The 576,716-nt window shown below is 43.1% G+C and overlaps 14 protein-coding genes and 3 long non-coding RNA genes across 52 annotated transcripts; 8 read left to right on the plus strand and 9 right to left on the minus strand.

Annotated features, from left to right (window-relative positions):
• The first annotated feature begins 3,002 nt into the window (after positions 1–3,002).
• Positions 3,003–86,308, plus strand: LOC137840121 (uncharacterized). Of its 9 annotated transcripts, XM_068650054.1 has the most exons (16): positions 3,029–3,421; positions 5,186–5,322; positions 7,343–7,528; positions 49,845–50,016; positions 50,321–50,500; positions 59,924–60,046; positions 62,114–62,244; positions 62,346–62,376; positions 62,474–62,576; positions 66,625–69,266; positions 70,484–70,750; positions 74,613–74,699; positions 74,780–81,166; positions 81,291–81,368; positions 81,443–81,701; positions 81,781–86,308. In XM_068650054.1, the coding sequence occupies exons 2-11, from the start codon at positions 5,188–5,190 to the stop codon at positions 70,537–70,539; spliced, it is 3,759 nt and encodes a 1,252-aa protein (XP_068506155.1). In that variant the 5' UTR covers positions 3,029–3,421; positions 5,186–5,187; the 3' UTR covers positions 70,540–70,750; positions 74,613–74,699; positions 74,780–81,166; positions 81,291–81,368; positions 81,443–81,701; positions 81,781–86,308. The 9 variants fall into 9 exon arrangements, with proteins under 9 accessions (XP_068506160.1, XP_068506156.1, XP_068506155.1 ...); XM_068650055.1 differs by having other exon boundaries at positions 3,027–3,421; positions 62,117–62,244; positions 74,780–81,368; XM_068650053.1 differs by having other exon boundaries at positions 74,780–81,368.
• LOC137840122 (uncharacterized) lies at positions 51,311–51,835 on the minus strand. Its single transcript, XR_011086574.1, has 2 exons — positions 51,697–51,835; positions 51,311–51,620 (listed from the first exon to the last, which is right to left on the minus strand). It is a non-coding gene; the product is annotated as an uncharacterized lncRNA (long non-coding RNA).
• Positions 86,309–108,002: 21,694 nt separating the features above from the next.
• fam151b (family with sequence similarity 151 member B) lies at positions 108,003–148,508 on the plus strand. 9 transcript variants are annotated; one of them, XM_068650133.1, is made up of 6 exons: positions 108,003–108,502; positions 108,703–108,765; positions 109,616–109,775; positions 109,846–110,063; positions 111,012–111,147; positions 126,493–143,266. In XM_068650133.1, exons 3-6 carry the CDS (start codon positions 109,627–109,629, stop codon positions 126,824–126,826), a joined length of 837 nt encoding a protein of 278 aa, XP_068506234.1. In that variant the 5' UTR covers positions 108,003–108,502; positions 108,703–108,765; positions 109,616–109,626; the 3' UTR covers positions 126,827–143,266. The 9 variants fall into 9 exon arrangements, with proteins under 9 accessions (XP_068506234.1, XP_068506233.1, XP_049572533.1 ...); XM_068650134.1 differs by lacking the exons at positions 108,703–108,765; positions 126,493–143,266 and adding exons at positions 113,057–113,158; positions 113,520–113,663 and having other exon boundaries at positions 108,011–108,502; XM_068650132.1 differs by lacking the exon at positions 108,703–108,765 and having other exon boundaries at positions 108,007–108,502.
• LOC125994761 (ankyrin repeat domain-containing protein 34B) lies at positions 115,600–127,501 on the minus strand. The gene is made up of 3 exons (XM_049764274.2): positions 127,384–127,501; positions 118,631–118,865; positions 115,600–118,548 (listed from the first exon to the last, which is right to left on the minus strand). Exons 2-3 carry the CDS (start codon positions 118,831–118,833, stop codon positions 117,132–117,134), a joined length of 1,620 nt encoding a protein of 539 aa, XP_049620231.1. The 5' UTR covers positions 118,834–118,865; positions 127,384–127,501; the 3' UTR covers positions 115,600–117,131.
• Positions 128,160–210,134, minus strand: zfr (zinc finger RNA binding protein). 2 transcript variants are annotated; one of them, XM_049764191.2, is made up of 20 exons: positions 210,007–210,134; positions 209,784–209,865; positions 195,336–195,615; positions 193,334–193,475; positions 192,725–192,943; positions 174,296–174,534; positions 168,697–168,903; positions 168,039–168,345; positions 162,397–162,578; positions 157,046–157,165; positions 153,726–153,871; positions 150,846–151,011; positions 150,141–150,361; positions 143,426–143,576; positions 138,051–138,192; positions 134,998–135,095; positions 134,162–134,257; positions 131,302–131,413; positions 129,901–129,998; positions 128,160–129,156 (listed from the first exon to the last, which is right to left on the minus strand). In XM_049764191.2, the coding sequence occupies exons 1-20, from the start codon at positions 210,041–210,043 to the stop codon at positions 128,974–128,976; spliced, it is 3,228 nt and encodes a 1,075-aa protein (XP_049620148.1). In that variant the 5' UTR covers positions 210,044–210,134; the 3' UTR covers positions 128,160–128,973. The 2 variants fall into 2 exon arrangements, 1 of the variants encoding a protein (XP_049620148.1); XR_007490668.2 differs by lacking the exons at positions 128,160–129,156; positions 129,901–129,998; positions 134,998–135,095 and having other exon boundaries at positions 131,370–131,413.
• Positions 210,135–211,959: 1,825 nt separating this feature from the next.
• Positions 211,960–244,348, minus strand: LOC125965777 (patatin-like phospholipase domain-containing protein 7). 2 transcript variants are annotated; one of them, XM_068650137.1, is made up of 6 exons: positions 244,231–244,348; positions 224,754–224,906; positions 224,549–224,665; positions 223,470–223,554; positions 223,248–223,378; positions 211,960–212,318 (listed from the first exon to the last, which is right to left on the minus strand). In XM_068650137.1, the coding sequence occupies exons 1-6, from the start codon at positions 244,255–244,257 to the stop codon at positions 212,250–212,252; spliced, it is 582 nt and encodes a 193-aa protein (XP_068506238.1). In that variant the 5' UTR covers positions 244,258–244,348; the 3' UTR covers positions 211,960–212,249. The 2 variants fall into 2 exon arrangements, with proteins under 2 accessions (XP_068506238.1, XP_068506239.1); XM_068650138.1 differs by lacking the exon at positions 211,960–212,318 and adding an exon at positions 218,217–218,696.
• Positions 227,210–274,843, plus strand: LOC137840146 (uncharacterized). The gene is made up of 4 exons (XR_011086611.1): positions 227,210–227,682; positions 257,295–257,441; positions 268,425–268,492; positions 268,583–274,843. It is a non-coding gene; the product is annotated as an uncharacterized lncRNA (long non-coding RNA).
• LOC125965758 (patatin-like phospholipase domain-containing protein 7) lies at positions 253,626–321,489 on the minus strand. Of its 6 annotated transcripts, XM_068650130.1 has the most exons (17): positions 321,393–321,489; positions 320,457–320,532; positions 319,730–319,804; positions 319,084–319,171; positions 314,871–314,950; positions 313,200–313,291; positions 311,158–311,317; positions 310,980–311,060; positions 309,476–309,604; positions 309,282–309,362; positions 292,754–292,874; positions 292,588–292,665; positions 278,595–278,677; positions 277,399–277,548; positions 266,008–266,085; positions 265,653–265,830; positions 265,233–265,544 (listed from the first exon to the last, which is right to left on the minus strand). In XM_068650130.1, the coding sequence occupies exons 2-16, from the start codon at positions 320,496–320,498 to the stop codon at positions 265,804–265,806; spliced, it is 1,365 nt and encodes a 454-aa protein (XP_068506231.1). In that variant the 5' UTR covers positions 320,499–320,532; positions 321,393–321,489; the 3' UTR covers positions 265,233–265,544; positions 265,653–265,803. The 6 variants fall into 6 exon arrangements, with proteins under 6 accessions (XP_068506229.1, XP_068506228.1, XP_049572554.2 ...); XM_068650128.1 differs by lacking the exons at positions 266,008–266,085; positions 277,399–277,548; positions 278,595–278,677; ... (10 more) ...; positions 320,457–320,532; positions 321,393–321,489 and adding exons at positions 253,626–253,939; positions 254,537–254,653; positions 255,034–255,190; ... (5 more) ...; positions 264,297–264,480; positions 264,577–264,700 and having other exon boundaries at positions 265,425–265,544; positions 265,653–265,938; XM_068650127.1 differs by lacking the exons at positions 266,008–266,085; positions 277,399–277,548; positions 278,595–278,677; ... (10 more) ...; positions 320,457–320,532; positions 321,393–321,489 and adding exons at positions 253,626–254,373; positions 254,537–254,653; positions 255,034–255,190; ... (5 more) ...; positions 264,297–264,480; positions 264,577–264,700 and having other exon boundaries at positions 265,425–265,544; positions 265,653–265,938.
• Positions 321,490–322,142: 653 nt separating this feature from the next.
• Positions 322,143–323,509, plus strand: mrpl41 (mitochondrial ribosomal protein L41). 2 transcript variants are annotated; one of them, XM_049716591.2, is made up of 2 exons: positions 322,143–322,299; positions 322,906–323,509. In XM_049716591.2, exon 2 carries the CDS (start codon positions 322,938–322,940, stop codon positions 323,343–323,345), a length of 408 nt encoding a protein of 135 aa, XP_049572548.1. In that variant the 5' UTR covers positions 322,143–322,299; positions 322,906–322,937; the 3' UTR covers positions 323,346–323,509. The 2 variants fall into 2 exon arrangements, with proteins under 2 accessions (XP_049572548.1, XP_068506205.1); XM_068650104.1 differs by having other exon boundaries at positions 322,246–322,378.
• A 350-nt stretch (positions 323,510–323,859) lies between these two features.
• Positions 323,860–350,847, minus strand: dph7 (diphthamide biosynthesis 7). Of its 3 annotated transcripts, none has more exons than XM_049716462.2 (10): positions 350,715–350,846; positions 350,301–350,480; positions 349,360–349,490; positions 343,369–343,456; positions 342,254–342,348; positions 342,007–342,164; positions 340,769–340,841; positions 340,640–340,705; positions 340,372–340,544; positions 323,860–324,568 (listed from the first exon to the last, which is right to left on the minus strand). In XM_049716462.2, the coding sequence occupies exons 2-10, from the start codon at positions 350,430–350,432 to the stop codon at positions 324,186–324,188; spliced, it is 1,299 nt and encodes a 432-aa protein (XP_049572419.1). In that variant the 5' UTR covers positions 350,433–350,480; positions 350,715–350,846; the 3' UTR covers positions 323,860–324,185. The 3 variants fall into 3 exon arrangements, with proteins under 3 accessions (XP_049572419.1, XP_049572418.1, XP_049572420.1); XM_049716461.2 differs by having other exon boundaries at positions 342,007–342,167; XM_049716463.2 differs by lacking the exon at positions 323,860–324,568 and adding an exon at positions 333,110–340,306 and having other exon boundaries at positions 342,007–342,167; positions 350,715–350,847.
• A 48-nt stretch (positions 350,848–350,895) lies between these two features.
• On the plus strand, positions 350,896–421,582 carry LOC137840139 (endophilin-B2-like). 5 transcript variants are annotated; one of them, XM_068650101.1, is made up of 15 exons: positions 350,896–351,040; positions 351,109–351,251; positions 351,611–351,752; positions 372,342–372,470; positions 372,904–373,037; positions 384,945–385,037; positions 392,296–392,358; positions 394,033–394,122; positions 399,406–399,506; positions 403,493–403,694; positions 405,153–405,291; positions 405,946–412,324; positions 413,207–415,075; positions 415,150–415,431; positions 415,528–421,582. In XM_068650101.1, the coding sequence occupies exons 2-11, from the start codon at positions 351,189–351,191 to the stop codon at positions 405,258–405,260; spliced, it is 1,125 nt and encodes a 374-aa protein (XP_068506202.1). In that variant the 5' UTR covers positions 350,896–351,040; positions 351,109–351,188; the 3' UTR covers positions 405,261–405,291; positions 405,946–412,324; positions 413,207–415,075; positions 415,150–415,431; positions 415,528–421,582. The 5 variants fall into 5 exon arrangements, with proteins under 5 accessions (XP_068506202.1, XP_068506200.1, XP_068506201.1 ...); XM_068650099.1 differs by having other exon boundaries at positions 405,153–412,324; XM_068650100.1 differs by lacking the exon at positions 405,946–412,324.
• Positions 421,583–439,735: 18,153 nt separating this feature from the next.
• LOC125994758 (multiple epidermal growth factor-like domains protein 9) lies at positions 439,736–507,337 on the minus strand. The gene is made up of 6 exons (XM_049764268.2): positions 506,706–507,337; positions 498,154–498,358; positions 480,989–481,128; positions 449,357–449,506; positions 443,898–444,167; positions 439,736–441,602 (listed from the first exon to the last, which is right to left on the minus strand). Exons 1-6 carry the CDS (start codon positions 507,199–507,201, stop codon positions 441,103–441,105), a joined length of 1,761 nt encoding a protein of 586 aa, XP_049620225.1. The 5' UTR covers positions 507,202–507,337; the 3' UTR covers positions 439,736–441,102.
• Positions 507,338–507,999: 662 nt separating this feature from the next.
• ppp6c (protein phosphatase 6, catalytic subunit) lies at positions 508,000–517,092 on the plus strand. Its single transcript, XM_049716547.1, has 7 exons — positions 508,000–508,151; positions 512,016–512,111; positions 512,248–512,313; positions 512,405–512,546; positions 512,655–512,734; positions 513,876–514,085; positions 516,064–517,092. Exons 1-7 carry the CDS (start codon positions 508,077–508,079, stop codon positions 516,310–516,312), a joined length of 918 nt encoding a protein of 305 aa, XP_049572504.1. The 5' UTR covers positions 508,000–508,076; the 3' UTR covers positions 516,313–517,092.
• A 417-nt stretch (positions 517,093–517,509) lies between these two features.
• On the minus strand, positions 517,510–522,751 carry LOC137840189 (uncharacterized). 2 transcript variants are annotated; one of them, XR_011086675.1, is made up of 4 exons: positions 522,616–522,751; positions 521,129–521,759; positions 520,951–521,016; positions 517,511–520,771 (listed from the first exon to the last, which is right to left on the minus strand). It is a non-coding gene; the product is annotated as an uncharacterized lncRNA (long non-coding RNA). The 2 variants fall into 2 exon arrangements; XR_011086674.1 differs by having other exon boundaries at positions 517,510–520,771; positions 520,951–521,759.
• On the plus strand, positions 522,698–567,971 carry golga1 (golgin A1). 5 transcript variants are annotated; one of them, XM_049764224.2, is made up of 24 exons: positions 522,699–522,870; positions 523,669–523,952; positions 527,110–527,200; positions 531,623–531,697; positions 538,690–538,787; positions 539,133–539,165; positions 540,452–540,580; positions 541,247–541,416; positions 551,559–551,670; positions 551,758–551,841; positions 552,000–552,125; positions 552,223–552,318; positions 556,588–556,683; positions 557,023–557,118; positions 557,808–557,948; positions 560,488–560,562; positions 560,666–560,755; positions 560,854–560,956; positions 562,330–562,490; positions 562,634–562,792; positions 563,001–563,060; positions 565,230–565,454; positions 565,532–565,618; positions 565,862–566,768. In XM_049764224.2, the coding sequence occupies exons 2-24, from the start codon at positions 523,824–523,826 to the stop codon at positions 565,940–565,942; spliced, it is 2,517 nt and encodes an 838-aa protein (XP_049620181.1). In that variant the 5' UTR covers positions 522,699–522,870; positions 523,669–523,823; the 3' UTR covers positions 565,943–566,768. The 5 variants fall into 5 exon arrangements, with proteins under 5 accessions (XP_049620183.1, XP_049620185.1, XP_049620181.1 ...); XM_049764226.2 differs by lacking the exon at positions 560,488–560,562 and having other exon boundaries at positions 522,698–522,870; XM_049764227.2 differs by lacking the exon at positions 556,588–556,683.
• Positions 541,826–549,739, minus strand: LOC125994757 (general transcription factor II-I repeat domain-containing protein 2-like). The gene is made up of 2 exons (XM_049764267.2): positions 547,182–549,739; positions 541,826–547,001 (listed from the first exon to the last, which is right to left on the minus strand). The coding sequence occupies exon 1, from the start codon at positions 549,004–549,006 to the stop codon at positions 547,195–547,197; it is 1,812 nt and encodes a 603-aa protein (XP_049620224.1). The 5' UTR covers positions 549,007–549,739; the 3' UTR covers positions 541,826–547,001; positions 547,182–547,194.
• Positions 567,972–569,896: 1,925 nt separating the features above from the next.
• Positions 569,897–572,584, plus strand: rpl35 (ribosomal protein L35). The gene is made up of 4 exons (XM_049716594.1): positions 569,897–570,043; positions 570,654–570,790; positions 571,465–571,546; positions 572,395–572,584. Exons 1-4 carry the CDS (start codon positions 570,041–570,043, stop codon positions 572,542–572,544), a joined length of 372 nt encoding a protein of 123 aa, XP_049572551.1. The 5' UTR covers positions 569,897–570,040; the 3' UTR covers positions 572,545–572,584.
• Positions 572,585–576,716: the final 4,132 nt, after the last annotated feature.

Here is a 576,716-nt window from a genome sequence, read left to right on the forward strand (position 1 = left end):
GACTTGGTTGACTGTCAACATTCCGGACTCTGCTGTGCTGGAGCGGCTAGCGTGCTATCGGGCGGACCGTGCCATTGTAAGAGGGGGAAAATCGCGAGGAGGTGGAATATGCGTCTACATCCGTGACGAATGGTGCCAGGACTCTGTAGTGCTATTGCAAGCACTGCTCGCCACCAGCGGAGTTTGTGATCATTAAGTGCCGTCCTTTTTACCTGCCGAGGGAATTCACTGCGATTCTGCAGGTCGCGGTATACATCCCGCCTTCCAACATCGAAGGCGACAGGATCGCGGCTCTTAATGAACTGTACCAGGCTATCAGTGAACAACAGATGGCGCACCCTGACGATTTCACCATCTTCGCTGGGGACTTTAATCATGCTAACCTGAAGTCAATTTTTCCGAGGCTTCACCAGCATGTTAATTTTCCAACACGTGGTGACAGCTTCCTGGACCTGGTCTACTCTACGCATAAAGGAGCTTTCGAAAGCCGCCCCCCTCCCCCGTCTTGGATTTTCTGACCATCTCACTGTTATGCTTTTGCCCGCATACAAACAACTGGTGAAAGCATCCAGGCCGGTTCGCAAGCGGGTGCGGGTGTGGCCTGAGGGTACCTCTGATGCGCTTCGAGACTGCTTTGACCCTACTGACTGGGACAAGCGGGTGGCCACTTGCAACGATCGGACAGAGGAGTATACTGACTCTGTTTCCTCTTACATCACAAAGTGCATTGATGATGTAACTCACTCGAAATCCATCGTCACTCGGGCTAACTGGAAGCCATGGCTGACAGGGGCTGTCCTCAGGCTGCTGAGGGCCAGGGACGAAGCCTTCAGAGCGGGGGATGAGGCTGGCTTGAGGACAGCAAGAACCGACCTGTCCCGGGGCATCAAGGAAGCGAAAAGGGCGTTCCCTTGCAAGATTACCACCCACTTCAAGGATAGCAGGGACGCATGGAGCCTTTGGCAGGGCATTCAGACCATCACGGACTACAAGCCCGCGCCGCAGAGCTGTGAGGACGTCTGTCTGCTCAACGATCTAAACCGCTTCTTTGCTCGCTTCGACGCTCAGAACAGCACTTGCCCGCTGAAGACCACTCCCCCTCGATGTGTTTGGTACACCAGCTGCACTGCAGCTCAGAGGAAAAAGCTCCAAGGGGTCATCAACACAGCACAGAAGATCATTGGCTGCCCTCTCCCCACACTGGAAGACCTACACAGAACCCGCTGTCTCAAAAAAACACAGAACATTCTGAAGGACACTTCCCACCCTGGCCACTCCCTTTTCAAACTGTTGCCATCAGGCACACTACAGATCAATTAGATCAAGGACTAGCTGATTCGTTAAAACTAGCAGTTTTTACCCTACGGCGGTAGTCACATTAAATGCCGGTAAAAAATTAATGATCATGTATGTGTATGTTCTTCTGTGTGGTTTTTAGCTTGTAATTTTTAACTTTTTATTCTATTTATTGTATTTATTTTATTTTTTATCTTTGCACTGATCGGTTGGCACTTTTTAAATTTCGTTGTACATGTGTGACAATGACAATAAAAATCTATTCTATTCTATTCTATTCTGGAAGACTGCGATCCCACGCATGAGCCTGACCCAGAGGTCACCTCATCCAGTCGAGGATGCAGCTTCAGTCTATTTTTAGTAAATAATATAGGTGTAGGACCTATAGAGGCCGATAGGGAAATCCCTGTCACGTGCAGGGAGACCTATAGGGGAAGGCACGTGCAAGGGAAGCCTATAAATATGTCATCCTGACACAAAGCGAGGAGGCTCTTCCTGGTCAGGGCGAGGGCCCTGACGCTGCCCGGTGTAAAGTACGCCATTTAGACGAAGATGGATTTTTCATTCTTTTTGAGATTGGACCAAAATCTACTACGATGAATTTCCAGAGTCTTCGAATTGGACTTGGACTAAGTATGATATCAAATTTCACTCGTCACTCCTTGCCTTCCTGGGAGCTGTTAAATATTCGGTTCTGATGGACCGCATAAAAGCAGGTACCGGCATATTTTGGGGACAAGCAGCGCAGAAAATGGATGGATGGATGGATGGATGGATGGATGGATGGATGGATGGATGGATGGATGGATGGATGGATGGATGGATGGATAATAATAGGGCGGGGGCAGCTCGGTGGCGCACTGGTTAGCACGTCCGGAGGGTGCGGGTTCAATTCCACCTCCGGCCCTCCCTGTGTGGAGTTTGCATGTTCTCCCTGCGTGGGTTTTCTCCGGGCACTCCAGTTTTCTCCCACATCGCAAAAACATGCTTGGTAGGCCGATTGAGCACTCCAAATTGTCCCTAGGTGTGAGTCCCAGTACAAATGGTTGTTCGTCTCTGTGTGCCCTGTGATTGGCTGGCAACCAGTTCAGGGTGTCCCCCACCTACTGCCCGATGACTGACTCCAGCACGCCCGTGACTCCCATGGGGACAAGCGGTACAGATAATGAACGGACGGACGGACAGACGGATGGAAGAATGGATGGATAATAATAATAATAATAATAATAATAATAATAATAATAATAATGAGCTCTTTGAAGTATCAATCAAGCAATAATTCACACTTGTTGACATAATGTAAGTTTACGATCAGGGGATGTTTGAGAATAATTGTCAATAATTGTAAATTTTTGCACACGTCGTCCTGAATGTTGTTAGCCACCTAAATGTTGTACAGAGGCCAAGATCTACCGGAGTCAAATTCCATGCTCAAAGTTGTCAAATAAAAGATGGATGGCTGGATGGCTGGATGGATGGATGGATGGATGGATGGATGGATGGATGGATGGATGGATGGATGGATGATTGATTGATTGATTGTATTCATACAAAGTGGTGATTTTGGTATTCTCCATGTCATTATTGTTTCAGAATCATGCTCTGCCCTTAATTTGATCCTTACTCTTTATGCCCTTAATCCTTACATTTTAAGGATTGGCTTAATTATTCAGAATAAATTGATAGCATATGTATACATGTCTATTCATTTATAGTTAAGATCATTAACTATAAATGAATGGTGGTCACGTTCTTAAGTTAAGAACACAAGGTTTATACAAGGTTTGTTTAGCCACGTTTTGTATTTGGTGTTGTTGAAAGAGACCACAGTTTTGGAATATAAAAATTGGTAAAGAAGTTGGTCACCAATGTTGACAACGTTGTTGCTGATGTTACAACAAACACGCAGAGTGCGACTGCCATGTTAACAAGATCCAATTAATTTTAAAGAGTTAGAAGGGATTAAAGCTGAGTTACATAAGAATTTCACAGGCATGGTGACCGAAGCAGGGCATGCGCACATCGTTCGATCAGCAGCAGCAAGAGCAGTCGCCTTTTAAACCTTTTTAGCCCGTTAGATTGGTTACCGTTTGTTTGGGAAGAGAAAGAGGGAGACGTCTCGACGGTAAGTGCGAGAGTGCTGCCTATCGAATGTGTGAGTGAACGTCCGCTGTTAGGCTATGTTGACAGCTGGTAGAAAGGTTTTGTTTTTTTGTTTTTTTACAAATCTATATTTTCTACCTGTAGGCTGAGTATTTGGTTCTGAAAACACATATTAATAATGATGATTGAGTATTTCAACAAGAATTTGCGAAGTTAGTGAGTAGTATAAGTTTACCAACTGTCAAAATGAAATGGGACATAATCACGGAAATATCTAATATATATGACATATAAATATATGTCCGTCCACAGAACACAGTCCATATGTATGTTTTCATTAGTTGCACCATGCATGATGTTGCGTGTGAAATCTGTTGTCCTGTGCAGTCATATATCCCGTGAGCGTGCGGTCACACACCCACTCGTGCACACATGCAGCCCATCCCCCTTTCTATTCATGAGAACTTTGTGTTCCTTTCTGTTAAACTATTTGCAGTCGATTTCACGACCTGCAGTGCAGTCTTCACTGTTCGTGATGATCCGGATTATCGCTGAACCATGCTAGAATATTGCTTGATCCAGTCTACATGTGTGCATTAAAAAAAAAAAAACAACAACAACAACATTGACCGATTTACATGATTGAAAATGGCTTGATGTCTTTGTTTTTAGCAAGACTAATGGTTGAACAAATGCAGTGCGTCTCCTGAAAAGTGATGATTTTGGAGGTAGGAGATTGACTCCAGTGAACTGTATAAAATGGTCGATCATTAAAGTCTGGCTTGAGGGGGTGATATAGCTTACGAAAATAAGTACATTGATTTACGGGGAAGGGGCAGTTGTAAACTGAAAATAATGTATGATTGTTTTTTTATTTAACTTATTGCCCTAAAACTAACACGACAACAAAAATAATATGGTTCTTGTTTATTAGATTGAGGCAGTGCATATTAATAAATGTGAACAGCTTTGTTGTGGCTCCACTTGATTCTGCACAATGCTAATTTCCACGTGTAGTCCCATTCAAGAAATATATGGACATAATAGCAATTTACAGACAACAATTTAAACCAGAAACAATGTAGTATTACAGACAAACGCAAACAAAACACAAATAGCCTGACTGGTTTATGGATGGGATGTGTGCTGGTATTCACAGGGCTGCACAGGGGCCAGCTTTCACTGGTGAAACACATGCATCTGTACACACATTTTCTTCCCCTTTGCTTAGTAGAAAGCACAGGGGACTGCCGTATTTTCCGGACAATAAATTGCATTTTTTTTCATAGTTTGGCCGGGTGTGCGACTTACACTGTGTGAAATTATTAACACATTCTTATATCATTTCACATGTTATTTTCACATTCAACCACAAGAGGTCGCTCTAGGTCTGTGTTGATGATTCTGACGTAATAGAAGCGGAAGCGCCACATCTTTTACCTCCGAAGTTAGCGGAGTTGTTTAAAAGTTACACCAAGGATGAAGATTTCATTGTTCATTGTTTCATAGTATGTTAGTATTTTGCTATAGTTATAGCTATGCATTTTATGGCTGGTGCGATTTGTATTCCAGAGCGATTTATAATCCAGAAAATACGGTCCATGCTTCTGTTTTATGCTCTCTGATGGGAAGCAAAGCTTGTTCATGTCGTATACTAATTGCAGGTTTTCCCCAGTATTTTACTAATGTTAAAGAAAACATTTGTGAAAAAAGAATGCTTATGATTATTGTGGCTACATCTATTGAAGCTGATGTGTCCAAATGCTTACAATTTTGTGTAATCTAGGTATGAAGTTCCCTGTGGATTTCCTGGCCAAATTCAGTCAGGCTGATCTGGAAGTATCAGCTCGCAACTACATGAACAGCCTACTTTACAGCAACACAGATTCTGCCAAGCAACTCATCCTCTCTGACTCCACGAAGGTTATACAGCCTATACCTCAAAAGATACATACTTCTCTGTTTAGTCAGAGCATTGTCAGTGCAATGGAACACATATCATAATCTGTAGTCTGTTAGGTTTGTGTACTTGGAAAATTCTCTGAGAGGAAATATTATAAGTGGAAATACTCTCTTCTTGCACAAATATTACTCTGCTAACTGGTAAAATGCTGTAACATTTTGAGCGGGTAATTAACAATGCAGCTTCAAATATACTGTACATTTTATAAAATACGTATGTCTAGTAGTGGGGACATTTTCACCTAATTCAGGGTCATCCTTAAAAACTAGCAAGTATGCCTTAAAATCAACATTTGTCGAACAGTCACCCACCCCTGAAAAATATTGAAATATTTGACACAACTGTCAGTACGAAGGACTGCAATTCTACACCGCTGCAACTAAACACTGTACATCAACAATAAGATATAGTTTGATTTGTTAAATTCCAGTGTAAAGCAGTCAGAAGTTTTTGAAAGTCAAGTTTGAGTTTGAAAGATTTTAAAAAACAATATATAGTGATCCCTCATTTATTACGGGAGATGTGTTCCAGAACCAGCCGCAATAAACAAATACCCGCGAATAGAAACGACATATGTATTTATGACTACTGGATTGAATCTAACAGCACGTAGTGTTTCTTGTTAGCCACCAGAGAGAATGGGTGTATTGCAGGTTTATTTGATGTGTGGTTTACTTTGTCAAGCCATGCAAAGTGTTTACCTTCAGGATTAACACCAATCTGTCCCTTGATGCTGCTTCGCTCATCAGTCTCTGAGATACTGACTCGCTTGACTATTTGGAATCCCGCAGAATTGTTTGTCCACCCCAGCCCGATCGCCGCTCCAGCGCCAGCTGTTCCCATCATCCCCTTCCACAATAAAGTCTGTCGCTACGCACTTGGCTGTACTGTCCGATCCCTTACAGAGTCATGGTTCTGCACAAATCTCCTGTTGCATTGTGGTCCTACATACAATATTAAGGCTGTATAAACCCTCTCCAATACTTATACGTTACATAAACCTATCCTATTCCCTTAATAACAATCCCACACTGTTTTTTGCATGTAGTGTACCATTACAGTAAATAAAAGAACAAACACATAATACTGTCACATGTCCCGACTCCTCCTATGCCCCCAGTTGTGGCTTTCCCTTGCGCGGAGCCGGCTGCTGCGCCTCCCGAGCTATCAGCATGTATTTGAACGTCATTCGCCCGTTACTTAGAAACGGGCTTCACAATAGGTGAAGCGCAAAGTGGCGAGGGATCACTTGTATTGTACTTGAGTCTCATTTGAATACATCTCTAAGATTCTCATAAAACCCCCACCCCTGGCAGTGATCGCTGTTATGTTCTATTTGAACGGTTTGATATTTTTACATATAAATATGAATGTTTGCGCACTGGGGTTTTTGTTCTGACAGCAGCAGGAAGAAATGACCTGCAATACCTCTGTGTCACACTTTGGCAGAGCATCCTTTCACTAAAGATGCTACTCAGTGCATTCAGTGTGTAACGGAGGTGGTGAGACTCTCTGTCCAACATGGAGGACCGCTTTACCGTGATCCTCCTCTTTCTCACCTCCTTTATAAGTTGCGGAGGGCATCCCAGAACGGGGTTGACTTCTTAATGAGCTCGTCAAGCATCTTTTGTCAGCTGCTGTGATGCTACTCCAGCAGACCACTCCATGGACAATGCCACTCATGTTGTCCTTTCGAGCGGCTGAGGCCGAACAGACACCTACCTATCCAGCCCCACCTCCAGACCTGGCCCCATAGGATAATCCGCATCCGGGCAAGGGAAAATTTAATATTTTTTCTAAATTCATCTCAAGGAATCTCAGAAGAAAAAAACTGTGAATAGATTAACCACAAATATGTGGGGGTTCACTGTAAAGCTCCTGCGTGGAATCTCTTTAGATTGTTGTCATAATATTGAAGATGTTTGGTATATTTATTGCATATTGACCAACTAATGTCTGTGCTATCCTCACTGGCTTCAGGTCAGTTTAGAGCTTTCCAGGGTAGGCTTTATTCCTCTGTATGGCTCCAGTGACAAAACCAGGATCCTGGCCCTCTTTTCTCCCACTGATCCGCTCACTGCTGTTGCTCTATACCTGTTGGACCAGTGGTGGACTGTGGATGATATTCTCAAGACATCTGACCATGCTCGAGATGGAGCTGTTGAGGTAAAAGCATGTAAACTGAACTGTAGCTTACACTTTAATTATTAGATCATGGTGCTGCACAGAATCAGTCGTGGTTGGTCAACTTATGCGGATCTCAAGTCAAAAACACAAAAATCAACATATTGGGTTTTTGTGAATGGTCTATGTTGGATGGATGGATGGATGGATGGATGGATGGATGGATGGATGGATGGATGGATGGATGGATACTTTATTGATTCCAGGGGTAAATTCAGTGTCCAACAGTATCCATACCCAAGAGCGGGCACATAAAAGAGAGGGTAAAAGAGGATAACAGATATGCAAACGTTTGACCCCAATCTACCTCCATATCGGTGCCTGTGTGTCTCACTTAAAACAGCTAATTCATATTTCTGCAAAACTAATGGCAGAGATTGGGGCCCACTTGTGAAATCTACACAACCGGCCCGCAAGGAGGTTCGATCAGGCCCGCGTTCGATCAGGCCCGCAGGATAATTTAAAAGTGAAAAAATGCATAAAAGACACGGAATTAATATTTTTAATAATATGCAATTCATGGATTATCCGCTCTTTGATCAGAGTACAACATTGTTTTGATCAGAGAAGACAGACCCAACACAGCAGACGGTAGCAATGCACCAATTGCTGCTTGTTACAACGTTGTTTCTACCCTGGTCTCTACAACTCCCCTACACCCTCATTAGCCAAAATATCATTATCCAAACGTAGAAAAGTAGATACGGAGTGTAGAAATTTCAATGAAAAATGGACCATGTCCTATTTATTTATAGATAAGCACGGAAAACCTTTGTGCTTGGTGTGTTTGCAACAAGTTTCGGTATTGAAGGAATATAATATTCAACGTCACTATGAGACTCTTCACAGCGAAAAATATGACGGCTTGCAGATCAACAAATTGCAGGCGGGTCTGAGGAAACAGCAGTCAACTTTCATCCAGAGCCGACAAGTCAGTGAAGTAGCAGTAAAAGCCAGCTACCTGATTGCCAACGAAATAGCATTAGCATCAAAGCCGTATTCCGATGGAGACTTTGTTAAACGATGCATAATGAAGGCGGCTGAACTTGTATGTCCCGAGAAGCGAAAAGCTTTTGCTAATATTAGTCTGACGAAGAATACTATAGCAGAAAGGATTTCGGACCTATCAGCAGAGAGTCAAGTCATTTATTGCATTTTCCGTTGCAATTGACGAGAGCACCGACATCACAGATGTGGCACAACTGGTCTTATTTATTTGTGGAGTTGATGAGACATTGACTGTTACTGAAAAGTTTCTTGAGTTGGTGCCAAGGATGGACACTACAACAGCCGAAGACATGCAGATTTGAAGGGCAAATTTGCCTCCGCAGGTCTGGACAAATTTGATCAGTATCTACTGTTGGATTTTGTCCACAATTTAAGGAGCGCGTTATCTGCGCCTCACAGCAAAAGCCATTGCCAATCACCTGTTATCCAATTTACTCACTGCGTGCTCCTTTGATTTCTTCAGATTTAGGAAAATGCTAAGACACTGAAGCAGAAATTAGACTTACACAGGTTGGTTGAGTTCAATCACAATTCTTGTTCAAAAAGCTCTGTTTTCAGGAAAGTACAGCGCTGGGCCCTTCAAGAGCGGAAAGTCTCCATTCAGAAAAGGCAACGTTCAAGGTTCTTTGGTTAGCTTATATCAGCTGCACATGCCAGTGAGGGCCGAGTTTGATGGGTGATGAGTCTTTGGGGTGGGGCAACTTCGCCATGGGAGTGGGTGCTGGTTATGGGCGATTCAGTGTGTGTGGGGGCTGTTGTCTTCCATCCCGGCTTTTGGCCTTGGCGATCATCTTCGGCCGAGTCCTTGGCTGGCTCCCTCTGGCACCTGTTGGTTTTATCTCCACGTGACCTTCCTGTGAACATTCTTCTCCAATCTTGGACATACACTGTCGTACCTCATTCTTTCAATTTTGTCATTTTGTACGAAATTATGTTAGCTTTTGGCTGTGACATCATTAATCTATTGCTGTTCCCTGACTATGTAAAGTTTGTTCTTTTGATACTTCATGTCTTTGCTTATTCTTAGTTTAATCATGCTTCCAACCGTATCTTTTCTTTGTTAGGCAAAATATTTCCCTCTGTGCAGAGCGTTCAGTAGTAATCAAAAATGGCGTCTAGCATCAGTCAAAACATAAGATACAATCAAGTAGTGAACGGTCAAGACGACTCTGGCCGTGTCCATGATTTAGAGAAAAACATCAGGCATGCATTACACAGTTCCTTAAGGGTCATTAAGCTATTTAGGCCATATATCAAAAGACATTTGTTATTTCAAAGTGCTCAGAAATATCTATTAGATCATAAAGTTTATAAAAACCTTCCTCATTACTACCACTTATCAAAAATGTCTAGTTATGTCTTATTTATTGATTTGGTGTGTAGGTATAATTATATGCTTAAAATGTTTCTTTTATTGATTTAATATGTGAATATACTTGTCTGCTTATGTACTTTATTCAATGAGGTTTGAGCACATCTGTTTTTGTAGCTAGGCAGGACTTTTTGTATTTTGACCCCATTCCTTCACTCCCTCTGTTGACCTCAGTTTAACTGAGGTCACCAAAATCGTTGATGCCACCAGGGTCCCTCCGTTGGCACACAACGTCCCTCTGTGGAGCCGCTTCAAGTCCCTCTGTGGGGCCGCCAATGAGTGAGAAAAATAAATATAGATAAAATTCATACCCAGACATTAGTAAAAGATGGAGAGTGGAAAGGCAATTGGCCTAGACGACATTCCAGTGACAGCATGGAACTATCAAGGAGAGATGGCAGGGGATATTCTTAAAAAGCGAGAAGATCCCCGGAAAGGTGTTTGTTAGGGTTTTCAGGTTAGTTTGATCCTATGATTATGTTGGAATGTAACCTGTAATAATTAAACTCGCTTGTCCTGTCTTAACAAAAGTAGTAGAACAAAGTGCTAAGATCTTTTGAACTGATTGACTAGCTGCAGAGGAAGCAATCAAAGTTGTTTTGTTCACACAACATCGTGAAGGACCCCCTGCTGTGCTTTGATCAGCCAGGGGCTTCGGCCATTTGTCTACTCTGACCCCCACTCTCACCCCCACTCTGTTCCTCCTAATAAATATGCCCTTGCAGGAAGGAGACTTTTCAGATTTCATTCCTTGAGCGAGTGAACTCTCCACCTGCAGGTGTCTAAAAGGACTTACTTGTCTCCCGTGTGGTTCTTGCAAAATAAGTTGGAGTGAGCAAATCGCTAACATTTTGGTGCCGAAACCCGGGACCTCTCATACCCACCATCTGGCTGACAGAGGACGACGCGCTGTACACCGTCGACGGGCCAGCGTCCACTAGCCGGACCTGGTAAAGAAAGACCTGGGAAGGAAAATCTTCGCTGGGCCAGCATCTTAGGTCTGCCTTCGTCTGACAGAGGTGGATTGACGGGACCCGGCAGTGCAACGAACCAGGGGACAAGTAAGTTAAAGGCCTGAAGTTGTGTGATTGTGTTGTTGTTTGTGAAACGCGTAAAAAGGAAGAAGTGCACAGGAATAAATTTTGTGGAAGGAGGGGGTGTTGTAGACTCCCCCTCTGGATGAGGTGTCTCTTTTGGAGCAGTAGTTCTCAAACTGTTTTAAAATCTCAGTACCTCCGTGGATCATTATTTGACGACCACTGTTCTAAGGAGTACAACCTCGCGTTGGCAGGGCTGGGGACAGGGACTTTTGTCTTTAGTTTCCAGGGAAGGTGGGGGGTGTTGTAGAGTCCCCTCACTGGATGAAGCAGCTCCTTTTTTTTTACAAAAAAAAAAAAAAGGAGGACTTCGCGTTGGCAGGGCTGGGGACAGGGACTGTTGTCTTTAGTTCCCAGGGAAGGTGGGGGGTGTTGTAGAGTCCCCTCACTGGATGAAGCAGCTTCTTTTTTAAAAAAGGAGGACTTCGCGTAGGCAGGGATAACTTGTGTGATTGAGTGTGTAACTGGTAGGATAAATTGACTAAATAGCAGTTCTAGCATTGATCCACGACAATAATACAGGCTAGTAATTTGTTGAAAGATCGATTTAAACCTGCATTGAGGATCCTCAAAGAGTCAAAGAAATAAATAAGTAATAATTAAGTAATAATAATAATAATAAAAATATTTTTGAGAAAAAAGAAATTGTATAACCTAAAACTACTAGAATTAAGATGGTAAATAAAAACGGTAAATCTCTACCTCTTGACGGAGATGAGAAGTACATGGCGAGTAGATTTCTTAATTGTATGCAATATATGCCAAAGTGGAAGAAAAAGTATGGAGTAGAAGGGAAGTTGAGAGTTGAAGTGTGAAAGATAGTAGTTGATGTTTTGGAAGAGAGTGTGGATAAAAAGAAAAATGGACTGAAAAAGAAAAGAAAAGAGAGAGAATTGGATTGTGCTAAAATGTGGTTAAAAGCTTCACAAGAGAGAACAAATCCAAAAGACAAAAGATAGAAAGATGAAAGGTGATGAGGCTGAGACTATGTTTGTCAGGCCGGAAGACAATGAGGCCGCAGTGCGCAGGCGCACTGCCGCGGCCACGGCTCCAGCCGACGCTGAAGGGGCAGCTCGAGCAGAGGAGCAAGAGGGGCCGTCCGCTCGTACACAAAACTTGTATCCAAGCTTAACAAACCTGCAGCCCCCCCCATATAACAGCAAAAGAAGTCAGGGTCACAATACTTGAAGTCCTGTACAAACAAGAAGTTTGACCACTGCTGCTAGATTTTCTCAAAATTTAGACAAGGTTGATGTGTGCCCAATGATACAGGTGCCAAACCCTACTGTAGGGGAAGGCCAACTCCCACATACATATGTTTTCCGGCCAACTCCCACATACATATGTTTTCCGGCCATGGACTTTGGAAGAGGCAAGAAAAGCAGTTGAAGGGGTTACCCCTGTTGCTGAAGACCCAGCTATATGGGCAGAGGACATGGCTGGAATTATACATTCCTATAGACTGAATGGACATGAGGCAGGAGAAGCTGCAATGTCCTCCTTGAGAAAAGACTGGGCAAAGGTTAGAGGAAATTATACAGGTAGAAATAATCAAGGGCCTTTTCCCTATCCCATTGAGGGAAATCAATTGGGAGGGGAGTATGCAGCACAATGGAATGGTCTTGTGCAAAGAGTGCGAACTATATTTCAAAGACGAGCAAATTATGGTCATTTGGCAGGAATAAAACAGAAGCCTGGCGAAGATACTGATGATTTTCGTTTGAGATTTGAAAAAGAATTCAGGGTGCATAGTGGCATCCCATTCAATGATACAGCTGAGAGTGCTTATCAACAACAGCTTAAAAATGCGCTCCTCACTAATTTCCGCCCTGAAATAGGCAACTGGGTGAGGAAACATTTGGTGGAAGTGGATGTTGCAAGTGTGACAACAACTATGCAATGGGCCAGACATGCTGAAAAAGTGATCAAAAAAGGCAAAAGTTCTGATGTATTTCATCTAGTTAATGATGATGAACTAGATGAAGATACAACAGTCTTCTTCCAAGGGTCCCAGCAAGGCAGAGGAGGAGGTAGAGGCCAACAAGGTCGCAGGCCGGCATATAATTCAAAACCCCCACGAGATTCTGACAACTGTTGGAACTGTGGGAAACGTGGCCACTGGTCAAAAGACTGTTTTAGAAAAAAACATAACCAATCAAAGGGTGGAGGAAGAGGCAGAGGAAAGGCCAAATTCTCAGCATGACTAGATCCCCCCCCTTTGACCTCTGGTGCTCCTATAGAGGAAGAAATAGTAGATGTCCATACAGCATGGGACATTCTGAGTGCATTAAAAGAAAAACCATATGTTACTCTAAACATTGGAGGCAGTGATGTCGAGTTTTTGTGTGATACCGGGGCTTGTAAAACCGTGATAAAAACTAAAGTCCCAAATCTAAAGGCCTCCCAAAATACTATTTGGGTGAAATCTGCTGATGGGCAGGTACACAAGGAGAGTATCTCTAATCCAGTTGAAGTGAGAGATAAGGAAACTGGAAGCATGGCTTCAGTTTCGATTGTCCTATCTCCAAAATGTCCCATAAACCTGCTGGGACGAGATCTGATGACTCGGTTGGGAATTGCAATAATTCCAGTAAAGGATGGCATGCGAGCATGTAGAGTGAGAGATGTGGACTCATATGCTGCACAAGCAGCACAGATTTGCTGCTCCTATGCCATCCCTCCTGAACGAAATCCTAAACTCCCAAGCAGATTGCTGGGTGAAGCTCGAAAACAATTGTCCCAACCTGAATCAGAAATGACTTGTACTGAATTACATGTCACCATGAATATTCTCACTGATCCACAAGATGACTATATTGGAAGTTTTCTCAGCAACACAGAAGTAACTTTAACAATCACTGCTCTGTACACTGATCGCAGGTCATTTGCAGCTGCCGCTGTGCTCTTGCCCGCTCCTCAGAAAGACAGATACAAATTGTTGGCTGTACCGCACATCTCATTGTTTAAACCTCACAGTATAACGTGGGCAGATGTGGGTTCCCGAATTAAACTTGCTGGATCTGTGACTGATTATGAGGACAAAGGTGATGGGTGGAGCTACAGTACCAGTTGTGACGTGTGGAAGCAAACAGTGTGTGAAGTGGCTGTAGGCAGAGCAGGCGCTTGTGCGCTTCCCTGACTAGTTGACATTTGTTTGAATGAAAAGGAGGAGGGGGAATTGGCTGGGCTTCCTGAAAAACTGTGGACCAAGGGCCTGATGTAGGTCTTTTACGATCCATTTCCCCAGTACAGATCAAACCAAGATCAGAGTGGCGTCCGAGAGTTAAGCAATATCCTTTAAAACAGGAGGCAATACATGGGATTGTCCCTGTTATAAATGATCTTTTGGCAGGAGGAATCATTAGGGAATGCTCGGATTCTCCTTGCAACACTCCCATTTTTCCAGTCCAAAAGGCCGACAAAATTAATTGGCGAATGATACAAGATTTACGAGCAGTGAATGATGCAGTGCAAACAAGAGCACCCAATGTGCCTGACCCACACACACTTCTGAACACTTTGAAACCTAATCAGAAGTATTTCACAGTAATTGATCTCAGCAATGCATTTTTCTCAGTGCCAATTCACCCAGACTCACAGTTTTGGTTCGCTTTTACCTTTAAAGGACAAAGCTATACATACAACAGATTGCCACAAGGATTTGCTGATAGTCCAACTATTTTCGTTCAAGCTATCATGGCCTGTTTGGCTGATTTTCAGATGTCAAACAAAAGCCAACTTCTAGTTTATGTAGATGATCTCCTGGTAGCCTCTGAAACTGAAGCTGCTTGCAAGGCAGACTCCTTAGCATTGTTACACTATCTCTGCAAAACAGGGAATAAAGTGAGCAAAAATAAGTTACAATGGGTCAGACAGGAAGTGAACTATTTAGGTCACACTTTGTCGGCTTCTGGAAGACAGATACAAAGAACCAGAAAGCAGATTATTTCAGATACACCGAAACCTGAAACAAAAAAACAAATGATGTCATTTTTGAGGCTCTGCAATTACTGCAGAGCATGGATCCCACATTATGCGGAAAAAACACAACCGCTGCTGGATATTGTGCATGGAGTTCCCATGACAATGACAGAAAAAATCATGTGGACACCAGCAGCGGATGATGCTTTTGTAGTGCTGAAACAGGCTCTGATAGAAACCACAACTCTTATCTTGCCAGACTACAATAAAACCTTTGTGCAAACAGCAGACTGCAGGAATGGTTTTATGACCTCAGTGTTACTGCAGAGTCATGGCAGCAAACTAAGACTAATTGCATTTTATTAAAAAAAACTGGATCCAGTGGCTCTGTCTTTGCCAGACTGTGTCCAAGCAGTATGCGCGGCGGCGCTTGCAGTGAGACAATCTGCAGATGTGATGCTCTTTCACAAAATGGAGCTGCTGGTTCCACATGCTGTAGATGTGTTGCTGCTGCAAAGCAAAATGAACTTTTTGTCACCAGCCAGACATCTGTCCTACACTGCTATACTTCTGTCACAACCACACATTGTGATAAAGAGGTGCACAATCCTTAACCCAGCAACGTTGATCCCGTTGCCAGAGGATGGAACACCACATAACTGTTTGGATGCTACAGAACATCTACAGCTGCCCAGAGAAGATTTAAGTGACACGCCGCTTGACAAGGGGGAAAAGTGGTTGAGCTGATTGCTCTAACAAGAGCTTGTCAATTAGCGGAAGATAAGGAAGTCACTGTATACACAGACAGTCAGTATGCGTTTTCTACTCTGTTCTATTTTGCGAAACAATGGGCGCACAGAGGGATGACAACATCAACCGGTAAGCCGGTTACCCATGCCTCCTTGTTAAAAGAATTGTTGCAGGCCATTATTTTACCTGCTAAACTAGCTGTGTGTAAATGTGCTCCTCACACCACTGGCAGAGATTGCGAGAGATTTGCTCACTCCAACTTAGAGACAAGTAAGTCCTTTTGGACACCTGCAGGTGGAGAGTCCATTCGTCGCTGTCTGAACAGCGATGATCGAATGAAGTCTGACTCAGGCCTCTTGCAGGAGCTTTTTGTTTGAGAGAAACAGAGTGGGGGTGAGAGTGGACAGGTTTGGTGAACCCCCGGCCTCTGATAAGATCAGAGCAGGGGGTGTTTTACACTGTTGTGGGAAACAGAACAACTTTGATTGCTTCCTCTGCAGCTAGTCAATCAGTTCAAAAGATCTTAGCACTTTGTTCTACTACTTTTGTTAAGACAGGACAGGCGAGGGTAATTATTACAGGTTACATTCCAACATAATCCTACGATAAAGATAACCTGGAAAACCCTAACTTCTCCCTCCTGTTTTATCATATGATTATGTCACCCCAAACAACAAAGACAAGTAAGAAAAAAACATATATATATGTATAATGAAGAAAGAAGAATAGTAAAAATAAAAACAACAAACAATGATAGCAACACTTTCCAGTGAAGATGAGGCATTACCTCAACAGCCCAGATCAAACTTATTGTGTAAGCGAAAAACCTGCTGGCCAGATGTCATTAGCAGGAAAATTCTTACACGGCCCCTTTGCCACAGGCGACCAGAACGCTATCAATAAAAAAATAAAAAGAAAAACACAGAAACAGTACATCATTGTATCCATCACTTGCGAAGTATTTTCGATGGTCAAATCATCAAGTTTCTGTAAAACATGCTCAACAGAACAGCATCTACGCAATCCACGTCTCATTATCATTATCACAACTGTCACGTCTAAGAAGTTGTATATGTGTTCGCGTTTTCGTCAGCTGCTGATGTTCTAGTCTGTAGGTGAGGTCTGTCACACACACTGGCGCACACACTCGTGTCCAGTTGGCAGGCAGCATCGGACAACTCTCGTGACCACAAAACCATGATCCGTACTGAACAGGCACGTGCACTCAGGATGCAGGTGAGGCAGTGCCTCTGAACTTCTGAATGAAGTAGGTCCCTTCCGATGGTGCAGCCATGTTGGTAGTAGAGCCCTTACACCTTGAAAACGGCTCTCTCATCCTGGCACACAGCGGTGATGTCCAAAGCTCCCATCCAGTTTCCTCCTGGAGAGCAGTCGTCGTTAATGCATTTGTGGGTCCTGCAACCTTGGGTGCAACATGTGTAGTCAGCAAGACTTGGAATGGTCCCTCCGGTCGTGGCTGGCCCAGTTCCTTCTTTTGATGACCTTGGTGTAGACCCAGTCTCCTGGATTGATGGGGTTGTCGACCTGTGAGGAGGAAAGATCAGGCGGCAGTAAATTTGTCTTTGACACAGTTTGAGCGTCCTGATCATATAATCTGCCAAGGACTGCTCTTCATCTGTTGTTTGCAACTCTCGTAGTCAATTGTAGTGCCCATTTAACTGGCAAATAGGAATGTTTGCGGGAAGAGTTTGAACACTTCCTAATGATTCCCTTTAACCAAAAACTATTTATGACAGGGGCGTTCCCATTTATTGCCTCCTGGTGTAAAAGAGATTGTCTTATCTATGCCTTCTTTCTCCTCACACGCTCGCACCCACACAGGGTGTGCACACACACACACACACACACACACACACACACATCTGCACGCACACATAAACAAAACGGCATACAAAGTTCAGACGAACGACAACAAGACTGTCACAATTTTACAGAGATTACTCACAAACAGAACACACATACAAAGGGATTCTAATCCATCTCTCATGTAGCTTCTTTTGCTAGAATCTCCTATTGGTAAATGTATAGCAGACGTTTTAGCATATAATCCCATACTCTGCTCTCTCACTTCTACTTTTTCATGTCGGTGCAGTCGTAGGTGGCCCCTATTGCAGTCATTGTCTTGTTAACTGTCGCCTTGTGACTCCTATGCATGATTGTGTGAATGTCAAAAATTGAACGTACCTAACTTTCTGACCATCCAACCTCCACTGTGGTATAAAAAACCTTACTATTGTATTGAGTAGGTACATTGAGAAACCTAGCTTCCTCCTGACTGCCAAATGTCCTGTTCTAAAATTTATATAACTCGACCTCTACGTTTTAAGCTTGATGAGCCAAAATATCAGATCTTGCTCTTGTTTCCTACCGTTTTAGCCTATTTGTTTTATCCAAATCCGTTCAATCTCTGATTATAATGCTTTTCTCTGTAGCCCTACGTATTTTTCAAATTTTTATTTATTTATTTATCAAATCTCCTCAGTTCTGTCAAACTCAGTGCACAATGAACCTCCCTTCCACTTTGAACCAAGCTCCACCAAATTTGGGAACGCCGTAGCAAGGAGTGCGATTTGGTTGTCGGACACTCCAAGTCCATATCTTTTTGCCGCACTTCACCCTATCAAGTTGGTGTTCTTTTGTTGTTGCTTCAGAGCGACCCCATCCATCACTCTTGAATGAGTCCATTGTTCAAATGACTCAATTTTCACCATTGTGAGTTCCTCCGCTTTTCACTGTCTTTTCTCGTCCCCGAGGATGTTGTCTGTCCTCCGGAGTGTACTTGTCCTCCTCCAAGCACAACAGCAGTCTTTTCTTGTCCTTCGCCAAAGGTCAAAGGTGCTTTAGAGCCAGGCACCATTTTGTAGTTGTTCACGGCTGCAGGCGAAGACTCGGATTGGGTTTCAGGGAATCTGACACTGAGAATGACAGGCTGGGACATCAAACTTGTAAGACTATCTCCAAATGTAGCTGCTTCCATCAATTTGCTGGTAACGTTTGTTTACCAAACTTCAAATTCTTCTAATAACAGTGGTCTCGTTTTTATATCGTAAATCCTGCAACTCATCCTATTTTTGAGCTACATTTTATCTATAGTTCCAATTTAATCGGACAGTATGTTGTCTTCAGTATCATTATTGAAAATCAACTCATCGAGGTCTGCGTTCCACATCAAGCCCTGATCTGTATGTCTTGACCTCTCACATGTTATTGTCATGCTTGCTCAAAAATGTGACTTAGAGTATGGTGCTGTGAATTCTCAATCTCCCCAATGAAATTGGATCCCACCTCGTAGTTCTTATAGTTCTCATGTTCCTGTTAGCCTGCAATTGTCCATCCATCCATCCATTTTCTGAACCGCTTAGTCCCCACGGGGGTCGCGGGCATGCTGGAGCCTATCCCAGCCCTCATCGGGCAGTAGGCGGGGGACACCCTGAACTGGTTGCCAGCCAATCGCAGGGCACACAGAGACAGACAACCAATCGCACTCACACTCACACCTAGGGACAATTTGGAGTCTCCAATCGGCCTACCAAGCATGTTTTTGGAATGTGGGAGGAAACCGGAGTGCCCGGAGAAAACCCACGCGGGCCCGGGGAGAACATGCAAACTCCACACAGGGAGGGCCGGAGGTGGAATCGAACCCGCACCCTCCTAACTGTGAGGCGGACGTGCTACCCAGTGCGCCACCGAGGCGCCTGTTCCTGTTAGCCTGCAATTGTCCAAATCAAAAATGTTTTCTTTTAACTGTCTTTCTTTTGAACCTCTAAATCTCTCGTGTTGTTAACCTATCTACACCAGAACAAAAAATTTACCACAGTATAACACCAAATGTATTCGAAAATTCATTGTCATAAAGTGTTGTATTATTACTATCTTCCACTATCTGTCCTACTCACGCCCTCCTTTTGAGGCTTGGCAACGCCCATGCCTCACACCTTGACAAACTTTTTGGGAGAATGCGTTCTTTCAAGATGGCGGCGCGTGCACACGCAGCGGCCACTCTCTGTCCCGTCAGTACGGGGATTTGTTCGTCTAATGAGTGTTCGTCCGACAGTCTTGTGTGTTCGTCTCGTCCGTGCTACAAGTACAGCAGGCAGGTTCTGCTTGACATCGGCAGAAGTGGGTTTTGCGGCGTTCTGGACTTTGAAGCGTCGACATTAAAGGCGCTCGGACTGCTACGTCCTGAAACGTCGCCGACCTCACCCGCTATTCCTCCCCCGGTTGGGAGCCGTCGGAAACGGTGTGCGAGGAGGCAGAAGAGGGGCAAGCGCGGAGGCGTCCGGGCCAGGCTGGCGGCCAACCCAGCGCGACCGGCGGTGCCCTCCATTCCTCTGGCGAATGTTCGATCGCTGGACAACAAAATGGATTACGTTCGCCTGCTGAGGTCTACGAACCGGACGGTGCGGAACTGCTGTGTGCTTGTGTTCACCGAGACCTGGTTGAGTGACAACATTCCGGACTCTGCAGTGCATCTGGAGCGGCTAGCGTGCTATCGGGCGGACCGTGCCATTGTACGAGGGGGAAAGTCGCGTGGAGGTGGAATATGCGTCTACATCCGAGAAGAATGGTGCCGGGACTCTGTGGTGGTATGTAAGCACTGCTCGCCGCTTGTGGAGTTTGTGATCATTAAGTGCCGTCCTTTTTATCTGCCGAGGGAATTTACCGCGATTCTGCTAGTCGCGGTATACATCCCGCCTTCCAACATCGAAGGAGACAGGATCGCGGCGCTTGGTGAACTGTACCAGGCTGTCAGTGAACAGCAAACAGCGCATCCTGACGGTTTCACCATCTTCGCTGGAGACTTCAATCATGCCAACCTGAAGTCTGTTTTCCCGAGGCTTCACCAGCATGTTCCCTTTCCGACACGTGGAGACAGCTTCCTGGACCTAGTCTACTCGGAGCAAAAGGGAGCTTTCAAAGCCACCCCCCTCCCCCATCTGGGGCTTTCTGACCATCTCACCGTTTTGCTTTTGCCCGCATACAGACAATTGGTAAAGGCATCCAGGCCGGTTCGGAGGCAGGTTCGAGTGTGGCCTGAGGGTGCCTCCGATGCACTTCGTGACTGCTTCGACACCACTGACTGGGACTTGTTTAAGCAGGCAGCCACCTACAACGATTGGACGGACATAGAGGAGTATACTGACTCTGTTACCTCTTACATCACAAAGTGCATCGATGATGTGACTTGCTCGAAATCCGTCGTCACTCGCGCGAACTGGAAGCCGTGGCTGACGGGGGCTGTCCTCAGACTGTTGAGGGCCAGGGACAAGGCTTTCAGAGCGGGGGATGAGGCTGGCTTGAGGACAGCGAGGGCCGACCTGTCCCGAGGCATCAAAGAAGCGAAGAAGGCGTTCTCGTGCAAGGTCTCCACCCACTTCAAGGACAGCAAGGACGCACGTAGCCTTTGGCGGGGCATTCAGACCATCACGGACTACAAGCCCGCGCCGAGGAGCTGTGAGGGCGACGTCCGTCTGCTGAACGATCTGAACCGCTTCTTTGCTCGCTTCGATGCCCAGAACAGCACTTGCCCACTGAAGTCCACTCCCCCCCCACACGAGCAGCCCCTGCGCCTCTCTGCCGACGGTGTGAGGAGGGCGTTTGCCGCTATTGACACCCGTAAGGCGGCGGGCCCTGACAACATCCCAGGTCGAGCGCTGAAGGACTGTGCTGGGGAGCTGTCGGGTGTCTTCACGGACATCTTTAACGTTTCCCTGCAGCAGGCCATCGTCCCCTCGTGTTTCAAGGCTGCCACCATCGTTCCTGTGCCAAAGAAACCTGCACCGTCCTGCTTCAATGACTACCGCCCTGTGGCACTGACGCCCATCATCATGAAGTGCTTTGAGCGGCTGGTCATGGAGCACATCAAGTCCGTTCTCCCCCCCACCATTGACCCTTTCCAGTTTGCGTACCGTGCCAAGCGGTCCTCTGAGGATGCCATCTGCTCTGCCCTCCACTCGGCCCTCACCCACCTGGAGAGAAAGGACTCATATGTGAGGTTGCTGTTTGTGGACTTCAGCTCTGCCTTCAACACCATTGTGCCGCAGCGACTCATCTGCAAACTCGACGAGCTGGGCCTCAGTACCTCCCTCTGCAACTGGATACTGGACTTCCTCTGTCAGAGGCCTCAGGTGGTGCGTGTTGGCGACAAAATCTCCGCCAGCATCACGCTGAGCACGGGAGCCCCCCAGGGCTGCGTGCTCAGTCCATTGCTCTTCACCCTGCTGACGCATGACTGCACTGCGACCTACAGCGACAACCGCATAGTGAAGTTTGCTGACGACACGACTCTGGTGGGTCTCATCACGAAGGGCGACGAGACTCGGTACAGGTCGGAAGTTGACCTTCTGACCACGTGGTGCAGGGACAACAACCTCCTGCTGAACGTCAATAAGACCAAGGAAATGATTGTTGACTTCCGGAAGGGTCACACAACACACCTGCCGCTGATCATCGACGGTGCTGTGGTGGAGAGGGTGAGCTGCACCAAGTTCCTGGGGGTGCACATCAGTGAGGACCTCTCCTGGTCCGAAAACACCTCGTCACTGGCGAAGAAAGCTCAGCGCCGCTTGTACTTCCTGCGGAAGCTCAGGCGTGCATGTGCTCCTCAGGCAGTCCTGTCTACATTCTACCGTGGCACCATTGAGAGCGTCCTCACCAGTTGCATCGCTGACTGGGGTGGTAACTGCACTGAACAGAACTTGAAGGCCCTGCAGCGCATAGTGAATACGGCTGGTAAGATTATTGGTGCTTCGCTACCCTCCCTGAAGGACATTTACACCTCCCATGTCGCCCGCAAGGCAACCTCGATTGCCAGAGATGTGAGTCACCCGGCTCACTCTTTGTTTGACCTTCTGCCCTCTGGGAAGAGGTACAGGAGCCTGCGCTCCCGCACCACCAGACTCGCCAACAGCTTCTTTCTCCAGGCTGTTAGGGCCCTGAACTCGCTACCCCCTTCTGCGTAGCGTGCGGCACTGTTGCGCTATTTTCGGGAATGTCTGCTGTACGCGCACTTGCTCCTTTTTTTTCTGCTCCTCCTATTTATTTATTTATTTATTTATTTATTTATTTATTTATTGTTGTGTTATTTATTCATTATTTATTCAGCACGCTTTTGTTATACTTGTTTACTTGTTTGTCTGTTGTGAGCCATGTCTTGTCACCGTGGGATAGGGGGGAACGAAATTTCGGTTTCTTTGTGTGTCTTTGGCATGTGGAGAAATTGACAATAAAGCTGACTTTGACTTTGACTTTGACTTTGACTTTTACTACATACGATTCCATCATCATTTAATTTGACTTTCTTTCCAAAACGCTTCTCAATTTCTCAGTTCACACATCTTCTACATGTGTTACTGGTTCTCCAGTTTTTTTTTCTAGTTAATTATCAATCCAAAAGCTACGTGTTTCTTTCTAACATTCAACCTGCTCAAGTTCAAGTTCAAGTTTACTTTATTGTCAAAAATCCTATGTAACAGGGTTACCACAGAAGTTTGAAATTGCGTTTGACCAGTCTCCAATGTGCAGTTTAACTAAAAACATTTAAATAAGACATTGACATAAATCTCTTTCTTTCTCACACACACATACACACAACACACACACACACACACACAGCTAACTTACTCATACTGAATTTACAATTTCTTTCTCTGACATATTCATTCACAACATAAACATAGACAATGCACACTTACACATTGCAGTCATTCAAACACTAACATGCTGATAAACATGTGCAGTACTATACAATAAAATACTCTCTCTCACATTCACACACACGCACACACACACACACGGTGTGTAATAAGAGTATTGACAATACAGACCCACACACACACACATACATACACAGCAGCAGAAGTACAATCAGTGGTCATAGAAGTAAAGTGAAAAAGTGTATAACTGTATATAAGGTGCAAGAGTAAAGTGCCAAGTGGCATGGTGACTTTGGAATGTTCAAGTGGTTTTCCTCAGTGTGTTCATGAGTCTGATGGCTTGAGGAAAGAAGCTGTTACTCAGTCTGCTTGTGCGGGACCGCACACTCTTTCATCAAAGTCGCTCTACTAATTTTCTATAGTAGTCGCCAACGACTTCAACCATTCAACCTTTCATTCAGGCAATCATTCATCAATGCTCATCATATGCATCTCACACAGTCTCCAAAAAGGAGTCTTCCCATCACATTGGTCCCAATTCATCCAAGCTCACCACACAACATTCATGACACCGATGATTTTATAAACGTGTTATTCATGTAATTTTTTTCTTTAATAACTCTATATGTTACGTCAGGCCCATTGTTAGAGATTTGCTCACTCCAACTTATTTTGCAAGAACCACACGGGAGACAAGTAAGTCCTTTTGGACACCTGCAGGTGGAGAGTCCATTCGTCGCTGTCTGAACAGCGATGATCGAATGAAGTCTGACTCAGGCCTCTTGCAGGAGCATTTTTATTGAGAGAAACAGAGTGGGGGTGAGAGTGGACAGGTTTGGTGAACCCCCGGCCTCTGATAAGATCAGAGCAGGGGGTGTTTTACACTGTTGTGGGAAACAGAACAACTTTGATTGCTTCCTCTGCGGCTTGTCAATCAGTTCAAAAGATCTTAGCACTTTGTTCTACTACTTTTGTTAAGACAGGACAGGCGAGGGTAATTATTACAGGTTACATTCCAACATAATCATAGGATCAAACTAACCTGAAAACCCTAACATCTCCCTCCTGATTTATCATATGATTATGCCACCCCAAACAACAAAGACAAGCAAGAAAAAAAACATATATACGTATAATGAAGAAAGTAGAATGGTAAAAATAAAAACAACAAACAATGATAGCAACACTTTCCAGTGAAGATGAGGCATTACCTCAATACCCCAGATCAAACTTATTGTGTAAGCGAAAAACCTGCTGGCCAGATGTTATTAGCAGGAAAATTCTTACACGGCCCCTGTGCCACAGGCGACCAGAATGCTATCAATAAAAAATAAAAAGAAAAACACAGAAACAGTACATCATTGTATCCATCACTTGCGAAGCATTTTCGATGGTCAAATCATCAAGTTTCTGTAAAACATGCCCAACAGAACAGCATCTACGCAATCCACGTGTCATTATCGTCATCACATCCGTCATCTCTAAGAAGTTGTATATGAACCTGGGCTACAGTAGAGGACACAAACTTGGACACAGCAGACTTCAAACATGGGATAACGCAGGTCGTAAACAAGCACACCACCACCAGCACAACAAGCACAGGAGGCAGCAATTTCAACAGCAGTTGCCACCAGTTGCCAGAGAATAGCCATGAAAAGAAATCAAACTGATGTGGGACCTTGTCTTTAGACATGGCCTGCTGTAAGTTCTTCAGCGAATTCATGGCGTCGTTTATGTGGGTGTCATTTTCTCCTGGTATGTATGTGCAACAGGAAGTCCCAATGATGTGGCACACACCACCTTGTTTTGTTCACACAACATCGTGAAGGACCCCCTGCTGTGCTTTGATCAGCCAGGGGCTTCGGCCATTTGTCTATAGGTATGCTAACGTGACAAACACAAATGAGGAGCTGAGAACGGGCCTGACGTAACATATAGAGTGATTTAGGACAACTATTACATAAATAACATGTTTATAAAACCATCGGTGTCACTCCAATTCATTAAATCCATCGATCGTTCGATGCGATAGCAACAGGCTAAACGATAGGTATGCTAACGTGACAAACACAAACGAAGAGCTGAGAATGGGTGTTAGGGTTTTCCAGGTTATCTTTATCGTAGGATTATGTTGGAATGTAGACTATAATGATTAACCAATCTTGTCTTGCTCTCACAATGCAGTAAAATGAAGTGGTTGCTTCCTCTGCTTGATTGACCAGCTGCAGAGGAAGCAATCAAAGTTGTTCTGTTTCCCACAACATCGTAAAACACCCCCTGCTCTGATCTTACTAGAGGCCGGGGGTTCACCAAACCTGTCAACTCTCAACCCCCACTCTGTTTCTCTTAATAAATATCCTCTTGCAGGAAGGAGAGTTTAGAGCTCTATTCGAACATCGCTGTACGCACAGCGACGAATGGACTCTCCACCTGCAGGTGTCTAAAAGGACTTACCGTATTTGCCGGTGTATAAGTCGACTTGGTGTATAAGTCGACCCCCTAAAATTCGACGGAAATTTACGATTTTATGATATATCCTTTGTATAAGTCGAGCTCAATTGTTGCATTATATTAAACTTCAAAATTCAATCAGAAATATGCGAAATTTATTGACGAAATGTGTTCAAATTCGCGAGTTTGTAGCGAGCGATCTATACGCCATTTTAAATATTATTTACTTCATGACCCTGTGATATTACGCGCCGAGAGAGACTAACAACAATGAACACTCTTAGAAACTGGTTTATTTTTAGTTAAGAAACTACAAATTATAATTATAAAGTGATTGCCGGTACATAGAGTTCAAAATTCGTCTTCATCGTCGCTACTTCCGATAAGCTCGTTCCATTCGTTTTCGTTTAGTTTGTCGTCATAAAGGGCATCTTCTTGGTCTTCTCTATCCTGAGAGCGTTTGGCGAATATTTTCTAAGTGCCAACGGCTCTGGCGCCATAAAGAGTCCGCCCCGGCTGGTTCCCCATGTCGGCCAGAACAAGTGAAAATTCGGCCTCTTCCCCTGGAAGTCTGGCCAAGTTTGGCGAATATTTTCTAAGTGCCAACGACTCAACCGCCGTAAAGTGTCCGCCTCGGCTGGTTCCCCGTGTCGGCCACCACAAGTGAAAATTCGGCCTCTTCCCCTGGAAGTCCGGCCAAGTTTGGCGAATATTTTCTAAGTGCCAACGACTCAACCGCCGTAAAGTGTCCGCCTCGGCTGCTTCCCCGTGTCGGCCACCACAAGTGAAAATTCGGCCTCTTCCCCTGGAAGTCCGGCCAAGTTTGGCGAATATTTTCTAAGTGCCAACGACTCAACCGCCGTAAAGTGTCCGCCTCGGCTGGTTCCCCGTGTCGGCCACCACAAGTGAAAATTCGGCCTCTTCCCCTGGAAGTCCGGCCAAGTTTAGCGAATATTTTCTAAGTGCCAACGACTCAACCGCCGTAAAGTGTCCGCCTCGGCTGGTTCCCCGTGTCGGCCACCACAAGTGAAAATTCGGCCTCTTCCCCTGGAAGTCCGGCCAAGTTTGGCGAATATTTTCTAAGTGCCAACGTCTCAACCGCCGTAAAGTGTCCGCCTCGGCTGGTTTCTCCAGTCGGCCAGAACAAGTGAAAATTCGGCCTCTTCCCCTGCAAGTCTGGCCAAGTTTGTGCCAACGACATTCATTTAGACATGGCGATTGAATGTTTACTTACCGGTAGTTATTGTCGTTGCTTGACGCGCGATGACTCGCACATTCGCTCAATACCCAGTACTTCCCCCTAGCAGTCATCGTGGCTGCCTGGCTTTCGATGTCCGTTATTGAGGTGAGAATATTTGAAATTGTTGCTGAGGATGCGTGTTAATGCGACGAACGCTTTATAATGATTCAGTTTCTCGCTGTTTGATGAGCCTGACGGACGCACACCCACGCACAATGAGATGCATGAGAAACGGCCTTGGTTACCATCACATTTGAAGCGATGAATACGAAGTTAAATTTTATGACTCGGTGTATAAGTCGAGGTCGATTTTTTTCGGTCGATTTTGGATCGAAAAAGGTCGACTAATACACCGGCAAATACGGTACTTGTCTCCCGTATGGTTCTTGCAAAATAAGTTGGAGTGAGCAAATCTCTAACATTTAGGTGCCGAAACCCGGGATCCCTCATACCCGCTATCTGGCTGACGAAAGAGGACGTGCTGCATTGTCGACAAGCCAGCGTCCATTAGGAGGACCTGGAGAAGAAAGTCCTGGGAAGAGAATTCTTCGCTGGGCCAGCATCTTAGGTCTGCCTTCGTCTGACAGAGGTAGATTGACGGGACCCGGCGGTGCAACGAACCAGGAGACAAGTAAGTTAAAGGCCTGAAGTTGTGTGATTGTGTTGTTGTTTGTGAAACGCGTAAAAAAAAAATAAAAAAAAACACAGGTGCACGAGAGATACGGCTTTGGTTTGTCCGAGCTATGAGATACGGCTTTGGTTTATCCGAGCTATGAGATACGGCTTTGGTTTGTCCGAGCTATGAGATACGGCTTTGGTTTATCCGAGCTATGAGATACGGCTTTGGTTTGTCCGAGCTATGAGATACGGCTTTGGTTTGTCCGAGCTATGAGATACGGCTTTGGTTTGTCCGAGCTATGAGATACGGCTTTGGTTTGTCCGAGCTATGAGGCCTAAAAAAAAAAAAAGAAAAGCGCTGGAGTTTGTGTGATTGAGTGTGTGACTGGTAGGATATATTGACTAAATAGCAGTTCTAGCATTGATCCACGGCAATAATACAGGCTAGTAATTTGTTGAAAGGTCAATTTAAACCTGCATTGAGGATCCTCAAAGAAATAAATAAGTAATAATAGTAATAATAGTAATAATAATATTTTTGAGACAAAGAGATTGTAAAACCTAAAACTACTAGAATTAAGATGGGAAATAAAAACGGTAAATCTCTACCTCTTGACGGAGATGAGAAGTACATGGCGAGTAGATTTCTTAATTGTATGCAATATATGCCGAAGTGGAAGAAAAAGTATGGAGTAGAAGGGAAGTTGAGAGTTGAAGTGTGGAAGATAGTAGTTGATGTTTTAGAAGAGAGTGTGGATAGAAAGAAAAATGGACTGAAAAACAAAAGAAAAGAGAGTGAATTGGATTGTGCTAAAATGTGGTTGAAAGCTTCACAAGAAAGAAGAGAACAAATCCAAAAGACAAAAGATAGAAAGTTGAAAAGTGATGAGGCCGCCATTCAATTGAGATTTGAAAAAGAATTCTGGGTACATAGTGGCATCCCATTCAATGATGCAGATGAGAGTGCTTATCAGCAACATCTTAAAATTGCGCTCCTCACTGGTTTCCCCCCTGACTTGGGCAGTTGGGTGAGGAAACACTTGGTGGAAGCGGACAAAAAAACATGCAGTGGCCCAGAGACGCTGACAAAGGGATTGAGAAAGGCAGAAGTTTTGATGTATTTCATCAGATGATGATAATGATCTAAATGAAGATACAACGATCTTCTACCAAAGTTCCCAAAGGGGCAGAGGAAGAGTTAGATACCAACAACGTCGCAAGCCACCAATCAAAAGCCCCATCAGATTCAGACAACTATTGGAACTGTGGGAGACGAGGACACTTTGCACGAGAGTGTCGTTTTGCAAAACAATACCAATCAAAGGGCGGAGGAAGGAGCAGAGGAAAAGCCAAATTTTTAGCATGACAAGCTTCCTCCTCTTTGACTGCTTATGCTCATACAGAGAAAGAAATAATAGATGCCCATATGACAGCAAAACATGTCATTGTCAGATTATTAGAATTTTTTTTTTTAGATTATTAGAAGTCCTGTCCATCCAAGAAGTGTGACAATGCTGTTTGTATGCCCAAATTACAAATGACTAGAGCTCAAATTGTGTTACACTAAAGTTAAAATATGCAAATCAAGTGGTAAAGAAATGCAACTTGCTTCTAGAAGATAAATAAATAAAATTAGAATGTGCTGTCCTCGTGTGCATGGGAGGGACCAGCTCATGATCGACCACAGGAAATGGCCAGCCTGTGACGAATCATTGGTGCTGGGAACTACCTTTTGCGTGCGAGAGCTGTGCATGCGTGTGCGTATATGTTAAAATGATGAACATTGGCTAAAGTTTTAGTACAAAAAAAATTGTCGAACCCACATGAGAAATTCAAAGAAAAACAAAAAAAAAACCGACAGAACATGCTTTCAGGAATTGGAAGAAGCTAAATTGTGAATTTAAGATTTTGCAATGCTACATTTAATAGGAATAATTGATTGGTTGTGTTATAAGATTATACAAAATTGAGAGATTGAGTTCTTCAAATTTAAAAACAAAGAAAAAATTCAGATTAATTTGCCAACTGTTTGTTTCAGTTAAGTTTTTTTGAATAGGTGGATTGCTCTACCAGGAACCCTGAGTTGAAAATGATATATGAATGTTGTGTGGTGAGCTTGGATGAATTGGGACTAATGTGATAGAAAGACTCCTTTTTGGAGACTGTGTGTGAGATGCAAATGAACATTGATGAATGATTGCCTGAATGAAAGGTTGAATGGTTGAAGTTGTTGGCGACTACTATGGAAAATTAGTAGAGCGACTTTGATGAAAGAGTGATTTTGAGCAGGTTGAATGTTAGAAAGAAACACGTAGCTTTTGGATTGATAATTAACTAGAAAAAAAACTGGAGAACCAGTAAGACATGCAGAAGATGTGTGAACTGGGAAATTGAGAAGCGTTTTGGAAAGAAAGTCAAATTAAATGATGATGGAATCGTATGTAGTAAAGAACGCATTCTCCCAAAACGTTTGTCAAGGTGTGAGGCATGGGCGTTGCCAAGCCTCAAAAGGAGGGAGTGAGTTGGACAGATAGTGGAAGATAGTAATAATACAACACTTTATGACAATGAATTTTCGAATACATTTGGTGTTATACTGTGGTAAATTTTTTGTTCTGGTGTAGATAGGTTAGAAACACGAGAGATTTAGAGGTTCAAAAGAAAGACAGTTAAAAGAAAACATTTTTGATTGGGACAATTGCAGGCTAACAGGAACATGAGAACGATAAGAACTACGAGGTGGGATCCAATTTCATTGGGGAGATTGAGAATTCACAGCACCATACTCTAAGTCACATTTTTGAGCAAGCATGACAATAACATGTGAGAGGTCAAGACATACAGATCAGGGCTTGATGTGGAACGCAGACCTCGATGAGTTGATTTTCAATAATGATACTGAAGACAACATACTGTCCGATTAAATTGGAAATATAGATAAAATGTAGCTCAAAAATAGGATGAGTTGCAGGATTTACGATATAAAAACGAGACCGCTGTTATTAGAAGAATTTGAAGTTTGGTAAACAAACGTTACCAGCAAATTGATGGAAGCAGCTACATTTGGAGATAGTCTTACAAGTTTGATGTCCCAGCCTGTCATTCTCAGTGTCAGAGTCCCTGAAACCAAGTCAAGTCAAGTCAAGTCAAGTTTATTTGTATAGCCCTAAATCACAGACAGTCTCAAAGGGCTTCACATAGCCAAAATTGACAATTATTCTCAAAGCATCCCCTGATCATGAGCTCCCAAAAGGGCAAGGAAAAACTCAAAAAACCCTGCCAGGGGAAAATGAGAAACCTTGAGAAGGGACCACAGATGGAAGGATCCCCCTTTCAGGATCACCAGGTTGTAATGGATGCAGAGAGTGCACAAGTAATACATAATATGAAAATCAATGAAAAAAATGGAGGTCGGAGGTGCCCTCGATTGTCCTGGCAGTGTCCTCAAGTGGGCCGAGCCGCAGCTCCCCCATCCCGAACTGGTCCCCGAGAATCCAGCCAGCCGCTATCAGCTTTTGAGCCACCTAACCCCCTCCCCAGCCGGGGAGGAGGTGGGCAGAGAGAACAGAACAAACTCCGGCCAAATCGGCCATCACAAGTTAGTTAAAGGCCATCTCATAGAAATGTGTCTTTAAACGTGTCTTAAATGTTTCTACTGAGGTAGTAGTTCTAATATCCATTGGTAGGGCATTCCAAAGCTCTGGAGCCCAAATAGAGAATGCTCTAGACCCTGCAGACATTTTCTTGGCCCTCGGTATAACTAAAAGACTAGCGTTTTGCGAACGAAGGTTACGAGACGGAACATAAGGAACGACTAGGTCGACGAGATATGAAGGCGCTAAGCCATGCAGTGATTTATAGGTTAGTAGAAGAACCTTGAAGTCACATCTTAAATGGACCGGGAGCCAATGTAATTTGGCTAATATTGGGGTAATGTGATCAAATTTTCTTGACCGTGAGAGCAGCCTCGCAGCGGCATTTTGCACTAACTGTAGACTTTTGATACTGGATTTAGGAAGACCAGAGAATAATACATAGTAGTCCAGGCGCGACGTGACGAACGCATGTATAATAGTTTCCGCATCCCCGGTCGAGAGGATAGGACGAATCTTAGCAATATTACGAAGGTGAAAAAACGCAATCCTGGTTATATTCTTAATGTGTTTTTGAAAAGAGAGCGTTTGGTCAAATATTACCCCGAGATTAGTTACCGTATCACTCTGAGTGATAGTACGGTTATCTATAGTTATAGTGGTTTCCTTAAATAAATGTTGATAACGAGTAGGACCAATTATCAACATCTCAGTTTTATCCGGGTTAAGACGAAGGAAGTTGAGAGACATCCATTGCTTAATCTCCGCAAGGCACGCCTCGAGATTACAACAGTCCTGTGGATCTGTCATCGATAACGGCATATATAATTGGGTGTCATCCGCGTAGCATTGAAAGCTAATATTATATTTACGTATTATGTCTCCAAGCGGAATCATATAAATATTAAATAAAATCGGTCCGAGTACCGATCCCTGTGGGACACCACACGTAACATTATAAAGCTCAGAGGACGTATTACCATGGACCACTCGGTGCGTCCTGCCTGATAGATAGGAATTGAACCAGCTTAGTGCTGACTCTGAGATACCAACACAACTTTTAAGACGCCCTAATAAAATATCGAAGTCTACAGTGTCAAAGGCAGCACTAAGATCAAGTAGTAACAATACAGACGCTGTATTTGAATCCATAGCTATGAGGAGATCATTAGTCACTTTAGCAAGTGCTGTCTCTGTAGAATGATTAGCTCTAAAACCAGACTGAAAAGAGTCATATCGATTATTAGCGACCATGTAATCAATAAGCTGCTGTGCTACTACTTTTTCGAGAAGTTTTGCTATGAATGGGAGGTTTGAAACTGGCCTATAATTACTGAGACAGTCCGGGTCAAGATTTGCTCGCTTAAGTAGTGGTTTAATAATAGCGGTTTTAAAGGCTATTGGCACTATCCCAGAGGAAACAGACAGATTGATTATATTTAAGACGAACGGTCCTAAAATTGGAAATAATTCTTTAAGCTGGAAGCGGGTCGAGTAAACATGTTGTTTGTTTAGCCGTAATAACCAATTTTGTAAGCATTTCAAGGGACACGCTTTTAAAATTTGAGAGGGTTATTGCATGATCCCCAGCGCTAGTAACCGGCGGAGCGATTGGCATGGTATTCTTGATCTCGTCCCTAATGGACTCAATCTCAAACCCAATCCGAGACTTCGCCTGCAGCCGTGAACAACCACAAAATGGTGCCTGGCTCTGAAGCACCTTTGACCTTTGGCGAAGGACAAGAAAAGACTGCTGTTGTGCTTGGAGGGGGACAAGTAAGAAATACAACATCCTCGGGGACGGAAAAGACAGTGAAAAGCGGAGGAACTCACAATGATGAAAATTGACTCCAACTTGAGAGGGTGAAGTGCGGCAAAAAGATATGGACTTGGAGTGTCCGACGACCAAATCGCACTCCTTGCTACGGCGTTACCAAATTTGGTGGAGCTTGGTTCAAAGTGGAAGGGAGGTTCATTGTGCACTGAGTTTGACAGAACTGAGGAGATTTGATAAATAAATAAATAAAAATTTGAAAAATACGTAGGGCTACAGAGAAAAGCATTACAATCAGAGATTGAACGGATTTGGATAAAACAAATAGGCTAAAACGGTAGGAAACAAGAGCAAGATCTTATATTTTGGCCCATCAAGCTTAAGACGTAGAGGTCGAGTTATATAAATTTTAGAACAGGACATTTGGCAGCCAGGAGGAAGCTAGGTTGCTCAATGTAACTACTCAATACAATAGTACGGTTTTTTGTTCCACAGTGGAGGTTGGATGGTCAGAAAGTTAGGTACGTTCAATTTTTGACAGTCACACAATCATGCATAGGAGTCACACGGCAACAGTTAACAAGACAATGACTGCAATAGGGGCCACCTACGACTGCACCGACATGAAAAAGTAGAAGTGAGAGAGCAGAGTATGGGGTTATATGCTAAAACGTCTGCTATACAGTTACCAATAGGAGATTCTATCAAAAGAAGCTCCATGAGAGATGGATTAGAATCCCTTTGTCTGTGTGTGTTTGTGTGTGTGTGTGTGTGTGTGTGTGTGTGTGTGTGTGTGTGTGTGTGTGTGTGTGTGTGTGTGTGTGTGTGTGTGTGTGTTTGTGTGTGTGCGCACAACCTGTGTGGGTGCGAGCGTGTGAGGAGAAAGAAGGCATGGATAAGACAATCTCTTTTAAACCAGGAGGCAATAAATGGGAACGCCCCTGTCATAAATAGTCTTTGGTTAAAGGGAATCATTAGGAAGTGTTCAAACTCTTCCCGCAAACACTCCTATTTGCCAGTTAAATGGGCACTACAATTGACTACAAGAGTTACAAAAGGCAGATGAAGAACAGTCCTGAGCAGATTACATGATCAGAACGCTTAGACTGACAAAGGTGTCAAATGCAAATTTACTGCCACTTGATCTTTCCTCCTCACAGGTCGACAACCCCATCAATCCAGGAGACTGGGTCTACATCAAGGTCATCAAAAGAAGGAACTTGGCCAGCCACGACGGGAGGGACCATTCCAAGTCTTGCTGACTACACATGTTGCATCCAAGGTTGCAGAACCCACAAATGCATTAACGACGACTGCTCTCCAGGAGGAAACTGGATGGGAGCTTTGGACATCACCGCTGTGTGCCAGGATGAGAGAGCCCTTTTCAAGGTGTAAGGAGGGCTCTACTACCAACATGGCTGCACCATCGGACGGGACCTACTTCATCCAGAAGTTCAGAGGCACTGCCTCACCTGCATCCTATGAGTGCACGTGCCTGTTCAGTACGGATCATGGTTTTGTGGTCACAAGAGTTGTCCGATGCTGCCTGCCAACTGGACACGAGTGTGTGCGCCAGTGTGTGTGACAGACCTCGCCTACAGACTAGAACATCATCAGCTGACGAGAACACGAGCACGTATACAACTTCTTAGAGATGACGGATGTGATGACGATAATGAAGCGTGGATTGCGTAGATGCTGTTCTGTTGAGAATGTTTTACAGAAACTTGATGATTTGACCATCGAAAATGCTTCGCAAGTGATGGATACAATGATGTACTGTTTCTGTGTTTTTCTTTTTATTTTTTTTATTATTGTTAGCATTCTGGTCGCCTTCGGCAAAGGGACCGTGTAAGAATTTTCCTGCTAATAACATCTGGCCAGCAGGTTTTTCGCTTAGACAATAAGTTTGATCTAGGGTGTTGAGGTGATGCCTCATCTTCACTGGAAAGTGTTGCTATCATTGTTTGTTGTTTGGGCTGACATAATCATATGATAAAACAGGAGGGAGATGTTAGGGTTTTCCAGGTTATCTTTATCGTAGGATTATGTTGGAATGTAGACTATAATGATTAACCAATCTTGTCTTGCTCTCACAATGCAGTAAAATGAAGTGGTTGCTTCCTCTGCTTGATTGACCAGCTGCAGAGGAAGCAATCAAAGTTGTTCTGTTTCCCACAACATCGTAAAACACCCCCTGCTCTGATCTTACCAGAGGCCGGGGGTTCACCAAACCTGTCAACTCTCAACCCCCACTCTGTTTCTCTTAATAAATATCCTCTTGCAGGAAGGAGAGTTCAGAGCTCTATTCGAACATCGCTGTATGCACAGCGACGAATGGACTCTCCACCTGCAGGTGTCTAAAAGGACTTACTTGTCTCCCGTGTGGTTCTTGCAAAATAAGTTGGAGTGAGGAAATCTCTAACAATGGGCCTGACGTAACATATAGAGTTATTAAAGAAAAAAATTACATGAATAACACGTTTATAAAATCATCGGTGTCACTCCAATTCATTAAATCCATCGATCGTTCTTTTATAACAATGGGTGCGCGCGGCTGAAGGCGCTTGCACTTCAAAATATTCCACAGGCTGATATAACGATAAACTATATTTCAAGTAACTATAATATAAGCAATAATATTATCAAACCATCCGTGCACTTTAAATCCATTAAATCCATCGATCAAATTCCTCGTCCTTCGTCAACATCGCCGCGCGTGCGCCCTGACGTCAGCCTCGTCTTTATTCCACAGATCTAGTATATAACTATATTGTAGCGTTAACAAAGTACAAGGATAGATGTGGGTTTGGTAAACGGCTCTTTATTAAACAAAACAAACTTCCAAGCGTGTGGCGGCGTGGACTTCCAGACACGAGAACTCCATGGCATAGGACCGGGCGTGCATAAAAGCCATAATAGTTTTTCAAACCACCTATGTCACTCCAAATCCTTAATTCCTTCAAAGTCTTTGTCCTCCGTGTCACTTAGAAATGATCACTGCTAATGATGCCGGTAGTCCTTACGTGGGTACGTTTGTCCTTTATGTAAACAACCGCCGCGCTGCGCCGTGCCACTGACATCACTTGAAATAGTAATCCATTGGTACATCACGGTTCTCCAAACTTTCTTTCTGCTGCTCGATTACTATTTTCAGCTGCATATTTTACAACTTGAAGTTTGTAACCTGCAAAATATGAGTTTCTTTCTGGTGCCATTTTTCTTAAGCCCACCCAGTTGATGAGTCACGGCCAACGGTGAAATTTAGAGCGCCCTCATCCAGTTTCGTCTGAAAATATAATTTTTTTCAGATGTAGTTTTTTGTTTTGTTTATTTGGTTGTTTCATCAAAGTCAAAGTCTGCTTTATTGTCATTTTTTTTCATATACCAAGACACACAAAGAGATTGAAATTACGTTCCCACTATCCCTCGGTGAGATAGTACACATATGCATACAAGCAACACAAAAAAAAACAAGAAGGCACAAACAATGAATAAATAAGAGTGTTGAATAAATGATAAATAAACAAATAATAATAAATCCATCCATTTTCTGAACCGCTTAGTCCCCACGGGGGTCGCGGGCGTGCTGGAGCCTATCCCAGCCGTCATCGGGCAGTAGGCGGGGGACACCCTGAACCGGTTGCCAGCCAATCGCAGGGCACACAGAGACAAACAACCATTCGCACTCGCACTCACACTCACACCTAGGGACAATTTGGAGTGATCAATCGGCCTACCAAGCATGGTTTTGGGATGTGGGAGGAAACCGGAGTGCCCGGAGAAAACCCACGCTGGCTCGGGGAGAACATGCAAACTCCGCACAGGGAGGGCCGGAGGTGGAATCGAACCCGCACCCTCCTAACTGTGAGGCGGACGTGCTACCCAGTGCGCCACCGAGCACCGAGCATTATTAATAAATAATAATAATAAATATAAGAGGAGCAAAAATGGAGCAAGTGTACATGCAGCAGACAGTGGACTTGGATATGGTGCTTTAAAGTGTTAATTGCTTTATTTGATGTTTTCTCTATTTTTTATGTTTTGAATATGTTCAAGATAAAGATATGAAAGCATGTGAAGTGATCAACTATACTAAAAATAAAATGGGAAGTGGTCAACTACACTTGTAAGTAAGTGATGTCTTAATGATCAAGTAAAAATTTGTGGAAAAAAAAACATATATGTCACTCCTGAGTATAAGTCGCCCCACCACCCAAACTATGAAAAAAAACGTGACTTATAGTCCGGAAATTACGGTAATTTGTAATTGTATTGCAAGCAATTTAAACTCTAATGGAATATGTGGATGTCCATATCTGTTTTATCAAATTCTAATTCTACTTTTCCTTTGTATAAGGCACAGGTGTCAAACTCAAGGCCTGGGGGCCAGATGCAGCCCGCCACATGATTTTATGCGGCCCGCGAAGACAAATTGTGCTTCATATTCATGTGTCATTACTCGAATTGCAAAGTGTCTTCACTTTTAATAATATTTTATTTTTAAATATTAGACCAGTTTTTATTTGTCTAATTTGAAAGCGAGTTACTTGTCAGTTTGTTTTGTAGCTTTTACTCCATATAATATGAGGTGCTCACACATTTATTTGGGTATGACAGTCATACCGGTCCTCCGAAAGAAGCTATGACTACACTGCGGCCCGTGAACAAATGAGTTTGACACCCCTGGTACAAGGAATAGCCTTCTCATTGATCAATCACGTATCTTAAATCATGCTTTTCCTCCTTTGAAGCGACTATGTACTTCTAACCCAAATGGCACCATTTTATAGGGAAAAAACTTGTTGAATCTATTTGTTTTCGACATAATACTTCTGCAATCATCTTAAATTTGTTCAGTTTATCAATCCCTTCCATTGTTTATCCTGCAAATGAATCACGTGAATAATGTGTTATTCAAACTTTAACGTTCATAATCCACCTGTTCCCAATTTGTTTGGAGTCTGTATGTTATTGTTCTAATTTTTTTTACATTTAATACTCTCTCACATATTTGATCCTATCTTGTGAAGGTCTACAGTTTATTATAAGCTATTTTGAAACTCTTCACACTTGTTACCAGACTTTGGCTCCATCTCATGATGTTGTCTCCCATTCACTTCATTTCTGCCAAGCTGCTTCTTCTCCTCCATCCAGCATGTTGAAGACTTAAAAACCATCAAATCTGAAAACACTTAAAATCTCACAATTCCCCCCTTTGTTTTTTTTTGTTTTTGTTTTTTTTCTTCCACCTCCCCCATTTGACACATTCTAAAAAATGTGTCACAATGGTTAAAAAGTAAAAATAACAATGTCCATGGTGACATACCCATCGCCAGCTAGACTTCGGTGTACCTCCAGATGCCATCCTGGTCTGGCATCACCAATTCTCAATCCCTGAAACTCGACTGGCAGCATCTCACATGGCTGTATGAACAAAAGCCACCACCCACCTGTAGCTGTGCATGCAGCTCTCCGTACAATAAACATCCATAATACCAAAAAATGAAATTCATAATGATAAAAAATAATCCACACACCGGCGCATGTCAAACATATGAAATTGAAAATTGGAGCCTGTCATGAAAACGATCACATTTACAAACTCATTATGAAAAGTAAGGGGTTAGTTGTTAATGCATGTTCACAGACATGACACAAAATTCTCCAAGACTGCAGTTGACAACCTGCAAAGTAAACGCAAGTTTAACAAATAAAGCACAATCTGCTCCCTGGGTTGCTGTTAGAGGTTGCAATACAATTAGGTAAAACATCAAAACAAAGCAAGTCATCACAAATTCCGTCACATACATTTCGTCACATTGTCAGGTAAGTCCAGAGTTGTTGTCATACACTGTCTTGGCTCAGACTCTTGATTGTCAATGCTGGTATAGTCACGTCTGGTCATAATCTTGAAATGGGCCTTCTCCATTGAAGTTTTTTGTTGTCAATGGTTCCCCAGAGTAATCCTAAACCCATATGTCAGGTTGAAAGTGCTAACTGAATATCTGAATAAGAGAAAAGGATCAGCAGACAAAAAACAAGTGAGGCAGAATATTGAGTTTTCTCGCGAGGAGTGAGATACAGATTGCTTTCTACAATCTGACTACACTAAAAAATCTGTTTACACTCCTCGCTCTTTTTATTTGGAATGCCCTACCCACAGTGTGAGACGATTAGCCCCTGAGGGTAAGGGGGAAAAAAAGATTGCGGGCTTCGTCTCGTAAGAAAAGAAACAAAAAGTAATGCACAAAGTGTTGCGTGCAGATATGGCTATATCAGCAAAACAGTTTAAGCAATATTCCGAGAGATAAAAAGAGAAAGTGACGTTCTTTAAGGAAGATCAGAAGGTTCATGATGCATCGTTTGACGTGTTGTTTTCACGATCTGTTCTGGTGGACGCTGAGATGTCAGTAATATCTTGTTTGACACAACCGTTATCTCGCCCCTGACCCAGCCGTAATCCTTCTGTTCTGTTGCACAAGATAAGAATAAGCAAGGCAAAGCAGCAAGCATACTGAGCAGTAACATTATTAATAAGCACTCATTAGAGAACGCATGATAACATATATATACAATTTTTCTAACACCATATTTAGTCCAAAATTAGCCCTGATCAATCTTGCTTTTTCAAATCTGTAGTATCTTTATATTTTTCAGGTGAGAGGAATGTTATCCTCTGCTGTGATCACATCACCCCAACCTTGAATCATGTTAACCATTCAGAATACACAAACACCACATCCCAAGTACAGACTTGACATTCATACAGCATTACAGACAAACTGTCATCCCACAACACACACATAAAACATACAATATTAAATTGTAAAAAGAACCCTCCCTACGCAAAATTTTCTCCTCAATTAAAATTTCCCTTTTTTATTTTAAATCCAAAATTAATATCTAATTGTCTGGTCTCCTGTCCTCACATCGTTTGCCAATATGCATAATACCGGAACATGATTTAACTCCCCATTTAGTTTGCTCACATCTCACACTTAGACTATTTGACACTTTGTGTTGAGCTGTAACTTCAATATTTCCACCTTCCCATATTTCTTCCACTAAACAGTTCCATTTTGCTTTCAGTTTAAATTCATCCCTCCAAATAACTACCTCTGGCAAAGAACCAAACATTTTTAGAGCACTCCCTTTTACTGTTACCTTGTTCCTTCATTCATCTTCTCACAAGCATTACTGACCCTCCTAAGAAATAATGATACTGAAAATAATGTTTAAAAATATACACAGCTTCCTCCTTCCACTTACACTATCACCTTGGATTATCGTTCCCATTTTTGTTGATGCCAATTCTTAGAATTAAAAGAAATACTTACTCTTGATAATGGAGTCGCGCTATATCACAAATTTTGAAAACCTTCTTCCATGTTCCCCCTTTGTAGCTATCAAAACCATCCATCCATCCATCTTCTTCCGCTTATCCGGGGTCGGGTCGCGGGGGCAGCAGCTTTAGGAGGGACTCCTAGACTTCCCTCTCCCCAGCCACTTCATCCAGCTCATCCCGGGGGATCCCAAGGCGTTCCCAGGCCAGCTGAGAGACATAGTCTCTCCAGCGCGTCCTGGGTCGTCCCCGGGGTCTCCTACCGGTGGGACATGCCCGGAACACCTCCCCAGGGAGGCGTCCAGGAGGCATCCTGATAAGATGCCCGAGCCACCTCATCTGGCTCCAACTACGTGGTGGAGTAGCGACTCTACTCCGAGTCTCTCCCGGATGACCGAGCTTCCCACCCTATCTCTAAGGGAGAGCCCGGACATCCTGCGGAGAAAACTCATTTCGGCCGCTTGTATCCGGGATCTCGTTCTTTCGGTCACGACCCATAGCTCGTGACCATAGGTGAGGGTAGGAGCATAAATCGACCGGTAAATTGAGAGCTTTGCCTTTTGGCTCAGCTCTCTCTTCACCACAACGGACCGGTACAGGGTCCGCATTACTGCCGACGCTGCACCGATCCGCCTGTCGATCTCGCGCTCCATCCTCCCCTCACTCGTGAACAAGACTCCAAGATACTTGAACTCCTGCACTTGGGGCAGGATCTCATCCCCGATCCGGAGAGGGCATTCCACCCTTTTCCGATCGAGGACCATGGACTCGGATTTGGAGGTGCTGACCCTCATCCTGACCGCTTCACACTCGGCTGCGAACCGTTCCAGCGAGAGCTGGAGATCACGGCCTGAAGAAGCCAACAGCACCACGTCATCTGCAAAAAGCAGAGGTCCCCAAACCGGACCCCCTCAACGCCTCGGCTGCGCCTAGAAATTCCGTCCATAAAAATTATGAACAGAATCGGTGACAAAGGGCAGCCTTGGCGGAGTCCAACCCTCACTGGGAACGAATCCGACTTACTGCCGGAAATGCGGACCAGACTCTGGCATCGGTGATACGCCCTTATCAGTTGGCTTGGCACCCCGTACTCCCGAAGCACCCTCCACAGAACCTCCCAAGGGACACGGTCGAACGCCTTCTCCAAGTCCACAAAACACATGTGGACTGGTTGGGCGAACTCCCATGCACCCTCGAGGATCCTGCCGAGGGTGTAGAGCTGGTCCACTGTTCCATGGCCAGGACGAAAACAACACTGCTCCTCCTGAATCCGAGGTTCGACCTCCCGACGGACCCTCCTCTCCAGCACCCCTGAATAGACCTTACCGGGGAGGCTGAGGAGTGTGATTCCCCTGTAATTGGAACACTCCCTCCGCCCCCCTTCTTAAAGAGGGGAACCACCACCCCAGTCTGCCAATCCAGAGGCACTGTCCCCGATGTCCACACAATGTTGTAGAGGCGTGTCAGCCATGACAGCCCCACAACATCCAGAGCCTTTAAGAACTCCGGGCGGATCTCATCCAACCCCGGGCCTCAGTGACTTCGACCCCAGAGATTGGAGAATCCGCCTCAGAGTCTCCAGGCCCTGCTTCCTCAATGGAAGGCGTGTAGGTGGAATTGAGGAGGTCTTCGAAGTATTCTCCCCACCGACTCACAACGTCCCGAGTCGAGGTCAGCAGCATGCCACCCCCACTGTAAACAGTGTTGACGTTGCACTGCTTTCCCCTCCTGAGACGCCGGATGGTGGACCAGAATTTCCTCGAAGCCGTCCGGCAGTCATTCTCCATGGCCTCACCAAACTCCTCCCATGCCCGGGTTTTTGCCTCAGCAACCGCCGAAGCCGCGTTCCGCTTGGCCATCCGGTACCTGTCAGCTACCTCCGGAGTCCCGCAGGCCAAAACGGCCCGATAGGACTCCTTCTTCAGCTTGACGGCATCCCTTTCCGCCGGTCCTATCAAACCAATTAGAAATATTTTTGCTGTCATGATCATCATTGTGGCCCTCACACTTATTGTTCTTGTATTTTAAATTGGCAATTTTTGTACATTTGAAGCCCTTTGAGACTTGCTTGTGGGCTATATAAATAAATTTGAATTGCCTTGACTTTATTATTATTCAATTTCTTCTGCATTCTTCTTCCTTTTATTTTGTTTTTATCTTAACTACTTCCACATAATTCATCTGATTTACTCCATTACATTTTAACCTCCTAGATTCAAATTCAAATTTCACATCCTCACTGCCAACATTGCGGTAAAATTTTGCAAAATTTCATTTTTTCCCTTCTAATTTCTTCTAGTTTTCCTTTTTTCTTCTTTTTTTTTCCACTGACTCAACTCATTTAACTGTTCATCTTATGCCTACCTATTCCAAAATTTCCCACTTTAGAATTCACTTAGACTTAGACTTAGATTTAGACTCAACTTTATTAATCCCTTGGGATTACTCCTTCAGGGAAATTCTGTGTCCAGTAGCAGTAAAATACAAAATATACAAAAAAAATATAAGAGATAAAAATATACAGAAATATGCAGAAATATATACAGTGCAAGAATTAGCAAATGAAATGTAAAAAAAAAAACGCCCAATTTTACAAAATTATTTTTATATTTTTATCAAATTTCTGACCAATTCAACACGTTCAAAATTTAAACATAATCTTGTAGCATTCCCTGAATTTTTATTCACCCTCTTCACCTTCACACGCAATTTCTACAGAAATTAATAATTCTAGTTATTATTGTTAATCCTCCGTGGCCCTCGTAAGAACAAGCCGCACCAGTAATAGATGGATGGATGGATTGTTAATCCTAACCCCAAGTGCCTATCATAAATTGCCATTTAAATCAATTGTCGCAAGGGTCATGTCAATGTATTTGTTATTTAAAGCCCTACTGTATTCTCTTTTAATTAAGTAGTGCCCTGTATTACTATTTTGCTGACTATCCAGAATTCCAACTTTCTTATGGCCCCTCACCCCTTCAAGCTCAAATATGCATCCTATAAATCAGTCGCAGTTGATATGTAATTAAATCTGTCGTTTTGATAAAGGACAATTAAGTTTAGCAATTCAGCCTTCTGTTGCCCGAATCTAAATTTTCACTGGTCCAATTATAAAATTTCATTATTTCAATTAGATTAATTATGTCTTCAAAATGCTAAGTTACATATAAAAATTTATGATTCAAATGATTTAATTTCTATCGATCAATGTCCACTTTGTAAAGTTTCTGATCACGCTGTCGTTGTTTTGTGAGTGTTTACTGAGTGTTTGTCCGGCAGTTTTGTGTGTGTTCGTCTCGTGTGATACGTCGTGCTACGAGTGCGGCGGGCATGTTCTGCTCAACATCGGCAGAAGTGGGTTTTATGGCGTTCTAGACTTTGGTGCGGAGAGATTAAGGGCGCTCGGACTGCTTCGTCATGGGGCGACGCCGGACTAGCCTGCTCTTCCTCCCCCGGTTGGACTGCGTCGTGAGGTCGGACTGCTCCGTCCTGGAGCATTGTTGGGATGCGTCGGCAGCGGGTCTGCGAGGCAACGGAAGAGGGGCCAGCGCGGAGACGTCGGGCCAGGCTTGCGGCCAACCCAGCTCGCAGAGCCGTGCCTTCCATTCTCCTGGCGTACGTTCGTTCGCGGGACGACAAGATGGGTTGCGTTCGCCTCATAGGATCCACGAACCGGACAGTGCGTGCCTGCTGTGTGCTCGTGTTCACAGTGGCCTGGTTGACTGTCATCTTTCCGGACTCTGCTGTGCATCGGGAGCGGCTAGCGTGCTATCACTCTTATTGTTCATTTTCTTGTTTTATTTTTCCTGTGTTGTTTACTTGTATGTGCGTTCTGAACTCTGTCTTGTCACCCTGGGATAGTGAGAAACGTAATTTCGATCTGTTTGTGTGTCTTGACATGCGGAGGGATTGACAATAAAGGAGACTTTGACTTTGACTTTTGTATGACTTGTTATTATTAGTGCATCTTCACTGTCCATATCGATGTATATTTTTATGCCCGTTTCAGTGACAATAAGCAGCCTTATTATTCCCTCTTTTATCAAAACTCCTCAGTTATGTCTGCCCCAGCACCCAAACACACTCCCATCCCTTTTGTCCCACACTCCACCAACTTTGTAATGCTTCAGCAGTCTTTAGCAATGTGTCCAGTTTGACTTCATGTGACTCGTGCAAGTCTTTAGCAGCCTCTCCTCTTAGATTCTCATGATGATGATTCAGAGCTGGACCGTCCGCCATTCTCAAATGCGTCCATCTTGTCTTTGTTCTTTCAGTCCATTTTCTTTTTGATCTGCAACTGTGTGTATTCCACCAACTGTATGGTTCTTGTCCTGTGAAGAGCCGTGCTTGCCCTCTTCAAGCATGATAATAGTTCCTGTTGTTCTCCCAAAGGTCAAAGGTGTCTCATGACCAGGGACAGTCCTCTGTTGATTTTGAGGCAGCCAGTAGAGTACAAGGACTCAGTTCAGGACTTGTGCCACGCGCTAGGGCAGAACACACTGGGACACAAATTTCACAAAACTATCTTCGTGTTATCAGTCTTCCTGTGTAGTATTTGTTCCTTACACCCCAAATCTTCCTATTAACATTTTGTATCTTATCAGTTGCCCACACTCATCATCTTACTATCAAGCCGCCCTTATCAAATGCTTTTTTTTTTTCTGAGTAATCCATCCACCCTACCCATTAACACGGCTAAAATCCTCGTTCCAGTGTTTATCATCAAATAAAGTTCCGAAATCCTTTATAATGAACTGTAATGTAATTTAACAATCTACCAACATGGTTGTATATGCGGTGAATGTTATTGTTCAATCTATAGGTCATACAGCGCCTGCGTTCCAACTATGACACTCCTCCTTGGTTTACCATCTCATAAGTTATTGTTGTCAGCAGCGCTAAATGATAGTGCTCGAAAGTGAATGTCTTATCGCCCAATTCAAAACACATGCCACATTTGAGCTAGTATTTATTTATGTATTTATTTTCCATCCTGATGTTAGCAGTCATATGTCAGAATTAAAATGTAATTTTTCTTTTAATTTTAAGTCTTTCAAAATTGCTATATCCTTCCTGCACCAAGATAAACTGTTAAATATATCTTTAAAAACAAACAAAAACAATCTATGCTCCTGCACAGACTCTTCAAAGTGTCACCCAAATGCCAGATTACAAATCAAACCTCCTCCTTCACTCTCACATTTTTTGATAGAACAGTCTACTTAGCTAGACACTGTCATCACATACTAAATAATGGCCTGCAAATTAAATGTAATGTTGTTGCTGTGGTCCCTCAAAACATGTGACTAGGATTTGGACAATTATTAACCCCCATCAATTGATCAATTATCTCCTCACTACATTCCTAGCCTGTTAACCTATCTGCATAAAGAAGACATTTACAATGCAGGGGATAAGAGAATAACAAGGAACACCTTAACAATAAACAAAATAAACCCAACCCACAATCAAAACCAAATAAACTAGGACCATGACATATGTGGACCCACACAGTACTCCAAATATTTCCTCATTAAAATTTTAGCCTTTTTATGTAGAGCACCATTGAATTCTAATCATTGACCTAATTTTATCCTTAATTTAATCCCAATCACGAATGCCCACTACTTAATACTTTACTTGGTGTTCTTTTGATAAAAAGTGCCCCCTTGTAATGTCATTTTTATTTGTTGTTTTTAACTCTAAGTGATTCAAATCTTTGACTTATTCTTACATGTAATTAGAATACATTATTCTTATTGTATAAGAACTATAGACTTGTATAGACTTGTATAGTCTAATGTCCTAATCTATCAATAATTCCTCCTAAATGTAACATCTGCAATCACAATTTAATTTTATCCAATTCTACTATGTATGTTCTCTCTTATTCTCACATTTTTATGAGGGCTGGGCACTCTCCTCGTTTGACGAGTTTCTGCCCGCAACCCTCAGATTATTCTATAATTTCTAATTTTTACATTTAACAATGCAAATCTGATAAACCATTGTCTAGCACACCGTTTCCGTGCACCAATTTAACGCAATTCCATCCTTTATAACGAACTGATACACAAAGACAAACATACACATGAACAAACACACGGGCCCACAACATAGACATGAGAGCCTGTTACAATGCAACCCCCCACCTCTGTCCAAAATATGCATTTGTGCCCACCTGACCGTTTGGCCCAAACTTTAGAGCCGCACCCTTTTGAAAACAAAAATGGTTACAGTTTAACCCCACCATACAATGGTATATATACCTTCATGCTAATTAAATATACATTCTTTATCAAATTCTTGTTAGACCCTTTTTCTGACTCCAACTCTCATGCAAAATAAAAATAAAATCAACAATTTTATACAAATCAACTTATTGTTCTTCATGAACCACAAATCATCACTTCCATCCCATGAACAGCACCACAACTAATCACTCACTTCTTCAGCTGCGCCGCTGTCCCATCTGACAGCCAAGCCTGCTTTCCACACAATATCATCATAGACACACTTCAACAATTATATAGCGACCTGGTTAACCCAGTTACCCTTCGCCCTAGACAACAATATAAGTCTCTAAGGTCACACTATTGAGGTCGCCAGGCATCCGTCCTGCTATATCAGCGATGCCTTCACCTTTTTTTTTTTTCTTTTTTTTTTTTTTTTCACGAGTCCCCGACTCGTATTGGTGGCCTGGCCGATCCAATCGACCCCGACCTTAGGCAACAGTATATAAGTTCCTAAGTGTCTACTATTGAGGCCACTCAGGTGCCCATATGCTAGTCACTGGCATCCCACGAGTTCCAGCGATGTGAGCGCCCTTTGCTGATCAGACAAAGTCCTCACCACCTTTCTCTTAATTCACCACGACTCGGACATCCCAGATGTCCCTCGCCTTAGACAGCCCTATAATGTTCTAAGGTCACACTATTAGAGTCGCTCGGCATCCGCCCTGCTATATCAGCGACGCCTTCACCTGTTTTTGTATTTTTAACGCCTTCACCTGTTTTTGTATTTTTAATTTTTTCCACAAATCACTTTTACCAAGTTCCACACAAACACACACTTCTATACAACCACCATTCCTGAACACAGAGCTGAAATTATTAATTTTTGTATTCCGCTTTCACTCCACAATATTGCTGAACTGGGAGAGAGAAAAAAAAGGTTCCCCCTTACCTTTTGTGCCGATCAGACTGCAATATTGTTGAGCAAGAGCGGAGAAAGAAGAATCCTTTATGGAGCATGCACTTTCCCTTCTGAAGAAATCACGTCGGCTGGTCACCATTTGTTGAATTTTGTCCACAATTTAGGGAGCGCGTTATCTGCGCCTCACAGCAAAAGCCATTGCCAATCACCTGTACGTGCACGTTTGATTTTTTCAGATTTAGGAAAATGCTAAGACACTGAAGCAGAAATTAGACTTACACAGGTTGGTTGAGTTCAATCACAATTCTTGTTTAAAAAGCTCTGTTTTCAGGAAAGTACAATACAGCGCTGGGCCCTTCAAGAGCGGAAAGTCTCCATTCAGAAAAGGCAACGTTCAAGGTTCTTTGGTTAGCTTATATCAGCTGCACATGCCAGTGTGGGCCGAGTTTGATGGGTGATGAGTCTTTGGGGTGGGGCAAGTTCGCCATGGGAGTGGGTGCTGGTTATGGGCGATTCGGTGTGTGTGGGGGCTGTTGTCTTCCATCCCGTCTTTCGGCCTTGGCGATCATCTTTGGCCGAGTCCTTGGCTGGCTCCCTCTGGCACCTGCTGTTTTTATCTCCACGTGACCTTCCTGTGAACATTCTTCTCCAATATTGGACATACACTGTTGTACCTCATTCTTTCTTTGTTAGGCAAAATATTTCCCTCTGTGCAGAGCGTTCAGTAGTAATCAAAAACTGGTGTCAAGCATTATTAGTCAAAACATAAGATACAATCAAGTAGTGAACGGTCAAGACGACTCTGGCCGTGTCCATGATTTAGAGAAAAACATCAGGCATGCATTACACAGTTCCTTAAGGGTCATTAAGCTATTTAGGCCATATATCAAAAGACATTTGTTATTTCAAAGTGCTCAGAAATATCTATCAGATCATAAAGTTTATAAAAACCTTCCTCATTACCATTTATCAAAAATGTCTAGTTATGTCTTATTTATTGATTTGGTGTGTAGGTATAATTATATGCTTAAAATGTTTCTTTTATTGATTTAATATGTGAATAGACTTGTCTGCTTATGTACTTTATTCAATGAGGTTTGAGCACATCTGTTTTTGTAGCTAGGCAGGACTTTTTGTATTTTGACCCCATTCCTTCACTACTATCAGGGTACCCCAAGTTAACAGCCCTGGGTGCTAAAATGTTGTGCATGTTTGTGACAACCGACCTTTGTGAACAAATTTTCTCAGTAATGAATATCAATAAAACAAAAATGCGTTCAAGGCTCACAAACAAGCACTTAAATGACCATGGCACCTGGTATTGATGCACTTGTACAGGCCAAAAGATGCCAAGTATCAGGAACAAAAACAAGTCCGGACTAGTCTAATGCCTTTAAAATGCTGCCTGAGATACTGTTTGCATTGAAAAAAATACAGCTATGTGAAGATGAATCCTTACTGTGGTGATTAAAAAAATGTGCAATTTAATGTTAGTCAGCAACTTCACTACAAAAAAGTATGGTGGATTTCTACTGTTCATGCAACTCAATGAATGTTCAATATGTATTGCATGTGTATTTGTATTTCATGTATGAAGTTGACACATTTACAGGACATGTGAATACTTCCTTCTTTACACATTTAAGAGCATTCTCCTTAGTTTGTATGGTCTAGGCAGGGATTAAATTTAATTTTATATGCATGTGTAAATGGTTTAAAAATTCCTTTCTTCATTAATCTCGTTTAATCTTTAAGTGCATTACTGTTAATATTCTAAGTTATGTTAATGTAATGCTATTAAAGTTTTGTAAAAGGAATGTTCATTAAATTTCAACATTTTCCTCATGTTCTTGTGCTTCTTTGCAACAAAAAAACAGGAAAGACATGATATTTTGGTTATTTATAGCATAGTATGGTATAATTTTAATGGTCCGGCCCACTTGACATCTACTGAGGCAGTATGTGGCCCACAATGTGAAATGAGTTTGACACCCCTGCTTCAGATGATCCCGCCCCAGTTAATTGATGCTTGTTGTAATGGAGAAGCAATGGAGGCCATGTCAGGTCAAGCAAGGCAAAACGAGGCTAGGCTGTGATTTAGATTGACTCTTTTAAAGTGCTACTAATGTGCATTGTCTGCCCTTGAGTGGTGAATGGGTTTAATACAACTTAAAACTGGTCAGGTACTGTGAAGGAAACTAATCATCTAGAGGACACTGAGTGCAGCCAGCCTGTGGGTTGTGACTGCCTGTTCTGCAAGATTTTATATACTGTATATTTCTGTGTGCCCTCCAGGTGCAGACAATTGGAGAGAGACTAGTGCTGTATGTGTTGAATCGCGTGATCTACAGAGTAAGAGAGATGAACCCAGAAGAACTTCCCTTCCTCTGCCATGGGGAGAAGGATTTTGCAAAGATTTACTGGAGTAACGGAGAGGCAGTTGGCTTCTACTCAGTCAAACCGTCAGGTGACTTACCTTTTGTTGTGGATGAACTGTTCTTTGACAATGATTATCATCCAACATAGTCCTAATTAAAAGAAAATTCCACACACAAATGATTTTGTTTAATGGTCAAACTGTTGCCATGATATAAATTTATTATGAATGGTTCAAGCAATATTTTAAAATTGAAAACAGTCATTCAAAATTGAGAAGCAGTTAACAAATATTAAAAATAAAATGTAAAAGACAAAAAAAACATAAAAAAACCCCCAGGTTTTATACATTCAAGTAAAAATGTTTTTCGTGCATCATTTTGTTTCTTTTATAGGCAGTTTATATAATTCTTTTTCAACAAGAAAATACCAGCTTCCTGTCATGGACTCAATTTTTGTGACAAAATATCATCGTGGTAATGGCTTTGGCCTTAACATGCTGGAGGACTTTGTGATGAGTTTCCAAGACGACTGTGTGGGATTGAGATATCCACTCACCAAAGCCATTTACAAAAGTACGTATGTCTCATTTACAATCCTGTGAGATTTCCAGTCCTTCTCATTGTTATGGCACCCCTTCATTTTTTGCATACATTGTTTTTTGTATACATTGTCAGCAAGCTCAGTTTTTGTTTAGTCTTTCCAGAAAACATTTTCCCCGAAGGCTTGTAGTTTGTCCAGGTACTCGGGCAAAGTTTCGCTGTTTCCTTTTATATGCTTAACTCAATGGTTTCTTCCGAGGCCTTTGCCCATGATACCTTGTTTGGTTCAGTGTGCGGCGTGTGGTACATGTTGAAACCATGATCTCAGACTTTTTCAGGTTACCCTTCGAGTCTTTGGAAGTTTGACGTATTTTTTCAACCATTTGCACCAAACTTTAAAGACTTCAATTTGACCCCACGGGGTGAGATCTTGCGTGGAGCCCCAGATCGAGGGAGATTATCAGTGGTCTTGTATGTCTTCCATTTTCTAATAATTGCTGCCACAGTTGATTTCTTCACACAAAGCTGCTTACCTATTGCAGATGTAGTCTCCTCAGCCTGGTGCAGGTCTACAATTTCTACAGTTTCTGGTGTCCTTTGACAGCTCTCTGGTCTTGGCCATTGTGGAGTTTGGAATGTGACTGTTTGAGGTTGTGGACAGGTGTCTTTTATACTGATAACGGCTTCAAATAGGTGCCACTAATACAGGTAACGAGTGGAGGACAGTGGAGCATCTAAAAAAAGATGTTACAGCTCTGTAACCACCAGAAATCTTATGTCAGGTCTAAGTACCATCAGACATTAATTCACACACTGGAAACAAAGAGGAGAAGACAACCAGTATTTGTTTTACTCGCAAGGAGAATGACAGAGAACGCTCAGTTACAGTCTCCACCCATTCTGAGTTCTTACTCTGCGTTCTCCTCTTTTTAATGATTTAGGTTGCCCTGGTTACAAAGGCATTGCTACACTAAAGGGAGGGGAGTTTGGAGCTGTAGCAACGCTGATTAGCTAACTTTGTTATGTGGTGCGAGACCTTGGCCGTTTTGTGACTTCAGCAGTGCAGTCTGTCCTGTTACTCCTCAGCCGGTTGGCAGTTGGTTGGCTGGTTGTCCTTGATTAGATATCTCGAAGCGTGTTGAGTATCGTTTTCCTGTGAAACAATGCAGCTAGACTTTCTTGCTAAGTTTCACACAATACTAATATTGAGTAAATATGGGATAACTTACCGTATTTTTCGCACCAAAGGCGCACTTATAAGGCGTACCCTCATTGAATTTTTTATTTTAGAAATTGTTTCATATATAGGGTCCCCCGGATTAAAAGGCGCATAAAATAGAAGCTATACTGCAACAAACTGAGGTTCACTAGGGTTGCGGTATGCATCCACAACCAATGAGCCCTCTGTAAACAATCGCGTTTCTCAAATTATCTCCTATAAAATGATCGCAACTGACTAAAGTTTGATCTAACACAAACGTGGGCAAATTACGGCCCACGGGCCACATCCGGCCCTTTGAGCGTCTCTGTCCGGCCCGCAGGTGGCCAATCGTAATTTAAAAAAAAAAAAAAAAAAGAATTTGTGTCGTGCGTACAATACAACTGTTACGCTTTTATTTTGAAAGGCGTCGCACTTCCGTGTAGCGTACGTGTATGTGAGCTGTGAGTGAAGGTGAACAGTGCGAAGTAATGCTGCCCGAGAAACGTGTGCTGACCCTCAGAAAAAAAAAGTTGACAAGGAGCGCCGTGTTTTCAACAAGACATGGACTGCCAAGTATCTCTTTACAGAAATGAAAGGTAAAGCCATGTGCCTGATTTGTGGTACACAGGTCGCTGTGTTTAAAGAATATAATTTGAGTCGGCACTACACGACCAAGCATGAGAAAAAATACATCTGTCTGATAAACAGGGCGCATCAGAGGCTGATGCATTGCTAGCAAAACTGCAAGCTCAAAAAGGACTTTTTATTTATCAAACTTCACACCCAGAGATGGAGTGGCTTTGTCATTTGAGGAAAAGTTAAAGAAGTTAGGATTAAATTGTACTGATTAATAATTGTTTTTTTATTTGACTTTTACACCACAATTTCACATAGCTTAATATAAATATAAACAGAATAATTGTATTATTTTAATTACCAGTACCAACTATTTAAAATAAATAATTTTGTGCATTTTACAATGGAAGAAAATTGAGCAGGTTTAAGTTATCGTAAGTGTGGCCCTCTGACACAACTCAGGTTTTTCATGTGGCCCCTTGTAAAAATTAATTGCCCACCCCTGATCTAACACATTGGTACTGCTTACTTATGTTCCCTTTCCATATCGATCCGTAAATTTACTCGAAACATTAACGGAGCAGCCTATTTTGAGATGAAATAGCCTCGTGCCTATAGCAGCTATCATTATAATATTAGCCACCTGCAAACTCCCATGAGCCTCAGCAAAGTGTCGTGGCAGACCCCTGTAAACAATCGCGTTTCTCAAACTATCTCCTATAAAATGATCGGAACTGACTAAAGTTCGATCTAACACATTGGAACTGCTTACTTATGTTTCCCTTCCATATCCATCCGTAAATTTACTCGAAACATTAACGGAGCAGCCTATTTTGAGATGAAATAGCCTCGTGCGTATAGCAGCTATCATTATAGCATTAGCCACCCGCAAACTCCCATGAGCCTCAGCTCGCAGACTCCCATGAGCCTCAGCAAAGTGGCGTGGCAGCCCCCTGTAAACAATCACGTTTCTCAAACACTCTCCCATTAATGCGATCAGAACTGACTAAAGACTGATTTAACACATTGGTGCTGCTTATTTATGATTCCGTTGGATATTGATCCGTAAACGTACTCGAAAACATTAACGGAACAGCCTATTTTGAAATGAAATAGCCTTGCAGGTACAACAGCTATTCAGTGACGCCCCCCGACCACGGTTGCCTAATGCTGGGAAGCGATGCGACCTTGTAATTTACTAGTCGTACTAAAACATACTGAAACATTTTGGCAGAGGGCTGTGTACTACCAGTATGGATCAACAAATTCATCAATTGATCCATATATAAGGCGCTCTGCATTATAAGGCGCACTGTGGTTTTATGAGTAAATTTTAAGTTTTTAAGTGCGCCTAATAGTGCGGAAAGTACGGTATATGCAACTACTTCAACAGATATGTATGTCTTTTTTATAACACTTAAAGACTTATATGCAACTACTTCAACAGATGTCTTTTCTATAGCACTTACAGACAAACAATCTCGATCCACAGCAATCTACAGAGTTGACTTAAATAGAAAACAGAGAGCTTTTCTGGTATAAGAGTGTTGTGCTCATGACCGAAAAAGGAAAGGAGTAAAGACCGCACACAAGATTGAGAGATAAGGAGTTCTCTAAAGACAGACAGAAAACTATGCTGGACCAAGGTGATCCAACTTGTAAATTATAAGGCCATTGGCCAGACTGATCGGTGCCTCATCCAATTATTCCAACATCTTGCTTGTTTGTAGGTGACCAAATACTTGTATTTTACCGAGGAATTTACCATTGTATTGAGAGATAAGGAATTCTCTAAAGACAGACAGAAAACTATGCTGGACCAAGGTCATCCAACTTGTAAATTATAAGGCTCTTCAAAGTCAAAGTCAGCTTTATTGTCAATTTCTCCACATGCCAAAGACACACAAAGAAACCGAAATTTCGTTCCCCCCTATCCCACGGTGACAAGACATGGCTCACAACAGACAAACAAGTATAACAAAAGCGTGCTGAATAAATAATGAATAAATAACACAACAATAAATAAATAAATAAGAGGAGCAGAAAAAAAAGGAGCAAGTGCGCGTACAGCAGACATTCCCGAAAATAGTGCAACAGTGCCGCACGCTACGCAGAAGGGGGTAGCGAGTTCAGGGCCCTAACAGCCTGGAGAAAGAAGCTGTTGGCGAGTCTGGTGGTGCGGGAGCGGAGGCTCTTATACCTCTTCCCAGAGGGCAGAAGGTCAAACAAAGAGTGAGCCGGGTGACTCACATCTCTGGCAATTGAGGTTGCCTTGCGGGCGAGATGGGAGGTGTAAATGTCCTTCATGGAGGGGAACGAAGCACCAATAATCTTACCAGCCGTATTCACTATGCGCTGCAGGGCCTTGAAGTTCTGTTCAGTGCAGTTACCACCCCAGACAGCGATGCAACTGGTGAGGACGCTCTCAATGGTGCCACGGTAGAATGTAGACAGGACTGCCTGAGGAGCACATGCACGCCTGAGCTTCCGCAGGAAGTACAGGCGGCGCTGAGCTTTCTTTGCCAGTGACGAGGTGTTTGCGGACCAGGAGAGGTCCTCACTGATGTGCACCCCCAGGAACTTGGTGCAGCTCACCCTCTCCACCACAGCACCGTCGATGATCAGCGGCAGGTGTGTTGTGTGACCCTTCCGGAAGTCAACAATGATTTCCTTGGTCTTATTGACGTTCAGCAGGAGGTTGTTGTCCCTGCACCACGTGGTCAGAAGGTCAACTTCCGACCTGTACCGAGTCTCGTCGCCCTTCATGATGAGACCCACCAGAGTCGTGTCGTCAGCAAACTTCACGATGCGGTTGTCGCTGTAGGTCGCAGTGCAGTCATGCGTTAGCAGGGTGAAGAGCAGTGGACTGAGCACGCAGCCCTGGGGGGCCCCCGTGCTCAGCGTGATGCTGGCGGAGATTTTGTCGCCAACACGCACCACCCGAGGCCTCTGACAGAGGAAGTCCAGTATCCAGTTGCAGAGGGAGGTACTGAGGCCCAGCTCGTCGAGTTTGCAGATGAGTCGCTGCGGCACAATGGTGTTGAAGGCAGAGCTGAAGTCCACAAACAGCAACCTCACATATGAGTCCTTTCTCTCCAGGTGGGTGAGGGCCGAGTGGAGGGCAGAGCAGATGGCATCCTCAGAGGACCGCTTGGCACGGTACGCAAACTGGAAAGGGTCAATGGTGGGGGGGAGAGCGGACTTGATGTGCTCCATGACCAGCCGCTCAAAGCACTTCATGATGATGGGCGTCAGTGCCACAGGGCGGTAGTCATTGAAGCAGGACGGTGCAGGTTTCTTCGGCACAGGAACGATGGTGGCAGCCTTGAAACACGAGGGGACGATGGCCTGCTGCAGGGAAACGTTAAAGATGTCCGTGAAGACACCCGACAGCTCCCCAGCGCAGTCCTTCAGCGCTCGACCCGGGATGTTGTCAGGGCCCGCCGCCTTACGGGCGTCAATAGCGGCAAGCGCCCTCCTCACACCGTCGGCAGAGAGGCGCAGGGGCTGCTCGTGTGGGGGGGGGTGGTCTTGAGCGGGCAAGTGCTGTTCTGGGCGTCGAAGCGAGCAAAGAAGCGGTTCAGATCGTTTAGCAGACGGACGTCGCCCTCACAGCTCCTCGGCGCGGGCTTGTAGTCCGTGATGGTCTGAATGCCCCGCCAAAGGCTACGTGGGTCCTTGCTGTCCTTGAAGTGGGTGGAGACCTTGCACGAGAACGCCTTCTTCGCTTCTTTGATGCCTCGGGACAGGTCGGCCCTCGCTGTCCTCAAGCCAGCCTCATCCCCCGCTCTGAAAGCCTTGTCCCTGGCCCTCAACAGTCTGAGGACAGCCCCCGTCAGCCGAGGGCCGAGTGGAGGGCAGAGCAGATGGCATCCTCAGAGGACCGCTTGGCACGGTACGCAAACTGGAAAGGGTCAATGGTGGGGGGGGGAGAACGGACTTGATCAGTGCCTCATCCAATTATTCCAACATCTTGCTTGTTTGTAGGTGACCAAATACTTGTATTTTACCGAGGAATTTACCATTGTATTCACTAAAAATCCTACAATGTGATTTCCTGGATTCTCCCCCACCCATTCTGTCTGTCATAGTTGAAGTGTACCTATGATAAAAATTACAGGCATCTCTCATCTTGTAAGTGGGAAAACTTGCACAATTGGTGGCTGTCTAAATACTGTTTTGCCCCACTGTATTTACGAATTATAGAACTTCTGATGTCCTCGGACAGCTCTTTTGTGTTCACCATTGTGACAAAGATAAAGGTAAACACGTAATTTTCAAAATCATGAACGTCATCATTCGTTGGTTACTAATTTGTCACATGGGCACAAACTATTTTGAATTCTCATTTGTGATTCACTAACGGAGAGTCACGATGTGTTCCCATACTGATTTACAGGAAAGGGGGCTAATACAAGTGACACAACACACTTTGTTTTCTATTGTTTCCTCATAATGCTTGTTTCTATATAAATAAAATGTTTCACTTGATTCATTCTTTTTCCAGTAGATATTCCACATTCTGTACTTTTACTTAATGAGTGCCAATAATGGTGAGCAGAACTGTATATCAGGGATGGAGGGAATCACTTTTTTTTATTGAACCAATGTGCAGAAGGGTATCTTATACATCTGCTCAAAAAGACAAAAGGAATATACATAGGGAACGCTAAAATAACATGGACAGTGGACAGTTTGATTTCACAAAAGTCAGATTTACTTGGAGTTACATTGTGTTGTATTCTGTGTTCCGCTTTTTGTTTAGCAGTGTATTTAATTAAATTTGACAATCCATATAGAAAAGATCCACTGCTCAACTTCCAAAAATACCACCACACGTTTATACCTCCCCACAACCACCGTGCAAAGGGCTCTCACAAAAAAGTCCCTATTCAAAGTTGGTACAAAAAGTTACTTCACAGCAAACCAATGTTAAGCGCAACAACTCATTTTGTGTGTGTTTTCATATACATAGGCCTGAACTCATTCCTTTATTCCCCATCCACCACTCGTGCTAATGTCAGTAAGTGATTTCTGATTGGATTCGTCATTTGGGGAAGTTTAGGCTGCGGTGTGTAGGTGATAATGAACACAGTAATGTCACACAGGGGTTTGCAAAATTTAGAAAAAGATGCAAAAAGACGACATGGAATTGTGAGTCAACTGTTTAGAGGTTTAATGGCAAGAGAGAAGAATTGAAAAGTCTGATGGTTTTATTGTGCATAGTTCAATAATGCCAACTTGTAGGAAGGAATTGGAAGAGGTGGTGACCAGGCTGTGGAAGGTCTGAGGATTTTTCATGCGGGTAGTGTTAGGGTTTTTCAGATTATCCTTATCGTATGATTATGTTGGAATGCAACCGGTAATAAATAACCTACCTTGTCCCATCCTCCACAAGGTCGTAAAACATCCCCTGATATGTTTTGACTAGAGCACAAGGGCTTCCTATTCAGCCTGCTCTTCCCCCCACTCTGTTTTTCTTAATAAATATGTCCTTGCAGTTGGGAGACTTCAGACCTCCATTCGAACATCGCTGCACGCGCAGCGACGAATGGACTCTCCACCTGCAGGTGTCTAAAAGGAACTACTTGTCTCCCGTGTGGTTCTTGCAAAATAAGTTGGAGTGAGCGAATCTCTAACAGGTAGGGTTACGATGATCTTTTCAGCAGTCCTAACTGTCCAATGCAATCCAATGTATTCTATTTGTGTGGCAGCACCAAACCAGACCGTGATATATGAACTAATGACTTATTCAATGTCTGCTGTGCAGAACAATGCCCAACCCTAATTACAACCAACCACCCTGGACCGCTTGTTGTCATGAGGGTCGCGACTCGCAGGCGTGCTGGAGCCTATCCCAGCTGACTTTGGGCAGTAGGCGGGGGACACCCTAAACTGGTTACCAGTCAATAACAGGGCACACATAGACGGACAACCATTCACACTCACACCTACAGACAATTTAGAGTGCTCAATCGGCCTACCATGCATGTTTTTTTGGGGGGAATGCAGTAATCCCTTGTTTATCGCGGATAATTGTTATAATTGAAGTACGGTCACCAACAAGAAGTACTGGGCAGGCTAACGAGTTAGCGGAAAGATGCTAATTCGCGATCGTGCTAACACGCAAAACCGGACTTCTAAAGGAATGTAAACGAACATTTGGACCAATACTACATTGTCCTAAAGGTTAGACTCATGTTTCCTAAATTTAAAAATGTTGTTTTGACTTTTAAATGTTTTTTTTATTTGGGAAAAAAAAATCTGCGATGTAGTGAAGCCGCGATAAAAGAAACGCGAAGTAGCGAGGGATCACTGTATGGGAGGAAACCGGAGTGCCTGGAGGAAATCCAAGCAGGCACAGGGAGAACATGTAAACTCCACGCAGGAAAGCCGGATCCGCATCCTCTGCACTTTGAGGCGGATGTGCTAACCAGTGCCCCACTGTGCGGGCCAATTACAACTCATTTTACAAGATTTAATTTCAGACTAGCTCTAACTGTAAATCAACAGTCTGTTAAAATACATCAACAAAAGTGATCAAATTATGCTATAGGTTTTACGTGATTGTTTGTAATTACACTAGTGTACACATGGCTTTTGTGAAACGTGAGGCTACTTATTAAAAATTACTAACCTGTTATACCAAGCAAATATCAGACCAATTTACAGCATACTCCTGCTTCTCTGGCTTAACCACGTTTGGCTTGGTTTGGGAGTGCAAAGTATTGTCTAATATCAAGTTCAAGTTCAAGTTCAAGTTTACTTTATTGTCAAAGATCTATGTAACAGGGTTACCACAGAAGTTTGAAATTGCGTTTTACCAGTCTCCAATGTGCAGATTAACTAAAAACATGCTGATAAACATGTGCAGTACTATACAATAAAATACTCTCTCTCACATTCACACGCACGCACACACACACACACGGTGTGTAATAAGAGTATTGACAATACAGACCCACACACACACACATACATACACAGCAGCAGAAGTACAATCAGTGGTCATAGAAGTAAAGTGAAAAAGTGTATAACTGTAAATAAGGTGCAAGAGTAAAGTGCCAAGTGGCATGGTGACTTTGGAATGTTCAAGTGGTTTTCCTCAGTGTGTTCATGAGTCTGATGGCTTGAGGAAAGAAGCTGTTACTCAGTCTGCTTGTGCGGGACCGCAGGTTGCGGTACCGCTTCCCTGATGGTAGAAGGGAGAACAGTCTGTGTGCAGGATGAGTAGTGTCTTTGATGATGTTCATTGCCCTCTTGGTACAGTGTGAAGTGTACAGTTCCTGAATGGCTGGAAGGGGTGACCTGATGATCTTTTCTGCTGTCCTCACCACCCTCTGCAGCGCCTTTTTGTCTGCAGCTAGGCAGCTGCCATGCCAAACAGAGACGCTGCTGGTCAGGATGCTCTCAATAGCACCTCTGTAGAAGGTGGTGAGAGCAGAGGTGGGGAGGTCGGCTCTTCTCATCCGTCTCAGGAAGTGGAGTCGTATGAGAAGAGCCGACCTCCCCACCTCTGCTCTCTCTCTAATATTTTTTCATTTAAAATAAAATGCATGACATCTTAGATTTTTCTTAATTACTTTTTTTTTTTTAGCTAAACAGTACTGTACATAGACTATTCTAATAACTGTGATCAATTTGGTTTAATTTATAAAAATAATGGAATCTGTTCACAGTGTGTGAAAAATACCTGTGTCAGTACCCAGGAGACACAGATCTACTTTGGGAGGTGGAGAGTATAGGTGGCCCAAACCAGAGGTTTAATATAGCCAAGAGGATTCAGAACATGGATTTGAAAGGTAAAAACTAACAGCATTGACAGGCCACATGTACGTACAATAGTAAAAATCCTAGTTTGGAGTGAATAACGTTTCATTGATAAATTGTTAATCATTTATCTGCAATAATACCACTAACATCTTACCACCCAAATGCATAACAATTGTTTAGAAATGATGGCACAATGAAAATTAGAAGTACGTAGCTATTCTATTGAAAAGTACTTTTTTATTTAAATATATTACCCAATTGTTTTGACATTCTTGTCACAACATATTGTTATGCTGCCTGCCCTTTGTAACCTCGAAATGTAGAATGTTTTGACCATTGTACTATGCCAACCACATCAGGAAACACCTAAACGCTGGTTTCCCCTGTGAGTGAGTAGAGGAATTTCTACCAAATACACAGCACCTGTATTTCAAATCTGCGCTTCAAAGTTAACAGAAACAAATTAGTCGAGCGATGGATCGTATCTGGAATACAATTGCTTGAGATCCCAAATTACCTATTAATGCTCGATGCACTTCTTCCTCCATTCTCCTCACTTCAAACTTATTTATCCTTCTTTGTGAGTTGCACGGCTCATCTCTGAAACTCTTTTTCACAATCCCTTTGTGACATTGACTATTTTCTCGACACGATTTTACTCTTTTTTTTAACTTGCATACGCCATCCAATACCAATACTTATTTTGCATTTCGAAATGCTCTTGTATTCATGAGTATGTCTGTAAGGTGACCTTGATTGCCCTTGTTGGATTTTGTCCACAATTTAGGGAGCGCGTTATCTGCGCCTCACGGCAAAAGCCTTTGCCAATCATCTGTTATCCAATTTACTCACTGCGTGCTCGTTTGATTTCTTCAGATTTAGGAAAATGCAAAGACACTGAAGCAGAAATTAGACTTAGACAGATTGGTTGAGTTCAATCACAATTCTTGTTCAAAAAGCTCTGTTTTCAGGAAAGTACAATACAGCGCTGGTTCTCCATTCAGAAAAGGCAAAGTCCAAGGTTGTTAGATCAGTTTTATATTCAGTAGCACATTGTGGGCCGGGATTGATGGGCGATGAGTCTTCGGGGTGGGGCAAGTTCGAAGGAGAGTCTGCTTCCATGGGAGTGGTGCTGGTTATGGGCGATTCGGTGTGTAGGTGGGGGGCTGTTGGTGTGTGTGTGTGTGGAGGGGGCTGTTGTCTTCCATCCCATCTCTCGGCCTTGGCGATCATCTTTGGCCGAGTTCTCGGGTGGCTCCTTCTGGCACCTGCTGGTTTTATCTCCACGTGACCTTCCTGTGAACATTCTCCTCCAATCTTGGACATACACTATCGTACCTCATTCTTCCAATTGTGTCATCTTGTGCGAATTTATGTTAGCTTTTGGCTGTGACATCATTAATCTATTGCTCTTACCTGACTATGTAAAGTTTGTGCTTTTGATACTTCATGTCTTTGATTACATCATTATATTCTTAGTTTAATCATGTTTCCAACCGTATCTTTTCTTTGTTAGGCCAAAATATTTCCCTCTGTGCAGAACGTTCAGTAGTAATCAAAAACTGGCGTCTAGCATTAGTCAAAACATAAGATACAATCAAGTACTGAACGGTCAAGACGACTCTGGCTGTGTCCATGATTCAGAGAAAAAACATCAGGCATGCATTCCACAGTTCCTTAAGGGTCATTAAGCTATTTAGGCAATATATCAAAAGTCATTTGTTATTTCATAGTCCTCAGAAATATATCAGATCATAAAGTTATGAAAACCTTTCTCATCACCACTTATCAAAAATGTCTAGTTATGTCTTCTTTATTGATTTGGTGTGTAGGTATAATTATATGCTTAAAATGTTTCTTTTATTTATTTATTTAATATGTCAATATACTTGTCTGCTTATGTACTTTATTCAATGAGGTTTGAGCATATCTGTTTTTGTAGCGAGGCAGGACGTTTTGTATTTCGACCTCATTCCTTCACCCTGAATGACAAATAGTGTATTAATATTGTTTATTGATCATTTATTTACTTAAAAGTCTTTATTGATTTTTACTATTATTGTCATAATTGTATTTCTATGTTGTCTGTTTCTCAGCAGTATCAAGTTTATTATTTGACGATACACCACATGAGGTCACTAGAGAGAGACAAAAGGAAGTAGCCAAGGAGCCAATTGCCACACAGACAAAAGAAGCTGAATCGATGGCATATAGAGTGGAAACTGAGGTACGTTTCAGTAAAATACAACAATGTATTTTATTTCAGTTTGTGGTCCAGTCAGAATGAGAGCAATTATTCATACCAGATCAAATATTTCTAATTTTCAGGAAGAAGTGTTGGTGTGTACCGCTACCAGAGGTAAACATTTAATTATTTTCTACAGTTAAAATGCTTTCACATATTGTGCATTATATTGAACTACTGTTTGTTTGAACAAATGTAATGATCTAAACAGACACTGGTGACAAGCCTGTTCCAAATTGGAGTAGAAGCAGTGACCAAAAGCAAGAAAAGAAAGTTGATAAGATTGCAGAAAGCCAAACTAAAAACGTTATCAGGTAAACACACACTGCTATACTTAGTCTGCTTATGACCCAACAAGCACACAGCTCCAAGTAATAACATCGCAAGTCTAAATGTATTTTGTCTTCGTCCCTCCAAATACAAATTAGGGGAAGCGGTGAGACAACAGTTTAGGGATAAACAAAATGAATGGGATTGGGCCAGGTTTTTACGTGGAGATGGCTTGACTAGATTTTGGTATTTTGGCAGACGCACAGAGGTTGGCACAGTTAAAAGTGGATGTTTTGCACCATTGTGGGTGTGAACATAACCGCCTAGATTTGCAGCCACTCCAAGTGGCTTCTCATTTCCTTTAAAATTGGTAAAAATTAGAACTGATGACACATGAAGAAGGGCAAGTGACTTGAAATGAGGACAATCATGATTTCAAAATAGAACAGGAACAAGTAAACAAGGCAAAGTCCAAATCAAGACTAGAAATTGAAAAAAGAAAAAAAAAAGGACATGACAGACAGGATATGACAAGTCCATGCAGGATATTGACACACGCAAACTACAGTGTTTTTAGAAGGAACTTCACAGACATAAACATGAGGATGATGTAGTCATTCCTGTCTGTGTGTGACCACCCCCCAGATTTCCCCCATTGCTGTGCTGCAGCCAGGGTCTGATCATGAAATTATAACTAAGATAATGACAATTACATTAGATAGTAATAATAATACTTTTTCCTCACCCCCCGTGGGTGGTCTCTTTTTCCCTTCAAGCTCGGGTCCTCTACCAGAGGCCTGGGAGCTTGAGGGTTCTACGCAGTATCTTTGCTGTTCCTAGTACTGCACTTTTCTGGACTGAGATGTCAGATGTTTTTCCTGGGATCTGTTTCAGCCACTCCTCCAGTTTGGGGGTTACTGCCCCTAGTGCTCCAATGACCACAGGTACCACTGACGTCTTAACTCTCCAGGTCTTCTCCAGCTCTTCGCTGAGCCCTTGATATTTCTCAAGTTTCTCATGTTCCTTTCTCCTAATGTTACCATCATTTGGGATGGCTATGTCAACCACAACGGCTTTCCTCTGCTCTTTGTCCACCACCACAATGTCCGGTTGGTTCGCCATTACCATTCTGTCTGTCTGGATCTGGAAGTCCCAGAGGATCTTGGCTTGGTCATTCTCTACCACCTTTGGAGGTGTTTCCCACTTGGATCTTGGGACTTCCAGTCCATACTCTGCACAGATGTTCCTGTACACTATTCCAGCTACTTGGTTATGGCGCTCCATGTATGCTTTACCTGCCAGCATCTTACACCCTGCAGTTATGTGCTGGATTGTCTCAGGACCTTCTTTGCACAATCTACACCTGGGGTCTTGTCTGGTGTGGTAGATTTGGGCCTCTATTGCTCTGGTGCTCAAGGCCTGTTCTTGTGCAGCCAGGATCAGTGCCTCTGTGCTGTCCTTCAGACCAGCTCTTTCTAGCCATTGGTAGGATTTCTGGATATCAGCTACTTCAGCTATGTTTCGGTGGTACATCCCATGTAGGGGCTTGTCCTCCCATGATGGTCCCTCCAGCACCTCATCTTCCTTTGATGCCCATTGTCTGAGACATTCACTGAGCACGTCATCCGTTGGGGCCTTATCCCTGATGTACTTATGGATCTTGGATGTTTCATCTTGGATCGTGGCTCTCACGCTCGCTAGTCCTCGGCCTCCTTCTTTACGGCTAGTGTACAGTCTCAGGGTGCTGGACTTGGGATGGAACCCTCCATGCATGGTTAGGAGCTTCCGTGTCTTGATATCTGTGGTCTGTATATCTTCCTTTGGCCACCGTATGATTCCTGCAGGGTACCTGATTACTGGTAGGGCGTAGCTGTTAATGGCTAGGGACTTGTTCTTGCCATTGAGCTGACTTCTTAGGACTTGCCTTACTCGATGGAGGTATTTGGCTGTGGCTGCTTTCCTTGTTTCCTCGTCAAGGTTGCCATTTGCCTGTGGAATTCCAAGGTATTTGTAGCTGTCCTCAATGTCTGCTATTGTTCCTTCTGGGAGTGAGACCCCCTCTGTGTGGATTACCTTTCCTCTTTTAGTCACCATGCGGCCACATTTCTCAAGTCCGAATGACATTCCGATGTCAGAGCTGTAGATCCTGGTAGTGTGGATCAGGGAGTCAATGTCCCGCTCGTTCTTAGCGTACAGCTTTATGTCATCCATGTAGAGGAGGTGGCTGATGGTGGCCCCATTCCTGAGTTGGTATCCATAGCCCGTCTTGTTGATTATTTGGCTGAGGGGGTTCAGTCCTATACAGAACAGCATTGGGGACAGAGCGTCTCCTTGGTATATACCACATTTGATGGTCACGTGTGCAAGTGGCTTGCCATTGGCTTCAAGTGTGGTTTTCCACTGTTTCATCGAGTTGGAGTTTCATATATATATATATATATATATATATATATATATATATATAAAGCCGTGTGCCTGGTTTGTGGCACACAGGTCGCTGTGTTTAAAGAATATAATTTGAGTCGCCACTACACGACCAAGCATGAGGAAAAATACAGAAATCTGTCAAATAATGAGCGCGCAACAGAGGGTGATGCATTGCTAGCAAAACTGCAAGCCCAACAAGGACTTTTTATCAAACTTCACACCCACAGAGATGCATCGGTCAGGAGAAGTTTTTATTAAGGAGTGCTTATTGGACTCTGATATGCCCAGAGAAAAAGAGCGCATTTGAGAATGTGTCACTCTCCCGACGTACCGTAACAAGGCGGGTTGAGGACACATTGATATGTTTCTATATATGTGTTGTAATTCACAGTTTGAGGAAAAGTTAAAGAAGTTAAGAATAAATTGTACTGATTAATGAATTTTTATTTGACCTATACACCACAATTTCACATAGCCTAATATAAATATAAACAGAATAATTGTAGTCTTCTAATTACCAGTACCAGCTATTTAAAATAAATAATTTAGTGCATATTACAATGGAATAAAGTTGAGCAGGTTTAAATTATCGTTGGTGTGGGCTTCTGACATAACTCAGGTTTTTCATGTGGCCCCTTGTAAATATTAATTGCCCACCACTGCATTAGATATTAGTAATAATAATAATACATTATTTTAATTCTATACTATATATATATATATATATATATATATATATATATATATATATATATATATATATATATATATATAAATCTCGTAATTTTCGGACTAAAAGTCGCTCCGGAATATAGGTCGCATTAGCCATAAAATGCCCAATAACGTGAAAAAAAACATATATAAGTCGCTCCGGAGTATAAGTTGCATTTTGGGGGAGAAATTTATTCGAAAAAAATCCAACACCAAGACCAGACATGAACGAGCAACAACAGGCTAAACGATAGGTATGCTAACGTGACATAAACACAAACGAAGAGCTGAGAACGGGCCTGACGTAACATTCAGAGTTATTCAAAGTCAAAGTCTGCTTTATTGTCAATTTCTTCACATGCCAAGACACACAAAGAAATCGAAATTACGTTCCCACTATCCCACCGTGACAAGACATAGTACACAATATTTATACCAGCTCAGTGGCCTAGTAGTAGAGTGTCCGCCCTGAGACTGGAAGGTTGTGTGTTCAAACCCCGGCCGGCTCATACCAAAGACTATAAAAATGGGACCCATTGCCTCCCTGCTGGGCACTCAGCATTAAGGATTGGAATTGGGGAGTGAGATCACCAAATGATTCCCGAGCACGGCACCTCACTGCGCCCCTCTCCCCCAGGGGATGGATCAAAATCACATGGGGATGGGTTAAATGCAGAGGACAAATTTCACCACACCCAGATGTGTGTGTGACGATGATCATTGTGACTTTGACTTTAATATACATACAAGTAAACAACACAAAAAAATAAAAACAAGAAGGCACAAACAATGAATAAATAAAAGTGATGAATAAATAATAAATAAACAAATAACACAAATGGCGCGTGCACACGCAGCGGCCACTCTCTGTCCCGTCAGTACGGTGATTTGTTCGTCTAATGAGTGTTCGTCCGACAGTCTTGTGTGTTCGTCTCGTCCGTGCTACAAGTACAGCAGGCAGGTTCTGCTTGACATCGGCAGAAGTGGGTTTTGCGGCGTTCTGGACTTTGAAGTGTCGACATTAAAGGCGCTCGGACTGCTACGTCCTGAAACGTCGCCGACCTCACCCGCTATTCCTCCCCCGGTTGGGAGCCGTCGGAAACGGTGTGCGAGGAGGCAGAAGAGGGGCAAGCGCGGAGGCGTCCGGGCCAGGCTGGCGGCCAACCCAGCGCGACCGGCGGTGCCCTCCATTCTTCTGGCGAGTGTTCGATCGCTGGACAACAAAATGGATTACGTTCGCCTGCTGAGGTCTACGAACCGGACGGTGCGGAACTGCTGTGTGCTCGTGTTCACCGAGACCTGGTTGAGTGACAACATTCCGGACTCTGCAGTGCATCTGGAGCGGCTAGCGTGCTATCGGGCAGACCGTGCCATTGTACGAGGGGGAAAGTCGCGAGGAGGTGGAATATGCGTCTACATCCGAGAAGAATGGTGCCGGGACTCTGTGGTGGTATGTAAGCACTGCTCGCCGCTTGTGGAGTTTGTGATCATTAAGTGCCGTCCTTTTTATCTGCCGAGGGAATTTACCGCGATTCTGCTAGTCGCGGTATACATCCCGCCTTCCAACATCGAAGGAGACAGGATCGCGGCGCTTGGTGAACTGTACCAGGCTGTCAGTGAACAGCAAACAGCGCACCCTGACGGTTTCACCATCTTCGCTGGAGACTTCAATCATGCCAACCTGAAGTCTGTTTTCCCGAGGCTTCACCAGCATGTTCCTTTTCCGACACGTGGAGACAGCTTCCTGGACCTAGTCTACTCGGCGCAAAAGGGAGCTTTCAAAGCCACCCCCCTCCCCCATCTGGGGCTGTCTGACCATCTCACCGTTTTGCTTTTGCCCGCATACAGACAATTGGTAAAGGCATCCAGGCCGGTTCGGAGGCAGGTTCGAGTGTGGCCTGAGGGTGCCTCCGATGCACTTCGTGACTGCTTCGACACCACTGACTGGGACTTGTTTAAGCAGGCAGCCACCTCCAACGATTGGACGGACATAGAGGAGTATACTGACTCTGATACCTCTTACATCACGAAGTGCATCGATGATGTGACTTGCTCGAAATCCGTCGTCACTCGCGCGAACTGGAAGCCGTGGCTGACGGGGGCTGTCCTCAGACTGTTGAGGGCCAGGGACAAGGCTTTCAGAGCGGGGGATGAGGCTGGCTTGAGGACAGCGAGGGCCGACCTGTCCCGAGGCATCAAAGAAGCGAAGAAGGCGTTCTCGTGCAAGGTCTCCACCCACTTCAAGGACAGCAAGGACCCACGTAGCCTTTGGCGGGGCATTCAGACCATCACGGACTACAAGCCCGCGCCGAGGAGCTGTGAGGGCGACGTCCGTCTGCTAAACGATCTGAACCGCTTCTTTGCTCGCTTCGACGCCCAGAACAGCACTTGCCCGCTCAAGACCACCCCCCCCCCACACGAGCAGCCCCTGCGCCTCTCTGCCGACGGTGTGAGGAGGGCGCTTGCCGCTATTGACGCCCGTAAGGCGGCGGGCCCTGACAACATCCCGGGTCGAGCGCTGAAGGACTGCGCTGGGGAGCTGTCGGGTGTCTTCACGGACATCTTTAACGTTTCCCTGCAGCAGGCCATCGTCCCCTCGTGTTTCAAGGCTGCCACCATCGTTCCTGTGCCGAAGAAACCTGCACCGTCCTGCTTCAATGACTACCGCCCTGTGGCACTGACGCCCATCATCATGAAGTGCTTTGAGCGGCTGGTCATGGAGCACATCAAGTCCGCTCTCCCCCCCACCATTGACCCTTTCCAGTTTGCGTACCGTGCCAAGCGGTCCTCTGAGGATGCCATCTGCTCTGCCCTCCACTCGGCCCTCACCCACCTGGAGAGAAAGGACTCATATGTGAGGTTGCTGTTTGTGGACTTCAGCTCTGCCTTCAACACCATTGTGCCGCAGCGACTCATCTGCAAACTCGACGAGCTGGGCCTCAGTACCTCCCTCTGCAACTGGATACTGGACTTCCTCTGTCAGAGGCCTCGGGTGGTGCGTGTTGGCGACAAAATCTCCGCCAGCATCACGCTGAGCACGGGGGCCCCCCAGGGCTGCGTGCTCAGTCCACTGCTCTTCACCCTGCTAACGCATGACTGCACTGCGACCTACAGCGACAACCGCATCGTGAAGTTTGCTGACGACACGACTCTGGTGGGTCTCATCACGAAGGGCGACGAGACTCGGTACAGGTCGGAAGTTGACCTTCTGACCACGTGGTGCAGGGACAACAACCTCCTGCTGAACGTCAATAAGACCAAGGAAATCATTGTTGACTTCCGGAAGGGTCACACAACACACCTGCCGCTGATCATCGACGGTGCTGTGGTGGAGAGGGTGAGCTGCACCAAGTTCCTGGGGGTGCACATCAGTGAGGACCTCTCCTGGTCCGCAAACACCTCGTCACTGGCAAAGAAAGCTCAGCGCCGCCTGTACTTCCTGCGGAAGCTCAGGCGTGCATGTGCTCCTCAGGCAGTCCTGTCTACATTCTACCGTGGCACCATTGAGAGCGTCCTCACCAGTTGCATCGCTGTCTGGGGTGGTAACTGCAGTGAACAGAACTTGAAGGCCCTGCAGCGCACAGTGAATACGGCTGGTAAGATTATTGGTGCTTCGCTCCCCTCCCTGAAGGACATTTACACCTCCCATCTCGCCCGCAAGGCAACCTCGATTGCCAGAGATGTGAGTCACCCGGCTCACTCTTTGTTTGACCTTCTGCCCTCTGGGAAGAGGTACAGGAGCCTACGCTCCCGCACCACCAGACTCGCCAACAGCTTCTTTCTCCAGGCTGTTAGGGCCCTGAACTCGCTACCCCCTTCTGCGTAGCGTGCGGCACTGTTGCGCTATTTTCGGGAATGTCTGCTGTACGCGCACTTGCTCCTTTTTTTTTCTGCTCCTCTTATTTATTTATTTATTGTTGTGTTATTTATTCAATATTTATTCAGCACGCTTTTGTTATACTTGTTTACTTGTTTGTCTGTTGTGAGCCATGTCTTGTCACCGTGGGATAGGGGGGAACGAAATTTCGGTTTCTTTGTGTGTCTTTGGCATGTGGAGAAATTGACAATAAAGCTGACTTTGACTTTGACTTTGAAATAAGAGGAGCAAAAATGGAGCAAGTGTGCATACAGCAGACAGTCAGAATATAGCGCTAAAGTACAGGACGCTACGCAGGAGGGGGAAGAGAGTTCAGGATCCTAACAGCCTTGAGAATGAAGCTGTTGGTGAGTCTGGTGGTGCGGGAGCGCAGGCTCCTGTACCTCTTCCCAGAGAGCAGAAGATAAAACAAAGAGTGAGCGGGGTGACTCACATCACTCACAATCGTGGTCGCCTATTACATAAATAACATGTTAATAAAACCATCTGTGTCACTCCAATTCATTAAATCCATCGATCGTCCTTTGTCAACAATGCGTGCGCGCCGCTGACGGCGCTTGCACTTCAAAATATTCCACAGGCCCATATAACGATATATAAATTATATATCAAATTATTATTATATAAGCAATAATGTTATCAAACCATCTATGTCACTCCAAATCATTAAATCCATCGATCGTCCTTTGTCAACACGGCTGACGGCGCTTGCAATTCAAAATATTCCACAGGCCCATATAACGATATATAAATTAGATATCAAATCACAATTATATAAGCAATAGTATTATCAACCCATCTGTGCACTCTAAATCATTAAATCCATCGATCAAATTCCACAGATCTACTATATAACTATATTGTAGCGTTAAAAAAGTTCAAGGAAAGACGTGGGTTTGGTAAACGTCTCTTTTTTTTAACAAAACAAACTTCCAGGCGTGTGGCGGCGTGGACTTCCAGCCACGGAAGTGGACGAGAGCTCCATAGAATAGGACCGGGCGTGCTTAAAAGCCATGACCGAGCCCTATCCACCGTCCCCGGACAGCCACCCGGTCGAGCGCGGCCCCAGACTTCCATCCACGGAGGTGAAAGAGAGCTCCATTGAATAGGACCGGGCGTGCGTAAAAGCCATGACCGAGCCCCATCCACCGTCCTCGGACAGCCACCCGGACGATCGCCGGCTCCAGACCTCCATCCACAGAGGTGAAAGAGAGCACTATAGAATACGACCGGGCGTGTGTAAAAGCCATAATAGTTTTCCAAACCTTCTGTGTCACTCCAAATCCTTAAATCCTTCAAACTCTTCATTCTCCGTGTCATTTAGAAACAAAGCCGCTAATGATGCCGGTAGTACGTGGGGCCCTTAGTCATCTTTGTCATCCCGTGATCAATCTTTGTCCTTTTTAAACTACTGCCGCGCACGCCACGCCGCGCTGCTGACGTCACTTGAAATTCAAATTACAGTAATCCCTTGCTACATCGCGGTTTGTCTATCGCGGTTTCACTTTTTTTTTTTTTTTGAAAAAAAACCCCATATAAATCGCACCTTGTTATAAGTCGCCCCCCCCCACCCAAACTATGGAAAAAAAACGCGATTTATAGTCCAAAAATTACGGTGTGTGTATATATATATATATATATATATATTGTCAAACGCGCACTTTTTATCAGTGGCACCGGCTTCCCGTTAACGGGTTTGGACCAGCCGGGGTAAGGGGATTCGTCCGTAATCTAACCAGCCGAGTTAAATTAACTCTACCAGAATCAATCTAATTTCTTTACGACGCCAATCCCTCTCAAGTCACCCGAAGCTCGAGCCGAGTAACTCAATTCGAGGCAAGACTTCGAAATGACCGCGTCGTATTGATGGCTCCCCTTTTTTCTGTTTGAAGCTGTTGTTATGTTACGGATATTTTTAGATGTCTTTGTTAAGACCTCAAGGATTCGTTAATTTACCAGAGCGCCCTCGCCCTAGCTGAGCTCAAGATAACTACTTCGAACCAGATCTGACAATTCCTGATGTTAAGGATTAAAGCTGTCTTCACTTTAAAAAGAATTGAACGGCTTTAAAGAATGACTACGATAGGGGAATAAAAACATTTTAAAGTTGTAATTACTGCATATAAAACCATGCTCAACATAGTTACTACTAAATAATCGATAACCGAATTAAGGCTTAAGAAGAGATTTAATGAATAAGCAAGCAAAAGAATTACAAGTCGAAAAAAACAAAAGAAAACAAGACTCACCCACTCAGAACAAAAGAGGAGACTAAAGGTCTAAAATTCTATTTGGTTGAACAAGTCGAGTGATCAGCTCTCCTTTGTTCCAAAATCCGAATTATGTTTAAAAAATAGGAAAGGTTCCGGCCGTGAGGAGCATAGCCTAAAAAGTAAAATTGGCAACTTCCCCTTTCTGCCCGGAGCGGCTGTCTCCTCTGCCCTTCCTCGAAGCTTAAAATTTGACCAAGTCCAATTCGAAGACTCTGGAAATTCATCTTAGTAGATTTTGGTTCAGTCTCAAAAAGAATGAAAAATCCATCTTCGTTCTTTTACTCCGGGCAGCGTCACGGCTAACGCCCTGACTAGGAAGAAGCGCCGCTTTGCATTCGGGCATCATATTTATAGGCTTCCGGCATTACCTCATTGGAATATGTAGATAAAAAGTCAGAATCCCTGCCCCTCTGGTTGTCTTGGCAACCCTGCTTCAAGCAGCAACCACTGCGCCCGACAGCCACCGGAGGCAGGTGTTTCCTGTTTTGCTCGTTCTTTCCCTACTAGCCCTTAATGTCTCCTCTCAACTTAATATATTCAGGTATGGATGGAACACCAATGTTAAATACAGGTTGGACAAAACATTGCAACATTCACATATATCTTGTCTAATAAAGATCAATCTCAACCCATAATAGTACTTAACATAATAATGGGTTCCTCCAACTTAAACAGAAATATTATATTGCTCAAGCTGTTACATCTTAAAATTATGGCATAGCAAACTCATATTCCAAAATTGTGCGTTGCTACGTGTTTGAACAGGTCGTGTCCTCCCAATTGCTAACAATTTAATTTATTAGATTTGTTAATTTCCATCAGGTCACCCCATGTCAAGCTTTAACACCATCTCCTCGTGAAATTTTGGAACTACTACATGTTTTGGGATAGCCAATGTGCCTGGGCCAAATTCAATACCTAATTTTACACCACCATTTTACACCACATCTTGTACCACCATGCCACTTGACTATATATATATATATATATATATATATATATATATATATATATATATATGATCTGACACATTTGTAGCTTTAAAAAAAATGCAAATACATTAAAGAAACAAAAAGTTTTTTTATTTTCAAAAAGTACTTTAAAAATGCCGTTTTGTTTCGTTTCATTTCCATTTCGTTTTCGAATAATGTTATTTCGTTTTGTTTCAGTTGCTAACATGAATTAGACTGGTGAGCATCGTGCTATCATTGTGGAAACGTTTATCAAGAAAGCATCTGCAACTGCAACACGAGCTGTCAGGCACAGAGCAGGGAGAGGACTCGAATGCAGAGATTCCAAAGTTCAACAAAGTGTTTATTGTCTCCAATGATGGTCGAACAAAAAACGCCTCACGAGGAGGGAAAAAAGGGGAAACTAAGGCGCCTCGAACCGAGGGAGAAAAAGGAGAAATCAAAGCGCCTCGAACCGAGGGAAATACAAAAACAAGATAGCGATGTAACCAAGTTAACATCGGTGAGCAAAGACGTTCAAACAAGGCTTTCTACGTGGACTCAAGGGTTTCGTGATCGCTAGTGTTCTCAGCAAGGCAAGACGCACTGGCACTGGATACGGGGAAAGACGCGGGTTATATGGACACAGGAGGGGAACACAGGTGAAGACAGTTGGTCATTGACGCAGGTGCACACACTTGGAATCAGGGGATCACGGACGCACACACACTGACTGGAACGAGAGGAAATCACACAGTAAAACAGGAAATGATCTGGACGACACATGACAGCATGACAACGAGCGTTCCAATGTTTGCGCTTCAGACTTCGTAGACATGATCCCGTACCTGCTCGAAACATGATCTTGTTATGGGTTACTAACTTCAGAGCCAGTGCATCAGCATTCAAACGAAAAAGAATGAAATTGATGCCATTCCCCATGAAATGATCCACCGAGTTATGGACAACTTTCGTGAACGCCTTCGACAGTGTGTGGACAATAACGGCTCCCATTTGACTGATTTAATTTTTAAAACCAAATTAAACAAAATGGCATTATGTGTACTTTTCAAAAATCTATATATTTTTTTGTTAGTTTACTTTATTTGTGTCTTTTTTTAACCACAAAAATGTGTCAGATCATTTTGCCGTACCCTGTACATATACATACTTATACATTATATTACATGATTTCTTATTTAGAGGGTTCAAAGCACGTCATTGTCTTATGAATGAAATAAATTATATCCATCTCATATGTCCACAAAGTGCAGAATCCTTCTGCCTGTGCCTTCATCAAATTACCGTAATATTTGGACTATAAGCTGCACCTGAATATAAGCCGCACCAGCTAAAATTCGGGAAAAATCCTGCTTTGTTCATATATAAGCCACACTGAACTATAAGCCGCGGATGTTTTAATGTTTAATTTCCATATATAAGAGAATATCCACAAATCACACAATATCATAAATATCATGAAAAATCCATAGATGTATGGTTCAAAACTTTTAAAATTAACGGCTTATAGTCCAAAAAATATGGTACCCGAAATCTTGTTAGACTATATGCACCAATAATTAAGCAAAGGTTCCAGCAGGCATAATGTTTAGAGCCACCGAACTGTCAGATAAAAGAAAATGCCCACCGTGGTATCGAGTGGTCTGTCGAATTTTAAAACAGGCAAAATGGGGCACTGGCATGTTATCGAGATTTGTCAGTTTTTACGCTCGAGCACTGCTGCACCATCTACAAATGTGGAGACACGTGATTAACTGCTGATCATCAAGAAATTCATGATATTATAATGTATCGATATAATATGTAATGCTTTTCTGTCAGAGTTGAGGATATCGAAGCAGAGACCCCAAGGAACATCTTTCAAGTAAAGAGAGGACTGCTTTTTTTTCTGATTTGGTGGTGATTGAGGTGTGTACATATCTATAGTCCTAATTTTTCAAAATGATATAGTATTAAAACATACCTAACAATGAGTTTATATGTTTCAGAAAATATTCTCTACCCATTCTAAAGAAACTAGAAAAGATGATGTTGGCATTGCTACTGTAACCACACAACAACATGAGGATGCACCAGCACTTGCTGCAGAGGATTGTCAGGAAAGAGACAATCTGGATATTTGCTGTAATTCTCATATGGCAAGTGAAATTGCGTTAGAAATGGAAGGAGTAGAAGAGGGGTCTCAGGAAGAAGACACAGCTGCAGAAGAATTCAATATGACTATTGAAACATCTGAGGAAGAAGAGAATTCTCTTCCTGAGAGATATGATGAAGAGCAAGATGAGTCAACAGTTTTACCTTTGAGAGGCAGATGTAAGGTAGTTCATGAAGAAATGAACAGACATGGTCAAGTAAAACCTGACAAGACGGTTAATGAAACCGAAGTGGAAAGACCAGCTGAGAAATTGAGTTCTATGGATAAAGGTAGCACTCCAGAGGCTGGAGAGGACGAAGTAAAATCTATGCCTGAAATAAACTTGGAAGAGATGAACAAAGAACACGAAGATGAAAATAGTAAAAGAACGTCAGAGACAATAGCAGGAGATAATGGGAAAGATGCCGATAATTTGACACTAGCGCCCGACACAGTTATTGTTTCAGGTCAAGAGCATACTGTTACATCATCATTAGGAAAGAGACCAAGAGTGGATTATGATGAGAATGATGAGATGGGGGAAATTGAAATGAAGACTAACATGGACAAAAAGAATTTAGATGAATCTGAAGGCTAAGATGGCTTGCAACGAGAGGCAGTCAAACAGAAAGATAATGAAGATGGAACCTCTGGAGACACTTAGTGCTGATGCACAAAATTCAGGATCTGATGATAAAGAGGAAGTGGCAGAATGTGAAGATGAGCCGAAAGCATCTGGAGTTGACATAAAGCCAACAGTTATTGGAAAAAGAGTTTTGAGAAACAGGACAGTACCTTCACTTGTCGTCACACCACACAGATAGATTATGAAGAGTCCTTGGTCAGCCCAGAGAAGTTATCGCTGCAAATAACAAGTTATGAGCTAACTCCAGCTTGCAAGTTATTGCAATATTTTTACCATTTTAATAGATTGACGCCTACCACAGTCTTACAATTTAAAAGACAACTTTTAGAAGAGTACCCATGAAATCTAGCTTGGTACTCAATAGAATACAGACTTGAATCAATTTATTCCTGACTCGTTAGATAGGTGGTGGTAATTCACATGACAAAGCAGGAGCCAACAACCTTGAGATCCTAAATCGTTTTTTTTTTCACTGCCCACCTGCCCCCAAACTTAGTATGTGTGAAAATGAATATTGTACAGCCACCTTACTACAGTTTTGCACGAATTGATTGAATTTTTGTGAACCCCAGCTAACTAGTATCTTATCTACCAACAGAAATACTGATCATATATTTCTTGTCTTAAGTTTCCAGTTTTATTTTAAATCAGTGTGACTGAAACATTGCTACATTAAAGGTGTGGTGCGACAGTGTGCAAGATTTTTCCATGTTTGATAGTTGTACTATTCCCTGGTGCACCTATCGACTACAGGTGTGCAGAGCTCTTTCTTTATGAACAGTTTTGCTTTATGAAATATACGCCATACAAAAGGCATATTCTGTTCTAGTTGGATTGTAGGTGCCTTGGCAAATGTATTGAGTGTAGTAACTGTTTTCTGAGTTTTCCGGAAAGCTGTAGAGCAACGTCACAACGAGACTAACTGATGATGACAAGCAGAAACTTGCCGTGTTTAATGGCAAACTTGCCCAGCTGTTTAATTTGGATACAGAAGGTGAGGACTTTGATGGATTTGTGGATGAATAACGATAATGTGAGTACAGTATTTGAGGAGAATAGATAATGGTAGAATAAAGTACAACCGAACTCACTGTCTTGCAACCATTTTTACCTTTTTTGTGTACTTCATGTTTTAGCATGCATATGCCCTTGTATCATATATGATACAATATGTACTGTCATTGTCACTCTCGCTCCTGCTCCAGAACGCTTTTCCACGCTAAGTCACAAGTCACAATACCCGCAACAACGCCAAAAAGTTTGAAGTTTAAAATGAGTTATTTACCTGGACCCGACTCTGCATCGTAGCCCAGGATAGAAACAAATCCAAGTCAGTTATTGCGGTGTCAAACAAAATAATAGGCGGCAAGCATACAAGCTGGGGTAAATAAGAGAATGACCACGCAGATATTTCATGATTCTTAGTAATAAACATTCACCTCACATTTGGTCTGATTTTTTTTTATTCTATAATCATAAATAAATATTTTGTAGCGGGTATACTGACAGCTCGTGTGTGACTGACGGCTGTAGTGTGAAGTATGAATGCAGAGTGCGCATGCGTAAGAAAGAAGGTGGCGGGAGCAGCCGGGAGAAGTATGTGTGGCCTGTGTAAACGAGGAGTCACGTGTAGCAAGCAAAGAAACGCGTGGCAAATAAAATGAGGACTGCAGTGCAGAAAGACCCTGCCTGTGGTGTGCTGTTAGGCCGCTGGCTTCTTCCTTCGACGTGTGTTAATCGCGGTCTCCCAGGCGGCGCCATCCTTGGAGAAAGCTCAGGATTTCACGACACAGCACTGGCACTCAAGGGAAATGTAGTCGACTTCATGCAAAACACAACCGCTTTTGTCCATATGGCGCCGCCATAATCAATGAAAACTGGAGCCGCCTCAGTGTTGCTTTAATGTGGATTTCCCCCCAACTGAATAAATACACTTGAATTAAAGGTTGGAGTTTTTGGTCTGACATTATTTAGGAATCAAACTAAAAATTGGAAAAAAATAAAAAGTTAAAGAACACGTCTGTTAGGGTTTTTCAGATTATCCTTATCGTATGATTATGTTGGAATGCAACCGGTAATAAATAACCTACTTTGTCCCATCCTACACAAGGTCGTAAAACATCCCCTGATATGTTTTGACTAGAGGACAAGGGCTTTCTATTCAGCCTACGCATACCCCCACTCTGTTTCTCTTAATAAATATGCCCTTGCAGGAGGGAGAGTTCAGACTTCATTCCTTCAACAAGTGAACTCTCCACCTGCAGGTGTCTAAAAGGACTTGCTTGTCTCCCGTGTGGTTCTTGCAAAATAAGTTAGAGTGAGCACAACTCTAACAACGTCTTAACTAGGGGTGCAAAAATAGAGGGTAGTGTAGGAATGGTGTTCAGTTCCTTGATCTGTGATCATTTAGTTTGATGCATATTTTGCAATTTGTTGCTCATATCTTATCCATGCTTTTTAAAGTTGCATGCCATCCTGATTGTGTCTGTAGTTTGTTTGGTCAAATGATCATTCATGCACTGTACCTTCCTTTCCAATCTTAAGATTGCACTTTCAGTACAGTGGCTGGCATATGTCAATATCATTTATTAATAAGAGGGTATTTGTTCAATTTGTCTTCCATTTCACTACAACTTGACATCTTTATGCTGAAGGAGTCATTTCAAATCAGGTTCCATTTGGACTCCGGTCATTTGGCAGTTCTGGTATCGAATTGTCTGTAAATTGTCATGACCAGCAGGAATATGGAGCTTTACAATTACAGAGGAATGCAATTGTAAAGGTCGACTGTAAAGCGCCACTGTAATGATTACAACCACAGAAATGTACCCCTCAGTGTTATTTCTGATTTCATGAAGTCTTGAGAAGGAGAAAACACTAAAAGTGCCATTGTTGCAACATATGGTTGTCCTTTGACAGTGTAATTACGATATATACCGTCATGTGTCGTTTGATTATTGAAACAGACTTTATTTCCTTGTTAAACAAGAACTTTCGAGTCAAACATCCACAGTTTAGTGTATCCCTTCTTCGAGGTCCTCTGGGGAAAGGATAATGACTGGTAAAAGAACACTGTCAGCTTGAATGCGTACTAATTGTTTTGGCCAAGGGTGTAGACATAATGGAGGGTGCCACCTTTCTTCAGGAAGCAGTCATGTGCATGGGTTCCAGGTTTGATCTGTCTCTGGCACACTCCCAGCAGGTCATCAAAGACCAAATCACGATCATAAACCTCAAGTCTCAATACGTCTTGCGCCTGGGCCTTGAAATAGGAGAACTCCTCCTCCCACCAAGGGTTAACAGTGTCCTTACGGACCTCTGTTTTGCCAAGAGTGGCAGAGCCACAAAACACCTTTACGTAACCATCTGTGATTCCCAAAATGTCAGAAGGGAGACCACTGGCACGCAAGTCAAACACCTTGAGCTGGGCCTGAGCCATGGGTAAAGCGCATAGCACCAGAAGAATGAGGGAGAGACTTGAGGCCATGGCTGTGGGGGGGAACAGAGAATCACACATCGTCATAAGTAGGAGGAGGAGTAATTTGATATTTGTTTTTTACAAAATTTATTTCACTGTAATGTGTAAAAAGCATTAGATACATTTTACAGCAAGATATTTTTGTGCATATACGTACGCCAGCTCTACCTTATTTCGCACAGTGACTGAAATTTCAGAATGTAAAATAACTCTTAAATTGTGCATGATTACCAATTCCCTACATAATACAATACCTTTAAAAAGTAAACCCTTTCAGTTTCTTAGTGATCACGGGCTCAATTCTCTAAATTAGCCTGATGATAGTCTTATGGATTACAAATACAGTATTTTATTGGAGACTTAGCTTTCCCCGGTAAAAATAAAAAAATATATACGTACGTATCTGTATGAGACATCTCATCAAATCAAATAAATTATACTTCTGTTACATTAGTTAAGCTGTACACAACAATATTTTGGATGGTAAAGGCAGACAAGGTGCATGCTTTATACTTACCTGTGCTTGGTGTCTTGGTTCTCACTTCTGACAGAGCTTCGATGTTTTTAAATGCCACCAGGGCTCGTATCAGTCTGATAAGAGTGTTCCAAAATACCCATGAAGCACAACCTGCTCCATTCTCAGCATTTAGCAACACAATGTGTTGCAGTCCTTCTCAAATAGTCGGACACGCCCCCCTTGGGGCATGGTGCGTTACCAAGGGGCGTGCGTGTGACACCAGGGAACATGCTTTTCTTTTGGCTGTACTAGATTAAAGCGTAATTAGACATCCACTGCAGTAGGTGGGAGTGGCGGTATCACTGTAAGAGTGTGCGCAATACAGGACAGTACAGTGTAGAGCGCACGGAATATACGCACACACAGTACAGAGCAGGTGATAAAAAGTGCAGTGGGACACCATGGAAAAATATTCAACAGGGTTGAAAATAACGGCGGAGAGAGACGGAGATAAGAGAATTGAGAGTGACACGAAAGCTAAGACAAGGAAATATGACGAAGCGTACGTAGCGCTCGGCTTCAGTGTGACTACGATGGGAGATGAGGAAAGACTGGTGTGTTTACTGTGCCTTACAATGTTGGCAGCGGACAGTCAAATAAATTAAGGCAGCACTTAAAGTCATTGCACCACAATCACGCTGATAAGAAGCTTGAGTTTTTTCAGCGAAAACGGGCTGAAGATTGCCAACAATTATTCCACTTTATAAATGCTACTTCAGTCAATCAGCAAGCACTATAAGTATCATATAAAGCAGCGTACCAAATTGCTCAGTGCAAAAAAAAAAAAAAAAAAAAAAAAAAAAAACACCATTGCAGAAGAGGTGATAATACCTGCAGCCGTGGATATGACACACAAAAGAAGGCACTAGGCCTTGATGTCTATCCATATGCAATTGAGTTAGGGGTCATAAAATTTTACGCCATCTTTGACTGTCGCCATTTTGGTTTGCTGGCGCCATTTTTAGATGTGGATATGTATGGGCATGTATTTTTATGAATCAAAACAGGTGCAGCATCTGAGCTAGCTTTGCTACCAGCCAGTACATGTGGGTTGAAGGGGGCCGTTTTGTTGAGAAGGCGAAGGGGAGGGGTGTTTGTGTCAGTGTGGGGGTCGTGAGAGTCGTCAGCATGGTCCCAAAGTTATCTGAAAGAGAGTTGCATGTAATTTGACAATAGTGGAGTCGGCATTATTGGTGCCAAAGTTATCTGAAAGAGAGTTGCATGTAATTTGACAAACAATAGTTTAGAGGATCAAGGGGGTTTTGTTGAGAAAATCATTGAAGTGTCGTCAGCATGGTGCCAAAGTTATCTGAAAGAGAAAAAATCAAGGTGTTGTCGCATGTAATTTGACAAACAATAGCGGAGTCGGCATTATTGGTGCCAAAGATACCTGATGAGGTAGAGCCTTTGATTCGTCATCAGCATGCGGCCAAAGTTATCTGATTTCTCGCGACACGTGATCCCATAGGCGTGTTCTTATCCCCGCCGAATTTGAAGTTGGTTTAGTGCGAATGACCAACGCTCATTTTTGAGAAGACAAGCCATCGCTCTGAGCAACGGAGTTGAAGCGCGTCAAAAGCTGTTTCGAGAATGGTTAAAGGTAAGTCGTTTTACTACTTTTGTCGCCGTAATAATAATGATAATACTAATAACAAATAATAATAATAATAATACACTGCGGTTATTTTATGAAACAAGATGTAATGTTTATATAATATTTGCAGACATCATCGCTCTTGCCGATGTCCACGCATCTTTTGACGACGACTTTAGCGACGTTTACCCAACACAATCAGACTATGGTGAGTCAATCGTGCATCTAAGATAGTTCATATAAATGTTAGTAGTTGATGATTTTATTTTATGTATGTAACAGATCTCGTGGCCGCGGCTACTAGGAAAAACAGTCGGCCGACACAAGCTGCCTTCGAACGCCATATTGAAGCAGTGGAGGAGACAGATCCAGCGACAGAGTCAGCGAGACCAAGCGCATCAGTCACGTGCTACCGTTGGAACCAATCCAATTGCATCCCACGCCGACCGACAGGAAACATCGACGGACACAGAGTTAGCTGAAGCTCTGTCTATATACGAGGGCTTGAACCATCATCAAGAGTCGACAAACAAAGTTGGAGGTATTCCTTCTATTTTTTCTCTCTTTGTATGGTATCGTCCGACTTGCTATTTTCGGTATTATAAAGGATTAACTTGCAGGTGAGCGTCGTGACACGGAGGCACAGAGAGAGAGGAAGAGGAGGAGGAGGGGGCAGCCCTTCTCTCCGGCTTCCGGGTTGTTCTGACAGATCGTCGCTCTTCGGACACAAAGTATGGCAGCGGACCAAGAGGTATGTACGGCTTCGTGCACCAACTGCACCCTTCTCTTAGAGAGGTTGTCTCTGCTAGAGGGACGTGTCCGCCAGTTAGAGCAGAATAGTGCGATAACAGTAGTTGCGGCGGACACAGACGCGGGCTGTAGTCAGCCCGCTAGCCCGGTTAGCATTAGGCCCAAGCGGCTTGCTAATCGCGATGAGCCAGGTAAGACGCATAGCCGTCCAAAGTCATCTCGGTCTACTGGCCCTCGCACTTTGGTCATAGGCGACTCCATTACCCGCAACATTACGCTTAAAAATCCAGCCACGGTAATGTGTATTCCTGGGGGCAGAGCACCCGACATAGAAGCTAATCTTAGGGAGCTGACTCGCAATAGGCCTAGTCAACAGCGTAGTTCCAACAACACTAGCTACTCGGACATAGTGATACACGTCGGCTCCAATGATGTTAGGATGAGACAATCAGAGATCACAAAGAAAAACATAGCGAGGACTTGTGATCTTGCCAGAAAGATGAGTCGGCATCGAGTATTTGTCTCTGGCCCCCTGCCTGGGAGAGGCACAGATGAGAGGTTTAGTAGATTAGTCTCCCTTAATAGATGGATGGCTGGGTTCTGTAAAAAGCAGGGACTGTATTTTATAGATAACTGGTCCTCCTTCTGAGGCCGCCCCGACCTGCTGAGGAAGGACGGCCTTCACCCTAACCGTGAAGGCGCCTTCACTCTTTCTAGGAATATAGATTACTGTTTGAGCCACTCATGACAGGTCACTTTAGAGCAGGCCAGGGCACAGGTGATTAGACCACCTGTGAGGATGGGTTTGGAGTCTGTTAAGTTAAAGTTAACTAGCGCTAGGCTAGACTTTCAGCATACACATAGCTCCTCGTGTAGACTAGAGCGCGACAGTTTAAATAGTGCTGCAGTACACATAAACACACTTTCTACTGGGGTAGTAGACAAATCCAATCATTTTAGATAACTTCACATGTGTAACAAATACTCATCATTAAATTCCCACGGTCGTTTCATCCCACCGCCCTAATAAACTTTTGAGAGGTGATATTAGGCCTAGAGAACACAATTTTACTCGCATCCCGTTTAAAAATCCTTCGATAGATACGCACCCTGATCAACCAATTACACTTAAATTCGGTTTTATGAATATTAGATCACTTCATACGAAAGCAGTTCTCGTTAATGACCTTATCACGGAACATAATCTAAACGTTTTTGGTCTTTGCGAGACCTGGTTAAAACCTAATGAACTGCTGCCACTTAACGAGGCCTCGCCTCCAAATTTTGTGAGCTCGCATGTGGCTCGTCCTCGAAAAAAGGGTGGGGGTGTCGCCCTCATCTCAAATTCTGAGCTTAGATTTAGGCCTCGCTCAATTCACGTATTTAAAACATTTGAAGTTCTCATTGTGCGATCCACTGCGTTACCGTCATTCTATCTTGTTGTTATTTACCGCCCACCCGGGGCTTACTCTGGCTTCCTGGATGAATTTTCAGAAGTTGTGGCTGATCTAGTGACAAATGCAGATAATATAGTTATCATGGGTGATTTCAACATCCACATGAATTCACCGTCAGAACCACTGACTTCGGCATTTCAAACTTTAATCGATACGTTTGGTTTTACGCAAGCTGTACAGGCAGCAACGCATAAGAATGGAAATACCTTAGATCTGGTATTATCCCGGGGACTAGCAACCTCAAATATAACAGTACTGCCATACACTACTGTTCTGTCTGATCATTTTTTAATAAAATTTGAAATTTTAGTTCCTTGTCAAAGACAAGAGAGCAATCAGAATTATAGCAGCCGTAATTTTAACTCCATGACTGCAACTGCGCTATCTGAGTTACTGTCGCCGGCAACCGCCATGTTTCCCGCGTACAGTAGCTCTATCGATAATCTTACAAATGAATTCAATGCGACATTATTAAAAGCCATCGACTCTGTGGCACCGCTACGTCTGAAAACTCGCCGTAGATGGCCAACTCCGTGGTTCACAGATGAAACACGTACGTTTAAACAATTATGTAGAAAGCATGAGCGCAGATGGCGTTTAACCAAACTTGAGGTTTTCCATCAGGCATGGAAGGACAGCCTCCTGAAATATAAAGATGCGCTTATTTTAGCAAAAACTCGTTATTTTTCGCAAGTCATTAATCTTAATAAAAATAATCCTAAATACTTATTTGATACAGTGGCAAAGCTAACTCTGCGCCAGCCGACCCCCGATAGCTCCTTCCACTCAGCTGACGAGTTTATGAAATTTTTTGCTCAAAAGATTGAGTCCATTAGGGACGAGATCAAGAATACCATGCCAATCGCTCCGCCGGTTACTAGCGCTGGGGATCATGCAATAACCCTCTCAAATTTTAAAAGCGTGTCCCTTGAAATGCTTACAAAATTGGTTAGTACGGCTAAACAAACAACATGTTTACTCGACCCGCTTCCAGCCAAACTACTTAAAGAATTATTTCCAATTTTAGGACCGTCCGTCTTAAATATAATCAATCTGTCTGTTTCCTCTGGGATAGTGCCAATAGCCTTTAAAACCGCTATTATTAAACCACTACTTAAGCGAGCAAATCTTGACCCGGACTGTCTCAGTAATTATAGGCCAGTTTCAAACCTCCCATTCATAGCAAAACTTCTCGAAAAAGTAGTAGCACAGCAGCTTATTGATTACATGGTCGCTAATAATCGATATGACTCTTTTCAGTCTGGTTTTAGAGCTAATCATTCTACAGAGACAGCACTTGCTAAAGTGACTAATGATCTCCTCATAGCTATGGATTCAAATACGTCGTTGTATTGTTACTACTTGATCTTAGTGCTGCCTTTGACACTGTAGACTTCGATATTTTATTAGGGCGTCTTAAAAGTTGTGTTGGTATCTCAGGGTCAGCACTAAGATGGTTCAATTCCTATCTATCAGGCAGGACGCACCGAGTGGTCCATGGTAATACGTCCTCTGAGCTTTATAATGTTACGTGTGGTGTCCCACAGGGATCGGTACTCGGACCGATTTTATTTAATATTTATATGATTCCGCTTGGGGACATAATACGTAAATATAATATTAGTTTTCAATGCTACGCGGATGACACCCAATTATATATGCCGTTATCGATGACAGATCCGCAGGACTGCTGTAATCTCGAGGCGTGCCTTGCGGAGATTAAGCAATGGATGTCTCTCAACTTCCTTCGTCTTAACCCGGATAAAACTGAGATGTTGATAATTGGTCCTACTCGTTATCAACATTTATTTAAGGAAACCACTATAACTATAGATAACCGTACTATCACTCAGAGTGATACAGTAACTAATCTCGGGGTAATATTTGACCAAACGCTCTCTTTTCAAAAACACATTAAGAATATAACCAGGATTGCGTTTTTTCACCTTCGTAATATTGCTAAGATTCGTCCTATCCTCTCGACCGGGTATGCGGAAACTATTATACATGCGTTCGTCACGTCGCGCCTGGACTACTGTAATGTATTATTCTCTGGTCTTCCTAAATCCAGTATCAAAAGTCTACAGTTAGTGCAAAATGCCGCTGCGAGGCTGCTCTCACGGTCAAGAAAATTTGATCACATTACCCCAATATTAGCCAAATTACATTGGCTCCCGGTCCATTTAAGATGTGACTTCAAGGTTCTTCTACTAACCTATAAATCACTGCATGGCTTAGCGCCTTCATATCTCGTCGACCTAGTCGTTCCTTATGTTCCGTCTCGTAACCTTCGTTCGCAAAACGCTAGTCTTTTAGTTATACCGAGGGCCAAGAAAATGTCTGCAGGGTCTAGAGCATTCTCTATTCGGGCTCCAGAGCTTTGGAATGCCCTACCAATGGATATTAGAACTACTACCTCAGTAGAAACATTTAAGACACGTTTAAAGACACATTTCTATGAGATGGCCTTTAACTAACTTGTGATGGCCGATTTGGCCGGAGTTTGTTCTGTTCTCTCTGCCCACCTCCTCCCCGGCTGGGGAGGGGGTTAGGTGGCTCAAAAGCTGATAGCGGCTGGCTGGATTCTCGGGGACCAGTTCGGGATGGGGGAGCTGCGGCTCGGCCCACTTGAGGACACTGCCAGGACAATCGAGGGCACCTCCGACATCCATTTTTTTCATTGATTTTCATATTATGTATTACTTGTGCACTCTCTGCATCCATTACAACCTGGTGATCCTGAAAGGGGGATCCTTCCATCTGTGGTCCCTTCTCAAGGTTTCTCATTTTCCCCTGGCAGGGTTTTTTTTAGTTTTTCCTTGCCCTTTTGGGAGCTTATGATCAGGGGATGCTTTAAGAATAATTGTCAATTTTGGCTATGTGAAGCCCTTTGAGACTTTTTGTGATTTAGGGCTATACAAATAAACTTGACTTGACTTGACTTGACTACAACACGCGCCACTCAACCAGCAGGGGGCCTGTAAAGTGCCGCGGTAACTGTATCTACAAAAGACGGTTACAAGAATGTTTTAAGATAATACGTATTCTGACAGATTTAGCCGAATCAAAATAGGTCTGTGTTGTTTCTGTTGTGTTTTGTAAAAGGAAATATAATGGATCATTCAAACCTTACGTCAACGGAGTCAGATTTCTTAGCAAACATTGATGAAATAGATTTGCTACCATTTAGCGAAACAAGCCAAAGAAGTGACACACCAGAGCTAGATTTGTCAAGCGTTAACAATACGTCTACGAGTCAAATAACAGATTTGTTCAACAATGTGAGCACGGCTTTGTTAGAGGGGGAAATTGCTAAACATGATATCAGAATTAAACAACCAAGCTAATGACAGCAACGGGCGTATCAGTCCTGATATTCCTGTCCAGTTGCTAAACATTATCCAAAATCTAAATACGCAGCCTCTGGTTGACCCGTTGACCGCTATCCCTGTCGATTCATCGCCGGTTGCTATTGACGACGTTCCACCGACATTTCAGCCTAACAACTACTCAGTTATAATTGATCACGAAATAGATTTTATTGATGACAACACACCAGCATTTCAACACATGCCCCAGCAATCTGTTCTGTATTAGCTGATTAGCGCGGCAGTTCTGTTGTAGTCAATAGACCGCATTTCAATAATATAGAGGTAAGGCGACAGTTAAATATACCATCGCAACAGAACATTAATGATTTTGCAACCTTCTACCTCCAGATTAAAGATAAAATAGATGATGTCATGCAAGAGGTGGTTAGCAGGGCACAACCAGGTGATGTAATTCAGGCCGAGTTAGTGGGTAGTAACGATAGGGCTCACATCTACCAGCAAACTAGTGACATAAACTCTATCAGAGATAGTGTATCAGACATGCTTGAGCGTTTAGCCCAATCAAATACAGAGCTTCTGGCTGATGAAGGTTTAGAGCTCATTGTACAAATAGTCACTCCATTGCGCGGTGGAATGCGTCGCAGGTTGTTGAACACTACCAACAGAGAGAGAGATTTTGAGGTTGAAAAAACGACACCAACACATACCTCGTAATAAAGACAACAATTTGTGTTTCGCTCTCTCACTAACCTATCTGCTAAATGACACACTCACAACAAAACAGGCCACAAGACAGGCACGGCTCTTACACGAGAGTGTAGGATTGGATTGTCAAACACCTGTGAGTCTGGGCGATGTCCATAAATTTGAGAAAGTCCTCAAACGGAAAATAACTGTAATGTATCGAAAAGAGGACTGCCGCCCTATGACTTTTTTCGACATGCATTATCCCAAAACAGATAACGACACTTTATTTGTCTTACACCTCGAGGGTCATTACTACGGCGTGAAAGCGATAGAGGCATTCGTTGGTCATGCATTCTTTTGCAGACATTGTTACAAAGGGCACGAGAATTGGCAACAGCACCAGTGTGAAGGACACTGTAGCGTTTGTCTCCATCCGTGTTGTAAACAACGACGGATTAAACCTGTCATCTGCCGCGACTGTAACAAAACTTGTCGTAATGAGGAATGCTTTACCAAACATAAAGAGTTTCGATCGATGAATTGTGTGAGCAACTGCACTTCATACAAAAAATTCTTGCAGTGTGGTCTTCGGTATTATGTGAAAGCTGATGGTACCGGTGCTAAACATCGTTGCCCCGTTAAAAAGTGCACAGTGTGTGATGAGATCTTTAAAAAGTGCACAGTGTGTGATGAGATCTTAAATCAAGATGATTTGAACCCCCACAAGTGCTACATTCAGCCCATCAAGCCTCAACCACCGTGCAAAAATGTAGTCTACTACAATTTCGAAACCTATGTAGATACAGATGGTTTACACAAACCTTTTCTCATCTGTTGCAAATCAAATAGATTGACGAAACAATGGTTTGGCACAGATTGTGTTGACGAATTTCTCAGATTTTTTCGAAGGCCAAGGTTTAAACAAACTACGTTTGTTGCACATAATGCGAGAGGTTTTGATTCATACATACTGATAAGGAGAATGCTTGAATTAGGTCTCAAACTTGACATTCTGATGCAGGGGAGTAAAGTTCTATCATTTGTCGATTTAGACACAAAATCTCGATTCATACACTCTCTCTCATTCTTGACGATGCCTCTAAGTGCGATGCCTAAGGCCCTGGGGTTTGAAGACAAATCAAAGGGTTACTTCCCACACAAATTCAGCTCTTTAGAGCATCTAAACTACGTAGGGTCTCACCCTGGCCCCGCGTACTACGATATCGAGCGAATGTCACCCTCGCAACGATCAAAGTTTGACGAATGGTATGCCAAAGAAGCTAACAATGTGTTTGATTTTGCTAAACAGGTGATAGCCTACTGCGAGAATGACGTTGACCTGTTAATGCAGGGGTGTGAGAAATTCAGGAGCGAGTTTTTTTAGGCCACCGGAACAGACCCGTTCAATGCGGTAACAATTGCGTCTGCGTGCATGAAAATTTTTCGCACTAATTTTCTAACCCCTCAAACACCAGCCATTACACCTTTAGACAACTATATGCGTCAGCACAAAGCTTTTTCGCATGATTCTATTCAGTACATGCAATGGATCATGCACAGCCAAAATATCCAAATTAGACATGCATTGAACGGGGGTGAAGTTAGGATAGATAACTACACGGTAGACGGCTATTCTGAAATTGGGGGCGTAAAAATAGTGTTTGAGTATTTTGGTTGTTATCACCACGGCTGCGCAGAATGCTTCGACCTCTCTAAAATATGCCCGACAACAAAACGCCCTTTTCAGGAGAGGTTTGATAAAACACAAAAGAAAATTCAGGACCTACAGCTTAGACAGGATGTGTACCTTGTAATTATGTGGGAGCATGAATGGTTGCAAATGAAAAAGATGAACATAGAGGTGAAGGAATTCCTGAAAAAAAACAAATTTCCTACACCGCTCAAACCGAGGTAGGCTCTTTTTGGGGGCAGAACAAACACATTCGTTTTAAGATACACGGCAGAGCCAAACGAGCGTGTGTTGTATGTTGATGTGACGTCATTATACCCTTTCATCAACAGTACAGGCACCTACCCTATCGGTCATCCAACGATTATCCACGGTGATTTTAAAGACCCCATGTCGTATTTCATGAGGACAAATATGTTTACACCAAAGGATAAATGTTGTGATGTCATCATTCAGAATCCCACGGATCTGGGAAAAGTCTGGTAACACAGATGCAGGAATTCTGCCATCAAAATCATCATGTTGCCGCTCAGACATTAGGTATATCTGAGCAATCTAGTCCTCCATGGGCGATATTACTGTAGTGGCGAGACAATTAAACAGAGCACGAAGACACGGTATGCAACATCCATACAAGGTGAGCATAGCAGCAATACTGTAACTGATGGTAAAATTGAGGACACAATGGCGTTATACTTCCCAAAAGCCGTCATCCACTTGTAGTGCTCTTTCATCCTCGTTTTGAGGGATCGCAGGCCTGCAATCCGTCAGGCTCCCATCAGGGGCGGTGTTGTTGGGGATGAAGGTGCAGCATTGTTCTCCAAACATTGCGCAGACGCCTCCTTTCTCAGACAACAACATATCATGAGCATTGTGGTTCTGGATCGACATTAGGGAAGGCGTGGCTAGCTGTTCATGCACTGCCTCGAGCCCCGCTTGTGTCCGTTTGCCCAATTTCTGCATGTTGTAATGGATGTAATTTATCCTGTCTACGTTCTTGTTCATCGTTCACCAGCAGCAAATGGAGGACTCCCATCCCGCTGCAATTTGGTCATTTAATTCTTATTAATCAGGAACTCCTCTAGGGACTCCAATTGCATAAATTTCGGTCAAATCATCGTCGCCTCTCAAATTTAAAGATATTTTGGTTTTTACCAGCTTTTTTCCCCAGATCTTGGCATGTTGATGTATATACAATTTCGCTTGACTACATTCTCTGAAAGCAATGGCTTCTTTTTTTTCTTTTTTCTCTCAATGGATATCATATAGAATGCTCTGTCACACATTTCACAATCCAGTAGACGTGACAGATTTCACACAATCTTTGGTCAATGGCAATGGTACAACATAAATAATCGGTCGCAAATCCATACATGTGACATATTAAATTTTTTCTGTCTTTGCAGCTCTTTTTGCCATAAGCAATCAATTGTTTCTTTTTTCAGTTACTCTTATAGTTAGTTACCTGAAACAAATTATCCACATTTATTCTAGATATTCATCCCATTCTTTAACATCTACAGCAGTTGTTGACAAAGTACACATACAAACATCATACTTTCATGGCAGTCCAGATCCGACACAGCAGATCATCCTGCAAAGGTCAAATTGATCTTTTAAATTGAAGGCATTCAGTGTTTTTGTTTTTGTTGAAACAAGCTCTACAAAAAAAAAAAAAATGTTTGTTTTGTTTTGAAAATGTATCCCACTTTCCCTCCTCTTGACACCTTATCAGTCTCGTGTGTGTGTGTACTGCACACGTGCACATAGCTACTTTTCGTGGCAATTGGACTGTTTTGACAACTAGCTTAGCAAGTAAATGGATGGCCTCCCCGAATGGGGAGCGACTCAGCTAGCAAATGATTAGACATTTTCACTTTCTTGTAGTTTCTTTAGTTACTTTTCAATCGTTTTCTCATTGTTTATCACAAGAATCTTAGAAATTTGAATACAAATCAAAATGTATGTTTTATGTTACTCAATTGTATGATTTAGAAAACCCATATGTAGTAAAGTGTTGTATTACTACATATAATTTCATCATCATTTAATTTGACTTTCTCTCCAAAACGCTTCTTATTTTCTCAGTTCACACATCTTCTACATGTGTTACTGGTTCTCCAGTTTTTTTCTCTAGTTAATTATCAATCCAAAAGCTACGTTTTCTTTTTAGCATTCAACCTGCTCAAAATCACTCTTTCATCAAAGTCGCTCTACTAATTTTCTATAGTAGTCGCCAACGACTTCAACCATTCAACCTTTCATTCAGGCAATCATTCATCAATGCTCATCATATGCATCTCACACAGTCTCCAAAAAGGAGTCTTCTTATCACATTGGTCCCATTTCATCCAAGCTCACCACACAACATTCATATATCATTTTCAACTCAAGTTTCCTGGTAGAACAATCCACCAATTCAAAATAAAACTTAACTAAAACAAACAACTGGCAAATTAAGATTTAGCTTGCATTTAGAATTTTGCATAATCTTATAACACAACCAATCAATTATTCCTATTAAATGTAGCATTGCAAAATCTTAAATTCACAATTTAGCTTCTTCCAATTCCTGAAAGCATGTTCCGTCGTTTTGTTTTTGTTTTTTTTCTTCGAATTTCTCATGTGTGCTCGACACTTAACATGCACTAGATTTCCCTCTTTTCCTCTCATTTTTATCTGTCCAAATTGTTTCTGTTCTGCAGTGTAAATTGAATAGACAACAGTCTAGCAAATTTCTTTATACTAAAAGTTTAGCCAATCTTCATCATTTTAACACATTGCGCACACACATGCACAGCTCTCGCGTGCGGAAGGTAGGTCCCAGCACCAATGATTCGTCACAGGCTGGCCATTTCCTGTGGTCGATCATGAGCTGGTCCCTCCCATGCACACGAGGACAGCACATTCTAATTTTATTTATTTATCTTCTAGAAGCAAGTTGTATTTCTTTACCACTTGATTTGCATATTTTAACTTTAGTGTTACGCAATTTGATCTCTAGTCATTTGTAATTGGGCATACAAACAGCATTGTCATACTTCTTGTATGGACAGGAGCTCTAACAATCTAAAAAGATTTTTGATAACCTGACAATGACATGTTTTGCTGTCATATGGGAGAGGTTTCAGATCTTTTAAATTTTGATACATGATTCGCATAGGAGCGGAAGCTCCTTTTGCCCCTTTGCTTGAGCCGCGGCTTGAGCTGCGGCCTTGCACCTGCTCACAGGGGCCTTATTGTCTCCTGGTCTGACAAACACTTGTGACCTCATCAGTTTTCATCTTTCTAGCTTTTGTCTCTTGAATTCGTTCTCATCTCTTTGTGAAGATTTCAACCACACAGGTTTTACAATTTTTTTTCCAATTTTTTTTTTTCTTTGAGGATCCGCAATGCAGGTTTAAATTGACCTTTCAACAAATTACTAGCCTGTTTTATTGCCGTGGATAAACGCTAGAACTGCTATTTAGTCAATTTATCCTACCAGTCACACACTCAATCACACAAACTCCAGCGCTTTTTATTTAGGCCTCATAGCTCGGACAAACCAAAGCCGTATCTCATAGCTCGGACAAACCAAAGCCGTATCTCATAGCTCGGATAAACCAAAGCCGTATCCCTCGTGCACCTGTGGCTTTTTACGCGTTTCACAACAACACAATCACACAACTTCAGGCCTTTAACTTACTTGTCCCCTGGTTCGTTGCACTGCCGGGTCCCGTCAATCCACCTCTGTCAGACAAAGGCAGACCTAAGATGCGGGCCCAGCGAAGAATTCTCTTCCCAGGACTTTCTTCTCCAGGTCCTCCTAATGGACGCTGGCTTGTCGACAATGCAGCACGTCCTTCTTCGTCAGACAGATAGCGGGTATGAGGGATCCTGGGTTTCGGCACCAAAATGTTAGAGATTCGCTCGCTCCAACTTATTTTGCAAGGACCACACGGTAGACAAGTAAGTCCTTTTAGACACCTGCAGGTGGAGAGTCCATTCGTCGCTGTGCATGCAGCGATGTTCGAATGGAGGTCTGAAGTCTCCCAACTGCAAGGACATATTTATTAAGAGAAACAGAGTGGGGGGAAGAGCAGGCTGAATAGGAAGCCCTTGTGCTCTAGTCAAAACATATCAGGGGATGTTTTACGACCTTGTGGAGGATGGGACAAGGTAGGTTATTTATTACCGGTTGCATTCCAACATAATCATACGATAAGGATAATCTGAAAAACCCTAACAGACCCGCTCCGACCATCCGTGATACAGCAGAGTATTCTTTGGATGAAGAGATGAAACAGGTTTTGGATAATAAAAATTTAAATCAATATGAAAAGATCAAAATTTATCAAACCTTAATGCAGCGTTACATGGGGTTTGTCAAACAAAAAGACTCCAAGCAAATTCCTATTACGATTCGCAACGAAGCCAATGAGGGGGGTGAAAGAAAGATGACAGATGAGATGACAGGTGAACGCTATGAGGATATTTTGGACGCCATAGGTCCACGTTTCCGACGCAACGCCGACTATGTGCTGAAAAGACTGTCGGCAGAAGATGTAAGCTGGACGCCGTTAAGTGAATTCATTTTTAGAGGAAAAACTGTCAAAGGCTCCCATATAAGGGATCTCTTGAGACATTTGTGTGTGAGTGGGAAAAAAATCAACGAGCAACCGGTAGGATGGAGTGAATTTGTCCGGACGCTAGCCCGATTAAACCCACCGGAAACAAGCATCTCCAACCCCTTGGCTCGCGCAGATTTTAAACGTTTAAAATACGCTAGGGGTGAAGATGAGGATATTTCTTATGTAGAAGATGTAAGCATGATGAATAAAAGAAAAAGAAAGAGGATATCGCCGGTAGTAAAATGGGTTAGTAATTAGATGATACTCTGTTGTTGTTAGTGAAAAAAAAACGCATGACTCTGTAACTCTCTTTAACAATGTTTATTGAATAAAAGAGATTTTTATAAAACATTAACATGGTTTCAGACAATGACATTTTTTAAATGTATGCAATGAACATGATATTTGCCCGCCGGACATCCGGTCTGGCCTTCGACATTTTTTGACAAACTCACTAACCATGGCGTCGTTATGGAGAGGATCGGAATTGTCAAAGTCAAAGTCAGCTTTATTGTCAATTTCTCCACATGCCAAAGACACACAAAGAAACCGAAATTTCGTTCCCCCCTATCCCACGGTGACAAGACATGGCTCACAACAGACAACAAGTAAACAAGTATAACAAAAGCGTGCTGAATAAATAATGAATAAATAACACAACAACAACAATAATAAACAACAATAAATAAATAGGAGGAGCAGAAAAAAAAAAGGAGCAAGTGCGCGTACAGCAGACATTCCCGAAAGTAGCGCAGCAGTGCCGCACGCTACGCAGAAGGGGGTAGCGAGTTCAGGGCCCTAACAGCCTGGAGAAAGAAGCTGTTTGCGAGTCTGGTGGTGCGGGAGACTGTAATGAGTCATCACTTCATGAGAGGTGAGCCCCCACCCACGTTGACTTAAATAATACACGCAGTGTTGACCGCATGTGTCTGTCAGCTCGTGTTGCAGCTGGGCGTTCTGATATTCGACCTGTTTAGAATGCTTCTTCAAAAATCTGTATATACTTGACGGGTAATATGGACTATCCGGTGGCAGACCAAAAGGATCAAAGAATGTGGCCGAACCGTCCGATTCTAAAGTCAAAGCGAGCCAGTGCTCTCCGGGTAGATGTCTTGGATGGGTGTTGACAATGTAATATTTTGGAGGCGGGTCTCTGACGTCAGCTAACTCATCCGATGCGAAAACACCTCCAAATAAGGTTCTCTGCATCCGAGTCATAATCAAGTCCAATTCACGACCGTTCATAGCGTTAATAATAGTCCATCATGTTATGAGAAAAAAAACTGATAATATTGTCTGGGTTTATACTTCATATCAACCAATGTACGATGAGCTCAAAAACCTGAATAAAGACATGCTTTTTATCAAGGGGCTGCCTGAATCTTTTGATGACGAGAAGCTGTTCCCGCCACAGCAGCAGCATCTACTGATTTTGGATGACATCATCTTCCAAGCTTCGGATAATCCGGAAGTGGTCCGAATATTCACCCAATATAGACATCATAAAAATTTAAACGTTATAATGCTAACGCAGAATGTATTCCATCAGGGCAAATTCAGCCGTACTATTAGTTTAAACAGTAATTATTTGATTTTGTTCAAAAACCCTCGCGAAAACACCTCCAAATAAGGTTCTCTGCATCCGAGTCATAATCAAGTCCAATTCACGACCGTTCATAGCGTTAATAATAGTCCATCAATACTTCCCTCTTAGCGTTAATCTCAATAAGGGAATCGTATGCAGCGTATACAATAAGTGTTGCTGTGTGTGGCAGCGGCGCTCTAAAACGTAGATCGAGACGTAAAACCCCGTTTTTTATCGGTGTTAAAGCCCCAGAATCATCCGTCTGATTTAAATTGAAAACAAAAAGTGAGTAGCCTTGACTAAAATCCTGTTGATCGATACAAAGAGGTATATCTTTCAAAAAACGCCCTGTTGCTGTGTATAAATTATGAAATTCACGTGTGCATATCCCAGCTTCGAAATTGGGCTGAAAAGCTTCGGCAGGTATTTGTCGACCTTCGTGACTAAGAGCCAAGTACTCTATGTTATAATGCAGAAAATTAAACGGGTTTAAATCTCTCCGTCCCATGAAACTGTTGTGGTTTACTAGGGCTATTACAATTTGTTTAGGGATATGTCCGAGGAAGAGATTATCCTGATGGCAGATTCTTGAGTTTTGAGGAATGGAGAAAGTCTTCATATTTATTCTGGTTAACGGATACAACTTTCTGTAAAGCGGCGGCGTGGCCTATTGCTACGGCCAGTGAGACTGTTACTTTTTTCACAAATAGGGATGCTCCTAGTATTTTGAGACACGAGTCGCTGTCTGGAGCGCTCATGAGACAGAAATCATCAGAAACTCTAGTTAACTTTAGACGCAGATCCACATTATTCAATAGATGACGTTCGGAAAAGAAAATATCTCCATGAAGCGGTCCCGTTAGGTGGAATTCACGTGAACCTGCAATCTGCTGCGCGCAACGCAAAAACCCGAGATTAATTTCAGCTCCCTCGACAGCGATGGAGTCCATCCGCCCCCTAGTGTCTTTCCTGCTGTGAATTGTGACTCCAAAGAATTGTTTGAAAAGTTTAACAGTAACTCGATGATGGACCGGTAGGCGTGTGTGGCACTAGATTGTGAGATTAGCCGCCCGCCCAGCGAAATATCTAATTGACTAAAAATTGTTTTTATAGGGAAATTCACGATGACAACTTGTTCTTGCGGTGGAATATTTGTCCCATCCCTACGCATCACCTTTAAACGGAGATGTAGTAAAGTGTCGGATAAATCTAAATATTTTGAGCCGTCCCCGGGTATAAAAAATTGCGGACAAAGGTTGAAATTCGACATATGATCTATCTTCTATGGAGAGTTGCGTCAAGGGCGGGCCAAACAAATCGAGACTTGATAACGTTGCCTCGACTGATTTAAAATGTAGAAGGGCCATTTTTTAAGAGAAAATATCTGTCTTGCGTCTCCTCCGCTTTTTCTTGACAACTGTTCTGAGACCGGTCGAGTGCCTTTTTCTTTTAACGCTCCTTTTTCTCCGCCCACCAGGATGGACTCCCCCACGTGACAATACAGCTAGACCGGAACCTTGTTGATCGGTGTCTTGTTTCCGGTGGATTCTTTGAATGACGCGCCCTGCTACATCCGTTGCTATGTTTTTAGCAGCGGCTTGAAGATGCGGCTTCGCCAAGTTAAAACGTTTTTGAACATAGGCATCACGAAGTGGAATAGTTTTGCAATAATAGACCCCAGACCACGCCTATATTGAATCGGTGCACCAGAAAATCCTTGAAATGACCCCTCGACTTGTGTTTCATAATAATTGACAAAACGATACAGATCGGGATGCGTTGTTGATGTCATCATTATTTTTTATCATTTCGATCTAAAATGCAGAATGAGAATGACTTTCCCGTATTCGAAATCTATCGGATTGTTCTGGTCTGTTCGCAGGTAAACCGAAATGGTTTCAATATGGCTTCTGCACACATCTAAATATTAAACAGGATTAAAAGTTTTGTTTACAACGTCGCCATAACTACCCTCAATAGGTAGGGTCCTAAGCATTGGAGCGTAGGCGTCACCAACTGTCTGATGATGTATGACGTCAGTGTAGATCAGGGGTGTCAAACTCATTTCTTTCGCGGGCCGCATTGTAGTCATAGCTTCTTTCGGAGGGCCATTATGACTGTCAACCCAAATAAATGTATGAGCACCTCATATTATATACAGTAAAAGCTACAAAACAAACTGACAAATAACTTGTTTTCAAATCAGACGAGTAAAAACTGGTCAAATATTAAAAAAAAGATATTAAAAGTGAAGACAATTTGCAATTCTAGTAATGACACACGAATTTGATGCACAATTTGTCTTCGCGGGCCACATAGAATGATGTGGCGGCCCGTATCTGGCCCCCGGGCCTTGAGTTTGACACCTGTGGTGTAGATGAACATGAAATATGAACCGGCTCGTCTGTCAGCAGGATGTTGTGCATTTACGCCTTCCGGCTTGAGTGAGAGCCAATGTTCGGGGTTCATTCCAACAATGTACGCTAGGGGGCTCTTCAACATAATTCTCAACCCTTCTTCGCCCGAAAACAAGAACTTCTGTTTATGTTGATCAAATTGGACATCAATCTTTTTGTTACTCGCTTTAGTTAATAGAGTTTGAATGTCCAAAGCTAACGACTCATGATCTTTATAGACCCCTCCTCGCGTTTTAAGCATGGTCCGGACTTCTGATTCATCTTGGAACACGTCCCCTCTATGAACCGGAAGCTTAGGCTGTTTCAGATAGAAATTCCGTTTTTTTTCAGAAACGTTAGGGATTGAGTTGATGTATGAAATCTCACATAAATCGACCTCCCACGAACCTTTTAAATCGATATGTTGCGCTAGTTCGGTTTTGAATTCGGTGAGGCTGTTCTCGCTAAAAAGATGCATACTAGCATTTGACGCTAATGTTACGTAGAATTCTATCTGGCCTTCACCCATCTTGTAATTTTCACAGAATGACCGTTTTATCGAACGTCAAATGTTTTTAATACTCTTTGCGGGTACCCAACTGTCGAATTTGGCTGGCCAGCCCACCCAGTGGACGAGGGACTCGCGTTTGCCTGACACGGTGCGTGATTTAAGAATTTTCTCTATGCGAAAATTTTTTATTTTTTTTATTTTTACTTTTTGTAATTCCGCTTCGTAAAAGCTGCCTTCTATAGGCATACCATCCAAGTCCGATATTTTATAGACGGGAGGAACGCGATGGAGAAGTTTTGTTATTCTGAATATTTCATCTGTATAACTTTGTAAGTAACCTTTCTCAAAAGCACCTCTCAGCTTTAAAAGCCGCACAGTTTCACCTGGAGCGAATCGGAACTTGCCCCCGCGTTGAAAAGGGTTGTTTGTATACAGGTTGGTAAAAACAATATCTTTATTATCCTCGTTTACGGCATTTGGTGTCATTTTTATACTACTGTGAAAACTGTCATTATAACTGACAATAAAATCCTGAATTACATCAATGTAGCGTTGCGTGTTCTTAGCTGTGAAATACCTCCACATGCGCGTTTTCAACGTTTTGTTGAATCGTTCAACGGTTTGCGCTTTTGTATCGGAAGATGTTGCAAAATGTGTAATATTGTACTTTCTCATTAATTTCTGGAAATCTTTGTTAAAAAACTCCGCCCCTTTATCTGTTTGAACGCGTAATGGCGAACCGCTAACTGATAAGATATCTTCAAATGCTTTGGCAACCTGTGTACCTGTTTTAGCTTTCAAAACGCGTACATATGCACGTTTCGAGAAAATATCGATTACGGTTAGTAAATATTAATATCCATCATTGTAGCGTGCTAGTGATTGCATATCGCATAAATCTGCTTGGAATTGTCTCATAGGACCTCGAACAAAAACTTTATTTCTAGGAAAAGTTATTCTGGCTGGTTTGTGTAAAGTGTAAGCATCTTGATCGGATAAAAAAGCTTTCACTTTTTTAATGTTAGTGTTTTTACAGCTAACAGCCGCTGTTCTGTGTAGGCATGTCTCTCCCCCAAAACTAGCTGGACTCTTAGCACAATAATAGAGTCTTTGAAGACATCTCTCGCCACCCATTGTTAGGTAAGTTCTGCTGGATATCAGAGTGTGACGCTGTTAATAAAACAAACAGGTATGACATCTTGTGATTTTTAATTGAGTAAACACAGAGAAACAATCACTTTTCTGGTCACAATAATTTATTACAGGAAAAAATCAACTAGTTCTTAAAAGCATTACTAATAAGCAGAAACAGGTATAAAACATGGTAAAAATAAAAACATGGTAAAAAAAATGTTTTTCTACAACTCCTAAGGTTTAACATAACGCATGAATGAAAATAACATAGATGGTGTTACTTTGGACCCTATTAGAGTTTTAAACTTCTTTAGCTGCTCCCCGGTTATATCTAGAAATACTGTTAGGATAGTCACCAGTTGGGCCCACATTTTTTTCACAATATTTCCCATTGTGTCTTTCCAAACGTTCTAAATAATAGCGCGACTTCGGTGTTAGTCAATACAGTGTCACGAGCTTCTTGTTTTATCATGCGGAGCCGCGCAAAGATCTTGCACTCGTGAGCTAGGTCGTGTAGAATGGCAGAAACAGTATTGCGAATGTTTATAAGAGATGCTGAGGTTTTAAAATAGAAAAGGATTGTCGACAACGTATGGAGGAAGTCAGCATTGCAACACTCAGCCGTCACTGCTTCATAATTCACGTAGAAATAAAAGCTTCGATCCTCAACATACAAGCATGTATGATGCATCTGGCTAAGATCGTCAAAAGCACATCCGTCACACGTTATTTTCGCATGCTTCATTAAGGCATCATACAAAAGATGAGCCACCATCAATTTCAGGCGTGTGTAATCTTCAATCACCAGCCATTTAAGAGGCTCTACCGTCATATTATATTCTGCGTCCTGTTGTGTGCTGATTCTCACAGGTGTCGACGTCACCGTAGGAACGATGCCAAACTCAAGGTCCAGCGGGGGGTCGTTGTCAACGATCGTTTCGTCAGCCTCCTCAAAATCACCGGGCACCTCTGTCTCTGTCTCTCTGAGCATGACTCTTATGTCAGCAATAGACAAGCAGGGCAAATCCATGCCATTTTCAGGATAGCGTGCGCATGCCTCGTCAAACAGCTCGATGGCTCGTGACGAGGACCACGGTTCATGCTGTTGCTGCTGCTGCTGTTGCTGCTGCTCCATCGTGCTTGTTAAGCCATCAAGCCATCAAGCTGTTCAACTCCTCACTGGGGGGGAGGAGGTGACATGGATATGAACAGGGACATGGAGATACTTGTAATAACTGTACACATTCACATCAATATACAATGTGCAATATTTCCCATTCCATCCTATTTACTACATTTGTCATCATTTGTGCAATTACTTTTTTCACACTGCCCAATAATAATACATGGCAATAATACATGGCAACTACTGTGTAGTGTTTTTACCTCCCTCAATTTTCTTACCTAATTTATCTTTTTGCCTTTTTTACATTTCATTTGCTAATTCTTGCACTGTATATATTTCTGCATATTTCTGTATATTTTTATCTCTCATATTTTTTTTGTATATTTTGTATTTTACTGCTACTGGACACAGCATTTCCCTGAAGGAGTAATCCCAAGGGATTAATAAAGTTGAGTCTAAGTCTAAGTGTAAGTCTAAGGTTGTACCCCGAGGTTTCAGGGGTTTCAAACACGTCAAAGGTTGATGACAAAGCTCCGTAGATAGAATCGGGTTGCAGATCGTCGAGGCAGATCGGTGACATGCGTTCGCTCGGGTCGGGAGTAGGCAATGGAAGAATCTCAAACCTTTCCACCCCTGTCGCTGGCGTTGGTCCCGGTTGTTCAGCCGCCGTGCTTGGCCGTGGTGCCGCTATGAAAGCCGTGTCCGCATCATCTGTCTCTCCATCAGAGTTGTCAGGGCTGGAATGTGATGCCAGGCCCATGTTCCATAGGTACAAAACTTGGTAAAAGTCGTCTGGCTAAGATTTTTTGAGCCATCTTCTTTCTCTGTGTGTGTGTGTGTGTGTTGTGTGTGTGTGTGTGTGTGCATGTGCGTGTGCGTGTGTGTGTGTGCGTGCGTGCGTGCGTGCGTGCGTGCGTGCGTGCGTGCGTGCGTGCGTGCGTGTGTGTGAAAGAGGCGTCTGCAAGTCCGCTCTTATACATTTTAGATAGTTATGCTAATGACTACAACTCCACCTTTCTGTGACTGCAGGTGAGAAAAAGAGGGGGGCTAGGAGGGGCACAGTCTATTGTGCTGAGGAGGGGGGTAGTTTAAAGTTAATTTTTTTCGTAAGGGTTAATCTAAAGTCAGTTTACGTTTTACTCCGACGATGTTTGTCCAGACACGGCTGATAGAAAAAGTCCCGTAATACTCTCACCAAATGCTTGCATCCTTTCATACCAGGCAGTCAATGGTATATTCAATATTGTCTGGAAAACTCCACATTCGCTATTGAACACTTCTAGCTTTAGATACATTAGATCGATTAGCTCTCTAGCTTCTGTCCCATCAACAGTTTGAGGAGAAACTTTAAGCCGGAAAAAACATCTTCCGCTGGCTGTAATTCTTGAAATCCAAGTTACATTCAGTTCACCTTCTAACCCGTATTCATTGAGAAATTCAGTCAAAACCTCGGGCAGGAGTTGATTTAAAACACCCCAGTCATTTGAGTTCAACGTACCATACGCACCGGCCTGCTCATAGTTGCTGTTGTTTGATCCAGAGCTCTCTTGATTTCTCATAAAGAAAGACAACTCACCAGTCTCGTAAAAAAATTCAAATCTCCATAGAGTCTCCGGGGTTAGATGCCAGCTCCGCTCAAGTTTTTCTGTAGGCCTCTGTTGTATACGCTTTAGATACATCTGTTTCTTCCTAGGGGCATCTACCAAGTCATCAGGACCTTTACGGCAAAGATAGATACTGACCGGCGTTTCTGCTATCATGATTTGAGCTTCAGGTTTGCAGTTTAACACCACAGCTTAGCTCTTTTCTGTGAACTAGCAGCACAATACTCTGGCGTAATATACCAACAACAGGCAGCCCCTCTCTCAAACCACACCTCTGTGTATCACGTGTTTTTTTTTTTTAATCAGGATATGTTTTAAACTTCATAAAAACAGAGGCCTTCATCTATCTCCCTCCAAAAATAAACGATTCCAACAGGCTCTACCTCATCAGATATCTTTGGCACCAATAATGCCGACTCCACTATTGTTTGTCAAATTACATGCGACAACACCTTGATTTTTTCACTTTCAGATAACTTTGGCACCATGCTGACGACACTTCAATTATTTTCTCAACAAAACCCCCTTGATCCTCTAAACTATTGTTTGTCAAATTACATGCGACTCTCTTTCAGATAACTTTGGCTAAACTATTGTTTGTCAAATTACATGCGACTCTCTTTCAGATAACTTTGGCACCAATAATGACGACTCTCACGACCCCCACACTGACACAAACACCCCTCCCCTTCGCCTTCTCAACAAAACGGCCCCCTTCAACCCAAACGTACTGGCTGGTAGCAAAGCTAGCTCAGATGCTGCACCTGTTTTGATTCATAAAAATACATGCCCATACATATCCACATCTAAAAATGGCGCCAGCAAACCAAATTGGCGACAGTCAAAGATGGCGCCGTCACGACTGGCGCCATCTTGATGCCCCCAACCCCGCCCCAATCCAAAAGGGGGTGATTTATGATACCATAACAAGTCATAAAAAGGTCATAAAATTTTATGACCCCTAACTCATTTGCATATGAATAGACATCAAGGCTTGGAGCATTCTTCTTTTGTGTGTGATATGGTCTCCGTCATGCTGCCTCATTTTGATTTAAAAAAAACACAAATTGTTTTATTCATTTTTGTTTTGTAGGTTAAAATGTTTCATATACTATTGTGCTCCTGAGTTAATGTTGCTGGTTACGTTGACTTGAATATTATTTATTTCTGTTATTCAATTTAATATTCTGTATGTGTATTATTATTTTATTGTATTTTTTCAGCATAAAATCCTGCAATAAAATCCTGCTCCCCACACCCTTTTTGAATCGTCTACACTATTTGTACTATGTGTCCTCTCTGCATCCATTGCAGCCTGATCATCCTGGAAGAGGGAATCTCCCATCTGTGGTCTCTCACAATTGTGAGTGATGTGAGTCACCCCGCTCACTCTTTGTTTGATCTTCTGCCCTCTGGGAAGAGGTACAGGAGCCTGCACTCCCGCACCGCCAGACTCACCAACAGCTTCATTCTCCAGGCTGTTAGGATCTCTTCCCCCTTCTGCGTAGCGTCCTGTACTTATTTATTGTGTTATTTGTTTATTTATTATTTATTCATCATTCTTATTTATTCATTGTTTGTGCCTTCTTGTTTTATTTTCTTGTGTTGTTTACTTTTATGTACATTGTGAACTATGTCTTGTCACCGTGGGATAGTGGGAACGTAATTTCGATCTCTTTGTGTGTCTTGGCATGTGAAGAAATTGACAATAAAGCAGACTTTGACTTTGACTTCTCAAGGTTTCTCATTTCCCCTAGTTAGAGTTTGGAGTGTTTCCTTGCCCTCCTGGGTGTTTAAGATCAAGGGATGCCTGAGAATATTTGTCATTTTTCACACGTCCTGAGTGTTGTTAGTCACCTAAATGTTGAACAGAGGCTGTGATGTACCGAAGTAAAATTCCTTGTTTGGCACGTCCAAACTTGGCGAATAAAAATTTTTGAATCTTGAATAAAATGGCGGTGGCTCGGTGGCGCACTGGGTAGCACGTCCGCCTCACAGTTAGGAGGGTGCGGGTTCGATTCCACCTCCGGCCCTCCCTGTGCGGAGTTTGCATGTTCTCCCCGAGCCCGCGTGGGTTTTCTCCGGGCACTCCGGTTTCCTCCCACATCCCAAAAACATGCTTGGTAGGCCGATTGATCACTCCAAATTGTCCCTAGGTGTGAGTGCGAGTGCGAATGGTTGTTTGTCTCTGTGTGCCCTGCGATTGGCTGGCAACCGGTTCAGGGTGTCCCCCGCCTACTGCCCGATGTCGGCTGGGATAGGCTCCAGCACGCCCGCGACCCCCGTGGGGACTAAGCGGTTCAGAAAATGGATGGATGAATAAAATGGCAGTTGGTCAAGAATGTTTATAGTTTATCCATCCATCCATTTTCTGTACCGCTTAGTCCCCACGGGAGTGCTGGAGCCCCCATCTGGGGCTTTCTGACCATCTCACCGTTTTGCTTTTGCCCGCATACAGACAATTGGTAAAGGCATCCAGGCCGGTTCGGAGGCAGGTTCGAGTGTGGCCTGAGGGTGCCTCCGATGCACTTCGTGACTGCTTCGACACCACTGACTGGGACTTGTTTAAGCAGGCAGCCACCTACAACGATTGGACGGACATAGAGGAGTATACTGACTCTGTTACCTCTTACATCACGAAGTGCATCGATGATGTGACTTGCTCGAAATCCGTCGTCACTCGCGCGAACTGGAAGCCGTGGCTGACGGGGGCTGTCCTCAGACTGTTGAGGGCCAGAGACAAGGCTTTCAGAGCGGGGGATGAGGCTGGCTTGAGGACAGCGAGGGCCGACCTGTCCCGAGGCATCAAAGAAGCGAAGAAGGCGTTCTCGTGCAAGGTCTCCACCCACTTCAAGGACAGCAAGGACGCATGTAGCCTTTGGCGGGGCATTCAGACCATCACGGACTACAAGCCCGCGCCGAGGAGCTGTGAGGGCGACGTCCGTCTGCTGAACGATCTGAACCGCTTCTTTGCTCGCTTCGACGCCCAGAACAGCACTTGCCCGCTGAAGACCACTCCTCCCCCACACGAGCAGCCCCTGCGCCTCTCTGCCGACGGTGTGAGGAGGGCGCTTGCCGCTATTGACACCCGTAAGGCGGCGGGCCCTGACAACATCCCGGGTCGAGCGCTGAAGGACTGCGCTGGGGAGCTGTCGGGTGTCTTCACGGACATCTTTAACGTTTCCCTGCAGCAGGCCATCGTCCCCTCGTGTTTCAAGGCTGCCACCATCGTTCCTGTGCCGAAGAAACCTGCACCGTCCTGCTTCAATGACTACCGCCCTGTGGCACTGACGCCCATCATCATGAAGTGCTTTGAGCGGCTGGTCATGGAGCACATCAAGTCCGTTCTCCCCCCCACCATTGACCCTTTCCAGTTTGCGTACCGTGCCAAGCGGTCCTCTGAGGATGCCATCTGCTCTGCCCTCCACTCGGCCCTCACCCATCTGGAGAGAAAGGACTCATATGTGAGGTTGCTGATTGTGGACTTCAGCTCTGCCTTCAACACCATTGTGCCGCAGCGACTCATCTGCAAACTCGACGAGCTGGGCCTCAGTACCTCCCTCTGCAACTGGATACTGGACTTCCTCTGTCAGAGGCCTCAGGTGGTGCGTGTTGGTGACAAAATCTCCGCCAGCATCACGCTGAGCACGGGGGCCCCCCAGGGCTGCGTGCTCAGTCCATTACTCTTCACCCTGCTAACGCATGACTGCACTGCGACCTACAGCGACAACCGCATAGTGAAGTTTGCTGACGACACGACTCTGGTGGGTCTCATCACAAAGGGCGACGAGACTCGGTACAGGTCGGAGGTTGACCTTCTGACCACGTGGTGCAGGGACAACAACCTCCTGCTGAACATTAATAAGACCAAGGAAATCATTGTTGACTTCCAGAAGGGTCACACAACACACCTGCCGCTGATCATCGATGGTGCTGTGGTGGAGAGGGTGAGCTGCACCAAGTTCCTGGGGGTGCACATCAGTGAGGACCTCTCCTGGTCCGCAAACACCTCGTCACTGGCAAAGAAAGCTCAGCGCCGCCTGTACTTCCTGCGGAAGCTCAGGCGTGCATGTGCTACTCAGGCAGTCCTGTCCACATTCTACCGTGGCACTATTGAGAGCGTCATCACCAGTTGCATCGCTGTCTGGGGTGGTAACTGCACTGAACAGAACTTGAAGGCCCTGCAGCGCATAGTGAATACGGCTGGTAAGATTATTGGTGCTTCGCTCCCCTCCCTGAAGGACATTTACACCTCCCATCTCGCCCGCAAGGCAACCTCGATTGCCAGAGATGTGAGTCACCCGGCTCACTCTTTGTTTGACCTTCTGCCCTCTGGGAAGAGGTACAGGAGCCTGCGCTCCCGCACCACCAGACTTGCCAACAGCTTCTTTCCCCAGGCTGTTAGGGCCCTGAACTCGCTACCCCCTTCCGCGTAGCGTGTGGCACTGTTGCGCTATTTTCGGGAATGTCTGCTGTACGCGCACTTGCTCCTTTTTTTTTCTGCTCCTCTTATTTATTTATTTATTGTTGTGTTATTTATTCATTATTTATTCAGCACGCTTTTGTTATACTTGTTACTTGTTTGTCTGTTGTGAGCCATGTCTTGTCACCGTGGGATAGGGGGGAACGAAATTTCGGTTTCTTTGTGTGTCTTTGGCATGTGGAGAAATTGACAATAAAGCTGACTTTGACTTTGACTTTTCATCTGTGAACCACGGAGTTGGCCATCTACGGCGAGTTTTCAGACGTAGCGGCGCCACAGAATCGATGGCTTTTAATAATGTCGCAGAAAATGATTGAGAAGCACTGTGTTAGAGCAGGATAGAGCCAGCCTGACACATCTGGGCCGTATACTCGTACAGCGTTCCCTCACTTGTTGTCTTGCTATCACTCGCGGGTGATACATTCCATCCATCCATCCATCCATTTTCTGAACCGCTTAGTCCCCACGGGGGTTGCGGGCGTGCTGGAGCCTATCCCAGCCGTCATCGGGCAGTAGGCGGGGGACACCCTGAACTGGTTGCCAGCCAATCGCAGGGCACACAGAGACAGACAACCAATCGCACTCACACTCACACGTAGGGACAATTTGGAGTCTTCAATCGGCCTACCAAGCATGTTTTTGGAATGTGGGAGGAAACCGGAGTGCCCGGAGAAAACCCACGCGGGCCCGGGGAGAACATGCAAACTCCACACAGGGAGGGCCGGAGGTGGAATCGAACCCGCACCCTCCTAGCTGTGAGGCGGACGTGCTACCCAGTGCCCCACCGAGCCGCCTGATACATTCCAATATACTTTTTAACCTCTTTTCTTTTCAGTTTCCCCACTTTAATGTTTAAACAAATTTTCATATCAAACCAAGAAAACTTGAAAGCAGACTTTTTTTAAATTGTGTTTTTTTTTTCCAAGGGAAAAAAAAAACTATTTAAAGCTTCCTGGCCCTGCGTGACAAAGTATACTTACTACCGAAATCTAATCTATGTGGAAAAATTGTGGCCTACTCTACCTTGCAGAAAATATTTTACTGAAATTTTATTTAAATTTAGTTTTTAGTTGCTGTAGGTTTTTATTTATTTATTTTTTATTTTAAAGTCATTCAGAAATTGAATTGAAAACCAGAATAAGACCCACACAGACACGGGGAGAACATGAAAACTCCACATAGGAAGGCCGGACTCAGAATCAAACCCTGAACCTCTGAATTGTGAGGTAGACTTGCTAACCAGTGTCCAACCGTCCCACCTTGAAATGGAAATTGTATGGATAAAAAAGAATGTTTCCTTAATTTATTGTATAATTTGTTTAAATTGTATTGTTTTTATATATGATGGCATTTTTTGTTTGTTCTGAGTTTGCACTATTGTGATGTGTGTTCTGTCGTAGTTAGGGTTTGTATCTGCAATTTGTTCACTATAATATTTAGAAAGAAAAAAAAAGATTCCATTTCCGTGTTCCTGCAGGACTGAACCATTCCGGAGAGCGGGTGTGGATTAGGGTTTCGAAGGTTTACCATTTTGTGTGAAACCAGGAAAGACTAAAATAACTTTATCTACCACGGAAAACTCTTCACGATCATTTTTGCTGATGTGAAACTTGGATTAGTATGTTATGTATATACTTGTTATTTTCTTGTCAGTCGTGTGCAGCCTCCTTAAACTCTGTCCATACCGCGGTCGCCGTTCTGGAGTGACGTCACATCTGTCAGTGGAGTCGAGGTCGTCTCTATTTCTCTACTTTGCAACTGAGACCTTCCAGTTCAAAGGGGCGTTCAGGTGTACTTTTCTTAGTTGAAAGTCGGAGAAAGCCCGACCTCCTGTAATAGTATAATTTGATGTTAAAACGATGTGTGAGCAGGCGGCGGAGTATTTTCAAGGTCAGCTAAAGAAGAGAGACGCTGCTGAGCTGCGATGGTCACACGCAGTGAACAGCAGAAGCAAACTGACCGAGGCTCTTCAAGGTGGGACATCTGGTTTCTCTTAGCAACGTACCATAAATTCGCTAGTCACCAGGTGTAATCTATGGGCATTGGGGTATGCTCCATATTGGCTGTTGAGCATGTTTAACAGTACAATCAGAACAACCCACATACATGATCAGTCAACCCTGAACACATGAGACAAAAAAAAAAATTGTAATCTGTGTTTCCTGCTTGGATAGGCTCGAGCACTCCCGCGAACTTCATGAGGATAAATGAAGATTAATGATTTGTAGAAAAGGGAGGTGGGTTGAAGCAATTCTGCTTATCTAGTCCCATCCCGATTTCAACCAAGGATTTACAGTTCCAGACACAGTTTACATATCCACAGTATTACCTGTAATACCACCATCACCAAGAAGAGGAAGAAACATAATAGTAGACACAGAACAACATTTGATTTGAATACATCATTGACAAGTTTGATAACAGTTTGAAAACCGTTTGATTTGGGTACAGCAATGACAAGTTAATTGAGTATTAACAGATTAGACAGTTTGATTTGAATACAGCAGTAACAAGTTACTCAATTTTGAGAGATTTTGAGTCACAATCGTACAGGCACCCGGCACAACTCCCCAGCACCAGGCGGCACTTGCACCAACCAATCACAGCTTGTCATCTCCAATGCTGACCTCTTGAGTGAATGAATAATTATACTAGTTACAGAAAAAGTTTCCACCTTGGATTTTTGAAAAACACTTGACCAAATGTTTGCGGCGGAGAGCTTGGGAATTATTACGAGTTCAAATCGATGATCCTTCTGCTAATTGAATCGGCCAAATATAGGTCTTTTCAAAATGATCAAAATCGTGTTGTCCATTGGTGAACTCGGGGTTTGCAACTTAGACCTCCCAGTTCAAAAGGGTGCACTTTTCCTAGTTGGTGATGTAATTTTCACTCAATAGTAAGTGGGGAAATTGTCGCCCCCTGAGATGGATAAAAAAGGTGGATTTTGTCTGCTTAATTCATATTCCACAAATGAAAGAATCACAACGCTGTGTTTCAACCATTTGGGTTGCACAGAACATATCAATACAAAGAAAATGTAGGGGTTGACTTAAACCTTTTAAATCAAACTCCTTTTGCACTAAGGTCCTACTCATATGATTGAGGCTGACATAATTGTAAGAGGCTATAACCCTAAGGAGCCAGTCATGGGCCACCCTCCTGACACTGACAGTGACATCACATTGAAAGAGTGGCTTGAATGTGTCACATTGCATGACAAGGGGATCAAGCTAGACTTCAAGAGGTGAGATTACATTCTTTCTAATTTGTGAGAGCTGACATGATGCTTACCCAATTTTGGTGCTTCCATGCAGCCTGGAGGCGGTGTCTCTTTCCGTGGCCCTGTTGCAGGAAGCGTTGGTTCAGATGACCTCTCCTGTGTGGGTCAATGCCGATATCCTTCCAGGACCTGGAAGTCCGAACAAACCACTGGAGCCTCAAGCTTTCTTGGCAGCTGTAAAGTCTCTTCCTACTAATATTGTACTCTCCCTTGGCTGGACCACCAAGTGGACCACAGGGACTGACAATCCAGGTGAGGGTGCATCTTGGCTATTATCGTGGCTGTTTGGTGTTAGGGTATGCGTATTTGCATGTCTATATACCACAGGCTAGGATAAGTACGTAGCTGCTGAAATATTAACTGTGCATGTTTTCCTCATGTACGTTACATGATGTCAGCATTCTTTTTTCCGTGTTTCGTCCCAAAAGTCACCGACAGATGCATTATTCATTCACTTTCAGCCGATCGATTTCTGTATTTTGCATTTGATGGGTTTTCAATGCAGTAATGCTGTTACAGTTTGTCATGAATTTGTTGGTTCAACTCATTACTGCATGTATATTCACATTTTAAGATCAAGACCAGGGCTTTGAAAAAATATTATTCACCTAAGTTAGCTAAGCATAGTTTGCTTCATCTATGGCAGGGGTCTCAAAGTCCAGTCCTCGGGGGCCGCATTCCTACATATTTTCCAAGTTTCCCTTGTTAAACACACCTGATTCAATTATCAGGCTGGTGCAGAACGTGAGGATGAACTGATAATTTGAATCAGGTGTGTTTAACAAGGGAAACTTGGAAAACATGTAGGAATGCGGCCCCCGAGGACTGGACTTTGAGACCCCTGATCTATGGTATCTAAATTAATCAAGTATACATGTAGAATGGCGTGATTATTGTGGGAAAAGTGAGCCAAAAAAAGCATCCGAGTAGGGCAGTGGCGACTGGATCTGGTATTGTATTTCACTATTTGTTTTCTATTTTATAAGTCCTAAGTGAGTAAAGTGTTATTATAGTACATCAACTTTGGCAAACTTTGTAGATTCGTGCTAACCACTGTCAAATTACAATACAATACCTCTTTATTTATATCGCGCTTTCACAACAGCTTTCGCCGTAAGAATGTCAATGAAATCGACCCAATCATTTCAATCGACGTAATCAATTCTAAAAAGAGTAAATATGACATAACCGATTTTTTAGGTTACAGTTGGGAAATGGTGCATGAGATGCAGGACATCTGTCGAGGCTTGGAACATCTTGTGACCTTCCCAGTACGGGCGGCCCTTTTGGCTGAGTCTGTCTCTCAACTCACATGGCTGCTGCAACAGTCAGACAGGTGACATCTCTCATGCACACTTTATTTGCTGTTGTTGTAATGTTTATTAAGTAGAATAACTGCTACAGATACAGTGAACCATATCACCCCAAACAGATTTTTATTTAACCAAATAAAACCAATTGAGATCAGCTCATTTGAGAAGGGTATATTCAGCATTATTCGTTCCAAAACCAGTCTCAACGTGTGTTTTGGATCATTGGCGCATCAATGGGGTTGCGGTTTTATCAGTCAAGCTGTTGATTTTAGGTGAATTTGACAAATTTTCAACTCGGGAACCATCAAGATGTGTAAGAGAACATTTTTGAACTTTTGACAATAACAACAACAATGGTGACCAACAGACACTGATCCCAAGCATATAAAAACTGGTTATGGAATGGATAAAGCATCTTCTGGAATGGCCATCCCAATGCCCAACCCTATGTAATGTATGTAGAAAGTATGTTTGTGCTTGAAAACCAGGTACATGATCAACCAATCCTGCTGAAGAGTAGTCAAATGTAAAAATTATTTAAATTCTGTTGCATCATTCTACCATTCAAAATGATATGATCAACTCCTTAATTAAAAGCTGCAAATTAACGCAACGTGTATGCAGTGGCGGAACCAGAGGGCTGGCTGGGGTGGCAATTACCATCCCCATCAAAGCCCTTGCCACTCCGCTGAAAATGGCCATGTTTTCTCATGCATTTCCAAATAAAATTCCAATTTACCAGCACACTTTAATGCAACCTTAGCAGAACAGGCGTGCGTGCCGCACACTGGCCTTTCAGAGGGAGGGGGAGAGACGTACAGAGTAGCGTCAGGAAAGAAGAAAACCCTGTTGATGCAGGTGAATGTACGTCTTAAATTGGTAAACTAAAATCAACCAAGGCAATGTAATTTGCTAGTAGAGAAGGCGCTGGACTGTTTAACTTACATTTAACTTAGATTTTATGTGGCTGTCCTGGTCAGCAACAATTGTGAAAAACCTTGTTTCAAACACCAGCTTTACCACACAGATAGAGAATTACCTCAAAATAGTTTCCGATAAGCAAGCATGAGGTTCATCAAACAGGATTGCTTTTAAGAAGTGAGAAAAGTGCAGAGAGACCTGCTACTTGTTCCATGAACTTTTTAGGTTAAGTAAAATTTCTATTGTGATTCCAGTTAGCACAGCAACCTGTGAAATACTAAGTTCCTCTGCCCTTAAATTAATCAAAACCCACATCAGGACAACAATGGCAGATGATGGATTGTACCCTTAATATCAATAAACAGTTTGCTTCATGTCACCACAACCGCAGAATTTTTCTTTTTTGAATGCTTGTGAACTTGAGGTAACCTGGTTGTGAACACAATGTATTGTGAACATGACTTTGACGTGTGAAGTTCAGTTTTTGTTTGTACACAATGTATCATTGTCGTATATTAAACTGTCTTGTATATTGAATATTGTACAGCCTGTATATTTTGTAAAATATCCATCCATCCATCCATCCATCCATCCATCCATCCATCCATCCATCCATCCATCCATCCATCCATCCATCCATCCATCCATCCATCCATCCATCCATCCATCCATCCATCCATCCATCCATCCATCCATCCATCCATCCATCCATCCATCCATCCATCCATCCAGTCACCATGGGGGTCACGGGCGTGCCGGAGCCTATGTAAAATATACATATTTTGTAAAATATATTTTTGTAATTGTGATTGTATGGTTATCCTGGCCAACCCAGCTTCTGCACATCCCCCCCCCCCCCCCCGCTTTGCCACCCCAGTGAAAAAAAACCTGGCCCCATCACTGCATGTATGCTCATGAACTTTAGTATAATGTAACCTTTGCAATGTAATTGTGCAAACTGGTATTATTTAGTTTTGAAATTAAGTAAGCAGACACTTTGCCCACATCTAGCCTTGACAAACATCTAGTGAGCAAGTGGAACAACAAGGCAATGTGTTCTTGGGCCCACAGACTGCGTAGGCGGCTCAAACTGTGCTTCCTATTGTGATTTAGGTGAGTGGTGCAGCACAAAGCAGAAAAGGTGAAAGTAGATGAGTGTGATGATTCATTCAATCAGTCATGGTGCAGAAACAGCTTAGTTTTGCCCAGGAATACAGCTACAGCATATGAATGTTTACATTGTGTACAAACCTGTCCCTCCATTATTCAGATATCGATGCACTTTTGTTATCAAAAGGTCCCATCGGTTACTTGAGCAACATTGGGGAAGCCTTCTCTATTAATTAATGCATGAGAGAATTACTGTACGTGTTACAATTGCCCCGTGATGTGCTTGTGCATATTAAAAAAAATCGAACAATGAATTGTTTAAAATAAATATATATATATATATATACACTTTTGTCTTGTGCAGGTATTCTCTAACAGTGTGGACTGGACAGAATGACAAATTTAAAGTAGAGGACCTGCGACCTTACAGAACATGTTTTGATGTCAGCAGGATCTGCTACGACCTACCAGAAGCGCTAAGGACGGAACTGACAAAGACTTTACAAGATCAGACATGAGGAATCATTAGTCATGCTGAATATGGGAACCTCGACACCTCTGGATGTTCACTGTGCCACTTCTACATTCTATTATATGCGTAAATGAAATAATAATAATAATAATCCTAATTTGTTGTTTTGCAATGCATTTGGTTATGCTAAAAGTGCCGCCTTGACAGCGTCCATGCAAATCTCTACTCCATTATTTCATCATTTTTTTTCAAAAAAAATACTCAGGCCATTAGTATTTAGACAGGGAACTTTCATGACCATACCGTATGTAACGGAGTTAAAATTTTGCATTTAGGGATTCCAACCACTGGTTGTATAAATTAAAAAAAATACCGTATTTATCCTACCGTATTTGCCGGTGTATTGGTCGACCTTTTTCGATCCAAAATCGACCGAAAAAAATCAACCTCGACTTATACACCGAGTCATAAAATTTAACTTCGTATTCATCACTTCAAATGTGATGGTAACCAAGGCCGTTTCTCATGCATCTCATTGTGCGTTGCACTTAGAAAATTCGAACCGGGCGGCGTGCGCGAGTGCGCGGCCCGCTGGAAGTCGAATGAGGCTCAGCGATCTCCTCCGCGGTGCTTATAAACAGCCGATCCGCTCGGCGGGGGCTATTTTCGGCCACTTGGCGCGTGCACACGGCCTCCCGGATGTGCCGGGCGGCGTGCGCGAGTGCGCGGCCCGCTGAAAGTCGAATGAGGCTCAGCGATCTCCTCCGCGGTGCTTATAAACAGCCGATCCGCTCGGTGGGGGCTATTTTCGGCCACTTGGCGCGTGCGCACGGCCTCCCGGATGTGCCGGGCGGGTGCGCGAGCTTGCCGGCCGCTGGAAGTCGAATGAGGCTCCGCGATCTCCTCCGCGGTGCTTATAGACAGCCGATCCGCTCGGCGGGGGCTATTTCCGGCCTCCCGTTGGTGCCGGGCGAGAAAATTTGAACCGGGCGGCGTGCGCGAGTGCGCGGCCCGCTGGAAGTCGAATGAGGCTCCGCGATCTCCTCCGCGGTGCTTATAAACAGCCGCATGCGCACGGCCTCCCGGAATTTGAACACATTTCGTCAATAAATTTCGCATATTGAATTTTGAAGTTTAATATAATGCAACAATTGAGCTCGACTCATACAAAGGATATATCATAAAATCGTAAATTTCCGTCGAATTTTAGGGGGTCGACTTATACACCGAGTCGACCTGTACACCGGCAAATACGGTAATTATCGCCCAGGGGAGTGGGCGATTAATAGAGAACACTTTTTGTCCGATCGCCAAGGGTCACTGAAATGGGCGATAATATGTATATTTTCCTTATGTAGTATGCAATACCTGCATCTCAGTGTCACTGAAATGGGCGATAATATGTATATTTTCCTTATGTAGTATGCAATACCTGCATCTCACTGGTGTTCTTGACACTAGAACGGCGTCTGTTTTGATCTACCTCTAACAGCGGGGTGCGTCAATTGACGCTCCATCGATGCGACACGTTACCGTCGCACATCACATGTTGCGCACGTCATGTTATCGCGATCGTCTTGTTCGAGCGCACGCCCCGATAACGTAATTGTGTGAGGATATTGTAGCGGAGTGACGAGTGTAATTCTATCATAGTTTATGGAGACAAACAATTTATAAGGGACATTCGACGTGCTGTCAAATCAGTCATATTTAAACTTGCGCAATGACGTTGGCATGCGGTCGCGGAGGAAAACGTAAGTTTTGGGGGGAATTTTTAGCAGCATGGGCGATAATTAGAGGTATCAATGTTTTGTATTTGTCATCGCTAACACACACTGGGCGATTATTAGAATATGGGCGATAATTACAATAAATATGGTACCTAAATTCTGAGCGCTCAACAGTAGACCCATTTTGATTCCAAGACTACACTTTTTAGGATAAGCTCAGGCCCCGAATTTTCAATTGACTATTGTATTTCTTGCTTTTTTTTTTTAAATGGGTTAAGTCATTTGACATCTGCACTGTATAGTGCCATCCTATCAGTTTTATAGCCTTTGAGCTAATGAAACCCCCATTGTGGAATCAAACAACAACAACCATCAACAAAGAAATCTGTCTTTTTTAGGGGATAAAATAATACCTTAAAAAGCTGCATTACTTTTTAATAACTGACCTAATTAAATGTCTTGCATAACAGGCTCAATGTCCACTGTTTCACTTCATTTCAGAAAAGCTTATCTCTTTAGAAAGCCTTATATCCAAATTGTCGATTTGCTTGCATCCCTGAAGTAAGTACCGCATGCTCAAAAGTAAAGCAGGTTGCCCGCAGCAACACTTGCACTCAACATTCCCTCAACTGTACAGCATTACATCACATTATATACACACATGACTTTGTATTAAGACCGTAATCCGTAATGTGCCTTGTGAATTGTTGAATTGCCATGGTGAAAAATGCAGTGTATCAGTGTGTTTGGAGGACGCTTGACCACTCTTGAGTTTGAACATTTTACTGAACTCAAAACACACAGTTTCATCATCTATTCTGAAATTAACTTTGTGAGGAATATAAGTGTGGCACAATGTAATTGTGCAAATACATCTAGCCATGCATCAAAGTTCACACTGTCACATGTGAAGAACATTTATAGAACAATGACAAAGTTTTTATTAATTGTCCTTAAAGTGTCCCTCCGGATATCCCAATTTGAGGTCTTGATAGGGAAAGGGAGCAATATTGTAAAGTTTGGGCAATATCTGATGTTCCTATATTAATTTTCATATTTGTTAGTCTTGTACTCTGTGCGCTATATGACACTATCCAATACAAGAGCAGTATCACACTTTGCGCCTACACAATGATTTCAGACAGAGATCAATTTAACAATGGTTATTTTGTTGGAGTTTTTAGGTGAGCAAAAATATTTAAACAAACTTAAAGTTGACTTAGTAATATTTTGTTGCTGATCCCGTGCTTGCAATAAATGCTGAATTACATTAAATGTGTGACACATTGACATCATTGTATTTTTCTGTTAGAATTCTTTCCCGGCCTATCCCTGATGCCTCTATCATTTTTTTTCCTTTCAGTTTTCCTTTTTGGCATGTAACAAAAGCACACCTCTTGAGGGTTCAAGTCTGGAGATTATTTCCATGCATTTATTTCTGGAAAATACACAAGATAGCATCTTAAGTTAGAACCTATCCATTTTTATATAATTAAAATAAATGTAGCATATGGCTGACAGGTCACAGATGTCTTTTGTTTCCTAGGTGTGTCCAATTACAGTGATTATTGAAACAATAAATAGCTTTGAATACAAGATCAATTTGAGATGGCCTTTTGCCAATACAGACTACGATACAATTACAATTAGGTGTATCACTATTGCATTTTGGTTCGTTGTGTATTGGTAAAAAAAATTAAATAAAAGCAATACTGAATGTAAGACCAATGGGGAAATGAATCAGAGCCACTGGACAAACCGGCCCAAAAAATGACTAGTGGTCTAACTTTTCTTCAAAGTTGAACAGCTGCTTAATCTGCTCACTCTGCATGGAGTGGCGCCTCCAAAGCATTTTACTTGTTTTCATGACCTGTGGGAAAATAGGCGCACAGGGCAAAATGGGCTTTGATCCTTTTAAAGCAATATTGAGTGTTTTGCTAGTTGCAGTCATTGGGCGCAGAGTGTTACAGTTGACGCCAATATCTGGAATGGGAGCATGCAGGTTCAGAGGGGGGAGATATCCTGGCCGAGTGGAGGAGATTTGATCTTTGAGAAGTTTCTGGACAGAGCTATTCAGAGACTCTCTGGAGCCTAACAGAGTGGAGGACCTACCGTTTGTCAGCTTGGACCTGTCTGGTCCCTTAGTCAGGCAGTTTGAGCTTTTGTCTTTGCTGCTAAACTGCAGTAACTGAGAATCTGAACTGTAATGGTCAACACCAATGTTACGTCGATGAATGACGTTTTGAAGACTGGAAATATTTAACTGTTGAAGACTATCTGATGTAGCTCTATCGGCAGGACTGGATTCACTGGGAAATGGCAGATTGTTTTCTTGATGCAAGTTAGGGTGCGAAGTGGAATGCTTTGTGCTTGCAGCACCGTCATATGACATCTTTCGAGCAAAGCCTCTCCAACATCGCCCTTTGCTGTCATTCACTGATATGTTGTCCAGTGCTTTCAGTAGTCCATCTTTCATGTCCATGCTATGGTGGCGTGAAACAGCTGGTGGCTGACTATGGAAGTTAAGGCCCCTGAAACACAAGACCTCCTCCGGTTGCTTTTCTGCCAGCAATGAGGTGTGCCCCTTCTGAAGAAGTAGGGGTGGATTTTTGACCCATTGCTGCGAGTGTAATTTCTGAGGATTGAGCCGCTTGTCAACATTAGGAACACTTAATGGACTAGGATGTTGAATTGGAGAATTGGCTTGAGAGGTGCTGACGCTAACCCCTAAATCGGGACACTTGGTATTTCTGAGGCCAAGAAGGGGACTCCCAGGCTGGAGAGAAGCACTTGCTGAGGAACTGTGTGGAGGAACCCGTTGTTGGATGTCAAATGGAGATGAGGAGGTTGGTGAACAATATGAATGCTCCTCGAGGTCAGGGGTTGGAGAGACATTTAGGTACTGCTTTGTTGTCTGGCCAGATGGAAGCTTGTTGGTGGTGATGATGATGACCTCCTTTCCCTTAGCTTTACAAGCATCCAGAAGGATTTTGAGGATGGCCCTGTTACCTAAATTAACGGCGTAAACCAGTGCTGAGAATCCAAAGTGGTCCTCCAGGGTTGGATCGGCACCACTGCTCAGCAGGAGGGACAAAATTTCAGTTCCATCCTGCCCAAGGCACGCATGCATCAAGGCAGTTTTCCCACTCTTGTCTTGAATGTTGGGATCGGCACCATTTTCCAGGAGATACCTGTTGGATTCAAAGGCAACTCCTAAAAACATTGACCATAAAACTGCATGTATGTCAACTTTCAGGGAAAGATAGGACTTACTGGACCATTTTGTGCCTGGGTACACTTTGGGTATCTGAATGACGTGTCTTGCAAGCCACCATTAGTGGTGTCTCGCCATTTTCGTTGCTCTCGTTAATGTAGGCCCCTCCCTCCAGAAGCAGCCGAGTCAGACGGAGACGACTCTGACAAACAGCCTTCAGCAGAGAATTGCCATCGGTTCGTACCTTTGTCGACTTATCCATTGTTCTGCTGCCCAAGATTTAGAGTCAGCATCCTGAGTAACAGATCACCCAGTCATCCATATGTACGCACAGCACAGCCGAGAAAAAAAAAGAGCTGTAAGGTTGTTGTAATTTATGTATTCTTGGCAGCAGGTAATTTGCATTGACACTATGAGTTTTAGCTCCCACTGCTCACTTCCAGTTACTAAAATGTTGCATTTACCACACACTGAAATATTAAAGGGCTAGAGACACCGGTATATGTATAAATCAGTTTTAGTTAGCTTATGGGCTTATAAATATAAATTGACGCTCGAAACAACGAAAAGGAAGCTGTTGCTCTGAAAAATATCATTTAAATTTGCCGCACAGACGAGTTCGACTGCACCGAGCCGCCAGCCGGAAGTGACGTCTCATGACGTCTCAAGTTGTACGCGTTTAGCTTCAGTGAATGTAAACAAAAAGAGAAGAGGGGCCAGCGTGGTGGAGGGGTTTGCGTGCCCCTATGATCCTAGGAGCCATGTTGTCGGGGGCTTCATGCCCCTGGTAGGGTCACCCATGGCAAACGGGTTCTAGGTGAGGGGTCAGACAAAGCACGGCTCACCCAAGCCCCTTATGATGAAAAACATAAATGGACTTTGTTTTCCCTCGCCCGGACGCGGGTCACCGGGGCCTCCCTCTGGAGCCAGGCCTGGAGGCGGGGCTCGAAGGCAAGCGTCTGGTGGCCGTGCCTTCGCCCATGGGGCCCGGCCGGGCATAGCCCGAAATGGAGACGTGGGTCCCCCTTCCCATGGGCTCACCACCTGTGGGAGGGGCCGAAGGGGTCGGGTGCAATGTGAGCTGGGCGGCAGCCAAAGGCAGGGACCTTGGCGGTCTGATCCCCGGCTGCAGAAGCTGGCTCTTGGGACATGGAATGTCACCTCTCTGGCTGGAAAGGAGCCCAAGCTGGTGTGCGAGGCAGAAAGATTCCGACTAGATATAGTCGGACTAGCCTCCACACACAGTTTGGGTTCCGGTACAAGCCCTCTCGAGAGGGGCTGGACTCTCTTCCACTCTGGAGTTGCCCACGGTGAGAGGCGTCGAGCAGGTGTGGGTATACTTATTGCCCCCCGGCTGGGCGCCTGCACATTGGGGTTCACCCCGGTGAACGAGAGGGTAGCCTCCCTCCGCCTTCGGGTGGGGGGACGGGTCCTGACTGTTGTTTGTGTCTATGCACCAAACAGCAGCTCAGAGTACCCACCCTTCTTGGGGTCCCTGGAGGAAGTGCTGGAGAGCGCTCCTTCTGGGGACTCTATCGTTCTACTGGGTGACTTCAATGCTCACGTGGGCAATGACAGTGAGACCTGGAAGGGCGTGATTGGGAGGAACGGCCCCCCTGATCTGAACCCGAGCGGTGTTCTATTGTTGGACTTCTGTGCTCGACACGGATTTTCAATAATGAACACCATGTTCAAACATAAGGGTGTCCATGTGTGCACTTGGCACCAGGACACCCTAGGCCGCAGTTCGATGATCGACTTTGTAGTCGTGTCATCGGATTTGCGGCCGCATGTTTTGGACACTCGGGTGAAGAGAGGGGCGGAGCTGTCAACTGATCACCACCTGGTGGTGGGTTGGCTCCGATGGTGGGGGAAGATGCCGGTCCGACCTGGCAGACCCAAACGCTCTGTGAGGGTCTGCTGGGAACGTCTGGCAGAATCTCCTGTCAGGAAGAGCTTCAACTCCCACCTCCGGCAGAGCTTTTCCCACGTCCCGGGGGAGGTGGGGGACATTGAGTCTGAGTGGACCATGTTCCGCGCCTCCATTGTTGAGGCGGCCGACCGGAGCTGTGGCCGTAAGGTCGTTGGTGCCTGTCGTGGCGGCAATCCCCGAACCCGCTGGTGGACACCGGCGGTAAGGGATGCCGTCAAGCTGAAGAAGGAGTCCTATCGGGCCGTTTTGGCCTGCGGGACTCCGGAGGCAGCTGACAGGTACCGGATGGCCAAGCGGAACGCGGCTTCGGCGGTTGCTGAGGCAAAAACCCGGGCGTGGGAGGAGTTCGGTGAGGCCATGGAGAATGACTTTCGGACGGCTTCGAGGAAATTCTGGTCCACCATCCGGGGTCTCAGGAGGGGGAAGCAGTGCAACGTCAACACTGTTTACAGTGGGGATGGCGTGCTGCTGACCTCGACTCGGGACGTCGTGAGTCGGTGGGGAGAATACTTCGAAGACCTCCTCAATTCCACCTACACGCCTTCCATTGAGGAAGCAGGGCCTGGAGACTCTGAGGCGGATTCTCCAATCTCTGGGGTCGAAGTCACTGAGGTAGTTAAAAAACTCCTCGGTGGCAAGGCCCCGGGGGTGGATGAGATCCGCCCGGAGTTCTTAAGGGCTCTGGATGTTGTGGGGCTGTCATGGCTGACACGCCTCTACAACGTTGCGTGGACATCGGGGACAGTGCCTCTGGATTGGCAGACTGGGGTGGTGGTTCCCCTCTTTAAGAAGGGGGACCGGAGGGTGTGTTCCAATTACAGGGGAATCACACTCCTCAGCCTCCCTGGTAAGGTCTATTCAGGGGTGCTGGAGAGGAGGGTCCGTCGGGAGGTCGAACCTCGGATTCAGGAGGAGCAGTGTGGCTTTCCTCCTGGCCGTGGAACAGTGGACCAGCTCTACACCCTCGGCAGGATCCTCGAGGGTGCATGGGCGTTCGCCCAACCAGTCCACATGTGTTTTGTGGACTTGGAGAAGGCGTTCGACCGTGTCCCTCGGGAGGTTCTGTGGAGGGTGCTTCGGGAGTACGGGGTGCCGAGCCAACTGATAAGGGCGGTTCGGTCCCTGTATCACCAATGCCAGAGTCTGGTCCGCATTTCTGGCAGTAAGTCGGATTCGTTCCCAGTGAGGGTTGGACTCCGCCAAGGCTGCCCTTTGTCACCGATTCTGTTCAGAATTTTTATGGACAGAATTTCTAGGCGCAGCCAAGGCGTTGAGGGCGTCCGGTTTGGGGACCTCAGCATCGCGTCTCTGCTTTTTGCAGGTGACGTGGTGCTGTTGGCTTCTTCAGGCCGTGATCTCCAGCTCATGCTGGAACGGTTCGCAGCCGAGTGTGAAGCGGTCGGGATGAGGGTCAGCACCTCCAAATCCGAGTCCATGGTCCTCGATCGGAAAAGGGTGGAATGCCCTCTCCGGATCGGGGATGAGATCCTGCCCCAAGTGGAGGAGTTCAAGTATCTTGGAGTCTTGTTCACGAGTGAGGGGAGGATGGAGCGTGAGATCGACAGGCGGATCGGTGCAGCGTCGGCAGTAATGCGGACCCTGTACCGGTCCGTTGTGGTGAAGAGAGAGCTGAGCCAAAAGGCAAAGCTCTCAATTTACCGGTCGATTTACGCTCCTACCCTCACCTATGGTCACGAGCTATGGGTCGTGACCGAAAGAACGAGATCTCGGATACAAGCGGCCGAAATGAGTTTTCTCCGCAGGATGTCCGGGCTCTCCCTTAGAGATAGGGTGAGAAGGTCGGTCATCCGGGAGAGACTCGGAGTAGAGTCGCTACTCCTCCACGTTGAGAGGAGCCAGATGAGGTGGCTCGGGCATCTTATCAGGATGCCTCCTGGACGCCTCCCTGGGGAGGTGTTCCGGGCATGTCCCACCGGTAGGAGACCCCGGGGACGACCCAGGACGCGCTGGAGAGACTATGTCTCTCAGCTGGCCTGGGAACGCCTTGGGATCCCCCGGGATGAGCTGGATGAAGTGGCTGGGGAGAGGGAAGTCTGGGAGTCCCTCCTAAAGCTGCTGCCCCCGCGACCCGACCCCGGATAAGCGGAAGAAGATGGATGGTTTGCGGCCAACCCAGCTCGCCTAGACGTGCCTTCCATTATCCTGGCGTACATTCGTTCGCGGGACGACAAGATGGGTTGAGTTCGCCTGATAGGATCCACGAACCGGACAGTGCGTGCCTGCTGTGTGCTCGTGTTCACAGTGGCCTGGTTGACTGTCATCTTTCCGGACTCTGCTGTGCATCGGGAGCGGCTAGCGTGCTATCACTCTTATTGTTCATCTTCTTGTTTTATTTTTCCTGCGTTGTTTACTTGTATGTGCGTTGTGAACTCTGTCTTATCTTTCCGGACTCTGCTGTGCATCGGGAGCGGTTAGCGCGCTATCACTCATTGTTCATCTTCTTGTTTTATTTTTCCTGTGTTGTTTACTTGTATGTGCGTTGTGAACGCTGTCTTGTCACCCTGGGATAGTGAGAAACGTAATTTCGATCTCTTTGTGTGTCTTGACATGCGGAGGAATTGACAATAAAGGAGACTTTGAGACTTTGACTTTGAAAAGCATGTCGAAGCGTGACGGGAGGGGCACAATTCAGAAAACGTGCTCAGCTCGTCGAAAAAATGCGATTTAAGAAATAAAATTAAAAATGCGCCTAAAACCTAAACCAAACACTGCAGATGTTCATTTCTTCATTCGCAGTGGTCAACTCGGCACTCTACTCTTTTTACTATGCCAACCTAACCACAGTGACGGGAGAGGCACAATTCAGAAAACGTGCTCAGCTCGTCGAGAAAATGCGATTTAAGCAATAAAATTAAAAATGCTTATAAAACCTAAACCAAACGTTGCAGGTGGTCATGTCTTCATGTGCCGAGATCAACTCGGCACTCTAAAGCCCCCAAGAGCACTTTTTACTATGCCAACCTAACCAGAGTGACGGGAGGGGCACAATTCAGAAAATGTGCTCAGCTCAGCCCAAGTGAACTGCTAGATTCATCATATTCTGCGTCAAAAGAGGTCTCTGAATCGGATAAAATGATAAAATGATGCTAATTTTGCCGCTAGAAACGGAGCTGTCGCTATCATCTGCCATGTTGTTTGGGTTTGTTGACATCCAGATGTACAACTTGTGACGTCACAGTAATGGCGCCGCCAGTTTGGCTTCGTGCGGGACCCGATCGATAAACTGGCATTTCATTTCAGCTTTATTCTTAGTAATCGGTGTCCATTTTTAATTTCCAATGTGGCAAATGTGTTCACTTCATACATTCTATCAAATTCCGTTCTAATTGAAAAAAAAAAGGGATGTCTCTAGCCCAGGGGTGGGCAAACTTTTTGACTTGCGGGCCGAATTGGGTTCTAAATTTTGACCGGGGGGCCGAACCAGGAGCAGATGGATGTAGTGTTTGTGTGAAGTAATATAAACGACCTGTAAAGGTCATTGCATAAAAGGTTTTGGCCTTTAGTAGGTAGTAAAGCATGGATATTCAAAAAAAGTTTTTTGAAAACAAATGCATTTATTAACAGCATTAAAAAAAAACCATCCCTAAAAAACTGCTATCAGTGATTCTCATAAAATATGACACTGTTATTATGAATAACAGTCTCCATCACTTCAGTGCCTGCAGGTCAGATTAATGAAAGATGTATGTTTATCTTATGAGATCACATCAAACGGCAAACATTTTGACCAAATATACGGCAACACGGTGAGGGGTATCTGAAAATCAGAGCAGAGTTTTAACTCACAAACACCTGGTAACAGAAGTGAGGAAACGGAAAACACTTCCTTAAAGTAAGCCTTAAGAACTTTAAAGGTTAAGATTAGTCACAAACAGGTGGTGCATCAATGTCCTTGAGCATCCTGCCTTGTTTGAAAATGAGAATGGTCGCTAGTTCCAATCCCTGCTATTTGTACAGATCATATTCAAAATGCCTTCTCCAAGTCCTCAAAACACATGTGGACTGGTTGGGCGAACTCCCATGCCCCCTCGAGGATCCTGCCGAGGGTGTAGAGCTGGTCCACTGTTCCACGGCCAGGACGAAAGCCACACTGCTCCTCCTGAATCCGAGGTTCGACCTCCCGACGGACCCTCTTCTCCAGCACCCCTGAATAGACCTTACCAGGGAGGCTGAGGAGTGTTATTCCCCTGTAATTGGAACACACCCTCCGGTCCCCCTGCTTAAATAGGGGAACCAGCACCCCAATCTGCCAATCCAGAGGCACAGACCCCGATGTCCACGCAGTGTTGTAGAGGCGTGTCAGTCATGATAGCCCCACAACATCCAGAGCCTTTAAGAACTCCGGGCGGATCTCATCCACCACTGGGGCCTTGCCCCCGAGGATGTTTTTTAACTACCTCAGTGACTTCAACCCCAGAAATTGGAAAGTTCGCCTCAGAGTCTCCAATTCCACCAGCGGGTTCAGGGATTGCCGCCACGACAGGCACCAACGACCTTACGGCAACAGATCCGGTCGGCTGCCTCAACAATGGAGGCACGGAACATGGTCCACTCGGACTCAATTGACACACCACACATCCATCTGATCATCCTCATTTCTGATCTGTTTAGTTTTTCTTCGTGTTCTGTTTTCAGGGCCCATGCCTCACTTCCGTACGTCATACTACTTCTGACGCAGGCTGAGTACACTTGACCTCTCATCTTCAGGGATGGGGCCTTAGATGTTAAGAAGGGCATGAGTTCCCTGAATTTCCACCACCCGCTTCTCACCCTTGTGGTCACTGCTAGGTCCACCCCCCCCATCAGCGTTAAGCATGTCTCCAAGGTAGCATTAGCTGTCCACCACCTCGTACATCTCCCCATCTACTATGAGCCCCTCTTGCTCAGCTGGGTCTGCTTGAGTGACTTTTCCCCTGCACCGCTTGCATTTGAAGGTCTCACTTGCAGCTAGTAGGCTGCCTTTTACTCCGCTGCATCTCCGGTGTACCCATCTCTGACAACCCTTGCACCGGATAGAGTTAGCTATCACCCCCTTCCCGCAAACTCCACATGGCCATGCCCCTGACTGTGGTATCACTCCCAGGCCAGCACCACCGACCATGACCTTTGATTTTGCCGCATTCACCTTCATTCCTTTCACTTCCAGGCAGGTCTTCCAGGCTGCTAGCTTCCTAGCTAGGTTTTCTCGACTGTGAGCCATCAATACCAGGTCATCCGCGTAGAGCAGCTCCCATGGTAGTCCACCCCTCACTTCCCTCGATACCACATCCATCACGATGGCAAACAATAATGGGCTGAGCACTGATCCCTGGTGCACCCCTACCCTTACTTCAAACCCATTACTGTCGCCAACTCCTGTTAAAACAGCTGTGCATGCTCTGCAGTAGAGAGTCATCACAGCCTTAACCAGTCCCTCTTCCAGGCCCGACTTCCTTAGGGCCCATCTCACCACCTCCCTTGGCACCCTGTCGAATGCTTTTTCCAGGTCAACAAAAGCGAATTACAACCTCTTCCTCTTCTCCTGGTGTTTCTCCTGCATCTGTCGGATGACAAAAATTGCGTCTGTTGTACCTTTACCCAGCTCAGTGGCCTAGTGGTAGAGTGTCCGCCCTGAGACTGGAAGGTTGTGGGTTCAAACCCCGGCCGGGTCATACCAAACACTATAAAAATGGGACCCATTGCCTCCCTGCTTGGCACTCAGCATTAAGGGTTGGAATTGGGGGGTTAGATCACCAAATGATTCCCGAGCGCGGCACTGCTACTGCTCACTGCTCCCCTCTCCCCCAGGGCATGGATCAAAATCACACGGTTAAATGCAGAGACAAATTTCGCCACACCCAGATGTGTGTGTGACAATCATTGGGACTTTAACTTTAACATGAAGCCATACTGCATCTTGTCCACCTCTACCCGTGACCTCACCCTCCTTTCCAACACCCTCTCTAACAACTTCATTCCATGCTCCAGCAGCTTTATGGCCCTGTATGACCCGCATGCAAGTGGGTCCCCCTTCCCTTTGAATAGCGGCACCAGGACGCTTCTTGTCCAGTCCTCCGGAATGTGCCCCTCAGCGATGACACTGTTACACAGGTCAGTCATCCACTGCACACCGACGTCTCCCGCTGCCTTTAGCATCTCTGCCACCACTCTAGATGGTCCAGCTGCCTTTCCATCCTTCATGGCCTTCATGGCTTTCCCCACTTCTGTTCGCGTGATTAAATGTTTGATAAATTACTTTACTGACATGAAAAATGCATTTTTCTACGCAACGTTCTGTTCAAGTTATGACATGATCCATTAATAGAGAAAACAAGGGGGTGGGATTAGATCTTTCCACTCCCTTTGAACACGTAAACTTCTCTGAACTATGATACATAGCTCTTTAATTCTCCTAAATTTTTAGCTTTATATTGTGTAAATGTGTTTATTTGTTCAACAGTACAATCAATCAATCAATAATCAATCAATTTGGATGGACAGTGATGACAGTCATTTTTTAACCGGTTTGTAGCTTTTTTTCTGTGGGATGACATTTAAAACCTCATCTATGTTTCATTGAGGGGTCATGCCTGGCCTTCATCCACCCGACACACACAGCATACCTAATGATGGAGGGAGGCAGTAGTGAAATGTCATTCCTGAACTTTTTATCAGGCTTCTTTCAAGGAAACGAGAATAGAAGTACTGTTTCCTCAGACATACTTAGATAGCTATTGTGTGAAGCAGGTGATGATGATGTGGCTTTCTCTTATGTGATGACAAAATATCCATGCTGATGTGACAAAAAAAAAGTGGATACGCCAAGATTTAACACACGATGATGATGATGATGATAGTCCTCCACCTTCTCAGACCTACCTTAAAGAATCCTTGAATGAGATAACTTCGCCTCTCACTGGGTCAGGTAGTTTTCAGCATCAAGTTTTCTGAGAATCCAGAGGGGAAGGCAGCAATCTAGGCGTTGCGGAGACTGGTCATAGGAGGCGTTTGTGTCACATGTGAGTGGCAGAGTGGGAGGTATGCAGCCAATGACAGCACAACGCTTTGTGAGCAAACGCAGTAATGGAATTGCTCTTTGGTAAAGCATGTGCGCAGGTACGACTCATTTCTTTCCACATCCGGGCTATTCACACTGATGATTGTGAAGTATAACAAAAGGCACCTCAGACGTCACAAGAAAGTTCAATGCTGCAGACAGATTTCTTTCAGTCAGGACTGCATACCACGTCACAACCGTATTCAATGCTGCAGACTGATTTCTTTCAGTCAAGACTGCATACCGTGTCACAACTGTGTTACCATCTTAAGGAGCCAATGTTAAACATAGCAATAGGTAGGACAAGGAATTTCGCCAGGCATTTTTCAGTGGGGTGGCCAAGGTGACAACACCTCAGTGAGGGATTGCCGTGCTTATTGCATCTATCTATCTATCTATCTATCTATCTATCTATCTATCTATCTATCTATCTATCTATCTATCTATCTATCTATCTATCTATCTATCTATCTATCTATCTATCTATCTATCTATCTATCTATCTATCTATCCGCACCAACACACCATCACACCATAACACACACCCATGCACGCACACACACACGTACGCACATTAGAAAGCACATCAGAAAGCACATAGCTCTTAAATCTGTAAATTTATTGTGCTCCTGGAATTGCACAGCAGGAAGCATGTTAGAACATAAGCGTTCAGAACACGTCAAACAGAGAGAGGTATATGACCATCCCTTTCCAAACAGGATTTGTTTTACTTCCAGCATTGAATATAGCACTTAGCCAAGACAAAAGGGTGACAAGACTAACTTCCTTGAGGAAAAATACATTTCCAATTCCAATATATGCATTCAGAATATAGTCATGCTTTCCACAAATCAAAGTCTCTCCATCTATTTAAGAGTATACAAGCAGCAATTCCATACTTCAAGACCCTTTAGAAGAGTGAATTGGCCAGATTAATGTGTCTCAGTAGCCAAAAAAAAAAAAAAAATTCATCTTGGAACAGAACCGTATAAATGAATGAATAACCCCCTTGCCTCCTGATGCACAATAGAATAAAACATGTCTCTCCACCACATCAAAGCAAGCAAAGGAAAGTAACAGCGCATTGTTAAGAAAGCCAATGTCACCAACATTTGACAATATCACAAAACTTAATAATTTAACTTTTTCAGGTTAAAAAAAACTGCTTTAACTTGTACAGATGGAACCCAAACATTAGGAAATCTACAACTAAAACCAATACACCAAGACAGTTTTCTTTCTCTATTATTACAAGTGAGGTTGGAATTACACCGGTGCATTTATAGCATAAAAAAAACAAAAGGGAGAAAAAAGCTTTATATTGTAGCTAAGCCAGTACACACAGTAGATGGTGAACCCCATTTTAGACAGGTGAGTACAACTTTTTCTCTAACATGTTGCGACTGTGAAGCTTACAAAATATCATAATCCTTCTTATCCTTTTTGCCTTCACCCTCAAAGCTGTCTCCCCCGTCACTGTTCTCATGGCGACGCTTGCGACTGCTGTTCACAACGAAACGAGTGTTCATCTGCGGCAGAGGGTCCATGCCCAAAACCTTATGAACATGACGGAATGCCAACAGCCTCAGCGCAACCTGTAGAGACAAAGCCACAAGACGCATACACAGCAGTTGAATTATTCTTTTAAGAGTGAATTAACATTTGAGTTTGTTTGTTTCTCTCTTTGTCTCTACCAGATCACTGATGTCAGTCAGATAGATTTTATTAGTATCACAGTGGAGCCCTATCAAAAAAAATTACAGTATTTTCCGCACCATTAAGTGCTGCAGGGTAAAAGGCGTAGACTCAATTGCGGGGACATTTCTATACTTAATCCACATATAGGACACACTGCATTGGAGGGCGCATGCATGCCATGACTTATGGCAAACAAAAAAAACAACAACAACAACAGAAAAACGTTTAGTTGTACTGTTTTCTAGTGTTTAACCATGTCCTCTACTGTACTCACATTATTGTTCATTGATATTCATACGCAAAGTCCTCGTCTTCTGTATCCGATTTAACAGTCGGGCAAGTTCGCCATTAATTATGCCAAGTTCCCTTTCGTCAGTCTCCTTGTTGTCATGTTGCTCTTTAGCAATGAGAGCTGTTTTCCAGAAAGCTTGAATTGTCTTTGTGGTGCGTTGAAAAGAATTCTCAAATCACTGCACTCTGTTTTATATTGAATCTTACACAACATCCTACCTTTACTAGGTACTGAATTTGTAGGATGTTGGTTTGAATACGTCTAACCTTTCAGCCCTAATTTCAAATGTGTTATATGCATGCCATCTTGCAATGTCAAAAATATACAGAAGAAAAAACGAGCTTGTAACCTGGGCACTTAAGGTTATGTCCTCTCTTTCCTGCTCTCCAATTGCTTCTAGGGTATCGACAGCAGTCTTTTCACATGGATCCATCAGTCCTGGCCCACCTGTTAAAACAAATACATCTCCCTTAGTGTGAATGTAGTAAGATACAAGACAAAGTTAACTGCTTGTTCATTTGAAGATAACTTGAAGGATACAATTTCTGCAAAAGCAACTTTCAGCAGCATTTGCAAACCCTTACCAGGGTTCTTTAGTCCAAACCAAAGGAATAACGGAAAAAATTGTTTTTTATGCCACAATAACCGAAATTGTCAAAGTCAAAGTCAGCTTTATTGTAGAAACCATTACTGTTGCACAATCAACTCCTTGATAGAAAACAACCAATGACGGTGGGCGTTAATATACTTTAGGATGTTATATTGTTTCACATGTAATTTTTATTTTATTCGACTAATTTTTTAAAATTTGAAAATATTTCATTTATTGTGTAATTTACCAGAAGTACAGTGATCCCTCACCACTTCGCGCTTCACCTACTGCAACTTCACTATTTTGCGGGTTTACTATGAGTGACAAGAGAACTGTGTTTAAACATACGCTGATAGCACGAGGCATGCCTGTGAGCAATCTGCAGACTTGAGGACAAGCGTGGGAGGTGGGGAAAGCCGACTGTGCGCAAGAGAAAGAAACCAACGGGAGGAGTCGGGACACGTGACAATATTGTGTGTTTGATCTTATATTTACTGTAAAGGTACAATGCACGCACAGAACAGTATGGGAATGGTAATTAAGGGAATGGGAAAAGTTTGTGTAGCATACAAGTCTGAGGGAGGCTTTATAAAGCCTTAATATTGTGTATAGGACCACAATGCAATAAGAGAATCATGTGTAACCGTGACTCACTTTGGTTTTGCTATGCATGATCTCCCCCGGGTTAGTGTAAAGCAGGGATTGTTAACCGGTGGTCCGTTGCGGTATTGCAGGTAGTCAGCAAAATTGGAAATGGAAAATAATTAAATAAAATTGACTTATTATTTGGACTTGATTTATTTTCCAGCTAATTTTGTGAATCATTTACCCATCCAAAATATGTCAAATGTAGCCGAGATACCCAAAACAGATTCAAGTAAATAGCCTGTATAGGTCTATCCTCCTTTGGTGCAAAATAAAATAATATAATTTGAGTTGGTCGGCAACCCCTTAAGAAAAAAAGTGTCATTGTGATAGAAGCGGAAAGAATTTGCTTCCACAGCCAGTTACGGCAAGAAAAATCCAGCCTTATAACATGGCAAAGTCAAATTAAAAGAAAAATTACGAGGGCAGGACTTTAGAAATGCCTGCTAGTGAGATCAAATAATTTATAAGAGAATCAACAGGAATCATGTCATTAAAAAAAATTAATATTACCAGAGAGTAAAATCCCAGATGAAATGCATTCGAAGACACGCCTTAGTGCATCGCCTGGGCTAAGCGGTGCAGCGGCACTACTGATGGCCTTTTCCACAAGCAGCTCCATGGCCTAAAGTGAAAGAATGGTTAGAGATTTGGATTGGAAATGTGTTTAATGTGTGAAAAAGCGTGTTTGTAAATTTGGTATTCGCGCCATGCCTCACTGGACATTTCTGCTTCACGCACCAGCGCATCTCTAAATTTGATGAAAAGAAAGTAGACAAAATTTTACACTGGGGAAAAGCAAGTCTAATTTGATTTACCGTATTTTCTGCACTATAAGGCACACATAAAAACTTTAAATGTACTAAAAAAACCACAGTGCTCCTTATAATGCAGAGCGCCTTATATATGGATCAATTTGTTGATCCATACTGGTTGTAAACACCGCTCTGCCAAAATGTTTCAGTACGTTTTAGTACGACTAGTAAATTACAAGGTCGCATCGCTTTCGGCATTACGGCAACCATGGTCAGGGGCATCACAGAAGTAAGCTACTACTGGTCGATTGCATTACATTTAAAAAAATAAAACAATTTTTTGATAGGCTAGAATCCATCCCATTTCTTGATTGACATACAGGTAAGCCTGTCGGGAGGCAATCACAGTGACATTTCAAAAATATATAAGGACTTGTGTGTTCACACAGCTATTCCCCAGGTCAATGTAAATTTATTAGCAGCACGTTGATCAATACCAGATTGATGTGCATGTTGAAGGGCATCTTGATGATAAAGGGGGGGGGGGGGGGCAATAGTCTGAGAAAGGTCGAGAATATTAAATGTTTCAGGAATTACACCCTCGGTTGGAACTTCTATTGCAGCCAGAAGGCAACAAGGCAAGCCGGCGGCCTGGTTAGGGCGCTCGGCGGCCTGGTTAATGCTCTGCGCTTCCAAGTCAGGGCCACGGGTATGATCCCCAAGTAGGGGGATTTTTTCGTTTCCGCAATGTCTGGCATGGCTGGCTTTATTTGCGTTTCGACCGTCCTGATTTTGATGCAATTGATCGATACCGTGCTAATTGGCTGGGAAAAGTCAACTTCCATCCCACAATGGCAAGTTTACCAGCACAAGATCTAGCAAAATACCACAAGAAAGAAATCACAACCCAGGCGCGCAGGTAGACTGCGCTTTGTGCTAGACTTGTGCCTAGAACAAAAATAAGGCTCATGGCGTTTATTATCGTAAACAAGCGACATGCCCTTACACAGAATTTCCCTGAAGGAGTAATCCCAAGGGATTAATAAAGTTGAGTCTAAGTCTAAGTCTAAGTCTAAGTCTAACTGAGAGTAGCAGTTAGCAGGGGGTCCACCTATACTCTATTTATAAATGAATTTATCGTAATAAAACAATTGTATGTGACAGAATCACTCTATGGTTTAAAAGGGCCACCAGAAACAGAAATGCAGTGCATCATGAGCATTGTAGTATTGCAGCCACCTTATGGCTCACGGTGGTCACGATATCGAATGAGAGAACAGAACTTCGGACAACTACAGAAAAATAAAAAATTCAGCTTAACTGATAATGAGAGAACGGTGGTCACGATATTGAATCAGAGAACAGAACTTCGGACAACTACAGAAAAATGAAAAGGACAAGACAATGGAGAGTGCCAAAAAATGGCACCAGAAAGATAATCAGTCTGCAGATTGAGAGTGGTGAACCATGCATCCGAACTATGGGGAGAGATTTGTAGCAACATTATTCACACAAATATATCTGAGATTTCCTTTGTTTTTCTGATCCACATACGTATATATTTGTGATTTTCACGTGTTATTCAAGTACAGAAATACATTTGTGATTTTCACGTTTTTTCGTTACACAAATATTTTTCCAATCCAAAAAAATTTGTTATTTTTTGTTTTTTTAATTCCACAAATATGCACTATTTTCCACGTTTTTTTTTTTTAAATTGAGGTGTGTGTTGTATTTGTCATTTTTATTTAAATATTCAATTCTGCATGTGAATTGTCAAACACACACGCACGCTTGCATGTGCATATTCATGCTGTGCACATATCAGTGGTAATTCAAATTGGGTAACAATTTGGTCATGAAAAACGAGCACCGAATTATTAATGCTTGGGGTCGCAAAAATGTAAACTATAGAACAATTAGGATAAACATACAACCACCTCATTCATACAAGATTTGCAATTTTTGCCATGATGTTTGACCCACTGCACCTCCTCAGAGGAGACGGTCCTGTCAGACTCCACTGTAGCCATGGACCGACACTATCATCTAAAGGTGAAAAGCAGCACTACAAGATGTCCTTCAGTTAAAAACTAAACGCAGTGGGTTAATAATTACTGCGCAGGAAAAAAAGTTTAGCTTTTGCTTTATTTGTAATTTTTGTAGACGTTTGAATAATCATATTGGATTTTTCATTGCTCAACAACATAACATGTTTCTATGTAATCAAAATCCATCCATCCATCCATCCATCCATCCATCCATCCATCCATCCATCCATCCATCCATCCATCCATCCATCCATCCATCCATCCATCCATCCATCCATCCATCCATCTTCTATACAGCTTGTTCCCACGGTAATAAAATTAAATATAATAAAAAAGAAGTATAGAATACATATCCATCTATTTATCATCCATTTTTTGTACGGATTATCCTCGCTGGGTCACGGCTGATATTAGGATTTTTTCACCGCCCCCCCCCCAAAAAAAATATGAGATATTCACATATGTATTACATTTTAACTTCAGTATTGTTACAGACCAAACAGTACCCAGTTTGTCCCAATTATTGATGCGCAACAGAAGTTGTCATATCCCAATAGGCACACTCACCCATCCTGGGAAGGACGACCAGGTTGGAGCTCGATGACAGAGGTCTCGGAGTATCCGAATGATGATCACGCATGACTGCAGTCCATTTGCTCTAGCCTTGTGATATAATAAAGTTACATTTATGTGCTAAATCAAAGGTGAGTTGTGGATAGTCAAACCATTCGTAGAGGTCCAACGACTACTGTTCATAATGGAAGCTTGAGTATGGTTTGAGGCATTAATGAGCCATCAAAGTTTGCAATCAGCTGCCATTGCCAGTAGCCCTGTACCTCACAGTTAGTAAGAGTTCAAAGTTCGCAAGATGCACAAGAAATGAGGACTTCCTTGCCATCTTCTAAACCCTGACCCAAGGTTGATCAAGGAAACCCACAAACATGTATTTCAAAATACAAAAGTTCATTTGAGAGAATGGAGACTGAAGGAGCTCAGGATGTCTGCAATAATTTACCCGTGATTTAGCACAGGAAGTGGTAACACAGGAAACTAATCAGATTTTCCTTTGTCTATCAATCCCCATTTCGTACACGTAGTAGAGTAAAAGATACAAATGTAGTAGAGTAAAAGATACAAACACTTTTGCACAACTTGGTGCAAGGTATCGTGCAGCCTTATGGAATATTTTGCAACTACACTTGAAATGGCAAAACTAGGATGCCAGTTTGCATATTTAGTGCATCAAATGCTCACAAATCAAATTCTTTAGAGGGATTTGTTTTTAAATGCTTAATGGATATTTTCATCAGTAATGGAAGATTCAAATGTATAAAAACAAAATAAATTAAACAAATAATGCATCTCATAAGGCTACAATAATAAAATAAAATGATGTTCCGAACCTGGAACCACTTAGCGTGGCGCAGAGCAGCCAGAGCGTCAAGGCATTTTTGCCTGTCCAAGACGTCCGCTGGGTCTTTCACCAAACCCGAAGTTACATCTAAAAATGGATTTGAAGTGTCAAAATGTTGATGAGGAATGGGTGTTTGACCAGGTAAGCAAGGCTGGCAAAGAACAAACACATTGCCACACATACCAATGATTCTTTACAAAGCAACCCACATTTGTTTTTCCTTTTACAAGTTTCTTCAAACTTAATACTATGAACAACAACTTTAACATGAACATTCTGACTTACTGGATGGCTACACACTACACACACAGATTTTGTCTTTGATTCAATATTGTGGATTGCTTTATTTTGAAACCACCACGATCTAGGCTATTAGTCCACACTAGTTTAGGCTGACACGACATGCAGCCATTACCATTTTATCAGGTAATAGATTTGTTGAAAAGTCACTTTAGCTAAGATATGGTGAGAAGTAGTTGACCTCCAATGACACATTGGGAGGATGATGGCTCTTGACGACCATTAAAAGGAGTTGCAAAGTGAAGTTAAAGGTCAAGAACCATGACAACGACCTGATAAAAAGCAGCATGGCAATGGTAGGTGTGGCAACATTTTTGGGGTGTGGGAAAACCTTGGTCAAAAATCCTTCCGAAGTTCTTGGGCTCTACTAAATCTGATGGGAGAAACCAATAGACAATTTCTGTTTATTTAGGTCAAAGCAATAAAACGGGTCATTTCGTTGAATATGTGAAGACTGTACTATGATAAACAACAAAACAAAATTGCGATGAGTGCTGAGGGAGAGAAAGCAATGCCAGCAATCAAGAGGTTAAGATATCACTGCATGCATACCTGGCATCAGTGGGCTTGAATAAGACCTCAACAGACAATTTATGTCCAAGGCTGTACTCAGGTCCAACCAACCAAGTCTACCAAAGCCTTGTTACTTTAGGCTCAATAATACTCCCCTAAGAAAACAAGTCATTTATCTGATTACAAAGATTATAGCTCATGGCTGTGGTTAGAAGACATTGTGTGAATCTGGCATTGCTGTAGGTAACCTTACATATATTGAGCCACATTTTGAATTCAAAAGCTGTGAATATACTCAGGGGAGCACTTTGGATCAAGCGATATGGTGAACTGTTCACCTGAACACAAAATTACAATTTGTTTCCTGTGGAAAAAAAGAAATAACATCTCTGTCTCATTTGGTGTGTGGGGGGGATTCTGATCTGCCATGATCCAAATGTTGACACGTAACATATACAGTGATCCCTCGCCACTTTGCGTGTCACCTTTCGGACTGGACAACCATGTGCAACACGGACTGTTTATTTAGGGAATGCGAAAAAAGGAAAAGGGAGGCTGGAATGTCAGCAGAGCAGATGCACAAGGCGACTAACGAGCCAGTCAGCGAGCTCGCGTCGTGCGTCGTTGTGGCATCTTGTTACACAGCGGATCAGGCAAACGGTAATCAGGTGGCAGGCGTGCGTGTGCCAAAGCAGGCAAAATGGCGACGACTGACCGGCAAAGAACGGCGTCTTTATACACGCCCTAATCAGTGGGTAACACGGGACAGGTGGTGGCGATCAACGTCGATTAGCACGCGCAGTTCCGTATTGGTGATGCACGCCCCAAGGTCTACTGCGGAGGGGGCTTCAGCCAACCAGCAGGGTGAGAGTGGAGACGTGACACAGCCGCGCACAAAGAAAAAGTGAACCGCCGTGCAGAAGGACTCGGGACAATGGCAATAATCGCTTATAGCGTGCATATAACCAATGTGCTTCACTGAAGACAAGCGCTGGGTGCGTGGCTGGCTGCTTCGCACGTAGGAAAAAAGCACTGCCGTCCAGTAGTTGGGACAGCGGCAATGAGCCCTGATAGTGCAGGGCATGCCTCTGAGCAATGTGCATCACTGAGGACAAGAGAGGGGTGCATGGCTGCCGTGCATGTGGAGGAAAAAAAGCACTGCTGTCCAGCAGTCAGGACAGCGGCAATGAGCTCTGATCACACGGGACATGCTTCTGATCAATGTGCGTCATTGCGGGGTTCAAATGCAGGTGGCAGCAGCCGGCCACTTGCGAGGGAAGCAGCACTAACCGGTGCAGAAGGAGTCGGGACACGTGATAATACCACGTGTTTATTCTTTTGTTTACTGTAAAGGAACAATACATGCACTGAACAGTGTAGCAAGGGAGGGATTTGGCTGCGGCGTCGGTTCGTAAGTAAAAAGTTGGTTCGTAGGTAGATGCAAAAAAAAAAAAAAAAAAAAAATCGCAAAAAGTTCGTAAATCTAGGCATTCATAATTAGCGGTACCACTGTACAATGGTGTTTAAATTTCGAAATAATACATCATTTCTACTTCGTGGATTTTCGTTTTTTTGCGGGTGGTTCTGGAATGCATCTCCTGCAGAAAAACGAGGGATCACTGTACAACAAAATTAATATGTTTAGTGTAAAAACAACAATGTAAGGTTTGTTCTACTGATGAATATTGATATTATATATATTAATAACACTAATAAAATTCTTAAAACACAACCAGAATCCCTGAGAACACAGGAAACAAAATTTCACCAGGGTATATAACTAGACTTATCACAATGCAAACACTGGTCATGCTTTGCTTGAAAGGGATAGTCTCTGAGAAGAGTTAAAAGAGCGGAAAGACAAAAGAGCAATACTGCTGGCAGCCTCTTTTGCTTTACATTCCAAGTGATCTCTCACGATATTTTAAATTCTTTATAAGGCTCCCACCTAAATAAAATAATTTTAATCTTTTAAGGTTTTACAAACATTTACATAAACAAAGCCTGAAAGAAAGAAGTTCTTTTTTTTTTTTTTAACTTTAGAAGCCAGATGTTTCTGACATGAGGGGAACATATTGCCAGGATGCTTCTTTAAGGCCCAAAATATGTTTGGGGGTGCCAGCAGCACAAAACTCTCAGTGACAAATCAAGACACTGGAAATGATTCCATCCGGAAATAGCAGAGGCAATATAAAGAGGTATAACATAAACAGCTATGGTTTTTCCAACCTCCATCCCGGCCATTTTCCTCTCTGATTACAGGTGAAGTCAAAGTGATGGTCACTTGCATCTTTGGCTCTGTAGAGGATGTAAGAATGATGGCTGCTTCTTGGAGAGACCCTTTAACATCATATTTTTCTGGTGCTACTATCTAGAAAGATAAAAAAAGCACAGAAAACAATGAAAACAAGTATATGGATAGCAAAGGAGCCGAAGTAATCATTCATACTCAATCGCTACCATAAAATATTTTTTTGTACCGTGTGCATAGTGCAATGATATAGATATTTATAATAAACAAGGCTGAATTTACCTCATTGACAGCCGCTGTGGTGTCAATGGTTATACATTAATGAACAGCTAACACTTTGATTAGAGGCTAAAGCTAACTGCGGGACTTAATAGTACAATAGATTGTAGGTGTGTGGCAATCCAGCTATTTAAACGCAAAATCAATGTGCCTGCCCCACAATCCAGCTACATCTTGAGAGCTGTACTTGTTTACATTGATGCTGGCCACACATCGATGTGTCATTTTCGAGTTATCAATCAATATACTAAATTATATAATTTCAGACTCCATCCATCCATCCATCTTCTTCCGCTTATCCGGGGTCGGGTCACGGGGGCAGTAGCTTTAGGAGGGACTCCCAGACTTCCCTCTCCCCAGCCACTTCATCCAGCTCATCCCGGGGGATCCCAAGGCGTTCCCAGGCCAGCTGAGAGACATAGTCTCTCCAGCACGTCCTGGGTCGTCCCCGGGGTCTCCTACCGGTGGGACATGCCCGGAACACCTCCCCAGGGAGGCGTCCAGGAGGCATTCTGATAAGATGCCCGAGCCACCTCATCTGGCTCCTCTCAACGTGGAGGAGTAGCGACTCTACTCCGAGTCTCTCCCGGGTGACCGAGCTTCTCACCGTATCTCTAAGGGAGAGCCCGGACATCCTGCGGAGAAAACTCATTTTGGCCGCTTGTATCCGAGATCTCGTTCTTTCGGTCACGACCCATAGCTCGTGACCATAGGTGAGGGTAGGAGCGTAAATCGACCGGTAAATTGAGAGCTTTGCCTTTTGGCTCAGCTCTCTCTTCACCACAACGGACCGGTACAGGGTCCGCATTACTGCCGACGCTGCACCGATCCGCCTGTCGATCTCACGCTCCATCCTCCCCTCACTCGTGAACAAGACTCCAAGATACTTGAACTCCTCCACTTGGGGCAGGATCTCATCCCCGATCCGGAGAGGGCATTCCACCCTTTTCCGATCGAGGACCATGGACTCGGATTTGGAGGTGCTGACCTTCATCCCGACCGCTTCACACTCGGCTGCGAACCGTTCCAGCGAGAGCTGGAGATCACGGCCTGAAGAAGCCAACAGCACCACATCACGCAATGCTGAGGTCCCCAAACCGGACCCCCTCAACGCCTCGGCTGCGCCTAGAAACTCTGTCCATAAAAATTATGAACAGAATCGGTGACAAAGGGCAGCCTTGGCGGAGTCCAGCCCTCACTGGGAACGAATCCGACTTACTGCCGGAAATGCGGACCAGACTCTGGCATCGGTGATACGGGGACCGAACCGCCCTTATCAGTTGGCTCGGCACCCCGTACTCCCGAAGCACCCTCCACAGAACCTCCCGAGGGACACGGTCGAACGCCTTCTCCAAGTCCACAAAACACATGTGGACTGGTTGGGCGAACTCCCATGCACCCTCGAGGATCCTGCCGAGGGTGTAAAGCTGGTCCACTGTTCCACGGCCAGGACGAAAGCCACACTGCTCCTCCTGAATCCGAGGTTCGACCTCCCGACGGACCCTCCTATCCAGCACCCCTGAATAGACCTTACCAGGGAGGCTGAGGAGTGTGATTCCCCTGTAATTGGAACACACCCTCCGGTCCCCCTTCTTAAAGAGGGGAACCACCACTCCAGTCTGCCAATCCAGAGGCACTGTCCCCGATGTCCACGCAACGTTGTAGAGGCGTGTCAGCCATGACAGCCCCACAACATCCAGAGCCTTTAAGAACTCCGGGCGGATCTCATCCACCCCCGGGGCCTTGCCACCGAGGAGTTTTTTAACTACCTCAGTGACTTCGACCCCAGAGATTGGAGAATCCGCCTCAGAGTCTCCAGGCCCTGCTTCCTCAATGGAAGGCGTGTAGGTGAAATTGAGGAGGTCTTCGAAGTATCGAAACAGTGTTGACGTTGCACTGCTTCCCCCTCCTGAGACGCCGGATGGTGGACCAGAATTTCCTCGAAGCCGTCCGAAAGTCATTCTCCATGGCCTCACCAAACTCCTCCCACGCCCGGGTTTTTGCCTCAGCAACCGCCGAAGCCGTGTTCCGCTTGACCATCCGGTACCTGTCAGCTGCCTCCGGAGTCCCGCAGGCCAAAACGGCCCGATAGGACTCCTTCTTCAGCTTGACGGCATCCCTTACCGCCGGTGTCCACCAGCGGGTTCGGGGATTGCCGCCACGACAGGCACCAACGACCTTACGGCCACAGCTCCGGTCGGCCGCCTCAACAATGGAGGCGCGGAACATGGTCCACTCAGACTCAATGTCCCCCGCCTCCCCCGGGACGTGGGAAAAGCTCTGCCGGAGGTGGGAGTTGAAGCTCTTCCTGACAGGAGATTCTGCCAGACGTTCCCAGCAGACCCTCACAGAGCGTTTGGGTCTGCCAGGTCGGACCGGCATCTTCCCCCACCATCGGAGCCAACCCACCACCAGGTGGTGATCAGTTGACAGCTCCGCCCCTCTCTTCACCCGAGTGTCCAAAACATGCGGCCGCAAATCTGATGACACGACTACAAAGTCGATCATCGAACTGCGGCCTAGGGTGTCCTGGTGCCAAGTGCACACATGGACACCCTTATGTTTGAACATGGTGTTCATTATTGAAAATCCGTGTCGAGCACAGAAGTCCAACAATAGAACACCGCTCGGGTTCAGATCGGGGGGGGCCGTTCCTCCCAATCACGCCCTTCCAGGTCTCACTGTCATTGCCCACGTGAGCATTGAAGTCACCCAGTAGAACGATGGAGTCCCCAGAAGGAGCGCTCTCCAGCACTTCCTCCAGGGACCCCAAGAAGGGTGGGTACTCTGAGCTGCCGTTTGGTGCATAAACACAAACAACAGTCAGGATCCGTCCCCCCACCCGAAGGCGGAGGGAGGCTACCCTCTCGTTCACCGGGGTGAACCCCAATGTGCAGGCGCCCAGCCGGGGGGCAATAAGTATACCCACACCTGCTCGACGCCTCTCACCGTGGGCAACTCCAAGTCAAGTCAAGTCAAGTTTATTTGTATAGCCCTAAATCACAGTCTCAAAGGGCTTCACATCGCCCAAATTGACAATTATTCTCAAAGCATCCCCTGATCATAAGCTCCCAAAAGGGCAAGGAAAAACTAAAAAAAACCCTGCCAGGGGAAAATGGGAAACCTTGAGAACGGACCACAGATGGAAGGATCCCCTTTTCAGGATCACCAGGTTGTAATGGATGCAGAGAGTGCACAAGTAATACATAATATGAAAATCAACTCCAGAGTGGAAGAGAGTCCAGCCCCTCTCGAGAGGGCTTGTACCGGAACCCAAACTGTGCGTGGAGGCTAGTCCGACTATATCTAGTCGGAATCTTTCTGCCTTGCACACCAGCTCGGGCTCCTTTCCAGCCAGAGAGGTGACATTTCATGTCCCAAGAGCCAGCTTCTGCAGCCGGGGATCAGACCGCCAAGGTCCCTGCCTTTGGCTGCCGCCCAACTCACATTGCACCCGACCCCTTCGGCCCCTCCCACAGGTGGTGAGCCCATGGGAAGGGGGACCCACGTTTCCATTTCGGGCTATGCCTGGCCGGGCCCCATGGGCGAAGGCCCGGCCACCAGACGCTCGCCTTCGAGCCCTGCCTCCAGGCCTGGCTCCAGAGGGAGGCCCCGGTGACCCGCGTCCGGGCGAGGGAAAACAAAGTCCATTTGTGTTTTTCATCATAAGGGGCTTGGGTTTCAGACTCAAAATTCCTAATACCCTTTTATTTTATGGTCATCTGCCTACGTACTTGTGAAAAACAACTAAAATATAAATTGGCTACCTGTGAGTGTGGAGGTGGTAAGCAAAATTGTTTATTGTTAGTTGTTGTTTCCAAAGACCAACACAGCAGTAGGTTAATTGAATGTGAAAATATTGTTTATGACCTGTGTCTATTTTTGTGTTCCACAAAAAATAATAATGAACATTGTTCACCTATATGAAGCACATTATCAAATGGGATTATTTGTATTGATTTTTCAATGCATAAAAGAACAGGCCTATTCAGATAATAAGAAAGTGAGTGTTTAAAAATAGAACTAGCTACTTCTGTTGCACTTAGCTTATACTAGAATATTAATAAAACTTGCAGACGTGATTTTTTTTTACATTTTGGAATTGGTAAAGCTGAATTGGTTTCAAAATAAAATCCAATGAAAAAAATATTTAAAGGTACCTTTTTGTTACTATATCAAAATATTGTACGACATCGCCTTTATCGAGTATCAAACTATCACTTCAGAAAGGCGATATATCGTTTTCTTGAATTGTTCGTCTTCATATCAATACGTAGTATTATATGGTCAAAAAAAGTTTAATAGAATACGTAGATACAAGTTTATATAAATGTCGCACAAAAAAAAGTAGTTTGGAAATTTGGACGAGAAAAAATAATATTTCTTTTGGTTGACAATATTGAGCTGCAAGCACTACCGTATTTTCATAGTTTGGCCCGGGGGTGCGACTTATACCCAGGAGCGTAACACATTACAATATCATTTCACATGTTATTTTCACACTAAACCGCAAGAGCGCACTCTAGGCCTGTGGATTAATTGGAACTGCAACTGACAAGGAGTCTGACGTAAGCCACATAGAAGAGTAAGCACAGCATCTTTTACCTCATGAGTTAGCGGAGTTGTCTAAAAGTGACACAGAGGATAAAAATTTCATTGGATTCAGTGATTTGGAGTGACACGGATGGTTTGGTAAACTTGTTAGCATGTTATTTATGCTTATTTATCTGAATAACTCTTAATATGTTACATCAGGAACGTTCTCAGTTTGTTGTTTGTGTCATGTAACGTTAGCATACCGTACAATTATTCAGCCTGTTGTTGCCGCTATTCTATTTTTATTTTAAATTGCCTTTCAAGTGGACATGTCTGCTCTTGGTGTTGGATTCTATCAAATAAATTTCCCTCCAAAATGCGACTTATACTCCAGTGTGACTTATATATGTCTTTCTTCTTTATTATGCATTTTATGGCTGGTACGATTTGTACTCCAGAGCGACTTATAGTCTCGAAAATACGGTAATTTAAGTTTTCAGTTCACAAATAAATCAAATGAGAAATAGAAAGACAGTACTGTTAGCTGTTTAGGGAGGAGTTCCACAATTCGTGTAAGGAGACTTTTGGTGGGCTTCTCTGAGCAGAGCAGGACTAAGTTGACATTCTTGTCACCCCGAAGAAGTAACCCTTTTGCCAGGACTCCCACTCTCATCACACCCTTCAGGGCTCTACGTGGATAGAAAATACAGAAAACAGCAATATTAATACAGCATTAAATTGAAATGAAAAACAAGAAAATATATACTTCATTAAATTAATGGGGAACTAAAATTATTTTTCTAAAAGAATACATTGCCAGCACAAGTCAAAGGATCGTAATTAATTATTATTGCATTTGGTGAATAAGAATCAAATAGGATAATTAATGAACTTTATTAGGTCACCACATTTAGTGAAATTGTCATCAGTCGCAGATCTCATGTGACTTTGAAACTACAGTTTTTTTGCCGGGTAATTCAAGGCATTTGAGTAAGCCTGATTTGTCAAAATTAGATCAGTAGGAACTGCAATTTCATGATATATAATACATAATATTATATGTCCCACTCAGCTATACATGTTTGGGATACCTGACTAAGAACAAGTGATATGGACTGGTAGTTGTTGCCCGAAGTATTGTTATAACTTTTAAAGTTTAAAGATTTACCATATTGGCCCGAATATAAGACGACCCTGATTATAAAATGAGCCCCTCTTTTTAAAGACTCAAATTTGAAAAAAGACTTTTTGAACACCAAATTTAATTTTTATACAGAAAATAATTACAGTACATCTGAAACAAATTATTATAACAATTTATTCGAGAGGAAAAGCATGTTATTTTGCCTCATTCAAATAATGCAAAAACTGTCTATTTAGTATCTGAACATTTAAATATGTAAACTAAAGTGCAAACACATTTGTAAATGAATGGCTTCTGGTTTTTGAAATGTAAATAAATCAATCTACTGTGATAAAACAACAAAATTGCAATAACTGCATTAACCATCAAACTGAAGTCTAACTGTAACTGTAGTCTTGAAACAAATCTGAATAAGGAAAAACATTGCAATAAAATAATGCAAACTGGTTTCAACTTGAGAGTAGCTGAGATCTGTCATGTCAGAACATTACTCCTCACAAAAATCCTTTGCTTTGCTGTGCTCAGTGTCACTGTCCTCACTCTCATCATCTGGCTCCGCTGGCTTTCTTCTTCGTGACTGGGGTTCGCTTTGGCCTGGGGAGTTAAGTTCAGCATTTGCTTTAAAGGTATCTGACGCCATCTAGCGTTGTGAATGGGTATAATGTCTATACCCCGAATGTAAGACGACCCCCACTTTTTCAGTCTTATTTCAATGCAAGAAACACCCGTCTTATATTCGGGCCAATACAGTAATTTTAAGGACTGCATCCACTTAAAAAAATGTATTTCCTAACTTGAATACATACTATATTCATATATCACTTTTGCCCCCTCAGAATGATGCCAGTACGAGTTTGAGCACTCGCCAATAGAGTACAATACCTTTAACACTTTTGATCTATAAAATTTTATTCAACGCAATGACAAAAAATTATGAACAAAAACCTTTCTTTCTGATGTCAAATTGCTACAATACAGAGCTACCTACAGCAGAGGAGGATTAACTTTCAGATTTAGCTGTGTCAAAATTACTAAATTAGTTATAAACAAATAGATTATCAAATTCATTGCCTCATACAGTACCTCTACTTACAAACTTAATTGGTCCTGCGATCGGGTTTGTAAGTAGAAACGTTTGTAAGTAGAAGCAACGTTTCCCATAGGAATCAATGTAAAAGCAAATAATGCGTGCTGACTATGTGTCGATTCTGAAGTCGAAAATTGGTTCCTAAGTAGATGCAACGAGGCTCTGGTTCGTATCTCAAAAAGTTCATAAATTTAGGCGTTCATAATCGAGTAATTGTTTGCAGACATTTTTTAACTGAAGATTGTCCAAATGTTCTGATTTAAGGTTCTGAAAAGCAATAATTCTCTGATTTCTCTAGTCCTTCATTAAAGCGATAAGTCTGCTTTTTTGTTTAATCAAAATGAGACATTTGCTAACATTTGCTTTTTCATTTTGGAAAACAATGACCCTAAATATTTCTTGTGTGATGCTGCTTAACGTGTTTAGTTCATTTTAATCACCAAATAATACCAAATGAACAAAATAATTGGTTAGTAAATATTATTCGGGGCAAACATATGATGGAAAATCCACTTTTTTTGCTTTTATATTTATTTTATTGTGCACTTAGAGTCTCCAAGATTGTAGAAAAGTATAATCTATCCCTCCAGGTGTTGCAGAGATACTTTCATGATCTGTTTGGGGGCTATTTTTTACTTATTAATTAATTGACAATTGAAAGCAAGATGAACATAGTACAACTGCTATTTTTTACTGCATTCAGTTTTCTCCATTTTCCATTACATATTTTTATCTATTACGTCACATCCTTTGGGGCAGGACTACCAAAAATTTTAATGGGTGTGGCCAAACGGTTTTGCAAATCCGCCATCTTTATTACTCGGAGAAACTTTTGTAGTTCAAACAACTACAACAAGGATGCCAAAGTGGAGAGATCAAAATGTTCCGTTGTTGGATGCATCAATCCACACAACTCATTGCACCGTCCCCCAGCATCTGAACATCAAAGAAGTGCCTGGTCAAACTTCATTTTTCAAGCTGTGTTCCCACATCTGTCTTGCTTGTTCAAGGACGAGTGTTTCAGAAATCTTTTGTCAGTATAGAGAAGGCTTAGCCGAAAAACTTTGTTTCATTGATAATTCAGTTCCTTCAATCTATGGAAATGACGGACACAGTAAATTGGTAAGCTTGAGATGACAAAAAATAATAAACAATTTCTCTTACAAATAATGCGTGTCTATGCACTCGTTTTCATAGCATTAGCGTCAGTCTTTCTGCTGATTTGAGAGCTGTGCGCTCTATGTTTTCACTTCCGGTGGGTGTATATTGAGTGGTTGTATCAGATGAATTGCATCGAAGGTGCTGTATTATTATTGGGGAACACAATAATGTGTTAAATGCATTTGTTAGCTTCTTGCTAACGCTAGCATTAGCTTACTTTGTAGCTTGACTGCAGTGCTTGTTTACGAGACGTGTTCATAAATATTGTGAGGGGAGTTATTTTGTTGCGTGTTGTGTATGGTTGTATGGACAAGTCTTCTGCCGTTGACATACATTTTAATCAATCAAAAACCTTGCGGCGCAAGTAACTCCACCTCAGCTAAAAACTACAAATATGTCCGACCGGAAATGGAGGCGCACATCTTGCAGCCTGGAGGGAGTGGGGTGTGAAGTATCGCATTTGCATTTAGAGACACCGCACCAAAACGGCTTGCTCTGAGCTGCACATCAGAAATAAAAGAGTGACCTGTGATGCTATTGAAATGAGGAATTCAGACAAACGCATCGCTGATCCACTTTGTATAGACCACAACTGAATGTGTAAAACGTAAAACGGAAGAATTAAACGTGATATGTAAGCTTTAATGTACTTTAATGCAAATAAAATTGTATGATTATTCAATTAATCATTGGAAAAATCCATAGAATTATCACTTCTAAAAATATTCGATTTTCATCCACGTCGCTGTCTGGCTCGCAGCGGAGGCTTCGTGGCTGTTTGTCTACCATCGATCATCGGACACGTAAGTATGGCTCTCGGATCAAGAGGTTTGTACGGCTTCGTGCACCAACTGCACCCTTCTCTTAGAGAGGTTGTCCCTGCTAGAGGGACGTGTCTGCCAGCAAGAGGAGAATAGTGCAATAACAGTAGATGTGGCGGACACAGACGCGGACTGTAGTCAGCCCGCAAGCCCAGTTAGCATTAGCCCCAAGCGGCTTGCTAATTGGGATGAGCCAGATAAGACACATAGCCGTCCAAAGTCATCGCGGTCTACTGGCCCTCGCACCTTGGTCATAGGTGACTCCATTACCTGAAATATCACGCTTAAAAATCCAGCCACGGTAATGTGTATTCCTGGGGGCAGAGCACCCGACATAGAAGCTAATCTTAGGGAGCTGACTCGCAATAGGCCTAGTCAAAAGCTACTCGGACATAGTGACACCAATGATGTTAGGATGAGGCAATCAGAGATCGCAAAGAAAAAAATAGCGAGGACTTGTGATCTCGCCAGAAAGATGAGTCTGCATCGAGTATTTGTCTCTGGAACATAATCTAAACGTTTTTGGTCTTTGCGAAACCTGGTTAAAACCTAATGAACTGCTGCCGCTTAATGAGGCCTCGCCTCCAAATTTTGTGGCGCGTCCTCGAAAAAAGGGTGAGGGTGTCGCCCTCATCTCAAATTCCGATTTTAGATTTAGGTCTCGTTCGATTAACATATTTAAAACATTTGAAAATCTCACTGTCTGATCCACGGCTCTACCGTCGTTTTATCTTGCTGTTATTTACCGTCCACCCGGGGCTTACTCTGGCTTCCTGGATGAATTTTCAGAATACGTGGCTATCTAGTGACAAATGCGGATAATATAATAATCATGGGCGATTTCAATATCCACATAAATTTACCGTCAGAGCCACTTATTTCGGCGTTTCAGACTTTAACTGATAGGTTTGGTTTTACGCAAGCTGTACAGGCAGCAACGCATAAGAATGGAAATACCTTAGATGTGGTATTATCCCGAGGACTGGCAACTTCAAATATAACAGTACTGCCATACACTACTGTTTTGTCTGATCATTACTTAATAAAATTTGAAATTTTTGTTCTTTGTCAAAGATTAGAGAGCAATCAGAATTATAGCAGCCGTAATATTAACTCCATGACTGCAACTGCGCTATCTGAGTTACTGTCGCCGGCAACCGCCATATTTCCCGCATACATCGGCCCTATTGATAATCTTATAAATGAATTCAATGCGACATTGTTAAATGCCATCGTCTCTGTGGCGCTGCTACGTCTGAAAACTCGCCGTAGATTGCCTACTCCGTGGTTCACAGATGAAACACGTATGCTTAAGCAATTATGTAGAAAGCACGAGCGCAGATGGCGTTTAACCAAACTTGAGGTTTTCGATCAGGCATGGCATGAGTCTCAAAGTCCAGTCCTCGGGGGCCGCATTCCTACATGTTTTCCAAGTTTCCCTTGTTAAACACACCTGATTCAAATGATCAGTTCATGCTCACGTTCTGCAGCAGCCTGATAATTGGATCAGGTGTGTTTAACGAGGGAAACTTGGAAAAACATGTAGGAATGCGGCCCCCGAGGACTGGACTTTGAGACCCCTGGTCTAGAGCATTTTCTATTTGGGCTCCAGAGCTTTGGAATGCCCTACCAATGGATATTAGAACTGATACCTCAATAGAAGCATTTAAGACACGTTTCTACGACTATGGCCTTTAATCAATCAGTAGTGGCCGATTTGGCTGGAGTTTCACTCCCTCTCCCCATCCCCCGGCTGGGGAGGTGGTTAGGTGACACCCAAGCTAACAGCGGCTATCCAGATTCTCGTGGACCAATTCAGGATGAGGGAACTGCAGCGGATTACCCTCATCGAAGACACTGCCAGGACAATCGAGGGCTCTTCCGGCAGCTCTTTGCTTTGATTTGGACATCCACTTTTTCATTGATTTTCATACTATCTATTTTATGTGCCCTCTCTGCATCCATTGCAGCCTGGTGATCCTGAAAGGGGGATCCTACCATCTGTGGTCCCTTCTCAAGGTTTCTCATTTTTCCCCTGGTAGGGGTTTTTGGAGTTTTTCCTTGCCCTTTTGGGAGCTTAAGATCAGGGGATGCTTTGAAAATAATTGTCAATTGTTTGTCTATGTGAAGCCCTTTGAGACTGCTTGTGATTTAGGGCTATACAAATAAACTTGACTTGATAGACTTGACAGTCGTAGTCATTTTTTTACCGCAAGTATCGGTGGCAGGTTTCGGCAGCCATACCAGATATTTTTAAGAAAGTCCTGGATCGGCTCGATAATTTTGGTTTAGGTATTTGCCCACATCTATATTATATACACATGTAGCAAGTACCAAACAGCTTATTCTCACTCGGGTCGTGGGTGAGCTGGAGCTTATCCCAGCTGAGTTTGGACAGTGGGTGGGGTAAACCCCGAACTGGTTGCCAGCCAATCACGTACAACAATTCATACTCGTATTCATTGGCTAGATTATGTCTGATGTTAAATTTGCCGTTGCGCACTACAGAATTTGTCAACTCTGTCTGGTTTTCTTGCTAAGATAAGGGCTGATACACTTTCACAATTTCGTGAATTTAATCACTTGCAAACATATTGGGCTTGGTAGGGAGGTAGATATCTTATTTTAATTATTTTTTTTTTAGAATATTTTGTAGATTCAATTAACCTTAAATAAAGATGTGCGCATTTACAGTTTAATATAACATTTAAGACTTTCGAAAGATTGATGTGATACATTCTCATATTTAATCAACATTGAGGCATTCTTTTAATATTCATTCATTTAAACCTTTGGATTAAGCCTTTTAAGACTTTTAGGATCCCTTCGCAAATTTAGGAACCTTTCATGAATTCAACTGTAGAGCATAAAGAACAATTTTTGGCATCTTGTATTATCAATCAGTCTGGACTTCCCGTAACTTTGAAAGGCAGAAAAACTAAAGCACTTTCATCGAGGTCATTAAATGTTACAATGCAGTCGCAAGAATCACCGTTACTGTAAATTTGGATACAATAAAAAATTATCACAGCTACCATACCTGTCGATGTCACACCTATCTTTTAGTGTTTCTTTCTTTTCGTCGTCATCATCTTCCTTGATCTTGTCCTCATCTGTTATTATGTCTGAAACCAGCTTGAGGGCACGCTCTGTGATTGACACAATTTTCTGAATAGATTGCAGCTCCTCCTCTGAGGGGTAGATGGAAGCATGCTTGGTCATGACATAGCGGTCATCTGAAGAGTCAGGTCGCCGAAGGTGCTGCAGGGCACAAGAGTATTGAAGTACAAGTGCAATGAAGAAATCTCCTAAAGCATAGTAAACTGCAATTGAGTTTTTGTGTTTGATGGTAAATCCTAAAACAAACGTGTAAAGCTCCTCAATACGTGTTTGGATTCCAAAAACACTGCTAAAGTTCTCCCGACCTTATTGGGGCTGAAATTTGCTACGGCGGACACTTCCAGCAACAGTTTCCCCAGCAACAATTTCAATATCCTTGTGTCATGTTGCGATTCTTTTATACAATTAAAAAAAATCTCTCTATATAAAAAAAATCTATATTTAAACATATAATATTTAAAAAAATCTGTATTTATTATTTATTTATCCAAGTGAGGCAATTGAGAACATTTACAATGCCAACCCGGAGACAATTCAGGCTTTGAATCATGACATAACTGTATCGAATGATGGGTGGGTAGATGAAGGGTTTGTATATCCACAGAGGAAATTCACTTGACCTTACCAGAGGACCCTGTGGCTGTAAACCCGGGATACCAGGTCGAACTCCGAGAAGACCCGGAGGGCCAGGTGGACCCTGTGGATACCCTCCATCTGGTCCACGACGGCGCTCATCCCAGTGGTGCTGTTCTTCTTCCATACGTCTCCAATACATGTCTTCTTCATATCGCCTGAAATTAAGTGACATCTCAATTTATTTACTTATGACTTATTTCTTAAGGTGTATTCAGACCAGAAAAGTGTTTTAGTCCGCCTGTTTTGTCGGGACCAAAAGCAGACTTAATTTTTTTTTCGTTTGGTGCGGTTCCTATTCAGATTGTACATTTTGCAAGTTAAGTAAATTTTGGGAGCTTATGATCAGGGGATGCTTTGAGAATAATTGTCAATTTTGGCTATGTGAAGCCCTTTGAGACTGTTTGTGATTTAGGGCTATACAAATAAACTTGACTTGACTTGACTTGACTTGTAAACACACCCACGCTTGTGACGATCTGTGCTCCCATTGGACAGCAATGACCAAGGCGGCACACAGAGCAAAGACCCGGAAATGGAGGAAAACGTGCGAGTCCTACGTGCTGCATTCCTGCTCTGCATATTTGTGCTTTTGGTTCGATCTATACTGTTTGTATTCACACATGAAGCGAACCGCACTAGAATTCGTTTGAAAGTGAACAGAGACCACTTAAAAAATGGTTCTCGGTTTGTTTTTTGTTTGTTTGTTTATCTATTTCGAACATTTAAAGAAATACAAGAAAGAAAGTAACAATACTGAAAATAATAACTCCATAGTACAATAGAGAAGAAAGAAAAGAAAAAAAAAAAAACATTGCGTTATAAATTTTCACTTTATCGTAAAATTCTTATTTGTTCAAAAAGGGAGTAGAAGGAAGCCTAGGCTTATCTAGCTCTACCCCTTGTAACCACGTTTGCTTGATTCCGTCAAGATTTGTCCATTTTCAGATATGTTAAAGATATACATATATATATATATACATATACACATACATACATACATACATACATATAGATATTATACATACACACACTTATGCATACATACACCTCCTTTAGATAAATACAAAAGCAGTTTAAACACCTCACAGCATGCTACGGTATCCCATCAGTATTTTGCCTTTATAAATTTTTTTAAACTGAGGTAAAGAACTACAATTCTTTAGTTCGGCACTGCTGGCGTTCCATAATTCCACACCTTTAACTGTTATACAATGCAACTTTAAAGTTGTTCTCACCAAATCTCTTTTAAACATAAGTGTTCCTCTTAAATCATAGGTACTTTCCCTCCACTCAAACAACCTCTGGATACTGTTTGGTAATTGATTATTTTTTATTTTGTACATGAGTTGGATGGTTTTAAAATCGACTAGATCATTGTATTTCAGTGCATTCAGTTTTACAAAAAGAGGGTTAGATGGTTCTCTGTAATCAACATTATTTACAAGTCGTATAGCTTTTTTTTGTAGAATGTAGATTGGATCTGTGTTTGTTTTGTATGTGTTGCCCCACACCTCCACACAGTACATAATGTATGGGAGTATGAAGGAGCAGTACAAGGAATATAATGATGTTTGGTTTATAAGATCTTTTACTTTATACAATACTGCCAGTGATTTTGAGATCTTTGATTTGATATACATTATATGTGGTTTCCAACTTAATTTTTTATCTATTAGCACTCCAAGAAATTTTACTTCATTCACTCTTTCTATTTCTATATTATTTATTGTAAGAATTTTGTCTGTGTTTGTCGGACGGTTTCCAAATATAATATACCTTGTTTTACTTAAATTCAATGTAAGTTTATTTGTGTCAAACCAACTCTGTAATTTTTCCATTTCAATACCCAGAATATCCTGTAGTTGGTCCAGGTCGTCCCCACTACAGAGCAGATTCGTGTCATCTGCAAAAACTACGGCCTTGAGTAATCTGGAGACCTTGCACATATCATTAACATACAAAATAAATAACAAGGGGCCTAATATTGAGCCCTGAGGAACCCCACACTTTACCTGCTTTAGCTTTGATTTGAAGTCCATTAATTGCACATATTGATTCCTGTTTGATAAATAACTGTTTAACCAAGTGAGTGGCATACCTTGTATGCCATATCTCTCAAGTTTTGTTAACACTTTAATTCGCACCAGGATTAGTTTGTGTTTATTCACACCTGCATAAAAGGTTCAGACCAGCGTTACAGTCGAAACCTGGTTCGTTTAAAGTGGGCCAAACAGTCAGGTCTGAATACACCCTTAGTCTTTTTACAGCCTTTTCAAAAGCCATGACACAAAACTAGTCTCGCGTCTGTTTTTATTAGGTTTCAATGTCAGTATATACATTGGTGTGAGGTTGGCTGAATGAGGCGCCGTCTGATTCATGTCTGTTAGGTCTTGCCATAATTCTTTAATATAAAAATGTTAGAAGACATCTGTTTTTGCCTGCTCACATACATCTGTAAACTAGGAATGGTTTGAAGATATAAAACTCGGAAAACTTTACATATTTGATTAGATTTTATACTGCAAAAATGAAAGAACGTGCAAAAATTAATAATCATTATTATGAGAGGCATATATACCAACGGTTGTGATTCCTACAGTGTTCCTGACTTGGATAACACCCTCAAATTGAAGCTGAAAACCTTCAGTTACACATCTTTTAATTTAAGCATTTAAGCAAAATAAGCATTTAATTTCAAAATCATTATGGTATGTAGAGCCAAAAAAAAGAGAATTGTGTGAAAATGTTGACATTTACTGCTGTGCTGAGATTTTTCTAATAGGAAAATAAGGTGATGTAGATACATCAAACTCCTTATTGTATACTCCATATTCTTGCCATTCAAAAGAAGAAATCACAATAACCATACCGCATTTCCATTCGCCAACGTTCCTCTTCCTCTCGTCTTCTCCAGTATTCCTCTTTTTGCATCTGCTTTCTCATCTTTTCTTCTTGAATCTTCCTTGCTCTGATGCTAGGCTTCACCTCCACCTGCAAATCTGGGTTGACCTTTTTCTGAATGTTTGGGCACAGAAAACAAAAAACCGCAAATTATCATTGTTAATAATCATGAATGAAATGTATAAATGAGGGTGGTTGAGCAAGATTGATTATTTCATTATTTTAGAATCATTAGCCGGGTTGACACGGAGACCTTTTTGTCAATCTGATTGAAATCATTACGAATGCAGATGACCATAGATCTCAGAAATCAGGAATCAGAAAACCTTTATTGTCATCTATGTAGAATGACAATAAAGGTTTTCTGATTTCTGATTTCTGAGATCTATGGTCATCCATGTTCCGATCCACTGTTAATCACAGCTGCGCACAAAGGAAAAATGCACCACCATGCAGAAAGAATCGAGACAGCGGCAATGAGTGCTCATAGCGCGGGGCGTGCCCCTGAGCAATGTGCTTCACTGAGGACAACGGAGGGGTGCGCGGCTGCCGTGTATGTAGAGGAAAAAAAAGCACTGCAGTCCAGGAGTCAGGGCAGCGGCAATGAGCTTCTGATCAATGTGAGTCACTGCGGACGTGACGGAGTTCAAATGCAGGCGATGGCAGCCGGCCACGCGCAAGGGCAGAAGCACCAACGGGTACAGAAGGAGTTGGGAGTTTTCTTTTATATACGTAGTACTGTAAAGGTACAATACATGCACAGAACAGTGTGGGAATGATTATTAAGGGAATGGGAAAGGTTTATGTAGCGTAAAAGTATTCAGTCAGTATAGAGAGGATGTTTTTTGCGCCACGGACCGGTTACGTGTCAGAAATATTTTCGCGGACCGGCCTTTATATAAATAATACATCTACATATATATAAATAAATAATACATTCATAATAAATATATAAATACGATTAAATAAAATGATAAGAGTGGCATAAAAACAAGTATAAACAACTTTTATAAACGATTTTTTAAATTATTATTCATTTATTTATTTATTAGTAATTATTTTTTATTAATATTTTAGTAATTATTTATTAAATTTTATTAATAAAACTCACCATTACGTTGAATTAGTGGGAGCACTGAGCTTGTTTCTCAGAAACGAGCCGGTCCCATCTAGGCGTAATTGGAGACAATGACACCCGAAGAGGTCAAGGTTTGTCTTTAAATGCAGGCTGCTTGGTCGCCATGTGCCGAAGCAGTTTTGAAGGCTTCATTGCCTTGTTAGCTAGCATGTCACCACATATTATGCAGAGTGGGCTTGGCGCGTCAGAGTCACCTGTGGCGATAAATCCATATTTTAAGTAGGACTCCATAAATTTTCTTTTAAATGCAGCTTTCCTTTTCTTAGAAATCGTAGCCTCTTCTTCTGTCTCTTCATTGGGCTTTTTTCCCTTTCCGACGAAGCTTTCCAAACAGCTCTGTTTTGTGCTCATTTTTGCTTGCTTCGCGGGCTCGACTGAGGTGACATATCACGTGACCGAGACGAGCGTCTTGACCTGAACCGACGGATGTAATAGGGAGAAAATCACCAATTTTTTTTATATTGTTCAAAATACAGTATTTTTTGGACCATAAGTCACGTTTTTTTTTCATAGTTTGGGTTGGGGGGGCGACTTATATGTGAATTTTTTTCAAAAATTTTCCCCAAAAAAATAAACGAACAGTGATGTAGCAAGTGATTACTGTAATTTGAACTGCAAGTGACGTCAGCGGCGCGGCGCGGCGGCTGTTTACATAAAGGAGAAAGGATTCGATCACGGGATGACGAAGATGACGAAGGGCCCCACGTACTACCGGCATCATTAGCGGCTTTGTAAGTGACACGGAGGACGAAGAGTTTGAAGGATTTAATGATTTGGAGTGACACAGAAGGTTTGAAAAACTATTATGACTTTTATACACGCCCGGTCCTACTCTACGAAGCTCTCTTTCACCTCCGTGGATGGAAGTCGGGGGCCAGTGCTCGGCCGGGTGGCTGTCTGGGGACGGTGGATGGGGCTTGGACATGGCTTTTACGCACGCCCGGTCCTATTCTATGGAGCTCTCGTCCACCTCCGTGGCTGGAAGTGCCACCTCCGGAGATGGAAGTCCACGCCGGTGCTTGGGGCCGTGTGGCGGTGAACTATTTGTTCTAGATATTTGATATATTTTATTTCGTGTATATGTTTTTATCGTTGCAGTTCAGTAGTTGTTGGCTCGTTGAACTCTTGTTTTGTTAAAGAAAAAGCCGTTTACCAAACCCACGTCTTTCCTGGTACTTTGTTAACGCTACAAGATAGTTATATACTAGATATGTGGAATAACGACGAGGCTGGCGTCAGCGGCGCACGCGCAGCGTTGTTGACAAAGGACGAGGAATTTGATCGATGGATTTAATGATTTGGAGTGACACAGATGGTTTGATATTATTGTTTATATGATAGTTGATATATACTTTATATATCGTTATATGGGTCTGTGGAATAATTAGAACTGCAACTCACGACGAGTCCGACGTCAGCGGCACGTACGCGGCATCGTTTACATAAAAGACGATCGATGGATTTAATGAATTGGAGTGACACAGATGGTTTTATAAGCATAATATTTATGTAATAGTTATTTGAATAACTCTGAATGTTACGTCAGGCCCATTCTCAGCTCTTCGTTTGTGTTTGTCACGTTAGCATACCTATCGTTTAGCCTGTTGTTGCTCGTTCATGTCTGTTCTTAGTGTTGGATTTTGTCGAATAAATTTCCCCCAAAATGCGACTTATAGTTTTTTTTTCCACTTTATTGTGCATTTTATGGCTAATGCGACGTATATTCCGAAGCGACTTTTAGTCCGACAAACACGGTAAATTCTTACTCATTTTCGCTAGCTTTGCGGGTTCGACTGGGGAAACTTGTCACGTGGCCGGGACGAGCGTCTTGACCTGAATTAATTGATCGTCGATAATTTTTATTTTTTTTTTTCCCTGTGCGGCTTGGCGGCCCGGTACCAAGTGACCTACGGACCGGTACCGGCCCGCGGCCCAGTGGTTGGGGACCTCTGGTGTAAGAAACTGGCCCAAGTACAATAGGGGATGAGGTTACCATATCATACGAGTCAAAATAGGTGGCAAAACATTTCAATAGTTCTATGATTCAGAGAGTGTGGCGTTGAAAATAAAATGTGCTTTTGCATTTAATTTATACATTGGACATAACCTTCGCGGGTTTAAGGATGGAGAATAAAGGGAAAGAAACAAACCTTGTATTGCAGGCGATGCCTCCGTCCCTTTAAATGCATTTCTTTTGCATTTGGATCGTTGAAACTACATTCACAGAGCTTGCAATGGAAGCGGATCACTTTGCCTTCATCATTTCGGACCTTGAAATCAGTTGTACATATTCAAGTTGATACAGTTGAAACCAGAAGTTTACATACACTAATTAACACAGGTACTTTTTTCCCTATCACAGTTTGACATAACACTTCTGTTGTAGGGCAAATAGGATTACCATAATTAGTTTTACTTGCTAAATGCAGGGATAATTAGTGAAGGCTTAAATATTTCCTTGCTTTCTTCATAATTCTAATTTTATAAATAATATCATTACTATTTGATACAAGTGCCTTTAAACCGTTTGGCTTGGATCAAACATTTTGGATAACCTTTCACAAGCCTCCCACAATAGATGGCAGGAATTGTGGTTCATTACTTCTTTTTCACTGGCCAAAAAATTCCAATAGGAAATTGTATCCTTAAGCCAGTTTGTAACCAGTATGGCAGTATGCTTCGAATCAATGTTTGCGACTAAACTTTAACTCTCTGGTTGATGTCTTGTGACTTCAGCATTTAGTGTGAAGGCCTTCGCCTTCACACTTATGTTATTCTACACTATTCACTTTACTAGTGTGAAGGCGAATTCTACACCAGGGGTGTCAAACTCATTTTTTTCGCGGGCCGCATTGTAGTCATAGCTTCTTTCGGAGGGCCATTATGACTGTCAAACCAAATAAATGAATGAGCACCTAGTATTACATACAGTAAAAGCTACAAAACAAACTGACAAATAACTCATTTTCAAATCGGACGAGTAAAAACTGGTCAAATAAAAAAAAAAAAGATACTATTAAAAGTGAAGACAATTTGCAATTCTAGTAATGACACACGAATTATATACACAACTTGTCTTCGCGGGCCACATAAAATGATGTGGCGGGCCGTATCTGGCCCCCGGGCCTTGAGTTTGACACCTGTGGTATAGGGGGTTGGCTCGGATGGTTATGCTTTTTTTCGCCCCCGGGTGTCGGTCAGAACACAGGAGGGAAGACGTGGTTCAGTTTTGATTGCTTTACTGAATTATTGGCAAAAAAGTAACAGGCACTGTGGCTCATAGGGGCATACAGGCAAACTGGCAAAAGGGTATAAGCACACGTCCAACATGGACAACACCTCTCACCCCCTCCATGACATTGTGCGGTCCCTGAGCAGCTCCTTTAGCAGCAGACTATTACACCCACGGTGTAGGAAGTAACGATTTCGCAGGTCCTTTATTCCCTCTGATGTCAGACTCTACAACATGCGTGGCACCTGATATAATTGTGTTTCGTCTCTACTAGCGGCACTTGTCTTTGTCCTTGTCTGTTATTTATCCTTTTTAGAAATTTTGGCACTCGTATTCTTGCACTCGTATGCGCTGCTGTGACAAGTATATTTCCCCGCTGTGGGATGAATAAAGTTCTATCATCATCATCATCGAAAGATTCGACATTCCCAAAATTGCCAAATTCAAAAATTTCACCTTTAAAATTTCCGCAAAATTTCTCAATGTCATTTTTCACCTCTAATTTCTACAATTTTCAACCGATTCAACCCATTCAAACTTTCAACTATTCATCTTTTGCCTACCTATTCCACAACTTCCCACTTACCAAAAATTCCAAAATTTCAAATTTGAAATCCACCCCAAATTCTCCAAAATTTCGTTTTTCCCTTCTAATTTCTACATTTTTCCACCGATTCAACCCGTTCCAACTTTCAACTGTTTTTCTTTTGCCTAAGAAAAGCTATTCCACAGCTTCCCACTTACCAAAAATTCCAAATTTTCAATTTTGAAATTCACCCCAAATTCTCCAAAATTTCATTTTCCAACTCTAATTTCTACATTTTTCAACCAATTCAACTCGTTCCAACTTTCAACTGTTCATCTTTTGCCTACCTGTTTCACAACTTCCTACTTACCGAAAATTCCAAATTTTCAATTTTGAAATTCACGCCAAATTCTCCAAAATTTGGTTTTTCCCTTCTAATTTCTACCTTTTTCAACCGATTCAACCCACTCCAACTTTATTCACTTTGTTCAACTTATGCTTACCACATTCACCCCCTTCATTCCCACTTCCACTATGCTTACCCAATTCACCCCTTCACCCCCATTTCCACAGTGTGGCGGTATTCTTGGATTGACCCAGAAGTGCCCCAAAATGAACACGAAGTGAACCGGAAGTGCCCCAAAACAAACAAGAAGGGCCCCAATTTTAACAGGAAGTGAACCGGAAGTGCCCCAATTCTAACAGGAAGTGAACCGGAAGTGCCCCAAATCAAACCGGAAGTGACCCAAATAAGTCAGAAGTTGCCTAAATTAAACCGGAAGTGACACAAATAAACCGGAAGTGACCTCAACTAAACCGGAAGTGACCCCAAACAAACCAGAAGTACCCCAAATAAACCGGAAGTGACCTTAATTCAACCAGAAGTGCCTTAAATAAAACCAGAAGTGACCTAAATTAAACATTTGCTCTAACTTTTACACTTTTGTCCGATTCTACCCGTTTCAACTTTAGAACTCCAAAGTGAGCCTCTTAAACCCGTAGTTTTCGTTTCGGTCCAAATTAAAAAAAAAAATTGGGCACTTTTTTTCTTTTAAATACCCATTCATTCTCTATGGGGCATTTAACAGTTAATGTAACTTCAGCATTTTTCAATCGATTCAACCCATTTCAACTTTAAACTGTTCATCTTTTTCCTTATAGATAATCCATAATCTGTGGATTATTCCACAACTTCACACACGAAAAATTCCACATTTTCAATTCTGAAATTCATGACAATTTTTCCCAAATTTCGTTTTCCCTTCTAATTTCTACATGTTTTGACCGACTCAACTCGTTCCAACTTTCAAATGTTCATCTTTTCCCTAACTATTCCACAACTTCCCACTTGACAAAAATTCCACATTTTCAATTTTGAAATTCACTCCACATTCCCCCCATTATGATTTTCACCTCTTATTTCTACAAGTTTCAACCGACTTCCCAACATTTAAGTGTTCATAATTTTCCTACCTATTCCACAACTTCCCACCTACCAAAAATTCCAAACTTTCAATTTTGAAATTCACCCCAAATTCTCCAAAATTTCATTTTACACTTCTCATTTCTGCATTTCTCAAATAATTCAACTCGTTTCAACATCATTCTGCAGCATTCCCTAAGAATGTATTCAGTTTCTTCGCCTTCACCTGCAATTTCTCCAGAAATTGCATTTTCTAGTTACACATACAGGACTGTCACAGAAATTTAGACTATTGTGATTAAGTTCTTTATTTTCTGTAATGCAATTAAAAAAACAAAAATGTCATACATTCTGGATTCATTACAAATCAACTGAAATATTGCAAGACTTTTGACCGCAGCCTTAATAGCATTGTGAAGAAGAGTCGCTTCCAGAATTTGGGGGAGCTTCAAAGACAGTGGACTGAAGCTGGAGTCCAGGTATCAAAAGCCACTGTTCACAGACGTGTCCGGGAAATGGGCTACAATAGCCTTAATCCCATGGTCAAGCCACTTCTGAACTCAAGACAACGGAAGAAGCGTCTGACTTGGGCTATGGAGAAGAAGCACTGGACAGTTCCAGAGTGGTCCAAAGTCCTCTTTTCAGACGAAAGCAAGTTTTGTATTTCATTTGGAAGTCAAGGCGCCGGTCTGGAGAGAGGCTGGAGAGGAGCAAAATCCAAGTTGCTTGAAATCCAGTGTGAAGTTCCCACAGTCAGTGATGGTTTGGGGAGCCATGTCAGCTGCTGGTGTTGGTCCACTGTGTTTCATCAAGTCCAGAGTAAATGCAGATTTTAGACCACTACATGCTTCCGTCTGCTGAAAAGCTCTATGGAGATGATGATTTCATTTTCCAGCATGATCTGGCACCTGCCCACAGTGCCAAAACCACCAGTAAATGGTGTACTGACCATTGCATTACTGTCCTCGATTGGCCTGCCAATTCCCCTTACCTGAACCCCATAGAAAATATTTGGAGTATTGTGAAGAAGAAGCTGAAAGACACCAGACCCAACAATGCAAATGAGCTAAAGGCCGCTATTGAAGCATCCTGGGCATCCATAACACCTCAGCAATGCCACAGGTTGATTGCCTCCATGACACGCCGCATTGGTTGCAGTAATCCGTGCAAAAGGATTCCCAAGCAAGTACTGAGTGCATTAATAGACATTTTCAAATGTTTGATTTTTGTTTTGCTGTTATAAATATTTTTTTTTACTTGATCTGAGGAAATATTCTCATATTTTGAGATAGGATATTTGAGTTTTCTTAAGCTATATGCCATAATCAGCAATATTAAAATAATAAAAGGCTTGCAATATTTCAGTAGGTTTGTAATGAATCCAGAATGTATGACATTTTTGTTTTTTTAATTGCATTACAGAAAATAAAGAACTTCATCACAATATTCAAATTTTCTGAGACAGTCCTGTATTGTTCTTTCCTCATGATACCATCTACATTTTGCGAAGAGGACCACTCACTCCTAGAGCAAAAACCCTCACAACATGATCCTGCTACCTCTGTATTTTACAGCTGGGATGGGGTTCTCAAGCTTACCGGCTTCAACAAGCTTCTTTAAGGTATTTTCTTTGAGGTATTTTGTTTAAGGTATTTTGCCTGTTCTTGGGTTCATACAAACAAATACGCACTTTTCTCTTTGGAATACAGAAACTATCTCCTTCCTGAGTGGTATGATGGCTGGAATTCCCCATACTTGTGTATAATTATTTCAACAGATGAAGATGGATCTGGAAGTCTCACCCAAGGGGAAGAGACTATCCACAATTCTCTTCCTGATATCTTGGCTGATTTCTTTGTACTTTCCCATTATGTTGCACAAACAAACCGTGTGCCTTCAAACACAACCACAGGTGTGTCTCTAACTCAAATGTAGAAAGTTACATCTTGTTTCCACAAATTGTTTAAAAGGCACAGTAACTCTACAAACAACAAACCGTGTGCTTCAGGTGTGCCTTCAAACAAAGCCACAGGTGTGTCTCTAACTCAAATGCAGAAACTTACATCTTGTTTTCACAAATTGTTTAAAAGGCATAGTAACTTTAGTGTAAACTTACAAATGAAATGAAACAGATTTCCTAATTGACCTACAAGAAAAGTTTAGTATGGCTTTTATGTCATGTCTGAGAGACAGGAAAAAGACAATCATTTTTATTGTAGTGCATTTCAAACCCGGGGGTTTTAACTATATTTTCATTAAATCTCATCGTTCTTTATTAACTTGGCCTTGATTGGCCATGGACAATTCAATCAAAGCTGACCTCTTCAACATAGTCATGTCCAACAGGTTGGACATCACTCTGCAGTGCAGCCAGGGTCGATGCAGACAGGGATTCTGAAACCTCTGTATTGACATCTACAGCAGCTGAAGAGGACATTGCAGTCTTGGGGGTCTCGCCTTTGCACTCTTCAGTCTTCACTGTGGTTTGCAATTTAGTTCCACCTGCATTCAAAACATGTAAACATTCTGATTTAAAATTATACACCACTAACGTTTGAAGTTACAAATCTAGTGTATATTCGCCTAAATAAACAGACGACTCAACTTTTCATTAGATACTTGTAATAAAATGCCTTTTTAGGCATCTTTCAGACAAAGAGTGATATTCTAATAATATTGCTAAATTGAGTCATCTTGCATTAGAAGATAAAAGCTAGGGTTAGTGTGATATATGCTTGCAATATCTATTCTTTATCTTAAAGGATCTTAGCTTATTCCATACAGCCACTTACTCTAAAGAATTAACGTGAGCATTAAAAAAAACATTCAGGAGTGGCTGGGTGGTTAGATGCTTTGCAACAATGTATTGTATTCTGAGTTAGATGCTTTGCAATTATGTATTGTATAATGAGTTACATTGAAATATTACATACAACACATTAAATTGATAAATATATACTAAACCAAATAATTTGAAAATACAGTAATCCCTTGCTACATCGCGGTTCATTTATTGCGGTTTCACTACATCGCAGATTTTTTTTCCAAATTCAAAATAAAACTTCTAATGTGGGGAATTATGGCATGAAAGTTGCCCACACACCAGCAGAAGGCAGGAAGTGCCCACACAATTGCAGTGCGTACGCTTGTACCTTTTTATAAAAAAATTGTTATAATAATAAGAGTTCTAAAACATTTACATACATATTTATAGTGTTGTACCTTGTTATAGAAAACATTTTATAATAATGAAAGAGTTCTAAAAACATATTTACAGTGTGTACACTTGTACCTTGTTATAAAAAAAATTATAATAATAAAAGCTGGTCTAAAAACATTTACAGTATGTTACGAATTCTCCATGTTATGTTATTCAGTCGTGCTTTGATTTGAGGTAGGGTGCTTGATTTTGAAGGCCGTTTTCTGGCGATACCACTTCCTGTTTCACGTTCGTGTACATACATGTTACAGTGGTACAGCAGTCATTGATGATATAAGTGGGTCTCCTAACAAGAGAAATGAAAGATCACATATGTCTAACCTTTAGGACAATGTAGTATTGGTCCAAATGTTGGTTTAGATTCCTTTAGAGGTCCGTTTTCGCGTGTTAGCACGATCGCGAATTAGCATCTTTCCGTGAAGCCGTTAGCCTGCCCAGTACTTATTGTTAACATGTCACACAAACACACGTATAATATTTATATTTTCAATATTTATACAAAATTTTCTGTATGTTATTTATACTATTAATGTATTATTTACATGTTTGAAACAATTATTTAATGTTCGAATAATAAAATATGCACTTAAATGGTTTCATATACATTTACTGACAAAAAATGTACAGATGAGCGGGTGACCCTACTTCGCGGATTTCACTTATCGCGGGTGGTTTTTGGAACCAATTATCCGCGATAAACGTGGGATTACTGTACCACGCTTCTCAGTTGAGCTCTCAAAACTATGTACCAAACTTTTTATCAAACATTTTACAGTACTGTTATGAAAATTTGTCCAAAATATTTAATGAAATCTTAAAGGGCTAGAGACATCCCTTTTTTTTTTTCAATTAGAACGGAATTTGATAGAATGTATAAAGTGAACACATTTGCCGCATTGGAAATTAAAAATGGACACCGATTACTAAGAATAAAGCTGAAATGAAATGCCAGTTTATCGATCGGGTCCCGCACAAAGCCAAACTGGCGGCACCATTACTGTGACGTCACAAGTTGTACATCTGGATGTCAACAAACCCAAACAACATGGCAGATGATAGCATCATTTTATCCGATTCAGAAACCTCTTTTGACGCAGAATATGATGAATCTAGCAGTTCACTTGGGCTGAGCTGAGCACATTTTCTGAATTGTGCCCCTCCCGTCACTCTGGTTAGGTTGGCATAGTAAAAAGTGCTCTTGGGGGCTTTAGAGTGCCGAGTTGATCTCGGCACATGAAGACATGACCACCTGCAACGTTTGGTTTAGGTTTTATAAGCATTTTTAATTTTATTGCTTAAATCGCATTTTCTCGACGAGCTGAGCACGTTTTCTGAATTGTGCCTCTCCCGTCACTGTGGTTAGGTTGGCATAGTAAAAAGAGTAGAGTGCCGAGTTGACCACTGCGCATGGAGAAATGAACATCTGCAGCGTTTGGTTTAGGTTTTAGGCGCATTTTAAATTTTATTTCTTAAATCGCATTTTTTCGACGAGCTGAGCACGATTTCTGAATTGTGCCCCTCCCGTCACGCTTCAACATACTTTTCAAAGTCAAAGTCTCAAAGTCTCCTTTATTGTCAATTCCTACGCATGTCAAGAAACACAAAGAGATCGAAATTACGTTTCTCACTATCCCAGGGTGACAAGACAGAGTTCACAACGCACATACAAGTAAACAACACAGGAAAATTAAAAGAAGATGAACAACAAGAGTGATAGCACGCTAGCCGCTCCCGATGCACAGCAGAGTCCGGAAAGATAAGACAGAGTTCACAACGCACATACAAGTAAACAACACAGGAAAAATAAAACAAGAAGATGAACAATAAGAGTGATAGCACGCTAGCCGCTCCCGATGCACAGCAGAGTCCGGAAAGATGACAGTCAACCAGGCCACTGTGAACACGAGCACACAGCAGGCACGCACTGTCCGGTTCGTGGATCCTATCAGGCGAACGCAACCCATCTTGTCGTCCCGCGAACGAACGTACGCCAGGATAATGGAAGGCACGGCTAGGCGAGCTGGGTTGGCCACAAACCTGGCCCGACGTCTCCGCGCTGGCCCCTCTTCTCTTTTTGTTTACATTCACTGAAGCTAAACGCGTACAACTTGAGACGTCATGAGACGTCACTTCCGGCTGGCGGCTCGGTGCAGTCAAACTCGTCTGTGCGACAAATTTAAATTAAATTTTTCAGAGCAACAGCTTCCTTTTCGTTGTTTCGAGCGTCAATTTATATTTATAAGCCCATAAGCTAACTAAAACCGATTTATACATATACCGGTGTCTCTAGCCCTTTAAATGTATACTTAAATTTGATACCAACGCTTTTTGTATAGTATTTCATCAATATTAATTATGTATGCATTGTTGTGGCCTGAAGCTATTATAATTAATTAGCAAGAAATAAATAATAAAAATTATTAAAAAAAAAAAAACTTGCTCATTTTGACACATGAAAAAAGTATTTCTTTAAATAAATTCCATGATTTGAACAGCTTTTGTCCTCACAAAGGTCGCGCAGGTGTGCTGGAGCCTATCCCAGCTGACTTTGGGCAGTAGGCGGGAGTAACCCTGAATTCTGTGCTAGCCAATCTCAGGGCTTACAGAACAACCATCTAAACCAGGGGTGGGCAAACTTTTTGACTTGCGGGCCGAATTGGGTTCTAAATTTTGACCAGGGGGCCGAACCAGGAGCAGATGGATGTAGTGTTTGTGTGAAGTAATATAAACGACCTGTAAAGGTCATTGCATAAAAGGTTTTGGCCTTTAGTAGGTAGTAAAGCGTGGATATTCAAAAACGTTTTTTGAAAACAAACGCATTTATTAACAGCATTAAAAAAAAAAAAAAAAAAAAATCCCTAAAAAACTGCTAGCAGTGATTCTCATAAAACACGAAACTGTTATTATGAATAACAGTCTCCATCACTTCAGTGCCTGCAGGTCAGATTAATGAAAGATGTTTATCTTATGAGAGATCACATCAAACGGCAAACATTCTGACCAAATATATCATCTTGAAGAATCGGTGAAAGCATACATCCAAATAAAGTAATCAAAACGGCAACACGGTGAGGGGTATCTGAAAATCAGAGCAGAGTTTTAACTCACAAACACCTGGTAACAGAGGTGAGGAAACGGGAAACACTTCCTTAAAGTAAGCCTTAAGAACTTTACAGGTTAAGATTAGTCACAAACAGGTGGTGCATCAATGTCCTTGAGCATCCTGCATTGTTTGAAAATGAGAATCGTCGCTAGTTTCAATCCCTGCTATTTGTACAGATCATATTCAAAATGCATTTTTTTACAACAAACTTGAAAGCCTCCCCTTCATTTTCAGTGGGAACAGTGTTGTTGGTCTCCCTTTTTTTGCTAGTGTGTCATAGTCTGGAGTAAAATTTGTTGTGGCAATTCTTAGGAGAGATCCGAGGTGTTGGTCCTTTTACCTAGATCTGTGACGGGTTGATGTTGATGTTCATGTGGCTGAACGTCACGTCGCGTACGTCGAGCCAAATTGGCCACTCTTTTTAAACACTCAGCACTCAGTGTCCACCTTGCTTTTCCTTGGGCGACTCATTTTAATGGAAGGATTCCAGGGGAAGGTTTGTGGGTGGCTTTAGCGTAAAACTGTATCCGAAAGCTCGGCGCGCAAATTACAAGAATGCTGTCGTCACAGCCCACGCTCTAAATTCGGCACTGATACAAACAGAGCGCGAGTGCGCCATTTCCGTACTACTGAGTACGTACACGCACTTGTGAGTGTGCACCGAGCTTTCTGACACGGCTTCCAGTAGTAAATGCGCAGGCGAGTGGTTCCCCATCTACTGGGGAAATGCAGTCATTGCAGGCAAAATGACCCAAAAAAAAAGTTTAATAATACAATTTATTTAGGGTTGGCGGGCCGGATTAAACGGTCCCGTGGGCCGGATGTGGCCCGCGGGCCGTAGTTTGCCCATACCTGATCTAACCTAAGGACAAGTGCTCAATTAACATTTTTGGAATGTGGCAGGAAACCAGATTACCCAGAGAAAACCCACATAGGCACAGGGAATGCATGCAAATTCCACAAAGGAAGGCCAGAGGCCGGAATCAAATCAAAGACTTCTGCACTGTGAGGAGGACGTGCGTCATTAAATAATAAAACTTAATTTCTTGAGGTATTTCGATCTCTTTGCATGTCTTGGCATGTGAAGAAATTGACATTAAAGCAGACTTTGACTTTGACTACATGTTAAATATTGAAATAAGCATTGATGTCACAATATTAAACACCATTATTGTGTGTTTTCCCAATATCGTGCAGCTAGACCTACACATAATCCTATTTTGAGTAAAATATATTTCCAAAGCTTGAGGAACCAATGCTGTACAGACCCTACTACCTTGTTTTTCAGTAAGGCGTCCGTTTATTGCAGCACATAATTTCCAGAATATGACTTCTTTTGGATTCTGATGATCACTACAATATTTTTGTTCATTCGCTGTGCAGCCAGTAAACAAATGACCCCACCAAGCTTTGGAACATTTCACTACATTGCTCTAATGTCTCATAGTAATCTTGTGATGTCAAACAAATCCAGCAAAATAAAGGAATTAGTCTAGGGGAGTGTTTGTCCAATACATAATACGAAAATTTGTTTAAAAAGCGTAAGACTTGTTATTGCAATACAATAACTCATTCAGACTGAAATTTGTTGGCTACTAACCTAGCAAAAAAGCTTCTCAGTTACTTCAGTTTCACTCACCGACAAAATTAATCTTGGGGGTGTTGACTTTCTTTCCAGGCGTGGTAGAGTTGGAAGCAGACAAATTGCTCACAAGTTGGTTCTTGGCACCAATTACGCTACTGCTGACCAGGCTGACAGGTTTTAGGTATGCAGTACCGGATGAAGAGGCAGCCACACCAAGAGAGCTGGTGCTGGTAGAGGAACTGTTTAATGTTGAAGTGATGGTTTTGCTTGGGGCAGATGTGCTTGAAGATGAAATTTGAGTCACCATGCTGGGTTCAGTGGAGGGAATTGGCTTTCCAAGTTTGGTATGAAGCTTCAAAACCTGTAAAAAAATAAAAATCACCCAAGAGACACTAGTAATTGTGCCAAATCAACATCCAGCATTAAATATCAGATTGACCAGCAGCTTCAGTCACACTAACCAGCCATCTTAATTCTAAATCCAACAACCTCATTTTAACAATGCAATATTGTGTGGTCTAAAAGAAGGCAATAACAAATTTAGGTCTTCGCAAGGATGATTATGAACTATTTTTGACCTACGTTATAATCTTAAGTGTTACAAACATCATTTTAGCATGACTTAAATAAAAGTGACCACACTAAAATATATAAAATATAATGATAAATATTTGTTTGGTGATACAAGGCAACAACCCAATTATTCCCATACCTTCTGATGTTTGGCCCCCCGAATATGGGCAGCATAAGCATCTGCACCAGTGCAGGAAACATCACAAAGCTCACAGCGGAGTTGATTTTGAGAACTTCGGGCCAATAACCCACCACCACTACCGCTGCTGCTGTTACTGTTTTGCGAAACCTTCAGTGCTGCTTCCTTCTTTTTGTGCTTCTGGCCTTCCAGGTGCTCCTTGTAAGTCTGGAAAACATCAGAAATGCAACAAATAGTTTTACTTGAGACCATTATCATTTTGCCACATGCTGATTGAACAATGGTGCTTTGCTTTGAAGACATTGTGATTATATTTATATGATTTAAAACTGATCCTCAATGTCCTAAAAAACTTGCTCTTTCATGATTCAGTCAAAATAGCCCACAATCAAGAATTAAGGCACACTAAGCACACCCATTTCATGCAAATTGTAGGCTGCTACACTAAATATATATATATTTTTAAATCCATCTGTGTGCCCTCTTCCTTTGCAAATGTAATAAATATGAAAACTGTTTGGACCATTCATTTTTCTGCGGTTCGATTCACTTGTGGGTTCTCAGAATCGCGCGAAACTCCACCTGCCCTGATCTATTACAGAGGTGAAATGATATGCACTATAAAGAAGTGAAGTGGCATTGCTAACAGTTATTTGTGAAGAGGAAAAAAGGTGTATAGAGTGTATGTTATTTGTGAAGAGGAAAAAAGGTGTATAGAGTGTATGTTTGCCTGCATAATGAGTGGAAAGAGTCATTTGTGCTTGAAGGTGCGCCTATTTTAGGATTATACAGGTCTGCTATAATTTTGGATTATGATCACAACTGTCAAAAACAAGTTGTTTATACAGTACAGACTGAGCTGTATTTGCCATGGGTGGTTGAGTCAGTTTCTAATGCTACACACATAATAAAATGTAGCTCAGACCTGGGCCTAATATGGTCTGCTGGTCTGACCATCTCTTTTGAAGTACTTATGAGCATGGTTGCTTTTACATTGAGCTCCACAGCCATATGTGTTCTGCAGCACTGCAAAATTCCTATTGGTGGCATTTGCCTGGATTTACTGTACCAAATGTGTACAAAACTCTTCGTACTCCTGTTGATTTAACAAAAAAATAAAGAAAATCCCCACCATGGTCACAAAAGAAACAAGAGAAAAGTACCGTATTTGCCAGTGTATTGGTCGACCTTTTTCGATCCAAAATCGGCCGAAAAAAATCGACCTCGACTTATACACCGAGTCATAAAATTTAACTTCGTATTCATCGCTTCAAATGTGATGGTAACCAAGGCCGTTACTCATGCATCTCATTGTGCGTTGCACTTAGAAAATTTGAACCGGGCGGCGTGCGCGAGTGCGCGGCCCGCTGGAAGTCGAATGAGGCGCCGCGATCTCCGCGGTGCTTATAAACAGCCGATCCGCTCGGCGGGGGCTATTTTCGGCCACTTGGCGCGTACGCACGGCCTCCCGGATGTGCCGGGCGGGTGCGCGAGCTCGCCGGCCGCTGGAAGTCCAATGAGGCGCCGCGATCTCCTCCGCGGTGCTTATAAACAGCCGATCCGCTCGGCGGGGGCTATTTTCGGCCACTTGGCGCGTGCGCACGGCCTCCCGGATGTGCCAGGCGGGTGCGCGAGCTCGCCGGCCGCTGGAAGTCCAATGAGGCGCCGCGATCTCCTCCGCGGTGCTTATAAACAGCCGATCCGCTCGGCGGGGGCTATTTTCGGCCAATTGGCGCGTGCGCACGGCCTCCCGGATGTGCCGGGCGGGTGCGTGAGCTCGCCGGCCGCTGGAAGTCCAATGAGGCGCCGCGATCTCCTCCGCGGTGATTATAACGTGCCGATCCGCTCGGCTTGGAGCTATTTCCGGCCTCCCGTTGGTGCCGGGCGGCGTGCGCAAGCTCGCCGGCCGCTGGAAGTCGAATGAGGCGCCGCCGCGATCTCCTCCGCGGTGCTTATAAAGTGCCGATCCGCTCGGCTTGGAGCTATTTCCGGCCTCCCGTTGGTGCCGGGCGGCGTGCGCAAGCTCGCCGGCCGCGATCTCCTCCGCGGTGCTTATAAACAGCCGCATGCGCACGGCCTCCCGGAATTTGAACACATTTCGTCAATAAATTTCGCATATTGAATTTTGAAGTTTAATATAATGCAACAATTGAGCTCGACTTATACAAAGGATATATCATAAAATCGTAAATTTCCGTAGAATTTTAGGGGGTCGACTTATACACCGAGTCGACCTGTACACCGGCAAATACGGTAATAAATAATAATTTCCATCGCCAAGTTGAGCATAAAATGAATTAAATTGATAAACTATGTTCAAAGTTGTCAACAAGGGTTAGAGGAAGAGATTAGAATAGATTTACTTGTTACATCATAACCCTAAAGGACTTTATCTTGTGCGAAAAATGGGATTTTTTTATCAAATTCACACTTAGTGGACAATAAACAACATTCAACATTATTTGTGGTCAATATTAGTACAGTATTTTCTGCACTATAAAGCGCACTGGATTATATGGCGCACCTTGAATTTTTTATTTTAGAAATTTTTAATATATAGGATTAAAAGGCGCATAGAATAGAAGCTACTGCATTATACTGGGGTTGACTAGGGTTGAGTTATGCATCTACCAGATGAAGCTGTGCTAAAGGGAATGATGTAAATGTCAATGAGGTTAAAAAAAGTCCAACTCCAATTCTGCATGAAAGTGTTTGGCTTCTTACTTGGTCCAGCAACCCCACTCATTTTTGATGGTGATAAACTTTACTTAGTTTATAAGAAAAAAGCGAGTGCGTGCGTTGATGCGTAATGCGTTGATTAGCTTGTAAGCTTTGCCGCCGGGTTTGTGTATGCGCAGCCAAACGTGCTGCGGTGAGGGGGTGTGGTCACTGTCTATTGCGCATATGCGGTTCACTGTGATTGCCTCCTGACATGCTTACATGTCAATCAAGCGATAGGATGAAAGTGATACGGTTTGGCTTCTTACTTGGTCCAGCAACCCCACTCATTTTTGCTGGTCATAAACTTTCTGTAGTTTAAAAGATAAAAGCAAGTGTGTGCGTTGATGCGTAATGCGTTGATTGGCTTGTTAGCTTTGGTGCCGGGCTTGTGTATGCGCAGCCGGACTTGCTGCGGTGAGGGAAAGGGAGGGGGGGGTACGTGTGTGGAAGTCGTATCGCTTTATGCTGAAAGCGATACGACCTTGTAATTTACTTGTCGTACTGAAACATTTTGGCAGAGCGTTGTGTACAACCAGTATGGATCAACAAATTCATCAATTGATCCATATATAAGGCGCTCTGCATTATAAGGCACACTGTGGTTTTATGAGTACATTTTAGGTTTTTAAGTGTGCCTCAGTGTGAAAAATACGGTAATACTTTTTCAATAGATTTTTAATACCACAATATTTTTTAATACCAAGACAACTTCCAGCTGCAACTATGACAACTTTTCAAAGTTCAGTGTTGGAGGTTATTAATAAAGTTACAGATTATTGTCATTTTCTCTCACGACTTTCTGAGTGGGTGAGTGCAATGAAAGGACAAAATATTTTTTGACTGTTATCTGTAGAGAGCACACAAAACTTTTGCAGCGCCACACTCTCTTTCACAATCATTATTGAGGATTCAGACAACCTTAGCCTACAACTATTGCATTACATTTTCCTTAAGTACAACATAAGTTAGAAATACCTTTAATTAAATTTGCCAATTTTATAGCTACTATTACAGAAGATCAACAGTAGGCTAAATCGTTGAAATAATCAACAATCTATGAAAATATTTATTAAATACTGGCAATGTTGGGACTAGCGGTGTTAGAAAAATTGTTAATAGAGTTACAGTAACGAATGATCTACTCAATTACTATGTTGGGTTCAGCCAATTAGCTTCGGGAATGTGTCACGTGACATTCTGTGCAACGGCGGGCCAAAGACAAAACAATGATCATTGTCGCCGTCCGTGCTCATCCCTAGCTGTACAATACTTCTTTGTATTTATACTGGGATAAGAATAAATGGGAGCAGGTTTGGGGTACTGAGTGAAGAACTTGGCTCACCTGGTATGTTTTTATGCTTTCCTTTGTTCGTTTTTCAGCCGTTCGACTGTACTACGCTGTTCTACTCTACGCAATTGTATTGACATGCTCAACAATCTTAATTATTTTTACATAGTAATTGAACCTTTTTGAAAAAGTAATGCAGTAATTACTTTCCTGAGTAACAAGTTACATTTCTGAAGGAGTAATTCAATTACCAATTCAATTAGTTTTTTGGAAAGACATCTTGATTAATTTGATTTTACGCGGACTTTGAGGTCCAGAATTTGGGAATCGCATTAACTCCAAAACTGTGCCGTATAGAAAGTATTTATTTATTTATTTATTTTTTTAAGAAAGGCATGTTTTAGGCAGTCGAAGGGGTCCTTATATTAATTTTTGTCCAGCATGTTGTTGGGCCAGTGGCGGCGTGCCCAATACGAGCACTACGCTTTAAGCGTTAGGCCTTGCGCAATGCGTCATTATTGATTCTGTCATATGGTGTCTAGACTAGAAGTGCTGTATGGCTTGCAGCAAACTCTTGCTTCATCATGCTGAATATCATGTGTACCACAATGCAAATTGAACATAAAGCTCGATGTGTCAAGAGGTGTCTCAAAGAAAATAATAAATTGAGGCAGTCTAAAAGCAAGAAGAAGGAAAAAACAACAACCGGCAGCACATTTCCAGACTAACATATTTCTCAAAATATAATCTCAAGGTAGCTTGCAATGTTCTCTGATGAATGTTCATCCGGTCTTCACTTAAATAAATTATTTAAAGATACTTGTTTTAGTAAGACATCGGCGAGTTTGTTTACCTGCTTAACATGTTTCGGCCATTTCCTGTAGCCTGCCTCAGAAGCGTTACGTGATGGAAATGTGATATATCTTATAGGCTGCTACGTGGTTTGGCCAGACAGCAGGGGGAACTTACATCCCCTACTGTCTGACGCTCTCTCAAGGACTGCATTCCAAGTCCTTGTGTGACAGGGTGTATGCTCCCTCGTCCCGATTCATCCTCCTTGGACCTCGTTTCTGGCCTCTCTGATCCAGCGCAAATATTTGCTGCTTTCAGCACAGATGACCCTGACCTTATTCCAGGCCATGATGTGATTTTGTCTCTTGCAGTGGTCGGATATGGTCGATTAGAGATTTCCTGTACCACATCTTACATTGCTCTTATTTGTCAATTAGATGTCTCCTTTTCACATTTTTTCGTATGTTCTTTTTTCCACGTTCCAAATAGTCTCCCCGTCTCCTCGGTGTATGTGTTATTGCATGATAGGCATGGTATTTCATATATTACCTCGTATTGGTATTCTGTTTTTATCTATCATGGCTCTCTGAATGTGTTCTGTCACCTTTCCCTCACGTGACGCTTCTGAGGAAGGGTACAGGAAGTGGCCGAAACATGTTAAGCAGGTAAAGAAACTCACCTTTGTTTTACTAAAAGCAAGTATCTTTAAATATTTTGTAATCCTGTGTACAAAAGATGTAATCATTGTCTCACTATTGGGCTTTTAAATACATGTATACATTTAATTTTCAAACTTACCTGAGGGCCAGCACAGCTGATCTTACAAACGTCACAATAGTGGATTTGGGGGGGTTTTGGTGGCTGCTTGGGTCGGAGCTGCTTATTCTGAAAGGGTGGTTTCTTCGTGAAACTGTTTCCAGTCCATGCTGCAGTTGCAGCTGCAGCAGCCACCGCCTGTTTCTGGTGCTGCTGCTGTTGTTGGTAGTAACTTGAGGCTGCTGAATAGACCGCTGCTTCATATCCTGAATATGAGGTTCCTAGAAAATTAAGATTTTGTATTATTATTCTATTGTGTCTTTTATTTGCTGCCATCCCATCTTAGACTGGTAAAGTAGTGGAGTACAGTGATCCCTCGTTAATTGCTGATAATAGGTTCCGCGATAGGTGAAAATCCGCGATGTGGAATCAATATTTTTACGATATGCGCACACGACATTTATAATTGTATTTTTAGACATTTTATTGTAGGCGGCACGGTGGTGCACGAGTTAGCATGTCCGACCCACAGTTCAGAAGTGTGAGTTTGATTCTACCTCCAGCCCTCCCTGTGTGGAGTTTGCATTTTCTCCCCATGCCTCCGTGGGTTTTCTCTGTACACTCCGATTTCCTCCCACATCCCAAAAACATGCATGGTGGGCTGATTGAGCACTCCAAATTGCCCGTAAGTGCGAGTGCGAATGCGGATGGTTGTTCGTCTCTGAGTGCCCTGCGATTGGCTGGCGACCGGTTCAGGTGTCCCCCGCCTTCTGCATGATGACAGCTGAGCTAGGCTCCAGCACACCGCGACCCTCATGGGGACAAGCGGTACAGAAGATGGATGGACATTTTATTGTATTTTTAAACATTTTATTGTATTTTTAAACACATTTTAAACATTTTAAAGTTAAGCTGACTTTTAGGAATAAAATTTAGGGCTTCACTAAAACTCACAAAGTCACAAAAAAACTACCGTAAACGTGTCACGGCTCTGCTCTGCTTTTGCCGTGCTGGCCGGCTGACGCGCCCTTGCGCTGGTCCGCACATATCCAATGCAGAGCTGCACGTGCTAATCTGGGTCGATTGCTACCACCTGTGCCCTTGTCACCGGGTGATTAGGGTGTGTATTCAAACCCCACAAGCCCGTCAATCTGCGGTGGTTTGTCTGCCATTATACACATACACTCTAAAAAGTAATTCAGGGCCTTAGTATATATCACAATATTAATAAAGTATATTAACTTAATAAAATCTCAAAAAATCACAAAGCAGATAAATTTGAGTTGGATATATCAAAATAAATGTTGAAAAATTAAATGGTTATTTTTGCCTTATATTTACTTATATTTATTAAGCTTGTTCAACAAAATAAATTAGTATTTGACAAACTAATTCTAATTCTAAGATATTTATAATATATTTAGTAAATACCAGTCAGAATATTTGAGTATGGGCCAATCATACCAATCGGTTTCAACAACTACAATTACTTACTTACTCTTACTCAATGTTTGTAATCTCTAACAACAACTTGAGAAAATGAGTTTTCGCGCTTTCGAGTGGAATTATGGGATATCTACCGTCACTGCTTTTTGAAATAACAGCGGCACGGAAACAGTCAACGGACAACGCGGTGAAAACCATTTGGAGAACTCGGTAAGTGAAGCACGATATAAGGTGCATATAAACGTTGTCACCATTATGCTGTTAGCTAACTTTGTTAATGTTTTCGAGCCAACATATTACCATTTATACAGCAAACGTCACCAAAATGGGACTAATTTATTTGTAATTAAGTGCTACACAACATGCTAAGGCATATGTTAATCTGCCATGGCTTCTACAACAAATGTAATTATTGTTGGGATGTTTGGGCAAAAGTTCATAATTTTTCTGAGTGAGGATATCAAGTCGAACTTCATGCTGATGGAGTGGCGGTGAACAAACACATAATATCAGAATAAGTAAATGGGATGTATTTATAATATAAAGAGAAGGATTAGGTGTTTAAAATTTTGAAAAGGACAACTTTTTCCCTGTATTGCATGAAAGCTAAACTCAATACTAATTTTAAGTAATGTTATCTTCTTTTTTGTGTTTTCCAATACAGTTGTAGATTTTACAACAATGAAATGAAATAATTTCATACAATTTTAAAGTCCCAGAGACATCTTTTTTTTTTTTTTTTAAATTAGAACGGAATTTGATAGAATGTATAAAGAGAACACATTTGCCGCATTGGAAATTAAAAATGGACACCGATTACTAAGAATAAAGCTAAAATTAAATCCCAGTTTATCAATCGGGTTCCGCACGCAGCCACACTGGTGGCGCCATCACTGTGACGTCACAAATTGTGCATCCGGATCTCAACAAACCCAAACAACATGGCGGATGATAGCGACAGCTCCGTTTCTAGCGGCAATATTAGCATCATTTTATCCGATTCAGAAACCTCTTTTGACGCATTAAAAATTAAAACAAACCAAAATCGCAAAAAATTCAACAAAGGCAAAGCTCTCAAATCATATCTTTAACACTGCGCCTTTGAAAGATTTCACTGATAAAGGTGCATTATAAATGCTGTATTATTATTATAATTATCATTTATTATAAGGGGGGGATTAGAAAATTTGAAGCAATTTCTGGGAATTTCTGTCTATTAAAATCCTGTCTCCAAGGACCATATCCAGTCTAAATTCCCAACTCTGGGAACTGAGAAGGACGCCTAAAAAATTCATAATATTAATTTATTAATTATTTCCTGATGAGTGATGTCTGCAAAATATTTATTTATTTACTAGTATTATTCTTGGTACAGTGGCCTGACTTAAATTAAAATTAAACTTACCCTTTTCCTCTCTCGTTTGACAAAAGCACCTCTAGGCTTCCCAAATGGAGTCCGCTCTTGGTTGTGACTGGCGTTGTAATCTGTAGGACCAGACCAGTCTTTCCGCGTCCTTTGTACCTGTTTGGTCCATTGTTTCCTCAAACCCTCGTCTTTTGGAAACAAAAATAGCGATACACCTGCTTCGTTGGTGTTACTGCATCCCATAGCGACACACCTTTTGCCTCCACGCTTTGACATACTTTTGTTTACATTCACTGAAGCTAAACGCGAACAACTTGAAACGTCACTTCCGGTTTCTTCCCCAGTCTAGAAAGAGGCCGCTCGGTGCAGTCAAACTCGTCTGCACGGCAAATTTAAATTAAATTTTTCAGAGCAACAGCTTCCTTTTCGTTGTTTCGATCGTCAATTTATATTTATAAGCCCATAAGCTAACTAAAACCGATTTATACATATACCGGTGTCTCTGGGACTTTAATACAGCTGGTCCAAAAATTCAAATAGTATTACATCAATATTTTTGTTCCGTATTGTAACACTGTTTATCGTCCTTTTTAAGGTGGCGGCTCATGCATGGCAATGTAAGGGCTGCACATTTGAGGATTTTTCAAAAGTAGAGGTGGGGGAAATTTCCGATTCTTAGATTCATCGCGATTCGGCCGTAGAAGAATCGAGAACGATTCGCAAACATCCAAATTCGGATTATTTAAATATGCCAAGTAAAGCGGAACTAACATACAGTTAGTGCATTCTCCGAGATACTATGCGGATCGGACCGAGAGCACAGTGGCACACTCAGCACACTTCCGCAGTACACTCCTCCAGAAAAAAAAAAAAAACATGGCTGAGCCTGAGATATTCAACCCACTTTGCCGAGAGATCCAACCTGCTCCTAAAAATTTAAAAGCAGACGTGTGGAATCATTTTGGATTCCACAATGTTGACGGAGGAAATGAATTGGACAAAAGCTACGTTGTATGCAAGATTTGTCGCGTTAGAATAAAATACTTTGGTAACACAACAAATATGAGAAGTCACACAGCACGATTCCACCCTACAGAGGAGGTGGGAAAGCCGGCTGCTGCTGTTGCTACTAGCAGCCAGAGAACAATTGAGGACGCGCTGAGTAAGCTGCCAAACACATCGCAAAAGACCAAGCGAATTACGAAAGGCATCGTGGAATTCATTGCAATGGGTTTGCAACCGTACTCGGTTGTAGAGAATCGGGGATTTCAGAGAATGATGGAGGAAACGGAGCCGAGGTACGTCATCCCATCCCGACGCTATTTCACCGACATGGCCGTCCCGGCACTCTACAAGCAGACTAAAGCAGAAGTAACATTATCGCTGTTGAATGCAGACCGAGTCGCCATTACATGTGATGCGTGGACGTCTGTAGCCACCGAGTCATTTATTACTCAAACTGTGCATTTCATAACCGATGAGTGGGAGCTGAAAGCACACGTGCTTCAAACAAGAGCAATGCATGAAAGCCACACAGGTGCTAATATGGCTGAGCTGCTAAGCAGTGCTTTAAATGAATGGAACATCGCAAATAAAGAAGTTGTTCTAGTTACAGACAACGCAGCTAATATGGTTGTCGCTGCCCAGCTGGGTAACTTCAGCAAAACAATATTTTTCTACAAAATGCTACCATTTATTTTATTGAAAATTGAATGTACTGTTAAGCTGCTGATACAAAATGAGAGTTGAGTTTTTTTGTTTACTGTTTTGAGCTGTTGGTACTGAAGTAGTCGCTCATTTAAGCCTGAGAGCACTTTTGTTTTATTTGTAACACATGGAACAAAAAAAGCACCTTGAGCCGTACACTAGAGTTTAAATGTTCATGCATTTCCATTCCAATGGATAGTTCCATAAAGGTTAATAAAATATAATGGAAATGAATTCAACTCTTTGTTTCTTATTACAAATGCAGTGTTTTTTGAACTGCAAGTGATGAATGCTCATTCAGTGAGACAAAAAGAAATGTGGAAAAAGTGCATCATATACATAAATTAAAAATGCATCAATAATCGTTTTATAATCGAATCGTAGCCTCTGAATCGTAATCGAATCGTGAGGTGCCTCCAGATTCCTACCCCTATTCAAAAGGTGAGCTTCTCGAGCATTATCGTGTCAAGCATGGTACAGTGGTCGTGGCCATTGCCTTCATTTAAAGTGCTAGAGGCATCCCTTTTTTTTTTTCAATTAGAACGGAATTTGATAGAATGTATAAAGTGAACACATTTGCCGCATTGGAAATTAAAAATGGACACCGATTACTAAGAATAAAGCTGAAATTAAATGCCAGTTTATCGATCGGGTCCCGCACGAAGCCAAACTGTGACGTCACAAGTTGTACATCTGGATGTCAACAAACCCAAACAACATGGCAGATGATAGCGACAGCTCCGTTTCTAGCGGCAATATTAGCATCATTTTATCCGATTCAGAAACCTCTTTTGACGCAGAATATGATGAATCTAGCAGTTCACTTGGGCTGAGCTGAGCACATTTTCTGAATTGTGCCCCTCCCGTCACTCTGGTTAGGTTGGCATAGTAAAAAGTAAAAAGTGCTCTTGGAGGCTTTAGAGTGCCGAGTTGATCTCGGCACATGAAGACATGACCACCTGCAACGTTTGGTTTAGGTTTTATAAGCATTTTTAATTTTATTGCTTAAATTGCATTTTCTCGACGAGCTGAGCACGTTTTCTGAATTGTGCCTCTCCCGTCACTGTGGTTAGGTTGGCATAGTAAAAAGAGTAGAGTGCCGAGTTGACCACTGCAAATGAAGAAATGAACATCTGCAGCGTTTGGTTTAGGTTTTAGGCGCATTTTTAATTTTATTTCTTAAATCGCATTTTTTCGACGAGCTGAGCACGTTTTCTGAATTGTGCCCCTCCCGTCACGCTTCGACATACTTTTCAAAGTCAAAGTCTCAAAGTCTCCTTTATTGTCAATTCCTCCGCATGTCAAGACACACAAAGAGATCGAAATTACGTTTCTCACTATCCCAGGGTGACAAGACAGCGTTCACAACGCACATACAAGTAAACAACACAGGAGAAATAAAACAAGAAGATGAACAATAAGAGTGATAGCACGCTAGCCGCTCCCGATGCACAGCAGAGTCCGGAAAGATGACAGTCAACCAGGCCACTGTGAACACGAGCACACAGCAGGCACGCACTGTCCGGTTCGTGGATCCTATCAGGCGAACTCAACCCATCTTGTCGTCCCGCGAACGAACGTACGCAAGTATAATGGAAGGCACGGCTAGGCGAGCTGGGTTGGCCGCAAACCTGGCCCGACGTCTCCGCGCTGGCCCCTCTTCTCTTTTTGTTTACATTCACTGAAGCTAAACGCGTACAACTTGAGACGTCATGAGACGTCACTTCCGGCTGGCGGCTCGGTGCAGTCAAACTCGTCTGTGCGGCAAATTTAAATTATATTTTTCAGAGCAACAGCTTCCTTTTCGTTGTTTCGAGCGTCAATTTATATTTATAAGCCCATAAGCTAACTAAAACCGATTTATACATATACCGGTGTCTCTAGCCCTTTAAGATGCCCTTGCTCCTTTAAGACATCGGATGCCCTGCATATGCACTTCAAGCAAAGAAAGGTGCTGCAAGAGAGAGACAGCGGGCACGAATGAGTGTTCTACTTCAGGTATGTGAAGGTAGTAAAGTTTTTCCCCAAAAATAATAGCTTTGCTTGAATATGTGGTATTGCATTTTATTAGTTGTTGAAAGATTTTCTCTTCTGCGGAGTCAAATCCTCAATCAACAGACACCTGGTTGTCATCAGATGTCTCATCGACCATCTGGGAGAAGATGCCAGTGTGTTGTTCAAGGACTTTGAGGTTAGTATAATACTCTAGCTTTTGTCATTTTTAACAATGCAGTCATGGTTGACCATTAAGTTGCTGCAGTACAGTTTGTTGTTTTCCTTACTGCACACAAAGAAGAAGCTGCTTTTCATCTGTGGACATCAGATACTGTACGAGTCGCCAACATTCAGATCGATGTTAACTGATTTTACTATCTGTCCTGCTTTGAACAATGCAGTCATGGTTGACCATTAAGTTGCTGCAGTACAGTTTGTTGTTTTCCTTACTGCACACAAAGAAGAAGCTGCTTTTCATCTGTGGACATCAGATACTGTACGAGTCGCCAACATTCAGATCGATGTTAACTGATTTTACTATCTGTCCTGCTTTGAATACATAAAATACAATTTTCTGTGTCAATTTTGTTTGCAAAGAAATAAATTATGTGGAAGAATAAATCATGCTGATGACAAAGTGTTCTAAAATTATTTTACAACAAATTTGGAACCACCACAGTTCAGTTTGCCCACTTAATGTCCTGCTATGCTCTTTTATGGATATGCAGGTTGAAGATAAATTCTAAACATTTTTGATCTTTACAATGTCTGCAGGATGCTGCTGTTAGATCTGCCAATGTTGAAGTGGAGTTGGCAGGGGAGGTCATGAAAATTTACATGCTGCAAAACAAAGATGGGGGTCAGTCGATGTTAGTATTGTGATTGAAGGCATCATTGTCTTGGAGATCTTAGCAGAGCCTGCTGCTATCTGTTGGGATTGACCTACGCATTTGATCTGGGCTACTCAAATTCTGGAAACCTTTCCAATAAGGTTCAAGGACTCAAGAATTAACTGAGTATGTACACATAGTTGCTGGCTACTGTTCAGAGAAATTTTCATCTGTAAATCTTAATGTTGTCTTAATGTTTAGATAAGGTTGTTGGACTGGTATTGTTAGCTTTTGTGAGGCTTTAAAGTGAAATTTTACTGTTTACAGTCCATTTCAGGAGGAGGCTATATGTTGTTCTAGGGTGCATTTCACCCAGTTTTGACAAACTCCTTATTAAGAGTTAAATTCAGCTGTTTTTAATAGCATGAATATTTTTATGTCATTTGCAAAGACGTTGTGGTTGTTTCAATTGTCAAATCAGCCAAATAAATGTTGAATTAAAATGATGTGTGTAAAATTGCTTTATTGACCCAAAATACTCCTAGAATAAAAAGTAGATTCAGTTTTAAAAATTAAGTAAATGTGACATTTATTTCGATATGTGATAGTCCAGTAAGTTAATTTTTTTTAGTGGTTTGAACTTGGATTTACTATTGCATTGACTTAAAATTTTAAGTAAATCAACTCAATTTTATATTTCATGGTACTCAATGTAGTTGAGAAGCATCTACTTAATTTTTACATGTTACATTTACTTAGTTCATGATGTAAATATAAATGATTTTATAGCTTTCAGGTCTATTCAATATTTTATTTACACAGATTAAAATGAGGAGAGCACGGTTAGTTTTTTTTACAGTGTATGCATGCCTCCTGGTTCTGCTATGCCACCTGATACCCGTTTGCCTCGTCCGCTGTGTAGCGCGATGGCGGTTTCCTGATTCGCTGTTTAGCGAAAGCCTGTTTTTATGATCTGCCCTGGACTCCGTTTGGCTCGACCTTCTACCGGTCCCTGACCATGAGCTTGCTATGCCAGTGTGCTTCCATGACGCACGACGCGCGCTTGCTGACCGGCTTGTCAGTTTGCGTCATTGTCCTGCTCTGCCGGGATTCCAGCCCTCACTGTCTCCTTTTTTCTTTACCCAAATAAAGGCATTGCATTGCAGACGTTGCATTTGGTTGTCCGGCCTCGAATTTGACAAAACAATGCATAAATCAGAGATGCTGCCGATTCTGCTGACGCGAACAAAGTGAAAAAGTGGATACGTAGGGCAACTGCAGGAGGCAGAGATGAAGCATGGTAAGAACTGCTCTTCCAGCTCTAAGCCAATGAGCGGCAAGAATACAGAGCAACAAGTTGCCATTGGTCTCATCTCCTCTACCGATCAATAGATGGGTGGACGAAGCCACGCGCTCCAAGTGATGCCGCACTGAAATATCCATAACATTTAATAATCTTAAAAACATGGGATGCACAGAAGCCGAAATAGGTGAAGCGCGAAGTGGCGAGGGATCACTGTGTATTGAACACAATAGCAGGGCTAATAGAGCTTTAAATGATACTTGAAAATACGAAATATGGCAATCATCTGACTGAAAATGGACTGTTCTAAATACTGGATGCTGGAAAATGAAATCATAATCTCCAGAGAGCTTTTCAGCAGATGGAAACATGTAGTGCTCTAAAATCTGCATTTACTCTGGACTTGATGAAACACAGTGGACCAACACCAGCAGCTGACATGGTTCCCCAAACCATTGCTGACTGTGGGAGCTTCACACTGGATTTCAAGCAACTTGGATTTTGCTCCTCTCCAGCCTTTCTCCAGACTCTGGTGCCTTGACTTCCAAATGAAATACAAAACTTGTTTTCGTCTGAAAGGAGGACTTTGGACCACTCTGGAAGTGTCCAGTGCTTCTTCTCCCTAGCCCAAGTCAGACGCTTCTTCCGTTGTCTTGAGTTCAGAAGTGGCTTGACCATGGGATTAAGGCTACTGTAGCCCATTTCCCGGACACGTCTATGAACAGTGGCTTTTGATACCTGGACTCCAGCTTCAGTCCACAGTCTTTGAAGCTCCCCCAAATTCTGGAAGCGACTCTTCTTCACAATGCTGTTAAGGCTGCGGTCATCTCTCTTGGTTGTGCAGCGTTTCCTGCCACATTTCGCCCTTCCAACAGACTTTTTGTGGATGTGCTTTGAAACTGCACTCTGTGAACAGCTTGCTCTTTGAGAAATTTATTTTTGTGTCTTACCCTCCTGATGGAGGATGTCAATGATGGTCCTCTGGACAGCAGTCAGATCAGCAGTCTTCCCCATTCTTGTGATTTAGTTTACTAAACCAAGCTGAGTGTTTTTCAAGGCTCAGGAGGTGTTTCGAGTTAATTAGACCATTCAAGTGATTAGTTGAATACCCTACTAGTATACTTTTACATGATATTCTAATATTTTGAGATAGGATATTTGAGTTTTCTTAAGCTCTATGCCATAATCAGCAATATTAAAATAATAAAAGGCTTGCAATATTTCAGTTGATTTGTAATGAATCCAGAATGTATGACATTTTTGTTTTAATTGCATTACAGAAAATAAAGAACTTTATCACAATATTCTAATTTTCTGAGACAGTCCTGTATAAGTCATACCGGAGTTTAAGTCGCATTTTGGGGGAAATTTATCTGACAAAATCCAACACCAAGTACAGACATGAAGCAGCAAAAACAGGCTAAACGATACGGTATGCTAACGTGGCAGAAACACAAACGAGGAGCTGAGAACGGGCCTGACGTAACATTAAGTTATTCAAATAACTATAACATACATAATACATTTATCAAACCATCAGTGTCACTCCAAATCATTGAATCCATCGATCGAATTCTTCGTCCTTTCTGTAAATAACGCCGCGTGTCACTTAAAAAAAAAAAACAGCTGTTGACGGCAGCCTCGTCATCAGTTGCGGCTCCAATTATTCCACAGATCTACGTATATAACTATATTGTAGCGTTACCAAAGTACCAGGCAATACTTGGGTTTGGTAATCGGCTCTTTATTTTACAAAACAAAAACTCAACATATGAGCCAACACAGTGCTATATGCAAGCGCCCTGGATTGCTCTTCACGTCACCACGTAACCCCCCCCCCCCCCCCCCCGCCCTCATGCGGTTTAAAGTGAAAATAACATGTGAAGTGATCATCTATACAAGTCAGTCAGTAATGTGTTAATGATCAAGTAAAAATTTGTGAATAATTACACATAAGTCGCCCCTCCACCCAAACTATGGAAAAAAAAAAATTATAGTCTGAAAAATACAGTACTTAAAGGGAGGGTAAAGCGAAGATAGTTCATTTTTCACTAATTTGCCCAGTTTATGTTAACATTTTCTACTTTATCCATACATTTTGGAGAAATAATGAAAACAATGCCTTTAAAAGCATCCTCTTAATGACGAATAGGGCCATCCATGTCTTGGTTGATGACATCACAGAGTGCAGAGATCACTATTTCCCATTGGAAATATTGTCAAGACTATCGCTTAAAATGTACAAACCAGCTATCAATTGGCACCAAAATTTACATGGACATCTCTACTTAAGAACATATCACAAGAATTAGCCTCTCCGTGGCTGATTTTAGATAAATGAGCAGCCTCTCTGCAGCTTAAGTGCCCTGTCACATCTATTGCCTTTCACCAGTCACCAACATACGCAAACACAATGCGTTCCAAGAGGCTTTACGCAAGCTGAAATTTTCATACGCTGTTATATATTCAGGTGAAATTGGTAAGGGTTCATTTGACTTAAATTTCCCCTGAAGTACACACATACTGTATATTTTGATTCAATATGATATTCAATGTAGTATCATGCACACTTGTGTTGCATGAAGCTCATTACAAGAGCTTTCACAAACGCATCTTTTTATACATCATCTGCATGGCTGTCGTCCCAGGAGAAAGCCTCTTCTAAAAAAAGATGCGCAAGGACGCAAGGAAGCTCGCAAAAAGTTTGCTGAAGACAAGCAGACTAAGGATATGGGTTACTGGAACCATGTCCTGTGGTCTGGTGTCGTCCCAGGAGAAAGCCTCTTCTAAAAAAAAGATGCGCATGGAAGCTCGCAAAACGTTTGCTGAAGACAAGCAGACTAAGGATATGGGTTACTGGAACCATGTCTTGTGGTCTGATGAGACCAAGATAAAGCGTCTTGCCTACAGTCAAACATGGTGGTGGGAGCGTCATGGTCTGGGGCTGTATGAGTGCTGCTGGCAATGGGGAGCTAAAGTTCATTGAGGAAACATGTACTGTGGAATACTGAAGCAGAGCACGATCCCCTCCCTCCGTAAACTGGGCCGTGGAGCAGTATTCCAACATGATAACGATCCCAAACACACCGCCAAGATGACCACTGCCTTCCTAAAGAAGCTGAGGGTGTTGGACTGGCCAAGCATGTCCCCAGACCTCAACCCTATTGAACATCTGTGGGGCATCCTCAAACGGAAGGTGGAGGAGCGCAAGCTCTCCAACATCCACCAGCTCCGTGATGTCATCATGGAAGAGTGGAAGAGGATTCCAGCAGCGACCTGTGAACTCTGGTGAACTCCATGCCTAAAAGGGTTACGGCGGTGCTGGAAAATAATGGTGGCCACACAAAATATATGACATTTGGGTCCAATTTTAACATTTTCAGTTGGGGTGTACTCACATTCATTGTTGTATTTTGAGTTACTTTGAAGTAACAATAAATTTACTTTGCTATCCAAGCTCTACAGTGACTACTTAACCTTGTCTCAAAGTGTCATTTCTTCAGGGTTGTCCCATGACAAGATATAATTACATATATAATTATTATAACATTGCAGAAATGAGAGGGGTGTACTTTTGTGAGATACTGTATATATAAACTATATATCAAATAATGATAACATAAATAATTTTATTGAACCATCCGTGTAACTCCTAATCATTAAATCCATCAAAATGTTCATCCTCTGTGTCACTTTCAAAAAACGCCGCTGCTGACTCTCAGCATTGACGTCGGACTCATCATCAGTTGCGGTTCCAATTATACACACATATATATATATATATATATATATACGCTACCGTAATTTTCGCACCATAAAGCGCACTGGATTATAAAGTGCACCCTCATTGAAATTTTTATTTTAGAAATTATTTCATATATAGGGCACACCGGATTAAAAGGCGCATAAAATAGAAGCTATACTGCAACAAACTGAGGTTGACTAGGGTTGCGGTATGCATCCACTAGCCTATAACCAATGACCCCTCTGTAAAAAAAATCGCGTTTCTCAAACTATCTCCTACAAAATGATCAGAACTGACTAAAGTTTGATCTAACACATTGGTACTGCTTACCGTAATTGCCGGACTATAAGCCGCACCGGATTATAAGCCGCACCAGCGAAAATTCAGGGATATTTCTTTTTTTTTTCTTACATAAGCCGCACTGGACTATAAGCCGCACTTGCACACGAGTTTTTTACAAAGAAAGACAGTACATAGAAAGCCTTTTTAACGTTTTAATAACATACTTGAACATGTCTTTCTAAACATTGCCTGTGACGCAGCAGTAGTACCGCAGCAACGCGGAAGTGTGCACGCGAGTTATTAGCAAAGAAAGACTGGACACAGAAAGTTTTTTTTAAAGCTCTAATAACAACCTTAACATTTCTTTCCAAACACTGCCTGTGACGCGGCAGTAATACCACAACAACACGGAATTAACACAGCAAAGTCACTGAGACGCGGCGGTAATGGCGGCGGTTACACAGCAGCAATACGGTAGCACAGCACGAACAGGGCTGGTTAAAAAAAACATACCATTAAAAGTACAAAAAGAGCCATCTTCATCTTCCTCCTGTGCACTGAAGCCAAGTCTCCTCCTTAGTGTCCGATTGGAATAGCGTTAGATATCCTTCACCTCACACTTTCTCAGTCTCTCTTTCGTCTACGGTTTTATGCATTTCTTCGAGTGTGAAGAGGTTCTGTTCATGCTAATCTTATTCATGCACGAAGCGCTTATTATATTAAACTAGCGAGCGACACGTATAGCTTAAAAGCGGCATCATATTCATTTATTTTATCCCCCATAATGACGGTTTGTGTATAAAAGCTTCCTGTCTTTGTGTGAATGTGGGTGTGTGCGTGATGCGCGAGACGATCACGTCTTCTTCGGCGCATTATCTCTTCTTCGTCTGTCTCGCTCTTGCTTCCTGCTAGAGCGCCCCCTGGAGAGCGGAGGCCGTAAAAATCCATAAGTACGCTCCAGAGTAGACACAAGATAATGTCATCAACATCGACTGCCTTTGGCTTAAAAGCTGCATCATATACATTTATTTTATCCCCCATGATGACGGTTTGTGTATAAAGGCTTCCTTTCAGTAATGTCCGTCTTGATCGCGTGATGCGCGAAATGTAAACAAAAACTAGCACGTCTTCTTCGGCGCATTATCTCTTCTTCGCCTGTCTCGCTCTTGCTTCCGGCTAGAGCGCCCCCTGGAGACCGGAGGCCGTAAAAATCCATAAGTACGCTCCAGAGTAGACACAAGATAATGTCATCAACATCGACTGTCTTTGGCTTAAAAGCGGCATCATATGCATTTTTTTTGTCCCCCATGATGACGGTTTGTGTATAAAGGCTTCCTTTCTGTAATGTCCGTCTTGATCACGTGATGCGCGAAATGTAAACACAAACTAGCGCGTCTTCTTCGGCGCATTATCTCTTCTTCGCCTGTTCCGCTCTTGCTTCCTGCTAGAGCGCCCCCTGGAGGCCGGAGGCCGTAAAAGTCCATAAGTACACCGCGCCGCCGTTTAAGGTTCAAAGTAACCTTCCGAATAAAATGCATTAAAAGTTCACATTCATTACAACTTGTTTTTGGTGAGCAAAATGTCAGAAGAATTGAATTTAAATGCTGATTGATTGGGTTTTAATACAATGCAGATTACTTCACTGGTTTCTTTTATATCAAACAAGTTGTTATCAAACAAAAAAGGAAAAACAAGATGAACTTAGTACAATTACAATGCAGATTGTCCAAACAGGGCCACTGCTTTGTGTAATCTCTGAGTGATATGGCAGAGTAAGCGAAAGGATTTAGAGCACAGGTGTCAAACTCAAGGCCCGGGGGCCAGATACGGCCCGCCACATCATTCTATGTGGCCCGCGAAGACAAATTGTGCATCAAATTCGTGTGTCATTACTAGAATTGCAAATTGTCAAGTCATCACAAAAATCACGAAAAAAAATCTTATATAAGCCGCACCTGACTATAAGCCCCAGGGTCCAAAATTTTGGAAAAAAGTCGCGGTTTATAGTCCGGAAATTACGGTAACTAGATTTAAACCACCGTAATTTCCGGTGTATAAGCCGCGACTTTTTTCCAAAATTTTGAACCCTGCGGCTTATAGTCAGGTGCGGCTTATATAAGATTTTTTCGTGATTTTTGTGATGACTTGATCACTTTTACTCTTAACACTATTATATACAGTAAAAGCTACAAAACAAACTGACAAATAACTCGTTTTCAAATCAGACGAATAAAAACTGGTCAAATATTTTTAAAAAAAGATATTAAAAGTGAAGACAATTTGCAATTCTAGTAATGACACACGAATTTGATGCACAATTTGTCTTCACGGGCCACATAGAATGATGTGGCGGGCCGTATCTGGCCCCCGGGCCTTGAGTTTGACATCTGTGCTCGAAACCCTTTCTCTTACTCTGCCATGTGACTCAGAGATTACACAAAGCAGTGGCGCTGTTTGCATTGTATTAAAACCCAATCAATCAGCATTCAAATTTAATTCTTCTGACATTTTGCTCACCAAAAACAAGTTGTATTGAATGTAAACTTTTTACTTTGAACCCTGAGGCTTAAATGGCGGCGCGGCGTATTTATGGATTTTTACAGCCTCCAGCCTCCAGGGGGCACTCTAGCGAGACAGACGAAGAAGAGATAATGCGCCGAAGAAGACGTGCTAGTTTGTGTTTACAACATTTCGCGCAGAACGCGATCAAGACGGACATTACTGAAAGGAAGCTTTTGTACACAAACCATCATTATGGGGGACAAAAGAAATGCATATGATGCCGCTTTTGAGCTAAAGGCAGTCGATGTTGATGACATTGTGTTGCGTCACCCTTTTCTTTATTTTGTGGTCCCGTCTACTCTGGAGCTCAAGGGCCTCCAGGGGGCGCTCTAGCAGGAAGCAAGAGCGAGACAGACGAAGAAGAGATAATGCGCCGAAGAAGACGTGCAAGTTTGTGTTTACAACATTTCGCGCATCACGCAGAACGCGATTAAGACGGACATTACTTTAAAGGAAGCTTTTATACACAAACCGTCATTATGGGGGACAAAAGAAATGCATATGATGCCGCTTTTAAGCTAAAGGCAGTTGATGTTGATGACATTGTGTTGGGTTTAATCAAACCCTATTAGTGCTGTGTTACTTCCGTGTTGCTGCGGTATTACTGCCGCGTCACAGGCAGTGTTTGGAAAGAAATGTTAAGGTACTATGTTATTAAAACTTTAAAAAAGCTTTCTGTGTCCAGTATTTCTTTGTTAATAACTCGCTTGCACACTTCCGTGTTGCTGCGGTACTACTGCTGCGTCATAGGCAATGTTTAGAAAGACATGATAAAGTATGTTATTAAAACTTTTTCTGTGTACTGTCTTTCGTTGTAAAAAACGTGTGTGCACGTGCGGCTTCTAGTCCGGAGCGGCTTATGTAAGAATTTTTTTTTTTAAATTCCTGAATTTTAGCTGGTGCGGCTTATACACCGGTGCGGCTTATACACCGGAAATTACGGTATAAATCAGGTAATAATATAAACAACAATTTTATCAAATCATCCGTGTCACTCCAAATCATTAAATCCATTGGAATCTTCGTCCTTTGTGTAAACACCGGCGCTTGTAACCCCGGAAGTGTGTGTGGCGCGCCGCTGACGTCAGTTGCAATTCAACTTATTCCACAGGCCTATATAACTATGTATAGACTATGTATCAAACTATAATATAAACAACAATTTTATCGAACCATCCGTGTCACTCCAAATCATTAAATCCATCAAAATCTTCGTCCTCTGTGTCACTTTATAAAAAAAAACAAAAAAAACAAAAACAAAAAAAAACTAACAAACAGCTGTTGTCTCTGGAACTCTATGCGCCGCTGACGTAAGCCTCGTCGTCAGTTGCGGCTCCAATTATTCCACAGATCTACGTATATATTACAGTCACTCCCCGTATGCCGCCGATTGCAGCAGGGATTCTCCGTATGCTGCCGATTGCGGCGCGGACTCTCCGAATGCCGCCGACTGCGGCTGGGACTCCCGGGGAGTACAATATAGTTATATACTATATAACTATATTGTAGCGTTACCAAAGTACCAGGCAAGACATGGGTTTGGTAACCGGCTCTTTATTTCACAAAACAAGAGCTCAACATATGAGCCAACACAACAAGCGATGGTGATCGCTCTTCTCCTGACTCTGGAAGTCAGTGAATGGAACTCATTGTCAGTGAGGCTCCAATTATTCCACAGCCATGCATTTTGAAGTGAAAATAACATGTGAAGTGATTAACTATACTAGTAAGTAAGTAATGTGTTAATGATCAAGTAAAAATTTGTCAATAATTACACATATAAGTCGCTCCAGAGTATAAATCGCCTCCTCACCCAAACTATGAAAAAAACGCAACTTATAGTCCGAAAAATACGGTAGTTTAATACAATGTTTTTCAATTAAGTTATTTTCAGTTGTATGCAGTATGTTTACAATATCTATGTCACGTATTCTCCCTCAAAAGATTTGCACTTCATAAAGTAATGCAAATAAATCTGCCCAAAACAGACAAATAGAATATGAATGTTGACTATTTGATGAACAATTTTGCGGAGTGTTTTAAAGTTAAAGTCCCAATGATTGTCACACACTCATCTGGTTGTGATGAAATTTGTCCTCTGCATTTGGTTTTGCAAAAGATTTCCTGAGAATTCTTACTTCATTATTAATTTGCATAATAACTAGTCATTTTAGGTCAACCTTTAGACCACGGAATCAAGAAATGCTCTTCGCAGAATCAGGACCGTTTTCCACGGAATCAACACTTTCTCTGCAGATTCCTGCGGTGACAAACAATTTTGCTATTGTTGGCTACCTAAATCCTGAAGTCTGCTGAATAACAACTTTGCAGCTGCCACTGAATTTTTAGAATCGATTATTTGTGTAAATTCTTATTTTGCATTGAAGATGTTACAAAATGTAATAATTTACACCAATTATTGTAGATAATTCTTTTTCTGATTTTAAAAAGCAACTTAACAAGGACCAATGCCGCATGAGAGGGATTGATATACTCACCAATCTTTTTGAAACTGATTCACTTACTGGTTTGGCCATTGTTTTTCCGGGGTAAAGCAGATGTTTACAAATGTTTTATTTTGTTAAAACAACATAATCACTCTACTTTCATGAAGGATTACATAAATTTGAAAAAATTACTGCTGAGAGTGATTTGGACAATTTTAGGTTAAACAATAACTAATTGATTATCCGACTTAATATACTGTAGTTGATTAATTTGATAATCAATTGGTTGTCAATTACATCCACTAATTTTGCTACCTCTAAAAATTACAATGAAGATAATACTTCAGTTCTTAAGCATCGAAACCATGGATACGACATTGTAACTTGTTACTCTTGGTAAACTAACCTTGCGGTCGAGCCATAGATCACGAGAAAGGGGTTGTTGGGCATGATGCAGTAAGTCGATTCCCAGACAGCTAATACAAGATTTACAAGGCAATTTAACTTCACACCTGATAAATGAGCAGGCACTCCAAAGACCCAAACATTTGTACTGTATATAAGCAACTACTTTGTGTGTCTACTTTTAGGATAACGTGGGATTTTAAAAATTTTGTAGACACTTGCATACAAGATCTACAAAGCTGTTTTGTCACCGTTAGGCATGAGATCCATTTGCTACCATTAGCTAGCAGCTATCGTGTTTTGATGTGACAAAATCCCCACTATTGACTCAGTATGTTGTGGCGTGCAAACCACAGCCATACTTTGCAGAGATGAACACTTACCAGAGTAGGTGACAGCATTTGTGCTATACGTTGGACTCTGAGAATATGATGGGACCACAGAGGCGGCAGCAGCCACGGGCTGGACAGTGGAGGTCACAGGGTAGATGGAGAAAGAGGATGTTGCAGGACTGGGCGCAGCTGGCTTTATTACCGTCACCTGGCGAGTCTGCTGGGTCTGGGTGTATGATGTTACCCCCTGACTATACCCTGGTTTTGGGGCTGGTGAACAGAAAAGTAGATATTTATAAGCGTGATTATCATGAAAATTTAAAAATTTAACAATAACAGTATTTAGGGCTTTTTTTTAGGCCCGGGGCAATATTACAAATGTTTCGGCTGGTTACTGTTTTACAACTGACACATTTTCTGATGTAATACAGACAAAAAATAATTGTCTTTGGTTCTGTAATAAAATCTCATCCAAAATTATATAATTCACTTTCATTTACATCATACAATCGTTGACGTCAGTTATGAGCTCGAAAACTGAATCAGTGTCCAATAGCAGTATAAAATATGGTGGGATAACAGTGATGTGGAGTTGAACAGTTTAATGAAATTATGTTAACCCACAGACAGTTGAAAATGAATTAAGATTCAAGAAAGCACCTGTTTGATAGTAGGACTCTGCGACAGTAGGTTGTGGCTGAGCAGCAGCCGCAACCACTGCAGTTGCAGTTGGCTGTTGGTAGTACTGCTTGCTGTCATATGCCACAGCAGAGGCTGTGGACCGGCCATAGGAGTAAGTGTCCTGAAAATACAACACTCGTACAGTCATACCTTTCTACAACTCCTTCAGTTGATATCTCTGCTGTTGGAACCAGCATGCATGTGATCTGAATTATTTTCCAACAATATTAAACAATTAAAATTTTTCTACCTATGTTGTACTGTTGAATATTTTTATAATTATTTATATTTTAATTTTATTTAATACTAATTTGTGAATGGCAAGTAAAATATTGTTTGTACTCTATGGATCTTTCGGTCTGAGTGCACGCTGGCTCGTCTTGCTGCCGCTACTCACCGGCTTTTTACCGTTTTACTGTGTTTACTATTACTGATTGCTATTGTTTGAATTTGTTTTTAACTCTTTGTAAAGTGACTTTGAGTGACCTCAAAGGCGCTTCTAAATGAAATGTATTATTATTACTTAATACAAAGTAATTTCTAGTTTCTTCAGTTTTCAGTGCAAACAAATACTTGAAAAGGGTATGAAGGTATGAAGTACTACCGAAATGATAAGAAAAGCATGAAAATCATTAAGGTTTTTTTCATTTTCCACAAGGGGGCAATTTGTGTATTTTGGGTCCAGCATACACCCCAAACGCAATATAGATTATAGAGTATAATAGAGTAGTTCCCATGTTATTTTACATTTTCTACCTTTGTTTTACTGTTGAGTAATTTTATAATTATTTTTCATCTTAATGAATCTAATTTGCTTTGTTATTTACTTTGTATGGCGGCTCGGTGGAGCACTGGTTAGCACGACCACCTCACAGGGTGCGGGTTCGATTCCACCTCCGGCCCTCCCTGCGTTGAGTTTGCATGTTCTACCGGGGCCCGCGTGGGTTTTCTCCGGGCACTCCGGTTTCCTCCCACATCCCAAAAACAGGCCAACTGAGCACTCCAAATTGTCCCTAGGTGTGAGTGCGAGTGTGAATGGTTGTTCGTGTCTGTGTCCCCTGCGATTGGCGGGCAACCAGTTCAGGGTGTCCCCCACCTACTGCCCGATGACTGCTGGGATAGGCTCCAGCATGCCTACAACCCCAGTGATAATGATAATGGATGGATGTATTTACTTTGTATGTTAATAAAATGTTGTAGTAATTTCTAGTACCTTCAGTTTTCAGTGCAGATGCTATAAAAGGGGCAATTTGGAAACTAATGAAAAAAAAAACTAGATAATCGAGATCAAATGCTATAGAAAATAAATTGTGATAATATTTTTTGCCATATCGCCCAGCCCTAATGCAGGGGGTGATACTGACCACTCTGTGTAGCGCTGCACGTTTGCGCACGGACCCCACCTGTTTACCTCTCAACGCCGTCGTGAATGCTGCTAGAACATTTCATGGGATTTTCCGAGAATTACGCATCAGAAGCAAAACACCTAGCTGTCGCAAGTGTACTTTATCAAAATTGAACAAACATCACTTTAATTTTGTTCTTCTTATTCTGTAATGGAGACCCAGTTAGAGACACACACTTCAGTCTTACTGTACAGTATGCTTAGTTACACACGACATACAGCAGGGGTGTCAAACTTATTTCTTTCGCGGGCCGCATTGTAGTCATAGCTTCTTTCGGAGGGCCATTATGACTGTCAACCCAAATAAATGTATGAGCACCTCATATACAGTAAAAGCTATAAAACAAACTGACAAATAACTCGTTTTCAAATCAGATGAGTAAAAACTGGTCAAATATTTAAAAAAATATATATATTATTAAAAGTGAAGACAATTTGCAATTCTAGTAATGACACGAATTTGATGCACAATTTGTCTTCACGGGCCACATAGATGGATGTGGCGGGCCGTATCTGGCCCCCGGGCCTTGAGTTTGACACCTGTGACATACAGGATCATAAAATCAAGTTGTGTACCTGGTAGTTTTGTGAGGTGACTGGTGGTGGTGGTGGCGGAACTTCAGGCTGCCGCTGAGTGTAGCCATAGTCAGCTGTAGCATGGGTTGGCTGGTATCCCCCGTATGCTGCAGCAGTCGCAGCAGCCACTGCGACGGGTGCAGGCCGAGCAACAGCTACGGTCGCTGCTGTGGGAGCATAGGCTGCTGCCACAGTGTGAGCTGCCACAGGTGCTTGATGAACTGTATAACTGGCCACGGTTGTGGGGTGGGTGTAAGCTACCCCGGCAGCTGGCTGCTGACTAGAAGAATATAAAACAGAGGAATTTTTAATTAGTTGTGTTTTGCATCATAAACATTCATTTGAAACTAAATGTCCAATGGTCCAAAACACTAATATAATTTCAAATTCACAGACTCAACCTATGATTTGACCCAAAAAATCTAATTATATATATATATATATATATATATATATATATATATATATATATATATATATATATATATATATATATATATATATACACACATACATATACACACACACACATATATATATACACACATACATACATACACACACACACACACACACACACACACACACACACACACACACACACACACACACACGCACACACACACACACATATATAAAACTTTTCCTCACCCCCCATGGGTGGTCTCTTTTCCCTTCAAGCTCGGGTCCTCTACCAGAGGCCTGGGAGCTTGAGGGTTCTACGCAGTATCTTTGCTGTTCTTAGTACTGCACTTTTCTGGACTGAGATGTCAGATGTTTTTCCTGGGATCTGTTTCAGCCACTCCTCCAGTTTGGGGGTTACTGCCCCTAGTGCTCCAATGACCACAGGTACCACTGAAGTCTTAACTCTCCAGGTCTTCTCCAGCTCTTCTCTGAGCCCTTGATATTTCTCAAGTTTCTCATGTTCCTTTTTCCTAATGTTATCATCATTTGGGATGGCTATGTCAACCACAACGGCTTTCCTCTGCTCTTTATCCACCACCACAATGTCCGGTTGGTTCGCCATTACCTGACTGGATCTGGAAGTCCCAGAGGATCTTGGCTTGGTCATTCTCTACCACCTTTGGAGGTGTTTCCCACTTGGATCTTGGGACTTCCAGTCCATACTCTGCACAGATGTTCCTGTACACTATTCCAGCTACTTGGTTATGGCGCTCCATGTATGCTTTACCTGCCAGCATCTTACACCCTGCAGTTATGTGCTGGATTGTCTCAGGACCTTCTTTGCACAATCTACACCTGGGGTCTTGTCTGGTGTGGTAGATTTGGGCCTCTATTGCTCTGGTGCTCAAGGCCTGTTCTTGTGCAGCCAGGATCAGTGCCTCTGTGCTGTCCTTCAGACCAGCTCTTTCTAGCCATTGGTAGGATTTCTGGATATCAGCTACTTCAGCTATGTTTCGGTGGTACATCCCATGTAGGGGCTTGTCCTCCCATGATGGTCCCTCCAGCACCTCATCTTCCTTTGATGCCCATTGTCTGAGACATTCACTGAGCACGTCATCCGTTGGGGCCTTATCCCTGATGTACTTATGGATCTTGGATGTTTCATCTTGGATCGTGGCTCTCACGCTCGCTAGTCCTCGGCCTCCTTCTTTACGGCTAGTGTACAGTCTCAGGGTGCTGGACTTGGGATGGAACCCTCCATGCATGGTTAGGAGCTTCCGTGTCTTGATATCTGTGGTCTGTATATCTTCCTTTGGCCACCGTATGATTCCTGCAGGGAACCTGATTACTGGTAGGGCGTAGCTGTTAATGGCTAGGGACTTGTTCTTGCCATTGAGCTGACTTCTTAGGACTTGCCTTACTCGATGGAGGTATTTGGCTGTGGCTGCTTTCCTTGTTTCCTCGTCAAGGTTGCCATTTGCCTGTGGAATTCCAAGGTATTTGTAGCTGTCCTCAATGTCTGCTATTGTTCCTTCTGGGAGTGAGACCCCCTCTGTGTGGATTACCTTTCCTCTTTTAGTCACCATGCGGCCACATTTCTCAAGTCCGAATGACATTCCGATGTCAGAGCTGTAGATCCTGGTAGTGTGGATCAGGGAGTCAATGTCCCGCTCGTTCTTAGCGTACAGCTTTATGTCATCCATGTAGAGGAGGTGGCTGATGGTGGCCCCATTCCTGAGTTGGTATCCATAGCCCGTCTTGTTGATTATTTGGCTGAGGGGGTTCAGTCCTATACAGAACAGCATTGGGGACAGAGCGTCTCCTTGGTATATACCACATTTGATGGTCACGTGTGCAAGTGGCTTGCCATTGGCTTCAAGTGTGGTTTTCCACTGTTTCATCGAGTTGGAGTTTCATATATATATATATATATATATATATATATATATATATATATATATATATATATATATATATATATATATATAAAGCCGTGTGCCTGGTTTGTGGCACACAGGTCGCTGTGTTTAAAGAATATAATTTGAGTCGCCACTACACGACCAAGCATGAGGAAAAATACAGAAATCTGTCAAATAATGAGCGCGCAACAGAGGGTGATGCATTGCTAGCAAAACTGCAAGCCCAACAAGGACTTTTTATCAAACTTCACACCCACAGAGATGCAGCGGTCAGGAGAAGTTTTTATTAAGGAGTGCTTATTGGACTCTGATATGCCCAGAGAAAAAGAGCGCATTTGAGAATGTGTCACTCTCCCGACGTACCGTAACAAGGCGGGTTGAGGACACATTGATATGTTTCTATATATGTGTTGTAATTCACAGTTTGAGGAAAAGTTAAAGAAGTTAAGAATAAATTGTACTGATTAATGAATTTTTATTTGACCTATACACCACAATTTCACATAGCCTAATATAAATATAAACAGAATAATTGTAGTCTTCTAATTACCAGTACCAGCTATTTAAAATAAATAATTTAGTGCATATTACAATGGAATAAAGTTGAGCAGGTTTAAATTATCGTTGGTGTGGGCTTCTGACATAACTCAGGTTTTTCATGTGGCCCCTTGTAAATATTAATTGCCCACCACTGCATTAGATATTAGTAATAATAATAATACATTATTTTAATTCTATACTATATATATATATATATATATATATATATATATATATATATATATATATATATATATATATATATATATATATATATATATATAAATCTCGTAATTTTCGGACTAAAAGTCGCTCCGGAATATAGGTCGCATTAGCCATAAAATGCCCAATAACGTGAAAAAAAACATATATAAGTCGCTCCGGAGTATAAGTTGCATTTTGGGGGAGAAATTTATTCGAAAAAAATCCAACACCAAGACCAGACATGAACGAGCAACAACAGGCTAAACGATAGGTATGCTAACGTGACATAAACACAAACGAAGAGCTGAGAACGGGCCTGACGTAACATTCAGAGTTATTCAAAGTCAAAGTCTGCTTTATTGTCAATTTCTTCACATGCCAAGACACACAAAGAAATCGAAATTACGTTCCCACTATCCCACCGTGACAAGACATAGTACACAATATTTATACCAGCTCAGTGGCCTAGTAGTAGAGTGTCCGCCCTGAGACTGGAAGGTTGTGTGTTCAAACCCCGGCCGGCTCATACCAAAGACTATAAAAATGGGACCCATTGCCTCCCTGCTTGGCACTCAGCATTAAGGATTGGAATTGGGGAGTGAGATCACCAAATGATTCCCGAGCACGGCACCTCACTGCGCCCCTCTCCCCCAGGGGATGGATCAAAATCACATGGGGATGGGTTAAATGCAGAGGACAAATTTCACCACACCCAGATGTGTGTGTGACGATGATCATTGGGACTTTGACTTTAATATACATACAAGTAAACAACACAAAAAAATAAAAACAAGAAGGCACAAACAATGAATAAATATAAGTGATGAATAAATAATAAATAAACAAATAACACAAATGGCGCGTGCACACGCAGCGGCCACTCTCTGTCCCGTCAGTACGGTGATTTGTTCGTCTAATGAGTGTTCGTCCGACAGTCTTGTGTGTTCGTCTCGTCCGTGCTACAAGTACAGCAGGCAGGTTCTGCTTGACATCGGCAGAAGTGGGTTTTGCGGCGTTCTGGACTTTGAAGTGTCGACATTAAAGGCGCTCGGACTGCTACGTCCTGAAACGTCGCCGACCTCACCCGCTATTCCTCCCCCGGTTGGGAGCCGTCGGAAACGGTGTGCGAGGAGGCAGAAGAGGGGCAAGCGCGGAGGCGTCCGGGCCAGGCTGGCGGCCAACCCAGCGCGACCGGCGGTGCCCTCCATTCTTCTGGCGAGTGTTCGATCGCTGGACAACAAAATGGATTACGTTCGCCTGCTGAGGTCTACGAACCGGACGGTGCGGAACTGCTGTGTGCTCGTGTTCACCGAGACCTGGTTGAGTGACAACATTCCGGACTCTGCAGTGCATCTGGAGCGGCTAGCGTGCTATCGGGCAGTGTGGATCAGGGAGTCAATGTCCCGCTCGTTCTTAGCGTACAACTTTGTCATCCATGTAGAGGAGGTGGCTGATGGTGGCCCCATTCCTGAATTGGTATCCATAGCCCGTCTTGTTGATTATTTGGCTGAGGGGGTTCAGTCCTATACAGAACAGCATTGGGGACAGAGTGTCTCCTTGGTATATACCACATTTGATGGTCACGTGTGCAAGTGGCTTGCCATTGGCTTCAAGTGTGGTTTTCCACTGTTTCATCGAGTTGGCGATGAAGGTTCTCAGAGTCCCATTGATGTTGTACAGCCTCAAGCATTCAGTGATCCAAGTATGTGGCATTGAGTCATATGCTTTCTTGTAATCAATCCAGGCAGTGCTCAGGTTGGTACGTCTGGTTCTGCAGTCTTGGGTGACTGTTCTATCCACCAGGAGTTGATGTTTTGCTCCTCTGGTATTTTTACCAATCCCTTTCTGAGCAGTGCTCATGTATTGATCCATGTGCCCGCTGATCTTATCTGATATTATGCCCGACATCAGCTTCCATGTTGTGGAGAGGCAGGTGATTGGCCGGTAGTTGGATGGGACTGTACCCTTTGAAGGATCCTTCTGGATCAGGATCGCCCTTGGGTTAGCCATTCAGGGTGATTCAGGTTTTCATTCCTGAGACTCTTCTCTGGATGTCTGCCACTGTGATGGTTACTGGGTTCTGTTCAGGGAGCTTGCTGTGGTCCTTTCTCAGAGCCACTGTGCATCCTTCCCATGTGATGCCTCCCGCTCCCATATATCCTTCCAGTACTGTTCAGTTTCCAGCCTTGGTGGGTCTGCTCTGCTATTATTCCCTTGCCACTGAGCGTACACTTTCGCTGGTTGTGTTGTGAACAACCTGTTTATTTGTCTGGCTTCATTCTCTCTTGTATACCTCTTTAGGCGGCTGGCCAAGGCTTGGAGTCTTTGTTTGGCAGTTTCGAGTGCTTCAGGTATGGGCATCTGGCTGTATTTCTTGGGAACTTGCTTTTTCATTGCACCTTTCTGGGCCTCTGTCATTTGGCTCACTTCTGTCCGTGCTATCTTGATTTTGGCCTCCAGCCTTCTCTTCCATGGTGGGCACTGTTGTGGTCGCATATGGTCATTCTTCTTGTAGCCAAGCATTTCTAGGATCACTGCTGCTGAGGTGTATATCAGCTCATTGGTTTCAGTGATGGTAGCCGTGGGAATTGTTGTCAGTGCTGCATTCACATCTTCTAGGAGACTTTCTGAGGGTACTTCACTTAGCCTCTGCAGTGTGTATCTAGGTTCCCGAGCATTCATTCTCACCGTGATCTTGTTCTTCAGGTCAGTTGCTGCCTCGTTCAGCTTGATTGTGCTTATTGGTGTTTCGTACCCAATCTCTGGACTTGTACATGGATTTAACTCGTCTCTGACCTGGTGCTCTGGTTGACCTTCGCTATGGCATTTGTGTTGTATCTCATCAATCTCGAGCTGTGATAGCAGGTGCCGTTTATGGATATTGGAACATTGAGCTACTAGTTGCTTGGCCGATAGTGTTGACTGTGGGTATCGAAGTTGCGATTGTTCCCGCATTCTCCGCATGTAACCCCTCTCGCTCGAGTTGCTGGAGTAGTAGCATTTCAACAGATCCCTATTCTCGCATCTCGCCCATTTGTGTCTTGTTCCAGTGGCCCATTTTTCATCAGGGTGCCCTGGTTCCCCAGCACCTGACGCAGACCTTGTTTGTCCGGGCAACGTCTGAGCCGGCATGTCTTTCGTTTCTTGTACTCTCATTATCTCTGAGGTAAGCGGTATCGTTAAGGGTCTTGCCTAAGGACCCACACTGACTGTTGGTAAGGTAATCGCTCATTGCTCATATTGTGCCCCTGCCGGGAATCGAACCCGGGTCTCCCGTTTGTAAGTCATGTGACTTACTGATTGAGCCATCACTGTTTGGTTTGGATTGGCCACCAAACACGACAAGCACAGACAGCAACGGAAATTAGGTCTGCGTAAAAGATAATCGGGACCAACCTCCCATCTATCCAAGACTTGTATCTGTCCAGGACCAGGAAACGTGCAAGTAACATCTCTGCAGACCCTTCTCACCCAGGTCACAGTCTGTTCAAACTACACCCCTCCGGACAGGCGTTACAGAACGCTGTACGCCAAAACCAGCAGACACAGACACAGCTTCTTCCCCCAGGCTGTCGCTCTGATGAACTCAGACCACTCATCGAGACTCAGAGACATCACTGCGCAATAACATCCTGCTCTCGCCACTTCAATGTTGTTAGTTGCCTGAATGTTGTCAGTCACTTAAATGTCGTACAGAGGCTGAGATCAACCAGAGTCAAATTCCCTGTTTGGCATGCACAAACTTGGTCAATAAAGCTGATTATGATCAAGATGACAACCAATCACGACTCACCAGTTTTCTGAAACTGAGTCGTGATTGGTTGTGACCTGAGACCTGGCAACTCTGACGTCATTTTCAGTCGATAACAAGTGGCAAAATGGCTGCCCCCTGCGATTGGACAATCATGGGTGAATTTTGCTGTTTAACTCATATTCCATAAACGCTATATTAGGGTGTTTTCACACTTGGTCCCTTTCAGCCCTCGAAGCGAACTTAGATCGATGACTCAGCATTTTTTGCGCATATGTGAACGCGCCAACCGTACTCAGAACACTTTAAAACGAACCGTACTGAGACCGCTAAAAAGTCAACGGTACGGTTCACCTAATCTGTGCATTGTGAACACAAAGCGCACTGGGTTCACTTCGCCTTTTTGCACTGTATTGTAACCTCCTTGGCTTGCCGTAGATTGGTCACGTGACTGCAGGCGCAAAAACAAAACTGTAGAGAACAGAGAATCCAAAGTATGGCAGCACCAAGTCGTGGTCGTGACCGCGGTTCTAATAGTAAACGTAGAGAAGCATGTGCCGTTCAAAGTTCTGCCACGGCACCTGTACGCGGCATACTTTGGGGAGAAGACGAAACGGAATGTCTTTTAAGAATTTGGAACGACGACAGCATTAAATCACAACTATCTACGACCCACCGTAATGCGAAAGTATTTCAAGAATTTTCTGAGAATGAAAGCAGCCGGTTTTGATAAAACTTCTATACAATGCAGAATAAAAGTGACAAAACTAAAGTATTTAGCTACTCGAGATAAAATGCGAAGAAGTAGGGAGTCAGGGGATATCAAAAACTACCCAGAATGCAGTGCAGTGGGAGTGTGAGAGCTCTAGAGGACCTAGTGTGAACAGAAAGAGGACTGAGGCCCCATCAAGGCTGAACTGAACCACAACGTCGCTCTCCGGACACAAAGTATGGCAGCGGACCAAGAGGTTTGCACGGCTTCGTGCACCAACTGCACCCTTCTCTTAGAGAGGTTGTCTCTGCTAGAGGGACGTGTCCGCCAGTTAGAGCAGAATAGTGCGATAACAGTAGTTGTGGCGGACACAGACACGGGCTGTAGTCAGCCCGCTAGCCCGGTTAGCATTAGGCCCAAGCGGCTTGCTAATCGCGATGAGCCAGGTAAGACGCATAGCCGTCCAAAGTCATCCCGGTCTACTGCCCCTCGCACTTTGGTCATAGGTGACTCCATTACCCGAAACATTACGCTTAAAAATCCAGCCACGGTAATGTGTATTCCTGGGGGCAGAGCACCCGACATAGAAGCTAATCTTAGGGAGCTGACTCGCAATAGGCCTAGTCAACAGTGTACTTCCACCAACACTAGCTACTCAGACATAGTGATACACGTCGGCTCCAATGATGTTAGGATGAGACAATCAGAGATCACAAAGAAAAACATAGCGAGGACTTTTGATCTTGCCAGAAAGATGAGTCGGCATCGAGTATTTGTCTCTGGCCCCCTGCCTGGGAGAGGCACTTATGAGAGGTTTAGTAGATTAGTCTCCCTTAATCGATGGATGGCTGGGTTCTGTAAAAAGCAGGGACTGTATTTTATAGATAACTGGTCCTCCTTCTGGGGCCGCCCTGACCTGCTGAGGAAGGACGGCCTTCACCCTAACCGTGAAGGCGCCTTCACTCTTTCTAGGAATATAGATTACTGTTTGAGCCACTCATGACAGGTCACTTTAGAGCAGGCCAGGGCACAGGTGATTAAACCACCTGTGAGGATGGATTTGGAGTCTGTTAAGTTAAAGTTAACTAGCGCTAGGCTAGACTTTCAGCATACACATAGCTCCTCGTGTAGACTAGAGTGCGACATTTTGAATAGTGCTACAGTACACAAACACACTTTCTACTGGGGTAGGAGACAAATCCAATCACTCCGTCCCGACCGGTCTTGCTGATGAAACGGTGCCTGTTTTAGATAACTTCACATGTGTAACAAATATTCACCATCAAATTCCCACGGTCGTTTCATCCCACCTCGCTAATAAACTTTTGAGAGGTGATGTTAGGCCTAGAGAACACAATTTTACTCGCATCCTGTTTAAAAATCCTTCGATAGATACTCACCCTGATCGACCGATTACACTTAAACTCAGTTTTATGAATATTAGATCGCTTCATACGAAAGCAGTTCTCGTTAATGACCTTATCACGGAACATAATCTAAACGTTTTTGGTCTTTGCGAGACCTGGTTAAAACCTAATGAACTGCTGCCACTTAACGAGGCCTCACCTCCAAATTTTGTGAGCTCGCATGTGGCGCGTCCTCGAAAAAAGGGTGGGGGTGTCGCCCTCATCTCAAATTCTGAGCTTAGATTTAGGCCTCGCTCAATTCACGTATTTAAAACATTTGAAGTTCTCATTCTGCGATCAACTGCTTTACCGTCATTCTGTCTTGCTGTTATTTACCGTCCACCCGGGGCTTACTCTGGCTTCCTGGATGAATTTTCAGAATTTGTGGCTGATCTAGTGACAAATGCAGATAATATAGTTATCATGGGTGATTTCAACATCCACATGAATTCACCGTCAGAACCACTGACTTCGGCATTTCAGACTTTAATCGATACGTTTGGTTTTACGCAAGTTGTACAGGCAGCAACGCATAAGAATGGAAATACCTTAGATCTGGTATTATCTCGGGGACTAGCAACCTCAAATATAGCAGTACTGCCATACATTGCTGTTTTGTCTGATCATTTCTTAATAAAATTTGAAATTTTAGTTCCTTGTCAAAGACATCAGAATTATAGCAGCCGTAATTCTAACTCCATGACTGCAACTGTGCTATCTGAGTTATTGTCGCCGGCAACCGCCATGTTTCCCGCATACAGCGGCTCTATTGATAATCTTACAAATGAATTCAATGCGACATTATTAAAAGCCATCGACTCTGTGGCGCCGCTACGTCTGAAAACTCGCCGTAGATGGCCAACTCCGTGGTTCACAGATGAAACACGTACGCTTAAACAATTATGTAGAAAGCATGAGCGCAGATGGCGTTTAACCAAACTTGAGGTTTTCCATCAGGCATGGAAGGACAGCCTCCTGAAATATAAAGATGCACTTATCTTAGCAAAAACTCATTTTTCGCAAGTCATTAATCTCAATAAAAACAATCCTAAATACCTATTTGATACACTGGCAAAGCTAACTCTGCGCCAGCCGACCCCGATAGCTCCTTCCACTCAGCTGACGAGTTTATGAAATTTTTTGCTCAAAAGATTGAGTCCATTAGGGACGAGATCAAGAATATCATTCCAATCGCTCCGCCGGTTACTAGCGCTGGGGATCATGCAATAACCCTCTCAAATTTTAAAAGCGTGTCCCTTGAAATGCTCACAAAATTGGTTAGTGCGGCTAAACAAACAACATGTTTACTCGACCCGCTTCCAGCCAAACTACTTAAGGAATTATTTCCAATTTTAGGATCGTCCGTCTTAAATATAATCAATCTGTCTGTTTCCTCTGGGATAGTGCCAACAGCCTTTAAAACCGCTATTATTAAACCGCTACTTAAGCGAGCAAATCTTGACCCGGACTGTCTCAGTAATTATAGGCCAGTTTCAAACCTCCCATTCATAGCAAAACTTCTTGAAAAAGTAGTAGCGCAGCAGCTTATTGATTACATGGTCACTAATAATCGATATGACTCTTTTCAGTCTGGTTTTAGAGCTAATCATTCCACAGAGACACCACTTGCTACAGTGACTAATGATCTCCTCATAGCTATGGATTCAAATACGTCGTCTGTATTGTTACTACTCGATCTTAGTGCTGCCTTTGACACTGTAGACTTCAATATTTTATTAGGGCGTCTTAAAAGTTGTGTTGGTATCTCAGGGTCAGCACTAAGCTGGTTCTATTCCTATCTATCAGACAGGACTCACCGAGTGGTCCATGGCAATACACCCTCTGAGCGCTATAATGTTACGTGTGGTGTCCCGGTCCATTTAAGATGTGACTTCAAGGTTCTTCTACTAACCTATAAATCACTGCATGGCTTAGCGCCTTCATATCTCATTGACCTAGTCGTTCCTTATGTTCCGTCTCGTAACCATCGTTCGCAAAACGCTCGTCTTTTAGTTACACCGAGGGCCAAGAAAATGTCTGCAGGTTGTAGAGCATCCTCTATTCGGGCTCCAGAGCTTTGGAATGCCCTACCAATGGATATTAGAACTACTACCTCAGTAGAAACATTTAAGACACCTTTAAAGACACATTTCTATGAGATGGCCTTTAACTAACTTGTAGTGGCCGATTCGGCCGGAGTTTGTTTTGTTCTCTCTGCCCACCCCCTCCCTGGCTGGGGAGGGGGTTAGGTGGCGCAAAAGCTGATAGCGGCTAGCTGGATTCTCGGGGACTAATTCAAGATGAAGAAACTGCAGCTCAACCTCCTTGAAGACACTGCCAGGACAATCGAGGGCACCTCCGACATCCATTTTTTCATTGATTTTCATATTATGTATTACTTGTGCCCTCTCTGCATCCATTACAACCTGGTGATCCTGAAAGGGGGATCCTTCCATCTGTGGTCCCTTCTCAAGGTTTCTCATTTTCCCCTGGCAGGGTTTTTTTGAGTTTTTCCCTTGCCCTTTTGGGAGCTTAAGATCAGGGGACGCTTATAGAATAATTGTCAATTTTTGGCTATGTGAAGCCCTTTGAGACTGTTTGTGATTTAGGGCTATACAAATAAACTTGACTTGACTTGACTTGACTTAGAAAGAGAACTCGGTCCTCTTTGAAACACACTCACAATGTGAACACAAAAAGAACTGAGTTCGTTTCCTCTTGGTCCACTTTTTGGTCCACTTAAAGAGGTCAAGTCAAGTCAAGTCAAGTTTATTTGTAAAGCCCTAAATCACAGTCTCAAAGGGCTTCACATAGCCAAAATTGACAATTATTCTCAAAGCATCCCCTGATCATAAGCTCCCAAAAGGGCAAGGAAAAACTCAAAAAACCCCTGCCAGGGGAAAATGAGAAACCTTGAGAAAGGACCACAGGTGGAAGGATCCCCCTTTCAGGATCACCAGGTTGTAATGGATGCAGAGAGTGCACAGGTAATACATAATATGAAAATCAATGAAAAAAATGGATGTCGGAGGTGCCCTCGATTGTCCTGGCAGTGTCCTCAAGGGGGCCGAGCCGCAGCTCCCCCATCCCGAACTGGTCCCCGAGAATCCAGCCAGCCGCTATCAGCTTTTGAGCCACCTAACCCCCTCCCCAGCCGGGGAGGAGGTGGGCAGAGAGAACAGAACAAACTCCGGCCAAATCGGCCATCACAAGTTAGTTAAAGGCCATCTCATAGAAATGTGTCTTTAAACGTGTCTTAAATGTTTCTACTGAGGTAGTAGAATATCCATTGGTAGGGCATTCCAAAGCTCTGGAGCCCGAATAGAGAATGCTCTAGACCCTGCAGACATTTTCTTGGCCCTCGGTATAACTAAAAGACTAGCGTTTTGCGAACGAAGGTTACGAGACGGAACATAAGGAACGACTAGGTCCACGAGATATGAAGGCGCTAAGCCATGCAGTGATTTATAGGTTAGTAGAAGAACCTTGAAGTCACATCTTAAATGGACCGGGAGCCAATGTAATTTGGCTAATATTGGGGTAATGTGATCAAATTTTCTTGACCGTGAGAGCAGCCTCGCAGCGGCATTTTGCACTAACTGTAGACTTTTGATACTGGATTTAGGAAGACCAGAGAATAATACATTACAGTAGTCCAGGCGCGACGTGACGAACGCATGTATAATAGTTTCCGCATCCCCGGTCGAGAGGATAGGACGAATCTTAGCAATATTACGAAGGTGAAAAAACGCAATCCTGGTTATATTCTTAATGTGTTTTTGAAAGGAGAGCGTTTGGTCAAATATTACCCCGAGATTAGTTACCGTATCACTCTGAGTGATAGTACGGTTATCTATAGTTATAGTGGTTTCCTTAAATAAATGTTGATAACGAGTAGGACCAATTATCAACATCTCAGTCTTATCCGGGTTAAGACGAAGGAAGTTGAGAGACATCCATTGCTTAATCTCCACAAGGCACGCCTCGAGATTACAGCAGTCCTGTGGATCTGTCATCGATAACGGCATATATAATTGGGTGTCATCCGTGTAGCATTGAAAACTAATATCATATCTGAGGTCTGAGTTCGGTTCTTTTAAAAGGCTCCAGGTGTGAAAACACCCTAAGTTTGCACCTGACTTGTCAACTTTAGATAAAACCATACAATTCTGTAAGAAAATTAGTGCATATATTTGTGATATGCAAATTGTGTGGGTGATAATTGCAATATCGATATTTTTTCAATATATCCTGCAGTCCTAGATAAAAGTAAACAATTCCATAAGAAACTTTGCATGTCTTTGTAATAAGCAGATTCCATGGGCAGAGCTTCAGACTGGTGGTATCCTGCCCCTACATTTTGAGACAGTACAACCAAGAATTTTTTTGTTAAAGTAAAGAATGACTCTTGACTATTTTTTATTGCCAACCAAATTTCTGCTCCACACTTCAGCCAATTGATCAATAACATAGTGAACATAAATTCATAGTGAATGCCCCAAAATCTTTTACTTGAGCACCTAAAATTTCAGGTTCGTGGCCAAAAAAAACAAAGTTCACCTGGAGGGGCCAATATCATTGATATTCTTTCAACATATTGTGCAGCCCTAATATCTAGTAATTACTTGTGTACAGCTATCGAACTGCACCAAGGGAGCAACAGTGTTCAACATTAACCAAAGTATTTATCACGCCCACCCCACCCCACCAGCCACTGGATTGCCATGTTTTCCAAAAAGTGCGAGGACTTAGTCATACCTCAAAGAAAAAACAAAAGTAATGTGCAAAAGTTGTCTACTAAGCGATGTCATGTATCTTGCCTTCTCCTTCGTGTCCACAAATGAATCTGCTGTGTCCGGTAAACCCCGGCAAGTCAAACGCCAGTGAGTAAAGCAAAGTGCAAGTAAAGATCACACCGCGTTTGGTCTGAACGTAGCATAATACTTGGGAATATGATGCTACAATATGGTTCATTGAAGGATTATTATATTTTCTGTGCCTTTGTGATGACAGACCTTTGACGAGGTTGGAAATAGCTACTATAAAACATCATGGTGCATGTTTATAAGTGCTCTTAGTGATGTATGGACAGGTATGGTACAGATTATGAAATCCTGTTTATACAGTTTGTTCCATTACCTGCTAGTCATTGGAATAATACATTTGCCCTAAACAAAGATCAATGCTAAAGTTCTATATTTTCAGGTAACAACTACAGCTGTGGTCACAAGTCTTCACAGCATGGTGAAATTCTGATAGACGGGAAATGGGAATTGCCACAACCAGCTACGGCAAAGAGATTGTCATCATTGTTTCTCTGACTGAGTGAGTACACTGGTACTCTGAATGCCTGCTCACATCCCACTGGACCAGAGAGATACTGTCACCCATCCTCCCCTTCCAGCATGAACAATGGCAGCAGTGGAAAGCATTTTCTAAACTGTATCGACACATGCCGTGTGCGACGACCTTCTCGCTCATCAGAAAGCTCGGGGAGCGTGATCGCCTTACCTATACTGTGCGGCAGCACCATGAGTGAATCCAAAGTAGTTGCCGGTAGCCATTTTGGCATCTTCACCAAGCCGGCTGGGCACTGCGGAGGACATGGAGAGTTACGCTAAGCTAACTGTTAGCAATAAGCTAAACGGAGCACTCCATCGACAAATGAGCTTCTTATGTCGATACTGTGTCTACAGCTTCGTAAAATGAAAACATTTTTTGTCATGACACTTACCATAGGTGAAGGATACAACAGGACATATGGGAATCATTGGTTTTGTGTATTCTAGCGACGATCGAGTAGGTCAGCGTATTTACACAGTATTACATGTCGCACCCGGAAATGGCGTCCGAGCGCCTGCGCGAAAGCCAATGCAGACGGACGGACAGACAGACCGACAGACAGACAGACGTCAGGTTCAGCAGCTTCATGTACATGTATTGAGTTTATATTAGTGGCCAATATGACTATTAAGTGCCTTGAATGTCGTCACCAGAATTAAGTCGACGACCGAGGGCAGATTTCGTGCATTTTAACGATCCCCCGTTGATGGAGGACTTCATTTTTGTTAACATACTATACACCAGGGGTCACCAACACGGTGCCCGCGGGCACCAGGTCGCCCGTGAGGACCGCATGAGTCGCCCGCAGGACTGTTCTAAAATTAGCTCAAATAACGGCACTTGTCGGTGAGCTGCATCTATTTATTTTACAGTCCAACCTCGGTTTCTTATTGTCCCGGTTCTCGAACAAATCGTAATTTGAACCAAAAATTCGAGATTTGTTTTGCTTCGGTTGTTGAACAAAATTCGGAGGTCGAACCTCGCGAGATGAGCCGGGAGGACCCGAGAAAACCCGACCGCGCGGCCCGGATGCCGACTGACTCCATAGTTATTGTATTTTCGATACTTTGAGGAGTGCATTAACCTTTAATCATGCCTCCAAAGAAAGCAAGTGGGAGCAGTAAAGCCATCCTAAAACACAAAGACGCTCTTAAAGCACTGCGACAGTGAGCGCCCAGCGCGCTGCGGTTGCGCAATCGGACCAAATTAAGCTCCCTGCGCACTGAGGTCCACTTAAATTTTGGAAAGTACATCAGGACTTAAAAATATTTTCTAAATTTCAGCGACGGCTCTGTCACAATAATGCGACCAGCGCGGTGCAGTTGCGAGGTCGGCGACGCGCTACGGTTGCGCGTTCGGCGGTGCGCTGCAGTTGCGCGATCGGACAAAATTAAACTCCCTGCGCACTTAGGTCCACTTAAATTCTGGAAAGTACATCAAAACTTTCTAATTATTTTCTAAATATCTACGTCTTTTTTAGTCTTGGAACGGACTAAAAATTTGTTCTTATTTGCAATGGGAAAAATAGATTCTGAATTCGACCGATTCGCTTCTCGAACTGCCTTCTGGAACGGATTGTGGTCGAAAACCGAGGTTCGACTGTATTTTTGCTATTCTTGTTAAAGTCACACTTACATGTGAACTGGAAATGACAATAATAACACATAGTGAAAGCTAAATTGAGCAAATTGGCTATTTCAGAAGTGTGTGTCACACTGGTACTTTGCCTTAATCAGTACCCAGGAAGTAGCTCTCGGTTTAAGAAAGGTTGGTGACCCCAGCTATACACTTTTCAACAAATCAAATACAGATTGTTGGCACTCTTACCTCTTGCACATTTTTTATTTATCAGTAACTTACTGTAAGTTAGAGCGCGGGCAGCTATGCCCGAGGTCTGACACACATAACATTACAGTGGTAACTCGAGGCAAGTAAATCTACTTACGAACTTAATTGGTTCCGCGATCGGGTTTGTAAGTAGAAACCGAATTACTCTTATTGAGATTTTTTGTTGTAGTAATTTATTGGGCTTTGCACATTTACCTTTGCACCTTTTGTGTCCCTTTTTTTTTTTTGCAAACAAGTTAAGAAATAATACATTTATAACAAATGAAAAGTTAGTTGAAACAAGTATAATGTTACTTTAAATGTTTTGCACATTGAATACTTCATTTGTATATCCTTAGTTTCCGACCTGTTAGGCTACAGATTTTAGTTATTGATCTGACTCCAAATTGCAATCAACACTTAACACATGAGTTGCTATGTCCTAATCCACACACTGGCGCACCTAACAATTTTGCGAGTTCATTCTGTCAAAGAGAAGACCAGTAGATCAATCAGACCGAATTTACCAATTGTTTATTCCTGACAAAGCAAGCTAATACAGGCGCCTGGGTCCCGGGTCCCTCACACCAAAACTCGTGCGTTCTTGTGACCCACAACAAGAGACGACACATTCCTCCAGGTTGCCCAGTTTTAAAGAAACACAATATGAATATTAAAACATGCAAAACATTGTGTGAAGATTGGTCGATGGCCATCTCCTCCCCGTCTAGGTGTTATCGCTGAGGTCAGGCGGTTGGGTTTTCCCCGCGAAGCCCGACTACCAGTACGTGATGTTGTTCTCGTTTCTCACCGACCTTGAGGTGTTCTCGTAAGGTACTCCCTGTCTGGGCCGATGGCACATCCTGTTCCACAACACTTCAAGGAGGATAAGAAGACATACCTGGTTAAAAAGTGCCAGAAAATTGAGGACCATATGAGAAAAAACAAAAGCAGAGAAATGTATGAAGAAATAAAGAGTCTCACAAAAACTTTTCAACCCGGTCTTTGGGTAATTAAGGATGAAAACGGCAACACACTGACCGAGAATCAGGCAATTGTGGACAGATGGAGGAGGTACTATGAGGGGATGTACGCAGAAAATGATGCAGAAGAAGTATTGGACCAGATAGAACCAGAAACAGAACCACAATTACCACCACTCAGATCAGAAATCGAATGGGCTATCAAATCCCTTAAAGAAGGTGTTGGATTTTCTCCACAATTTAGGGAGCGCGCTAGATGCGCCTCACGGCACAAGCCTTTGCCAATCACCTGTTATCCAATTTACTCACTGCGTGTTCGTTTGATTTCTTCAGATTTAGGAAAATGCAAAGACACTGAAGCAGAAATTAGACTTACACACATTGGTTGAGTTCAATCACAATTCTTGTTCAAAAAGCTCTGTTTTCAGGAAAGTACAATACAGCGCTGGGCCCTTCAAGAGCGGAAAGTCTCCATTCAGAAAAGGCAAAGTCCAAGGTTGTTAGATCAGTTTTATATTCAGTAGCACATTGTGGGCCGGGATTGATGGGCGATGAGTCTTCGGGGTGGGGCAAGTTCGAAGGAGAGTCTGCTTCCATGGGAGTGGTGCTGGTTATGGGCGATTCGGTGTGTAGGTGGGGGGCTGTTGGTGTGTGTGTGTGTGGAGGGGGCTGTTGTCTTCCATCCCGTCTCTCGGCCTTGGCGATCATCTTTGGCCGAGTTCTCGGGTGGCTCCTTCTGGCACCTGCTGGTTTAGCCAGCTCAGTGGCCTGGTAGTAGAGTGTCCGCCCTGAGTCTGGAAGTTTGTGGGTTCAAACCCCGGCCGGGTCATACCAAAGACTATAAAAATGGGACCCATTGCCTCCCTGCTTGGCACTCAGCATTAAGGGTTGGAATTGGGGGGTTAGATCACCAAATGATTCCCGAACGCGGCACCGCTGCTGCTCACTGCTCCCCTCTCCCCCAGGGGATGGGTTAAATGCAGAGGACAAATTTCACCACACCCAGATGTGTGTGTGACGATGATCATTGGGACTTTAACTTTATCTCCACGTGACCTTCCTGTGAACATTCTTCTCCAATCTTGGACATACACTGTCGTACCTCATTCTTCCAATGTGTCATCTTGTGCGAATTTATGTTAGCTTTTGGCTGTGACATCATTAATCTATTGCTCTTACCTGACTATCGAAAGTTTGTGCTTTTGATACTTCATGTCTTTGCTTACGTCATTATATTCTTAGTTTAATCATGTTTCCAACCGTATCTTTTCTTTGTTAGGCCAAAATATTTCCCTCTGTGCAGAACGTTCAGTAGTAATCAAAAAGTTGGCGTCTCGCATTAGGCAACATATGACGTTTAGTTAAAACACAAGTTATAAAACACAAGATATAATCAAATACTGAACGGTCACGACGACTCTGGCCGTGTCCATGATTTAGAGAAAAACATCAGGCATGCATTACACAGTTCTTTAAAGGTCATTCAGCTATTTGGGCAATATATCAAAAGACATTTATTTTGCAGTGCACAGAACTACATATTGAATCGTGAAGTTGTAGCAACTTCTGTTATTATCGTATTATCAAAGAATGTCTAGTTATGTCGTCCTTATTGGTTGATTACGTGAATATACTTGTCTGCTTGTATACTTTATCCAAAGAGATGTGAGCCTATCTGTTATTGTGGCTATGCGTTTTTTTTTTTAATTTTGTCTTTTGACCCTATCCCTTCAAAGGAAAAAGTCCTGGATGCGACAACATACAAGCAGAAATGTTGAAAGCAAGTGGAGAAGAAGGAGTAGAGGTATACCATAAATTGTGCACGAAGATATGGCAAAAAAAACAGTGGCCGACTGACTGGAAAAGGGCAATTTTCATAACTTTACCAAAAAAGGGAGACTTACAATTGTGTTCCAACTACAGAACAATATCGCTTATCAGCCATGCAAGTAAAATACTACTCAAAGTTATAATGAAAAGACTGGAAAGTAAACTGGAAGAGGAAGTTAGCAAAACACAAGCAAGATTTAGAAAAAACAGAGGAACGAGAGACCGCATTTTCAATCTACGAATGATGATTCAGAAACATCGGGAAGTGAATGTAAATCTTCATACATGCTTCATAGACTACTCAAAGTCTGATTAACTTGATTAAATCACTCTACAAGGGCCAACAATCAGCTGTACAACTCAAATGTGGAACAACAGAATGGTTCCCAGTAAAAAAGGGAGTGAGACAAGGGTGCACACCTATTTAGTCTTTACACTGAAGCAATCATGAGGGAAGTTGTTGGAATAATTTTAAGTGAAGCTTTGGCCTGCCAGACCTGGAGGCCTCGCCTTTACGAGTTTATCTTTCCTTTTATCTAGGTTCTTCCTTTTATGTGATAGGGATGTCTTTTGATCCCTGTCAGCCATTTGTATCCTTCCTGTCCTTATGTTGTCTGTGTGTTTTTGTTCCCGTAAGAGGCCTTCACTAACAATGAGCAGGGCTTATTTGCATAGGTGACATGTTCTTTGTTTGATTCACAGGAACTTCATTCCTTTTCATTTAGATGTAGGTTTGGTTCATAGATTGTAGTTTATCAGACCCGTTTTTCTTTGTTAAGGGTTACATACAGTTAGAAGTAGTTGCATAAAAGTTATCCGATATTTACTCAATATTTGTTTAAGGAACTGCATACCAGTTACCTCACGTTTGATTAATGTGTGTTGAAGTGTTTAGGACAAGTTACTTTTTATTATTATGTGTTAATTTACAAAGTAGATAAAGTTAGCAAAGGTCTAGTTGCATTTGTTCCACAGCAAAGCGGCAATCAACGTGCTTCAAGGTATTTGATCACAGTCGAGGACGAGTCAGCCAACTGTGAGGGAAGACGGCTGGGGACGGCCTCTGCGGGGGGTCACGAGCCAACAACGAAGTGCTAATTCACACCACACTACATTCTTTTGCTAATCAGCGTTGCTACAGACACAATCCCCCCTCCCTTAGTGTAGCAACGCCTCTGTAACCAGGGCAACCATAACATTAAAAAGAGGGGCACGTGGAGTAAGGACTCAGAACTGATGGAGGTTGTAACTGAGATTGCTTTCTCTATCGTTCGCCTCGCGAGTAAACCTGTTCTGGTTGTCTTCTCCTCTTCATTCCAGCGAGTGATTTAATGTCTAATCGTATTTAGACCCAACAGAAGTGGAACACAACCATAGGAGATGTGAATACAACGAAGCAAGAATCCAGGGGCTGACCATCAGAGACCTAAGGTATGCCGACGACACTGCGCTGCTGGCCACTACTCCAAGAGGGCTGGAAAATCTCATCAGGGCGGTCAAACAACACAGTGAAGAGAAAGACCTATATCTGAATGTGAAGAAAACGAAAATTATGGACACGGACAAGTGTGAAGAGAAGGCGGTAATAACGATTGGTGATGAAGAAATAGAAAGGGTCAGTCATTTTGAGTATCTTGGAGCCAGAATAGAAGCAAATGGAAAAACTACCCCAGAAATACGGAGAAGACTGGCAATGGCATTTGCCAAAGTGAAAAAGATGGAGAAGCTCTGGAAAGGACAATGTATAGACACAAAAATGAGAATTCTAAAAAGTACAATATTTCCAATTGCAACTTACGGTTGTGAGGCGTGGACCGTCAACAGTACTGACAGCAAAAAGATCACCGCCTTCGAAATGAAATGCTACAGAAGGATTCTGCGGATATCGTGGATTGATAGGATATCAAATGGCGAGGTGTTGACACAAATGGGAGTTGCATCACCAGTACTGCTGCAGACTGTGAAAAAATTGAAACTGCAATATTTTGGGCATATCAAACGCCATGAGTCACTTGAAAAACACATTCTGGAAACAAAGATGGAGGGTAAAAGAGGAAGAGGAAGACCAACAAGAAGATGGGAGCAAGACATACAGGACTGGTTGGGGACGACAACAACAGAAGCTGGCAGAATAGCAGAAGACAGAGTGCTGTTTCGCAGGAAGGTTCAAGAGGCAACGTCCTACAGCGGGACAAGCTGAAGAAGAGAGAGAGTGTGTTTAAAAATAAAAGTATAAAAGTCTTGTGCGGATACCCTCGTGCTGGGCCGTGGGGGCGCCAGCCAGCACTCAAGAACAGAGAGGAGCCTGACACGTTTACACTTCATAAAAGGTTCGTAAAACTCTTGTGTGGCTACTGTAACAATATATTTACTCTTATATATATTTTTTATTTGTTTAAATAAATAAGAATGTTTCTGAAAGTCAGTTTGACTTAAAACGTTTTACAAAATTGTTTAAAAATACAAAAAAGTGTTTTAAAAAACAATAAAGTGTTTAAAACTACAATAAAGGTTCATAAAAGCCTTGTGTGGTTATTGTAACAATATATTTACTCTTCTTTATTTTCTCATTTGAATAAATAAGAATGTTTCTGAAAGTCAGTTTGACTTTAAAATGTTTATGTGTTTAAAAACAAAAAATATTTTAAAAGTACAATAAAGTGTTTAAAAATACAATAAAGGTTCATAAAAGTCTTTTGTGGATATTGGAACAATATATTTTCTCTACATCGCGGATCTTCACATATCGCAGGAGGTCTTGGAACCAATTATCCGCAATAAATGAGGGATTACTGTAGTTAGGCAGTACGGACCATGTATTCTCAAAAAAGAATTTGAGGCAACACATTTGTTTAATGACACCACGTTTGTTAATCAGGTACCAGCTGAGGACATTGCAGCCACAGCTCCACAAATCTTTCTTCCATATCGTGGCCCACCTGAGATCAGCTAGAATTTAATTAATTTAATTTAAAAATTCCTTTTTATGCCACTTTTTTTTTTTTTTTTTTTTTTGCACATTATGTCCAATATCTCATCATCATTAGGAGGGCACTGTCAGTGCCCAAGAACAACTCGACTATGTGGCAATACGAACAAAAAGTTGGACAAGCCATACTTTCATAGTCATGCTCGTGAACCATCCCAGACGCCAGCCACCCAATCGTTGATTATGTCACACTATACAGGCTGAAACATGTCAAGACAACTCAAAATCAGCCACGACATGCTACTGTCATGGAAGGAATGGAGCAGGGCGACCAAATGCAGCTTGGACCAGGGTTTATTGGAGAACCCAAAGACACACTACAAGAAGCTCGACTAGGGACAAGACTAACTGAACAAAAAGACAAGATAAAGACAGGAACGACGACGAGAGACGAGACGAGAGACGAGAACAATCCGACAGGGGTGTGACACGCAGACAGGACTTATATACGCGACAGGTAACGAGAGGCAGGTGACTGTGATAAGTACATAGATTGAGAATAGACTCAGGAAGAGAAGGGTGAGCACACAGACGCTGACAGCTACGTTTGTCTGCGACGCCTCAGTCGGCTCATTATCGGCATTATTGATGTCGGCATTAGTTCAGTGAAGTCTAAGGGTCATCGATTTAATGCAGTTATTGCAACCATGGGATTTGTATTAACTTATTATGTCTTATGCACTTATGCAGAATTTAACATCAACTGACTTGCTTACTTAAAGATGTGGCATTGTTATGGAAGTAAAATCATGTTAGCAAGTTGTGTTTCAGATTCCTAGATGTACAAACCTGCAGGTTAGAATTAAAAGCTCTTGATCTGTTTTTTCATCAAATTCATATTTTGATGTCAGACCCAAATGTTCTCAGTCTACAGCAAAATAAAAGAATTGGTTTCAGTGTCCCTATATGTTTAGAGGCGAATGAACATTGATGGGATGCTGACAAAACAAGTTTTTTTTTCACACTTTTACTTTTCACAGACATTTGAAAAAAGGACAGTGAGTAAGTAGTGTACAGCGGGTGTCAACATACAGTATAGCAAATACACACCACAGTTTAACACTGTGAAATGTAGTCCATGAGTCAAAGGTATGCATGAAACTGTTCCAAAGTTATCATGGTTGTCTTCTGACACTTTACCAAAGATATAAACATATAGCAGCAAAGACAGTCTGATTTTCTTCTCCAACTAAAACTGTGCTGATGTGAGAGTTTTTCAGTCATTGAATGTGCCATTTAGTCAATATATTTTCCCACAGTTACTCAAGACAATCGTTTGAAGACCATCAGTGATCAGAACTGAAAATTGGATGAATTTTCTCAAAGAAATACTGTGCTGTTTTGTGGGCAGTAGTCCTGACAGGCACTTATGATGTTTGATGAACATTAGAGGTGACGACTTTCTTGTGAATCATTGGCCCGGTGTCGCATTCTGACTTAGATTTCCTCGTCCTGTGGATAAAATTAATTAATTAAATAAATAAATAAATAAATAAATAAATAAATAAATAAATAAATAATCAAATGAAATTGAAATAACAATGATGCTGCTCCTAAGTCTGCAAAGTCATGTTCTCCTATTATGTAGATATTTGATATATGCTAAGATTTAAAAGTCAGTTTTAAAATTTGTCAAAATGAAATGTTATTAATATCTATATATAATGAGGGAATATACATTACATTTCTTCTGCTTTCGGTGTTTAAGATCTTTCTATAGTTTTAAACAATCTCAGCCATTTCAGTACTAAATTAACAGCAGAAAAATGCTTAAATTTCAGGGGCAGAGATGAATGTATCCAGAATACATGAGGAAAATTTCTGGAGGCAATATATTCATGCTTCCATCATGGCTACATACAACATAGCCATAGCTTTTACTGGTATGTAGTTTGAGATACTACCCTGCAGTTCAACAAAAGTGTTACTCGTGCGTATGTGATCCTTGGATTATTTGGGTGGACAACCACAAAAATTTTGCTTTTCCTAAATATTTCCTAAATTAAAGCCGTGGTTTAATTTTGAGAACAAGGGTGTGAGAGAATACAATAACAGCATCCAATTTTTGATCGTGGGATCCCATGAAAAATAAAAAAATGCTGCTGGCTAATTACCAATGCTAAATCACCAAGTGAGCTGGTAACCTAAAAGAGACACACAGCCTTCAAATTTAAAAACATAACAGTGAAACTATTCAAGACAACTTATAAGAACCAGAGAAAACAATATACCGTAATTTCCGGACTATAAGTTGCGGGTTTTTTTTCCATAGTTTGGGTGGGGGGGCGACTTATACTCAGGAGCGACTTATATATGTTTTTTTGTCACAAATTTTTACTGGATCATTAAGACATCACTTACTTACAAGTATAGTTGACCACTTCCCATGTTATTTTTAGTATAGTTGATCACTTCACATGCTTTTATTTCTTTATCTTGAACATATTCAAAACATAAAAAATAGAGAAAACACTTTGAAGCACCATATCCAAGTCCACTGTCTGCTGTATGTACACTTGCTCCATTTTTGCTCCTCTTATATTTATTATTATCATTTATTATTATTTGTTTATTTATCATTTATTCAACACTCTTATTTATTCATTGTTTGTGCCTTCTTGGGGTTTTTTGTGTTGCTTGTATGCATATGTGTACTATCTCACCGAGGGATAGTGGGAACGTAATTTCAATCTGTGAAATGCCGTGTGTCTTAGTATATGAAAAAAAAATCAACGACAAAGCAGACTTTGATAAAACAACCAAATAAACAAAACAAAAAACTACATCTGAAAAAAATTACATTTTCAGACGAAACTGGATGAGGGCGCTCTAAATTTCACCGTTGGCCGTGACTCATCAACTGGGTGGGCTTAAGAAAAATGGCACCAAAAAGAAACTCATATTTTGCAGGTTACAAACTTCAAGTTGTAAAATATGCAGCTGAAAACAGTAATCGAGCAGCAGAAAGAAAGTTTGGAGAACCGTGATGAACCAAGGGATTACTATTTCAAGTGACGTCAGTGGCACGGCACGGCGCGGCGGTTGTTTACATAAAGGACAAACGTACCCACGTAAGGACTACCGGCATCATTAGCGGTGATCATTTCTAAGTGACACGGAGGACAAATAGTTTGAAGGAATTAAGGATTTGGAGTGACATAGAAGGTTTGAAAAACTATTATGGCTTTTACGCACGCCCGGTCCTACTCTACTGAGTCGGGGGCCGGCGCTCGGCCGAGTGGCTGTCCGCGAACGGTGCATGGGGCTCGGACATGGCCATTATGCACGCCCGGTCCTATGCCATGGAGCTCTCGTGTCTGGAAGTCCACGCCGCCTCACGCTTGGAAGTTTGTTTTGTTTAATAAAGAGTCGTTTACCAAACCCACGTCTATCCTTGTACTTTGTTAACGCTACAATATAGTTATATACTAGATCTGTGGAGGCGGCTCGGTGGCGCACTGGGTAGCACGTCCGCCTCACAGTTAGGAGGGTGCGGGTTCGATTCCACCTCCGGCCCTCCCTGTGTGGAGTTTGCATGTTCTCCCCGGGCCCGCGTGGGTTTTCTCCGGGCACTCCGGTTTCCTCCCACATTCCAAAAACATGCTTGGTAGGCCGATTGAAGACTCCAAATTGTCCCTAGGTGTGAGTGTGAGTGCGATTGGTTGTCTGTCTCTGTGTGCCCTGCGATTGGCTGGCAACCAGTTCAGGGTGTCCCCCGCCTACTGCCCGATGACGGCTGGGATAGGCTCCAGCACGCCCGCGACCCCCGTGGGGACTAAGCGGTTCAGAAAATGGATGGATGGATAGATCTGTGGAATAAAGACGAGGCTGACGTCAGGGCGCACGCGCGGCGATGTTGACAAAGGACGAGGAATTTGATCGATGGATTTAATGGATTTAAAGTGCACGGATGGTTTGATAATATTATTGGCTTATATTATATTTATTTGAAATATAGTTTATCTATCGTTATATGAGCCTGTGGAATATTTTGAAGTGCAAGCGCCCTCAGCCGCGCGCACCCATTGTTGACAAAGAACAATCGATGGATTTAATGAATTGGAGTGACACTGATGGTTTTATAAACATGTTATTCATGTAATAGTTGTCCTTAATCACTCCATATGTTACGTCAGGCCCGTTCTCAGCTCTTTGTTTGTGTTTGTCACGCTAGCATATCATTTAGCCTGTTGTTGCTATTTAATGAATTGGAGTGACACCGATGGTTTTATAAACATGTTATTCATGTAATAGTTGTCCTTAAGCACTCTATATGTTACGTCAGGCCCGTTCTCAGCTCTTTGTTTGTGTTTGTCACGTTAGCATACCTATCGTTTAGCCTGTTGTTGCTATCGTTTAGCCTGTTGTTGCTCGTTCATGACTGTTTTTGGTGTGGGATTTTGTGGAATAAATTGCCCCCAAAATGCGACTTATACTCCGGAGCGACTTATATATGGTTTTTTTTCCGTTTTTGGGGCATTTTATGGCTGGTGCGACTTATACTCCGGAGCGACTTATAGTCCGGAAAATACGGTAGATAGATATTAAGATATCAACCGTTCTATTTAAATTGGTGAGCACAACTAGCTACAAACAGGTTTAGGACCATGTCTGCACCACATTTTGTTTTGTTCTGGTTTGCTCTTGTAAAGGAGCAGCACGAAGAACGCTCACGCCTTCAAAATGGCCAATAGTAAGCGGTGCATTTTTTATGCCCAATGAAAGAAAGCAATGAACGCCTCCCCCCAATAAAATAACGGTGATCTTTCGAGAGTTTCCATTGGATGGGCAGATGATTCCTCTGGGTGGGCACGGCTTATCTTTGGGTAGACAAGGCCCGCCCCAGCCCACCCGTAGTCACGTCCTCGCAGTTCAATGGTGCACATTTAGGTCTTCAACAACTTTTTCAATCATAATTAAATATTCTATTACAATATGAGGGCGGCTCGGTGGCACACTGGTTAGCACGTCCGCCTTACAGTTAGAAGGGTGCCGGTTCGATTCCACCTCCGACCCTCCCTGTGTGGAGTTTGCATGTTCTCCCCATGCTTGCGTGGGTTTTCTCCGGGCACTCCAGTTTCCTCCCACATCCCAAAAACATGCTTGGTAGGCCGGTTGAGCACTCCAAATTGCCCCTAGGTGTGAGTGCGGATGGTGGTTCGTCTCTGTGTACCCTGCAATCGGCTGGCAACCGGTTCAGGGTGTCCCCCGCCTACTGCCCGATGAGTGCTGGGATAGGCTCCAGCACGCCCGCCGTCCCCACGGAGGTGGTATAGAAAATGGATGGATGTATTAAAATATTATTTGTAAAAAAATAGGTACATATCAGAACATTATAAACATATTCAGATCATTTCACACAATAAAATTCAATCATGTCTGTTAGCAAAAAAGAGATAGGCTAAACCAAATAAACCTTTTTGCCTAGCTTTTACAACATCGCACTGTTCAGCTTGACATAATTTCATCATATGGGACAACATTATTTTGGATCTTCTCCCAAATAAAACCATAATCTTAATCAGGGGTGTCAAACTCATTTCTTTTGTGGTCCGCATTGTAGTCATAGCTTCTTTCGGAGGGCCATTATGACTGTCAACCCAAATAAATGTATGAGCACCTCATATTATATACAGTAAAAGCTACAAAACAAACTGACAAATAACTCGTTTTCAAATCAGATGAGTAAAAACTTGTCATGTATTTAAAAAAATATATATTATTAAAAGTGAAGACAATTTGCAATTCTAGTAATGACACACGAATCTGATGCACAATTTGTCTTTGCGGGCCACATAGAATGATGTGGCGGGCCGTATCTGGCCCCCGGGCCTTGACTTTGACACCTGTGATCTTAATAATAATTATTTCGGAAAGAAACATGATTTGCCTTCAGCTCACTTGTGACGATAAAGAGAGAAAACAGAAATCGTTTGCAAACCAACAGATGACATTTGAATTTTACGGCTGACGCTTTGAGTTGACTTGTTTAGTATGACATACCGTTTCAGCAGTGTCGCCTATCTCCTCTCCTTCTGTGTATCTGCTACCAGGCATGAACGTCTCAAAGTCGGACAGTGGGCTTTCTACTGCCTCCTCATCATAGTCGGTCTGGTAATCTTCTGATAGTTCCTCTGAAGGACAACAAATTAATTTCACTCTGTATTTAAAAGATTTATAATGTTACTAAATCTGTTTTTAATAAATAACTAATAAAGCTCAAACCTTCAATTAATGCAGTCTTGACAGGTTCGATTCGTGACACAATCTCTGCCAGGTCCGTAAAGGAGGCATTTGGACATGTGACAACCTAACAGAAAAACAATATCAGCTTCTGTTCTCCAATGCCAATTCTTTCTCAGTCTGAACCCATCCATTCATCCATTTTTGATATAATTAGCGCTCATTAGAGCTACAGGTAACCCGGAGCCTACTCCAGTGAAGTTTTCCCATTCAAAGTATTCTCCCTGGTGTCTAAATACATATTCTTTGTCATGCCCTCATGCATTCTTGAAAGGATTCTTCCATGATCCTTCGTAGCTCCGTTGTCACAACCATCTTGATGTGGTCCACATCTTCAAAACCGGTCCCTCCATGACCCCACTGAACAAGTCACACAGAGCCAGGTCAAGTGAGTGTTGAAGTTGCTTCAGTATGTCAATATATATAGATGTTCTATATACCAAGAACTGTCAGATAATCAGGGCATTGTGAACAGGCGCATTGCAAGAAGCAAACGCGACAGTCTTTTTGAAGACATGCTGGCTGATTGCATGACATGCTACATTGAAGGGGGAAACTAGTAGTTTGTGTGTGGGTTGTGTTTGGATTTTGTGACAACAGTCCTGCTGGTAATTCAAATGAGGAGCCGTTTAGCCCCGCCTCAGACAGATCATCCAATTAGTCATCATGTATTAAGTGAGCATCTGGGTCAGCGCAGTGCCACATAACCTCCCAGAAATGCAGAGCGTCCGATGGGCGAGATAAAGTAACTATCAACTCCCGCCCCGGGCAAATTGGCTCCCAGCCGGGTGCACTTCTCCCGTTATAGTCTTCCGTGACCAGCTTTGAGTCAGCCTGGAACGACTCCAAACAACGGTGGTGAGGGGAGCTCCGGAGGCTTTAATTTCTGCCGTAACCCTGCACTTTGTAGCGCTTTGCTATCCGGACCTCGCCGCATCCTCCGAATGTGAAAAGATGAATGAATAAATGAATGAATAAATGAATGAATGAATGAATGAATCAATCAATCAATCAATCAATCAATCAATCAATCAATGAACAGATAAATAAACTGTGCTCACGTGACTACTTTTGGTCTTATAGAATTCCTCCTGATGTCTGTCTTTAAGCATGCTGTCCACCACACTACTCCGTTGCCAAACATCAAACAGTGTCTTCCCATGCTGGTATCCCACTTCCTGAAGCATAATGGAATGTGAATGTCAGGATGTGATTTTCAGCCTAATAATGAAAGCACTAGTAGCAATGAAGGACAAGAATACTTACAGCAATTTCATCAAACTTGCCAAACTCCAATGTGCCATAGCCGTCGATGGGAGGGCGGATATACTCACAGTAGTCACTGTCTTTAACAGACTCAAGTTGTCTGACACAACAAACATAAGCAAGTCGGGTTTGGATCTCTGCCATATTAAGGACCTGGGAGAAGGATTTAGGAGGTTAGCAAATAAAATTAAATGCAGAAACGACAGTATTGTCCGCTTTGACCCTTGCTTCTTTCGCACCTGCTTACCCTTGTACATAAATAATTGTCTTTAATCCGCTTTCATTTACCCATTGCCATTTGAGACTAGCTGTAAAAATGAGCAGACCAAAGAAAAGCAAAGTGGACAGTCATTGCCGAGTGTTTAATAAAGAATGAACGTCAAAATATTAATTAAAAAAAGGCAGATCAAAGGCTGTATGTCTTACATTGCCAAGAAGCATGTTGTACATTTATTTGCGTGCGCTTACTGTGCGAGGTCTGCAGACCACATGCAATGTTTTTTGTCTGGCCTTGACCACACTTTCAAATTTTAGAACCCAATGTGGCTGGTCCGCGAATCACAATCTTTGTTTGCCTTAACCCGAAATTTTAAGGACACAAGTAGAAAATTTAGGGGTGCATACTGTAACTTGACTCGCAAAATAAATATATATATAATAAATATTCACTACTCCTTTTGCTCGGTGGCGCACTGGGTAGCACGTCCGCCTCACAGTTAGGAGGGTGCGGGTTCGATTCCACCTCCGGCCCTCCCTGTGTGGAGTTTGCATGTTCTCCCCGGGCCCGCGTGGGTTTTCTCCGGGCACTCCGGTTTCCTCCCACATTCCAAAAACATGCTTGGTAGGCTGATTGAAGACTCCAAATTGTCCCTAGGTGTGAGTGTGAGTGCGATTGGTTGTCTGTCTCTGTGTGCCCTGCGATTGGCTGGCAACCAGTTCAGGGTGTCCCCCGCCTACTGCCCGATGATAGCTGGGATAGGCTCCAGCGCGCCCGCGACCCCCGTGGGGACTAAGCGGTTCAGAAAATGGATGGATGGATGGATACTCCTTTTAACTGTATTTTTGCTGTATTACTGATGAATGGGCTGAAGTGTGAAGCAGAAGTTGGTTAGCAACAAAAATACGTATATTCAAGAGTAGTATTGGGGTGGGAAATGCAGTTGAAAAAACTTACTTGCTCTCGAATTTTGGGAGCCACCATTTAAAGACAGTCTGGAGTGATGCATCTAACTGTTAGATTCTAACACCACATCCACTTCAACTTAAGACGTTTCAAACTATTTAGAAATTAAAGCTATTTTCAGGGGTTCAAAGTGGTGCATAATTATGAGGAAGAATGATAATTACACTACAATTAGTTTTACTTGGTTTTCTTTTGAAATAAAAATCTGAAAAGTACACCAATCAGTTATAGTCTGCCCACTTTACTCAGATACTTCAAAATAAAATCCAGTGTAATAATCTGTTGCGTTCAGAACAGAGTTTAAATCCAACAATGACATGAGGTAAATTCCAAAAAGGAATATTTTAATTTGTTAGCATACAAAAATATTTGAGACAATTAAATTCTTCCAATGGCAAAGGACCTTGTCTGTTCCAGCAGACAGAGATGTGCAAAAGCACAGAGATGCTTGGTACAATAAGCAAGATTGGGATGGAGAAAACCTTGTCTGGACCCCACAGAGCCCTGAACTCAGCTTCATAATCCCTCTTGGTCAAAATAAAAGCTAGGTCCACATTAAACATCAATATCTCCTCATCATTGTATATTGTCATGTAACATGGGGAGAAGAGATGGTGCAAAGGGTAAATATGGATTGTTCACAGGAATAAATTAGTAGAGTCGAAATTCCAAATTTTAGCGGCAGATGGTACAAAATTTGAATTAAGGATTACTGAATAAATTGGCAGAGCTGAAATTCCAAATGTGTCCAAAAGATGGCGCCAGACCGAAACATGTGACCAAAAAGGGGCTAAAATAAGGTAAGCTAGTAAAAATAGAAATAAAACAGGAACACGGTGTCGGATTGTGAGTCACACATGGAAGCACAAATGTGATTTTTACTTTTTGATTTCTTTGCTTGGCTAAAATGTATTCTGTAACAGCTTAAAGCAATTTTGTTAGTGTTTGGAGAAGCACAAATGTGATTTTTACTTTTTGATTTCTTTGCTTGGCTAAAATGTATTCTGTAACAGCTTAAAGCAATATTGTTAGTCAATTCGATCAAGGGGCCCGCCACTGTGAGAATAGTGGCGTGACACACATTGTTTGGAGAAGCACAAATGTGATTTTTACTTTTTGATTTCTTTGCTTGGCTAAAATGTATTCTGTAACAGCTTAAAGCAATATTATTAGTCAATTCGATCAAGGGGCCCGCCACTGTGAGAATAGTGGCGTGATATAAATTGTTTAAAGAAATAGATCAAAGGTTTGGATTTTTATTTCAGAGTTAATTGAAGTGTAACTTTAAAGAGTTATCTTCATGAAACAGGAAGTGAAGAAAAGAGGAAGTGAAAGATTTTACCAGGGGCTAGCTGTACATTTGGTGGAAAGTAATGCGTGGGCGGAAACAGCTGCTGAAGGCAACAGGTGTCCGAGCGTGGGAAAACTGGGCAATCTTACCCTATAGGGGCGTGGGAAACTGACCAATCTTACCCTATAGGGGCGTGGGAAACTGGGCAATTTTACCCTATAGGGAGGGTATAGAAGAAAGAGAGGGGGGGGACAGAGAAGTCTATAAAAAGTCGTGCAGGGGCAGCTACGGGGCTTTTCCCCCCCAAAGAGCGCTCATACGTGAAGAAGCCCGAAGGAGTTTCAAGATTTTTTCCAAAGTCCCGGGATCTTTGTGTGAGACGCAGGATCGTTTGCTTGGATTAACTTGGATTTACTCAAAAGAATTGGACTGGACAACTTTGCATGAGGAACTAGGTGAGTGGAACGACTTTTCTGTATTTACGCGAGGGGGGGGGGGGAAATAGCCATCAGGTCGTCGGTCCCCTCAAGGCCAACCTGTTTCTCTAATTTGGATTTTAGAAGTAAAATCGAACTGATCACTCGACTTTGCTTCCACCAAAAATAGCACCCAACTGCTACCTTTTCCCTCTTTCATGAACTGTGTTTTGCAATCGAATTGTTCTGGGATTGAATGATTTTATTAGCACGGGTATCAGTGAGTGAAATTGTTCGGTTTCTGGAGTAATTGAGATTTGTATTCTATTTCATGTTTCTTCAATAAAAGTGTTTTGTATATTCATCTACTTCGTTGTGCGCTGATCTGTACGGAATGTGCAATCGATTGTTTGGGGTTGATTTGACAATTTGATTAATGTGCGGGTGGTTATTATGGTATAACATAGGACCGTAATAAATAAAAGTAACATCAGACAATTTTAGAGAATTAAATAACCTTCGTAGTTATTTGAGATACGAGTGAATTTCAATCCGTTTGAAAGTGTGCTTCGTCTGAATAAATTAACGGAAGTGTTTAAATCGGATTATTGTTTTGGTGTAGAATTTAAAGTAATTTAATTCTTTGAAGGGCGCAGGCCCTTTTCCCTTTTTGACGGGCCGCGTAAAAAGTCACTCCGTACATGTTAGAGAGTTAGATAGCCTTCGTAATTATTTAAAGGAAGAGTGAATTTCGTTAAATGTTAATTCGTTTGAAAATTTACTTCCTCTAAATAAAATAACGACGGTGGTTAAATCAGATTATTTGAGTTGGTGACGGATAAAAGTTTTTTTTTTTTTTTGTCCGTCGGGCGCAGGCCCGTTTCTAACTTTGTCGGGCCGCGTGAAAAGTTAAATAAGACACGATCGAAAAATAGACTTCCATCCATCCATCCATCTTCTTCCGCTTATCCGGGGTCGGGTCGCGGGGGCAGCAGCTTTAGGAGGGACTCCCAGACTTCCCTCTCCCCAGCCACTTCATCCAGCTCATCCCGGGGGATCCCAAGGCGTTCCCAGGCCAGCTGAGAGACATAGTCTCTCCAGCGCGTCCTGGGTCGTCCCCGGCGTCTCCTACCGGTGGGACATGCCCGGAACACCTCCCCAGGGAGCCGTCCAGGAGGCATCCTGATAAGATGCCCGAGCCACCTCATCTGGCTCCTCTCAACGTGGAGGAGTAGCGACTCTACTCCGAGTCTCTCCCGGATGACCGAGCTTCTCACCCTATCTCTAAGGGAGAGCCCGGACATCCTGCGGAGAAAACTCATTTCGGCCGCTTGTATCCGAGATCTCGTTCTTTCGGTCACGACCCATAGCTCGTGACCATAGATGAGGGTAGGAGCGTAAATCGACCGGTAAATTGAGAGCTTTGCCTTTTGGCTCAGCTCTCTCTTCACCACAACGGACCGGTACAGGGTCCGCATTACTGCCGACGCTGCACCGATCCGCCTGTCGATCTCACGCTCCATCCTCCCCTCACTCGTGAACAAGACTCCAAGATACTTGAACTCCTCCACTTGGGGAAGGATCTCATCCCCGATCCGGAGAGGGCATTCCACCCTTTTCCGATCGAGGACCATGGACTCGGATTTGGAGGTGCTGACCCTCATCCCGACCGCTTCACACTCGGCTGCGAACCGTTCCAGCGAGAGCTGGAGATCGCGGCCTGAAGAAGCCAACAGCACCACGTCATCTGCAAAAAGCAGAGACGCGATGCTGAGGTCCCCAAACCGGACCCCCTCAACGCCTCGGCTGCGCCTAGAAATTCTGTCCATAAAAATTATGAACAGAATCGGTGACAAAGGGCAGCCTTGGCGGAGTCCAACCCTCACTGGGAACGAAACCGACTTACTGCCGGAAATGCGGACCAGACTCTGGCATCGGTGATACAGGGACCGAACCGCCCTTATCAGTTGGCTCGGCACCCCGTACTCCCGGAGCACCCTCCACAGAACCTCCCGAGGGACACGGTCGAACGCCTTCTCCAACTCCACAAAACACACGTGGACTGGTTGGGCGAACTCCCATGCACCCTCGAGGATCCTGCCGAGGGTGTAGAGCTGGTCCACTGTTCCACGGCCAGGACGAAAGCCACACTGCTCCTCCTGAATCCGAGGTTCGACCTCCCGACGGACCCTCCTCTCCAGCACCCCTGAATAGACCTTACCAGGGAGGCTGAGGAGTGTGATTCCCCTGTAATTGGAACACACCCTCCGGTCCCCCTTCTTAAAGAGGGGAACCACCACCCCAGTCTGCCAATCGACCCCAGAGATTGGAGAATCCGCCTCAGAGTCTCCAGGCCCTGCTTCCTCAATGGAAGGCGTGTAGGTGGAATTGAGGAGGTCTTCGAAGTATTCTACCCACCGACTCACGACGTCCCGAGTCGAGATCAGCAGCACGCCATCCCCACTGTAAACAGCGTTGACGTTGCACTGCTTCCCCCTCCTGAGACGCCGGATTTCCTCGAAGCCGTCCGAAAGTCATTCTCCATGGCCTCACCAAACTCCTCCCACGCCCGGGTTTTTGCCTCAGCAACCGCCGAAGCCGCGTTCCGCTTGGCCATCCGGTACCTGTCAGCTGCCTCCGGAGTCCCGCAGGCCAAAACGGCCCGATAGGACTCCTTCTTCAGCTTGACGGCATCCCTTACCGCCGGTGTCCACCAGCAGGTTCGGGGATTGCCGCTACGACAGGCACCAACGACCTTACGGCCACAGCTCCGGTCGGCCGCCTCAACAATGGAGGCGCGGAACATGGTCCACTCAGACTCAATGTCCCCCGCCTCCCCCGGGACGTGGGAAAAGCTCTGCCGGAGGTGGGAGTTGAAGCTCTTCCTGACAGGAGATTCTGCCAGACTTTCCCAGCAGACCCTCACAGAGCGTTTGGGTCTGCCAGGTCGGACCGGCATCTTCCCCCACCATTGGAGCCAACCCACCACCAGGTGGTGATCAGTTGACAGCTCCGCCCCTCTCTTCACCCGAGTGTCCAAAACATGCGGCCGCAAATCCGATGACACGACTACAAAGTCGATCATCGAACTGCGGCCTAGGGTGTCCTGGTGCCAAGTGCACACATGGACACCCTTATGTTTGAACATGGTGTTCATTATTGAAAATCCGTGTCGAGCACAGAAGTCCAACAATAGAACACCGCTCGGGTTCAGATCGGGGGGGCCGTTCCTCCCAATCACGCCCTTCTAGGTCTCACTGTCATTGCCCACATGAGCATTGAAGTCACCCAGTAGAATGATGGAGTCCCCAGAAGGAGCGCTCTGCAGCACTTCCTCCAGGGACCCCAAGAAGGGTGGGTACTCTGAGCTGCCGTTTGGTGCATAGACACAAACAACAGTCAGGACCCGTCCCCCCACCCGAAGGCGGAGGGAGGCTACCCTCTCGTTCACCGGGGTGAACCCCAATGTGCAGGCGCCCAGCCGGGGGGCAATAAGTATACCCACACCTGCTCGACGCCTCTCACCGTGGGCAACTCCATGAGTGGAAGAGAGTCCAGCCCCCCTCGAGAGGGCTTGTGCCGGAACCCAAACTGTGCGTGGAGGCTAGTCCGACTATATCTAGTCGGAATCTTTCTGCCTCGCACACCAGCTCGGGCTCCTTTCCAGCCAGAGAGGTGACATTCCATGTCCCAAGAGCCAGCTTCTGCAGCCGGGGATCAGACCGCCAAGGTCCCTGCCTTCGGCTGCCGCCCAGCTCACATTGCACCCGACCCCTTCGGCCCCTCCCACAGGTGGTGAGCCCATGGGAAGGGGGACCCACGTTTCCATTTCGGGCTATGCCCGGCCGGGCCCCATGGGCGAAGGCCCGGCCACCAGACGCTCGCCTTCGAGCCCCGCCTCCAGGCCTGGCTTCAGAGGGAGGCCCCGGTGACCCGCGTCCGGGCGAGGGAAAACAAAGTCCATTTGTGTTTTTCATCATAAGGGGCTTGGGTGAGCCGTGCTTTGTCTGACCCCTCACCTAGGACCCGTTTTCCATGGGTGACACTACCAGGGGTGTGAAGCCCCCGACAACACGGCTCCAGGATCATAGGGGCACGCAAACCCCTCCACCACGATAAGGTGACGACTCACGGAGATTAATTACAGGGCAAATCTAATTAGAGTAGGACATTTTGATTCGTTTTGAGAGAGTTATTATTCTTTTTAAAGCGATCGAGTGGGTTGAAGCACTCCGACAGTTAAGTGCTGGATCTACGTATAAGAAGTTAGAATTAATAATGTAAAGTGCATTAACTTTCTTCTTAAATGCTATTATGGTCACACTTTTATTAATTCGATTCTCTTTCGGATAAACAAGTTGGTCGGCTCGCTGCTTGAGCGACCAAGTAGAACGGACCCATATCAACATTTACTTCGGCAAAACTAGTGCTAGGGTGCGCTATACAAACGAATCCCTGAGGTCTTAACAAAGACATCTAAAAATATCCGTAACATAATAAAAACTTCAATCAGTAGCGGGGAGCCATCAATACGATGCGGTCACTTCGAAGTCTTGCCTCGAATTGAGTTACTCGGCTCGAGCTTCGGGTAACTTGAGAGGGATTGGCGTCGTACAGAAATTAGATTGATTCCGGTGGAGTTAATTTAACTCGGGTGGTTAGATTACGGACGAATCTCCGAACCCGGCTAAGACAAACCCGTTACCGGGAAGCCGGGGGCACCTTATTGAAAGAGGTGTGTTTGACATTTTGGCGCCCAACGTATAGGAGGGGGGTTGTGATTAGAGGTTTACTAGAAAAAAAAAAACTTTTTTTCTCACAGCTCCAAAACGAACCTCTGTGGAGTTTTTTCAGTTTTTTCTTCCCAGAAACTGTCATAATTCCGCTCACTGATACAAACAAATGTCAGAACGGCCTTGAGTGACATAAGTACAGTTTCTTTAAGGAATAGAGTTTCCTAGAAGCAAACCTTTTGTACTACAGAAGGATTAGAACTGTTTTGTGTCATCGTAACGGTGGCCAGTGCCCCTCGCCTCGGAGATTTTGAGTGAGGATGCAAGAGAGTGCTTTTGCTAGAGGGGTTGGTAATTGGGCACGTTTCTTGCGTGGCGGTATATTGAAGCGCAGAAAGTGCATCCCGCCGTTGAGAGCATCAATTAGCGAGGCGGTAGTTCTCGAATTGGTGTTCTGAGTAGAGACGACGCGAAGGGCGCCGTTGAGTAACTGAGAGCTGTATTGTCCCTATTCCGAGTGCACACGGAAAGGCTTCAAGAGGAGACAGCTCGAACCTACAACTACTTTTTGGAGGCGGCTTGTGTGGCGAAGCTGGCCTCCAGAGTTTGCTAAATACATAGTGGAGCTGGCGTGGGAGCGGCGCCTCGCTGTATAGTGTGTGCGCTTTTTGAGGAAAGGAATACTAGGGGATAAAAAAAAAAGGCTGAAGAGGAAGAGCAGAGCAGGCCGTTTGCCCGGTGGGGGCCGAGTGTGCTCGGTGAGAATGTTAAAGGGACAATATGTGTTTCCCACGGGGTGTTTGAAGCGGGGAGAAGATGGCCTTTGCGCTGCGTTGCTTGTGTGTTTATATGTTGTCTTCCGGTGTTGTGTGTTGTGAGATATAATTGGCTAAAATGGTGCGCTGAAGAATTTGCGAGACTGTAGTTTGTCTGGTTTGCACCGCAAAACGTAAGAGAGAAAAAAAAAGTGGGGGGATTAGTTGTTTACAGAAACTGGTCCACACTCATTTAGGGTCCAGCCCTAATGGATTTTATTTTTTTTAGGACAGAGAGCATTCTGTCTGAAATTAGATGAAGCAAAATTATGACATAAGGACATTTCAATCTTAAAGTCAGGGAAACTAGTTGATTGGCTGTGTCAGGACTATACAAGTATTTGCACAGGAAAATAAAACAGATTAGGTTATATAAAGTTGAGACAACAAGGATTTTGATTAATATATTGGCAGTTGTTTTGTTGATCCTTTTTTTTTCTTTTTGGGGAAGTGAGTGGGTTATCAGAAGCTTTGCGAGAGGAAAGAGAGGAAACAGCTGTCTTGAAAAAAGGGAACTGTCGACAGCCTTGAGTGAGACATGTGAGGCCGGTTGACTTAGAAGAAGCTGAACATTTTTGAAGTGTTTCTTTTTTTTTCTTTTTTCTTTCTTCAAAATTGCAAACGTTTTTGCTGTAAACGATCAGGAGATTATTGAAAAGTGACTGAGGAAGATTTGCTAGAAAAAAAAAAAGTTGTGGAGGCAGTCTAATTGCCACAAAAAGAAAGCCATATGCATGTGTCCAACACACACACACACACACAAGACTGATGAGATGTCAAAAGGAAACGAGTTGCAGACAGGCCCGCAGAAGCTGACACCGCGAAAAGAGACGGCTCAAGAAAAGATAGAGACCTGAAAGCCCATTGGGGCTTCATCCCTAAGAAGAGTTACAGACGTTGGGGAAGAACGCCTGGTGACGCACAGGCAAGAGAAGTTGCTCCTACAGTGCTGGAAAGACTGTTGAAGGTTGTGAACAGACACGCAGGAAGCGAGAGGGTCATGACCGACAGTCGTTATGGTGAAGAAGCCCTCACAGACGTTCTGGCCGTTTGGGATGAACATGGCTATGGGGGTGTGAAAGGAAGACCGGATGGGCCCTAGGAGGGGGCCTGCTGGGTAAGAATAAAAGAAAGGACAATTATAGTTGTAGGAGTTGAGAAATGGGACAAGACCCCTCGCGGAAAGTGGTCCCATATGTGAGTCCGTGAAGAATGTGGTAACGGCCGTACATGAAGCCATAGGGCACGGAGGAGCCGTGCCTACACGGTAGGAGTTGGAGAAGCTGGAGCTCTGGATTTCCGAAAGTGCAATTCGTGCTGCCTTGCGTGAATTGTGTAACAGGTATAGGCACAGGTCACAGAGGACAGCGAACAGACGGATTGACTTTCAAGCACTATGCCATGGGGGCCAGCATGACGCTGGACCCATGTGAGTTGACAGCACAAGAGGTGTGCTTGTGGACTCTTTGTCAAGACATGAAGGGCTGGAAGCTGGGAGAAGAGCCGACGCCAACATTAATCGTGAGCGTGATCAAGACGCTAGAAGAATATAATCCAGAGGGTGAGCAGTTGAAACCATTGCCAGCTGACCTGATTCGAGCTAAGATGTAACCAAAGTAACCAGATTACAGCTGACAATTTAGCTGTCCCCGCCTTGGTGTGTTTGGCCGCATGCAAAGGTGCGGTTATCATACGAAAGAAACTGAACGGAAAAGTGGTCAGTCGGGCCCTGGACCTGCTGAGAAGAGCCTCATGGGGCTGTGTCCCTAGGCGACGTGACTCTTTTTATTGGAACAGGGACGATGAAACACTGTGTGAGCATTTGTGAGCATCGTTGTCAAGTGGAAGGAGTCTGAAGTGAAGACCCAGGCCTCCAGGAGGAAGACGACATCGGTGCTTCGGAGGCAAGACACGTGACATGGACTGACCTTTGACGACTCCCGGAGCCTCTGCGGCCCCGGGTCCCTAGATGTTTTGCGAGACAAATAGGAGACTAGTGAGTGAGTATGCTGACTGTCTCAGCTATGTTGAGTTGATGGGGGTAACTCCTCAGCAACGATGATGTAGAATGGTGCAAATTTAGACAGGTAAATTTAGTAGTTTTAACGCACCGGCCAACTTTGCTAATATAACATTATATTTGAGTTGCAAATGTAAGTTGAGGATACTAAACTTGTTCGAAGAAGTTTATCTTCCAGGAGGGGGAGTGTCAAGCACAATGGTACAGCAATGCCTAGTGCAGGTATGGGCAAACTACGGCCCGTGGGCCACATCCGGCCCGCGGGACCGTTTAATCCGGCCCGCCAACCCTAAATAAATTGTATTATTAAACTTTTTTTTTCGGTCATTTTGCCTGCAATGACTGCTTTTCCCCAGTAGATGGGGAACCACTCGCCTGCGCATTTACTACCGGAAGCCGTGTCAGAAAGCTCGGTGCACACTCACAAGTGCGTGTACGTACTCAGTAGTACGGAAATGGCGCACTCGCGCTCTATTTGTAGCAGTGCCGAATTTAGAGCGTGGGCTGTGACGACAGCATTCTTGTAATTTGCGCGCCGAGTTTTCGGATACAGTTTTACGCTAAAGCCACCCACAAACCTTCCCCTGGAATCCTTCCATTAAACTGAGTCGCCCAAGGAAAAGCAAGGTGGACACTGAGTGCCGAGTGTTTAAAAAGAGTGGCCAATTTGGCTCGACGTACGCGACGTGACGTTCAGCCACATGAACATCAACATCAAATGAACACTGAAAATGAAGGGGAGGCTTTCAAGTTTGTTGTAAAAAAATGCATTTTGAATATGATCTGTACAAATAGCAGGGATTGAAACTAGCGACCATTCTCATTTTCAAACAATGCAGGATGCTCAAGGGCATTGATGCACCACCTGTTTGTGACTAATCTTTACCTTTAAAGTTCTTAAGGCTTACTTTAAGGAAGTGTTTTCCGTTTCCTCACTTCTGTTACCAGGTGTTTGTGAGTTAAAACTCTGCTCTGATTTTCAGATACCCCTCACCGTGTTGCCGTTTTGATTACTTTATTTGGATGTATGCTTTCACTGATTCTTCAAGATGATATATTTGGTCAGAATGTTTGCCGTTTGATGTGATCTCATAAGATAAACATACATCTTTCATTAATCTGACCTGCAGGCACTGAAGTGATGGAGACTGTTATTCATAATAACAGTGTCATATTTTATGAGAATCACTGATAGCAGTTTTTTAGGGATGTTTTTTTTTTAATGCTGTTAATAAATGCATTTGTTTTCAAAAACCTATTTGGGAATATCCATGCTTTACTACCTACTAAAGGCCAAAACCTTTTATGCAATGACCTTTACAGGTCGTTTATATTACTTCACACAAACACTACTACACTTCTGCTCGTGGTTCCGCCCCCCGGTCAAAATTTAGAACCCAATTCGGCCCGCAAGTCAAAAAGTTTGCCCACCCCTGGCCTAGTGTGTCCCGTCACCCAAGACTGAATTCAGCAGTTATTGAGAGAAGAAAGCAAAAAACAAAAAGGGAAGTTCCGGAGGAATTTACATCCCCGGCCCCAACTTCCTCCTTTTTAAATTGTGGACGTCTCCTTAACAGGGCTCCAAAGAGCCTGTCTAGGAAGGCATAGGAGAGTGTCAAAACGTATTTGATAGAATGAGTATTGATTCTGTAAAGATTTAGTAATGACAACTTCCTCCTTTTTAAATTGGAAACGTCTCCTTAACAGGGCTCCTTTAAGCCTGTCTAGGAAACCATTTGTCAGAGGATGTCAAAGTGTAATGTTGAAAGGTTTTGTAATAGCAACTTCCATTTTATTTTTGTGTTTTATTTTGGAAGTAAATGTGAGCGATAAACACCTGCTGGCCAGTCCCTCTGCCACGCGGAGGGATTGACCGTTCTATGTTCTAAACTTGTGCGTCTATGTGTTCCAGACAAGTACGTGTTTTGAATGCACCCAGGTGAATTCTTAGTAAATTGAATCTGTCGAAATTTGCCTGGACGGCTGGAAGGGTGGTTGTGGTGAACTATGGCTTTCTCACATCCCTGCCGTCCTCAAGTGGCTTGCCCCTAATGTCAAGCAAGGAGAGCAGGCTGAGTGGAGCACCTTAGATTGGGTGGCTATTCAGACCTGATGGGTTCAGCAACGCAACTCGAGACGTCCCATGGCCCACCGAGACCATGGGTTGTCCTCGTTTTGAGACAGAGTGAGATCCTGTCGCACCATCTGGCCTCTGGTTCACATGGCTTGGCGCCACCTGGACGGATCACGATGCTTCACGTCCCACTGGCAGTGTAGCCGGTGTGTGGCTGTTAGCCTGGCTCATCGTCCTGTGTCCAAAGACTTCTACACCCGAGTAGAGGGACCCGATGCTGCTCCTGTCGTGGCTGTGTGACCCTCCCCTCGGCGCGGAGGACCTTGCCTTGGACATTGGTCCGGTGACGGCTTCTTCTTCAAGCCATCACTGAGGGAACCGACAATGTCAACATCGACAACAATGGCAATGGCAGCGACGACGACATCAGCGTCCGTCACGGCGGCGTGTTCATTCAGGACCGCGTGGAGCGCTTGCATCGGACCCTGGAGTGACTAGCGGGAAAGGGCTGCTTCAGCCCGCCCGACGGACTACTCCCTGATTCCTCTACTGGAGAAGTTGTGGACAATTTTTTACATTTTTTAATTTATTTTTGTTTTTGCCCGAGGACGAGATGCCAATGTGGCTCCCAACTGTCGAGGAGGGCAAGGGGGTTATATTGCCTGTCCCGAAATTCAAGGAGGGGATGTCAAGTGGCATGGTGGTACAAGATGGTGTAAAATTAGGTATTGAATTTGGCCCAGGCACATTGGCTATCCCAAAACATGTAGTAGTTCCGAAATTTCACCAGGAGATGGTGTTAAAGCTTGACATGGGGTGACCTGATGGAAATTAACAAATCTAATAAATTAAATTGTTAGCAATTAGGAGGACACGGCCTGTTCAAACACGTAGCAATGCACAATTTTGGAATATGAGTTTGCTATGCCATAATTTTAAGATGTAACAGCTTGAGCAATATCAATATTTCTGTTTAAGTTGGAGGAACCCATTATTATGTTAAGTACTATTATGGGTTGAGATTGATCTTTATTAGACAAGATATATGTGATTAATGTTGCAATGTTTTGTCCAACCTGTATTTAACATTGGTGTTCCATCCATACCTGAATATATTAAGTTGAGAGGAGACATTAAGGGCTAGTAGGGAAAGAACGAGCAAAACAGGAAACACCTGCCTCCGGTGGCTGTCGGGCGCAGTGGTTGCTGCTTGAAGCAGGGTTGCCAAGACAACCAGAGGTGCAGGGATTCTGACTTTTTATCTACATATTCCAATGAGGTAATGCCAGAAGCCTATAAATATGATGCCCGAATGCAGAGCGGCGCTTCTTCCTAGTCAGGGCGTTAGCCGTGACGCTGCCCGGAGTAAAAGAACGACGATGGATTTTTCATTCTTTTTGAGATTGAACCAAAATCTACTAAGATGAATTTCCAGAGTCTTCGAATTGGACTTGGTCAAATTTTAAGCTTCGAGGAAGGGCAGAGGAGACAGCCGCTCCGGGCAGAAAGGGGAAGTCGCCAATTTTACTTTTTAGGCTACGCTCCTCACGGCCGGAACCTTTCCTATTTTTTAAACATAATTCGGATTTTGGAACAAAGGTGTTGGAAATAATATACCGTAATTTCCGGACTATAAGTTGCGTTTTTTTTCATAGTTTGGGTGGGGGGGCGACTTATACTCAGGAGCGACTTATATATGTTTTTTTTTCACAAATTTTTACTTGATCATTAAGACATCACTTACTTACAAGTATAGTTGACCACTTCCCATGTTATTTTTAGTATAGTTGATCACTTCACATGCGTTTATTTCTTTATCTTGAACATATTCAAAACATAAAAAATAGAGAAAACACTTTAAAGCACCATATCCATGTCCACTGTCTGCTGTATGTACACTTGCTCCATTTTTGCTCCTCTTATATTTATTATTATCATTTATTATTATTTGTTTATTTATCATTTATTCAACACTCTTGTTTATTCATTGTTTGTGCCTTCTTGGGGTTTTTTGTGTTGCTTGTATGCATATGTGTACTATCTCACCGAGGGATAGTGGGAACGTAATTTCAATCTCTTTGTGTGTCTTAGTATATGAAAAAAAAATCGACGACAAAGCAGACTTTGATAAAACAACCAAATAAACAAAACAAAAAACTACATCTGAAAAAAATTATATTTTCAGACGAAACTGGATGAGGGCGCTCTAAATTTCACCGTTGGCCGTGACTCATCAACTGGGTGGGCTTAAGAAAAATGGCACCAAAAAGAAACTCATATTTTGCAGGTTACAAACTTCAAGTTGTAAAATATGCAGCTGAAAACAGTAATTGAGCAGCAGAAAGAAAGTTTGGAGAACCGTGATGAACCAAGGGATTACTATTTCAAGTGACGTCAGTGGCACGGCGCGGCGGTTGTTTACATAAAGGACAAACGTACCCATGTAAGGACTACCGGCATCATTAGCGGTGATCATTTCTAAGTGACACGGAGGACAAATAGTTTGAAGGAATTAAGGATTTGGAGTGACATAGAAGGTTTGAAAAACTATTATGGCTTTTACGCACGCCCGGTCCTACTCTACTGAGTCGGGGGCCGGCGCTCGGCCGAGTGGCTGTCCGCGAACGGTGCATGGGGCTCGGACATGGCCATTATGCACGCCCGGTCCTATGCCATGGAGCTCTCGTGTCTGGAAGTCCACGCCGCCACACGCTTGGAAGTTTGATTTGTTTAATAAAGAGTCGTTTACCAAACCCACGTCTATCCTTGTACTTTGTTAACGCTACAATATAGTTATATACTGGATCTGTGGAATAAAGACGAGGCTGACGTCAGGGCGCACGCGCGACGATGTTGACAAAGGACGAGGAATTTGATCGATGGATTTAATGGATTTAAAGTTCACGGATGGTTTGATAATATTATTGGCTTATATTATATTTATTTGAAATATAGTTTATCTATCGTTATATGAGCCTGTGGAATATTTTGAAGTGCAAGCGCCCTCAGCCGCGCGCACCCATTGTTGACAAAGAACAATCGATGGATTTAATGAATTGGAGTGACACCGATGGTTTTATAAACGTGTTATTCATGTAATAGTTGTCCTTAATCACTCCATATGTTACGTCAGGCCCGTTCTCAGCTCTTTGTTTGTGTTTGTCACGCTAGCATACCTATCGTTTAGCCTGTTGTTGCTATTTAATGAATTGGAGTGACACCGATGGTTTTATAAACATGTTATTCATGTAATAGTTGTCCTTAAGCACTCTATATGTTACGTCAGGCCCGTTCTCAGCTCTTTGTTTGTGTTTGTCACGTTAGCATACCTATCGTTTAGCCTGTTGTTGCTATCGTTTAGCCTGTTGTTGCTCGTTCATGAATGTTTTTGGTGTGGGATTTTGTGGAATAAATTGCCCCCAAAATGCGACTTATACTCCGGAGCGACTTATATATGTTTTTTTTCCGTTTTTGGGGCATTTTATGGCTGGTGCGACTTATACTCCGGAGCGACTTATAGTCCGGAAAATACGGTACTTTTTATCATTGGAATCTATGTATCTACTTTTGTGTGCAAGATTCTCCGCAGTATGTGACCATCAGGCCTCGTGATAATGACTTGGGGGCATATGGCCGGTTTATGACTGGAGTCATTAGCCGCGCTATACAATAAGCCCCACAGTTAGCTAGACATGTACAGATCATGAGATTGTCATGGGATGGCTGAAGCAGACAAAGGTCTTATTTAAGTTGAAGTCATAAGTACGGCACAGCGATGTATTCCCAGGGGCACTAAGATTACGTCTTTGTTAAGCTAATGGTCATGAGACGTCCATACTGCCCCGTCCATAAGAGTATCCCTTTTGTTCTGTGGTAATGAGATGTCCTTCCTGTCTGGGAACCTACCCGTTCATGTACACTTGCCCAATTGTTTCTCTCTCAATAAAAGGCACGGCTAAACTCGAGAAGAGCGCGGATCTCAGCCACACTTGCTGTGTGTGTCTGGGGTGCGTCCTTCTGCGCAGAAGAAAACGCTAAGCCAAAAAGACCTACCGCCTCTGAGATTGATTTCAGATAAATGTTGTAAACCCAACAAAAGGAGAGCTGATCACTCGACTTGTTCAACCAAATAGGTTTTTAGACCTTCAGTCTCCTCTTTTGTTCTGAGTGGGTGAGTCTTGTTTTCTTTGTTTTTTTTCGACTTGTAATTATTTTGCTTGCTTATTCATTAAATATCTTCTTAAGCCTTAATTCGGTTATCAATTATTTAGTAGTAACTATGTTGAGCATGGTTTTATATGCAGTAATTACAAATTTAAAACGTTTTTATTCCCCTATCGTAGTCATTCTTTAAAGCCGTTCAATTCTTTTTAAAGTGAAGGCAGCTTTAATCCTTAACGTCAGGAATTGTCAGATCTGGTTCGAAGTAGTTATCTTGAGCTCAGCTAGGGCGAGGGCGCTCTAGTAAATTAACAAATCCTTGAGGTCTTAACAAAGACATCTAAAAATATCCGTAACATAACAACAGCTTCAAACAGAAAAAAGGGGAGCCATCAATACGACGCGGTAATTTCGAAGTCTTGCCTCGAATTGAGTTACTCGGCTCGAGCTTCGGGTGATTTGAGAGGGATTGGCGTCGTAAAGAAATTAGATTGATTGTGGTAGAGTCAATTTAACTCGGGTGGTTAGATTACGGACGAATCCCCTTACCCCGGCTGGTCCAAACCCGTTAACGGGAAGCCGGTGCCACTTTGATAAAAAGTGCGTTTGACAATATGGATTTTGAATGTAATGTCATAAAATACTTTCATGTTGCTGTTGCGTGCCATTCACATTCTCTAACTTTTTTTTCACATTTTGTGACTTTTTTTTCTCAGAGAACTAAATTGAAGGTAATTCAAAGGATTAATTATTAGTATTAGTATAGTATTAGTAATTTAAATTACACATACCTTGACTGAATGAAGGTAATCCATCCATCCATCCATTTTCTGAACTGCTTAGTCCCCACAGGGGTCGCGGGCGTGCTGGAGCCTATCCCAGCCGTCATCGGGCAGTAGGCGGGGGACACCCTGAATTGGTTGCCAGCCAATCGCAGGGCACACAGAGACAGACAACCAATCGCACTCACACTCACACTTTGGAGTCTTCAATCGGCCTACCAAGCATGTTTTTTGGAATGTGGGAGGAAACCGGAGTGCCCGGAGAAAACCCACGCGGGCCCGGGGAGAACATGCAAACTCCACACAGGGAGGGCCGGAGGTGGAATCGAACCCGCACCCTCCTAACTGTGAGGCGGACGTGCTCCCTAGTGCGCCACCGAGCCGCCCCTGAATGAAGGTAATGTAAATTATATACATACCTTGACTATAAATAATGTATAAATAACAAATATAAATATGATGTGTGTGTGTAACATATGTAGATGTAACTAAAGTGTACATACTGTAAATATGTTTTAGAACTCTTATTATAACAACCTTTCTTTTATAACAAGGTATAAGTAAATGTTTTTAGAACTCTTTTATTATTATAACAACTTTTTTTACAACAAGGTACAAGTCTACATACTGATATGTTTTTAGAACTCCTTTCATGCCATAATTCCTCAATTTTGAATTTTTTTTTAATTTAATTAACAATTTTTTTTAATTTAATCTTTTTAGCACTTCTTGCCTTCTGCTGGCATGCGTGCAACTTTCGTGCGATAATTTGCAATTTGGAATTTTGTTTTGAATACTTTTTTTTGGAAAAATCCGCTATATACTGAGGCTGCGATAAATAAACCGCGAAGTAGGTAAGTGAGGGATGACTGTACACTTCTATAGAAAAGTGCAATATAAATCCAATGCATTATTATTATAACATGCTTCCTCTGTTAGTGGATTACTCTAAACTGCTTATACATGTAAATTTGAGTGCAAATGGTATATTGGAAGCCACAGAATATAGCAGGTGTTGGTGCCTGTGGGTAAGGATACCTCAAGGACCACTTGAGTACCCCACAGGCCCATACTAAAGTAGTGTATCTCACTAGTGACATTTGTCTATATTTGTGTGCGTTGCCCTTCTAAAAAATACTTACTTACTTAATACTTACCAGTAATCTGCATCTGATCTTTATTGTTGCCATACCTTTAAAATCACACTTGCTTTAGTGTAAAGTTAGGGTTAGGGTTAGACATGCCAATATTAAAAAACTAAAAAAGGACCGCCTACTAGTATATGTAGGTCAAAGGTCAGCATTGTACCACATGACCAAATCCAAGTGTTCGTAGGAAGAAAATCTACCTGTTAATAATTTGAGCAAAGCTCATAAAGGTTGGTGACAAATGGTATACAGCACAAGCAGTATAGAAAATAACTGGATGTGACCTCTGATTAACTCCTAGTTAAGGGTGTATTCAGACCAGAAAAGTCCTTTAGTCCGCTTGTTTGGTCCGGACCAAAAGCGGGCTAAATTGTTTTCGTTTGTTGTGGTTCCTATTCAGACTGTACATTTTGCTAGCGAAGTATATTTTGTAAACACACCCACGATCTGTGCTCCCATTGGACAACAATGACCTGAGCAGGCCCGGAAATGGAGGAAAACATGCGAGTCCTACGCGCTGCATTCCTGCTCTGCATATTTGTGCTGTTGGTTCGGATCTATGCTGTTTGTATTCACACCTGAAGCGAACCGCACCAGAGTTCGCTTGAAAGCAAACCGAGACCCACTTTTTCAAGTGGTCTTGGTTCACTTTCGAACTGTTTCTTTAATCCGCACCAGGATTTGTTTGCGTGTATTCACACCTGCACAAAAGGTCTGGACCAGCGTTACAATGGAACACTGGTTCGTTTAAAGCGGACCAAACAGTCAGGTCTGAATACATCCTAAGAACGTTACTGTTCCTACCTAATAACTCAGATTTAGTGTGATGTCATCTTATTTATGATTGGTCTTACCAGGTAGATTGTTGATGTAACCCCCATCCATCAGTAAGTGTCCATCTTTGGGATCACAAAGAGGAGGAAGGTAACCAGACAGTGACATACTGGCACGGACATAACGCCACAGTGAACCTAACAGGAAATGCAGAGTTTAAACATTGAAAATGAATGGAAGCACTTCAAACATTCTATTAGACAAGAATTTCATTGTTCATGCCGCATCAATATTTTCTCGTCATGAGATTTTCTGGTTTTGGAGCAAAAAGGGTGATAGGAGTGGGGTTCTTTGAAATTAATATTTACCATCAGTGTGAACTCTCATGGAGGAAGCTGTGATATCTGTTGTAATGTTGAAGTATGGTAACCACAAGTCCTAGCAGGTGAGAAGTGATAAAAGTAGTGTTAGGTCTAAATACGATTAGACATTAAATCACTCAGTAGAATGAAGAGGAGAAGACAACCAGAACAGGTTTACTCGCGAGGAGAACGATAGAGAAAGCAATCTCAGTTACAACCTCCATCAGTTCTGAGTCCTTCCTCCACGTGCCCCTCTTTTTAATGTTATGGTTGCCCTGGTTACAGAGGCGTTGCTACACTAAGGGAGGGGGGATTGTGTCTGTAGCAACGCTGATTAGCAAAAGAATGTAGTGTGGTGTGAATTAGCACTTCGTTGTTGGCTCTTGACCCCCCGCAGAGGCCGTCCCCAGCTGTCCTCCCTCAGTTGGCTGACTCTTCCTCGACCGGGGTCAAATACCCTGAAGCACGTTGATTGCGGCTTTGCTGTGGAACAAATGCAACTAGACCTTTGCTAACTTTATCTACTTGGTAATTAACACATAATAATAATAATAAGTAACTTGTCCTAAACATTTCAACACACATTAATCAAATATGAGGTAACCGGTATGCAGTTCCTTAAACAAACATTGAGTAAATATGGGATAACTTTTATGCAACTACTTCTAACTGTATGTAACCCTTAACAAAGAAAAATAGGTCTGATAAACTACAATCTATGAACCAAACCTACATCTAAATGAAAAGGAATGAAGTTCCTGTGAAGCAAACAAAGAACATGTCACCTATGCAAATAAGCCCTGCTCATTGTTAGTGAAGGCCTCTTACGGGAACCAAAACACACAGACAACATAAGGACAGGAAGGATACAAATGGCTGACAGGGATCAAAAGACATCCCTATCACTAAAAAGGAAGAACCTAGATAAAACGAAAGATAAACTCGTAAAGGCGAGGCCTCCAGGTCTGGCAGGCCAAAGCTTCACTTAAGATTATTCCAACATTTCCCCCTGTTTATCACATATTTGCTCAATTTTTACATCACCAAGAACAACCACTTCACTCGATTTTCAGTTGTCGGATCACAGGTATGAGCATATGTTTACACCCAAAAGGTTAATTGGTGCATCATCATCATTCGGAAACACCCAGATCTGGAAAAAAGTCTGTCAACTCAAGTGCAAAAATTTCATCTTCATCGTTATCATCAACATGTTGGCGTTCAGGTCTGATCCCCGGCTGCAGAAGCTGGCTCTTGGGACATGGAATGTCACCTCTCTGGCTGGAAAGGAGCCCGAGCTGGTGTGCGAGGCAGAAAAATTCCGACTAGATATAGTCGGACTAGCCTCCACGCACAGTTTGGGTTCCGGTACAAGCCCTCTCGAGAGGGGCTGGACTCTCTTCCACTCTGGAGTTGCCCACGGTGAGAGGCGTCGAGCAGGTGTGGGTATACTTGTTGCCCCCCGGCTGGGCGCCTGCACATTGGGGTTCACCCCGGTGAACGAGAGGGTAGCCTCCCTCCGCCTTCGGGTGGGGGGACGGGTCCTGACTGTTGTTTGTGTCTATGCACCAAACAGCAGCTCAGAGTACCCACCCTTCTTGGGGTCCCTGGAGGAAGTGCTGGAGAGCGCTCCTTCTGGGGACTCCATCGTTCTACTGGGTGACTTCAATGCTCACGTGGGCAATGACAGTGAGACCTGGAAGGGCGTGATTGGGAGGAACGGCCCCCCCGATCTGAACCCGAGCGGTGTTCTATTGTTGGACTTCTGTGCTCGACATGGATTTTCAATAATGAACACCATGTTCAAGCATAAGGGTGTCCATGTGTGCACTTGGCACCAGGACACCCTAGGCCGCAGTTCGATGATCGACTTTGTAGTCGTGTCATCGGATTTGCGGCCGCATGTTTTGGACACTCTGGTGAAGAGAGGGGCGGAGCTGTCAACTGATCACCACCTGGTGGTGGGTTGGCTCCGATGGTGGGGGAAGATGCCGGTCCGACCTGGCAGACCCAAACGCTCTGTGAGGGTCTGCTGGGAACGTCTGGCAGAATCTCCTGTCAGGAAGAGCTTCAACTCCCACCTCCGGCAGAGCTTTTCCCACGTCCCGGGGGAGGCGGGGGACATTGAGTCTGAGTGGACCATGTTCCGCGCCTCCATTGTTGAGGCGGCCGACCGGAGCTGTGGCCGTAAGGTCGTTGGTGCCTGTCGTGGCAGCAATCCCCGAACCCGCTGGTGGACACCGGCGGTAAGGGATGCCGTCAAGCTGAAGAAGGAGTCCTATCGGGCCGTTTTGGCCTGCGGGACTCCGGAGGCAGCTGACAGGTACCGGATGGCCAAGCGGAACGCAGCTTCGGCGGTTGCTGAGGCAAAAACCCGGGCGTGGGAGGAGTTCGGTGAGGCCATGGAGAATGACTTTCGGACGGCTTCGAGGAAATTCTGGTCCACCATCCGGCGTCTCAGGAGGGGGAAGCAGTGCAACGTCAACACTGTTTACAGTGGGGATGGCGTGCTGCTGACCTCGACTCGGGACGTCGTGAGTCGGTGGGGAGAATACTTCGAAGACCTCCTCAATTCCACCTACACGCCTTCCATTGAGGAAGCAGGGCCTGGAGACTCGGAGGCGGATTCTCCAATCTCTGGGGTCGAAGTCACTGAGGTAGTTAAAAAACTCCTCGGTGGCAGGGCCCCGGGGGTGGATGAGATCCGCCCAGAGTTCCTAAAGGCTCTGGATGTTGTGGGGCTGTCATGGCTGACACGCCTCTACAACGTTGCGTGGACATCGGGGACAGTGCCTCTGGATTGGCAGACTGGGGTGGTGGTTCCCCTCTTTAAGAAGGGGGACCGGAGGGTGTGTTCCAATTACAGGGGAATCACACTCCTCAGCCTCCCTGGTAAGGTCTATTCAGGGGTGCTGGAGAGGAGGGTCCGTCGGGAGGTCGAACCTCGGATTCAGGAGGAGCAGTGTGGCTTTCGTCCTGGCCGTGGAACAGTGGACCAGCTCTACACCCTCGGCAGGATCCTCAAGGGTGCATGGGAGTTCGCCCAACCAGTCCACATGTGTTTTGTGGACTTGGAGAAGGCGTTCGACCGTGTCCCTCGGGAGGTTCTGTGGAGGGTGCTTCGGGAGTACGGGGTGCCGAGCCAACTGATAAGGGCGGTTCGGTCCCTGTATCACCGATGCCAGAGTCTGGTCCGCATTTCCGGCAGTAAGTCGGATTCGTTCCCAGTGAGGGTTGGACTCCGCCAAGGCTGCCCTTTGTCACCGATTCTGTTCATAATTTTTATGGACAGAATTTCTAGGCGCAGCCGAGGCGTTGAGGGGGTCCGGTTTGGGGACCTCAGCATCGCGTCTCTGCTTTTTGCAGATGACGTGGTGCTGTTGGCTTCTTGAGGCCGTGATCTCCAGCTCTCGCTGGAACGGTTCGCAGCCGAGTGTGAAGCGGTCGGGATGAGGGTCAGCACCTCCAAATCCGAGTCCATGGTCCTCGATCGGAAAAGGGTGGAATGCCCTCTCCGGATCGGGGATGAGATCCTGCCCCAAGTGGAGGAGTTCAAGTATCTTGGAGTCTTGTTCACGAGTGAGGGGAGGATGGAGCGTGAGATCGACAGGCGGATCGGTGCAGCGTCGGCAGTAATGCGGACCCTGTACCGGTCCGTTGTGGTGAAGAGAGAGCTGAGCCAAAAGGCAAAGCTCTCAATTTACCGGTCGATTTACGCTCCTACCCTCACCTATGGTCACGAGCTATGGGTCGTGACCGAAAGAACGAGATCTCGGATACAAGCGGCCGAAATGAGTTTTCTCCGCAGGATGTCCGGGCTCTCCCTTAGAGATAGGGTGAGAAGCTCGGTCATCCGGGAGAGACTCGGAGTAGAGTCGCTACTCCTCCACGTTGAGAGGAGCCAGATGAGGTGGCTCGGGCATCTTATCAGGATGCCTCCTGGACGCCTCCCTGGGGAGGTGTTCCGGGCATGTCCCACCGGTAGGAGACCCCGGGGACGACCCAGGACGCGCTGGAGAGACTATGTCTCTCAGCTGGCCTGGGAACGCCTTGGGATCCCCCGGGATGAGCTGGATGAAGTGGCTGGGGAGAGGGAAGTCTGGGAGTCCCTCCTAAAGCTGCTGCCCCCGCGACCCGACCCCGGATAAGCGGAAGAAGATGGATGGATGGATGGATGTTGGCGTTCAGACATTAGGCATACTCGGGCCATCTTGTCTTCCATGGGCGATATTGCTGTAGTGATGAGACGATTAAACAGAGCACGCAGACATGGAATACAACAACATCCACACAAGGTGAGTATAGCAGTAAATACTGCAACTGATATTATAATTGAGGACACAAGTGCTTTATACTTCCCAAAGGCATGCATCCAGTTGTCCCACATTGATGTGTCCACGCCAGAGTGCTCTTTCATCCTCGTGTTGAGGGATCGCAGGCCTTCAATGGCCTTTGTCAGGCTCCCATCAGGGGCGGTGTTGTTGGGGATAAAGGTACAGCACTGTTCTCCGAACATTGCACAGACCCCTCCTTTCTCAGACAACAACATATCAAGAGCAATGCGATTCTGGAAGGCCATTAGGGAAGTCGTGGCTAGCTGTTCATGCACTGCCTCAAGCCCCGCTTGTGTCCAATTGCCCAATTTTTGCACATTGTAATGGATGTAATTTATCCTGTCTACGTTTTTGTTTATCGTACACCACCAACAAATGGAAGACTCCCATCTTGCTGCAATTTGGTCAATTAATTCTTATTAATCAGGAACTCCTCTGGGGACTCTAATTGCATCAATTAAAGTCAGATCATCGTCGCCTCTCAAATTTAAAGACATTTTGGTTTTTACCAGCTTTTCCCCAGATCTTGGCGTGTCGATACATATACAATTTTGCTTGACTACATTCTCTAGAAGCAATGGTTTCTTTTCTTTTCCTCAACGGATATTATATAGAACGCTCTGTTGCACATTTCACAATCAGTAGACGTGACAGATTTCACACAACCTTTGGTCAATGGTAATGGTACAACATAAAGAATCGGTCGCAAACCCATACACATGACATATTAAATTTGTTCTTTTTTTTTTTTTTTCTCTCTGGTTTGCAGCTTGTTTTGCCATTAGCAATCAATCATTTCTTTTACCAGTTACTCTTATAGGTAGTTACCTGAAACCAATTATCAAACATTCATTTTAGAGATATTAATTTCATTCTTTAACTTCTACAGCTGTTGTTGACAAAGTATTACTTCGTTACATAACATTTTTGCCACTGTTAAGGCATTCAGTGTTTACTTTGAAGCCAATTCAATCCATTTTGAGAATGCATCTATTATGACCAGGCATTATAACCCTGTGGATTGAGTTTAGCACATGGAAAACAAGCTCTACAATTTTTTTTTTTTTTATAAATGTTTTGAATATGAATCAAATCCATATGTTGTATAAAGCCGACTGAACTGCCCTTTCATCCCCCCTGTTGAGCCATGTGTCAAGTCAACATCACGTGACAACTTCATGGCTCAAACGGCTGCCCATATGTATCGGTTCATTTGTACGGGCAGTTAATATTGCTGCCCATTTGCATCGGAAGTTTTTCTTTCTTAAAGTGACAAACCAATCCACCAATCGGAAAAAAATCAACAAAATAACTGCCAGTGAATTAATATAATAGTTCATTGTTGTTGTTTCTTAACTTTAACTAGCTCAATCGCTCTCTTATTCTCAAATTTTAAATTTAGCTTTGAAATGTCATTATTACATAATTTTTCTTCATCCAATTCCAGAAAGCAAGTTCTTTCCATCTCTCAAATTTTGTTTCATCAAGGCTAGGCATTAATGCAGTGTGGACCAGTTTCTGCCCATAAACAAATTGCTTGCTTTTCTTTATTTCCTATTTTTTCAAAATTGATTTTGTTTTGCGGTGCAAATCAGATAGACTACAGTCTAATAAATTATTTTGTGCACCTACGTATATTAGCCAATTTCATCCTTTTAACACAACACTGACAGCACACAGACAACACAAAAATAGCAGAGACACAGATCACAAACAATACCAACAAACAACGCTGCGCAAACGTCATCCTCTATTTTGACGTTTTGGTTATACCTTTTTTTTTTCTCATCAGTGCCTTTTATCCTTCATGCTAATGCTGTCACATCTTCCTTAAGCATCACCCTGCTTCAAAGATTCTCTGAGAAACTCACACTTTCCCTGCCTCGCCCACAGCCATAGCACCCCCTGTGCGAGGGGGGAGGACGCGGCATCAATGTTGATTGGTCACAGGCTGGCCATTTCCTGCAACAATCATGATGCCGGCCCACCGCCCACACGAGCATAGCACAGGCCTACGCGCACAGCCCCGACCCGCGACTACGCGCGAGCGCAGGCACGCTTCCTATCAAGCCACCGTTCTCGTCACTTTCTGCCACACACGTCTTATTTTCTCTACTGCCACACACTGCTCATCTTAGGTTCTCCAACCAACTTAAGCACACCATCATCCACTTCTCAATTACCCTATTATTGCTCAACAGCCTCCTGAACATTCCTATTTTTGATTTCTTCCATGGGCGGCTCAGTGGCGCACTGGGTAGCACGTCCGCCTCACAGCTAGGAGGGTGCGGGTTCGATTCCACCTCCGGCCCTCCCTGTGTGGAGTTTGCATGTTCTCCCCGGGCCCGCGTGGGTTTTCTCCGGGCACTCCGGTTTCCTCCCACATTCCAAAAACATGCTTGGTAGGCCGATTGAAGACTCCAAATTGTCCCTACGTGTGAGTGTGAGTGCGATTGGTCGTCTGTCTCTGTGTGCCCTGCGATTGGCTGGCAACCAGTTCAGGGTGTCCCCCGCCTACTGCCCGAAGACGGCTGGGATAGGCTCCAGCACGCCCGCGACCCCCGTGGGGACTAAGCGGTTCAGAAAATGGATGGATGGATGGATGGATTTCTTCCATAGGACACACATCTCACTCACACACACATATACACAACATTCATGAGGATCCTCTGCGCGCACGCACACACAAACACCAGCACAAGAGGATGACGCACAACATATAAAACCACATAGAGCGTACTAAGAACACCTTTTTGCTCATCTTACTTGTCAGATTTATTCTCTATTTTAGTTTTAGGAGTTACTTGTAATTCAGTTCCATTTATTTTGCAAATTTTAACTTCAGTGTTTCTTTATCTTACTTTATCCTTTTAACACGAATATCTCCTGTATATTTAAGCTAATTTCTCTTTAATTTTGGCTGCCAGGTACCCACTTTATTACATGAGAATCTGATGTATTTTGATCTTGTACTAGTCATTATTGTTTTTGTTTATATGTGCAGTCACGTGCCATGTGACCTTTTTCTCCGCAACTCCAGCATTCTATTGGAGGTTGCACAACTCCTCTTCCTCGGCCCCTAAAGCCTTCTCTGTTAGACATTGCTCCTCACCCTCTCTGGCCTTCCTGTCCTCTGCCTGCATTTTGGTAAAAAGTGTCACTATCCTGGTCTACCAGAAAAGTGTATTTCGGAGCTTTCATTTGTTTTCGTTTTTGTTTGTCTATTACTACTCTTTCTGCATGGAAGGCGTGATTTATGTATTCCTCCAAAGTTCCGGTGGTCATGCCTATATAATTATTGATCACCCTAATTTGTATTGCTGGCCTGGACCCTACGTGGATGGCATTTTTTAATTGCTGTTGATAAGCCCCTTGGGGCGCATTATCTTCCACCAGTCCACTGTGTAATTTAAATACTTCTGTCATGCGCACTCGATAGTCATCAAAGGTTTCATTATCATTTTGCTTTGTTCTCCCTATTTCTGTATAATTTGCTCTCATTTCCTTTGACCAATCCATTTCTATTGGGTTTTTCTGTCTGGCGGCTCTGTCTGTTAACCCATAAGGGGGGGGGGTTGACCCCTCTTGTGCACCAGTGTCGGGTATTTGTGGATACAACTTCTCTATGACCTTATGTTTTGAAGTTGTAGCATATGCTTTCCCTACGCGCTTCTCTACTTCCTCTACACCTCCCCCTTCTTCTCTAGCTCTCTGTAAATTTTGATTATCTCTTGCCTGCCTACCATTAGGCCCAGTCTCATCATCTTCCTTCCTACAATACAGTGCCTTTTCCACTTTCTCTTTTTCTCCCCTCTCTCCCTCTCCTGCTACTTTGAGCCAAAACACCACATCCTCATCTCCTTTTTTCATCTTTCTAGGGGCTCTCTTTGTTTTCTCTTTCATGGCGCCTCTAAGTTCTATCAATTTGGTTGTTTTTAGTTGTCCCTCAAATTTGTATTTCTTGACCCATTTATCGAGTTTTTTTTTTTTTTTTTTTTTTTAAATCGGTCGGGATCCTGCCTTTCAATTATTTTCCAATCTTTACATTTAAGATTATCTCGGATATTATTTTTACTCTTCCCGTTCCCCATTTTAATCAATTTGGTCCCAACTGTAAAACCATAGGGGTTTCTAAAGTCGGGTGTTTCCAGTGGGATAACGAAAAGATCCTGTGGTGATTCTCACTTCTACCAGCGTTCTGGTGGAGAATCCTTGCCTATTGCGTCCACAGAACCACGTTATGTGTTCCCCACTGCTTTAATATGGAATACTGTATCTAGTGATACGTATTCCCATTCACACTCTCAATCACTCAGTATTACGGATATTATAGACGGAAATTTTATCTTCAGCTTTTCTGCGGCTCCGCAACCTACTACTTGGACATCCACTGTCCTACACGGAATTTCAGTTATGCAGGGTCTGTGGACTTCCGTTGTCCTACTTACACACCTAGGGTTTTACAGGGCATGACGAGCCCTCGGCCGCACCACACTTTTAAACAAAACAAACTCACCCTCTGGTTCTCTTCACCTCTGCACCTCGGACTGCCTTCAACCCTTAGATCCCAGCTGACGAGCAGACAGCCAGCCCTTGAAAAGGATGTAGGACCCCACCTAGGGAGGTCCTGCCGCGCGCGGTCTTTCTGGATCTCTGCTGCCGTCCGCTGGAATCCTCAGGTGTGTTGGCATCCGGCTCGAAGGACCAATTAAATGTTAGGTCTAAATACGATTAGACATTAAATCACTCAGTAGAATCAAGAGGAGAAGACAACCAGAACAGGTTTACTCGCGAGGAGAACGATAGAGAAAGCAATCTCAGTTACAACCTCCATCAGTTCTGAGTCCTTCCTCCACGTGCCCCTCTTTTTAATGTTATGGTTGCCCTGGTTACAGAGGCGTTGCTACATTAAGGGAGGGGGGATTGTGTCTGTAGCAACGCTGATTAGCAAAAGAATGTAGTGTGGTGTGAATTAGCACTTCGTTGTTGGCTCTTGACCCCCCGCAGAGGCCGTCCCCAGCTGTCCTCCCTCAGTTGGCTGACTCTTCCTCGACCGGGGTCAAATACCCTGAAGCACGTTGATTGCGGCTTTGCTGTGGAACAAATGCAACTAGACCTTTGCTAACTTTATCTACTTGGTAATTAACACATAATAATAAAAAGTAACTTGTCCTAAACATTTCAACACACATTAAACAAATGTGAGGTAACCGGTATGCAGTTCCTTAAACAAACATTGAGTAAATATGGGATAACTTTTATGCAACTACTTCTAACTGTATGTAACCCTTAACAAAGAAAAATAGGTCTGATAAACTACAATCTATGAACCAAACCTACATCTAAATGAAAAGGAATGAAGTTCCTGTGAATCAAACAAAGAACATGTCACCTATGCAAATAAGCCCTGCTCGTTGTTAGTGAAGGCCTCTTACGGGAACCAAAACACACAGACAACATAAGGACAGGAAGGATACAAATGGCTGACAGGGATCAAAAGACATCCTTATTACTAAAAAGGAAGAACCTAGATGAAAGGAAAGATAAACTCGTAAAGGCGAGGCCTCCAGGTCTGGCAGGCCAAAGCTTCACTTAAGATTATTCCAACAAGTAGGCTTTGTTAAATGAGGTTACTAATGTTGTCATCGATCTTCTTTGCAAAAACATTTTTGGGGATTATTGCACCATACCTCGATCTGTTTGTCTTTAAAAAACGATCTAATGCCAGAGTTAAAGGAAGCCCCAGAAAACATGGAAGTGACAGGGTAGGTTAAATCCACGAACTTCTGGAAGAGGGATGTCATATCCTGAAAAAAACAACGAAAATGCAGCAAAAATTTAAATATCTGCGTTGGTTACAGAGCAACAAGGACTCAAACAACAAGAAAGAAATACTGAGAAATGTGATTGATTTTTCATTAACCCCCTTGCCATTGCTGTTTTTGTGTTTGTGCCTATCTGATTTCAGTGCTCTCAGAGCCTGCAGACATGACTGTATCTCAAAATGTTGGGCATTTGTTCTTCACATCTCCAGGAACTCATTTTTTTAACTATGAATGACTTGACTGGGCAGGTAGCCACAAAGTGGCACAAATCCCCGCAAATTCTTCAACTTTCCAGCTGCTTTTACGAGCACTTAAACAGGCGCAAGCGCAAAAAGCAGGACTGGTAAGATGTTTTAACCTACCATTGCCCATTCACGAGCCCGAATCCTCATTCGACTGTTGCTTTTCTCCTCAGCATACAGTGCTCCCATGAATGACCCAATGGAGGTACCACCCACAATGTCCATGGGGATCCCTGCCTCATTCAGTGCCCGAATGATACCAACCTGGGAGCAACCCCTGAAAAGGACAGTACATGTGAACCAAGAGTACTCAGAGCAGAGCGGGCCAAGAAGCCACCGTAATGATGATATATGAATCTGACAGCAATAAAAGTTAAAAGTTTGAAAGAAATTCCAGATCTGGATAATGATTTAATCACAGCCAATACAAATGCAACAAATTAAAACCTGAACTGCGATTAGATCGATTGTCACTGCCATTGCTCCCACTGTAGAATGAGAGAGTCCTCAACAGGACGACGGGAGGCATCCCTTCCAAGGACTTCAGGTGTCGGTACCCTGAGCTACTATTGAGTGATTAAAGCCCGAGCAGTAAAGAAAACAGTTCAGTTAGAGGTGACCCGAAATTATGTATTGATGATTATAATAACTAGTGCTACAAATATCAATGTCTGTCTCTTCAATGGTAGTTATTACAACTGTGGTTTCATTCTTCTTCATGTCATTCAAATTGTTACACTGGCTATAGCTAATGTTGGTGCAATGACTCTGATTCAAGTTTTCCATCTCAGCTTCACAACTGCTTGGGTTTCAACCATACGTACGTATAGTAACTGAATAAATAAGGGATAGTTGGATAAGCAAATCAACAACGTATCAATTTCAAATTTCTAATCTGTCACATGAAATGTTGTGTATGTTTCTGAGGATGTTTATGCTGATGGGGTGTTTGCATTTGGATTATCTTAAAACCACAGTACCTGGCACCTCCTCCACCGAGCACAACAGCAATGCTGTTTCCTGTTAAAATCCTGGCCAGGCGTGAGAAATCAGAGTGCCGATCTGGACACTTTTCAAACACACGTTGGTACAATTCTCTCTGCGGTAAAAAAATGACAGCAAGCAACACTCAAATGATTCATGCTCACACAGAAAGATAAAGAATTGGAAGTGCAACAAATTAATTTCGCTAAAAATATGAATGAAAAAACTGTGAAGTAATCGACTGAGTAGAAGTCATTGTGCCAATGTTGTGTAAGGTTAAATAGCTTGTGTTGGCTATTTCAAGTACCAATTTAGGCAAACTTCTCCTGGAGAAAACTCTCCGAGGACAGGACAAGTGATGGTGTGTGGAGATCCAACTCCGCATGTTCAGCCACTCAGCAGTCCCTTTGGGTGGAGGACCATCCTCCCTGTGCAGCAATACCAATTGCTTCTGGGCCCTAACAGCGCTGCTCTCCAACATTTGCTCCAACTACAGGGAGATAGGCATATTTTATATATGTTTATGCAAATATGTACATATGTGCGAATATATATACGTACGTATGCAAATGTTTGGGCACCCCTGATCATTTTCAAGATGTTGCTTTATAAATCATTGGTTGTTCGGATAAGCTGGTCTGTGGCTTGACTTTGACTGTTCTCACCATCCTTCGCCTCTGCTTATCTGAGATTTTTCTTGGCCTGCCACTTCGGGCCTTAACTGGAACTGTGGTCTTCCGTTTCATCACTATGTTCCTCGCAGTGGAAACTGACAGCTGAAATCTCTGAGCTAGCTTTTTGTATCCTTCCCCTAAACCATGACGTTGAACAATCTTTGTTTTGTCAGTTGTTTTGAGGCTCCCATTCTGCCACTCTTCAGAGAAGATGCAATGAGGAGAACAACTTGCGACTGGCCACCTTAAATCCCCTTTCTTATGATTGGCTACACCTGTGTATGTCGATGTTCCAATAATTAGTGCTAAAGGTATTCAAATCAATAAAACAACAAGGGTGGCCAAATTTATGCACCTGCCTACTTTTAAGTAATGATTACACACATTCTGTAAATCCTATAAACTTCATTTCACTTCTCAAATATCACTGTGTTTGTGCGTGTACACACACACACACCTGAGCAGGCCTTGGAAGTTTATATATATATATATATATATATATATATATATATATATATATATATATATATATATATATATAATAAATTGTATATTTATTATCACACTCACACCTAGGGACATATATATGTGTATGTATGCATGTATTATATATATATATATACACACACGTGTATATATATATATATATATATATATATATATCAAATAGAAAAACACAGTGAATTAATAGACCTCTCCAACTGTTGGCTCTTGTTCACCCAGTCCCACAATAATGATGCAATCAGCCTGGCGGATGCAGCGCTGCGTCCAAGGAGTAAGGCCAGAGTCAGATTGATAGAGGACGATGCGGTGGATGTCTTCCTGCTGGCCGAGCCAACTGGACAGACGGTACTCATGGACGCTTTAAAGGTAAGGAATAAAACTCAGGTTTACTGCATGCAATGTGATGAAATCTCTTGCCTTCTATCAGATTTAGAAGTCTTTAGGTGTGCCGTCACTTCACTATTGTCAGGACTCGCCTCCGATCGGGTCATAGTTCTGTTCGTGTGTCTGTGTGCTCGCCCCTCCCCTCCTGTGTGCCCACGATCAGTGTGATTATTCCCACCTGCCTCTCGTTACCTGTCGTGTATATAAGTCCTGTCTGCCCCTCCCTCCGTCGGATCGTCGATGTCGTCACGTTTGCTGTCCTTGTGGTTCCCGTCTGTTTCGAGTCTGTTTCTGTTTGCCATCCCTGTCGGTCAGTCTGTCATGTTATTAGTTTGCCAGTTCTCGTCTGTTTCCCTCGATGCCTCGTTCCACTTACCTTTTCCCTCAATAAACCCTGGTCCAAGCTGCACTTGGTCGTCCTGCTCCATTTCCATCCGATCGTGACAACCATACTGTACAATGCTGCATTTTGTATACAATATTTACCATGTAAGGTTCCTGATATGACATAATTGTCTAGAAGAGCCATCACAACAATCATAACATGTATTCTGCATTAGTGCATGTGCCGTGGGTAACTGGGCAGGCCTTGGAAGTTTATTTATTTATATATATATATGTGTGTGTGTGTGTGTGTGTGTGTGTGTGTGTGTGTGTGTGTATATATATATATATATATATATATATATATATATATATATATATATATATATATATATATATATATATATATATATATATATATATATATATATATATATATATGTGTGTGTGTGTGTGTGTATGCATGCATGCATGCACGCACGCACGCACGCACGCACACACACACGGGATCAGGAACTGCTTCAGATGGGCATGGCTCGAGAGCAGCGTCATTTTACAACTCGGAACACAAAGACGCTCTTAAAGCAATGCAACAGTGAGCGTCCGGCGCTCTGCGGTTGCGCGATTGGACTAAATTAAGCTCCTTGCGCACTGAGGTGCACTTCAATTTTGGAAAGTACATCAGGACTTTAAATATATTTTCTAAATTTCAGCGACGACTCTGTCACAATAATGCGATCAGCGCGGTGCAGTTGCGCGGTCGGCGACACACTACTATTGCGCGTTCGGCGGTGCGCTGCAGTCGCGCGATCGGACAAAATTAAGCTCCCTGCGCACTTAGGTCCACTTGAAATTTGGAAAGTACATCAGGAGTTTAAAAGGATTTTCTAAATGTCAGCGACGGCTCTGTCACAATAATGCAACCAGCACGGTGCAGTTGCGCGGTCGGCGACGCACTACATTTGCACGTTCGGCGGTGCGCTGCAATTGCGCGATCGGACAAAAATGCGCAAATGAAAAAATGCTTAAAAATGTCTTGGAACGGATTAAAAAAAAATCCATTATTTGTAATGGGAAAAATTTATTCGGAATTCGACCGATTCGCTTCTCAAACCGCCTTCTGGAACGGATTGTGGTCGAAAACCGAGGCTTGACTGTATTATATTCACCTTGGTAGTGTCAGGCTGGGGACAAGGCGGAGGACTCGGATGCAGAGTCGTTTCTTTCTTGGATTTATTCCAGCAAGCACACTGATCAAAAGTACAAATCAAAGCGCCTCTTGCGAGGGAAAACACGTGGAAAAAAGTACAAACAAAAGGCGTCGCACTGAGGCGAGACAAAAAGGCTATGGGGATCACAGTACTAACAAAAGGCGTCGCTCGGGGGCGAGACAAAAAGGCAATGGGGATCAAGGCACTAACAAAGGCGTCGCTCTGTGGCGAGACAAAAAGGAGGGGTCTTACTGAGAACTCGGACGTCAAGGAATCGCTGGTGGTCGGGACGAGGCAAGACACACTGGCACAAGACAAGGGGAAGACACGGACTAAATACACACAAAAGGGCGGGGACACAGGTGCTGACAATTAGTGTCAATTACGCAGGTGCACACAATCGGGATCAGGGAAGACAAGACAACCAAACACCGAGGAAGGAAACACGAACTGAAACGGAAGGGATGACAAAATAAAACCGGAAGTAAAGTTACGACATCGACGAGACAAAAAACCGGAAAAATAAACGCGACCGCATGACAGGTAGCCCACCAAGCAGGATTTTTTTTTTTTACAAAACTATTGAAATTGAGTGATGAAATTAATGGTTTGGGGGTTGCTATACTGCCAAAATCCAGGAGTTTCCAGGGAGCTTTTCCCCCTGAGCCCCCGCCGGGGCGTTGCCCCTGGCGCCCCTACGGCCCCCAATGGGGACCTGTGGCCCCTGCAGCCCCCATGAGGGCCTGTGGCCCCTGGCCCACTGCGGCCATTTGGGGGGGGGGGCTGCGGCCCCTGGCCCCCTGCGGCAAGTGCGGGGGGGGGGGCATACGGCCCCCAGACCCCGGCTACTTTTCAGTGTTTTATTTCATTTGCCGTTCTCATCCCTGTGGAAAGCATTAAACAGGCAGAAGCTTATACTCTCAAACAGTAGTGTGAGCATGGGCCAAAGGAGCAAGGAATGAGAGGGAATCTTGGTTAAGTCAGCAGTGGTTCGAATGGTTTCCTGTAGGCACGCCCTTATGGTGGCACATTTCCTGTTTGTGCATGTCACCAACTGTCATTATTTCTCTGTCTCCTGTAGTAGCCAACTACATACCATATCACGTCTCGTCTTTGCTCCTCCTTGTTTCCTCGCGTGTCAGTGTTTGTTGTTATGGTGTCCATTCGCGCATCTGTGTACTCGGCCCTCCCTGCCTGTGTCTACCCGTAATCAGTGTAATCGCTGTCACCTGCCCCTCGTTACCTGTCTTGTACTTATGTCTTGTCTGCTTGTCACTCCCTGTCAGATCGTTCTGTTAGCCCGTCTCTGTTAGCCCGACTCTGTTAGCCCGTCTCTGTTAGCCCGTCCTGTTTGACAGTCCTGTTGTCCTCCCTTTTTGCCCATCCTGTTTGTTCCTGTTTGTTCCTGCCGGTTAGTCCTACCATGCTCTCCTGCTTGTTTGTTCCCCTCAGTAAACCTTGGTCCAAGATGCATTTGGTCGCCCTGCTCCATTCCGTACGTGACATACCAATTGAATTGTTAAATTTCTCTCTTGTACCTGTCCAAAGCAGCAGAGCCCAGGCGCTGTTTAATTATGTCACTTGTCAGGAGTAATGTAGGCCCTATGGAAAACAAGGATGGATAATACAGAATTAAAACTTCAGCAATGGATGCATTCATTCCCTCAACTCGTGGATGACGCGATTGCAGGACTCTGAGTAGAGAAGCCCAGACTTTGGAATAGGTGGCGATGCTATATTTTCTTTTGTTTGTATATTGAAAATATGTAAGGAACTTACCGTATTTGCCGGTGTATTAGTCGACCTTTTTCGATCCAAAATCGACCGAAAAAAATCGACCTCGACTTATACACCGAGTCATAAAATTTTACTTCGTATTCATCGCTTCAAATGTGATGGTAACCAAGGCCGTTTCTCATGCATCTCATTGTGCGTGGGTGTGCGTCCGTCAGGCTCATCAAACAGTGAGAAACTGAATCATTATAAAGCGTTCGTCGCATTAACACGCATCCTCAGCAACAATTTCAAATATTCTCACCTCAATAACGGACATCGAAAGCCAGGCAGCGACGATGACTGCTAGGGGGAAGTACTGGGTATTGAGCGAATGTGCGAGTCATCGCGCGTCAAGCAACGACAATAACTACCGGTACGTAAACATTCAATCGCCATGTCTAAATGAATGTCGTTGGCACTTAGAAAATATTCGCCAAACTTGGCCGGACTTCCAGGGGAAGAGGCCGAATTTTCACTTGTGGTGGCCGACACGGGGAATCAGCCGAGGCGGACACTTTACGGCTGTTGAGTCGTTGGCACTTAGAAAATATTCGCCAAACTTGGCCGGACTTCCAGGGGAAGAGGCCGAATTTTCACTTGTGGTAGCCGATACGGGGAACCAGCCGAGGCGGACACTTTACGGCGGTTGAGTCGTTGGCACTTAGAAAATATTCGCCAAACGCTCTCAGGATAGAGAAGACCAAGAAGATGCCCTTTATCACGACAAACTAAACGAAAACGAATGGAACGAGCTTTTCAGAAATAGCGACGATGAAGACGAATTTTGAACTCTATGTACCGGCAATCACTTTATAATTATAATTTGTAGTTTCTTAACTAAAAATAAACCAGTTTCTAAGAGTGTTCATTGTTGTTAGTCTCTCTCGGCGCGTAATATCACAGGGTCATGAAGTAAATAATATTTAAAATGGCGTATGGATCGCTCGCTACAAACTCGCGAATTTGAACACATTTCGCCAATAAATTTCGCATATTTCTGATTGAATTTTGAAGTTTAATATAATGCAACAATTGAGCTCGACTTATACAAAGGATATATCATAAAATCGTAAATTTCCGTTGAATTTTAGGGGGTCGAGTTATACACCGAGTCGACTTATACACCGGCAAATACAGTAAATCAAATATTTTTTGGGTGTGGCATTATAATTATCGAATGGAGATAAATCTTTTCGTATTCCTCATTTTCCTGCATTTTGAAATAAAATTTAGATTACTCTTTCATTCATTTTCAACATCACTAATCCTGTCACATGGTGTGCTGGAGCCTATCCCAGCTGACTTTGGGCAAAAGACGGACTACACCCTGAACTGGTTGCCAGCCAGTCGCAACCAATTTCACCCACATACATATACACTGAGTGTGAAACGATCCGGCGCAGCCCACACACGTCACCATCAGTGACTTACTTTAGGTTATTGTATTATATATTTGTTTGTTTTCTTGACCTTGGAGTATTGTTTTATATTTCTGTCATATAGACTATGGCATAGGTGTCAAACTCAAGGCCCGGGGGCCAGAAACAGCCCACCACATCATTTTAAGTTGGCGCGCAAAGACAAATTTTGCATCATTACTAAAATTATAAATTGTCTTCACTTTTTAAAAATAGAAATATTGCTAGCTATTGTTATTACCATTCATCTTTTTAAACAATTTGAACTGTTTTGACTAGTCTCTGATTTCAAAACTACCGTATTTTTCAGAGTATAAGTCGCGGTATTTTTCATAGTTTGGGTGGGGGGGGCAACTTATACTCAGGAGCGATTTATATGTGAAATTATTTACAAATTTTTACTTTATCATTAACACATTACTTACTTACTAGTATAGTTGATCACTTCACATGTTATTTTCACTTTAAACCGCATGAGGGTGCACTATGGCTGTGGAATAATTGGAGCCTCACTGACAATGAGTTCGATTCATTGACTTCCAGAGTCAGGAGATTTTATGATTTGAAATGGTATCTGAAAATGGCCTTCAAAATAAAGCACCCTACCTCAAATCAAAACACGGCTGAATAACATAAATAACATGGAGAATTCTTAACACATACTGTAAATATCTTTCAAGGACAGCTTTTATTATTATAACAATTTTAATAACAAGGTACAAGTGTACATACTGTAAATATATTTTTAGAACTGTTTTGTTATAACAATTTTTCTATAACAAGGTATAAAACTCTTAAATGTGTTTTTAGAACTCTTAATATTATAAAAAAAAAATTATAAAAAGGTACAAGTGTATGCACTGCAATTGTGTGGGCACTCCCTGCCTTCTGCTGACGAGTGGGCAACATACGTGCCATAATTCCTCAATTTAAGTTTTATTTTGAATCTTGTTTTTTTTTATTTGGGAAAAAAAAATCTGTGGAATAATTTGAACTGCAACTGACGACAAGTTCGACGTCAGCGGCGCGGCGCACACGCGGCGTTGTTTACATAAAGGACGAAAAATTCGATCGATGGATTTAATGATTTGGAGTGACACAGATGGTTTGATAAAAGTGTTATTTATGTTATAGTTACTTGGATAACTGTTAATGTTACGTTAGGCCCGTTCTCAGCTCCTCGTTTGTGTTTATGTCACGTTAGCATACCACATCATTTAGCCTGTTGTTGCTGGTTCATGTCTGTTCTTGGTGTTTGATTTTGTCAAATAAATTTCCCCCAAAATGCGATTTATACTCCGGTGCGACTTGTATATGTTTTTTTTCCCTGTATTGTGCATTTTACGGCTGATGCGATTTATATTCCGGAGCGACTTTTAGTCCGAAAAATACGGTAGATATTCACCAGTTTGCCGTCTAGCCTATACTGTAAATAATATAAGGCATTGACATTCATAATGACCCTCCAAGGGAAACTATGACTACAATGCAGCCCGCGACAAAAGTGAGTTTGACACCCCTGGACTATGGGGATGTGTCAAACACTGATAAATACCAAAAAATTGTCTACAATTGGATGGTTCAACTTGGACGAAGAGTGTAATTGAAGTGTGCTGCTGTAAATTAGGCTACATTTTCAATTTATCTTTTTATTGTACTCATTACAAAATGGGGAAAAGCCAATTTAAGCGACTTGTGTAAAACAGTGTCTGTTAATGTGCACAAAGATGCTTAAAAGAAATAAGGGTCACACGAATTATCGCACCAATACCACTAAGTGCATGCTGCAGCTCCAAGGTGAAGGCCATGAGAGGAATCTCATCAGACACAGGCAAAATGGCCACAGTGGACAGGTTGGTGACAGGATTACCATCATCCCACTTACTATTTGCTGTGTGGAGGGGGAGACTTCTAGCTGAAATCAAAATAAATAAACATTTCAGTACATTACACTATAAGGTGCTATCTTAAGGTATCTTAATCTCGGCCACACATAAGCAGTTTGTTTTCTGGGCACAGCCATAGAATCAATGCAATGCAACATTGTTTGTGTGGGTTGTTTGGGTCTAGTCCCCACAATTTGAAATTACAGCCTTTGTAGTACATACCAGCCAGGGACCCCAGCTGCATATTTCCCAAGATCTTCTGTCCCAGCAAATGAATCAGCCTGGTGACGACCTGAGGATAGCGCCTCTTAATTGAATTGAGAGCGCCTTCAGGCAGCTTGGCCAGCTCAGAGTCCCTCACAGCGTGGACCGTAGTGGCTCGGTTCATGTGGGTCAGGGCCTCAACCTAGTATATAATTCACATTTCACGCCCAATGACAAGTTGTCATTGTCAACTTTGATACCTAAGCAACCCTAGATCTAAAAATCTTTGAAAACTCACCACGCCAATTAGGTCCCCGCGACCATACTCTCCTGCAAGCTCCTTCTTCCCATTATCCTTTGCAATGACAGAGCGCAAACGGCCACTGAGGACAATAAAGGTGCTGTCGGACTTTTCTCCTTGTCTGCATCCAATCAGAGAAGATATAATTTACAGTTCTTTCATCCATATTAATAATTATAATGGCATTTTTATACTTACATAAGCATCAACATGGTATTGACAAGAACTAATGCAATATTGTTTCTCATACAGAATATCATACTTTATCATATAAGTAGGTATTTATATTTTCTTCAAACTCTTAGATTTGTGATGCCACCGCAAGGCTCAAAAGCACAAAGGTGACAGATATTGTTTTAATTGCTGCACGTTGGTTTGTCCGTAGGCAGGATTAAACAAAATACCGTACTACATACATTACATTTTTTAAAGATTTTTTCGATAATTCATGGCAGGGTTATTATTGACTCTGTTCTTTGAGGTGTGTCAAATTACAAAACATTTTTTGTTTTAGAAGACTTGAAGATATTCTTCAAAATTTAAGTTTGAATGACAGCCTTTGAAATTTGCAATAGTGGCAGGCTAATAGATGTACTTCAAAATGAGCCAAATAATGATAGATCTAATTTGAAAAAAAAAAAAAAGCCCTTTCTGTCCGTTTTCAGATCGTCAGTGCTTGGCAGTCTACATCTGTTTCTTTTTTTTTTTTTTTTTTTTTACAGACACCAGACAAGTCTTCAGAGAAGGAAATTTGTGAACATGAAACATGTAACAATAAATCATGAACCAAGGCTAAATCAACTGGCCCCAAAAAGTAATACGTTCATCACTGTCTTGAAAGATACCTGCCAGCCTCCAAAGCCATCCAGTCCAAGGCAAAGTCAATCTGCCTTACAAAGGGTGACACCCTCTTCACTACAGTATGCGCTACATTCAACACAACTCTAGGCTCCTCACGCATTATCCTGCAAAGAAAAAAACCAAAGGGAAAAAAAAGCTGCTTGCAGCATAAAGTTTCAGAGGAAATAATAGGGTTCCATTATGGCTAAAACAAGTTGTTTGGATGGCCTTACTCATAAAAGTGAGCCTTTGATATGGAGAGGAAGGTGCAGTCTTTGTGAGCACGTGTGGTGAAGATAAGAGGTTCCCCCGTGAGCACAGCTAGATGTCCCACCATCTCTCCTGGGTGGGTCACAAAAAGAAGCGTCTCCTCCTCGCGGTCAATCATACGCTGGTACACATGGAGTAAACCTGAGATGACAAATGCCACACTCACATCTTGCAAGTAAGGGAAGGGAAACCAATAAGAAAAGTACCAACAATTGGACAATTTCGATATGTGGGAAAATTGATAATACACTGTAAAGGCTGTTTTTTTTTTTTTTTTTTTTTTTTTTTTTTAATATACTCCTGTCTTGCTCTGAATACCTGGTCTCCTTGGTGGGCCACAACCGAATTAGCTTTGACCTGGCGAAAAGTCACCCTACCCTCCAGTAAACCAGGATCCTGAAAACATTTAAAAGACATTATAATAAACACTATGATGATAAATCATTTGCAACATATTACATATAACAGATAATTTTAGTAGTTTCCTTTTACCCAAAGGGTAACAAGGAAGCAGAACAGAAGAAAGAGAATTAAAAACCTTTCTAAAAACAAAGGTTTAAAGCAGGGCTGTGGACTCGGACTCGGAGCTGATTTTGACTGAGTCCACCGAGTCCGACAATAAAAAAAATACGTTCAATTTTATTTTCATCATGCTGCTGAGAATGCGCGTAAGAATACTGTCCACAGCCCTGCTTACGATCAATGCGGCCACGTTGAGTTGCACTTAGGCTAATGTTTACATTATGTATCAATGTCAAGGACGATTATGTCACCCAGCTTATATCATTGATGTGTTTCCATAGTTGTGGGGTCGTCACTAATTATTTGTGTTTAGATAAATGTCTGAGCTATAATGGTGTAATTAATGATTAAAAAATATTATCTTACATGTCCTGTGTTTCAGAATGGTTATTTAATTGGGCGAGAGTGTGTGTTTTCAAGCGTTTTGCCTCATGCCAATGGCACTCAGGGCTAAGGGTGGGCTTCAATGACTATTTTTGTAAAGCCACGCATTTAATACCATGTCAAATAATATATTACAGTGTAGGTTATGTTCCAATGTATCCACTTCTATCGGTTAAATTGCCAACCGTACATTTATGACTACGCCATGAGTGATTTACGTTATGAACTAGCACAACTCCGGTAGGGCAGGGAAAATGTTATCGATCCAACGTCCGATTGGAACGTCGCCTCACTTTTACGTCTGTGCTCTCAGCAAGGGATCCTATATAAGCCGAACCAGCCAGTGTGAAAGCAGTTGTGTTTGTTCTGGTAGATTTTGATCTAAATTAGCCTTGAATAAAGACTAAGCAGTCACATTAATTAATTAACAGAAAAAATGGACAGCCGGACTTGGACTCAGACTCGGTGGTCAAGAGGATGGACTCGGACTCGGTGCAAAAATCCGACCGAATCCACAGCCCTGGTTTAAAGCAACAAAATTTTTGTATGTGGGAAGGTTGGTTTAATTCCAGTCCATTTTTCTTGATTAGGGTGAGTAGTTGTCCAATGAAATTTTTAGGACTATAAGGCAGATAGAATTGTTGCAGTGCTTTTATTGTCTCTTAATAAGATTTGTACCAATGTTGTTTCATTTGAGGTGGTGGTTGGCTTTGTGGTTAGCCTAAATCTGACAAGTTAGACAGCACAGGCTTTTTATTTTCATTATTGTTTAGTGTCTCAATGAATCTTTATTTATACCACATTTACGAACTGGAGGTTACCTGCCTGTGATGGTTGAATTTCTCTCCAGGAATTAAGTACTTATTCTGAATCTTAACAAATTGATTTGTATTTTATATCTTTTGCCTGATGGGAGGAGAATGAATGATTGATGAAAGGGGTGACAGGATTCCTCCGTGATCAGGGTGGCTTTCTTCATAACAGAGCACTCCTACAAATTGGACTGTGGAGCTTGTGGTGAACTATTTACAGTGATCCCTCGCTACTTCGCGTTTCATCTATCGCGGCTTCACTACATCGCGGATTGTTTTTCAAAATTGCAAAAACATTTAAAAGTCAAAATAAGACTTCTAAATTTAGGAAACATGTGTCTAACCTTTAGGGCAATGTAATGTTGCTCCAAATGTTCGTTTACATTCCTTTAGAAGTCCGTTTTCGCGTGTTAGCACGATCTCGAATTCGCATCTTTCCGCTAACTCGTTAGCCTGCCCAGTACTTCTTGTTGGTGACCGTACATCGCGGATTTCACTTATCGCGGGTGGTTTTTGGAACCAATTATCCGCAATAAACGAGGGATTACTATATTTTGCATGCTTGCATTGTGTTGTCATAATTTTGTCTTTTTCTGATCTGAAAAAGTGGTATGAAGATTTAATATTGAATGGAATATACATATGACTGGTAGAGCAACAGAACCGTTTGAGGGAAAATTACTTACACCCTCATGAATTTGACTACATTAACTCTGTGAATCGCCACTTCATCCAAATGGATCTGAAATTGAGTGTTATTTTTACAGTTCCTGTCAGGGTTTTCCAGGTTATCTTTGTCGTATGATTATGTTGGAATGCAACCTGTAATAAATAACCTAGCTAGATTAGTTTTATGCTTATGTTGGAATGCAACCTGTGATAAATAACCTAGCTTGTCCCATCCTACACAAAGTCGTAAAACACCCCTTGCTATGTTTTGATTAGAGGTCAAGGGCTTTCTCTATTCAGTCCACTCTTACCCCCACTCTGTTTTTCTTAATAAATATGCTCTTGCAGGAGGGAGAGTCAGACCTCCATTTGAACATCGCTGTACGCACAGCGACGAATGGACTCTCCACCTGCAGGTGTTTAAAAGGACTTACTTGTCTCCCGTGTGGTTCTTGCAAAATAAGTTGGAGTGAGCGAATCTCTAACATTTTGGTGCCGTGACCCAGATCCCTCATACCCGCTATCTGGCTGATGAAGAAGGACGTGCTGCATTGTCGACAAGCCAGCGTCCATTAAGAGGACCTGGAAAAGAAAGTCCTGGGAAGAGAATTCTTCGCCGGGCCAGCATCTTAGGTCTGCCTTCGTCTGACAGAGGTGGATTGATGGGACCCGGCAGTGCAACGAACCAGGGGACAAGTAAGTTAAAGGACTCAAGTTATGTGATTGTGTTGTTGTGAAACGCGTAAAACGTAGAGGTGCACGAGATACAGCTTGGGTTCAAGTCCCAGTGAAATGAACAGGCTAAGAAAAGCAGAGCTTCTTTCTTGTTCATCGAAGAGGTGGGTAGACTCTTTGTCTGTTCTTCCAAGCTGAGGGATCTGGCTTGGGTTAGAGTCCCAGTGGAAGGAACGTGCTAAGAAACACAGAGCTTCTTTTTTGTTAATCAAAGAAGGGCGTATATTTTTCTTTGTATGTTTTTCCGGCCAAAGAACAGCTTGGGTTCAAGTCCCAGTGGAAGGAACGAGCTAAGAAAAACAGAGCTTCTTTTTCTTAATTGAAGAAGAGCGTAGATTCTTTCTTTTGTCCGTTTTTCCAAAGCTGTTTGGGAGGGTTTTACACCCATCCCTGGATAGGCCTAAAAAGCGCTGGAGTTTGTGTGGTTGAGAGTGTGACTGGTAGGATAAATTGACTAAAAAGCAGTTCTAGCATTGATCCACGGCAATAACACAGGCTAGTAATCTGTTGAAAGGTCAATTTAAACCTGCATTGAGGATCCTCAAAGAAAAAAAAAAAATTGTAAAACCTAAAACTACTAAAATTAAGATGGGAAATAAGAACGGTAAATCTCTTGCTCTGCTCTTCTTTGAGATGAGAGGTACATACAAGTAGATTTCTTAATTGTATGCAATACATGTCGAAGTGGAAGAAAATGTATGGAGTACCAGGAAATTTAAAAGTTGAAATGTGGAAGAAGTGGTAGAAGTGCTAGAGTGTGGTTGAAATCTTCACAAAGAGATGAGAACAAATTCAAGAGACAAAACATAGAAAAATGAAAACTGATGAGGTCACAAGTGTTTGTCAGACCAGGACAATAAGGCCCTTGTGAGCAGGTACAAGGCCGCAGCTCAAGCAGTGGCTCAAGCAAAGGGGCAAGAGGAGCTTCCGCTCCTATGCAAATCATGTATCAAGATTTAAAAGATCTGAAACCTCTCCCATATAAAAGCAAAACATGTCATTGTCAGGTTATCAAAAAAATATTTTTTGATTATTAGAGCTCCTGTCCATACAAGACGTATGACAATGCTGTTTGTATACCCAATGACAAATGACTAGAGATCAAATTGTGTGTGTACACTAAAGTTAAAATATGCAAATCAAGTGGTAAAGAAATACAACTTGCTTCTAGAAGATAAATTAAAATATTTTTTTTGAATGTGCTGTCCTCGTGTGCGTGGGAGGGACCAGCTCATGATCGACCATGGGAAATGGCCAACCTGTGGCGAATCATTAGTGCTGGGACCTACCTTTCGCACGCGAGAGCTGTGCATGTGTGTGCGTATGTGTTAAAATGATGAAGATTGGCTAAACCTTTAGTATAAAGAAATTTGCTAGACTGTTGTCTATTCAATTTACACCGCAGAACAGAAACAATTTTGACAGATAAAAATGAGAGGAAAAGAGAGAAATCTGTTTGCGAGCAGAAACTAATCCACACTAGTGCATGTTAGTGTCGAGCCCTCATGAGGAATTCGGAGTAAACAAAACGACAGAACATGCTTTCAGGACTTGGAAGACGCTAAATTGTGAATTTAATATTTTGCAACGCTACATTTAATGGGAATAATTGATTGGTTGTGTTATAAGATTATACAAAATTCTAAATGTAAGCTACATCTGAGGGATTGAGTTCTTCAAATTTAAAAAAAAAGAAAAAATTCAGATTCATTTGCCAGTAGTTTTTTTTAGTTACGTTTTTTTTTAATTGGTGGATTGTTGAACCTTGAGTTGAAAATGATATATGAATGTTGTGTGGTGAGCCTGGATGAATTGGGACCAATGTGATAGGAAGACTCCTTTTTTGAGACTGTGTGAGATGCATATGATGAGCATTGATGAATGATTGCCTGAATGAAAGGTTGAATGGTTGAAGTCGGTGACTACTATGGAAAATTAGTAGAGCGACTTTGATGAAAGAGTGATTTTGAGCAAGTTAAATACTAAACCGAAAAACGTAGTTTTTGGATTGATAATTAACGAGAACCAGTAACACATGTAGAAGATGTGTGAACTGAGAAATTGAGAAGCGTTTTGGAAAGAAAGTCAAATTAAATGATGATGGAATCGTATGAAGTAAAGAACACATTCTCCCAGAAAGTTTGTCAAGGTGTGAGGCATGGGCGTTGCCAAGCCTCAGAAGGAGGGAGTGAGTAGGACAGATAGTGGAAGATAGTAATAATACAACACTTTATGACAATGAATTTTCGAATACATTTGGTGTTATACTGTGGTAAATTTTTTGTTCTGGTATCATGCAATGTATATCTCACTAGTAAACGTAAGTGTGACCGGGTCATGTTTTGGGTCAGGTTCGTGCAGGATTGTTTGGGCCTTGGTCCATGAACGTAGACTAATTGGCACGAGACACATCTGGTTTCCATTAACAACTGACAAGATATGCACCGTGTAGAGTTGGGGAGGCTGACTATGGGGTCATAGTTCGTCCAGCAGCCCCATGTGCGCCCACCCAAGTGAGGAAAGGAGTGCTTTCTCGTAAATAATTAGGAGATATGTATTGGGAGTAATCTGTTGGTCCTTTCTTTATGACCCTTTAAATGGTTTTCTGGTGTAGATAGGTTAGCAACACGAGAGATTTAGAGGTTCAAAAGAAAGACTGTTGGAAGAAAACAACATTTTTGATTTGGACAATTGCAGACTAACAGGAACATGAGAAAGATAAGAACTAAGAAGTAGGATCCAATTTGATTGGAGAGGCTGAGAATTCACAGCACCATACTCTAAGTCACATTTTTGAGCAAGCATGACAGTTAATAACATTTAAGAGGTCAAGACATATATCAGGGCTAGATGTGGAATGCAGACCTCGATGAGTTAATTTTCAATAATGATACTGAAGACAACATACTGTCCCATTAAATTGGAACTATAGATAAAATGTAGCTCAAAAATAGGATGAGTTGCAGGATTTACAATATAAAAACGAGACCGCTGTTATTGGGAGAATTTGAAGTTTGGTAAACAAACGTTACTAGCAAATTGATGGAAGCAGCTACATTTAGAGATAACCTTACAAGTTTGATGTCCCAGCCTGTCATTCTCAGCGTCAGGGTCCCTGAAACTCGATCCGAGACTTTGCCTGCAGCCGTGAACAACTACAAAAGGGTGCCTAGCTCTGAAGCACCTTTGACCTTTGGCGAAGGACAAGAAAAGACTGCTGTTGTGCTTGGAAGGGGGCAAGTACACTCCGGAGGACAGACAACATCCTCGGGGATGAGAAAAGACAGTGAAAAGCGGAGGAACTCACAATGATGAAAATGGACTCATTTGAACAATGGACTCATTCAAGAGTGATGGATGGGGTCGCTCTGAAGCAACAACAAAAGAACACCAACTTGAGAGGGTGAAGTGCGGCAAAAAGATATGGACTTGGAGTGTCCGACGACCAAATCGCACTCCTTGCTACGGCGTTACCAAACTTGGTGGAGCTTGGTTCAAAGTGGAAGGGAGGTTCATTGTGCACTGAGTTTGACAGAACTGAGGAGATTTGATTAAAAAAAAATTGAACAATACGTAGGGCTACAGAGAAAAGCATGATAATCAGAGATTGAACGGATTTGGATAAAAGAAATAGGCTAAAACGGTAGGAAACAAGAGCAAGATCTGAGATTTTGGCTCATCAAGCTTAAGAAGTAGAGGTCGAGATATAAATTTTAGAACAGGACATTTGGACTAAAGTGAATTCAGTCAGGAGGAAGCTCGGTTGCTCAATGTACCTACTCAATACAATAGTATGTACCACAGTGGAGGTTGGATGGTCAGAAAGTTAGGTACGTTCAATTTTTGACATTCACACAATCCCAAGCACAAGGCGACAGTTAACAAGACAATGACTGCAATAGGGGCCACCTACGACTGCACCGACATGAAAATGTAGAGGCGAGAGAGCAGAGTATGGGATTATATGCTAAAACGTCTGCTATACAGTTACCAATAGGAGATTCTATCAAAAGAAGCTACATGAGAGATGGATTGTATGCCGTTTTGTGCATGTGTGCGTGCAGATGTGTGTGTGTGTGTGTGTGTGTGTGTGTGTGTGTGTGTGTGTGTGTGTGTGTGTGTGTGTGTGTGTGTGTGTGTGTGTGTGTGTGTGTGTGTGTGTGCGCGCACCCTGTGTGGGTGCGGGCGTGTGAGGAGAAAGAAGGCATGGGTAACACAATCTCTTTTAAACCAGGAGGCAATAAATGGGAAAGCCCCTGTCATAAGTAGTCTTTGGTTAGAGGGAATCATTAGGAAGTGTTCAAACTCTTCCCGCAAACACTCCTATTTGCCAGTTAAATGGGCAATACAATTGACTACGAGAGTTGCAAACAACAGATGAAGGGCAGTCCTTGGCAGTATTATATGATCAGGACGCTCAAACTGTGTCAAAGACGAATTTACTGCCGCCTGATCTTTCCTCCTCACAGGTCGACAACCCCATCAATCCAGGAGACTGGGTCTACATCAAGGTCATCAAAAGAAAGAACTGGGCCAGCCACGACGGGAGGGACCATTCCAAGTCTTGCTGACTACCGCAGTGAAGATTGCTGTACGGCCCAGTTGGATTCACCTCAGCCACTGCAAGTTGCAGAGGGTGCTGGACCCCTAATTCGGAGTGGTGGGGCGTCTTGATGATGGTGAAGCGAACAACGATCCCCACTCCGCTAGGCGAGGGGATGTCCCGGTGTCTCTGCTATCCTAGTAGCAATGGGGATCCATATGCCAGATGGATCCTCTGCTGCGTTGTGGTTGGAGCGTGCTATGGTCTATGGACTCATCTGAACAGACCAAATGACAATGTTGACCGTGGAAAACGATGGTCACATGATGAGAACTTATAGGACTGGTCATGGGACCCCAGAAACCCATACGAAACCAACACTTGGTACCGGTATGTGAAGGTCACTGTGAGAGCTCACACACAGGAGGGAGGTTATGTGTGTTCGAAACTCCCCTCTTCCTCTACACAAGTTCACTTGGAGGCCAGAGCAATGAATGTCACTAAAGCGTAATGTATGGCATCCATGGGAGGAGTTGGATATCAACATCGAGCTGTCACAATCAGTGATGCCGACCCATCCCGCCCTGGGCTTATGATGAACTCTTCTGGGCAAATCTCAATGTGACTGTTAGAGATGAACAATACTACAAGTGGCCTACAGAGGGAGACCAGCTGGAGTGAATTACACGTTACATCCAAGGTAACGGGACCCACAAATGCATTAACGACGACTGCTCTCCAGGAGGAAACTGGATGGGAGCTTTGGACATCACCGCTGTGTGCCAGGATGAGAGAGCCATTTTCAAGGTGTAAGGGCTCTACTACCAACATGGCTGCACCATCGGACGGGACCTACTTCATCCAGAAGTTCAGAAGCACTGCCTCACCTGCATCCTATGAGTGCACGTGCCTGTTCAGAACGGATCGTGGTTTTGTGGTCACAAGAGTTGTCCGATGCTGCCTGCCAACTGGACACAAGTGTGTGCACCAGTGTGAGTGACAGACCACACCTACAGACTAGAACATCATCAGCTGACAAAAACACGAGTACATATACAACTTCTTAGACGTGACAGATATGATTATGATAATGAAATGTGGATTGCGTAGATGCTTTTCTGCTGAGCATGTTTTACAGAAACTTGTTGATTTGACCATCAAAAATGTTTCGCAAGTAATGGATATAATGATGTACTGTTTCTGTGTTTTTCTTTTTCTTTTTTTATTGATAGCATTCTGGTCGCCTAAGGCAGAGGGACTGTGTGAGACTTTTCCTGCTAATAACATCTGGCCAGCAGGTTTTTTGCTTACACAATGAGTTTGATCTGGGGTATTGAGGGAAAACCTCATCTTCACTGGAAATTGTTGCTATCATTGTTTGTTGTTTTTATTATTATTATTACTATTCTTCTTTCTTCGTTATATTTTCTTGCTTGTCTTTGTTGTTTGGGGTGGCATAATCATATAATAAAACAGGAGGGAGATGTCAGGGTTTTCCAGGTTATCTTTATCGTATGATTATGTTGGAATGCAACCTGTAATAAATAACCTAGCTAGATTAGTTTTATGCTTATGTTGGAATGCAACCTGTGATAAATAACCTAGCTTGTCCCATCCTACACAAAGTCGTAAAACACCCCTTGCTATGTTTTGACTAGAGTTCAAGGGCTTTCTCTATTCAGTCCACTCTTACCCCCACTCTGTTTTTCTTAATAAATATGCTCTTGCAGGAGGGAGTCAGACCTCCATTCGAACATCGCTGTACGCACAGCGACGAATGGACTCTCCACCTGCAGGTGTTTAAAATGACTTACCGTATTTGCCGGTGTATTGGTCGACCTTTTTCGATCCAAAATCGACCGAAAAAAATCGACCTCGACTTATACACCGAGTCATAAAATTTAACTTCGTATTCATCGCTTCAAATGTGATGGTAACCAAGGCTGTTTCTCATGCATCTCATTGTGCGTTGCACTTAGAAAATTTGAACCGTGCGGCGTGCGCGAGTGCGCGGCCCGCTGGAAGTCCAATGAGGCGCCGCGATCTCCTGCGCGGTGCTTATAAAGTGCCGATCCGCTCGGCTTGGAGCTATTTCCGACCTCCCGTTGGTGCCGGGCGGCGTGCGCGAGCTCGCCGGCCGCGATCTCCTGCGCGGTGCTTATAAAGTGCCGATCCGCTCGGCTTGGAGCTATTTCCGACCTCCCGTTGGTGCCGGGCGGCGTGCGCGAGCTCGCCGGCCGCGATCTCCTGCGCGGTGCTTATAAAGTGCCGCTCCGCTCGGCTTGGAGCTATTTCCGACCTCCCGTTGGTGCCGGGCGGCGTGCGCGAGCTCGCCGGCCGCGATCTCCTGCGCGGTGCTTATAAAGTGCCGATCCGCTCGGCTTGGAGCTATTTCCGACCTCCCGTTGGTGCCGGGCGGCGTGCGCGAGCTCGCCGGCCGCGATCTCCTCCGCGGTGCTTATAAAATGCCGATCCGCTCGGCTTGGAGCTATTTCCGACCTCCCGTTGGTGCCGGGCGGCGTGCGCGAGCTCGCCGGCCGCGATCTCCTGCGCGGTGCTTATAAAGTGCCGATCCGCTCGGCTTGGAGCTATTTCCGACCTCCCGTTGGTGCCGGGCGGCGTGCGCGAGCTCGCCGGCCGCGATCTCCTGCGCGGTGCTTATAAAGTGCCGATCCGCTCGGCTTGGAGCTATTTCCGGCCTCCCGTTGGTGCCGGGCGGCGTGCGCGAGCTCGCCGGCCGCGATCTCCTCCGCGGTGCTTATAAACAGCCGCATGCGCACGGCCTCCCGGAATTTGAACACATTTCGTCAATAAATTTCGCATATTGAATTTTGAAGTTTAATATAATGCAACAATTGAGCTCGACTTATACAAAGGATATATCATAAAATCGTAAATTTCCGTCGAATTTTAGGGGGTCGACTTATACACCGAGTCGACCTGTACACCGGCAAATACGGTACTTGTCTCCCGTGTGGTTCTTGCAAAATAAGTTGGAGTGAGGGAATCGCTAACATTTCCCAAACAAGGTTATTTTAGTTTTACTCAAGTTTAATGCCATTTTATTTATATCTAACAAATGTTTCACTTTGATCACTTCTGTAGTAATGGCCTTGCATTCAGTGTTATAAATTATTATAAACAAAAGAGAGAACAAAAAAAATTATCATCTGAGAATAAAATAATACATATTCGATGACTTGATAGAGAGAGAGAGAATAAATAATATATGTGACTTAAGTAGGATAAAAATAATATGGTCTCTAATAATGATGATGATGATAATAATAATAATAATGTTACATACACGTATATGGAATCAAATGTGTTCAACAAAGTAATAGTAATACTTAAAAAAAAGAAAACTGCCATCTGACTACTTGTATGTGGTGATGGGCAACTGAAGCCTTCTGAACTTTTGAAGCTTTCCATCCACCTGGCTCACAAAAGGTTTCAGCACGTGTTCACAAATTAACTGAAATCAAAACACCAAAATTATGTCTTCTGTGGTTTATTTGTGTAATCTGTTAAACAATTATTTGTGGTCAATGATATGGTATGAAATGAACAAATGAAATGACGTTTGTTTTTAAAAAAAAACAGATAATGTGTTCATGAAATATGCATTTTTGCCTTACTGTAAGGGGATTGTCAATTGTTTTCAACATTTATCTGTTGGACATTTTACAAGACCAATGTCTTCATGTGTCATCAATGATATAATTTCCCAAAAATGAATCACGCTTCGATACACGCTTCCGTGCTGGATTGCTTGACACATTTTTTTGACCCATCACTACTTGTATCAAAAAAGTAGCATGTTAGATTAGTCTTTACTCAATCATGTACATATTTGAAAGTAACACACTACTTAGTAACATGTTAAAAATATCACTGTTTGACTGCGACTGTATCATTACACCTTTTACCATGCCCACAGCTCTATTTTTACTTGCAAACCGCAAACACTCACAACCCCCTGAGGGTCAATCACCTTGTCACATATTAAAAACAACAACATGAAAAAGTTAGTGTGTGGGCTACCTGGAGCAGGATAACTTGTAGCAGGTCCTTTTTGGCCGCTTGGAAAATAGCATTGACTTTATTATGGTGGTAATGTCCTGTTCCAGCTTCACTATATTCATAAACTGCCGAAGGACTCCGCGGCATTGCCACAGTCTTCTTTAAAATAGACTGCAAAAAATAGAAACTTTGAATAAACAAAAATATATGACATTGAATTCCAGTTTTATTCCTATGTTTTCTACAAGCAACCATTCGACATTCCAAAAACATCCATCCATCCATTATAAAAAACACTTAACCCTCACAAGGGTCGCGGGTGCGCTGGAGCCTATTCCATGGGTCTTTGGGCATTACACTCAGAACTGTTTGCCAGCCAATCGCAAGGCACACATAGTAGACCAACAATCATTCATGCTAACCCTCACACCTCAGGATAATTTAGAGTGCTCATTTGATCTACCATGTATGTTTTTTGAATGCGGGAGGAAACCGAAGTACTCCATGGATAACCCAAGCAGGCACGAGGGGAACACGCAACTCCACACAGGAAGGCTGAAGCCCTGAATCAAACCCACGACCTCTGCACTGTGAGGCGGACGTTCAAACCAGTCGACCATTGAACGGGAACGAGTCATCTCCCGTTTCTCGTTCAAAAATTGGCAATCGAAAAACGGAAACGCCAGCATGGACGTATACATGTCACGTGTCCACGCCATCAGCACCCCATACACTATTGTTTCTCTGCTTTTGCCCCTCCCGTCCTCTTATGCAGAGATCAGTGCTGATTGTCCGCATCTGCTGTTCATCACCACACTTGCCCCTGGCTCGTTACCTCTCCTATATAAGTAAACATTGCACTCCTGTAACTCTTTGTCAGTTCGTCCTATGATACTAATGTCTTCCAGCTTCAAGACAAAGTAAGGTCAAGAGGGAAAAAATGCAGTCGAACTTTGTTGAATGGAAGAGGGATTGCCTGAATATCTGAGACCTCTGTGTGAGCGTCATAAACGGCATGATGCTTGTGCACAAAATAAATGCACGTGTCCACTGATCCACAAATGCATATTCGACAACACACGCAGAATTTACAAATGCTAAGTAGACTCGCAATTTAGCGCCTGTTTGTTGTGATCTAAATAAATCAGGTCATTGATGTGAGAAACCGAAAGCCAAGGCAAGCTGCCAAAAAAAAAGAAGGAAGACTTATACAGTACCTTAACTTGACCAGAGGGCACAGTGTCTTTGTTAGCAACCCTTGCTCGTTCAGAAACTTTATTGAGATCCATTGACATTTCACCTGCATGACAGACACATGTATTTATGATAGCATGTTGTTTCAGAAAACTTTGTGGTTTCAATGTTGGTCACAGCTCCCAACTAGTATTAAAGAGATCCTCCGGTTGGGGTGGTCCATTTTTTACAAAGATGGATGGATGGATGGATGGATGGATGGATGGATGGATGGATGGATGGATGGATGGATGGATGGATGGATGGATGGATGGATGGATGGATGGATGGATGGATGGATGGATGGATGATCCATCCATCCATCCATGCATACCGTATTGGTTCGAATATAAGATGATGTTTTTTGCATTTAAATAAGACTGGGGGTCGTCTTACATTCGGGGTCTAGACATTATAACCATTTACAACACTAGATGGCGCCGGATATCTTTAAAGCGAAGTTACGTCACCGTGCCTTAAGTTTCGCGTGAGTTACCTCAGCTTATCGCGATTGTTGGAGCTTGTGCGCAGCGGTAAGTTAAAGGTTGCAGGTATCGACTGAGTATGTTGCTGTGATCATATGCATCCTTGACACAAAGTATATACATTTCATTGTTACTACTGTCCACTGTTGTGCCGTTTGTCCGATCGCGGTTTGCTTCGTCTGCGCGCCGTTTGATTGACAGCTCCGGCGCGCTCCTTTAAATTTGCCTCGCATCATACGAGTAGCCGTTACGCAGTGGTCCTCCTGTGTTCTGACCGACACCCGGGGGCAAAAAGAGCATAACCATCTGAGCCAACCCCCTACAACACACTACAGTCCTCAGTCTCCCCAACAATAGCGGTAGCAGTTCGCATTATTTTATTGCAATGTTTTTCCTTATTCAGATTTGTTTCAAGACTACAGTTACAGTTAGACTTCACTTTGATGGTTAATGCAGTGAATGCAATTTTGTTGTTTTATCACAGTAGATTGGTTTATTTACATTTCAAAAACCAGATGCCGTTCATTTATTAATGTGATTGCACTTTAGTTTACATATTTAAATCTTATATTCGGGCCAATACGGTACATACGTACATACATACATACATACATACAGTATAGTATATCCATCCATTTTCTGAACCGCTTAGTCCCCACGGGGGTCGCGGGCGTGCTGGAGCCTATCCCAGCCGGCATCGGGCAGTAGGCGGGGGACACCCTGAACCGGTTGCCAGCCAATCGCAGGGCACACAGAGACAAACAACCATTCGCACTCGCACTCACACCTAGTGACAATTTGGAGTGATCAATTGGCCTACCAAGCATGTTTTGGGGATGTGGGAGGAAACCGGAGTGCCCGGAGAAAACCCACGCGGGCTCGGGGAGAACATGCAAACTCCGAACAGGGAGGGCCGGAGGTGGAATCGAACCCGCACCCTCCTAACTGTGAGGCGGACGTGCTACCCAGTGCGCCACCGAGCCGCCCAGTATAGTATAGTATAGTATGTAGTCGCGGTATACATCCCGCCTTCCAACATCGAAGGAAACAGGATCGCGGCTCTTAGTGAACTGTACCAGGCTGTCAGTGAACAACAGACGGCGCACCCTGACGGTTTCACCATCTTCGCTGGGGACTTTAATCATGCTAACCTGAAGTCTGTTTTTCCGAGGCTTCACCAGCATGTTAATTTTCCAACACGTGGTGACAGCTTCCGGGACCTGGTCTACTCTACACATAAAGGAGCTTTCAAGGCCGCCCCCCTCCCCCATCTTGGACTTTCTGACCATCTCACTGTTTTGCTTTTGCCTACATACAGACAAAGGGTGAAGGCATCCAGGCCGGTTCGCAAGCGGGTACGGGTGTGGCCTGAGGGTGCCTCTGATGCGCTTCGAGACTGCTTTGGCACTACTGACTGGGACATGTTTAAGCGGGCGGCCACTTGCAACGATTGGACAGACATAGAGGAGTATACTGACTCTGTTTCCTCTTACATCACAAAGTGCATTGATGATGTGACTCACTCGAAGTCCATCGTCACTCGGGCTAACTGGAAGCCATGGCTGACGGGGGCTGTCCTCAGGCTGCTGAGGGCCAGGGACAAAGCCTTCAGAGCGGGGGATGAGGCTGGCTTGGCGAGGGCTGACCTGTCCCGGGGCATCAAGGAAGCAAAAAGGGCGTTCTCTTGCAAGATTACCGCCCACTTCAAGGACAGCAGGGACGCACGGAGCCTTTGGCAGGGCATTCAGACCATCACGGACTACAAGCCCGCGCTGCAGAGCTGTGAGAGCAACGTCCGTCTGCTGAACGATCTTAACCGCTTCTATGCTCGCTTCAACGCTCAGAACAGCACTTCCCTGCTGAAGACCACTCCCCCTCCACACGAGCAGCCCCTGTGCCTCTCTGCCGACAGCGTGAGGAGGGTGGTTGCCGCTATCAACACCCGTAAGGCGGCGGGCCCTGACAACATCCCAGGTCGAGCGCTGAAGGATTGCGCTGGGGAGCTGACGGGTGTCTTCACGGACATCTTTAACATTTCCCTGCAGCAGGCCGTCGTCCCTTCGTGTTTCAAGGCTGCCACCATCGTACCTATGCCGAAGAAGCCTGCTCCGTCCTGCTTCAATGACTACCGCCCCGTGGCACTGACGCCCATCATCATGAAGTGCTTTGAGCGGCTTGTCTTGGAGCACATCAGATCCATTCTCTCCCCCACCATAGACCCCTTCCAGTTTGCGTACCGGACCAAACGGTCCTCTGAGGATGCCATCTGCTCTGCCCTCCACTCGGCCCTCTCCCACCTGGAGAGTAGGGACTCGTATGTGAGATTGCTGTTTGTGGACTTCAGTTCTGCCTTCAACACCATTGTGCCACAAAAACTCATCTACAACCTTGACAAGCTGGGCCTCAGGACCTACCTCTGCAACTGGCTACTGCATTTCCTCTGTCAGAGGCCTCAGGTGGTACGTGTTGGCGACAAAATCTCCGCCAGCATCACGCTGAGCACGGGGGCCCCCCAAGGCTGTGTGCTCAGTCCGCTGCTCTTCACCCTGCTGACGCATGACTGCACTGTGTCCTACAGCGACAACCACATAGTGAAGTTGGCTGACGACACGACTCTGGTGGGTCTCATCACCAAGGGCGACGAGACTCAGTACAGGTTGGAGGTTGACCTTTTGACCGCGTGGTGCAGGGACAACAACCTCCTGCTGAACGTCAACAAGACCAAGGAAATTGTTGTTGACTTCCAGAAGGGTCACACCCAACACCTGCCGCTGACCATCGACGGTGCTGTGGTGGAGAGGGTGAGCAGCACCAAATTCCTAGAGGTGCACATCAGTGAGGACCTTTCCTGGTCCGCCAACACCGCGTCACTGGCGAAGGAAGCTCAGCGCCGCCTGTACTTCCTGCGGAAACTCAGGCGAGCAAGTGCTCCTCTGGCCGTCATGACTACATTCTACCGTGGCACCATTGAGAGCGTCCTCTCCAGTTGTATCGCTGTCTGGGGTGGTAGCTGCACTGAGTACAACATGAAGGCCCTGCAAGGCATAGTAGATTGGTGCTTCCCTCCCTCCCTGAAGGGCATTTACGCCTCCCATCTCGCCCGCAAGGCGACCACGATTGTGAGTGATGTGAGTCACCCCGCTCACTCTTTGTTTGATCTTCTGCCCTCTGGGAAGAGGTACAGGAGCCTGCGCTCCCGCACCGCCAGACTCACCAACAGCTTCATTCTCCAGGCTAGGATCCTGAACTCTCTTTCCCCTTCTGCGTAGCATCCTGTACTTATTTATTGTGTTATTTGTTTATTTATTATTTATTCATCACTCTTATTTATTCATTGATTGTGCCTTCTTGTTTTATTTTTCTTGTGTTGTTTACTTGTATGTACATTGTGAACTACCGTAATTTCCGGACTATAAGTCGCGTTTTTTTTCATAGTTTGGGTGGGGGGGCGACTTATACTCAGGAGCGACTTATATATGTTTTTTTTCACAAATTTTTACTTGATCATTAAGACATCACTTACAAGTATAGTTGACCACTTCCCATGTTATTTTTAGTATAGTTGATCACTTCACATGCTTTTATTTCTTTATCTTGAACATATTCAAAACATAAAAAATAGAGAAAACATCAAATAAAGCAATTAACACTTTAAAGCACCATATCCAAGTCCACTGTCTGCTGTATGTACACTTGCTCCATTTTTGCTCCTCTTATATTTATTATTATTATTTATTATTACCGTATTTGCCGGTGTATTGGTCGACCTTTTTCGATCCAAAATCGACCGAAAAAAATCGACCTCGACTTATACACCGAGTCATAAAATTTAACTTCGTATTCATCGCTTCAAATGTGATGGTAACCAAGGCCGTTTCTCATGCATCTCATTGTGCGTTGCACTTAGAAAATTTGAACCGGGCGGCGTGCGCGAGTGCGCGGCCCGCTGGAAGTCACAGCCGATCCGCTCGGCGGGGGCTATTTTCGGCCACTTGGCGCGTGCGCACGGCCTCCCGGATGTGCCGGGCGGGTGCGTGAGCTCGCCGGCCGCTGGAAGTCCAATGAGGCGCCGCGATCTCCTCCGCGGTGCTTATAAACAGCCGATCCGCTCGGCGGGGGCTATTTTCGGCCACTTGGCGCGTGCGCACGGCCTCCCGGATGTGCCGGGCGGGTGCGCAAGCTCGCCGGCCGCTAGAAGTCCAATGAGGCGCCGCGATCTCCTCCGCGGTGCTTATAAACAGCCGATCCGCTCGGCGGGGGCTATTTTCGGCCACTTGGCACGTGCGCACGGCCTCCCGGATGTGCCGGGCGGGTGCGCGAGCTCGCCGGCCGCTGGAAGTCCAATGAGGCGCCGCGATCTCCTCCGCGGTGCTTATAAACAGCCGATCCGCTCGGCGGGGGCTATTTTCGGCCACTTGGCGCGTGCGCACGGCCTCCCGGATGTGCCGGGCGGGTGCGCAAGCTCGCCGGCCGCTAGAAGTCCAATGAGGCGCCGCGATCTCCTCCGCGGTGCTTATAAACAGCCGATCCGCTCGGCGGGGGCTATTTTCGGCCACTTGGCACGTGCGCACGGCCTCCCGGATGTGCCGGGCGGGTGCGCGAGCTCGCCGGCCGCTGGAAGTCCAATGAGGCGCCGCGATCTCCTCCGCGGTGCTTATAAACAGCCGATCCGCTCGGCGGGGGCTATTTTCGGCCACTTGGCGCGTGCGCACGGCCTCCCGGATGTGCCGGGCGGGTGCGTGAGCTCGCCGGCCGCTGGAAGTCCAATGAGGCGCCGCGATCACCTCCGCGGTGCTTATAAAGTGCCGATCCGCTCGGCTTGGAGCTATTTCCGGCCTCCCGTTGGTGCCGGGCGGCGTGCGCGAGCTCGCCGGCCGCTGGAAGTCGAATGAGGCGCCGCGATCTCCTCCGCGGTGCTTATAAAGTGCCGATCCGCTCGGCTTGGAGCTATTTCCGGCCTCCCGTTGGTGCCGGGCGGCGTGCGCGAGCTCGCCGGCCGCGATCTCCTCCGCGGTGCTTATAAACAGCCGCATGCGCACGGCCTCCCGGAATTTGAACACATTTCGTCAATAAATTTCGCATATTGAATTTTGAAGTTTAATATAATGCAACAATTGAGCTCGACTTATACAAAGGATATATCATAAAATCGTAAATTTCCGTCGAATTTTAGGGGGTCGACTTATACACCGAGTCGACCTGTACACCGGCAAATACGGTATTTGTTTATTTATCATTTATTCAATACTCTTATTTATTCATTGTTAGTGCCTTCTTGTTTTTTTTTTGTGTTGCTTGTATGCATATGTGTACTATCTCACCGAGGGATAGTGGAAATGTAATTTCAATCTCTTTGTGTGTCTTAGTATATAAAAAAATATATCGACGATAAAGCAGACTTTGACTTTGATAAAACAACCAAAAAAAAGTATATTTTCAGACGAAACTGGATGAGGGCGCTCTAAATTTTACCGTTGGCCGTGACTCATCAACTGGGTGGGCTTAAGAAAAATGGCACCAAAAAGAAACTCATATTTTGCAGGTTACAAACTTCAAGTTGTAAAATATGCAGCTGAAAACAGTAATCGAGCAGCAGAAAGAAAGTTTGGAGAACCGTGATGTACCAATGGATTACTATTTCAAGTGACGTCAGTAGCGCGGCGCGCCGGTTGTTTACATACAAATGTGCCCACACAAGGACTACCGGCATCATTAGCGGTGATCATTTCTAAGTGACACGGAGGACAAAGAGTTTGAAGGAATTAAGGATTTGGAGTGACATAGTCAAAGTCAAGTCAAAGTCAAAGTCAGCTTTATTGTCAATTTCTCCACATGCCAAAGACACACAAAGAAACCGAAATTTCGTTCCCCCCTATCCCACGGTGACAAGACATGGCTCACAACAGACAAACAAGTAACAAGTATAACAAAAGCGTGCTGAATAAATAATGAATAAATAACACAACAATAAATAAATAAATAAGAGGAGCAGAAAAAAAAGGAGCAAGTGCGCGTACAGCAGACATTCCTGAAAGTAGCGCAACAGTGCCACACGCTACGCAGAAGGGGGTAGCGAGTTCAGGGCCCTAACAGCCTGGGGAAAGAAGCTGTTGGCAAGTCTGGTGGTGCGGGAGCGCAGGCTCCTGTACCTCTTCCCTGAGGGCAGAAGGTCAAACAAAGAGTGAGCCGGGTGACTCACATCTCTGGCAATCGAGGTTGCCTTGCGGGCGAGATGGGAGGTGTAAATGTCCTTCAGGGAGGGGAGCGAAGCACCAATAATCTTACCAGCCGTATTCACTATGCGCTGCAGGGCCTTCAAGTTCTGTTCAGTGCAGTTACCACCCCAGACAGCGATGCAACTGGTGATGACGCTCTCAATAGTGCCACGGTAGAATGTAGACAGGACTGCCTGAGGAGCACATGCACGCCTGAGCTTCCGCAGGAAGTACAGGCGGCGCTGAGCTTTCTTTGCCAGTGACGAGGTGTTTGCGGACCAGGAGAGGTCCTCACTGATGTGCACCCCCAGGAACTTGGTGCAGCTCATCCTCTCCACCACAGCACCATCGATGATCAGCGGCAGGTGTGTTGTGTGACCCTTCCGGAAGTCAACAATGATTTCCTTGGTCTTATTAACGTTCAGCAGGAGGTTGTTGTCCCTGCACCACGTGGTCAGAAGGTCAACCTCCGACCTGTACTGAGTCTCGTCGCCCTTTGTGATGAGACCCACCAGAGTCGTGTCGTCAGCAAACTTCACTATGCGGTTGTCGCTGTAGGTCGCAGTGCAGTCATGCGTCAGCAGGGTGAAGAGTAATGGACTGAGCACGCAGCCCTGGGGGGCCCCCGTGCTCAGCGTGATGCTGGCGGAGATTTTGTCGCCAACACGCACCACCTGAGGCCTCTGACAGAGGAAGTCCAGTATCCAGTTGCAGAGGGAGGTACTGAGGCCCAGCTCGTCGAGTTTGCAGATGAGTCGCTGCGGCACAATGGTGTTGAAGGCAGAGCTGAAGTCCACAAACAGCAACCTCACATATGAGTCCTTTCTCTCCAGATGGGTGAGGGCCGAGTGGAGGGCAGAGCAGATGGCATCCTCAGAGGACCGCTTGGCACGGTACGCAAACTGGAAAGGGTCAATGGTGGGGGGGAGAACGGACTTGATGTGCTCCATGACCAGCCGCTCAAAGCACTTCATGATGATGGGCGTCAGTGCCACAGGGCGGTAGTCATTGAAGCAGGACGGTGCAGGTTTCTTCGGCACAGGAACAATGGTGGCAGCCTTGAAACACGAGGGGACGATGGCCTGCTGCAGGGAAACGTTAAAGATGTCCGTGAAGACACCCGACAGCTCCCCAGCGCAGTCCTTCAGCGCTCGACCCGGGATGTTGTCAGGGCCCGCCGCCTTACGGGTGTCAATAGCGGCAAGCGCCCTCCTCACACCGTCGGCAGAGAGGCGCAGGGGCTGCTCGTGTGGGGGGGAGTGGTCTTCAGCGGGCAAGTGCTGTTCTGGGCGTCGAAGCGAGCAAAGAAGCGGTTCAGATCGTTCAGCAGACGGACGTCGCCCTCACAGCTCCTCGGCGCGGGCTTGTAGTCCGTGATGGTCTGAATGCCCCGCCAAAGGCTACGTGCGTCCTTGCTGTCCTTGAAGTGGGTGGAGACCTTGCACGAGAACGCCTTCTTCGCTTCTTTGATGCCTCGGGACAGGTCGGCCCTCGCTGTCCTCAAGCCAGCCTCATCCCCCGCTCTGAAAGCCTTGTCTCTGGCCCTCAACAGTCTGAGGACAGCCCCCGTCAGCCACGGCTTCCAGTTCGCGCGAGTGACGACGGATTTGGAGCAAGTCACATCATCGATGCACTTCGTGATGTAAGAGGTAACAGAGTCAGTATACTCCTCTATGTCCGTCCAATCGTTGTAGGTGGCTGCCTGCGTAAACAAGTCCCAGTCAGTGGTGTCGAAGCAGTCACGAAGTGCATCGGAGGCACCCTCAGGCCACACTCGAACCTGCCTCCGAACCGGCCTGGATGCCTTTACCAATTGTCTGTATGCGGGCAAAAGCAAAACGGTGAGATGGTCAGAAAGCCCCAGATGGGGGAGGGGGGTGGCTTTGAAAGCTCCCTTTTGCGCCGAGTAGACTAGGTCCAGGAAGCTGTCGCCACGTGTCGGAAAAGGAACATGCTGGTGAAGCCTCGGGAAAACAGACTTCAGGTTGGCATGATTGAAGTCTCCAGCGAAGATGGTGAAACCGTCAGGGTGCGCTGTTTGCTGTTCACTGACAGCCTGGTACAGTTCACCAAGCGCCGCGATCCTGTCTCCTTCGATGTTGGAAGGCGGGATGTATACCGCGACTAGCAGAATCGCGGTAAATTCCCTCGGCAGATAAAAAGGACGGCACTTAATGATCACAAACTCCACAAGCGGCGAGCAGTGCTTACATACCACTACAGAGTCCCGGCACCATTCTTCTCGGATGTAGACGCATATTCCACCTCCACGCGACTTTCCCCCTCGTACAATGGCACGGTCCGCCCGATAGCACGCTAGCCGCTCCAGGTGCACTGCAGAGTCCGGAATGTTGTCACTCAACCAGGTCTCGGTGAACACGAGCACACAGCAGTTCCGCACCGTCCGGTTCGTAGACCTCAGCAGGCGAACGTAATCCATTTTGTTGTCCAGCGATCGAACATTCGCCAGAAGAATGGAGGGCACCGCCGGTCGCGCTGGGTTGGCCGCCAGCCTGGCCCGGACGCCTCCGCGCTTGCCCCTCTTCTGCCTCCTCGCACACCGTTTCCGACGGCTCCCAACCGGGGGAGGAATAGCGGGTGAGGTCGGCGACGTTTCAGGACGTAGCAGTCCGAGCGCCTTTAATGTCGACGCTTCAAAGTCCAGAACGCCGCAAAACCCACTTCTGCCGATGTCAAGCAGAACCTGCCTGCTGTACTTGTAGCACGGACGAGACGAACACACAAGACTGTCGGACGAACACTCATTAGACGAACAAATCACCGTACCGACGGGACAGAGAGTGGCCGCTGCGTGTGCACGCGCCGCCATCTTATATATATATATATATATATAGAAGGTTTGAAAAACTATTATGGCTTTTACGCACGCCCGGTCTGTCTGGAAGTCCACGGTCTCTACTGAGTCGGGGGCCGACGCTCGGCCGAGTGGCTGTCCGCGAACGGTGCGCGGGGCTCGGACATGGCCATTACGCACGCCCGGTCTGTCTGGAAGTCCACGCCGCCACACGCTTGGAAGTTTGTTTTGTTTAATAAAGAGCCGTTTACCAAACCTACGTCTATCCTTGTACTTTGTTAACGCTACAATATAGTTATATAGTAGATCTGTGGAATAAAGACGAGGCTGACGTCAGGGCGCACGCGCGGCGATGTTGACAAAGGACGAGGAATTTGATCGATGGATTTAATGGAATTAAAGTGCACGGATGGTTTGATAATATTATTGGCTTGTATTATAGTTATTTAAAATATAGTTTATCTATTGTTATATGAGCCTGTGGAATATTTTGAAGCGCAAGCGCCCTCAGCCGTGCGCACCCATTGTTGACAAAGAACGATCGATGGATTTAATGAATTGGAGTGACACCGATGGTTTTATAAACATGTTATTCATGTAATAGTTGTCCTTAATCACTCTATATGTTACGTCAGGCCCGTTCTCAGTTCTTTGTTTGTGTTTGTCACGTTAGCATACCTATCGTTTAGCCTGTTGTTGCTATTTAATGAATTGGAGTGACACCGATGGTTTTATAAACATGTTATTCATGTAATAGTTGTCCTTAATCACTCTATATGTTACGTCAGGCCCGTTCTCAGCTCTTTGTTTGAGTTTGTCACGTTAGCATACCTATCGTTTAGCCTGTTGTTGCTATTTAATGAATTGGAGTGACACTGATGGTTTTATAAACATGTTATTCATGCAATAGTTGTCCTTAATCACTCTATATGTTATGTCAGGCCCGTTCTCAGCTCTTTGTTTGTGTTTGTCACGTTAGCATACCTATCGTTTAGCCTGTTGTTGCTATCGTTTAGCCTGTTGTTGCTCGTTCATGACTGTTTTTGGTGTGGGATTTTGTCGAATAAATTGCCCCCAAAATGCGACTTATACTCCGGAGCGACTTATATATGTTTTTTTTCACTTTTTGGGGCATTTTATGGCTGGTGCGACTTATACTCCGGAGCGACTTATAGTCCGGAAAATACGGTATGTCTTGTCACCGTGGGATAGTGGGAACATAATTTCGATCTCTGTGTGTGTCTTGGCATGTGAAGAAATTGACAATAAAGCAGACTTTGACTTTGACTTCGACATACATACACACATTTCTCATTTGAAATTTCACTAAGGCACAACAATCACGGATTTGGTGGAACTTGCTATCCAATATTGATGCCTCTGAAGCAGCCCCCTAAAAAGCAAAGTCTCAATGCAGCTTAGGTTCCCATGGTGACGCCACTGGATCCCTGGCTGTAAAGAAGTTTTGCGTCGACTTCCCCTTTAACTGGCTTGGGGTATCTGGTGAGCTTATTGAATTGTATCAATCAAGCTAGCATTTGGCTGCTAACATATAACTTGTCACCTGGTTGAATGGCGATGTGTAAATGTTTTTGACAAGAGGTCCTCCTCTGGTCTCTTGAAGCAAAGAGAAGTAATTCCTTTTAGCATACAAACACCTTGAACATGCACGAGACTTATACTCAGGAGCGACTTATATATGTTTTTTTTCACAAATTTTTACTTGATCATTAAGACGTCACTTACAAGTATAGTTGACCACTTCCCATGTTATTTTTAGTATAGTTGATCACTTCACATGCTTTTATATCTTTACCTTGAACATATTCAAAACATAAAAAATAGAGAAAACATCAAATAAAGCAATTAACACTTTAAAGCACCATATCCAAGTCCACTGTCTGCTGTATGTACACTTGCTCCATTTTTGCTCCTCTTATATTTATTATTATTATTTATTATTATTTGTTTATTTATCATTTATTCATAACTCTTATTTATTCATTGTTTGTGCCTTCTTGGGTTTTTTTGTGTTGCTTGTATGCATATGTGTACTATCTCACCGAGGGATAGTGGGAACGTAATTTCAATCTCTTTGTGTGTCTTGGTATATGAAAAAAAAATCGACAATAAAGCAGACTATGACTTTGATAAAACAACCAAATAAACAAAACAAAAAACTACATCTGAAAAAAAATTATATTTTCAGACGAAACTGGATGGGGGCGCTCTAAATTTCACCGTTGGCCGTGACTCATCAACTGGGTGGGCTTAAGAAAAATGGCACCAAAAAGAAACTCATATTTTGCAGGTCACAAACTTCAAGTTGTAAAATATGCAGCTGAAAACAGTAATCAAGCAGCAGAAAGAAAGTTTGGAGAACCGTGATGTACCAAGGGATTACTATTTCAAGTGAGGTCAGTGGCACGGCACGGCGCGGCGCGGCGCGGCGCTCCTGTTGTTTACATAAAGGACAAACGTACCCACGTAAGGACTAACGGCATCATTAGCGGTGATCATTTCTAAGTGACACGGAGGACAAAGAGTTTGAAGGAATTAAGGATTTGGAGTGACATAGAAGGTTTGAAAAACTATTATGGCTTTTACGCACGCCCGGTCCTACTCTACTGAGTCAGGGGCCGGTGCTCGGCCGAGTGGCTATCCGCGAACGGTGCATGGGAGCCCCGAGCCGGACATGGCCATTACGCACGCCCGGTCCTATGCCATGGAGCTCTCGTGTCTGGAAGTCCACGCCACCACACGCTTGGAAGTTTGTTTTGTTTAATAAAGAGCCGTTTACCAAACCCACGTCTATCCTTGTACTTTGTTAACGCTACAATATAGTTATATACTAGATCTGTGGAATAAAGACAAGGCTGACGTCAGGGCGCACGTGGTGATGTTGACAAAGAACGAGGAATTTGATCGATAGATTTAATGGATTTAAAGTGCACGGATGGTTTGATAATATTATTGCTTATAGTTATTTGAGATATAGTTTATTGTTGTATGAGCCTGTGGAATATTTTGAAGTGCAAGCGCCCTCAGCCGCACCCACCCATTGTTGATAAAGAACGATCGATGGATTTAATGAATTGGAGTGACACCGATGATTTTATAAACGTGTTATTCATGTAATTGTTTTATTTAATAACTCTATATGTTACGTCAGGCCCATTCTCAGCTCTTCGTTTGTGTTTGTCACGTTAGCATACCTATCGTTTATCCCAGGTATGGGCAAACTACGGCCCTCGGGCCACATCCGGCCCACGGGACCGTTTAATCCGGCCCGCCAACCCTAAATAAATTGTATTAAACATTTTTTTTCGGTAATTTTGCCTGCAATGACTGCGTTTCCCCAGTAGATGGGGAACCACTCGCCTGCGCATTTACTACCGGAAGCCGTGTCAGAAAGCTCGGTGCACACTCACAAGTGCGTGTACGTACTCAGTAGTACGGAAATGGCGCACTCGCGCTCTATTTGTATCAGTGCCGAATTTAGAGCGTGGGCTGTGACGACAGCATTCTTGTAATTTGCGCGTCAAGCTTTCGGATACAGTTTTACGCTAAAGCCACCCACAAACCTTCCCCTGGAATCCTTCCATTAAAATGAGTCGCCCAAGGAAAAGCAAGGTGGACACTGAGTGCCGAGTGTTTAAAAAGAGTGGCCAATTTGGCTCGACGTATGCGACGTGACGTTCAGCCACATGAACATCGACAACAACCCGTCACAGATGTAGGTAAACGGACCAACACCTAGGATCTCTCCTAAGAATTGCCACAACAAATTTTACTCCAGACTATGACACACTAGCAAAAAAAGGGAGACCAACAACACTGTTCCCACTGAAAATGAAGGGGAGGCTTTCAAGTTTGTTGTAAAAAAATGCATTTTGAATATGATCTGTACAAATAGCAGGGATTGAAACTAGCGACCATTCTCATTTTCAAACAATGCAGGATGCTCAAGGACATTGATGTGCCACCTGTTTGTGACTAATCTTAACGTGTAAAGTTCTTAAGGCTTACTTTAAGGAAGTGTTTCCCGTTTCCTCACCTCTGTTACCAGGTGTTTGTGAGTTAAAACTCTGCTCTGATTTTCAGATACCCCTCACCGTGTTGCCGTTTTGATTACTTTATTTGGATGTATGCTTTCACCGATTCTTCAAGATGATATATTTGGTCAGAATGTTTGCCATTTGATGTGATCTCATAAAATAAACATCTTTCATTAATCTGACCTGCAGGCACCGAAGTGATGGAGACTGTTATTCATAATAACAGTGTCGTATTTTATGAGAATCACTGATAGCAGTTTTTTAGGGATTTTTTTTTTAATGCTGTTAATAAATCCAATAAAAAACTGTAGAGTACAGTCAGATCTGTTTTCCAAGAATTCATTTGGACCAACAAAAAAATTTAACTGCATATTCCTCCTACAGAAACGAATGAACACTATTACCTGTGACAGCGAGTGGGGTGGACATCGAGCGAGATGTCTTGGATTTTGAACTTGAAATTTCAGAAATGTTGGTCTTTTCTGTTTCAAAAAAACAAAAAAACATGAGGTAATAAAATATAATAAAATATCCCCACATCCAAAACAATTGCATGTTGTGTGCCCTGACCTGGATCGACTTTGTCAGACCCAAACTCATCAGAGTGGGAAGGCTGCCTGCGAAGGCCTCTATGTGGATGAGCCTCACCTAAGACATGAGCCACTGATACCAAAGAGAAGGCTTGACTGTCCTGAAACATGTAAAATTCAGTCAAAACAGCCCTGGACTGTAAATATTTGTCACTTACAGTAAATGTGCTGAAGGAAAACTACCATAACATAATGAACATTATTGAGTGACCAGTGAAGTATGATACCTGTAAATATTTTAATTAATCATTATTGTATACTGAGGATCACAAATGGACTGTTCATCTTGCATTAGGATTGGCTGGCCAACTTGGAGGTGGTCACAATTTTTCATCAGTGCTACTAGGGGGCTACACTGGACAAACACTTGTTAACCAGATGGATGAAAAGAAATATAAATATGGACAAAATACATCCGTATGGGAAAAATATGTACTTTTAATATTGTTGTCATGTTTCAAACCAACAAGAAGTGCAAAAAAACATTTGGGGCTTTTTATCCATCCAAAATAACGCAATTTTTTTTCAATTGTATTGAGGTTCTAGTATATGTCAGTATAAGAGTGCATCTAAGGAAAGTCCGGCCCGTGGGCCAAATCCGGCTCCCGGTCAGATTTCATACGGCCCACAGCTTCGGTCTTGTAATGTATTTTTTATGGCCCGCCTGCACTGTCAAACTAAATTTAAAAAAAAAACTAAAAAAAAAACATGAAACTTGAAACTGTAATTCGTCCTATTACCAAAAGGTGGCAGCACCACCCCTCTCCGCTCATTTCTGCCATCGCGACTGCAAAGAAAACGAGGAAATCTGACATTGAGGGCCGTCGCTTTCAAGAGAAATGGGAATTACAGTACAGTCAAACCTCGGTTTTCGACCACAATCCGTTCCAGAAGGCGGTTCGAGAAGTGAATCATTCGAATTTGATTTAATTTTAACTCACAGCCCCGTGAAGAATCGCTGTTGTAATGCTGGTTCAGTTTGGAGCCGCTTTACTTTATCAGCGTGGTCACTCTCTGTTAGCTTGTCGTATGTGTTAGCATGTTAAGTCTGATAGTGTCTCTTTCGGTTGAAATCCTTAAACAAGGCAACCGTCTCTTTAGAAATTAGACAAACACAATTGCGTTGATTGTCTGTGAAGAAGTACAGTCAAACTTCGGCTTTCAAACGTCCCGGTTCTCGAACAAATCGGAATTCGAACGCAAAATTCGGAGGTCGAACCTCGCGAGATGAGCCGGAAGGACCCAAGAAAACCCGACCGCGCGACCCGGATGCCGACTGACTCCGTTCGTTGTTATTGTATTTTCGTTACTTTGAAGATTGTATTAACCCCTAATCATGCCTCCAAAGAAAGCAAGTGGGAGCAGTAAAGCCATCCTAAAACAAAGACGCTCTTAAAGCAATGCGACAGTGAGCGCCAGGCGCGCTGCGGTTGCGCGATCAGACCAAATTAAGCTCCCTGCGCACTGAGGTCCACTTAAATTTTGAAAAGTACATCAGGACTTTAAAAATATTTTCTAAATTTTAGCGATGGCTCTGTTACAATAATGCGACCAGCGCAGTGCAGTTGCGCGGTTGGCGACGCGCTACTGTTGCGCGTTCGGCAGTGCGCTGCAGTTGCGCGATCGGACAAAGTTAATCTCCCTGCGCACTTAGGTCCACTTAAATTTTGGAAAGTACATCAGCACTTTAAAATTATTTTCTAAATTTCAGCGACGGCTCTGTCACAATAATGCGACCAGCGCGGTGCAGTTGCGCCCACCTGCGCTACTGTTGCGCGTTTTTCATTATTTGTAATGGGAAAAATAGATTCAGAATTCGACCGATTCGCTTCTCGAACCGCCTTCTGGAACGGATTGTGGTCAAAACCCAAGGTTTGACTGTATTTTTGCTATTCTTGTTAAAATTACACCTACATGTGAACTGGAAATGACAATAATAACACATAGTGAAAGCCAAATTGAGCAAATTAGCTATTTCAGAAGTGTGTGTCAAACTGGTAGCCCTTTGCCTTAATCAGTACCCAGGAAGTAGCTTTAAGAAAGGTTCGTGACCCCTGCCTTAGCTTATCGCGATTGTTGGAGCTTGAGCGCAACGGTCTCAGTTATCGACTGAGTATGTTGCTGTGATCGTGTGTGTCTTTGACACAAAGTGAGTATATACATTTCATTGTTACTACTGTCCACTGTTGTGCCGTTTGTCCGATCGTGGTTTGCTTCGTGTGCGCGCCGTTTGATTGACAGATCTGGCGCGCTCCTTTAAGTTTGCCTCGCATCGGACGAGTAGCCGTTACGCAGCGGCACAGCGACTAACGGTCGCCAGTGTTGGGTTGACAACATTTATCTGAAATCAATCTCAGAGGCGGTAGGTCTTTTTGGCTTAGCGTTTTCTCCTGCACAGAAGGGCGCACCCCAAACACACAGCAAGTGTGGCTGAGATCCGCGCTCTTCTTGAGATTAGCCGAGCTTTTTATTGAGAAAGAAACAATTGGGCAAGTGTACATGATCGGGTAGGTTCCCAGGCAGGAAGTACATTCCATAGTTATCTCATTACCACAGAACAAAGGGGATACTCTTATGGACGGAGCAGTATGGACGTTTCATGACCATTAACTTAACAAAAACATAGTCTGTGTGTCTGCTTCAGCCATCCCATGACAATCTCATGATCTGATCATGTCTAGCTAACTGTGGGGCTTATTGTATAGTGCGGCTAATGACTAGCCGGCCATATGCCCCCAAGTCATTTTCACAAGGCCTGATGGTCACATACTGCGGAGAATCTTGCACACAAAAGTAGATACATAGATTCCAATGATAAAAAGTATATCATTCCCAACATTCCCTCCTGTTTCAACATTGGAATTCATGGGAAAAAGATCACCTAATAACTACATATGTTTATAAATGAGCATATACCTACATAATATAGTATAGTACCATCAAAAAGCATGAAAGTTTACATTCCAGAGTTTATCAGAACTACAGCCCTTCATCCGGCTTTGGCTATGTTCGTTATAATGAAATGTATTTTGTTCTGAATCGTCAAGAAACAATAGACAGGTAGGCGATTTACGCAAGGCGGTCCCACTCATCTTGTTCACACTGGGCCAACATGATATTCTGGACAGCAGACGCTGATGTCAACCTTTTAGTCATGTAACAAATTAAAATAATGCCGCATGTGGTCATTTGATAAAGTAATGAAGGACATAATATTGACACAATATCACAGCATACTGCAAAGTTGAAATGCTCTTAGTTTTGCCCCCCTTGCATATGTATGTGTCTGTCGATGCAAAGTCCAGTCCACTGAATGTTCAGTAGTGAATTGCTCTGGGATCACTGCCCAGGGCCTGCTGTCCATCCAAGATCTTTATGTCCACTTCACCGTCTCTGAAGTGTCTCTTCCCAGGCCCTGGTCAGCGTCCAGGAGTTCCCTAGTAATCGACATCTCCATAACCAGTCGTCAGCAAACAATTCTTCTCCTTTGGGGTTGTCCGGGGCACGGGGATGATTGGTGGTCGTCGTCTCATCGGAGTGTTCAATAGAACCTCCGAGCGTCCCTGTATCTACTCCTATGATCCAGAGGCCCGCGTGAACCTAAAACAAACAAGCAAACAACAACACTCCCCCCAGGAGTTATGAATTATCTTCCTTATTTCTCATCGTGCTGTCAGTCTCGCACGATTTCTCCTGTGACTGCTGCCTGTTGAATTCTGACACGTCCTGTTAAAGCCTCCAAAACAAGTGAATCCGAAAAAGCATTGAATGTCACAATTAAATTGTATATGTATCTACTTACTCATTCAAAGGTAACCCCACCCCCCTTTGACACATTCACCCAATGTGTCATTAGGCATTTAAAAAGGAACCAGCAAACGTCCTACCACATCATCACGTCTTGCAGCCAGTCCTGTCGAACCTTGCAGTCATCCAGGATCGTCATCCCCAAGTTCCTGAAAATTGACTGTGCACCTCACACTCGGCAATACCAACAACGGACACTTGTGCTCACAAAACTACACAGGCATCGAGTATCTACTAAATGAAAATAGACACACAATGAATCATGGCGCACGGGGATTCCGTCCTGAAAATCATCAATCATCATAAAAATCAAAAGGGTTAGGGTTAACATTTTCACGTGAATTCAACATAAACTTTCCAAGACTGCAATCGACAACCTGCAAAAGTAATACAAGTTATAAAACAACCAGCAAGCTGCCCCTTGGCTGTCGGTTGACGCTGCAATAAGTCAAGTGACACACAGAAACAAAGCCAAGCTCGCACTTGCCACAAGCAAGCTTAAGTTCCATATGTATGGTTGTCATCTACATAGTCTGTCACCTTGTCGGGTGAGTCCAGGTTCGTCATGTCATATGTCCATCGTCCTAGTGTTCGATATCAGTCCTGTCTTGTCCATCCGTGTTGCTGAATTCAGCCTTCTCCATGAACTATTTTTGTTGTTCATGGTGCCTTTGATTAACCATCGGCTGTTAGTCATCACGCTTGGGTGTTCCCGTCTCAGGTGAGAGGAATCTTACCCTCAACTGTGACCCTTTCATACCAACTCCAAAATACTTTGGCCTTTCATACTGCCCTCAACACACACACACACACATATTCCTAACCACACAAGCGCCAATCCATTTGCATCTATCACCCATACAACAACAAACAAATTTAGTATGTGTAAGTGAACAGGCAATCAGCGAATATTAACGGTAAACCCTTCATTTCTGGATGTTCTTCCCAAGTGAATATTTCGTACATTCGTACCGGACCTTTACCATAAAATTGCCAATTAAATGCCTAAAAATTCAGTCATTTGTACTGCTGAGTATGTTCATGGGTGAGCATGGGGAAAGAAGCAGCCTCAGTAGGTCCTTAAATAATCTTGTCCTAATCCATCGTTCTGATCGAGCACCTGGGTAAAGATACTCAAAAGTCTTCCTCCAACAGTCTACTCCACTACATTATTTTCACCTTGCCATGTTAAGGCATTTGTTTTCCGAGTCTTATCACATTTGTCATCGCGTTCACTGTCACTTGGTGTGAGTCTCATGCAGTGTTATTCTTAACTGTCAAAAGTTTTCATGGCTGTTATTCCTTGATCTTATCAGACTTTTTGTTTTGACACCAGAATTTCCCTGTGAGGTGTGATTAACTTCTACTTTATTAATTACCTCCATTGAACAATCTAATCACCTTTTGACTGCATCCTAGTAGATCCTAATGCCCTATTTTCCCTTCTCCAAACTGTTAATGACTAAATGTCTAATTGTTAAGCTGGATGGGCTAAATGTGATTCTACTCTTCCATCCATCCATTTTCTGAACCGCTTAGTCCCCACGGGGGTCGCGGGCGTGCTGGAGCCTATCCCAGCCGTCATCGGGCAGTAGGCGGGGGACACCCTGAACCGGTTGCCAGCCAATCGCAGGGCACACAGAGACAAACAACCATTCGCACTCGCACTCACACCTAGGGACAATTTGGAGTGATCAATCGGCCTACCAAGCATGTTTTTTTTTTTTTTTTTTTTTTTGGGATGTGGGAGGAAACCGGAGTGCCCGGAGAAAACCCACGCGGGCTCGGGGAGAACATGCAAACTCCGCACAGGGAGGGCCGGAGGTGGAATCGAACCCGCACCCTCCTAACTGTGAGGCGGACGTGCTACCCAGTGCGCCACCGAGCCGCCTGATTCTACTCTTATTTCTTACAATTTTAGCCTATCTGTTTCATCCAAATTTATCCTCTGATTATGATACTTTTTCTTTCTTTGTAACACTACACAATTTGTTCCTTATCTATTTATTTATCTTTTAGCAAGACTCCTGTCATGCGGTCGCGTTTATTTTTCCGGGTTTCTGTCTCGTCGATGTCGTAATTTTACTTCCGGTTTTATTTTGTCGTTCCTTCCGTTTCAGTTTGTGTTTCCTTCCTCGGTGTTGGTTGTCTTGTCTTCCCTGATCCTGATTGTGTGCACCTGCGTAATCGATACTAATTGTCATCACCTGTGTCCCCGCCCTTTTGTGTGTATTTAGTCCGTGTCTTCCCCTTGTCTTGTGCCAGTGTGTCTTGCCTCGTCCCGACCACCAGCGATCCCTTGATGTCCGAACTCTCTGAAAGAACCCTCCTTTTTGTCTCGCCACCGAGCGACGCTTTTGTTTGTGCCTTGGTCTCCATCGCCTTTTTGTCTCGCCCCAGTGCGACTCCTTTAGTTGGTACTTTTTGCTACGTGTTTTCCCTCGTAAGAGGCGTTTTGATTTGTACTTTTAGCCTTTTGACTCGCCTCAGTGCGACACCTTTTGTTTGTACTTTTTGCCACGTGTTTTCCCTCGCAAGAGGCGATTTGATTTGTACTTTCGCTCTGTGTGCTTGCTGGAATAAATCCAAGATAGAAACGACTCTGCATCCGAGTCCTTCGCCTTGTCCCCTGCCTGACAGTACACACTGGCCAGACATGGACTCGGCAGAGTCGGAGCACCTGTGCGCCGCAGTGCGCTCCCATGCCTCACTGCTCGCCCAGCACCAGAGGGAAGTGGGCGACTTGGGAGAAGAGATCCGAGGACTCGCTAAGAATCAAGAAGATTTCAGAGGAGCGGTCGCCACCCAAGTAGCAAAGCTGGGTCAGCAAATGCAGGAAGTGCTCTCGTTCTTAAACGCGGGACCAGCAGCGACCTCCAGTACACCCGTTGCTTCCCCCGTTACTCCCCTTGCAATAGCTCCCATGACTGGCGGTGCCAGACTGGCTCCTCCAGAGCGCTACTCCGGAGAACCCGGCCTTAGCCGGGCCTTTATTACAGAATGCGAGATGCATTTTGAGAGTTCCCCAGCAGATTTCCCCACCGAGCGCTCCAAGGTGGCCTACATGGTATCATACCTGACGGGAAGGGCCCGCACGTGGGCCACCGCGGAATGGGCCAGGGATTCCACCTCCTGTCGCTCTCTCCCCGCTTTCATCCAGGCCCTGCGAACGGTGTTCGATCCAATCTCCGCTGACCGAGACAAGGCTCGCCAACTCTGTCAGATAGTCCAGGGACAAGACACCGTCGGAGACTACGCCATCCGGTTCCGCACGCTGGCCGCGGTGTGCGGTTGGAACGCGGCGGCACTATATGACATCTTCCTCCGGGGCCTGTCTGGACCCATACAGGATCAGCTAATCCCCTTAGACCTTCCCACCGACCTCGACGCCCTCATCGCTCTGGCTATCCGCACTGACAATCGGCTGCAAGAGTGGAGGAAGCACCGAAGCAGCAACGCCCCCGCCTTCGTCCCAGTAGCCGGCCCTGACGTTCACCACTCCAGGCTGTACGGGGATCGGCAGCGCCAGGAGCCAGAACCGATGCAGTTGGGCAGAGCTAAGTTAACAGAGGAGGAGAAGTTACGGCGGCGCCGAGAGGGAAGATGCTACTACTGCGGTGAGCTCGGACACCTCCTTCTCTCCTGTCCAGTGAGGAGGACCCTGAAGGTAAGCGCCTTCTCGGCGGCTCTGTCCCCGGGGCGAGTGCTCCCCAAGGGCAGGATCACACAGTTGGGAAGAGAAATAGAACTCGAAGTATTAATAGACTCAGGAGCAGACGAAAGCTTGATAGACTGGGCATTTGCTCGCCGGTGGGGGGTAAAGACTGAGCTACTGAACACTCCCGTGAAAGCTAAGGCACTCAATGGACAGGCACTCTTTGAGATAACTCACATAACAGAACCAGTCTCGCTGTCAATTGGTCCCCACCAGGAGAACATACGGCTACATGTCGTGACCTCCCCAATGAACCCTCTCATTCTCGGGTATCCATGGCTTCAACGCCACAACCCCGCTATAGACTGGGGATCAGGGGAAATAACGGGATGGGGGTCCGACTGTCATGATTCCTGTATCAAGTCTAACCCGCGCCCTGTGCCTCCTGCTCCAGACGCGCCAACCCCAGACTTAACCGGGGTCCCTGCGTGTTACCACCAATGGGCCGAGGTATTCAGCAAGGCCAAGGCTACCTCTCTGCCTCCCCACCGTCCGTATGATTGCGCCATTGACCTCCTGCCGGGTTCAACTATACCCAAGGGGAGGCTTTATTCTCTTTCGGGACCTGAGAAGCAAACCTTGAATGAATATATAGACTCCTCCCTGCAAGCAGGACTGATTCGACCATCGTCGTCGCCTGCGGGGGCGGGGTTCTTTTTCGTGGGCAAGAAGGACGGCACCCTACGTCCCTGCATTGATTATAGTCCCCTCAATCAGATCACCATCAAGAATCGGTATCCGCTCCCACTGATGTCGACCGTGTTCGACCAATTACAGCAAGCCCGGGTGTTCACAAAGTTAGATCTGCGCAACGCCTACCATCTGGTGCGCATCCGGGAAGGGGACGAATGGAAGACAGGGTTCAACACCCATCGAGGACATTTTGAATACCTCGTCATGCCATTTGGCCTCACCAATGCTCCCGCTGTGTTTCAGGCCATGATAAACGATGTTTTGAGAGACTGTTTGGACCGGTTTGTGTACGTATATTTGGACGATATTTTGATTTATTCCCCAGATCTGAAGACCCATAGGGTTCACGTCGAGACGGTGTTGCAACGACTCCTTGAACACCAACTATACGTAAAGGCCGAGAAAAGTGAATTCCACAAGAGCACTGTTTCTTTTCTCGGCTTCATCGTAGCCCCGGGCAAGGTTGAGATGGACCCGGCGAAAGTAAGCGCGGTAACGGAATGGCCTACCCCTGACTCACGCAGGAAGGTGCAGCAATTCCTGGGCTTTGCCAATTTTTATCGGCGGTTCATCAAGGGCTTCAGTGCCACAGCGGCTCCCTTGCACGCGCTCACGTCTCCTAAGGTTCCCTTCCACTGGTCGGCGGAGGCGGCCTTCCAGGAGCTAAAGAACCGCTTCAGCACCGCTCCCATCCTCACGCTTCCTGATCCGTCGCGGCAGTTTGTGGTGGAGGTGGACGCCTCCAATCAAGGAGTAGGTGCCATCCTTTCACAGAGAGCCAAGAGCGACAACAAGCTCCATCCGTGCGCGTTCCTGTCTCGACGGCTGACGCCAGCCGAACAGAATTATGATGTGGGGGATCGCGAACTGTTGGCAGTAAAGCTGGCATTGGAAGAATGGAGACATTGGTTAGAGGGAGCACAGCAGCCTTTTTTGGTCTGGACAGACCATAAAAATTTAGAATACATAAAGTCAGCTAAGAGACTGAATTCACGCCAAGCCCGCTGGTCACTTTTTTTCAATCGTTTTAACTTCACTCTGTCCTACAGACCGGGAACCAAGAACACCAAGCCTGACGCCCTCTCCCGTGTTTTCAACTCGGATCCAGAAATTAAGAAGCCCGAAACCATCCTGCCTCCTCATTGCCTGGTTAGAGCAGTGACCTGGCCTATCGAAGGCCGGGTACAGCGGGCCAATGGTAACAAGCCACCCCCTAGTGGTTGCCCTGAGAACCGACTATTTGTCCCTGCTCAATTACGATCCCAAGTCATCCATTGGGCTCACACCTCCAGACTCTCCTGCCATCCGGGCATGCGCCGAACGCTGTTTGTAATCCAGCAGCGATTCTGGTGGCCCTCCATGAGGGCAGACGTCAATGAATACGTTGCAGCCTGTCCCGTCTGCGCCCGGAATAAGAACTCCCACGGCGCCCGTATGGGGTTGCTGCATCCCCTACCCATTCCTTCGCGCCCATGGGCGGAGATATCCATGGACTTCGTCACCGGGCTTCCGACCTCGCATGGGCGAACCACCATACTCACAGTGGTGGACAGATTTTCAAAGATGGCTCACTTTATCGCCTTGCCCAAGCTCCCGTCCGCTAAACGAACGGCCACCGTGATGATGGACCACATATTCCGGGTTCATGGGTTCCCGAAAGACATTGTTTCCGATAGAGGGCCCCAATTCGTATCCAGGTTTTGGCGGGAGTTTTGCAGGCTCATAGGGGCAACCGTGAGTCTCACGTCAGGCTATCACCCGGAGGCAAACGGACAGACGGAACGTATTAACCAGCAGTTGGAGACAAGTCTCCGCTGCCTGGTCTCCCAGAACCCCTCCTCGTGGAGCAAGAACCTCTCCTGGGTGGAGTATGCCCACAACTCCCTGCCCACCACGGCTACAGGTATGTCCCCCTTCAAGTGTGTGTATGGCTACCAGCCCCCTGTCTTCCCTGACAGTGAGCCGGAGGTGACGGTGTCTTCAGCCCACGCCTTGGTGCGCCGCTGTCGTCGCGTCTGGTCGGCGGCTCGGGCCACGCTGGTCCGACAGGGGGACCGGGTCAAGCGGATGGCGGACCGGAGGAGACGTCCGGCGCCCGTGTACCAGCGAGGTCAACGTGTCTGGCTATCCGCCAAGGATCTTCCCCACCGGGGGGACTCCAGGAAACTGGCGCCTCGCTTCGTGGGTCCGTTCCCCATCGCCAAGGTCGTGCACCCGGCCGCGGTGCGTCTCCGCTTGCCCAGGTCCCTTGCAGTCCACCCCACCTTTCACGTTGGGAAGGTCAAGCCGGTGGTGGACAGTCCGTTGGTGCCAGATCCTGCGCCCCCTCCGCCTCCGCGGACTGTGGGAGGTGGGACGGCCTACACCGTTAAAGAACTATTGGATGTGCGCAGAAGAGGCCGGGGCTGGCAGTACCTGGTGGACTGGGAGGGTTATGGGCCGGAGGAGCGGCAATGGGTGCCGCCTAGTTATATTTTGGACCCGGGACTTTTTGAGGACTTTTATGCGGCTCACCCTGGGGCTCCTGGGCCGTCTGGGATCCGGCCCTAGGGGGGGGGTTCTGTCATGCGGTCGCGTTTATTTTTCCGGGTTTCTGTCTCGTCGATGTCGTAATTTTACTTCCGGTTTTATTTTGTCGTTCCTTCCGTTTCAGTTTGTGTTTCCTTCCTCGGTGTTGGTTGTCTTGTCTTCCCTGATCCCGATTGTGTGCACCTGCGTAATCGATACTAATTGTCATCACCTGTGTCCCCGCCCTTTTGTGTGTATTTAGTCCGTGTCTTCCCCTTGTCTTGTGCCAGTGTGTCTTGCCTCGTCCCGACCACCAGCGATCCCTTGATGTCCGAACTCTCTGAAAGAACCCTCCTTTTTGTCTCGCCACCGAGCGACGCTTTTGTTTGTGCCTTGGTCTCCATCGCCTTTTTGTCTCGCCCCAGTGCGACTCCTTTAGTTGGTACTTTTTGCTACGTGTTTTCCCTCGTAAGAGGCGTTTTGATTTGTACTTTTAGCCTTTTGACTCGCCTCAGTGCGACACCTTTTGTTTGTACTTTTTGCCACGTGTTTTCCCTCGCAAGAGGCGATTTGATTTGTACTTTCGCTCTGTGTGCTTGCTGGAACAAATCCAAGATAGAAACGACTCTGCATCCGAGTCCTTCGCCTTGTCCCCTGCCTGACAACTCCTCAGTTGTGTCAAACTCAGTGCTCAAGCAAGCTTCCATCCACTCTGACCCAAACTCCACCAAGTTTGATAACGTCTCAGCAGCTTGATGCATCTTTCAGGTCTCGTGTGTCTTTCGCCGCACCTCATTGTCAGGTTGTTATCTTTGGTTGTAGTCTCAGAGTCAACTCATCCCTCACTCTTGGATGAGTCCATTTTCAACTGAGTCCATTCTCATCTTGTGAGTTCCTTCGTTCTTTGTACTTCGCCTCCGAGGATGTCGTTCTCCTCCAGGGCGTTGTGCTCCCCCCAAGCACAAATATAGTCCTTCTTTGCTCTTGCAAAGGTCAAAGGTGCCTTAGAGCCATGCACCATTTTTCTTGATGTTCTCAGCTGTCGGTGGAGTCTCGGGATCGAGTTTCAGAGTCACTGATGGATACTGAAAAAGACAGACTGGGATACCAAACTTAAATATCATCTTCCAATTTGACATAAATTCCATAGTGCCTTCTGTTAATCAAACTTCAAATTCTACTATTATCAATAATCTAATCTACCTGAGAAGGACAGCGTATTTCCTTCATGAGCGCTCGGATGTATTGTGATGGACATCATTTGAACCATTTTAAATTGACAGGTTACCCTAAACTTAAATTGCAAGCCTTAACTGTGATTTCTCTCAATTGTACTGTAATTTCCAGAAGCTCCTCCTATTTTCAGGCTACTATCTATCTTTTGTTTTCCTAACTTTGATTTTATGCCATTCTCTCTATTACCTTTCCACCTTTCCTGATTTGAGCCTTCAATTTCTGATAAAGTTTCCAAATTTTGCCTAGTATCATCTCTATTTTGACCTCAGTATTAATGGTGTTATGCTCACTTTACAGATATTACTGAACTGTCCTGAATTTATAATTCACTGCCACTAGATCGAAGGCCATTTCTCAGCTGTTCACTTTTCCCATGTTCCTGTTAGGCTCCACTATTCGAATCTTCGAATTTTCATATAGAGTTTCTTTTAGGTTCCTGTGTGGATCATGTTTCACACAAACAGGACATGCTTATTTTTTATTTATTTTTTTTTCAAGAATCTAAACCAAAGGTAACTAATATGTAACTAATAACTCATCTCCCCCCTGTTGTCACATAAGTGACACAACAGGCGTTGCCTTAAAAGTCATTTTGGCAAAACAGTTTTGTTATTGACATCGTCAATAACACCTTATCCATTATCACACCCTTTGTTGTTTGAACTAATATCATTTTCAATCTTGTCAATCCTTCTTCTACTTTTGGTGTCCACGCGAATGTATCTTTGACTGCTAACGGCACTCCTGTTAGTGGCTTAGCAATTTCAGCATAGTGTGGAGCCCAAGCTCTGCAGTAATGACAGAAAAAAAAAACATCAGTTGTTCTTCGTGGCAGGTCGTGGTGTGTCTAATATAACCTGTTCCCTGCTCTCCCTTTCGCTGAGAGTAAACCAAGATAGTTTACTTCTGGTTTTTACCCATCCTAACTTCTGTTACTTGACTTCACTTCCTCTCTGGCCTAAATGCTGCATGAGGAGAAAGGAATCTCATCCTTACACTTCCTTTGTTTCAAAAGCAATTATCATCATTGTAGACGAAAACTTGAACTTTTGTCTACTTGAAGCCCTTTGAGACTGTTTGTGATTTAGGGCTATACAAATAAACTTGACTTGACTTTTAGATGAAAGCGTAAAACGAGCCATTCAATTCATGATAATCAGTCAACCACTGTGAAATAAGGCCTGTTTTCTTTTCTTAGCATTAAATATGCTCAAAATCACTCTTTCTTTAAAGTTGTTCTACTACATTTCACATAGTAGTCTCCAACAACGTCAACCAGTCAAGCTGTATCTTGTCATTCATTCCTGCTCATTTGCATCTCACACACGCGCACACACACAGGCACGCACGCATGCACTGTTCTCACTCTCCTCAAGCTCTCTTCAAGCTGTCCACACAGTCATACTACATAATTTTTAATTCACAGTCCTCATTTGAATCTGTCCTATCTCAAGGTTCTTGATAAAACAACCCACTCATTCCGATTTTGACATATTCCAAAAATTCACTCAAGAGATGCTTGCATTCAATTAATTCCATAAGCTTTTCATTTCCACAAAATTTGCAAATTTAGGGCAATTTTCCTTCCACTCATTCTTAAAGGCAAATTCTACATTTCACCTTTACATTGTCCCAGTTTGAAATTCACATCATTCAGCCCATTTAAATCACACTGGGAAAGTTTTTAAACATTCCCGAAATTGCAAAATTAAAAAATTCATATTTTCACGTTAAATTATTACTTCTTTGTATGGCATGCTCAAACTTGGCCAATAAAAGATTGATTACAATTTCTGCAAAATTTTACATAATTCATATTTCACTAAGTTCTACACGTTTCAACTGATTCAGTTCTGCTCGAACATCATTCTGTTGTATCTCCTAAGTATTTATTCATCTTTTTTGCCTGTCTTTACCCCAATTTCTTCAAAAATTGCATTTTCCAGTTTTAATGTCTCCTTTTTTTTTTCTTGCAGTGCAAATCGAATAGACCCCAGTCTAGTAACTTTCCTTGCACACTATTTTAGCCTATTTCAAAATTTTAACACATAGACACACACATAAACAAACAGAGAACACAAGGGCAACACAAAGGCCCACAACAAAAACACAGTGCACAAACAACATCAACAAACAATGCTGCGCAAACGTCTTCCTCTATTTAATGTTTTGGTTTTACTATTTTTATTTATTTTTTCTCACATTAGTGGCCTTTCAATAAGGTTTGACAACTGTATCATTCGCATACATCAGTGTCATTTATACTTTGGGGAAATTTAACAGCCTTGGTCATGCTTCTTGTTTGTACAGGAGTTCTTATTGACTGACCATGATATATTTTGCTATTATATGGGGGGGGGGGGGTTCAGGTCTTTTAAATTAGATGCATGTTTTGCATAGGAGCAGAAGGAGCTTCTGCCTCAGGCTTCTCTTCTTGAGCCACGCCTAACAGTGCGCCTACGCACTATAGCTTCATTGTCTGACAATCATACTTGCGGCCTCAAGTTTGGTAACTTATTTAACGTATACTTCTCATCCCTGATACATTGTCAGTAACACTTTGACGGCCCCCCACTTTAATCAATTTAGTTCAACATTTAAATCATAGGGATTTCTAAAGATGGAATGTTTCTTTAGTGCGATAACAACTTTCTGTGGTAATTCCTGCTTCGACCAGTTTTCTGGTGAGGAATTCCACAGAAATTTGCCATTCCTTCCCACCATGTTACATGCAGCACAATAGCGAGTGATACGTGCTACCATTCACACACATTCACACCGCGGAATGTTCTTAACACAACGAGGTGTATTTCCGTCTACAAGTTCCATCTGTAGACCGAATTCCTATCACTTGGAATTCACAACAAGGACTCCGCCGTCCTTACCCGGGTACCCTTTTTCTGGGGACTAAAATACCCCAACCACGCGGCCAACAAAGAGGTCTCATCGAGTCTCTGAGAGATTTATTTTGAAGATTCCGTCAATCATCGCTGCCGAGAGGTGCTGAACCGGACGCCGGCCTGGTGGATGAACATTGTTCCCCAGGGCTTTCCTTCAGGCGTCCTGTGACCTCTGCCGTGCACGGATTCGGCGTCTTCAACACTCTTCGGATCAGCGAGCAGATTTTCAGGAAATCCCGGACGAGCCCCCAAAAATGTTGGGTTGACAACATTTATCTGAAATCAATCTCAGAGGCGGTAGGTCTTTTTGGCTTAGCGTTTTCTCCTGCGCAGAAGGGCGCACCCCAAACACACAGCAAGTGTGGCTGAGATCCGCGCTCTTCTTGAGATTAGCCGAGTTTTTTATTGAGAAAGAAACAATTGGGCAAGTGTACATGATCGGGTAGGTTCCCAGGCAGGAAGTACATTCCATAGTTATCTCATTACCACAGAACAAAGGGGATACTCTTATGGACGGAGCAGTATGGACGTCTCATGACCATTAACTTAACAAAAACATAGTCTGTGTGTCTGCTTCAGCCATCCCATGACAATCTCATGATCTGATCATGTCTAGCGAACTGTGGGGCTTATTGTATAGTGCGGCTAATGACTAGCCGGCCATATGCCCCCAAGTCATTTTCACAAGGCCTGATGGTCACATACTGCGGAGAATCTTGCACACAAAAGTAGATACATAGATTCCAATGATAAAAAGTATATCATTCCCAACAGCCAGCAAATGTATTTTGTTGTCTCGATGACTTATGTTTGGTGTGTTGCAGAGAGTATTTCATTTATGGTTATTTAATATAGCGGAACTGTTACGCGCAGTTAGTTACGTATGTAATGTGTGCCGTCTACGAGTGTTGTGTGACGTCAGACGTTGACCGTTGACACACACACCCCACAAACCACACACACGCTTCACACGCTTCACACAATACCCTTTTGCCAGTTTGCCTGTATGCCCCTATGGGCCACAGTGCCTGTTATCTTTTTGCCAATAATTCAGTAAAGCAATCAAAACTGAACCACGTCTTCCCTCCTGTGTTCTGACCGACACCCGGGGGCGAAAAAAGCATAACCATCCGAGCCAACCCACTACAGTACTCAGGCTCCCCAACAATAGTGGTAGCGGTTTGCATTATTTAATTGCAATGTTTTTCCTTATTCAGATTTGTTTCAAGACTACAGTTACAGTTAGACTTCACTTTCATGGTTAATGCATTTATTGCAATTTTGTTGTTTTATCACAGTAGATTGGTTTATTTACATTTCAAAAAGCAGAAGCCATTCATTTACAAATGTGATTGCACTTTAGTTTACATCTTTAAATGTTCAGATATTAAGATATGATAGACAGTTTTTGCATGATTTGAATGAGGCAAAATAACATGCTTTTTCTCTCGAATATATTGTCATAATCATTTCTTTCAGATGTAATTATTTTCTGTATAAAAATTAAATTTGGTGTTCAAAAAGTCTTTTTTCAAACTTGAGTCTTGAAAAATAGGGGGTCGTCTTATAATCAGGGTCGTCTTATATTCGGGCCAATATGGTAAATGTGTCCATGCAAATATAGTCTGGTGAGCAGTTGGGTAAAGTACCGTGTTGAAGAGCTCAGTGGTGAGGCCAAGATAGTTGTGCAAGGCGAGGAAGGTCACTCTCTGGAGACGCACCATGATGATCTACACATGACAAGGGAGGACGTGTAACATTTGTTGTGTAAATTGTTGTGTATATTGCTTGTAAATCAGAATGATTCAAATACTTATTTGATTTCAACACTTGTTCTCTTTACCTGGATAACACGAACCAGAGTTTCAGGATATTTGTCAAAGACTGATTGAAATGCTGTAGCTGGAAGACGCAGGACAGTGGAGGTGACAACAGCCCTCGCAGATACCGTCTTGTATGGAGCTGGGTAACCCTTGAAAAACAATGAAACAATTTTGTTGAGAAAGACAGATGCTTTGAATATTAGTTAAATTATCCAGAAAACTTAAATCTGTCATGTTTGCATGTTTATTAAACAGCAATGTTACAACATGCTACTGACAACACTCTGGATTTAAATTTCAAATATACAAACAACTTTGCTCCTTAATGTTATGGTACATTCCAAAACCCCACACAACTTTCTTGATGACCAACCTCAAAGTTATATATGTTCGTGGAGATTCTCTGTCACTTAAGTCATGCTGATGTGCAATGGCTGAATCGAGGCAACCCGAATGCTCTTGTTTGTTGGAGACATTTCACCTTTAATCCAAATGGCTTCTTGAATTCTAAACGATTATGTACGGAGTATCTCAATTAATTAGGGGACAACAATATGTGTATTTGAATTGAATCCCTCGAAACAATGGCCGAATTTCGGTGCACACTGTACTGAATTATACGTTTTTTTAATTATTTGATCAATGGTGCTGCGAGGGCCTCAGTTTGTCTCAGCACCTCCAGCCCTCTAACACGTTATGCCCATACTAATACTAGTTTCAGACATTTAGAAAAGAAAAATCATGAGACAAATTGTTCAAACAGGTTGAAAACAACCAAAAATTGTGCAATGGGTTCTCCTCTGTGGGTGTGTCCCCTAGAGGTGATCAACAATTAGGTGTTATTGTTCAAACCGGCCAAAAACAAGACCCTTCAACAAACAAAAACAGTCCAGTTGCCTCGATGCAACGTTTGGGAAGCAGCGTTAGTCTCCATCCACTAAATGACTAATACTACTAATCCACTAACAACTAACCCACTGTTAACTAATACAAAACTAATGATTGCATTACTTATACATTAAGTACACCAAAGCACTTTGAGTTTACAAACACAGTATACTCTATCGCGGGAGATGCGTTCCTGAATCGCCCACAGTAAATAAAGATCAGCAAAGTAGAAACGGTATACATACATATTTATATAAAGACCACTGACTACTGGATTGATGTAACTTTACATTAAATAAAAGAATGAACACGTAATATTGTCACGTCTCGACTTCTTCCGCACCGGTTGGTGCTGTGTCTTGGCGCGTGGCCCACTGCCGGCCTCCTGCGCTTGAACTCTACGCCACGCACTAACAGCGCTCATTGCTGCTGTCCTGACTCCTTTTGCACGCCAGTACTTTTTCTTTTGTGCACGGTTGGCTGTCGTGCTTCCCGCGCTTGTCTGCAGTGACGCACATTGCTCAGAGGCATGCCCCGCGCAATCAACGTGTATTTAAAGGTCAATCTCCCATCACTTATAAACCCCCGAAATAGCGAATCCCCAATAGATGAAGCGCGAAGTGGCGAGGGACTTACAATGATGATATCTAATATACTGAGCAGACTGTGGACACTGTCCCCTTGTAAAACCTCTTTCACCACAGCATCTGTGCCATCCTGCAGCAAAAAAAAAAAAAATCACATCTTATCATATCGCATTGGTTTACAAAACTGAGCCAAGCAAAGAATATAATTGACTCTCCCGTGGTCTTACACTCTCGCGGATGCACAGCTCTAGGCGGCCATCTTGGACAACACATATACTGTCATCTGCATCACCTGGGCGAAATAGAGACTCTCCCTGGTGCAGCAAGATCATGACCATGTGGCGGCATAGCTCCAGGAAGAGGGGCTTCTCAAAGTGTCCAAGCACCCTATTGAAAATGTGTGTTAACTGTTTTTGTCATTATTATTGTACAGAGCACATATGCAACCGTATGTGTGTGTATCTGTCAAATACTCTTTTGCTGTATTTTGCTTGTTTATGAAAAGAAAAGTGAAAAAAGATGATATTTAACTGTTGTTTTACCACATTTGAATTTTTAAAATTATTTTATTGTAACCCCGCTGTCAAATTGAAATGTGCTATACAAATAAAGTTTAAAACTATTACTCTGGTACAGTGGTTCTTAACCTGATATTTTTAAGGGGACGCATCTGGAGTGTTATACAACTAAACCAGTGGTTCTTAACCTGGGTTCGATCGAACCCTAGGGGTTCGGTGAGTCGGCTTCAGGGGTTCGGCAGAGCTGGTATGTCACCCCCGCCCCCCCCCGCGGATGGCAGAACACACCTGAATGTAGTGTAAATTCGCGATAACGCATATCTGAACTGGTCTTGCAAAGGCAACAGCAGAAGTCACACTGATTTGCTGGTATGTCATTCCCCCCCTAAAGAGGGGTTCGGTGAATGCGCATATGAAACTGATGGGGTTCGGTACCTCCAAAAAGGTTAAGAACCACTGCTCTAGTATGGTAGGTGGGAGTTCTGCACATCAAATTCTGTCAAGTCTGCTTCTAGTAAACAGGAAGGGGGCTCCTTAGGCTGCAAGGAGGGGGGCTCCCTTGGGATATGGAGGATCCTAAAACAAGTATATACATGCGCAAGCACACATACGCACGCACGCACGCACGCACGCACGCACGCACGCACGCACGCACGCACGCACGCACGCACGCACGCACGCACGCACGCACACACACACACACACACACACACACACACACACACACACAGCTGTGTCACCTCAGCAACAACTTGGACTAAGATTACATTGCCCTCAAATAATAAAGCTACAGATAAATCCTGATGGACAGTAATTATTCAAGAGATGTATTTCGCTTACAAACAAATTAATGAATGTGTTTTACTGTGTCTGTATCAATGCTTCTGTCCAATACATTTTATACTGCCGGAAATGATGACCCGTTCTCACCAATACAACAATAGTCATTTGTGTGATGAGCTACTGATTGTGTGCATTGCACCTGTGTGTGGGTAACAGTTGGATCATTATACTCAGCAAGATTCTGCTTACGGAAGTTAGTTGATCAGATCTTGGAGAAGATCAAAGTCAAAGTCAAAGTCAGCTTTATTGTCAATTTCTCCACATGCCAAAGACACACAAAGAAACCGAAATTTCGTTCCCCCCATCCCACGGTGACAAGACATGGCTCACAACAGTCAAACAAGTAAACAAGTATAACAAAAGCGTGCTGAATAAATAATGAATAAATAACACAACAATAAATAAATAAATAAGAGGAGCAGAAAAAAAAGGAGCAAGTGCGCGTACAGCAGACATTCCCGAAAATAGCGCAACAGTGCCGCACGCTACGCAGAAGGGCGTAGCGAGTTCAGGGCCCTAACAGATTGGGAAAACCCTGTACTGCACTGATAGAGTAAAACCTTTTAGTGTTTGAGTGAGCAACACAACTACATTAGCGTGCTTGCAACCAGATGAGGAAGAGTAATAACGTTCCCCAGAAGACTGTGATCAGGCTTGTGACCAGCATGAGGTGGAGGTGTCAGGTTTTTGAGGCTATGTTGGTTCCTCCACAAACTGAAAGAATAGCATTTAAAACTTCCAATATGAATTATTTTCTTCCTTGTTACTGATAACACTTCAAATTCAATAATCCAATCCACCGGTCGTGAATGTTAATGTATGTGATTTAGATCACTGTGTGAGTTCTCTTGGAGTTGGACATAAAATGACTTCTTCACGAAGAAACATCAAAGCAACATGTGACTCACTTGTGAGCTATAGACAGGACTTTGGTCCTCTTCCGTATCCTCTGCCGGGAGGCGGAGTTGGAGGGGTTGGTGGGAGAGGACAATGTCTGGACCTTAAAAAACAAAATTGATGGCAAAAATAATTATCATTATAGTGAAGCACAAAATGAAAATTTTCAACCGATACCGAGAAACGATAATTTCCTGCTTTGTATGGCCGATACCAATAACCGTGATTTGTATTTGTATTTGTATATTACAAATATATCTGGTTTTGCAGCTTAAAACAATAAAACATTTCAATACCGCTTTTTAATAAAGCGGGGTCTGAAATTTAACATGTTACAGTTTCTCTTGAAAGGTTGTTATGATTATGAAACCCTAAAAAGTTTCATCGCTTCCTCATATTATTACATATACAGCACACAATAAATTAAGAGGTAAAAACTTAAATCAGAAGTCAAGAATTATAGCTTGTTTGTTACTCAAATAAGATGTTTGATATCAATAAAATGTTTGCAACATCTCAATGTTATTATTTATTACATATGTTCATTCATTATCTAAACCGCTTATCCTCCCGAGTTTAGCAGGGGTGCTGAAGCCTATCCCTGCCTGAGGGAAAAAGTGGCCTACACCTGTATTACCATTCTGTTTTCTTGTGTACCTGTTACCAATTTCGTGAAAACAAAGCAGCTGCAGCTAACTACCGTAATTTCCGGACTATAAGCCGCACCGGACTATAAGCCGCACCAGCTAAAATTCAGGGATATTTTAGTTTTTTTCTTACATAAGCCGCACCGGACTATAAGCCGCACGTGCACATGAGTTTTTTACAAAGAAAGACAGTACACAGAAAGCCGTAAAAATCCATAAATACGCCGCGCCGCCATTTAAGCCTCAGGGTTCAAAGTAACCTTCTGAATGAAATGCATTAAAAGTTCACATTCATTACAACTTGTTTTTGGCGAGCAAAATTTCAGAAGAATTGAATTTAAATGCTGATTGATTGGGTTTTAATACAATGCAGATGGTCCAAACAGCGCCACTCTGAGTCACATGGCAGAGTAAGAGAAAGGGTTTAGAGCCCTTTGACGCAGGTCACCTAGTGTGCATTCCTACTAAAGCTCATAATAGTCACAAACAACACAGCCAGAATAAGCAGCAGCCATAGTAGTGTTTTAAAATAGTATTTTTTTTTTTTTTCTTCAAGATACCGCACAACAGTGGTCCACAGCCTTTTTACGAGTGTATAAAAGTGATCAAGTCATCACAAAAATCACGAAAAAAATCTTATATAAGCCGCACCTGACTATAAGCCGCAGGGTTCAAAATTTTGGAAAAAAGCCGCGGCTTATAGTCCGGAAATTACGGTAAGAGCCCTCTTTATTACTTAACTCACCAGATCAAATTCCCAGAAGTTTAAATGTCAGAATGATATCCTCAAAAGTATTTCTTTATTTATTTTAGCAGTGTATATACGTAAAAAAATACAACTGAGAAAATCACATACATTATTAGAACATTCTTGGGTTCAATCAAAAGTATCACCAAAACGTGGAGATATTTTAAACTATCATGTATAAGGAAAAAGTGAGATATGAACGGAACAAAAAACTAGGCAATGTTTTATAGTTCAAGTGAGTCCATAGCAACAGCGGTGTCCAGACAGAGGCATCAGTGTATACTAACCTTTCTCATTATCTTTCGGCCGTAGAACATAACCCTGTCTCTTTTTCGAAACCGATAATGTGGTATGCCTGCCCCCTCCTCTGAAACACAAGAGCAAACGTTGTTAAGACCTTAACATTTTTTTTTTTCTAACATCCCCGGTCCTAATATTTGTGCACTCATGCACTCCACATCCAAACACTTAAAATCATCACCATCTTCAACAACTCAATGTCTTGTCTTGCATTCATAGTCTTGCATTCAGAAAGAGATACAATTCACATCAGACAATTCTGAAAACTTAAAGTGGGATTATGCATTTTTTTTCCTCACAATTTAAAACAGTTCCGATGTGTCTCAATAATATTAAGGTGGCGTGATTAGGAACTACACTCGTATTGTATTTTTACTGATGGCTGCAACACACAAAAAACATGTTTAACTCAAGCATGTCTGAGTTATCAAAGCTAATGCTGCTTTGTTTTGACACTCCAACTCTGCTTAATTTTCAATTCTAAGTTCTCCCATGTGGTCCTGTTGGCTGGACTCCATCCATCCCTTGAAAACGGCAGCTTCACCAATCAGAACTACCAAGTAGCCCCACTGGTATGCCAAAATGCAGCCCAAAAGATTTACCGTATTGGCCCGAATATAAGACGATGTTTTTTTGCATTGAAATAAGACTGAAAAAGTGGAGGTTGTCTTATATTCGGGGTCGAGATATTATACCCATTCACTTGTGTGCAGCGGTAAGTTAAAGGTTCCTGGTATCGACTGAGTATGTTGCTGTGATCATGTGCGTCTTTGACACAAAGTGAGTATATACATTTCATTGTTACTACTGTCCACTGTTGTGCCGTTTTTCTGATTGTGGTTTGCTTCGTGTACGCGCCGTTTGACAGCTCCGGCGCGCTCCTTTAAGTTTGCCTCGCATCGTACGAGTAGCCGTTACGCCGCGGCACGGCGACTAACGGTCGGCAGCAAATGTACTTTGTTGTCTCGATGACTTATCAAAGTCAAAGTCAGCTTTATTGTCAATTTCTCCACATGCCAAAGACACACAAAGAAACCGAAATTTCGTTCCCCCCTATCCCACGGTGACAAGACATGGCTCACAACAGACAAACAAGTAAACAAGAATAACAAAAGCGTGCTGAATAAATAATGAATAAATAACACAACAATAAATAAATAAATAAGAGGAGCAGAAAAAAAAGGAGCAAGTGCGCGTACAGCAGACATTCCCAAAAATAGCGCAACAGTGCCGCACGCTACGCAGAAGGGGGTAGCGAGTTCAGGGCCCTAACAGCCTGGAGAAAGAAGCTGTTGGCGAGTCTGGTGGTGCGGGAGCGCAGGCTCCTGTACCTCTTTCCAGAGGGCAGAAGGTCAAACAAAGAGTGAGCCGGGTGACTCACATCTCTGGCAATCGAGGTTGCCTTGCGGGCGAGATAGGAGGTGTAAATGTCCTTCAGGGAGGGGAGCGAAGCACCAATAATCTTACCAGCCGTATTCACTATGCGCTGCAGGGCCTTCAAGTTCTGTTCAGTGCAGTTACCACCCCAGACAGCGATGCAACTGGTGAGGACGCTCTCAATGGTGCCACGGTAGAATGTAGACAGGACTGCCTGAGGAGCACATGCACGCCTGAGCTTCCGCAGGAAGTACAGGCAGCGCTGAGCTTTCTTTGCCAGTGACGAGGTGTTTGCGGACCAGGAGAGATCCTCACTGATGTGCACCCCCAGGAACTTGGTGCAGCTCACCCTCTCCACCACAGCACCGTCGATGATCAGCGGCAGGTGTGTTGTGTGACCCTTCCGGAAGTCAACAATGATTTCCTAGGTCTTATTGACGTTCAGCAGGAGGTTGTTGTCCCTGCACCACGTGGTCAGAAGGTCAACTTCCGACCTGTACCGAGTCTCGTCGCCCTTCGTGATGAGACCCACCAGAGTCGTGTCGTCAGCAAACTTCACTATGCGGTTGTCGCTGTAGGTCGCAGTGCAGTCATGCGTCAGCAGGGTGAAGAGCAATGGACTGAGCACGCAGCCCTGGGGGGCCCCCGTGCTCAGCGTGATGCTGGCGGAGATTTTGTCGCCAACACGCACCACCTGAGGCCTCTGACAGAGGAAGTCCAGTAGCCAGTTGCAGAGGGAGGTACTGAGGCCCAGCTCGTCGAGTTTGCAGATGAGTCGCTGCGGCACAATGGTGTTGAAGGCAGAGCTGAAGTCCACAAACAGCAACCTCACATATGAGTCCTTTCTCTCCAGGTGGGTGAGGGCCGAGTGGAGGGCAGAGCAGATGGCATCCTCAGAGGACCGCTTGGCACGGTACGCAAACTGGAAAGGGTCAATGGTGGGGGGGAGAACGGACTTGATGTGCTCCACGACCAGCCGCTCAAAGCACTTCATGATGATGGGCGTCAGTGCCACAGGGCGGTAGTCATTGAAGCAGGACGGTGCAGGTTTCTTCGGCACAGGAACGATGGTGGCAGCCTTGAAACACGAGGGGACGATGGCCTGCTGCAGGGAAACGTTAAAGATGTCCGTGAAGACACCCGACAGCTCCCCAGCGCAGTCCTTCAGCGCTCGACCCGGGATGTTGTCAGGGCCCGCCGCCTTACGGGTGTCAATAGCGGCAAGCGCCCTCCTCACACCGTCGGCAGAGAGGCGCAGGGGCTGCTCGTGTGGGGGAGGAGTGGTCTTCAGCGGGCAAGTGCTGTTCTGGGCGTCGAAGCGAGCAAAGAAGCGGTTCAGATCGTTCAGCAGACGGACGTCGCCCTCACAGCTCCCCGGCGCGGGCTTGTAGTCCGTGATGGTCTGAATGCCCCGCCAAAGGCTACGTGCGTCCTTGCTGTCCTTGAAGTGGGTGGAGACCTTGCACGAGAACACCTTCTTCGCTTCTTTGATGCCTCGGGACAGGTCGGCCCTCGCTGTCCTCAAGCCAGCCTCATCCCCCGCTCTGAAAGCCTTGTCCCTGGCCCTCAACAGTCTGAGGACAGCCCCCGTCAGCCACGGCTTCCAGTTCGCGCGAGTGACGACGGATTTCGAGCAAGTCACATCATCGATGCACTTCGTGATGTAAGAGGTAACAGAGTCAGTATACTCCTCCATGTCCGTCCAATCGTTGTAGGTGGCTGCCTGCTTAAACAAGTGTTTGGTGTGTTGCCAAGAGTATTTCATTCATGGTTATTTAGTATTGCGGAACAGTTACGCGCAGTTAGTTATGTAAGTGTGTGCTGTCTACTAGTGTTGTGTAACGTCAGAAGTTGAGCGTTGGCTTACGCGCTGTATTTCTGTATGTTGCAGAAACCCCCCCCCACACACACACACACACACACCACACACACCACACACACCCTTCACACGCTTCATACAATAATCACACACACAAGAATCACATTCACACACCCAAAGACTCACTCATGTACACTACACACACCTGCTCTCACATCCTTACGACCAAACGTGTGCTTATACCCGTTGCCAGTTTGCCTGTATGCCGCGATGAGCCACAGTGCCTGTTACTCTTTTGCCAATAATTCAGTAAAGCAATCAAAACTGAACCACGTCTTCCCTCCTGTGTTCTGACCGACACCCGGGGGCGAAAAGAGCATAACCATCCGAGCCAACCCCCTATACAGTCCTCAGGCTCCCCAACAATAGCGGTTCCAAAAGGTTTTCATAAATCCACGGTTGACAAATAATAAAGAAAATCCCTGCTCTTAACCTCGCCGGTGGTTAAAAGTATTTTGAGCAAATTACTTTTTTCGAACATACTATGTATGAAATAGCAGTCATTCGCACTAATGCGGAGCCAAAAAGTAGCTTTCGCTTTCAAAAAGGTTGATGACCCCTGCACTACAGCCACTACTCTCTAAAAGAAACACAACAGTCAGGCCAAAATCTGAACCACTTGCAATACTGTACAGTACAGTGTTGCAAAATATTTTATCCATACAAAGTAGCCATGGATTATTATGTTATTTTGGGCAGTTGTCAACCATTGAAATTTACAAAAAGGCCTGCATTGTTAATCCATTCCACCACATTTTTGTGTTACAAAGCGACAGTAAATGTTTGCTGTTGTTTTTCATAGCGTCAAAACTCCCGACTCATCACAGATGACAATGATAATATTTCTCCACTATGCTCTACAATGGTAAATTAATGCTAATGCATTCAAATGTTGAAGTTTTGAATTGACATTGACTCAAAGATGAAGGTGGCAGTATACTGACTTGACACCCTGTATCTTCTGTAGAGAAGGAAAACGACACCTCCCACAAGGGCAACAATTGTCACAGCTCCAATGAGAATAGCTGTCCACTAGAAGAAAACACATTCAAATACTTCTTTAATATAACAATTACAACGTGTATATACTATACTATAATCATAAGTGAGCATGTTTACCACTGCGCCAAATTGGTAGGCTATTTGATAGACCAGGGATTTTCAACTGGTTTTGTCCAAGGGACCACCATTATAACCAATAAGCAACTCGGGGGCCACTGCTTTGGTGGAATATTATTTCATTTTGCACTAAAGGAGGATAGACCTATACAGGCTATTTATTTGCATCTGTATTTTGGAACACTCAGCAACATTTGACATAATTTGGATGGGTAAATGATTCACAAAATTAGCTGGAGAATAAATCAAGTCTAAATAAAAAAAATCTATTTTATTTTTAAAAATGTGACAATTGTTTTTCACTTCCAATTTCGTGGAAAACTTGCAATACCGCTAGAAACCACAAGAGGGCAGCGGACCACCAGTTGACAGTCCCTGTGATAGACTGACAGCAGCAGACAACTATATAAAAATTCCAGTGACACAAGAACAAAACTTCATTGAACTAAAACACACTCTATGAGTGTTTACCAAGTTGGCCTCCATCCTTTCTTCTATAATCTGTTGCATCTTGGCCTTGAGTTCACTTCCAAAAGGAGCTGGGATCTGAAACAAATGGCATGTTAGCAATGTCAGTGCAATTGAAGTTCTAATTATAGGACTGCTGTATCTGCACAAATTAGGTATCAAAACTTGCTTCTCTGTCCAACTCGGTTCAAACCGGAGTATATCCAGTACAGGATCAGATAGCAACTCCCACCCATTGTGAACTCTTTGCAGCAATCAAAGCGTTTCACTTGCAGTTATCGGAGCACAACAAAGGTAGATGCTAATGCCAGAGGTGGGCACTCCATCTTACAGACGTAATGGTTCATCCTTCCTTCCTTGATAGACGCCTATTTTCCGGATGGAACATAAGAAAGTCCAAAAAAGGACAGACTAAGCACAGAAAAAAGTTAGTTTAGTTTAGATTGTTTTGTCTGGATATACTCTGTACGAGTGACTCTTCTTTTCATTCATGGTTATATATCGCCACAAAGCCTTTGCAAGTGCAGCTTTGAGGCTTGAGTCAGTTGTCTCATTCAAAATTTCTGTAGGAATTTTCTAGTTTCACAATACATTCATACAGTAATCAATTATTAAAATATAGTACATTTGACAAATAGAAGGTATCAGCTTTGTGAGCATTATTGCACAATTCATTGCAAAGACCCACAACACTTATACTCTGACAATGGCTATACTATGACAGCCCTACCTGATATATATTGCAAGTTCCGTCTTCATTGCTGTTTTCCATGTCTGACTGAAGTTCAGACAGCACAAGGCAACCTCTAGGTGTGACATAATTGGGAAATATCAGGATGTTGAACAATATGAAGACTTTATTTGAAAAGCTGATTCTATTTATGTTTGTATTGTATTAGCGAATAAGCACAATAAATCTCGAGAGCACGCACAGTCATGTAAACAATCCAAAGTGGGTTAAAGATCATATCCCCTAAGCCGAGGGACCAAAATAGTCAATAACCAAATAGTCCAGAAACACTGACACCACCTAGTGCACTGTCCTATAAGATGTAACCACTTTGAAATCGGGCAAAGGGCAAACGGAGTTTACGAACAAATATTGCTTCTCCAGGAGACGGAATTTTGCGTTCATTTAAAAAGCAATGGAAGAAAAGGAAATAAAAATCATTTTGCGTGTCTTGAATTCATTATTCCTGTGATATGTCCTCAGCACCCATCAAAGGGAGAAGGAGGCAGTTTAGCAGTGATTTGGCGCACCGGGACAACGGCTACCCCAAACGACTTCTGTGGTAGACAACTAAATTTCGTAAGCTTCCATTTAAAATGGACTTTGGTGAATCAGACAATTATATCTGATTTTGTGGCTGACAAATGCACTATACGGCACCCGTTGTGCACTTTTGAATGCCACGAATAACTTTAAAAACTTGAGTAGAATATTCAGTTGCAGAAAAGCAAAACATTTCTGGCTTTTGAAATAAGTGGTGGAGTTAACAAGTAATTTCAAACACTGCTAATGCCACAGCCTGGATTCAGTGATGCGCTACAAATTTAAACATACAAATATTTGACAGACGAGAAAAGTTACAATAACACGTGCCCGCATTTAATGTAAGATATGGGGAAAGAAATTCCGTATAAGTGCAGAAGTTATTTTCCTTACCCGTTTTTTGGCACAGTGAAAACATATGTATAACAACAAGGTTAAGGCTGTTTCGTGATACAATTGGCATATCCTGCCATACCTACGAAACTAAGAGAGAGAGAGAGAGAGAGAGAGAGAGAGAGAGAGAGAGAGAGAGAGAGAGAGAGAGAGAGAGAGAGAGAGAGAGAGAGAGAGAGAGAGAGAGAGAGAGACAGAAACTTTGATTGTTTAGCTCATTGTTGTATGTGTGTGTGTGGTGTGCGCGCGCGCGCATATATATATATATATATATATATATATATATATATATATATATATATATATATATATATATATATATATATATATATATATATATATATATATATATATATATATGTATGTATGTATGTATGTATGTATATATATATATATATATATATATATATATATATATATATATATATATATATATACATATATATATATATATATATATATATACATACATACATACATACATACATACATACACACACACACACACACACACACACACACACACACACACACACACGCACACGCACATTTAAGACGTTACTTTTTCCCAAGGAAATCACTGAAATGTTTATGTTACACTCATTAACTTCTTCAAAGTAGAATTAAAATACTTAAAATAAAGGAAATATACTTTTATTTGTGTTGAAATACAACTCATGAACATTACGTTTCGTATTGTACTCCAAATTATATAAACTGCATTATTCTGAAGGTAAGCGTATCGGAAACTATACTCCTTTTAGTGTTCATAGATTTGGTTCGGTCACAAATGCTTCTACACTAGTATCTTGCACTTTAATTGGTGAACACCGTTGTCCTTCGGCCAATCGCTAAAGGTTTTGTTTGACTGCCGTTCACATTATTTTCATCGGAACGTGTGTTCAAGGTGAGAGGAGTCAGTTACTGCATACTTTGACTAAACTACTGACAGTGTTATACTACAATATTTAGACACTCTGTGTAATGTAAGTGTAATTCATGATGAGAGTAATTTAACCAATGCGACTCATTGCACTACACGAGTGTGCTTAGCAAGCTAGCCAGCTAAAGACAGCAGCAGTTTCAATAAGAAAGCAAACATTTGATGTTTTTCCCGTCTGCATCGGTTTTAGAGTGAGATGAGTGTTAATTCCCATGTTAAAGACTTGGCCATGAGAATACTTTTACTGAATTATGTTACCATTTGTAGTCACTCGATGTGCGCATGCTATATTATTATACGATAGTTCCATTTATTCTATTCTAATTATTCTATTCCACTCGTTGCCATTCATACTACAAAATAATACATGGCTCCGTGAGTTTATAAACGTTCACACTGAGTTAGACAATTTGTGAGGAACTTGAGATGGCATTATTTAGTTTTCATAAATTTTTTGTTTGGTGGTGTGTGTATGATTTTTCCTAAGTAATATGGGTGCATTGACTCAAAGGTTTGGGAAACAGTGCTTGTATCCCAAACTCTTGACATTGATTTCTAAAATTTTTGCAGGTTTTCAATTCCTGATATACTGTTGTGGAACAATGGGTGTATTGTCCACACTGATAAGGGGCCTTACAAGAGGAGCAGACAGAATGTCGGAATTCACCAGCAAGCGGGGTTCAAGGACTCACAATAAAGGCAGAGGTTCAAGACCAACTGGAGTAAGGCTCTCCAGCAGAAAGTTTCTGTCAATAAAGGCCATGATTCCCGAATTTGTGGTACCCAGTCTGGACGGCTTTAAACTCAAACCGTATGTTTCATACCGCTGTCCAAAAGGAACCGAGACCCCAGTGACTGCTGAGAGCCTGTTTGCCGAAATAGTGGCTCCTAAGATCAGGAAAGACTTTAACGAAGGGATTTATGACAAAGACCACCTGGAGAAATACGGCTTTGAACCTACACAGGATGGGAAGTTGTTTAAATTGTATCCCAAGAACTATGTGCGTTAAAAGAGACTCAATATCTGTGACAGATCTATTTGCAAGAGAAGACTTCTGATGACAATTGGTGACATTGGATGCAGACCCTTCGCAGTGACACCATGTTGCAAGTTGGACTTAATACTTTGTATCTGTCATTTCTAGTCAAGTACAATAAAGCCAAACTTAATGTATTCTGGTTCAATCAGTTCTAGATAGATGTCGTAAGCCTACAGCATTTAATTTTCATTCGCTAATCTCCATCATTGTGGACCTCTGTTCATGAATGACATCTTGATTCAACAAGCTAGTAATCCGACGCATTTGAAAACAATAATAGAAACTGGTAAACTTGCTGTCATCCCATCCTTAAATGTAGTGTTTGCACAAGTAACTAGTACAGGCTATGGCGTTTTGATTTTTCTCAGGTACATCATTTGCATTTAGTTTCCTTTGAAACATCATGTACCAGAAACTAAACATTTCCTACAGCTGAAATGAAAACAGCATAAGCAGGCCACTGGAAGCAATTAAAGTCAAACGCTTTTGCCTTTTCAGACTTACTATAGGAATTTTATTCCTACATTTTATTTCAAATTCAATCTGGTAGAATAAAATAATGATGAAAAATGTAAAGGTGATGTGTATTGATTTGTTTTGCTACACCATTTTCGAGCATATCACAACAGTGCTCCATTGTTGATTGGACTAGCGCTTGCGAAAAAGCCAATCAACAGAAACACAAGTGGTCCATGGTACTGCAGAACTACATTATTCAACACACGCGCGCGCGCACACACACACACACAAACACACACACACACACAAACACACACACACACACAAACATTGATCCGTTTCTACGTGTGCTTAAACTGGTGCCCAGTCCCATCGCCACAAGTGAAGCATATGATCATAAAAAGAGCAACTTGCAAGGAGAAATGACAATGAAGAGGCATCATCATCAGGTGTGACATTGTCGCCTGCATTGGAGCTGGCAGACAGCGACGCAATTCCCTCTGGGATGTATTGACCACAATCATCTTCGAGGGAAGTGTCAAAGCTGGCAGTGGGAGACTCATACTGGATCCGCAGGTATCTGCCACTGTCTGTGAGGCATTCCTTTGGTTCTGTAGCTGGAGGGGAGAGAGGACCAGGTTTCTCCAGAGATAGTCGAGACCAGTCCGCTCCATATGCCAGAGAGTTGTGAAGGATGTAGGATGCCACAACTGGACAAGTCTCTTTGTTGGACTCTGAGGGGAAAAATAAGGTTGCAAAGTGTTTTCAGAAAATGTCAACACTTTTCAACGTACCTGGTTTTCAGTTTTTCCATCACTAAAATGGTTAACTGGTTATATTTCATAGGAAACAATTCTCAACATAACCAAACAAATCTGACTTGTGCGATGGCTCATCTGTACAGTATTTGTCACTAGAATTTGAGTACGAGTAGCATTCAGGCTTTAGTTATCAAATATTTTTTTTACCATTTTGATTTGATTATTACTGTATTTTTCGCACCATAAGGCGCACTGGATTATAAGGCGCACCCTCATTGAATTTCTTAATTTAGAAATTATTTCATATACGTATAGGGCGCACTGGATTAAAAGGTGCATAAAATAGAAGCTATACCAGGTATGGGCAAACTACGGCCCGCGGGCCACATCCGGCCCACGGGACCGTTTAATCCGGCCCGCCAATCCTAAATAAATTGTATTATTAAAAAAAAATTTTTTCGGTCATTTTGCCTGCAATGACTGCGTTTCCCCAGTAGATGGGGAACCACTCGCCTGCGCATTTACTACTGGAAGCTGTGTCAGAAAGCTCGGTGCACACTCACAAGTGCGTGTACGTACTCAGTAGTACGGAAATGGCGCACTCGTGCTCTATTTGTATCAGTGCCGAATTTAGAGCGTGGGCTGTGACGACAGCATTCTTGTAATTTGCGCGCCGAGCTTTCGGATACAGTTTTACGCTAAAGCCACCCACAAACCTTCCCCTGGAATCCTTCCATTAAAATGAGTCGCCCAAGGAAAAGCAAGGTGGACACTGAGTGCCGAGTGTTTAAAAAGAGTGTTTAAAAAGAGTGGCCAATTTGGCTCGACGTACGCGACGTGACGTTCAGCCACATGAACATCAACATCAACCCGTCACAGATCTAGGTAAACGGACCAGCACCTCGGATCTCTCCTAAGAATTGCCACAACAAATTTTACTCCAGACTATGACACACTAGCAAAAAAAGGGAGACCAAAAACACTGTTCCCACTGAAAATGAAGGGGAGGCTTTCAAGTTTGTTGTAAAAAAATGCATTTTGAATATGATCTGTACAAATTGCAGGGATTGAAACTAGCGACCATTCTCATTTTCAAACAATGCAGGATGCTCAAGGACATTGATGCACCACCTGTTTGTGACTAATCTTAACCTGTAAAGTTCTTAAGGCTTACTTTAAGGAAGTGTTTCCCGTTTACTCACCTCTGTTACCAGGTGTTTGTGAGTTAAAACTCTGCTCTGATTTTCAGATACCCCTCACCGTGTTGCCATTTTGATTACTTTATTTGGATGTATGCTTTCACCGATTCTTCAAGATGATATATTTGGTCAGAATGTTTGCCGTTTGATGTGATCTCATAAGATAAACATCTTTCATTAACCTAACCTGCAGGCACTGAAGTGATGGAGACTGTTAATCATAATAACAGTGTCGTATTTTATGAGAATCACTGATAGCAGTTTTTTAGGGATTTTTTTTTTTTATGCTGTTAATAAATGCATTTGTTTTCATAAAACTTTTTTGAATATCCATGCTTTACTACCTACTAAAGGCCAAAACCTTTTATGCAATGACCTTTACAGGTCGTTTATATTACTTCACACAAACACTACATCCATCTGCTCCTGGTTCGGCCCCCCGGTCAAAATTTAGAACCCAATTCGGCCCGCAAGTCAAAAAGTTTGCCCACCCCTGAGCTATACTGTAACAAACTGAGGTTGACTAGGGTTACGGTATGCATCCACTAGCCAATAACCAATGAGCCCTCGGGTTTCTCAAACTATCTCCTACAAAATGATTGGAACTGACTAAAGATCGATCTAACACATTGGTACTGCTTACTTATGTTTCCCTTCTATATCGATCCGTAAATTTACTCGAAACATTAACGGAGTAGCCTATTTTGAAATGAAATAGCCTCGTGCGTATAGCAGCTATCATTATAGCATTAGCCACCCGCAAACTCCCATGAGCCTCAGCTCGCAGACTCCCATGAGCCTCAGCTCGCAGACTCCCATGAGCCTCAGCAAAGTGTCGTGGCAGCCCCCTGTAAACAATCGCGTTTCTCAAACTATCTCCTATAAAGTGATCGGAACTGACTACAATTCGATCTAACACATTGGTACTGTTTACTTATGTTTCCCTTCCATATCGATCCGTAAATTTACTCGAAACATTAACGGAGCAGCCTATTTTGAAAAGAAATATCCTCGTGTGTATAGCAGCTATCATTATAGCATTAGCCACCTGCAAACTCCCATGAGCCTCAGCAAAGTGTCATGGTAGCCCCCTGTAAACAATCACGTTTCTCAAACTCTCTCCCATAAAAGTGATCGGAACCTACTAAAGACTGATTTAACACATTGGTGCTGCTTATTTATTATTCCGTTGGATATTGATCCGTAAACGTACTCGAAAACATTAACGGAACAGCCTATTTTGAAATGAAATAGCCTCGTGGGTACAACAGCTATTCAGTGACGCCCCCTGACTACGGTTGCTGTAATGCTGGGAAGCGATGCGACCTTGTAATTTACTAGTCGTACTAAAACGTACTGAAACATTTTGGCAGAGCGCTGTGTACAACCAGTATGGATCAACAAATTCCTTATATAAGGCGCTCTGCATTATAAGGCGCACTGTGGGGTTTTAAGTAAATTTTTAAGTACGTTTTTAAATGCACCCAATAGTGTGGAAAATACAGTACATAAAATGATCAGTTTTCAATCAAATGTATCACATTTTTCCATATTTACTTTTGAGAGCTTGAAAAAAAGAAGATTTAGAGGCTCTAAACTAGGTGGGAAAAAGCTGACTTTGAAAAACGGCCAACTTTTTTTTTCCCCCCCGAGGCATTTCTGGGCTACTCCATTCAACGCAGACATTTATAAATTCTTTGTACACTTTCTAATTCCATAGTAAACCACTTTATAATTCCATAGTAAACCATTTCCCAGTCTATATCACCTTCCTTTGGTGGTAAGTTAACTCTGCAATAATGTGTTTGGCATGTTTTGTTTTGTTTTCCTGATTGTTTTAGTTTTCTTGATGCATCCCACTCACCCATAATCCCCTGTGTCAATGACAGCAATTGGATTTACTGTATTCCCTCAACTGGTAACATGTTTTGAATTTACCATTGCGCATTAGAACAGTTACCCAGGCATTGTGAGCTGCAAAGTTCTGCAAAGACTAGGTATCATGTTAAGATATGTAACAATTGGAAAAGTAATTTGTGTTAAACTGCAAAAATGCTACGACACAAGCATGTCCACAACCATCGTGAGGAAAAAGTGGTTCATGCATGGATAGACGATAAGACCTTATCCAACCCAATTCTCATTGGTTGAGCAATCGCTGATGTCAGTTTGGCGGGACAAAAATTACTTTCGATTAAACCATTATTATGGGTAAGTGAGGGACATAAACAGAGTGTAAAATTGATAAAGAATTAAAACATTACTATAAATAAATCAGTTATAATCAATAATAGTCAATTAAATAAATTACATTTTTCTTAATAAATATAACACATGAAATCATGTGCCACCCGTTTTTTTTACTCCACAATTTTCTGCAACTGAAAGTGCATTCACTGGTGCCAGTGGTTTACGCCAGAGGTCCCCAACCCTTGGTCCATGGACCGGTACCAGTCCGCACAAGAAAGAAAAAATAATTGCATTATTTCCGGAAATTTGCTTTTAATTTAACTTTTATTTTGAAAAACGACTGGATTCTCTCCTACATCTCGGTCACGTGAACGCCAGATTGTCACCTACAACCTAGCAAAATGAATAAAAAACAAACGTCTTTGAAATGTTTCTTTGTGAAGGGGAAAAGGCCCAGTGATGAGACAGAACAAGAGCCGATGACTCCCAAGAAAATGAAACCCGCATTCAACAGACTATACCAGGAGTCCTATTTAAAATACGGCTTTATTGCAACAGGTGACGCTCACGCATCGAGCCCACTTTGCATAATATGCGGCGGGCATTTCTCCAATGATGCAATGAAGCCCTCAAAGATGCTTCGCCTCTTGGAGTCTAAGCACCCCGAACTAAAAGACAAGTCCTCGGAGTATTTTGAAAGAAAAAAACAGCAACACGAAGAACAGAAGAAATTACTGAGGGGCACCACATCAGCAAATGCGAGCGCACTGAGAGCATCATACTTAGTGGCTAATCGTAATGCTAAGGCTAAGAAGCCATTCACCATTGGTGAAGAATTGATCCTGCCCGCCACTAAAGACATTTGCTGTGAACTTCTAGGAGAGGCTGCGGTTAAAAAGATAGCACAGGTGCATTTGTCGGCTAGCACAGTGACTCGGCGGATTGAAGAAATAGCCGAAGACGCTGCGACACAATTGTTGGAGAGGATTACTATATCACCGTGATACGCACTCCAGGTTGATGAGTCTACAGATGTTGACAACAAGGCAATATTACTTGTTTATGTGCGATATCTTTATCAGGAGGATGTGCACGAGGATATGTTATGTGCACTATCGTTGCCAACCAAGACCACAGCCACAGAACTATTCAAGTCGATCGATGGTTAAATATCAGGAAAACTGAAATGGTCCTTTTGTGTCAGCATATGCACAGACGGAGCTGCTGCGATGACCGGACGGCTGTCTGGATTAATTGTTCGGCTTAAGGAGGTTGCACCTGAGTGTGAATCTACACTGTGTCATTTGCAGGAAAATGCTGGCTAGCCGAAAAATGCCACTGGAATTTAACACCGTATTGAGTGATGTCGTTAAAGTTAACCATCAAAGCACACGCACTTAACTTGCGCCTGTTTGAAAAACTTTGTGAGGAGATGGACGCAGACCACCGACACCTTCTCTTACACACAGAAGTAAGATGGTTATTCTGAGCAAAATCGCTGGCCAGAGTGTTTGAATTACGAGAGCCGCTGCAGAGATTTCTCGCTGAGAAAAAGTCACCACTGGCAGCACATTTCAGTGACAAGAAATGGGTCGCAAAACTAGCTTACTTATGCGACATATACAACCTGCTCGATGAACTTAATCTGTCACTTCAGGGGAAAATGACAACTGTCTTCAAATTGGCAGATAAAGTAGTTGCATTTAAAGCCAAACTGGATTTGTGGGTACGGCGCGTGAACAGAGGCATATTGGACATGTTTCAAACATTGGCGGGGATTGGGGGTGAGACTGAGCCTGAGCCTTCATTCTCCCAGCTGGTGCACGAGCACCTGTCTTTGCTTTTAAAAGAGTTCGAGAGTTACTGTCCAACCACAAAAGACTCACAAAATGGCAAGAAATGGATCTGCGACCCTTTTGTCAGCAGACCAGGTGAATCCAGCATGTCTATGCAAGATCAACTGCTGGAGATCGCAAATGACGGCGGATTTAAAATTACGTTCAAGAGAACAACTGTGCCGGTGTTCTGGATGAAAGTCATGGCAGAGTACCCCGACATCGCCACAACAGCACTGAAAACCCTTCTGCCATTTCAGACATCCTATCTGTGTGAAGTGGGGTTTTCTGCAGAGACAGCAACCAAAACAAAACTACGGAGTAGACTAGAGATAAGCAACACACTTCGGGTGTCATTATCTCCCATTACACCAAGATGGGACTGTCTCGTTGCAGAAAAACAAGCTCACGGCTCCCATTGAGTCGTCGTTACAGTGAGTTAAAATTTTCATTCGCTATATATTTATTTTTGTGTTGTATCTTTATCTTATTTTTTCAGTCATGTTTACACGTTACCATAGCGACCAGATTCAAAGAGTGTTAGGGGCACAGTGGATATTACTTGCACGATGTTACGACGCTGCTAGTTAAGTTGCATTGAAGTTGTTTTTGTGCCAGTTGTATCATTTTACTTTATTGTATTTATTCGCCACACTTTAAAGGCCCGTAGGCCCTAAAAAAATAAATTTCCAAGAATAAGAAAACTGGATTAAAATCAAGGCAGAATACCCCGAGATCGCCACAAAAGCAATGAAAACCCTGCTTCCCTTTCCAACATCCTATCTTTATGAAGCGGGGTTTTCTGCGGTTACAGCGACCAAAACAAAGCTACGGAGGTAATGGTGAGTTTTATTTTTATGCGCTTTGTATATCATTGTATTAAATTGTATTTACCGTAATCTCCGGACTATCAACCGCGACTTTTTTCCAAAATTTTGAACCCTGCGGCTTATAGTCAGGTGCGGCTTATATAAGATTTTATTTTTTATTTTTGTGATGACTTGATCACTTTTATACACTCGTAAAAAGGCTGTGGACCTGTTGTGCGGTATCTTGAAGAAAAAAAAAACAGCAAAAATACTATTTTGAAACACTACTATGACTGCTGCTTATTCTGGCTGTCTCGCTTGTGACTATTATGAGCTTTAGTAGGAATGCACGCTAGGTGACCTGTGTCAAAGGGCTCTAAACCAGGGGTGTCAAACTCATTTCTTTCGAGGGCCGCATTGTAGTCACAGCTTCTTTCGGAGGGCCATTATGACTGTCAACCCAAATAAATATATGAGCACCTCATATTATATACAGTAAAAGCTACAAATCAAACTGACAAATGACTCGTTTTCAAATCAGACGAGTAAAAACTGGTCAAATGTTTAGATAAAAGATAAAATATAAAGATATTATTAAAAGTGAAGACAATTTTCAATTCTAGTAATGACACATGAATTTGATGCACAATTTGTCTTTGCGGGCCACATAGAATGATGTGGCGGGCCGTATCTGGCCCCCGGGCCTTGAGTTTGACACCTGTGCTCTAAACCCTTTCTCTTAGTCTGCCATTTGACTCAGAGATTACTGTTTGGACCATCTGCATTGTATTAAAACCCAATCAATCAGCATTTAAATTAAATTCTTCTGACATTTTGCTCACCAAAAACAAGTTGTAATGAATGTGAACTTTTAATGCATTTTATTCAGAAGGTTACTTTGAACCCTGAGGCTTAAATGGCGGCGCGGTGATTTATGAATTTTTACGGCCTCCAGGGGGCGCTCTAGCAGGAAACAAGAGTGAGACAGACGAAGAAGAGATAATGCGCCGAAGAAGATGTGCTAGTTTGTGTTTTGGACATTTCGCGCATCACGCAGAACGCAATCAAGACAGACATTACTGAAAGGAAGCTTTTATACACAAACCGTCATTATGGGGGACAAAAGAAATGCGTATGATGCCGCTTTTAAGCTAAAGGCAGTCGATGTTGATGACATTGTGTTGCGGCACCCTTTTCTTTATTTCGTGGTCCCGTCTACTCTGGAGCCCTACGTGTCGCTCGCTAGTTTAATGTAATTTAGCGCTTCGTGCATGAATAAGATTAGCATGAACAGACCCTCATCACACTCGAAGAAATGCATAAAAGCGACGACAAAAGAGAGACTGAGAAAGTGTGAGGCGAAGGATATCTAACGCTATTCCAATCGGACACTGAGGAAGACTTCGATGGTTTCAGTGCACAGGAGGAAGATGAAGACGATGAAGCTCTTTATTTTATTTTTACTAGTATGTTTTTTTAATCAGCCCTGTTAATGCTGTGCTACCGTGTTGCTGCTGTGTTACCGCCGCGTCTCAGTGACTTTTACCGGTATGTTTTATTTAATCAAACCCTATTAGTGCTGTGTTACTTCCGTGTTGCTGCGATATTACTGCCGCGTCACAGACAGTGTTTGGAAAGAAATGTTAAGGTATGTTATTAAAACTTTAAAAAAGTTTTCTGTGTCCAGTCTTTCTTTGTAAATAACTCGCGTGCACACTTCCGTGTTGCTGTGGTACTACTGCTGCGTCACAGGCAATGTTTAGAAAGACATGTTAAAGTATGTTATTCAAACTTTAAAAAGGCTTTCGTGTACTGTCTTTCTTTGTAAAAAACTCGTGTGCACGTGCGGCTTATAGTCCGGTGCGGCTTATGTAAGAAAAAAACTAAAATATCCCCGAATTTTAGCTGGTGCGGTTTATAGTCCGGTGCGGCTTATAGTACGGAAATTATGGTATATATTTTTTATAAATGTATTATTATTTGTATAAATGTATTATTCATTTATATAAATGTATTATTTATTATTTTTTTTATTTATGTGAAGGCTGGTCCGCGAAAATATTTCTGACACGTGACCAGTCCGTGGCGCAAAAAAGGTTGGGGACCACTGGCCTACGCGACATCTGGATGGCAGTCATGATTAAAATTTTGACTCGAGCATTCTGCGAGCCATGTTACACCCTGACGAGCCTGTCAGGACTCAGATGTGCAACCAGCCAACCGACCCTTGTGCATCGTCGCGCCAGTGGAATGTGTTAATGGCACAGAGCGATGGAGCCAAATCCCTCTTTTCAGTTTGCCTGATACAGCTCCATTAACCACATTTCAGTTTAGTCAAATTTAGCGTTGTATTGTATAGGTAAAGAGCATGGAATGCACTGTAGCAGATTTAATTCATCTAGAGATAACAGACTTTTTTTTTTTTTTTTGCCCAAGCGACCAATTGGATGGTCGAAAATTTGGGCAACTAAAAATCGAATGTTTTCTTTTGGGTTGACTTCAGCCGTAGTACCGTATTTTCCGGACTATAAGCCGCTACTTTTTCTACAAGCTTTGAACCCTGCGGCTTGTTGTCCGGTGCGGCGTATCTATACATTTTTGGTGATTTTTGTGATGTCTAATACACTTATACACTCGTTAGTAAAAAGGTTGTGGACCGCTGTTGTGCGGCACCACTTTGCTGGATGGATATGTGACACGGTCACTGGGGAGAAGAGTGGTGTGTTGATTGCATGTCCATCCGCCAGGCAAATAGTGCCGCACAACTGACATGTACAAGAGACAGAGCGAGATCAACACGAAGAAAGAAAGCTTTTATACACAAACCCTCATTTATGGGTCACAAAAGAGATGCATATGATGCCGCTTATAAGTTCAAGGCAGTCAACTTGCTCTTAACGAAGGAAGTAGAGCTGCTGCAGGTACTGCAGAGGTTTCTTCTGGCCACTAGAGAGCAGTGAGCTATTGTTGATAACATTACCCTTGTAAGTATTCTTTCATCCGGGTCATGTCTTCTCCAGAGCTTTAAGCATTGCCAACTTTACCCCTGTAAGTGGTCCCATTTTATTTATTATTAGTTGTGTGTTGCTAGTGTTCCCTGCACATTAAGTTTATTATGGTCGTCGCTGAGATTTATGCATGTTTGTATGTTTGCAGAGCTCCTTCATCTCTGTCAAATGTTATGTTAATAAAAGGTATGCTTCCCCAAATAACCACCTCTTTCCTGACAATCCTCTTTGTGTATATTCTCTTACAAACGATAATTAAACATTAAAACACCTGCGTCATATCCCGTATTGGCCCGAATAAAAGACGATCATTGCTGCATTGAAATAAGACTGAAAAAGTAGGGGTCGTCTTAAATTCGGGGTCTAGACATTATACCCATTCACTTGTGCGGTAAGTTAAAGGTTGCTGGTATCGACTGAGTATGTTGCTGTGATCGTGTGCGTCTTTGACACAAAGTGAGTATATACGTTTCATTGTTACTATTGTCTACTGTTGTGCCGTTTGTCTGATCGCGGTTTGTTTCATGTGTGCGCCGTTTGATTGATAGCTTCGGCGCGCTCCTTTAAGTTTGCCTAGCATCGCACGAGTAGCCGTTACACAGCCGCACGGCGACTAACGGTCGCCAGCAAATGTATTTTGTTGTCTCGATGACTTATGGTTGGTGTGTTGCCGAGAGTATTTCATTTATGGTTATTTAGTATAGCGGAACTGTTACGCGCAGTTAATTATGTAATGTGTGCTGTCGTGTTGTGTGACGTCAGAAGTTGAGCGTTGACTTATGTTGACTATTTCTGTCTGTTGCAGAACCACACACACCCCACACACACGCACGCATACACACACACACACACACACACACACACACACACACACACACACACACACACACACACACACACACACACACACACACACACACACACACACACACACACACACACACACACACACACACACACCCTTCACACACTTCATACAATAATCGCACACACAAGAATCACATTCACACTCCCAAAGACTCACCCATGTACACTACACACACCTGCTCTCACATCCTTACGACCAAACGTGTGCCTATACCAGGGGTGGGCAAACTTTTTGACTTGCGGGCCGAATTGGGTTCTAAATTTTGACCGGGGGGGCCGAACCAGGACCAGATGGATGTAGTGTTTGTGTGAAGTAATATAAACGACCTGTAAAGGTCATTGCATAAAAGATTTGGGCCTTTAGTAGGTAGTAAAGCATGGATATTCAAAAAAAGTTTTTTGAAAACAAATGCATTTATTAACAGCATTAAAAAAAAAAAACATCCCTAAAAAACTGCTATCAGTGATTCTCATAAAATATGACACCATCACTTCAGTGCCTGCAGGTCAGATTAATGAAAGATGTATGTTTATCTTATGAGATCACATCAAACGGCAAACATTCTGACCAAATATATAATCTTGAAGAATCGGTGAAAGCATACATCCAAATAAAGTAATCAAAACGGCAACACGGTGAGGGGTATCTCAAAATCAGAGCAGAGTTTTAACTCACAAACACCTGGTAACAGAGGTGAGGAAACGGGAAACACTTCCTTAAAGTAAGCCTTAAGAACTTTACAGGTTAAGATTAGTCACAAACAGGTGGTGCATCAATGTCCTTGAGCATCCTGCATTGTTTGAAAATGAGAATGGTCGCTAGTTTCAATCCCTGGTATTTGTACAGCTCATATTCAAAATGCATTTTTTTACAACAAACTTGAAAGCCTCCCCTTCATTTTCAGTGGGAACAGTGTTGTTGGTCTCCATTTTTTTGCTAGTGTGTCATAGTCTGGAGTAAAATTTGTTGTAGCAATTCTTAGGAGCGATCCGAGGTGTTGGTCAGTTTACCTATATCTGTGACGGGTTGATGTTGATGTTCATGTGGCTGAACGTCACGTCGCGTACGTCGAGCCAAATTGGCCACTCTTTTTAAACACTCGGCACTCAGTGTCCACCTTGCTTTTCCTTGGGTGACTCATTTTAATGGAAGGATTCCAGGGGAAGGTTTGTGGGTGGCTTTAGCGTAAAACTGTATCCGAAAGCTCGGCGCGCAAATTACAAGAATGCTGTCGTCACAACCCACGCTCTAAATTCGGCACTGATACAAATAGAGCGCGAGTGCGCCATTTCCGTACTACTGAGTACGTACACGCACTTGTGAGTGTGCACCGAGCTTTCTGACACGGCTTCCGGTAGTAAATGCGCAGGCGAGTGGTTCCCTATCTACTGGGGAAACGCAGTCATTGCAGGCAAAATTACCGAAAAAAAAAAAAAGGTTTAATAATACAATTTATTTAGGGTTGGCGGGCCGGATTAAACGGTCCCGTGGGCCGGATGTGGCCCGCGGGCCGTAGTTTGCCCATACCTGGCCTATACCCTTTTTCCTTATTCAGATTTGTTTCAAGACTACAGTTACAGTTAGACTTCACTTTGATGGTTAATGCAGTTATTGCAATTTTGTTGTTTTATCACAGTATTTATTTACATTTCAAAAACCAGAAGTCATTAATTTACAAATGTGATTGCACTTTAGTATTTAAATAGTCAGATATTAAGATGTGATAGACTTTAAACACCAAATTTAATTTTTATACAGAAAATGATTACATCTGAAACAAATGATTATAACAATATATTTGAGAGAAAAAGCATGTTATTTTGCCTCATTCAAATCATGCAATAACTGTCTATCACAGTTATTGTCTTTTTTCAAACTTGAGTCTTGAAAAAGAGGGGTCGTCTTATATTCGGGCCAATACGGTAGTTTGGTGCCGTTTATATATGAACAAAACAAGATTTTCTCCTAATTGTAACTGGTGTGGCATATAATCCGGTGCAATTTATACTCCGTAAAATACGGTAGTTTTGCCAAACCACACCCAACCATCTCCCCCGTTGCATACACTATGGTCCGACCGGCAACAATAATTTTGAAAACCATTCTTAAAAATTAGTGAGGGATTATTGTATTTAATTGTATTGTATGTATATATATATATAAAATAGATATATGTATAGGACAGGGGTGTCCAAACGTTTTGCAAGGAGGGACAGATTTGATAAAGTGAAGGGGGACGGGGGCCAATACTTTTTTCAGACATTTTTTAACTACAGATATTTCATGCAAATACATACTGTTATGAAACAAATTTCATTGTCCCAATTGTCTTTATTTTTAAATGACAAAATAACCAAATATAAGCCACTCAGGCAGATGTGAAGAACTTTAAAAACACAAATTTTGCCTTTCATTCATATCTGAAGAGTTAGATAACATTGAACAAACTGTATGAAATAATTTAATTTATAAGAGTTTAAAATTATTTTTGCTTCATGAACATTTTAAACAGGAGTTGTAAGTAATGCAAAGTTGTCTGTTATTATTAAAACTTAAGACAAGTGAATTTTGCTCTTGTAATTTACAATATTTTTCAGAAAGTAATAGTTTGTGTCACATCTACAGGTTCATAACTTCAACAGTATTAACATGGCCACTCCGTAATATTTAATAATAAGTAATTTTTACTTTTGATTTACCGTAATTTCCGGACTATAAACCGCGACTTTTTTCCAAAATTTTGGACCCTGCGGCTTATAGGCAGGTGCGGCTTATATAGGATTTTTTTCGTGATTTTTGTGATGACTTGATCACTTTTACTCTTAAAGGGCTAGAGACATCCCTTTTTTTTTTCAATTAGAACGGAATTTGATAGAATGTATAAAGTGAACACATTTGCCGCATTGGAAATTAAAAATGGACACCGATTACTAAGAATAAAGCTGAAATGAAATGCCAGTTTATCGATCGGGTCCCGCACGAAGCCAAACTGGCGGCGCCATTACTGTGACGTCACAAGTTGTACATCTGGATGTCAACAAACCCAAACAACATGGCAGATGATAGCGACAGCTCCGTTTCTAGCAGCAATATCAGCATCGAAATTACGTTTCTCACTATCCCAGGGTGACAAGACAGCGTTCACAACGCACATACAAGTAAACAACACAGGAAAAATAAAACAAGAAGATGAACAATAAGAGTGATAGCACGCTAGCTGCTCCCGATGCACAGCAGAGTCCGGAAAGATGACAGTCAACCAGGCCACTGTGAACACGAGCACACAGCAGGCACGCACTGTCCGGTTCGTGGATCCTATCAGGCGAACTCAACCCATCTTGTCGTCCCGCGAACGAATGTACGCCAGGATAATGGAAGGCACGGCTAGGCGCGCTGGGTTGGCCGCAAACCTGGCCCGACGTCTCCGCGCTGGCCCCTCTTCTCTTTTTGTTTACATTCACTGAAGCTAAACGCGTACAACTTCAGACGTCACTTCCGGCTGGCGGCTCGGTGCAGTCAAACTCGTCTGTGCGGCAAATTTAAATGATATTTTTCAGAGCAACAGCTTCCTTTTCGTTGTTTCGAGCGTCAATTTATATTTATAAGCCCATAAACTAACAAAAAACGATTTATACATATACCGGTGTCTCTAGCCCTTTAACACTATTATATACAGTAAAAGCTACAAAACAAACTGACAAATAACTCGTTTTCAAATGAGACGAGTAAAAACTGGTCAAATATTTAAAAAAAAGATATTAAAAGTGAAGACAATTTGCAATTCTAGTAATGACACACGAATTTGATGCACAATTTGTCTTCGCGGGCCGTATCTGGCCCCCGGGCCTTGAGTTTGACACCTGTGCTCTAAACCCTTTCTCTTACTCTGCCATGTCACTCAGAGATTACACAAAGCAGTGGCGCTGTTTGGACCATCTGCATTGTATTAGAACCCAATCAATCAGCATTTAAATTCAATTCTTCTGACATTTTGCTCACCAAAAACAAGTTGTAATGAATATGAACTTTTAATGCATTTTATTCAGAAGGTTACTTTGAACCTTAAACGGCGGCGCGGCGTACTTATGAATTTTTACGGCCTCCAGGGGGCGCTCTAGCAGGAAGCAAGAGCGAGACAGGCGAAGAAGAGATAATGCGCCGAAGAAGGCGTGCTAGTTTGTGTTTACATTTCGCGCATCACGCAGAACGCGATCAAGTTGGACATTACTGAAAGGAAGCCTTTATACACAAACCGTCATCATATTATGCCGCTTTTAAGCCAAAGGCAGTCGATGTTGATGACATTATCTTGTGTCTACTCTGGAGCGTACTTATGGATTTTTACGGTCTCCAGGGGGCGCTCTAGCAGGAAGCAAGAGCGAGACAGACGAAGAAGCGATAATGCGCCGAAGAAGACGTGATCGTCTCGCGCATCACGCACACATCCGCATTCACACAAAGACAGGAAGCTTTTATACACAAACCGTCATTATGGGGGACAAAAGAAATGCATATGATGCCGCTTTTAAGCTATACGTGTCGCTCGCTAGTTTAATGTAATTTAGCGCTTCGCGCATGAATAAGATTAGCATGAACAGACCCTCTTCACACTTGAAGAAATGCATAAAACCGACGACGAAAGAGAGACTGAGAAAGTGTGAGGCGAAGGATATCTAACGCTATTCCAATCGGACACTAAGGAGGAAGACTTCGATGGTTTCAGTGCACAGGAGGAAGATGAAGACGGCTCTTTTTTTACTTTTACTGTTTTTTTTTTTTTTTCAACCAGCCCTGTTAGTGCTGTGCTACCGTGTTGCTGGTGTGTTTCTGCTGTGTTACCGCCGCGTCTCAGTGACTTTGCTGTGTTACTTCCGTGTTACTGCGGTATTACTGCCGCATCACAGGCAGTGTTTGGAAAGAAATGTTAAGGTATGTTATTAAAACTTTAAAAAAACTTTCTGTGTCCAGTCTTTCTTTGATGATAACTCGCGTGCACACTTCCGCGTTGCTGCGGTATTACTGCTGCGTCACAGGCAATGTTTAGAAAGACATGTTCAAGTATGTTATTAAAACTTTAAAAAGGCTTTCTACGTACTGTCTTTCTTTGTAAAAAACCCGTGTGCACGTGCGGCTTATAGTCCGGTGAGGCTTATGTAAGAAAAAAACTGAAATATCCCTGAATTTTAGCTGGTGCGGTTTATAATCCGGTGCGGCTTATAGTCCGGCAATTACGATACTTTTGACTCACAGCCACAAGTGATGAATCGCTGTTGTGATGCCAGTTCAGCTTGGAGCTGCTTCACTTTATCAGCGCAGTCACTCCCCTGTTAGCTTGTCGTATGTGTTAGCATGCTTAGTCTGATGGTGTCTCTTTAGGTTGAAATCCTTAAACAAGGCAACAGTCTCTTTACGAATTAGAAAAACACAATTGCCTTGATTTTCAGTGAAGTATTGTAATTCCCATTTCTCTTGAAAGCGACGGCCCTCAATGTCAACTTTCCTCGTTTTCTTTGCAGTCGCCATGGCAGAAATGAGCGGAGAGGGCTGGTGCTGCCACCTTTTGGTAATAGGAGGAATTACAGTTTCAAGTTTCATGATTTTTTTTTTTTTTTTAAATTGTTTGACAGTGCAGGCGGGCCATGAATAATACATTATAAGACCGAAGCTGTGGGCCGTATGAAATACCGTATTTGCCGGTGTACAGGCGAATAGCATACCAGCTCTGCCGAACCCCTGAAGCTGACTCACCGTACCCAGATTAAGAACCACTGGTTTAGTTGTATAACACTCCATATGCGTCCCCTTAAAAATATCAAAATTTGAATTTTAAAAATATACTTGCAATGTTCTTCTTGTACCCTACTTACCCATGGCCTGTTGACAATGAAGTATGTGGAAGTCATTGTGCATGCACGCTGCCAGCAGCAGATGCTGGTGAGTCGGATGCCACTTTAGCCGCCACACCCCGCCTCCTAACAAATTCTCACTGAAAGGCTCACGCATATTTCTGCCATCCCACAGCAGAACCTTCTCATCATAGCTGTGGGAGGAAAAATACAAGAGTTAAGAAAAACCCATGCTAACTATAAAACACAATGCAAACATAACATATTTTCTATTATCTGTGAAGTTTACCTGCCAGTAGCCAGAATGTGTTCACGATGTGGATTGCTGTGAATGCTGCACACGCCCATTGAATGCCTTTGAGAGAAATTATACACATTTTGTTTTTAGATGATCAAAATGAACAGTGATATTAATTACCTTTTACTGACGAAAGTGGGGCTGGAGGGACCACTCCTGAGATCCCAGCCTTTAAACTTAGAGTCATCTCCTCCTGCCAGAACACAAACACACACAAGCACACACCAAGACCATTGAGATGCTCCTTAATAATGGAGGCGTGAAAACAACTTCCGGGTCATTTATTATGTCTAGAGGCGAGGAACATTGCAATTAAGAAATTTGAGAATAACACATTGGAGTCAATCCATACAAGGTGTGTCAAAAAGGTCAGAAGGTGGGTGGTTCAAAAGATATATTTCAAATCCAGTCTTTACATTTTCCAAGTAATCCCCCTGGAGTCTATGACACTAATAATCCAGGGTTCTCTGCAGGTCTGTCGCCACAACCATTTTCATGTCATCCACGTCTTCAAAACTGGTCAGCGTTATGATCCCCTTTGCACTCACATGGGGCCAGGTCAGGCAAGTATGATAATCTTACATTCAAGGGTAAAACTCTCAGACTGGGTTTGGAATGTATCTTCGCTGTCACCAGTCCTGGAACATTTCTGACACGCCTTGAAAGTCTGTCATTTTATCATAATAGAATATAATTTTCTTGTAGGACAGCAGTTATAGATGTTTTCAGGAAGAGACCAGTTTAGTGGCTAAATTATGTGAAAAGTCTGATTAACACTGCCTTTTATCCCTTTTCAAATGACACTTCATCACTTGTCATATTCATTCCTAACCAAAAGTTGGCCTTAAGGGGGAAGTCAACCCCAAAATGTTCATTACAATAATATGTTGTATGTGCTCCCGCTAGTCTAGACATGGCATTCTGATTAATATTGCGTTTGTGGACTATGAGTCAAGTAGCAACATTCACCTGTTTTAAATCCATCTCAGGGGGTGGCCATTTTGCCACTTGCTGTTGACTGAAAATGACACCACAGTTACCATGTTGCAGGTCAGAACCAATCGTGGCTCAGCTTCAGAAAACTAATTAATTCTGTTGAATTCATATTCCACAAACAAATCATTAATTAGAACACTGTGTTACGAATAGTTGAACATAGAAGAACAGAACATATGACAAAGAAAATTTGGGGGTTGACTTCACTAAACACTAAAAGTTGAAAAAAACTGCCAAATCTGGAGTAATTTGAGGTATAATGGTCATTATAACAACAGAGAAAAAAGTTTAAAAAAAACTTGAACCAGCATGTATTTGTGTGCAACTGTGACAGAAACAACTTCTGGAAAAGGTGCAGTTACCCGAGTAGATCAACTGTGTGTCCCAGTAGGAGAAGGCTGAGATCCAAGCCTCAAAGTCGTGGGCCTTCCACTGTGCCAAAGTCATCAGGGCACCTTCATCCAAAGAGAGCACACTGACGCAACCGGCAGAGTCGCTGCACACCACCCGCACATCACTACTGCTGACAAGAGCAGGGGGTATAAAAATATGCCTATTGCACTAACTGTCAAAAGCAAAGCTAGGTGTGGAGCATACAGAGTTCCATACCTGTCCATTCTTCCAGTGGACCAATCTAAGGACAGAGCCAGCTGTCCTGCTCCCAGATCCATGTTGCTCAGAGTCTGCAGGTTACTGCTGCCTTTCTACTGAATAGACAGTTATTGTGTAGATCATTGGTCTCCAAACCCCGGGATGCGGACCGGTAACGGTCCGTGGATCATTTGGTACCGGACCACACAAGAAAGTATGAATAACTTGCATTATTTTCATTTTATTTATCTGAGTCTGAACGATTTTTTATTTTGAAAAATGGACCTGATTCTCTCCTACACCTCGTGATGTTAACAAAACAACATTACTCGCGTTACGTTGGCATGATGTTACGAGTACGCTGCGCGTAACGTTGCATAGGTGTTCGCATATAGAATGGAACTAAGCATTAAAGGGTGTGTTGGAACCGTGATGTGTGTTCTTTCTATTCCTCGTTTTTATGAATATGTTCAGCAAAGTTTTTTGGGACACACCTGGGTCTCCTTTTCTTTGACACCACAATACCATTGTTTTTATGCCGGTCGTATCATTTTATTTTTTTGTATTTATCCGCCACACCTTAAAAAACGAGGCAACCTAAAAAAGTCGTTCTGGGGATTTAAGATACAGCAGGCCTCCATTTCCCAAACTTTTTTTTTTTTTGGTCCCTTTTTTGTTGGCACCACATCCACTTGGTGTTCAGAATGGCTCCCTAACACTCTTTGAAGACATCAGGCTATATGGAAAAGACAGTATGGTGACGTTTAGGATTGTAGTTGGTCTGTTTTGCAGAAATGGGATTGTAGTGCAAATGTGGACGATTTTTGCGACGAAAACGTCTAAAAACAATGTGCAGTCTGTGATTATTTGATTTATTGATACTTTCGACATTTGACTTTATTTTTTTATAGAATTGTTTTTAGAAGTTTTGTCTTCAAAGATCGTGACATCATTAAACACCGGTCTGTGAAATTACTGTCTGACAAAAAACAGTCTGTGGTGCTAAAACGTTTGGGGATCGCTGGTGTAGATAACCAACAACGTCGTCAGAGTTAAAAGACAGCCCAGCAGAATGCAGAAAATAAACAGCTTTCAGTATGTCATATTGATTTCTAGTGTGTCACATTTCTCACCTGGCAGTCCGCAAGTGCATACAACTGCAGTTCTCCTGTAGCAGCAGCCAGTCCCAGAATGACTTTTTCTGACACAGGCATATGGCACCTGAGGAGGTAAGTAAATTATTCTTTAGCTCAGCAACATTAGGATGCGGTCCGAGTCAACGACTGAGGGCGTGTTCAAAAATTCACGCTGATACCTCTGCGAGTGGTCGTGTTCAGAGAGGAATAGCATACCCTCCTTCCATTAATTTACAAACGCACTGCCGCACCATTTCTCAAGTTGGAGAGATGAGTGCACGCAGTGCCACTTCGATTTTGCTGCACTCCAAATTTCCGAAAGGCATTATTCGAGCGACACACTGAATTTCCGAGCGGTTTTGGTGGTTGCGCCCCCTAGTGGTATGCTATGGTTGGGCCACACTAGTCCCCAGATGCATTGACACATCACTCACAACACATGTTTGTGTACAGTATATTTTCCCTGGCAAGACTGTCAAACAATTCACATTCAAGCATGATCAGAAATCAGAAAACCTTTATTGTCATTCTACATAGTACAATGAAATTGGAGACCTCCATCCAGTGCATGAGGTAGATACGAGTTACATAGTCAAGTAATCGACTAGTAGAAAAGTAGATGAATAATCAGAAACAGTAGTGCGGACAAAATGCAGTAGTAGTGCAGGAGGAAAGTGTCATCAGTGTTGGCTGGAGTTGAGGGCGGCTATGGCTTGGGGAAAGAAACTGTTTTTGAGTCTGTTTGTCCTGGTCTTCATTTGCCTGTAGCGTCTTCCAGAGGGCAACAGGTCAAACAGGGCGGAGCCAGGGTGGGAGCTGTCCGCTGAGATGGCCTTAGCCCTGCTGAGGCAGCAGGTAGTGTAGATGTCCGTAAGGGAGGGGAGAGGGCGGCCGATGATCCTCTGGGCTGCCTTCACCACTCTCTGCAGCTTCTCCCTGTCAGCGGCGGTGGAGCTGCCGAACCATACTTTATTTATTGTATTGTAGGCTAAATAACCATACATTATTTATTGTTGTTTATTATTGTTGTTGTTGTGTTATTTATTCATTATTTATTCAGCACGCTTTTGTTATACTTGTTTACTTGTTGTCTGTTGTGAGCCATGTCTTGTCACCGTGGGATAGGGGGGAACGAAATTTCGGTTTCTTTGTGTGTCTTTGGCATGTGGAGAAATTGACAATAAAGCTGACTTTGACTTTGAAAAAAAATACTACGATGCAGTAGGTCAGTAGACTCTCGATGGAAGATCGGTAGAAGGTCAGCAACAGGTCGGTGTTGAGGTTGTACCTCCTGAGGACTCTCAGGAAGTGTAACCGCTGCTGAGCCTTCTTGACGATGGTGGTGATGTTCTCTGACCAGGAGATCCGGTCAGAGATGTGGACGCCCAGGTACTTGGTGCTGTGGACCCTCTCCACCTGCTCGCCGTTGATGAAGAGGGGAGTTGGCTCAGGGCTGTGTCTTCTGAAGTCTATGATGAGCTCGTTGGTCTTCTTGGTGTTCAGAGCGAGATTGTTCTCAGAGCACCAGTCGACCAGCTCCAGGACCTCCTCTCTGTAGGCTACCTCATCGCCATTGGAGATGAGACCGACCACAGTGGTATCGTCGGCGAACTTGACAATCCGGTTGTGGTTGTGAGCCGGTCTGCAATCATGAGTGTAGAGGCAGAAGAGGAGGGGGCTCAACACACAGCCCTGTGGGGAGCCGATGCTCAGCGTACGGGTGGAGGAGAGGCGGGAGCCAACTCTCACAGCCTGGAGTCGGTTGGTCAGAAAGTCATTAATCCAGGCACATGTGAGAGAGGGGAGTCTGAGAGTGTCCAGCTTTGTGGTGAGTCTGTCCGGGAGGATGGTGTTAAATGCCGAACTGTAATCCACAAAGAGCATCCGGACATAGCTCTGCTGCTGCTCCAGGTGGTTCACCGCACAATGGAGGGCTACGGCGATGGCGTCCTCTGTAGCCCTCCATTGTGCGGTGAACCACCTGGAGCAGGTGGAACATCACACATTTACAGATCTGTGCACATTTGCAAATTTATTTCACAGATTTGTAAATCTCCGTGAGTAGTCACCTTATCGTGGTGGAGGGGTTTGCGTGCCCCTATGATCCTAGGAGCCATGTTGTCGGGGGCTTCATGCCCCTGGTATGGTCACCCATGGCAAACGGGTCCTAGGTGAGGGGCAAAGCACGGCTCACAAAACCCCTTATGACGATTAAGAAAATTGGATCTAGTTTTCCCTCGCCCGGACGCAGGTTACTGGGGCCCCCCTCTGGAGCCAGGCCAGGAGGCGGAGCTCGAAGGCGCGCGTCTGGTGGCCGGGCCTTCGCCCATGGGGCCGGGCCGGGCACAGCCCGAAAAGGAAACGTGGGTCCCCCTTCCCATGGGCTCACCACATGTGGGAGGGGCCAAAGGGGTCGGGTGCAGTGTGAGCTGGGCGCCGGCCAAAGGCAGGGACCTTGGCGGTCTGATCCCCGGCTGCAGAAGCTGGCTCTTGGGACATGGAATGTCACCTCTCTGGCTGGAAAGGAGCCTGAGCTGGTGTGCGAGGCAGAAAAGTTCCGACTAGACATAGTCGGACTTGCCTCCACGCACAGTTTAGGTTCCGGTACAAGCCCTCTCGCGAGGGGCTGGACTCTCTTCCACTCTGGAGTTGCCCACAGTGAGAGGCGTCGAGCAGGTGTGAGTATACTTATTGCCCCCCGGCTGGGCAATAAGATTGGGGGGAAGCAGTGCAACACATTGGAGTTCACCTCGGTGAACGAGAGGGTAGCCTCCCTCCGCATTCTGGTGGGGGGACGGGTCCTGACTGTTGTTTGTGTCCAAACAGCAGCTCAGAGTACCCACCCTTTTTGGAGTCCCTGGAGGAAGTGCTGGAGAGCGCTCCTTCTGGGGACTCCATCGTTCTACTGGGTGACTTCAATGCTCACGTGGGCAGTGACAGTGAGACCTGGAAAGGTGTGATTGGGAGGAACGCCCCCCCCCCCCGATCTGAACCCGAGCGGTGTTCTATTATTGGACCTCTGTGCTCGACACGGATTTTCTATAATGAACACCATGTTCAAACATAAGGGTGTCCATATGTGCACTTGGCCGCAGTTCGATGATCGACTTAGTAGTCGTGTCATCGGATTTGCGGCCGCATGTTTTGGACACTCGGGCGAAGAGAGGGGCGGAGCTGTCAACTGATCACCACCTGGTGGTGGGTTGGCTCCGATGGTGGAGGAAGATGCCAGTCCGACCTGGCAGACCCAAACGCTCTGTGAGGGTCTGCTGGGAACGTCTGGCAGAATCCCCTGTCAAGAAGAGCTTCAACTCCCACCTCCGGCAGAGCTTTTCCCACGTCCCGGGGGAGGCGGGGGACATTGAGTCCGAGTCGACCATGTTCCGCGCCTCCATTGTTGAGGCGGCCGACCGGAGCTGTGGCCGTAAGGTCGTTGGTGCCTGTCGTGGCGGCAATCCCCGAACCCGCCGGTGGACACCGGCGGTAAGGGATGCCATCAAGCTGAAGAAGGAGTCCTATCGGGCCGGTTTGGCCTGCGGGACTCCGGAGGCAGCTGACAGGTACCGGATGGCCAAGCGGTACGCGGCTTCGGCGGTTGGTGAGGCAAAAACCCGGGCGTGGGAGGGGTTTGGCGAGGCCATGGAGAATGACTTCCGGACAGCTTCGAGGAAAATCTGGTCCACCATCCGGCGTGTCAGGAGGGGGAATCAGTGCAACGTCAACACTGTTTACAGTGGGGATGGCGTGCTGCTGACCTCGACTCGGGACGTCGTGAGTCGGTGGGGAGAATACTTCGAAGACCTCCTCAATTCCACCTACACGCCTTCCATTGTGGAAGCAGGGCCTGGGGACTCCGAGGCGAACTCTCCAATCTCTAGGGTCGAAGTCACTGAGGTAGTTAAAAAACTCCTCGGTGGCAAGGTGAGATCTGCCTGGAGTTCTTAAGGGCTCTGGATGTTGTGGGGCTGTCATGGCTGACACGCTTCTACAACATTGCGTGGACATCGGGGACAGTACCTCTGGATTGGCAGACTGGGGTGGTGGTTCCCCTCTTTAAGAAGGGGGACCGGAGGGTGTGTTCCAATTACAGGGGAATCACACTCCTCAGCCTCCCTGGTAAGGTCTATTCAGGGGTGCTGGAGAGGAGGGTCCGTCGGGAGGTCGAACCTCGGATTCAGGAGGAGCAGTGTGGCTTTCGTCCTGGCCGTGGAACAGTGGACCAGCTCTACACCCTCGGCAGGATCCTCGAGGGTGCGTGGGAGTTCGCCCAACCAATCCACGTGTGTCTTGTGGACTTGAAGAAGGTGTTCGACCGTGTCCCTCGGGAGGTTCTGCAGAGGGTGCTTCGGGAGTACGGGGTGCCAAGCGAACTGATAAGGGCGGTTCGGTCCCTGTATCACCGATGCCAGAGTTTGGTCCGCATTTCTGGCAGTAAGTCGGATTCGTTCCCAGTGAGGGTTGGACTCTGCCAAGGCTGCCCTTTGTCACCGATTCTGTTCATAATTTTTATGGACAGAATTTCTAGGCGCAGCCGAGGTGTTGAGGGGGTCCGGTTTGGGGACCTCAGCATTGCGTCTCTGCTTTTTGCAGACAACGTGGTGCTGTTGGTTTTTCAGGCCGTGATCTCCAGCTCTCACTGGAGTGGTTCGCAGCAGAGTGTGAGGCGGTCAGGATGAGGGTCAGCACCTCCAAATCCGAGTCCATGGTCCTTGATCGGAAAAGGGTGGAATGCCCCCTCCGGATCGGGGATGAGATCCTGCCCTAAGTGGAGGAGTTTGTATCTTGGGGTCTTGTTCATGAGTGAGGGCAGGATGGAGCGCGAGATTGACAGCCGGATCGGTGCAGCGTCGGCAGTATTGCGGACTCTGTACCGGTCCGTCGTGGTAAAGAGAGAGCTGAGCCAAAAGGCAAATCTCTCAATTTACCAATTTACGCTCCTACCCTCACCTATGGTCACGAAGCTATGGGTCGTGACCGAAAGAACTTCTCCGCAGGATGTCCGGGCTCTCCCTTAGAGATAGCGTGAGAAGCTCGGTCATCCGGGAGAGACTCGGAGTAGAGTCGCGACTCCTCTATGTTGAGAGGAGCCAGATGAGGTGACTCGGGCATCTCATCAGGATGCCTCCTGGACGCCTCCCTGGGGAGATGTTCCGGGCATGTCACCGGTAGGAGACCCCGGGGACGACCCAGGATGCGCTGGAGAGACTATGTCTCTCAGCTGGCCTGGGAACGCCTTGGGATCCCCCGGAATGAGCTGGATGAAGTGGCTGGGGAGAGGGAAGTATGGGAGTCCCTCCTGAAGCTGCTGCCCCCACGACTTGACCCCGGATAAGCGGAAGAAGATGGATGGATGGATGGATGGATGGATGGATGGATGGATGGATGGATGGATGGATGGATGGATGGATGGATGGATGGATGGATGGATGGATGGATGGATGGATGGATGGATGGATGGATGGATGGATGGATGGATGTAAATCTGGCTGTGAATTTGTGAATCTGGGTAAATATACTATTTGTGACTCTGGTTATAGATTTGGGACTCGAGTCATGCATTTGCAAATGGTTCTTCTACAATAACTGTCCCATAACCCACGATAAGACAACACCGTTTGCATTATTGTTGTGATCTGATTTATCGTTTACTGGTTTATGTTTGCATCACACTTATTTGGTATAATTTTGTGAAGTTGTCCTAATGAATGTTTACTTGCAGTCTTCGCAAGTCAAACTGTTTATTAAGTTAAAAATTATTTGAAGTAGAAATACTGTCATATTAATTCACGGTTCATTTATGTATGCTACATCTGATATTGTTTATCGTAATGAATATTATTGCTTGTGTTTATGAAGAAAACAGATGACCTTGAAAAAATTATCACAATTTAAATCGTTCAAAATCGTTCAGCCCTCAAAAGAGAGGATACCACTGTCATTGTCAGCATCAGTTTGCTATTTATCTATGAAAGTCTTGAAGGTTCTTACCATTTCAAATCTAAAATGGCAGGTGTTTCTATGCGCTGTAGCTCAGTGAGAGGAGGACTCAAAGCTTCTCGTTGATATTCAAAAAGGTACAAACGACCAGTCCGGCTCGGGGCAGCATCTTCTTCTCCTTTCTACGGCAGAAATGTAAAAGTGCAAATGTTCATCACTGTTCAGGAAAATGGAAACATTGTTTATAGTAGTCAGTTGACAGTATAAATTATTTAGCTTTGCAAAGCCAAGAATACTGTCGGCTGACCCAAAACTTAATAACACAAATTACTAAATAGATTGTCTCAATTGTTCATCTAACTCCATCAATACTTAATTAAAAGGAAGGCAGTGAGAACAGACAAGGTGTATGGTTAACAGACTCGAGCAATGACTACAACAGTCATTCCCAAGCAAGGCACTCCAATTTCCACCAGGCTGATCAAACCTGTGTGTGTGTCTTTTCTTTTGTTCCAGAGCTACTAACTGCAGTGCTCAGTGATTTCAGAAAACAATAACATTATTATTTCATTATTCATATTTTTTGTGACATCTCTTGGTTGTGTGTTGTGAGATTTGTCGTGTAATTTATAGATGCCTGCTGGAAATGGAGCCACCTAGTAGGAGGCAAAGAGGGAGCCCAAGGAGGAGATGTATGTATGGTTGTGGTGATGGAAGACTTAAAAGAATTGGAGTAAGGGCAGAGCTAGATGCAGAGGAGACATGTTGGTGATTTGCTGTGGTCAGCGATCAACCTTGAATCAACTCAAGTCGACTTTTGTTATATTTGAATTGTGAGTTGAAGAACCCATAGCACTGATGGCGTCAAGGGCAACCTCAGACTACTTCGTCCAGTCAAAAAAAAAAAAGGAATTGTTTGTGCTCCCAAAGAATAGCTGGAAATTTGATCGACTAGTACCAAACCAATAATACTACAGAGAAACGACACTCACCCCTTTTTGCAGCTGATAAGTGCCGCAGGCCAGGAATCTGTTGCAGTGCGAGACAGGGCACCACTCCACTGTGTCAGCACTCAGCTCTGTGTCAAACACTTGCAAACTGCGGGTTCGTGACTTCCAAGCCATGCCCAATTGCTCTGCATAACGTTACGCGCTGGTCCAACAGCTGGAAAGCTGTTTCATGTAAAGTTGATCATTATTATCGTATCGACCAAGGGCAGATAAACTAAACAATATTCGGCTCACTTATCTGACAAATCGGTAGCTAGCTTAAAAGATAGTTAGCTTGACTGCAGTCATATATTACTCTATTAAACATCAACTAAAACGCGACAACAGGACAAACACAAGTGTGCAACAATCGAACAATGAGAGAAATTTAAATAGATGTCGTATAAACAAACTCACGTTGCTTTCTCACGACCACAGAAGATGCTGACATTCAGGTTGAGCAGCGCCACCTTGCTTTCCGGTGTATGCTCCACCCCATCGCAAAAAAACAAAACAAAAAAAAAAAAAAAAAAAAAAAAACACCACGCCCGTGGTCATTTAAATGGTGCCCCAAAATTAAGCCAACATATTAATTATTGTTAGTGAGATAAAGCATAACATAACCCGTGACGAGTACACTTTTCAAAACATCATAAAAGCTAGTTTTGCATCGCAAAAAAAGTTGCAACTAAAACAATGTTTTGTGTGTTGCATATCTGTCTATGAAGAACATGATTACGAATGTGAGTAATTTGAATAATACTAATAATAATTTAGAAAAATGGGTGTTGACGTGACGTCTGACTGGCAGAGGCTCATAACTCGAGCTGCAACATCGCCTGTGTCCGGTGTGGAACACCTCTTCGCTAGACCTGCTCGGACATCAACAAGATGGATTTTAACGTGAAAAGGCTTGCCATGGGTGCTGGGTTGCTTTTTACACGGGCTGTGCAGGTATAAAATCCCGCACTGGTTTTGCGGACCGACGCTTTGGCATTCTACCATATATTTCGAACCTATAATTCGCCGTGAAATGCTTCGTTTGTGTGTGTTGTAGCATGGCTAAAACGCTACCATAAATTGACATGACGGATAAAACAACTTTTCCACAATATTCATGCTTCGGTTCATGCTTACATTGCTTTTAGAGTTAGCATTGTTTTAGCCTGATTATACTACACTAAGAGTAAGACACATACATGTTGATGGCATTAGTGTCAGTGACAGAAGAATGACAGGTATTAGTTTCGTATTTGAAGATACAGAGGTTAAGGAAAAACGTGTTGCTGTAGATCAACTGCATGCTGCTTCAGTTTACAGGGGAGAAGCTGGGCCAGGTGGAGAAAACAGAGTTGGATGCTCACTATGAAAACCTAATGATCCGTGCGGACTACACCAAAAACTGGACTGAGAAGATCTACAGACAAACAGTGGTCTTGTTGCAGCCCAACCCAAGTAAGACATCGTTTCACAAGATTTAAATCCTGAGGGATCAAATGAAAATGAAAAGTACATATTATGAACAAGGGTGGACATAGCCAAATAAGATGAAGTGACTGCTCCTTTTGATATAATTTGAGTGAATTTCACTCATGTTAAACTAAAAAGTACAACCCCATACATACCACACTACACAAAATCAAATATTCTCAAAATATTCTCTGCCCTTATGCCATTTATCTACTCTTTCACAAGCTTCACTATGGAAAGTACTTAACTCAATCTGAACTGACATGGCTGTAAAATTCTACCTATGTAACCTTGTAGCATGTGTACAGCTTATAGTATGAGGCACCCAATCTTGTTTTTCCTGTCAGTCCATTGAAGAGCCTTTTGAGCTTTGAAAACCAGAACTCAACAGAATCCATTTAGTAGGTAGAAACAAACAAGACTAGGGGGTTACACCCCCTAACACAATTTTATCTTTGTTTTGTATCAGCATTTATGAAAATACCACAGCGTAAATCTTTGCTATTTTTTAGGGTAAGGACCAAACCCAGAGACAGATCACAAAAATTTGCAACTAATGGACCTTTGAAAGAAAAAACATTTTTTTTTTTTAGAATGGCCTCTAATGATGAGTTGTGGCTAAATGTACCTACAGTACTAAAACATTTTAACCATCCTTTTTGTAGTGTTTGTCCTCATTAAGCTTGTGGGTGAGCTGGAGCCTATTCCAGTTGACTTTGACAGAAAAGCAATGTACACACATATCGGACTGAAGCTAATTGCAGTGCCGATTAGACAAAAGAATACTTTACATTTACATTCACACCTACATACAATTTACTCTTCAATGAACCTACTACACATGGATGTTACTGAAATGTGTTAAGAAGCTGGAGTACCTTGAGTAACATGCAAACTCCACACAGGAAGGTTGTAGCCGATATATAAATTTGGTTTACATCGCTGCGTAGGAACAGATCAACGTTGTAAACCAAGGACCCCCTGTATAGTAAAATATGTTAAAACAGTTTTCAAAAATAAATGTGTTGCACATAGCTCTTTTCATTTAGTGGAGCTTACATTAATCAGCAAGCTGTCACCAAATGATCAGGTGTGAACTTCCACGGGCAATAGCAATTTATTTTTTTACTTCATCTTGAGAGTTTACCATCATTGCTTTCACCAACCTCAACCCCACAAGGAGCCATGCCTGCCTATCAGACCTCAACATTGTTGGAAAAGTTCATTTTCTACATGAAGTATTTCAAAGTTCAGTTCACAACTTTTAAAACGAACTAGTTCAGTTCAAAGTTCATTGTTGAAAAAATAAAAGGTTTAAAGTTCTTTTCTTTCCCCCAATCAAAAATAAAGGTTGCTGCAAGCTGTTACCCTCTGGCAAATCATATTTTTTACCCATTCCATTCACACGAGTATCCAGGTACTGCTATTGCCTTACAATCTTCAATTCAAGAGAAAATTGATTGAATTGTCTTTTTCTTTAATGAATTGAAACAAAAACATGACTGAGGTCCAGAATGTGCAAACACAAAAACGAATCGCTGTAGGTGCCAGACTGAGGTTGGAATCAAAAGATGTACAAATGAAGTGCAAAACATTTAAAATTACATTATACTTGCTTTAACTAACTTTTAATTCATCCATCCAACCATCCATTTTCTGAACCGCTTAGTCCCCACGGGGGTCGCGGGCGTGCTGGAGCCTATCCCAGCCGTCATCGGGCAGTAGGCGGGGGACACCCTGAACCGGTTGCCAGCCAATCGCAGGGCACGCAGAGACAAACAACCATTCGCACTCGCACTCACACCTAGGGACAATTTGGAGTGATCAATCGGCCTACCAAGCATGTTTTTGGGATGTGGGAGGAAACCGGAGTGCCCGGAGAAAACCCACGCGGGCTCGGGGAGAGCATGCAAACTCCGCACAGGGAGGGCCGCAGGTGGAATCAAACCCGCACCCTCCTAATTGTGAGGCGGACGTGCTACCCAGTGCTCCACCGAGCCGCCCGACTTTTAATTCATAGTGGATGTATTATTTCTTAACTTTTTTTGCTCAAAGAACCAGCAAATGTTTGTAATTTGATACAAAAAAGAGCGAAGGGTGCAAAGCCCAAATAAATTACTACCGTATTGTCCGCATCATAAGGCGCTTCAGGTTAAAAGGTGCAGACTCAATTGCGGGGTCTATTTTGTATTTAATCCACACATAGTGCGCACCGCATTATAGGGTGCATGCAAGCCATGACTTACGGTAAACATAAAAAAATGTCACGGCAGAAAGACAGTGAGTTTGGTTGTACTTTATTCTACTGTTTAACCATGTACTCATGCAACTCCTTGGGTTCACTAACTTTTTTGAATCTGAGAGCCTCTTTTTGGGTATATAATTAGATGAAGGGTACCAGTTCATAAACACATTTGCAATAACACACTTGCTTGAATTATTTGGGCATGAATCATCTCATCCCCATTCTGCATGCTACTTGGCTTTGAATTGTAGGACTGTAGTAAAAAAAAACATCATTGGCGAATTAATACCAATGGAAGTGTGATTAAACCATAATGACCCCTCTATGAGCTCTCAGTTTGTCGTAGTGGAGGGGTTTGAGTGTTCCAGTGATCCGAGGGGTTATCGCCTGGGGCCTTTATGCCCCTGGCAGGGTCACCCATGGCAAACAGGTCCGAGGTGAAGGACCAGACCACGGATGGCTCAGAGAACCTTTATAAAGAATACAAACAGGCCTGGAGGTAGGGCTTGAAGACGAGCGCCAAGTGGCCAGCCTGCACTCTTGTGGCCTGGCTGGGTACAGCCTGAAAAGGCAACGTGGGTCCCTCTTTCCATGGGCTCACCACCGGTGGGAGGGGCCAAAGGGGTGGGTGCACAGGGAGCTGGGCAGAAGCCAAAGGCAAGGATCTTGGCGGTCCGATCCCCGGCTACAGAAGCTGGCTCTTGGGACATGGAATGTCACCTCTCTGGCAGGAAAGGAGCCCAAGCTGGTGTGCGAGGCAGAAAAGTTCCGACTAAACATAGTGGGACTTGACGCCTCACGCAGCTTGGGTTCTGGTACCAGTCTTCTCGGGAGAGGTTGGTCTCTCTCCCACTCTGGAGTTGCCCATAGTAAGAGGAGCCCAACAGGTGTAGACATACTTCTTACCCCTCGGCTCGGCGCCTGTACATTGGGGTTCACCCCAGTGGATGAGACGGTAGCCTCCTTCTGCCTTCAGATGGGGGGATTTCTGCAGAGCTAGTGCTCCTTCTTGCGACTCCATCGCTCTGCTGGGTGAATTCAATGCTCAAGTGGTTAATGACAGTGAGACCTGGAGGAGTGTGAATGGAAGGAGCTCCGTCGATCAGAACCAGAGTGGTGTTCTGTTACTCGACATCTGTGCTTGTCATCCTGTTCAAACAAAAGGGTCTCCCTTGGCACCAGGACACCCTAGGTCGCAGTTTGATGATGGATTTTATTGTTGTGTCATCAGATTTTTGACCACATGTTTTTGACACTCGGTGGAAGAGGTGGGCATAGCTATCAACAGATCACCGCCTGGTGTTGGCTCCGATCGTGGGGGTAGACGCACATCCGACCTGGCAAACTCGAACATATTGGGAGGCTTTGCTGGGAACGTCTAGCAGAATCCCCTGTCAGAAAGAGTTTCAAATCCTGCCTCTGGCAGAACTTTTATCAAAAACCCTTTACTTGAGTCTGCCTCAGATAAGAAGAAACAAACATTTTGTTTCTTTTTAACACTCGCGTTCAGATTGAATGTATGGCTCACACACGTGAGACAAACAGTAACCCCTATCTTTGCCAGACTTCCATGTTAGTGTAGACTGAAAGTTTAGTCAGCACTTTTCCAGATAATTACAGGAATGAACAAAAAAACACATAAGTTCACCCTTTATTTCAACTTTCTAGGCACCCGTCCGTTCGCAAAAGGAGTGTCCGTTTGGACCGTTTCGTCCCTGGGACTGGAATGCCCACCTAATTAATTAAAAACATTATTTTACATTCATTCATTAACTCACTCTCATCCACACAAAATATTGTCGCTTATGAACATTTGATTTGTGTCATTCTCCATGCTACAGTTGACCACACTAGTAAGTATTTTGCCTCTTTACTCTAGCCCTGTTGTGTTGTGTTGTACAGATTTGTTTTTTTTCTATGAAGCTCAGACTGTAAAACTTATTTTTCAGTGCATTAACGTGTTACTAAACATCCATCCATCCATCCATCCATTATCCGTATCGCTTGTTTAGACATTTTTAGCACTACAAATTAAGTATTTTGTCTATAATGACTTTGATAATTTATTTGATAAATTATTTTATAATTTGATCATTTATTTTATAAATTATTATTTTTATATATACAAATAACACTTTTAAAATACATTTTGCCACTTGCTGTCAACTTAATGTGACATGACATGTAATCAAGGCTCAGGTAACAACCAATCACAGTGCATGTGATGTTCGCAAGCTGAAGTTGTTAGAGATTCACTCACTCCAACTTATTTTGCAAGAACCACACGGGAGACAAGTCCTTTTAGACACCTGCAGGTGGAGAGTCCATTCGTCGCTATGCGTGCAGCGATGTTAGAATGGAGGTCTGACCCTCGGCTCCTGCAAGAGCATTTTTATTAAGAAAAACAGAGTGGGGGTAAGAGTGGACTGGATAGAGAAAGCCCTTGTCCTCTAGTCAAAACATATCAGGGGGTGTTTTATGACCTTGTGTAGGATGGGACAAGCTATCTTATTTATTACCGGTTGCATTCCAACATAATCATACGATAAGGATAATCTGAAAAACCCTAACATCTCCCTCCTGTTTTATCATATGATTATGCCACCCCAAACAACAAGGGACAAGTTAAAAAAAAAAAAAAACATATATATATGTTTATATGTATATATATGTATAAGGAAGAACGAATAGTAATAATAAAAAACAACAAACAATGATAGCAACACTTTCCAGTGAAGATGAGGTATTACCTTAATACCCCAGATCAAACTTATTGTGTAAGCGAAAAACCTGCTGGCCAGATGTTATTAGCAGGAAAATTCTCACACGGTCCCTCTGCCTTAGGCGACCAGAATGCTATCAATAAAAAATAAATAAAAAGAAAACCACAGAAACAGTACATCATTGTATCCATTACTTGCGAAGCATTTTTGATGGTCAAATCAACAAGTTTCCGTAAAACATGCTCAACAGAACAGCATCTACGCAATCCACGTCTCATTAACATTATCACATCTGTCACGTCTAAGAAGTTGTATATGTGCTCGTGTTTTCGTCAGCTGATGATGTTCTAGTCTGTAGGTGTGGTCTGTCACTCACACTGGCGCACACACTCGTGTCCAGTTGGCAGGCAGCATTGGACAACTCTTGTGACCACAAAACCACGATCCGTTCTGAACAGGCACGTGCACTCATAGGATGTAGGTGAGGCAGTGCTTCTGAACTTCTGGACGAAGTAGGTCCCGTCCGATGGTGCAGCCATCTTGGTAGTAGAGCCCTTACACCACATATGTCAGAGTTACGGCCCGCGGGCCAGATCCGGCCCGCGAATTGATTATCTATGGCCCCCTGGATGATATTGAATTACTATTAGAACCGGCCCGTAGGCCACAGCCGCCCGCTGGTGTTTTGCACGCACCAACACTACATTTCCCACAATGCAACGGTAGCCCGCGATGTCCCTGCAGCTCGCACAAGCGGCTTCATTATTCATCAGTAGTCAGAGCAGAGTTCAACTTTCTGATACCCCCCTCCTCAAAAATGGCTAAACGTAAGGTGGACGCTGAGAACAGGGGGTTTCAGGCCAGGTGGGAGGCAGAGTACATGTTTACGGAGGTAAGAGGCAAACCTGTGTGTCTTCTGTGTGGAGAAAATGCGGCTGTAATGAAAGAATTAAATTTAAGAAGGCACTATTAAACGTCTAAGAAACACACAGACCAAGACAAGAATATGGAATATGAACAAAAGCTACAGAAGGTGGAAGAATTAAAACGAGGCCTTAAGTCCAGACAGGCTATGTTCACGTATGCTAAATCACAAAGCGAGGCTGCTGCCAAGGCTAGCTTTATTGTGGCAAAAGAGATCGCCAAATCAGCCCGGCCCTTTGCAGAAGGAGAGTTGATCAAAAACGGGTTTTGAGCCTCAGAGCCTAACCCCGAACATTGATGAACTTGTACAAACAATGAGACACCTCTAAGTATCAGGCTCAGCCTCAGACAAGTGAGCATCACAGAACAGTAACGTATTTTCCGTTTTTTAATTCGGTTACATTTTTACATTTGTTTCTACAAGACGATTTTTCTTTGAAGAAAGTATTGTTTTGTCTGTGTGCCGTAAATTTTTGAATTTTATTTATTTATATTTATTTTTCAGTTGAATGGACCAAGGGAAAATTGCACATAAGAGCCATGAGAAAGAATACAACTGATTTGATTATTTTTTTTATTTTACAATTTGAAAGCAATGATCGGTAGATCATAGAGCAGCACAATAATACATTTTCAGTTTATAATGCATGCACTTTTACTTATGCATTTATGTTGATATTAAGAAACACATTTTGTTTTTAAAACAATTGAATTTTTTGCTGTTTGGCTGTTGAAAATGTTTTCCCTTGAAGTTACTGACAGAGCCATAACAAAATATTGCCATATTCATTTAATCATTAAATAATGTACACTGTGTTAGGTCTTAGTTCAAAAGGCTATGTGCAATCATTCCGATATATTTTAATAAACATTGAACCAGTCCGGCCCTCGGCTTGTAGCAAATTTGTTTTTTTGGCCCTCGGTGTGTTTGACTTTGACATCCCTGCCTTACACCTTGAAAACGGCTCTCTCATCCTGGCACACAGCGGCAATGTCCAAAACTCCCATCCAGTTTCCTCCGTCTATAAGTCCAGCAAGTCTATGGGTCGGCAACACTGATTGTGACAGCTCGGTGTTGATATCCAACTCCTGGATGCCGTGTCCCTGTAAAACAATGCTCTAGACTTTCTTGCTATGTTTCACACAATAATAATGATGAGTAAATCATCAGATACCTCTCGTGCATACACTCCAACAAACGTTAAGTAAATGTGAGATAACTTGCATGAAGTCTACTTAACCAAACATTGAGTAAATATGGGATAACTTAAAAACTGTCCCGGTCAACAACAATTCATAAATAGAAACTACAAGGTATAATAGAGAATGAACTTCTCTTTAGCTAAACAAGGAACAAAGGTGTTCTGTTCATAACTAGTGAGGAAGGGAGTATAAGAACTCCCTAAAACCTGGCAGATGTATTGGCCTTGAGCGAAGGTCAGGCCGGCCAGCGCTTCTACAAAACTAATTATCCTGACATTTCCCCACTGTTTATCACATATTTGCTCAAATTCACACATCACCGTAAACAACCCCTTTTCTCGACTCTCAGTCGTCGGATCACATTCATGAGGACAAATATGTTTACTCCAAAGGATAAATGTTGCGATGTCATAATTCAGAATCCCACGGATCTGGGAAAAGTCTGGTAACACAGATGCAGGAATTTTGCCATCAACATCATCACGTTGCCGCTCAGACATTAGGTATATCTGAGCAATCTCATCCTCCATGGGCGATATTACTGTAGTGACGAGACGATTAAACAGAGCACGAAGACATGGTATGCAACATCCATACAAGGTGAGCATAGCAGCAAACACTGCAACTGATTGTAAAATTGAGGACACAAGGGCGTTATACTTCCCAAAAGCAGTCATCCACTTGTAGTGCTCTTTCGTCCTCGTTTTGAGGGATCGCAGGCCTGCAATCGCCTCCGTCAGGCTCCCATCAGGGGCGATGTTGTTGGGGACGAAGGCGCAGCATTGTTCTCCAAACATTGCGCAGACCCCTCCTTTCTTAGACAACAACATATCATGAGCATTGTGGTTCTGGATCGACATTAGGGAAGGCGTGGCCAGCTGTTCATGCACTGCCTCGAGCTCCGCTTGTGTCCGTTTGCCCAATTTCTGCATGTTGTAATGGATGTAATTTATCCTGTCTACGTTCTTGTTCATCGTTCACCAGCAGCAAATGGAGGACTCCCATCCCGCTGCAATTTGGTCATTTAATTCTTATTAATCAGGAACTCCTCTAGGGACTCCAATTGCATCAATTTCGGTCAGATCATCGTCTCCTCTCAAATTTAAAGATATTTTGGTTTTTACCAGCTTTTTTTCCCAGATCTTGGCATGTTGATGTATATACAATTTCGCTTGACTACATTCTCTGAAAGCAATGGCTTCTTTTTTTTTTTCTTTTTTCTCTCAATGGATATTACCGTATTTGCCGGTGTATTGGTCGACCTTTTTCGATCCAAAATCGACCGAAAAAAATCGACCTCGACTTATACACCGAGTCATAAAATTTAACTTCGTATTTATCGCTTCAAATGTGATGGTAACCAAGGCCGTTTCTCATGCATCTCATTATGCGTTGCACTTAGAAAATTTGAACCGGGCGGCGCGCAGCCCGCTGGAAGTCGAATGAGGCTCAGCGATCTCCTCCGCGGTGCTTATAAACAGCCGATCCGCTTGGCGGGGGCTATTTTCGGCCACTCGGCGCGTGCGCACGACCTCCCGGATGTGCCGGGCGGAGTGCGCGGCCCGCTGGAAGTCGAATGAGGCTCAGCGATCTCCTCCGCGGTGCTTATAAACAGCCGATCCGCTCGGCGGGGGCTATTTTCGGCCACTCAGCGCGTGCGCACGGCCTCCCGGATGTGCCGGGCGGCGTGCGCGAGTGCGCGGCCCGCTGGAAGTCGAATGAGGCTAAGCAATCTCCTCCGCGGTGCTTATAAACAGCCGATCCGCTCGGCGGGGGCTATTTTCGGCCACTCGGCGCTTGCGCACGTCCTCCCGGATGTGCCGGGCGGCGTGCGCGAGTGCGCGGCCCGCTGGAAGTCGAATGAGGCTCAGCGATCTCCTCCGCGGTGCTTATAAACAGCCGATCCGCTCGGCGGGGGCTATTTTCGGCCACTTGGCGCGTGCGCACGGCCTCCCGGATGTGCCGGGCGGGTGCACGAGCTCGCCGGCCGCTGGAAGTCGAATGAGGCTCCGCGATCTCCTCCGCGGTGCTTATAAACAGCCGATCCGCTCGGCGGGGGCTATTTTCGGCCACTTGGCGCGTGCGCACGGCCTCCCGGATGTGCCGGGAGGGTGCGCGAGCTCGCCGGCCGCTGGAAGTCGAATGAGGCTCCGCGATCTCCTCCGCGGTGCTTATAAAGTGCCGATCCGCTCGGCTTGGAGCTATTTCCGGCCTCCCGTTGGTGCCGGGCGGCGTGAGCGAGCTCGCCGACCGCTGGAAGTCGAATGAGGCTCCGCAATCTCCTCCGCGGTGCTTATAAATAGCCGCATGCGCACGGCCTCCCGGAATTTGAACACGTTTCGTCAATAAATTTCGCATATTGAATTTTGAAGTTTAATATAATGCAACAATTGAGCTCGACTTATACAAAGGATATATCATAAAATCGTAAATTTCTGTCGAATTTTAGGGGGTCGACTTATACACCGAGTCGACCTGTACCCCGGCATATACGGTATATAGAATGCTCTGTCACACATTTCACAATCCAGTAGACGTGACAGATTTCACACAATCTTTGGTCAATGGCAACGGTACAACATAAATAATCGGTCGCAAATCCATACGTATGACATATTCAATTTTTTCTGTCTTTGCAGCTTGTTTTGCCATAAGCAATCAATTGTTTCTTTTTTCAGTTACTCTTATAGTTAGTTACCTGAAACAAATTATCCACATTCATTCTAGATATTCATCCCATTCTTTAACATCTACAGCGGTTGTTGACAAAGTACACATATAAACATCATACTTTCATGGCAGTCCAGATCCGACACAGCAGATCATCCTGCAAAGGTCAAATTGATCTTTTAAATTGATACAATGCAGCATAAGTTTTTGGGGTGACCTATATAAGTTGCCCACTCATTTCTCCCCTATTCATTATGACTCTTAGTACCCACAAATACCATATTGTTGAAGGTAACAAAATGGCAACAAAGATAGCCACCCAACATGCAATGTCATTGTTCCATTTTCTTGTTCCCGGCATTTCTCTAAGAGGTAAGGCTTCTTTTGGCTTACTTTCTGCGATTGAACGAAATGGCCCTTTTGTAATTTGCTAGGACCACCTCAAATGACCTTTCTGCTATTTTAATGGCAGTTGGTGTAGTTATCAAGATTCAACATGGCTCTTCCCCCTTGGAAGAACACCAGTGTTTCGTTTTCAATGCTCTTAATGAGAATGTGGTTTGTTCTTTTTGCCTTTTAAATATTTTTCTCATGTAATCTGCCAAATTTTAATCATCCTTAGTTTCCCACTTGGATTCAAAACATGGTAATCTATATTGTCGCCAAAACAATTTTTTATACGGGGTTAAACCCACAGTACTTTTAATATTTATGTACAGTTTGACCTATACATTTCGTCCATGATCTTCCAGTTTTTTTTTCAAGCACATCTTCACACTTTATACCAGTCCTGTCATGAGAATTAATTTCTGAAATCCCATATCTCGGTATTATTTCTTTCTATAACGTTTTTGCCACTGGTAAGGCATTCAGTGTTTTTGTTTTTGTTAAAACAAGCTCTACAAAAAAAAAATGTTTTGTTTTGAAAATGTTTTGAATATGAATCAAATCCATATGTTGTATAAAGCTGACTGACCTGCCCCACTATCCCTCCTCTTGAGTCATGTGACACGCACCATGGCTCAATATCGCTGCCCATTTGCATAGGTTCTTTGGTAGGGTAGGTCATTTATAGATGGCATTCTCTAATCTTGCCCCTTTTTTCGTCCATAATTGAATTTCACTCTATAGACTTTGTCGCTGCACATTTTTAAAAATGTTTCAGTGATTTAATCTGCTTCTTGTGTGTATAAAATTTGAAGTGTCTTTTGCGCTGCAGCTTTGTGGTTCTGTCTGCAAGCTTGTTACCTCTTGACACCTTATCAGTCTCGTGTGTGTGTGTACTGCACACGTGCACATAGCTACTTTTCGTGGCAATTGGACTGTTTTTACAACTAGCTTAGCAAGTAAATGGATGGCCTCCCCGAATGGGGAGCGACTCAGCTAGCAAATGATTAGACATTTTCACTTTCTTATTCAATCGTTTTCTCATTGTTTATCACAAGAATCTTAGAAATTTGAATACAAATCAAAATGTATGTTTTATTTTACTCAATTGTATGATTTAGAGAATCCATATGTAGTAAAGTGTTGTATTACTACATATGATTTCATCATCATTTAATTTGACTTTCTTTCCAAAACGCTTCTTAATTTCTCAGTTCACACATCCTCTACATGTGTTACTGGTTCTCCAGTTTTTTCTCTAGTTAATTATCAATCCAAAACCTACGTTTTCTTTTTAGCATTCAACCTGCTCAAAATCAGTCTTTCATCGAAGTCGCTCTACTAATTTTCTATAGTAGTCGCCAACGACTTCAACCATTCAACCTTTCAATCATTCATCAATGCTCTTCATATGCATCTCACACAGTCTCCAAAAAGGAGTCTTCCTATCACATTGGTCCCAATTCATCCAAGCTCACCACACAATATTCATATATCATTTTCAACTCAAGGTTCCTGGTAGAACAATCCACCAATTCAAAAAAAAACTTAACTAAAACAAACAACTGGCAAATTAATCTGAAATGTTTTTCTTTGTTTTTAAATTTGAAAAACTCAATCTCTCAGATTTAGCTTGCATTTAGAATTTTGTATAATCTTATAACACAACCAATCGATTATTCCTATTAAATGTAGCATTGCAAAATCTTAAATTCACAATTTAGCTTCTTCCAATTCCTGAAAGCATGTTCTGTCTTTTTTTTTTTTTTTTTTTCTTTTCTTTTTTTTTTCGAATTTCTCATGTGGGCTCGACACTTAACATGCACTAGTGTGGATTAGTTTCTGCTCGCAAACAGATTTCTCTCTTTTCCTCTCATTTTTATCTGTCTAAATTGTTTCTGTTCTCTATTGAGGAGCGCAATTTTAAGATGTTGCTGATAAGCACTCTCGTCTGCATCATTGAATGGGATGACACTATGCACCCAGAATTCTTTTTCAAATCTCAATTGAATGGCGGCCTCATCACTTTTCAACTTTCTATCTTTTGTCTTTTGGATTTGTTCTCTTCTTTCTTGTGAAGCTTTCAACCACACTCTAGCACAATTCAATTCTCTCTCTTTTTCTTTCTTTTTCAGTCCTACCTTCCTAGCTACTTCCACTTCCAATCCCTTATACCTTTGTCCGTTGGGGCACCGCTGAGGATTTGACAGTCAGTTTTCTCCATTCCTCTCTGTTCTCCGCTGTTCTCAATAGCTCGTATGTTTTTAGGCCTGTCCAATCCTTTATGTTGTCCTCCCATCTCTTTTTCTGTCTCCCTCTCTTTCTGCCTCCGTTCACTGTGCCTTGCAGGATCGCCTCGGCAAGTCCTGTTGATCTTGTGACATGGCCGTACCATTCCAGTTTCCGCATTTTGACTGTCGTTAGTAGGTCGACGTATGGTCCGATTGCATTCTTTACACATGATTTTACCTCTTCGTTTGTGATGTGGTCTTTGTAAGATATTCCAAAGAGTCTTCTGTAGCATCGCATTTCCAGTGCCTTGATTCGCTTTTCAGTGTCTGCTGTTAGGGTCCAGGATTCACAAGCATATAGAAAGATTGAGATTACTAGGGAACGCATTAATCTGATCTTCGAGCTGGTAGAGATATTTTTGTTGTTCCAGATGGTCTTCAGCTTGGTCATTGCATTTGTTGTTTGGGCTATCCTGGCAAGTATTTCGGGTTTAGATCCTTCATCTGAGACCACAGCCCTTAGGTATTTAAAGTTATTGACTACCTCTAGGGTCTGGTTGTTAATCTTGATGTCTCCGGTAAATCCGTTGGGGTTGTTAAAGTCCCAATGATCATCGTCACACACACCTCTGGGTGTGGTGAAATTTGTCCTCTGCATTTAACCCATCCCCATGTGATTTTGATCCATCCCCTGGGGGAGAGGGGAGCAGTGAGCAGCAGCGGTGCCGCGCTCGGGAATCATTTGGTGATCTAACCCCCCAATTCCAACCCTTAATGCTGAGTGCCAAGCAGGGAGGCAATGGGTCCCATTTTTATAGTCTTTGGTATGACCCGGCTGGGGTTTGAACCCACAACCTTCCAGTCTCAGGGCAGACACTCTACTACTAGGCCACTGAGCTGGTTGGTCATTAGTTTTGTTTTTTCTGCACTTATCTCCATGCCATAGTCTGTGGCTGTCTCTTCTAATCGGTGGATCAGGTCGACTAGTTCTTGTTCGTCGCCGGCAAGACCATCAATATCATCTGCAAAGCGGAGATTGGTGATCTTTCTGCCTCCAATGCTCACTGAGCCTTCATGTTGTTCAAGGGCCTCTGTCATTATTCTTTCAAGGAAGATGTTGAAGAGCATGGGGGATAGCAAGCAACCTTGACACACTCATATTGTTGTCCTAAACCACTCTCCTATGTTGTTTTGTAGGTATACCGCGCTTGTGGCTGTCTTGTATAAATTCTCAATGACTGCAATTATATTCTCATTGATGTTATAGAGTTTCATGGTGGCCAAAGCGCTTCATGCCACACGCGGTCGAATGCCTTCTTAAAGTCGATGAATACGTGGTAGAGATCCTGTTGGTGTTGCTGGTACTTTTCGCACAGTATCCGAAGATTGAATATTTGTTCTGTGGTGCTGCGACCTGGTCTGAATCCAGCCTCTTCTTCTGCTATTATCTTTTCGGCTTGGGGCATTAGTCTTCTTAATATAACTTTTAGCATTACCTTACTGGGATGGCTGATGAGGCTGATAGTGCGGTAGTTTTGGCAGAGCTGGACGTTGCCTTTTTTGAGAAGGGTGATAATAAGTGATTGTGTCCATGATGTTGGCCACTCGCCTGTTGTCCAGATTTTGTTGCAGATAAGTAAAAGTGCATCTATGATCGGGTCACCCCCCGCCTTGATCAGTTCCGCTGTGATGTTATCCACGCCTGGCGATTTTCCTGGTTTTAGTGACTGTACTGCTGTAACTATTTCTTCTCGCAGTATAGGGTCCTTGTGATTGTTTGTTGCTGCAGGGGCAGTAAGGACTTTTGGGTTACCTTTTATTTTATGTGTGTATAGTTCGGAGCAGTATTCTGTCCATCTCTTTCTCACTTGTGCTTCTTCGGTTAAGCAATTCCCTTTGGAGTCTTGTATTATTGTGGTCCTTGATTGCTTTGTGGAGGTGAGGTCTTTGATTGTCTGGAAGGCCTTTTTACTGTTGTTTTTGAGTAGGCTGTCTTCAATATCTTTGCACTGGTCTCCAATCCACACTTCTCTAGCTTGATTTATTTCTTTTTTAACTCGTAGGTTGGTCTTTCTGTATTGTGTCAGGCCCTCTGTTGTGTTCTTTTTCCATCTCAGCTCTCTGCGTTTATCACATAGCTCCAATATTTCGTCAGTTATCCATGGTTTCTTCTTCGGGCGGTGTTTTTCGATAATGTCACTAGCTGTTTCAGTGATGGCTGAGGTAAAGGAGTGTGTTAAAGATTCTACATCTACATCTTCATTCAATGCGAGTAGTGGTGCAAATTTTCCTCCGATGTTGGCCTTGAAGGACTCCAAAATGGTAGGCTCTTTCAGCTTTTCTAGGTTGAATTTTAGTCTGGTGCCCCCAGCTTTCTGCATCTTTTTCAGACGTAGGGAAAAGGTCATCATTACGATGCTGTGGTCACTTCCAATATCTGCTCCTGGGAATGTTCTTGTCCTTGCGATGTTTACACTAGATTTGAAGCGTTGTTGGATCATGATATAGTCAATTTGGCTTTGGTAAGGTCCTCCTGGGCTGAGCCAGGTCATTCTTCTTGATTTCTTGTGTAGCCCCAGAGTGTTCATGATTTTAAGTTCATTCAAGCTGGCAAATTCAAGAAGCCGCAGCCCTCTGTCATTTGAGATTTCATTACAGTAGGGTCCACATGTACTTTTCCAGTCGTTGAAGGCATCCTTTCCTATCTTTCCATTCCAGTCACCCTGCACGACTAATATGTCTTTTTTTTTCGTGTTTCGTCAATTACTTTTTGTAGTTGATGGTAAAAGTCTTCGACTTCTTCATCTGGGTGGTCTGTTGTTGGTGCATACGCTTGTATTATGGTGAGGTTGAAAGGCAGTGATTTCAATCGTATGGTTATGATCCGGCTGTTGATGGGTCGGCATGCAACTACTGCCCCTGTGACCTCTTTGTTAACAAGGAACCCTACTCCATGTTCATGGCGGTCTTCTCTGCCACTAAAATAGAGTTTATGATTCTCTGGTGTGGTTCTTTCTCCAAAATTCTTGTAGCGCACTTCGCATAGACCTAAGATGTTCCGTCTGTATCGTTTCATTTCATGGTCCAGTTGTTCCAACTTCCCAATACCCCTGAGGGTCCGCACATTCCATGTGCCAATGACGATGTTGTTCCTGGCACGGATGCTCTTATTTGATCCATCAGTAGCATATTTTCCACTCCCGCCCTGACGGCCGTCGACGGAAGAGGCGGTCCTTTTTAACCCGGGCGACGACCGAGCTGGTATGGAATTTTTTGTAACTGTCGTTCTCTCTTGCGGTGTGTCTTGGGCATTGTCGCGTGGCGGAGCCCATCCCTCTCCACGCCAGACCACAGCCGATGTCCTCCCACTCGGAGGCTCGCCCTGGTCCCGAACACATAGCCGTTGGATTCCTCCTGGATCCTCTTGGCCGTTCGCCCCCACTCGGGGGATTCGCCCAGTGATGTGTTAACATCACCATCTCACACGGTTTGGCACGCTTGCTGAAGCGAGTGACCAGGGTATGGCGCTTGGAGCCACGTGTGAGAGATTAGGAGATGGAGGAGAACCAGTGAGCCTGACAATCCCAAGGGAATCAGCAGTCAGCCATCAAAGGTACTATCTCTCTCCAGAGCCCCCTATACCCAGAATTCTTATTCAAATCTCAATTGAATGGCGGCCTCATCACCTTTCAACTTTCTATCTTTTGTCTTTTACAAATCCAAAATCTTCTTTCTTGTGAAGCTTTCAACCACACTCTAGCACAATTCAATTCTCTCTTTTTCTTTCTTTTTCAGTCCTACCTTCCTAGCTACACTGTCCTCCAAAACTTCAACCACTATCTTCCACACTTCAACTTTCAACTTCCCTTCTACACCATACTTTTTCTTCCACTTTGGCATGGATTGCATACAATTAAGAAATCTACTCGCCATGTACTTCTCATCTCCATCAAGAGCTAGAGATTTACCGTTTTTATTTCCCATCTTAATTTTAGTAGTTTTAGGTTTTACAATTTCTTTTCCTCAAAAATATTATTATTATTATTATTTATTATTTCTTTGAGGATCCTCAATGCAGGTTTAAATTGACCTTTCAACAAATTACTAGCCTGTATTATTGCCGTGGATCAATGCTAGAACTGCTTTTTAGTCAATTTATCCTACCAGTCGCACACTCAATCACACAAACTCCAGCACTTTTTTTTTTTTTTTTTTTAAAGCCTATCATAGCTTGGACAAACCAAAGCCGTATCTCATAGCTCGGACAAACCAAAGCCGTATCTCATAGCTCGGACAAACCAAAGCCGCATCTCATAGCTCGGACAAACCAAAGCCGTATCTCATAGCTCGGATAAACCAAAGCCGTATCTCTCGTTCACCTGTGGCTTTTTACGCGTTTCACAACAACACAATCACACAACTTCAGGCCTTTAACTTACTTGTCCCCTGGTTCGTTGCACTGCCGGGTCCCGTCAATCCACCTCTGTCAGACGAAGGCAGACCTAAGATGCTGGCCCAGCGAAGAATTCTCTTCCCAGGACTTTCTTCTCCAGGTCCTCCTAATGGATGCTGGCTTGTCGACAATGCAGCATGTCCTTCTTCGTCAGACAGATAGCGGGTATGAGGGGTCCCGGGTTTCGGCACCAAAACGTTAGAGATTCGCTCACTCCAACTTATTTTGCAAGAACCACACGGGAGACAAGTAAGTCCTTTTAGACACCTGCAGATGGAGAGTCCATTCGTCGCTGTGTGTGCAGCGATGTTCGAATGGAGGTCTGACCCTCGGCTCCTGCAGGAGCATTTTTATTAAAACAGAGTGGGGGTAAGAGTGGACTGGATAGAGAAAGCCCTTGTCCTCTAGTCAAAACATATCAGGGGGTGTTTTACGACCTTGTGTAGGATGGGACACGCTATCTTATTTATTACCGGTTGCATTCCAACATAATCATACGATAAGGATAATCTGAAAAACCCTAACAGAAGTTATCAAATTCAAAATTGACAATATACTATTATTTTTATGTTTGAGGAGTAGAGCATTATGGCAAGCAAACATTATTCTCAATGAAATTATTACCGTATTTTTCGGACTAAAACTCGCTCCGAAATATAGGTCGCATTAGCCATAAAATGCACAATAACATGAAAAAAAAACATATAAGTCGCTCTGGAGTATAAATCGCATTTTGGGGGAAATTTATTCGACAAAATCCAACTCCAAGAACAGACATGAACGAGCAACAACAGGCTAAACGATAGGTATGCTAATGTGACATAAACACAAACAAAGAGCTGAGAATGGGACTGACGTAACATTCAGAGTTCAAATAACTATTACATAAATAGCACGTTCATAAAACCATCTGTGTCATCACTCCAATTCATTACATCCATCAATCGTCCTTTATGTCAACAATGGGTGCGCGCCGCTGACGGTGCTTGCATTTCAAAATATTCCACAGGCCTTTATAACGATATATGAATTATATATCGAATAACTATTATATAAGCAATAATATTATCAAACCATCTGTGTCAAATTCCTCGTCCTTTGTCAACAACGCCGCGCGTGCGCCCTGACGTCAGCCTTGTCGTTATTCCACAGATCTAGTATATAACTATATTGTAGCGTTAAGTACAAGGAAAGACTTGGGTTTGGTAAGCGGCTCTTTATTTAACAAAACAAGAGTGCAAGGAGCCAACAACTACTGAACTGTAACGATAAAAACATATACAAGTTGCTACACGAAATAAAATATATCAAATAACTATAACATAAATAGTTAACCGCCACATGGCCCCAAGCACCAGCGTGGACTTCCAGGCGTGTGGCGGCGTGGACTTCCATCCCCGGAGGTGGCACTTTCAGCCACGGAGGTGGAAGAGAGCTCCATAGAATAGGACCGGGCTTGCGTAAAAGCCATGTCCGAGCCTCATCCACTGTCCCCGGACAACCACCCGGCCGAGCGCTGGCCCCCGACTTCCATCCACGGAGGTGAAAGAGAGCTCTGTAAAGTAGGACCGGGCGTGCGTAAAAACCAGGTCCGAGCCCCACCCACCGTCCCCGGACAGCCACCCGGCCGAGCGCTGGACCCCGACTTCCATCCACGGAGGTGAAAGAGAGACTTGTAAAGTAGGACCGGGCGTGCGTAAAAGCCATGTCCGAGCCCCATCCACCGTCCCCGGACAACCACCCGGCCGAGCGCTGGCCCCCGACTTCCATCCACGGAGGTGAAAGAGAGCTCCGTAGAGTAGAACTGGGCGTGCGTAAAAGCCATAATAGTTTTTCAAACCTTCTGTGTCACTCCAAATCATTAAATCCTTCAAACTGTTCGTCCTCCGTGTCACCTACAAACAAAGCCGTTAGTGATGCCGGTAGTACGTGGGGCCCTTCGTCATCTTAGTCATTCCGTGATCGAAGCTTTGTCCTTTATGTAAACAACCGCCGCGCCGCTGACGTCACTTGAAATTCAAATTACAGTAATCCCTTGCTACATCACGGTTCGTTTATCACGGTTTCACTTTTTCTGTTTTTTTTGGGGAAAATTTGTGAAAATATTCACATATAAGTCGCTCCTCAGTATAAATCGCCCCCCCCACCCAAACTATGAAAAAAGAACGCGACTTATAGACCAAATAATACGGTACTTATTATAAAAATCACCCCAATTTCTGGATTATAAGACGCTACTTTTTGCACAAGTTTTGAACCCTTATATGTAGTCCAGTGCGGCTTACTATCTATGGATTTTTTGTGATTTATAGGATATTGTAAGAGTATTTGTTTTGGTAATACAGGTAACAGAAATGAAGAGAAGAGAAAAGTGATGCTATGGAGCGCTATGAGCGGTGTACTAGTTTACACAGCACAGTACATGTTTCATACTTACTTGTAATTTCCATATACTTAATAATTTATGCGAATATGTATGTTCCGGTAACTTGTTTGTCAAAATGTTAATAAGATGGATGCGTCCTCAAAGAGCCATCTCTTTCATGACAATCCCCTTTGTGCATATTCTTTTACATATGTTAACTAAACATTAATACACTTGTGGCTTATAGTCTGATGCAGTTTGTATAGGAACAAAACAGGGTTTTCCCCTAATTTTATGTGGTGTGGCTTATATTCAAGTGAGGTTTATAGTCTGGAAAGTACCGTACTCATTGAGCAGGAAAGCTCAAAACGCTATGCACACAGGGGACAGGTTTTATTTCTGCCATTTACTCAGTTCCACCTGTTTTATTTTTCATCACACCATCTGTGACTACTCTATGGCTCCATAGAGTAGGTATGAAAATCTCCAAGTCTTTGTAGTGATGCCGTGCAGTGATGTGTAGTATCTGTGTTATTATTTTTCAGTAGCAGTTGATGATCAGATTCAACAAGGCTTTCATTTGATGGGTTTATGTAACATTTGGCTTCTCATCTCCTCATTGCATTTTATTTTTTGACAAAGCTTGAAAAGTCACAACACCCGGTAGAATGGAACAGGTTGTAGTTTCTTTTAGTGAACCAATTCGTCTCCCAGTACCCTAATTATTGCATGGTATTGTGAGGTTATTGATAACACTGGCAAATGTGTCCCTATGATATCATATGAGAATACCCTGTGATTCCTACCACAACTGGACAGTTTCTCTTGTGTTCGGTAAAATGCGAATCACAGAATAAGTTACATTTACTGAGCATCAGAAACAACCCCCGCTTGTGCACTTGGCCCTGTTTATCAATGTTGGCACCTAAAAACAGCATTGATATGCAATTGTTAGCAATTGCTTCAAAAGTGCTTTTTTTTAATGACGCAATACATTTTTGGGGACATTTCGTTCCATATGCTGGAAATGCAGAAATATAGCAATTTACAGGTTGGTCACGACCTTAAAACGAACAATGACAGTTTACAAATGTGATCCAAAATTGTGCAATTCCTGAATCCCAAAGTGGGCGTGGCACCCAAAATTTTTCAGGCCATAACTGAAAAAACATTTTAACTATGAAGCTCAAATGTCAGATTCTTTTATTTGACATCAAAAGGCACAAATACAATAAAAATCAGCTGTAACTGGAGAGGTTCTGGGGGCTTGTGTGATTTGACATGGAATGACCCTATGGTCCAGTAACACCACTGATGTTTCTATGACTTTTTTTTTTTTTAAACCATAAATTAACCCTGTAACTTTTTTTCAGGTGCTAGAATTGAAGAGTTTCTCTATGAAAAGTTCGACAGGGAAGTACCATCCAGAGTTACCAATGGGGAACTTCTTGGTCATTATATGCAGGATGCTGCGAACGAATTTGGTCCGGACACTCCATATGGTAAGTGTTAATGTTGAAAATAAGTTGGATACACGCACATCATTTCTGAGAAAACATTTAATCAAAACGTAATCAAGTAGTTATTGCTTGGAACATGCACAATCTGTCCAGAAAACCATTTGTGTTATTGGGTTGTTGTGTTGTTTTTTTTTAAACATAACATGTTTTTTACTAACAAGCCAACTTGTTATATGGTAAATGTAATTTTTTCCTGTGCAATATTCAGCTGCCTTCTCTATAGCAATTACGAAAACAAAAGATTTACAAGCAGTTGTGTATCTTAAGTCACTCAACACTTATCATTGTGATTCCATTCCCTTCATGTCAATATACTATTATTCTATGATAACGGCGAGACATTAACGCTCTTTCCCTATCTTTAAAGAAGACAAATGCAACAGCAGTATAAACAACTAATTTCTATTTCCTGCAGGGAGTAGTTTAATCAAGGTGGGCGAGTGTGAGAGAAGATTAGGAGCATCTGAGAGAGAGTTCCTTCATACTTCAGCCATCAGTTTTCTTACACCCCTCAGGAACTTTCTGGAAGGAGACTGGAGAACCATTTCGGTTAGTGTGCAACACTTCTGGCTGTCACTTTAATGAGTTAATTAGATTAATTAATTAATTATGTTAATCTAAATTAATCTTACGTTAAACTCATATCTAATAAAGGTCCCCAAAATGGTCAAGCACATCAGCAAACTAGTAATTAGGCCAGGTGCATAATTCAAAAATGGAATAGAGAATTATTTAAATAAAATAAAAAGCTGACTCAATGCAGCAATTCAAGATTTAGGGATCTCTAGCATTAGTTGCACCTCTGCTTCACACAGCCTGTTGCCACTCCAAATGTTTCTGTGATCATTTTTCTTTTTCCAGTAGAAAACACTTTGTTTACAATGTATTGTACAAGCAACGTTAATACTATTATACTCTGCTTCCAGCTTGAAAATACTAACTTTTCTTTAGTTATGTTAGTTGGTAAAAAGGTGTGTTTCACCTTTTTTATCGTATTATGTTTGTTAGAAACAAATCGTTTTGTAAAACCTGCCCCGCAGCTGTAATAGGTGTGTTGATTGATGACTTGTTGGCTCATGTTCGCTTCAAACTCCACTCTGGTGATGGATGCCTTCCTCCACAATGCGAAACATAATGTATAATTATGAATATGTACGTATTCGTGGCCAGGCATTACCAACGACTGTCAGGGATCGGATGGAAATGGAGCAGGACGACCAAGTGCAGCTTATTGAAGGACGCAAACTAACAGACTCGGCAACTGAAGTGACTTAACTTAACAAAACCTAACAACAAGACTGACCAAAAAGACGTGAAACAAAAAGACAGGGTGACATTACCAATGACAGGAACAGGAACCAAAAAGACATCATGACATGAACACAACAACAATAATCCGACAGGGAGTGACACACAGACAGGACTTAAATACGAGACAGGTAATGAGAGGCAGGTGAGAATGATCACACTGATCATGAGCACACAGGAGGGGAGGGGCGAGCACACAGACAAAACTACAGTACATTTATGTAAGTATATGTATATAGTATATATGTAGTATATGTATATAGTACATGTGTGCGTATGTATATTTATGTATGTGTAGCTATACTTTATATGTTTATATCATATATAAATCATTTATACCGTATTGGTCCGAATATAAGATGATGTTTTTTGCATTGAAATAAGACTGAAAAAGTTGGGGTCGTCTTACATTTGGTTTGGTTTGATTTATTGTTTAGCACATATTATTATAGCAATAACAGTGCAAGGAGGGAGAGGAAGCCTCGGGCTTGTAAGGAGCTCCACGCCTGTTATAGTATATACAAACAGTGCAAAACAAACAAAGTGCTGTGTAGTCAAATGTCATTCAAGTGTTTCAAACAATATAAGTAAATAAACAAAAGCATAACAAGTTAAATATTAATTCGTCATATTTATATATGCATATATACAAATGTGTGTGTATACATACATAAACAGATACACTATTGTTGGGTCTAAATACGATTAGACATTAAATCACTCGCTGGAATGAAGAGGAGAAGACAACCAGAACAGGTTTACTCGCGAGGAGAACAATAGAGAAAGCAATCTCAGTTACAACCTCCATCAGTTCTGAGTCCTTACTCCATGTGCCCCTCTTTTTAATGTTATGGTTGCCCTGGTTACAGAGGCGTTGCTACACTAAGGGAGGGGAGATTGTGTCTGTAGCAACGCTGATTAGCTAAAGAATGTAGTGTGGTGTGAATTAGCACTTCATTGTTGGCTCGTGACCCCCCGCAGAGGCCGTTCTCTTTCCTCAACCAGCCGTCTTCCCTCATAGTTGGCTGACTCGTCCTCGACTGTGATCAAATACCTTGAAGCACGTTGATTGCCGCTTTGCTGTGGAACAAATGCAACTAAACCTTTGCTAACTTTATCTACTTGGTAAATTAACACACAATAACAATAAGTAACTTGTCCTGAACACTTCAACACACCTTAAGCAAACGTGAGGTAACTGCTATGCAGTTCCTTAAACAAACATTGAGTAAATATGGGATAACTTTTATGCAACTACTTCTAACTGTATATAACCCTTAACAAAGAAAAACAAGTCTGATAAACTACAATCTATGAACCAAACCTACAGCTAAATGAAAAGGAATGAAGTTCCTGTGAATCAAACAAAGAACATGTCACCTATGCAAATAAGCCCTGCTCATTGTTAGTGAAGGCCTCTTACGGGAACGAAAACACACAGACAACATAAGGACAGGAAGGATACAAATGGCTGACAGGGATCAAAAGACATCCCTATCACATAAAAGGAAGAACCTAGATAAAAGGAAAGATAAACTCGTAAAGGCGAGGCCTCCAGGTCTGGCAGGCCAAAGCTTCACTTAAAATTATTCCAACAACTATACAAAATAAGAAACAATCGAAACAAAATAGACACTTAGCGATGTTGAAGCAATCAAAGAGACACCAGGTAGGAATACCTAAAAATTTATGAATGAGTAGACAGGTTTGATGAATATTTACTTTATCAATTGGCAGTAGTGAATAATTGCTAAATAGTGGTGCCGATGGTTCATATCTATTTGAAAATGAGATCATTAGGAACTTCTTTTGTATGATGAGTAATTTGTTGAGGTATGTTGGATATGTGGCTGCCCAGACTATGTTGCAGTAGTTGAGTAAAGGAAACAGGAAGCTATAATACAGAGTGAGATGAGCAGAAGGATGGACCAAGGGACAAACCTTTCGTAAAATACCTAGCATTTTCATAGATCTTTTGCAAACCAAATCAATGTGTTCAGACCAGTTTAAGTGTTCGTCTACTATAACTCCTAGGAATTTGGTGCTAGTAAATTGATGGATTTCCTTATTGTTTATGTAAATTTTGGTCTGTTCTTTGGGGTAAGATTTATTTATAGTGCAGAAGATCATGAAGTTAATTTTTTTTATATTCAATGTCAACTTATTTGTTTTGAACCATTTTGTAACAGCGTACAACTCAGCATTCACACTTGCAATGAGGGAATTAAAATCATCGTGGGTGGCAATGAGGTTGGTATCGTCCGCAAATAACAAAGGGAGAAAGTTTGAACAAGACATGGAAAAATCATTTATGTACACCAAAAATAATAGAGGACCCAATATTGAGCCCTGCGGGACCCCAAATAGTATTTTAGATCTGTTGGAAGAACAACCATTTATATATACATATTGTACTGTTGGCGAGATAGTTTGTGAACAATTTCAGGGCAGAATCGTTCACTCCATATCTCTCTAGCTTAACGATAAGGATCTTATGGTTGACAGTATCAAATGCTTTGCTTAGATCTAGAAAGACATCGAGAGCGAATTTCTTATTGTCAAGAGCTGTTGAGACATGGTTGACAAGCTGAAGCAGTGCATGCTCAGTGGAAAACTTTTTGCGGAAACCATATTGATGCTTGTAGAGAATATTGTTTGTTTCTAGGTGCTTTGCCAATCTTGAATAAACCAATTTTTCTAGAATCTTGGAGAAGCATGGATGAATGGATATAGGCCGAAAATACCATATTAATTTGTCTCACCAGCTTTGAAAATAGGAATGACTTTAGCAATTTTTAGTTCTTGGGGTACAATGCCAAATTTTAAAGATAAGGAGAAAATGTGTGTTAGTAGGAATATTATTGAATGAATGATTTTCATAATAAGTATGCTTCTGATCTCGTCATGGCCAGGGGCCGAGTTTTTCAAGCTCATGACGATGCTGTAAAGTTCCTCAACACTCGGAGGGTCAAGAATGGAGAGTGAAGGAAACTGCCCTTTAATTGGGCAACAGGGGCTTGTACCAGAGGTTGAGAAGCTAGATGCCAAGGTAGCGCCAACATTTACAAAGAAATCATTGAAACCATTAGAAATATCTATTGGGTTAGAATGGGTTCCATTCTTCCCCAGCATCTCACTTGGGGTAGATGTTTTAGATTTTTTGCGATGTAATAAATGGTTGATAAGATTCCATGTTGTTTTGATGTCACCAGAGGCTTGAGTAAATTTATCAGCATAGTAAGTTTGTTAGGTTTTCCTTAGTAATACTGTAAATTTATTTTTATATTTCTTGTTTGTTTCTATATTTATAGGGGTGGGATTTGCAATAGATTTTCTATAAAGTTTTTTTTTATGTGAAGATTTTTTTAGTTCATCCGTTATCCATGGTTTCCCTTTAGAGTTATTTTTACGACTAGAAATTAAAGGAAATGAGGACTCTAATGCATTTGTGAGTATTGTTAGAAAGGAGTGATAGGCTTTGTTGACATCTTGCAACAGGATAACCTCATCCCATGACACAGAGCTGATGATAGATATAAAAGATACCATGTTTTTCTCAGTAAATTTGCGGAATTTCATTTGATCACCAGTACGACCTTTGATTTTTGGACCACTATCATTGTGGATGAAATGGAAGACAGGAAGATGATCAAATACATCACAGATCAACAGGCCAGATGTTATTTTGTAGTCTAGAGAATTAAATAAAATGTTGTCAATGAGAGTGGCTGTTGAGCTTGTGATCCTGGAGGGTTTGTTGATAAGAGGGAAAAAGTTACTGGAATATAATGTATTAAGGAAGTCTGCTGTATGTGACTGCTTAGTTTCAAGCAAATTAATATTATAGTCACCAAGTAGGACACACAATTCGTTTTCTTTGTTTATGATTTCTAGAGTAGTCGAGGGCTTCATTGAAGGTGATTTTATCAGTCTGATGGTCTATATATACATCCAATTATCACATTTTTGTTGTTTATAAGTGAGCAAGATGAGAGTTCTATAAACACAGATTCTGCTACAGTCATATCAAAGTTAACACTTAGATCAGGGGTGGGCAATTAATTTTTACAAGGGGCCACATGAAAAACCTGAGTTGTGTCAGAGGGCCACACCTACGATAACTTAAATCTGCTCAATTTTCTTCCATTGTAAAATGCACTAAATTATTTATTTTAAATAGCTGGTACTGGTAATTAGAAGAATACAATTATTCTGTTTATATTTATATTAAGCTATGTGAACTTGTGGTGTATAGGTCAAATAAAAAAACAATCATTAATCAGTACAATTTATTCGTAACTTCTTTAACTTTTCCTCAAATGACAAATCAGCTGCATCTCTGGGTGTGAAGTTTGACAAAAAGGCCTTGTTGGGCTTGCAGTTTTGCTAGCAATGCATCAGCCTCTCTTGTGCGCTGTTTATCAGACAGATGTATTTTTTCTCATGCTTGGTCATGTAGTGGCGACCCAAATTATATTCTTTAAACACAGCGACCTGTGTACCACAAATTAAGCACACGGCTTTACCTTTCATTTCTGTAAAGAAATACTTGGCAGTCCATGTGTTGTTGAAAACACGGCACTCCTTGTCAACTTTTCTTTTCTGAGGGTCAGCACACATTTCGAGGGCAGCATTACTTCGCACTGTTCACCTTCACGCACAGCTCACATACACATCCGCTACACGGAAGTGTGACGCCTTTCAAAATAAAAGCAAAACAGTTGTATTGCACGCACGACAGATTTTTTTTTTTTTTTCTTAAATTAAGTTGTAATCAAATATAATTGACGATTGGCCTCATGCGGGCCGGACAGGGACGCACAAAGGGCTGGATGTGGCCCGCGGGCTGTATTTTGCCCAGGCCTGACTTAGATCCTTTCTGGGAGAGAAATTGAAGTTATCAATCACATACAGTGAGACTCCTCCACCTTACTTGTTTGGTCTACAGGAATGTATAGGAGTGTAGTGAGAGAGAGGGTAGCTAGATGTATTATCAACCATCCAGGTTTCAGTAAGAGCTATTACTGAAAAGGAATGTGTTAAGGTTGATAAATAGGTTTTCAGACTATCGTGATTTTTAGAGATACTCCGTACATTGAAGTGGACAGTGGAGAATACATTTGTTTGGCAGTGGCCAGGAGGAGTATTGCACAGTTTGTTAAACATATCTTCAGAAAAATATTCACATGACAATTCAACAGAGTTTAGGGGAGTGTAATTAGTATCTGGGCTAAAGAAGGACTCATAGATACCAGCATTAACATTCTCTAGGTCAAATGAATTAAATAATAAAGAGTCTAGATTCGGTGGGACAGAAATTCCTGCATTTGTGAGGCTGTCACTGGATGGCATGAAGGGTGGAAGGGGACGGTCTACCGGAGATGGATGTCCTCCCCACCAGTCTCTGTTTGCCATGTTGTGCTCCGCTGTAATCCACCGTTCTCGTCAGGAGGGTCCATAGGTACCAGTTAATGGTCATCAGTTCAGCCATTGTAGATGTTAGGTTCCCCCACCACCAGGCCATAGATCTTCAGTTCCTCCAGTTCACTCACAACGAGAGTTTTGACATCTTCTGGTGTTGCTCCGTTCGTTTTAATCCATACTTTGCAGTTTCTGAACCACGTTGCGAGAATCTTGTTTTCCTTCTTCAGTTTGCGTGCATTCCAGGCTATCTCAGCATTCTTCTTAGTGAGGTGCTCATTTAGGTAAACACCCGTTCCTTGTAGTTTCCTCCCTTGCTTCAAAAGATCCACTTTATGTTTCCTATTGACGAACCGAATGATCATTTTCGGAGCATTGTTTGGCCATTTTTGGTTTCTTGGGAGTGTGTGACAAGCGGCAATGTTTCCTTTCTGGAGTTCCATATGCTTACTCTCGAAAAATTGTACTACCTGATTTTCAAGCGTTGACAGTTCATCCGATGGAGAGTCATCTGTCGAGGGATCCGGAGGACCCGCCGCCCTGGCATAGGAGCGGTGTGATGTTTTAAGACCAGTGATTATGAGGTCTTCTTGTCGGGAGTACTGCTCCAGTGCATCTACTCTCCGTTCAAGCGACAGGATTTTCTCATCTTTCTCCTTGGATAATTTCTTAAGCTCCGTTAGTTCAGACGTTAGATGGAGCAGGGTGGCTTGCTGCTCTAAGAGTGTGGTAAGGTCTTGCCGTATCAAGTCAATGGATGATTTGAGTTCATCGTAGCCCTCATTTTTTTGGGGCGGCATAGCGTAAAGTTTGGAAATGTAGACCAGCTAGCCGCTTTAGCTGATTTCCTTGTAAGCATGAAGGCCAGGCTCCTGAAGGTTGTGTCTCAAACACCTTTCCTTTGCTGACGTGGGCGACGGCTTGTATGCAGTTGTGCAAAGTCGTTGCAGAGCTACGCACAATTAGAACAAGTTGGTTCTCTCATCCACCGTGCGGTATTTTCATTGTCTCTCCCAGACGGCTTGCAGCTTGGCTTGATTCACGTCGGCGTTGCCGCACTTCCTCCTTGGGTTAAGTCGTTACTTCCGATTAGATTTGAATGTGCCATTCGTGGTCTTAGTTTCAAGCAAATTAATATTATAGTCACCAAGTAGGACACACAATTCGTTTTCTTTGTTTATGATTTCTAGAGTAGTCGAGGGCTTCATTGAAGGTGATTTTATCAGTCTGATGGTCTATATATACATCCAATTATCACATTTTTGTTGTTTATAAGTGAGCAAGATGAGAGTTCTATAAACACAGATTCTGCTACAGTCATATCAAAGTTAACACTTAGATCAGGGGTGGGCAATTAATTTTTACAAGGGGCCACATGAAAAACCTGAGTTGTGTCAGAGGGCCACACCTACGATAACTTAAATCTGCTCAATTTTCTTCCATTGTAAAATGCACTAAATTATTTATTTTAAATAGCTGGTACTGGTAATTAGAAGAATACAATTATTCTGTTTATATTTATATTAAGCTATGTGAACTTGTGGTGTATAGGTCAAATAAAAAAACAATCATTAATCAGTACAATTTATTCGTAACTTCTTTAACTTTTCCTCAAATGACAAATCAGCTGCATCTCTGGGTGTGAAGTTTGACAAAAAGGCCTTGTTGGGCTTGCAGTTTTGCTAGCAATGCATCAGCCTCTCTTGTGCGCTGTTTATCAGACAGATGTATTTTTTCTCATGCTTGGTCATGTAGTGGCGACCCAAATTATATTCTTTAAACACAGCGACCTGTGTACCACAAATTAAGCACACGGCTTTACCTTTCATTTCTGTAAAGAAATACTTGGCAGTCCATGTGTTGTTGAAAACACGGCACTCCTTGTCAACTTTTCTTTTCTGAGGGTCAGCACACATTTCGAGGGCAGCATTACTTCGCACTGTTCACCTTCACGCACAGCTCACATACACATCCGCTACACGGAAGTGTGACGCCTTTCAAAATAAAAGCAAAACAGTTGTATTGCACGCACGACAGATTTTTTTTTTTTTTTCTTAAATTAAGTTGTAATCAAATATAATTGACGATTGGCCTCATGCGGGCCGGACAGGGACGCACAAAGGGCTGGATGTGGCCCGCGGGCTGTATTTTGCCCAGGCCTGACTTAGATCCTTTCTGGGAGAGAAATTGAAGTTATCAATCACATACAGTGAGACTCCTCCACCTTACTTGTTTGGTCTACAGGAATGTATAGGAGTGTAGTGAGAGAGAGGGTAGCTAGATGTATTATCAACCATCCAGGTTTCAGTAAGAGCTATTACTGAAAAGGAATGTGTTAAGGTTGATAAATAGGTTTTCAGACTATCGTGATTTTTAGAGATACTCCGTACATTGAAGTGGACAGTGGAGAATACATTTGTTTGGCAGTGGCCAGGAGGAGTATTGCACAGTTTGTTAAACATATCTTCAGAAAAATATTCACATGACAATTCAACAGAGTTTAGGGGAGTGTAATTAGTATCTGGGCTAAAGAAGGACTCATAGATACCAGCATTAACATTCTCTAGGTCAAATGAATTAAATAATAAAGAGTCTAGATTCGGTGGGACAGAAATTCCTGCATTTGTGAGGCTGTCACTGGATGGCATGAAGGGTGGAAGGGGACGGTCTACCGGAGATGGATGTCCTCCCCACCAGTCTCTGTTTGCCATGTTGTGCTCCGCTGTAATCCACCGTTCTCGTCAGGAGGGTCCATAGGTACCAGTTAATGGTCATCAGTTCAGCCATTGTAGATGTTAGGTTCCCCCACCACCAGGCCATAGATCTTCAGTTCCTCCAGTTCACTCACAACGAGAGTTTTGACATCTTCTGGTGTTGCTCCGTTCGTTTTAATCCATACTTTGCAGTTTCTGAACCACGTTGCGAGAATCTTGTTTTCCTTCTTCAGTTTGCGTGCATTCCAGGCTATCTCAGCATTCTTCTTAGTGAGGTGCTCATTTAGGTAAACACCCGTTCCTTGTAGTTTCCTCCCTTGCTTCAAAAGATCCACTTTATGTTTCCTATTGACGAACCGAATGATCATTTTCGGAGCATTGTTTGGCCATTTTTGGTTTCTTGGGAGTGTGTGACAAGCGGCAATGTTTCCTTTCTGGAGTTCCATATGCTTACTCTCGAAAAATTGTACTACCTGATTTTCAAGCGTTGACAGTTCATCCGATGGAGAGTCATCTGTCGAGGGATCCGGAGGACCCGCCGCCCTGGCATAGGAGCGGTGTGATGTTTTAAGACCAGTGATTATGAGGTCTTCTTGTCGGGAGTACTGCTCCAGTGCATCTACTCTCCGTTCAAGCGACAGGATTTTCTCATCTTTCTCCTTGGATAATTTCTTAAGCTCCGTTAGTTCAGACGTTAGATGGAGCAGGGTGGCTTGCTGCTCTAAGAGTGTGGTAAGGTCTTGCCGTATCAAGTCAATGGATGATTTGAGTTCATCGTAGCCCTCATTTTTTTGGGGCGGCATAGCGTAAAGTTTGGAAATGTAGACCAGCTAGCCGCTTTAGCTGATTTCCTTGTAAGCATGAAGGCCAGGCTCCTGAAGGTTGTGTCTCAAACACCTTTCCTTTGCTGACGTGGGCGACGGCTTGTATGCAGTTGTGCAAAGTCGTTGCAGAGCTACGCACAATTAGAACAAGTTGGTTCTCTCATCCACCGTGCGGTATTTTCATTGTCTCTCCCAGACGGCTTGCAGCTTGGCTTGATTCACGTCGGCGTTGCCGCACTTCCTCCTTGGGTTAAGTCGTTACTTCCGATTAGATTTGAATGTGCCATTCGTGGTCTAGACATTATACATTTTTGGACAGTTACGTCACCGTGCCTTAAGTCTCGCGTGAGTTATCTCAGCTTATCGCGGTTGTTGGAGCTTGTGCGCAGCGGTAAGTTAAAAGTTGCTGGTGTCGACTGAGTGCATTGCTGTGATCGTGTGCGTCTTTGACACAAAGTGAGTGTATATTCATTTCATTGTTACTACTGTCTACTGTTGTGCCGTTTGTCTGATCACGGTTTGTTTCGTGTGTGCGCCGTTTGATTGATAGCTTCGGCGCGCTCCTTTAAGTTTTCCTCGCATCATACGAGTAGCCATTACGCAGCGCCACGGCAACTAACGGTCGCCAGCAAATGTATTTCATTGTCTCGATCAATGACTTAAGTTTGGTGTGTTGCCGAAAGTATTTCATTTATGGTTATTTAGTATAGCGGAACCGTTACGCGCAGTTAGTTATGAAATGTGTGCCGTCTACTAGTGTTGTGTGACGTCAGAAGTTGAGCGTTGACTTACGTGCTATATTTCTGTCTGTCGCGGAACCACACACACACACACGCGCACACACACACACACACACACACACACACACACACACACACACACACACACACACACACACACACACACACACACACACACACACACACACACCACACCCTTCACACGCTTCATACAATAATCTCGCACAATAGAATCACATTCACACACCCAAACACTCACCCATATACACTACACGCACCTGCTCTCACATCCTTACGACCAAACGTGTGCCGATACCACAGGTGTCAAACTCGAGGCCCGGGGCCAGATACGGCCCACCACATCATTTTAGGTGGCCCGCAAAGACAAATTGTGCATCAAATTTGTGTGTCATTACTAGAATTGCAAATCGTCTTCACTTTTAATAATGTCTTTTTATTTTTAAATATTTGACCAGTTTTTACTTGTCTGATTTGAAAACGAGTTATTTGTCAGTTTGTTTTGTAGCTTTTACTGTATATAATATGAGGTGCTCACACATTTATTTGGGTTGGCAGTCATAATGGCCCTCCAAAAGAAGCTGTAACTACAATGCGGCCCGCGAAAAAAATGAGTTTGACACCGCTGGCCTATACCCTTTTGCCAGTTTGCCTGTATGCCCCTATGAGCCACTTTTTTGCCAATAATTCAGTAAAGCAATCAAAACTGAACCACGTCTTCCCTCCTGTGTTCGACACCCGGGGGCGAAAAGAGCATAACCTTCCGAGCCAACCCCCTATATAGTCCTCAGGCTCCCCAACCGAAACGTAGCGACAATCTGGCGAAAAGTGTGTCGAAGATCGGCCAGGTTAACAGGCAGCCTAGGAGAAGTTATGATGCAAACTTCAAGATGATGGTGATAAATGAGGCAGTCTTCAAACAATTGCAAAGCGGCTGTGAAATATGGTGTCACAGAGTGTAATGTACGGTGATGGAGAGCTCAAAAACGTCGCCTAAAAAAATGCTCACAATCCGAGAAAAGCTTTCCGTGGTCCTCAGTGCGGCCACTTTCAAGAGCTCGACAGGATCATTTGTTTCAGATGTAATTATTTTCTGTATAAATAATACAAAAACATACCAAAAAATATACTTTTTGGTGTTCAAAAAGTATTTTTTCAAACTTGAGTCTTGAAAAGAGGGGGTCGTCTTATAATCAGGGTCGTCTTATATTCGGGCCAATACGGTATATACTATGTATAAAATTATATACTATGTGTAGATAGATAGATAGATAGATAGATAGATAGATAGATAGATAGATAGATAGATAGATAGATAGATAGATAGATAGATAGATAGATAGATAGATAGATAGATAGATAGATAGATAGATAGATAGATATGTATTTATTAACGGGATCTTCATTTAAACTGACCATGTTACTGCACAGAAAGAACGACGTCTATTAGAGAATCTTCGTCTTGATTTGGATGCTGCCAAAGCTCGTTTCAAGAAGGCCAAAGCTGCTGAAGCGAAGGCTGCTGTGAGTTAACCACACTCCCATCTCTATACTCATTCATTTTTAATACAGTGGAGATTCGGTTTTCAACCACAATCCCTTCCAGAAGGCTGTTCGAGAAGTCCAATCCGTTCCAAGCAAAAAAAAAAAAAAAACGCCTATTTTAAGCATTTTTTCATTTGCGCACCTTTGTCCGATCGTGCAACTGCAGCGCACCGCCGAACGCGTAACCGTAGCGCGTCGCCGACCGCGCAACTGCACCACGCTGGTCGCATTATTGTGACAGAGCTGTTAGGGTTTTCCAGGTTATCTTGATCCTATGATTATGTTGGAATGTAACCTGTAATAATTAAACTCGCCTGTCCTGTCTTAACAAAAGTAGTAGAACAAAGTGCTAAGATCTTTTGAACTGATTGACTAGCTGCAGCGGAAGCAATAAAAGTTGTTCTGTTTCCCACAACATCGTAAAACACCCCCTGCTCTGATCTTACCAGAGGCCGGGGGTTCACCAAACCTGTCCACTCTCACCCCCACTCTGTTCCTCCTAATAAATATGCCCTTGCAGGAAGGAGACCTTTCAGACTTCATTCGATAATCGCTGTTCAGACAGCGACGAATGGACTCTCCACCTGCAGGGGTCTAAAAGAACTTGCTTGTCTCCTGTTTGGTTCTTGCAAAATAAGTTGGAGTGAGCAAATCTCTAACATTTTGGTGCCGAAACCCGGGACCCTCATACCCATCATCTGGCTGACGGAGGACGACGCGCTGTACACCGTCGACGGGCCAGCGTCCATTAGCCGGACCTGGTAAAGAAAGACCTGGGAAGGAAATTCTTCGCTGGGCCAGCATCTTAGGTCTGCCTTCGTCTGACAGAGGTGGATTGACGGGACCCGGCAGTGCAACGAACCAGGGGACAAGTAAGTTAAAGGCTTGAAATTGTGTTGTGTTGTTAAACGCGTAACACATAGAGGTGCACGGGAGATAGCTTGGGTTCAAGTCCCAGTGGAAGAAACAGGCTAAGAAAGGCAGAGCTTCTTTTTCGTTCATCGAACAAGTGTGTAGACTCTTCTTTGTCTGTTTTTCCGAGCTGAGGGATCTGGCTTGGGTTAAAGTCCCAGTGGAAGGAACGTGCTAAGAAACACGGAGCTTCTTTTTTGTTAATCAAAGAAGGGCGTAGATTTTTCTTTGTATGTTTTTCCAAGCCAAAGAATAGCTTGGGTTCAAGTCCCAGTGGAAGAAACGGGCTAAGAAAAACAGAGCTTCTTTTTCTTAATTGAAGAAGGGCGTAGATTTTTTCTTTTGTCCGTTTTTCCAAAGCTGTTTGGGAGGGTTTTACACCCATCCCTGGATAGGCCTAAAAAAGTGCTGGAGTTAGTGTGATTGAGTGTGTGACTGGTAGGATAAATTGACTAAAAAGCAGTTCTAGCGTTGATCCACGGCAATAAAACAGGCTAGTAATCTGTTGAAAGGTCAATTTAAACCTGCATTGAGGATCCTCAAAGAAAAAAAAAAAAAAAAAAAAAATTGTAAAACCTTAAGCTACTAAAATTAAGATGGGAAATAAGAACGGTAAATCTCTTGCTCTGCTCTTCTTTAAAACGAGAAGTTCATGGCAAGTAGATTTCTTAATTGTATGCAATACATGCTGAAAAAGTGATCAAAAAAGGCAAAAGTTCTGATGTATTTCATCTAGATAATGATGATGATGAACTAGATGAAGATGCAACAGTCTTCTTCCAAGGGTCCCAGCAGGTTAGAGGGAGAGGTAGAGGCCAACAAGGTCGCAGGCCGCCATATAATTCAAAACCCCCACGAGATTCTGACAACTGTTGGAACTGTGGGAGACGAGGACACTTCGCACGAGAGTGTCGTTTTGCAAAACAATATCAATCAAAGGGTGGAGGAAGGAGCAGAGGAGAAGCCAAATTTTTAGCATGACAAGCTTCCTCCTCTTTGACCGCTTATGCTCATACAGAGAAAGAAAGAATAGATGCCCATATGACAGCAAAACATGTCATTGTCAGATTATTAGATTTTTTTTTTTAGATTATTAGAAATCCTGTCCATCCAAGAAGTGTGACAATGCTGTTTGTATGCCCAAATTACAAATGACTAGAGCTCAAATTGTGTTACACTAAAGTTAAAATACACAAATCAAGTGGTAAATAAATGCAACTTGCTTCTAGAAGATAAATAAATAAAATTAGAATGTGCTGTCCTCGTGTGCATGGGAGGGACCAGCTCATGATCGACCACAGGAAATGGCCAGCCTGTGACGAATCATTGTTGCTGAGACCTACCTTTTGCATGCGAGAGCTGTGCATGTGTGTGCGTATATGTTAAAATGATGAACATTGGCTAAAGTTTTAGTATAAAAAAAATTTGCTAGACTGTGATCTATCCAATTTGCACCGCAGAATAGAAATGATTTTGAAAGATAAAAATGAGAGGAAAAAGAGAGAAATCTGTTTGCGAGCAGAAACTAATCCACACTAGTGCATGTTAAGTGTCGAGCCCACATGAGAAATTCGAAGAAAAAAAAATGACAGAACATGCTTTCAGGAATTGGAAGAAGCTAAATTGTGAATTTAAGATTTTGCAATGCTACATTTAATAGGAATAATTGGTTGGTTGTGTTATAAGATTATACAAAATTCTAAATGCAAGCTAAATCTGAGAGATTGAGTTCTTCAAATTTAAAAACAAAGAAAAAAATTCAGATTAATTTGCCAGTTGTTTGGTTTAGTTAAGTCTTTTTTGAATTGGTGGATTGTTCTACCAGGAAATTTTCAACTTGTGTGGTGAGCTTGGATGAATTGGGACCAATGTGATAGAAAGACTCCTTTTTGGAGACTGCGTGTGAGATGCAAATGAACATTGATGAATGATAGCCTGAATGGTTGTTGGCGACTACTATGGAAAATTAGTAGAGCGACTTTGATGAAAGAATGATTTTGAGCAGGTTGAATGTTAGAAAGAAACACGTAGCTTTTGGATTGATAATTAACTGGAGAAAAAAACTGGAGAACCAGTAACACATGTAGAAGATGTGTGAACTGAGAAATTGAGAAGCGTTTTGGAAAGAAAGTCAAATTAAATGATGATGGAATCGTATGTAGTAAAGAACGCATTCTCCCAAAAAAGTTTGTCAAGGTGTGAGGCATGGGCGTTGCCAGGCCTCAAAAAGGGGGGGAGTGAGTAGGACAGATAGTGGAAGATAGTAATAATACAACACTTTATGACAATGAATTTTCGAATACATTTGGTGTTATACTGTGGTAAATTTTTGTTCTGGTGTAGATAGATTAGCAACACGAGAGATTTAGAGGTTCAAAAGAAAGACAGTTAAAAGAAAACATTTTTGATTTGGACAATTGCAGGCTAACAGGAACATGAGAACGATAAGAACTACGAGGTGGGATCCAATTTCATTGGGGAGATTGAGAATTCACAGCACCATACTCTAAGTCACATTTTTGAGCAAGCATGATAATAACATGTGAGAGGTCAAGACATACAGATCAGGGCTTGATGTGGAAAGCAGACCTCGATGAGTTGATTTTCAATAATGATACTGAAGACAACATACTGTCCGATTAAATTGGAACTATAGATAAAATGTAGCTCAAAAATAGGATGAGTTGCAGGATTTACGATATAAAAACGAGACCGCTGTTATTAGGAGAATTTGAAGTTTGGTAAACAATGTTACCAGCAAATCGATGGCGCAGCTACATTTGGAGATAGTCTTACAAGTTTGATGTACCAACCTGTCATTCTCAGTGTCAGGGCCCCTGAAACCCAATCCGAGTCTTCGCCTGCAGCCGTGAACAACCACAAAATGGTGCCTGGCTCTGAAGCACCTTTGACCTTTGGCGAAGGACAAGAAAAGACTGCTGTTGTGCTTGGAGGAGGACAAGTACACTCCGGAGGTAATACAACATCCTCGGGGACGGAAAAGACAGTGAAAAGCGGAGGAACTCACAATGATGAAAATTGACTCATTTGAACAATGGACTCATTCAAGAGTGATGGATGGGGTCGCTCTGAAGCAACAGCCAAAGAACACCAACGTGAGAGGGTGAAGTGCGGCAAAAAGATATGGACTTGGAGTGTCCGACGACCAAACCGCACTCCTTGCTACGGCGTTCCCAAATTTGGTGGAGCTTGGTTCAAAGTGGAAGGGAGGTTCATTGTGCACTGAGTTTGACAGGACTGAGGAGATTTGATAAATAAATAAATAAAAATTTGAAAAATACGTAGGGCTACAGATTATAATCAGAGATTGAACAAATTTGGATAAAACAAATAGGCTAAAACGGTAGGAAACAAGAGCAAGATCTTATATTTTGGCTCATCAAGCTTAAGACGTAGAGGTCGAGTTATATAAATTTTAGAACAGGACATTTGGCAGTCAGGAGGAAGCTAGGTTGCTCAATGTACCTACTCAATACAATAGTAAGGGTTTTTATACCACAGTGGAGGTTGGATGGTCAGAAAGTTAGGTACGTTCAATTTTTGACATTCACACAATCATGCATAGGAGTCACAAGGCAACAGTTAACAAGACAATGACTGCAATAGGGGCCACCTACGACTGCACCGACATGGAAAAGTAGAAGTGAGAGAGCAGAGTATGGAATTATATGCTAAAACGTCTGCTATACAGTTACCAATAGAGATGGATTAGAATCTCTTTGTCTGCGTGTGTGTGTGTGTGTGTGTGTGTGTGTGTTGCAAACAACAGATGAAGAGCAGTCCTTGGCAGATTATATGATCAGGACGCTCAAACTGTGTCAAAGACAAATTTACTGCCGCTTGATCTTTCCTCCTCACAGGTCGACAACCCCATCAATCCAGGAGACTGGGTCTACATTGAGGTCATCAAAGGAAGGAACTGGGCCAGCCACGACGGGAGGGACCATTCCAAGTCTTGCTGACTACACATGTTGCACCCAAGGTTGCAGGACCCACAAATGCATTAACGACGACTGCTCTCCAGGAGGAAACTGGATGGGAGCTTTGGACATCACCGCTGTGTGCCAGGATGAGAGAGCCGTTTTCAAGGTGTAAGGGCTCTACTACCAACATGGCTGCACCATCGGACGGGACCTATTTCATTCAGAAGTTCAGAGGCACTGCCTCACCTGCATCCTATGAGTGCACGTGCCTGTTCAGTACGGATCATGGTTTTGTGGTCACAGGAGTTGTCCGATGCTGCCTGCCAACTGGACACGAGTGTGTGCACCGGTGTGTGTGACAGACCTCACCTACAGACTAGAACATCATCAGCTGACGAAAACACGGGCGCTTATACAACTTCTTAGACGTGACAGTTGTGATAATGATAATGAGACGTGGATTGCGTAGATGCTGTTCTGTTGAGCATGTATTACGGAAACTTGTTGATTTGACCATCGAAAATGCTTCACAAGTGATGGATACAATGATGTACTGTTTCTGTGTTTTTCTTTTTATTTTTTATTGATAGCATTCTGTTCGCCTGTGGCAACGGGGCCGTGTAAGAATTTTCCTGCTAATAACATCTGGCCAGCAGGTTTTTCGCTTACACAATAAGTTTGATCTGGGGTGTTGAGGTAATGCCTCAATTTCACTGGAAAGTGTTGCTATCATTGTTTGTTGTTTTTATTTTTACTATTCTACTTTCTTCATTATACGTATATATGTTTTTTTTTCCTTTTCTTGCTTGTCTTTGTTGTTTGGGGTGACATAATCATATGATAAAACAGGAGGGAGATGTTAGGGTTTTCCAGGTTATCTTGATCCTATGATTATGTTGGAATGTAACCTGTAATAATTAAACTCGCCTGTCCTGTCTTAACAAAAGTAGTAGAACAAAGTGCTAAGATCTTTTGAACTGATTGACTAGCTGCAGAGGAAGCAATCAAAGTTGTTCTGTTTCCCACAACATCGTAAAACACCCCCTGCTCTGATCTTACCAGAGGCCGGGGGTTCACCAAACCTGTCCACTCTCACCCCCACTCTGTTCCTCCTAATAAATATGCCCTTGCAGGAAGGAGACCTTTCAGACTTCATTCGATAATCGCTGTTCAGACAGCGACGAATGGACTCTCCACCTGCAGGTGTCTAAAAGAACTTGCTTGTCTCCTGTTTGGTTCTTGCAAAATAAGTTGGAGTGAGCAAATCTCTAACAAGAGCTGTCGCTGAAATTTAGAAAATATTTTTAAAGTCCTGATGTACTTTCCAAAATTTAAGTGGACCTCAGTGCGCAGGGAGCTTAATTTTGTCCGATCGCGCAACTGCAGCGCACCGCCGAACGCGCAACCGTAACGCGCCGCACCCCGCGCAACTGCACCGCGCTGGTCACATTATTGTGACAGAGCGTTCGCTAAAATTTAGAAAATATTTTTAAAGTCCTAATGGACTTTCCCAAATTTAAGTGGACCTCAGTGCGCAGGGAGCTTAATTTGGTCTGATCGCGCAACCGCCGAGCGCTCACTGTCGCATTGCTTTAGGAGCGTCTTATTGTTTTTGGATGGCTTTACTGCTTCCACTTGCTTCCTTTGGAGGCATGATTAGAGTTGATGCAAGCCTCAGAGTAACGAGAACGTAATAACGAGCGGAGTCAGTTGGCATGCGGGTCCTCTTGGCTCATCTCGCGAGGTTCGACAACCGAATTTCGTCTGACATCCGAAGCAAAAAAATCTCGAATTTTTTGTTCGAATACCGATTTGTTCGAGAACCGGGACGTTCGAAAACCGAGGCTCCACTGTACTTCATAATTAATGAATATGAGTATAAATGAATATAAGTATTTATATATTTTACTTGCTGTGTATTCATAACCTTGGCAGTGCGAGAGTGAGGTGAGTATTTAAAACACTCCTAACAATACAGCGACCTCACCATTTTCCTTTCTGCCTCATTTGCTTCCATTATAGTTTGATAAACTATCATCAAGAGCATGAAATAAGCCAAAGCCAAACAAAGATTATCCAAAAGAACTACTACTGACAAGAAGTTAACAGGAGTCCTGTTAGAAAAAATCCCCATCATCTTAAAATTCTTTTAATGCATGCACTTTGGCTTTTGCATTTCTAATCATTGCTATGTTGCAATCCAGATAAGGTAAAAATTGTTTTGTTCAATGCATCATAGCTGTATTTCCAAAATCAGCCTAGTTATCTGTGACTTTATTGGATGTTTCCAGTTTGTGAAACATGTGAATGAAAACCACAGCATTTGTACTGAACATTTACAAAATATATGCAAAAATGAAATGTTTCTTTGTCATCTAAAGGTTGTTCCAGATTATCAGGAGACCAGACCACGCAACTATGTGCTCTCTGCCAGTGCTTCTGCTGTAAGGTTTTACATTACTAAAACCAACTGGATATTCACTACTGTACCAAAAACTACTGTACCAAAAGCATAGGCTTTAATAACATTAACTGACTGGAGTATACTGACTCTTCAACATGCGTTTGAATGTGAATCGTCTAGGCCAGTGGTTCTTAACCTGGGTTCGATTGGACCCTACGGGTTTGGTGAGTCAGTCTCAGGGGTTCGGCAAAGGCTCCACTGCGGAGGTCCGAACACACCTGATTTATAGTGTAAATTCGTGATGACGCATATCTGAACTAGTCTCGCAAAGGTAACAGCAGAAGTTACACTGATTTGCAGGTATGTAATTTGTTTTGAGTTCATGCATTGTGTTGGTTTTGTACTTTGAACAAGGTGATGTTCATGCACGGCTCATTTTGTGCACCATTAAAAAAAAAAAAAAAAACATTGAAGTCTTGAGTTTGAAAAAAAATAATTTTATTTTTCACTAAAGAGGGGTTAGGTCAGGGGTGTCGAACTCATTTTTTTCGCGGGCTGCATTGTAGTCATAGCTTCTTTCGGAGGGCCATTATGACTGTCAACCCAAATACATGTATGAGCACCTCATATTATATACAGTAAAAGCTACAAAACAAACTGACAAATAACTCGTTTTCAAATCAGACGAGTAAAAACTCGGCGAATATAAAAAAAGAAACAATATTATTAAAAGTAAAGACAATTTACAATTCTAGTAATGACACACGAATTTGATGCACAATTTGTCTTCGCGGGCCACATAAAATGATGTGGCGGGCCGTATCTGGCCCCCGGGCCTTGAGTTTGACATCACTGGGTTAGGTGAATGCGCATATGAAACTGGTGGGGTTTGGTACCTCCAACAAGGTTAAGAACCACTGGTCTAGGCTGTACACAACTTCATTCCCTGTTAAGAGGTCTGCACACCATAAAACCACATTATTTTAGATATTTATTTGTCATCTCTTTCCCAATGGTATGTGTTTCTTTTTCAAGGAAGTTCTAGTTCCCAGAAAAGACGAAAAAGCATTTAAAAATATATAACAAATTAAAAATCAACCTTCTTGGTCTATTTTTTTTCATCAAAATATAAAAGGAAGTCAAAGTTACACTACAAAAACTATTTGCGCCCCATACTAGCTACCCAGACTACTTGCCCCCCCCCCATAAAGTAGACATATATATGGATAATGTTTTTTTGTTACGTTACTTACATGGATTGATTTCTAAATTTCTATTTTTCATGTGGTTTTTCAGCTTTGGAGTGAGGAAGTTGAAAAAGTAATTTGGGTGTTTTGTGTGTTCTGCAATAATTCATATGAAATACTGGCTTTTTTAGGTTTTGTGTATTTCTGTCATGATTCACTTTGTCATGAACAAATGCAAATTTAACTTTTTCAAACAAATTGTGATATAGAAAATGGATGGATGGATGGATGGATGGATGGATGGATGGATGGATGGATGGATGGATGGATGGATGGATGGATGGATGGATGGATGGACTTCATCGCAAACCACTAATGTCTTTTGATGTGACTGTGTTGGTTGGTTTAATCTTACCAAGAGTTTTACAAGATGAAATACAATCACTTTTAGTCTTATTCTCAACCTATGGTTAAAGTCTTACATTTTTAAAAAGTCAGTGTCATCTATGTTCTTTTTCTCCTTTCAGGCTGAACATGAACTCAGGGTTGCCCAAACGGAGTTTGACCGACAGGCAGAGGTTACACGGCTTCTTTTGGAGAGTATCAGCAGTACGCATGTAGGTCATCCGCAGCTCTTTTCACTTCATACGTATTAACAATAATCATATATAGTAATTTATTGAGAATTTTAAGTGGTCGAAAGTTTGATGCCCGCAACAACTACGACCGCCGAAAGGGGGCGCCACGCCTTTCTCTATCCAATCGAGATACAGACAGAAGGTGGCAAACCTCGTTGATTAAATTTGTTTCTGAAGGCGCTACATTGAATACAAATTTGTGATGTCGTTACCTTTTCAGCGATTGAAACTTTGACTCGAATACACACAAAGTTGCACAAAGTTCTGTATTATGTCAATAATTTATTTCCTATTACTACTAAAACAGGAATAAACAAATCACACAAGATACAGTATTTTTATAACTGACACAAACTAATTTAAACAACCTAGCTAACAGAAAGGAAGATAGAAGAGGAAAGAGGTATAATGGGAGGTGTCCACTTGTGTGTGTGTGTGTGTGTGTGTGTGCGTGTGTGTGTGTGTGTGTGTGTGTGTGTGTGTGTGTGTGTGTGTGTGTGTGTGTGTGTGTGTGTGTGTGTGTGTGTGTGTGTGTGTGTGTGTGTGTGTGTGTGTGTGTGTGCGTGTGTGTGTGTGTGTGCGCGTATGCGCGTGTGCGTGCGTGCGTGCGTTCAGGTGAGATGTGCAGGCTCAGACAGTGCTAAGGCAGATGATTCAAAGCAGAGCTCTGTGTAATATGTAACCCCAATTGGTTGCACCAAACATGCGACACTGAGATGAGTGCATTATGTCCTTTCGTCGGGAGCGAGGTGGGAGTCTGGTCCACGAGACAAATGAAGGCCAACATCACAGCTGCAAATCATTAATTATTATTTATTAACGCACTGCACTGGGCACAATCCTTCCAAACCCAACAGGTAGCCACTCACTCGATGTAAAATTGATTGATTGATATCTTTATTTCGAACATCCAAAACAAAAAAGAAAAAACAAAACAAATCACACTCTAAAGTGCCACATATAAGTCCATACAACAAACAAACAAAATATAAACCAACAAACAGAAAAAAATACATAAATAAATAATAATAATAATACATAAGTAAATAAATCAATAAAGAATGCTCGAAAAGGAGTAGGAAGAAGCATAGCTTTTTAGATTCCTACCCCTTTCTCACTTTATCCATTAAACCAATGATTCAACATATATTGTAATTCTACAACAGAACACAAGTAGATACACTTTCACACTTATTTTTCTGTTTCATTTTAACTTGTGTGTAGCCCTTTGGCACTTTTAGCCTTTGTACCCGCTAAACAACATATGTTTGTACATTCTTTTAAACTGGTGGATATTTGGACTTTGCTTGAGTTCCTCACTTAGATTGTTCCATAGTTTGACCCCAGTTATAGTGATGCAGAAACTTTTTAAGGTTGTTCTTATGTTTAAGATTTTGAAGTTGTGATTCCCCCTTAACTTATAACCTCCCTCCCGATTCCTAAATAAGTTTTGGATATTTTCTGGTAGTTGTTTTGCTTTTGCCCTATACATGATGATTGCTGTTTGGTAAGATACTATGTCAGTGAATTTCAGTAGTTTGGATTGTATGAAAAGTGGATTTGTGTGTTCCAAGTAGTTGACTTTATGAATAGTCCTTATTGCTCTTTTCTGCAGAATGATAAGTGGCTGTAGTGAAGTTTTATAAGTATTCCCCCAAACCTCAGCACAGTAATGCAAATAGGGGAAGACAAGAGAACAATAAAGTGTACGAAGTGAATGATAATCCAGTAATTCTTTTGCTTTGTATATGATTGCCATGCTTCTTGAAATTTTAGACTTTACGTTTTTGATGTGTGGCTTCCAACTCAGCCTGTCATCTATTATAACCCCAAGAAATTTGGTTTCCTGCACTCTTTCAATTTCAGTCCCATCTATTTCTATTCGTATCTTTATGTTCGCTTTGCCAAATACCATAAAATTGGCCTTACTTACATTTAATGATAATTTGTTCCAGTGGAACCACATTTTTATTTTTTTCATTTCCTCATTCAACACTGATTCCACTTGTTGGATGTTATCACCTGAACAAAAGATATTTGTATCATCTGCAAAATTGATGAGTTTTAGTTCTTTAGAGACTTTGCACATGTCATTTATATACAAAATAAATAATTTAGGGCCTAAAACTGACCCTTGTGGAACACCACAAGCTATGTCCAAATATCCAGAGCAGTGATTACCCAACTTTACATACTGTTGCCGTTCTCGCAGATAATCCTTTATCCAGTCTAATACAATTCCCCTTATCCCATATTTTTCTAATTTATTGAATAGTATATTATGATTACCGTATTTGCCGGTGTACAGGTCGACTCGGTGTATAAGTTGACCCCGTAAAATTCGACGGAAATTTACGATTTTATGATATATCCTTTGTATAAGTCGAGCTCAATTGTTGCATTATATTAAACTTCAAAATTCAATATGCGAAATTTATTGACGAAATGTGTTCAAATTCCGGGAGGCCGTGCGCATGCGGCTGTTTATAAGCACCGCGGAGGAGATCGCGGAGCCTCATTCGACTTCCAGCGGCCGGCGAGCTCGCGCACGCCGCCCGGCACCGAGCGGATCGGCACTTTATAAGCACCGCGGAGGAGATCGCGGAGCCTCATTCGACTTCCAGCGGCCGGCGAGCTCGCGCACCCGCCGGCACATCCGTGAGGCCGTGCGCACGCGCCAAGTGGCCGAAAATAGCCCCCGCCGAGCGAATCGGCTGTTTATAAGCACCGCGGAGGAGATCGCGGAGCCTCATTCGACTTCCAGCGGCCGGCGAGCTCGCGCACCCGCCCGGCACATCCGGGAGGCCGTGCGCACGCGCCAAGTGGCCGAAAATAGCCCCCGCCGAGCGGATCGGCTGTTTATAAGCACCGCGGAGGAGATCGCTGAGCCTCATTCGACTTCCAGCGGGCCGCGCACTCGCGCACGCCGCCCGGCACATCCGGGAGGCTGTGCGCACGCGCCGAGTGGCCGAAAATAGCCCCCGCCGAGCGGATCGGCTGTTTATAAGCACCGCGGAGGAGATCGCTGAGCCTCATTCGACTTCCAGCGGGCCGCGCACTCGCGCACGCCGCCCGGCACACCCGGGAGGCCGTGCGCACGCGCCGAGTGGCCGAAAATAGCCCCCGCCGAGCGGATCGGCTGTTTATAAGCACCGCGGAGGAGATCGATGAGCCTCATTCGACTTCCAGCGGGCCGCGCCCTCGCGCACGCCGCCCGGTTCAAATTTTCTAAGTGCAACGCACAATGAGATGCATGAGAAACGGCCTTGGTTACCATCACATTTGAAGCGATGAATACGAAGTTAAATTTTATGACTCGGTGTATAAGTCGAAGTCGATTTTTTTCGGTCGATTTTGGATCGAAAAAGGTCGACCAATACACCGGCAAATACGGTAATTGTGTCAAAAGCTTTTTTGAGGTCAATGAAAACTCCCACTGCATGTCATTTGTTATCTATTGCATCTGTGATTTCCTCGATTGATTCCATTAATGCCTGCCACTCACCTATTGCAGGTTTTTGATTGGCGTCACGGTGATGCCAATATCGATTAGAACGTATCAATAAGAGCGCCTTGTCCTTTTGTCACGCCGCCCAGCATCGCAACGTTCCATGGTCCCTGCCCCTCACCTCATACACAATGAATGGGTTGATGACAGGGCGCTGCACGCTGCTCAGTGTGGTGTGAGAAGGGCTTCAGGGCCCTATTTTGGTAGACGGTCGCCCGTGTGCCTGGTGTAAAAATGCATCCGACTTCATTTTTTACCCTAGCGCAAGTCTAGCGTGTTTGGGGTAGTGTTTTGCTCATCTGGGCGTGCATGAAGCAGCCTCGCCCCTGACATATTTGATAATTTGGTGACGGAAAGCAGCCTGCGCTTGGCGTAAAAGTGGGTGCATCGCAGAGATGGGACCAAGTCACACATGTGCAAGTCTCAAGTAAGTCTCAAGTCTTAACCTTCAAGTCTCAAGTAATTCCCAAGTCATTTTTTTCATGGGCAAGTCAAGTCAAGTCCTTAAATAGGTCAAGTCAAGTCAAAGTCAAGTCCTTAAATAGGTCAAGTCCAAGTCAAGTCACCTTATTATTGCAATTTTACTCGCAGAATCTGATCTTAGTAGTGAAAAGACAAGATATCAGTTTCGTCATCATATTTATTGCATTAAAGCTATATATACACACCTATTTAGATAAATGAAAAGCACTTACTTGGCAAAATGGCTCTTCAAATGACGGACAAAGTTTAAAGTTGTCGTCTGGCTGTCCGAAATGTTTTTGTGGCATATCTCGCACTGTGCTGTCCGTCTTTTGCTGTCGTAAAAGTAATTGCGATAGCCGAAGGTGATGACTCGCGGTACCGCTCCCGCTGACATGTTTGCGCATGTCTGATATAAAGGAGCGTGATTCTCCAATAAACACGTTTGGTAGGTAGAGAGGGCACGGCTGATTGATTGACAGGCTAGTGATCCAATCATGACAATGCCATTCTCAGCCTGCGCTCCTACCGTGTTATCGATATTATTTTTTTAAATGTATTATTAATTTTATATTCAAACTGAAAACATAAACTAAATAACACTGAAGTCATTCAAGTCATCGTGTCTCAAGTCAAGTCCCGAGTCTGTAACTTCCAAGTCCAAGTCGAGTCTCAAGTTTTTTCATTTTTTTGTCAAGTCAAGTCACAAGTTATCAAAACAGCGACTCGAGTCGACTCGAGTCCAAGTCACAGTGACTCGAGTCCCCATCTCTGGTGTATCGTCATCTTCATGCGGTGGCAATGGTTTAGTTTGACTAGATTTTAGACAAGCGAAAGCAGGTCTCATTTGAGGCATAGGCGGCCCAACGCAATTTTAGTGTAATTGATCGAGGGGCAAGCAGTCAAATTGGTGCCCCCCTAATGTAAGTGGTGGATGTCATGTAGACTATTTCATTAATAACTATGACACCAGCGTGGGACAATCCCACGGAATCATAAATTGAATGGATTATAACCATAATAATCTTAAAAAATATATTTTAAAAGTACCCACACACATTACTAATGCTTATTTATCAACTCCCAAAAAACTGTAGTGCCTATTTTTTCTCGAGCGATAAGTCGATATTATAATTTTCCTGCATCGTGACGGGCCTATGGGTATGACTAAATAACTCTGTATTACTGTCGTAATTTTGTGATGGAATTAATGAGTTGAAACGACAACAACAATGGGGTGAACACGTTTTAACACGTTTGTACGTATAACTGTTGTTGTAATTTCACTTCAGGTGAATCACCTCCGCTGCCTGCATGAGTTTGTTGAGGCCCAAGCAACTTATTATAAGCAGTGTCACGTCCACATGCAAGAAGTACAGAAAGAACTTGGAAGGTGAGAGCCTGCTGACAGATTGTGTGGGTGGATATGGAATTCACTTCATATTATAATGCACGAGTATAGTCAATCACACTTCCTGCACACACACCAAAAAAAAAATCAGAAGCCAGAACACTGCTATTAATCTTCATATAGATTTATAAACTATATATTGGCATTGAAAAAATATGTATTGACACACAAACAAGTGTACTTGTAAGTAAACAAAGACAAAAAGAAAATTCACTGTGTTCAATAGCTTAACAATGTACAACGGGCATCAGGTGTTTGGGTGAAGTTTTAAGTTATACAGTAGCTGTTTGTTTAGTGTTCATGAGTCTGATAACTGAGGGGAAGGGTGCAATTTATGTGGCTGGGAGCTTCTTTTCAAAATGGACCGAAGGCTCTTTCTTGAGAGGTGGAACAGGCTGTGTCCAGGGTGAGTTGGGTAAGTTTTGAGATGACCCTTGGGTCCTGGAGGTGTAGAGGCCCTGAATGGATGAGATCTTACAGCCTTTTTTTCAGCAGCTGCAGTCTGTACCTCTTCATGGCAGTGGTTTCAGTGTACCACAAGTTGATGGAGGAGATGAGGATAGACATACAGGACTGTTTCAGAAAATTAGAATATTGTAATAAAGTTCTTTATTTTCTGTAATACAATTAAAAAAACAAAAATGTCATACATTATGGATTCATTACAAATCAACTGAAATATTGCAAGCTCTTTATTTTAATATTGCTGGTTATGGCATACAGCTTAAGAAAACTCAAATATCCTATCTCAAAATATTAGAATATCATGAAAAGGTATACTAGTAGGGTATTCAACTAATCACTTGAATCGTCTAATTAACTCGAAACACCTGCAAGGGTTTCCTGAGCCTTGAAAAACACTCGGCTTGGTTCAGTAAACTAAATGACAAGTATGGGGAAGACTGCTGATCTGACTGCTGTCCAGAAGACCATCATTGACACCCTCCATCGGGAGGGTAAGACACAAAAAGAAATTTCTCAAAGAGCAAGCTGTTCACAGAGTGCAGTTTCAAAGTACATCAACAAAAAGTCTTGTTGGAAGGGGGAAATGTGGAAGGAAATGCTGCACAACCAAGAGAGATGACGGCAGCCTTAACAGCATTGTGAAGAAGAGTCGCTTCCAGAATTTGGGGTAGCTTCAAAGACAGTGGACTGAAGCTGGAGTCCAGGTATCAAAAGTCACTGTTCACAGACGTGTCCGGGAAATGGGCTACAATAGCCGTATTCCCATGGTCAAGCCACTTCAGAAGCGTCTGACTTGGGCTATGGAAAAGAAGCACTAGACAGTTGCAGAGTGGTCCAAAGTCCTTTTTTCAAACGAAAGCAAGTTTTGTATTTCATTTGGAGGTCAAGGCGCCAGAGTCTGGAGAAAGGCTGGAGAGGAGCAAAATCCAAGTTGCTTGAAATCCAGTGTGAAGTTCCTACAATCAGCGATGGTTTCGGGAGCCATGTCAGCTGGTGTTGGTCCACTGTGTTTCATTAAGTCCAGAGTAAACGCAGCTGTGTACCAAGAGATTTTAGAGCACGACATGCTTCCGTCTGCTGTAAAGCTCTATGGAGATGATGATTTCATTTTCCAGCATGATCTGGCACCTGCCTACAGTGCCAAAACCACCAGTTAATGGTGTACTGACCATGGCATTACTGTCCTCGGTTGGCCTGCCAATTCCCCTGACCTGAACCCCATAGAGAATATGTGGGGTATTGTGAAGAAGAAGCTAAAAGACACCAGACCCAACAATGCAAATGAGCTAAAGGCCGCTACTGAAGCATCCTGGGCATCCATAACGCCTCAGCAATGCCACAGGCTGATTGCCTCCATGCCACGCCGCATTGATGCAGTAATCCGTACAAAAGGATTCTCAACCAAGTACTGAGTGCATTAATGGACATTTTCAAATGTTTGATTTTGTTTTGCTGTTATAAATCTTTTTGTTTTACTTGGTCTGAGGAAATATTCTAATTTTTTTAGATAGGATTTTTCAGTTTTCTTAAGCTGTAAGCCATAATCAGCAATATTAAAATAATAAAAGGATTGCAATATTTCAGTCGATTTGTCATGAATCCAGAATGTATGGCATTTTTGTTTTTTCAATTGCATTACAGAAAACAAAGAACTTTATCACAACATTCTAATTTTCTGAGACAGTCCTGTATGACCATGTGGAACTGCACCAGCAACTTGGTTGGCAGCTTGACTTTGTTCAACTGCCACAAAACAAATGCCCCATTTTGATCAGGGAGCTGACGAGAGGTCCTGGGTCACTTAGAGGATGGTGTTGAAGGCACAACTGAAGTCCACAAAAATGATCGTGAGGTAATTTCACACAAGGAGGATACACTCCATTTATGTTTTTTTCTCTTCATTTCCCCATCTCGTACACTCATTGTAATTGTTCACTTTCAACTTGGTCTTATCATACTGTATTTTTTTTTCTTTCAACTTTGAGACTAAGAAAAGAGTGGCAAGGAAGTGCAGGTCTTATTGTTCAGTTGGTACCCGAGACTGGCATTTTAAATTCAGTATGATTCCGTACTTTTAACTTTGTGAAAGCTCTTGGTATTTTGAGATATCTTAAATTGGGCCTTGAGCATGTTGTGTGTGAGCGCTCTCATGGAACAGTGGTAACATAGCTGTGAACGATAGTAGAAGAGGTGATTGAGACAACCGGGGAGCGTGATAAGTTTTCTTTGTGCTTCCTAACATGCTCAAGCCATCTATTGTCAATGGTGAACCCTTTACACTTGTCTGCACAGGCAGTACATTGTTTTCGTGATTTGGCAAAGCACCGACTTTCTTCGTGCAAATTGCATCTCCACGATCAGTGCCATCATCCAGTTGCCTTGCATGCTGAAATAATGAGAAGCCAATTCAATGGAATCAGCCTTTAGCTCTTGCATTGATGTTTTCAACAGCCAATGTAGTAAACAAGTTCAGCTTCAGCGTCAGTGGCTGTGCTCTCATCTCTATACACCATTTCCTGATCCTAAATCAGCAGAAATCTGAAGAACTCTGTCATGACAAGATGTAATATGTCTTGTCACCGTGGGATAGTTGGAAACGCAATTTTGATCTCTTTGTATGTCTTGACATATGAAGAAATTAACAATAAAGCAGACTTTGACATTGATATACCAAGCTCCCTCTTCCTGGTTTCTGCATTTACTTAAATTGCTAGTGGAGTTTCCCTATATCTCATATAAGTGGGTTTGTCTTTTTGATTCCTGGCATGCTCGACTGCATTGAACTTCAGAAGCTGTGCCAAGCTCAGGGCAGCTGGGTTAGAACATTGGTACGCCCGGTCCTTGATGCTTGGACTCTCCAGTATCATGTTCTCTAAAGATAAAATTGAACTATGCACAGATTCCTCCTGAGACTTTGCACTGAATGATCCATCAAATGGTTTAGACTTTAGAGCTATCAGATGTTGAACTGAGAACCTCGTGGCTGTCACTGTCCTTTTGACACACCTTTGCCAAGGCTCGACCGATGTCTTCATTGAACACAAGTAAAACATCGCTAACCTTTTTGGCTGCTCTCATGTATGGAGAATAGAAAGAATTCATTGCTTTTGAGTCTTTCAGATTGTATGCAGCTTTCCTGCTACATTACCAGTTAACCCCTGATGACTGCTTACTCAAAAATCAGAGATCAGTCAGAACTGGTGACATGCAACTGGCCCGTGTCTGTTTAGAAATACCAAATAAACTTTCACCTGCATTTTCGGCTGGAGCATTTTTTATGTTACCTTGCACGACCCAGTCTGGTATTGTTGTGCATTAGCCTGTGGTTTTCATACAGAAATTGTAACTCAAATTGCTTTACAGATTAAAGAAATCATTGATGACTTTTCTTTTGACCTGGCTGTGTGGTGTGTTAAATGCATAAGTGACTGTGCCATCTGGTTACAGTATATCTTTTCGAATGTACTGCACATTCAGGCCATATTTTCCCTGCTCTTCCCCAGACGTCCAGATGGTTTTCCACTGAATTCCACCGCCCCCATGGCTACTGCAGACTTGACATCAGAAGACTTCAGCAGTACTGTGGATCCTGATACACTGAAGATTGAAGAAGTTCAAGCACCTGCCACAGGGACTCGTACAGCCAAAGTCCTTTATGATTATGATGCTGCTGACTCCAGTGAGCTTTGCCTCAAAGCAGATGAGGTGAGGTGACTATTTGGAGCATTGCTGGAAATCCATCTTGCTTCATTTTAAAATCAAAAGGATGATCTGTCTCTCTACGTAATTGAAAGCTTAATTGCCGTCAGTTTCCTTTATATAATTTTATTTTATTTTATTTTTAGCCTATAAGTCGCACCGGAGTATAAGTCGTACCAGCCATAAAATGCACAATACAGTGAAAAAAAACATATATAAGTCGCACCGGAGTATAAGTCGCACTTTTGGGGCAAATTTATTTGTCAAAATCCAACACCAAGAACAGACATGAACCAGCAACAACAGGCTAAACGATACGGTATGCTAACGTGACATATAGACAAACGAGGAGCTGAGAACGGGCCTGAGTAACATTCAGAGTTATTCAAATAAGTATTAAATAAATATGTTAAGTATTACATAAATAACACGTTTATCAATCTGTGTCACTCCAGTTCTCGAACAAAAATTTTCAGATTTTTTTGCTCTGGATGTCGGACGAAATTCGGTTGTCGAACCTCGCGACATGAGCCGAGAGGACCCGCATGCCAACTGACTCCGTTCGTTATTACATTCTCGTTACTCTGAGGATTGCATCAACTCTAATCATGCCTCCAAAGGAAGCAAGTGGGAGCAGTAAAGCCATCCTAAAACACAAAGACGCTCCTAAAGCAATGCGACAGTGAGCGCTCGGCGCGCTGCGGTTGCACGATCGGACCAAATTAAGCTCCTTGCGCACTGAGGTCTTCTTAAATTTTGGAAAGTACATCAGGACTTTAAAAATATTTTCTAAATTTCAGCGACCGCTCTGTCACAATAATGCGACCAGCGCGGTGCAGTTGCGCGTTCGGCGGTGCGCTGCAGTTGCGCGATCGGACAAAATTAAGCTCCCTGCACACTGAGGTCCACTTAAATTTTGGAAACTACTACATCAGGACTTTAAAAATATTTTCTAAATTTCAGCGACGGCTCTGTCACAATAATGCGACCAGCGCGGTGCAGTTGCGCGGTCGGCGACGCGCTGCGGTTGCGCGTTCGGCGGTGCGCTGCAGTTGCGCGATCTGACAAAAATCCACAAATGAAAAAAAGCTTAAAAAAGGCGTTTTTTTTGGGGGGGGGTTTAGGGTTTTATTCTGCTTTGAACGGATTAAAATTATTTTCCATTATTTGTAATGGGAAAACATGATTCTGAATTCGAACGATTCACTTCTCAAACAGCCTTCTGGAACGGATTGTGGTCGAAAACCGAGGATCCACTGTGTGTGTGTGTGTGTGTGTGTGTGTGTGTGTGTGTGTGTGTGTGTGTGTGTGTGTGTGTGTGTGTGTGTGTGTGTGTGTGTGTGTGTGTGTGTGTGTGTGTGTGTGTGTGTATGTGTGTGTATGTGTGTGTCCAACTGCTTTGTTGTTTTTGATTTGCACATATACAAAACTTTAAATGACTTATCTATGCGTTTTGGGTTGCAGATAATTACAGTTTACGCAGTCCCAGGAATGGACTCTGATTGGCTGGTTGGTGAAAAGGGGTGCCAAAAAGGAAAAGTGCCTGTCACATACCTGGAGCTTCTCAGCTGAGGGACTCACTGACACACAAATTTATGAATGGGTACTACTGAAGCCATGAGCATACTGAATGAATTCTTACAGTTACTCTAACTCTGTTCACTAGCATTACATTATTTGATCTAATTTACATACTTATTGACATACAATTTACATACGCAAAGTTTTGATGAGCTGTAATGTGTTATTAGTACAGTTATATCTGTTTAACCACAATCCATTTTACCCAAGTCAAACTTCAGTTTCAACGACTTTCAAAACAGAAGTTCCCATTGAGATACTGCAATATATTATATGTAGAACTACAATATGTATTCCTGTGTCTACATTTGTAATGTGTCATGCGTCTGCATGACCAGTCCCCTGGACAGCGCATCTCTCCTGCCCCTCCCGTCCCGTCAGGCAGCATTAACAATGATTTCCCGCACCTGCAGCCATTTCCACACCTGCTCCCTGCTCGTTAGCCGCTCTAAATAGACCCCGCACACCCAGCCCTCTCTGTCAGTTCGTCCCACATTGCTATCCCTTCCTGTCTGTTGCCTGCCTTCCCCAAACTGACTCCTGTTACCGACCTAGCCCGTTTACCTGTTGCTCGACCTGTATATGACCTGTGCCTGGCCTGACCCTTTGCCTGTCATTCGACCACGAGTTTTGCCTACACCCTACCTGCTTTGTGTTTGCTTCGTTCTCTGCCCAGGTACAACCTTTTGCCTGTCCCCGACCACGAGCCTGCTTCGCCATTGCCAGCTTCGTTGACGCATCCGCTCTGCTCCACTCCAGCACCAGTGAACCACGTCCCCTTTCCCTCCAATACAATAAACGAGAGTACTGTGACGCACTTGGTTGTCCTGTCTGTTCCGTCACAGTACGAACTGACCAACCAACAACCAGCGCACAAATCTCTCGCTATGGAGCGAGTGGTCCGCACAGAGACCAAACTGGAGGAACTCCTTTGAGAAGGTTAAGGACCTGACGCAGCTGGTCCGCCATCGGGCCATCGGTACCCCAGCCATGACCCCGCCTCTCATTCCAGCCCAGCTTCTGTGACTCCTCCGGTTACGGTCCGTATTTCGGCACCAGACGCCCCGGAACCACGAGTCGGAGCCCCAGAACGTTTCATTGGGGATTCCAGGCAAGTCCGACCCTTTGCCGAATTCAGTTTTCCCTCCAGCTGAGGACTTTGGAAACCCAGGGGGCCAAGGTCGGCTACGCAATCACCCCATTTGACAGGTCAAGCTCGCCGACCCTGGACAAGGCGATCGACCTGGCCGTCCACATTGACCGACATGTTCTGATCCGGAGATCCGAGCGAGCCAGGCGGGGGTTGTCTGTGGTCGGAAGGACGCCCATCAGTGACCCCGCCTACCAACCCGGCAGAGCCGATGGAGATGGGACGTGCCTCGCCTCCGTCAGAGGAGCGTTTGAGACTCCTCCAAGAGGGGTTGTGCCTATACTATGGGGTAAGGGTCATCGAGCGGCAGTGTGTCCAGTAAAAGGCCAGATCGCACTCAGCGTCAGAGCACCAGACTCTGACCGCGCTGATCAACTCTGGAGCAGAAGCAAACATAATGGACTCTGAGCTCGCCCAAAAATGGAAGATCGGCCATTGGACACCATCACCGGGGACTGAACAACATCACGGTTAAAAAACGGTACCCAGTCCCTCTCCTAGCATCCGCTTTTGAACTTCTGCAAGGGGCCACCATACTTACTAAATTGGATTTGACAAACGCCTCGTTTGCATCCGTGAAGGCAACGAGTGAAAGACCGCCTTCCACACACCCATTGAGCACTACAAGTTTCTCGTGATTCCCTTCGGACTTACCATTGCACCCACAGTCTTCCAGGCCTTCGTTAATGACATTCTCCGCAACATGCTGAACGTTTTTGTTCGTCTATTTGGATGCTATTCTGATCTTTTCCAGAATTCTGCCAGAGCACATAGAACACTTCAGTCCACCTGAAGTAAAACTCGCTTGATCATAAAGTGGAGAAGTGCCCATTCCGTGTCTTTTCTGGGCTACGTCAGGGACGCAGCCTTATCGAACCCGCCAAAGTGAAGGCTGTCTCCTCCTGGCCCACTCCCAACACCCGGAAGAAGCTCCGGCAATTCATTGAGTTTGCCAGTTTTTACCGCCGATTCATCCACAATTACAGTTCTCTCTAGTCACCTCTCTCATTAGCACCGCTGTGTCCTTCACAAGGACTCTTGAAGCAGATCATGCATTTTCCGCTTCGAATGTGGGAATAGGGGCAGTATTGTCCCAACGGGCGATGGCCCACTACGACAGGCTTCATTCGTGCACCTTCTACTCCCACTGCATGACCCCCCACCGAGTGAATTATGACGAATTGCTTACCGTCAAGCTGACCCTAGAGGAGTAGCTGAGGGGTCTGCAGTTCCGTTCCTGGTTGACACCGACCACAAGAATTTAAAATAGCCCGAAATGGAAACGTGGGTCCCCCTTCCCATGGGCTCACCACCTGTGGGAGGGGCCGAAGGGGTCGGGTGCAATGTGAGCTGGGCGGCAGCCAAAGGCGGGGACCTTGGCGGTCTGATCCCCGGCTGCAGAAGCTGGCTCTTGGGACATGGAATGTCACCTCTCTGGCTGGAAAGGAACCCGAGCTGGTGTGCGAGGCAGAAAGATTCCGACTAGATATAGTCGGACTAGCCTCCACACACAGTTTGGGTTCCGGTACAAGCCCTCTCGAGAGGGGCTGGACTCTCTTCCACTCTGGAGTTGCCCACGGTGAGAGGCGTCGAGCAGGTGTGGGTATACTTATTGCCCCCCGTCTGGGCGCCTGCACATTGGGGTTCACCACGGTGAACGAGAGGGTAGCCTCCCTCCGCCTTCGGGTGGGGGGACGGGTCCTGACTGTTGTTTGTGTCTATGCACCAAACAGCAGCTCAGAGTACCCACCCTTCTTGGGGTCCCTGGAGGAAGTGCTGGAGAGCGCTCCTTCTGGGGACTCTATCGTTCTACTGGGTGACTTCAATGCTCACGTGGGCAATGACAGTGAGACCTGGAAGGGCGTGATTGGGAGGAACGGCCCCCCTGATCTGAACCCGAGCGGTGTTCTATTGTTGGACTTCTGTGCTCGACACGGATTTTCAATAATGAACACCATGTTCAAACATAAGGGTGTCCATGTGTGCACTTGGCACCAGGACACCCTAGGCCGCAGTTCGATGATCGACTTTGTAGTCGTGTCATCGGATTTGCGGCCGCATGTTTTGGACACTCGGGTGAAGAGAGGGGCGGAGCTGTCAACTGATCACCACCTGGTGGTGGGTTGGCTCCGATGGTGGGGGAAGATGCCGGTCCGACCTGGCAGACCCAAACGCTCTGTGAGGGTCTGCTGGGAACGTCTGGCAGAATCTCCTGTCAGGAAGAGCTTCAACTCCCACCTCCGGCAGAGCTTTTCCCACGTCCCGGGGGAGGCGGGGGACATTGAGTCTGAGTGGACCATGTTCCGTGCCTCCATTGTTGAGGCGGCCGACCGGAGATGTGGCCGTAAGGTCGTCGGTGCCTGTCGTGGCGGCAACCCCCGAACCCGCTGGTGGACACCGGTGGTAAGGGATGCCGTCAAGCTGAAGAAGGAGTCCTATCGGGCCGTTTTGGCCTGCGGGACTCCGGAGGCAGCTGACAGGTACCGGATGGCCAAGCGGAACGCGGCTTCGGCGGTTGCTGAGGCAAAAACCCGGGCGTGGGAGGAGTTCGGTGAGGCCATGGAGAATGACTTTCGGACGGCTTCGAGGAAATTCTGGTCCACCATCCGGCGTCTCAGGAGGGGGAAGCAGTGCAACGTCAACACTGTTTACAGTGGGGATGGCGTGCTGCTGACCTCGACTCGGGACGTCGTGAGTCGGTGGGGAGAATACTTCGAAGACCTCCTCAATTCCACCTACACGCCTTCCATTGAGGAAGCAGGGCCTGGAGACTCTGAGGCGGATTCTCCAATCTCTGGGGTCGAAGTCACTGAGGTAGTTAAAAAACTCCTCGGTGGCAAGGCCCCGGGGGTGGATGAGATCCGCCCAGAGTTCTTAAAGGCTCTGGATGTTGTGGGGCTGTCATGGCTGACACGCCTCTACAACGTTGCGTGGACATCGGGGACAGTGCCTCTGGATTGGCAGACTGGGGTGGTGGTTCCCCTCTTTAAGAAGGGGGACCGGAGGGTGTGTTCCAATTACAGGGGAATCACACTCCTCAGCCTTCCTGGTAAGGTCTATTCAGGGGTGCTGGAGAGGAGGGTCCGTCGGGAGGTCGAACCTCGGATTCAGGAGGAGCAGTGTGGCTTTCGTCCTGGCCGTGGAACAGTGGACCAGCTCTACACCCTCGGCAGGATCCTCGAGGGTGCATGGGAGTTCGCCCAACCAGTCCACATGTGTTTTGTGGACTTGGAGAAGGCGTTCGACCGTGTCCCTCGGGAGGTTCTGTGGAGGGTGCTTCGGGAGTACGGGGTGCCGAGCCAACTGATAAGGGCGGTTCGGTCCCTGTATCACCGATGCCAGAGTCTGGTCCGCATTTCCGGCAGTAAGTCGGATTCGTTCCCAGTGAGGGTTGGACTCCGCCAAGGCTGCCCTTTGTCACCGATTCTGTTCATAGTTTTTATGGACAGAATTTCTAGGCGCAGCCGAGGCATTGAGGGGGTCCGGTTTGGGGACCTCAGCATCGCGTCTCTGCTTTTTGCAGATGACGTGGTGCTGTTGGCTTCTTGAGGCCGTGATCTCCAGCTCTCGCTGGAACGGTTCGCAGCCGAGTGTGAAGCGGTCGGGATGAGGGTCAGCACCTCCAAATCCGAGTCCATGGTCCTCGATCGGAAAAGGGTGGAATGCCCTCTCCGGATCGGGGATGAGATCCTGCCCCAAGTGGAGGAGTTCAAGTATCTTGGAGTCTTGTTCACGAGTGAGGGGAGGATGGAGCGTGAGATCGACAGGCGGATCGGTGCAGCGCCGGCAGTAATGCGGACCCTGTACCGGTCCGTTGTGGTGAAGAGAGAGCTGAGCCAAAAGGCAAAGCTCTCAATTTACCGGTCGATTTACGCTCCTACCCTCACCTATGGTCACGAGCTATGGGTCGTGACCGAAAGAACGAGATCTCGGATACAAGCGGCCGAAATGAGTTTTCTCCGCAGGATGTCCGGGCTCTCCCTTAGAGATAGGGTGAGAAGCTCGGTCATCCGGGAGAGACTCGGAGTAGAGTCGCTACTCCTCCACGTTGAGAGGAGCCAGATGAGGTGGCTCGGGCATCTTATCAGGATGCCTCCTGGACGCCTCCCTGGGCAGGTGTTCCGGGCATGTCCCACCGGTAGGAGACCCCGGGGACGACCCAGGACGCGCTGGAGAGACTATGTCTCTCAGCTGGCCTGGGAACGCCTTGGGATCCCCCGGGATGAGCTGGATGAAGTGGCTGGGGAGAGGGAAGTCTGGGAGTCCCTCCTAAAGCTGCTGCCCCCGCGACCCGACCCCGGATAAGCGGAAGAAGATGGATGGATGGATGGATGCTTACCGTCAAGCTGACCCTAGAGGAGTAGCTGAGGGGTCTGCAGTTCCGTTCCTGGTTGAGACCGACCACAAGAATTTAAAATGTCTCCACACAGCCAAACGACTGAACTGCCGCCAGGCTCGATGGTCGCTGTTCATTATGCAATTCAACTTTACCCTGTCCTACAGGCCAGGATCATGAAACGCTAAGGCTCTATCTCGCAAGGCTCAGTAGGTGAGGACCATCCTCCGAAATCGGTGGTGGTGGCAGCGCTCACCTGGGATATCGAGGGGCAAGTAAGGGAGGCCGCTCGAGATGAGCCCGGCCCTAGCAACTGTCCCCAGGGTTGGCTCTTCGTCCGCGCTTCACTACAGGCTCGGGTGCTGGAATGGGGACATGATTCTCGTCTTGCCTGCCGCCTTGGAATAGTGTGCATGTTCCTGCTGGCACAGCGCTTCTGGTGGAAGCTGAAAACCGACGTCTGGGACTACGTCAGAGCCTGCCTGGTCTGCAATCGGTATAAGACTGCCGGTTCCGCAGCAGCTGTAGTCTCAACTGCGGTGGACTTTTTTACCGATCTGCCACTGTCGGAGGGGAACACGGCTCCTAGGGTTGGTGGATCGGTTCAACAAAATGGCTTATTTTGTCCCCCTGCCCAGGTTACAGTCTGCCAAACAGACCATCCAAATACTGTTGGAAGTGGTGTTTTGTTATCACAGGCTGCCATGTCCAACTAGGGCCCACAATTCGCCTCAGCCTTCTGGAGGAGTTCTGCAGGAGATCTGCCGCCTCCTGGGAGGCTCAGCCAGCCTCACGTTCGGGTTCCACCCTCAGTCCAACGCACAAGCGGAAAGGCTGGAAAGGAGGTGGGTAAGGCCCTTCCGCCTGCATTCACCAGTGTCACTGGGCCTGGGCCAGAGCCTGCACCAGTCTCTTCAGAGCGGTTGCCGTACTGGGTCGGACAGCAAGTGTGGCCACTCAAGGTGGAGTCCCTCAAGTTGGCCCCCAAGTTCATCAGGCCATTCCCAGTTGTCAAGGTAATCAGTCCGTCAGCTGTCCGACTCCATCTTCTCAGCTCCATGAAGGTCCACCCCACTTTCCATGTCTTGCGGGTCAAGCCAGTCCACAAATGCGTGTTGTTCCATGCCCTCACTCCGCCTCCTCCCCGGATAATCGCTGGGGGTCCTGTCTACACAGTCTCTCACCTGCCTTCGGTCCCGTCAGCGGGGCAGGGGCCTCCAGTACTTTGTGGACTGGGAGGGACATGACGTGTCGGCGCGATCGTGGATACCGGCCCGATGGATCATGGACCTAGGTTTGATAGCCGACTTCCATCGCCTCCTTCCAGATCAGCCAGCCTGGCGGAGGGGCCGCCCAAGAGGGTCTAGCAACGTTCCGGGGCAGTCGCTCAACCCACCTGTCGACCCGAGGCCTCAGTTGCCTCTCGCACCGGCATCTATATGTCCCCCGGCCAGTGCCTGCGCTGGTGCCGCCCGCAGATGGTCTGGGGCGTTGGGACCGCCCAACTCCGAGGACGAGGCAATGTCGGTGGTTTCTCTGGATGTCGATGCCATGGACACGGAGGGCTCAGTAAATTTACCATTACTTCAAAGTAACTAAAAATACAACAATTAATGTGTAAAATGCTGGCAACAAAAGTGAGTACACCCCAACTGAAAATGTCAAAATTGGACCCAAATCTCAATATTTTGTGTGGCCACCATGATTTTCCAGCACCACCGTAACCCTTTTAGTCATGGAGTTCACCAGAGCTTCACAGGTCGCTGCTAGAATCCTCTTCCACTCTTCCATGACGACATCACGGAGCTGTGGATGTTGGAGACCTTGCGCTCCTCCATCTTCCGTTTGAGGATGCCCCACAGATGTTTAGGTCTGGGGACATGCTTGGCCAGCCCATCACCTTCACCGTCAGCTTCTTTAGGAAGGCAGTGGTTGTCTTGGAGGTGTGTTTGGGGTCGTTATCGTGTTGGAATACTGCTTCACGGCTCGGTTTATGGAGGGAAGGGATCATGCTCTGCTTCAGTATTCCACAGTACATTTTCCTTCAATGAACTGTAGCTCCCCAGTGCCAGCAGCACTCATACAGCCCCAGACCATGACGCTCCCACCACCATGCATGACTGTAGGCAAGACACACTTGTCTTTGTACTCTTCACTTCACTTACTGTACTCACTTTTGTTGCCAGCATTTTACACATTCATTGTTGTATTTTGAGTTACTTTGAAGTAACAATAAATTTACTTTGCTATTCAAGCTCTACAGTCACTACTTAACATTGGATCAAAATGTCATTTCTTCAGTGTTGTCCCATGACAGGATATAATTAAAACATTGCAGAAATGAGAGGGGTGTACTCACTTTTGTGAGATACTGTAAATATTGCGGTGATCGCTCTAATTTGTTAATAGGTTGAAGTGGGCATGAGAGGTGATGATTGATTGTGGTTCCAGACATTCAGCGATGGCTTTATCACATCAAGCATCTTCAACTGTCCTGGCTGGGGCTAACAGTCCTCTGCGGCAGCCTCATTGGGCGCAGTGGGGTGGGCTGGTCCACAGACCCTGTACCAAGATGATGAACTCCATGGAAGGAGGAGTCCAATAGCAGAGCCCGAAGCACGTATGTTAAAGGGCAAGTCAACCTAAAAGTTTTCTTTACACTAATACATGCTCCCACTAGTCAAAACACTCTCTGGAGCAAAAGATATGCACCATCAACAGAAGGCCATGGAAAACAGCTCTCTATCCAAGAGAGGTGCTGAAACTCATTAGCTGCAAATATAAAACAGGAGAATTTGCTTCTCCAGGGTATCCGTGTGGTTATAAAAGGTATTAAAAGGTAGTAAATGAAATTAGCAGGGGGGGGGGGGCATTAAAAAGTAGTAAATACCATTTGACGAGGTCTTACATTTTCGAACCGCTATCCACCTTTAAGACTTTTAGTTAGTCTGCGGAGAGGCATTGCTCATAGACGCTTCCCAAACAGCATAAGTTATGTTCCACATTTCACTGTTAGTAATGTAACGGCGTTACAACAATTAACATAAATTGAGTAGAGGGTTAGGATTACTGTAACTCTATTATTATTTCTAATGCCATTAGTCCTAACACTCAGTAAATAATACATCTGTTCATGGATTATTGATTATTTTAACGATTTAGCCTACTGTTTGAAAATAAAACGTTTATAGAGGCAAACTACCTTTGAGCAACACGCTCCTTTTTATTGGCATCAAAACGTCCACTCCCCGACTCCCTTCCCACAGGCAGGGCAGCCAACATGAACTTCCCCCAGGCTCCCGTAATGACCCTGCTATGCGTGCAGGCGCAACCCGCATTCTATATACTACCGTATATGACGTCTCCCCCTTTTAGCATGTTGCTCCTAGCACAAATGAATAAGGTATAAGACCTTGATGTCTATTCATATGTAAATGAGGTAGGGGGTCATAAAATTTTATGGCCTTTTATGGTTTGTTATGGTATCATAAATCAACCTCAAACTCTTTTGGATTGGGGAGGGGTATATGCTCCAGTCTGGCGGGCGTCAAGATGACGCCAGTCGTGACGGCGCCATCTTTGGCTGTCGCCATTTTGGTTTGCTGGCGCCATTTTTGGATGTGGACATGTATGGGCATGTATTTTTGTGAATCAAACCAGATGCAGCACCTGAGCCAGTACGTTTAGGGATGAAGGGGAGAGTATTGTTGAAAAAAGGGGGAGGGGGTCAAGGGGGGTGTTTTGTTGAGAAAAACGCATCTGAATGAGATAGTCAAGGTGTTGTCGCGTGTAATTTGACAAACAATAGTAGAGTCAACGTTATTGGTGCCAAAGTTATCTGAAAGAGAAAAAAATCAAGGTGTTGTCGCATCTAATTTGGGGAGCCAGTAGAGTCAGCAATATTGGTGCCTAAGTTATCTGAAAGAGACAGTCAAATGAGGTCGAGTCATTGAAGCGTCATCAGTATGCAGCCAAAGTTATCTGAATTCTCGCGGCACGTAACCCCATAGGCGTGGTCTTATCTCCGAATTTGAAGTTAGACTGGTGAGGATGACCACACCTCATTTTGAGAAGACAAGCCACCGCATGAGCAACGGAGTCGGAGTGCGTCGAAAATTGTTTCGAGATGGTTAAAGGTAAGTCATGCTACTATTTTGTCGGTATAATAATAATAAATAATAATAAATAATAATACAATGGGGTTATGTGTAAAACAAGATGTAATGTTTATGTAGTTTGTAGACATCACCGTTTTTGCCGATGTCCACGCATCTTTTGACGACGACTTTAGCGACGCTTACCTAACACAATCAGACTACGGTGAGTCAATCGTTCATCTAAGGTAGTTAATATAAATGCTATTAGTTGGTGATTTTATTTTATGTATGTAACAGATCTCGTGGCCGCTGCCACTAGGAAAAACAAGCAGCCGACACAAGTTGAATTCGAAACACAGACTCTAGTGGGTGTCTCCGGACGCCGTTTCGAAGTAGCGGAAGCGGCAGAGCCAGTCGGATCAGACCCAGCATCAGAGTCACGTGCTACCGTTGAAACCAATCCACTTACTACATCCCACACCGACTGGCAGGAAGCATCCACGGACACAGAGTTAGCGGAAGCTCTATCTGCATACGAGGGCTTGAACCATCCTCAAGAGTCGACAAACAAAGTTAGAGGTATTCCTTCTATTTTTTCTCTTTCTATGTTATCATTCGACTTGCTATTTTTGGTATTATAACGGCTTAACCGTTTTTTTTTATATCTACTTGCAGGTGAGCGTCGTGACACAGGACGAGGGGTTCAAAGAAGAAGGAGGTGGAGGACGAGGGGACCATGCTTCTACAGCACGAGCCGCTCAGCCAGCAGGGGGCCTGTAAAGTGCCGTGGTAATTGTATCTACAAAAGGCGGCTACAGGAATGTTTTAAACTAATACGTATTCTGGTAGATTTGGCCGAATCAAGATAGGTCTGTGTTGTTTCTGTTGTGTTTTGTAAAAAAAAAAAGGAAATATAATGGATCATTCAAACCTCACGTCGGCAGAGTCAGATTTCTTAACAAACATTGATGAAATAAATTTGGAACCATTTAGCGAAACAAGCCATAGAAGTGACACACCAGAGCTAGATTTGTCAACCGTTAACAATGATTTGCTATCAAACAATACGTTTACGAGTCAAATAACAGATTTGCTCAACAATGTGAGCACTGCTTTGTTAGAGGGAGAAAGCCCCGGCAGTCCTGCTATTCTTACCCATTTACAAGCTGTCATAGATGAACTGAACAATCAAAGTTTGAATGAAGGTAGACAGAGTCCTACACATATCCCGTCACAATTGCTAAACATGATAGCAGAATTAAACAACCAAGCTAATGATAGCAGCGGGCGTATCAGTCCTGATATTCCTGTTCAATTGCTAAACATTATCCAAAATCTAAATACGCAGCCTCTGGTTGACCCGTTGATCGCTAACCCTGTCAATTCATCGCCGGCTGTTGTTGACGATGTTCCACCGGCATTTCAGCCTAACAACTGCTCTGTTATAATTGATCACGAAATAGATGTTATTGATGACAGCACACCAGCATTTCAACACATGCCCAAGCAATCTAGCAGCGGTTTTGTATTAGCTGATCAGCGCGGCAGTTCTGTTGTAGTCAATAGACCGCATTTCAATAATGTAGAGGTAAGGCGACAGTTAAATATACCATCGCAACTGAACATCAATGATTTTGCAAGCTTTTACCTCCAAATTGAAGATAAAATAGATGATGTTATGCAAGAGGTGGTTAGCCGAGCACAACCAGGTTATGTAATTCAGGCTGAGTTAGTGGGTGGTAATGACAGAGCTCACGTCTACCAGCAAACGAGTGACATAAACTCTATCAGAGATAGTGTATCAGACATGCTTGAGCGTTTAGCCCAATCAAATACAGAGCTTCTGGCTGATGAGAGCTTAGAGCTTATTGTACAAATAGTCACTCCATTGCGCGGTGGAATGCGTCGTAGGTTGCTGAACAGTACCAACAGAGAAATTTTGAGGTTGAAAAAACGACACTTACACATACCTCGTAACAAAGACAACAATCTATGCTTTGCTCTCTCACTAACCTATCTGCTAAATGACACACTCACAACAAAACAGGCCGCAAGACAGGCACGGCTCTTACACGAGAGTGTGGGGTTGGATTGTCAAACACCTGTGAGTCTAGGCGATGTCCATAAATTTGAGAAAGTCCTCAAACGGAAAATAACTCTAATGTACCAAAAAGAGGACTGCCGCCCCATGACTTTTTTCGACACACTGTATCCCAAAACAGACGACACTTTATTTGTCTTACACCTCGAGGGTCATTACTACGGCGTGAAAGCGATAGAGGCATTCGTTGGTCTTGCATTCTTTTGCAGACTTGCTACAAAGGGCACGAGAATTGGCAACAGCACCAGTGTGAAGGACACTGTAGCGTTTGTCTCATTAAACGTGTTATCTGCCCCGACTGTAACAAAACTTGTCGTAATGAGGAAGAGTTTCGAGCGACGAATTGTGTGAGCAACTGCACTTCATACAAAAAATGCATGCAGTGTGGTCTCCAGTATTATGTGAAAGCTGATGGTACCGGTGCTAAACATCGTTGCCCTGTTAAAAAATGCACAGTGTGTGATGAGATCTTAAATCAAGATGATGCCTTGCTGAACCCCCACATGTGCTACATTCAGCCCATCAAGCCTCAACCACCGTGCAAAAATGTAGTCTACTACGATTTCGAAACCTATGTAGATACAGATGGCCTACACAAACCTTTTCTCATCTGTTGCAAATCAAATAGACTGACGAAACAGTGGTTTGGCACAGATTGTGTTGACGAATTTCTCAGATTTTTTCGAAGACCACGGTTTAAACAAACTACGTTTGTTGCACATAATGCGAGAGGTTTTGATTAATAAATCTTGATAAGAGAATGCTTGCATTAGGTCTCAAACTTGACATTCTGATGCAGGGGAGTAAAGTTCTGTCTTTTGTCGATTTAGACACAAAATCTCGATTCATAGACTCGCTCTCATTCCTGACGATGCCTCTAAGCGCAATGCCTAAAGCCCTGGGGTTTGAAGACAAATCAAAGGGGTATTTCCCACACAAATTCAGCTCTTTAGAGCATCTAAACTACGTAGGGTGTCACCCTGACCCTACGTACTACGATATGTAGAGCGAATGTTACCCCCTCAACAAGCCAAGTTTGACGAATGTTATGCCAAAGAAGCTAGCAATGTGTTTGATTTTGCTAAACAGGCGATAGCCTACTGCGAGAATGACGTTGACCTGTTAATGCAGGGGTGTGAGAAATTCAGGAGCGAGTTTTTTGAGGCCACCGGAACAGACCCGTTCAACGCTGTGACAATAGCCTCTGCGTGCATGAAAGTTTTTCGCAGTAATTTTCTAACCCCTCAAACACTAGCCATTACACCTTCAGACAACTATATGCGTCAGTACAAAGCTTTTTTGCATGACTCTATTTAGTACATGCAATGGATCATGCACAGTCAAAATATCCAAATTAGACATTCATTGAACGGGGGCGAGGTTAGGATAGGTAACTACACGGTAGACGGCTATTCTGAAATTGGGGGCGTAAAAATAGTGTTTGAGTATTTTGGTTGTTATCATCACGGCTGCGCAGAATGCTATGACCTCTCTAAAATATGCCCGACAACAAAACGCCCTTTTCAGGAGAGGTTTGATAACACCCAAAAGAAAATTCAGGACCTACAGCTTAAACATGATGTGCACCTTGTAATTATGTGGGAGCATGAATGGTTGCAAATGAAAAAGTTGAACATAGAGGTGAAGGAATTCCTGAAAAAAACCAAATTCCCTACACCGCTCAAGCCGAGGCAAGCTCTTTTTGGGGGCCGAACAAACGCATTCGTTTTAAGATACATGGCAGAGCCTAACGAGCGTGTGTTGTATGTTGGTGTGACGTCATTATACCCTTTCATCAACAGTACAGGCACCTACCCTATCGGTCATCCAACGATTATCCACTGATTGATTTTAAAGACCCCAGGTCGTATTTCGGTTTCATCAGCGCCACAGTCAACCCACCCCGTGGTTTGTATTTTCCCGTTTTACCCTTCAAAACAGCTAAAGGTAAACTCGTCTTCACACTGTGTCGTACATGCAGACAAGTAACATGTAACAACAAGCAGACGGCGTGTACACATAATGATGAGCAAAGATCGTTAACAGGTGTTTGGACAACCCCTGAATTTGTTAAGGCACTTGATCTTGGCTACACGGTTGCAGATATTACCGAAGTATGGCATTACACAAGAACGACTAACACAATTTTCCGTGATTACATGCGAACATTTCTAAAAGGTAAACAAGAATCTTCAGGTTATCCGGCTCACGTGGTCAACCAGGCTGATAGAGAAAGATACATAGAAGGGTACGCCATTCATCAGGGTATCCAAATAGACCAGGGGTGGGCAAACTTTTTGACTTGTGGGCCGAATTGGGTTCTAAATTTTGACCGAGGGGCCGAGCCAGGACCAGATGGATGTAGTGTTTGTATGAAGTAATATAAACGACCTGTAAAGGTCATTGCATAAAAGGTTTTGGCCTTTATTAGGTAGTAAAGCGTGGATATTCAAAAAAGGTTTTTTGAAAACAAATGCATTTATTAACAGCATTAAAAAAAATCCCTAAAAAACTGCTATCAGTGATTCTCATAAAATACGACACTGTTATTATGAATAACAGTCTCCATCACTTCAGTGCCTGCAGGTCAGATTAATGAAAGATGTTTATCTTATGAGATCACATCAAACGGCAAACATTCTGACCAAATATATCATCTTGAAGAATCGGTGAAAGCATACATCCAAATAAAGTAATCAAAACGGCAACACGGTGAGGGGTATCTGAAAATCAGAGCAGAGTTTTAACTCACAAACACCTGGTAACAGAGGTGAGTAAACGGGAAACACTTCCTTAAAGTAAGCCTTAAGAACTTTACAGGTTAAGATTAGTCACAAACAGGTGGTGCATCAATGTCCTTGAGCATCCTGCATTGTTTGAAAATGAGAATGGTCGCTAGTTTCAATCCCTGCTATTTGTACAGATCATATTCAAAATGCATATTTTTACAACAAACTTGAAAGCCTCCCCTTCATTTTCAGTGGGAACAGTGTTGTTGGTCTCCTTTTTTTGCTAGTGTGTCATAGTCTGGAGTAAAATTTGTTGTGGCAATTCTTAGGAGAGATCCGAGGTGTTGGTCCGTTTACCTAGATCTGTGACGGGTTGATGTTGATGTTCATGTGGCTGAACGTCACGTCGCGTACGTCGAGCCAAATTGGCCACTCTTTTTAAACACTCGGCACTCAGTGTCCACCTTGCTTTTCCTTGGGCAACTCATTTTAATGGAAGGATTCCAGGGGAAGGTTTGTGGGTGGCTTTAGCGTAAAACTGTATCCGAAAGCTCGGCGCGCAAATTACAAGAATGCTGTCGTCACAGCCCACGCTCTAAATTCGGCACTGATACAAATAGAGCGCGAGTGCGCCATTTCCGTACTACAGAGTACGTACACGCACTTGTGAGTGTGCACCGAGCTTTCTGACACGGCTTCCGGGAGTAAATGCGCAGGCGAGTGGTTCCCCATCTACTGGGGAAACGCAGTCATTGCAGGCAAAATTACCGAAAAAAAAAAAAAAGTTTAATAATACAATTTATTTAGGGTTGGCGGGCCGGATTAAACGGTCCCGTGGGCCGGATGTGGCCCGCGGGCCGTAGTTTGCCCATACCTGAACTAGACCCTTCCAAAATTGCTGTAAACCCGGGAAAAAGGCAAGTGTCAAAACTCTGTCTTAACAATATATGGGGAAAACTCGCACAGCGTGAGAACATGACAAACACAAAAATTGTGACAAAATCTGAGGATTTTTTTGAACTTCTGTTTTCAGGTCTGTACGATGTGAAATTCTTCCATTTTATCAGTGAAAAGCTTTCAATTGTGCAGTATTGTTTCAACATAAACAATGAGATACCCGCCTCAAAAACATCAAACGTGGCTGCAGCGTGTTTCACAACAACCTATGCAAGTCTAAAAATGTACAACTATTTAGAAATTTTGCAGAGGCGTGTCCTTTACACCGATACAGACAGCCTCGTGTACACGGTGAAACCGGGCGAAAGTGTTCTCCCTCTAGGGGATTATCTTGGTGATTTGACAGATGAGCTTTCGAATGACAGCATTTTAGAATTTGTCTCAGCTGGGCCGAAAACATACGCTTACAAAACACCAGGATCATCTCAGACGGTCATGAAAGTTAAGGGTACCACGCAGACTCACGAAAGCGGTCAGAGCATCAATCTCGATAGCATGCTCAATTTGGTTCAAGGGTACATCGACAAAACAGGTGCAACCTCAGATGTGCTATATGCTCCTCAACATAATATCGTTCGCGATAAGAGAGGGTTTCAGCTCAGAAACATGTTATTTCCCAAGCGGCTTCGTGTGGTGTACGATAAGAGGAGGCTGCTAGAGCGAGGCACCACTGAACCGTTTGGCTATTGATATTTCTTTCTATCCATACGTACGCACGTGTGTGGAAATGGCTTTTAACCAGATTGAATTTGACCCTAGATTAGAACTTTCTTTTTCATCTCTAGTAGCAGGGCCTACATGTTGTGGCAAGACTTTCTTTGTAAAAAATGTATTGGAACATGCTATGAGAAAAAAAAAACGATAATATTGTCTGGGTTTATACTTCCTATCAACCAATGTACGATGAGCTCAAAAACCTGAATAAAGACATTCTTTTTATCAAGGGGCTGCCTGAATCTTTTGATGACGAGAAGCTGTTCCCGCCACAGCAGCAGCATCTATTGATTTTGGATGACATCATCTTCCAAGCTTCGGATAATCCGGAAGTGGTTCGAATATTCACCCAATATAGACATCATAAAAATTTAAGCGTTATAATGCTAACACAGAATGTATTCCATCAGGGCAAATTCAGCCGTACTATTAGTTTAAACAGTAATTATTTGATTTTGTTCAAAAACCCCCGCGAGAAATTGCAAGTGAATGTCTTGGCGAATCAAATTTCTCCCAACAACCGGAAGTTTTTCCTGGAATGTTTTGAGGATGCTACAAGGGAGCCGCATGGGTATTTACTGATAGATTTGACACCTTCATGCCCGGAACAATACAGACTACGTACAGGTGTACTACATAACCAGTGGCCTGTCGTTTATATCCCCAAACAATAAACGACAGCTTTATTGTTTGGGCCTTTTAAAAACAAATGCTCCATTACTCAAATCTTTGTTTACATCCAAACCGGCCAAACGTAAGCATTTACTCCTCAGAGGTCCTAGTAGTTTAGTGAAAGCATTGTGAGATTGCTCTAAATCTTTTTAAAGGACACGTCCCTCTAAAATCAAAACTTTACAAGAGACTTAAAAAGCAAAAGAAAAATATCCGCTTTTTGGCTGATAAGAAAAATACTTTGAAGAAGAAAAGAGCTGTGTTAGTTCAGAAAGGTGGTTTTATAGTGCCGTTACTGGCCGCTTTCGCACCTGTTCTCGGAAGTGTCATCAGTGGTTTTATGAACAAATCATAAAATGAGTTTGAAAAGGGCTCAGAAAATGTTCCTGATTTCCCCTTATTAGCTCGAGAGGCTGAACCGGCCTGCCCCGACCATTCGCGATACAGCCGAGTATTCTTTGGATGAAGAGATGAAACAGGTTTTGGATAATAAAAATTTAAATCAATATGAAAAGATCAAAATTTATCAAGCCGTGATGCAACGTTACATAGGGTTGGTCAAACAAAAAGACTCCGAACAAATTCCTTTTGCGATTCGCAACGAAGCCAATGAGGGGGGTGAAAAGAACCCACCGGACAAGATTGAACATTGTGGGGTTATTTTGGACGCCATTAGTCCTCGTTTCCGTCGCAACGCCAGCTATGTGCTGAAAAGATTATCGGCAGAAGATGTAAGCTGGATGCCGTTAAGTGAATTTATTTTTAGAGGAAAAACTATCAAAGGCTTCCATATGAGCGATTTGTTGAGACATCTATGTGGGAAAAAATTAACCGACCAACCGGTAGGATGGACCGAATTTCTCCGGACACTAGCCCAGCTAAACCTACCGGAAACAAGCATCTCCAATCCCTTGGCTCGTGCAGATTTTAAACGTTTAAAATACGCTAGGGATGAAGATGAGGATGTTTCTTATGTAAAAGATCTAAGCGTGATAAATAAAAGAAAAAGAAAGAAGACATCGCCGGTAGTAAAATGGGTTAGTTATTAGACGATAGATACTCTATTGTTGTTACTGGAAAAAAAAAAAAAAACGCATGACTCTGTAACTCTCTTTAACAATGTTTATTGATAAAAGAGATTTTTATAAAACATTAACACGGTTTCAGACAATGACATTTTTTTAATTTATGCAATGAGCATGTTTGTCCGCCGCACATCTGGTCTGGCCTTCGACATTTTTTGACAAACTCACTAACCATGGCGTCGTTATGGAGAGGATCGAGATTGTAATGAGTCATCACTTCATGATAGGTGAGCCCCCACCCACGTTGGCTTAAATAATACACGCAGTGTTGATCACAGGTGTCTGTCAACTCGTGTTGCAGTTGGCCCTTCTGGTATTCTACCCGATTAGAATGCTTCTTCAAAAATCTGTATATACTTGACGGGTAATATCGACTGTCCGGTGACAGACCAAAAGGATCAAAGAATGTGGCCGAACCGTCCGATTCTAAAGTCAAAGCGAGCCAATGCTCCCCGGGGAGATGCCTCGGATGCGTGTTTACAATGAAATATTTTGGGGCCGTGTCTCTGACGTCAGCTAACTCGTCCGATGCGAAAACACCTCCAAATAACGCTCTTTGCATCCGAGTCATAATCAAGTCCAATTCACGACCGTTCATAGCATTAATAATAGTCCATCAATACTTCCCTCTTGGCGTTAATCTCAATAAGGGAATCGTAAACCGCGTATACAATAAGAGTTGCTGTGTGTGGTAGCGGCGTACGGAAACGCAAATCTAGTCTTAAAACACCGTTATTTAGGGGTGACAAAGCCCCAGAATCATCTGCCTGACTTAAATTGAAAACAAAAAGTGAGTAGCCTTGACTAAAATCCTGTTGATCGATACAAAGAGGTAGATCTTTCAAAAAACGCCTTGTTGCTGTGTATAAATTATGAAATTCACGTGTACATATCCCAGCTTCGAAATTGGGCTGAAAAGCTTTGGCAGGTATTTGTCGACCTTTGTGGCTAAGAGCCAAGTACTCTATGTTATAATGCAAAAATTTAAACGGGTTTAAATCTCTCCGGCCCATGAAACTGTTGTGATTTACTAGGGCTATTACAATTTGTTTAGGGATATGTCGGAGGAAGAGGTTATACTGATGGCAGATTCGTGAGTTTTGAGGTATGGAGAAAGTCTTCATATTGATTCTGGTTAATGGATACAACGTGTTACCTTTCTGTAAAGCTGTGGCGTGGCCTATTGCTACGGCCGGTAAGACTGTTACTTTTTTCACAAACAGGGATGCTCCTAGTATTTTGAGACACGAGTCGCTGTCTGGAGCGCTCATGAGACAGAAATCATCAGAAGCTCTAGTTAACTTCAGGCGCAGATCCACATTATTCAATAGATGACGTTCAGAAAAGAAAATATCTCCATGAAGTGGTCCCGTTAGGTGAAATTTACCTGAACCTGCAATCTGCTGCGCACGACACACAAAACTAGCGTTAGCCACGCCCTCTTCGAAAGCGATGGAGTCCATGCGCCCCTAGTGTCTTTTGCGAACATTCCTGCTGTGAATTGCGACTCCAAAGAATCGTTTGAAAAGTTTAACAATAACTCGATGATGGGCCGATAGGCGTGTGTGGCGCTAGATTGTGAGATTAGCCGCCCACCCAACGAAACATCTAATTGACTAAAAATTGTGTTTGTAGGGAAATTCACGATGCCAACTTGTTCTAGCGGCGGAATATTTGTTCCATCCCTACGCGTCACCTTTAAACGAAGATGTAGTAAAGTGTCGGATAAATCTAAATATTTTGAGCCGTCCCCGGGTATAAAAAATTCTATGGGGCCCTGGTCCACAATTGCGGACAAAGGTAGAAATTCAACATAAGAACTATCTTCGATGGATAGTTGCATCAGGGGGGCCATAAAGAGGTCCAAACTTGATAATGTCGCCTCGAGGGATTTAAAATGTAGAAGGGCCATTTTTTAAGAGAAAATATCTGTCTTGCGTCTCCTTTGCCTTTTCTTGATAACTGGTCTGAGATCGGCCGAGCGCCTTTTTCTTTTAACGCTCCTTTTTCTCCGCCCACCAGGATGGAGTCCCGCACGTGACAATACCGCCAGGCCGGAGCCTTGTTGAGCGGTTTCCTGTTTTCGGTGGATCCTCTCTATGACGTGCCCTGCTACATCCGTTGCTATGTTTTTAGCAGCGGCTTGTAAGTGTGGCTTCGCCAAGTTAAACCCGTTTTTGAACATCGGCACCACGAAGCGGAATAGTTTTGCAAAAATAGAGCCTAGACCTCGCCCATATTGAACGGGGCTTCCTTGGAACCCCTGAAATGAACCCCCTACTTGTGTTTCGTAATAATCAACAAAACGATACAGGTCGGGATGCGTGGTTGACGTCATCATTATTTTTTATTATTTCGATCTAAAATGCAGAATGAGAATGACTTTCCCGTATTCAAAATCTACCGGATTGTTCAGGTCTGTTCGCAGGTAAACCGAAATGGTTTCGATATGGCTTTTGCACACATCTAAATAGTAAACGGGATTAAAAGTTTTGTTTATAACGTCGCCATAATTCCCTTCAATAGGGAGAGTCCTGAGCATCGGAGCGTAGGCGTCGCCTACTGTCGGATGATGTATGACGTCAGTGTAGACCAGGGGTGGGCAAACTTTTTGACTTGCGGGCCGAATTGGGTTCTAAATTTTGACCGGGGGGCCGAACCAGGAGCAGATGGATGTAGTGTTTGTGTGAAGTAATATAAACGACCTGTAAAGGTCATTGCATAAAAGATTTGGGCCTTTAGTAGGTAGTAAAGCATGGATATTCAAAAAAAGTTTTTTGAAACAAATGCATTTATTAACAGCATTAAAAAAAAAAAACATCCCTAAAAAACTGCTATCAGTGGTTCTCATAAAATATGACACTGTTATTATGAATAACAGTCTCCATCACTTCAGTGCCTGCAGGTCAGATTAATGAAAGATGTATGTTTATCTTATGAGATCACATCAAACGGCAAACATTTTGACCAAATATATCATCTTGAAGAATCGGTGAAAGCATACATCCAAATAAAGTAATCAAAACGGCAACACGGTGAGGGGTATCTGAAAATCAGAGCAGAGTTTTAATTCACAAATACCTGGTAACAGAAGTGAGGAAACAGAAAACACTTCCTTAAAGTAAGCCTTAAGAACTTTAAAGGTTAAGATTAGTCACAAACAGGTGGTGCATCAATGTCCTTGAGCATCCTGCATTGTTTGAAAATGAGAATGGTCGCTAGTTTCAATCCCTGCTATTTGTACAGATCATATTCAAAATGCATTTTTTTTACAACAAACTTGAAAGCCTCCCCTTCATTTTCAGTGTTCATTTGATGTTGATGTTCATGTGGCTGAACGTCACGTCGCGTACGTCGAGCCAAATTGGCCACTCTTTTTAAACACTCGGCACTCAGTGTCCACCTTGCTTTTCCTTGGGCGACTCATTTTAATGGAAGGATTCCAGGGGAAGGTTTGTGGGTGGCTTTAGCGTAAAACTGTATCCGAAAACTCGGCGCGCAAATTACAATAATGCTGTCGTCACAGCCCACGCTCTAAATTCGGCACTGCTACAAATAGAGCGCGAGTGCGCCATTTCCGTACTACTGAGTACGTACATGCACTTGTGAGTGTGCACCGAGCTTTCTGACACGGCTTCCGGTAGTAAATGCGCAGGCGAGTGGTTCCCCATCTACTGGGGAAACGCAGTCATTGCAGGCAAAATGACCGAAAAAAAAAGTTTAATAATACAATTTATTTAGGGTTGGCGGGCCGGATTAAACGGTCCCGCGGGCCGGATGTGGCCCGCGGGCCGTAGTTTGCCCATACCTGGTGTAGACGAAAATGAAATATGATCCGGCTCGTCTGTCGGCCGGATGTTGTACGCCTTCCGGTTTGAGCGAGAGCCAATGTTCAGGGTTCATTCCAACAATGTACGCTAGGGGGCTCTTGAACATAATTCTCAAACCTTCTTCGCCCGAAAACAAGAATCTCTGTTTATGTTGATCAAATTGGACATCAATCTTTTTCTTACTCGCTTTAGTTAATAGAGTTTGAATTTCCAAAGCTAACGATTCGTTGTTGTTGTGGACACCTCCCCGAATTTTAAGCATGTGGCGTACTTCTGAATCATCTTGGAATACGTCGCCTCTGAGAGCAGAAAGCTTCGGCTGTTTGAGATAGAAATTCCGTTTTTTCTCAGGAATGTCAGAGATTGAGTTGATGTATGAAATCTCACATAAACCGACCTCCCATGAACCTTTTAAGTGAATATGTTGCGCTAACTCCATCTTAAATTCTGAAAGGCTATTTTCAAGGTGCATACTAGCATTTGACGCTAATGTTACGTAGAATTCTCTCTGGCCTTCACCCATCTTGTAATTTTCACGGAATGACCGTTTTATCGAACGTCAAATGTCTTTAACGCTCTTTGCGGGTACCCAACTGTCGAATTTGTCCGGCCACCCGACCCAATGGACGAGAAACTCGCGTCTGCCTGACATGGTGCATGATTTAAGAATTTTCTGTGTGCGGAATTTTTTTTTTATTATTATTTTTACTTTTCGTAATTCCGTTTCGTAAAAGCTGCCTTCTATAGGCATACCGTCCAAGTCCGATATTTTATAGATGGGAGGAACGCGATGGAGACGTTGTGTTATTCTGAAAATTTCAATCGTGTAACTTTGTAAATAACTCTTCTCAAAAACCCCTCTTAGTTTGGAAAACCGCATAGTTTCACCTGGTTCAAAACGGAACTTGTCCCCACGGTGGAAAGGATTGTTTGTATACAGGTTGGTGAAAACAATATCTTTATTATCCTCGTTTACGGCATTTGGTGTCATTTTTATACTACTATGAAAACTGTCATTATAGCTGACAATAAAATCCTGAATTACATCGACGTAACTTTGTGTGTTCTTAGTTGTGAAAAACCTCCACATGCGCGTCTTTAATGTTTTCTTGAATCGTTCAACGGTTTGCGCTTTTGTATCGGAAGACGTTGCAAAATGTATAATATTGTGCTGTCTCATTAATTTCTGGAAATGTTTGTTAAAAAAATTCTTTCCCCTTATCTGTTTGGAGACGTAATGGGGAGCCACTAGCTATTAAGACGTCTGCAAATGCTTTGGTGACCTGCGTACCTGTTTTAGCTTTCAAAACTTGTACATATGCATGTTTCGAGAAAATATTGATCACGGTTAGTAAATATTTATATCCATCATTGTAGCGTGCTAATGATTGCATATCGCATAAATCTGCTTGAAATTGTCTCATAGGACCTCGAACAAAAACTTTATTTCCAGGAAACGTTATTCTGGCTGGTTTGTGTAATGTGTAAGCATCTTAATCGGATAAAAAAGCTTTCACTTTTTTAATGTTAGTGTTTTTACAGCTAACAGCCGCTGTTCTGTGTAGGCGTGCCTCTCCCCCGAAACTAGCTGGATTTTTAGCATTATAATAGAGCTTTTCAAGACATCTCTCCCCACCCATTGTCAGGTACGTTCTGCTGGATATCAGAGTGTGACGCTGTTAATAAAACAAACAGGTATGACATCTTGTGATTTTTAATTGAATAAACACAGAAACAATAACTTTTCTGGTCACAATAGTTTATTACAGAAAAAAAGAAAAATCAACTAGTTCTTAAAAACATTACTAATAAGTAGAAACAGGTATAAAAACACAGCAGTAAAAATAAAAACATGATAAAAAAAAATTCAACATGGTAAAAAAATTCAACATGGTAAAAAAAAAAAATTTTTCTACAACTCCTAAGGTTTATCATGGCGCATGAATGAAGATAACACAGATGGTGTTACTTTGGACCCGATTAGGGTTTTAAATTTCTTTAGCTCTCCGGTTATAGCATTCGGCAGCTGGTGTTTGATACAATCTAGAAACACTGTTAGAATAGTCACTGTTAGAGATTTGCTCACTCCAACTTATTTTGCAAGAACCACACGAGAGACAAGCAAGTCCTTTTAGACACCTGCAGGTGGAGAGTCCATTCGTCGCTGTGCGTGCAGCGATGTTCGAATGGAGATCTAAACTCTCCCAACTGCAAGGACATATTTATTAAGAGAAACAGAGTGGGGGGAAGAGTAGGCTGAATAGGAAGCCCTTGTGCTCTAGTCAAAACATATCGGGGGTGTTTTACGACCTTGTGTAGGATGGGACAGCTATCTTATTTATTACCGGTTGCATTCCAACATAATCATACGATAAGGATAATCTGAAAAACGCTAACATCTTCCTCCTGTTTTATCATATGATTATGCCACCCCAAACAACAAAGACAAGTAAAAAAAAAACATATATATGTATAATGAAGAATGAAGAATAGTAAAAATAAAAAACAACAAACAATGATAGCAACACTTTCCAGTGAAGATGAGGTACTACCTTAATACCCCAGATCAAACTTATTGTGTAAGCGAAAAACCTGCTGGCCAGATGTTATTCGCAGGAAAATTCTCACACGGTCCCTCTGCCTCAGGCGACCAGAATGCTATCAATAAAAAAAATAAAAAGAAAAACACAGAAACAGCACATCATTGTATCCATTACTTGCGAAGCATTTTTGATGGTCAAATCAACAAGTTTCCGTAAAACTTGCTCAACAGAACAGCATCTACGCAATCCACGTTTAATTATCATTATCACATCTGTCACGTTTAAGAAGTTGTATATGTGCTTGTGTTTTCGTCAGCTGATGATGTTCTAGTCTGTAGGTGTGGTCTGTCACTCACACTGGCGCACGCACTCGTGTCCAGTTGGCAGGCAGCATCGGACAACTCTTGTGACCACAAAACCACAATCCGTTCTGAACAGGCACGTGCACTCGTAGGATGTAGGTGAGGCAGTGATATCCAACTCCTGGATGCCGTGTCCCTGTAAAACAATGCTCTAGACTTTCTTGCTACGTTTCACACAATAATAATGATGAGTAAATCATCAGATACCTCTCGTGCATACACTCCAACAAACGTTAAGTAGATGTGAGATAACTTGCATGAAGTCTACTTAACCAAACATTGAGTAAATATGGGATAACTTAAAAACTGTCCCGGTCAACAACAATTCATAAATAGAAACTACAAGGTATAATAAAGAACTTCTCTTTAGCTAAACAAGGAACAAAGGTGTTCTGTTCATAACTAGTGAGGGCCTCTCACAGATAAGACAAGGAAGGGAGTATAAGAACTCCCTAAAACCTGGCAGATGTGTTGGCCTTGAGCGAAGGTATGAGACCTCCGGTTCAGGCCGGCCAGCGCTTCTACAAAACCAATTATCCTGACATTTCCCCACTGTTTATCACATATTTGCTCAAATTCACACATCACCGTAAACAACCCCTTTTCTCGACTCTCAGTCGTCGGATCACATTCATGAGGACAAATATGTTTACTCCAAAGGATAAACGTTGCGATGTCATCATTCAGAATCCCACGGATCTGGGAAAAGTCTGGTAACACAGATGCAGGAATTTTGCCATCAACATCATCACGTTGCCGCTCAGACAGGTATATCTGAGCAATCTCGTCCTCCATGGGCGATATTACTGTAGTGACGAGACCATTAAACAGAGCATGAAGACATGGTATGCCACATCCATACAAGGTGAGCATAGCAGCAAACACTGCAACTGATGGTAAAATTGAGGACACAAGGGCGTTATACTTCCCAAAAGCAGTCATCCACTTGTAGTGCTCTTTCGTCCTCGTTTTGAGGGATCGCAGGCCTGCAATCGCCTCCGTCAGGCTCCCATCAGGGGCGATGTTGTTGGGGACGAAGGCGCAGCATTGTTCTCCAAACATTGCGCAGACCGTTCCTTTCTCAGACAACAACATATCATGAGCATTGTGGTTCTGGATCGACATTAGGGAAGGCGTGGCCAGCTGTTCATGCACTGCCTCGAGCCCCGCTTGTGTCCGTTTGCCCAATTTCTGCATGTTGTAATGGATGTAATTTATCCTGTCTACGTTCTTGTTCATCGTTCACCAGCAGCAAATGGAGGATTCCCATCCCGCTGCAATTTGGTCATTTAATTCTTATTAATCAGGAACTCCTCTAGGGACTCCAATTGCATCAATTTCGGTCAGATCATCGTCTCCTCTCAAATTTAAAGATATTTTGGTTTTTACCAGCTTTTTTTCCCAGATCTTGGCATGTTGATGTATATACAATTTCGCTTGACTACATTCTCTGAAAGCAATGGCTTCTTTTTTTTTTTTTCTTTTTTCTCTCAATGGATATTATATAGAATGCTCTGTCACACATCTCACAATCCAGTAGACGTGACAGATTTCACACAATCTTTGGTCAATGGCAACGGTACAACATAAATAATCGGTCGCAAATCCATACATATGACATATTCAATTTTTTTCTGTCTTTGCAGCTTGTTTTGCCATAAGCAATCAATTGTTTCTTTTTTCAGTTACTCTTATAGTTAGTTACCTGAAACAAATTATCCACATTCATTCTAGATATTCATCCCATTCTTTAACATCTACAGCGGTTGTTGACAAAGTACACATATAAACATCATACTTTCATGGCAGTCCAGATCCGACACAGCAGATCATCCTGCAAAGGTCAAATTGATCTTTTAAATTGAAGGCATTCAGTGTTTTTGTTTTTGTTGAAACAAGCTCTACAAAAAAAATGTTTGTTTTGTTTTCAAAATGTTTTGAATATGAATCAAATCCATATGTTGTATAAAGCTGACTGACCTGCCCCACTATCCCTCCTATTCAGCCATGCGACACGCACCATGGCTCAATATTGCATAGATTCTTTGGTAGGGTAAGTCATTTATAGATGCCATTCTCTAATCTTGCCCCTTTTTTCGTCCATAATTGAATTTCACTCTATGGACATTGTCGCTGCACATCTTTAAAAATGTTTCAGTGATTTAATCTGCTTCTTGTGTGTATAAAATTTGAAGTGTCTTTTGCGCTGCAGCTTTGTGGTTCTGTCTGCAAGCTTGACACCTTATCGGTCTCGTGTGTGTGTGTGTACTGCACACGTGCATATAGCTACTTTTTGTGACAATCTGACTGTTTTCACAACTAGCTTAGCAAGTAAATGGATGGCCTCCCCGAATGGGGTGCGACTCAGCTAGCAAATGATTAGACATTTTCACTTTCTTGTAGTTTCTTTAGTTACTTTTCAATCGTTTTCTCATTGTTTATCACAAGAATCTTAGAAATTTGAATACAAATCAAAATGTATGTTTTATTTTACTCAATTGTATGATTTAGAGAATCCATATGTAGTAAAGTGTTGTGTTACTACATATGATTTCATCATCATTTAATTTGACTTTCTTTCCAAAACGCTTCTTAATTTCTCAGTTCACACATCCTCTACATGTTACTGGTTCTCCAGTTTTTTCTCTAGTTAATTATCAATCCAAAAGGTACGTTTTCTTTTTAGCATTCAACCTGCTCAAAATCACTCTTTCATCAAAGTCGCTCTACTAATTTTCTATAGTAGTCGCCAACGACTTCAACTATTCAACCTTTCATTCAGGCAGTCATTCATCAATGCTCATCATATGCATTTCACACAGTCTCCAAAAAGGAGTCTTCCTATCACATTGGTCCCAATCATCCAAGCTCACCACACAACATTCATATATCATTTTCAACTCAAGTTTCCTGGTAGAACAATCCACCAATTCAAAAAAAAAACTTAACTAAAACAAACAATTGGCAAATTAATCTGAATTTTTTCTTTGTTTTTAAATTTGAAGAACTCAATCTCTCAGATTTAGCTTGCATTTAGAATTTTGCATAATCTTATAACACAACCAATCAGTTATTCCTATTAAATGTAGCATTGCAAAATCTTAAATTCACAATTTAGCTTCTTCCAATTCCTGAAAGCATGTTCTGTCGTTTTTTTTTTTTTTTTTTTCCGAATTTCTCATGTGGGCTCGACACTTAACATGCACTAGTGTGGATTAGTTTCTGCTCGCAAACAGATTTCTCTCTTTTCCTCTAATTGTTATCTGTCCAAATTGTTTCTGTTCTGCGGTGTAAATTGAATAGACAACAGTCTAGCAAATTTCTTTATACTAAAAGTTTAGCCAATCTTCATCAATTTAACACATACGCACACACATGCACAGCTCTCGCGTGCGGAAGGTAGGTCCCAGCACCAATGATTCGTCACAGGCTGGCCATTTCCTGTGGTCGATCATGAGCTGATCCCTCCCATGCACACGAGGACAGCACATTCTAATTTTATTTATTTATCTTCTAGAAGCAAGTTGCATTTCTTTACCACTTGATTTGCATATTTTAACTTTAGTGTAACACAATTTGATCTCTAGTCATTTGTAATTTGCCACCTCAAAAATATTATTATTATTATTATTATTAAACTCCTCTTGCCCCTCGCTTGAGCCGCGGCTTGAGCTGTGGCCTTGCACCTGCTCACAGGAGCCTTATTGTGTCCTGGTCTGACAAACACTTATGACCTCATCAGTTTTCTTCTTTCTAGCTTTTGTCTCTTGAATTCGTTCTCATCTCTTTGTGAAGATTTCAACCACACTCTAGCACTTCTACCACTTCATCCACATTTCAAATGTCCTTGTGTTCCATACATTTTCTTTCACTTCAGCATGTATTGCATACAATTAAGAAATCTACTCGCCATGAACTTCTCATCTCAAAGAAGAGCAGACCAAGAGATTTACCGTTATTTCCCATCTTAATTTTAGTAGTTTAAGGTTTTACAATTTTTTTTCATTTTTTTTTTTTCTTTGAGGATCCTCAATGCAGGTTTAAATTGACCTTTCAACAAATTACTAGCCTGTATTAATGCCGTGGATCAATGCTAGAACTGCTTTTTAGTCAATTTATCCTACCAGTCACACACTCAATCACACAAACTCCAGCGCTTTTTTTAGGCCTATCCAGGGATGGGTGTAAAACCCTCCCAAACAGCTTTGAAAAAACGGACAAAAGAAAGAATCTACGCCTTTCTTCAATTAAGAAAAATAAGCTCTGTTTTCCTTAGCCCGTTCCTTCCACTGGGACTTGAACCCAAGCTGTTCTTTGGCCGGAAAAACATACAAAGAAAAATCTACGCCCTTCTTTGATTAACAAAAAAGAAGCTCTGTGTTTCTTAGCACGTTCCTTCCACTGGGACTCTAACCCTAGCCAGATCCCTCAGCTCGGAAGAACAGACAAAGAAGAGTCTACGCACCTCTTCGATGAACAAAAAAGAAGCTCTGCTTTTCTTAGCCTGTTCATTCCACTGGGACTTGAACCCAAGCTGGCTCTCGTGCACCTCTACGTTTTACGCGTTTCACAACAACACAATCACACAACTTCAGGCCTTTAACTTACTTGTCCCCTGGTTCGTTGCACTGCCGGGTCCCGTCAATCCAATAAATAGGCACGTGTGATGCAGCTGGCTAAGGTCATCAAGGCTACACCCGTCACATGTCATTTTTGCATGTTTAATTAAGGCATCATACAAAAGATGAGCGACCATTAGTTTCACCCTTACATAATCTTCAATCACCAGCCATTTAAGAGGTTCTACCATCATAATGTATTCATCCTGCTGTGTTTTGACTCTCATAGGCGTTGATGTCAGCGGTGGTACCATGCCAAACTCAAGGTCCATCAGTGGGATGTCTCCAGCATTGGGCGAGGGGTAATTGGTAACGATTGTGTCGTCCGCCCCCGCAGCCAGCTCCATGTACCCCTCAAAATCACTGGGCACCTCTGTCTCTGTATTGAGCACGAGTGCGATGTCATCGGCAGATAAGCAGGGCAAATCCATGCCATTTTCAGGATAGCGTGCGCATGCGTCGTCAAACAGCTCGATGGCTCGCGACGAGAACCACGGTTCACGCTGCTGCTGCTGCTCCATCGTGCTTGCTAGGCTGTACCCCGAGGTCTCAGGGCTCTCAAACCTATCAAAGGTTGATGACAAAGCTCCATAGAGACGATCGGGCTGCAGATTGTCGAGGCAGATCGGTGACATGCGATCGCTCGGTCCGGGCACCGGAAGAATCTCAAACCTTTCCAGCCCTGTCGCTGTCGCTGGTCCCGGTCGCTCAGCCGGCGTGCTTGGCCGTGGTGCCGCGTGAAGGCCGTGTCAGCATCGTCTGTCTCTGCACCAGAGTTGTCAGGGCTGGACCAGAGTGTGATCCCAGGTCCATGTTCCATAGGTACAAAACTTGGTAAAAGTCGTCTGGCGAGGATTTTTTGAGCCATCTTCTTTCGCTGATGTGTAGACCAAACTCTTGTGTGTGAAAGAGGAGTCTGCAAGCTCGCTCTTATACATTTTAGGTAGTTATGCTAATGACTACAACCCCACCTTTCTGTGACTGTAGGTGAAAAAGGGGGGTTAGGGGGGCACAGGCTACTGTGCTGAGGGGCCAACGGTGGGGAGTTTAAAGTTAATTTTTTTTAGTAAGGGTTAATCTAAAGTCAGTTTACGTTTCACTCCGACGACGTTTGTCCAGACACGGCTCGATAGGAAGAGTTCCGTAATACTCTCACCAAATGCTTGCATTCGTTCATACCACTCGGCCAGTAGTATAGTCAGTATTGTTTGGAAAACTCCACATTCACTATTAAACACTTCTAGCGTTAGATACATTACGTCGATTACCTCTCCATCTTCTGTCCCATCAACAGTTTGAGGAGAAACTTTAAGCCGGAAAAAACATCTTCCGCTGGCTGTAATTCTGGAAATCCAAGTTACATTCAGTTCCCCCTCTAATCCGTATCCATTGACAAACTCGGTCAAAACCTCAGGCAGGAGTTGATTTAAAACACCCCGGTCATTTGAGTTCAACGAACCATACGCGCCGGTCTGCTCATAGTTGTTGTTTGATCCAGAGCCCTCTTGATTTCTCATAATGAAAGACAACTCACCAATCTTGTAAAAAAAATTTAAATCCCCACAGAGTCTCCGGTGTTAGATGCCAACTCCGCTCAAGTTTTTCTGTAGGAGGCTGTTGCATACGCTTTAGATACATTTGTTTCTTCCTAGGTGCGTCTAACAAGCCATCGGGGCCTTTACGGCAAAGATGGATACTGACCGGCGTTTCTGCTATCATGATTTGAGCTTCAGCTTTGCAGTTTAGCATCACACTTTTAGCTTAGCTCTTTTCTGTGAACTAGCAGCACGATACTCTGGCGTAATATACCAACAACAGGTGAGACAATCTTGCTTGCATCTCGTTTAAAAATCCTTCGATAGATACGCACCTCGGTTTTATGAATATTAGATCGCTTCATATGAAAGCAGTTCTAACCCTAACCCTAACCTCATCACGGAACATAATCTAAACGTTTTTGGTCTTTGCGAGACCTGGTTAAAACCTAATGAACTGCTGCCGCTTAACGAGGCCTCGCCTCCAAATTTTGTGAGCTTGCATGTGGCGCGTCCTCGAAAAAAGGGTGGGGGTGTCGCCCTCATCTCAAACTACGAGCTTAGATTTAGGCCTCGTTCGATTAACGTATTTAAAACATTTAAAGTTCTCACTGTCCGATCCACCGCTTTACCGTCATTTTATCTTGCTGTTATTTACCGTCCACCCGGGGCCTACTCTGGCTTCCTGGATGAATTTTCAGAAATCGTGGCTGATCTAGTGACAAATGCGGATAATATAATTATCATGGGCAATTTCAACATCCACATGAATTTACTGTCAGAGCCACTTACTTCGGCGTTTCAGACTTTAACTGATACGTTTGGTTTTACGCAAGCCGTACAGGCAGTAACGCATAAGAATGGGAATACCTTAGATCTGGTATTATCCCGAGGACTTGCGTAGATTGCCTACTCCGTGGTTCACAGATGAAACACGTACGCTTAAGCAATTAGGTAGAAAGCATGAGCGCAGATGGCGTTTAACCAAATTTGAGGTTTTCCATCAGGCATGGCAGGACAGCCTCCTGAAATATAAAGATGCGCTTATCTTAGCAAAAACTCTTTATTTTTCTCAAGTCATTAATCTCAATAAAAACAATCCTAAATACCAATTTGATATAGTGGCAAAGCTAACACTACGCCAGCCGACCCCCGATAGCTCCTTCCACTCAGCTGACGAGTTCATGAAATTTTTTGCTCAAAAGATTGAATCCTTTAGGGACGAGATCAAGAATACCATTCCAATCGCTCAGTCGAGACCGCCGTTTACCAGCGCTGATGATCATGCAATAACCCTCTCAAATTTTAAAAGCGTGTCCCTTGAAAGGCTTACACAATTGGTTAGTGCAGCTAAACAAACAACATGTTTACTCGACCCGCTTCTAGCCAAACTACTTAAAGAATAATTTCAAATTTTAGGACTGTCCGTCTTAAATATAATCAATCTGTCTGTTTCCTCTGGGATAGTGCCAACAGCCTTTAAAACCGCTATCATTAAACCGTTACTTAAGCGACCAAATCTTGACCCGGACTGTCTCAGTAATTATAGGCCAGTTTCAAACCTCCCATTCATAGCAAAACGTCTTGAAAAAGTAGTAGTAGCGCAGAAACTTATTGATTACATAGTCGCCAATAATCGATATGACTCTTTTCACTCTGGTTTTAGAGCTAATCATTCCACTGAGACAGCACTTGCTAAAGTGACTAATGATCTCCTCATAGCTGTGGATTCAAACACTTCATCTGTATTGTTACTACTCGATCTTAGTGCTCTTCGACACTGTAGACTTCGATATTTTATTAGGGCGTCTTAAAAGTTGTGTTGGCATTTCAGGGTCAGCACTAGGCTGGTTCTATTCCTATCTATCAGACAGGACGCACCGAGTGGTCCATGGCAATACGTCCTCTGAGCTCTATAATGTTACGTGTGGTGTCCCACAGGGATCGGTACTTGGACCAATTTTATTTAATATTTATATGATTCCGCTTGGGGACATAATACGTAAATATAATATTAGTTTTCACTGCTACGCGGTTGACACCCAATTATATATGCCGTTATCGATGACAGATCCGCGGGATTGTTGTAATCTTGAGGCGTGCCTTGCGGAGATCAAGCAATGGATGTCTCTCAACTTCCTTCGTCTTAACCCGGATAAAACTGGGATGTTGATAATTGGTCCAACTCGTTATCAACACTTATTTAAGGAAACCACTATAACTATAGATAACCGTACTATCACTCAGAGCGATACTGTAACTAATCTCGGGGTAATATTTGACCAAACGCTCTCCTTTCAAAAGTACATGAAGAATATAACCAGAATTGCGTTTTTTCACCTTCGTAATATTGCTAAGATTCGTCCAATCCTCTCGACCGGTGATGCGGAAACTATTGTACATGCGTTCGTCACGTCGCGCCTGGACTACTGTAATGTATTTTCTGGTCTTCCTAAGTCCCGCATCAAATGTCTACAGTTAGTACAAAATGCTGCTGCGAGGCTGCTCTCACGGACAAGAAAATGTTACCGCATTACCCCAATATTAGCCAATTTACATTGGCTCCCGGTCCATTTAAGATGTGACTTCAAGGTTCTTCTATTAACCTATAAATCACTGCATGGCTTAGCGCCCTAACCCCATATCTCGTCGACCTAGTTGCTCCTTATGTTCCGTCTTGTAACCTTCGTTCGCAAAACGCTAGTCTTTTAGTGACACCGAGGGCCAAGAAAATGTCTGCAGGGTCTACAGCATTTTCTATTCGGGCTCCAGAGCTTTGGAATGCCCTACCAATGGATATTAGAACTGCTACCTCAGTAGAAAGATTCAAGACACGTTTAAAGACACATTTCTATGATATGGCCTTTAATTACCCTTTAGTGGCCGATTCGGCTGGAGTTTGTTGTCGCTCCCCCTCCCCGGCCCCCTCCCCCCACCCCTCCCCGGCTGGGGAGGTGGTTAGGTGGCACCCAAGCTGACAGTGGCTATCTGGATTCTCGCGGACCAATTCAGGATGAGGGAACTGCAGCTCAACCTCCTCGAAGACACTGCCAGGACAATCGAGGGCACCTCCGGCAGCTCTTCGCTTTGACTTGGACATCCACTTTTTCATTGATTTTTCTATTATGTATTATTAATGCCCTCTCTGCATCCATTGCAACCTGGTGATCCCGAAAGGGGGATCCTTCCATCTGTGGTCCCTTCTCAAGGTTTCTCATTTTCCCCTGGTAGTTTATTTTTTTAGTTTTTCCTTGCCCTTTTGGGAGCTTAAGATCAGGGGATGCTTTGAGAATAATTGTCAATTTTTGTCTATGTGAAGCCCTTTGAAACTGCTTGTGATTTAGGGCTATACAAATAAACTTGACTTGACATAAAATATTTACACTTGATCCCAGCTTTTTATGAGGAATAAGGACCAGGCTAGCCTGCAAATAGCTAAAGTCCACAAATAACTGATACCCATTAAATGCATTGGAGGAGATTTTTAATTTATGCATTATAAATTTCAACATTAGTCAGCCCATTAAACTGTAACTACCAGAATCCCTCGCTGTACCCTGGTCAACGGTAGAACCCAGGGTGTTTTTTTTTAAAAAATCCACCCATGTTGTGTCGTAGCTGCTAACTAGCACTAAATGATTTGTTTTGTTCTAATTTCTGCATACAGTCACGACTAAATGCAGCTCAACAGTGACGATGGGCCACATAATAAAGGAAAAATGATCAGAAGATCATATGATGAAACACAAAGACAGATCATTTTTATTTACAAGTTGGAGTTCTGACTTCGGGGTATTATTCACATTTCAACATTCATTACGAGTTGGCCGTGGATTCGAGTCCTCCATCTGCATATATGACAGTGACAATAAGAAAAAGAAATGATATAAAAAGCTGTGGGCTGACTTGCAACATGCGCCCTGGTGAATGAGCCCGCTGAGTGACACTGCACACACAATATTCTACCTGTACAATTATTCACATTCATTCACTGTACACATTTACAAAGATCTTATTAGGGAAAAGAGACAGTACCTGAGGAATTAAGTCTCACAATTAGCATTACTCAGTATTCTCAGTGGTAAAAATTTGTACAGACAAACAATGGATGTCAGAGCAACAGAGACCAAGATGGATCTTTCACACCGGTGCAAATTTGATTCGTGATTGCCTGCAGGTTCAGGAATGTTTATTATAACTAAATTTATATTCAAATATTATTTGTGTTTCACTGATAACAATTGATCATCAACCCCATCAACGCATCGATGTGAACACTTTCTCAAATAGTTGCTGCCAACCAGCAAAAGAGCAGACGAGATTGTGGCTGGTGAAAATTTCCCTTAGGATTTTATGTCACTGGCCTGTTGTTGTTATGTTTTCATGGAAGGTTGTTGAGGCTTCTGGGGAAAAAAAACAACAAAAAACAGTCATCTAGGATACATCAGGTGTACTGGCATGCTTTCAGAAAAAAAGCTATTAACAAGTGATGCATATCCCAGCAGCCTTCATTGTACCCTCTCTGGAAAACTATACATGAAAACAAAATTGGTCAATTAAACCTGCTATTTAACAGCACACAAGATAAAACACAGTGTACAAACACATCATACATTGCAGTGTTTCTCTCAAAAATGAAATGTCAACCAAATAAATAATACATGATAGAATAAAAATTAAATAACAATCATTGTCTCAGTTTAAGAGTAAGCGTGATCAACTCAAACAGTCAAACGTTCATTTTACAAAAGGTGAAAATGCTTGGGTCATTAAGTCCTCGAACTGGTGTTCCGATCATTATTTCGGCATACATGCTTCAATTGCTAAACAACTCAGCACACTGTCCTCTGAATACACTACATCAATAAAACACTTTTCTTTGGACACTTCTCACGGTTCACTCATTCCCCATAAAAACCCTATCAAAAAAGGGGAAATGTATTTTCTCACATGTGGCATGATGTCATTGTCAGTTTGAGGAGCTGTAAAGTGCCGCAGACAGCAGTCAGTCATACATGAGGGGCCTTTGGATTTGGTACTTTACAGCAGCTTTGTGTGATTTGTAAATGGAAGGAGTCTAGTCCTGGGATGCGTGCAGGGGTGCTATGCCTTGTAGCAGTTGCCCTGCGTGGTGAGTGCTAGCTGACCATTGGGTGCCACCTCGTTGGCCTCATCCTCCAGGAGGCCTGACACGTCGGCATTGGGAATGCTGTCGTGATAGCTGCTGAAGCTGATGTTGTCCTCTTTGAGTTCGATGGTCCAGAAAGGCGCGTTGAGTTTCCGGTTCTGGTATTCTCTGTAAGTGTACACGCCTCCAACAAAGCCCAAGAGCACTACCACCACCAGGATGATGACGGCCAGGATAATGATGTTGAACTGTGTCCAGGAGACGTCAGTCAGAACTGCCGTGGTATTGTCGGTGGGGCTGCTCAAACTAGTCAACAGGGCCTGAGTGGTGGCGGCTGTGCCCAGTGTCGTGCTCCAGTTGCCGCTGGATGTGGAGGTGGGGATGCCTCTTGGACTGGTGCTAGAGGATGAAGCTGGACTGAAAGTGGGGGCCTCTGTTGTGGTGTGACCTGCTGGTGTGGGAATGTGCTGAGGCACTGTGGAGAGGAAAGTGATAAATCCATTCAAATATTACACCTTCATTCAACAGTAATGACCTGTTAATTAAACAGTATAGTACACAATTATTCTTATAATGGAGTATGTCACTGTCATGAGTCCAAGTGTTGCATTGTTGGTAAAAGCTGACACCTAGTGGCCAAAACGCCAAACTATCAAAGTAAAAAGTCTTCACAAACAAGACCTTTGGCCAATTATTGAGAACGCTTAAAGGCATTACAGACGATCTTTACGTTCAGTTTGTCAGTTTTTGAATACTGCGCATGAAGATGATGTTACTCGTACAATTACCCTTGGCAAGTTTAATTGTAATTTGTGGATGGATGCTTATCTCTGTCAAACATTTTAAGATATCCCTTAAAAAAAATAATTCAAATGGGCAGTTTGTGTGCGCGCGACTGGAGGCGTTTCCTCAAGTAATCGATGAGATAATGGATAGAATTTTAAAAATATTTGTTTGTGACAGCCCCATTCCAATCCTCCCCATCATTCTTAGCTGGAGGCTGATAAACTAAATTCCAAATGCCATGTTAGTTTCTACTAAAAGATTGTGTTCAACTCTGCCTTCCCGAAATCCACTCAACTCTCTGTACTTAGCCACATGTAAAAAAAATCTAATTCAAACAAAACATACCAAATAACTCGTGCATCAAAATTTAACAAGTAAATGCAGACTTTTAAATATATCTTTGTTTAAAAAAAAAAAAATCATTGTCATGTCCCTGGGCTAGTGTAACGATAAAGGCCTCCTATAAAATTTTGAAGTGAAGTTATAATCTGTCTGTTGCCTTATAAAGCACTAAATCAGGGGTCTCAAACTCCAGTCCTCAGGTGCCGTATTCCTACATGTTTTCCAAGTTTCCCTCGTTAAACACACCTGATTCAATTATCAGGCCCCTGCAGAACGTGAGGATGAACTGATCATTTGAATCAGGTGTGTTTAACGAGGGAAACTTGGAAAACATGTAGGAATGCGGCCCCCGAGGACTGGAGTTTGAGACCCCTGCACTAAATGATCAAGTACATACCATTAAACCTTAAACCATTCCTGGTGCCCTACCAACGTACTGGAGCACATAACTGCCAAAACGCAAATTAACTTGTCCTCAAAATCTGCAAACATAGTCCAACTTTCCCTTTTTTGACAATGGGTCCTTTCTAAGCAGCTCCCTGGTTTGGCTGAAACTGTTTTGTACACACTGATATACAGTATTTGCCTTTTGTATGAATGACAGCAGGGTAGAGTACCTTCTTCCACCAAATGGAAGAATATTTCATTTTTCTACCTGTCACTATGTTGCTGGCATAGAGGATTAAGAATGCATTTCTTAAATATTAAATTAAGTAATAACAATAAAGATCAACAGTAATAATAATAATGCTGTGAACATACTGTGTTTGTGGAATGTCTGAAAAAGCAGTTGAAGGAACACTACAAATCTAACAGTGACCTAAAACTTTTACATAGTAGTGCATCTTTGTTAAATCTACCCAAAAACATTTGAAAGCAGCTTCACGGTTTTTGTTAGCTGTTTGTGAATTTATGCTTGTGTGCTACGTGTGCTCATGTCTTGTGTATCTATCTGCTGGGGGCTTGACCTCGTTCATAAAAAACTATTGACGACACTGGTTCACAGTCTAGTTTTGTCCCAGTTGATATGGCACAAAACATAGCAAACGTTTATGTTTTGCCCCACTATTTTTATAGGAATTTTATGTGCCTTCAGTGCTTCTGGTATGGCTATGAATTTGTTTTTTCAATTGATTGAAAATAAGCGAGCTTTCATTAGTCCGTATTTTGCGGTCTGGACAACAAGTCGTGAATGGAATAATTTATTAAGACAATACCTATTGTTATTATTTTGTGAATCTCAAAACAAATGAAGAAATACTAATAGAGCATATGATAAGATCGCAACTTAAAGCTGAAGTCAACTCAAAAAGGTTCTTTACAATAATATGTTCTGTGCGCCCCCACTGGTCTAAACACAGTCTGATTAATACTGTATTTGCGGCTTAGTTTGCATATGTCACATGACCAAACCCAGAAAACAGCTAACGTTTGCAACCTGAGCCTTTACGGTCACGTTATTTTAAGTCGACAGAAAGTGGCAGTAAGAGGTAAAATGGCAAGCCGCCGGGGATGGACAAACATTTTTTTTGTGCTTAATTCATCTTCCACAAACGCAGTCAAAATATCATGCTTAGCGTAACGATGACAAATATAACATTTTGGACCTGACTTCTGCCTTAAATTGATGCTAGATACTTACTTAGACGGCTGCAGTTGTGAGCCCTGGCGTCCCCTGCAAATCCGGGAGCACAGAGCTGGCACTGGGGCCCAACAGTGTTGTTAATGCAACTGAGGCAGTGGCCCGTGTCGGGGTCACAAAGCTGGGTGGGACCCTGAGGATCTGCATTCCCACTACAGTCACATGGCATGCAAGCATCAGGTGCTTTAGAGAAGCCAGCACTGCACCGGTCACATTGTAGGCCAGAGTACGGGTGAAGACACTGGTCACACACTGGGGAGCCACTGGGATCTGAACAAGAACACACAGCAGTACCTATCAGAGGGCTGATGATCAAACAAAAAATAATGCTGTGAAGTCACAAAATTCACGTCTTCGACATAAGACCATGAAATATTGAAAGGTATCATCTTTGCTGATGCAGAACTAGTGCAGACAGGCCCACACGGTGAAAGGTAATGTGTATCCGACTTTGTCATTTCTTTCAGCTTTTATGAAATCACTTAGGACTGAACCACTAGGTGGCTCGCGACACTATAGTATACCGTGCATACTTTGTACATGTGAAACAGGCAAACCCATAGATGAGACAGTGTGCAGCTATCATTGATAAGCAAGAAAAGAAGTTAAAATGCAACTTCTCTCTTGTCCCTGATTTAAAAATAGATGAATGAGGATAGGTGGTGTTGAGATGGATGAATGGATAGACACTACTTCACACAAAAACGCTTGTGTGCCTGCAGTGGTGGCTCGTCAACAGAGGGCTCCAGGACGCCGCCCAACTATGCATAGTGGACACCACATGACTTTTCTTTCAGACCTGAAAAAAATTGACATCAAAATACAATATTTTTTGTGGATGAGCATGATAAATGAAATATAGTTATTGCTGAGTACATTTGTTTCGTTCATCTCTTGTCTGCTTTAGTGATGTCACACCCGCTCTGCCCGGATGTCATTGTATGGGGCCAGGGCATGGATGCTCGGGTCCACACGCACATACAATATTATAGAAGTTTCAAATAACTTATTAATCACTAGATATTTTCTGTCTCTTTGCTTTAAATGTATTTATTTATTGATTTTGTTAATGATTTTATCTGACTCTTGTATCTTTTTTGCAACTGTAAAGCGCTTTCATTGCCTCGTGTATGAATTGGGCTCTAAGTAAACTTGCCTTGCCTAAACAAACAAACAAACAAACAAACAAACAAACAAACAAACAAACAAACAAACAAACAAACAAACAAACAAACAAACAAACAAACGACTTGTCGACTATTCGAATTAATTGTCGACGATTTTGTAATCTTAGCAATTTAGTATACAGATGAAAGAGCCATATTGTAGAGATGGTATTTCTGTTTGTGGTGGGAAACTGAGGAATAAATCTCCCACAGAGAGTAGATTTTCTTTGCTACAGCAGCAATGCTTCATTGATAATTTAAAGCTCTGAATGTGTTGCACTAGGTAGAGTCTAGATCTAGTTCTAACACAGAGCACTCCCTACCACAGCAAACTGAGATTGTTTTACAGTAGAATTTAATTAAGGGCTCCAAATCTATGGTCGCAAATATATGCACATTGTTGTGGTCACATCTCAACACAATTTCACATGCTTGGGGGGGGGGGGGGGGGGGGGCATTATGCTTTCAGGCAGTATGAAGAAAGACACTGTATGAAGAAAGACATGATCAGAGAGGTATGGTTTTGTATCCTTAGACAATGTTATCAGTGTTGTGGGTGTGGGTGATCTGAGACTTAACATCAGAGCTAGGAGATAAAGCTACCTCAAAACTTGGGCTGCCATGGCAATGACAATTTAGCACAAACAGTATAGTTTCAGTGCAGTGTAGAATAAACAATTTCAAAATATGTGGATGAACCTGTTTGTTGTAAATTGAGATCTTTACTGTAACACCCAGGGAGGTGAAGTGGCGCATTGTTCCAGATCAGAATCTAGGTCAGACATTAAATCACTCATGTGTGATTGCATCGGCACCTACTGCTGTGGACTGGCTTTCATTTTTAATGTTTCCCGTGTTTATTTTTTTACATGTGATCTGTTCACTTAACAGGATAAAAAGGAAGACTACAGATAAAGTCCAGTGCAGTGCTGCTCATGTTTCTGGGTTATATAACCCAGCAGGTTCGCTGCCTTTGAACCTCCAGCAATTTATCAGGCACAGCACGCTTTACAACATACATAGTAATGTGATCATTTGAGATAGAAAATAACATTAAGGCCAGTGTAAGGACAGTGTCAATAACACGGATTGTGGTGTCTCAATACTAGAGCTCTGGATCACTCTTTAAATCCATCTGCTCTTTGTATTATCAATAACAAAGGTCTTCTGAATGGACTGGTATTTGCAAATAAAGAAATGTCGCCGACAAATCCAAAACCAATATGATCAAAATGGTAAATGGCAACTAGCGGGCTATGCCCACAATTGGTGGGGCATTCGTTTATTTTTTGTAAAAAAAAAAAATGTTTAGTGTAGCTGAGCAGTTGAAAGTTGTAATAATTTTTGCCGCTAAATGGCAGTGCTCAACAGCGCATCCAACCCCAAGACTGGACTTCAGCGATGAGGAGAACTGGTCCTGGTCAGGAGCCAGGGCTAAATATGATCAAGACGAGGGTGTCTTTCGGGTGAAATAGTAAGCAAATAATATGTTCACTAAAATTAAACACAAACCTGTCTCCCTAATTTGGCAAATAAGAAAATAATTTGTTCACTGAAATTAAACACAAACCTGTCTTCCTAATTTGATTAGAGACACTACCAGCCATGAAAGGTTTATGATTTCTAAATAAGTGGATGAACCTGCTTGTTGTAAATTGAGATCTTGTCACTTTAACACCAATCTCTCAGCATGCCAGACATTTGCGCACCTAATTCATGCAAAGGCTCATGGGGCATAGGAATAAAGTGGATTAAAAAATAAGAAAAATATTTACAAATCATTATTCCTTCAACTACAGTGATCCCATTAAATGGAGAAACGTGACCATTGCAATGAAGGAATGTATTTTTTTGTTCGATGGCCCGGATTAAAAAGCACTGCGAGCTGTAGTTTTCCTATGTCTGTTGTTCAATTATATAGTCTAAAGTCAATCAATGTATCAGTTTGTATATCTTACGAGAAATAAAACACATTGCTTGGTTATCTGCCCTTTGGTTGATGGTACATAGAGAGCTAGATAGTGAGAGCAGGAAGAGCACATTATATACACTGTATTATTTTATATTATTTATAATCTTTTTATGTGAATCATTTTACTTTTTTAAAATGTATCCTCACATAAAATGCTTTTGGGCGGCACAATGGCGCACTGCTTACCACATCCACCTCGCAGTTTGGAGGGTGTGGGTTCGACTCCACCTCCGGCCCTCCCTGTGTGGAGTTTGCATGTTCTCCCTGTGCCTGCGTGGGTTTTCTCCGGGTCCTCCGGTTTCCTCCCACATCGCGATTGAGCATACCAAATTGCCAATAAGTGTGAGTGCGGATGGTTGTACGTTTCTGTGTGCCCTGAGATTGGCTAGCAACCAGTTCAGAGTTTCCCCTACCTACTGCCCGATGACAGCTGGGATAGGCTCCAGCACGCCCGCGACCCCCGTGGGGACAAGCAGTACAGATAACGGATGGATGGATAAAATGCTTTTCAAAAGAGACATTTAGTAAAATAGATTATACATAGAAGTATATAGTAGACTTGATTCCATCACTGAAATCATGACGAGTAAAATGATCATTTATTTTTGGGCTCTTTTCACATTCTATGTTTAACTGTAAAAAATACTGAAACTTTCTTTGAAATGCCTACCATCCAAAGAAAGCAAGGATAGGCTCCAGCACACCAGCGACCCTCGTGAGAAACAGTGGTTCGACAGTTGAACACTATAATATTTTTAACATCGTGTTTTCCGCACCATAAGGTGTTTTGTGTTAAAATGCGCAAACTCAATTGCGGGGCTTTTCTGTACTTAATCCACACATAGAGAACGCTGCATTATGAGGCACATGCATGCCGTGACTTACAGTAAACAAAAATACATAACAAGAGTGAGACAGTGAGACAGTTCAATTGTACGTCATTCTACTGTTTAACCATGTAGTCTACTGTACTCACATTATTGTTAATCGATATTCATACGCAAATCCATCAACGTCCTCATCTTCTGTATCCGAATTAAACAGTCAGGCAAATTTGCCATTAAACATGACAAGTTCCCTCTCCCAATGTCTCGTCGTCGTCACGTTGGCAATGATCCCAGCTTTCCAGAAATCTTGAATTGTCTCTTTGTTGATGCCATATTAGAGGGTCCTAATGCTGTTTGTTTTGCAGAAACTGATAGTATCTATTTATCAATCACAGTGTATTACGTACAGTTCTCTGATTAGTTTACCGACCTGGTCTACACATTTAATTTACAACGAAATGTCTTCTGATTGGTTCATCGGGTCTTCATATTACTTCTACATATTACGCCTCTGTAGCAGCAGTCACATGACAACATTTACAGATTTTGGAATTTGGTCCACACAAAAGGCGCACCTTATTAAAAGAGGCACCTTTGGTTTTTGAGAAAATGAAAGGCTTTTAAGTGCACCTTATGGTGCGGAAAATATGGTATATCCAAGATGCTCAGACTATCCAACTTAAAACTGCAATATCTCGTAGGTCCTCGGTTTACGACACACGTCTCATATATTATTTTTTATATTATATATTATTTATATTATTTTTTTGTTTTTCATCTCTTATATTTAAAGCCTTTTTGCGACCTAAGCGGTTTTGCGTCGTAAAGGTGTCTTAAGATTCGCAACGCGCACGGGAACGAGTTGCCGCGCGCGGTGGAAGAATACAATGCGAGAGAGGCTGTGGACCGAGGAAGACAACATTACCCACTCGCATGGTATACACCATTTCGGACTGTTGCGTCGTCTCTCTCTCTTGCAACGCCCCTTTCCAATGTAGAAGCCAACCACAGGAATAAAGGTAAAGAATTGTTTTCTCTTTTTTTATTATTGTACTGTTTTCTGTTATAATTGTTTCAACTAACACCCAAATTCGGTTTACATTGCTGCATAGGAACAGATTGACGTCGTAAACCGAGAACCCCCTGTATATTATTGGAAAGCTGAGATGGTTCCCTTTTTGGTGCCAAAACCTAATTTTGAAAACGTGGGTCACATTGTACATTTATTTGCTTATGCTTTTGCTACAGCGGGTCACATATTACTTTGACCAAGGGATTCAACCGTCATAAGGCAGCCATTGACATGCATGAAGATTATTAGTTTTGCCTTTACTGAATGACAAGGAGAAATTAGAATGTTCAAGCATTTTGTGAAGGGTGTTCTATCCATTAAAATTTAGACACCCAATACGGTTCCTCGCGTTGTGGGTGTATGTGAGGGCGTGTGTGTGTGTGTGCGTGCGTGCGTGCATGTGTGTGTAGTCAGGGACTCACCGGTGTGACAGGTGCCAGTGGAGGAAGAATTGGAGCAAGGGCATGGGACACAGTCTTCAGTCAGGGCAGTGCTACGGCTGCGGTAATGATCTGGCTTGCACTCCTCGCAATTGTTGCCCTGGGTGTTACCCACACAGTTCACACATACACCTGAGGAAATAAAGTTTAGAAAATCTGTTTTATCCTAGTTGTACTTTTTTAAACAGGGGAAGGTGGAAGATACGAAAAGGACCTATACATAAAAGAAAAAAATAATAGCATGACAAAAAATGACTATACTGTACATCAGACATAAACAGCAATTTATGTATATTGTGGTCAGACGTGTGTTTGTATTTGAATTTATGGCTGCTAGATTATGGGTAAAAATCATATTCACGTTTATTCTGTTCAATATTGAAATCATGATTATTTTTACGACTAAGTTTTTAAAATTGGAAAAGCATTTATTGAACATGTTTGGAACAGTATTTATTGAACATAAGACTGTCCTGTTAACAGTGTTGGAAAACTTCATTTTCGCCACAAACTATTTCAAAGTTCAGTTCACAAATTTTAAAAGGAACTTGTTCAGTTCATAATTGAAATTTTATGACCTAAGTTTATGGTTCCAAAAATGAAAAGTTTATGGTTCTTTTCTTCCCCCAATAAATAAAAGGTTGCTTCGAGCACTTACCCTGGCATTTTCTCATTTTCACCCATTCCATTCACACTAATATCCAGGTGCTATCACCTTAAATACCTATCTTATGTACAAGAGAGAATTGCTTGAATTCTGTTTTTCTTTAATGAGTTGAAACAAAAACATGTCTGTGGTCCAGAACACACACACACACACACACAGAACACAAACAATCTGCTGTAGGGGCCAAACTCAGGTTGGAAATGAAGCATGTACAAATTAAGTATTCAATGTGAAAAACAAAAATTTGATTTGGTTTATCTAAATGTGTTTTGCGGGGTTTTATTTTGAAGTCTAAGAAGAGAAAAACAGGCATTCTTGAACAAAAGTAAACTGCTGTTCAAAACCATTCCATGACCCCAAAATGAGTGTGTTCACAAAAACGTCCACAGAGCAAAAATGCGCTATGTTGAGTTAACGTTCATCCAAAATATTTTAGTGAGTTCATAAAAATTCCATTCATTGAATGCGTTAAGGTCCAACATTGCCTGTTAAATATGGCCAGGATCTCCACTCTCCACACATGCGGGGGCGTTGCGGTTGAGTTCCGCATGCACGTCTCAGAACGGAAACACCAAATAATCGTTTGTCGTCGATTACATGAATTTTGAGATTGTCTGGAGCCAAAATTGTGATTATAATTATAATAATGAGCAGCCCTAATTTTAATACAGCTTGTTTCACCAAACGCAAGAGGTGTCAATGTTTAATGTCATGTTCTCATTATGACCTGTTTGAACCACAAAGGTTTTTATGAGTTATTAAAGATAACACTATTATGATTTTAAGTTAGCCATCACTTGATAGTTGGAGACCCAACTTGCCAGATGCATCCTCACTGCAACACACCTGATTCAAATCATAAGAATCGCTATCAGGCTTTGATAGCGCTTGCTGGTCAGGTGATCATTAAATCAGGTGTGCTGTAGTAGGGCTGCACCTAAAACGGGCTGGATAGGCGGCCTTGAGGTCCGGAGTTGGTGAGCCCTGTTTCAAAGGCTTCAAAAAGCTGGCAAAAGACTTTTCCCCTGTGACTGAATTACTTGTGCTAAGCTGTGTGCGGCTGTTTACGGACAAGTAAGAGTAAAGAGTAGCATTTTAATGTTTAATGTAAGCATAGGGAACGACGTGCCATAAAAGCAATTTCTGTAATGCACCACCTTCTGGCTGTTGTTTGTTTGGCTAACAGAGATTCCCAAACCATTGCTGGCAGCAGACGGCTGACTTATCCTGGTGGACGGATCCCCTGCGTCAAGGTTAGCTGATACAATTTTTAACTCAGTGAATAAATGTTCTCCCACAGTGAACAAATCTGATTAAACTTCATCTGCATGTCCCCAAATATCTCCTAATTATCTAGTATGGTCATATACATTTTGCAGCTAGTTTTCAACACCATTTTGCTGGATAATACGCAATTAGTGTTTTTTCCTGCCAAAAATTGGCATTGGCCTCAGACTCAAAAACTGCATATAGGTCAGTCCCTACAATTGATATATAAAACCTACACCTTAAGGCTACAGGTACATACATTTATCCAAATCATACAATAGGTGGTGTGGATTTTAGAATTTCTTTAAATGTGACATCTGACCAGCATGACTGTATCCCAGATCAGAAAACAAGGTATTGAGTTTGTTGAATCTTTATTGAATCACCAAATGATTCCCGAGCGCGGCACCGCTGCTGCTCACTGCTCCCCTCTCCCCCAGGGGATGGATCAAAATCACATGGGGATGGGTTAAATGCAGAGGACAAATTTCACCACACCCAGATGTGTGTGTGACGATGATCATTGGGACTTTTTTTTTATTGACTGGCCAACACAGCGCTCTATACTGAAATCAGAGGTGATTACTCTATGACGGCAAGGGAAGCTCAGCTTTTCCTAAAATGTAATAAAATAAGTGATCCAATATATACTGTTGTGTGTACATGTGATTGACTAAATATGCGCTACAATGAGCTCAACCTTTGTTCAGAATCAGCTTCTTATCACTGGTAACGATGTGGCTTTCCTCTCACTTATTTCCGCAGCTTCACAGTGCTTTAAACAGTGCTTTAAACAGTGTAGATACTGGGTGTCCACCGAGTTCAATAGGGAAGCAAAAAGTGCAGTGAAACGAGACAAGTCATTGGATAAATGCTGAGCTTTGTCCCACCCATCGGACAACCAGCATCTCTGGGGGTCTATGGGGCATCCGGCCCTGACTCTCAGCTTCTGCATGATGATTGGATAATCTGTCTAAGGCTGAATCCCTTTTTGATTGACAGCGAAATGAGCGAATTAGCAATCTTTTTGTGTAAACATCCGTGGAAGCATTTTAAATTTTCATTCTATTTGGAGTTGAACCGGAGACTTTCCTAATCTTCTTAGCGACATTTTCTTTGATAGAAACGGCTAGCGACAAATTGAGCTTCTCTTTCTGGTGGGTTCTTTTTGTAGCTGCTTGTGTTTGGAGACTGACTTCTATCACTCTTTTTGACTCCTATCACAGTTTCTGTCCCTACCGATCAGCAGGTAAATAAACCGACGATGTAGGCCGAAATTGAGCTTCCCCTTCTTGAAAGACCAGCATCCACCACTGACTGAAATTCACTAAACACCTTTGGAATGAACTAGAACTCTGTATACAGCGGAATGAGAAAGAACAAACACGACATAGCAGTGTTTATTCAGTTAAAGAATTATGGATAGGTTATTATTAGATTTGTGGATATGACAATACGATGACGAAGACCAGGTTGCTCCAACCCTAAATAAATGATCCAGTTTATGTACGCAGTTTGGATACAGAAAAATGGGATTTTGCACATAGTGTTCTTGTTTGAGTGTACAATTTCCCTGTGAAAAGAGCAGCATCAGTGCTCAGAGAGAACTGTAAAACCATAGTTAATCCACAGCCCTGAACACTGAGCCCGAGTGAGAACTTAGTAGCCCATCTGTTCATGCAAAATAGCAGCAAGACATATGGCTTCTAAAACTCCCCCTCACCCGCCCACTATTACAACCATCAGTAAGGCTTCCCCTTTCGTTCTTCAAGCAACTCACAAGTGACTAAAAACATGGCTTCTGGGAGGTGAGTGAAGGGATGGGGTCAAAATACAAAAAGTCCTGCCTAGCTACAAAAACAGATATGCTCAAACCTCATTGAATAAAGTACATAAGCATATTCACATATTAAATAAATAAAAGAAACATTTTAAGCATATAATTATACCTACACACCAAATCAATAAAGAAGACATAACTAGACATTTTTGATAAGTGGTGATGAGAAAGGTTTTTATAACTTTATGATCTGATATATATTTCTGAGCACTTTGAAATAACAAATGACTTTTGATATTATTGCCTAAATAGCTTAATGACCCTTAAGGAACTGCATGCCTGATGTTTTTTCTCTAAATCATGGACACGGCCAGAGTCGTCTTGACCGTTCAGTACTTGATTGTATCTTATGTTTTGACTAATGCTAGACGCCAGTTTTTGATTGCTACTGAACGCTCTGCACAGAGGGAAATATTTTGCCTAACAAAGAAAAGATACGGTTGGAAGCATGATTAAACTAAGAATATAATGACGTAAGCAAAGACATGAAGTATCAAAAGCACAAACTTTACATCGTCAGGGAACAGCAATAGATTAATGATGTCACAGCCAAAAGATAACATAATTTCGTACAAAATGACAAAATTGAAAAAAATGAGGTACGACAGTGTATGTCCAAGATTGGAGAAGAATGTTCACAGGAAGGTCACGTGGAGATAAAACCAGCAGGTGCCAGAGGGAGCCAGCCAAGGACTCGGCCAAAGATGATCGCCAAGGCCGAAAGACGGGATGGAATCACACACCGAATCGCCCATAACCAGCACCCACTCCCATGGCGAACTTGCCCAACCCCAAAGACTCATCACCCATCAATCTCGGCCCACAATGCGCAACTTAATATAAGCTGATCAAAGAACCTTGAACGTTGCCTTTTCTGAATGGAGACTTTCCGCTCTTGAAGGGCCCAGCGCTGTATTGTACTTTCCTGAAAACAGAGCTGTCTGAACAAGAATTGTGATTGAACTCAATCAACCTGTGTAAGTCTAATTTGTGCTTCAGTGTCTTAGCATTTTCCTAAATCTGAAGAAATCAAACGAGCACGCAGTGAGTAAATTGGATAACAGGTGATTGGCAATGGCTTTTGCCGTGAGGCGCAGATAACGCGCTCCCTAAATTGTGGACAAAATCCAACATGAGGCACAATCCTCCTCAAGAGGATCAACTTAAACTATACTCTCTTGTTTCCAGTATCATTTGTGCTTCGCCTTCTTGTACAAACCACCCTTAAAAACGAGACCTTGGTTTCAATGCCTTTTTATTTTCTTGTTAAATACACTCCAGACTCGCATAAAACAAACTGATGGTTTTACGATCTGTGAGACTTCTTTGTAAGACTGCTCTGTCCAATCCCGTTCCTGCTCGCTAATCGAATGCTGCATATTTGTAGAGACTCCAGTTACTTAAGGGGAATGAGGAAGATCCGTGTGTGTGTGTGTGAGTGTGTGTGTGTGTGCGTGTGTGTTTGCATGTGTGTGCGTGGGTATGTGTGTGTGATGTGTGTGCGGGTGCACGCGCTAAGGGGCTGGTTACTACAGTAATCAGCTGCTCTTGTTAAAAGCACAGTTGTCCCTATCACGACCTAGACAAAGCTAGTGCCGTGAATGCTTATGTGAATGTAGCTAAAATGTAGGTCTAGCGAATGTGAATGGATCAAATGCATAAGCACTTAAGATCTCACCGGTGAGCAGCAAACTAATACCGTGTTAACTTCCAGCTCCATTCAAACAGCAAAAACAAAACAAGCGGTTGAAAAGACAGGAAAAATAAGTGAATATAATGTAAAGGATTACCAATAGATTCTACAAAACGGTGGATGGCTTGGATGAGAATTGCTGTGTGCAACTTTGTAGTGAAAGAGCTCTTTCCATTCATAGTCGTACAGAGTAAAAAGCTAGTACTAGTCTTTACCAAAAAAAAAGACCCCCCCTCCCCAACGGTACACAAACATAACACTGTGCGTGTGAATATTCTCATTCATCCAGGTCTTTTCGTCCTCAAAGCATCAAATTGATCTTGACTGGACTGTTCTGGTTGTCTTACAAGTCGTTTCACCTCTCATATCAGAGCAGCCTTCGTCAGCTCAAGGCTTGGTTAAGACTGTATCAATTTGAGAAAGTGTGAAAAACTATTTATGCTCCAAGTTAGAGGTATGCCCCAACCACAAGTGAAAGAAGGCAGAGGATTGCTTGTGCCGGGGCTAAGGCAATTTAAAAAATAAAAAAAGGTTTTTATTGCACGAGAGCTTTTTTTTTTTTTTTTTTTTTTTTTTACATCAGACTTTGATATAGAGTAGACCTTTACATTCTTGCCGCATTTGTTTTATTACCTCCTCAAAAATGCTGGGTTAAAGCCAACCCAATTTTAGTTAAAAAAATTAGACAGTTGTCATTTTATTGTACACCACAACCCAACAAAGTGGGTTGTCTTTTTGCAGAAAAACCCAAAATTGGGTGAAATTACCCCAACTTCCTGGGTCTGTCCAATTTTTAACCCAGCAGTCTTAATGATGTATGTTTTCATTATTATATTATTATATTTTTAAAATATTTTTTCTGTTTCTTTGGAGGGGAGCCATTTCTGTTTTTTAGCCCCTAACCCTAACCCTTAGCTGTCCTTTATGCTATGCCTTAGCTAACTATACATGTCTGTATTTAGTTCAACTGTTAGATGGTATTGATGGGTATCATTACAGGCAGTCAAAATACTAAAATACTAAAAATACTGCGCAAAGACATTGATGGAAACACATTGACATAAAATACGATTTTGTAAGCTCAACTGTTAACGATGGCAAAGTAAACGCCTGTCCAACAGAACAAATGGTGGCAGACATCAAAATCTAAATTGATTAATTTTGTGGCATTTATATTTGGAGAGAAATGAGATTTATGTTTATGAAATGTGTTAATCAGATGATGAATTTTTTGGTACGTAAATTTGGAGAGTAATGAGATTTATGTTTATGAAATGTATTTATCAGATGATGAATTTTGTGGTACTTCTGTTTGAAGATTAATGAGATTTATGTTTATGAAATGTGTTTGAATAACCTTGAAAACATCAATTTTATTTATATTTGATCATTTTTAGATTGTATTCATATTTATATTTTCATTTATTTTATATATTTTTATTTTGCATTATCTACCAATATGAGAACAAGTGGGGCTGTTAGTATATGTGCGCTATACATTGGGGCTTTTATTTTGATGTATGCTTCACAGGAAGTATTGTTTTTATTGTTTTCGTTTAACAAATGTGCTCAATAAAAAACAGGTGCCGTCAATTCAGATGCTGAGCTGAGCTAAGGAACTTTCAAGACACCGGGAAAGCAGGGTATTTGACGGCGTCAGCGTCATTGAGTCCAGCAGAACCTGACAGTCCCAGTGGAACTTTGAACATGGAGGAGTTCAAGAAGATCTTTTTTTGTCACTTTTGTCACTTTTTTTGCCACAGACGGTCCATTCCTGTGCAGTTTTTTGTTGTAACTTTGTTGCCACAGACAGTCCATTCCTGTGCAGTTTCTGTTGTTAATTTGTTGCCACAGACGAACCATCCCTGTGCTGTTTAGTGAAAGGAAATACAAGAAAACGTAACCGATCTAAGCAGATCGCGAACCCGCGAGTTTGTTAGCAGACTGCTAACAGCTGATTTACCAGGGAATAGCTGATTGAGCTGTCAAAGAGATAGCTGCGACCAACGTGAGCAATATGGGGCCGAAAAAAAAAAAACCTAACCATGTCCACGGAGGAGGTCGAGGACATAAAAGGGTCACTTGACTTTCTTTCGGAAGAAGTTTCTGCTGTAAGGATGCAGCAGAAAAACATCTTGGCACTGGTGGAAGAGGTAAAGACGCTCCGCTCCGTATGCTCAATGCTGAGAAGGACAAGCGGCTTGCCTACCTTGAAAATCGGGTAGCAGACGTTGAGCAATATACAAGAATAAATGACATTGTCATCACGGGAATAGCAATTAAACCTATACCTTATGCAAGGGCAGTGATGGCAGGTAACGATGGCTGTGAGCAACATGCAAGCTCAGTCGAGCAACAGGTAGCTGAGTTTCTGCAAACTAAAGGAATAACTATGGACTCCAACCAGGTTGAAGCATGTCATCCACTGCCCAGAAGAAACAGGAATGACAAGCCAGCAGTCATTCTGAAATTTGTCAAGAGGAAGCACAAAGTTGCACTTCTAAAGCAGGGTAAGTTGTTCAAAGGCACAGACATCTACATGAATGAACATTTGACAAAGACCAATGCGGATATTGCAAAGAAAGCACGTCACTTGAGAAGAATGAAAAAAATACAGAGTACATGGACCAGAAATTGCAAGATATACATCAAGCTTAATGGATCACCAGAAGAGGCCAAGATACTGATGGTGAGGAGTATTGAGGAACTGGAAAAGCTCGAATAAGTATCCTCAATAGAAAATCAACTGGAGTGGACTTGGAACTGAATGGAGGTAACAACACAAAACACAAACATAATGCTCAGGGACACTACTCAACCTACATCAAGCAACAATGGACATGTAACACAGTGGATACAAGAACATGAACAACTCCAACTAACGTTTGATTACAGTAAAAGCAGCACTCTGGACATACATCAGGACATCAGCCCAGACAATAATTTCTTCTCCACCACAAACAACACATGTTATTATTACAGCAATGATCAGTACAATATGGACATCTTAACAAAAGATAAGCTATCTATTGTCCATTTCAATAGCCGGAGTCTATATAAAAATTTTAGTAGCATTCAAACACATTATAAGGGAATTCACTTTGAGAAGGGAATTCACTTTGAGATGGAAGGCTATGAATTCATACATAATAACAGACAGAGTAAAGGTGGGGGTGGTGTTGCAATATATGTTGATTTTGAATATGAAATTCAAGATTGTAGAGGCTATGACACAGGTGGTGGACAATCTTCTTGAATGTCTCACGATACAGATTTGTGTTGAAAAGAAAAAATACATTATTATAAGCTGTCTATAGAGCTCCTGGTTCTAGTATTGAGACATTCACAGAATGGGTATGTTGGAAATAATACACTTTTTATCATTGGAATCTATGTATCTACTTTTGTGTGCAAGATTCTCCGCAGTATGTGACCATCAGGCCTCGTGATAATGACTTGGGGGCATATGGCCGGCTAATGACTGGAGTCATTAGCCACGCTATACAATAAGCCCCACAGTTAGCTAGACATGTACAGATCATGAGATTGTCATGGGATGGCTGAACCAGACAAAGGTCTTATTTAAGTTGAAGTCATGAGTACGGCACAGCTATGTATTCCCAGGGGCACTGAGACTACGTCTTTGTTAAGCTAATGGTCATGAGACGTCCATACTGCTCCGTCCATAAGAGTATCCCCTTTGTTCTGTGGTAATGAGATATAATTATGTCCTTCTTGTCTGGAAACCTACTCGATCATGTACACTTGCCCAATTGTTTCTTTCTCAATAAAAGGCACAGCTAAACTCGAGAAGAGGGCGGATCTCAGCCACACTTGGTGTGTCTGGGGTGCGTCCTTCTGCGCAGAAGAAAACGCTAAGCCAAAAAGACCTACCACCTCTGACATTGATTTCAGATAAATGTTGTAAACCCAACATTTTTGGGGGCTCGTCCGGGATTCCTGAAAATCTGCTTGCTGATCCGAGGAGTGTTGAAGACGCCGAATCCGTGCACGGCAGAGGTCACAGGACGCCTGAAGGAAAGCCCTGGGGAGCAATGTTCATCCACCAGGCCGGCGTCCGGTTCAGCACCTCTCGGCAGCGATGACTGACGGAATCTTCAAAAGAAATCTCTGAGACTCGGTGAGACCTCTTCGTTGGCCGCGTGGTTGGGGTATTTTAGTCCCCAGAAAAAGGGTACCCGGGTAAGGATGGCGGAGTCTTTGTTGTGAATTCCAAGTGATAGGAAGTCGGTCTACAGATGGAACTTGTAGACGGAAATACACCTCGTTGTGTTAAGAAAATTCCGCGGTGTGAATGTGTGTGAATGGTAGCACGTATCGCTCGCTATTGTGCTGCATGTAACATGGTTGGAAGAAATGGCAAATTTCTGTGGAATTCCTCACCAGAAAACTGGTCGAAGCAGGAATTACCACAGAAAGTTGTTATTGCACTAAAGAAACATTCCAAATCCCTATGGTTTAAATGTTGAACTAAATTGATTAAAATGGGGGCCCGTCAAAGTGTTACTGACAATGTATCAGGGGATGAGAAGTATACGTTAAATAAGTTACCAAACTTGAGGCCGCAAGTATGATTGTCAGACAATGAAGCCATGAAAGGCCACTAATGTGAGAAAAAATAAATAAAAATAGTAAAACCAAAACATCAAATAGAGGAAGACGTTTGCGCAGCATTGTTTGTTGATGTTGTTTGTGCACTGTGTTTTTGTTGTGGGCCTTTGTATTGTCCTTGTGTTCTCTGTGTGTTTATGTGTGTCTATGTGTTAAAATTTTGAAATTGGCTAAAATAGTGTGCAAGGAAAGTTACTAGACTGGGGTCTATTCGATTTGCACTGCAAGAAAAAAAAAAAAGGAGACATTAAAACTGGAAAATGCAATTTTTGAAGAAATTGGGGTAAAGACAGGCAAAAAAGATGAATAAATACTTAGGAGATACAACAGAATGATGTTCGAGCAGAACTGAATCAGTTGAAACGTGTAGAACTTAGAGGTGAAATATGAATTTTGTAAAATTTTGCAGAAATTGTAATCAATCTTTTATTGGCCAAGTTTGAGCATGCCATACAAAGAAGTAATAATTTAACGTGAAAATATGAATGTTTTAATTTTGCAATTTCGGGAATGTTTAAAAACTTTCCCAGTGTGATTTGAATGGGCTGAATGATGTGAATTTCAAACTGGGAAAATGTAAAGGTGAAATGTAGAATTTGCCTTTAAGAATGAGTGGAAGGAAAATTGCCCTAAATTTGCAAATTTTGTGGAAATGAAAAGCTTATGGAATTAATTGAATGCAATTCAAGGCAGGGACCACCTGCAGCACAATCCACACAATCCACATACTCACCTCCCCCCACAACTGCTCTGTTCACACCTCCATCACCGTGGTCACCGACTCTCTCTCTTGCAGAGGCCGCGCCCGCACTCCAGATTCGCGAGGAGGAAGTGCGCCAGATGTTCCGGAGACAAAAGATCAGGAAGGCACCGGGCCCAGACGGCGTGTCACCTTCCTGCTTGAAAGTCTGCGCTGAGCAGCTGGCGCCCACCTTTGCACGGATCTTCAACCGTTCCCTGGAGCTGTGTGAGGTGCCCTCGTGCTTCAAGAGCTCCACCATCGTTCCAGTGGCCAAGAAGCCCGCCATCACAGGTATGAATGACTATAGACCTGTTGCACTGACATCTGTGGTCATGAAATCTTTCGAGAGGTTAGTACTGAACCACCTGAAGGATGTCACGGGCCCCCTGCTGGACCCCCTCCAGTTTGCCTACCGGGCAAACAGGTCGGTGGATGATGCGGTCAACATGGGACTGCACTACATCCTGCAACACCTGGACACCCCAGGAAAGTACGCCAGGATCCTGTTTGTGGACTTCAGCTCGGCGTTCAACACCATCGCTCCTGACATCCTCCAACAGAAGCTCATCCAGCTTGCGGTGCCTGCCTCCACCTGTCAGTGGCTCACCAGCTTCCTGACCAACAGGAGACAGCGTGTGAGGCTGGGGAGCATCACATCTGACACCCTGACCACCAACACTGGAGCCCCTCAGGGATGCGTCCTCTCCCCACTGCTCTTCTCCCTCTACACCAACGATTTCTCCGCAAGTGACTCTTCCGTGAAGCTCCTGAAGTATGCAGACGACACCACTCTCATCGGACTGATCCAGAACGGTGATGAGACTGCGTACAGACAGGAGGTGGAGCGGCTGGTCCACTGGTGCAGCCAAAACCACCTGGACCTAAACCCACTCAAGACCGTGGAGATGACAGTGGACTTCAGGCGAGGCCCTTCACCACTTTCACCCCTCATTATCCGCAGTAATACTATTCTCTCATCAGACACCTTCAAGTTCCTGGGAACCACAATCTCTCGGGACCTGAAATGGACCGGCCACATAGACTCTGTCCGGAAGAAGGCCCAGCAGAGGCTGTACTTCCTGAGACAGCTCAAGAAGTTCAACCTGCCACGGGAGCTGCTGAAGACCTTCTACACTGCCATCATCCAGTCTGTCCTCTGCACCTCCATCACTGTCTGGTTTGGATCTGCCTCCAAACAAGACAAGCACAGACTGCAACGGACAATAAGGACTGCAGAAAAGATAATTGGAATCAACCTCCCATCTATCCAAGACTTGTACCTGTCCAGGACCAGGAAACGTGCAAGTAACATCTCAACAGACCCTTCGCACCCAGGTTGCAGCCTGTTTGAACTACTCCCCTCCAGACGCCGTTATAGAGCTCTGTACACTAAAACCAGCAGACACAGAGACAGCTTCTTCTCCCAGGCTGTCGCTCTGATGAACTCACACCACTCTTAGAGTCTCAGAGTCATTACTGTGCAATAACATCCCGCCTGCCACACCTTTTTTGTCTCCACTGTTTGTACTATGTGTCCTCTCTGCATCCATTGCAGCCTGGTCATCCTAGAAGAGGGACCCTCCCATCTGTGGTCTCTTCTCAAGGTTTCTCATTTCCCCTAGCTGGAGTTTTGAGTTTTTCCTTGCCCTCTTGGGAGTTTAAGATCAGGGGGTGTTTGAGAATATCTTTCGTTCTTCACATGTCCTGAGTGTTGTTGTTAGTCACCTAAATGTTGAACAGAGGCATTTACCGAAGTCAAATTCCTTGTTTGGCACGCTCAAACATGGCGAATAAAAAAAAAAAACTCTTGAAGCATCTTTTGAGTGAATTTTTGGAATATGTCAAAATCGGAATGAGTGGGTTGTTTTACCAAAAACCTTGAGATAGGACAGATTCAAATGAGGACTGTGAATTAAGAATGATGTAGTATGACTGTGTGGACAGCTTGAAGAGAGCTTGAGGAGAGTGAGAACAGTGCATGCGTGCGTGTGCCTGTGTGTGTGCGCGTGTGTGAGATGCAAATGAGCAGGAATGAATGACAAGATACAGCTTAACTGGTTGACGTTGTTGGAGACTACTATGTGAAAAGTAGTAGAACAACTTTGAAGAAAGAGTGATTTTGAGCATATTTAATGCTAAGAAAAGAAAATAGGGCTTATTTCACAGTGGTTGACTGATTATCATGAATTGAATGGCTCGTTTTACGCTTTCATCTAAAAGTCAAGTCAAGTTTATTTGTATAGCCCTAAATCCCAAACAGTCTCAAAGGGCTTCAAGTAGACAAAAATTCAAGTTTTCGTCTACAATGATGATAATTGCTTTTGAAACAAAGGAAGTGTAAGGATGAGATTCCTTTCTCCTCATGCAGCATTTAGGCCAGAGAGGAAGTGAAGTCAAGTAACAGAAGTTAGGATGGGTAAAAAACAGAAGTAAACTATCTTGGTTTACTCTCAGCGAAAGGGAGAGCAGGGAACAGGTTATATTAGACACACCACGACCTGTCACGAAGAACAACTGATGGGGTTTTGTTTCTGTCATTACTGCAGAGCTTGGGCTCCACACTATGCTGAAATTGCTAAGCCACTAACAGGAGTGCTGTTAGCAGTCAAAGATACATTCGCGTGGACACCAAAAGTAGAAGAAGGATTGACAAGATTGAAAATGATATTTATTCAAACAACAAAGGGTGTGATAATGGATAAGGTGTTATTGACGATGTCAATAACAAAACTGTTTTGCCAAAATGACTTTTAAGGCAACGCCTGTTGTGTCACTTATGTGACAACAGGGGGGAGATGAGTTATTAGTTACCTATTAGTTACCTTTGGTTTAGATTCTTGCAAAAAAAAAATTTAAGCATGTCCTGTTTGTGTGAAACATGATCCACACAGGAACCTAAAAGAAACTCTATATGAAAATCACATCCTAAATTCGAATAGTGGAGCCTAACAGGAACATGGAAAAAGTGAACAGCTGAGAAATGGCATTCGATGTAGTGGCAGTGAATTATAAATTCAGGACAGTTCAGTAATATCTGTAAAGTGAGCATAACACCATTAATACTGAGGTCAAAATAGAGATGATACTAGGCAAAATTTGGAAACTTTATCAGAAATTGAAGGCTCAAATCAGGAAAGGTGGAAAGGTAATAGAGAGAATGGCATAAAATCAAAGTTAGGAAAACAAAAGATAGATAGTGGCCTGAAAATAGGAGGAGCTTCTGGAAATTACAGTATAATTGAGAGAAATCACAGTTAAGACTTGCAATTTAAGTTTAGGGTAATCTGTCAATTTAAAATGGTTCAAATGAGGTCCATCACAATACATCCGAGCGCTCATGAAGGAAAGGCGCTGTCCTTCTCAAGTAGATTAGATTATTGATAATAGTAGAATTTGAAGTTTGATTAACAGAAGGCACTATGGAATTTATGTCAAATTGGAAGATGATATTTAAGTTTGGTATCCCAGTCTGTCTTTTTCAGTATCCATCAGTGACTCTGAAACTCGATCCCGAGACTCCACCGACAGCTGAGAACATCAAGAAAAATGGTGCATGGCTCTAAGGCACCTTTGACCTTTGCAAGAGCAAAGAAGGACTACCGTATTTTCCGGACTATAAGTCGCTCCGGAGTATAAGTCGCACCAGCCATAAAATGCCCCAAAAAGTGAAAAAAAACATATATAAGTCGCTCCGGAGTATAAGTCGCATTTTGGGGGCAATTTATTCGACAAAATCCCACACCAAAAACAGTCATGAACGAGCAACAACAGGCTAAACGATAGCAACAACAGGCTAAACGATAGGTATGCTAACGTGACAAACACAAACAAAGAGCTGAGAACGGGCCTGACGTAACATATAGAGTGATTAAGGACAACTATTACACGAATAACATGTTTATAAAACCATCAGTGTCACTCCAATTCATTAAATAGCAACAACAGGCTAAACGATAGGTATGCTAACGTGACAAACTCAAACAAAGAGCTGAGAACGGGCCTGACGTAACATATAGAGTGATTAAGGACAACTATTACATGAATGACATGTTTATAAAACCATCAGTGTCACTCCAATTCATTAAATAGCAACAACAGGCTAAACGATAGGTATGCTAACGTGACAAACACAAACAAAGAGCTGAGAACGGGCCTGACGTAACATATAGAGTGATTAAGGACAACTATTACATGAATAACATGTTTATAAAACCATCGGTGTCACTCCAATTCATTAAATCCATCGATCGTTCTTTGTCAACAATGGGTGCGCTCGGCTGAGGGCGCTTGCGCTTCAAAATATTCCACAGGCTCATATAACGATAGATAAACTATATTTTAAATAACTACAATACAAGCCAATAATATTATCAAACCATCCGTGCACTTTAATTCCATTAAATCCATCAATGAAATTCCTCGTCCTTTGTCAACATCGCCGCGCGTGCGCCCTGACGTCAGCCTCGTCTTTATTCCACAGATCTACTATATAACTATATTGTAGCGTTAACAAAGTACAAGGATAGACGTAGGTTTGATAAACGGCTCTTTATTAAACAAAACAAACTTCCAAGCGTGTGGCGGCGTGGACTTCCAGACAGACCGGGCGTGCGTAATGGCCATGTCCGAGCCCCGCGCACCGTTCGCGGACAGCCACTCGGCCGAGCGTCGGCCCCCGACTCAGTAGAGACCGGGCGTGCGTAAAAGCCATAATAGTTTTTCAAACCTTCTATGTCACTCCAAATCCTTAATTCCTTCAAACTCTTTGTTCTCCGTGTCACTTAGAAATGATCACCGCTAATGATGCCGGTAGTCCTTGTGTGGGCACGTTTGTATGTAAACAACCGGCGCGCCGCGCTACTGACGTCACTTGAAATAGTAATCCATTGGTACATCACGGTTCTCCAAACTTTCTTTCTGCTGCTCGATTACTGTTTTCAGCTGCATATTTTACAACTTGAAGTTTGTAACCTGCAAAATATGAGTTTCTTTTTGGTGCCATTTTTCTTAAGCCCACCCAGTTGATGAGTCACGGACAACGGTAAAATTTAGAGCGCCCTCATCCAGTTTCGTCTGAAAATATAATTTTTTTTGGTTGTTTTATCAAAGTCAAAGTCTGCTTTATCGTCGATATATTTTTTTATATACTAAGACACACAAAGAGATTGAAATTACATTTCCACTATCCCTCGGTGAGATAGTACACATATGCATACAAGCAACACAAAAAAAAACAAGAAGGCACTAACAATGAATAAATAAGAGTATTGAATAAATGATAAATAAACAAATAATAATAAATAATAATAATAAATATAAGAGGAGCAAAAATGGAGCAAGTGTACATACAGCAGACAGTGGACTTGGATATGGTGCTTTAAAGTGTTAATTGCTTTATTTGATGTTTTCTCTATTTTTTATGTTTTGAATATGTTCAAGATAAAGAAATAAAAGCATGTGAAGTGATCAACTATACTAAAAATAACATGGGAAGTGGTCAACTATAAAAACATATATAAGTCGCTCCTGAGTATAAGTCGCCCCCCCACCCAAACTATGAAAAAAAACGCGACTTATAGTCCGGAAATTACGGTATATTTGTGCTTGGGGGGAGCACAACGCCCTGGAGGAGAACGACATCCTCGGAGGCGAAGTACAAAGAACGAAGGAACTCACAAGATGAGAATGGACTCAGTTGAAAATGGACTCATCCAAGAGTGAGGGATGAGTTGACTCTGAGACTACAACCAAAGATAACAACCTGACAATGAGGTGCGGCGAAAGACACACGAGACCTGAAAGATGCATCAAGCTGCTGAGACGTTATCAAACTTGGTGGAGCTTGGGTCAGAGTGGATGGAAGCTTGCTTGGGCACTGAGTTTGACACAACTGAGGAGTCTTGCTAAAAGATAAATAAATAAATAAGGAACAAATTGTGTAGTGTTACGAAGAAAGAAAAAGTATCATAATCAGAGGATAAATTTGGATGAAACAGATAGGCTAAAATTGTAAGGAATAAGAGTAGAATCACATTTAGCCCATCCAGCTTAACAATTAGACATTTAGTCATTAACAGTTTTGAGAAGGGAAAATAGGGCATTAGGATCTACTAGGATGCAGTCAAAAGGTGGTTAGATTGTTCAATGGAGGTAATTAATAAAGTAGAAGTTAATCACACCTCACAGGGAAATTCTGGTGTCAAAACAAAAAGTCTGATAAGATCTAGGAATAACAGCCATGAAAACTTTTGACAGTTAAGAATAACACTCCATGAGACTCACAGCAAGTGACAGTGAACGCGATGACAAATGTCATAGGACTCGGAAAACAAATGCCTTGACATGGCAAAGTGAAAATAATGTAGTGGAGTAGACTGTTGGAGGAAGACTTTGAGTATCTTTACCCAGGTGCTCAATCAGAACGATGGATTAGGACAAGATTATTTAAGGACCTGCTGAGGCTGCTTCTTTCCCCATGCTCACCCATGAACATGCTCAGCAGTACAAATGACTGAATTTTTAGGCATTTAATTGGCAATTTTACGGTAAAGGTCTGGTACGAATGTACGAAATATTCACTTGGGAATAACATCCAGAAATGAAGGGTTTACCGTTAATATTCGCTGATTGCCTGTTCACTTACACATGCTAAATTTGTTTGTTGTTGTATGAGTGATAGATGCAAATGGATTGGCGCTTGTGTGGTTAGGAATATGTGTGTGTGTGTGTGTGTGTGTTGAGGGCAGTATGAAAGGCCAAAGTATTTTGGAGTTGGTATGAAAGGGTCACAGTTGAGGGTAAGATTCCTCTCACCTGAGACGGGAACACCCAAGCGTGATGACTAATGGTTAATCAAAGGCACCATGAACAACAAAAATAGTTCATGGAGAAGGCCGAATTCAGCAACACGGATGGACAAGACAGGACTGATATCAAACACTAGGACGATGGACATATGACATGACGAACCTGGACTCACCCGACAAGGCGACAGACTATGTAGATGACAACCATACATATGGAACTTAAGCTTGCTTGTGGCAAGTGCGAGCTTTGCTTTGTTTCTGTGTGTCACTTGACTTATTGCAGCGTCAACCGCCATCCAAGGAGCAGATTGCTGGTTGTTTTATAACTTGTATTACTTTCGCAGGTTGTCGATTGCAGTCTTGGAAAGTTTATGTTGAATTCACGTGAAAATGTTAACCCTAACCCTTTTGATTTTTATGATGATTGAGAAGTTTCAGGACGGAATCCTCGGGCGCCATGATTCATTGTGTGTCTATTTTCATTTAGTAGATACTCGTTGACTGTGTAGTTTTGTGAGTACAAGTGTCCGTTGTTGGTGTTGCCGAGTGTGAGGTGCACAGTCAATTTTCAGGAACTTGGGGATGACGGTCCTGCAAGGTTCGACAGGACTGGCTACAAGACGTGATGATGTGGTAGGACGTTTGCCGGTTCCTTTTTAAATGCCTAATGACACATAGGGCGAATGTGTCAAAGGAGGGTGGGGTTACGTTTGAATGAGTAAGTAGATACATATAAAATTTAATTGTGTCATTCAATGCTTTTTCGGATTCACTTGTTTTGGAGGCTTTAACAGGACGTGTCAGAATTCAACAGGCAGCAGTCACAGGAGAAATCGTGCGAGACTGACAGCACGATGAGAAATAAGGGAGATCATTCATAACTCCTGGGGGGAGTGTTGTTGTTTGTTTGTTTGTTTGTTTGTTTTAGGTTCACGCGGGCCTCTGGATCATAGGAGTAGATGCAGGGACGCTCGGAGGTTCTATTGAACACTCCGATGAGACGACGACCACCAATCATCCCCGTGCCCCGAACAACCCCAAAGGAGAAGAATTGTTTGCTGACGATTGGTTATGGAGATGTCGATTACTAGGGAACTCCTGGACGCTGACCGGGGCCTGGGAAGAGACTCTGAGGACGGTGAAGTGGACATAAAGATCTTGGATGGACAGCAGGCCCTGGGCAGTGATCCCAGAGCAATTCACTACTGAACATTCAGCGGACTGGACTTTGCATCGACAGACACATACATATGCAAGGGGGGCAAAACTAAGAGCATTTCAACTTTGCAGTATGCTGTGATATTGTGTCAATATTATGTCCTTCATTACTTTATCAAATGACCACATGCAGCATTATTTTAATTTGTCACATGACTAAAAGGTTGACATCAGCGTCTGCTGCCCAGAATATCATGTTGGCCCAGCGTGAACAAGATGAGTGGGACCGCCTTGCGTAAATCGCCTACCTGTCTATTTTTTTTCTTGACGATCCAGAACGAAATGCATTTCATTATAACGAACATAGCCAAAGCCGGATGAAGGGCTGTAGTTCTGATAAACTCTGGAATGTAAACTTTCATGCTTTTTGATGGTACTATACTATATTATGTAGGCATATGCTCATTTATAAACATATGTAGTTATTAGGTGATCTTTTTTCCCATGAATTCCAATGTTAAAACAGGGGGGAATGTTGGAAATAATATACTTTTTATCATTGGAATCTATGTATCTACTTTTGTGTGCAAGATTCTCCGCAGTATGTGACCATCAGGCCTCGTGATAATGACTTGGGGGCATATGGCCGGTTTATGACTGGAGTCATTAGCCGCGCTATACAATAAGCCCCACAGTTAGCTAGACATGTACAGATCATGAGATTGTCATGGGATGGCTGAAGCAGACAAAGGTCTTATTTAAGTTGAAGTCATGAGTACGGCACAGCTATGTATTCCCAGGGGCACTAAGACTACGTCTTTGTTAAGCTAATGGTCATGAGACGTCCATACTGCTCCGTCCATAAGAGTATCCCCTTTGTTCTGTGGTAATGAGATATAATTATGTCCTTCCTGTCTGGAAACCTACTCGATCATGTACACTTGCCCAATTGTTTCTTTCTCAATAAAAGGCACGGCTAAACTCGAGAAGAGGGCGGATCTCAGCCACACTTGCTGTATGTGTCTGGGGTGCGTCCTTCTGCGCAGAAGAAAACGCTAAGCCAAAAACACCTACCGCCTCTGAGATTGATTTCAGATAAATGTTGTAAACCCAACAGGGTAGAAAGTGTGATTATACAAAAAGGCAACAAAAATATTTTTATTTGCGGGGATTATAACATTGATCTATTAAATCCAAATAAGCAACAAAATATTGATGATTTTTTTAAATTTAATGCATAGCCTGAGTCTCTTTCCTATAATCACTAGACCCACGAGAGTAACATCACAGAGTGCTACTCTGATAGATAACATATTCACCAATATAATAAAAAACAGGGCAACAAGCGGGTTATTAATTACTGATATTACTGACCACCTTCCAGTGTTCACAGTATATGACAATAATTTCAAATCTGAAATTGGGGTGTATAAACAACAAAGAAGAATTAGGACAGATGAGACAATTGCTACTCTAAAACATGAATTAATGGAACAGAACTGGGAGGCAATATATAAAGAAAAAGATGTAAATAATGCATACCATAAATTGATGACTATATTCACTTCATTATATAATAAGCATTGTCCAATCAAGGAATATAATAAAAAACTAAATATAAGAACAGTCCATGGTTGACGAAAGGCTTAAGAAATGCCTGTAAAAAAAAAAAATATTACTCTATAGGAACTTCATAAAACAGAGAACAGAAGGCGCTGAAGATAAATATAAGAGATATAAGAATAAATTAACCGATATTATAAGATTAAGTAAGAAAGAATATAAGAATAAATTAGAGAATAACAAAAATAATATTAAGGGGATATGGACTCTCTTAAACCACATTATTAGAGAAGGTACCGAACAACACAAATTACCTAAATATTTTGTTATAAATGATACTGAAAATTATAATATGGAAGAAGTGGCAAACAGTTTTAATCAGTTCTTTGTAAATGTTGGGCCTCAAATAGCAAAAAACATACCGATTCCAGCGCCAGATGTAGGCAACAGAGATAAATTAATAGAAAAGAATCCTCACTCAATGAGTTGATGAAAATGAAATCATTAACATTGTAAAACAATGCAAAAATAAAACATCTACCGATTGCAATGGGATTGATATGATGTTAGTTAAGCAAATCATTGAGGGGATTTCAAAGCCACTTGTGTACATCTGTAACTTGTAATTTTTAACTGGTACATTCCCAAAGAAGATGAAAATTGCTAAGGTCATTCCTCTTTATAAAATTGGGAGCAAACAACTTTACAAACTACAGACCTATCTCAATATCGCCACAACTCTCAAAAATATTGGAAAAGCTTTTTAACAGTAGAATGGATGGAATTTTGGAAAAACAAATTATTTGCAGAGAACCAATATGGGTTTAGAGTAAACAGATCAACAGCACAGGCCACAACTGGAATCAATCGAGGAAATCACAGATGCAATAGACAACAAACGACATGCAGTAGGAGTTTTCATTCACCTCAAAAAAGATTTAGACACAATTAATCATAATATACTATTCAATAAATTAGAAAAATATGGGATAAGGGGATTAGTATTAGACTGGATAAAGGATTATCTGCAAGAACAGCAACAGTATGTAAAGTTGGGTAATCACTGCTCTGGATATTTGGACATAGCTTGTGGTGTTCCACAAAGGTCAGTTTTAGGCCCTAAATTATTTATTTTGTATATAAATGACATGTGCAAAGTCTCTAAAGAACTAAAACTCATCAATTTTGCAGATGACACAAATATCTTTTGTTCAGGTGATAACATCCAACAAGTGGAATCAGTGTTGAATGAGGAAATGAAAAAAAATACAATTGTGGTTCGACTGGAACAAATTATCATTAAATGTAAGTAAGACCAAGTTTATGGTATTTGGCAAAGCGAACATAAAGATACGAATAGAAATAGATGGGACTGAAATTGAAAGAGTGCAGGAAAACAAATTTCTTGGGGTTATAATAGATGACAGGCTGAATTGGAAGCCACACATCAAAAACGTAAAGTCTAAAATTTCAAGAAGCATGGCAGTCATATACAAAGCATAAGAATTACTGGATTATCATTCACTTCGTACACTTTATTGTTCTCTTGTCTTGCCCTATTTGCATTACTGTGCTGAGGTTTGGGGGTATACTTGTAAAACTTCACTACAGCCACTTATCATTCTGCAGAAAAGAGCAATAAGGACTATTCATAGTCAACTACTTGGAACACACAAATCCACTTTTCATACAATCCAAACTATTGAAATTCACTGACATAGTATCTTATCAAACAGCAATCATCATGTATAGGGCAAAAGCAAAACAACTACCAGAAATTATCCAAAACGTATTTAGGAATCGGGAGGGAGGTTATAAGTTAAGGGGGAATCACAACTTTCATATCTTAAACATAAGAACAACCTTAAAAAGTTTTTGTATCACTATAACCGGGGTCAAACTATGGAACAATCAAAGTGAGGAACTCAAGCAAAGTCCAAATATCCACCGGTTTAAAAGAATGTACAAAAATATGTTGTTTAGCGGATACAAAGGCTAAAAGTGCCAAAGGGCTACACACAAGTAAAAATGAAACAGAAAAATAAGTGTGAAAGTGTGTCTACTTGTGTTCTGTTGTAGAATTACAGTACGTATATGTTGAATCATTGGTTTAATGGATAAAGTGAGTTATTCAAATAACTATTAAATAAATAACACGTTTATAAAACCATCTGTGTCACTCCAATTCATTAAATCCATCGATCGTCTTTTATGTCAACAATGGGTGTGACGGCTCTTGCACATCAAAATATTCCACAGGCCCATATAACGCTAAATAAATTATATATCAAATAACTATTATATAAGCAATAATATTATCAAACCATCTGTGTCACTCCAAACCATTAAATACATCGATCAAATTTCTCGTCCTTTGTCAGCCTCGTCGTTATTCCACAGATCTAGTATATCACTATATTGTAGCGTTAACAAAGTACAAGGACCCAAGCACCGGCGTGGACTTCCAGGCGTGTGGCGGCGTGGACTTCCATCCCCAGAGGTGGCACTTCCAGCCACGGAGGTGGAAGAGAGCTCCATAGAATAGGACCGGGCGTGCGTAAAAGCCATGTCCGAGCCCCACCCACCGGCCTCCGACTTCCATCCACGGAGGTGAAAGAGAGCTCCGTAGAGTAGGACCGGGCGTGCGTAAAAGCCATGTCCGAGCCCCATCCACCGTCCCCGGGCAGCCACCCGGCCGAGCGCCGGCCCCCGACTTACATCCACGAAGGTGAAAGAGAGCTCCATAGAGTAGGACCGGGCGTGCTTAAAAGCCATAATGGTTTTTCAAACCTTTTGTGTCACTCCAAATCCTTAAATCCTTCAAACTCTTCGTTCTCCGTGTCACTTACAAACAAAGCCGCTAATGATGCCGGTAGTACGTGGGGCCCTTCATCATCTTCGTCATCCCGTGATCGAATCTTTGTCCTTTATGTAAACAACCGCCGCGCCGCTAACGTGCCGCTAACGTGCCGCTAACGTGCCGCTAACGTGCCGCTGACGTGCCGCTGACGTCACTTGAAATTCAAATTACAGTAATCCCTTGCTACATCGTGGTTCGTTTATCGCGGTTTCACTTCTTATTTTTTTTATTTTTGAGAATGTATGAAAAAATTCACATATAAGTCGCCCCCCCACCCATGAAGGAAAAAAACCGCGACTTGTGGTCCGAAAAATACGGTAATTGTCACACACACACAGCATATACAGTAGATTAGGGGTGTCAAACTCGTTTTTTTCGCGGGCCGCATTGTAGTCATAGCTTCTTTTGGAGGGCCATCATGACTGTCAACCCAAATAAATGTATGAGCACCTCATATTATATACAGTAAAAGCTACAAAACAAACTGACAAATAACTCGTTTTCAAATCAGACAAGTAAAAACTGGTCAGATATTTAACAAAACAGATATTATTAAAAGTGAAGACAATTTGCAATCCTAGTAATGACACACGGATTTGATGCACAATTTGTCTTCGCGGGCCACATAAAATGATGTGGTGGGCCGTATCTGGTCCCCGGGCCTTTAGTTTGACACCAGTGCAGTAGATAGTACATGGGGAGAAAAATGCTGGATAAAATAATCATTGTAATTTGCGGTCTGTTGCCATTGGAACAGTTGACTGACGGACATCCATTTTGCGGAAGAAGGACGCGGGACAAGAAAGTTCAAGAAAAGGAAGGACGATGGCGTTTTTTTCGCCGGTCCGTGTAATCGCCTTACCTGGGTCAAATACTGAGAGACCTCTCACTCCGTCACTGACGGACGCACATTTAATTGACGATAGACAGAAACACACCCAGCCCGTGTGTTTATTATGCTACAATGTAGCAGTGGTTCCCAAAGTGGGCGGTACCGCCCCCCTGGGGGCGGTGGAAAGATCTGGGGGGGGCGGTGAGGACGAAGGGGGCGGTAGGGGGGCGGCAGTCCGAAGTCGAAGTCAGAAGTTGAAGGGGGCGGTAGGGGGGCGGCAGTCCGAAGTCTATGTAGTCACTACATAGACAGCATAGACTACAAAAGCAAAAACTCAGGTTTGTAATTTCAAGCTTGTAATGTTCAGAATTTTATCTTATAATAAAAACCACAACTCGCTACCCCCTTCTGCGTAGCGTGCGGCACTGTTGCGCTATTTTCTGGAATGTCTGCTGTACGCGCACTTGCTCCTTTTTTGCTCCTCTTATTTATTTATTTATTTATTTATTGTGTTATTTATTCATTATTTATTCAGCACGCTGTTGTTATACTTGTTTACTTGTTTGTCTGTTGTGGGCCATGTCTTGTCACCGTGGGATAGGGGGGAACGAAATTTCGGTTTCTTTGTGTGTCTTTGGCATGTGGAGAAATTGACAATAAAGCTGACTTTGACTTTGACATTCTGGCGCTCAACATCATCTTGAGTTCAAGTCAACATGAAATTGGGGACTCGCCAGAACACGCCGTGTTGTGTTGTGTTGAGCTGGTTAGGGTGGTGCATTCACTGATATATATTGTTACGAATGTACATATATGACTTTGTACCTGTGTGTGCATGTGTGTGTGCATATATGCGTGTTCGCGCGTGTGTCATTGTGTGGGTGGCGAGGGTGGCGTGCCTTAGATCACGTCCGCCACCATTTTCTGTGAGTAAATGGAAGAAAATGAATACGTGAGAGGGTAAACTTGCTTTTTATACCTTCAATGTTGTCATTTTTGTCTTTAAGTAGGCCTATTTATGAAATGCGATAAAATGCTGTATTTTACATGTTTTTTCTTTTTTGTTCCAGAATAAAGTATGGCCTTGGTACAGCAAACAAAAAAGAAGTGTCGGCAATATAGTGTGGAATATCTGAAATATGGATTTGTTGCAGCACCACACAACCAACAGCAACCAATGTGTCTACTGTGTGATAAAGTGTTTTCAAATGAAGCTATGAAACCTTCGAGGATTTCGGAACATTTGAAGAAAATGCACTCTGATAAAGCAGACAAAAATTTGGAATATTTTCAGTCACTCCGAGACAAAGTTCGGAAACGGAAAACCATCGGAAATATATTTGCCAGCACTTTACAACAATCTACTGACGGTTTGCGAGCGTCATACAACATCTCTTTGCTGATTGCTAGATATGGTAAGCCTCATACAATTGGAGAAGAGCTTATTCTACCACCAGTACGAGAGGTTCTACACACTGTTGTACACAAGTCACCTGACCAAATTATAAAAGCTATTCCTCTCAGTGATAACTCTGTTCAGAGAAGAATAGATGAAATGGCTGAAAATATTGAAGAAACATTGTGTGACATGCTTAGGACAACAGAATTTAGTTTACAGTTAGATGAGTCCACTCTGCCAGGCAATGAATCTTTGCTTCTTGCTTATGTTCGTTTCGTCCAAGATGAAAGCTTGGTTCAAGAGCTGTTATTTACAAGACAGCTTGAAACAGACACAAAAGGGGAGTCAGTATTTTGTGTCGTTGATGATTTTTTCAAAGAGAAAGACATCCCACTTTCTAACGTTCTTGCTTGTGCAACAGATGGGGCACCATCAATGGTAGGTCGTCATCATGGCTTCATTAGTTTCTTGAAAAAAGCTGTACCTGGAGTACTTACAATGCACTGTGTAATCCACAGGCAACATCTGGTCGCAAAACACCTGAGTGGTAGACTACACAAATCAATGAGTACTGTTATCACAGCAATAAATAAAATCAAGGCACATGCACATGCGAGTTTGAACGTTTAGTGTTGCACACAGAAGTTAGATGGCTGTCAAAGGGAAACTGCCTGAGACGTTTCTATTCACTGTTTGATACAGTTGTTGAATTCTTCCAAGACTCCAATTCTGTTCTGTGTGATGAACTAAGAAACATGAAGCATGACATTGCTTATTTGGCAGATATATTCACAAAGTTCAATGAAGTTAATTTGCAGCTGCAAGGACATGATGCTAACCTAATTAAAGTCAAATCAGCTATCTCCACCTTCCTGGCCAAGTTACAGTTATTCAAACGAAACATAGCTCGCCATGCACTCTACCAGTTCCCAAGCCTCTCTGAATTGGATAAGGAAAAAGGCATACCAGACGATGACCTTCAAGTGTATTGTACACACCTGGATGAACTGCACAGAGACATGTCTGAGAGATTTGAGGACATTTTATTGCTTGAAATACCAGACTGGGTGATCAGTCCATTCCTAAATGTTGACGGTGAAGAAACTGGAGTGGCAGAGGAAGAACTGATTTCAATTCAAAATTACATCGAGCTAAGGCCAAAGTTCAAAAAGTCATATCAAGATTTTTGGTTACAAAAAAAAATCTCTGACTGCTATCAAGTGCTGTGGAACACGGTCAAGATGTACTTGATTGCCTTCCCAACATCATATTTAGTAGAACGGGGCTTCAGTGCAGTCACCTTGCTTCTTTCCAAGCAAAGAAACCGACTGAAAATTACTGACCGCGGGGATCTACGACTTCTTCTTAGCGAGTTCCAGCCTGATGTTGAGAAGCTTATGTCCCTGCACCAAGCACATCCATCCCATTAATATAAAGTGTAAGACAATGAAGGTTACTGGTGGAATGTTTATTTACCATTCTATGTTGCTGAAACAGTTAAAACTGCTAAAAAATAAACAAATAAACTGGTTCACAAATACACATTTGTGTTTAACCTTTCTCTTTTCAAATTGCAGCATACCAAATCTGGGGGGGGGGGGGGGGGGGGAGCCAAGGGGGCGCTAGCCTGAAAAAGTTTGGGAACCACTGTGCTACATTCACCAAGGATGCGAAATGAATGATGGCCGGTGTTCACTTGCTTGTGCAAGTGTCATTGCTGCAACATGTACAAGAGAAGAGGTGGGGACATATTCATTTAAATAAGGGGAAAAAGAACCAATTTGTTTTTGTCCTTGGCAACAATGGACAACAGATCAACCGCAGCTGATTTATTCTTGTTATCTCTTAAGTCCTGCAAACTACGGGACCATCATGAAGCACACAGCTTCTAGTGAACTCTGCAGTCTTATTGGTGTGGTAGCTCGCAGCACTATTAGGGTATTGATCTTATTGAATGTTCTGCAAGGTCGTTTGGTTCACTGGTTTGGTTTGTGCGATCAAAACTCAAAGCCTGGGTATAATTCCCAAGTGGTGTGTGGCACTTAATTATTTATGATGTTAATGTTCATTTTGGCTGCATTGTCTCACAGAAACACAAATGTACTCACTATATAACAAAAAAGTGACTGGAATATTTTATAGATGATAGCAATGGTGATGAGCTTTTTATTTTGGGGGGCCTAATGACGACTGAAGCACGGATGAAAGTGCTTGACGGAGGAACCTTTTAAATATAACGTGGACAGACGATAGGACGGACAATTATGTTATGACTTAGGACGAAATGACCATGACGAAAGGTTTGTCATTACTGAGGAGAGGTTCCTCACCATACAGCTTGTTGCAACTGCTGCTCACAGATTGCAGACCAATCAATCTTGGGCGGCGGAGGTGGTACCCATACGTGGACTTCAGGGGAAATCAAATCAACCCTTAGCAATTTCAATCGACTGTATAATGACGCATGAACAACTTAGACTTAGACAAACTTTATTGTCATTTTGTCTGCACATGGTGCATACAAAACGAAATTTCGTTGCATACGGCTTACAACAAAGTAGTGATATTGCAGTTGAATAGAAGTAACATATCCTATAAAAAAATATATACATATACTATATATATATATATATATATATATATATATATATATATATATATATATATTAAAAATAAGTATAAAGTGCAGCAGTGATAATTATGCAATAGTGCAAGTAGGCAAAACAGTATTTAAGAGTGTGCAGAGGAATGCTAAACCATGTATTAAACTTCTATTTAAAGGGTTTATACAAGTTCAGTAAAGTTTGTAGTGCGAGATAGTGCAAGATAGAGGTCCCTAGTGTCATAAAGTACAGTTCTGTGAATGTGTGATGCAGAGTCCAGTTTAGAGCTCAACGGTTCTAGTGTTCAACAGTCTGATGACAGCAGGGAAAAAGCTGTTGCAGAACCTGGTGGACCTGCAGCGGATGCTGCGAAACCTCTTCCCAGAAGGCAGCAGGGAGAACAGTCCATGGTGGGGGTGTGATGGGTCATTGATGATGTTACGGGCACGGGACATGCAGCGCTGAGATAAAATGTCCTGAATGGAGGGAAGAGGAGCCCCTATGATCCTCTCTGCTGTCCTCACCACTCTCCTCACGGTCTTCCAATCGGAGGCGGTGCAGCCTCCACACCACACAGAGACAACTTGTCAGAATGCTCTCTATGGTGCTCCTGTAGAACGTCCTCATGATGGGTGGGGGCAGGTGGGCTCTCCTCACCCTCCGCAGGAAGTACAAGCGCTTCTGTGCCCTCTTGACCAGTGCCGTGGTGTTCACAGTCCAGGTGAGATCTTCTGTGATGTGGACCCCCAGGAATTTGGTGCTGCTGACCACCTCCACACCTGAGCTGTTGATGATCAGTGGAGCGTGGTGAGGCTGTTTTTTCCTGAAGTCGACGATGATCTCCTTCGTGTTCTCCACATTCAGGATCAGGCTGTTGCCTCTGCACCAGCCCACCAGCTGCTCCACCTCCTCTCTGTAGTCCAGGTCGTTGTTGTCTCTGATGAGCCCCACCACCGTTGTGTCGTCTGCGAACTTCACGGTGTGATTGGTGGTGAACCTGGGGACACAGTCGTGTGTCATCAGGGTGAACAGCAGGGGGCTGAGGACGCAGCCCTGAGGGGAGCCTGTGCTGAGGGTGATGACATCAGAGGTGTTCTGTCCGACCCGGACTGACTGAGGTCTGTTGGTGAGAAAGTCTAGCAGCCAGTTGCGAAGGGGGGTGTTGAAGCCCAGGTGTTCCAATTTTCCTACCAGATGCTGTGGGATGATGGTGTTAAACGCTGAGCTGAAGTCCAGGAACAGCATCCGCACATGGGTGTTCTTCTCCTCCAGGTGAGCCAGGCTCAGGTGAAAAACGGAGGAGATGGCGTCCTGAGTGGAACGTTTTTGCCGGTAGGCAAACTGGAACGCGTCGAATGTTGGGGGGAGTCTGGAAACGATGTGATCTTTAAGCAGCCTTTCGAAGCACCTCATCATGATTGGAGTCAGTGCAACAGGCCGGTAATCATTAAATGAGGTGATTTGAGGTTTCTTCGGCACCGGAATGATGGAGGCAGTCTTGAAGCACGCTGGCATTGTGGCTTGGCCCAGCGAGGTGTTAAAAATGTCTGTGATGACACCAGCCAGCTGACCTACACATTCCCTGAACACACGCCCAGGAATGTTGTCGGGGCCAGGGGCCTTACAGGGGTTGACTCTCCTCAGGGTCTTCAACACGTCGGCGGAGTCAAGACAGAGTACCTCCTCTTCCTGATGGGGGACAGTTTTAACTGCTTGAGTGCCGTTTAGTGCCTCAAACCTCCCAAAGAAGTTATTTAGTCCATTTAGGAAGTCACCATCAACTTCACCCACCGGGGGGGGAGGGTGAATTGTAGTCTGTAATCGCCCGTATGCCTTGCAACATACTCCTGGTGTTGTTGGCGTCGTGGAAACAATCCTGAATTTTTCGACTTTGGTTCCGCTTCGCTACCCTGATGGCACGGTTCAAGTTGGCTCTCACTGTCCTCAGTGTCTCCTTGTCGCCAGACTTGAAGGCAGAGTTCCGCGCTCGTAGCGTTTGACGTACCTCCTCAGTCATCCAGGGTCGTTGGTTGCCCCGGGTGATGATATTCTTAGTGGTGCTGACGTCCTCGGTGCATTTGTTGATGTAGGCTGACACAGTCATGGCGTACTCATCAATGTTGATTTGGTTGTCATATGTTGCTGCTGACTTGAACATGTCCCAGTCAGAGCACTCAAAGCAGTCCTGGAGTGCCTCCATGGCCCCCTCAGACCACACCCTCACCTGCTTCACTGAGGGTTTTGCTCTGATCAGCAGGGGACTGTATGCAGGGATTAGCATAACAGATAGGTGGTCTGAAGAACCGAGGTGGGGGCGGGGGCTGCTCTGAAAGCATCTTTTATATTGGTGTAAACCAGGTCTAGAGCGTTCTCTCCCCTAGTTGGAAAATCCACGTGTTGGTAAAAATGAGGGAGAGTAGTCTTCATATTAGCCTGACTGAAGTCTCCAGCAATGACGAAAACACCCTCTGTGTGCGTGGATTGCTGCTCACCGATTGTCCGATAGAGAACACTCATGGCCTCTTTAGTATTAGCGCTGGGAGGCACGTACACAGCAGTGATGCTAACAACAGTAAACTCCCTGGGCAGGTAGAAGGGTCTGCAGTTAACAGTCAAAAGCTCGATATCCGAAGAGCAGAAGCTGGCAACAGATCTATCATTTTTGCACCAATTGTTGTTGATGTAAACACACAGCCCACCCCCTCGGGATTTACCGCTAAATTCGCTGTTTCTGTCGGCGCGGAATGTAGCGAGCCCCTCCAGGCTAACGGCGTTGTCAGGAATTGATGAGTTCAGCCATGTCTCCGTCAGGATGAGAGCGCAGCAGTTCCTAAGCTCCCTCTTTGCGGAGAGTTCCAGTTTAAGATGGTCTATTTTGTTATCCAGTGAGCGGACGTTGGAGAGGAAGATGGATGGAAGCAGCGGTTTGTAGGGGTTAGCTTTTAGCTTAGCCGTTAGCCCACCCTGACAACCGCGCTTCCGCCGCCGGTCACACCGCCTACGCTTGCTCCTCCTCCGGCGTGAGCTGCCCGGTGAGTCCGCTGCATCGTGGGCCTCTGGGTCTTGTGCCCAAAGCACTCCGAGGCTACGTAAACAGTCTAGGGTAGTTATTGCTACGAGTCCGAAAACAATTCTGCTTACATTAAGCCTCTTGGTACGTGTCGTGTTTTCATAGGTTGTTATAGGTTAAGAACAATAAAGAACATGTTTTGTTTAAAAATAGCCGCCGACATTATATTTTCAAAAGCAGTTTAAAACGAATTTGTCGTATTACTTACCAGAGGCTGAGCTGCACTGGATTTGTTTACGTAGTAAACTAGTGCCTAAAGCAACAGGTGGCCGCTCTTTATGTCATTTACCTAATTCCAGTATATTCTTGGTATGACTCTGTAGTGTAGCATAAAAATCCAAAGTAGAACTTGTGTAATTTTTGTCCTGGCTGTCTGGGACCCACCCAAAATGGGTCTGCAACGCACTTTTGGGTTCCAACACACCAGATAAGAATCACTGTTCAAGATGAAATTGCAATTTTCCTTATCAGACGACTCACCTGACTGTGGATGGCAGTAGTTGGTGTGATTGTGACACTGACAGGGCTGGCATCCGGTGCTGCTGAAGTGGAAGAAACCTGGGTGGCATTCGTCACACTTGGGTCCATACACTCCTGCCTTGCACGCACAGATCCCTGAGCTGAAAGGGCAATAGGGAAGATATAGTTTCTGAACACAGTACAAGGTATGAAAAGGAAAGTACCGGTAATAGTACAACAATATATAAAATAATGCAACTGCATTTATTTTAAATTTATTTTAAATTTACATTTTGTTTCTCCCTTCGCTAAGGGTGTAGCACTACAGAACTGGAATTACTGGGATTCGTGTTGGGACATGCACATAACTTGAGAGCTGAGAGTTGAGAGCACAGATTTGAATGAAAAAAAAAACCAATCATTTCTCATCTATGTGTGCAGTAACAAATTTAGTGTAACTATCGTAGAAGCAGCTTTGCAATGCTTGATATTTAAAACAACTAAATTACCAAAGAATTTCCAGTGTTTGGAAGTTAAAGTAAAACCAATCAATGTCTCATTTGAGTTACCATTAAATAGATCAAAAATACACTTTAAAATCATTATTATAACTAATAACTAATCCAACAGGTCTAAAAATCCCCCCCCCCCCAACATTTGAATTTCTTTCTCTTTCATAGAATCTGATCTTTTCATCGCTTTGCGGGTCGTGAATTCTAAGAGACGAAAGAGACTTTAATTAGAAATAAAATGAAATGACTCAATGACACATCAGCGTAAGTAATCTACGACAAGAACAAGCACAATGCCAAGTCAAGCCTGATCAACTCTCCAATCCAGACAATGCACTCAAAAACAATTACTACATACACACAATGGCTTCAAAACAAAAGAAGTAAATCACAAGTGACTGGAAGCAATTTCTGCGACTATGTATCTTCATACAAATGGGGCTTTGTTAAATAACTGCACTTAATGCAAATGAAGAGGCTGGCGGTGATGCTTAGTGGGGCATGGGCAATCCTAAACACAAGACTGGAAGAACCCACACATACACGCACGCACACATACACACACCAGATGTTTCAAAACTGAAGGAACAGAGAAATAAATGAATTAAACAAAGTACAGTATGTCTGAAAGTCACGTGCATGACAAAATATGTACATGTTTTTATGTTGCAGTGACTATATTAATAATTTTAAAAACATTAAGTAAATAAAATGTAAGCTTGTTAGAGTAACTTATGTTGGAGGAGGTCTTAGAACAGTTAATGTGATGAGCTTTAGACACCGTTACCACAGAGCTGTTATAACAATGTCAATAGAGTGGAAGCAAAAGTGGCACATATATCTGACATTAATGGTGGCGCTTCAAACACTTCCAATATGCTGTAAGTCGTTGTGCTTTAGTCATTCTCAGATCAGTATTAGCATGGCGGATCAATGCAAGCTTCTGCAGCACTTACATGGTCACAAGCACAATCTCTGTATATACAATTCATTATTTATGACTTAGTTCCCACTTCCCCTTTTACAAACCTTGTGATGGAAACAGCTTATCAATGGGAGTGTCAAAAAGCTTAAAGCTGTGTTTGGCGGAGGTGGGGCGGGGCATTCCTCCACATGAAGCACATGATACTTTTGCTGACCTGTATTGACAGCTTATGTGATAAGAACACATGTTCACACAATGGATACTTCCAAACAAATGGCTTTACATGGCAAAATCTACCAGAAAAAAAATCCAGCCCCTCCTCAACTTTCTGCCATGATTATAAATATTATTTATGAAACGGTTATACGTTTGTCTGCATAATATAGCAATCATATTAACATAATGAAAAAAAAAGAAATGTACTGTACCTCAACGTATAACAATGAATAACTATTTACATTGTTGTTTAGTCTGTCACAAAAAAGATTAAAAGCGCATAAATTTGCCTGAAATACAAAAATGATATGAAGGTGATATCATACAAACTTGTGTTGTATCTATGGTATACAAATGATGAATGAGGTCATTTAAATCCCCCATCAGCCCACAACACTCACGTCTTGATTGCGCACATTCCATTTGTCCAGCATGCCGCTCTGACTCGGACTTGGGTGTCGAGAGCGCGCTTGGATTGTATTTCCAAATGCATCCTTGATCAGTTCTGTGCTGTGTGTGCGCGTGCTTAGTGTAAAAAGAAAAAAAAAAACATATGAGGGCTCTATTGCCACCTACTGTAGTGGATGTGAAATGACACTTCTTTTTGGTATAGCAAAAACAGCAAGGTGCAAATGTGAATATAAACACGGAAATGACTTATATTCCAGGCTCATTTTTCAAATGCTGCTTCAATAAAAATTAAAGCTGAGATTTTCCCTCTGAATGAATAGTTGAACAAAATATATGTAAGTATCTTCTTTTTAAAGTAAATTTACTCCGAGCCCACACGAGTTCAAGTGTGACCGTTCGCTGTTCAATTTGCAGTTTGGATATTCAGAATGCACCAAAAACGGAGTGACAGTGTGTGTACTTGCGAGTGCGAGCTGCGTTCGAAGATGAATGGAAGCAGAGCGTACTCTTGTCTATCATTCATAACAACATCTCCATGACTACGATGCGAGATTCGTTTATGGAGCATGATGCCCAGTGAGATAGTGTTTGGATCATAAAAGTGGAAGGTCTGTACATGACTGAGCATGCCGTGGATTGCGTCACTTACCATGCTTGTTAGTCAGTACTGGATCAGTGTTCTGTTACAAGCTTTCTTTTTCCATGGTGAGGAAATATTTTGTTTGATTACCTTGGGAATGACTCAGACTAAACAGAAGGTACTGTACATTTAGCAGGTGTAGTTGTATCACTGGGTGTGAAGTCTAATCTAAAAGAGTATATTAAGCACAAGAGCAGTGAGGTCAGGATTACCCCCACAAGTGTATTTTGCATTTTATTTGTCTTTTTTTGCTTTCTATATATGGTGGCGCCACCGATTTGTATCATCGACGGCAAAGAGAAGGAGAAATATTTTACCATGACTCCTCTGAAACTGTGAGTGAAAAAAGCAGTAGACGTGCCTGTCCAGGCTGGTCACGTCCAAATGGCTAATGATAAAAAGATGGCATGAAATACACACTGGAAAGTCAGCTGCTTTTCATTTTATGGCTTTTTTTTTTTTAAATAACTAGAATTTTGCCATCTGGCCCTCCCCATACATAACAAAGACAGACAGGGGTTAGTCAGCTCGATTTTGTGTGTGTTAGCCACTTGGTTAGGCATCTTTGATCACACAACTCAACAAATTATGGCTAGCTCACGTGAGGATATAAACAAAACAAAAACAAAATGTTAAGTACATCACAAAGTCAGTTGGGTGTATGCACTGTGGCCATCATGTATCAAAAAAACAAACAAACAAAATAATTTGCTAAAAAGTCACACTGATACATGCACAAATAAAATACATCCAACCAAAAATTATAATTATATTGTAACAATATAAGAAATAATCCATTGCCCCAAACCATGTGGGAAACATCTGGTCAAAGCAGTTTTTTTTTCCTCAATTTTGAATGCTGACAACATTATATATAGATGTGCCCTTTGCTGGCAACCGAATGAACTTTTATAACGTTTTGTTTAAATTTCCATGTTATGTACCGTTATGTAAAAGAATTACGCCTACTGCTCAAATGCACAACATACTACTTTCACCACAATAAACCATAAGCATGACCTATAACCACAATTGTTAATAGATTTTGGCTTCAATACTTATTATAATGTATTTATTGCATCATCCTTATAATGACACACATCATTGCAGTCTGAAACAAAGTATAGTATTTCAGATTGCAGCGTGCAATTGTCAAATACATCTATGGCTAAATTAGCTTTTTACTCATTCTGTTTTTAACTGTAGTCAGAAAGCAAGTGTGTTAAATCAGGTTAATCAGATCTTGAAAGTCAAATTTTAAACACAGCATTCTATTTTGCAAACAAATAACATAACTGTTCGACTGGATTAGGCAGTTTAAGCACTGACAAAATTCTGGTTTGTAATTAGTGCATTGTAGTACTTCTTTAATATGCATTTTTCTATTTCTGACATCCACTAATGCTGATGAAAACAATGCCAATTTGCAGCTGATGTAACTAATTAAGGTAATCTAATTCAAAGCATTATAAGTATCTTTATAATATTAACAGACTTTTCACATTTTCATTGGTTTATTGTCTCAGTGAGGTGGTGTAATTCATTTCTTGTCCTATGTATTTTGTATTATTTTTTCTTCACACACTTAATGATTGACCTGTTATTTTGCTGTGCAAAGCGGATTACTCTCCACTATTACATGACCTAACTAACATATCGTCAAATCACTTATTTCCAGTGTTTCACGTCTACTTGTCAGTGATGATAGATTAGCTATTTGTATGACTTCGCCGTCTTTCTTGCCATCCTCATTTCATAATCACGATACTAATCAGAAGTGCATTTTATTCACTGCTACAAACGCTATGATTAGGAACTTGTGCTTCGCTGACACCTGATGCAAAGTGATCTTGTGGCTCGCCAACATGTTTAGCCACATCAGCTAGCCAGTTGTAGCTTGCGGGGAGCTGGGGCAGCGCAAAATGGCAAGAACAGCAATGAAAGAAAGGAGTTATATTTTATCATTGTTTTCAATGTGACGTATTTTTCGCACCAAAAGGCGCACTGGATTATAAGGCGCACCCTCATTGAATTTAGAAATTATTTCATATATAGGGCGCACCGGATTAAAAGGCGCATAAAACAGAAGCTATACTGCAACAAACTGGATTATAAGGTGCACCCTCATTGAATTTTTTATTTTAGAAATTATTTCATATATAGGGCGCACCGGATTAAAAGGCGCATAAAACAGAAGCTATACTGCAAGAAACTGAGGTTGACTAGGGTTGCGGTATGCATCCACTAGCCAATAATCAATGAGCCCTCTGTAAACAATCGCGTTTCTCAAACTATCTCCTTTAAAATGATCGGAACTGACTAAAGTTTGATCTAACACCTTGGTACTGCTTACTTATGTTTCCCTTCCATATAAATCCGTAAATTTACTCGAAACATAAACGGAGTAGCCTATTTTGAAAGGAAATAGCCTCGTGCGTATAGCAGCTATCATTATAGCATTAGCCACCCGCAAACTTCCATCAGCCTCAGCTCGCAGACTCCCATGAGCCTCAGCAAAGTGTCGTGGCAGCCCCCTGTAAACAATCACGTTTCTCAAACTATCTCCCATAAAAGTGATCGGAACCGACTAAAGACATTTAACACATTGGTGCTGCTTATTTATGATTCCGTTGGATATTGATCCGTAAACGTACTCGAAAACGTTAACGGAACAGCCTATTTTGAAATGAAATAGCCTCGCGGGTACAACAGCTATTCAGTGACGCCCCCTGACCACGGTTGCCGTAATGCTGGGAAGCGATGCAACATTGTAATTTACTAGTCGTACTAAAACGTACTGAAACATTCTGGCAGAGCACTGTATACAACCAGAATGGATCAACAAATTCATCAATTGATCCATACATAAGGTGCTCGGCATTATAAGGCACACTGTGGTTTTTTGAATAAATTTTAAGTTTTTAAGTGCGCCTAATAGTGCGAAAAATACGGTAGTGTTAATTTCATCACATCCATTTATGAAATGTGTACTGGCCAGCATCGTGGTGGCTTGTGATGGTGCTAATATTGGACGGTGGATTTATTTTTAAGTATCTGGAATAATCAGCCTTTCGGCTGTAACAAATTGGCATTCAGTAACTTCTGTAACAAAATACTGACAATCCATAACATTTGGCAGCTCTGCATGATCCTTTTCGCCACAAAGAAACAGCTGGACTTGCTTTGTTTAATTCATTTTAACTCTCTACTTGAATTCACTACTGTTGACAGCTACTCCATCCATCATTGTACTTTATATCACAAGGTGGGATGGGCACCTTTATCTGTATGACAAGGTATGCATTGGCTCACTTGAAAGGCAACATGTCCAGCATAAATCAGTACAGCAATTTTTTTTCAAGCGACTGTTACTCAAAGTTTCCCAGACTACAGTAAAACTGAATTAGGTAAAACCACTGTCACTTTACATTTAGGAAAAAACAAGGCGTGCAATTTGTTTTCATAATCTATTAATCTGTCGGTGATTTGATGAATTGAATAAAAAAAACATGATTTTGTTTCTATCCCGTCAATCAAAAACAGGACATTGTTTCACATTGACAGTGGAGCAAATTCAAAAATATAAATAACAATTAAGTTATTGTTTGGTCAGTAACACATCAGAAAATGGGCAAATTTGTTGATCAATGTTTTCCGATGTAAAAGCAAACCTAAAAGCTAACCACTTATTTTGATGATCAGTCAAAGATGATCTGTCTGCTTTCATGCAGGTCTAATGAAATGAGAGAATAGTTACAGTTGAGAAGATAAAATTGAGAAGATTTTGACAATACTAAATTAAAAAGTACGGTAGTTTCTGGACTATAAGTCGCTCCGGAGTACAAGTCACACCAGCCATAAAATGCATAATAAAGAAGAAAAAAACATACAAGTCGCACTGGAGTAAAAGTCTCATGGGGGGGGGGGGGGGGGGGGGGCTTCAGTGCCTCCCCAGTCATGAAGCTCACCGCACGTCACTGATGTGAACTATATATCAAATAACTATAACATAAATAACAATTTTATCGAACCATCCGTGTCACTTAAAGGGAAATGTGCTTTTAAGGTTGTGTTAAACTTATAATCATATTAATATAATATCTAGTATTGGAGTGCTCGTGTGGATTGGTGGTTGGCGAAGAATGTGCAGGCAAACTGCATGAACTTGTTTTCGTTGAAGTGTTGTGTATAGGCCCAGACAGGGAGTACCGGATGAGAACATCTCAAGGTCGTTGAGGAACGAGAACAACAGCACGTCTATGTTGCCCGGCTTCGCGGGGAAATTCAACCACCTGACCTCAGCGATAACGCCGACACGGGGAGGAGATGGCCATCGACCAATCATCTCACAATATTTTGCATGCTTTAATATTCATATTGTGTTTCTTTAAAACTGGGCAACCCGGAAGAATGTGTCGTCTTTTGGTGGTCACAAAAACGCACGAGTTTTAGTGTGAGGGACCCGGGACCCAGGCCTGTATTAGTGCACTTTGTCAGGAATAAACAATTGGTAAATTTGGTCTGATTGATCTACTGGTCTTCTCTTTGACAGAACGAACTCGCAAAATTGTTAGGTGCGCCAGTGTGTGGATTAGGACATAGCAATTTATGTGTTAAGTGTTGATCGCAATTTGGAGTCAGATCAATAACTAGAATCCGTAACCTAACACACTCCAAATCAGGGGTGGGCAATTAATTTTTACAAGGGGCCACATGAAAAACCTGACTTATGTCAGAGGGCCACACCAACGATAATTTAAACCTGCTCAACTTTATTCCATTGTAATATGCACTAAATTATTTATCTTAAATAGCTGGTACTGGTAATTAGAAGACTACAATTATTCTGTTTATATTTTTATTAGGCTATGTGAAATTGTGGTCTATAGGTCAAATAAAAAAATCATTAATCAGTACAATTTATTCTTAACTTCTTTAACTTTTCCTCAAACTGTGAATTACAACACATTTATAGAAACATATCAATGTGTCCTCAACCCACCTTGTTACGGTACGTCGGGAGAGTGACACATTCTCAAATGCGCTCTTTTTCTCCGGGCATATCAGTGCAACAGAGTCCAATATGCACTCCTTAATAAACTCTCCGTCAGTAAACGGCTTACTTTTTCTGGCAATTTTGCGGGAAATGACAAAACCTGTCCTGACCGCTGCATCTCTGTGGGTGTGAAGTTTGATAAAAAGTCCTTGTTGGGCTTGCAGTTTTGCTAGCAATGCATCAGCCTCTGTTGCGCGCTCTTTATTAGACAGATTTCTGTATTTTTCCTCATGCTTGGTCGTGTAGTGGCGACTCAAATTATATTATTTAAACACAGCGACCTGTGTGCCACAAACCAGGCACACGGCTTTACCTTTCAGTTCTGTAAAGAAATACTTGGCAGTCCATGTCTTGTTGAAAACACGGCACTCGTCAACTTTTCTTTTCTTCGCGTCAGCACACATTTTGAGGGCAGCATTACTTCGCGCTGTTCACCTACACGCACAGCTCACATGCACGCACGCTACACGGAAGTGCGACGCCTTTCAAAATAAAGTTGTATTGCATGTACGACACTGATTTTTTTTTCATTTATTAAGTTGTAATCAAATGTAATTTATGATTGCGGGCCGGACAGAGATGCACAAAGGGCCGGATATGGCCCGCGGGCCGTATTTTGCCCGGGTCTGCTCCAAATCATTAAATCCATTTAAATCTTCGCCCCGTGTCACAAACAACGTCGCTGCTGATTCCGTCCGGAAGTACATGTGGCGCTGAGGTCAGACTCATTGTCAGTTGCGGCTCCAATTATTCCACAGGCCGAGTGTGCCCTCATGCGGTTTAAAGTGAAACCAACATGTGAAGTGATCAACTATACTACAGTAAGTAATGTGTTAATGATCAAGTAATAATGTGTTAATTTCACATATAAGTCGCTCCTGATTATAAGTCGCACCCCCAGCCAAACTATGAAAAAAAACGCGACTATAATACGGTAGTATCTAAATGATTTGTCGACAATAAGAAATTGTTAGCAATTGATTTGCTAACCCATTACCTGTTCCTCAATCCTTGCACATACAGTATGAAGACACTGACTGCGAGGCTCTAACTATGCAGTTTACTGCAGCTCGTTCACAAAATTCAGGTGTTTGGAATTAGCCTGCTGTTCCTTGTTCCCATCCTTTTAAGACAGAAACTTGTTAAATGGAGCGTTTTAATTTTAAAATTTGTTTCAATACAAAACCTGATCTAAAATATCTACGACTACAGATGTATTCCCACTTATCTGCAGGGCATCCAAAACGTATTCACAGCACTTCACTCTTTCCACTGGGCAAAAAGACGCATAGATGCACCGACTGCAGTGATGCATACACTCGCTGACAAAACACAGGAGCGAAAACATCACCCACAATCAATATTTCATTCCAGACTGCCAGTCTGTATGCAGTATTGTCCAAAAATGCCTCCCAGACAATACTCACAGGAGGTGACCCAAATAAAGTACCGATGCAATTGTTATGACAGACAGAAGTGGTTTGGATGCATTACCTAACCCACAGAGTGGCTAACGGTGTATGAGTCCATTTTCCGTCACATGAATTGTGTACGAGCAAGCAGACCGAATGCCACATTATAGGGCCTGACAAGAGGAAATCTCATTAGGTTAAGACAGTACAATGAACAAGTATCCAATTACAGATGTCACCTGGATTTGAAAAGCTTGTAATCCAATCGAGGAAGAATTTACGTTGATGACAGTCAACTGGTTTAGCAAAAATTGTGTGACTAATCAATGAAATAGCGTGGTGGCCATCAAGAATTTCGGAAAATATTTTCTGACCGTGCATTGGTTCACTCCAGGCACTAAACAACCCCCACACACGGTAAACACTGCCCCCATCTACAAATAATCACGACCAAAACGTTGGTCCCAGTATTTCCGTTATATAATTGGATATTTACCCAAGTTCAGTTTTGCAGGGCCAAAGGCATGTCATCTTTTTGGGTTTCAAAATACCACCAGTGTGAAACACATGACAACAAAACTCTTAAGAAGGATTTTTTTCCTAAATTTGTGGTATATACAAATGATACAGTAATGATTGAATTAGGATCTGAGGCAAGAAACTGCTGTTTGCTGTAACAAAAATTTATACATTACAGCACCTAGCCAACTTGCTTTGCCTAGAACATGTTTACACCAAAACATTGCAACATAATGTCACAGCCCCCCCCCCCTAAGCTGTCAGCAGTCACATATTAAGAGGATAAACTCGTCTCTATGTGTCCAGATGTTCCGTTGTCCAATTTCAGACAAAATAGTGTTAGTCTTCATTTAAAGGGAAAGTCCAGCCAAAAATCTTCTTGACAATAATATGTTGTATGTGACCCCATTAGTGTAACCACAGCATTCTGAATAATATCGCATTTGTGGAACATGAGTAAGCAACAAAATTCACCCATTTTTATCCGTTTCAGGGGGGTGACATTTTGCCACTTGCTGTCAATTGAAAGTGACATCACAGTTGCCAAGTGTCAGGACACAACCAACCATGGCTCAGAAAACTGCTGATTGCTTGTGTGAGTTTTAAATTGAATAAGAGATCTAAAATGATACACTCCAGTAAAACAAAGTGTAAGCACTAGTAAAACCACACTGAAGTGGGTGCAGTATTGATCCAGTACTATAATAATCTTGACCTTGATTTTCCACAGAATGCCACAAAGGAATGGTAAGAGAGGTATGATTCTGAAGAATTTTGCATCCACTTCTAATTGTGATGCCCGTGAAGTTACAGTGCATTTTTTGCTGATAATACCACACTGAATAAAATGTCTTAGACTGTCTGAGCCTGGCCCCTGCTAACCCCAAGGACCCCTTTTAGAGCTAATCAGTTTGAGTACAGATTAGCCAGCTTTCCAAACCCCTAGCCTGCTGTTGCTTTCAACATTTCTCTCATTAAGTAATGTGAAGCTTCTTAGGCTGCTCACCCCTCAATGCAATATGGTGGCAGTGAAAACTTAGTATAGACTTAGAGAACTGACCTTATGCACAGAGGTATTCCTCAATCCTGAAAATCACAGATTGTTAAAATAAACTGCCACTGGTTACAAACTTTGATCACTGTTACTGTTCATGACTGATTACCGGTGCATTTTTAAGGGAAACCATGAATATCCATTTCCAAGACTGCCATTGTATTTATTAAAGCTAGCAGTTTTGCCAGGTTTGACGCTGTTTGTTATTTAAACAAGCATCAAGTGAGGTACAGTGATCTCTCGCCACTTTGCTTTCCAATTGAGTTTTTGCTTATTATTAACCTACAGTGCCCCCCCCCCCAACAAAATTCTCTTACCTCTCTTTCATTTGAATGGCCGCCAATTATAGACAAATTTTTGTCATTTGCAGGCCTGCCCAGTACCTATCTCCCGTGAGTAGCTGGGTTCCACTGTATAATTATAATTTGTAATACAGCTGAAGCTTGATAAGTGGACTTTGGGTTCCAGAATTTGGGAATCGGATTAACCCCAAAAGCACGTTATATAGAAAGTCGTTTTTTTTTTCTTTCTTTCAAGAAAGGCATGTTTTTAGTCAGCCGAAGGGGTCCTTTGTCACATTAATTTACGTCAAGCATGATGTTGGGCAGCCGAAGGAGTCCGTTTGCCGTCCATCACCGTGAATGCATTTTGATGCTATGTGAATTGGATGGAAGAGAGATTAAAGCAGCCACTTATTCTACGACTATGTCTGTGGTCTTTGACTAGTGACTGTGTACATGAGGTGCTTCTGTGAACTTCCCCCTTTCCGAATCAAAAACAATCCTAGCTTTCCGTAACACAGTCATAAAGGTCAAACAGACTTCTTATCAAATGCCTTTAAATTAGTCATGGAAATTAAATCACGAGAGCCAAGGTTTACAGCTACGCACTCGTCATTTAGCTTCGAATGATCACTATAGCCTATCGCCCATTTAAAATTCTACCGTATTTTCCGCACCATAAGGCGCTTCGAGTTAAAAGGCGCAGACTCAATTGAGGGGGCTATTCTGTATTTAATCCACACATGGAGCGCACCGCATTATAGGGCGCATGTATGCCATGATTTACAGTAAACGAAAAACGTCACAGGAGCAAGGCAGCGAGTTCGGTTGTACTCTTCTACTATTTAATCATGTACTCTACTGTACTCACTCAATTCAGTTGTACTTTATTCTACTATCTAACCATGTACTCTACTGTACTCACTTCATTACGGATCGATATTCATGCGCAAATCCATCCAAGTCATCATCTTCTGTATCCGAATGAAACAGTTGGGCAAGTTCGCCACTAAACATGCCAAGTTCCCTCTCGTCATTGTCTCGTTGCTCTTCTGCAATGATCCTGGCTTTCCAGAAAATTCTAATTGGGCCTCGTATGCATGTCTCTTTGTCTATGTCATTTTAGAGGGTCCTGATGCTGTTTTCTTTGCACAAACAATAGTATTTATTTATCAGTGGTGCCAGAGGTACGTACTCTACGTGTTACATGAAGTCCTCTGATTAGTTTACCGCCTCGATCTACGTAAAATGTAATGTCCACTGATTGGTTCATCGGGTCTACATATAATGTCTACATTATATTACGTTCCTGTGTGGCGGTAGCCACACAACAACATATACAGATTTTGGAATTCAGTCCACACAAAAGGCGCACCTTATTAAAAGGCGCAGCATTTGTTTTTGAGAAAAGTAAGTGCGCCTTATGGTGCGAAAAATACGGAAGTTGAAAATGTATTTACGCCGAAAAAATTGGGATCCATGACCAAACTGCGTTAGACAGAAAGTCGTGTGGAATCAAAGCGCGTAAAATCGAACTTCAGTTGTATCACATGGCTAAGTCACACTTGCAAGCATCTACCGTATTTTTCGGACTATAAGTCGCGGGTTTTTTCATAATTTGGGTGGGGGGGTGACTTATACTGAGGAGCGACTTATATGTGAAATTATTCATAAATCTACAAAATTCAAAAATCCGCGATGTAGTGAAACTGCGATAAACGAACCGCAATGTAGCAAGGGATTACTGTAATTTGAACTGCAACTGACGTCAGCGGCGCGGCGCACACGCGGCAGTTGTTTACATAAAGGACAAAGGATTTGATCACGGGATTTAATGACTTGGAGTGACAGAGATTGTTTGATAAAATTGTTGTTTATAATTATATGGGCCTGTGGAATAATGTGAACTGCTCCGACGTCAGCGGCGCAGCGCACACGCCGCGTTGATTCCATAAAGGACGATCGATGGATTTAATGATTTGCAGTGACACCGATGGTTTGATAATATTGTTGTTTATATAATAGGAATTTGATATATGCTTTATATATCGTTATATGGGCAAGTGGAATAATTTGAACTGCTCCGACGTCAGCGGCGCGGCGCACACGCAGCGTTGATTCTATAAAGACGATCGATGGATTTAATGATTTGCAGTGACATACTAGATGGTTCGAAAATATTGTTGTTTGTATAATAGTTTTTGATATATAATTTATATGTTATATGGGCCTGTGGAATAATTTGAACTGCAACTGACGACGAGTCCGGCGGCGCGGCGCACACGCGACATAAAGGATGATCGATGGATTTAATGATTTGGAGTGACACAGACGGTTTGATAAAGGTGTTATTTATGTTGTAGTTATTGGATAACTGTTAATATTATGTCAGGCCCGTTCTCAGCTCTTTGTTTGTGTTTATGTCACGTTAGCATACCATATTGTTTAGCCTGTTGTTGCTCGTTCATGTCTGTTCTTGGTGTTGAATTTTGTCGAGTAAATTTCCCCCAAAATACGACTTATACTCCGGTGCGACGTATATAGGTTTTATTTCACTTTATTGTGCATTTTATGGCTGGTGCGACGTATATTCCGGAGCGATTTATAGTCCAAAAAATACGGTACGTATTTTACATGCGTCTATTTTCAGAATGTTTGTCATAAACAGCTGACCAGATCACTACCTCAGTCACTGATCTGCACTTTATACTGTACACTGTTTACACTCACTTTGTTTTGCACTGCATTCTCCCCTGTTTAACAGCACATTCACTATAACTCTCACAACTGTTGCACAATGCCATTTTTGCACTAGCCTATATTGCACACCCCTCACCTTCGTAGTTGTATATGCTGTGTATACATTGTGGTTTTTATATTTTGTGTGGTTTTTTTTTTTTTTTACTTTTTAATCTTCTTTACCTTGTCTGGCACTTTAACGGACGGCGAAAGAATTTCATTGTACAAAGAAAAGTGCTTTCCTTTTGTATATATGACAATAAACGCTTTGTATCTTGAATCTAGTTCCCATGTGGCTCTCACTTATAAAACACTAATAATAAAAATGGGGTGTCCTCCATCATTTACATGGCCCATTACTAGGGTAGGCTATAAGAAGATTGCCAACAGCATGAAATTAATCTGCATCACTGTGGCCAAGACCACAGAACAGATTAACAGGAGAGGTTTTGCTGAGAACAAACCTCGCCTTGGTTGACTGAAGAAGTTGAGTCCAAAGTGTCATATCCAGAGGATATCTCTAGAAAATATGAGTGCATATCACATTGCTGGAGAAGGTGATAACCATGAGGTCAACCTCTCAATGGGCCATCAATAAAAACATAGAAATGTTTGTGTTCTATGCACAAATTAATCCTATACATAAAACTCACCCATGGATCTATGGCACACACAAAGCAGTGCTGGAAAATATTGGCGGCCATAGAGAACAATTAAAACTTAAGGCTCAATTTTTACTTAGGTATTTCCTCAGTTTTGTTGTCAGATCTTAAGACATTAATGACTTTGTGTTGACTTACTTTGAGTGGACAGCACATTTACATTGTTACACAAGTTATACACTGAAAAGTTTATTGTAGTGCAGCGTTGGTCATGAACTCGTTCATCGTATTTTGGACAAACGAAAACTGAATGCAGCGCATTTTTGCTTTGTGAACGTTTTTGTGAACACACTCATTCTGGGGCCAACGAATGGTTTTGAAGGTTTTTCTGCTTATACTTCAAAATAAAATCCCGCTAAAGACACTGTAAACAAGGCTCAATTACGCAGGGGAAAAACGGCCACCCCAGCCACAAAAAGTCACACGGCGCATGCGTCATCAAAATGCGACGTGTGCGAGGAGGAGCAAAGAATGCCCGATGACGCTTCATCGATGTAAACTCATGTCACGCGAGGAGCAGGTCCACTCGCCATTTCTTATTAAACGGCAACAATAAGGTATTACCCTATAAGAGCATTCGAGAATGTTGAATGTATGAGAAGTCGTAGTGCTCTCAGTGATATCCTAATACAGGGGTCACCAACCTTTCTTAAACCGAGACCTACTTCCTGGGTAATGATTAAGGCAAAGGGCTACCAGTTTGACACACACTTCTGAAATAGCCAATTTGCTCAATTTGGCTTTTACTATGTGTTATTATTGTCATTTCCAGTTCACATGTAAGTGTGATTTTAACAACTATAGCAAAAATACAGTCAAACCTTGGTTTTTGAACACAATCCGTTCCAGAAGGTGGTTCGAGAAGCAAATCGGTCGAATTCCGAATCAATTTTTCCCATTACGAATGCAGTGGAGCTTCGGTTTTCGACCACAATCCGTTCCAGAAGGCAGTTCAAGAAGTAAATCGTTCGAAATCCAAATCATGTTTTCCCATTACAAATAATGGAATAAAAATCAATCCGTTCCAAGCAAAAAAAAAAAAAAAGTTTTTTAAGCATTTGTTCATTTGCGCATTTTTGTCCGATCACGCAACTGCAGCGCACCGCCGAACGCGCAACAGTAGCGCGCCGCCAATCGCGCAACTGCATCGCGCTGGTCGCATTATTGTGACAGAGCGGTCGCTAAATGTTAGAAAATATTTTTAAAGTCCTAATGGACTTTCCAAAATTTAAGTGGACCTCAGTGCGCAGGGAGCTTAATTTGGTCCGATCGCGCAACCGCAGCGCGCCGGACGCTCACTGTCACATTGCTTTAGGAGCGTCTTTGTGTTTTAGGATGGCTTTACTGCTCCCACTTGCTTCCTTTGGAGGCATGTCTAAAGTAATAACGAACGGAGTCAGTTGGCATGCGGGTCCTCTCGGGTCATCTCGCGGGGTTCGACAACCGAATTTTGTCCGACATCCGAAGCAAAAAAATCTCGAATTTTTTGTTCGAATACCGATTTGTTCGAGAACCGGGACGTTCGAAAACCGAGGCTCCACTGTAATGGAAAAAAAAAAAATCCGTTTCAAGACTAAAAACCCCCGCCTTTTTTAAGCATTTTTAAATTTCCGCATATTTGTCCGATTGCGCAACTGCAGCGCACCGCCGAACGCGCAACCGTAGCGTGTTGCCCACTGCGCAACTGCACCGCGCTGGTCACATTATTGTGACAGAGCGTCGCTGAAATTTATAAAATATTTTTAAAGTCCTGATGTACTTTCCAAAATTTAAGTGGACCTAGTAAGTGCACAGGAAGCTTAATTTTGTCCGATCGCACAACTGCAGCGCACCGCCGAACGCGCAACTGCACCGCGCTGGTCGCATTATTGTGACAGAGCGGTCGCTAAAATTTAGAAAATATTTTTTAAGTCCTGATGTACTTTAAAAATTTTAAGTGGACCTAAGTGCGCAGGGAGCTCAATTTGGTCCGATCGTGCAACCGCAGCGCGCCGGGCGCTCACTGTCGCATTGCTTTAGTAGCGTCTTTGTGTTTTAGGATGGCTTTACTGCTCCCACTTGCTTTCTTTGGAGGCATGATTAGGGGTTAATACAATCCTCAAAGTAATGAAAATACAATAACAACGGAGTCAGTCGGCATCTGGGCCGCGCTGTCGGGTTTTCTCGGGTCCTCCCGGCTCATCACGAACGACCTCCGAATTTTGTTCGACAACCGAAGCAAAAAAGTCTAGAATTTTTTGTTCGAATTCCGATTATTTCGAGAACCGGGACGTTCGAAAACCAAGGTTTGACTGTAAAATAAATAGATGCAGCTCACTGACAAGTGCCGCTATTTGAGCTAATTTTAGAACAGTCCTGCGGGCGACTCATGCGGTCCTCAAGGGCGACATGGTGCCCGCGGGCACCGTGTTGGTGATTCCTGTCCTAATAGAATAGATCCACCCCTCTAATCTCCACATTCATAACCAAAACAAGCAAAAAGCGGAAGAAACCATTTTTCTTTTTGAGCGAGCACAAGAGCGAGATAGAATCTGTGCACTGGACTTAGGCTAGGTTTACACTGCAGCTCAATTGCAATTTTTTTTTTACCTTGTTTTCATATGATCACTCATCCACACACATTTGACCTGGTCGACACCAAAAGCCTTCTTTTGGGCAGGGTTTTTGTAATGTAAATGAGTACATAAAAAAAAGACTTTTGTAATAAAAAGAAATGTAACGTGTATTGCATAAAGCATTAAAACAGATGAGTACAGTACCTGTCACACAGGTGGCTCACTGCACCAAATGAGTCACAGGTGCACGGGAGGCAGCCGCCAGTGCCATTGGTAAAGTACCCCTCCTCACAGTCGTCACACTGTAGACCACTGTAGCCATCCAGACATGAGCACTGACCAGTGCTTTGGTTACACTCATCTGGATACAAAATCCCCTCTCCTCCGGTGCTGCAATTACAGAATCCCTCTGGGGGGAACAAAGAAACAGGCATGACAACGGGTGAGACAAATAGATGAAAGTGTGTTTGCATGACTCCATGAAATTTACTCCCATTATTTGGTGATTGACTGTGGTGAAAATAAATACATTTATCGTATTGGCCCGAATATAAGACGGTGTCTTTTGCATTGAAATAAGACTGAAAAAGTGGGGGTCGTCTTACATCCGGGGTCTAGACATTATACATTTTTGGACAGTTACGTCACCGCGCCTTAAGTCTCACGTGAGTTACCTTAGCTTATCGCGGTTGTTGGAGCTTGTGCACAGCGGTAAATTAAAAGTTGCCACTATCGACTCCGTGAGTCGTCACCTTACCGTGGTGGAGGGGTTTGCGTGCCCCTATGATCCTAGTTGTCGGGGGCTTCATGCCCCTGGTAAGGTCACCCATGGCAAACGGGTCCTAGGTGAGGGGCCAAACAAAGCACGGCTCACAAAACCCCTTATGACGATTAAGAAAATTGGATCTAGTTTTCCCTCGCACGGACGCGGGTTACTGGGGCCCCCCTCTGGAGCCAGGCCTGGAGGCGGAGCTCGAAGGCGAGCGTCTGGTGGCCGGGCCTTCGCCCATGGGGCCGGGCCGGGCAAAGCCCGAAAAGGAAACGTGGGTCCCCCTTCCCATGGGCTCACCACCTGTGGGAGGGGCAAAAGGGGTCGGGTGCAGTGTGAGCTGGGCGCCGGCCAAAGGCAGGGACCTTAGCGGTCTGATCCCCGGCTGCAGAAGCTGGCTCTTGGGACATGGAATGTCACTTCTCTGGCTGGAAAGGAGCCTGAGCTGGTGTACGAGGCAGAAAAGTTCCAACTAGACATAGTCGGACTTGCCTCCACGCACAGTTTAGGTTCCGGTACAAGCCCTCTCGAGAGGGGCTGGATTCTCTTCCACTCTGGAGTTGCCCACAGTGAGAGGCGTCGAGCAGGTGTGGGTATACTTATTGCCCCCCGGCTGGGCCATAAGATTGGGGGGAAGCAGTGCAACACATTGGAGTTCACCTCGGTGAACGAGAGGTTGTTTGTGTCTATGCACCAAACAGCAGCTCAGAGTACACACCCTTTTTGGAGTCCCTGGAGGAAGTGCTGGAGAGCGCTCCTTCTGGGGACTCCATCGTTCTACTGGGTGACTTCAATGCTCACGTGGGCAGTAACAGTGAGACTTGGAAAGGCGTGATTGGGAGGAACGCCCCCCCCCCGATCTGAGCGGTGTTCTATTATTGGACCTCTGTGCTCTACACGGATTTTCTATAATGAACACCATGTTCAAACATAAGGGTGTCCATGTGTGCACTTGGCTGCAGTTCGATGATCGACTTTGTAGTCGTGTCATCGGATTTGCGGCCGCATGTTTTGGACACTCGGGCGAAGAGAGGGGCGGAGCTGTCAACTGATCACCACCTGGTGGTGGGTTGGCTCCGATGGTGGGGGAAGATGCCGGTCCGACCTGGCAGACCCAAACGCTCTGTGAGGGTCTGCTGGGAACGTCTGGCAGAATCCCCTGTCAAGAAGAGCTTCAACTCCCACCTCCGGCAGAGCTTTTCCCACGTCCCGGGGAGGCGGAGGACATTGAGTCCGCGCCTCCATTGTTGAGGCGGCCGACCGGAGCTGTGGCCGTAAGGTCGTTGGTGCCTGTCGTGGCGGCAATCCCCGAACCCGCTGGTGGACACCGGCGGTAAGGGATGCCGTCAAGCTGAAGAAGGAGTCCTATCGGGCCGGTTTGGCCTGCGGGACTCCGGAGGCAGCTGACAGGTACCGGATGGCCAAGCGGTACGCGGCTTCGGCGGTTGGTGAGGCAAAAACCCGGGCGTGGGAGGAGTTTGGCGAGGCCATGGAGAATGACTTCCGGATGGCTCCGAGGAAAATCTGGTCCACCATCCGGCGTCTCAGGAGGGGAAAGCAGTGCAACGTCAACACTGTTTACAGTGGGGATGGCGTGCTGCTGACCTCGACTCAGGACGTCGTGAGTCGGTGGGGAGAATACTTCGAAGACCTCCTCAATTCCACCTACACGCCTTCCATTGTGGAAGCACGGCCTGGGGACTCCGAGGCGAACTCTCCAATCTCTGGGGTCAACGTCACTGAGGTAGTTAAAAAACTCCTCGGTGGCAAGGCCCCAGGGGTGGATGAGATCTGCCCGGAGTTCTTAAGGGCTCTGGATGTTGTCGGGCTGTCATGGCTGACACGCTTCTACAACATTGCGTGGACATCGGGGACAGTACCTCTGGATTGCCAGACTGGGGTGGTGGTTCCCCTCTTTAAGAAGGGGGACCGGAGGGTGTGTTCCAATTACAGGGCAATCACACTCCTCAGCCTCCCTGGTAAGGTCTATTCAGGGGTGCTGGCGAGGAGGGTCCGTCGGGAGGTCGAACCTCGGATTCAGGAGGAGCAGTGTGGCTTTCGTCCTGGCCGTGGAACAGTGGACCAGCTCTACACCCTCGGCAGGATCCTCGAGGGTGCGTGGGAGTTCGCCCAACCAATCCACGTGTGTCTTGTGGACTTGAAGAAGGCGTTCGACCGTGTCCCTCGGGAGGTTCTGCGGAGGGTGCTTCGGGAGTACGGGGTGCCAAGCCAACTGATAAGGGCGGTTCGGTCCCTGTATCACCGATGCCAGAGTTTGGTCCGCATTTCTGGCAGTAAGTCGGATTCGTTCCCAGTGAGGGTTGGACTCCGCCAAGGCTGCCCTTTGTCACCGATTCTGTTCATAATTTTTATGGACAGAATTTCTAGGCGCAGCCGAGGCGTTGAGGGGGTCCGGTTTGGGGACCTCAGCATTGCGTCTCTGCTTTTTGCAGACGACGTGTTGCTGTTGGTTTTTCAGGCCGTGATCTCCAGCTCTCACTGGAGTGGTTCGCAGCAGAGTGTGAGGCGGTCAGGATGAGGGTCAGCACCTCCAAATCCGAGTCCATGGTCCTTGATCAGAAAAGGGTGGAATGCCCTCTCCGGATCGAGGATGAGATCCTGCCCCAAGTGGAGGAGTTTGTATCTTGGGGTCTTGTTCACGAGTGAGGGCAGGATGGAGCGCGAGATCGACAGGCGGATCGGTGCAGCGTCGGCAGTATTGCGGACTCTGTACCGGTCCATCGTGGTAAAGAGAGAGCTGAGCCAAAAGGCAAATCTCTCAATTTACCAATTTACGCTCCTACCCTCACCTATGGTCACGAGCTATGGGTCGTGACCAAAAGAACGAGATCCCGGATACAAGCGACCGAAATGAGTTTCCTCCGCAGGGTGTCCGGGCTCTCCCTTAGAGATAAGGTGAGAAGCTCGGTCATCCGGGAGAGACTCGGAGTAGAGCCGCTGCTCCTCCACGTATAGAGGAGCCAGATGAGGTGGCTCGGACATCTCATCAGGATGCCTCCTGGACGCCTCCCTGGTGAGGTGTTCTGGGCATGTCCCACCGGTAGGAGACCCCGTGGACGACCCAGGACGCGCTGGAGAGACTATGTCTCTCGGCTGGCCTGGGAACACCTTGGGATCCCCCGGGATGAGCTGGATGAAGTGGCTGGGGGAAGGGAAGTCTGGGAGTCCCTGGTAAAGCTGCTGCCCTCGCGACCCGACCCTGGATAAGCGGAAGAAAATGGATGGATGGATGGATGGATGGATGGATGGATGGATGGATGGATGGATGGATGGATGGATGGATGGATGGATGGATGGATGGATGGATGGATGGATGGATGGATGGATGGATGGATGGATGGATGGATGGATGGATGGATGGTATCGACTGAGTGTGTTGCTGTGATCGTGTGCGTCTTTGACACAAAGTGAGTGTATACATTTCATTGTTACTACTGTCTATTGTTGTGCCGTTTGTCTGATCGTGGTTTGTTTCGTGTGTGAGCCGTTTGATTGATAGCTTCGGCGCGCTCCTTTAAGTTTTCCTCGCATCGTACGAGTTGCCAACTAATGGTCACCAGCAAATATATTTTGTTGTCTCGATGACTTATATTTGGTGTGTTGCCGAGAGTATTTCAATTATGGTTATTTAGTATAGCGGAACCGTTACGCGCAGTTAGTTATGTAATGTGTGCCATCGACTAGTGTTGTGTGACGTCAGAAGTTGAGCGTTGACGTACGTGCTGTATTTCTGTCTGTTGCAGAATCACACACCACACACATACCACACACACACACCCAACACACAATAATCACATTCACACACCCAAAGACTCACCCATGTACACTACACACACCTGCTCACATCCTTATGACCAAACGTGTGCTTATACCCTTTTGCCAGTTTGCCTGTATGCCCCTATGAGCCACAGTGCCTGTTACGTTTTTGCCAAAAATTCAGTAAAGCAATCTAAACTGAACCACGTCTTCCCTCCTGTGTTTTGACCGACACCCGGGGGCGAAAAGAGCACAACCATCCGAGCCAACCCCCTATACCACAGGTGTCAAACTCAAGGCCCAGGGGCCAGATACGGCCCGCCACATCATTTTATGTGGCCCGCGAAGACAAATTGTGCATCGAATTCGTGTCATTACTAGAATTGCAAAATTTCAGAATTGCAGAATTTCACTAAAATTAATATCTTTTTTTTTAGACATTTGACCAGTTTTTACTCATCTCATTTGAAAATGAGTTATTTTTACTGTTTGCATTATTTTATTGCAATGTTTTTCCTTATTCAGATTTGTTTCAACACTACAGTTACAGTTAGACTTCACTTTGATGGTTAATGTAGTTATTGCAATATTGTTGTTTTATCACAGTAGATTGGTTTATTTACATTTCAAAAACCAGAAGTCATTCATTTACAAATGTGATTGCACTTTAGTTTACATATTTAAATGTTCAGATAGTAAGATGTGATAGACAGTTTTTGCATGATTTGAATGAGGCAAAATAACATGCTTTTTCTCTCGAATATATTGTTATAATCATTTGTCTCAGATGTAATCATTTTCTGTATAAAAATTAAATTTGGTGTTCAAAACGTCTTTTTTCAAACTTGAGTCTTGAAAAAGAGGGGGTCGTCTTATAATCAGGGTCGTCTTCCATTCGGGCAAATACGGTACTACAATACAACTCAACCTCATTTATATTGCACATTGAACAACAACTGCAGCTGAAACAAAGCACTTCACATATAACAATGATGTAACTGCAAAGTCAGTAAGAGTTGTAGATTATAACAAATTAATATACAGTAGTAGTAGTAATATACTGTACATATAAAGTAGTTACACAACCATAGAACAGTAACAACAAAGTCAGTCAAAGGCTAAAGATAAAAATGGGTCTTCAAATGAGTTTTAAAAACTGGCAGGGGCCGGGGGCTTCTCTAACATACAAGAGGGAAGGGCCGGCAACAGAAAAGGCACGATCCTCTCCAAGGCTCCGTTCAGTCTCTGCACTTCCAGGAGCATCTGGTCTTCAGACCTGAAGCGTAGGGGTGGAGCAGCTCAGAGAGCTAAACTAGGGCGAGGCCATTTAATGATTTATTTGATTTGGAAACAAATAGATGTACCTCAAAATTAACTCTAAAATGTACTGGGAGCCAGTGAAGGGAGGCGAGAATTGGGGTTGTGTACTTCCTTTTATGAGCTCCAATTAGGAGGCGAGCAGCAGCATTTGCTCAGTCAGACTAGTACAGTGTATAGAGTTTTATCTTCCGATTCTACTCTCAGCGAAATCACTTAAATAATAACATGGAGCCTGAGCTGTTTGGATAAGAACAGATATGAATTTAATCAAAGGGGGGTTAAAAACTATATGCACAATTCCAATGCATTTCAATGGGTGGCAATTATACATAGACTTTTGCGACTTTTCGCTGGACATATTTGGCACAATTCAAGACGGTGTGCTTCACAAAAGAATCTAGGATATGTTAACATGCAGATGACCTTGACAAGCACTCTGTGGTTATCTATTATTTATCTGATCTCAAATTCAGTGCGAAGCGGCGAGTGCAGACCAACACTATCTCACACGTACTTTGCACAGCTGAGGTATCTGTGTACTCAAAACAAAAAACAAAACATACCTAAAGTAATTAGGTAAAATTAAATGTACAATTTCATTTGGATGCTCTAGAATCCAATTTAAATGTTGTAGCTTTTCTCGTGTTATTTGCATTTTTATGTAAGTAAAACAAAATGGCCTGTGGTTATGCAAGCCTGGAGAGCCTCTACTCCCGGGCTCTTTGCTACAGTAAGAGGCACAAGAACTGTCAGCCCTGATGATGCCAAAGAATGTGTGAAATCCAGTTAATGCATATCCCACCTCAAACACACACACAAACACGCACACACACACGCACACACAGACACTGTTTATCATTCTCAAAAACTAGATGTGGTGTTTAGCTACACACTCTGACGTCTATTGGGCTGGACCTGTGTGCAGTGGAAAGAGAAAAGGGGGGTGGGCTCACCTCTCCCCTGTCTCGTTTATCTGTTTGACTGCTGTGACGTGTTGTGGCAGCATGACTGTTATTCAAACAGGGGCGGACCGTTTAGAACAAGTCTCAAAATTCCTCTTGAGACTCACTCGGTATTTTCTTGTCTGCTGCTACCGTGAAAACCAATTTTATTTGTCCTTTTTTCACTAGGCATCAAACTGCAAAAATGTTGGAAGGGAAAAAAGCTTATATGTGTCTGTGAGACCCTTCCATGTGATCGAGGTTGATGCCTTTGTTGATGTGATATTATCTGTCTTTAAAATGGAACAATGATAAGAGCTCAAGAATGCACCAAGCTCAAGCTTTAAGGGTTATGTCACATTAAAGTGCAAGTTTAATTTTGACCACCAGGTCAAACAGATGGCAAGGGGGGAAAAAAAAGCATGATAAAGCTTATTGGCATTACTGAACCGAAAGTATAACTGAGCACAAAGGCTTGGAAATATGTCACACGACAATTCTCGCTTTTGAAGTCTAAATTTGAATTTAAAAAATCTTTTAAAAAAAATAAAAAATAAACGTCTGCAGAACCAGCCCCAAATAACAATTAATGCTCAAGTATTTGTCCTTTTGTCACTATTTTATGCAAATGCTAGAAAATTGAGAAGAAATGTAACATTTAGCAAAACATAAGTGACGTCTGAAAAATATACAGTTAAATATTTGGATATCCTTAACAAGCTCCTTTTCATTAATGAACAAATATAGACACAAGACCAGAGAGGCACGAAAATAATAAAGAGACAAATATTGATCATAACAATGAAAGCAATTAAGAATTACATAGTAATAATAGTAACAACAAGAAGAATTGATGGATGAATTGTGTTTTGAGGGAACATCTCTGGGAAAATTGCAAGAATGGCTACCAGGTGTCGTCATAACCAGTGATGTTGTCTTTTACGGAAGATGTGAAGATGTATCCAAATTTTAATGTTGCTAGGGATTAATGAGTGTCACAGCAAATAGATTTTAATAGATGATGTGAGGAGCCAAAATCAGTCAGAACATGGAAAGAAATAGGCTACATATATTTCTGGAGTTGTTCACTTCAGAAGGAGGTAACAAGGTAACAATTGGGCTTTTTTTCTGTAAACACAGAATATTGAATCAAATATTAGGAGAAAAAAAATGGCCATGTTTTCTTTAAAATTGCTTTGGCAAAATCAGCCTGATGAGCTGATATAAGCAATTTGGATGGTAAAAACAACTAAACCATCTGCCTCACAGTCATCAAAAGATTTATTATCACAACTGTGCTTCTGGCTAGGACTTAATCAAAACTTGCACAGTGCTTGGATAGGGGCCATTGCCATTCCCCATTCAAAGCTTTGGCTGCCTGGCCATTTTTGTTTGGGTGTCCTTGGATTCTACATGTCCCACATCCATGACAAACAGATTTGAATAAAATTTCCCTTAAACATAAATCCTGCTGAGCTGAATGCAATAATGCCATGGGTGTGTGTGGATGCTGTGTGGCTTGACAGACGGGATACCCTCATTGAACAACTGGATCCAACCTTACACTCCCCCCCATTCCCTCCCTCATCCTATACGCTGTAATATGTGGCGCACACTCTTTTATTAAGAGGCCTCATGTAGGCCACGTTAATGTTCACGCAGCAAGGATACCGTTTTTAACAGGAATACATTGCAGTTCACGATACATTAGGATTCCTTGACGGGGGTGCAGCATGCATATCTGATGGGGTCTGCCCATTGTTGTAATGTGCATTATTTGGTCTCTGCGTCAAAAGCACAGTGCGATCGTTCCTCTTCTCGCAGATACGCTGCATAGCAGTGACTGGTTTTCTACACGCCTCTTTGCTTTACGTTTTTAATCACGTGAAAGGAAAACCTTTCAGACAAAATGATCCACTTTCGCTAGTACTGCATTCGACGACACTCACCTTGACTGTTCTCCACTGAGGTAACAGTGGCGATCCTATCTGCCGACCACGCATCGTTGTCTGTCCGCTGAGAAACCATGGACATCATTGTCTGTAGCATTTTCTCCCGGGCAAAGAGTGATGTGTATGCATCAGTAGATCTTTTGCTTAACCTGGAAATCAGCGCCGCGATGTCTTCTTTTGCGCTTGAAATGATCTCGGAGTCGAAATCAGCGGTAGTCGGCTTATTTGGTGCAGAAAGAATTGTATTTTGGGGGATATGGCTAGCTATGCCAATAGCAGAAGACGGTGCTAAAGAGAATCTGCTCTCGGGTAAACGACGAGGCATATCTGTATGAAGGGTCTTCCAGGTGTCGGAGGCTGTGTCTGGCTTCCTGGAGATTGGCGACGCATCGTATAGACTGATGCGAGGTGCAGCTTCAGAAAAATCGATATATACATACAAAATAAATACCACAACCGACGATATGTACATCATTAAGGACGTTAATCCCATATTCAGTTTCAGCTCTCCATGTAAGCCCCAGTAACGGTCTCTCTCAGACCTTTCCCTGAATGGATGCGTACTCCACCATTGATGTCTCCCGGCGCGTACAGTGCTGTTTGTCGCTTCATGAACCACAAGTCATTGCTCTGCAACCTAACCTGGCTCAACGCGCCATGCGCATTTACATCAGCCAATAGAAACTCGAGAAGACCAATGAAAGACCACCCTTGCTGATTGGACGGGCTTTATACCAATCATTTCGAGAGCGCAAAGATCAGCAAAGAAAAAACAAGAATATTTATTTATTTATTTATTTATTTATTTATTTATTTATTTATTTATTTATTTATTTATTTATTTATTTATTTGCTCATTATTTAAAATACTTATATTATATTTAAAATACCTTTATTAAAAAAAATCAAATGTCCCACTACACATTGATAATGAATGAGTGAACATTTCAAACTAGTAACTTTTACATTTGATGCTTAAATTTTAAATCCAAATGAACAACGGACGAAACGTCCATCCTTTTAAACCCATCATGATTTTCAATTCGTCCAATTAGCAAATTAATTTTGAAAGCAGAATATTAAAACACAAGACGTAGTCCATGAAAATAGAATATTTCAAATTAACTAAGCGTACATTTGACTGCACAAAACCAGACGATTCGATTTTTTTCTTCTTGGATCGCAGTACATTACTAGACAAGCATAGAGTTCATCCATGCGGTCAAAGTATGCCACTACGCCAAAATGATCTCAGTAGCTGCATTGAAGCATTCGGACGGGAGATGGCAGTACAGCAATTCGCAAAATACAGATGGCCAGACCCCCAAACATTTGCAGGAAGTTGCGCAAGACAAATAGCTAGTTACAATGGCGCCGCTTGATCTGGATAAATATGCGGAGATCGCAAAACAGTGCAAATACCTTCCAGAAAATGACCTAAAGGTAAACCAGATATAATTTGAATACATTCGGCAAGAAAAAGTAGTGTCCTTTTAATACTTTACTTAAATTGTGGTTAAAATGTGTTAATAACTAAGGCTAGCTTAAGCTAGCTAATAGCGTTTAGCACACTCTGTACGTCTGTGCGGCCAGGAAATGAATGGAGCAAATGAAGATATGTCTTTTATTAACAGATAAAATGATTAGACCCCGATGGACTTGATGGTGGTGACTGCCATTTTGAGTTAGAAGACGGAGCGTTTGTCGTTTCAATTGCTGTGTGAACAGCATTGCTGATGTGTTTCTGGGTGACACACAAGTGGTCAATGACGAGGAGACATGCACTGTCAGTGGCAAGTCAAATGACTAAAAGCCCATGTCCAAAAAGCCATGGTTTTGCATTAAGGGCTATCGTGTGATGTACATTACACCAATATTCGCCCCAAATAATATAATACTCGGAATTTGATTTCTCTAACTGACGTGCTCATTAAAATATCTTCCTATTCTCATGTAGTCAGACAGAAGCAAGATGCTGCGGTGAACAAATGTTTCGCTACCATTATGCCTTTACGCATATAGTATATGCCAGTATTAGATATTTATCAAAGTGTCAAGTGTTGACAGTGAAATCCTCTGAGTTAATGTCACCAGTGTTGTGGGATATACATAAAAAAAGAGCTGTCACAATTATCTAGGAATTTCACACGCATTTGAAACACATTCAACGCCAAAGATATACTTTTATGTTTTTAAAGAATCCAGATGTTCAATCCCAGTTTTGATTGTGTCCTTTACATTTTTCACGTGGAAAGGTAAAAGAGGATCTGAAAATGGTTTTCATTGAATGAGTTTTAAAATGTGTTTTCATTTCAAACCATCTCTGTCTAAAGGAATAAGAATCCGTCTTTTGAATAGTTTATCCTCACATTACCAGAAATCGACTTGGTAATAACTTTACTGTTATAACGCTCAGTTTATGTAAACTGTCTCTGAAGTATGCATATTCAATGTTTCACTCTTGATAATAAAATGCCCTTACAGGTAAGACTAGGAGTTGACTAATCACAGCAATTAATTTGAATAGCCAAGACGCTTATTTACACATATTTATTTGGTGTTGTATGTTTCTCTCGAAAATGCCTCGTCTCACACTTCTTCCGCTGGCTGTATGCTTTCTCTGTGATGCACATGCAAAGTACTGGTAATCTGGGTCATCTGTGATCTAAACAAAACCATTTTGGGTGATTAGGATTGACATGGGTAACCTGTTAGCAACAGAGTCAAAAAGTCTTGCTGCATTTCACCTAAAATACAATGTAAACCTCTCTTTTATGGCAGCACGACGGTGACAAACGACCATCTAAAAAGGAAGCACGTAGTTGCTGATGACTGATTTAATTTCTGATATAGGGATAGCCGTGTCTGGAAGCTAGCTGTAGTTAACACACACAGGCTGCCATGTGTGACTGATTGAACGCTACACTCAATGTCCTGCTGTGATACGATAACATATTGTATCATCAACTATGCATTATGGAGAGCATTAGTCAGTGAACTCATGTTTAAAAGCAAAACACAGTTTTTGAATCCTGCAGTTGACATTGAGCAGCAAGAGCAGTCACTCGCGACCATGCACAGAGTAGTGCATTTCATAATTCGGACATCAGAGAACTTAAAGTAACACATCGCATATTTGTCACAAGCTCTTAACAGTAACACTTAACAATAAAACTCTTTGCTCACCTAGGTCGTTAGAATTTACTGTTCTCATTTACAGTGCTTCGATTTGAATGTGTAGATCAAATTATGCATATTTGCGAAGCAAGACAAAATGTTTTGAATAAAGGTTAGATAAAAACTAATCCCATTTTTAACTCATAATTTTCCATAGTATTAGTGGAACTCAGCATAGTGTAGATTTTGGTCTCATTTTAAAATGCACTAAATATTCACAACAACAAAAAATTAAGGTCTTAGTATTGCCTTCGTTTTCAGATGATCCATCTTCATAGACCAGTTGGGAATACTGCTACAAAGTTTAAAACAAGTTGGGTGTAACATCACCATAATTATCTTCATTATTAATTTGTATATACCTTAAAGGGCTAGAGACACCGGTATATGTATAAATCGGTTTTAGTTAGCTTATGGGCTTATAAATATAAATTGACGCTCGAAACAACGAAAAGGAAGCTGTTGCTCTGAAAAATATCATTTAAATTTGCCGCACAGACGAGTTTGACTGCACCGAGCCGCCAGCCGGAAGTGACGTCTCATGACGTCTCAAGTTGTACGCGTTTAGCTTCAGTGAATGTAAACAAAAAGAGAAGAGGGGCCAGCGCGGAGACGTCGGGCCAGGTTTGCGGCCAACCCAGCTCGCCTAGCCGTGCCTTCCATTATCCTGGCGTACATTCATTCGCGGGACGACAAGATGGGTTGAGTTCGCCTGATAGGATCCACGAACCGGACAGTGCGTGCCTGCTGTGTGCTCGTGTTCACAGTGGCCTGGTTGACTGTCATCTTTCCGGACTCTGCTGTGCATCGGGAGCGGCTAGCGTGCTATCACTCTTATTGTTCATCTTCTTGTTTTATTTTTCCTGTGTTGTTTACTTGTATGTGCGTTGTGAACTCTGTCTTATCTTTCCGGACTCTGCTGTGCATCGGGAGCGGCTAGCGTGCTATGACTCTTATTGATCATCATCTTGTTTTCTTTTTCCTGTGTTGTTTACTTGTATGTGCGTTGTGAACGCTGTCTTGTCACCCTGGGATAGTGAGAAACGTAATTTCGATCTCTTTGTGTGTCTTGACATGCGGAGGAATTGACAATAAAGGAGACTTTGAGGCTTTGACTTTGAAAACTATGTCGAAGCGTGACGGGAGGGGCACAATTCAGAAAACGTGCTCAGCTCGTCGAAAAAATGCGATTTAAGAAATAAAATTAAAAATGCGCCTAAAACCTAAACCAAACGCTGCAGATGTTCATTTCTTCATTCGCAGTGGTCAACTCGGCACTCTACTCTTTTTACCATGCCAACCTAACCACAGTGACGGGAGAGGTACGATTCAGAAAACATGCTCAGCTTGTCGGGAAAATGCGATTTAAGCAATAAAATTAAAAATGCTTATAAAACCTAAACCAAACGTTGCAGGTGGTCATGTCTTCATGTGCCGAGATCAACTCGGCACTCTAAAGCCCCCAAGAGCACTTTTTACTATGCCAACCGAACCAGAGTGACGGGAGGGGCACAATTCAGAAAATGTGCTCAGCTCAGCCCAAGTGAACTGCTAGATTCATCATATTCTGCGTCAAAAGAGGTTTCTGAATCGGATAAAATGATGCTAATATTGCCGCTAGAACCGGAGCTGTCGCTATCATCTGCCATGTTGTTTGGGTTTGTTGACATCCAGATGTACAACTTGTGACGTCACAGTAATGGCGCCGCCAGTTTGGCTTTGTGCGGGACCCGATCGATAAACTGGCATTTCATTTCAGCTTTATTCTTAGTAATCGGTGTCCATTTTTAATTTCCAATGCGGCAAATGTGTTCACTTTATACATTCTATCAAATTCTGTTCTAATTGGAAAAAAAAAAAAAGGGATGTCTCTAGCCATTTAAATAAGTCAAACTGTAAGCTACTAATGGGAATATACAAGATCAGCTGCTTGTTGCTGCGATTTTCCGCAATTTACATATGATACGATTAGTCGACTAATCGCAATTACCGCTGGTGATTACTCGACGAGCAAAATAATTTGTGGAAGTCCTACGAATGCGTACATAACACTTTAGTAGCTGCTTAAACCAATATGATGTCTTTCTGAATCCTTACTACCTGTATATCTGTTTTTTTTCTCCTACGCAGCGATTATGTGACTATGTGTGTGATCTTCTGCTGGAGGAGTCTAACGTCCAACCTGTTTCTACTCCAGTAACAGTATGCGGGGACATACACGGACAGGTGACATTTCCAGACATTAAAAGTAGAGCATGCGTGTGCACGTGTGTGTAGCTTGATGATATATGTGGTGTACAATATTTTATCTAATATTGCCCCCCCCCCACACCCACCCTACCCCACGCCCCCCTTGTGCCAGTTTTATGATCTTTGTGAACTCTTTCGAACTGGTGGCCAAGTTCCAGATACAAATTACATATTTATGGTTCGTATACATTTTATTTAAATATTTTTTAAAAAAAATTCTCAAGGGTGTCACCATTGACTTGTTGATAATAAAATTCTATGATCTTTAGGGAGACTTTGTTGACCGAGGATACTACAGTTTGGAGACTTTTACCTACTTGCTGGTGCTGAAAGCCAAATGGCCAGACCGCATCACACTTCTACGTGGAAATCACGAGAGCAGACAGATTACGCAAGTTTATGGCTTTTATGGTGAGATGAGAGCAACATATTTACCAGTTTTTAACCTGATGTGATAAATACAATAAAATAATTTTGCCTTCTGAACAGTAATCACTTTAATTTTTGTTTTTTCCACAGATGAGTGCCAGACCAAATATGGAAACGCTAATGCTTGGCGGTATTGCACCAAAGTGTTTGATATGTTAACAGTGGCAGCTGTAAGTATTAGTTCAATATTATGTAATACCTAGACTTGACTCTGATTTAAAGGGGAAGTCAGTCCAAAAATTATCTTCGTAATAATGTTCTGTGCAACCCAAGTAGTCGAAACACAATGGTTTGATTCATGTTTTGTTTGTGGAATATGAATTAAACGGGCAAAATCTATCTGTTTTTTATCGATCATAGAGTGCAATGGTTTTGCCACTTGCTGTCGACTGAAAATAATATCACAGTTGCCAGATCTCACGTCACAACCAATTACTGCTCACCAGTTTTCTGAAGTTGAGCCATGATTGGTCACCTGAGACCTGGCAACTGTGATGTCATTTTCAGTTGACAGCAAGTGGCAAAATAGCTGCCCCCTGAGATGGATAAAAACAGGTGAATTTTGCTGCTTAACTCATATTCCACAAACGCAATATAATCAGAATGTCATGTTAAGAATAGTGGAGCCACATACAACATGTCATTGTAAAGAAAATGTTAGAGTTGACTTCTTTAATGAATGTTGGATTTAACGGTCAAAAATTATGTCCAGTCCATTCAAAACTCCCCTTTTCACAATAGTTGTCTGTCAGTTCCAGAATTTGACGCTTATGTAAACTGGGTCCACAGGTAAAGAATTCTGTGAGGTTTAAAATATTTTTCTGTATGTATTTCAATTTTCTCTGCTACACATCTATATTTTACAAATCGCAGACCGGCCTAGTCCCTATCATTTGCAAATAAGAGGGATCCACTGTATTTGTTTTGAGTTGATTCCAAGTTAATTATAGAGGACTTGGGCTTCTTACTGCCCAGTGAAGAAATCAATTTGGAATTAATGAATTCAGTTTCAAAACTTGGTGCAGAAAGCAGGAAGGTCTCAAACATTTTGGCATGATTTTTTGCAATATCAACGGGTTTATCAGAACCAGACAATATTGTTTTAATGAAGACGTGAGCAAAAACGGTTTTATAGGCTTCCCTTAATTTAAATTACATTTTCATAACTTTTCAGACTGACAAAAAGCCCGGCAACTTGTCAAGCCAAAGTACTTTGTAGCTTACACCTCCTTAGTAAGAGCTACACAGTTGTGTTTAAACTATCGCTGCATTCAGTATGATTTTTTTCCCCATTTTTCCTCTTTTTGCTAGCTAATGGATGAACAGATCCTGTGTGTGCACGGAGGCCTCTCTCCTGACATTAAAACCTTAGACCAAATTCGGACCATTGAGCGGAACCAGGAAATCCCTCACAAAGGAGCCTTTTGTGATTTGGTTTGGTCTGACCCTGAAGATGTAGACACTTGGGCCATCAGCCCAAGAGGAGCAGGTTGGCTCTTTGGTGCAAAAGTCACAAATGAGGTAGGTTGCATCAAACACTGATATTTGCAGGGAAGTTAATTTTCATGTCTACTAACTGGATGTATGAGTATGGAGGGGACATTTCTCCTCACTAAAATGGGTTATTCTTAGTTTGTCTCCCGGGTGTTTATTTTTTGCAAATTCCAAACTTGAAATATAATACTGCATAACTAGTATGATTTACTTAAAATAGAAGAAATCTGTTGGTGAATTCAAACAATAGCTATGTGTAGCAAAAGCTTGCATCAGTGTCCATAACCTGAAAGTACAAGTCCCAAATCTTCTAAAAGATGAAAGCATAAACAAAAGAAGAATACAAAGATTACCCTATTCTTAGCAACCTAGCCTGTACCCAATTGAATACAAAGATAACTTTTTAAAATTTGTTTATTTATTTGTTTATGTATGTATGTATGTATGTATGTATGTATGTATGTATGTATGTATTTGCAAACATCTACGCATTTTGAATTTGATGCTTGCAACGTGTCCCCAAAAAGCTGGAACAGAGGCATGTTTACCACTGTGTTGCATCTCCTTTCTTTTTAACAACACTCAATAAGCATTTGGGAACTGAAGACAGTAAATGTTGAGGATTTGATGGTGCAAGTCTTTCCCATTCTCATGCTCAACAGTTTGGAGGTCTCCGTTGTTGTATTCTGAGCTTCATAATATGCAGCACATTGTCAATGGGAGACCGTTCTGGAGTATTGGCAGACCAGTACAGCACTGCTTTACGACAGTGCCAAGGTGTTTTTACACAAGCAAAATATGGCTTGGCTTGGCTTGGCATTACTGAAATATACAAGGATGCCCCTGAAAGATATGTTGCTGCTACAAAACCGCTATGTACTTCTCAGCGTTATTGGTGCCTTCAAGTTACCAGTGCCACGGACAGTAACACACCCATATTACCACTAACAGATATTGGCTGTTAAATTGCACCGTGTATTTAAAAACATGTACAAAAAGATGTTTTGCGATAGTAGTTAGAAAAGGTTGTGTAAGCTTAGCAAAACTATGGGTGAACGTTATTTGAACCTAGATCTGTAGGTAGTGTCACGAAACCAACATTTCTACTTAGATACTATACCTGCATAAAAAAAATCTCCATACTGGTACTAAAGTGGTACCCTGAAGAAAAATCTAAAAATCAGCAGAAGTTGCAAATATTAAAACTATTAAACAAAACTGCAAAACTAAATATACAACCGGAACAAAATTAAACGTTTTGGAAAGGCCCAACCACAACCAAGGTCTAAATTCCTTTGAAAATTGCGTTACCTGACATTCGCAAGATAATAGTACTATGCTGTCGCATATGTAAGTTCTTTACAATGTGAAGGAGGAAGTGGAATGACCCAGCAAAAACCCACGTAATCAAGGGGAGAATTTCCCGACTTCACACAAATAGCCTCTCCACTTTGAGTTCGACATGCTGTTTTTCTATTCAACTGCCTTCCTATTATGATTATTTTAAGAATAATTGTAGTTATACTGGAATTTCCTTAACTCTTCATTATTAATAGCAGCTTTTAGGTCGCTGTATATCAAAAACATTTCAAAATGTGATATTGACCCATGCAATATGCATATCGCAGACATGCAATAATTTGTTAATGGAATTTTATGCTTTTATCTAAACCTGACTAGTTAGACGCAAACTTGAATGTGCATCGCCATTCAATAGTTGAATATTATAAAGGTTATTTCCAAATAATTAGCTCGGAATACATTGAGATTGCTTATTTTTCAGCATGAAAAAAATCTTTCATTAGATAGTCAAAGTGTCATTTCTTTAGGCACACGTTAAATATCGCAATATTCAACAATCATATTGTATGTTTTTCCAACATCATGCAGCACTAGCAGCTTTTAAATTATTGGGATTTTAGCCAGAGAGCTGTTCTTGTCTGATCATGTGTTCTTTCTCCCCCCTAATACTTCTTCATTTTTGTGTCTTGCCCAAACCCTGCAGTTTGTCCACATCAACAATCTGAAGCTGATTTGCCGGGCACATCAACTCGTCCATGAGGGTTACAAGTTTATGTTTGATGAGAAGCTGGTCACGGTGTGGTCGGCTCCCAACTACTGCTATCGTTGTGGCAACATAGCCTCCATTATGGTCTTCAAAGATGCTAACACAAGAGAGCCAAAGCTCTTCAGAGCAGTGCCTGATTCTGAAAGGGTCATTCCACCTCGGACAACAACACCTTATTTCCTGTAAGATGATGAAATCCAAAACATTATTTGTTGTTGTTTTTTTCAGTGCAAAGACACCAAGGAGAGTGGCAACAGCACTTGTAAGTCTGTATGACTTTTGTAGTGTAAATTTAAAGTATTTACAGTGCCAACTATTGTTTATTCCCCCCTGTACATTTGAAGCCATGTATCTGCAGCTTGAAACTTAAGCCCTTCACCTTAACCTGGATGTTTGCAAAAAGCTACCAGAACATTTTATCAATATATGTCTGTTCTACACATTTTACACTATCCATTCCATTATAAAAGATTTTGGCTTATGGATGGAAACTATGATCAATCAATCGTATCTCTGTCAATATTTATCGCAGTCCTTCTGTAACCTAATTCTCAATGTTTTTATGCCTCTTGCTCTCTCCATCCCATTCTCTATCTGAATTGACAAATATCATGATCTCTGACTGCTTAAACAGCAGTTTGGAGTGTTGATATTTCTGTAATGAGAAAAACAACAACCAACTATTGAAAAATGTACATTCACATGGAAGTTAAATATTGCTGCATGAGCTGCTGTTTTAATATAATTGATTGATTTTGTTTTCCAATGAAGCAGTGATACTCTAAACTGCCTCACCGATTGGTAACTCCTTTCAGACGTTCAGTTCTCATTTGGGGCTTAAATCACACATATTTCACAGCTAAGTAAGAGAATTTGCTTGCTGAAGTCCACTGACTGTTGTAAAATGTTCATATTTGCAGATCTCCGTTTTACTTTACAATAAAAACTTACTGGTCTGAGAACTAAGTCCTGTTATAGTGATTTGCACGTGACAATTTTACAGTGGCATTCCTGCGTTTGCTGCGTTTTGTCGTTTGCAGCGCGCTTGCTCCTGTCAGCCATCGTACAATCAGGAGTAATGGGTCCATGAGGCGTCGTGTATCGTTTTGACACTGCCAAACTGTATTGACACTGTGTCGATAATGTGCCGCTCACTGCTGACACCCGCTGGAATTTAAAAATACTACAGGCAACCTAGTTGACAGACTCGACTGACAGAGATTTGATGACCTAGTTAGTATATACATTAATTAATTTAAGTAATTATATTTGACATTGTATTCTTTAAAATATTCATTTAACTTGGAAATATATTTTATTTTTTAGTTACAATAATTTGAACATGTAACATCATGAAAATCTAAGTGAACGTGTTGTGAAAAGAGGATGCTTGTGCACTGGGATTTGTTTTTTACAAGTTTTTATTTAAAACAAAGAAAGTTTTTCCAATGTTTTGAAATTGAGCCTGTTGCGCTTTTTGGACACAATTTCTCGTGCCGTTGAAAACACCCACTCACACGACACAGATGATGCTGGAGTGCAGTGTAGTGGGTCTTTTGGTTGTCCCAGTAACGATACAAGTACGAACTTGGGGCTGCTCCATAATTCTTGATAACTTCGAGGTTGAACCGCTAAAGATCAGATATTGTTTTAGCAGGTCCATCCCGTTGACAATGCGCTTCCCTTAATAGAGCTTTGGCGCGCTTCCTTGACAGACTATACTGCTGCTCGTTCGGTCACGTGACTTTTTTAAAGCGATACTATAATATTAGTTTTCAATGCTACGCGGATGACACCCAATTATATATGCCGTTCTCGATGACAGATCCACAGGACTGCTGTAATCTCGAGGCGTGCCTTGCGGAGATTAAGCAATGGATGTCTCTCAACTTCCTTCGTCTTAACCCGGATAATACTGAGATGTTGATAATTGGTCCTACTCGTTATCAACATTTATTTAAGGAAACCACTATAACTATAGATAACCGTACTATCACTCAGAGTGATACGGTAACTAATCTCGGGGTAATATTTGACCAAACGCTCTCTTTTCAAAAACACATTAAGAATATAACCAGGATTGCGTTTTTTCACCTTCGTAATATTGCTAAAATTCGTCCTATCCTCTCGACCGGGGATGCGGAAACTATTATACATGCGTTCGTCACGTCGCGCCTGGACTACTGTAATGTATTATTCTCTGGTCTTCCTAAATCCAGTATTAAAAGTCTACAGTTAGTGCAAAATGCCGCTGCGAGGCTGCTCTCACGGTCAAGAAAATTTGATCACATTACCCCAATATTAGCCGAATTACATTGGCTCCCGGTCCATTTAAGATGTGACTTCAAGGTTCTTCTACTAACCTATAAAGCACTGCATGGCTTAGCGCCTTCATATCTCGTCGACCTAGTCGTTCCTTATGTTCCGTTTCGTAACCTTCGTTCGCAAAACGCTTGTCTTTTAGTTATACCGAGGGCCAAGAAAATGTCTGCAGGGTATAGAGCATTCTCTATTCGGGCTCCAGAGCTTTGGAATGCCCTACCAATGGATATTAGAACCTCAGTAGAAACATTTAAGACGCGTTTAAAGACACACTTCTATGAGATGGCCTTTAACTAACTTGTGATGGCCGATTTGGCCGGAGTTTGTTCTGTTCTCTCTGCCCACCTCCTCCCCGGCTGGGGAGGGGGTTAGGTGGCTCAAAAGCTGATAGCGGCTGGCTGGATTCTCGGGGACCAGTTCGGGATGGGGGAGCTGCGGCTTGGCCCCCTTGAGGACACTGCCAGGACAATCGAGGGCACCTCCGACATCCATTTTTTATTTTTATTTATTTTTTTCATTGATTTTCATATTATGTATTACTTGTGCACTCTCTGCATCCATTACAACCTGGTGATCCTGAAAGGGGGATCCTTCCATCTGTGGTCCCTTCTCAAGGTTTCTCATTTTCCCCTGGCAGGGGTTTTTTGAGTTTTTCCTTGCCCTTTTGGGAGCTTATGATCAGGGGATGCTTTGAGAATAATTGTCAATTTTGGCTATGTGAAGCCCTTTGAGACTGTCTGTGATTTAGGGCTATACAAATAAACTTGACTTGACTTGACTTGATACGCCAGGGGTGACAAAACTTTCTGCAAGGAGGGTCAGATTTGATAAAGTGAAGGGGACCGGGGGCCAATATTTTTTTCTGACATTTTTTAACTACAGAAATTTCATGCAAACACACATGCTTATGAAACAAATTTCATTGTCCCAATTGTCTTTATTTTTTAAATGACAAAATAACCAAATATAAGCCACTCAGGCAGATGTGAACAACTCTAAAAACACAAATTCTGTCTTCCATTCATATCTGAAGTCAGATAACATTGAACAAAACGTATGAAATACCTTAAATTTACAAGCGTTTAAAATTATTTTTGCCTCATGAACATTTTAAACAGGAGTTACAAATAATGCAAAGTTGTCTGTTATTATTAAAACTTAAAGCAAGTGAATTTTGCTCTTGTCATTTACAATATTTTTCAGAAAGTAATCGTTTGTGTCACGTCTACAGTTTCATAACATCAACAGTATTAACATGGCCACTTCGTAATATTTAATATTAAGTAATTTTTACTTTTGATCTACTTTTGACTCACAGCCCCACGTGATGAATCGCTGTTGTGATACCAGTTCAGTTTGGAGCTGCTTCACTTTATCAGCGCGGTCACTCCCTGTTAGCTTGCTAACAGTTAGCATGTTTAGTCTGATGGTGTCTCTTTAGGTTGAAATCCTTAAACTAGGCAACCGTCTCTTTACAAATTCGACAAACACAATTGCCTTGATAGTCAGTGAAGAAGTAATGTAATTCCCATTTCTCTTGAAAACGACGGCCCTCAATGTCAACTTTCTTCGTTTTCTTTGCAGTTGCCATGGCAGAAATGAGCGGACAGGGGTGCTGCTGCCACCTTTTGGTAATAGGAGGAATTACAGTTTCAAGTTTCATGATTTTTTTTTTTTTTGTATTCAGTTTGACAGTGCAGGCGGGCCATAAATAATACATTATAAGACCGAAGCTGCGGGCCGTATGAAATCTGACCGCGGGCCGCCGTAGTTTGCCCATGTCTGGGGTAGCACGTCCGCCTCACAGTTAGGAGGATGCAGGTTCGATTCCACCTCCGGCCCTCCCTGTGTGGAGTTTGCATGTTCTCCCCGTGCCCGCGTGGGTTTTCTCCGGGCACTCCGGTTTCCTCCCACATCCCAAAAACATGCTTAGTAGACCGATTGACTCTAAATTGCCTATGCGAGTGTGGCTGGTTGTTTGTGTCTGTGCGCGCTGCGATTGACTGCAGGACCGGACAGCGAGATTTTTTCAGGCCAGGAGTCAGTTACGTAACCAGGCCACCCTGGCCTTGCCCACACGTGCATGTTCACACCCACACTTAAATGCATGGGCACAAGCAAAACGCATTTGTGCGCACCCACATGCACACAATTATTCTTTGGGTTTTGTTGTGGGTGGTACCGGAAAAACAAATCAAAATCTCTAGAATGAGGGTGAGCAAAATAATCAAAAGGTTTCCCTGAGTCTGACTGTCTGTGTCCTGAGTTGGCCTTTCCCTTGCACTGCTCCCTGGACTTGTCTTGCCAGTATACTCTGCATCTGCTGGGAGTGTCAGAACAACCAGCATAGTAATTATATTATCGACAATCACACATTTAATCAATATCCAAAGAATGATATGTTTAAATATATGCCCCCCCCCCCCCCCCACCCAAAAAAAAGGTTTCATGCATACTGATAGCCTATTCAATCCCATGCATTGATAGATGACTGTTCTTTACCTGTCAGATGCTCTGAGCTAGTACTGGGCCTACTGTCTGAAGGACCAGAACTGGCAATATTTCCACCTTTGCATAGGAAACATAGACATATATTTTAATATTAATTTAACCAGGGCCAGTTACAAAGTTTAGAGGAATGTGCATGTAAGAAAGAATAACAAATGACTCTTCAACTTACAAAATCAACTAGAACTAAATCTAACAATAAATCAGCAGAGGGACAGCCTTATTACATGGCAGCGGCACATATGCACACAACACATGCAAACTGGCATGCATACACGCGCGGGCACACAGTTTTTAATGGCACCGTGTGGGGGGGGGGGCTGAATAAATCCGTAACTTTTCTGTATTTGGCGGCCTCCTCCTCCTTTCTTTTTTGTCCATCTCCGCACCGCCTTTCCTCTTCTTTTTATCACGTTCGAAGTCCATTATCCTCACTTGCACCGCTAGCTAGCTACACACCACAGCAGCCGGCACCTGACATACGTAACACAGCCCTTCCTCCACACGCGCTCTGTGTGGTTGAGACGGACTGTGGGGGCGGGTGTTAATTGATATAAACCAATCGTCTTTTCCTTCTCACATGCTCCTGGCCTGAGCGGCCTGGCGTGTCTCTCTGATAGGCGCGCAGACTTAAAAAAAAAAAAATACAGACCCAGGCCAGCAGGCCAATCCTAGGCCGGCGCTTCGGGAATACTCCCGGTTCTCCCTATGGTCAGTCCGGGCGTGATTGACTGGTTCAGGGTGTCCCCCCGACTGCTGCCCGATGACTGCTGAAATAGGCTGGGATAGCACGCCTGCGACCCCTGTGGGGACAAGCGGTATAGAAAATGGATGGATGTTTCTGCTCGGCATTTTTTGATATTATATTATTTTTTTCCTCTGGCAAGTTGCCCCCCTAATTTTTTTCAGGCTCACCCTCCTCAAAATTTCTGATTACGTCCCTAGTCATAACACCGTCAAACCAGTGAAGACACATACGATGCAGGTGTGCAATGGGCCGGTGGCATATGAGCCCAAAGCGTGGCCTTTCTTTGAAAATAAATGACCAGTCGCCTCCGTACACCACATGCAATAAGAATATATTGTTTAAATTAACATTATTAAACATCTATCCAGAGAATCAAAGAGTTTCAGAATATCGGGTAGCAAAACAAATTTAACGCAATGTACGCTGTTGTGCATAGTAATGTGATTTGCAATCCATGCTCCTTCAGTGCTATAAATTCCCCTTAGCAGATGTTGTAAAGATGCAACCCAAAGCAGTAGCATCGATAAAGTTGCATAACCTTCTTTCATTGTTCATAAAATGTAAACGTGCCGTCTAAACCTCACCAACTACTGCCTTGGCGCGCATGCATTTTTATCTTGGGTGTAATCTAACTTGTTAAACGGGCTCATTGCTGCCATAGGACATTTTATTCTTGTTTACTTACCTGATTGGGACTAATGGGATGCTGAGGGCCGAAGAAGAGGAACTCCCTATTTTCTGTGCTGTTGTATTTTATCTTGAATCCATTTAATACTTTTCGTTATTTTGAATAGGAAATAACAATACTTTTTAATTTCGACTTGTATTAAATACTGTATTGTAAATTTTTCAGCTGCTACTTCTAAGTAGAAAGCCGAACGAATACACGAGTCAGCGAATGCCGCGCTTACCTTTCTCTCCGATAGAAGGCGCAGCATCCTTGTTCTTTTCCACGCCCCTCGTCAAAAACTGGAGGCGCAGTCGTGATGTCATCGGTCATCTGTGTTGGGCGATTACGTGTAGCTCACCGACCTGGGTTGGCTAGCTTAACAGAGGAAAAAGCAACGACTTGGCGACGGTCGTAAAGACATTTTTCCTCGTAACGGACAAGGCTACAGCAGTAGACACGAGTAGAAAACTCACGAAGTAAATTTGGAATTGTTACGGTAAGAGAAAGTCCACGCTAAAGAGCCAACAAGCTAACAATTGCTAAGCTCACCTGATGGTTGCAACGTTAACTTTCATTGTTATGACTAGCGTATGACCGTGTTTGCGAGAGGCGGATAGCTTTTTGTCAAACACTTTCACAATCTTGCCACATTGTACACATCCGACGTATTCGTTTGTGAGAATGACCAACAAAATCCCAACAACAAAGCCAAAGCTGTCACCTGTGTAAATCTGAACAGAAACTTATGCTATAATACAATCCAATACAATCCATCTTTATTTATATTCGCTTTCACAACAGCTGTGACCGTATCTAAGTACTTTATATAACATAAAATAACAATACATCAGAACACATCACATACAACAGGCAGTAATGAGATGTGCTTATTGAAACAGAATCAACAAATTCTCCAGACCTTTTTATAAAGTTATTTCAGAAGATCCTTGTTGCCGTCATTCAGAAATCAGATATCTGTTTCAGTTCATTGTATACTAGCGTGTTAAAGATGATTAATTAGTCAGATTGACTTTATAAAATGTTACACAATGTTAACACGGGCATGGTTCAGAAGCCACAGTGCCCATTTAATCTTTTCAATGTATAGATATAGAATAGAATTAAAATATATACCGTTATGTTTGCATGGTGCTGGTCATTCAAAATTGCTTCACTTATTGCAGTCTGATTAGTTGACCTTCCTGTTATACTTAGCAAAAAGATGTATGTTTTGTGGAAAGTGTTGTCAGATTTGACATTTGAGAGAAACATCTGTTTCTTTTTTCCTCCCCAGATTTTGCAAAATGGAAATACTAAGGTCTTCTTCATTTAAGGGCACCTGCAGATGTTCAGGTGTTTGTTACGCAAAGAAGCAATGAATTCCCTGCTCTGTATGGTGTTCCATACTCTCTAGGAGCTTCTGTTAAGGAATTTGCCGCTCATATAGACATGTTTGCCAAGCTGAAGAAAAAGATTGCAGAAGAGGCAGCCACAGCCCCACGGAGTGGCGTTCGATTACCCCGTACCATCAGCAAGGAATCCATCACTTCAGTGGGGGCAGACTCAGGAGATGACTTTGTAAGTTTTTGTCTTTTTAATGGTTCATTGGTTCATAATGTTGTTGTTGAAGAGGAAATCAAGTAAAAAAAAAAAAAAAAAAGAAATGTTGACAATAGTATGTTAGTCCACCACTTTCTCAGGATGTGGCCATTCTGCAGTCAATTGAAAAGGACATCAAAGAGCTCAGCTTGCCAATGTCACATGACCAAACTCAGAAAACAAATCAGCCGTGATGGTTGTTACTTGAACGCTGAGGCATTGTGATGTCCATTTAAGATGACGCCAAGTGGCAGTTTGCGGCCCCCTGAGCTGGATAAAATACAGATGGATTTTCCACCTTAATTTATTTGAACATGCTAAAAATATCTTTGAGCTAAGAAAAACTATTTGTGACCAGTAATGACAGTGCCCGTTGGAGTTTATTTTTTATAGCGCTTTGCACATACTAGCTAGTTTGGCTGTTTTGGCTGACATGGGCAACTAGCGGATTTGCTGCTTCCTTCACCCTCACTCAGTGAGTCCTTTCAGGTCAGGTCCAACTTGTAATACTATAATTCAAATAACAGGGGGGAAAGTAGTCCCACTGTTTGTGTCTTAATCTGAAAAAAAAAAAATCACGATGTCTTGCTCACAGCCACATTTTCAGAAAAAGCTCTCAAATATTTACTTTTGTGTATAATTTTACCATTGATGAGTGTGGGCGGGACCCCAAAAGCCCCAGACATTTGTCTACAATCAATTAAAAACTACGTTTTCCAAAATAGCCCTTTTTTTATTCATATTTTTGTTATAATGTTATAACACTTGTGAAATAGTAACAAGTCACATGGTGGGCGTGACATTTCTAAACAACAATGATGACTTAAAGGGCTGGACACTACCATTCAGTGCTTGCCATCCATCAGGATAATGTAACCTGAGTCCAGAAATGTAACATTAAGCTCTTCATTACGTAATGTTACTTTGAATACTGATAAAAAAAAAGCTCTTTCTACTCCTTATCTGTTTGTGTATATATTGTATTTTTTTATGTTAGAATCAGAAATCAGAAAACCTTTATTGTCATTCTACATAGTACAATGAAATTGGAGACCTCCATCCAGTGCATGAGGTAGACACAAGTAACAGTCAAGTAATCGACTAGTAGAAAAGTAGATGAAATAATCAGAAACAGTAGTGCGGACAAAGTGCAGTAATAGTGCAGGAGGAAAGTGTCATCAGTGTCGGCTGGAGTTGAGGGCGGCTATGGCTTGGGGAAAGAAACTGTTTCTGAGTCTGTTTGTCCTGGTCTTCATTTGCCTGTAGCGTCTTCCAGAGGGCAACAGGTCAAACAGGGCGGAGCCAGGGTGGGAGCTGTCCGCTGAGATGGCCTTAGCCCTGCTGAGGCAGCGGGTAGTGTAGATGTCCGTAAGGGAGGGGAGAGGGCGGCCGATGATCCTCTGGGCTGCCTTCACCACTCTCTGCAGCTTCTCCCTGTCAGCGGCGGTGGAGCTGCCGAACCATACTACGATGCAGTAGGTCAGTAGACTCTCGATGGAAGATCGGTAGAAGGTCAGCAACAGGTCGGTGTTGAGGTTGTACCTCCTGAGGACTCTCAGGAAGTGTAACCGCTGCTGAGCCTTCTTGACGATGGTGGTGATGTTCTCTGACCAGGAGATCCGGTCAGAGATGTGGACGCCCAGGTACTTGGTGCTGTGGACCCTCTCCACCTGCTCGCCGTTGATGAAGAGGGGAGTTGGCTCAGGGCTGTGTCTTCTGAAGTCTATGATGAGCTCGTTGGTCTTCTTGGTGTTCAGAGCGAGATTGTTCTCAGAGCACCAGTCGACCAGCTCCAGGACCTCCTCTCTGTAGGCTACCTCATCGCCATTGGAGATGAGACCGACCACAGTGGTATCGTCGGCGAACTTGACAATCCGGTTGTGTTTGTGAGCCGGTCTGCAATCATGAGTGTAGAGGCAGAAGAGGAGGGGGCTCAACACACAGCCCTGTGGGGAGCCGATGCTCAGCGTACGGGTGGAGGAGAGGCGGGAGCCAACTCTCACAGCCTGGAGTCGGTTGGTCAGAAAGTCATTAATCCAGGCACATGTGAGAGAGCACGCTAGCCGCTCCCGATGCACAGCAGAGTCCGGTAAGATGACAGTCAACCAGGCCACTGTGAACACGAGCACACAGCAGGCACGCACTGTCTTGAAATGTTGCTTTGAATGTGCTATATTGTTCCAGGTAAATATGCTTATGAAGACAGTTCTCTGTGGTAATGCTACTACCTAGCATTATCATAGTTATCGTTTTCTCCGGCAGTGGAAGCCATATTTGTAAGACTGCACCCTGCAGTGCACACGGAACTGAACCGGCATAAATTATTTAGAGTTGTACAAGCGTTGATGTCAAGTGATACATGGCGCTATAAGTTTATTGTATAAGTTTATAAGTTTATTTTGGTGCGGAGAGATTAAGGGCGCTCGGACTGCTTCGTCATGGAGCGACGCCGGACTGGCCTGCTCTTCCTCCCCCGGTTGGACTGTGTCGTGAGCTCGGACTGCTCTGTCCTGGAGCATTGTTGGGATGCGTCGGCAGTGGGTCTGCGAAGCAGCAGAAGAGGGGCCAGCACGGAGACGTCGGGCCAGGCTTGCGGCCAACCCAGCTCGCCCAGCGTTCCATTCTCCTGGCGTACGTTCGTTCGCGACAAGATGGGTTGCGTTCGTCTGATAGGATCCACGAACCGGACAGTGCGTGCCTGCTGTGTGCTCGTGTTCACAGTGGCCTGGTTGACTGTCATCTTACCGGACTCTGCTGTGCATCGGGAGCGGCTAGCGTGCTATCACGCTTATTGTTCATTGATGTTGACTTCTTGTGTTATTTTTCCTGTGTTGTTTACTTGTATGTGCGTTGTGAACTCTGTCTTGTCACCCTGGGATAGTGAGAAACGTAATTTCGATCTCTTTGTGTGTCTTGACATGCGGAGGAATTGACAATAAAGGAGACTTTGACTTTGACTTTGACTTTGAATTGAACCATGCAGGTGTTGATAACATTTATTTAAATTAAAGGTTGTCTGCTATTTTCGAAATTGTAAGTCTGAAAGTGAAACAAGTAGGCATTGGAGCGGTCTTTGAATTCTTTAGAACTACTGCTCACATTCATATACAATAGCTTACTGTCTCTCTGTCCACAGGCATCTGACGGGAGCAGCTCCAGGGATGACCTGCCTGCTCAACTGCTAAGGAGGAATCATCAGATCCGAAAACTAGAAGGAAAGCTATCAGGTGGGACATTCAGTCAATGTTTACATGAGGAGGCAGGTCTTGAAATGAAGGTTAAAGAGGAAGCTTGTAAATACGACAATACCCAAAATCAGGGAAATTTATCAAGAGTTCAAAAGTCCAGTTCAAGAAAATTTGTTGGGCAGGTCGCCTGGGTGTCTTATGCGCAAAAGACCTGAAACATCCATTCACCTAGCAGTATTAAAAAATGGATGGAAGAAAACCTGCTTGCTTAGTTTTGTGCCAGCATGATTTCTTTTTTGAGAGATAGGGTTCATGGTGGATGACTTTGTATTTGAACTAAGAACACCTCTAATGTCAGTTTTAATATGAAATTCAGCTTTCCATGGCTTAAAAAAAAGATGTGCAAATGAACAAATCTCAATTGCTTTTAATGACCCACATTTTTGTACAGTCATCTTGCCATAGATACAAGGATACCAAAAAAGGTTTACTGTGAAATGTGTACTTCTGCAAAAGCAGTCAACTCATACCCCTCCTGCCACAGCATATTCTTGTTTTGTCCTGTTAGTTCATCGACTATTTGTCTGAAAACCATTTTGCATCTTTACATAGCCAACAGCAGATGTTGGACAAGAAGAAATAGTATTTGAAAAGTGATGCATGTTTGCTGTATGTGTGTTCTCGTGTCTTTGTGTGTCTTCAGCAGATGGCATAATTGATCTTTCTTGTCTCTGAGGTTTCACGATGGGTAATTAGTGTTCCCTCAATAATCGGGGGGGGTTATATTCCAAAAAATGTCCATGATAAGGGAAATCTACGGAGTAGAGGTTGATATTATTATATTATATACTTTTCCATTTTTTTTTTCAAGGAATTACCCCTCTAGTACGATGTTAAGAGCCCACTCCGGCCCCCAAACAGTTCTCTTCCTTCTAAATATTTGTTAAACTTGCTAAATTTAACTTTTAAAACGTAAAATGAAGAATAAATACGCTGTTAGAGAAGCCTGCAAACAAGCAGCAAACAAGCACGACGGAACATTGTCTAATAACTACCCTAATTGCCGGACTATAAGCCGCACCGGATTATAAACCGCACCAGCTAAAATTCAGGGATATTTCAGTTTTTTTCTTACATAAGCCGCACCGGTCTATAAGCCGCACGTGCACACGAGTTTTTTACAAAGAAAGACAGTACATAGAAAGCCTTTTTAACGTTTTAACAACATACTTGAACATGTCTTTCTAAACATTGCCTGTGACGCAGCAGTAGTACCGCAGCAACGCGGAAGTGTGCACGCGAGTTATTAGCAAAGAAAGACTGGACACAGAAAGTTTTTTTAAAGCTTTAATAACATACCTTAACATTTCTTTCCAAACACTGCCTGTGACGCGGCAGTAATACCGCAGCAACACGGAAGTAACACAGCAAAGTCACTGAGACGCGGCGGTAACACAGCACTAACAGGGCTGGTTAAAAAAAACATACCAGTAAAAGTAAAAAAAGAGCCGTCTTCATCTTCCTCCTGTGCACTGAAACCATCGAAGTCTTCCTCCATAGTGTCCGATTGGAATAGCGTTAGATATCCTTCGCCTCACACTTTCTCAGTCGCTCTTTCGTCGTCGGTTTTATGCATTTCTTCGAGTGTGAAAAGGGTCTGTTCATGCTAATCTTATTCATGCACGAAGCGCTAAATTACATTAAACTAGCGAGCGACACGTATAGCTTAAAAGCGGCATCATATGCATTTCTTTTGTCCCCCATAATGACGGTTTGTGTATAAAAGCTTCCTGTCTTTGTGTGAATGCGGGTGTGTGCGTGATGCGCGAAATGTAAACACAAACTAGCACGTCTTCTTCGGCGCATTATCTCTTCTTCGTCTGTCTCGCTCTTGCTTCCTGCTAGAGCGCCCCCTGGAGACCGGAGGCCGTAAAAATCCATAAGTACGCTCCAGAGTAGACACAAGATAATGTCATCAACATCGACTGCCTTTGGCTTAAAAGCGGCATTATATGCATTTCTTTTGTCCCCCATAATGACGGTTTGTGTATAAAAGCTTCCTGTCTTTGTGTGAATGCGGGTGTGTGCGTGATGCGCGAAATGTAAACACAAACTAGCACGTCTTCTTCGGCGCATTATCTCTTCTTCGTCTGTCTCGCTCTTGCTTCCTGCTAGAGCGCCCCCTGGAGACCGGAGGCCGTAAAAATCCATAAGTACGCTCCAGAGTAGACACAAGATAATGTCATCAACATCGACTGCCTTTGGCTTAAAAGCGGCATTATATGCATTTATTTTGTCCCCCATAATGACGGTTTGTGTATAAAAGCTTCCTGTCTTTGTGTGAATGCGGGTGTGTGCGTGATGCGCGAAATGTAAACACAAACGAGCACGTCTTCTTCGGCGCATTATCTCTTTTTCGCCTGTCTCGCTCTTGCTTCCTGCTAGAGCGCCCCCTGGAGGCCGGAGGCCGTAAAAATCCATAAGTACGCCGCGCCGCCGTTTAAGGTTCAAAGTAACCTTCTGAATGAAATGCATTAAACGTTCACATTCATTACAACTTGTTTTTGGTGAGCAAAATGTCAGAATAATTTAATTTAAATGCTGATTGATTGGATTTTAATACAATGCAGATGGTCCAAACAGGGCCACTGCTTTGTGTAATCTCTGAGTGACATGGCAGAGTAAGAGAAAGGGTTTAGAGCACAGGTGTCAAACTCAAGGCCCGGGGGCCAGATACGGCCCGCCACATCATTCTATGTGGCCCGCGAAGACAAATTGTGCATCAAATTCGTGTGTCATTACTAGAATTGCAAATTGTCTTTACTTTTAATATCTTTTTTTAAAAATATTTGACTAGTTTTTACTCGTCTGATTTGAAAACGAGTTATTTGTCAGTTTGTTTTGTAGCTTTTACTGTATATAATAGTGTTAAGAGTAAAAGTGATCAAGTCATCACAAAAATCACGAAAAAAATCTTATATAAGCCGCACCTGACTATAAGCCGCAGGGTCCAAAATTTTGGAAAAAAGTCGCGGCTTATAGTCTGGAAATTACGGTACATGAAAGTTTCTCAGTTACAAGCTACTATCCCAAAATGGTTTCCGTTCTTCTAAACACTTGTTACACTTAATAAATTAAACTTATAAAATGCAAACTGAAAAATAAATACAAGCTGCAGGTCGTGAGAGGGGCGTGTTCTGCCTCCCGGGAATGAACGAGTACGAAGTAACAATATCCATCCATCCATATTCTGTACCGCTTCGTCCCCACAGTCGTGCTGGAGCCTATCCCAGCTGTTATCGGGCAGTAGGCGGGGGACACCCTGAACTGGTTGCCAGCCAATCGCAGTGCACACAGAGACGAACAACCATCCACTCGCACTCACACCTAGGGACAATTTGGAGTGCTCAATCGGCCTACCAAGCGTGTTTTTGGGATGTGGGAGGAAACCGGAGTGCCCGAAGAAAACCCACGCCGACACGGGGAGAACATGCAAACGCCACACAGGGAGGGCCGGAGGTGGAATCGAACCCGCACCCTCCTAACTGTGAGGCGGACGTGCTACTCAGTGCTACCCAGTGCTACCCAGTGCTCCACCGAGCCGCCCGAAGTAACAATAGTTAATGTTTTATTTATTAGTTATAGTTCAGATTTATCCATCAACTTGTGCATGCGATGTTATGCTGTATTCAAGTGCTCCTCGCAATTATGACGTGCCCGGCCAAACCACGGTTCAGGATGACATGTAGTTGAACCAAAGTACTTTGAACCGTGGTTTTCCGGTTCGGTTCAAAACCGTTACACCCCTAGTAAAAGGCGAACAGAATAAAAACAAATCCCATGAGGAGACCAATTTGAACCTGTTCAAGAATTTAGTCAGGTCTCAGTCATTCTGATAAACATAGTCAGTTTGAAAGACATACAGTAGACAAGACCCCCAAGGTTCAAATGCTCTGCTGGTGATATACAGTAACCCAGACGTGGTAGGATATGACCGAGTCTAAACATGGGTGCCGCAATTTTAATACTGTTCTATTGTATTAATCGTCATTGTCATTATAATAATCCTACTGACTCAAAAAGAAGATTGAAGAAGATTCAATAATGATTTTCTCATATAAGAAAATAATTGGTAGGTTTATTTTTCTTTATTTGTCAATCACATTTTCCCTTTTGTTTTCTCCTTTTGCTCTTTTATCCTCTCCATCATGCTGTTCCTGTTTGCTCATGTGTGGTGTGTGTGTGTGTGTGTGTGTGTGTGTGTGTGTGTGTGTGTGTGTGTGTGTGTGTGTGTGTGTGTGTGTGTGTGTGTGTGTGTGTGTGTGTGTGTGTGTGTGTGTGTGTGTGTGTGTGTGTGTGTGTGTGTGTGTGTGTGTGTGTGTGTGTGTGCGCATGCATGTGTGTGTGTGTGTGTGCGCCATTGATATTCCATTTCATCTCCCTGTGTCCCAACGACACTAGACTACGCTGAGCAGCTGCGAATAATGCAGAAGACCAAGGAGAAGCTTGAAATTGCATTAGAAAACCATCAAGATTGTACGTACCTCTCCTTTCGCTCCCTCCCAACCAGTGAGCTGCTTTTCTTTATCTGTTGATCAGCTGTATTAACCAATTCATGGCTTCATCCCTTTTCTTCAAAATTAGTTCTTACATTTGATGTATTACTATCAAATGCTAGTTTGTAGTTGCTTTCTGTTGTCATGTTGAAGAATCTGGAAACCCCAGATCTTTTTATTCTGGCAATTTGTTTTAAGTTAATATTCTGAGGGAACAAATGGCTATGGGCAAGCGGTGCTTTGCATGCTTTGATTTAATCATTGCTTTTTTGTGTGCCACATTGTGTTAAGATTTAAAGGTGAGCAGCCCTCTGAGTGCTGCATTAATGTGTGATCATGAGCCAGTGTGTTGTATACAGTCTGCAATGCTTTGTTCTCTTTTGCCGCTTCCTTTAGAGACAAGTTAGCAAGTTTGCTTCTAATTCAAGTGCTTTGTTGGCTCTTCTCATCTTGTTAAAAATGTAGACAGCCTGCTAACACGTCAGTCCATTTGTGCCTTCGACAACTCAAATGTATTTTTCTGAGTGAGGCATCTCATAGTAATGTAAGGTGTGGTTTAAAATCCATTTGCTCGACTGAGGCTCAGTATTAAAATAGAAACACTACTATAGCCTTTATTATTGTTGTAATGGACAAGTAAATTGGAATGCTATTCATGAGTGTGATTTTCCAAAAACAAGTGGACATACACAAGTATGTGTGCAAATGAAAATGATGAAATGGTGGGAAAAGAGCAGTTGAATTTTTTTTTTTTTTTTTCCTTTTTAAAGTCCACTTTCCAGACTCCGCTGGGTAGGACTGGATTCTCAATATGGCTTTCGTCCACTGGAGGTGGTCCATGGCCAGTGGGTGAAATGCCATACTGAGAATATTTTTGGAGCCAAGGTTTTTACAGTCGGATGCCCTTCCTGACACCAACCCAAGGGGAAATTGATTTTCTGTAGGGGTTGACTCCCTAAGCCCAATTCCAACCCTTAATGCTGAGTGCCAAGCAGGGAGGCAATGGGTCCCATTTTTATAGTCTTTGGTATGACCCGGCCGGGGTTTGAACCCACAACCTTCCAGTCTCAGGGCGGACACTCTACTACTAGGCCACTGAGCTGGTCCTAGGCCACTGAGCTGATCCTAGGCCACTGAGCTGGAATCAATTTGTAAAAGTAATGATGAATAAATGAGATCCATCAAGATATGGACCAGAGCAAAAATAGTGACCTTGTCAACAGTTTGATTCTCTCGTAAGCAATGGTGAGATATATTGCACTTGCATACATAAATACATATATACATTTACATTTACATATACACATATATATATATATATATATATATATATATATATATATATATATATATATAAAAAGAGAGAGAGAGAGAGAGAGAGAGAGAGAGAGAGAGAGAGAGAGAGATATGCATGTATTTGTACATTAAAAATAGCTCTTAGTCTATAGCCTTGACCTATCAATGCGGTGTAAAAACATTTTGATTGGCAAATACGTTCAACCGTACTCACAAATACGTTTAGATGTAGTCGGAGCTAAATGCTCCAAACATAGCATTTTTTCCCATGCCACGTAGTGTCAGTTGAAAGTCTGATATTCAATCTATTAGAAAAAAAACAACGCATCAATTCAATAAATGTAAAGAAACAACAACAAAAAAAAATTAATTGGCTGCAACTGATTCATTTAAAAATTTACTCGATCAAATTTTTAAGATACATTTTTGCAAGAATTGGCATTTTGTATTGTTGGATCATATTGTTCTGTGTGTACTTTACAGCTTCAAAATGTGAAAAGAAGGAAATGGTAGTGAGACCCAAAAAAGATTAGAGTAAGCAACTTATTGCAAACACCAAACTGAAATGGACTGCTCTTCCGCTGATCAATAGCTTAAGACCCCAGCCTTAAACAGACCAAATCCACATTAATTCTACATTATTGACACTGCCATGACACCCGGATTGCAATAGCAACGTATTTTGATTGTTGAGATACATCAGCAAAATCTCACAGGCTATTGCTGCTGAGGTTCGATGCCAAAAGAATCTGAGTCAGTCTGAATTTTTTTGAAAGATTCCATGGATTCTGAAATAAAAAAGTCATTTTTTCATATTAAATGCAAGTTATTTGCAAACAAAAATATATTTTTACGAGGGCTAATCCATCCATCCATCCATCTTCTTCCGCTTATCCGGGGTCGGGTCGCGGGGGCAGCAGCTTTAGGAGGGACTCCCAGACTTCCCTCTCCCCAGCCACTTCATCCAGCTCATCCCGGGGGATCCCAAGGCGTTCCCAGGCCAGCTGAGAGACATAGTCTCTCCAGCGCGTCCTGGGTCGTCCCCGGGGTCTCCTACCGGTGGGACATGCCCGGAACACCTCCCCAGGGAGGCGTCCAGGAGGCATCCTGATAAGATGCCCGAGCCACCTCATCTGGCTCCTCTCAACGTGGAGGAGTAGCGACTCTACTCCGAGTCTCTCCCGGATGACCGAGCTTCTCACCCTATCTCTAAGGGAGAGCCCGGACATCCTGCGGAGAAAACTCATTTCGGCCGCTTGTATCCGAGATCTCGTTCTTTCGGTCACGACCCATAGCTCGTGACCATAGGTGAGGGTAGGAGCGTAAATCGACCGGTAAATTGAGAGCTTTGCCTTTTGGCTCAGCTCTCTCTTCACCACAACGGACCGGTACAGGGTCCGCATTACTGCCGACGCTGCACCGATCCGCCTGTCGATCTCACGCTCCATCCTCCCCTCACTCGTGAACAAGACTCCAAGATACTTGAACTCCTCCACTTGGGGCAGGATCTCATCCCCGATCCGGAGAGGGCATTCCACCCTTTTCCGATCGAGGACCATGGACTCGGATTTGGAGGTGCTGACCCTCATCCCGACCGCTTCACACTCGGCTGCGAACCGTTCCAGCGAGCGCTGGAGATCACGGCCTGAAGAAGCCAACAGCACCACGTCATCTGCAAAAAGCAGAGACGCGATGCTGAGGTCCCCAAACCGGACCCCCTTAACGCCTCGGCTGCGCCTAGAAATTCTGTCCATAAAAATTATGAACAGAATCGGTGACAAAGGGCAGCCTTGGCGGAGTCCAACCCTCACTGGGAACGAATCCGACTTACTGCCGGAAATGCGGACCAGACTCTGGAATCGGTGATACAGGGACCGAACCGCCCTTATCAGTTGGCTCGGCACCCCGTACTCCCGAAGCACCCTCCACAGAACCTCCCGAGGGACACGGTCGAACGCCTTCTCCAAGTCCACAAAACACATGTGGACTGGTTGGGCGAACTCCCATGCACCCTCGAGGATCCTGCCGAGGGTGTAGAGCTGGTCCACTGTTCCACGGCCAGGACGAAAGCCACACTGCTCCTCCTGAATCCGAGGTTCGACCTCCCGACGGACCCTCCTCTCCAGCACCCCTGAATAGACCTTACCAGGGAGGCTGAGGAGTGTGATTCCCCTGTAATTGGAACACACCCTCCGGTCCCCCTTCTTAAAGAGGGGAACCACCACCCCAGTCTGCCAATCCAGAGGCACTGTCCCCGATGTCCACGCAACGTTGTAGAGGCGTGTCAGCCATAACAGCCCCACAACATCCAGAGCCTTTAAGAACTCCGGGCGGATCTCATCCACCCCCGGGGCCTTGCCACCGAGGAGTTTTTTGACTACCTCAGTGACTTCGACCCCAGAGATTGGAGAATCCGCCTCAGAGTCTCCAGGCCCTGCTTCCTCAATGGAAGGCGTGTAGGTGGAATTGAGGAGGTCTTCGAAGTATTCTCCCCACCGACTCACGACGTCCCGAGTCGAGGTCAGCAGCACGCCATCCCCACTGTAAACAGTGTTGACGTTGCACTGCTTCCCCCTCCTGAGACGCCGGATGGTGGACCAGAATTTCCTCGAAGCCGTCCGAAAGTCATTCTCCATGGCCTCACCGAACTCCTCCCACGCCCGGGTTTTTGCCTCAGCAACCGCCGAAGCCGCGTTCCGCTTGGCCATCCGGTACCTGTCAGCTGCCTCCGGAGTCCCGCAGGCCAAAACGGCCCGATAGGACTCCTTCTTCAGCTTGACGGCATCCCTTACCGCCGGTGTCCACCAGCGGGTTCGGGGATTGCCGCCACGACAGGCACCAACGACCTTACGGCCACAGCTCCGGTCGGCCGCCTCAACAATGGAGGCGCGGAACATGGTCCACTCAGACTCAATGTCCCCCGCCTCCCCCAGGACGTGGGAAAAGCTCTGCCTGAGGTGGGAGTTGAAGCTCTTCCTGACAGGTGATTCTGCCAGACGTTCCCAGCAGACCCTCACAGAGCGTTTGGGTCTGCCAGGTCGGACCGGCATCTTCCCCCACCATCGGAGCCAACCCACCACCAGGTGGTGATCAGTTGACAGCTCCGCCCCTCTCTTCACCCGAGTGTCCAAAACATGCGGCCGCAAATCCGATGACACGACTACAAAGTCGATCATCGAACTGCGGCCTAGGGTGTCCTGGTGCCAAGTGCACACATGGACACCCTTATGTTTGAACATGGTGTTCATTATTGAAAATCCGTGTCGAGCACAGAAGTCCAAAAATAGAACACCGCTCGGGTTCAGATCAGGGGGGTCCGTTCCTCCCAATCACGCCCTTCCAGGTCTCACTGTCATTGCCCACGTGAGCATTGAAGTCACCCAGTAGAACGATAGAGTCCCCAGAAGGAGCGCTCTCCAGCACTTCCTCCAGGGACCCCAAGAAGGGTGGGTACTCTGAGCTGCTGTTTGGTGCATAGACACAAACAACAGTCAGGACCCGTCCCCCCACCCGAAGGCGGAGGGAGGCTACCCTCTCGTTCACCGGGGTGAACCCCAATGTGCAGGCGCCCAGCCGGGGGGCAATAAGTATACCCACACCTGCTCGACGCCTCTCACCGTGGGCAACTCCAGAGTGGAAGAGAGTCCAGCCCCTCTCGAGAGGGCTTGTACCGGAACCCAAACTGTGTGTGGAGGCTAGTCCGACTATATCTAGTCGGAATCTTTCTGCCTCGCACACCAGCTCGGGCTCCTTTCCAGCCAGAGAGGTGACATTCCATGTCCCAAGAGCCAGCTTCTGCAGCCGGGGATCAGACCGCCAAGGTCCCCGCCTTTGGCTGCCGCCCAGCTCACATTGCACCCGACCCCTTCGGCCCCTCCCACAGGTGGTGAGCCCATGGGAAGGGGGACCCACGTTTCCATTTCGGGCTATGCCCGGCCGGGCCCCATGGGCGAAGGCTCGGCCACCAGACGCTCGCCTTCGAGCCCCGCCTCCAGGCCTGGCTCCAGAGGGAGGCCCCGGTGACCCGCGTCCGGGCGAGGGAAAACTAAGTCCATTTATATCACTCATCATAAGGGGCTTGGGTGAGCCGTGCTTTGTCTGACCCCTCACCTAGGACCCGTTTGCCATGGGTGACCCTACCAGGGGCATGAAGCCCCCGACAACATGGCTCCTAGGATCATAGGGGCACGCAAACCCCTCCACCACGATAAGGTGACGACTCGCGGAGGGGACGAGGGCTAATGGGATATCTTATTCTGTTTGTGTGTGTAGGATGCATGATATCAGATATCCTAGTGTATTTCATTTGCTAATATCAAATAAGGTCGGGGTTAGGGTTGCTTCAGACAATTCACATTGCTGTAATAATTTGGTCTATAATCACTAGTGTGTGAAAGGAAGTCAATTAAAGCAATTTCTGCATGATCAGGATCAGTCTATTATCTGCATTGTCTTCTCACAAAATCAAAACAATTGCCCCAAACATTTTAGTGGCAAGAACGGCTCGGTGGAACACTGGGTAGCACGTCCGCCTCACAGTTAGGAGGGTGCGGGTTCGATTCCACCTCCGGCCCTCCCTGTGCGGAGTTTGCATGTTCTCCCCGAGCCCGCGTGGGTTTTCTCCGGGCACTCCGGTTTCCTCCCACATCCCAAAAACATGCTTGGTAGGCCGATTGATCACTCCAAATTGTCCCTGGGTGTGAGTGCGAGTGCGAATGGTTGTTTGTCTCTGTGTGCCCTGCGATTGGCTGGCAACCGGTTCAGGGTGTCCCCCGCCTACTGCCCGATGACGGCTGGGATAGGCTCCAGCACGCCCGCGACCCCCGTGGGGACTAAGCGGTTCAGAAAATGGATGGATGGATTTTAGTGGCACCATAGCTTTTCTCATGCTGCTCTCCCCCACCACATTATACTGACTTAACTCTTGTCAATCACATAAAGTACCGGTTGTTCGGGTGACTCTCAAGTCTCCAAATCATTGCATGTCATGGTTGTACAAGACATTGCCACACTGCTGTCAGCAATATCACAGGCCAGCATTAAGTGTGGACAAGGTACGCATTTGTCAGCCTTTGCTTTGGATTTCGTAATGCTAATTGTTAGGGTTTTCAGGTTAGTTTGATCCTATGATTATGTTGGAATGTAGACTGTAATAATTAAATCAATCACGTCTGGCCCTCACAATGTGATAATTGAATCAACCACGTCTGGCCCTCACAATGTGATAATTAAATCAATCACGTCTGGCCCTCACAATGCAGAGTCTGTTTCCCACAATAGTGTAAAACACCCCCTGCTCTGATCTTATCAGAGGCCGGGGGTTCACCAAACCTGTCAACTCCCACCCCCACTCTGTTCCTCCTAATAAATATGCCCTTGCAGGGAGGAGACTTTTAGACTTCATTCGATAATCGCTGTTCAGACAGCGACGAATGGACTCTCCACCTGCAGGTGTCTAAAAGAACTTCCTTGTCTCCTGTTTCGTTCTTGCAAAATAAGTTGGAGTGAGCAAATCTCTAACACTAATACTTTCACTTTTCAAATACGGTAACTGTTCCTGCTGTTTGGCTGTTGCTGTTTTAGATTTGCTTCCTGCTTGCACTCAAGTTATATTTCTGTCGTTCATTCTTTTTACATGTGCTCTTTGTTTTACTTTATCTCACCTTTTCTGCGTAGCTTCCATAAAGAAACTTCAAGAGCAGAATGAGTTACACCAGGCGAGCAGAGCTAAAATGGCAGAAGGAATGACTCTAGCCCTGGACAAAAAGGACCAGGTAAACTACATCTGAACTACATGTACACTACGGTGGAAATGTAGTTGACCTTTCTTTCTGTCTGTCTGTCTGTCTGTCTGTCTGTCTGTCTGTCTGTCTGTCTGTCTGTCTGTCTGTCTCTTCTTACTTAGCTTACTTAGCTTTCCAAAAACTCCGGTTTAAGAAGGGGACATTTAATTGCTTTGTTATGTATTCAAATTGTCTTGATGATCCGAGACACCTAAAATGGGATTTGGAAAAAAAAAAAAGTCTGAAATCTGGAAGGGTGTGAATAAATTTTCATGGAACTCTAATTAGTCACATTATTGTGGTCTGACATCGTTGTTGTCTATACTTTACCGACAGGAATGGATGGAGAAGTTGGCTGTAGTGGAAAAGGTAAGCGTTGTGTTGTGATCATCATCTCTCTTGTTTTTGAATACAGTGAGCCCTCGTTTTTTGTGGGAGATGCGTTCCAGAACCACCCGTGAAAAAAGAAAATCTGAAAATAGAAACAGTATATGCATAATTTAGAAATTTAAATACCAATGTATTGAACTTTCCAACACATAGTGTTTCTTGTTGGCCGCTAGAGCATGGTTGTATTTTAAGTCAATTAGAAGAGTGGTTTACCTTGCCAAGCAACGCAAAGTGTCCAACCTCCGAATTACGTATAGCGAAATCAAAGTGAGTCACGGTTGTGCATGAATCTCCTGCTTCATTGTTGCCAAGTACATAATATTAAAGCTTTTTAACCCTCCCCAATACGCGTCATAAACCTTCCCCATTCCCTTAATAACCATTCCCACACTGTTCTGTGGATGTATTGTACCTTTACAGTAAATAAAAGAACAAACACGTGATATTGTCACGTGTCCCAACTCCTTCTCCACACGCTTGTCCTCAGTGAAACACATTATTCAGAGGCACGCCCCCGCGCTATAAGCGCTCATTGCCATTGTCCCAACTCTTTCCGCACGGTGGTGCATTTTTCCTTGGTGGACGGCTGTGTCATGTCTCCGGTTTCGCCCTGCTGGCCAGCGAACGCGCCCTCCGCGCTAGACCTCGGGGGCGTGCGTCATCAATACAGAACTACGTGTTCTAATCGGCGCTGATTGCCACCACCTGATTAACCCACTGATTAAGGCGTGTATATAGACACTGTTCGTCGCCGGTCAGTCATCGCCGTTTCGTCTGCTTTGACACACGCACGCCTGCCACCTGATTCCAGTTTGCCTGTTCCGCTGTGGAGTGGATGCGTCTGGCTGGTTGTCTGCCTTGACACATGCACGCCTACCACCTGATTCCTGTGTGCCTGATCCGCTGTGTAACAAGATGCCACCGCGACGCACAACGCGAGCTCGCTGACCAGCTCGTCAGTCGCCTTGTGCACCTGCTCTGCAACCGTTCCAGCCGCCCTTTTCCTCTTCTCGCATTCCCTAAATAAACAGTCCATGTTGCACATGGTTGCCCTACGTCGTTCGTAGGCTTGTCCGCAATGACGCACATTCCTCAGAAGCATGCCCCGCGCAATCAACGTATATACACCATCACTTATAAACCTGTGAAGTAGCGCGTTCGCAAAAGGTGAAGCGTGAATTGACGAGGTAACACTGTAATTCATTATTTTACTTCACATCATCATTTCCAAGATTAGAAGGCTCAACCTGCATGTGTTTGTTTAGGAGAAGACTGCCTTATCAGCAAGACTTGATGAGATGATGGAGCAAAGCTTGACACTCTTCCAGAAGAGGGATGATATGGATGAACTGGAGGGATATCAGCAACAAGAAATTGCTAAAGTCAAACACATGGTGTGTGTGTGTGTGTGTGTGTGTGTGTGTGTGTGTGTGTGTGTGTGTGTGTGTGTGCGTGCGCGCGCGTGCGTGCGTGCGTGCGTGCGTGCGTGCGTGCGTGCGTGCGTGCGTGCGTGCGTGCGTGCGTGCGTGCGTGCGTGCGTGCGTGCGTGCGTGCGTGAGTGAAATACATATGAATGAAGTACAATGACATCCACTATACACGTCAGCGCAGCTCGGAATCTGCTTAGAATTCATCAAAATCATCCGGCCGACGATATCGGTATTAATACATTGAGCCTATATTCCGTGTTGAACAGGGAGTCCAGCAATGGCATCTTTCTTAAAGCCCCAATTCTTGTATCACCGCTGCATGTCTGATGTAACAATCCAGTCCATGTAAAAATCTTTTCCAATTACTATTTAAGGCAAATTTTAGTTATTTTCCTAGAGTACCAGTAAGGTCCCTGACAGAATTTGAAAGATATGAAAATCCTGAAAAAATGTTTACAAAATGAATTTCTATAGGATGGCAGCTCAGTGTACAGTAGTCCGATCATGATGATCACTTTAACAAATAAATGACAAAAAGCCTTTTTGCCTTGTTTCGGAACTGCAAACACAGACTATAATTGGCGGTTTACATCTAAGCTTGCTTGTTTGTCATCGCCTGTTGTCTACCAGTTGCTGAGAAAGGAAGAACAGCTCAGTCAGCGTGAACGGGACCTACAGCAGCAGGTGGCTGAACTTCATTCTACGAAGCAGAGGCTTTCCGAAACTCAGGGGAAACTTCAAGCTTTACAAAATCAACTTGAGGAGAGCTCCAGATGCACAGCTGAGCTGAAAATAGAACGGTAAAAAGGCACATTTTGATTTTATTCTTCACTTGTTTGTTTTTGGTCAGGAGCTCAGCATAGGGGAGGAGTAGAGTTGTCGTTCACACAATTGCTTTTCACTCATCCAGTTTAGGATCAATGCCCACTCAGTTTCTGTAAGTCTGGATTTGAGCAAAGTCTCTTTTCAAATATAGAGTTGGACCATAACTAAATCATTTAGTCCAAAATCTAAATCATAATTCAAAAACAAGATTTTATAAATGTAAAGCCATTAATCAAAAGTCTGAACACCTATAGTCAAATGCACTGTTTGCAAGTCTTAGCAAAAATTCCCAAATTCATTAATTGTTTGTAAAGTCACTGCATTACTGTTAGAGATTTGCTCACTCCAACTTATTTTGCAAGAACCACACGGTAGACAAGCAAGTTCTTTTAGACACCTGCAGGTGGAGAGATCACTCGCTACAGGAATGAAATCTGGAGCCTCTCCCAACTGCAAAGGCATATTTATTAAGAGAAACAGAGTGGGGGTAATAGTAGGTTGAACAGGAAGGCCTTGTGCTCTAGTCAAAACATATCAGGGGATGTTTTACGACCTTGTGGAGGATGGGACAAGGTAGGTTATTTATTACCGGTTGCATTCCAACATAATCATACGATAAGGATAATCTGAAAAACCCTAACATCTCCCTCCTGTTTTATCATATGATTATGCCACCCCAAACAACAAAGACAAGTAAAAAATATATACATGTATAATGAAGAAAGATGAATAGTAAAAATAAAAAACAACAAACAATGATAGCAACACTTTCCAGTGAAGATGAGGCATTACCTCAATACCCCAAGATCAAACTTATTGTGTAAGCGAAAAACCTGCCGGCCAGATGTTATTAGCAGGAAAATTCTTACACGGTCCCTTTGCCTAAGACGACCAGAATGCTATCAATAAAAAACAAAAACACAGAAACAGTACATCATTGTATCCATCACTTGCGAAGCATTTTCGATGGTCAAATCATCAGGTTTCTGTAAAACATGCTCAACAGAACAGCATCTACGCAATCCACGTCTCATTATCATTATCACGTCTGTCACGTCTAAGAAGTTGTATATGTGCTCGTGTTTTCGTCAGCTGATGATGTTCTAGTCTGTAGGTGAGGTCTGTCACACACACTGGCGCACACACTCGTGTCCAGTTGGCAGGCAGCATCGGACAACTCTTGTGACCACAAAACCATGATCCGTACTGAACAGGCACGTGCACCCATAGGATGCAGGTGAGGCAGTGCCTCTGAACTTCTGGATGAAGTAGGTCCCGTCCGATGGTGCAGCCATGTTGGTAGTAGAGCCCTTACACCTTAAACGGCTCTCTCATCCTGGCACACAGCGGTGATGTCCAAAGCTCCCATCCAGTTTCCTCCTGGAGAGCAGTCGTCGTTAATGCATTTGTGGGTCCTGCAACCTTGGATGCAACATGTGTAGTCAGCAAGACTTGGAATGGTCCCTCCCGTCGTGGCTGGCCCAGTTCCTTCTTTTGATGACCTCGATGTAGACCCAGTCTCCTGGATTGATGGGGTTGTCGACCTGTGAGGAGGAAAGATCAAGCGGCAGTAAATTTGTCTTTGACACAGTTTGAGCGTCCTGATCATATAATCTGCCAAGGACTGCCCTTCATCTGTTGCTTGCAACTCTCGTAGTCAATTGTAGTGCCCATTTAACTGGCAAATAGGAATGTTTGCGGGAAGAGTTTGAACACTTCCTAATGATTCCCTTTAACCAAAAACTATTTATGACAGGGGCGTTCCCATTTATTGCCTCCTGGTGTAAAAGAGATTGTCTTATCCATGCCTTCTTTCTCCTCACACGCTCGCACCCACACAGGGTGTGAACACACACACACACACACATCTGCACGCACACATACACAAAACGGCATACAAAGTTCAGACGAACGACAACAATTTTACAGAGATTACTCACAAACAGAACACACAGACAAAGAGATTCTAATCCATCTCTCATGTAGCTTCTTTTGATAGAATCTCCTATCGGTAACTGTATAGCAGACGTTTTAGCATATAATCCCATACTCTGCTCTCTCGCTTCTACTTTTTCATGTCGGTGCAGTCGTAGGTGGCCCCTATTGCAGTCATTGTCTTGTTAACTGTCGCCGTGTGGCTCCTATGCATGATTGTGTGAATGTCAAAAATTGAACGTACCTAACTTTCTGACCATCCAACCTCCACTGTGGTGCAAAAAAAAACTTACTATTGTATTGAGTAGGTACATTGAGCAACCTAGCTTCCTCCTGACTGCCAAATGTCCTGTTCTAAAATTTATATAACTCGACCTCTACGTCTTAAGCTTGATGAGCCAAAATATAAGATCTTGCTCTTGTTTCCTACCGTTTTAGCCTATTTGTTTTATCCAAATCCGTTCAATCTCTGATTGTAATCTGTAGCCCTACGTATTTTTCAAATTTTTATTTATTTATTTATCAAATCTCCTCAGTTCTGTCAAACTCAGTGCACAATGAACCTCCCTTCCACTTTGAACCAAGCTCCACCAAATTTGGTAACGCCAAGGAGTGCGATTTGGTTGTCGGACACTCCAAGTCCATTTCCTTTTGCCGCACTTCACCCTCTCACGTTGGTGTTCTTTGGCTGTTGCTTCAGAGCGACCCCATCCATCACTCTTGAATGAGTCCATTGTTCAAATGAGTCAATTTTCATCATTGTGAGTTCCTCCGCTTTTCACTGTCTTTTCTCGTCCCCGAGGATGTTGTCTGTCCTCCGGAGTGTACTTGTCCTCCTCCAAGCACAACAGCAGTCTTTTCTTGTCCTTCGCCAAAGGTCAAAGGTGCTTCAGAGCCAGGCACCATTTTGTGGTTGTTCACGGCTGCAGGCGAAGTCTCGGATTGGGTTTCAGGGACTCTGACACTGAGAATGACAGGCTGGGACGTCAAACTTGTAAGACTATCTCCAAATGTAGCTGCTTCCATCAATTTGCTGGTAACATTTATTTACCAAACTTCAAATTCTCCTAATAACAGCGGTCTCGTTTTTATATCGTAAATCCTGCAACTCATCTTATTTTTTAGCTACATTTTATCTATAGTTCCAATTTAATCGGACAGTATGTTGTCTTCAGTATCATTATTGAAAATCATCGAGGTCTGCTTTCCACATCAAGCCCTGATCTGTATATCTTGACCTCTCACATGTTATTGTCATGCTTGCTCAAAAATGTGACTTTGAGTATGGTGCTGTGAATTCTCAATCTCCCCAATGAAATTGCATCCCACCTCGTAGTTCTTATCGTTCTCATGTTCCTGTTAGCCTGCAATTGTCCAAATCAAAAATGTTTTCTTTTAACTGTCTTTCTTTTGAACCTCTAAATCTCTCGTGTTGCTAACCTATCTACACAAGAACAAAAAATTTACCACAATATAACACCAAATGTATTCGAAAATTCATTGTCATAAAGTGTTGTATTATTACTATCTTCCACTATCTGTCCTACTCACTCCGCCCCTTCTGAGGCTTGGCAACGCCCATGCCTCACACCTTGACAAACTTTTTGGGAGAATGCGTTCTTTACTACATACGATTCCATCATCATTTAATTTGACTTTCTTTCCAAAACGCTTCTCAATTTCTCAGTTCACACATCTTCTACATGTGTTACTGGTTCTCCAGTTTTTTTCTCTAGTTAATTATCAATCCAAAAGCTACGTGTTTCTTTCTAACATTTAACCTGCTCAAAATCATTCTTTCATCAAAGTCGCTCTACTAATTTTCCATAGTAGTCGCCAACAACTTCAACCATTCAACCTGTAATTTCTTTTCATTCAGGCTATCATTCATCAATGTTCATTTGCATCTCACACGCAGTCTCCAAAAAGGAGTCTTTCTATCACATTGGTCCCAATTCATCCAAGCTCACCACACAACATTCATATATCATTTTCAACTCAGGTTTCCTGGTAGAACAATCCACCAATTCAAAAAAACTTAACTATAACAACCAACTGGCAAATTAATCTGAATTTTTTCTTTGTTTTTAAATTTGAAGAACTCAATCTCTCAGATTTAGCTTGCATTTAGAATTTTCTATAATCTTATAACACAACCAATCAATTATTCCTATTAAATGTAGCATTGCAAAATCTTAAATTCACAATTTGGCTTCTTCCAATTCCTGAAAGCATGTTCTGTCATTTTTTTTTCTTCGAATTTCTCATGTGGGCTCGACACTTAACATGCACTAGTGTGGATTAGTTTCTGCTTACAAACAGATTTCTCTCTTTTTCCTCTCATTTTTATCTTTCAAAATCATTTCTGTTCTGCGGTGCAAATTGGATAGACCACAGTCTAGCAAAAAAAAATTTTTATACTAAAACTTTAGCCAATGTTCATCATTTTAACATATACGCACACACATGCACAGCTCTCGCATGCAAAAGGTAGTTTCCAGCACCAATGATTCGTCACAGGCTGGCCATTTCCTGTGGTCGATCATGAGCTGGCCCCTCCCATGCACACGAGGACAGCACATTCTAATTTTATTTATTTATCTTCTAGAAGCATGTTGCATTCCTTTACCACTTGATTTGCATATTTTAACTTCAGTGTAACACAATTTGAGCTCTAGTCATTTGTAATTTGGGCATACAAACAGCATTGTCATACTTCTTGGATGGACAGGACTTCTAATAATCTAAAACAAATTCTAATAATCTGACAATGACATGTTTTGCTGTCATATGGGCATCTATTCTTTCTTTCTCTGTATGAGCATAAGCGGTCAAAGAGGAGGAAGCTTGTCATGCTAAAAATATGGCTTTTCCTCTGCTCCTTCCTCCACCCTTTGATTGATATTGTTTTGCAAAACGACACTCTCGTGCGAAGTGTCCTCGTCTCCCACAGTTCCAACAGTTGTCAGAATCTCGTGGGGGTTTTGAATTATATGGCGGCCTGCGACCTTGTTGGCCTCTACCTCTTCCTCCGCCTTGCTGGGACCCTTGGAAGAAGACTGTTGTATCTTCATCTAGTTCATCATTATCTAGATCAGGGGTCCCCAAACTTTTTCCTGTGAGGGCCACATAACTTTTCCTTTCTCTGATGGCGGGCCGGTGTCAGTTTGCAACAGAAAAAGTGTGACGATCGTAGGGGTGCTTAAAAAAATTATTGTTTTCCAGAAAGCCACACATAACCAAATAACCCTTTCCAGGTTCTTTACAGAAAAAAAGTCAGGAAATAAATAATAACACTATTAATGAAATAAATAATAACTAAATAACCCTCTCTGAGTTCTTCACAGAAAAAAACTGGAAATAAATAACACTATTTATGAAATAAATAATAACTAAATAACTCTCTCTGGGTTCTTCATAGAAAAATAAAGCCATGGAACATTAACTTTCTGTTGTGCCATGCACAATCTTAACAGATAAAAGTTCAGCTCAGTTGTCAGAACAGAATCTCTCTGACACATATGAGCAGTCTCTTAAAGTTCTTGTGTTCCTTCCTTATAGTCCTTTTGTAGGTTCCAGTAGGCTTGTAGACACCGCTGTTTGCAGCTCTCTCTCATCAACTTCCCTGTGAAAACCACAAAGGAAGCAGGTTGAGAAACTGAACTAAGTGATACAGCACCTACACAGCACAATACATTTCAGTACCAGTATGGTTGTAAAGATGGATTTTATCCCAGTAGATTTTATTATGATTATATTTGTTTATGCTCAAAATGACTCATTCAAGTCAGAAAAGTGAGCTTACCTATGTATGTTCATCAGTGTGAACTGTGGGCCTGCATCTGGCTGGTGAGAAGTTGAATATCAGGTTCCATTCTAGTTACAGCCAGTCTCAAGCACTGATGCAAATGTTCATCTGTCAATCTTGATTTCATCGGAGTTTTCAGCAGTTTCATGCGTGAAAAGGTTTTCTCGCAGATATACGTGCTGCCAAAAACTGTGGACATTTTCATTGCGTGTTTTTTGATGTTAGGGTACGTGTCGTTTGGGAGGGCGGCATAGAAGTCAATGAGACAGTTGGGCTTGAATGTGTCTTTCAGAACATCACAGTTCTGTAACTCAGCCAACTCAAACTGATATGAAGGCTGGGCTTCATCAATGTCGGCAACAAAGGGGTTCTGAAAAAGACGGATTTCTTTTGCATGAACATGTAGTACACTAAATCGCACACCGAACTCCGCCTTCAGCATTTCCAGTGCTTCCACGCACTTTTCAGCTGGGAACGGGACCGCTGGGTTCTCTGTCGACAGCTTTTGGGTAGCAGGGAGATGGACAAAGTTGCGCTTTTTCACTTGTTCCAAAAGCAGCGCTAATTTCACCTCAAATGCTTTTATGTGTGAATACATGTCGCAAATGAGTTTCCCCTCGCCTTGTAGCTGCAAGTTAAGGCTGTTAAGTATTTCTGTCACGTCTGTTAAAAATGCGAGGTGCCATTTCCATTCTGGGTCGATCAGCTCTGGGACCGTTTTGTCTTTTAAATGAAGAAATGCGTTAATTTCGGGTAGCAGCTCGTAAAAACGCCTCAAAACTCTGCCCCGGCTCAGCCATCGGACCTCTGTGTAGTACAGCACATCTCCGTGCGCAGACTCCAGTTCAGACAGGAATTCTTGGAACTGCCTGTGTTTAAGTCCCTTTGCTCTGATGAAGTTTATGCACGACACCACAACCTTCATTACAGAATCCCACGTCAACACTTTGCAGCACAGTGCTTGCTGGTGAATCAGGCAGTGGACTCGTAGCGGGGCGGTGAGACCCCTTTTTTCCAACTCCCGGTTCATGCGTCCTATTAGACCGCGAGTTTCGCCCACCATGCTAGGAGCCCCGTCAGTCGTGATGCTAGCCAGCTTTGACCAGTCCAGGTTCAACTCCTCCATGGTTTGGCACACTTTGTCAAAAATATCCTCTCCCGTTGTAGTCCCTTTGAGACTTTGGAGGGCTGCCAGCTCCTCGTATATCTGAAAGTTTGCGCTAACTCCACGAATAAAAATGAGCAGTTGTGCTGTGTCCTGCGCGTCCGTGCTCTCATCCAGTGCTAATGAAAAAAAGTCAAATTCTTTTGTCTTCTGCTGCAGCTGGGCATATACATTACTCCCGATTTCTTCAACGCGTCTGGTGATTGTACTCGCCGACAGACTTACGGCATTAAATACATCTCTCTTCTCGGGACACACCTCCTCCGCGACAGCATCCATACATTTCTTAACAAACTCTCCGTCAGTGAAAGACTTACCGCTGCTTGCTATCAGTTGAGCAACCCGAAAGCTGGCCCGAACGGATGCCTGGTTCAGCTGAGCTTGGCGTACAAATGTATTCTGCTGAGATAGTAGTCCACTTTTTAGCTTTGAGAGTTTGTCTGCTCGTATTTGGCCTTGCAAGCTATCGTACTTGTCTTTGTGACGGGATTCATAGTGTCGGCGAAGATTGTATTCTTTGAATACCGCCACCGTCTCTTGACAGATGAGACAAACAGCCTTTTCTTTGCATTGAACAAAAAAATAATCGTTTGTCCACTGCAGGTTAAATACCCTGCATTCTGAATCAATTTTTCTCTTACCTAACCTTTTCGCCATTATTCCGTTCTCTCTTTGAGAGGGCGGGGCCTAGGATTTTTTTTCTGGAGGCCAAATAGGAAAACAAATCCGATAGCGTCTCTGGTATTGTTCAGAGGGCCGGGCCAAATGTGCTGACGGGCCGTATCCGGCCCGCGGGCCGTAGTTTGGTGACCCCTGATCTAGATGAAATACATCAGAACTTTTGCCTTTTTTGATCACTTTTTCAGCATGTCTGGCCCATTGCATAGTTGTTGTCACACTTGCAACATCCACTTCCACCAAATGTTTCCTCACCCAGTTGCCTATTTCAGGGTGGAAATTAGTGAGGAGCGCATTTTTAAGCTGTTGTTGATAAGCACTCTCAGCTGTATCATTGAATGGGATGCCACTATGCACCCTGAATTCTTTTTCAAATCTCAATTGAATGGCGGCCTCATCACTTTTCAACTTTCTATCTTTTGTCTTTTGGATTTGTTCTCTTCTTTCTTGTGAAGCTTTCAACCACATTTTAGCACAATCCAATTCACTCTCTTTTCTTGTCTTTTTCAGTCCATTTTTCTTTCTATCCACACTCTCTTCTAAAACATCAACTACTATCTTCCACACTTCAACTCTCAACTTCCCTTCTACTCCATACTTTTTCTTCCACTTCGGCATATATTGCATACAATTAAGAAATCTACTCGCCATGTACTTCTCATCTCCGTCAAGAGGGAGAGATTTACCGTTTTTATTTCCCATCTTAATTCTAGTAGTTTTAGGTTTTACAATCTCTGTCTCAAAAATATTATTATTATTATTATTATTACTATTATTGCTTATTTATTTCTTTGAGGATCCTCAATGCAGGTTTAAATTGACCTTTCAACAAATTACTAGCCTGTATTATTGCCGTGGATCAACGCTAGAACTGCTTTTTAGTCAATTTATCCTACCAGTCACACACTCAATCACACTAACTCCAGCGCTTTTTTTTTTTAGGCCTCATGGCTCGGACAAACCAAACCAAAGCCGTATCTCATAGCTCGGACAAACCAAAGCCGTATCTCATGGCTCGGATAAACCAAAGCCGTATCTCATAGCTCGGATAAACCAAAGCCGTATCTCATAGCTCGGACAAACCAAAGCCGTATCTCATAGCTCGGACAAACCAAAGCCGTATCTCATAGCTCGGACAAACCAAAGCCGTATCTTTAGCGCTTTAACTTACTTGTCCCCTGGTTCGTTGCACCGCCGGATCCCGTCAATCCACCTCTGTCAGACGAAGGCAGACCTAAGATGCTGGCCCAGCGAAGAATTCTCTTCCCAGGACTTTCTTTTCCAGGTCCTCCTAATGGACGCTGGCTTGTCGACAATGCAGCACGTCCTCCTTCGCCGGTCAGATGGTGGGTATGAGGATCCCGGGTTTCGGCACCAAAATGTTAGAGATTTGCTCACTCCAACTTATTTTGCAAGAACCACACGGTGACAAGCAAGTTCTTTTAGACACCTGCAGGTGGAGAGATCACTCGCTACAGGAATGAAATCTTGAGCCTCTCCCAACTGCAAAGGCATATTTATTAAGAGAAACAGAGTGGGGGTAATAGTAGGTTGAACAGGAAGGCCTTGTGCGCTAGTCAAAACATATCAGGGGATGTTTTACGACCTTGTGGAGGATGGGACAAGGTAGGTTATTTATTACCGGTTGCATTCCAACATAATCATACGATAAGGATAATCTGAAAAACCCTAACGATTACACTTTAGTGTTTATGCACGAAAAAATATACAGCAGGGTGATAACAGAAAAATCAATAATTCGAATTTGATATGAACACTAAACAATGTATGGGTTCTGAAAAGATTATTTGAATCATCCACATTGGTTTGGATATACATGTTGCAGGGGTATCCAATAAAATACCATTTACAATATGAAATGATATAGCCGTCAAAATGGAACAATTTGATTTGATTCTAAATGAGTTTTTTTTTTTTTTTTTTCATTCTTTCAATTTGCTCAACATGTAACATCCATCCATCCATCCATTTTCTGAACCGCTTAGTCCCCACGGGGGTCGCGGGCGTGCTGGAGCCTATCCCAGCCGTCATCGGGCAGTAGGCGGGGGACACCCTGAACCGGTTGCCAGCCAATCGCAGGGCACACAGAGACAAACAACCATTCGCACTCGCACTCACACCTAGGGACAATTTGGAGTGATCAATCGGCCTACCAAGCATGTTTTTGGGATGTGGGAGGAAACCGGAGTGCCCGGAGAAAACCCACGCGGGCTCGGGGAGAACATGCAAACTCCGCACAGGGAGGGCCGGAGGTGGAATCGAACCCGCACCCTCCTAACTGTGAGGCGGACGTGCTACCCAGTGCGCCACCGAGCCGCCGACATGTAACAATGAACTTGAAATGTGTCAATTCTGTCCAATGAACCACGATGCAATACATATCGATATATTTTGAAGTGGAATTATTCAGTTTGAGTTGATTCATACGCATGTTTAAAACTAAAAACCAATTTGATTGAACGTCATTGTTTGTTACACCCTTAGTATGTTGTAATAAAACTTGATTTCAGAGAGGAACTACTACTGCTCAGAGAAGAGACAGAGAAGAAAATTGGTGATTTGGAGGGACAAAACCAGAAGCTACAGTTGGCTATCCAACAGGTCTCAGCAGACATGCAGAGGGTCAGTCTGAATTTCTCAAGTCTTTTCATGTTTTAACTGTTATTTATTATGAATAGCCCACTAAAACTCGACATTTTTATTTTTCAGTCACAGAGTATGCTGTCGTTTTCAGAGAGGTCCCTCCAGGATCTTCAGACCGAATATAATACCTTGAAGTCAAAACAACAAAAGGTAAAAGAACAAACAAATTTACTTGTCGAACAACTTTAAGTCTTTACTGAAGTAATCGATGCATTATCTAGCTCTTTATGCAACAGCATTTATTTTAATAGGTTGAATGTAGGAATTCATATAGTGTATATTTGAACATGATTTCTTGAATTGATTAGGCTGCTGTGACAGAGGAGGACAAGGAGCGCATGTTGGGGCATCTTCAGAAGAAAGTGAACACCTTAGAGAGGCAATTGCAAGGAAACCTGAGCCAGGATGACCATCTACTTGAGCTTCTTCAGGAGGTGAATTAAAAAAGCAAACTAAATTACTCTCACTGTATTAATGAAGGCTTGCAATCTGACAGGGTAAGCTCATTGATTACGCGTTTTGCTTATGCAGAGGTCCAGTCTCGAGCAAAGACTGGAAGACACCAGAACAGAACTACTCGAATTTCGGACCATTCATGCTGATAGAGTCAGCTCCTTTGAGGCACAGGTGCTGATGAAATTCTATGATCCTTGGATCACACGACTGTTGCTGTCTCTTTAATACAATGCAAATACAGTGGAGCCTCGGTTTTCGACCACAATCCATTCCAGAAGGCTGTTCGAGAAGTGAATCGTTCGAATTCCGAATCATATTTTCTCATTACAAATAATGGAAAATAATGTAATCGTTCCAAGCAAAAAACCCGCCTTTTCTAAGCATTTTTTCATTTGCGCATTTTTGTCCGATCGCGCAACTGCAGCGCACCGCCGAACGCGCAACCGTAACAAATCGCCGACTGCGCAACTGCACTGCGTTGGTCGCATTATTGTGACAGAGCGGTCGCTAAAATTTAGAAAATATTTTTAAAATCCTGATGTACTTTCCAAAATTTAAGGGACGTTCGAAAACCGAGGCTCCACTGTATACATATTCTTGCAAGTATATTCAATACATTGTTACAGAAAAATACAGAATATGTTATAAGGACTTCTCAAAATAGTTAACAAGGAATTGACTCAAAATAGTTCACGAGGAATTGAGGAAGCTCAATCAAGATTTGAGGGTCTAGGGCAGGGGTCGGGAACCTTTTTGGCGGACAGAGCCATAAATGCCCATTTAAAAAAAGCAATTTACCGTGAAAGCCATACCATTTAAAAAATAAAAAAAAATAATAATAGGCTAAATACAATGTATGTACCGTATTTTTCGGACTAAAGGTCGCTCCGGAGTACAAGTCGCATCAGCCATAAAATGCACAATAAAGAGGAAAAAGAAATATATAAGTCACACTGGAGTTTAAGTCGCATTTTGGGGGAAATTTATTTTACAAAATCCAACACCAAGAGCAGACATGAACCAGCAACAACAGGCTAAACGATACGGTATGCTAACGTGACATAAACACAAATGAGGAGCTGAGAGCGGGCCTGAAACAGTTATTCAAATAACTATAACATAAATAACATGTTTATCAAACCATCTGTGTCACTCCAAATCATTAAATCCATCGATCAAATTCATCGTCCTTTCTGTAAACAACGCCGCGTGTGCAGCGCGCCGCTGACGTCTGACTCGTCGTCAGTTGCAGTTCAAATTATTCCACAGGCCCATATAACAATATATCAACTATATATCAAATAACAATAATATAAAAAACGATTTTATCGAACCATCCGTGTCACTCCAAATCATTAAATCCAGCGGAATATTAATCCTCTGTGTCAAAAAAAAAAAAAAAAAAACAGCTGTTGACACCGGAACTACGTGACGTCAGACTAGATATACCAAATAAATGTAATATAAACAACAATTTTAACGGACCATCCGTGTCACTCCAAATCATTAAATCCATAGGAATTATCATCTTCTGTGTCAATTTAAAAAAAACAACAAAAAAAAAAAAAAAAACAGCTGTTGGCTACGGACCTACGTGCGCCGCTGACGTCAGCCTCACCGTCAGTTGCGGCTGCGATTATTCCACAGATCTAGTATATAACTATATAACACAGATCTATATTGTAGCGTTACCAAAGTACCAGGCAAGACGTGGGTTTGGTAACTGGCTCTTTATTTCACAAAACCAGAGCTCAACATATGTGTGTTTGATCTACGCAAGCGCCCTGTATCGCTTGATATTGGAGCGTTTCATTGATGCAATTTTGTCATTGCATATGAGGCACGTAGCAGAGCCTCCTCTCTCTACAAATGTGAATTCTACGGTCCACTCACTCAGAAATGTTCGGTAATTGTGATCTTTTTTTCTCTTCACCATCTTTCTTGCTTGGCTAGCACACACCAGCTAGCTAGCTGAAATTTTAAATAAAGCGGATGGAATTTTACCTCTCACGACCCCGTAGGCACTGGATTGTCCCAACAAAATCACGCTTTTTCGTTCGACCTGGCGGCACCCTTCTGTATACCGAAGGACAGCTGGGATTGGCTGATAGACTTAGACTTAGACTTAGACTCAACTTTATTAATCCCTTGGGATTACTCCTTCAGGGAAATTCTGTGTCCAGTAGCAGTAAAATACAAAATACACAAGAAAAACACAAGAGATCAAGATATACAGAAGATGCAGAAATACACACAGTGCAAGAGTTAGCAATGAAATGTAAAAGAGGCAAAAAGATAAACTAGGCAAGAAAATTGAGGGAGGTTAAAACACTACACAGTAGTTGCCATAATATTGCACATTGTATATTGACGTGAAGAATGTGTACAGTTATTACAAGCATCTCCATGTCCCTGTTCATGTCCATGTCACCTCCTCCCCCCCAGTGAGGAGTTGAATAGCTTGATGGCTTGGGGGACAAAGGAGTTCTTCAGTCTGCTTGTCCTACAATTGGGGAGGAGCAGTCTCCCACTGATCCGGCTCCTCTGATTAGTGATGACAGTGTGCAGAGGGTGACTGACATTGTCTATGATGTCCAACAGTTTTTTCAGTGTCCTTGCCTCTGCCACCGTCTCCAATGAGTCCAGCTTCTTGCCGATCAGAGAGCCGGCTCGCCTGACCTGTTTGTCCAGTCTGGAGGTGTCCTTCTTGGATGTGCTGCTGCCCCAGCACACCACGGTGTAAAACAGGACACTGGCAACCACAGACTGGTAGAACATCTCCAAGAGTTTGTTGCAGATGTTAAAAGAACGTAGTCTCCTCAGGAAGTACATCCTGCTCTGTGTCTTCCTGTGAAGGTGGTTGGTGTGAGTTGACCAGTCCAGTTTTTTATCCAGCCACACCCCAAGGTACTTGTAGGAGTCCACAGCCTCCACCTCAGCCCCCTCCAACAGTACGGGCCTAGGCTTAGGCCTGTTCCTCCCAAAGTCTATGACCAGCTCCTTGGTCTTGGAGATGTTGAGCTCCAGTTGGTTGGCAACCGTGGATTTCAGCGGTAGAAAACAGATGGGATGGATTGCAAACGTGATCATATTTTATATTTTGAAAGCTAATTTAACATTTTTATTTCAGTGGGTGTATTTTTTACTTTGATAATATAACAAAATTATTTATGACTTCAATTGTGTAAACAAATGTCAGATTTGTCCGCAAGCCATACGCAGTCACCAAAAGAGCCATACCTGGCTCGCAAGCCATAAGTTCCTGACCCCTGGTCTAGGGCACCAAATTGCTATTTTGCACCACTGTAATACTATTAAGATAGTATTTACATGTTTGAAACAATATTGTAACGTTCTAATGATAACATATGCACTTATATGGTTTAATATACATTTCTTGATACACAAAAAATTTATGTATGTCAAAAATGAGAGGGTGACACTACTTCGGAGATTTTCACATATCGTGGGTGGTCTTGGAATCAATTATCCGCGATAAACGAGGGATTACTGTACTTTCAGTTTGTCCCATCTTAGATAGCCACAACTCCTGTCATTAGTTTGGCAAGTTTTATTATATTTCGGATCTACTTCCCAACCCTCACGGTTGTCCTGACTTTTTTTTGTAGTCACCTTTAGTGTAATAAAAGTGAAGTCAAAGTTGATTAATCAATAACATCATTCCACATACAGGAGCGTTTCCCAATCTTTTTCTTACCATAGACAAGTCCCATGTAAAAACACATTTGGAAAGACTGGCATAGAAGGAAAGAAAGAAAATAATAGAAAATGTAATTTACCATTCCGCTTAATATAGATATTGCTCCAGACCTCAAGGGCCACAGTCCCACCTGCGGGTTTTCCATGTGTTCCTGCTGCAAGACATGTGTTGTGTCCGAATTTGCACTCTATTCCCTATACAGTAATCCCTCGTTACGTCGCGGTTCATTCATCGCGGCTTCAGTACATCGCTTTTTTTTTTTTCCAAATTAAAAAAAACATCAAAAATTCAAAATAAAACTTCTAAATTGAGAAATTATGGCATGAACGTTACCCACATGCCAGCAGAAGGCAGAGTGCCCACACAATTGCAGTACATACACTTGTACCTTTTTATTAAAAAAAGTTGTTTATAATAAGAGTTCTAAAAACATATTTACAGTGTTGTACCTTGTTATAAAAAAGTTATAATAATAAAAGAGTTCTAAAAACATATTTACAGTATGTACACTTGTACCTTGTTATAAATAAGTTGTTATAATAATAAAAGAGTTCTAAAATGTCCAGGGAGCATAAATGTAGGGCATTCAAAATTAACCACAGCGCACTGGACAAAGTAGTTACCATCGATGTTCAATTGTTGATTATAGACCACAATGTATTGTTTTACCGCAAACTGTCCTCTAGCTCACAAAATGTTTTTTGTCTGTCTGATCTCAGATATCCAAAATGACATGCAGCATTACAGAGCTGCAGACACTTCTCCGACATAAAGATGAATCCTCAAGGTCCTATCGAGACAGAACAGACACACAAGTGAGCAAGGACATCCAGAAAAAAATACCCAACACACTTAAGAATTTTTAACTTTATTGAACTATGTGTTGTCAACATACAGCTTACTTTTGTAATTATGATTTCCATATGTTGTGAAAAAAAGTCTTGTACACTTGAGTTTTAAAATCATGGTGAAATGTGGGATTTAAAGTGCTGAAGATGAGTCATGAGAGTTATCAGCTTTCCTTAAAAAAAATGAAGACAATAAAACTTCCAACACAGCCGACTCCCCTAGAAATATACCTCTTATTGAACTGCTAACTCTGTGTTGTTAAAATGTTGCATTCTATAATATTATTGTGCTGTTTTTTTTTCCAGATAGCCACCCTGGAGCAGCAGGTCCAAGAAAGTTGTGATCGACTTAAGAGTGCACAGCAGCAGATTGAAATGAAAGAACAGCAGACAGAAAAATTGGTTAGTTGTAATTCTACAAAGTCGACATTGTCATATTGTGAGCTTAATTTTGTAACTGTTAATTATACACACAAAACATGATTTTGACCACCCACACAGTTAGACTAGACACAAGTTGCAAATAAACTCTACTCTTAATTATAATGAGAATACGAAAAATGTAAAAAAATGTTAGATGTGAACACTGTATGCTGTACATGACACAAGTGATGCTTCTTTTTAAATGAGAACATGAGAAGTAGGCAAATACTTTTTTTCAGCATTGTAGCCTTGAGTCTTTGTTTTTTATCATATATGCGACAAGGGAAAAAGAAAGAAAAGATAGATTCACTGCCTTATTTTTACTCCGTTTACAAAAACGATCTATCAAGTGGTTAGGGTCGTCACAATACGTATTTAAATTTCAAACGTAATATCGATACTCAGGAAAATACTCAATACTGCGGGGTTTCATGTTCAAACAAGACTGGCTGGTTTAGCCTTCCTGCCGCTGCCTCACTGGCCATACAGGAGAACATGAAACTACAAGTGAGGTTATAGTGAGGACTGCAGAGTGCGCACGGCAAATACTGTGGGCATGCGCACCATAGTATCAATACCATGACAAATTAGTATTGTGCTGTAATCGGTTACAGGATGTGTGTCAAATACTTTTGTCAACACTACAAGTGCTTCATTTTGTTTTTCAGAAAGGAGAGTGGAGTGCAAACAAAGCCTTTTTGGATCAGCAGATCTGTTTGTTGCAGCGGCAGAGTCTTGAGAAGACAAACAGACTGGAGGAGACTATCACCGCTTTACAAACAGATATATGCAGAATGCAAGACACAATGGTAAACTTTTAAAAATTCTCAATAGTTCTAACTATTATGATGTGGAAAATGTAAACCCTCCTCCAAAGCACCAATTTTATTGCATTAACCTTTTCTCCACCATGGCACCAGTTCATTAAAGTCCAAGGTTTTCGCGGACGAGCAACCATTCGTCTCGTGGGGTGGGTGAGGAGGATTTTCATTGTCCGATCGTGTCGATTTTTACCACACTTTTTCTCTACGTTTTTAAAGCACCGGTCCCGAAAAGGACCAAAAAAAAAATACATTATATCATCATGTTCCAATTCAGTTATATGGTTTGTGCTTTATTTTTTTTATTTTAGTTTCAGTACAAAAAAATATCAATGATTTCATCATTAAAATAAATAAATAAATAAAAACATTTTTATCTAGAGTTGAAGCGAGGCAATGAGCTAAAACCGCCAGTGACCACGCACTTAATTCCCAACTCAAGTTGGCACGTGTACTCACATGAGTTGTTTGGCTTCGCTAAAACATACTACTGCATTTGTTGATGCTCAGCAGTCTGTCTTATATATTTAATAAATCTGTGTGTGAGGGACATACGGCCACGAAATCGACTGAAAGGGCACGACGGTGGCAAGAAAGTACATTACCACTGCCAGCGTCTGACAGTACTGTGCTCCACTGGCGCCATGCGTAGAAGCCACACAAAAAATGACGGCATTTCCACAATCACGCCTCTCCGCGTACCTGCCGAGATTTTCGAACCATGCGGAATCTCCCTTGCAGAAAGCATTGCGGAAGATAGTGTATCCTACTGCCCAATTCTTTGTTTACATTTGTTAAATGTATGTATATAGACCGTTCACCCCATCCATCCATCCATCCATTTTCTGAACCGCTTAGTCCCCACGGGGGTCGCGGGCGTGCTGGAGCCTATCCCAGCCGTCATCGGGCAGTAGGCGGGGGACACCCTGAACTGGTTGCCAGCCAATCGCAGGGCACACAGAGACAGACAACCAATCGCACTCACACTCACACCTAGGGACAATTTGGAGTCTTCAACCGGCCTACCAAGCATGTTTTTGGAATGTGGGAGGAAACCGGAGTGCCCGGAGAAAACCCACGCGGGCCCGGGGAGAACATGCAAACTCCACACAGGGAGGGCCGGAGGTGGAATCGAACCCGCACCCTCCTAACTGTGAGGCGGATGTGCTACCCAGTGCGCCACCGAGCCGCCCCCGTTCACCCCAAACTGTTGTTAACAATAGTTTATTAAATAAAAAATAAAATAAAATTTCATTGTTTTGTACTTCTATAGTGGGTGAAGTGTTGTTCATATACAGTAGACACTTTTTACTGCCTTCTATCGTCTGGGAGAATATCGACTACACTCTGTGGCATTCTGCGCAGAGTATGAAAGGCTGCAAAACATTTGAGATTCCGAACATCTTATTTGCGCGGGGAGCGTAAATATATCAAACATAAACCAAGTTTTAGCAGCCATCTTGAACCAGATTGGTATGGTGATGATTTGCCCACCTCTGGATAAAACTGTTGATTTTGGATGACCGTGTGCCTTTATTTTTCCATTTTTTGACGGGTTAATATTTTTTTAAACTCATGCTCGGCCGTTTACTGGAATCTGTGAAACCAGGGCTGCCAATTTGCACAAAACCAGAAAAGCGAATTGTATACCATATTATCTGTATTGGATATGATGTCACGCACTTTGCATTTATTTATTCTATTGTTCCATTAGTTGTGCCCTCTTTGAGGTGACATTGGAAAATGAGGCATATTAATGATAATAGTGTAACCCCACTCTATATACAGTATATGTAGTTTCATCACTTGGTCCAAGTGCTCCAAATGCATCCTGGTGATGGTTAAAAATGTTACCAAACATTTGTTTTTTAATTCAAATGTCACATAATTTACCTGACAAGGGTTGCTTGTTTAAACATTTCAACAGCAGGTATGGTGATGGAACATACTGTTCATATTCACATTCATTATGAGCCAATCACGTCATCAAAAAGCATGTGTACATTATGTACAGCACATAAGAAAGCAAAACGAGAAGCAATCAGTTTCTCTTCAGGCTGCTTTGAGAATACTGAAAAGATAGTAAGATAAGATAAAGAATAAGATCGTAATGAAGTATGTATCTCAGTGAAGCTGTCACATAGAGATACGTACATACTTTATTCCTCACTGGAGAGAAATAGAATGTAAAAAGGGGACATTTCATTATTACATCAGTGGGCTGATGATTGATAGTCAGTTCTCCTTGTCTCTGAAAATGTGTATTTGTACAGCACGCAAGTCAGAGTTTTATATGGGATTGGGCATGACTTGACCAGCCACAATAGCATCAGATTGAATCGGGGCAAGAGGGTTTCATTACGAGATTACAAAACTGAGACCATGGTCCTTCTGCCTTACAGGGTTTGGTTCTCATGCCAGGGATGAACCAATATTCTCAGAGCTGTCTTCTTATTATGGATGATGTGGGCCACGGACCATATTAAAACAAGAGGCTAATTCTTTCCCATCACTTTTCTTGCTCTAGGCTGACCTTGAGAGGCAACGAGATCAGGCAAATGTCACGCTGAAACAGCAAATAGAAGAGTTGGAACAGTGCAAGGTCATAGCTGCTAATGATTGGAATACCTATTGTATAATAGTTATGTGTTTAAAAAAATTAATTTGGTAATCTAAATTAAAAAACTGCTCGCGCTCTGTTGCAGGTGGAGTTGGAAGGCAGGCAGACAGTTAGCACTGAAATCGCCAAAGCTCTAGAGGAAAGCAGGCGACAGAGAGAAGAACTACAAACACAGGTCTGTTGGCATCATGGATCATGTTTTCCTATTCCAATTTCATGGGTATACTGTGTGTTTGTTACATGAAGTGTAGAATGTTATGTGCATGAGTTCAGGTTGAAGTGTCGACTACTTCGCTTAAGAGATCACAACAGGAGTTGGCAACCATCAGTGAGAAGCTGATGTTGAAAGAAAAAGACATTCAAAGGCTACATGAAGGTACATACCACAATAATTATCGACCCGATAATGATCAGGATTAGGATTAGGAATTATGACATTGAAAATAAAATGAAGAGGAAATCTCATGCTCCTGTACTTTGCTGACTGTGCCCTTCTTCCCATTGAATATTCCTGTCTAAACACTCCTGCTCTAAACTCACTTACTGGCAGTCATAACTCCTGCTCTAAGCTCACTCACTGGCAGTCATAACAAACAAATAAAAAAGCATGTTTTACGTGGAACTCAAATCAGTTACTCCTTTCTGCTAAATACATCCTTGGATAATGTGCATTGAGCTCACATTAAACAAGCATAGGTTTTGTGTGGGATTTCATCACTGTTTTAGAGGAAGACATTTCATGCTCAGTCATAGTTCTGTTATTTGTGTGCATGCACCATTTCACAGGCATTTACTGTAACATTTTATCATGTACTGAACTATGGCTAAATTTCTTCAACTAAGGATATATGTATATATATATATATATATATTTGTGTGTGTGCGTGTGTGCGTGTGTGTGCGCGCGCGCGTATATATATGTATACATAGGTGCTGTAAAACAATTACAATATTTCATTGCATTTAATCACATTTTTATTGTTGACTCATGGTTAATCACACATTCTATATATTTATTTCTGATCCATCATTATAGCTCATTTCGATGCCCTTAACATGAAGAAGAAGATTGATTTTCTTATGCAGACACATTTTTTATTTAATTGGATAAAAAGTCACACAAAGGACCCCTCAACAGTCTATTCTAAGAATTCAACATTTGGGCAATATAAAAAAATATAACATGCATATGAAATGTAAAGAAGTGCAACAAGCAATTTTTAAAGTTTGTTTTGAACTTAGCAGCAAAAAAATGGTCATGCCCTGTCTCTTTTGCTGCTACATTACTGATATGTTATTTGGATAGTGAGGAACGTAATCTTGATTCCTTCCTATGTCTGGTACATGTGAAGAAATTGACAATAAAACTGATTTTGACTTTGATTCACCATATTAACCCTGTTACTGATTTCTCAAGAAAGAATGAACAGACCACTCACCATGATGCTTTTATTTCTAAAAAAGGGATGAAATCTCTCCACAACAAGCCAAGACAAGTCACCAGTTTGGCTTGCATAATTTTTGTTTCCGGTCTCGCAAGATCCGGTGAGGCGTTGTAGTTTTTCTGCAGCACCAGTACGTAAAAAGAGGCCAAAATAAGCTTTAATCGCATGATTTAAAAAAATCATGGCATTAAAAGGTGGTTGGATCAATGGCGTTAACACGTTAAACTTACACCACTAATAATAACAATATGCTATGATACATTTTGTCTCTCAAGGAAATACACTGTTTAAAAACCTGTTACAGAGGTGCAGAGTCAGCAGGCATCATTCGTCCAGCTGCAGGACAAACTTGTGCAGCTCCGGACCCAACGGGAGCAGATTGAGCTGGACAAAGACTCACAGTTAGCTCACCTGCGAGAAGAGCTTCTTAACCAGAACCAACTGCAAGATGCTTATCAGACTCGGGTTCGTGCCTATCTATTGGGTTCATTATACTCAATTCACATTCATGCATACCTTAAAACTGCCAGAGACTCCAGATACTGTTTACAGGAACTGCTTACAGTTTCCTGCTTACAGGGTGTGCATGTATGTGGGTGGGTTTACAGATCTCCTATTTAGAGGTGGAGGTAGAGACCCTGACAGAACAGCTCCACAGCCCTGCAGTGTGCGAGGAGGACCACAATGGCAGCGTGACAGTGGATGATCTAGATCACATTCAGAAGGTTAACAAAGAGCTCGAGCAGCAGCTCAGTGATAAAAACAGGGTACAATATTATTCTTTTCTTTATGTTGCTTCTTATTCAAATTTCAAACAGGAACACATGTTCCGTAGTTATTGCTGTTGACTTGTTCCTCTCTTGTCAAGTGTATCCTTATGGAAACAAATATGATAAAGTTAACATGCTGATGATATTTAGTAAATGGAGAATAATTGAAACCACCATGTCAAGAAAGTTTGTTGTTGTCTTTCAGACTATCAAACAACTGCAGCAGCGAATGGCAGAACTAAAAAGAACGTTGCAAAAAGAACTGGTAAGATACATACCGTATTTGCCGGTGTATTGGTCGACCTTTTTCGATCCAAAATCGACCGAAAAAAATCGACCTCGACTTATACACCGAGTCATAAAATTTAACTTCGTATTCATCGCTTCAAATGTGATGGCAACCAAGGCCGTTTCTCATGCATCTCATTGTGCGTTGCACTTAGAAAATTTGAACCGGGCGGCGTGCGCGAGTGCGCGGCCCGCTGGAAGTCGAATGAGGCGCCGCGATCTCCTGCGCGGTGCTTATAAAGTGCCGATCCGCTCGGCTTGGAGCTATTTCCGGCCTCCCGTTGGTGCCGGGCGGCGTGCGCGAGCTCGCTGGCCGCGATCTCCTCCGCGGTGCTTATAAACAGCCGATCCGCTCGGCGGGGGCTATTTTCGGCCACTTGGCGCGTGCGCACGGCCTCCCGGATGTGCCGGGCGGGTGCGCGAGCTCGCCGGCCGCTGGAAGTCGAATGAGGCGCCGCGATCTCCTACGCGGTGCTTATAAACAGCCGATCCGCTTGGCGGGGGCTATTTTCGGCCACTTGGCGCGTGCGCACGGCCTCCCGGATGTGCCGGGCGGGTGCGCGAGCTCGCCGGCCGCTGGAAGTCCAATGAGGCGCCGCGATCTCCTCCGCGGTGCTTATAAACAGCCGATCCGCTCGGCGGGGCTATTTTCGGCCACTTGGCGCGTGCGCACGGCCTCCCGGATGTGCCGGGCGGGTGCGCGAGCTCACCGGCCGCTGGAAGTCCAATGAGGCGCCGCGATCTCCTCCGCGGTGCTTATAAACAGCCGATCCGCTCGGTGGGGGCTATTTTCGGCCACTTGGCTCGTGCGCACGGCCTCCCGGATGTGCCGGGCGGGTGCGTGAGCTCGCCGGCCGCTGGAAGTCCAATGAGGCGCCGCGATCTCCTCCGCGGTGCTTATAAAGTGCCGATCCGCTCGGCTTGGAGCTATTTCCGGCCTCCCGTTGGTGCCGGGCGGCGTGCGCGAGCTCGCCGGCCGCTGGAAGTCGAATGAGGCGCCGCGATCTCCTCCGCGGTGCTTATAAAGTGCCGATCCGCTCGGCTTGGAGCTATTTCCGGCCTCCCGTTGGTGCCGGGCGGCGTGCGTGAGCTCGCCGGCCGCGATCTCCTCCGCGGTGCTTATAAACAGCCGCATGCGCACGGCCTCCCGGAATTTGAACACATTTCGTCAATAAATTTCGCATATTGGATTTTGAAGTTTAATATAATGCAACAATTGAGCTCGACTTATACAAAGGATATATCATAAAATCGTAAATTTCCGTCGAATTTTAGGGGGTCGACTTATACACCGAGTCGACCTGTACACCGGCAAATACGGTAAGTTTAATGCTTTTTTCCTCTGACTGAAACCCCCAACAAAGCACAACTCCTAAATAAAAGTCCAAATTATCTCAACTTCACCACGACAGACCGGTACATAGTCTGCAATACATCAGACGCTGTCGCTCTCACGCGCCATCCTGCCCTCGCTCGTGAACAAAACCCCAGAATACTTGAACTCCTGCACTGATCTCAGAGAGGACATTCCACCCTTTTCCATCTGAGGACCATGGTCTCAGATTTGGAGGTGGTAATGTTCATCCCAACTGCTCCAGTGGGAGTTCGAGATTATCGGTTGAATAATTCATCAGCAAAAAGCATAGATGCAACACTGAAGTCACCAAACCTGTGCCAAAAATTCTGTCCATAAAAGTTATGAAGCTAATTGGTTACAAAGTCCAACACTGACTGGAAGCAAATCGGACTTACTGCCCGCCATGCGGCCCAAACTCTGACATTGGTGATTCCCCATATTGTCGAAGCACCCTCCACAGAACCTCCCAAGGGACACGGTTGGATGCCTTCCCCAAGTCCACAAAGCGCACATAGACAGGTTGGGTGATTCCTCTGTTGTTGGAACACACCCTCCGGTCCCCCTTATTAAAAAGCAGGACCACCACCCCGGTCTGCCAATCCAGAGGCGCTATCCTCCATGCCCATGCGATAATAATATACATATAATACATATAATTTACATCTGAATTTGTGTCAAATTCATTTGCTCTGGAGAAAAAGAAACTGATTGTTCATAACATGTAGTATTTCACTGTTTTCTGTTGAGAGTTGAAGATATTTTTCTGTATTCTTTATTTGCTCACTATAGAAGCTGAAACCTGAGCCAGAAGAGGAAGCAAAAGATAAGATAGCAGAAAGTGTGGTCATAAAACAAGAAATGGTTTGTGCAGAACTGCCACCAGTGTCTAGTCCAAGCCTTCCCACTGCAAACACCACAGTGACCAACACCTCAGACCTTAATGACTTAAGAGAAATTAACTTTGAATACTTGAAGCATGTTGTTCTCAAATTCATGTCATCCAGAGAGGCTGAGGTAAGTCACCATTCCTTGTTCTAAATGGTTTCAAATTTAATTTAAGAATTATGTGTATATCTTATTTTTGTGTTTAGGCATATCAGCTAATACGAGCTGTGTCTGTGCTGCTGAACTTTACTCACGAGGAAGAAGACATGTTAAAGCAAACTCTGGAATATAAAGTCAGTATCAAAAATAATTTCCAATATTTTTTTATAGGAAACAGGTTAATTGTAGTAATTTGTCATCCAAGAAGTGATGGAAATCAACTATTTAAATTACATTATTATTTGTCGTTTTCAACTGCAACTTTTTTCATTTGAAAATTCCTAAACAAAGCTCAGATAAAAGTAAATGCTGGATGCAGTTCCATATATTTGGTATTCATCTCAGTTTGTTTTGTGTAAATCTCATTTGCTTTCCAGATGTCTTGGTTTGGCTCTAAGCCCTCTCCAAAAGGTATTATCCGGCCTTCAGTCTCAGGCTCTTCGACCCACTGGAGCTGATGAACTAAAAGGAAGGCACCAATCGAGAGACAGAAAAGCGAGGATCACCGTCAGGAGGAAATTAGCCCCCCTTGTGTCACTCCAAACATTTAGTTGGAAGTGAGCTCCAAAACTTTAACCAGTTTCCTGCTGACACACTGTCCCTGGCTCTGTGGGATAAAGGACTATTGTTTTGAGGGAGAAGGGCTGCACGGATTTTTTTTATTTTTTTTTAATTCAGCTGTTGATTTTAAAAAAGATACTTTGAGAGTTGCAGCCAGTGACATTGTTAAAGAAACATTTACACTGGAAATGGAGTTGTCGTATTTGTTTTTACTTACACGACACCTACTGGACTGACTTTGCCTTAAGAAACTGACGCAGTTTTTTTTTTCGACGCAAGCTGACAGTCTCATTTTCTTAATTGTTTTTCACTCTTCTAAATGATAAAAATCTAAATGAAAATAACCTTATTCTGTGAACAATTAAGAGTCAAGGCATTCCACACCAAAATGTTAAGTCAGTCATTTGATCGTCAACCATTTTATTTCATTTATATAACTTTGTGCAAGAAGGATTAATTGCCAGCCAATCAATGTGCGCGTGCGTACACACACACACACACACACACACACATATACATACATACATACATTGCAGGCACAGTGTGTATGAAAAGTATTCAATGTGTGTGTATGTATACCGTATTTGCCGGTGTACAGATCGACTCGTTGTATAAGTCGACCCCCTAAAATTCGACGGAAATTTACGATTTTATGATATATCCTTTGTATAAGTCGAGCTCAATTGTTGCATTATATTAAACTTCAAAATTCAATATGCGAAATTTATTGACGAAATGTGTTCAAATTCCGGGAGGCCGTGCGCATGCGGCTGTTTATAAGCACCGCGGAGGAGATCGCGGCCGGCGAGCTCGCGCACGCCGCCCGGCACCAACGGGAGGCCGGAAATAGCTCCAAGCCGAGCGGATCGGCACTTTATAAGCACCGCGCAGGAGATCGCGGCCGGCGAGCTCGCGCACGCCGCCCGGCACCAACGGGAGGTCGGAAATAGCTCCAAGCCGAGCGGATCGGCACTTTATAAGCACCGCGCAGGAGATCGCGGCCGGCGAGCTCGCGCACGCCGCCCGGCACCAACGGGAGGTCGGAAATAGCTCCAAGCCGAGCGGATCGGCACTTTATAAGCACCGCGCAGGAGATCGCGGCGCCTCATTGGACTTCCAGCGGGCCGCGCACTCGCACACGCCGCACGGTTCAAATTTTCTAAGTGCAACGCACAATGAGATGCATGAGAAACGGCCTTGGTTACCATCACATTTGAAGCGATGAATACGAAGTTAAATTTTATGACTCGGTGTATAAGTCGAGGTCGATTTTTTTCGGTCGATTTTGGATCGAAAAAGGTCGACCAATACACCGGCAAATACGGTAATATAGATGTGTGTGGTGTGTCTCTCTCTCTCTCTCTCTCTCTCTCTCTCTCTCTCTCTCTCTCTCTCTCTCTCTCTCTCTCTCTCTCTCCCAGCAGTCATCAGGCAGGAGGCGGGGGACACCCTGAACTGGTTACCAGCCGATCGCAGGGCACACAGAGACGAACAACCATTCGCACTCACACCTAGGAGCAATTTGGAGTGCTCAATTGGCCTGTTTTTAGGATGTGGGAGAAAAACGGAGTGCCCGGAAAAAACCCACGTGGGCGCGGGGACAACATGCAAACTCCACATAGGGAGGGTCAGAGGTGGAATCAAACCGGTACCCTCCTAACTGTGAGACAGTCATGCTAACCAGTGTTCCACTGAGCCGTCTGTCTCTGTCTCGCTCTCTCTCTCGCTCTCTCTCTATACACACAGTGCCTTGCAAAAGTATTGGGCACCCTTGAACTTTTCAACCTTTTGCCACATTTCAGGCCTCAAATAATGATGTAAATTTTATTTTTTGTGAAGAATCAACAAGTGGAACACAATTGTGAAGTGGAATAAGATCTATTGGATATCTTAAACTTTTTTGAACAAATAAAAAACTGAAAAGTGGAGTGTGCAATATTATTATTTAAAGGGTAAAAGTAATACTTTCAGTGCAGAAAACTCACTCCCGAAGTTCAGTGAGGATCTCTAAATGATCCAATGTTGCACTCAATGACTGATGATAAATAGAATCCACTTGTGTGTAATCAAGTCTCTGTATAAATGCACCTGCTCTGTGAAAGTCTCAGGGTTCTGTTTAAAGCACAGAGAGCATCATGAAAACCAAGGAACACACCAGGCAGGTCTGAGATACTGTTGTGGAGACGTTTGGATACAAACATTTCCCAAGCTTTAAAATCCTATAGGAGCACTGTGCAAGCGATCGTACTGAAATGGAAAGAGTATCAGACCACTGATCAGAGATGCAGCCAAGAGGCCCATGATCACGCTGCATGAACTGGAGAGATCTTCAGATGAGGTGGAGAGTCTGTCCATAGGACAACAATCATTTGTACACTGCACAAATCTGGCCTTTACAGAAGAGTGGCAAGAAGAAAGACAAAGACAACCAAAAAAAAGTCTCACTTAAAGTTCGCGATAAGCCGACTTGGAGACACACCAAACGAAGAAGGTGCTTTGGTCAGATGAAACAAAAATTGAACTTTTTGGCCACAACTAAAACCATGTTTGGCATAAAGGCAACACAGCTCATCACCCTGAACACACCATTTCCACTGTCAAACATGGTGATGGCAGCATCATGGTTTGGGCCTCCATTTCTTCAGCAGGAACAGGGAAGTTGGATGGAGCCAAATACGGGAACATGCTGGACACCTGTTGGAGTCTACAAAAGCCCTGAGACTGGGATGAAGAGTATCCAACAAGACAATCACCCAAAACATAAAGCCAAATCTACGATTACAAATAAGCATATCCAGATGTTAGATTGGCCAAGTCAAAGTCCAGACCAGAATCCAATCGAGAATCTGGAAAGAGCTGAAGACTGCTGTTGACACTCTTCAGCTCAAGCTGTTTTGCAAGGAAGAATGGGCAAGAATTTCAGTCTCGATGTACAAAACTGACAGACGTACCCCAAGCGGCTTGCAGCTGTAATGGCAGCAAAAGGTGGCGTCAAGTATTAATGCAAGGGGGGGCAAATAATATTGCATGCCCCACTCTTCAATTTTTCTTTGTTAAAAAAGCTTAAAATATCAAATGAATTTCATTCCACTTCACAGTTGTGTCCCACTTGTTGATTCCTCACAAAAAAATACAATTCATATTTTTATGTTTGAAGCCTGAAAGGTTAAAGGGGGCCAATCTGGAATTATTCATATAATCACAGTGGATTTAAATGGCGATATATAGAAGTTCAGAGCACTCACAGTAGATGCATTTATCATACACTCACCCATTCACGCATTGATTGATTGGTTGATTTAATAAGCAAAACTTTCATTAATGACACATTTAATAATTTAATGGTTCATTTATTTATTTTTATTTCATTTGATTCATTGTGATTAATAAATGAAACAAAATAACATTTTCATTAAATATGTATTGTGTTGTTGCGGACTTTAGCACCAGGACTGCACCCAGCAGGACTGCAGTTCTTGTGTTTTGACTCACTTGTTGGTAGGGTGACGAGTGATGGTACTAACTGACCAGACGTCCTCTTTTCCGCGGACATGCCCTACTTTTCAGTCCCAAAAATCTGTCAGGCAGGCAACCCCCCTTCCCGCTTCCTCCAATTAAATAAAAATTCTCTCAGCACCTGGCTTATTGATAGAAACGTGTCATTCCCGCTGCCTCTAAATTTTGTAAGGTGTTTGCGAAGTCATTTTTGTACAAGTAAAGACTTCAACCACTGCTATGTATAAAATACACTAATACAATATGTAAAATTCACATTTTCACCACATCTGTATACTTTGTAAGTACAGCAAATGGTTGTGTTATGTAAAATTATTTACGACCACTCACCATCATTGTTTATTAGTTTCATAGGGTGGCGCTATTTCTATGACGTACACGCAGAACCCTTAGAGGAAACGAAGAAGATATTTTCCGGAAGCTCCATTTTCTGAACACGCGGTACGTTCGGCCTTTCTGATAGCGCTGTGAGTAGCAACATGGTGGGTGTCGTACGGCTCTCTTGTAATTAGTGATATTTATTGTAAATCACATTTTACCTCCATAACAGATGTTAATTATAAACGCGTAAACTCCATAGGGCGCTCTATGGTTGTGTTTCGATAAGTAATTCACACTCGGCAATGACTAAAACGGTAGTTTAAAAATTGCAATAGCACTGACTAGCCGCTAACTAGTTGTGCTATGTGCTAATGTAATGACGGCCTCGCTGGCACGAAAGTAAAATTTGTAATGATTGATGTTGTGATTCTCGCGAATAACTAGTAATTCAATCGATTTTTTTTGGTCTGTTTTTAGTATTATAGTCTTATATACTTTGATTAACGCGATCTTTTTACCGAAGACGGCGCGTGAAGCGAGGCAATGTATTTGCAGGCTTAGGCTTCCCTTAGCTCTCTCGTCATTGATGATATTTGTTGAGCTGATGTACTGCTGATGCATTCACAACTGCTTACCAAAAGACTGAGACTTGAGGTGTCACTTTGGTGCACTTAGCTATCCGCCTGCATTATTTTTTTCGACGAGGCTCCCTTATACCCCCACTCATAAACCAGTTTTTTTTTTTTATCCCGTTCCCCGTCTTTCATACAGGCTAAGATCAAGGCGAGAGATTTGCGTGGTAAAAAGAAAGAAGAGCTGCTAAAGCAGTTGGATGACCTAAAGAATGAGTTGTCACAGCTCCGTGTGGCCAAAGTAACCGGTGGAGCTGCGTCTAAACTGTCGAAGATGTGAGTACTCTGCGAAATAAGTCTCGGTGAGATGGCTAGATGTGGTTCTGGTTTGAATGCTTGCATAGTATGTATTCAATATAACCGGTTTTGGTATGAGTAAGGAAACAATGACCGATTTAATTATATTTTTCAAAAACACCAAAGGTTTTTGACCTTATGCCACATTTTAGGCTTCAGTTGTTAAGAGATAAAATTGGTAGGGAAGTATTGACACAAACCCCCATATCCAAATCTTTTATTTATTATGAATGAGTTAAAAATGAAAAGTAGTACGTCCAAAATTCTATGCATCCATCAGATCAGCCACTTGACTCCGGAGGTTCCTCGAAGATATTCTAAATGAGCCAGTGTCGACCGTAATAACTGATGATGATAGTCTACTTGTGTGTAGTCCACCATACACACAAACACATTTCAATGTCAAGTCATTTACTGTTTGGCATTCCGTCCACACGAGACTGCATTTAGCAGCATGAAAACAATTTTATGTCCCGGTACCATTTATTTTCTGTAACGTGAATTAGGATCCGATCTTATGCAGAAGTGTACTTTAAACAATTTCATAGACAAATTATACTGTGAATACAAAAGAGAGTTGGGTGGTAAATATTTTCTTCTTTCTGGGGGTGTAACAGAAAATATGTGCTTTACACTACACTTACCTTTTGCAGCCGCGTTGTACGCAAATCGATTGCCAGAGTCCTGACGGTCATCAACCAGACCCAAAAGGAAAACCTGCGAAAATTCTACAAGGTGAGAATAAGTGTTTACACCATCATGTTTGCATTGGACTTGAGGTTTCTCATTGCCCCTCATGTTAAAGATATTTGTTGAAGTGATTAATTTCCAACTGTTGCTCACCAAAAGTCTTCAGGATTGATGTCGATCTACACAACACTCGTCTAAATGCACTGTAATCACCCATATTCCAGTCTAGTTTGAATTAATGTAATTTATATATCTTTTTTGATAAGAATAGTTTTTTTTCCCCTCAGTGCCGCGCCTGTTTTTACTCTATTGGTTGTTTCGATAATGTTAGTGGTGTATAGAAGCATGGGCCCATGACCAGTGACAGTTTATCTTGGTTTAATAAGTCCATTGATTTATGTCAGAATTTGCATCCTATTCCCCATAGAGTGCATTTAGTGGGTTACATCATTTTGCAGGGATGTCAGTCAGATACATGCACGCACACAGTGGTACCTCTACTTACGAACTTTTAACGTTATGGTTTTAAAGATTTACTTGCGAGCCACATCAACTACATCTGTCTCGCAAGCCATAGGTTCTCGACCCCTGCGTTAGAATATATCAGCCATGCCTGTCTGTATAGCTAAGAATATCGAAGTGATGTAATTTCTCCACTGCCAAATAGTCTTTTAATTGGGCGTGTTGATTACAATCTTCTTAGGCAATTAATGATGACTGATGTTTCTTCACCTGTATGACATTTCTTATGCTCATACAAATTGTAATGTACTTGGGGGCAAGGATGGGGGGGGACATTATATACCCTTTTTTGTTTCATTTTTATTTATGCCTGCTTGCATTAAGTTTTTCTTCAGTTCCTAATTTATTCGGTCTTCTGTTATTGATACTAGGGCAAGAAGTACAAGCCCCTAGATTTGAGGCCCAAGAAGACCAGGGCTATGCGTCGACGCCTCAACAAACACGAGGAGAGTCTGCGGACAAAAAAGCAGCAGAGGAAAGATCTCCTCTACTCAATGCGTAAATTTGCTGTTAAAGCATAAAAGATTTTTTCTTTACTAAATAAAAGATGTTCAAGAATGAGCCTTTGTCCTCTTTTTACTGTTGCTTTAATAAACTTCATTTATAGAATATAATCTGAATAGCCTTCATTCTTTCTTAGTGCAGCGTAACTCCTTGGCGCCTTTATATAAAAAAGTTTTACTGCTAATGTAATGAATTGCAAATACAAAGATAAGATGTAAATGTGCAGAAGAACAATTAATGGGTGAGAGTAGGAAGCTGTTACTTCATGTTATGTAGGAGGACATTCCACAGAGGTACAAACACTGAACACAAGATCAACAGTTATTGCACTTCTGGTTGATGATTCAGATGGCTCTTAGAAAAGTTCTCCTGGTTTTTATTTTGAATTGTTTGCTCGAGTCTAGTGGTTGGCTGTTCGTCCTTTTTGTGACCTGTAGGGACGGTTCGTGTCGGAGTTGGAACAGGTAGTTGATGTGCACTGCTCTATTGAGATTGCAAGAGCTGGCGATGACCTCCAGATTAAGCAGAGCATGACGAGTGCATGGCCCTGTCGAACTTCATCAGCAGCTTCAGTTGGTTCTTTTAAAGAATTCAGGAAAAGGACTTTCATCACCACTGTGGTAGTGTTTGCAGTCCAGGAGATCTCCACATCCAGATGAAGTCCACCCTTTTCCTGCAGGTTCTGTTTTTTGCTTAATATCAGAACAGAATGCATAATTCTTAACGCAACAAGCGTTTTGTTGCATGTACGGAAATGTAAGTGCATTGACTCCTAGTTTTATACAGCAACAAAAATAGGACAATTGTATAATGTGTGGACTTTGTACGCCATTGTAAATTAAAATAGCAAATGTTTTGCTTAGGGTATTTGTATCCAATCACCAGCTGCGGGCCACCTTGGGCCGGTCCGCGTTGGGCCACACAAATGAATGGCAAACGGCACTTCCGGTTGATTTATTGGACTGAATATATTTTATTTTGAAAAGTGACCTACTCCGTGAGGTGTGTCACAAAAGGTGAGGAAGGCACCAGGCCCAGACGGCGTGTCCCCCTCCTGCCTGAAAGTCTGTGCTGAACAACTGTTACCCACCTTTGCACAGATCTTCAACCGTTCCCTGGAGCTGTGTGAGGTACCCTCGTGCTTCAAGAGCTCCATCGTCGTACCGGTGGCCAAGAAGCCCGCCATCACAGGTTTGAATGACTATAGACCTGTCGCCCGGACATCTGTGGTCATTAAATTTTTCGAGAGGTTAGTGTTGAACCACCTCAAGGACATCACGGGCCCCCTGCTCGACCCCCTGCAGTTTGCCTACCGGGCAAACAGGTCGGTGGACGATGCGGTCAACATAGGACTGCACTACATCCTGCACCGCCTGGACACCCCAGGGACATACGCCAGGATCCTGTTTGTGGACTTCAGCTCGGCGTTCAACACCATCGCTCCTGACATCCACCACCAGATGCTCATCCAGCTCGCGGTGCCTGCCTCCACCTGTCAGTGGATCACCAGCTTCCTGACCAACAGGAGACAGCGTGAGGCTGGGGACCATCGCATCTGACACCCGGACCACCAATACTGGCGCCCCCCAGGTGTGCGTCCTCTCCCCACTGCTCTTCTCTCTCTACACTAACAATTGCTTCTCAGTCGACTCTTCTGTGAAGCTCCTGAAGTATGCGGACGACATCACTCTCATTGGACTGATCCGGGACGGTGGCGAGACTGCGTACAGACAGGAGGTGGAGCGACTGGTCCACTGGTGCAGCCAAAACCACCTGGAGCTGAACCCGCTCAAGACCGTGGAGATGACAGTGGACTTCAGGCGAGACCCTTCAGCACTTTCACCCCTCACTATCCACAGTAATACTATTCTCTCCACAGACACCTTCAAGTTCCTGGGATCCACAATCTCTCGGGACCTGAAATGGACCAGCCACAAAGACTCTGTCTGGAAGAAGGCCCAGCAGAGGCTGTACTTTCTGAGACAGTTCAGGAAGTTGAACCTGCCACAGGAGCTGCTGAAGACCGTCTATACTGCCATCATCCAGTCTATCATCTGCACCACCATCACTGTCTGGTTTGGATCGGCCACCAAACAAGACAAGCACAGACTGCGATGGACAATCAAGACTGCAGAAAAGATAATCGGAACCAACTTCCCATCGATCCAGGACTTGTACCTGTCCGGGACCAGGAAACGTGCAAGTAACATCTCTACAGACCCTTCTCACGCAGGTTGCAGTCTGTCCGAACTACTCCATTCCGGACGGCGTTACAGAGCACTGTACGCCAAAACCAGCAGACACAGAGACAGCTTTTTCCCCCAGGCTGTCGCTCTGATGAACTCACACCACTCTTAGAGTCTCAGAGACATTGCTGTGCAATAACATCCTGCTCTTGACGCTTTATCTTTGAATTGTCTATATTATGTGTACTATGTGTCCACTCTGCATCCATTGCAGCCTGGTCATCCTGGAAGAGGGATCCTCCCATCTGTGGTGTCTTCTCAAGGTTTCACATTTCCCCTAGTAGGAGTTTTGAGTTTTTCCTTGTCCTCCTAGGAGTTTAAGATCAGGGGATGTTTGAGAATATTTGTCAATTTTCGCACATGTCAAAGTCAGCTTTATTGTCAATTTCTCCACATGCCAAAGACACACAAAGAAACCGAAATTTCGTTCCCCCCTATCCCACGGTGACAAGACATGGCTCACAACAGACAAACAAGTAAACAAGTACAACAAAAGCGTGCTGAATAAATAATGAATAAATAACACAACAATAAATAAGAGGAGCAGAAAAAAAAGGAGCAAGTGCGCGTACAGCAGACATTCCCGAAAATAGCGCAACAGTGCCGCACGCTACGCAGAAGGGGGTAGCGAGTTCAGGGCCCTAACAGCCTGGAGAAAGAAGCTGTTGGCGAGTCTGGCGGTGCGGGAGCGCAGGCTCCTGTACCTCTTCCCAGAGGGCAGAAGGTCAAACAAAGAGTGAGCCGGGTGACTCACATCTCTGGCAATCGAGGTTGCCTTGCGGGCGAGATGGGAGGTGTAAATGTCCTTCAGGGAGGGGAGCGAAGCACCAATAATCTTACTAGCCGTATTCACTATGCGCTGCAGGGCCTTCAAGTTCTGTTCAGTGCAGTTACCACCCCAGACAGCGATGCAACTGGTGAGGACGCTCTCTATGGTGCCACGGTAGAATGTAGACAGGACTGCCTGAGGAGCACATGCACGCCTGAGCTTCCGCAGGAAGTACAGGCGGCGCTGAGCTTTCTTTGCCAGTGACGAGGTGTTTGCAGACCAGGAGAGGTCCTCACTGATGTGCACCCCCAGGAACTTGGTGCAGCTCACCCTCTCCACCACAGCACCGTCCTGAGTGTTGTTAGTCACCTAAATGTTGGATAGAGGCTGAGATGTACCGAAGTCAAATTCCTTGTTTGGCATGCTCAAACATGGCCAATAAAAATAAGAATAATAACATAATAATAATAAAAAGAAATAGATGTATTCTGATAGTTTCTTTGCAATGAGGAAAGGGCTCAGTGAGGATTTAACACCAAAGGCTATTACCAAGAAGGAAAAAAAAAAAATGTCAAAAGACGCACTTAAAATGTGGAGTTACGGAGAGAGGTGATTACCACGCACGGAGAGCAGCCTTCTAATGGTTCACTGACACCTTCAAAAATAATTCGTCAATATTGGTGAAAACAACATTAACAGTGGATACGTGTTTATTTTGAGTTATAACATTGCTCTCCCCGATTACACACTCGTGCGCATGAAGTGCAGTCCACAGTGGGGGAAAAAAAAATTGGCGACCAATTGTGGACTAGAAAATAAATGTAGCATGTGGTACCCAAAGGGGTCATTGTACGCTTTGATTATAGTTCAGCGTTAAATAGGATAACGGTTCATTCAGACTGCCGAGAGAGATGTCTGAACTCGATAAGAAAATGGTCAAGCAACAGGAGGCCAGCGTGGGAGACGACAATAGTCGGTGCAAGTGCCGCTTGTTGCTGGGGACAGTGCCCGGGGTGCCTGCGAGATTGTGACTCCAACTTTTTTGGAATTGATAAATTGTTACTGTTGTATTCAAATCAAACTGTTAAAATATGTTATAACTCAATTAATCTGTCAATGCTGCTATTCAAATCAAATTGCTATCAATTGTTATCAAACTTCCAGTTAACTAGTC

This window comes from Syngnathus scovelli, chromosome 3, assembly GCF_024217435.2.
Source record: "Syngnathus scovelli strain Florida chromosome 3, RoL_Ssco_1.2, whole genome shotgun sequence".
Lineage (NCBI taxonomy): Eukaryota > Metazoa > Chordata > Actinopteri > Syngnathiformes > Syngnathidae > Syngnathus > Syngnathus scovelli.

Coding starts and splice junctions, on each gene's coding strand:
- golga1 (XM_049764224.2), top strand. CDS start 523,824: ATGTTTGCCAAGCTGAAGAAAAAGATTGCAGAAGAGGCAGCCACAGCC. Junction 527,201..531,622: donor ACTAGAAGGAAAGCTATCAG/GTGGGACATTCA, acceptor CAACGACACTAG/ACTACGCTGAGCAGCTGCGA. Junction 562,491..562,633: donor AAGATGCTTATCAGACTCGG/GTTCGTGCCTAT, acceptor GTGGGTTTACAG/ATCTCCTATTTAGAGGTGGA.
- LOC125965758 (XM_049716597.2), bottom strand. CDS start 265,807: ATGATTGACCGCGAGGAGGAGACGCTTCTTTTTGTGACCCACCCAGGA. Junction 264,701..265,424: donor ATGGCTTTGGAGGCTGGCAG/GTATCTTTCAAG, acceptor GATTGGATGCAG/ACAAGGAGAAAAGTCCGACA. Junction 256,013..256,204: donor GGAGAAGTTTGCCTAAATTG/GTACTTGAAATA, acceptor TTTTTACCGCAG/AGAGAATTGTACCAACGTGT.
- LOC125994758 (XM_049764268.2), bottom strand. CDS start 507,201: ATGGGATTAACGTCCTTAATGATGTACATATCGTCGGTTGTGGTATTT. Junction 498,359..506,705: donor CTCAGTGGAGAACAGTCAAG/GTGAGTGTCGTC, acceptor TGTTCCCCCCAG/AGGGATTCTGTAATTGCAGC. Junction 441,603..443,897: donor TCACAACTGCAGCCGTCTAA/GTAAGTATCTAG, acceptor TCCTCTCCACAG/TGCCTCAGCACATTCCCACA.
- LOC125994757 (XM_049764267.2), bottom strand. CDS start 549,006: ATGGCGAAAAGGTTAGGTAAGAGAAAAATTGATTCAGAATGCAGGGTA.
- LOC137840139 (XM_068650099.1), top strand. CDS start 351,189: ATGGATTTTAACGTGAAAAGGCTTGCCATGGGTGCTGGGTTGCTTTTT. Junction 351,753..372,341: donor CTTGTTGCAGCCCAACCCAA/GTAAGACATCGT, acceptor ACTTTTTTTCAG/GTGCTAGAATTGAAGAGTTT. Junction 385,038..392,295: donor CTGCTGAAGCGAAGGCTGCT/GTGAGTTAACCA, acceptor TGTCATCTAAAG/GTTGTTCCAGATTATCAGGA.
- rpl35 (XM_049716594.1), top strand. Junction 570,791..571,464: donor GCGTCTAAACTGTCGAAGAT/GTGAGTACTCTG, acceptor TACCTTTTGCAG/CCGCGTTGTACGCAAATCGA. Junction 571,547..572,394: donor ACCTGCGAAAATTCTACAAG/GTGAGAATAAGT, acceptor TATTGATACTAG/GGCAAGAAGTACAAGCCCCT.
- dph7 (XM_049716461.2), bottom strand. CDS start 350,432: ATGGCTTGGAAGTCACGAACCCGCAGTTTGCAAGTGTTTGACACAGAG. Junction 342,168..342,253: donor TCCACTGGAAGAATGGACAG/GTATGGAACTCT, acceptor TGCTCTTGTCAG/CAGTAGTGATGTGCGGGTGG. Junction 340,545..340,639: donor CACATTCTGGCTACTGGCAG/GTAAACTTCACA, acceptor TTCCTCCCACAG/CTATGATGAGAAGGTTCTGC.
- zfr (XM_049764191.2), bottom strand. CDS start 210,043: ATGATTCCCATATGTCCTGTTGTATCCTTCACCTATG. Junction 209,866..210,006: donor TGTTGTATCCTTCACCTATG/GTAAGTGTCATG, acceptor TGTCCTCCGCAG/TGCCCAGCCGGCTTGGTGAA. Junction 151,012..153,725: donor CGTTGGCGAATGGAAATGCG/GTATGGTTATTG, acceptor ACTTAATTTCAG/GCGATATGAAGAAGACATGT.
- mrpl41 (XM_049716591.2), top strand. CDS start 322,938: ATGGGTGTATTGTCCACACTGATAAGGGGCCTTACAAGAGGAGCAGAC.
- fam151b (XM_068650132.1), top strand. CDS start 108,388: ATGTGTGAGCAGGCGGCGGAGTATTTTCAAGGTCAGCTAAAGAAGAGA. Junction 109,776..109,845: donor ATCAAGCTAGACTTCAAGAG/GTGAGATTACAT, acceptor GCTTCCATGCAG/CCTGGAGGCGGTGTCTCTTT. Junction 110,064..111,011: donor CACAGGGACTGACAATCCAG/GTGAGGGTGCAT, acceptor CCGATTTTTTAG/GTTACAGTTGGGAAATGGTG.
- LOC125965777 (XM_068650137.1), bottom strand. CDS start 244,257: ATGGGGGTTACATCAACAATCTACCTG. Junction 224,907..244,230: donor TTACATCAACAATCTACCTG/GTAAGACCAATC, acceptor TCCTTCTCCCAG/GTCCTTAATATGGCAGAGAT. Junction 223,555..224,548: donor ATAAGACCAAAAGTAGTCAC/GTGAGCACAGTT, acceptor TTTTTCTGTTAG/GTTGTCACATGTCCAAATGC.
- LOC137840121 (XM_068650053.1), top strand. CDS start 5,188: ATGAAGTTCCCTGTGGATTTCCTGGCCAAATTCAGTCAGGCTGATCTG. Junction 62,577..66,624: donor CAAACTAAAAACGTTATCAG/GTAAACACACAC, acceptor CTACAAGTACAG/CAGGCAGGTTCTGCTTGACA. Junction 69,267..70,483: donor GCGCACAGTGAATACGGCTG/GTAAGATTATTG, acceptor ACAAACTTCCAG/GCGTGTGGCGGCGTGGACTT.
- LOC125994761 (XM_049764274.2), bottom strand. CDS start 118,833: ATGGATAAGTCGACAAAGGTACGAACCGATGGCAATTCTCTGCTGAAG. Junction 118,549..118,630: donor CCCAGGCACAAAATGGTCCA/GTAAGTCCTATC, acceptor TGAATCCAACAG/GTATCTCCTGGAAAATGGTG.
- ppp6c (XM_049716547.1), top strand. CDS start 508,077: ATGGCGCCGCTTGATCTGGATAAATATGCGGAGATCGCAAAACAGTGC. Junction 512,547..512,654: donor GCAAGTTTATGGCTTTTATG/GTGAGATGAGAG, acceptor TTTTTTCCACAG/ATGAGTGCCAGACCAAATAT. Junction 514,086..516,063: donor GTGCAAAAGTCACAAATGAG/GTAGGTTGCATC, acceptor CAAACCCTGCAG/TTTGTCCACATCAACAATCT.